At 40.1% G+C, this 563446-nt stretch overlaps 7 protein-coding genes across 11 annotated transcripts; all 7 read left to right on the top strand.

Moving 5' to 3' along the window:
• Positions 1-3153: 3153 nt before the first annotated feature.
• On the top strand, positions 3154-10158 carry plcxd2 (phosphatidylinositol-specific phospholipase C, X domain containing 2). Its single transcript, XM_033985793.2, has 8 exons — positions 3154-3288; positions 3386-3522; positions 3607-3726; positions 4239-4292; positions 4375-4530; positions 7963-8073; positions 8146-8276; positions 9958-10158. Exons 1-8 carry the CDS (start codon positions 3186-3188, stop codon positions 10115-10117), a joined length of 972 nt encoding a protein of 323 aa, XP_033841684.1. The 5' UTR covers positions 3154-3185; the 3' UTR covers positions 10118-10158.
• An 11556-nt stretch (positions 10159-21714) lies between these two features.
• Positions 21715-88130, top strand: phldb2b (pleckstrin homology-like domain, family B, member 2b). 4 transcript variants are annotated; one of them, XM_055230223.1, is made up of 23 exons: positions 21715-21938; positions 32598-32654; positions 32741-32864; positions 36530-36628; positions 37724-37807; positions 50383-50502; positions 56049-56233; positions 57823-59016; positions 62853-63218; positions 64837-64995; positions 65067-65204; positions 66036-66164; positions 66612-66767; positions 66846-66956; positions 68426-68500; positions 71346-71486; positions 71573-71672; positions 74419-74566; positions 77981-78071; positions 79987-80133; positions 81869-82088; positions 83749-83834; positions 84334-88130. In XM_055230223.1, exons 1-23 carry the CDS (start codon positions 21906-21908, stop codon positions 84472-84474), a joined length of 4104 nt encoding a protein of 1367 aa, XP_055086198.1. In that variant the 5' UTR covers positions 21715-21905; the 3' UTR covers positions 84475-88130. The 4 variants fall into 4 exon arrangements, with proteins under 4 accessions (XP_055086198.1, XP_055086197.1, XP_055086199.1 ...); XM_055230222.1 differs by having other exon boundaries at positions 71343-71486; XM_055230224.1 differs by lacking the exon at positions 66036-66164 and having other exon boundaries at positions 71343-71486.
• Positions 88131-90072: 1942 nt separating this feature from the next.
• Positions 90073-100415, top strand: LOC117388418 (TLC domain-containing protein 4-B-like). The gene is made up of 7 exons (XM_033985964.2): positions 90073-90446; positions 94105-94274; positions 95831-95920; positions 96008-96066; positions 96169-96263; positions 99264-99337; positions 99420-100415. Exons 2-7 carry the CDS (start codon positions 94120-94122, stop codon positions 99736-99738), a joined length of 792 nt encoding a protein of 263 aa, XP_033841855.1. The 5' UTR covers positions 90073-90446; positions 94105-94119; the 3' UTR covers positions 99739-100415.
• Positions 100416-104575: 4160 nt separating this feature from the next.
• bco1 (beta-carotene oxygenase 1) lies at positions 104576-112427 on the top strand. Its single transcript, XM_033985783.2, has 11 exons — positions 104576-104889; positions 104960-105088; positions 105175-105304; positions 105855-106002; positions 106079-106229; positions 108327-108529; positions 109456-109710; positions 109794-109899; positions 110789-110883; positions 111910-112021; positions 112109-112427. Exons 1-11 carry the CDS (start codon positions 104826-104828, stop codon positions 112261-112263), a joined length of 1548 nt encoding a protein of 515 aa, XP_033841674.1. The 5' UTR covers positions 104576-104825; the 3' UTR covers positions 112264-112427.
• An 8442-nt stretch (positions 112428-120869) lies between these two features.
• zc2hc1a (zinc finger, C2HC-type containing 1A) lies at positions 120870-127097 on the top strand. Of its 2 annotated transcripts, XM_033986141.2 has the most exons (10): positions 120870-120935; positions 121890-121963; positions 122141-122257; positions 122551-122577; positions 123419-123560; positions 123756-123895; positions 124492-124594; positions 124887-124959; positions 125042-125143; positions 125346-127097. In XM_033986141.2, exons 1-10 carry the CDS (start codon positions 120920-120922, stop codon positions 125551-125553), a joined length of 1002 nt encoding a protein of 333 aa, XP_033842032.1. In that variant the 5' UTR covers positions 120870-120919; the 3' UTR covers positions 125554-127097. The 2 variants fall into 2 exon arrangements, with proteins under 2 accessions (XP_033842032.1, XP_055086022.1); XM_055230047.1 differs by lacking the exon at positions 122551-122577.
• A 4073-nt stretch (positions 127098-131170) lies between these two features.
• ctnnd2a (catenin (cadherin-associated protein), delta 2a) lies at positions 131171-516699 on the top strand. The gene is made up of 28 exons (XM_033985946.2): positions 131171-131252; positions 132788-132904; positions 134287-134388; positions 134487-134583; positions 199467-199597; positions 257351-257463; positions 302211-302245; positions 303224-303328; positions 308233-308408; positions 314477-314531; positions 319280-319481; positions 320239-320359; positions 320846-320978; positions 327577-327750; positions 350094-350391; positions 398778-398910; positions 415852-416065; positions 434541-434727; positions 451822-451939; positions 455841-456023; positions 461963-462136; positions 466419-466569; positions 486310-486556; positions 490925-491009; positions 509898-510024; positions 513921-514052; positions 514386-514462; positions 515747-516699. The coding sequence occupies exons 5-28, from the start codon at positions 199469-199471 to the stop codon at positions 516170-516172; spliced, it is 3795 nt and encodes a 1264-aa protein (XP_033841837.1). The 5' UTR covers positions 131171-131252; positions 132788-132904; positions 134287-134388; positions 134487-134583; positions 199467-199468; the 3' UTR covers positions 516173-516699.
• An 18567-nt stretch (positions 516700-535266) lies between these two features.
• Positions 535267-554594, top strand: dap (death-associated protein). Its single transcript, XM_033985962.2, has 4 exons — positions 535267-535465; positions 536303-536405; positions 546704-546746; positions 553192-554594. The coding sequence occupies exons 1-4, from the start codon at positions 535411-535413 to the stop codon at positions 553309-553311; spliced, it is 321 nt and encodes a 106-aa protein (XP_033841853.1). The 5' UTR covers positions 535267-535410; the 3' UTR covers positions 553312-554594.
• The last annotated feature ends 8852 nt before the right edge of the window (positions 554595-563446 follow it).

The following is a 563446-nucleotide window of genomic DNA, read 5'->3' as shown; positions in this document are numbered from 1 at the left end:
CAATTTCGTAATTTTACTCGTGAATTTTGTGTTTTTATTTTTGTTTTGCTCAAAGGTGAGGCTTGAACTCGAAAACTTTTTACCTCGAACATGGAAAAAATAACTACTTAACTACATTTGAGAGTAGTATCTGTATTTTCTACTCATTTTTGGACAGGACTGAAAAGTAAAAAGTACTTATTTATAGTTTAAGTCAAAATACATGTCCTGAATACTAGTTTTGAGTAGCTGTATCCTGGTACAGTTACTTTTTTTGATCGTACTCAGAATAAAGAACGACTGATACATGTTTTTTCATGGCAGATGCTGATATTGATTGTTTAGCTGATGGCCGGTAAGATCTGCCGATAATTTTAGGCCAACTTTCATTATTTTCCTCAATTTATGTCATTTAAATTTACTACAAACTCCCCCCAAGCCCTTTTTTTTAACCACAAACCTTTAAGAGAGCTGTGTGTCACATTTACTGCAGCGATCTGTTTGTGTTAAAGTGTTAATATAAAGTTTTATGTGTATTTTTATGCAGCAAATCAACCAAAAAATATAAATATAAATCGGCCAGAGCTTTAGATTTAAGGCTGATAGCAGATACAGATACAGAGATAAAAAGTTACTCAAGTAAAAGTAAAAACCTGTTTAAAAATGCACTTTAAGAGTAAAAAGTACAAGTATTTCACACAAGTGCTGTTCATTTGTTAAAGTGTAAGTGTTTTAACTTTTTTTGATCGTACTCAGAATAAAAAACGACTGATACGTGTTTTTTTTGTGGTCAAAGCCGATATCGATTGTTTAGGATCCAGAGCAACGATGGCCAATAAGACCTATCGATATTTTTGGGCTGATATAAAGGGCAGATTTTGATTATTTTCCTTAAATTATGGCAAAGCAAGTTTATTTGTATAGCACAATTCATACACAAGGTAATTCAAAGTGCTTTACAGAATAAAAAAGACATTAAAATCACAATACAACAAATCGAAACAAACTCATCCACAGCCTGTTTTTAACCACAAATCTTTAACCGAGCTGTGTGTCACATTTACTGCAGCAATCTCTTTGTGTTAAAGTGTTAATATAAAGTTTTATGTGTATTTTCATGCAGTAAATCAACCAAAAAATATAAATATAAATCGGTCTGTGCTGGAGATTTAAGGCTGACAGCAGATACACCGTGGGAAGAAGTCAATTCTGTTTCCTCAGTAAAAGAACAGATATAAAAGGTAAAAAGTTACTCAAGTAAAAGTAAAAGTATTTAAGAACGTGTATAAAAATGCAGTTTAAGAGTAAAGAGTAAAAGTATTTCAGATAAGTGTTGTTAAAGTGTTAAACGTAGATTTAAAATTGATGCATATTTTGGTCACAGGAACAAAACAAATCAATTTCGTAATTTTTCTTATGAATTTTGTGTTTTTATTTTTGTTTTGTTTAAAGCTGAGGATTGAACTCAAAAACTTTAGTCAGGATTTTACCTCAAACGTGGAAAAAATAACCCCTCAAATCAGATGAAAAGTACTTTTTACTTTTCAGTCCTGTTCAAAAATGAGTAGAAAGTACAGATACTGCTCTCAAATGTAGTTAAGTAAAAGCTACAAGTATCAAAATTTCCCTAAGTAAACTACAGATATTTAAAATTTATTCTTAAGTACAGTACTTTACTACTTGTACTTTGTTACGTTCCACCACTGAAAATGCCAAACCAACTGATCTTTGTGTTGTGTCGATTGGGGAAATATAAAATGGCAACTTTACTATCACAAATATGCAAATAAAGACAAAAAAAAAGTTATTAATCCATGGTACAATATGATTAAAAAACAGGCTGTTTCATTATTTTCATGAAGCAAAACATCAGCATCTCAAAACAAGGTCCATTTCTAACATTTAATGAAAAGATATTTAGTTTTTCTTCATGCAAAACAACTGAAACAAAAGTAGAAAAGGACTGACCAAGCAAAGTTCCGTGTGCTCTCAGCTCTCACATATGTCCATCTGCTGAGGAGGGATTGAGGGGTATTAAGCCGCACATCCGGGCCAAACGCACTCATCAAGATAATCAAGGGCAAAGCTTTTGTCAACGCACGTGGACGATCACTGGACACTTTAAATCAGTTTGCAAATAACTGACAATGCAAAGAACTTACAAAGAGGAAATAAGGGACAAGAAAAGTAGGTTAAGTCTGATCTTTAGGCTAATATAGGTTAACAAAAGTCTGGTAAACTGTTGTATTTCATGGTAAATCCTACAAACAGAGTCCAGTTTAATCCAAGAGAGGTTATATAACATTTGTTGATGAAGCAGTAGCAATTCCAGGTTGGATTTTTTCAGTTTAAATGTCAAAATGATCCATGCACACTCTTCTACACCCATGGGCTTCCACTCACCATTTACTGCAGAGCCTCCACTTCATTCTTCGCCTAAATTTGCTGCTAAAAACTCCTCTTCATGTTAAAATAAGTCAGAAGTTTCCTGTCTTCTTCACTCTGTCTTCTCCGGAGGGGTGTGTGAGTGTACGACCTTCACCATGGAAACGCACACACAAGCGTGACACCTGCTGTACGTGCTGCTGCAAAGCCTGCTGGGATTTGTAGTTCTGGGTAAAAAAAAAAAAAAACACAGCTATGCACGGGTTAAACCAGAAGAGGGAGCTGTTGCGCAGGGAGATTTGGTGCTTTGGTGATCAAAAGTGCCATGTTTTTTCGTTTAATCTGGCAAAACTGTTGGATTACGTTAATATAGACTAACAAATTGCCATTTTCCAAAGATAAAAAACAAGAAATATGGGTTATAATCAGGTTAATTATCGCTCTGACCTATATTTTTTGCTGTGTGTCGTGTCCACACGCGCCCCACAGCTAGAGGAGGCTGTGGACGCACGGTTAAGACGCACGGACACAGCGCGCCCCGGAGATGACCAACAAGCGGAATTCCTCTTTAAGAAGATTAACCAGTTAGAGGTTTTGTGAACGAATGCCGGTAGGTGCTTGGAGCATTGCACATGAAGGCCTACTAGACAGAGAAACACGTTACAAGCAGTTATAAGCATTTATTTGGATGCAGCATGTAGAAATAGACTCCATGGTGCAGATGAAAACATGTGTACGTCTGTTGGAAGCTATCCACCTGGAGCAAACGGGGATCTACAAGAAAATAGACTGGATTTCTGTTTTTTTGCACAATTTGTGAAATGAAGACGAGACCTGCTGGGATTGGAGATGCCAACGCAGACTGGATGGGGTGTCTTCCATCCAAACTCAGTGCCATGCCTCTCAAACATCTCGCTGTGCCAGGTGAGTCTTTAGGTTTTCTTTGGGTCTTCTCTGGGTTTTTGCTTCAACTCAGCTACATTTAAACTATTTTGCAATGTTTTCTGTGTTTTTTTAAAAGGTTCCCATGATTCATTCACATATTGGGTGGATGTCTCTGCTCCTGTTGGCCCAGATCAGAAGGTTTATGTGAAGTACTTGGCCACTATGTTCAGTGTCGTGGCCAAGAAGGTCATGGTGAAGTGGTCCATGACACAAGTTCGTCTCTTATTATCATCATTATTAGCAGAAATAGTAGTAATACTTTAATCGTTAATGACCTAAAGCGTTTATGTATTCCAGAACCTGACTTTTAGGGAGCAGCTGGATGCAGGAATTCGATATTTTGACCTGAGAGTATCGGCCAAACCAGGAGAACCAGAGAACGAGATCTACTTCATCCATGGATTGTTTGGGCACAAGGTAAAGACAAACATATTCAACACTTACCCACTTTTTAATAAGACCCTGCTAGAAATTAACCTGCATTTTCTGTCTGTTTTTATCTCAGTTTTGTGTTTTTCTTGTTATGGATGCAAAACACATACCCTCCTTTTTGTTTTGTCTGGATTCATGCAGTTTGAACCTGGTCTGTGTCATGAGTGGCTCAAAGGTCGATACAGATGTAAACATCACACATCAGGGTCACTGTAACTCAAGAGAATTCCTGTTTTGGTCATAATTCTGCACAAAACATGAGCTAAAATCTTGTTAAACTAATGTAGAAATGCAGTGGTTGCTCATAATCGTAGCAGGGACGGTGCGTGGGTTCTGTTTGTTCAACTTTTAACTGCAAATTATGAACGATTTAAGGTTCTGTATGACCCAAAACTGACTCTTGTGAGGTTCAAGTCATGTTTTAATGCTGTTATCTCTCCTCAGAACTCAAAAACTCTACTGAAAATGCTCTGTCCACACTGTTCTCCTCCACGCAGGTCAGAGATGGGCTTCTGGAAATCAACTCTTTCTTATCAAAACATAAAAAAGAGGTAAGAAACACTGTCTGTATATGATAACACATGTATTTAAATTGATCGTCAGGCTTAATAACAGATGTGTTTTGTGGTTTAGGTCGTGTTCTTGGACTTTAATCACTACTACGCCATGAACGCAGACCACCACGTGTACCTCATCAACATGCTGCAGCAGGTCTTTGGTTCCCGGCTGTGTTTGGACTGCACTGTGGAGGGAGTTACTCTGGACTACCTCTGGGACAAAAGATATCAGGTAACAGATATGAAACTACAGTCTGTGATAGTCCAATGAGGTTTGTCTGGTTTACACTGGTCCCTCGTTTATCGCGGGGGTCACGTTCTAAAAATAACCCATAACAGGCGAAATCCACGACGTATTAGCTTTATTTTTTACTTTATTCTATATGTTTTTTGCTGTAAAACCCCTCACCACACACTTTATACACTTTTCTCACACAGGCGTTAACATTTTCTCACATTTCTCTCTCGTTTAAACTCTCTCAAAGTTCAAACCTTCGTAGGCGTCTTTGTCGGTGCAGAACGTTTCATCGACATTGTGGGTTTTGTCGGGGAGAAAACAAATTGCAAACGTACAGCACTTCAGAGTCACACTGCGATACAACGTTTATGTAAATTTGTCTGAACACATTCTGTACTGGACAGGAGACACGGCACGGAGGAGACTGATGGACAATGGTCTACAGTCCAACAGCCAATCAGGACGCACAACACAATGCTGTGACATGTCCGCTCAGCTGATTTAAACAGATATCCCAGGTGATAAAAAAAAGTGGTAAAAAGGCCCTTTAAACCAGGACGAGGGGCGTATTTACTCTCACACACCTGGGATACTGTCCTGAAGAAGTCGGACTGCAGATGGCGCTGTCGTCCTGCCTCCACTGGTAGAAAGACAGCACCCAACCCTGTGTAAGTCAGCTTATAGGACACGTCACCGCAACATAACTTGACCACTGTGAGGCGCTAGTGAGCAGTCCAAACTATCAAGGAAAACAAAATGTCATAATGGCAGGCAAATTGGACCAAAAGATGCAGAACTCGAGGAATGTTTACAGTGTTTATTTACAGTTAGTGATAAATGGTACAGTAACGAGGATAGATCTGGCGATGAGCGGGGACGAGTTACGAGCCAGAATCCAGGGGCGAAACGTGGAGCCAGCGGAGACGATGGTGCGTGCAGCACCGGGGCAGGGAGCAGAGTGCGAGCCAGGGTCCGGGGTCATGGAGTGCAGGGACGTAGACAAGGTGATCAGAGCCAGGACGAGGAGCAGGGTGCAAGGTAGGACCCAGTGACGTGGAGTGCAGAGACGAGACAAGACAGTACCAGGGCTGGGAAGCAGGGTTGGAGCAGAGCCGGGAGCGCTGGAGCTGGGACGGTCCAGCAAGCAGGATGTAGACACGCAGACGATCTGGCCCCGAGAGTCTGGTCCTGGCTCCTGTTATCCACAGCAGGTGGTGGTGATTGCGCTGATGGGCTGCAGGTGTGCACGGGAGGAGCCAGGAGCTCCGCCCAGCTCCGGCAGGTGAGGGAGGGGGAAAGAGTAGGACAGGAGGCAAAACATGGGGCAGGAATAGTGCGGATCGTGACACAAAAACAAACTAAACCTTCCAACAGATTTCCATTACAGTACAATAGGACTTCTTATTGATACCACAAATAATTATATCACCATCTATATTTCAAGGTTGTAATGGCATTGTAGGAGACATAATGGTGACTGGTTGCTATGGCGATGCCTAAGGTTCACGTGGGTAAAGGTGACGTGGCAGTATTTTCGAAGACACCGGGTTTCCTGCTGTCTGGGAGTGGAGAGGGAAGACGCCGAGTAGCTGCTGTATTTTTCGTTGTCCGCTTCATTTTGCTGGTTACTACACTGTTTTTTGTAGGCCTACATTATATCATCTGTGTGTAACCTGCATTAAACAGTACTTCTAGCCTACTTCTTACAAACGGCAGCGCGTCAGACAGAGGTACTGGACCCGATCTCTTCTCTAAGCGACACAGAGTAACATGACATGGGCTAGTTAAGTGACATTTCTATTTATCACAAGTTTATGCAGTTAAAAAGTCACATTTGTTGCTTGCACAAACTCTATATCCTACAGTTAAATATTTATCAAAGTATTTCTTCAGTTATCTTCCGCAGGTAGGTTTGGTCCACATGTAATAGTAGCAGTAGTGGCTTAACCTGCGTGGTAAAGTAATCCTCACAGGTGACCCTCGTGCTCTGGAATTAGTGTCATCTCATTAGGTTGTCAATCTAATTTGTTTAATTTACTTGAGAAAAATCCTTTAAACAAATACAGTGTCTTCAGATTTTTGTTGCGGCTACTGTTTCCGCTCCACTAAAGTGTCGTTAAATCAGACGTATTCAGCAAAATGGACTTTTCTTCAGAGCGTTTAACCGTGTCATAGTTATGTCCTTGTCATTTATTCAGTGAGTGTGTGGAGTGATTCATATTCAGACTTGTTGCTTTTATTACGTTGTTTTAGATGAATATTGTGATTTAAAATGTGTAAATTCTAACATAATGATCCACGAATGTCGCAGATTGTAACTATAGAGCGACACAAGTACAATATGTCTGATTTAACTGGTAAGAGAAAGGCAGAGGTGACGTTAACGTTTATAAACAGCAGGGGGCAGTGTTGATCTTTTATCCAAATGTACGTGAGCCAATAGGAGGGTGGAATTCCATGTTTAAACATTTTAGAGGTTTAGAGTCTTTAATATGTGGATTTTAAAAATGTATTTATGTAAAACTAAACTGATTAGCAGAAATATTTACTATACTTTTGTTGTACTGTTGATTTTGTTGTACATGTGCCATTACTTATTACACTTACTATTATTAATCAAAATTTAAAATGTTATTCTGTTTTGTCAGCGGGGGATGAAATACTCAGTTACTTAAGCAAAAGTGCAGATGCCGAGATAAAAAGTTACTCAAGTAAAAGTATCACGTGGAAAAATCTACTTAAGTAAAAGTATTGAAGCACCCGTTTAAAAATGCGCTTTAAGAGTAAAAAGTAAAAGTATTTCACATAAGTGTTGTTCATTTGTTAAAGTGTAAATGTAGAAATATTGATTCAAAAATGATTGGCCTACATATTTTTGGTCAACAGTTACAATACGAATCAGTTTAGTTTTGTTTTAGTCACGAACATGGTAAAAATAACCCCTCAAATCAGAAGAAAAGAACTTTTTACTTTTCAGTCCTGTTCAAAAATATAGTGGAGTCAAATGTATTATTTATTTATTCTTTTTTTTATTTTACTACTATTATTATTATTATTTATTTTATTTTTTTCATATTCTGTGTGGTTTGTTTCGATTTCTGATCAACTTCTGAGCCCGTAATATTGTTTTCCATTAATATAACCACTTATTATGCTTACCATACTTAGCTATTTCTTTTCTTTTCATTTTCTTTTTCTTATATTTTATTTAATTTTATTTTGATTTTATTTTACTTTATTTCATTTAATTTTATTTCATTTCATTTATTTTATTTTTTTATTTTATGTATTTATTTTATTTAATTTTTTTTGTATTTATTTATTTTACTTTATGTATATATATAATTTTTACTACTTGTACTTTTTTACCTTCACCACTCCTTGTTTAGACTTTTTTGGTTACAACAAACCCTCTTTAATTCGTAGGTCATAGTGTTTTACCATCATGCATCAGGGCAGAGCGTCCCTGTTTTGTGGCCTGGAAACAAGATCCCTGCTCCGTGGGCGAACACGACGGAGCCCGGCAAACTCCTGCAGGTCAGAAGTGAAAACCACAGAACTTTACAGAAAAATCACACCGGTTTATTACAATTTTCTTTCCTTTCCTAGTTCCTCGACACCACCTTGAAGGAAAGGAAGACTCAAGGCTCCTTCCACGTGTCCCAGGCCATCCTCACGCCGCGGGTCAACACAGTGGCCAAAGGTCTGGTGTGGGGCCTGCGCAGTTATCTGGTGGAGAAGTGAGTCACGATTCATGTGGTTCTGCGGACACAGCGTTCAGATACACAGTGAGGTTTTATATAATAGTCATTTCTTAGATGGAAAAGCTGTAATGTTTTACTTGACCTCATTTAAACCCATACAAAGAGTTTTTTTCCCATAATTCGTCTGCGTAATCCCTCAGTTGTTTAGGTCTGATCCATAGCAAAAGAGAAATTAAAAAATCTGTCAACTGGACAAAAAAGTTGTAGGAGTGAAGACGTTTCTCTGCTCGTTCAAGCTGCTTTTTCACTTCTGGTCAGATTACTCCTGGACACTGCCTTATATCTGTCTGTAGGGGGCGCTAACGACACTGAAACTAACACAACTCTTTGTTTATAGTCTCTGTTTGTCGGCTTGGACTATTGAGCTACTATAAATGTAAACTGGGCCAAAAAAAAAGTCGCCACCTGGATTTAATTAAGGAAATATGTTGGTGTTGCTGCAGTTGGTCCGGTCGAGGTTCAGCAGAATGAGGTCAGACACCGGAATAAACTGAATGACCAGGTTATTACATCAGTGGATTTGTTCTTCCCTGATGACACGGGCAGATTCTGATGAGAATGACAGGATTCAACGGGATCAAAATGTGAAAGAGAGAGACAGGAGCATGAGACAGAGAGAGGGAGAGAGGGAGAAGAAGGGAGAGAAAGGGAGGCTGGGAGGGAGAGGGGAGAGAGAAAGAGAAGTAGAGGGAGAGACAGAGAGAGAGGGAGAGAGAGAGAGAGGGAGAAACAGAGGCAGGGAAAAAGATGCACAGAGAGAGGGAGGGAGAGAGAAATAGAAGTAAAAAAATAACCATATAGAAATTGTACAATGTAATAATAATAATAATCATAATAATAGTGAATAATAATATAATAAATAATATGAAAAAGTAAAAATATTGTGATATTTCTCTGTAGCGATATATCGTGCTTCAAAATATCTGCCTTATGTCTGAGGCCTCCATTCCTGTTCAAACAAGGATAGTCTTTCCTAACAAAATCTGCCTGTTTAATTCCCGTCTTAAACCAACTGCAAACAAAAGGCGTTTTTAGTTTCAATGTAGTTAGCGCCCCCTTCAGACAGATAGAAGTCAGTGTCCAGCAGTAATCTGACCAAAACTGAAGAAGAATCGGTTTGGACGAGCAGCGAAACGTCTTTTCCAGTTGACAGATTTGAATTTTCCTTCACACTTTTATCCATAATGTGTTTATTTTCTCTCTGCACAGCTCTTCACTTTATAACTGTTTGATTACGTCTTTACAAATGATCAGTTTTCGTTCGAATCCGGGACTAAACTTGTACAAATACGCAACATGTCGTGGAGCAACAGTTTTACACAGAGGATTTATTTGAACAAAACTTGAGTTGAAGATTATGGTCCCGAGAGGATATCCAGGCTTAGAGAGTTCATACTTGACGTTCTTTCGTGAAATGATGGATAAAAAACTCAGGGAAGGACGCGGTGGCGAGACAGGATCTGGCCCGATTCTGCACTTTCAAGGAAATGGGGTCGTTTATCAGCGCAGGAAAAACAACTCACTTCCTGGTTTTGTTCTGCGCGCCGTGGAAATTTATTCAAAAAATCCAAGAATGTAAAACTGTGATATTAGCTTATTTCCAGGGAATTCTTGCACTAAAAGCTTTGTTTGTTTGTTTGTTTGTTTGTGAAAAAAGGAACCTCCCCACCATCATGTCCTGGGTGGAGGCTCAGAAACCAGGAGTGGGCGGAGTCAACATCATCACTTCGGACTTTGTGGATCTCACAGACTTTGCCAACATTGTCATCAAGCTGAATAATCTTTTGTTATCGGACAAGGATCACAAGGCCAGATGACCCCGGCCGCTGCTCCTGCCAAAATCTGACAGGAATTCAGAGCTTTTTCACGGAATTTTGGTGAATAAACAGACTAACTGCGGACGTAAAAGACCCGTCATCATGCTATTTTATGATCTACGTTATGTTTCCTCGTCACAAACAGACCTGGAGTTGTGTTTTTTTGGTTTCATTCACGCGTATTTAACACACAAACTCTGCATATTTAGGCTGAGTTCTTCTCTCAAACTGAAAACACTCTGTTCCACCTTGTGATGTCATCGTGTGGTAATACAGGAAGTGCTCTACCGTGTTTTTAAACTCCACACACCTTCAATTTAGATGATTTCAGCTTTGGAAATTGCCGATCTCTACTGAACTAAAGGTAAAAAAAGGAGCTGTTAACTTGAAAACTACCACTTCATGACATCACAAGGTGGAACAGAGCGTTTTGAGCTTTCGAGATTGAGACAAACTAATAATAAAGTGTTAATTTTTCATTTTTTTCATTTGTTTATTTCAAACACAGGTACAGTTAAAGCACATGTCACAATCTGCTCTTATACAAGCTCAAAAAAAGAGTAAATATCTCCCAGTATAATCGTTATAACTTAATGACATAACATGAAAATAAATGTGTTTAATATTCAACGTGGCCAGTCAAAAAGGATTCCATGACCCACACTCATTCATTTGTTGTGTTTAATATTTTAAGTGGTCAAATATAGTTTAAAAAAAGTCATAATAGTGTTATTCAAACATGTGTGAATGAAACAAAATGCAGCTCCAGGTCTGTTTTTGAGGAGGAAACATTAAAACACGGACTAAAACTCACAATTTTCCATCAGTTTTGTGTAATATAGAAATTTATATCATGAGGTTGAAACTTTGAAGTTGAAATGCCAATATGTGGATTTCATTGTCTCTAATAATTAAGATACATAAACCAAACTGTCTCTTTCCTTCTTATGTTTTAGGATTTAAACATGTGTAATGTTTAAAGATGCTAAAAAGCAGAAGTGAGGATAAACTCTCAGAATTTATACTTTATTAAACATGTTTAGTCAAACCAGGACTAAACCAGGACCGAACCAGGACCAAACCAGGACCAAACCAGGACCAAACCAGGACTAAACCAGGACTAAACCAGGACTAAACCAGGACTAAACCAGGACCAAACCAGGAGTAAACCAGGACCGAACCAGGACCGAACCAGGAGTAAACCAGGACCGAACCAGGACCGAACCAGGACCGAACCAGGACTAAACCAGGACTAAACCAGGACCAAACCAGGACTAAACCAGGACCGAACCAGGACCGAACCAGGACCAAACTAGGACCAAACTAGGACCAAACTAGGACCAAACTAGGACTAAACCAGGACCGAACCAGGACCGAACCAGGACCGAACCAGGACCGAACCAGGACCGAACCAGGACTAAACCAGGACTAAACCAGGACTAAACCAGGACCAAACCAGGACCAAACCAGGACTAAACCAGGACTAAACCAGGGCTCAGTTGGTAGAGTGTTTCTCCACTAACCCACAGGTTGGCGGTGCGATTCCAGCTCCAGCACAGATGAAACTGTCATTGTGTCAGTTCTGGCCCTAGATCTGTTGTTGAATCTGTCCCTTTTCCCCCGATCCCGTCTGTTTGAGCTCTTGTCGGTGATTGGACGACTGTTTCCCCGCGTGGCCAATCCTGCGGCTCACCTGCAGCCGCCTCCCTCGACTTCAGAAGATTCAGCTCACCTGTATGTGTCTCTTTTGTTACGTCACTAATGTGGAAGTGACCCCGTTTTGAGATAGTCTGTGTGTAAACTTAACCTTTGTTTCTTTTGTTTTAAACCTTGCCAGTACCTTCTGTTTAAGTATTTCAGATCAGATTTGTTTAGTTTACCTTTTACAACCCTGTTTATTAATTTACTTCTTTATTTTATCCAGTTTCCATCCTGGTTTTTTTGTTACTTCCCTGACCTTAGACGAGCTGGTGTCCTTGGGCAAGACACTTAAAAAAAAAAAAAAAAATGCTTTGTATATAATGTCAACATGTTAAACTGATATTTAAATCACACAACAAACAAAAATATCGCCTGTAGACATCTTTACCAAACACATAAAGGTGGCATAGCTGCTGTCACGACCTGAAACAGCGACAGGAAGAAGAATCAACGCCCTTATTATCTTTATATTATGAGATAAATAAAAAAAACGCGACAAGAAAATACATCTCTCACGCTCCGACCTGAGCTTTTTTTATGACATTGTTTTCCAGAAACCAGAACCCTAGACTGCGCCGGCCCAAAGTGTGACAGAATTTACGACCTCACTATAAACTCTCACTAAAAATGCAGACAATGCCACTATAGGGGGGTCGGAAGGGAAAAGGTGGAGGCGAAAAACGTGCCACTTGTGCTGTAAAGCTGACACTGCTCTGCATAAAGAACGTATATTTACACACTTTCATAGTTTTACTGGAGAGATGGCAGTAGAATCCAGTTAAACGCAGTGTATATATATATAGAAAGTGCATATAATAACAAGGCTGTATGTAGGATGTGCCACTGCAGGGGTGGGTAATACGACAATAATCGATTTATTGTTAGTTTTTGTTTGTTTTTTTTATAATATTGCACAAAAAGTGAATTGGAAAAACACAGTAAAATTGGAAACACTTGCATTTTTATATAGCACTTTTCCATTTTTTCCATTCCCAAACGCATTCAGACACTGTGGGGCGAGGTGTTAAGGGGTTAAGTGTCTTGCCCAAGGACACAAAGACAGTATTCATGTATGGGAGCTGGAATTGCACCGTCAACCTTTGCGTTAATGGATCTAACTGCTCAACGAAACCACTCAACTGAGCTATAGTTGCCTTATATCATATTATTTGGAAGACGACATTGCGTTATTTTGTTTTTTTCTTTTGGTTTTAGTATCAATTTTTTAACTATTTTATGTTTATTATAGTCAAATTTTGCAGAGCTTAAAAAAAAGGAACTGTATAAATTCGTATGTGCCTCGGGGTCCCACTGGAGGAGCTGGAGGAAGTGTCTGGGATGGGGGAAGTTTGGGAGTCCCTGCCCCGGATAAGAGGAAGAAAATGGATGTACACACGTGGACAAAATTGTTGGTATCGTTCAGTTAATGAAAGAAAAACTCACAATGGTCACAGAAATAACTTGAATCTGACAAAAGTAATAATAAATAAAAATTCTATGAAATTTAACCAATGAAAGTCAGACATTGCTTTTCAACCAGGCTTCAACAGAATTTAAAAAAAAACAAAAAACTCATGAAATAGGCAAAGACAAAAATGATAGTGCCCTTAACTTAATGCACAACCAGTCAAACGATTCCTGTAACTGTCAATGAGACGCCTCTGCACATCTGTATATTTTCAAGTACATCAAAATATTTATTGCGTAGTATTAAGATTACTGCATACTCTTGCTGTGTTTGTATGAATGCTCAGATTGTTACTCTGCGTCACATGGACAGTAGTCGTGCTGCATTTTTGTGGTCAGAGTCGAGCAGGACGGTACAAAAATGGAGCGAGAAACATTACAACAAACTCAAACGCAACTGATGCTCTTCTAAAATCTGTCGTCACTGCTGTTACTACGGCTGATTTAAATTAACCTAGGGATGGGACGATAAACAGGGTACACAATGATCGTTCCTGGGGCGTTTTATGTAATGGTGATAATTGTCAATAAAGATAATCGACATTACGTCACCAGAATGTGCAGAACAAACATATTTCTCCTGTTGGTCTCGTCTGGATCACTGTTGTTTTCATTTATAACCAAGTACAATACTATGACAGTGTAAATATGGAGCCTGGTCTTAATGTTAAAATTATAATTGTTCATATCCAGGTCATTTTTAAACTGTCAGCGATTATTGAATTCACAATTATCGTGATGTGATGATTAATTGCAGTTATTTTGGTCTTGTGATACCAAATTTCAATGTCGTCCCATGAGGAACAGGAGCGAGTTTACATAACCGTACTGGGGTGAAACTAGGACCAAACCAGGACAAAACCAGGACTAAACCAGGATCAAACCAGGACCAAACCAGGACTAAACTAGGACTAAACCAGGACCAAACCAGGGCTAAACTAGGACTAAACCAGGACCAAACCAGGACCAAACCAGGGCCAAACCAGGGCTAAACTAGGACTAAACCAGGACCAAACCAGGGCTAAACTAGGACTAAACCAGGACCAAACCAGGGCTAAACTAGGACTAAACCAGGACCAAACCAGGGCTAAACTAGGACTAAACCAGGACCAAACCAGGGCTAAACTAGGACTAAACCAGGACCAAACCAGGGCTAAACTAGGATTAAACCAGGGCCAAACTAGGACCAAACCAGGACCAAACCAGGGCTAAACTAGGACTAAACCAGGACCAAACCAGGGCTAAACTAGGACTAAACCAGGACCAAACCAGGACCAAACCAGGGCTAAACTAGGACTAAACCAGGACCAAACCAGGGCTAAACTAGGACTAAACCAGGACCAAACCAGGGCTAAACTAGGACCAAACCAGGACCAAACCAGGGCTAAACTAGGACCAAACCAGGACCAAACCAGGGCTAAACTAGGACTAAACCAGGACCAAACCAGGACCAAACCAGGGCTAAACTAGGACCAAACCAGGACCAAACCAGGGCTAAACTAGGACCAAACCAGGACCAAACCAGGGCTAAACTAGGACTAAACCAGGACCAAACCAGGGCTAAACTAGGGCTAAACCAGGACCAAACCAGGGCTAAACTAGGACTAAACCAGGACCAAACCAGGGCTAAACTAGGACTAAACCAGGACCAAACCAGGGCTAAACTAGGACTAAACCAGGACCAAACCAGGGCTAAACTAGGATTAAACCAGGGCCAAACTAGGACCAAACCAGGACCAAACCAGGGCTAAACTAGGACTAAACCAGGACCAAACCAGGGCTAAACTAGGACTAAACCAGGACCAAACCAGGACCAAACCAGGGCTAAACTAGGACTAAACCAGGACCAAACCAGGGCTAAACTAGGACTAAACCAGGACCAAACCAGGGCTAAACTAGGACCAAACCAGGACCAAACCAGGGCTAAACTAGGACCAAACCAGGACCAAACCAGGGCTAAACTAGGACTAAACCAGGACCAAACCAGGACCAAACCAGGGCTAAACTAGGACCAAACCAGGACCAAACCAGGGCTAAACTAGGACCAAACCAGGACCAAACCAGGGCTAAACTAGGACTAAACCAGGACCAAACCAGGGCTAAACTAGGGCTAAACCAGGACCAAACCAGGGCTAAACTAGGACTAAACCAGGACCAAACCAGGGCTAAACTAGGACTAAACCAGGACCAAACCAGGGCTAAACTAGGACTAAACCAGGACCAAACCAGGGCTAAACTAGGACCAAACCAGGACCAAACCAGGACCAAACCAGGGCTAAACTAGGACTAAACCAGGACCAAACCAGGACCAAACCAGGGCTAAACTAGGACTAAACCAGGACCAAACCAGGACCAAACCAGGGCTAAACTAGGACTAAACCAGGACCAAACCAGGGCTAAACTAGGACCAAACCAGGACCAAACCAGGGCTAAACTAGGACCAAACCAGGACCAAACCAGGACTAAACCAGGACCAAACTAGGACTAAACCAGGACCAAACCAGGGCTAAACTAGGACTAAACCAGGGCCAAACCAGGGCTAAACCAGAACTAAACCAAGACTAAACCAGGGCTAAACCAAGACTAAACCAGGGCTAAACCAAGACTAAACCAGGGCTAAACCAGGACCAAACAGAAATAAAGTCCAGACAATTTACTTAATAAGAAATAAATACTTGTACAGAGTCTGCGCTGACTGAGACTGAATGTGCATCTACACAGTGAGTTTTACACCAAACTATCGTGGGAGGCTTCCATAGATTAAACTTAGATCCTGTCAGTCGTACTTTGTCCTATTTATTTATTTATTTATTTTGCTGTGAGATAAACTGGAGTATGATGTATCTGTCGTGTTAAATATCTAAGTCTCACAGCTGTGCTCACTCTTATCATGACCTCAGGATAATTATGAAGTATATCACTCATCCAACAGCAGATTTAGATAATGTAGTACTGTCCTCAAATTCTGCACCGTGATTTGTTTGTTTTTTTGCTTGAATTTGTTTATTTATGGGGTTTTTTCTTACAATAAAAAGAAAAAAAACCAAGAGAGTACCTGAAAAAAGCACCGTTATTACTAATCAAAATGTTTCAGCAGTGGTGGATGAAGTACTCAATTTTGTTACTTAAGTAAAAGTACAAGTACAGAGGTAAAAAGTCACTCAAGTAAAAGTATCACATGGAAAAATCTACTTAAGTATTGAAGTACCTGTTTAAAAATGTACTTTAAGAGTAAAAAGTAGCGTTAAATGTAGTGATATTATTAAAAATGAGACATATTTTGGTCACAGGAACAATATGAATCAATGTCTTAGTTTTTCTTTTCTTAGTTTTCTTTCTTGAATTTTGTGCATTTATTTTTGTTTTGCTCAAAGCCGAAGCTTGAACTCGAAAACTTTAGCCAGAATTTTACCTCGAACATGATAAAAATAACACCTCAAATCAGTCCTGTTTAAAAATGTAGTGGAGTAGAAAGTACAGATACTGCTCTCAAATGTAGTGAAGTGAAAGTAAAAACTACTTGAGTAAAAGTACAGATACTGAAGTAAAAAGTTACTCAAGTAAAAGTAAAAGTATCGCATGAAAAAATCTACTTAAATACCCATTTAAAAATGCACTTTAAGAGTAAAAGATAAAAGTATTTGTTAAAGTGATAATGTTTAAAATAGTAGTAGTGCCAATTTCTACATTTTTCTTCTGAATTTTATGTATTTATTTTTGTTGCTCAGAGCCGAAGTGTGAGGATTTTACTACAAACATTGTAAAAATAACCCCTCAAATCAGATGAAAAGTACTTTTTTAGTTTTTAGTCCTGTTCAAAAACGTAGCGGAGTAGAAAGTACAGATACTGCTCTCAAATGTAGTGAAGTAAAAGTAAAAAGTATCTGCTGTAAAATGCACTTAAGTAAAGTACAGACACCTAAAATTTTGACTTAAGTACAGTACTTCACTACTTTTACAGGACCACCGCCACTAACTGAAAACAAAATACTGCGTTTGTTTAGAAATGTGTAAAAACGCCAAAACCCATGAACAAATACATGTTTTATACACCATGTTTTGCACAACATTTGTCCAGTTAACTCTAGAAACGCTACTTATTCTACTAATATTAAGTGAGTACGAAACACAAAACTGGGACCTGATCTATGACGAAATGTAAGTTTAAAGCTGTTTATGGGAAAAGGAGGTGGATTTATCTGGACAGCTGCTCTCCGACTATTGCACATAACAGGAAAGAATATGTTTTCGTTTCATATCAACCCTGGAGCCTACACTTTCTCTCCTGACTCTCTTGTGTGAAATAGTTGTGTCTAAGCCGCATTGTTGACACGACGGAGCGCGGTTACCAAGCTGGGACGCGCACACACACACAAACACACACACACACACATGCCCACAGTGTCAGAAGCAGAGGCACTTTAATTGTGCAGTAATTACACATACCACTGAAGGCAAGTGGGAGAAGAGAGAGGAGCTCCGGCTGATGGAACGCATTCCTCTGCTGTTTGGATTTGGTCCTAACTTTCTGCTAACTGCTACGTTTCCCAGCTGGCTTCCCCGGTTTCAAAAGGAGAAGGCTGCAACTCAAGTGGATCTACCAGATATAAAGCTCTGTGTGACAGGAGCGAGCATCAAAGTCCGAGACAGTCCGAGAACGTCCAAGAAACCAGTGGATTCGCCCCATTGAGTTTCATGGCTGTTCTACCACATTAAGTCATTTCCAGTCATGTAAGTCTGGGTTCTTTGTGGTTTTTGTTACAGCGCTCAAACGGTGACAGTGTAAAATCATAATATCTTCCCTTTTTTGCACATTGCACACCTTTATTTCAATAGATTATTGGTCGGGACTAAGGTTTAGTTTGTTTTCTTCCCTGAAAGTTTGAACAGCTTCTTCAGGACAATATCCCAGGTGCGTGAAAGTAAAAAGAACCTTTAAACCGGGATGAGGGGGCCTTTTTACTCTCACACACTTGGGATACTGTCCTGAAGAAGTCGAACCGCAGATGGCGCTGTCGTCCTGAACCACAGGTAGGAAGAGCGCTACTGAGCAGTCCAAACTGTCAGGTATGAAAACAAACTAAAGCGTCGTCTGAAAAAAGAATCGCACCGTGTATCGCTAATACTTCGTGGATTTCTCCTATTGTGGGTTATTTTTAGAACATAACCCGCAATAGGAGAAATCCACGAAGTATTAGCTTTATTTTTTACAATTATTCTCTATGTTTTTGTCTGTCAAACCCCTCACCACACACTTTATACACTTTTCTCACACAGGCATTAAAATTTTCTCACATTTCTCTCTCGTTTAAACTCTCTCAAAGTTCAAACCTTCGTTGGCGTCTTTGTCGGTGCAGAACGTTTCGTCGACATTGTGGGTTTTGTCGGGGAGAAAACAAATTGCAAACGTACAGCACTTCAGAGTCACACTGCGATCCAACGTTTATGTAAATTTGTCTGAACACATTCTGTACTGGACAGGAGACACGGCACGGAGGAGACTGATGGACAATGGTCTACAGTCCGACAGCCAATCAGGACGCACGACACAATGCACGCTCAGACGATGTAAAAAAGCATGTAAAATTGCACTGGAAAAATCCGCGAAACTACGAGACCACGAAAGGTGAACCGAGATATAGCGAGGGACAACTATACTGTATTTTCCCCGAGTATGAATCGCACTAGCCAAAAAGTGCATAATAATGAAGAAGAAAAAAATAAAAACATAAATCACATCTGAGTACAAGTCGCATCCCCACCAAACTATGAAAAAAGTGCGACTTATCTGTGGGATCTGACCGTTCAATCAATGATGTTTAAGTCGAGAGCGGGATTCAAACCTCCAACCTTCAGGTCCAGTACTAGCAGCATTTGCTCTTTGACGTCACACACTAAAGTAGTATTAAGATATAAAGATGCCAGATGCCCTCCCAAACACAATGCCCTTCTTTGTGGATTCAGTACTCGGCAAAAAACACGCTCGCTTGTGACCCCTAGAGGTTACATAAAACCATCTGTGTAAACCAAACATGACTGAAAACCCTTTACAAAATGCTTACAAAGTGTTAATTACCGGTCATTAGGAAACTATTTAAAACTTGTTTCTTTTAAATCACTTCAGTAATCACTTTAGAGTATAAGTACTATCAACAAGTCAAATTCCTTCAAGATTAAGTGGTACCACTGAGTGAAGTCTCCAAACGCGTCCCCGGGATCGTATGGAAAGTGTGGAATTTGGCTGGGAATGCCGTGCGTCGCAGGGTGATGTCACTTTAATGTAAGACGAAAAACTACTATTATGGTTTTTCCCATAAGACACTGCAGCTCCGGGCCTTTTCTTCTCACGTGCTGAGGTGAAGTTTAACCAGTGCTTTGGGTTTTTGTAGACGTGCTTGAGGTAAAGACCACGAAGACACCGTCAGCTTTGTGTGTGGGATAAAAATATGACTTTTCTGAGCACGTGGACAGGTTTAGAACTGTTTTTAACCTATTTTGTCACTTGGGGTCAACACAAAGCTGCTGAAGTCAGTGTTTGGATTAAATTAAAAGCGTGAATCACTGATGAATAAACTTGCTTTGGAAACGGGGCATCCCCACGTGTCTGGATCGTGTCTGCAGACTTGTACAAGACGCTACTTGCAGCCGAGATGTTTGAGATTGTGAACATTACTTGAGGGTTTTACTAAATTTGAATGTCTTCGTAAGTCGTAAATAATGTTTCTGAATCTGACTTGTATTTTGTTGCATTTTGGGGAGACTATGCAGCAAAACCTCTAAAGCCTCAAATTTACAATGTTGTTTTCAATTACACAGTAGTTTTATTGTGTCATACTTCAGCTCACACCTGGCTCTGTGCTGTCATTATGTTTTGGTAGGTTATATTATCAAAGGTGGGTAATTTCCCGCTGTGGACTCATGGATCACACTCATTTCCATGGAATTGAATGAATTAATTTTATTGTGGTTGTTTACATTTATTTGAAAAAGGCAAAACAAAACATTTTCTTCACTGATTACAACCAGAAAAGGATTGTGCTCATCCTGATCAACACAGAACAACTCCACAAACAATCACAGAACAAAATACATTTAATTTAATCAATATCTTAAAAACAGATGCTTTGACTCATATAAACCTACAGTAATTTATATGTATGAATGAATCCATGTTTTTAGACAGTTTTAATTCACTTAAATTCATCACTCAGATCATTCCAAAGTCTTATTCCTCAGACACATCTTTGCCTCACGTTAGCTCTTATTTTACCAGATTCAAACCAAAGATTCAACCCTCTTAAGTTATAGCAACTACTTCTTAATTTAAAGAAGGACTGAGGCCTACAGGAACGTCCTTGTTCACAACACAAAACCGAATTGTCAACATTGTTAAAGCTAAATCTGTGTCTATTACAAAAGTCTGCTGTGTTGTTGTTTTAGCCTGCTCCCAGGGCCGGTTCAGGCTATAAGCTGAATAAGCAGCTGCTTAGGGCCCCGAGGTCACCAGGGGGCCCCCCAAGAGCCCTACATTTATATTGAAAATAATATATTATATCAAGTTTTATTGGACACAGGGCTTGTGTCTTTACAGCAGCCTAAATATCCCTCTGAAACGATTACATCTGTTTTATATCTATAGTAGTAAAATATCTGCTGCTGCTACATTTGTTTTTGAGTCGGGCAGAGGTGAGGGCAGCTCTGTGTTTACACCGGTGCAAGGACCCGACATAATGTAAATTTAAGCCACTGTCATCAGCTGGAACACATTAAAATCCACCAGAAACTTGTCTAGAATTTGAAAAATCTTGACACCCCCTTATATGTTTGTGTTGTCCTTATACGTTTGTGTTGTCCTTATACGTTTGTGTTGTCCTTATACGTTTGTGTTGTCCTTATACGTTTGTGTTGTCCTTATACGTTTGTGTTGTCCTTATACGTTTGTGTTCTTTTCTTGTGACTGTGGTAGTTTTTGTGATGTTCTGGATGTTTTCAGTCTGATGTTGTTCAGATAAACACAAATACAACTGGTCAAAGTGATGAGAGCAGAGTCAGAATGTGTCAAATGTGAATCACCAACAGCTGAGCCAGGAGGGGGCCCCAGAGACACATTCAGCGTAGGGCCCCCTGAAAGCTGGAGCCAGCCCTGTCTGTTCCTTTTGTGCCATCAAACACACACACTGTAATATCTGCCTGTTGTATTCCATATATTCACTTTTAACCCTCTCAAAGTGTGAAGTGGCTCCAGAGGCGGGTCTTTGGGGTGAGAGAGTGAACAGGTCAAGTGCAGTTCTCCATTAGCACCTGCCCATTACGCGGGCTGGATGTGCGCGCGGAGGTGACACCGGAGCCACACAGGACGACGATCCCTCCCCTTGTTTCTTTTTGTTTCTCCTCTTCCAGCTGTTGGTACATACTTCTGCTGGAGCCGCTGCTTTTTAACTCTTCAGGAGGATTAAACAGTTCCTGAATCTCCACTGGCTGCGCGCGGTGCGCTCTGGACGCGCGCAAAATGTCCAACATGTAATCTCACCAAGTTTGGACTGAAGTAACGAGGAGTTTTTTTTGGAATATTGTGTAAATCGGGGCTTTTTGGGGGACAGTGTGACGCGATTTGTGCAGCATGACACAAGTGGCTACCCCTGCGTCATTAATGGTGAGTTTGCGCCAGTTTATGGTCTAAAAACTCAGATAATGTCCTTTTATTTATTATTTTTTATCACAGAACTTTACTTTACAAAACTTTAGATTTCAAAACTTCAGAAGAAAGTCTCTGTTGGTAAAATACTTTAAAAGCAGCAGTAATACAAAGAAATTGCAAGTTTATTTACAACCAAACTATGACATTTTCTACTTATTCTCCAGATTAAACAATAAAAAAAGATAATGAAACTCACGTGAGAGCAGTGCCCAGTGTTGTGCCTCTATCAGCCTCTCTATGAAACCTCAGACACTCAATAATACCCTCTAAAAGTCATGTTACTTGTGGCTCTGAACACATCTCCTGATTATTACATTGAGCTTTACCACTGGAGCATGTAACCACATAGTGCACATATCTGACCTCACCCTGGCCACTTGTGTCAGCTCCAAAAAAACTGTGTCAAAGTCCAAACATGATCCAGTACGAAGAGCCACTAATGACTTGGGCTTAAGAGACTTGCCACCAATATTAAACGGTGTGATGTTTTGCACTTTCGCTGTCACAAACTCTCCTAAAGCGTCCGAGCTGTGCAGCCTGGAGTCATGATTTGGAAACCGTGACTCATGACGGGGGTAGGACTCAGCACGCCAATACTGTAATAACCTGCAGGTCTAATAGCAGCCTACACTGTATGGAAATATGTTATCCATCTTTCAGCATTTCATCGTCCAGTTCTATGGGATGCTTTCTCTCTTGTATCTCCGCCTGTGCATTCCTGCGTCTGGAAATGTTTTGTATAATGCGTTCCCCTTATGATGGAGAAGAGATGAACTATTTAACATTTACAGACCATTGGAGCGTGTGTACTTTGTCGCACGTAATCAAATCGCTACAGTTTTTCAGTCGAAGCAAGTCTAAGCGAACAAACGTACTTATTTTATCCAGGTTTGGCAACGACACAAACAGCACACTGATCTTATAGTTGGAAGATTTTCACTGATTTAAGTCTCATTTGCGCTTTGATCCCTTCGTTTTCTATCTCAAACTGCATCGTAATCCCTCACCCCTAATATCGAGCTCATATCGTTGCGTTTAATGTGGGCTACATATCCCCATTTCGCACATGTACCTCCTTGCGCCGCGGTCATATCCGGCCCCCCCCTCGCGAAACCAAACATGGGTTGATCCCCTGCATATGGCGAGGAGAAGGTAATCTGGGAGTTTCCATCGTCACACACACACACACACGCACACGGCAGACGGCTATCTTTGGTTTCCTTTTCCTTTCTTTTTATTTTTTCCATCCTTGAGTCAGCTGTAACAACAATAACACGGTTTCCTGTATGGAGATCACATTGTTCTAAGGGACAGGCGGAGGTGAAGAGTTGGAGGAGATTCTCAGCTACGAAATCCTCCATTTTGTTTAGGTTATGAAACTGTTTGTACCAACAACAGCCAGTGTTTGTGCTACTACGACTTCAGCTTCTACTTCTGCTGCTTATAGTTTACATCACTACGGTAAAACGATGTGTATCAGAAACAACTTGCTAAAATATTTCCAAATACTTCCTGGTTTGTGAATATGGTTTTCTGAAGGCAAAGTAATTCAAAGTGTTTTACAGAAAAAGAAAAACATTAAAATTAAAACATAAATAATCATCATAAAATTAACATTAAAAGAGAAGAGGCAGAATAAACCCCTTTTCAGTCATATTCACAGCTAAACAGAACCGTTGGAGCCTGAATTTAAACATTGTCAAAGAAGAGCCCGGTCTTAGTGGTTGGTTTGGTCCTGGTTTGGTCCTGGTTTGGTCCTGGTTTGGTCCTGGTTTGGTCCTGGTTTCGTCCTCGATTTGTCCTGGTTTCGTCCTCGATTTGTCCTGGTTTCGTCCTCGATTTGTCCTGGTTTCGTCCTCGATTTGTCCTGGTTTCGTCCTCGATTTGTCCTGGTTTCGTCCTCGATTTTGTCCTGGTTTCGTCCTCGATTTTGTCCTGGTTTCGTCCTCGATTTTGTCCTGGTTTCATCCTCAATTTGTCCTGGTTTCATCCTCAATTTGTCCTGGTTTCATCCTCAATTTGTCCTGGTTTCATCCTCAGAGTGTGAGATGGTGGCTCTAACATATGGGAGATGTTCTTTGGTGCTGGTCCATGGAGAGACACATGTGTGAAGTACTTCCTGGTTCTAGACCTGAGCACAGGACACATGTGCTCATACTTCCTGGTTCTAGTCCTGACCCGAGCAGCAGTGTTCTGGACGTCCTGTTCTGTGTTAAGGCTCGTTTGGAGAGGCCAGTGAGCAGGACGTTACAGTCGTCTAACCTACTGGAGACAAATGCAGGATAAGTCTAAGTCCGGTTTTGACAGTTTACCTCTGATTTTTGCAATGTTTTTAGACGGTAAAAAGCTGAAAGTTGCATAAAAGCTAAACTGATTCATCGACATACTTCACAGAAACAACACATTTCCAAAAGTAAACATATTTAGTCACTTCTCTCCTCTGCAAAGTGTGAGGCCAAGTTTACATACATGGGTGAATTATGCCCGTCCACAGCTGTGCGTACCTTATAATTGTCCTGTCAAACCAAACAGTGGAGTATAGAGCAGGGGGAGGGGCAGAGCTGAGGAGCTTTAAGGAGCAGTGACCATAGAGCGAGAGAGAGGGACACGGAGAGGGACAGCTCCATATTAAACAGCATCACTGATACAATGGGGGCTTTGTCAGGTGGAACCAGGAATGTAAGGGGTGGGGAGGAGAGAGTGAGAGATGGAGAGAAGCAGAGAACATGTACATGCAACGCAAATACAGAAAGTGCCATGTTTTGTTATATATCGGCTGAATTATAGATAGAATATAGACAAGATGAGGTTTTAACATAGACAGAAAGTTGAATCTGTAAGAGCATCTGAAGTAAAACACTGTGGATTTTAAGTATTTGAAGTTGCTGTCCCGTGCATTGTTGTGTCCACAGCTTTCCACGATAATTAGATATAAACTTTGTACATTTTGTTCACGGTCGTGTCCTTGTTCTGACTCCAAAATGTGACTCAAAGTTTTCCCACAAGATTCTGTTAAGTGGAATGCTTTTTCATTCTTGGCATAATTGGTGAAGTATGTGAGTGGCACTTACTCCAAGGATCGGTCTGGATACAGTACGCAAAAATACTCATTTGTTCTGGGAATTTTCAGGAAAGTTGGAAGCATATATACAGTCTACGCAAGGATAAATCACAAAAGGGCAGCTTGTGTCATAGCATTTAGATAAAGGAGAATAGATATTGATTTTCTTTCTAGCTTCTTTCCACATGTTCCTTGTATATTCTGTTTTTTGAGTCCAGATGTGGTACAAAAGGACCTTCAGGGCCACTCAGCTGCTCTACACATGGGATCAAAGAGCGTATTCACTTTCCTGTGATGGAAAAATATGATTTCTTGCAAAAATCATTTTACAATAAAGCCTTAAAGGGGAAGCTGTTATATAAACCACCAGGGCTAGTATTATTATAAGTAGGTCAAGGAGCCATTTGAGGAGGATGCCACATTGGTTCAGTTTCCATTCACAGTGCAACTTTAAAACCTCCAGTGTGTTTTTATTTAGAAGGTACAATACGTTGTCTGCATGAGTCCAGAAGTACAAAGTTAAAACATCTTTATTTTTAAGGTTTTCCGTGCAATAAACACAACCAAAATGAAAAAATATGCTTTACGTTTTGTCAATTTTCTAGCTAAAAACTAAAAAGCTGAATGCGTTTTATATTATGTTTTAATTCTAACTCTTATTGCTGCTATTTCCATTTAAGACGACCTCACCATTCGCAGTAACCCCAATATTATTCACACATGAGTCACTCCGCAGGTATAAATCCAGGTGTGTTTTTGTTGTGCTGGTCTTTATTCAGACTGGGTGGGACTGACACGTCTCAATTAGCTCTAAACATTGACATATTGCCTTTCACGGATTCCTCGGTGAGCGGTTGAGTCCCTAGTGTCTTTTGGCAGCTTACGTGTAATAAACCACTTCGCCGGGAGCGCAGATATTTTGTCTATAACGCCGCTGGTCTTGGGCAGGTGGAGCGCAGCAGGCCTGTCATAACCTTTTTACTCAAACCAGCTGCAGTTCAAGGCGAGGCAGGCGAGACGGGAGACAGCTATTTACGCTACAGACGGTGAAATAAATAGGTTATTTTGAGACTCTCACAGGGGGAACTCGAGCCAGGATTGCTGATTATGGATGGGAAAACATAGGCACCTGTTCAACTTCACAATTTATATTACAAGGCGCATTATTCTGCTGTTGATATGATACAAAAATCAGTAATTAAAATAGATTTATCCAGGTCAATAGGCTCTAGCAGGCTAACTGTGTCTCAAAGCTAACAGGAACTTTTTTTTTGTTTAAACCGGGAAACAAATGAATTTACCTTATTTTCTGGAGTATAAGTATTGCACTGGTATATAAGTCGCACCAGCCAAAAAATGCACAATAATGAAGAAAAAAAACATATTTCACATAAGTCGCACTGGAATATAAGTCGCACCAGTCAAAAAATGCACAATAATGAAGAAAAAAAACATATTTCACATAAGTCGCACTGGAATATAAGTCGCACCAGCCAAAAAATGCACAATAATGAAGAAAAAAAACATATTTCACATAAGTCGCACTGGAATATAAGTCGCACCAGCCAAAAAATGCAAAATTATGAAGAAAAAAACATATTTCACATATAAGTCGCACTGGAATATAAGTCGCACCAGCCAAAAAATGCATAATTATGAAGAAAAAAACATATTTCACATATAAGTCGCACTGGAATATAAGTCGCACCAGCCAAAAAATGCACAATAATGAAGAAAAAAAACATATTTCACATAAGTCGCACTGGAATATAAGTCGTACCAGCCAAAAAATGCACAATAATGAAGAAAAAAAAAAACATATTTCACATAAGTCGCACTGGAATATAAGTCGCACCAGCCAAAAAATGCATAATTATGAAGGAAAAAAAACATTTGACATATAAGTCGCATCTGAGTACAAGTCGCACACCCGGCCAAACTATGAAAAAAGTGCGACTTATACTTAAAAAAATATGGTAATTAGACTACCCAACTATTTTAAATGTTGAATACTTAAGTTTGTGATGTTATTTTAATATTTATACCTCCAAATTAGCATTAGCATTAGCATTGAGACCAAAACATCTCTTTCTAAACACAGAAGTGGTGACGTTTTCATTTTATTTGTGTCGTTTTTAGCATCCACACACAGCTTCCTGTCCACAGCCTGATCTTTAAATATTTATTAATTTTAGCGTGACTTGGCAAAAACTTCATAGAGATAAAATTGGACAGGAAGTAGTGACGCTAACAGTGAGGTTGCCGTGCGTTGTTGTGCACAGAGAGTCTATAGACCGATCCAGTGTCCTCTGTAATCCAGGAATAAGTCTGCAGAGTTCAAAGGTCACGTGCTGTCGTATTTCTGCAGGAAGAACCCACAACAAACCTGCAACTTGGTCGATTCATTGTATTTGTGCATCTAAAATCGACTGTTGAGCAGATAAAGTGTCAGCTATCTGATTTGGCTGTGTACTGTAAAGTGAAATCAGTAGCGTACATCAGGACTGAGGCAGCTGACACACTTCACTGCTCCACGAAATCCTGAGCGCAAACAGACACGTCCAGACCTGCCCTTTCTGAAGAGGCTTTGGGCGACAGAAAGGAGGTGAAGGAGGAGGTGCAGGGCAGATAGGGCGACAAGGAGAAACGCAAGGCTAAAGAAAATATTTGATGAGTATACAGGCAAACTGGAGACATAACAGACCTCGGTGAACTCGGATATGATTTAATTTAACTCAGGCTATTACTTACACAGGAAATTGTAAAAGAAAAATGTCGAATGTATTTTATTTTTTTTAATCTACCCATGCACAACAGTATTATTTGCTGGAACGAGCTGCATATTTGTGGTGATATTTCATTTAATTTACCTTTATTTATGCAGGAAAACTATTTCATGAGCGCGCTGTTCAAATACAAAACAGTACAAACAAAAACAAAACAAAAAACTGCATAAGTCTATTTCAAATGTTCAAAAACAGAGCTGGTATGATTATAAATGTTTATCTCCACATTACTGAAGTGCATTTGTGGCATCCAAGTGTTCAGTTTTGCATGTCCTTGTAAAGTTTTCCATTTTTGGGAAGCAAAAATAATAACCGAAAGTTTTCCCATCTCATTTCAACTATGTCCAGTTTTTAGACTCATGAGATCTTGTATTAAAAGTTCCCTTATCAAAGTTAAACAAATAACTTTGATTGAGATATTCAGTCAAACAAACAACTGAGATATTCAGGGAGTCTATCAAGTACTCCCTTATAAATACACTTCATACAGTGTTGTTCTTCTGACAGATACCGATGGCTGACCTACTTTTACCTAGACTGAACACTGATGGGTTTAAATTAATCAACTGTCATGAAACGAAAGGTTGAGTGAAAAAGCAACGGTAAAGATTTCAAAGTAGAGGCTGAAGTTTACATGTTTATTATATCTACATAATCTAGTACAGAAAGAAAGACTGCTTGAATAATGTCTTTGCTGTAATTCAATAGGACACAACATTTGATTCTATAATAAAATGACCATTTTGATTTTAAACTGTTACATAATTCTGAGATATGCATTTTAAAGAATAAGTTTTTGTCAAGCCAAAACCCAAGATATTTATTAGGTGGTGACTCTTTCAATCAATGTACTATTTAGTGTATAAAAGGTTTGCAGCTTGCACGTCACTTAAATGTCTGTTGTTTTGTTTTTGTTTTTTTTTTAATGGGAAAAAAAAAATCATACTTAGTTTTATTTGCATTCAATGACGATTAAAGATTTGAGGGAATTTTAGATATCATTAAAGTCTTTCTGCAGTTTTAAAATCACCTGATCAGCAGAGGAAGGGCATGCAAACAAAACAGAATCACTGCATATAAATGTACAAGGCTCTTAAATTGCAACCAATTTTATTAATAATTTTTTTTTTTTTTTTTAAATATCGGGCCCGAAATTGAGCCTTGAGGCACTCCTTTGCTTAAAGTTAATGCATTTGATTTAAACCCATCGGCTACTACTGTTTATGTTTGAAATTGAATATAATGGTAGTACTAAAAGTGATAGTTACTGAAAGTACTGAGTGAGAGTAGAGTATAAAGTATAAAGTAACCTATCACAAGTGCTAATAAGTAGTGTATTCAAGAAAAATTAGCACAGTTTCCAAAGCAAGTCACAATTAAGCAAAGTACTGTATCTTTTAAACTGTTAAATGTTCTCAAAATGTCGCTTATAAACAAGAAGCTAAACCCATGAACAGCCAAAACAGTGTCGTACTATTGGTAAAAGTAATAATAGCAATCGTGATGTTTGACAAGTAGTATAAAAAAATGACTTCTTAAGCTCCCACATCTACAGCCGGATTTGAATAGACCTACATCTTCCACCTCGGGGTTACTTCACTTTGCTTTGTCTACACTGGCAACACAAAAGTGCGTGGAATGTGAGGTTATATGTGATAAGAGCAGAGGCGATGCAAGACTGTTTTGTGTGCGTTTTACCCCTGTATGTGGGTTATAAGCATGTTAAAGCGCGGTGTGGGTGTCAAAGTGCCATAGGAAATGACCTCAAAAAGGAAGCGGCGGTGAATTAAAGGAAACAAACTGGATCTGGCCTTGATTTGTGTTTCCTCTTTTAGCAACTGGAGCAAAAGGGACAGCAGATCGATGGGAAAATACTATTGTTAAAATGGAATCCAACCAAATGACAGCCAGCTAGATGAGTACTAGTAAATGTACTTTGTCACCATACTTTTTGGACTACTTCAGAGCTTACTTTTCTCTAGTTGATAAAATTTCAGCTTTTTTTTTACCCACTGGACCCTGGATGACTTTCGGATTATAGAATTTTGATAAAGATCATTCTAAAAACTTTTCAAGAAAGTTCAAATTTTGTTCTATTAATTTGTTTTGTACATAGACTGAGTGAGTTTGACGTCACCCACAGCGTTTAGCTCCAGTCAAATCATCAAGGCTAGCGGTTATAGCGGCTAATTTGGAGCCGAGTTACGCGTTTAGAATCACGCTTAGCAACCAAAGGACCAATCCGGAGCGAGGCTGTTGAAGGTAATACCCTTTCCTGCCCGCACCGCTGGTTTAGCTTAGCAACGCTGTCAATCAAACTGTTGCTAACACTAGCGTGAGCAACCTCAGAGGGAAAAAAGCGCCTGATTTGTCTGTTATTAATGTCCATATCTTGATTTATTGCCAATATAGACAAATAAAAACCCCAGGATCATGTAGAGCGGGTTAATATGAACATTTAAGACCAAAAGGACAAGCCTGACATTAACAGGTGCCACAGTTTTTCAATAGAAAGTGAATTGGAGCCAGAGTCGATGTCCATTTACATATACAGTCTATGTTTTTGTATCGATACTTGCTCAAATAAGTTCTGATACTTCTCTTATTATTGCTCCAAGTGTCTTTTTTCACAACCCTGTCCTAGAGTAAGCCTGAAAAGGTTATAAACACTAAACTTCTTGAACGTATATTTTTAGATTTTATGTTCTCTTGTAATTAAGCAGAAAAGGAGTTTCTTTCGCCACTGCCTGAATTACACATCAAATCACTGCTGTGTTTCCATAATCCACAGGAAGAACGCTGGATACCAAAGAGAGTAGGTGTTAAGACTAAATATTGGCTGAAGGTGCAGAAGAAGCGGTTGGTGCGGTTTCCGACGTGTTGTAATCATCTCTGCTTTGGCGAGAAGCATTTCCAGGCTGTTTTTTTTCGCCTTGAAATTGTAGGTTAGAGCGAAGGCCGTCCCTGGCACCAGATCTGAGTGTTTACATGAGCCATACCACTTTATTTTCCATTTAATCACGCAACGCTTTTATGTCTCTTTGTAGTTGATCGTTTCTTTCCTGTTGTACTGCGCTTGACTCTGGTACAATGATTAAGTGTTACTAAGATAAAGGCGAGTTTTTTTTTACTGCTAGAATTACTACGACTACTGCTACTTCTACTTGGTGAACGGGACAGTAGACCATTGTGTTGTGCGTCCTGATTGGCTGTTGGACTGTAGACCATTGTCCATCAGTCTCCTCCGTGCCGTGTCTCCTGTCCAGTACAGAATGTGTTCAGACAAATTTACATAAACGTTGGATCTCAGTGTGACTCTGAAGTGCTGTACGTTTGCGATTTGTTTTCTCCCCGACAAAACCCACAATGTCGATGAAACGTTCTGCACCGACAAAGACGCCTACGAAGGTTTGAACTTTGAGAGAGTTTAAACGAGAGAAAAATGTGAGAAAGTGTTAACGCCTGTGTGAGAAAAGTGTATAAAGTGTGTGGTGAGGGGTTTTACAGCAATAAAACAGAATAATGTTCTGCAGCGACAAAAGCATCTGCGGTTGCTCCCAAAAGGTCAAGGAAGACGCTAACCATCGCAGAAAAAGTTGGACTTCTGGATACGTTGAGAGAAGGTAGAGGGCGCCATTACAGAATAAATGAATCTTCAGATCGTTGCGTAAAGAAGGAGGAAAATAACGTGGTTTAATTCTATAATACTGTACTTATTTTTTTAAATCTACAAAGGTTTGAACTTTGTGAGTGTTTAAACGAGAGAGAAATGTGAGAAAATGTTAACGTCTGTGTGAGAAAAGTGTATAAAGTGTGTGGTGAGGGGTTTTACAGACAAAAACATAGAGAATAACTAAAAAATAAAGCTGATACTTCACGGATTTCGTCTATTGCAGGTTATTTTTCTAACGTAAACCCCGCGCTAAACGACAAACCACTGTAAAATCAAATAACGGCTCACACATTCACACACAGACACTGGGGAAGACATGGGTTAAGTGTCTTGCCCAGTGACACAACAACAGGATTCATCTGTGGGAGCTGGAATCACACCGCTCTACCAATAAAGTTTATGTTGAAAACGGGATTCAAACACTATCAATCGAGCTACTGTCGCCCCACGTGAATACTACTACTAATACTACTACTATTATTGTTTTATTACAGTATAAATGCGATGGAAGTGTGTTATTGGTGGTCAGAGGGGTCGATGGCGCAGATTGGCAGCCTCACTTCCTTCAGTTTGCACCAGGGCAGCTGTGGCTACAACAAACACTCACCAGCAAGTGTAGAATGAATGAATATTGTACTGTAAAGCGTCTAAGTATCCAAAAAGTACTATATAAAGCTAAGGAATTAATAGAGTCCTTATGAGTCAACACGTCTAATACTTTCTACTACTTCTATTTGTACTTACTACTACCACATTTTCCTTTTCACAAGATATATTTATTTGTCTAGTGCTATTTTTTTCTTTCCAGTGCTATTAGTTTTTACGGTGCAGCTCAAAAGTTCCTCTCACATAACTACGTGTAAGATCGTACCAATATGTTGTCAGTAAAACTCAATTATACGTAATTGTTTGTTTTGTTGTTTTTTGTTTCATTACGAGGCATCTGGTTTCGCGTGGTACTTTCCAGTTGAGGCCTGTTCACACAGATTTAGCCTCTAATGTGGCAGCTGGGCAAGCAAAGCAGCTGTTTTTGATGCCGTTTGTGCAAAATAAAAACTGTTAAAACTAAATCCGCGCCTCTGTTTTGAATCTAGAGCTCTGAGATGATGTTCCAGCCAGAGTCGGACCAGATTCATCAAGACGAACCCAAGGTAGGTTTTAAAATGAGTCCACGTACCTTCATTGTATATAGTTAATCACAATTGTGGCTTTACGTTTTTGTTTGCGTGTCGTTTAGTCGCCGCCCCTCGACTTGATTGACACTGGAAAAGGGTTAAAGGTCCAGACGGCCGCTCCTCATCTGGTCAGTCTGGGCAGTGGGAGACTCAGTATTGCCATCACTGTGCTGCCACTAAAAGAAGGTAAGAACTGGCGCCAATTCACTTTCTATTGAAAAACTGTCCCCTCGCTCTGTAACTGCTGCTGTCAGACTCGTCATTTTGGTCTTAAATGTTCGTATTTACCCAGTCCCGGTATTTATATTTTGCTATTATGTCCGTAAACCAAGATGTGAACATTAATAACAGACCAATGAGTTGCTTTCTTTTCCCCGAGGTAGCTCCCACTAGCGTTAGCAACAGGTTTGATTGACAGCGTTGCTAAACTAACGGTGCGGGCGGGAAAGACTTAGTAGGACAGAGTTGTGAAAAAACTGACATCCAGAGCAATAATAAAAGTATCTGAATTTATTTGAGCAAGTATCAATACAAATCCAGCCAAATCCACGAGGCAGCTAGCAGGTTACATAGCTAATCTGCTAGCCGCCGCGTTCCAAATAGGAAGTGATCATTGGTGCACTTCTGGTTCCATCGACTCTGGCTCCAATTCACTTTCTATTGAAAAACTGTGGCACGTCTCTGTACCTGCTGCTGTCAGACTCGTTATTTTGGTCTTAAATGTTCGTATTAACCCTCTACATGATCCTGGTGTTTTTATTTCACTATTGTGTCTGTAAATCAAGACATGGATATTAATAAACAGACAAATCAGGCGCTTTCTTTTCCCCAGGTTGCTCCCGCTAGAGTTAGCAAAAGATTTGATTGACAGCGTCCATTCCCTGCTAAACTAACAGTGCGGGTAGGAAAGGCTTTTACCGCTCTGTGTCCCTTAGTTCAGCGGCTCTCTTTACGGACTTGAACTCTTTCTGCAAATGGCCGCGCATTAGTCCTTGGACACATCTGCCCGTCTGTCCGTCCATGGGAGTGGATCTCTCCGTCACTGTGGTTCTCCTCGAGGTTTCTCTTTCGTTATTGATTTTCTAACTTTCTAACCGTCTGTTCGTTAAATCATTTCTCATATTCAGCCCTAAGAGGCGACTGTTGTTGTGATTTTGGGCTTTATAAAAATAAATTGAACCGAAACCTCCGACAGCCTCGCTCTGGATTGGCTCTTTGGTTGCTACGATACTCGCAGCAAATACGCTTCAAATTAACCCATAATTACCAGCCTCGATGAGCTTCACTTGGACAACATAACGTACTTAACTACTTTTACTTCACGTAGCACAAATTAAACAGTGTTCATGCCTGAGGGTGATGTAATACTGACGATAATTTTATTCTATCATCAGGTTCACAGGTGTCTTATTTCCTCTTTGCATAAAACACTGCAGACAGCCACAGGTGCATGAGCTTCATTACAAATTCCAGTATCCAGCCAACATATTTTAGTCCTGATTTAACACCACTGTTTGAGATTTAAAACCTACTTGTAAAACATCTTTTTGGACAAATCAGAACTGTACCAACTCATGTAGATAAACACTTGAAATCTCCCCTCAGTACAAAATAGAGATTAGCTACGCTCGCCTCACAAAGCTCCCATTATATTTTCAATAGGAAACAGTTGGACTTTGTTTGCACGTTAGTTTCGTTCGAAGTTGTAAATGTCAAAAACTGGGTAATATATCAGATGTGGTATGCTTTGAATTGGGAAATAATTGTAATTGAATCAGTTTAATATAATTTCCAGGTTCACATTATTAGCTTGTTTTCTTCCTGACTTTTATTTCAACAACAGCCGGGGCAAAGTTCGTATTATCTGAAGGGTAACATAGAATTAGTGACTCTTTTTGTCAGACAGGAGTGTGTTTACCTGCTCTACTTCCTGCAGCCTTCCTCAGAAGCGTCACATGATGGTATGGCACGATGGTGATGTGTCTCGTCGCCTTGTAATCGCCCAGACAGCAGCCTTAGCGGTTTAATGAAGAACAGAGCAGAACTGACATAATTTATCCAGTCCAGAGCCAGGTGCATTTATTTTACGACACTAAAAATATGCACAACAACAGGAAAAAATAAATAAATAAATAAATGGAAAAAAATAAATAAATAAATGAAATAATGAAAAAGAAATTAAATAAATAAAATAAATAAATGAAATAAATAAAAAAAAGAAATGAAAAAAGAAAATAAATAAATGAAAAATATAAATGAAAAAAATAAATAAATGAAAAATATAAATGAAAAAAATAAATAAATGAAAAAAATTAAATAAATAAATGAAGAAAAATAAATGAAATTAATTAATAAAAGAAATAAATGAAATAAAGAAATAAATGAAATAAAAAATAAACACAATAAAAAAATCAGCATGGCAGTACCTCCAGTACACACAGCACCCTCACTTTTGAGGTTTGCTCCTTTATAGAGCACCTCTCTAAATGGTTGAGCCCACTCTGCAGCACGGGTAAGTTCACACACATCCAATAATCTTGTTAAAAGTTAGCTCTAACAAAACAGTGTAAATACTTATTCAATCAAATTGGTTGTTAAAATAGAGCTCTACAGTAAATTTATCAGTTTTAACTGTGAACACGAATTAGATACACAAAAAGCTAAAATATTTGACACCCCTCCTTATTAGCACACAGTTGTCTGCCCCAGAACTTTCTTAAGGTGCTCCGGCTCCCTGGGGACTCATTTGGCCGTAACACCTGAGGCAGACAACATGGGGAAAGTAAGTAGAAATTCAAAAACAATTCCATTACAAGCATTTAGCTGATACACAAACACTTTAATCAATAAACTCCTCTTTTCTGTTAGCTTCAAGGATGTAATGGACTAGCTATGTTATAAGGCTGCACTGGTAAATGGTTAAATGGTAAACGGTCGTATTTTTACATAGCGCTTTAGCACCTTCAAGTCACTCAAAGCACTTTGCATCAAGGAACCACTCACTCATTCACACACACATTCACACACCGGCGTACACAGACACTGGGGACGCGGCGGGTTCAGTGTCTTACCCAACAACAGCAGTCACCTGTGGGAGCTGGAATCACACCTCCAACCTGTGGATCGGTGGATCTGACGGCTCAACCAACGATATTTACTCCGAGAGACAGTTGGGGAAGCTGACGCCCCCTACTGTCAGACGCCTTTTCTTCAGCACTACATCTCGTGTGCGCTTCCTCGTCACGGTTTACGCTCTTTGGACCTCGTTCTCACATCTCGATGACCTCCCTGATCCAGCGCGGTGACCCTGGCATCGTTCCAGTCCATGATGTGGTTTTGTTCTTGCAGCGGTTGGACCATTATATCAGACCACTGTAAGACCCAAAGCCACATCACGGACTGGAACGATGCCAGATTTGCTAATTCTAAGTTTAAAACCGAAGCCGGAACGAACATTTACCAAATATCTGAAGCGTAGACCTGGAGGATCACGCCATTACACACTTCAGTTATTCAAAGTAAAGTAATAAACGTCATACTTTTCCATTATTATTCCTTTATCGGACTGGCACATAGTTTCCCAAATATTTCCCCTCTGCTCCGGCTGGCATGTCTTTCCATTTCAGTGAGGAATGCCGACAATGTGAACAGCCCATATCTGGAGAACTTGTTGCTTCTTAATGTGACTTTGAAGCTGGACAAGCCTCAGCGTTGACCTGGACCACCTCCGCAGTTCAAAGGCCTTTCACGCTGTATTAAACTGGAACTGGTCTAACAGCTCCACTGGCATGTAAAAGGTCAGGAGGAACCGTCATGACTTTAATCTGTAAATGTTTGTTTTTGTTTTCCAGGGGTGACACGTATAGGGAGGGACGACGCCCCCATTCCGCAAGACATCACCATCGAGGGACCTGGGATTGAAGCGGAACACTGTCTTATCTTTAATGAAGGCGAGTACTGTGTATTTTCTAAGTAGTGTTGCCCCGGAAAAGGTCTGTGCAGTTAACTACCGTTTAATTTATTATATATATTTGATTTTTGAAACAATATCTGGGTCTTTTTAGCTGAGAGGTTCACAGTCGACGTAAAAACATGTGGTTTGGAGCAGATTTTAGACTCAGGAGGAGGAAGAAATTTGTGTTACATGGCAATTATTTAAATTAGTGATGGAACTTAATGAAGTAAAAGTAGTAAATCTATAGTAGGTATCTGTACTTAAGTTTTGTTTTTGTTTTTTTGTGGAATATTTTTTACTTTTACTTCATTTGAGAACACGTATTTGTACATTCTACTCCACTACATTTTGAAGTATTTTTTTATTATGGTTTGAGGAAAAATAAATACTAATAAAAACAGAAAAAAAACAAATTCAAATTGTTTCTGTTGAACAAAATCCAGCACATTTTTAAAATCAAAATCACTACATTTGAAGCTTTATTAGACCTCAAAATCTGCACTAAATATTTAAACTGCTTCTTCAATACTTTTATTTAAGTAGATTTATTGTCATGTGATATTTTTACTTTTACTTGAGTATTTTGGCACTTGTATCTGTACTTTTACTTAACTAAATTGAGTACTTCTTCCACTGTATTGCTGTATTGCTTGATTTTAATAAGGCAAAGTAAAATTGAATTGAAAATTGTGATAGTATTTATTTATTTATTTATTTTTCATTAAAATGTTTTAATTACGTATTCTCTGTGTTTTGTTTTCTGGTCAATTTCTGTACCCGTATTATTGCTTTTCCCTTAATATTGCCACTTATTATGCTTACCATACTTAACTACGGCTATTATTATTATTTTTTATTTTATGTATTTTTTATTTGTATATATATATATGTATATGTGTATATTTATGCATATATAGAGATGTATGTGCGTGTATATATATATTTTTCTGTTCCTGTGCTCACCCGGTGGCCATCTGTGCAGGAGCGAGGGCAGTAAAATGTTAAAATGCAATAAAAAATACTAACAATAGAAAATTGTATTAGCCGTACCACAGACCTTATAATGACGGTCGTTATTCTGTTTTACCAGGAGGAGTTGTGACATTAGACCCATGTGGCCACCTCTGCAGCCTGGACGGCGTGCAAGTCACTGTCCCGACGCCGCTCACGCAGGGTAAGAATACTGAACTTTTTAAAAACACACAGCTCTAAGACAGTGTTCATTAGATAGATTCCAAACATGCAAAATCTAACAGGTTTTGGGCTTGTGTTTTTACTGTTAAGTCGTTTAGTTTGCGTTAAACAGATAATATGACACCAGTGTATGTGTAGTCATGTTGTTTGGTGTTTTGTTCTTTCCTTTTTGCAATTTTCATTCACTCTTGGCCAAGTTTAAGCTAAAAATAACAAAATTATAGCTCCAAAAGCCTGTTAAACATAAGAGAGAACATTGAAATAGCTCCCTCTGCTGGCTGCTTTTATGAACGCACCCTCACTTGAATCTTTTAACCCTCTTTGCAGCAGAGTGCCAAAAAGTACCAAGCAATTAGTTTGAGGTTTGGTAAAATTGCATTGCTAAAGGCATATGTAACACAGATACTACGAAACGGCTGACGTGTGCAGGGAGAATTATCCAAGCTTAGTAAATCTTCTTGCCAAGACCTTGCTTTTTTTTTTTTTTTTTTCGTTTTTTGCACAACGTATCGAAAGTGTGTGCGTATATTTCTGTATTTCATTTGTGTGTAGCTGTGGTTTGGAGAGAGCTGGCTTACTTGTGACTCACAGGTTCCATAAAGTGCAGAGCCTGCGTCTAAGAGTGTGTTGTGAAACCGGGGAAAACATTCGGAGATACTGTAGTTGGGGAGAATGGAGTTTTATCTGTTATTTGTCAGTGCATTCTTATCTGTGTTGACCTAACCTCTTATCTGCTCAGTGTTTATCTGCGTATCTGCTTCTAGTAATCCTCTGCACTCTCTCCTCACACGGTTTTACTATTTTGTACTTTGTTTTTTGCCTCTAAACCAATACGTAGTCAATATTTTCTGTTGACAAATACATAAACAAATAGATTCTTGTTCTTGTCCGTGGAGCCAACTTTCTGTTTACACATTGGTTCTTTTCAGCGAGTTCTTCATCCTTAGGTCATTTTGCGTTAAATATTGACAGGGTTATTTATGTTCCCGCTCCGCTAGGCCCGATTCAAATATTTGACATCATCCCGGGATGTCTCTGCGGTGCCAGTGTGAGAAGGGAAGAACTTGGAAGGAAATAACGTTGTCGAAAAAAGACTAAAAATGGAGGGCTTAAAGTGATCGTCAAGGGCATTGGTTGGAACGATGTTGAGAAAGGGAGAGTGGGGATCTTGGAGAAATATCCAAATGGGCTGGGTTAAAACCACAAGTCACACACACGCCCACCGTCAGCACACTGTCTGGAGATGATTAGCTATGTTTAGGAAGTGATCTGTTGTATTTGGGACTTTGGAGCTTGGCCTGAAATCACATCATTTGAAGGTTGGACGTCTCCTCGATCTGTGCGAATGTAATCAAAATATCAGTCATCAAATGTAACGCAACAGGCAAGAAATGAACAGTAAAGTCACGATTAGGACAGTGTTTTTATTATGGGATATGATTCAGGGGTGGAATGAGTCTGCGCTGCTACTACAAGCACCAAAGTACATGTTAGTGCCATGTGAACCGTCTCACACTTTGAGGACTAAAGCAGGACTAAAGCGGGGCTAAAGCGGGGCTAAAGCGGGGCTAAAGCGGGGCTAAAGCGGGGCTAAAGCGGGGCTAAAGCGGGGCTAAAGCGGGGCTAAAGCGGGACTAAAGCGGGGCTAAAGCGGGGCTAAAGCGGGGCTAAAGCGGGGCTAAAGCGGGACTAAAGCGGGGCTAAAGCGGGGCTAAAGCGGGGCTAAAGCGGGGCTAAAGCGGGGCTAAAGCGGGGCTAAAGCGGGGCTAAAGCGGGGCTAAAGCGGGGCTAAAGCGGGGCTAAAGCGGGACTAAAGCGGGACTAAACCGGGACTAAACCAGGGCTAAACTAGGACAATACCAAGGCTAAACCAGAGGTAAACCAGAGGTAAACCAGAGGTAAACCAGAGGTAAACCAGAGGTAAACCAGAGGTAAACCAGGGCTAAACCAGGGCTAAACCAGGGCTAAACCAGGGCTAAACCAGGGCTAAACCAGGGGAATAAGCGTTTCAGTTTTATGTAGTTAAAACCTGGAACAGTCTTCCTGATGAAGACTGTGTATATGACTGAAAGGGGTTTTATTCTGCACTTTTCTCTTTTAATGTTAATTTTATGATGGCTATTTATGTTTTAATTTATTGTATTGTGATTTTAATGTCTTTCTTATTCTGTAAAGCACTTTCAATTACTCTGTTACTCTGTGCAAATAAACTTGCTTTGCCTTCTACTATTATTACTCTTACTACATGATCATGGTCACATTTTTATACAGCACTTTTCCACCTTCGAGTCACTCAAAGCGTTTTACATCAAGGAACCACTCACACATTCACACACCAGCGTACACAGACACTGGTTAAGTGTCTTGCTCAAGGACACAACAACATTATTCATTTGTGGGAGCCGTGGGTGGATAAAGTACTCAATTTTGTTACTTAAATAAAATTACAAATGCAGAGATAAAAAGTTATTTCAGTTTAAGCAAAGCCAATGTTCAGGATGTTTTACACAAACATGGTAAAAAATAACTCCTCAAATCAGACGAAAAGTACTTTTTACTTTTCAGTCCTGTTCAAAAATGTAGTGGAGTAGAAAGTACAGATACTGCTCTCAAATGTAGTGAAGTAAAAGTAAAAAGTATCCACTGTAAAATGTACTTAAGTGGAATTTTTAGGTATCGGTACTTTGCTTAAGTTCAGTACTTTACTACTTTTACTCCATTACCTTCCATCACTGCCTGTAGTCACTGGATCTGACTCTTTTACCGATGATGTTTATGTCGAGAGTGAGATTCAAACCGCCAACCTTCAGATCAGTGGACAAACTCTACCAACTGAGCCACTGTTACCCCCATCTACTAATACTAATACTCCTGCTATACTATAAGCAACTTTTTTTACTCAGTTATCTTGAAACATATTCAAAACAGAGGGCCACAAAACGGTGGTCAATACTTAGATTTCATACTTTTAACGCCACAATAAATCTTTTAATGAAGCTTGGAACATTAATTTTAGGTCTGTTTCACAACGAAATGTGATATTATTGAGGCTAACGTGGTGTAGTACCTAAATTGCTGAAAAACAACTGTATTATCAATTGGGCCAGTTCAGCAGAGGGCCAATAAAAATGATCTGAGTGCCGCGTTTGGCCCATGGACCGTAGTTTGGACATCCCTGCTATAGGCTTAAACTACTGATATTGAACCATTAGGCCTACAGATGTTGTCTTAGCTTCTTTTGCATCCTGGAAAAGCTCAATTTACAAATTTCTGGTGATGTTAATTCACGCAACTTGAAAAACTACAGCGGATTTGAAGCTGTAGCCAAAAGGATTGTTGTAATTTCTTTCTAGACTGAATGAATCTTTTGTTTTGGTTTGAAGTTCACACTGATGTAAATTAGGCTGCAAACCCCAAACTCTGACTGGGCACATGACTGAGGAACATGCAAATCCCACAGCCAAACAAAACAGAGCTGCTCCAAGTCACTTTCCCTTTTACTCACTCAGCAAAAAACAGAAAAAAACACATAAATTCATGGGTGAAAGCTTTTATACGTCAACATAGGGTTAAAATAATATGACTTTACATTATTTCTTTATCAAACCTACTTCTTATGTCCCAAAGAAAGGCGCAGGGAAGGTGAGCAGACAAAGGGAGGACGAGGGGGCGTCTACCAAATACCTCACTGTCCATTAGCTCTGGGCACTACCAAGTATAAAACAACCTAATTTAACATGTTTCACTTGGCAAACTTGGATTTTGCAATCTACTACGCAAATATACGTCTTTTACTGTGAAATGAAGGCAACGTGAGTGAAAACCCCTTTGTGAAACAGCAGCGCGTGCCCCAGCAGACACACCCCTCTCCTCTGGGACATGGTACAGTCCGGGTTTGGAGCTGGCCACGGTAAATCAGTGGAGTTTCTTCTGAGGCGGAGGGTAAACGGGGCAAACAGGCGTCCCATCAGTGAGAGGAGGAGAAGAGGAGGACGACACACCGGGGGAAAGGTTGTAGATACATGGCACGAGCGCTGCGGCAGCTTTAAAAAGGCGCTGTTCCTCGTCCTGACGCACACGGACTGACGCACGCTGGATGGGACAGGGACAGGCAAAGGTAGCGCATGCAACAATTGGAATATGTGATTTTACTGACTGCTTTCTGTCTGCTGGATGACATGATATGATATTATAGCTTATGTACAGCGTTTGAGCACGTTTTTTGTTCATTGCGACCACAGGACTTAGGAAAAAATCGCAATTATTGTCCGATTTTTTTCTTTTTTGTTTTTTTTTGTTTTATGAGATTGGATGAGATGAGTCCTTATTGCATTTCAGTACGTTTTGCTATTATCCCTACACAAAGGCAAGCTATAATCCCTTTTTCACAACAGTTTTAACATATTTACGCGCGTTATTCTTCAGTTTTATGATGATTTCCACGTCAGCTGACATTTGGAACAAAGCCCTTAGCAAACACATACTTTTGCAGAGGGCATATGAATAAAAACTGGTATTTTTTGCACTATTTTCCTTGTTATAATGGTGCTTAAGGCTCACCAGTTGTTTATAATCTAATTTCCATGGATACGTTTTGGATGCTTTCCCCCTGCAGGTCTTTGTTGAGTGTTTTGCTTTTATTTTTTTTGTACACTTGGATGAAAGTGACCTAGGTGCTCCTCGGGGCCATAAATACTCCCTCAAGTTCACAGCCGGCCGTGAGTCCATGTGACAAAGGAGCGGACGCCTGTGGCTATGAAGACAGACACTGCTCCGACACCTGACACCTGAACCAAATCCTTCCACATTGTTCATAAACGTTTAGTGTTTTTTTTTTCTCTCTACCTTAAGCGCCAAAGTTCTTTTACACCCCACTCTTGATTCGCACTTTAATTTACAATATTCCCTTACTTTTTACTAGTAGTTTCCGCTGTCATGCGAAGAGAAGAGAGTCTAAACTGAGCGAGTGCCTAAACTAATTGCCAAAACTCCCTTGAGACAAACCAGTGTTGTTTTATGAGTTTACTCTTGGACCCTTGATCCCCCGAAGAGGTTTATTTGTGGTTTTCCAGCCAATTGCCTCTCATGGGAATGCGTTCTTTCTTTTCCATGAATGAAAAGTAAATGGTTTGGCATTTGTCTGTGGCACAACTCTAAAAATAACCAACATTTTTAGCATTCCTCAAGTTAATTATAATGGAAACGACTGGCATGCGTTACATAGTGTATCTTATAAATTAAGACTTTAACGAAGTCTCTGCGGCGTTGTGCGTGGAAGGGTATGTTTGCGATCGGTTTAGTTATTCATTCGAACGTAATGGGTCTAATTTGTCACTTCATCCACTCACATTGAAGTAGTTTAAGCTTCCCATCCCATAACATTGCGGTAAGTGTTTCTAGGTTCTCTCCGATCTTTTACTGGGGACTGAAATTGACTCCAGACCCTATACGGCTCCTGCATCTGCGTCCTCAAAGCTCCTGAGGTCTGACTTTGTAGATCGCAAACTTTAAATTATCCTATAAATGTATACAGACTAATTTCAACTTTTGTAGGTTTTGCCGGTTTAACGTTTGTGTGTGCGGATGACAGGGGAGCACGGACGACATGGGAGGCAAATTGGGTCTACGGTTAAATAAGCAAACACGTGAACAAGATTAGATGCTTTTTGTTGTGGAGAGTTTGTCTATTTATGTGTGAAGAGGCCATGTGTGCGTCTCTGGTTATTTAGGACAAATGTCTTAAGAGTTGGCAGCGTGGAGCCTGTTAAGATTAAAGTTTTGATTGGAGGAGTCTTCTGCTTTTACCACAGATGTTATGGGACCGAGTTATATCCAGGTTTATAAAGACTTTACGTGTGTAGCTTTAAATTAAGTCTTTTAAGTTGTATTTTTACATAAGGGTTAGGGCGAGACTATATATTTGGCGATCTAGCTGGATTTGGAATTGAGATCACAGAGGCTGTTTTTTGACGTAATAGATTTTCCTTTTTGCAGAGAACAAAATATCCTGTGTTCATATTGAAAACTTGTCGTACCTGCTTCTTATCAGTTCATATTTCTGTCTTTTCTCACACGTTAAAACAGACATATTGTGGTTGTGTTGATCTATAATTATAATCTATGACACTGTGGATCGTTATGTTGTAATTTGCACATTTTAAATCACGTAATTCATCTAAAGCACATGTATCAAACTCAAGGCCCGTGGGCCAAATGCGGCCCGCCACATCATTTTATGTGGCCCGCGACAAGCCAAATTAAAAGGCATGACTGTCTTGAAATATCAGTTTATCTGGAGATACAGTTACACAGACATTTTTTCATATTTATGCAAATCTATATGCAATATTTGTAACTTGAATAATAATAAATATAAAAACGGTTAATTAACAAGATTAAAAAGTAGTTTATTTATTTTACATTACATCTGGTTACATTTAGTTACATTTATACGATCTTACAGTTACATCTGGCCCATTTTGTTGATGTGGCCCTAGAAAAAAGCGACTGAATAAAAGAAACAAGTCCCAATGGCATCGCAAAGAAGAGCAATGTAGTTGTTGGCGCCCCCTGTGGATAGCTGCAGCATAATAATAGCGATTGGCGAGGGTTTTTTTTTTTGTTCATTTGTACCAAAATGACTACGTGACCCTGCTGAATCTTACAAGTATCACAGATTAACAAAATAAAATTGAAGAAAGGAGTAAGTACGTCAGTGGGCGTGGACCAGTGGAGGTGAAAACGGGGATTTATTGACAAAATGGCGTCTTGAAAATAAGCAATTAAAGCTTACTTAAACGGGCACAGATATAACTTTGAGGTAGTACACGTGAATCCTATAAGCAGGGGTCAATATAAAGTCTCCGAAATAGGCCTACAGTTACAAGACTATCACGCTGGAAACGTTTTTATCGATAAGTTGTTCCATAAGTTCTTTTCATTTTCAACTATTTGATTAAAACCTTAAAGCAGACCTGTTGTGCTTGCGTCTGCTCGATATTCAACTAAAACAACTTAATAAAATAAAACTGTGATGGAAAACTGCGGCGTCCAATAGGAGCTGATGTCGCTGTAAACATCATTACAACAAACAGCCGTGTAGCTGTCGGCGCCCCCTCTGGACAGCTGCAGATCACACTATTTTTTTTTTTTCATTTGTACCAAAACGACTTCACGCTGCTGCCGATTCCTACGAGTATCACCGATTCAGAAATTAAAATTGAAGAGAGTGCGTACGTCACAGTGGGCGTGGACAGGTGGAGGTGAAAATGGGGATTTATTGGCAAAATGGCGTCTTGAACATAAACGATTAAAGCTACAAATACAACTTTAAGAGGGTAAATCAGAAGGAAACAAGCATAACATGATTAAAAGCTCTGAAAAGTTCATTTTGCAGAATAGGTCTGATTTAAAGCTGTTGGAGTTACTTTGAAAATACTTTTTGGAAAGGCTTTTTAAACATGTTCGGCAAATATATACCGTGTCATAATAAGTCAGAAAATCCTGCAGCTTTGCTTTAAACGTTACATACGACTTCACTTAAACCAAACATGTTGAAAATGATGTTTGCGCATCAAACACTCGCGCTAATTTAATCCACAAACAACTTTATAGCGCCTCCTTTTATGCTGAGGGAGGAGGAGGAAGGATTAGCGGGTTGTTATTTGTTAGCGAAGGCGTTAGCGACATGAAAACCGGCGTCTCAGCAGTCGGGCTTGTAAATCACTAAATCAGGGAGCAACACGATTTAACTGCGTTTTTAAAGGTGGCACATGGCAGGACTGGAGAGACTCGGAAATGAGATTTTTACAAGATCTGGCAACGTGCCCGGTTTGTGTCTGTGTGTGTTTACTGCTAAATGTCAATCCTCGCTGTGACTCAGAGACATTGTGGAGACATGTCTTCACAATCACAAATACAATATCACTAATGTTTATTGATGACAGCGTATTATTATCAGCCTTGTGCGTGTCGCGTGTCCGGACTCGCTCCTCCTTCTGATCTTTTTATGTCTCCGTGCCACTTTTTTCATCGCAGTTGGACAAGATAGTGTTTACAAAAGTATATGTTTGAAGACTTCGCACTCCAGCTGTGTAGACTAAACATTCATACGTCGTTTGAATGTGTGTGTGTGTGTGTGTGTGTGGCATTGGCTGGCTCTACCTCACCCCAGGTTTCTTTCTTGTGTGTTGAGAAATTACTGCTTTGAAGTAAAAAATCCGCTTGGCCTGCACACTTGGTAATCTCCAGCGATGTCTAGACAGGTATGACCTCTTTAAGGTGAACTATAGCTTTGCATTTGGGATTCTTCATGTGAAACTGGCTCTTTGCTTTGAGAGAGAAAATAAGGGAGAAGTAAGAATAATTTGAACTTTTTTCGCTGGTTTTAATTTGGCTTCTGTCTGCTCTGGGGCTAAAGGATTTTGGGACGAAGAAAAGTCAGAGGATTTTGGTTAGATTTCCGATTCAGTTCACAGTGTACGTTTTAAAAACATCCAGGTACTTGAACATTAGAGTGAAGATTGAAATATGAACTCTTAAACTAATACAAGAATCCCATACATTACCAAACATAGACTGTATGCAGTGTGTGAACGTGCATTGTGTTCTGCGTCCTGATTGGCTGTTGGACTGTAGACCATTGTGTTGTACGTCCTGATTGGCTGTTGGACTGTAGACCATTGTCCATCAGTCTCCTCCGTGCCGTGTCTCCTGTCCAGTACAGAATGTGTTCAGACAAATTTACATAAACGTTGGATCGCAGTGTGACTCTGAAGTGCTGTATATTGCAATTTGTTTTCTCCCCGACAAAACCCACAATGTCGATGAAACGTTCTGCACCGACAAAGACGCCTACGAAGGTTTGGACTTTGAGAGAGTTTAAACGAGAGAGAAATGTGAGAAAATGTTAACGCCTGTGTGAGAAAAGTGTATAAAGTGTGTGGTGAGGGGTTTACAGACAAAAACATAGAGAATAATCATAAAAAATAAAGCTGATACTTCGCAGATTTCGCATATTGCGGGTTATTTTTAGAACGTAACCCCCCGCGATAAACGAGGGACCACTGTATGGACGTAGCTAACCTGCTAGCCGCCACGTTGGTTATTTAAATATGGAACGCGGCTCTAAATTTGCCGCTATACCTGCTCTAGCCTCGACGAGCTTCGTTCGACTGGAGCTGAACGCCGCGGGTGACGTCACACTCACTTAATCCACTTCTTTATACAGTCTCTGGTTGTCTATAAAACAAAAACGATACTTTTTTCCATCATCAGATTACACTGCCTCCTTTGCGATTTGATAATGGGGGGGTTAGTTTAATTTAATCTGATTATGACTCACGATGACCTACTCTCTTCCTCTAAAACCGCTCGCATGTGTGACTTCAGTTCTGAGGAATTTGATGCAACTATAGCAGGACCGTTACAGGAGTGTTTCTTTACATTCGTATGTGAACCGCCTGGTATTGTCATGCTTATCTGAACGGGAGGGCGAGACGTAACGTGTGCATAACAGTGACGAGACTCCGCTCCTCCTTTTTAGAATACGCATCGGTGTAATGAGTTATTTATTTTTGCATTGCGTGGGCCCCCCCGTGCGCTCGTGTCAGTCCCTAAGCCCCTACAGAAGTATTTGGACAGCTGTGGTTGGCTGTGTGTATTGCAGAGGTTGTGACCCTGACGTTTTGTTTAATACCTGGCTCGCTCGTCTTAAATGGTGGCCAGAGTAAACGGTGTGGGCTTTCAGAAAGTCACCGCAAGCAGGCGTTTATGTGTGCGGCTTTACGGGCTTACATTCAAAACGGGACTAACTGTTTCTCTATTACACTCAAACTGCATTGTAAAAGCTTTATTGAATGTCAACACGTTATAGTTTGGCTTGAGAATAGTGGTTATGGAGTAAGGTTTGGTCTAGATCTTGTGAGATAAAAATACCACAAAACTGCGCAAATGAGAAAAGGAGTATCTCTTGAGATTTTTACATTTGACATTTGTAATAAAGGGTTCGTTTTGCTGAGTTACACATTTCACGAAGCTGTAGATCCGTAAAGCAGCGCTACTGTGACAACTAAAATATTTAAATCAAAATGGTGCAGTTTTTATACAGCGCTTTTTCGACTTAAAGCTACGGGGGGAGCGGGATTCGAACCGCCATCCTTTGGGTCAGTGGACAGACTTTACCAATGGAGCTACTGTCGTGTCTTGTAAATAAAAAACATAAAAATATCAAATAAATAAAAACTTCTGAGCAGGGGTGTAGCATCAAATTTTGAGCCCTGGGTACAAATCATCTTGGAGGACCTGCTTTACGTGTTGTCTAATGAAAAAATAGCAAAAGACGAAGTTTAAATCTGTCAACTGGACAAATTGTTTTAGGAGTGAAGACGTTTCGCTGCTCGTCCAAGCCGCTTCGTCAGTTCTGGTCAGATTACTGCTGGACACTGCCTTATATCTGTCTGAAGGGAGGAGCTAAAAACACAAAAACTGTAAACAGCTATTGTCTCCAGTTTCAGCCTTAACGACCCTTTTCAACCTCAGACAAATATAAGGAAGTGTCCAGCAGCATTCTGACCAACACTGAAAATCGGCTTGGACGGGCAGCAAAACGTCTTCCCTCCTACAACAGTTTATCCCAGCGGTGTCCAAACTTTTCTCATTAAGGGCCACATATAGAAACACAGAAAAAAGCTGAGCGTCGATTGAGGGTCACAGACTGGTCGCCAATACAGTGAATACTTCAAATCTGCGTTATTATTACACGTTAAACTGAACCACTAGACCTTTATTCACGCTTACATCCTCAACACGACACATTAAATATCTGATATGGGCTTGTTAAAGTAGATTTTCAGAAATGTACAGTAAAAAGTTCTGTTTAAGGTAATATGGGCCAATTCACCTGGAAGCTTAAGGGCCAAGAACAATGTGTCTGAGGGCCGCATTTGTACCCCGGGCCGCAGTTTGGGCATGACTGATTTATCCAGTTGACAGATTTAAAGTTTGTCTTTTGCTGTTTTTCCGTTTTTCCATTATATTTTTTTACTTACAGGGGGTGACAGTAGCTCAGTTGGTAGAGTTTGTCCACTAATCCAAAGGTTGACGGTTCAAATCCCGCTCTCAACATAAACATGTCAACCCACCTCCGCCTCAGTGTCAATTTTTGTCCAGTTGACAGATTTAATCTTCATCTTTTGCTATGGATCAGACCTGGATGACTGAGGGATTACACAGACATCTAATGAAAAAAATCCACATTACAGACTTTTTTCTAAGGGGCCCCTTCCTGCAATGGGCCCTGGGAAACGGAACCCTTTGCCCCCCCTCAGTTGGACGCCCCTGGTCGTGTTCAAAATTATGAACTGAACTGCACTGCATTTCTTTATTATATCTCATGTCTCATCTCGTCTCACGGAAATTATGCCCGGTCCCATCCTTATTATCGAATGAACAATGTCATTTATAATATTTGAAGTGAAAATAAAACATTCCAACTGTCAGAGTAAATCACATTATCTTGACTTTTAGTTTGGAGCTATTATGTTGTTCAAGGTCCTGTATTACACAAAATAGATTCTAGTGAGCGTTTAGCCATGTTATAATGCTGTTACCTCCTCAAAAATGTACCTGGAGTTGTGTTTTGTTTCATTCACACATGTTTGAGTAACTTTTTATCATTAATCTGTTTATATCTCCAAAGCTCAGAATGCTCTGTTCCACCTTGTGATGTCATGAAGTGGTAGTTTTCAAGTTAACAGCTACGTTTTACCTTTTAGTTCAGTAGAGATTGGAAATTCCAGGACTGAAATGATCCAAATGATTCTAGTGAAGATGTATGGAGTTTAAAAGCACAGTGGAGCACTTCCTGTATCACCACATGATGACATCACAAGGTGGAAGGTGGAGTGTTTTTAGTTTTTGAGACAAGAAATTCACCAAAATTTACAGGGTTTGTGTGTTAAAACATGTGTGAATGAAACAAAAAGCAACTCCAGGTCTGTTTTTGATGAAGAAATGACATTATAACAGATCAGAAAATAGCGTAATATGAATTTTTTAATGCCAGATGCCCTTCCTGAAATAACTGCACTTTAAAAAGAGTCAGGATGGGATGAGTCATAAATCTCACGAGACAATATGACACGGAGGGTTTGATATAGATTTTTGGGGGTTTTTTTTAGCCGATACCATTGCTAACACTTGGCTTGCAGCTGTGGCCGATACTTTTTCATGTTGAGATCGTTAACTCCACACATTTTAGCCCAATTGTTCCATTATTTCCATATAGTATTCCCAAAAAGACAGATCGGATGTGCTGAATACAAACTGGGAATGACGCATGGACACACCTAGACTGGAGCAGAAAGAAATTATACCAAATGTCAGCTAAAATTTTAATATTGTCCCACCCATTGCCGTTCCCCACAACACAAAACACTGTATTATAAAGATATTGTAGCTCGAGATCCGGTCTTATTCCAAGGCCAAATCCACAATGAATACACGGCTTAAATACTTCAATAAGTGGATATTAAGTGTGTGTTTTTGTTTTCACAGGTTACTCTCTGTGTCTGGGCAAATCCTACTTCTTCCGGTTCAACCATCCTGAAGAGGCGTCGCGGATGAAAAGCATGCTTCCACAAAAGAGCCCCGTGTCGGCGTTGGCCTATAACACAGGTACAGGCCTTTGTGCGACCCCTCGTCTGTTTAAGCTCAGCGCTCTTTTCTTGGCTCCGCACAACATACCTTATTTGTGCATTCCTCATTTCTGGTCCACTGCCCATCCAAACACAAGCCTCAAACACGAGTCTATACATTGTGTTTTCATTGTGAATCCAATTAGTTTGCTCCTTTGTCTTATAACGTGTTTTGCTCAAGAAGAATAACTGTCCATTTAACTGTATCAGGGCCTATTGTTGCTTTGAGCAGCGCTTAAAGGCCCGGTACTAGATTTTTCACCATGTTTTTGAGCGAGAGTTGTGTCAATCGAAGTTCAGATATATTGTTTTAAGCGGCTTTTGAGCTCAGAATTATTAGAAATCATTTTATTTTTGATAATCAGGATGTGCGCTTTAGCATTTAGCTTGTTGTTTGTAGCTTTACTGTTGTGGCAAAACTCCTCTCTGGTTTTCAAATGGTGAAAAGCGTGTATAAACTTATTTTTGTGAATAGTTAGCAGGCTCAGAATGCATAAGGTAAGAGAGTATTAACTGCAAACTGTTTAAAATGAGCTAGTTTTTTCACATTTTTAAGCAGTAAAAAACAGATATAGTGGTTCCTCTTTATCACGGGGGTTACTTTCTAAAAATGATTCCCAATAGGCGAAATGCGCGAAGTATCAGCTTTATTTTTTAGTTATTCTCTATGTTTTCAGCTGTAAAACTCCTCACCACGCACTTTATACACTTTTCTCACACAGGCGTTAACATTTTCTCACATTTCTCTTTCGTTTAAACTCTCTCAAAGTTCAAACCTTCGTCGGCGTCTTTGTCGGTGCAGAACGTTTCATCGACATTGTGGGTTTTGTCGGGGAGAAAACAAATCGCAAACATACAGCACTTCAGAGTCACACTGCGATCCAACGTTTATGTAAATTTGTCTGAACACATTCTGTACTGGACAGGAGACACGGCACGGAGGAGACTGATGGACAATGGTCTACAGTCCAACAGCCAATCAGGACGCAGAACACAATGGTCTACAGTCCAACAGCCAATCAGGACGCACAACACAATGCACGTTCAGACGCTGTAAAAAAGCATGTTAAATTGCAGTAAAAAAAAATGCAACAGCGAGACCGCTAAAGGTGAAGCGTGACATAGCAAAGGACCACTGTAGAGCACTTTTAAAGCAGCTCTATTCTGCAAAATTGAGCTTTTAACCATGTTATAGTTCTTTCCTTCCTATTTACCTTCTCAAAGTTGGATTTGGAGTGATTCACGTTTGAGTAATCTTTAATCGCTTATTTTTAATACGCCATTTTATCGATTGACCCCTGTTTTCACCTCCACCTGTCCACGCCCACTGTGACGTACGCACTTCATTCTTCAATTTTATTTTCTTAATCGGTGATACTCGTAGGATTCGACAGTATCGTGTAGTCATTTTGGTACTTTTTTTATTTTTATTGGCTGCTTACTAGTGTGATCTGCAGCTATCTGTAGGGGGCGCCGACAGCTACACGACTCTTTGTAGTGATGACGTTTTACGGCTCCCGTTGGGCACCGCAGTTTTTCATCACAGCTTCTTTTATTGAGTCATTTTAGGTGAATATTGAGCACACAGATCTGTTTTAAGGTTTTAATCAAATAGTTGAAAATGAAAAGAGGTTAAAAGGGGGAAAAGGGTCGTTTTTAAATAACAAAAAACATAAAAACGTTTCCAGCGTGATAGTGCTGTAACTGTAGACCTATTTCGGAGACCTCATATTGACCCCTGCTTATAGGATACACGTGTACTACCTCATTGTCTAAGATCTCTTCACAATCCCTCTAGCGTTATAGAAATCTGATAATGTTATATAAAAAGTGACCTCGGACAGACCTGGGTTGATATTGGGCGGGTGGAAATATTTTTTTATCCCACTCATATGTCTTTCCGATGCACCTTTACTGCTGCACACATGTGGGAGCTTAAAGTTGGAGCGCCGTGGAATGTTTGGGTTCCTCGTCTTGGAGATACAGCTGGAGTTCTGTCTCCATGGTGATTTATCATTCTGTCACATCGTCAGTGGAGCCCGTGGCCTTTTTGACTTTTAAACTACAGTAATTAAACCTAAACTTTTAGCGCCATCGTCTCGTTATAGTAATATCTGTATTTTCAAAAAGTATCGGAGCCAAAATTCCATAAAAATACGCAGGACTATGGCTAAACCTGAACTAAAAGGGAAACTAACTCGACTTATTCAGCTACATGTGTGATTGAGGATGGGGGCAGGCATTTTTTTAAGTAATAGCCAAGCAGAAGTTGTGCATTTTGACCTTTTTGACCTTTTGTACCAGTTTTGTTGTAATTACAGAGATAAACCAAGTCTTAACATCTGGAATATGACAAGGTTTTGACCTCCCCTCCATCATAGAAACTACAAAATGTTGAAATTTCCCAAGATGTGTTCCCAAACGTGTGTCTTAGAAATGTTATTCCTTTGCGTAGAATGTTCCACAGTGTGACGTAACCTTTATAATCTTGCATTTGTTCGATTGCGAGGGCTTTATTGCTTGAAAAAAATGAATTAATACTTGACCCTGGCCTCAGCTGCTCGTCTTCATGGAGCTATATGGGTTTTAAGATGCACTTTGGGACATTCCAGGCAAAACAAGAACTTCTCCATAGAGATTAGAAGGTTTAGGTGCCTCACTATACAACTTGCATAAGCCTAGTGCACGTTTTAAATCAGAACTATTCTGCAAAATCGACTTTTCCGCCCACTGTGACATACTTATTTAATTCTCCAGTTTTATTTTCTTGATTGATTATACACAAAGAATTCAACAACTTTCACAGTCATTTTGGTGCAAATGAAAAAAATCAGCTGATCACTAGTGTGTAGCCATGTAGGGGCATATACTGTGCATGTCCATAGGGGGCGCCAACAGCTACAGAGCTCTTTGTTGTGTTGTTTACGGCAACATCAGCTCCCATTGGGTACCGCAGTTTTCTAACACAGACTTTTTTGTTTTATTAAGTCGTTTTAATTTAAAATGTGCAAATTATAACATAATAATCTACATACATTTTAACGATATTGCAGACACAGCACAATATGTTTTTTTTAAATCATTAGCTAAGGTTAAACTAAGTCAAAACCAAAGAACATCAAGGACTAAACATGACGAAATAACATTTGGATGATAATTAATATTCACAACACTCTAAAAACATAACGGAATCTTTATTAAACCAAAATACAAACCAGGAAAAACTCTTGAACCCATTGAAAACTCTATGTAGCAACTGTTTCTAGCACCACAGAAATGCACTTCCCTCCGCAGACCTCCTCCCTGCTTCTCACACATTTGGTCCAAAAATGTGAACCTAAACTGCCAATGCCAGAGTCCTCCACCGCTGACTGCTAAGGTTTACTGACTATAAAGTACACACCTAATGGGAGAGCAGCCACACAAAACAAACCAAGACCAGGATTTACAATAGGAGAGAGTTGGAGCGTCGGTTTGCCCATGTAGGGACATAAACCGTGCGTGTGTCCGCAGTATTAGATCTTATGATGCTTTACACGCTCTGCTACATTCATCTGCGCTGTGTTTTGACTTTCACATAGATGAGAACAAATGGCGTTCCCTTATGGTTGTATTACTCCTAATTTCCCACTTTTCCTATACATTCTGCGAAATTCCTTGGCACATCTTCGGATACTTACGGGGAATATACATCTTTGTGCTACTCCCGCTGTTATTTTTCGAGGGTAAGGTTTTGCAGCGTGGGCGTGTGAAGCTGTAAAACGTTGGGTGGTCCACGCTTCTCCGATGTAATAACTCCTTTTCCACATAAATTCACACATGATTAAAGAAACCTGCCCAAGTTTCCGCCGCTGTTACCTTTAACTCGTCTTTTATTCCTTCACTTTGTGCTGTGATCGTTTGACCCCAAAGTAAGAGTGAGGAGCAAATAGATCTTAGCTGACAGGTTTTTTTAAAAATAAGTCAAATGGACCAAAATGGACTTGGACTTTGGTGGGTTTTTTTGAAGGCACACTTACAACGAAAGGGCGGGGGCCTCCCTAAGGACTTACAAGAATATTCTGTGGTTATTTTCAAAAATCTAAACTAAGAAACTCAAACCAGATTAGAGTCAAACTATTTCTGTAGCATTACATAGAGGGATATGAACGACGGCGCATTCTTAAGTGGAAAAGTCAAAGCAAATTGTTTGATTAAGGCTTTTCGCTGCTGACTGAAGGGGTTAGTGTCATAGACTGGATAAAGAAGTGGACGAAGGGAGTGAAAAATAACCCACCTGCTTTATTTTTTTTACAGTTAGTCTATATGTTTTTGGCTGTAAAACCCCTCACCACACACTTTATACACTTTTCTCACACAGGCGTTAACATTTTCTCACATTTCTCTCTCGTTTAAACTCTCTCAAAGTTCAAACCTTCGTAGGCGTCTTTGTCGGTGCAGAACGTTTTATCGACGTTGGCTCCCAGTACGTTTCAGGATTGATTTTAAACTTTTAATGTTTGTTTTTAAAGTTCTGCATGGCAAGCTAAAGACTCATTTGTTCACAATTGCCTTCAGCTAATGATTGTTTTTATTGTTTGTTGTTTTGTATATAGAATTTTTGTTGTTGTTGTTTTTACATTTTAATGCACTTGAAAAGCACTTTGGTTCAGTTTTTGCTGTTGTAAAGTGCTATACAAATAAAGTTTGATTGATTGATTGACATTGTGGGTTTTGTCAGGGAGAAAACGAATCGCAAACGTACAGCACTTCAGAGTCACACTGCGATCCAACGTTTATGTAAATTTGTCTGAACACATTCTGTACTGGACAGGAGACACGGCACGGAGGAGACTGATGGACAATGGTCTACAGTCCAACAGCCAATCAGGACGCACAACACAATGGTCTACGGTCCAACAGCCAATCAGGACGCAGAACACAATGCACTTTCAGACGTTGTAAAAAAGCATGAAAAACTGCACTAAAAAATCTGCGAAACAGCGAGACCGCGAAAGAAGAACCGCGATTTAGCGAGGGACAACTGTAAGACCAAAACAGCAGCAGTTACAAAAAGAGCGGCAACAGTTTTTCAATAGAAAGTGAATTTGAGTCAATTAATTGGAAACTCACTCACTTTTGCTCACTTTGTATTTGGAGCGCGGCAGCTACCAGGTTAGCTATGTCCATTTTGGCTGAACAAACTAAAAAAATTCACAACTCTTGACCTTTGGTATTTTCATCATGGATTTGAAACATAATCGTTTTAATCGGATGGCTTAACGTTCAATCTTCTACCACAAGCATTCTTGAATAACACTGATACTATTGAAAACACTGATCAATGAACCTACGCACCTGAAACAAAACCGATATAGAATAAGGTCAAGATATTTACATTTTGACAGTTAAAAAGCAAATTATACTATTGAATTAACCTGTTCTGCATTTAACCAAAATTGTAAAACATGAGCTCTATTTTATTTATGTTAAAACTTGAACTTAACCTATTCAATTCCTAATCATTCCCCATCTTCTTTCCTGCAGACTATCTGAAGTTCAGCAGTGACTACAGCCATGGAGTTGTGGGAGGGGCCAACAGCGCCCGGGGCATGCGCTCGGCGTCTGAACTCCGTGAGCTGATGGATACACTTCAGCGCAAGAAGATCGCCCTCGAAAACAGTCTCCGGGCAAATGGGAACGCCAACCCCTCGTACTTCAGCGTCACACAGGTAACTAACACAACAAACCTTAAAGTAACTGTGCCAAAAATCACAATTAATCATTAGTTGTTCATTAATTAGCAAAATGTGAAATAATTTTTAGTGGTGTGATGCTTGATATTTGACTCTACACTGATATGAATCAATTAACCGTTCAAAATGTATTTAGGAAAGGTTCAAATGTGTTTATTGTACGTTAGACATAGACCGATATATCGATTGGCCGATAATTGCACTTTTTATCGTATCAGCTTTGAACCTTAAATCTCCACCAGAGGCTGATACTTGGTTTGTGCTCACCAACTGCCTCAAAATATCTATCACGCTTCATTTGAACACTTTAATCCGTCCTTCTCTCTCCCTCCTCCCCACTCACTCTTCCTCTCTCCTTTCTTTCCTCCCTCTATTTCTCTCTATCCCTCCCTCTCCCAATATCTTTCTCCCTCTTTCCCTTCCTCCCTATAATGTTTGTTTGAACACTTTAATCCCTCCCTTCTCACCTCTCTCATCCTCTTTCCCTCCCTCTCTTTCTCTTTCTCCCATCCTCTCCTCCTGCTCTCCCTTCTTCCCAATATCTTTCTCCCTCCCTCTTTCCCTTCCTCCTTATAACGCTTCATTTGAACATTTGAATCCCTCCTTTTCTCTTTCCCTCTCTCCCTCCTTCTACTCCCTCCCTCCCTTCCTCCCTGTAACTTTTTCTCCCCCTCTCCCTCTTTCCCTTCCTCCCCATAACACATCATTTGAATACTTTAATTCCTTCATCTCTCTCTCTCTCTCCTTCCCTCTCTCTCTTCCTCCCTCCCTCTCCCTCTCTATCCCTCTCTCCCTCCCTCTCTCCCATTTTCCCTTCCTTCCTCCCTATAACGCTTAATTTGAACACTTTAATCCCACCTTCTCTCCTTCTTTCCCTCTTTCTCCCTCCTTACCTCTCTCTTCTTCCCTCTCTCTCTTCCTCCCTCCCTCTCCGTCTCTCCCTCCCTATAACACTTAATTTGAACACTTTAATCCCTCCTTCTCTCCTTCTTTCCCTCTCTTTCTCCCTCCTTACCTCTCTCCTCTTCCCTCTCTCTCTTCCTCCCTCCCTCTCTCCCATTTTCCCTTCCTTCCCCCCTTAACCCATCATTTGAACACTTTAATCCCTCCTCCTCTCTCCCTCCTTCCCTCACTTTCTCCCTCCCTACCTCTCTCTCTGTTTCCTTCTCTCGCTTCCACCTCTGTCTCTCTTTCCCTTTCTCACTTTAACACTTAATATCTCTTTCCTTCCCTGTGTCTTCCTCCTTCGCTCTCTCTCCCCCTCTCCTCCCTCCATCCTTTCCTCCCTCTGTTTCTCTCTCTTCCTCCCGCACTTACGTTCCTCTCTTATCCAATTTATGTTGAAACAGGGCTCTGGGTGAGTTTATAATAAATAAAAATGATAAACTTCCGGGGAGATAATCGAAATCAGCTCTACATATCGACCCAAAAATATCGGCAGAGCATATCGGCCATTGGTTTCTCTGGATTCTAATCGGTATCGGCTTTTTTTCAGCATCAACACCTGCTCAAGTCTAGTTTTAATACTGTTTTTACACCTTTTGTTTTTCACGCTTCCTCCCCAGTCTCCGCCCACTACGCCTGTCGCCACGCCTCCCTCCTCCTCATCAGCCTATCAGGAGCAAGCACGGCGCATCTACGGCTCGGACCGCCCTCCCATTTCGATTAAAACCGTTACTTCTCTCTCCTCCGGGCGCCGATCTGACCCATCGTCCTCGTCGAGACCGTCCAGTCGTAACCAGGACAACCTCCTCTTCGGTGTGAGCGACTCCCGCCGGCATTACAATCAAAATTCCTCGCTTTTTTCGACCTGGAACGGAGGCGGGTCTTCGAATTCTGTTGCCGGGGGCGACACTCTCCTCCTCACTCTCCCTCCGACGTCATCTCGTACCTCGTCATCGGGCGGCGCAGTGAGCATGCCGTCCAGCCCTCGACTCGGAAGGCGCAGTTTTGGGAGTCAAGAACCGACTCCTACACCTCGAACCAGGAAGTACTCCGCCGGTTCGATGAGTAATATCGTGACGGGAGGACACAGCCGATCCTTGCCCCGCCTTTGCCCCTCCCCATCACCGCGAGAAAACGGCAATGGGATGTTGACGCTGTCTACCCTGCCGACTCGACGATCCGATACGACTGGAAGTTACAAATACGGCAGAGATCACTACAACAATAACGTTAATTCGAATCTAGACTTGAACCACAATTCCGGTCAGCTGTCGTCGGGCAGGAATCAAAATCAGAGCACAATTTTGGGGGAGGGTGTTGTGTCTATTTCTCTGTCTACTCCCAAAACATCCACAAGCACGCCCAGTTCGCCGACTACTGCCCCGCCGGATGTGACTATCCCGTCTCGATCTGGGGGGTCGAATTCTCCCCGTGTGGCCAAAAAGCTAAGCCTGACTTCCACAAGCTCCGTAGGATCAACAAACTCTAGTCCCTCGGATCAGGAAAGAGGCGTCGGCAACGGGAACGATTCTGGTCTAGCCGAGCGGGACAGACGTGGGGTCGGTACGGACTATGCGAGCCCCGGTTTTGGTGGGATAGGCGAGCGGACTGCGTCTTTTGGGAAGGCGGGGATAGAGCAGGGAATGGGGTTTGGAGAGAGGAGGCAGTCGTTTGGAAAAGCAGGGATTGGAGCTCCAGGTGGATTCAGGGAACGGAGGGGAAGCATCAGCTCATTGAGTGGTAAAGAGGAGCTGACGGATTATCACCAACGGCAGAAAGAGGAAAGACTTCGAGAACAAGAGGTGGAAAGATTGGTGAGTTTGATTTATTTATTTATTCTTGGTAAACTTTATTTTTAGTGTGAATAAATTAAAGAAAAAAACGTTTCTCAAAAAGTATTTCTCGTCAGCACATCGAAAATGAAAAGTAAGCATTCAAAAACAAAATGCCTAATGCGTAAGTTGCTCTGTGTAACTTTTCTCATTGGGGATCCGCAAATTGCTTCATTGTCGCCATGGAGATATTATTGATTTGCGTGAAACGTTCCACAGCGTAGCATTTAGCTCATTTGTCTTGCTTTTTTTTTTCAATTACAGGTGTTTATTGTTGGAAAAATACCTTGAAAATGTATTCTTACTGTCTTACAGCAGCGTCGCCTCCCCGCAGATCTGACCTGTAAGTTGGTTTAGAGGCATAGACCGTTTCCATGACGATAGATAAGTTAAGATAAAAGGCAACATGGACTAAAGAAGTGAGTGTGACGTTATCCACAGCGTTCAGCTCCGGTCAAATGAAGCTCATCGAGGCTAGAGCGGTTATAGCGGCGAATCTGGAGCCGAGTTCTGACCGCGAGTATCGTAGCAACCAAACGGCCAATCCGGAGTGAGGCTGTCGAAGGCAACGCCCCTTCCCGCCCGCATCGCTGGTTTAGTAGGAAGTAAACGAACACTGTGAATCAAACCTGTTGGTAACACGAGTAGGAGCGACTTCGGAGAAAGAAGGCGCCTGATTTGTCTGTTATTAATGTTCAAATCTTGATTTACAGACACAATAGTGAAATAAAAACCCCAGGATCATGTAGAGGGTTAATACGAACATTTTAAGAGCAAAATGACGAGTCTGACAACAGCAGGTACGGACAGAGAGGACACAGTTTCTCAATGTAAAAGTGAATCGAAGCCAGAATCGATGGAGCCGGAAGCACGGACATGCTCACTTCCTGTTTAGAATGCGGCAGCTAGCAGGTTAGCTATGTCAATTTATATATACGGTGGTCCATCATTTATCATGAGGGGTTATGTTTTAAAAATAACCCGCAATAGGCGAAATCCGTGAAGTATCAGCTTTATTTTTTACAATTATTCTCTATGTTTTTGTCTGTAAAACCCCTCACCACACACTTTATACACTTTTCTCACACAGGCGTTAACATTTTCTCACATTTCTCTCTCGTTTAAACTCTCTCAAAGTTAAAACCTTCGTAGGCGTCTTTGTCGGTGCAGAACGTTTCATCGACATTGTGGGTTTTGTCGGGGAGAAAATAAAATCGCAAACGTACAGCACTTCAGAGTCACACTGCGATCCAACGTTTATGTAAATTTGTCTGAACACATTCTGTACTGGACAGGAGACACGGCACGGAGGAGACTGATGGACTATGGTCTACAGTCCAACAGCCAATCAGGACGCAGAACACAATGGTCTACAGTCCAACAGCCAATCAGGACGCACAACACAATGCACGCTCATACGATGTAAAAAAAACATTAAAAACTGGACTAAAAACACCCGAGAAACAGCGAAATGTGACACAATAACATCCCCATGAAGACGAGCAGAAATGTTGCATAGTACAAACTTAAGTCGTCTTCATTTTACCCTTAAGTCGTCCCGCCGTGCGCACTCTCCCAGGGATCTTAGCGCACGCACACACACACACACTGAGGTTGACCACTAGACAGATGCCTCTGGCCCGTCGCCCAAACTAACAGAACTATTCTTAACTGTTTTGCTGAGTGTTTGTGTACGTGCGGTGTATGTGCGGTGTGTGTTTATGTCAGTCATCTGGAGGTCTGCGCAGTTTGGTTCGGGCCAGTGAGGATCCGCACAGCTCTAAAGTCAGATGTGGGCTTGTGAAATAAGAAGATTAGAGAGTGGAGTCGTAGCGGAGCAGGTGGATAAACACAAGCGCGCTGTATGTAATGACAAGTGGGCTTAAGTCCCTGCAGCCTTCACTCCTGGCATCTCTACGGTTCTCATGGCCGTATCATACATGCGGTCCGAGAGTTGTGAGAAGTATTTTCTGGACAATTTACAAACCAAAGTTGATTTTACGCACACGGTTTGATTTGGTTTATGCAGTGAAGCTTCTGAATGATAGAAAAATGGTGTTAGGTCAAGGTTTTTTTTGTGTGTAAGGATGTGTTCCTTTCCCGTTAGTGTCATTATAACGAGTGAGAAATGATATTTATTTAATTTTATTTGATGTTATTGTTGTCTGGAATTGTTTCGCAGTATGATATTTATTAAAATTGGAGTTATTATTGTTCTGATCATGGTGAAACTCATACACTTTGACTGGAGCATGTGTAGAGAAGGCAAATTTATTCAAAACCCTCATTTTAGTAGAACAAACTGTAGTAACCCTGGTATTTTTCTGAACCAAGGCAGTGTACTACTACTACTGCTACTACTTTTGCTACTATTTCTGATCCATGCTGCAAATGGTGTGATTCTCTGCTCAAAAGCCTCAAAATCTGACCATTCTGTCAAGATAAATTATGCATGACGGCCTTAAATACGACGACTACACTGCACTTGAATAATCCCCTGGTATTGTGAGCGTTAAGCCGTGTTTTAATGTTCTTACCTCCTCAAAAACACACCTGGAGTTGTGTTTTGTTTCATTCACACATGTTTGGAGATGTACAGACTGATAATAAAGTACTACTCAAACATCAAAACGCTCTGTTCCACCTTGTGATGTCATGAAGTGGTAGTTTTCAAGTTAAACAGCTTCGTTTTACCTTTAGTTCAGGAGAGATAAGTGACAAATCCAGGTCTGAAATTATTATCCAAATGATTCTAGTGAAGGTGTGTGGAGTTTAAAAACGCAATGCAGCACTTCCTGTATTACCACTTCATGACATCACAAGGTGGAACAGTGTTTTGAGAGAAGAACTCAGCCTAAATCTGCAGGGTTTGTGTGTTAAAAAATGTGTGAATGAAACAAAAAACACAACTCCAGGTCTGTTTGCGATGAGGAAACAACATTATAACATAGAAAACAGCGTAATATGAGCACTTTAATCTTACTAATTGGTATTTCTGACATATAAACTCGAGTATAAAGGTTGAAGATTCTCTGCCAAATCAAAGCTTACAGGGTCATGTTTGAAAAGAGTCTGCCCTCTAGTGGCTGCACACAATGAGTGCATATAAATGTGGCACAAACACATGCAGCGGGGCGGTGTAGTTTACAGCAGATTACTATAAAAACTCCTGGAGGCTTGTGTCTATTAGAATAGAACAAGGTGATAAACCAACACTGCCCCTTTATCGCAGGCTATTAATAAACACTGCAGCTTTGAAACTTAATCAAAGGTATTTTTATTTCTGGATTACATCGTGTGAGTTGCATTTTCTAAGAATGGCAAATGTGGGCCCCACACAGGGTCTCACACAGAGGCACGTTCATGTGGGTGGTGTGAATGGGGCGAGTGGTGTCGTGCTTTCCCGTTGTAGTTGACAGCTGTCCACCTTCTTATTAGCCCCCCGCCCCAGGCCCCTCTCTCCTCTCTCTTTCACACATAAGTCTATATGGATATCTGCTTCCTCCAGGCTCTTTCTCTTTTTCCATTCACACATTCATTTGCGTTTTGTCCTTCTTGTTTCTGGAGCGATTGGGGATGAACGGTTTTGTGGTGTAGGCGAAACGGTGTCAGTTTGTGAGAAGATGGAGCTTTACGACAAACGTTTTCCATGAGATTTTTGAGCTGTTAAATATATTGTACATAAAGACGGCGGAAATAAGGGATGCTGCCTCAGGTAAATTTGAAATAGTTAAAGATTTTGACTGTAATCGATGAACGTCATGCAGCCTTTTAATAGCGTTTTATTCAGCGCATGTGTGTGTTTGTGTGTATTTCAGGAGCGACAGCGGCTGGAGACCATTTTGTCCCTGTGCACGGAGCTCGGACGCTCTGAGGAAACTGGAACGAGTCCCACTTCTGCTGTGGCCGACCTGCAGAAAATCAACCAGGAACTCGAGAAACTCCAGCTGAACGATGATGACGACGACACGCCTTCGGTTTTCTCCGACTCTTCGGCTGTTAATGGAATTATGGGGAACGGTCACATGACCTCACCTGGCTCAGAGAACGGTTTCTATGACGACGACGCCCCGGTACGACAGCGGCACAGCAGCGGGACCCGGGATAACAGGGCCGAGTCTCCGGCTGTCAGTCTGCGCGGCTTTGCTCCGTCCCCATCGCCGCGAGGACAGAGGAACAGCGAGGTACAAAGTCACTTTTTTATTCACTTGACATGGGATGTGTTTATGGAGTATTTTGACAAACAGGTGAATATGCAAGTATAGAGTATGTATTCCCCCCCCCCTCATTAATTTTTATTTATTTTTATTTTATTCAATATTTCTATTATATGTCGTCTTATTTATGTGTTTACTTTGTATATTGATTTCATTATTCTTATTATTATTTATTTTTTTTTTACTTTACCTCCCATTTTTATTTATTAATTATTTTATTATTGTTGTTATTGTTGTTATTTTATTTTTTATTTTTTTTACTTTACCCTCCATTTTTATTTCTTTTATTTTTTATTATTATTATTGTTTACTTTGTATATTGATTTCATTATTATTATTATTGTTCTTGTTATTATTTTATTTTTATATTTTTACTTTCCCCATTTTTATTTATTTTTATTTTATTAATTATTTTTATTATTGTTGTTTACGTTGTATATTGATTTCATTATTATTATTTTACTTATTATTCTACTTATTTTACTTTACCAATTATGCAAAAAAAAAAAAAAAAAAAGATCATTTAAAAAAAACAAAAATCACTTTTTTACCAGCAAGGGATTGTGGTTTTGAATACGTCTCATTAGGCCTGTCACAATAAATACTATATCAACCAATACATGACAGATCGGCACATCATTTCTGTCACTATGTATCGTGGGGACTTTTTCTTTGTACTAGTGGGAAATTTCGTATATTTTTCTGTTCTACAATGAGATTTGAGCTGTAAAATTTTAATTATGAACTTCTATGACTCATTATAGACACAAACTAACTCCCAAAGTGTCGCAGTTTACTTCAGATATACATCACTTCAAAATCTGTTGTGACAAGCCCAGTCATAAATATCACATATTTGACATTTATGGCGTCTTCATACGATTAACGAGTTTGGACCTGTTTTGTGTTTTGCTGTAAAAACAAATACTCCATGTTTATTGCACTATTCTATTTCTGATCTATGTTATAATGTTGTTTCCTCGTCACAAACAGACCTGGAGTTGTGTTTTTTTTTGTTTCATTCACACATTTTTAACCCACAAACCTGCATATTTAGGCTGCGTTCTTCTCTCAAACCGAAAACACTCTGTTCCACCTTGTGATGTCATCGTGTGGTGATACAGGAAGTGCTCCACTGTGTTTTTAAACTCCACACGCCTTCATTTCTAGAATCATTTGGATAATTTCAGCCCCATCTCTACTGAACTAAAGGTAAAAGGGAGCTTGAAAACTACCACTTCATGACATCACAAGGTGGAACAGAGCATTTTGAGCTTTGAACAGACTAAAAATAAACCCAAACATGTGTGAATGAAACAAAACACAACTCCAGGTCTGTTTTTGATCAAGTAACAACATTATAACATGTTTTAAAGCTCACAAAAGTCCATTTGTGTATTATAGGCCCTTTAAAGTGTCACTGTCGTACATTTATTAGTGTGTAAACCTTATTCTTTTGTCGGGACTTTCTGGAATGACAGCTGTCTTTTATTTTTATTTGGATGTATTTGTGGTCTGTGTGGATCTCTAATGTAACGGATGAGTCAAAATGTTGATATATCTGTAAATTTGTCTTTGTCATCAGGGCGTGGACACTTTTCACCGCAGAGGACAGAATCAGCTTTCGTCCGATGGAGAAGTCCGACGCGTGGAGGAAGAGAGGATCCAAGTCTTGAATAATATGGAAGAGCTGGAGCAGAAGATAAAAGAGCTGGACAATCAAATCGAGGAATCTGCCAGAGAGGTGCTGACAATAGACTTTAGTGACATGCGTTTTCGAGAAATGTCCTTAAATATCGTGTGTGTTTATGAAAGGTGGAGGTGGAACGAGCCCTGGTGGAGGCAGAACAAGAGTCCGAAGTCGCTGCTCTTCAACAGGAAAAAGACGCTCTTGAATCACTCCACAGCAAAATGGCCGACCTAGAGAACAAATCAAAACAAGAGAAAGACAAGGTATTTTGCATTTGTCGTAATATCTGTAAAAATCTGATTTGTTCATGTCAAAAGTAACAACAAATGTCTTTAAAACGCTAAACTACATCCCCCGTTGGTAAGTGTGTTTGTATGAGACGGCCTCCTACAGTTGTGGGTCATGTGACTCGCGGGTAGGTGCTAATCCTTCTCAAACTGCTTCTAGTCCAAATATATATCTGCTAACACTGCCCTGGGTGTAGTGGTCACACACTGACCACATCTAACACACACTGCAGTGGGACACCTGTGGACGTGTGCTCCAAAGCTCCGTAACAACATAACAGAAGCTCTACGGGATCCAAATAAAAGTTTTATTTGTGTGGACATTTCACATATATTGAGCACAGTTTGATGCTGACGTCGCTGTGTCAGTTTTACATATATGTTGAACTTTGCAGTAAACTTTAGTGTCTTTTGCTCAGTGCTGAATCATGTGGCGTGATGTAGGGGAAGGAAGTGCTTGTACAGATTTTGGCTGTGTATTATTTTCAAAGAGAATCCCTAACGTTTGTGCCAGTTAACCCTTTCTTAGCAACTCCAAATCTGTCCCTTTGCTCTTTCATCTCCCACCAGCCTCTCCCCGTCTTTTTCCTCTGAAAAAGGCGTCAGATCGTTAATGCTTACTCACAAGCCAATCAAACTATCAACCACATGTTCTCATTTAATTATCTGATCATTGTAGTAACTAACGATGACACCCGCTCCCACTAACCTGCCATCCTCTCTCTTTGGTGTGTGTCTGTCCCTGATGCGCACGCGTGTTGTGTACACGTTGTGTGCATATGTTGTGTGCACGCCTGTGTGTGTCAGGCCTGTGAGTTGCTGCAGGCAGAAAAGGGCAGAGTAGAGAGGTTGGCTCAGATTGTGTGTGAGCAGCGCTCCCAACTGGACAGCTGCCCTGAAGCCACCAAGGAGCCCCTGCAGGAGCAGCTAGCCAGGGTCAGTACACAACCACACTCTCTGGTCACAATAACAATAATCGGTACATAAACATAAACATGCAGAGAACTTTGACCCTGCTTTCTCCTCGCTGAGCTCTGAACTTTGCTTTAATTTTGATCATGTTTAAAATGTATTGATTTACTAACAGTTTCTATTTGTCTTCTATTTTAAATGTCAGAAAGAAAGAAAACCCTAAGCGTATAAATGCATGTGACTGGACACTGGCCTATTGTGGGGTTCACCTGCTTGTTTTACTACTGAAGTAATGATAAAATGCATGTGGAAATATTTGGGCTTGGAGCATTTGACAAAACACAGACCATCCTGGTGCTGCCTCTGGTTTGTTTTTGTGCCTCTGCCTTAATGGACTTCATAAAGGTGTAAACTAACAAGATCCTGTGTGCGCTTTAATGCTCGTGTTAAATCATAATATGTGTCTTCCAGGACTGTGAGGTGTTGGACGCGGAGACGAAGCGTTTTGAGGACCTGGAGTTTCAGCAGCTGGAGAAGGAGAGCCGACTGGACGAGGAAAAAGAGCTACAGACTCAGGAACTTCTTCGGGAAATCGCAGACTATCAACGGAGCACTGTCACTCGAAAGGTTTGGGACTGTTTATATGTAACTAAATCATAGAAAGGTCAAAGGTTAATGGATTAATCTGATGTATGTTTTCATAAGGAGCGACTGTTGACTCTGAAGAAGCAGGCAACACAAATCACTCAGCAGGCTCAGAGAGAGAAGGACAGCTTCCTGAAAGAGCGCACGAACCTGGAGGCGATGCTACAGAGGGTGTGTACTACAACTAGTTTAATAAGGAAGCATTTCAAAACAGAATTAAAGCTAAAACCCTCAAATCAGGCCAGAAATCTCAGGGTAATAATGGACTCAGACTTTAACTTTAACAGACACATCAAATCAATAACATCTGCAGCTTTTTACCACCTAAAAACATAGAAAAAATCAAAGGTAAACTGTCCAAACAGAGCTGTGTAGACTTAGGTTAGACGACTGTAACGTCCTGCTCACTGGCCTCTCCAAACGAGTCTTAACACAGAACAGGACGTCCAGAACACTGCTGCTCAGGTCAGGACTAGAACCAGGAAGTACTTCACACATGTGTCCTGTGGCTCAGGTCTATGGCTCCTGTGGCTCAGAGACTTTAAAGCAGCTCAGTGTGAACAAGTCTCTCCATGGACCAGCACCAAAGTACATCTCCCACATGAGCCACAAGAACCATCTCACATGAGGAGGACTAAACCAGGACTAAACCGGGACTAAACCAGGGCTGAACCAGGACTTGAACCAGGAATAAACCAGGACTACACCAGGACTAAATCAAGACTAAACTAGGACTAAAGCGGGACTAAATCAGGACTGATCCAGGACTGAACCAGGGCTAAACCAGGACTAAACCAGGACTGAACCAGGGCTAAACCAGGACTAAACCAGGACTAAACCAGGGCTAAAAGCGGGACTAAACCGGGACTGAACCAGGACTGAACCAGGACTAAACCAGGACTAAACCAGGACTAAACCAGGACTAAAAGCGGGACTAAACCAGGACTGAACCAGGACTGAACCAAGACTAAACCGGGACTAAAGCGGGACTAAACCAGGGCTAAATCAGGACTAAAGTGGGACTAAACCAGGGCTAAATCAGGACTAAAGTGGGACTAAACCAGGGCTAAACCAGGGCTAAAAGCGGGACTAAACCAGGACTAAACCAGGACTAAACGCAGGACTGAACCAGGACTAAACGCAGGACTGAACCAGGACTGAACCAGGACTGAACCAGGACTGAACCAGGACTGAACCAGGACTGAACCAGGACTGAACCAGGACTGAACCAGGACTGAACCGGGACTGAACCAGGACTACACCGGGACTAAATCAAGACTAAACCGGGACTAAACCAGGGCTAAACCAGGGCTAAAAGCGGGACTAAACTGGGATGGAAGCAGGACGCAAGCAGGACAGGCCTTTGACAATGTTTAAATCCAGGCTCAAAATAGTTCTATTTAACTGTACAGATGACTGAAAGGGTTTTATTCTTTTTTTTACTCTTTTAATGTTAATTTTATGATGATTATTTATGTTTTTATTTGTTGTATTATGATTTTAATGTCTTTCTTATTCTGTAAATCACTTTGAATCACTTTGTGGACAAATTGTGCTCTACAAATAACCTTGCCTTGCCTATTCATATTATCAAGCACATCTGACTTTCCTTCCATTAAAATGCCCTTTTTGGTTCGCAGGAAAAAGAAAACCTTGCCGTACTGGAACGAAAGTACGCTGATCTGACCGGTGGCAGAAGCTTCACTTTTAGAGAGGTAAGTCTGAGGGACGGCTGTCAAACCAGAGCCTCCTCATCTCCTCCTCCTCCTTAAAGAGACAGATAAAGCGTCTAATGGTCGGCCTTGGGTCTCCTCTCCCCGTCAGGACACTCAGGTCTCTCTGACTGATGCGTGTCAGTCATTTAGTGAAAACTGCCTCGACACCACCCCCACCTCCCCCTTCCTTCATCCAGCCAACCTGTGCAGCCTCTCCACCCTCCTTTCCTCTCTTTATATTAAAAACGCAAAGGTAATTTTGACTTTTCTGTGTCCGTCTGCCATGCAAACTTTTTATTAATGCATTGATTTTTGGATGAATGTTTTGTTTAATGACTGCACCATTCACAATAAGAAAATTCGGAATGTTTGTTTTAACTTTGCCGCGTAAATAACGACTTCTACTACTACGTTGCAAGCTAACACCAAAAAAACCACGGCGTTTCCAGGCACAATGATGTTTTTAATAGACACACTTGCTTCATTCTGTGCTTCACCCTTTCTCTCTAACCCATGTTCCCCACGGCACTTTCCAGGGTTATGTCACAGTCAGTGAACTCAATGAGCTTTACTCACAGCTGGGGGCGGACCCAAAGCCTGCCCCCCCCGCTGCCCCCTCCACTGACCGTCCCGACAACAAGGACAGTGACAAGGAACCGAGCAAACCCGCAGAGGAAGAGGTGTGTGGAGTGTGTGCTGACTCAGACTCAGGGATTTTACCCGTTTGTTAAGTTGTTTAGTTGTAGGTAGTAGGGATGGGACGAGGAACAAAAATGTCGTTTATCGGGATAAAAAGGGTAGAAAACAGATCATTACGTCACCAGAATGTGCAGAAAAAAACGATTTCTCCTGATGATCTCTTCTAAATCACTGTTGTTTTCACTTATAACAAAAATACAATACTATAACAGCTGTTTAACTTTCATTTTATGTCCAGTTTATGACCAGACGTTTAAAGGAAAGTAAGTAAAATTAAACTGTCAGCAGCTTTAATCATTATTGTGATATAATTGTTGAATTGTAATTATTTTGGCTGTTATAATAAACACTCCAAATATCAATATCGTCCAAAGTAGCAACAAAATTATAAGAAAGCTGTTGAACCAGAAACCAGTGAAGCATTAATGTAAAAAGGCAAATAATAATAATAATAATAATAATAATGAAATCAATAGACAAAGTAAATACATAAATAAGATAACCTAATAAAAATAATTAATAAAATAAATATAAAGGGGGATACATACAATTAAAGATGATCAAATTTGTATATTATTATTATTATCTTTTTTACATTGATGAAATTCAAAGTTATATTGGAGATGGTGAAAAGGTTTCTCAGCAGTTTTTTTTTATTTTTTTCTTATTTCAAGCTTCTATATTGCACAAAGTTTACTCCTGTGAGGTTTAAGTCGTGTTATAATGTTGTTTCCTCCTCAAAAACAGACCTGGAGTTGTTTTGTTTCATTCACACATGTTAGAATGACCCTTTATTATTAGTCTGTTACTTCTCCAAAGCTCAAAACGCTCTGTTCCACCTTGTGATGTCATCAAGTGGTAGTTTTTCAAGTTAACAGCACCTTTTACTTTTTGTTTAGTAGAGATAAGTGACAATTCCAGGACTGAAATGATCCAAATGATTCTAGAAATGAAGGCGTGTGGAGTTTAAAAACACAGCGGAGCACTTCCTGTATCACCACACGATGACATCACAAGGTGGAACGGAGTGTTTTCAGTTTGAGAGAAGAACTTTGGCTAAATCTGCAGGGTTTGTGTGTTAAACATGTGTGAAACAATGAAACAAAACACAACTCCAGGTCTGTGTGTGATGAGGAAACAATATTATATCATAGATCAGAAAATAGTGTGATTTGGGCTCTTAAATACACACACACACACACCCCACACACACACATATCGGTTTGTGCTGTTTAAATGTGTCTCCTTTTACTTCTCTTCCGCTTAAACCCTTTTCCTCTTTCTTCTTTCCAAAGCTTTGTATCTCTTCTTCACCTGCGTACTCTTCTTCTTCTGACTTCCACCCTCCTCCTCCTCGCCCCTTCCCCAAAACTGTTTACTCTGTGCACTGGCCTGAAGTCATGGTCACTTACCGGGACCCCTCTCCCCTCCCCGACTCTCCCCCTCCTCCTCTTCCTGCCAAACAACACCATCACCGGCACAGGCAGGTAATGTGTGAGAGAGAAAAGTCACATTAGATTTGTTGTTGTCTTTCTTTACACAACCACCAGATGGCAGCAGTGAGCCCTGTCATATGGTTGATCAATTAAAAGGTTTTATATTCCGCAAAGTTAACTCTTGTGAGCTTTAAGTCGTGTTATAATGTTGTTACCGCATAAAAAAACAGACCTGGAGTTGTGTTTTGTTTTACACATGTTTGAGTAACACTTTATTATTAGTCTGTAACATCTCCAAAGCTCAAAACGCTCTGTTCCACCTTGTGATGTCATGAAGCGGTAGTTTTCAAGTTTGCAGCTACTTTTACCTTTTTGTTCAGTGAAGATAATCAACTCCAGAGGCTGAAATGATCCAAATGATTTTAGAAATGAAGGCGTGCGGAGTTTAAAAACGCAGCGGAGCACTTCCTGTATCACCACTTGATGACATCACAAGGTGGAAGTTTGAGAGAAGAACTCAGCCTGAATCTGCAGGTGTGTTTGCGTATTAAACATGTGTGAATAAAACAAAAAAAAAACACAACTCCAGCTTTGTTTTTGATGAGGAAACAACATAACACAGATCAGAAAACGGCGTATTTTGTGCCCTTTAACGCGACAAAACACTGATAAAAAACTGTAAAAAAACGGTGTGTGTTTTTGTGCAGCAGTTCCGTTTGCTGGAGGAGAGGAAAAGGTTTGAAAAGGACGGCGGATCTCACCTCAGTGACACTTTACCCAGGAAGAAAACGACAGCAGCTGTGAGTCCCCAGTTCACGTGTGCGACGCTGGGGAGGAACTTTCACACGAAGGTACAGACGCACATTTATCTTTACACATCACTGGTTATTCGTCTTGGGGAAAATGTTACGTAATAAACCTCGTAAATGTGTTTCAGTCCCATCAGCCTTTGGTGCAGAGTACAAGCTGCGGCAGCATTTTACCCAGAATCCTCTCCTTATCCAGCAAAGAAAATGAACCTCGTCGCCTACACAAAGGTAAAACACCTGTACCAACTGAGCCACTGTCATTCAAAGAGTGTTTTGCCCACTGATCTGAAGGTTGCCGGTTCGAATCCCGCTTTCGTAACATAAACATCAGTGGTTGAACGGTCAGATCCACAGGTTGAAGGTGCGATTCCGGGCTCCCACAGATGAATAATAATAAGATAATATAAATGAAATGGTTATATTCTATTTAACCATTTCTGTTTCTATTCTATTTAACTTTGCAATTTTATTTTTTATCCAAAATCGCTGAATTTTTTACTTTTACCCTTCAAATACTGAGCAGAGACGTGTGGAGAGGCAGCAGCCATTTGTGCCTCACCATGGACTGACGGTGCTGTAGCTCAACAGTGACACCTGCTGCTTTAAGCGTCTGCGAAAAGGCCCCGGGTGAGGCACATGGTAGCGTCATGGTAGGGGGCGCTCAAGAGCACAGGGATTCTTCTTATCAACTCCTGAGGCAGCAGAACAGCAACAGCAAGCTACAGTTTAGAGTTAACAAGTCAAGTTTAGCAATCCGTTCATTTTTTCTTCTTGTCTGGCTCTACTTTTTTAAAATGAGGAAGATTACATATTAAAGCTTAAGCATTTTTCTAAACTGGACTTTTGGTCGAAGCAGGAGATTATAATTAAAGGGAGAACAACGCCGGAGCTAAAGGGTTTGCTCCAGACGACGGGACGAAAGACTCGCTCTTTTCAAACAGCGGTGCACACAAAAGGCTGTGTGGATGTGTTTTTTTCAGACTATTAGAGCTATTTCATACGGACTTCAGAACTTTTATTTTGAAATTCTTTTTTATTCTGGCCCCAAGTCACTTACTGGGAGAGAAGTTGTCCCGGGGCTGAATTTACTCGCTGACACCTGGTTTACTCTGGAATGTTCTGCCTCCTCACGTCAAAACGGCTTCACTGTGGAGAGTTTTAAGTCTCGTCTTAAGACCCATTTTTACTCTCTGGCTTTTAACTCTGCATGAGCCGTATGGTCCTCTGTGTCTCTGTTGTCTTTTATTGATTTGTTCCTATTGATTTTATTTGCTTGTTTTATTTGATTTTATTGTGGAGCACTTTGGAAACTGCATTTGTTTGTGAAATGTGCTGTATAAATAAAGTGGATTGGAACCTCACCACACGTCACTGGTATAAAACAGATAATCATAAGCTCGCCCCTTGTTCACAGATGTTATTCAAACAGAGAAAGAGTCAATATCATCTTAGACAAACAGGTATATTCAAAAAAAGTAAGACTAGAACCAGTAAAAAACGTCATCGTGCTGTATTTCTGTTCGAGGGGTTAGTGTGTGGAACAACTTTGATGATAAATTAAAAAGCTCCTGCAGAAAAGAAGCATTTAAAAAGAGGTACAGTATAAAACTTTACTTTTTGACAATTACAGGAGTCAGGAATGATTCGTGTGAACTGCTGTGGTTTGTAGTTTTTCTTTTGTTGCATATTGAGTCATTTGTTGTAGAACTGATGCTGCTTTTCTTGGAATTCTTGTGCGTTAATGTTAAATAGAGTTAGGCATTTTAAGTACATTTTAGTTCAGCCTAAACCCTTTGGTCATGACAGATGTTATGTACAACCTTATACAAGTTGAATAATGTTTGATTTTGAATGTAATGACAGAATAAATAAATAAAAAAATTATAAATTAATTTTAAAAAGTAAAAGTACAGATACCGGAGCAAAAAATACTCACGGAAAAGTAAAAGTATCACATGAAACGATCAACTTAAGTAAAAGTATTAAAGTATCTGTTTAAAATGTACTTAAAGAGTAAAAAGTACAAGTTTTTCACGCAGATTTTGAGATTTAATGAGGCTTCAGATGTAGTGTAAAACTGTAAAAAAAAAAAAAAAAAAAAGTCTCAACCTTTTCAGCAGTTCTCAAAAAATACTTTTACTTTTCAGTCCTGTTCCAAGTACAGATACTTCGCTCAAATATAGTGAAGTTAAAGTAAAAAGTATCCGCTTTAAAAATGACTTAAGTAAAGTACAGAAACAGTACAGTACTTTATACCAGGATGGAACGTAACAAAGTAAAAGTAGTAAAGTGATTCCTTGATGTAAAGACGGCCTTGAAAGTGGAAAATCTTTATACAAAAATGTGAATATTTACCCTTTACAATCACAAACTAATCAATGTTCCAATCAAAATGGGTAAAGGGAGAAAAGCGTCTTGTCGTTCCAAGAAAAACCACGCCCCTCTGCGAAGTATTTCACATTCCATCACTATCTTCTCTCTCTAATGACAGTCTAGTGTTGAACTCCCACACAACCCTGTTCACTTATAGTACTAAAGTAACGTGAAGTTCATATGTCCTTTAGTCTTTTAGTGGATAAAAGTGTTAGATTACACCGTGGTAATTTTCTGATTGAATTATAAACTGGTAAAATGCTGCGTGTCCCTTGGTCCCTGATGGTTCTTGATGTTCCTCATTACATGGGTGGGCTTAGAGCGTTGGGCAGATGCTATCGAGCCGTCGGTGTAAAACTGGGTTCTTCCTGTGTATAGATGGGCTCCAAAAGTACTTCTGTGTTTAAACTTCGCATTACACTACTTTTTTTCCCTCTTAACTGAGCATTTCTGGCTTGATTTTCACTGTGGCGGGCGGCTGTGACTTAAAAATCCAACCGAACGAGCAGGATGTTGTCCCTGGAGGTATAACCCAGCGTCGCTCTGTGTTTACAAAAGAACATTTAACTGAAACTACCTCTGCTTCTTCTCATGTTTCTAGGTCAACCTGGCTCCAGAGCTGCTTCTCAGACAAACGTCTACCTCGATAGCTTTGGTTATCACGACCAGGCCTTTGACACAATGAGCGTGGACAGTACGGACTCCATAGAAACCAGTATCTCCGCGTGTTCTCCGGACAATGTCTCCAGGTTCGTACAGTGGAAGTAGATCTGTCACGAAAATCACTATATCGACTTATTATTCAGTATATGAAGCTGGAGCAATATATTTCTGGGGTCGGTATTTATCATGTGGACTTTTTCTTTGCACGACTGGGAATTTTTGGGTTATTTTTTTGCCGATATGATAAGATTTAAGACATAGAGGTTTGAATTAACAACCTCTATGACTCATTACAGATGCAAAAAGTGTTTAATTCTGCTGTTTATTTACTGCAGCTCATAATTTTTAACAATATTGTACATTTAGAATAGTTTTTGTGGTTTAAATTTGCTCTTGCCTTGTTGAGTCAGTGGCGTAAATTATTTTCAATATTATCGTTTATCATCTATATTTACTTCAGTGATATATCGAGCTTCAAAATGTGTTATCGTGACAGGCCTAAGTGCAAGTACGATGTTATTCACCGCTTCTTGTCTTTTGCTTTTACTGTTGAACTTCTTTTCACTGTGGTTCAGTCATTATGAGAAAAAAACATTGTTGTACTACATTTAAATATAGAAGCTTGAAGTGAGACATGGCTCACAGTAACAACAAACCTCTTATTCAGTATTTTTATTACTTTAACCCTCTGGTGCACAGCGGTCACTGCAGTGGACAGCTACTAAAACATAACTTTCTCTTTAATGCATTGGTTTATGTGGTGGAACTGCATATCAGCCTCTAGAGTGCTCTCTGCTGCCACACTCCATTGAGGTCAATTCAGTGGTCAGTCGGTGTAACTGCAAGTAAATGTCCTCTGGTTTTCTTATTCGGGCCTAAACATTGCACCTAAACAGTGTTGAAATTTCCCCCCAAAAAATGTTGAAATGTTTTTCAAAGCATAAAAAGAAACGTGTTTGTATATTTACAATAGAACACAAGTTAATTCATTTTTAAAGGCAGTTCACAATGTTGTTTCATGTCCTGAGAAGAATAAAAACACTTCAGAAAAAAATCTTGATCAAGGCTTTCGTAATTGATGCATCAGAGGGTTAATGTATACTCAGATTATTTTTGAGATAAACTACAATCTTACTCAATTTTTCTCTTGTATTTAGAGTTTAAAAGGCCCATATTAGGCTATTTTATGATCTATGTTTTAATGTTGTTTCCTCGTCAGAAACGTACCATTTCATTCATTCATTTTTTTATTTATTTTTTTATTTGTTTGTTTTTTATTTTATTTATTTATTTTATATATTACAGACAGTACAAACAAAATACATTAGACTTAAGGGAAGACATTTTGACTTAAGGGAAGAACAGAGAAGAACAGGCATCTTTTTTCATATCTTTTTATATTTCTTTTATATTCTTTTTTTTTTTAATTGTATTTCTTAATTGCATCATCTTCTTAATGTAAGTGTGTGTGTTTATGAGTAGGTAAGTAATAAAGCAGAAAAAGAAAACTAAAGAAATGAGAGGGAAAGGGCGGAACATTTAAAAAGAAGAGAAAAATTTAATACTTTTGCGAGGTTCCAAGTTCTTTTTTTTTTTTGCCAGCTTTTTTTAGGGCCAGTACAGCTAAGACCAGAGGGGCCTTCATCCTGTCACACCTTGACCCTGATGTGACAAGATGGAACGTCGCATTTTGAGCTTTGGAGATGTAACAGACTAATAATAAAGTGTTACTCAAACATGTGAATGAAACAAAACACAACTCCAGGTCTGTTTTTGATGGTTTTGATGTTTTGTGGATTAGAGTGGTCCCTCGTTTATCGCGGATTCTAAAAAATAACCTGCAATAGGCGAAATCTGCAAAGTATCAGCTTTATTTTTTACAATTATTCTATACGTTTTTGTCTGTAAAACCCCTCACCACACACTTTATACACTTTTTTCACACAGGCATTAACATTTTCTCACATTTCTCTCTTGTTTAATTAATAATAGTGACTCAAGTGTATTTCACAGTTCCTCTGACCGTGCCACTTTGTCCTGGCTGCTCGTTCTTCAGTTCTGGTCAAATCACTGCTGGACACTGCCTTATATCTGTCTGAAAGGAGTGAGGAATAATCTGTTGCGTTAGTGATGTAGCTATAGCTCCTAATTATTTAATATAAGACATACACTGAACTAAACGTACATGGAGTTAATTAAAAAGGCCTGTGGATAACAGAGGTGTCCCTCCTCTCCCGGTCCCTCCTTTCCTGGTCCGTCCTCGGAGAACAGGCTTTGTGCTCCGGCTCCTGGAGGCTCTTGATTAGTGCTTTCAGGGTCAGGTTACGGAACACTGAAAACCTGAAAACCCGAGTGTGTATCCACGTTTTTCATGCCTCCTGGGGACATAAATCTATCGGCAAAGACGCTAAAACACTCAAATTGACTTGCGGAGGTTATGGTTTGCAAAAGTATGTGTTTTGAGTAGTTCTCTGATTTAGGGATTTGTTATTTGTGCAGTGAACAGGAAGTTAAGAGACGAAATTGAAATAGAGACGCAAACACAACGCACATGTGGCTACGTTGGCTGAGCCCCTGCAGGATCCGGAGAGATTTGAACAGTGGAGGTACATTCAGGGGTCCGGCTCACGTCCGGACTCGAAACATGTGTGCGTTCTTTCATTCTTTTCTTTTTTACGGCTGTTACATCTGTCTGTTGTTCTCCCCCTGTTCTCTCTCTGAATGGTATGGTCTGCAGATAGATTTTTTAGCCCGGGTTTCAAACTGTTTGCAGGCAGACCGCTCAGTTGTCCTGGAATCTCTCTGATCTCAGAATGGCTACAGTTGGATCGTGTTGCACAGGTTTAGAAAGGAGGGGGAAAAGTACCTGGAATTGATTTTTTTTGTGTTTGCGTAGCTGTTTTGTTGATGTTTTGAATTAAGCTACTGTAGAATGAGAATGAGTGCTGTTACTTTTAATCATTTAAGGTAAGAAATTTGATACGTTTGGTTGTTTTTTTTTTGTCTGTAATGTTGTTTTTAGCTGATAAAGTTGTGGTTATCATTGCGTTTGATTTAATAGAGAAGCTATACGTCTTGAAATTCTAGCGAGCGGGCGGCGTCGTGCTCTGATTGGCTCGTCCGCTAATGATCTCTTTCAATTGTTCATTTTTTTTTATTGCCGTGACCCACATTTCGGGTTTGTTTGGACTGGGTTTTAATGTGTACCATTCATCTCAAAAAACGCAGTGACACAATTAAACCAATCTGGATTTCTTTTTCCGTTTTGGCTGCAGATGAAAAGATGTTGCGCGCAGAACGGACGCAGTGCGGGCTGACAAATGAACTCAAAAGTCAAGCAGCTCTTGAAGGGGAAAAAAATGGGAGAGTTGATTGTGGTTTGTGAATGAGACAAAGGAAACATGTTTAGAAGCTGGGAATAGACTTACAGCTCGTTCGACTTTCAAAATGATCCATCTTCAGGACGAAATATTAACGCTCTGCTGGTGTTTTTGATGCAGCGCCAGTACGTCAAACATGGCCAAACTGGAGGAGATGGAGCGAATGCTGAGAGAGGCGCAGGCTGAGAAGAATCGTCTCCTAGAACATAAGGTACGTGCACGATCAAAGGCTCTGATTGAAGGTGCTTTGTGGAACTTTTCTGGCGCGTGCTTCTTTCCGCAGAGATTTTATTGTTTTTTCCTGCGATGTTCTATAGTTAGACACGAAACCTTCAATTTAATTCGAGTTTATTTTTATCGCACATTTAAAACGACTTCAGCTTCGCATAAAAATCTGCAAAAAAACAAATATACAGCCAACACGATACACAGGAACAGAGGAATAAAACGCTAAGATATTCTGTCTAGCTAGTGTTAAATGCCAGGGAGAAGAGGTGAGAGGATGTGACAGGCAGAGGGCGCTGTTCCATAGTCTGGGCGCTGACACAGAAAAGGCTCTGTCACCTCTGGGCACAGACTCGGGGCTCTGGGTGGAGTGTAGCGCTGCAGTAACGCCCTCAGATAAACAGGACTCTTATCTGTCGTGCACCAACAGAAAAGTTACATGCGTCTTTATAGTTGTGTTTTTTATCATTTCTGGTCATTGGGTCAAGTATTTTTTAAATGTTCAAACTGTTTTATGTCATGGTTTCATTAGAATAATTACAGTTTATGTGCGTATGTTAGATCAGTGTGGATGAAGTACTTTTATTACATACATAAAAGTACAAACACAGAGGTCAAAAGTTACTCAAGTAAGAGTAAAAGTACCACATGAATAATAAGTAAGTAATAATAAGTAAAAGTATTTAAGCACCCGTTTAAAAATGTACTTTAAAAGGAAAAACTACCGTATTTTCCAGACTACGAGTTGCACTTTTTTTTTTGTTTTCATAGTTTGGCCGGGGGTGCGACTTATACTCAGATGCGATTTATATTCCACATACAAGTCGCATCTCACCCAGTTTTTTTCTTCATTATTATGCATTTTGTGATTTATAGTCCAGAAAATACTGTAATCCCTCAGTCGTCCAGGTCTGATCCATCGTAGGACAAAAATTCAAATCTGTGAATGAGAAAACGCTGCCTCAGTTCTGGTCAAAGTTCTGGTGGACACTGCCTTGAATTAAAACACCTATAATTGAATAAAAGCTAAATATCGTCTAATAACGTCTAATCCCATATCTGTGTACCGTATTTTCCAGATTACAAGTCGCACTTTTTTTTCTTTTCATAGTTTGGCCGGGTCATATCTGAGTCTATAGTTTCACATCTTCGTTACGGTCACACTGACAACTGTTTTTTCTTCATTATTATGCATTTTTTGACATTACTCCGGAGCGATGAGTCTGGAAAACACGCTGAAACTATTTCACACAAGTGCTGTTAATTTGTCAAAGCGTAAATGTAGCAATATTGATTAAAAATTAGACATATTTTGACTAACAGTAACAATACAAATCTGTGTTTTAATGTTTATTTTGAGTTTTATGTATTTATTTTTGTTTGCTCAAAACTGAAGCTTGAACTCGAAAACTTTAGTCAGGATTTTACCGCAAACATTATAAAAATAACCTCTCAAATAATATGAAAAGTACTTTTTACTTTTCAGTCCAGCTCCAAAATGTACTGGAGTAGAAAGTACAGATATTGCTCTCAAATGTAGTGAAGTAAAAGTAAAAGTATCCCCTGTAAAACGTACTTATGTAGAATTTTTTTTTTTTTTGTTTTTTTTACTTAAGTACAGCTCTTTACAACTTGTACTTTGTTACTTTCCACCTCTAATGCTCCATCAGTGGTTCTCAAACTCAACTTTTATTTGATTTTAACAAACGACTTCAGTAAAATCAATCTGAAGTAACTGCAGTATAAAAAATACTATAACTCGAGCTGATATGTGTAACTTCAGTGATTACTTAAATGTTAGCTCTTTAAAAACTCTGCGAAATGCTTAAACATAATCAAATAAAAACGTCCTGTAACAAACGTCGTAGCACAGTACCGTAATTATCTGATGTGTCTAAAAGGAGCGAGAAATGGAAATTCGAAAGCAGGCGCTGGACGAGGAGCGGAGGAGGAGGGAGGAGCTGGAGAAAAGGCTTCAGGAGGAGACCAGCCGACGACAGAAACTCATCGACCGAGAAGTGAAGCTCCGAGAGAAGCAGAGAGCACAGGTAGAATACGTTATAATACATTTTCCACTAGAACACACACCTGGAAAGTTTGGACGAGCGTCGTACATGTCGGATTTATTCATGAGCTGACCTTAAACGGTTCACATGAAAGAAGCATGTTTATGTCGTTTACATATGTTAAGACTTTCTTGGAAGAAGGCGTTGTTTTCAGTGTCCTGCTGTATGGTTTTAATCACTCTCCCCTGACAGTTCATCATATTTTGGATTTTCAAACTTGGCCAGAGAAGAAAGAATGTTATTTTTTAGCGTTTTAGCGAGTGTCTGTGTGAATGTGTGCGTGGTTCCTCGATGTAAAGCGCTTGGAGAGTCTTGAAGGTGGAAAAGCGCTGTATAAAAAAACGTGACCGTTAAAATGTAGGTGCAGTTGTCCCTCGCTATATCGCGGTTCACCTTTCGCGGCCTCGTTTCGCAGATTTTTGCCTCGTGTTCTGCGTCCTGATTGGCTAAGGGACTGGAAAGTGTTAGCATAGGCCAGGAACTCATTTAGCCCAAGGTTGAGAGGCTTTAAAATGCAGTTAGCCTTCACTGAGCTAAATGCTAGGTACAAATGAGAGCGCACCGTGGCCTGTACAACAATGCTGTAAACATGTGTAGTGTTGCTAATTAAACTGGGTGCATTGCTGGGTTTTATTTTGATTTGAGTACAGTGCAATTTTGGGAACTTTACACATGCCTATCTGTTATATTCAGAGTTTTGTCACAGTTAATGCAGTTTTTTAGCTAAATTTACATAAATGTTGGATCGCAGTGTGACTCTGAAGTGCTGTACGTTTGCGATTTGTTTTCTCCCCGACAAAACCCACAACGTCGATGAAACGTTCTGCACCGACAAAGACGCCTACGAAGGTTTGAACTTTGAGAGAGTTTAAACGAGAGAGAAATGTGAGAAAATGTTAACGCCTGTGTTAGAAAAGTGTATAAAGTGTGTGGTGAGGGGTTTTACAGACAAAAAACATATAGAATAACGTTCTGCACCGACAAAGACGCCTGCGGTCGCTCCCAAAAAGGTCGAGGAAGATGCTAATCGTTGCAGAAAAAGTTGGACTTCTGGACACACTGAAGGAAGGTAGAAGTTCCGCGGCTGTAGGGGGCGCCATTACGGAATAAATGGATCTTCAAGGAGGAAAATAACGTGGTTTTGTTCTATAAAACTGTACTTATTTTTAAAAATCTACGAAGGTTTGAACTTTGAGAGAGTTTAAACGCGAGAGAAATGTGAGAAAATGTTAACGCCTGTGTGAGAAAAGTGTATAAAGTGTGTGGTGAGGGGTTTTACAGACAAAAACATATAGAATAACTAAAAAATAAAGCTGATACTTCACGGATTTCGCCTGTTGTGGGTTATTTTTAGAACGTAACTCCCGCGATAAACGGGGAGCTACTGTACCTAATTTTTACTGCGTTGAAATGTGAAAAACTAGCTCATTTTAAACAGTTTGCAGTTAATGCTCACTTACCTTATGCATTCTGAGCTTCCTAACTATTCACCCCAATGAGTTTATAAGCACTTTTCACCGCTCGAAGACCAAAGAGGAGTTTTACCACGAAGGTAAACGAGAGAAATGTGAGAAAATGTTAACGCCTGTGTGAGAAAAGTGTATAAAGTGTGTGGTGAGGGGTTTTACAGCAAAAAACATAGAGAATAACTGTAAAAAATAAAGCTGATACTTCGCAGATTTCGCTTAACATTTAAAAACAATTGTTCTATTCCCAGTCTCGGCCTCTGACTCGGTACCTGCCTGTGCGAAAGGACGACTTCGACCTGCGTTCACACATCGAGTCTGCAGGACATCACGCTGACACCTGCTTCCACTTGTCGCTGTCGGAGAAAACCTGCCGGGGTTACCTGATCAAGATGGGAGGCAAGATCAAAACATGGAAGAAACGCTGGTTTGTGTTTGACCGCAACCGCCGCACCCTCTCCTACTATTCAGGTAACAGATGGTTTAAATGTGTATCTAACTGCTGCTTTCAGTGGTGGAAGAAGTACTCCATTTTGTTAAGTAAAAGTATCACACTAAAACATCTACCGTATTTTCCGCACTTCAATGAATGGCCTATTTTAAAACAGTTTTCATATATAGGGCGCACCGCATTATAAGGTGCATAGAATATAAACTACTGTAGTAGCTGGGGTTGTGTTATGCATCCACGAGATGGAGCTGCACTAAAGGGAAAGTCAACAAAACAGTCAGATAAGTCAGTCAAACTTTATTAAAAAAACGTTCTGAAAACTTTGGTCAGTCACAAAACAAGCTAATGCATCACAATATAGTAACTCTCGAAATAGTGCAACACAATAACAATAACTCAACGTTGTTCAAACGTTAATGTCTATAGTCACAGTCTCTCCCAGCCTTGTTTAGTTGTAAACACGTGAAAGAAACACGTAAAGCCTCACTTTTTCAGTTCAGTCCTCATTCACGAATCCGTCGAATTCTTCCTCTTCAGTGTCTGAGTTGAACAGTTGGTCGAGCTCATTCAAAGTGCCCGATTCCGTCTCATCAAAATCGCCATTATCCGTGTCACTGCTGTTGTCTGGCAGTTCAGTGACAATTCCTGCCTTCGTGAAAGCTCGGACCACAGTTGAGACTGATATATCAGCCCAGGCATCTGCAATCCATTGGCAGATTGTGGCTCATGTCGCCCGCCGCTGTCTCCCCATCTCCCCGTTATTACCGCCATTACTTTGGCAACGCCTCCTGACTACAGGTGTCATAATTGACCAATATTGATCCATATATAAGGCGCACTGTGGGTTTTTGAGAAAATTAAAGGCTTTTAGGTGCGCCTTATAGTGCGGAAAATACGGTACTTAAATAAACATTATCTGTGTAATCCCTCAGTCGTCCAGGTCTGACCCATGGCAAAAGAAAAATAAACTCTGTCAACTGGACAAAACAACAATGAGAACTAAGGAAAACAACAGGGCTAACCAGGATGTAAATAGGTGTGAAATCACTCATTAGGGGCTTGAATGACTATGCTGAGTAGACAGATATAAGGCAGTGTCCAGCAGTAATCTGACCAGAACTGACCACTTGGATGAGAAGCAAAACGTCTTCAGTCCTGCAACGTTTTGTCCAGTTGAGAGTTTATTTTTCTTTTGCTATTAAGTAAAAGTATTAAAGTACCTGTTTAAAAATGTACTTAAAGAGTAAAAAGCTGAAGTATTTCACGCAGATTTTGAGTCTTGTAAAGCGTCAAATGCGGTGATTTTGATGAAGATTTTGGCAGAATTTTGTTGAACAGAAACAAGTCAATCAATCGTTTTTATTTTATTTGTATATTTTTGTTTTGCTCAAATTATGAACGTGTTAAAAATAAACCCTCAGCCTTTTCAGAAGGTCTCGAACAATAATGAAAGAAATACTTTTACTTTTCAGTTTGGTGAAGTAGAAAAGTACAGATACTGCTCTCAAATGTAGTAAAGTAAAAAGTATCAACGGTAAAATTGACTTAAGTATAGATTTTAGGTAGGCCTGTCTGTACTTTACTACTTTTACTACTTTTTTTACATTCCACCACTGACTACCACTACTACTACTACTACTACTACTTCTACTACTGTACACATTTTTGTTGTATTTACAGATAAACATGAAGCTAAGCTAAAGGGTGTCATTTACTTTCAAGCGATTGAAGAAGTTTATTACGACCACTTAAAGAATGCACATAAGGTGAGTTTGAAAAATAACTGCACTGTTTCCTTTTTAGAGCCTTTATTTCACTTATAGACATTTTGTCCGTGCTCCTTTATCCAGACATTTTACCGAAAAGTGACCAGTACAAACCTAAATGGCGACATACTTTGTTTTTCTAATTTATCTGAAACATCATGCTTGCATCAGTTTTTTGTTCATGTTATTTTGATAGTCATTTTGTATTTTATTTCAAGCTTATGACAGAATATATGGCTTTTTGTCTGATTTTACAATATTTACACATTTAATGCAGGAAATAATACAAATCTACCCTATTTATCTTATACTGTAAGTGCAAAAATAAAGAAGAAAAGCAAATTTGGCTTGTATTGCCTGCACACACATACAAACGCACACATATTAATGCTTAGATACACAATTAGACCTCTGTTTAAAGTTTAAATGTGTTTTTTGTGGATTTAAAGTTACGTAAATATCCTTTTTCTCATCATTTTACTTTATTTTTTCCCCACAGAGCCCAAACCCATCGCTCACCTTCAGCGTAAAGACTCATGACAGAGTGTACTACATGGTGGCGCCGTCTCCGGAGGCGATGAGGATCTGGATGGACGTGATCGTCACTGGAGCTGAAGGCTACACACAGTTTATGGTCTGAACAAGTGCTACTGAAGTACTGGACAAGACATTTATGATTTTTATTTAAAACACGATGACTAATGTAATGAGAATAATGGAGCTCAGCAGTGACAGTTCAGGTTCTGGAAGTCAAATTTCCATTCATTTTTCTCATAGACTACGCTACAGCTACGAGCTAACCATGGATCTATTAAAATAACTAACCAGCCACATGCTAATACTGGATCCATTAAAATAACGAATCAGCTTTGTGCTAACCAGCTACGAGCTAACCATGGATCTATTAAAATAACTAACCAGCTACACGCTAACCAGCCACATGCTAATACTGGATCCATTAAAATAACTATCCAGCTACATGCTAATACTGATCCATTAAAATAACTAATCAGCTTTGTGCTAACCAGCTACGAGCTAACCATGGATCTATTAAAATAACTAACCAGCTAAAATAACTAATCAGCTATGTGCTAACCAGCTACGAGCTAACCATCGATCTATTAAAATAACTAACCAGCTACATGCTAACCAGCTACATGCTAATACTGATCCATTAAAATAACTAATCAGCTTTGTGCTAACCAGCTACGAGCTAACCATCGATCTATTAAAATAACTAACCAGCTACATGCTAACCAGCTACATGCTAATACTGGATCTATTAAAATAACTAATCAGCTTTGTGCTAACCAGCTACGAGCTAACTATCGATCTATTAAAATAACTAACCAGCTGCGCGCTAACCATGGATCTATTAAAGTAGTTAACTAGTTACGAGCCACGCGCTAACCATGCATCCATTATCTTCCGCTTATCCGGGGCCGGGTCGCGGGGGCAGCAGTCTAAGCAGGGGCTCCCAGACTTCCTTCACCCCAGACACATCCACCCTGCGGAGGAAACCTATTTTGGCCGCTTGTATCTGCGATCTTGTCCTTTCGGTCATTACTCAGAGCAGAGGGGCTAACCAGTCACGCGCTAAAAATGGATCTATTAAAATAACTACTCAGCTATGCGCTAACCATGGAGCTATTAAAATAACTAACCAGTTGCCAGCTACTAGCCAGCTATGTGTTAACCATGGATCTATTAAAGTAGCTAACCAGTTACTAGCTACGTGCTAACCAGCCACGCGCTAAACATGGAGCTATTAAAATAAACAATCAGTTACGAGCTACTAACCAGCCATGCCCAAACTATGGATTTATTAAAGTAGCTAACCAATTACCAGCTACTAACCAGCTGTATGCTAACAAATTTTCGTAACGTGGTTGTTTTAATTCCAAATAGGCTGTTTAAAATGCAAGATTCAGCTAAATGTTTTAATAACTTTGCCGTTTATAGTTTCAGAAACAGACTTTAAATAAAATAATAGGTCTTGTCATCATAGTTATTATTATTATTATTATTATTATTAGTTTATTAATAGGGACAATGTGACAATAGTTGTTACCACAAAGCGGATTATTTTTATTTTTTTTATTTATTTATTTTTTTGTAAAGTCTATGAGAAAAATGTGACGTTTATTTCCAAAACCTCGCGGTCGCTGTTGAGCTCCACAATGAACTAGTTCTTCAGTTTTGAAGCGCTGACGACTTCAGTCATCTTGGAGAAATGATGATGTAATTTCAGTGGATCGTTTAGGTTAATTTAAACGGCTTGTGCCTTAAGGTTATCAGAGCATTTAAATCAAGTATTATCCATTACTGTAAAAACTTGTATTTGTTTATTTCAAATATTAACCAGTTTTACAAGCCGTCACTTTGATTAATCATGTGTTTGTGATTAATCAAACGTGTCTTTTGTCCATATGTGTCTATAACTATCCAAGTGGACTATTCTGTTTATAGATTAATCTGCTGCTTTACGTTGTGGTATTATGTACAACTTTTTAACTTTATTTTAACTTAATGGTGCTAGCTTGTTCAAACACGTACGCTTCAGGAGAGCCTCCCACCTTATGATGTCACACAGTGCAGTGAGTCATTATAGGGCTGGATTTGGATGAGCTTTATCACTTTTACACATTTCTTTTTCACTTTAACGCAGCACTGTTCACTATTCTTCACAGGTCGGTGTTAAAATATGCAACTGTATAAACACATACATAGGGCTGGGTACAGTGTGATATTTTTCGATACCAGAACCTTAACGATTCTTGCTTTTCGATGCTGGTTCTTGGATGTCTTTTTCCAGCACCTGTATTTTTTGGATTTTGGCCAATATTATAAAAAAAAAAAAAAACACTTTTCAATCCTTCAGTTACGTTATAACTATGTTCATTCATGTTTTAAAGCCTATATGACATTCAGTTATATCTCCAAACAAATGCGCATCAAGTGAACCAGAGCGCACAGCTGATCCTCACGTGGACTCACTTACATTTCACTTTTTTGTTTCTGCCTGTACTGCATTTTAAGTCTTTGTTTTGATAAATTACTCTACTCTTTTACTGCACGGTTACCTGGGTAGAGGAGGCGGATGATGGCGAGCTTTACGCGCACTCGTTTGGATGCATCTTTACGCACACTCGCTCCACACTGGACGTTTACTACACCATATTTATTTAAGAATCACGCTGTTACTGGAACAGAGGAAGCGGGGATGTTGGTGGAGTTTTGATTCATGTTGTCTTTTTGGCTCCATAACTACCCGGACTCGTTTGACTGCATCTTTACGCGCACTCGTTTGGATGCATCTTTACGCATGTGCGCCCCACACGTGACGCATGTGCGTAAAGATGCATCATTTATTTGTGAATCACGCTGTTACTGGAACTGAAGAAGGGGAGATTTTGGTGGAGTTTTGGTTCATATTATGTTTTTGGCTCCATATTTACCCGGACTCTCTTGGATGCATCTTTACGCGCACTCGTTTGGATGCATCTTTACGCACGCACACTCGCTCCACACTGGACGTTTACTACGCCACATTTATTTTTGAATTACGCTTTTACAGGAAACAGAGGAAGAGAGGATTTTGGTGGAGTTTTGGTTCATATTCATCTTTTGGACTCCATAACTACCCGGACTCGTTTGACTGCATCTTTACGCACACGCGCTCCACACTGGACGTTTACTACACCACATTTATTGGTGAATTACGCTGTTACTGAGGCCGGGGAGGAGGCGCTTTGGTTCATATTATCTGTTAAAACGTGAGTGCTGTTTGGGCAGAGACCAGTCGTGCACCTTGACGCGGGCATTTCAAACCAAGGAAGCGAAAGTTGGCACCGAACGAACGTGAGTTTTTTGGTGCTGGTACTTGGACCCGAGTTTGCGTGCCCAGCCCTACAGTCATTGGTTTATTGGTGGTTTATTGATGGTTTATTGATGGTTTATTGGTGGTTTATTGTTAGAGAGTGGACAAATGGTACACAGACTTAGTATTTTGAGGTGCTACATTTCATTGCTTTGCCTTGGCCGACACTAAACACTGCAGAAGTGCCTTAAAGTGACTTGCAATAATTTCTTTGTAGCAGTTATTTGCATTACACTAAACTGTTGACCAAAGTTTTCTATTTTCTGTACATTTTGTTATTTCACATCTGAGCATTACATGTGTTGTTTGTATACATTTTAGATGAGAATATAATGGGATTTTTCAAAAAAGGACGATGCAGTGACATTTGGCGAAGGCTTTACTTTGTTATAGTCTATTCATACTTTTTACTTTATACTGTCCCTTCTGTATTTATGACTGTAGTAATGCATGTTTTATTTTATATAAATAAAATGTAGCTTATACTTTTTAAATTGTCTTTGTTTGTGTCATGTTTTTATATTGAAGAATCCAATATAAGGCCAGTAGATGTTACATGTATATGATGCTAAAGGAACTAGGGCGCCACCAAGCGGAACAAGTTTGAATCATTGAAGCCGTGATTTTTTTTTTTTATTTTAGTCCATTTTATTTTATTTTAGTGTATTTTATTTTATTTTAGTCTAATTTATTTTATTTTAGTCTATTTTATTTTATTTTAGTCTATTTTATTGTATTTTAGTCTATTTTATTGTATTTTAGTCTATTTTATTTTAGACTTTTTTATTTTATTTTTATTTTAGACTATTTTATTTTATTTTAGTCTATTTTATTTTATTTTTATTTATTTATTTTTTATTTATTTTTTGGTCTATTTAACTAAAATAAGTGGTCATTCAATTCACATACATTCAATACTCGCCTGTGTATTTTCTCAACAATCATATGTGAGTTTGTTTACTTTGTGTCGTATCAAAGAAAAATGTGACGCATCTAGAATTTAGGCCCGGGGAAATCAACATCAGCAGATAAATAGTTACTGTAAAGGAAATTTAAATATTGTGAGATTATTTTACCTTTTCAAAGTCACTTGGTCTAAACTAAAACTGATTTGGTTTGGTCATCAAAGGCAGAAAACTTTTCATCTAAATCCTTTTGTTTCCTTTTGATTTCTAATCTTAAATTGCTAATCTTCTCATGATATCAGCGCAGGCCAGTACTATTTGTAAAGTATGTGCTGATAAATGCAATGAGAACAAACAGTTAGTTTTCAGATCTCTTTCCTTTGACTTGTATCACACTTTGTATTGTTTTAACTCCACATGCTCCATCCTGAGGTGATCCAGCTCATGAATATCTCCAGGAGCTCGTCTGACCACACCTCAGTCGCACGGTCACATCTTTACTTTGAAATGTGTGTCCCCTGGTTCATCTCAAACTATATAAACTTAGTGATTTCCATCATTCGGGGTCTGACATTAGGGGGAGATGCTGTCGGACCTATAAACTCTTTGTCTTTGTCTTATTTCCACAGCTTTACTCTCCAAACCTCCAGCTAAAATGCAACCAGATGAATCATTTGCATTTGCTTAAAGGGCCCATGTTACTCTATTTTCATCACAAACAGACCTGGAGTTGTGTTTTGTTTTTTTGTTTTGTTTCATTCGCACATATTTAACCCACAAACCCTGCAGATTTATCCTGAGTTCAGCCACTCTGCTCCACCTTGTGACGTCATGTAGTAAAACAGGAAGTGCTCCACTGTGTTTTTAAACTCCACACACCTTCATTTCTAGAATCATTTGGATCATTTCAGCCTGTGGAATTGCCCATTTTTACTGAAACGAAAGCTAAAACGTAGCTGTTAACTTGAAAACTATACACCGCTTCATGACATCACAAGGTGGACCGGAGCGTTTTTGAGCTTTGGAGATGCACACAGCCTTAAAAATCCAGAGTTATTCAAACATGTGTGAATGAAACGCAACACAACACAACTCCAGGGGCTGTTTTTGATGATGTAACGGCATTATAACATGTCTAAAAGCTCACAAGAGTCCATTTGTGTGATACAGGACCTTTAAAGGCCTGCGCAAACGCTGTGGGGGTCTTTGTGGTTGGGCTATTTATAGAAAAATGCTATTCTTGGGCAAACCAGTCCAGTGTTTGTTTCTCCTGCGCCTGTGTCTTTAAGGTTTCAGCTGTAATTTGATCGCTATGGGGCAGAGAGATGAGATGGGGGAGACTGCACCCACCACCTCAAAAAAAAAAAAAAAAAAAAAAAAAAATCAACACCCTCAACCCCTTTCCCTCTCTCTCTTCCTCCCTCCCTCTCTCTTTCTTTCTCTCTTTCCCTCCTCCCACCACCAATCATCCCTGTAATCGAGCGTCGAGCTGCGTGATTTGACTGCGCTGCGCCTCTGCAATTACGCACGTTTTTTTTTTTGGATAGATGGGAATGTCAGTAAACAACACGGCGAAGAAGAAGAAGGCTGGCACGGGCTCGCCTCTGCCCCTCACCCGCTACAAGTTGTGAGGATCTGCGCTGTTTTTGGACGCGTGTTGGGGACGAGGAGGGGAGGAGAAGGCGCTGTGTCTGTGTGTTGTTTATCAAAAATGACTCGGAAAGGCTGGAGCTGCGGATCTGCGTTCACGACTCCACGAGCGACGCACGAGCCAAACCAGCTGAAATAGTGAAAGTGCGAGCCCGGGCTTCTTAATGCACGTCTCAGGTAAGATTTTGGGGGGGCTGGTGGAACAGGCCAGTGTTATTTGGTCGCTTTGCTTTCCTCGTTTCAACAGAACACAGCGCCAAAAAAAAAAAAAAACACGACAGCAGCTGGTCACAGACAGCGCTGCGGCGTGGACTGACGCTCTCCAACGCGCGTTCAAATCCGTTCTTTCTATTTGCTTAGTCGCTACGAGGTAATACAGCGATGCACATACGTCTAAGTTTTGCCATAGGGGTGTCATTTCCTGGTCGCTCATAAAAAGGACCACCCGTTTTTTACGCACGCGCATAGCCGCACTTGCCAGTTGTTGGACGCACAGGCCTATCAGATGGCATCAGGGGGAAGAACCGGTGTTGCTTGCTTCCTAGAACATGAAACACAGTCTTGTCCAGGCCGTTTGAAACTATAGAGGCCTTCTGGGGGTTAGGCCATATGGGGTAAGCTGCTGTCTAGTAATATATCTTTGAGTGAGCCAATGGGGCTACTTTCATGACGCACGCTTGAGGTATTTACATTGAGGCTCTATTTACATTCTTGTCGTGCCATTAACACCTTCAGCTGAATGCATTCCACACAAATTACTTTTATTTTGTCTGCTTTTGAAACGTTTTTTTTTTTTTTTTTTTACGATTTCCAAGTCATTAAGCGGTTACTACTTTACTATTTGTCCTTGAGCAAAGGTCTACAGGTCTCCTCCAGTCACACAGCTCACAGCAGACAGTTATTTGCACGTTTCTTTTTAAAATACAGGACTTTCGAATGCACTCAAACCACATCCGGTTGCATGGGGACCTGAAGTGAGGTGAGAGGAGCTGCTTTGCACAGAGTCACTATAGTTCATTTTTAAATAGCTCTGCAGCTTTCATGCAACAGTTCACTAGTCTGGATTCGCACACTGGCCACAGCTGACCTCTGGCACCATTATAACTTGGCCGTGAGCCAGTTTGCATGTTATATTGCTATTATTGGTCCAGTGGGGAGCTATCTAGGCTAATAACCCCTTTTGGTGGGTTCTATATGACACAAAACTGACTCTCATGAGCATTAAGTCATGTTATAATGCTGTTACCTGCTCAAAAACAGACCTGGAGTTGTGTTTTGTTTCATTACACGTGTTTATTATTAGTCTGTTACATCTCCAAAGCTCAAAATGCTCCGTTCCATCTTGCGATGTCATGAAGTGGTAGTTTTCAAGCTAACAGCCACGTTTTACCTTAAGTTCAGTAGAGATCGGGCTGAAATCCGGGGCTGAAATGATCCAAATGATTCTAGAAATGAAGGTGTACGGAGTTTAAAAACACAGCGGAGCACTTCCTGTATTACCACTTAATGACATCGCAAGGTGGGACGGAGCGTTTTCAGTTTGAGAGAAGAACTCGGGCTAAGTGTGCAGGTTTGTTTGCGTGTTAAACATGTGTGAAACGATGAAACAGAACACAAATACAGGTCTGTTTGTGATGAGGAAACAACATTATAACATAGATCAGAAAATAGAATAACACGTGAACTTTAAAACGGCACTAAATTGGTCTAGAAATCATAATATATAGAAAAATCTTAATGGTACAATTGAAAATGGTCCCAGTTAATGAGAAGTGAAATTGCATTTTAGACACTTGCACGATTGCACTTCTGTTTTTATGTCATCCTGAGAAAACCCGCTCCGCTCGTGCTGTGTAAATACATATTGTGGGATCGCTAAAAATATGCTGAAGTTCTGAGGTCGTTATTTTAATCTTCCTGTACGCATTTGCCTGGAGGCGCGTCCTGCTTTCCCCGGCTGACTCCAGCAGTGACTAAACTGACAGCTCCTTGTCCGGGATGAGCTGTCAGGACGAGAGCGAGCTGTGCCCTTCCCCGTCCCTTCTGCCAAATGTACAGCGAGAGGAACAGCGTGTGTGTTAGTGGGTTATTAGTGTTTTATTGTGGTATTTACAATGATCTAAGCCGGTGTTTCTCAAACTTTGGTGTGTGGGTTGCCTTTTGGTGCTACACGGGTTCCTCTGAATATGTTTTCCTTTGGGTTAATCATTATTTGAAACGTACACAGGATCTAGTCTCATTTTCGACTATGTTTAGCTCTATGTCAGGCACGATACAGCGCAAAACTTTTAAGCCAGTGCGTTGCTGTACACGATAACACGTTTTGAAGTGCGATATAATAAATACAGACAATAAATGATAATTATGCCACTGACAAAATAACCCTAGGGCACAGTTATACCACAAAACTGTTCAAAATGTCCCTCGTTAAAGAATTACTGGGCAGATTTAAAGAAATGTATAGATAATGTAAAGATAAAGACCTTCCTTACACTTTTGAACTGTTCTATTTGGGCAAACCTGAGGCTAATTTGAAAAAACTTGAATATTAAATTGTTTTTTCGTTAATTGTTCCTGTTGCTAGCGGGGGAAAAAGGGGCAGAGGCACCAAAAATGGAAAACTGTGTTGATGTGATGCATGATATTTATGTTATGGAGAAATTGACTTATACTTTAAGATTAGAAACAGAGATTTTTGAAAATATATGGAAAAACTGGTTGGATTCTGTAAAACCACTAAGATTAGACTTTATTTAAATGCAATTGTTCCCCTTTGTTCTGGTTCTGGTGTGTTATTTTTAATATTATTGTTATTTTTTATTTTATTTTTTGTAATTTTTGTATGTCATTTGTACAATACATGCATATAACTGTTCAAAATCTGCCATATTGTTAAAAAAAACACATGAGATGCAATAAATAAATAACAACGAAACACTTTAGTTGTTAGTTTGGATCTGTAATAGAGTAGAGAGTCATTTAAAGTTATTAATTTAGCCGTTTACTAGGCCTGTCACGAACATGAACATGAAACATATCTGATATTTTACTCCAGAGATAAACGATGATATTGACGCTACTTTGCAACAGGCTCAGTAACAATAACGCAAGATCGAGTCAGTGAACCATTTTTAAATAGACAGTATCTTTAAAAGTCAACAATGATTAGCCGTAGAAGCCATTTGTTCAAACTGCTACAGCTCAAATCTTGTTATATGCAAGTCAAATCAGTTTGCAATTTACACGTAACTAACACAAATGATCAGTTAAACCGTTAAAACATTAAAATTGTCAATAAATATATACATTCATGGAGAGTTTCGCCATTAATTCCAACTTCCAGGTTCAGTTCATGCTTCGTTTTGCCGTTTTTTTATTCGTACGCAGAGGTTTTTTGGTAAAGAATTCCACATTTGGGATTCGCAGGAGTTAAATGAGGCTTGACTGTGTTTGGTGTGAACTCGAGGAATCACCGGGAGACTCGTCGCAGGTGATGTGAAAAGTCTACGGGGCTCATAGGGAGGTCGTTTTTACAGCTAAAGAAAGGTGAGGTAACGGTGTAGATCCTTGAAATATATCGTGCCAGTCGATGTAGTGATTATGACGACAGGCGTAGTTACAGTTTTTAGACTTACAGTTATAATCCTTGAAGAAGTTGTTGTACTGTGCTCCCTCTGCGGTTGTCTGTGGTTGAACATTTATCGGGCGCGTTGGCAGGTGCGCTTTTACCAGTGCCTTCCCAAAACAAACAGAGCTGATGTTATGACTGGCCCTGAACCGTCGTGCGATATCCAGTTTGTCAATAAGTGTGTTTAAACTCTCGTCTGTTTTACAGTGGAGTCGCGTGGCCATGGACCCATTCAGCCAGCTCATCCTCACCATCTCGGTGACAAGTTTCTTCAGTTTCCAGTGGCTTTTCCACAAAGTCAGCCCCTGGATATCGCTACGCATCAGTCCAGGATTCATCAGCCTCACTGACAAGCAGAAGGTGGAGTGGAACTCAAGGTAGCCTCTGAAAATGGGTGATAGTGCATGTCCTCAGGTTGCACGAAGAGCTGGCTCTGCAGGTTTTCATGTCCCTGGGCATTACTTCCCGTCACCTACTTTTCTCCGTCAAAAGTTGTGTAATTCTATAGAAATAACTTAGTCGTTTTTGATCCACAAGGGAAATTACTTGGAGAAAATCTGATTTAAGTTGCTGTGCTTGGCTGTTTCTTTCTTTTTTTTATTTATCTTTATTTGTCAGGACCATGTACAAATTTATGAATCTTACAAAAGAAGAGATGATTTGCACCAGATTTAGCTACTGCTCCTTTCCATGTGCAGTCCCTGGTCAGGTGAACACTTTTATCGCGGTTTACATTCTAAAAATAAGCCGCAACAGGCAAAATCCGTGAAGTATCAGCTTTATTTTTACAATTATTTTATATGTTTTTTGCTGTAAAACCCCTCACCACACACTTTATACACTTTTCTCACACAGGCGTTAACATTTTCTCACATTTCTCTCTCGTTTAAACTCTCTCAAAGTTCAAACCTTCGTCGGCGTCTTTGTCGGTGCAGAACGTTTCGTCGACATTGTGGGTTTTGTCGGGGAGAAAACAAATCGCAAACGTACAGCACTTCAGAGTCACACTGCGATCCAACGTTTATGTAAATTTGTCTGAACACATTCTGTACTGGACAGGAGACACGGCACGGAGGAGACTGATGGACAATGGTCTACAGTCCAACAGCCAATCAGGACGCACAACACAATGGTCTACAGTCCAACAGCCAATCAGGACGCACAACACAATGCACGTTCATACACTGAAAAAACCAAAACGCAGAAGTACGAGGCCCTGAAAGATGAATTGAGGGACAACTGTACACTAAAATGTCCCCATGTCCTATACAGTATGTGTCCTACAGTCCATACCAGTATAAAAAATCATTAAATGCAGGTTTTTACAATAAATACAGAACAGAACAAATGAACCAGGCTCGTGTCGACACATTTCACTGGGCTCGACTCACTGCTATAATCAATAATTTCCAGATTTCATTCATACTGGCTTCGCGGCTCTTTAGTGCACTTGTGAAATTGAAACGGTGATTTATGATCCCGTGTAAAGTCATATTTTGTTGCGCTCCCGGTGCATGCTGGGGCTTTACTTACAGTTGCTTGTGCCGTCTGACTGATGGCTAAGCGTGGCTCAGTTCGTCTGAGGGCTCGGATGGCTGGCAGTGTGTGACCCTGCAGCAGTGTTTAATCTCTCAGTCTAATTGGTTTCAATCTTTGTGTAGCTCTCACAGGCTGTCGGCTCATTCACAGAGCTCTCCAAATGCGTTTTTATATTCAGCCAATTCAGCTGTTTTTTTCTCATTTATAATAACACATCGTTCTTGTATTAACTCGGCGCAAGGCATGGCAAGTTTTTAGCGTAGTTTAAATCGCTTTACGGAATAAGAAAGGCATTAAAATCACAATACAAACACATCAAAACGTAAATAATCGTCCTAAAATTAGAAGAATGGTAAATTGTAAACGTCTGAGCGCTGTTACTTGTGTTTTTCAGGACAGTATCGACCTTTCACGCTTTGTTAGTCGGGCTGTTCTGTCTTTACATCTTGTTCTTCGATGATGCTGTCAATGAAGACCCAGTTTGGTGAGATTTCGCTTAAGCCACACAATTAATAAAATGCTTATGTTCTTTTATTCAAATCAAACACCAAAAGAAATGTGCCTTTTACAGGGGAGATCCTACATTAGTGAAGACTAATGTTGCCATTACAACTGGCTACCTCATTTCTGGTGAGACGATTCTACTCCAAATGTCACCTTTTCCATAATTATAAAATGTGTGAAATCTAATTAGCTCGTTTTTGTTGTTTTCTGTGTTGTTGTTTTTTTTAGATCTGCTGCTAATATTTTACTATTGGAAGGCGATAGGCGACAAGTTTTTTGTAGTTCACCATCTGGCAGCGTTGTATGCTTACTACTATGTACTGGTGAGTACCCTATTGTCCAGTAGCAATATGTGCAGGCAAGATGGGAAGGAGACAACCTAAAGTGAACAGCTCTGTCCTTAATGAGAGGCTTAAATGGCAGGAAGACGACAAAACAGATAGAAGTTGCTAAAGCTAATGTTAGTTTACCTCAGATGACCTCACAGAATCCAAGGTTAGCTAAGGACAAACTGCACATTTCAGGACGTAGAAGGTAGTTAGAAGTTGTTAATATCGCTGGATAAGATAACGCCTGGTGTGTTTCCAACTTTATTGACTTTCATATTTTGATTGGATGAAGTTTACATCATAAATCAATTACACCCACGTCTCCTTTTGACAAATTGGCACACGTCCGAATCCTTGTTCTTCCACTTATCAGTTTGCTCCATGTTCTTGTTCAATCTGAGCCCAAACAAAATCAAAATGTCGACACTCACATCTGTCGACTGTAACACTGTAGCTCCCGTATCTTTGCGTCGCTGATGAATAGCGGATAAAAACACGAGGTGGTGCGGGACAGACTCATCTAGGGCAGTGCCGCTGTTCACTTTTGGGTTTATCTTACACCCTCCAGGTCAATGAGAGTATCTGCATAAATAAAGACTTTGAATGACTTTGGTATTTTTTGCATGGAATGATGGAACTGGCTGCCCCTTCCCTCCTCACCTTACCCTTACGGTTTCTGTGCTTTTCTTCATTTGATAGCGGGTTCCTTTTGTTGTCGCTAATCTGAAGTGAACTGAATTTGTCCAAGCTATGGCAGCTGTGAGCATGAAGCACTGTTTGCAGACAGGTTTTTTTTTTTTTTTTATGCATGCTAACAACTCGTATTTACCCTACTCACTGATTCTTCTCCCTACCTTCAGTACCTTCTGCATTTCTGCTTTGTGTCAAGGCCTAGTCGTGCTAACTTCTGCTATCACACTGTTGACCAAGGAAGCAACTACACTAAAGTCTTATTGGACAAATGGAAAACGATTTTAACGATTCAGAACGAAAAAAACATCCTATTTTTGGCATATTTTCCACTTTAAATTGATGTTAAAAAGCGATACAGAGTGCATTGTTCTTCCTCTGAGTCGTAGGCTAAAAATAGTCTCTGCACTACTGATACGCCAAACATTTTTAAGTCATTGGAGCCATAAAATACTGTGTTCGCTGTGCTACAACCTGTTTGATGGACAGAGCAAGCACCTGTATGTACACGGATGGTAAACGAGAATAGGTTGGCCATACTGTCACTGGACACTCATGACTGTTTCTAAAGAGTAGTTCTGACCAAAACCAGAAAACAAAATGTCCGTTTCATTAGTTTTGTACACAGTCAAATGTGTCGTTTGTCATAGTTTTAGTTTAATGTGTCAAATGTGTTTATGTGGAAGTGTTTGTGTTAACATGTAAAAGGCCTCTGAATGAAAACGAGGCGCTTTAACACTTTAACGATCTACTAAAAGCTCACGTTAAGCTGTATACTGACTAATACTTGTATGTGAATCCTCGATATACATTGCAGATATATATCAACCACTAATGTCCGTTGAAATGTATGTCTTTCTCTGTGTGATTCTCAATAACAATGTTAGTTATGGCTGAACGGGCCTTTAATGCATGCTCTCTTATCAATGTATTAAGTGTGTTGCATTTTCTGTGGCGGCATCTTTCTGTTCTAATCGATGTAAACATGTGAGTCTCTGTGTTCTCTGCTGACTTTAACATCAAAAGCCCCTTTCAAACCCCACATGCAAAATCTACCAACTACATGGGCCGTGTCACTCGTGTTCATGCAAAAACTACCAGAAGAGTTCGAGTCATTAAACTGGGTCCGAGTCATTAAACAGGGTCGCATTGATCTAGACGGGGAGCGCTCTATTCCTTTCTTGTCTGCTGTTATTGCTGTTGTGTGGCACTGAGCAGATATGATGCCCAGTCACAGTATGGACTTACCAGTTCCTAGGGGTATTAGCATGGTAATGCTAGCAGGAAATATATGAGGTTTAACTGTGTGTTTGTCTCACATAGTAAGTATCTGTAATAAAAGCCTTTGTTTCAGGTCTGAAGGTAAGAATCACAGACGTGTGCACACATCACACAAACATCAGACACGTGTTTCTTTAAAATGACGGTAACATCTAGGACAGAGTGAGTTCTGCTTCATCCTACTGGCCACTAGAGGGCAGTGTGAGGACAAGCAGTCAGTGTTTTCAGCACTGTTCTCTGTCATCCAGGATTCATGGAACTCTAGTTACATTTGTAACTCATCTTTAGCTGATTTAGTTTATTCATATCAACATTTACATTATTGTGATACATAAAACATGGATTTCAATTGTGGCTGGTCGTCTGCCTGTACCACAATCTTAACATATAGACATCTGTGTCCTTGGCACAAATAAAAAAAAAACAGGTACAAACATAAATGTCTGTAATCAGTCTGCAGTCATTATTGACATTATTGATACATTTCTATGTCTCTCTGCTTTTTCTTTAGACACAAACTTATTTATTCACCACAAAACATGATTTAAAAAATACCAAGGCTCATCTGTTCGAGAAGGACTTGACCAGGTGGACACTGTTTTAAAATCTGCTCTGTTATTTATTATTGAAATGCCAAATGATTAGATACTCTGGCCTGTTTGCATGTTTCCCAAGTTCCATTGTGTGTTTGAGGACACAAATACCAGACACATCTTGTATACTAAGATATGGCTTAAATAAACAAAATGAAGGCCTGTGTGAAACTATGTGAAACTGCTCCAACAACATCCTAGACCACAAAAACATTGAACACTACAGTGTGGACTCTTTAGTTTTCAGCTTCCAGTTTTCCCCCATTCTGTTAGGTAGTTTTGAATTGTTACTTTCTGCAGCAGTGTTAGATTTCCATCACTCTGAAACCCATGGATTATGTGGAGACACGTGACTGTTCCAAGAGTTTTTTTTTATCCTATTTGTCACTTTCATGTGTGCTCCTCTCCTGTTCTTACCTCAATATTTCAGGGTCAAGGGATGTTGCCTTATTTTGCTAACTTCCGCCTGTTAGCAGAATTCTCCACTCCATGTGTTAACCAGCGGTATGTATCTGCGCACAGGACCTACCACGCCACCATTTAAAGCGTAAATACTTTGATGCCTGTCGCTAACTTTGTGTTTCAGTTGGTTCTTTGAGGTCCTAGGATACCCCAAGTCCTCCCGACCCAACATGGCGAACGGCGTTGCTATGGCAGTGGTGTTTTTCATGGTCCGTATCGCCGTCATCCCGGTGTACTACAGCCGTATGTACGCTGTGTACGGCACCGAGGCCTTCTACCTGGTGCCGTGGGGCGGGCGAGTGGCCTGGATCGGTTCCAGTATCTGTTTGGACATTATGAACGTCATGTGGATGCACAAAATAGCGAGAGGCTGCTACAAGGTTCTTCGATCAGCGCGGAAAAATAAAGTAGATACATTGCAGGAAAATGGAAAATCGGATTAAGATGACGGATCCGATGCTCGAAATGAGACACAAACTTACCGAATGTAAACGGAGGATAAGGGAAGTCCCATACAGTGTGAAATGTACGTGAATGGACCACCAACCCGGCCAAACATAAGCCATGAAACAACCTCTTAGCAATACTCTGCATGGCCAGCTTGTTTCATGAGAACGCTAGCAGGAGGTTGTACACAGACTATGGACGGATTTACCCAAAACACACACAAACTGTCAAAAAGTTTACGGTTCTTATTAGTGTTCCTTTTAATATATTTAGAGAAACTTTTAATGTCTGCTTTTTCTAATATCATCATAACCTGTCCATGTCCACAGGTCAGATGTGTTGGAGAAGTTAATGTTGATGCAGCAGTCACAGTGATCCTTGAAACTGATTGGATGGTGCCATAAACTCTTCTATTTTGTGGGATAATTTTGCTGTTTTTTCCGATTCAGTTTTGCCAAGCTATGAATTAATTTATTATGTGGTCTGAGTAATGTTTTTTACAGATTCAACACGATGATCACTTTATTATTTTAGCTGTATCTTTTTTTCTATGTTTTTTGCCTTGCTGGGATCAAGGCGTTCATACATTTATTTAACATGGAAAGTTAACACAATGATGCAATAATTTATGTCCCTGAAAACCTCCTGGTATGGGATTTAGAGAGTTGTTAGCGCTAATGAAGCTCAACAATTTAACATTTTAAGCGTCTGGGAGTACATTTCTTTTCTTTTTTATTTTATTTTATTTTATTTTTATTGTGTTTTATGTTATTGTGTTTTGTTTTATTTTGTTTTATGTTGTGTTTTTTCTTTGTTTAGTTTTTTTTTTTATTCTGTTCTATTTTATTTTATTATTTATTTATTTGTTTACTTTTTATTAATTTAATCGTTTTTTTATTTTATTCTTTCTTTCATTTTTATTTATCTGATTTATTTTATTTTATTATTTTTTCAATTTTTTTCATTAATTTTTTATTTGTTTATTTTATTTTTATTTTATTTATTTTATTTTATTTTTATTTTTTTATATATTTTTTTTATTTACTTTTATTTGTATTTATTTATTTTTATTGAAGATTTACAAGAAAGTCCATGACAAACATGAATGGTAGTGTGTCCAGTTCAATCAGGGACATGAGGGGACAAGGCAGCGTTTTCCAAATACAGACTGAAGCAGGGAGAAAATACCTTCCACGCACAGATTCTTCCTCCTAAAACTCACCATATTTAGCTGAAGCGTCGTTCTTACATCACAATAAACCACAGTCGTTTTTGTAGCGTTAACTCGAGCTGTACACGAACTGCTTCTGTGAATCTCTCCGGACAAAACGAGGGTCGCCCGTTTCAGTTTCCATTCGATTCTGATGAGTTGCCTTTTAGATGGTGAATATTTGGGTCACTCCTGTTTCTTCTGTGCTTTATCCACGGGCCCAGGCCTGTCTAATGTGATACTCGTCATAGCCTTTGTTATGGACAGTTTAAAATGTAATAACGTGGGTATTTACTGTTCTATCGTTTCTTGCAATTTCACATTTTTGACGTATTTGTGCCAGTTTTAGGTTTTTTTTACAATATTTTTGAACATAATTTTATTCATCAGTGCCAACTTTCCAGAGTCTTGACTTCTAGCGGTGCGTAGATTTCCACAGTTTGCATGGTTTGGCGCACTTGGAACAGCAGCTTTAATCAGCTTTATTTAAAACTATTCAACTGGCATCGATATTTGTTTGTTTGGAGGTGAGGTTCAGGACGCTGGGTCTGCATGGTCAGGAGGTCTTCTTCACGCGCCCTCTAACTGCATGTCGTATTGCATGAGATTGCACTGTAAAACAAACTAGCATATTTTTTACGTTTATTGATTCCTATGTCAATAATAATAAGATGTAACCCACAAACGCTAATCAAGATAATCCAGCAGATCTTAGTAGACTACACAGTACACGATGAATGAGTGAAGGAGTACTTGAATACTAACCACACGTCTAAAGAGTGTGGGCCGTGCACACAGACCTTCGCTGGCATCTCCTTTCTCTCTATTATTTAATTACCATTGAAAGTTCAGATGGTGGATGCCTCTAACGACGCACGGCTCTGATCGTGTTACTGTTTTTGTTTTGAATGTTGTGCCGATGAGAGACGTTAAGCTCAGAGACATTCTATGAATGTATGAAAACAAAATATTTGTCATTTACATCTCACTTGTTTTAACAATAAAGATTGAAATATTGATGTTTTTATGACGACAGCTTTGTTTGGGTTTGTTTAGTGAACATTTTCAGTCAAAAATTTAAAAAAAAAAGTATAGTTTGGAATATAAAATGAATATGTATAATGTATAATCCTTTATTTTGAAGGGCTTATGTGCAGTGGTGCAAGAAATACTCAACTGTGTTAAGTAAAAGTACAGCAAAAAATGGGCCAAATAAAAGTAAGAGTCAGATGAAAAAAATACTTAAGTAAAAGTTTTAAAGTACCAATTTAAAAATGTACTTAAAGAGTGAAAAAGTAAAAGTATTTAGTGCAGATTTTGAGTCTTTTAAAGTTCCAAATGTGGTGATTTTAATAAATATTTGAGCAGAATTTTGTTCTGCAGAAACAACTGAATCCATTGTATTTTCAGTTTTTATTTGGATATTTTTTTATTTTGCTCAAACTACAAACATGTAAAAAATAAACCCTCAGCCTTTTCAGCAGGTCTCAAACTGTATTAAAAAATACTTTTACTTTTCAGTCCTGTACAAAAATGTTGTGGAGTAAAAAGTACAGATACTGCTCCCAAATGTAGTGAAGTAAAAGTAAAAAGTATCCACCTTAAAATGTACTCAAATAAAGTACAGATACCTACATTTTTTTATTTAAGTACAGTACTTTACTACTTTTATTTTGTTATTTCCACCACTGCTTAAATGGGACTTTTCAACAGCTTTAAATGTGACACATTGACTGTATTACACTGTCATAACCACCAGGGGGCACAATTTCAAGACAAGAAAAGTTGCAAAATCAGCAGAATCTTATCAGTTAAATGCATGAACCACACAATAAAATAACATGTAAACAGCACATGAAAAGCATAGGTCCTGCACGATACAAAGGTGTGTGTGGTCCACTGGCCCATATATGATGAACTCTGACCTGTGGGCCGCAGCTAGATGATACGACACATATATTCTTACAGAAAAAAGAAAAAAATATATACAAAATTCACTCAAAAGGCTTGATTTTGCATAGCAGTGTTGTGTTTCTTTGCACTGTAGAACTGGGGTCTGGGGTGACCTGTGTCTCTTTTGATTGTCCTGCACAGACATTAGGCCCATGTCCTCGTCCCACTAACTGAGAATGTCCCACTTTGTCACTGATGCCTCATGAAATAGAAAAAGTGAGATTCACAAAGGAAATATTGTCAGATTTTTTTCTTTTTAAGAGTTCTGGTTTTCTAGAGGAGTAGCCTATGTTTGCACACCAGGGCTACAATCCTGGGTCTATGAAAATAACAATTGATAAAATAAATAAATAAACAAAGTAAATAAATAAATAATTAAATGCATTAAAATAAAAATAAAAATGTAACTAAATAAATAAATCAAACAAAATAAAACAATAATTAAATGCATTAAAATAAAATAAAAAATATAACAAAATAAATAAATAAATAAATAAAACAAAATAAAAAATAATTAAATGCATTAAAATAAAATAAAAAATATAACAAAATGAATAAATAAATAAAATAAAATAAAAAATAATTAAATGCATTAAAATAAAATAAAAATAAACTATACTAAAAAATACAATTAATTAATTAATTAAAATCTAAATAAATAAATAAATAAATGCATTAAAATAAAATTAAAACTATAACAAAATAAATAAACAAAATAAAATAAATAAAAAGTCACTGATGATGGTAATTACACATGTTGGCTATAATCTTCACATATTTACATGTAAGTGTCCATTCATGTGTGCTGTCCCTTCACAAATAAGTAAAATAATCAAATGAATGTGGAGTTTTTGGTCAGGATTTCTTATGTTTAACCTTATCACACACATCTCACCAGACTCAAAAACGTGTCCAAACAGCCTTTACACATTTCAGGAGTTTATGTTGTCACTGTTATCATGGTTATGACACATAAACACATCTTATATAAACATTTTACTGAGAAAGAATGTATTAGACTATTCCCCGAGATGACCACGGCCCCTTTGACCTTAAAACATGAGCAAAGTGCAGTCCTATTATCAGGTCTGCATGTGCCTTATCTGGAGCTGCGCGCACCTCAGGATTATGGTCAGGAGCTGCTTTAAAGATCTAATTAGAAGCAATATAAATGATGTTTAAAAGGAGATTAGATAAGTCACGGGTCAGTGTTGTCTTCTATTTAAAGAGCTTATTCCTGAGACTTTACCTACTTTATTTTTCATGCATTTGTTTGGGTTTATTATTGTTATTTTATCTTTTTTTGTGTTATGTGGTGAAATTTGCCCTTTAAATCTAGACCTTTGTGTTATCTTGGTATCTAGGCCAACACATGTTACATATATGTCACCTCACATGTTCGACTACACATGAAGTGACATAATTAACAAACTGGTCCTTCAGAGTCTGCAGGGGTCCAGGTTCCCAGGGGCCACGTTCTCCTCCCCCACAAAACAACACATATAACAACAGGTGGAGAGTTTTGGTCTTACTCCACCAAAACCAAGTGTTACCCGGTGTTACCCAGTGTTTTTTCCCAGTGGGTTCAAATAAACAGATTCAAATAATCCTGCTGTTGATGAAGCTCTTAAAACTCTTAAAGGTCACTGTGATATAACGACATAAATGAGTAATTGGGACAGAGATGTGGCGCGTAATCCAGCTTTGGCACAAGTCCGCGCGGAGCAAACGTGTCCAAATGCATAACTTTTCTCTGAAATAACATGGAAAACATAATGAGGAGATTCATAGAAGATGTCCATCCCCGCACAGATAAGATAATACCACAGGTTTCCAGCCCCCACAGCGCGCCAGGCCTTTAAAGGGAGTGGTTTGGCTCGTTTTACGCACAGAGTTGTGTCGTCCCGCACTGTCAGCATCATGAGCGTCGACTTCTCCAAAAACGCCACTGAGAGTCCTGAGGCTTGTAAAACAGAAGTGAAAGGTAAGAGGACGCTTTAAACCTACAGCCACAGGAGAACCACTGAACCTCACACGGGTTTTTCTTCACTTAGGAAACATTCCCAACTGGCTCCAAGGGACTCTGCTGCGTAATGGCCCCGGGATCTTCTCTGTGGGGGAGACCAGCTACGAGCACTGGTTTGACGGGATGGCACTCATGACCAGCTTCACCTTTAAAGACGGTGAGAGTTTGAGAGCTTCACGAAGGAGGAGGTGCCACTGGGTCAGTTTAGGTTCGTGCAGCTTATTTTTGTGTTTTTATTTCCAGGTGAAGTGACCCACAGAAGCAGGTTTCTGAGGAGTGACACGTACAAATCAAACATGGCTGCAAACAGGATAGTCGTGTCTGAAATGGGGACAATGGCCTATCCAGACCCCAGCAAGAACTTTATTGTAAAGTGAGTGTGATAAAAGAGGATATTTACAGTGAGAAAGGAACAGAAGCCCAGTGAAGTGTCAGTTTTGTTACTACAGATGCATGGGCAAAAACATTCAAAATTCAAGCAAAAGTAAAAGTTTCACATGAAAAAAATCTCCCTAAGTAAAAGTATTCAAGCGCCTGTTTAAAAATCTGCTTAAAGAGTAAAAAGTTTAAGTATTTCATGCACATTTTGAGTCTTTTAAAGTTTCAAATTAAGAGATCTTGATAGACATTTGTGCTGAAATTGTGCAGAAACAACTGAATCGATAGTTTTTTCCAGCTGTTTTTATTTATATATTTTTGTTTTGCTCAACAGGTCTCAAACTAAAATTTAAAAAATACTTTTACTTTCCTGTCCTGTTCAAAAATGTAACGGAGCAGAAAGTACAGACACTGCTCTCAAATGTAGTAAAGTAAAAGTAAAAAGTATCCGCTGTAAAACGTACAAAAAAACTTAAAACTTTACTTTTCCTTCTTTTCGTTCCACCCCTGCATAAAACTACTCCTTACATTTCTTTGTTTCTTAGGGCAATTACTTTCCTCAACCACACCGTGCCCGACTTCACTGACAACGGCGCCAGCAACTTCATCAAGTACGGAAACGAATACTTTGCCACCTCCGAAACCAATTACATCCGAAAGATTGACCCTGTTACCCTGGAAACGCAGGACAAGGTACTGCACGTGGTTGTTTTTAATCAGTTTCCTCCTAATAAAACGTTGTACTTAATCACATTCGTTGGGTCGACAGGTGGATTACTTGAAATTCCTGCCGGTGAACGTGGTTTCGTCTCATCCGCACTACGACAGTGAAGGCAACACTTACAACATGGGCACCTGCATAGCGGAGAAGGGCAAGACCAAATATGTGGTGTTCAAAGTCCCACCTCTTCCTGATAAAGGTACCTTATCCGGCTCTACTCTGCCTCGACTGATCGGGTTTCTTTGGTCATTTACGTCCACTGATTTGGTTCTATCAACAATAACTAGATTACGCAATCAGTGGCTATCTAAGTAACACATTTCACATGACGGGGAAGTGTGGCAGTGGTTCAATGTGATTCAATCAGGCTGTTAACCTACTTATTTTGCCTATCCTAACTACGACTGTGGCTGTGTCCTGGGATTATTCAGTAAAATGAACACTTTCAACAAAAAAACACATGATGTAATACAAACCTGTGCACAAAACATCTATATTTATGCAAACTGAAACTGACATAAAGTAATTTAAAAGTGCTATATTACGCAAAATCGGCGCTTGTGAGGTTTAAAACATGTTATAATGCTGTTATCTCCTCAAAAACACACCTGGAGTTGTGTTTGTTTCATTCGCTCGTTCATGTTTGTGTAATCCTGCGTTCTGTCGACATTTCCAAAGCTCAAAATGCCCCGTTCCACCTTGTGATGTCATGAGGCGGTAGTTTTCAAGTTAACAGCGACCTTTTACCTTTAGTTTAATTGTGAAGGAAGTGATTTCAGACCAGGTAGAGAGTTGGAAGAAGTTTATCTGATATCAAAGGAGTGGAGGTACAAACAGCAGCACATACAAAGGAGTCATCCAGTATTTATACCCCGAGAAAAGTACTGTCTATAGAAGGTTGGACCTATTTACATACTGTCTGTACAAGGTCATAAATGAATATACTGTTAACTGTTTACATGAAGGTAGAATACGTCACTAAAAAGATGCTTGTAGTCACTGAAAAGATGTATTACAAGAACTTTTGTCAACTGTAAATACTGTAAATACCTGTATCATGTAACCGAAGTAGCAGGTTCCAGTGTAGACGTCTTAAAATGAGCAAGAAACAAGTTCACCTCAGTGTTTAAGATGCATAATATTCAACACACGGTTTAAGAGTAAAGGTTCCAAAGGTTTAAGAGTAAAGTAATAAAAAAATAAAAAAAAAATAAAAAAATTGCTTTCGGTTTTGCAGAGATTGACAAATGAATCTCGTGAAGGTGTGTGGAGTTTAAAAACACAGAGGAGCACTTCCTGTATTACCACACGATGACATCACAAGGTGGAACAGAGTGTTTTCAGTTTGACAGATGAACTCAGCCAGGGTTTGTGCGTTAAACACGTGAGTCCTGGTGTAGGTTTACCTTTTTATTATGTGTTATATAATGGATTCTTAAAAGCCATTACAAATCATAGACTTAATTTCCAAACCTTTCAACATAGATTTGAACTGAATTTCAAGGCTTTTTGTAAACTAGTCCACGTTAACGGTGCAAGAATGTTGAAATGCCACTTTACCCATCTCTGTGCGGACACTTGGGACAGAAAGAAGCGTCCGTTTTGTGATCACAGAGCATAATGTCCATCTGTTTTATGCTGAATATACGTACATAGATATGGAGGAAGCAGACACATTTTAAAAAATAGTATTCCCACCCAACTCCAAGTTTTAATGTAAAAAAAAGTGTGGTTTTACTTAAGGACAATTCCCGGTTGTTTGTCCAAACTAAGGCCCGGGGGTCAAACGCGGCCCTCAGACCAGTTTTCATTGGCCCTCAAGCCTCCTGCTGAACCGACCCAATTGATCATAAGCACCACTTTTAACAGCAAATTAAACTATTTCTACCGCTATAACCTCAAACATCACATTGCAGTTTGATACAGACCTAAAATTAATGTGTTTCAAGCCTTATTAACACACAGCAGCTCTGTCAAAGCTGTTTTTAAAGTACCGCACTGCACTGATCACTGGTCTGTGGCCCTGCGCTTTGAATATGTTTTGACATGTGGCCCTCGATAAAAAAAAAAAGTTTGGGCACCTCTGGATTGGAGTTTTGATAATGCTCTGGAAAAACTGTATTTTCCTGTGTTTGTCTGCGTTTCCCGAGTGTGTGAATCTACAGGTTTTGTGTGTTAAACATGGCGTGAATGAAACAAAAAAACTAAAAAAAAACACAACTTCAGGTCTGTTTGTGATGCAAAAACATTATAACACAGATCAGACAGTAGAGTAATGCGTGCGTTTTCATTGAAGGAGCTCTGAAGAAGGCTGAGGTGGTCTGCACAGTCCCCTGTCGGTCCCTCCTCACTCCGAGCTACTACCACAGCTTTGGCATGACGGAAAATTACTTCATCTTCATCGAACAGCCTTTCAAACTGGACATCCTCAAGATGGCCACCGCTTACATGAGGGGAGTCAACTGGGCCAGCTGCCTCAAGTTCTGCCCTGATGAGAACGTAAGTTTTGCACTTGAAGGTCCTACGTGGGAGCGATGTGGGTGACTGGTTGCTATGGCGATGGGTGAGGGGGCGGGGTTCACGTGGGCAAAGGTGACGCGCTGGTAGATTTTTAAGGCACCGGGTTTCCTGCTGTCTGGAGAGTGGAGACACCGGGTAGCTGCTGTATTTTTCGTTGTCAGCTTCGTTTTGCTGGTTATCACACTATTTCTTGTAGGCCTACATTATATCATCTGTGTGTGTCTGTGTGTTTGTGTGTGTAACCTACATAAACCACCAGAAAATGCATCATGCGACTCAGTTTACTTCTTACAAACGAGGTACTGGACTCGATCTCCTCTCTAAGCGACAAAGGCTCAGTGTCGCTACAGTTCTACGTTACGCAAAATCGATTATTGTGAGATTTAAATCACGTTATAATGTTGTTACGTCCTCAAAAAACAGACCTGGAGTTGTGTTTTGTTTCATTCACACATGTTTGAGTAACTATTATTAGTCTGTCTACCTCTCCAAAGCTCAAAATGCTTCGTTCCACCTTGTGATGTCATCAAGTCGTTCAAGTTAACTGCGCATTTTTTACCTTTTTGTTCAGGGGAGATTTGTAATTCCAGAGGCTGAAATGATCCAAATGATTCTAGAAATGAAGGTGTGTGGAGTTTAAAAACACAGTGGAGCACTTCCTGTATTACCACTTCATGACATCACAAGGTGGAACAGAGTGTTTTCTGTGAGTTATATGCATTATTTGTGTGTTAAACATGTGTAAATGAAACAAAACACTACTCCAGGTCTGTTTGCGATGAGGAAACAACATTATAACACATCAGAAAACAGCGTAAAACTTTGCCTTTAACTGTTGAGAGTTGTGTTACCGTCAAACAACCGTAACCCGACTAAATATTTGTGTTTGTTTATGATTTCCCCAGACCCTGATCCACGTAATCGACAGAAAAACTGGAAAAGAGGTAGAAACCAAGTACTACACGGGCGCGATGGTCGTGTATCATCACGTGAACGCGTTCGAGGAAGACGGACACGTCGTCTTCGATGTGATCGCCTACAGAGACAACAGCCTTTACAACATGTTCTACCTGAGCAAGCTCAAAGAAGCCGGTTCCCACGACGACGGCTACGTACAACCAAACTGCAGGAGATTCGTGCTTCCCGTCAGATCGGACAAGGTGAATATACGATAACGATATATACGATAGTGATCTCTACAAAGGGTGTCGCGTTTCTGTCTAACGTGGACTGTCCCGTGCAGGGCGTGGCCATCGGAGAGGATATGGTGGCGCTAAAATATACGACCGCCAGTGCTGTAAAAGAGAAAGAGGGAAAACTCATGTGTCAGGCAGAGGTGCTGTGTGAAGGTAAAGTGTTTTCAAACTGAAGCAGGAAGCGTTTTACTATGTTTTTTACCATGTTTTTAACCATGTTTTTAGCATGTTTTTACCATGTTTTTTACCATGTTTTAGCATGTTTTTACCATGTTTTTACCATGTTTTTTACCATGTTTTTTACCATGTTTTTTACCATGTTTTTACCATGTTTTTACCATGTTTTTTACCATGTTTTTACCATGTTTTTACCATGTTTCTACCATGTTTTTACCATGTTTTTACCATGTTTTACCATGTTTTTTACCATGTTTTACCATGTTTTTTACAATGTTTTTACCATGTTTTTACCATGTTTTTTACCATGTTTTTACCATGTTTTAACCATGTTTTTACCATGTTTTTACCATGTTTTTACCATGTTTTTACCATGTTTTTACCATGTTTTTTACCATGTTTTTTACCATGTTTTTACCATGTTTTTGTCATGTTTTTACCATGTTTTTTACCATGTTTTTACCATGTTTTTTACCATGTTTTACCATGTTTTTACCATGTTTTCACCATGTTTTACCATGTTTTTTACCATGTTTTTTTACCATGTTTTACCATGTTTTTACCATGTTTTTTACCATGTTTTACCATGTTTTTTTTACCATGTTTTACTATGTTTTACCATGTTTTTTTTACCATGTTTTTACCATGTTTTACCATGTTTTTACCATGTTTTTTTACCATGTTTTTACCATGTTTTTACCATGTTTTCACCATGTTTTCACCATGTTTTTTACCATGTTTTACCATGTTTTTACCATGTTTTTTACCATGTTTTTACCATGTTTTTTACCATGTTTTTACCATGTTTATTACCATGTTTCCCGTACCTTTTTTTTCTCATTTTGGTTCTACACATTTCACACAGGCTTCGAACTGCCAAGAATGAACTACAACTTTAACGGGAAGAAGCATCGTTACGTCTACGGAAGCATCGTGGATGATTCTGCCGTGTCCAAACAGGTAAAACTTTCTTTCTGCTGGGAAATATTCACTATATCAACTTATCGTTTTAACACGTGACACATGTAGCTACGTTTTTGCAGGTCAATATTTATCATTTGGACTTTTTCTTTGCGGTAGTGTCATATTTTTGCTTATGTTTTGGCAAAATTATAAGATTTGAGCTGTAGAAAGTTGAATAAATCACTTTTATGACTCATTATAGACACAACTTGATTACGTAAGTGTTGTATTCTACGTTTTAGTTATTTCAGCTCATGTTTTTTTTAAATATTGCACATTTAGAATAGCTTTTTTTGAGGATAATTCCACTTTATGGTAAATACACACAGCCTTTAATCCCCTCCCAGTAGAAAAAGTAGTATTAGTTGTAGTTTTTGTAGTATTTTTTTGTATTATGCCAATGACAAATGATGATAATAATGAATTAGATAAATATATTAAACAAGTCCTGGTGTAGGTTTACATTTAATTGCGGTATGACACGTTTAAAAAAATATATAATTCCCACCTAACTCGCAGTTTTAATGTCAAAAGTTCAGGAAAAAAAAGTCCTATATTGCACAAAATTGACGCTTGTGAGCTTTAAACCATGTTACAATGCTGTCCGTTCCACCTTGTGATGTCATGAAGTGGTAGTTTTCACGCTTTAGTTAGTTTAGAAGTAGTTTTAACAGCTGCTTGTACTTTTAGTTCTGTAGAGATCGGCAAATGATTCCCGTGAAGGTGCGTGGAGTTTAAAAACACAGCGGAGCACTTCCTGTATTACCGCACGATGACATCACAAGGTGGAACAGAGCGTTTTCAGTTTGAGAGATGAACTCAGCCAGGGTTTGTGCGTTAAACATGTGAGTCCTGGTGTAGGTTTACATTTAATTCCCACCCAACTCCCAGTTTTAAAGTTAGAAGTTCAGTTAAAAAAAAGTGTGTTTTTACTTAAGAACAATTCCTCGTTGTTTGGCTTGGAGTTGTGATAATAAGACAAAATCTAAACTAGTAATTCACGTGTTTGTTTGCGTTTTCCAGATCGGGAAGTTCGACACAGAAACCAGGAAGATGGTTTACTGGAAAGAAGAGAACTGCTTTCCTTCAGAGCCTGTTTTTATCCCCAGACCAAACGGAGAAACAGAAGACGACGGTGCGGCCACAGCAAACACAATATAAAAACATAAGTGTCTCTGATCCAGCTGATCTTCTCTTAACCTCTCGTTTTGTGCATTTCCAGGCGTCGTCGTGGTCGCGGTCACCAACCCGAGCCCCGGCCAGCCCTGTTTCATCGCCATTTTGGACGGAAAAACATTTAAAGAAGTGGCACGAGCGAATGTGAAAGGACAGCTGTACAGAGACGTGCACGGGTTTTTTATCCCCAAAACCAACTAAAAAAAAAACCCAAATGTTTGTACAGAGGTTAAACAGTGGGGTTTTGTATAAAGCTGCTTAGATAGAAAGTATTCATGATGAAATATTATTGATATTTGTCCTAGTTTTACTGATTTGGTGACTTAAACATGTACATACTCCTGTTATATATGTTGTCTACATTGTTTACTACTGAAATGACTTGAAATGTAATTTTTGCTGATGCTTTTCATAAATGTTTCAAGATATTTGACGTGCGTACTGTGTATTTATTGCTTAAGAAACGTACATTAGTTTGGCCACTAGATGACGACAAAAACAATTGAATCAGTTGACACATTATTTACTCAATGACTATTATATTTCAATCACCTTCGACTTAGTTCTGTTTCCTTTGCAGCGATTTGAAATAAAAAAAAGAGCCGGACAAAAGCATCACTAGTTCACCAGTTTTATCAAATATATATAAACAAAGTGCAAAGTCTGACCAACTACAAAACATCTGACTTTCACTATAAAACATGGAAATATTTGAGTTAATAGTGCAAGCATGCAGGGATATGCAAACCACACACACCACTTCATATAAAAATACAACTTTGTAGGTCGACACACACATGTGCAAAAACACATCTGTCAGAGCCGGTGTGGACTCCAGAAAAACAAATGTGCAGTTAACAAGTCGTAGAACAGTTAATGTGGTCTATTAAGAAAATATATTTATTCAGAACATCAAGTTACACATTTAAATAGAATGAATAAAACTATTATTTATGTGAAAGTGATTTTTAGGTGTTTTTATTATATTTATCTTTAGGTGTGTTGACAAAAAAATAAAAAATACAAATAAAAAAAACTATAATAATAATAATACATAAAATAATGAAGAAAAAAAATGTAATCAATATTTTCTTTTCTGATTTTTAGGTGTTTTTAATATATTTATCTTTAGGTGTTTTGACCCAAATAAAATAAATAATAATAATAATAATAATAATAATAATAATAATGCCTAAAATAATAGAAAAAAAACAGAACAATTTAATCAATATTTTCTTTTCTTCATAAACATTTTAAAGTGTTGACACTCTTGTGGTAGTATATGTCCAAAGTCTGTAACGTCATGTAGCATCCATTAGATCCATAGACAAACTAAAGTGCATAGGAAGACTACTCTACCCTGTGAGACCTTTGGGCCTGTTCTCGCTGGACAGACAGGGTTTGCCTCAGACAAGGACACCGTCACTATCCTGGTGAAATAAATAATAAACAAAATAATATCATGTACCCAGCAACTATCCAACCTCATTCAAGCAGGCCCATCGATTTGGTGAAGAAGAGACTTAAGGATTTCTGAGGACACTGGAGCACGCCCAAGTGAAGTCAGGGTAGTACGCTGGTTGCCATAGTGACGAGTTGGCGGTGACTGGACGGAGGAGGAATGCGGGAGTGTCTTTTCGGTCATTGTGTTTCAGCTGGCACCTCAGGACCATGTGTTTATCTGTTTATGTTAGCTGCCCTCGTCTTGAGTTTCTTCTTCTTTAGACGGTGAAACCTGGGGGCTTTCTTCATCCTCATCAGCTGAAACAGAAAAGGAAAAACGGACAGGAGGTAAACAGTCAGTGGATGCAAAGCATTTATTAACCTGTAATATCTATGGTTGTATCTTTAGACTTAAGCTTTACACTTAAGCTAAAAAAAAATAAATAAATAAAAAACTGCGAAAATAAGTGATAGATATTTCAGAAGCTTCACCGGTATTTTATTTTTAATATTTTTTATGATTTATTTATTATTATTTATTTTATTTTATTTTTTAATTTATTGTATTTTATTTTATTTATTCATTCATTCATTCAAGAAAAGCCAAAATAAGTGACAGATATTTCAGAAGCTTCACCGCTTTTTTTTTTTTTTTTCATTCCATCCTTTTTCTTCCTCTTATCCGGGGCCAGGTCGGGGGGCAGCAGTCTAAGCAGGGACTCCCAGACTTCCCTCACCCCAGACACGTCCTGCAGCTCCTCCCCCAAGGCGTTCCCAGGCCAGAGAGACATAGTCCCTCCAGTGTGTCCTGGGTCTTCCCCGGGGCCTCCTCCCGGTGGGACATGCCCGGAACACCTCCCAAGGGAGATGTCCAGGAGCAGATGCCCAGCCGCTTCACACTCGGCTGCAAACCGCCCCAGTGCTGCAGGTCCCGGCTCGATGAAGCATCAGGACAACATCATCCGCAAACAGCAGAGATGAGATCCTGTGGGTCCCAAACCAAACCCCCTCCAGCCCCTGGCTGCGCATAGAAATTCTGTCCATAAAAACAATGAACAGAACCGGTGACCAAGGGCAGCCCTGGCGGAGTCCAACATGCACTGGGAACAGGTCTGATTTACACAGCTCCTGCTCCGGTCATACAGAGACCGGACAGCCCTTAGCAAAGGGCCCCGGACCCCATACTCCCAGAGCACCCCCCAAAGGACACCACGATTTTATTTTTGTTTTAAAACGAGACAATACGGTAGTTGCGCTGGTAATTACTGTAGTAGTTACCAGTGAGACCAGACTGTATTTTAAAGCAAGACTTTATGGTAGTTGCACTAGTAAGTACTGGTACTTTCTGTAGTACTAACTAATGTATGTACTGGTAAGTATTGAAGTAGTTACCAGTGGGACTGGACTGTATTTTAAAGCGAGACATTATGGTAGTTGCACTAGTAAGTACTGATACTTTCCGTAGTACTTACTGCTGCTTGTATTAGTAATTACTGGTACTTTCTGTGGTGCTTACTGTTGTTTGTACTGGTAATTACCATCGTAGTTACCAATGAGACCAGACTGTATTTCAAAACGAGACATTATAGTAGTTGGCTGGTAATTAGTGGTACTTTCTGTAGTACTTACTGCTGTTTGTACTGTACCAGTACAGTACCAATACAAACAAACAAAATAATAATAATAATAATTTTCATTTTTTAATTATTATTAATTTTATTTCATGTATTTATTCATTCATGTACTTATTTATGTCCATCTGAGAGTACGACTCACCTGACTTGTTAATGTTGAGCTGTGCGAGGCTTTGGGACAGGTCGGCGGCTCCCTCTCCTGACGCTGTTTCGATTCCGTGGATGGCATTCCTACGGCCGGACCGTCGAGAGGCCAAGAAGCCCTCATAGGAGGCCTCCACATCCGTCATCGTAAAGGCATCTCACCACGGAAAAACCTGCCAAACGTACACACAAATATTACCCAATTTACGTACTTCAAATTCTTTGTCTTAAGCTTCAGGATCAGCATAGAAAACATTCATCGCAGCAGGACCTACCCACAGTTCTCTAGTCTTATTGAGAGCTATTTTAGTTGGTTATGTCCAAGTTATACCTTCAGTTGGTACTTAGATGGAAGACCGCTGGGAATAACAGGTTCCAAAGGGGGCGCTAGTGACTCTAGTCAGTGGAAGCTATCGTTGTGTCCTTGAGCAAAACTTCACCCACAATGTCTGGTATGAATATGTTTACTTTAATTATTTGACTGGGACAGTGCGTGCTAATGAACATGAATGTAAACACACCAGATTATAGCCAAAGGATCATTTCCATCCATTGTCCCAAAGGCTGAGGTCGCAAAAGTGCAAAATTAAAAAAAATTGCACACTACACTCATTGCAAAGATGAAGTTTAAATCTGTCAACGGGACAAATTGTTCTAGGAGTGAAGACGTTTCGCTGCTCGTCCAATCCGCTTCTTCAGTTCTGGTCAGATTTCTGCTGGACACTGCCTAATATCTGTCTGAAGGGAGGGGCTAACTAAACTGAAACTGTAAACAGCTATTGTCTCCAGTTTCAGCCTTAACGACCCTGTTCAACCTGTAATCACCATCTATTGTTCTCTTTGTTCCTATTTGTTTTGGGTTTGTTTTGGGTCCTTCCGCTGCAGCATCTTTGAGTTATTTGTATTTTATTTTTGTATTATCTAGTTCACGTGTGTCAAGCTCAAGGCCCGGGGGCCAAATGCGGCACGCCACATTGTTTTATATGGCCCGCGAGAAGGTAAATTAAAAGACATAACTGTAATTTTAAAGTAAGTCCATGCTGCATTAACTATAAACTACTGAGATTTTCCCAACAAGTGGAACTGAGAAATATTTGCACACAATGATCCCAAAATGTTAAGGAAGAGGAAAATTGTCAGCGTGGAAGGCAGTTTTAAGAAAGGTGAAGGTGAAGACAAGAAAAACCTGTATATTTTTTGTGTTTTGAGGTGGGACGGTTGTGAAAGACACTAAACATGGAGCTAAGTATTCAAAAGTTTATAATAATAATGTAATATTTGTAACCTGAATAAGTAATAAATACAGGAACAGTTATTTAACAAGTTTAAAAGTAGTTACATTTACTTGACGTGACATTTGTTTACATTTAGTGACATTTACACTGCCCCACAGTCACATCTGGCCCTCGATGGCGGCCATTTTGCTGATGTGGCCCTCAATGAAAATGATCTAGTTGTTTCATTCATTTCGTGAGAATAAATTTACTTTATCATTTTTTGACCACGTCTCCACACTCTCGTTTTTGTTCTACGACCAGCTTAACATCATTTCGTTGTGTGCCACCACCCCTGGACCAACTGACACGTAACAGATTGGTGGAGAATGCAGGTCCCGGGTTCATATCCCGGATGAGCAACCTGTGGGTGGATCTGCGCAAATGGAAGCAAGGCCAAAACAGGACTAGTCCATAACAAGCTTCTTTCACTCCGCTTTCAAACCATTTCTTTTCTCAGGCTAGGTGGTTAGTGGGTTTGAGATGGAGATGGACAGTAGACTGGGGTCCTGAGCTGCTCTCACGCCGGTGTTGGTAGATTCTCTTATGGAGTAGCGTCTTACTTTCTCACTGCACTTTACACTGCAATGAATGAAGTAGACTACATTACCTTGTTAGAATAGAATAAAATAGAATAGAATAGAATGCATTTATTGTCACTATCCACATGTACAACACCACACACATGCACAGCGAGATTAAAAACAACCCTCCAATACAGACATGGGACACTTACAACACAGTATCACTAAAATAACTAGTGCCAGACATTAAAACATCCCAGACTACAACTCTCAAACAAAATGTAAATACTGCAGAGTCACATACTGCACTTGATCAAGTATTGCACTGTATTAGCTATTGCAATGTGATAAATATTGCACTATGTTAAATATTGCACTGTATTAAATATTGCACAAGTCAGAGGTCAACAGGGTTATGGAACTCGGGGGAAAAAACCTTATTTTGAGTCTGGTGGTCCTTGCTCTAATGGACCTGTAGCGCCTTCCCGAGGGCAGCAGGTTTTTGTAGTCATCGCACTGTCCATAATTTCAATCAGTTTGGTCACCCATTCAAGACATTACTCACCCTCTTCATGTTTTTGCCCGTATATCCAAATATGTCTCTGTAGAAAAGTTAAAACCACATATTTTAACTACAGATGAAGCATGTTTGGTTTGACCATTATCAGCTTTTCCTTTGAGCTTTAAAAGAACAGAACGTGGGACATTCTCTCAGGGTTACCGGGAGACTATTCCACAGGTGGTCAGATGTTGCGTAAGTGTTGGGAAAATGGTGAAAGGGGCCCACAGTGCAGTTTGCCACTACCGCGTACGGACAGAATGCATAAAGTGCTTCGGGCGTTATGTAAATCCAATGCATTCTAACCTTTGTGGGCAAGTATAGCTACGCACACAACCCCCTGCTAATATATCTGAAGACCTAATCTGACCTAAACCTTTTATAATCTCATCCACCTGCAATAACAATGAGCAAGTGCACCAAGAGGAAAGACAAATTATGGTTTTCACAGAATGTTGCATCACAGAACGCAGCGCACAGTGAAAGAGACTACAATTAGACAAGACAGGGGAAGAGCGGTGTTTAAATATGACCCATGAGGAGGAGGCACAAAGGGAGCTGGGAGCAGAGAATTAGGTTAAAGCCTCGTGTTGACATTCTGCTGCTCTCTGCCAACCTGCTGTAATATTCTTCTTCTACTCTCCGCTTCACTGCTGCTGTTTTGAGGACGATCGCGCTTAAATCTGTCTTTACTCCCATACAGTATCTCCAGACCTTTATTCACCCCTTGTCCGTTTTGCTGTTTCATGAGCAGTGAAAGCTGTAGCCTGTAATCGGCCTGATCTATTTTTGGACATGGCTTCTGTTATGATCTGAGCATGTTCCGACTCAGCTGTCATATCCAAAGTGGTGCAGAAATGAGCGTGACCTTGCATATGTTACACGTTTGGTTAGACGATAATGCAAGACGGATGAGAAAACGCGTTATTTTGCTCGCTTGGTGTGTGGTTTCTAGGCTAATACACAGATGTAGGGGAGTGAGCTTTAAATATTTGACTTGTGTTCAGATTTCTTATAAAAATACTGTTATAAATGTGTTTATTTACGGAGCCAGGCATAGGGCGTTTGCAAAATATATTATTAATGTGTGGCCATAGGATGTTATCACTTTCCCACATGATATTATCTTGAGGGAACGACTTAATTATCACGAGGGAATGAGATATTATTTTTATTTTTTAAGTTAAACGTGCGCTGAAAATGTATGTATAGAAATGATTACCTTCACTCAAAATAATATCTCGTTCCCTCAAAATAATATCTCATTCCCTCAAGATAATATGGTTTTTTTTTAATTTGTTAAATATTATTCTTCTGCTTTCTGTCATCTGCAGGGCTCCGTATTTATTTGTTTATTTATTTATTTTTTTACATCTGATTAGACTGGGTTAAGATTATGTTTAGTCCTGGTTTAGTTCATTTACTTATTCAGTCACAATTATGATTATGATTTTGATTACTATTAAAGTATTAGTAGTAGTAGTAGTAGTAGTAGTAGTAGCAGCAGCAGTAGTAGTAGTAGTAGTAGTGATGGTGGAGCTATGTTTAGAGAAGACACAGATGACACACATTTCATCAGCAGTAGTCATATGTAGTACATGTTATTTCCCTGTGACCTACATAAATGCACTGCGTCTAAATAAATAAACATTCATTTAAATATTTGCTGAGTTTGTGAAATAAAAATAAGTGTTACCTTTTGTAGTAAACAAGATCCAAACTGGTCAATCACATCCGCTTGAATGCCGCCTGGTCCATCCACTGTTTGCACCTCCAAAAATGATGAGCCATGGATCAAGTGCGCGAGAATAATGTGCACTTCCGGAATAGAGGGTCTTTCAAAATAAAAGCGGTTAGACTAAAGCGTCTCAAACAGAACAGTGGATTTACTGATGTGATAATGAGACAACTGGAGATCTATGTGTGAAAGAAAGAAAGAGAGAAAGAAAGAGAGAGAAAAAGAGAACGGAAGAGGCAGGGAGAGAGAGCGAGAGAGGGAGAGAGAGAGAGAGAGAGAGAGAAAGAAAGAAAGGAGTGAGAGAGAAAGCAACAGAGTGAGAGAAAGGGGAGAGAAGGGGCGAAAAAGAGAGGGACAGAGAGAGATGGAAAGAAAGAGGGGGGGAGAGAGACAGAGAAACACAGAGAAAGGGAGAGAGAGGAGAGAGAAAGAGGAGAGAGAGAGAGGAAAGACAGAAGGAGAGAAAGAGAGATAGTGAGACAGAGAGACAGAGAAAGAAAGGATAGAGAGAGAGACAGAGAGAGAGACAAAGAAAGGAGAGAGAGAAAGAGAGAGAGGAGAGAGGCAAAGAGAGACAGGCAGAGAGGGAAAGAGACAAGAGAGGGAGAGAAAGGACAGAGAGAAAGAAAGGGGAGAGAGAGGAAGAAAGAGAGGAGAGAGACAAAGAGAGAGAGAAAGAGAAGGGAGAGAGAGAAAGAAAGAGAGGAGAGAGAGAGGGAGAGAGGAGAGAGAGAGAAAAAAGGAGAGAGAGAAAGGGACAGAGAGTAAGAGAGGAGAGAGAGAGAGAGAGAGAGAGAGAGAGAGAGAGACACAGAGTGAGAGAGAGATGAAACGGGCGTTTGTGAGGCCACACCATGGGAAACACACAGAGGTTATTATTGAGTCAAAGGTCTGTAGTTGAATTGCTCCATTCAAAAACACACTGGCTTCAATATGGCCCAACATGGGAGCGTGAACTTAAGTGGCCCATTTGTTCAAAAGGTCAGAATAAACGTCACAAAAAGAAAGCAATGGTGTTCAGAAAGCTAAAAATTGAATTAGACACAGATTAAAATTTAAAATTGCACAGACTATTGACGTGAATTAACAATATTACAACAATATTAATTATAAAAGTCTGTAAAATGTATTTGGTGCCTCCCATAAGCCCCCTTTCGCTAGAACTACGCAACTACACCAACAATCCTAATTATTTTTTAAGAATTAACCAATCAGGTAAAAGGATGTTCCGACGTGTGGAAGCGTCAGTTGCCATTAGCAGCCAAAGATCAAATCAAAACAAGATAGCAGTGTGCAACGTTTTTTAAATAATTACACACTCAGAAGGCTTGATACACTATTCATCGCACAATAGCGTTATAAAATTAGCCACATAAACACTATTAAGCAGGACGTATTTAATAAGCTGGACAGTTAAATACGTAAAAGTTGTGTTGTTTTGAGGTAAAGTTAGCTTTGCGAAAGCGGAAGTACGAGCATATAAATATCACTCCTGACGTTAGCCGGTTGACTCCGCGCGTCAGACAAGGGGATAACCAAGGATGGAAGAATTTGAAGGTAAATGTGTGTCTTACATTTTTATTCTTGTTGTTTTAGGGTTGTGGCTTTCGTACAGTTTGAGTATACTTCCATGGTGTTTTTTGGTTCCTGTCGCCTCTGTCTTTGTCCTGTTTTTCCACGACCTTTTTTTGTTTGTGATTTCGGGCTGGATCACAGGGCCAAAAATGAAGCTAGCTGCTCCTGTGGAACTATGGGTGTGAGACTGAGCTTTAGCTTATACTTGCATCTGGCTTTATTCTGTCTTATTCTGCAGACATTTTCAGTTTTTTGCAATGCTGTCTTAATAATCCAACTCGTAATCAGATCATTAGAGGGACTACATTAGTGAAAAGATTTATATTTACACTTTCCATGCTCTTTTATCTCCTGCTTGTATGTGTGATTTTGTGTTTTACATTAAAGTAGCCAGACCAATTGTGTCTTGTTTTGAATTGTCAGCTGTTTGTTGGTATTGTCTGGTAGGGTTTTATTTGGACAGGGATCAGATCGGAAGACTTTTATTGTCATTGTCAGTGAACAACTCAGAAATTAGGAACTTTTTTCAGTGATGTGCAATATTAAAACACTGAGTAATAATAATAATATAAAGAGATATGCTTAAAAATAAAATGGTCTAGAGGTAGATGTAGAACAATGACAATACTTTGACCTTAAAAAAAGCAGGAAAAATGTCTTGTGCCAGGGTTTAGCCAAAAAAATTCATTTCCACGTGTAGTCCCTGGACAGGCTGATGTTAAGTAAGAGTAACAGTTTGGTGTAGGTGCATGAAAGAACTGTAAACATATGGTACATACATCAAATACAACACATCTCACCCCTCAAATATGCCACGCACTCACATACACAACCATACCAATTTATTTACGCACTCAATCACTCAATTTCAGATATACAAATACTCTTTTTTTCCATATACATTCACTAACGGGTGCAAGCTTTTCTTTTTTGCAGATGAAGCGGTTCTTCCTCCTCAGGACCTGGTTCAGTGCCACATTTGTAACAGAAGCTTTTTCCCTAAAGTGCTGGTAAATAAACCAGTTATATCTAAGTAACTGTGTTTTCCATCATGAAACTTAATACAAATGATGCTCACATTGTCAATAAGGAAGTTTGCCCAGTTTAATCAGCGTTATGTTTGTGTTAATAGCTCATTATTAATTATTAACGACACACATTTGAGCTGTTTTCTTCATCTCTTACAGGATAAGCATGTAAAAATCTGTCAAAAAGCAGCGGCCAAACGGAGGAAGGTGTTTGACTCTAGCAGACAGAGAGCTGAGGGCACAGACATTCCCACACTCAAACCCCTCAAACCAAAGGTGAGGCCGCAGCTTTGTGACACACAATAGACCCGAGATGACTCACTTTTTATTGTACTTTACACAATATTATAACGCACACAGAACAGAGAATATATCTAATAACAGAAACCTTAGTATAAGAGTTACGTAACAACGCAGTCATCTGTCAGGTGATCGATCCGCTGCAACAAATGAACCCTTTGTTGACATGTTCGGTTAGCGCTTTGAGAGAGCTTTTTCACTTTCAGTTAATCCAGTATTTTATGTTTGCAAATATTTTTGAATATAAACAACTTTTAATTTTATTTCAGTCACAGAGTTCATCTTCATCTGTGAAAGTAAGTTATTTTGTTAATTTTTTTAAGAATACATGCTTACTAATGGCTTCTTTTATGATGGTCCACAGAAAATGAGATAATTGAGTAGAATTTTAAAAAGTACTTATTTTTCTTTGACCATCAGGCAGAAAACAAGGCTTTTTGCTTGGGCTAGTACTTACTAAATCTCTCCGTCTGTAGCAGTTTCTTTCAACATGCATGTTTCTGTTATGTTTCTTATGCTTCATTTTCACATTATCTTTTTTTTTTACATGTAAGATATGAGTAAAAATAGGCAAGACAAGGCAAGTAAGTGCTTTACAGAATAAGAAAGACATTAAAATCACAATGCAAACAAATCAGAACATAAATAATAATAAATAATCATCATAACATTAACATTAAAATAGAAAAGTGCAGAATAAAACCCTTTCCGTCATATTCACAGCTAAACAGAACCATTTGGAGCCTGGATTTAAACATGGTCAAAGTAGAGGCCTGTCTCACATCTCACTGTTCCAAAAAAAAAAATAATAATAATAGTTACCTTGAACTTATAGCTACTACTTATTCTAGTTGTTCCTACAAACCATCCAGATAGTAGTTTGTGAGGATGAACACAACAAATATAACTGCTGCTCTTTAGCCGAGCCTGAAACTAGAGAATAAGTGGAAACCCAGCTGAAGCGGGTCATGTTTCTAAAGACACTGCCAACAGAGCAACAGAGCAGTGATCCAGTTCTGTCAGACGTCATTAATTCATAGGGGAAAGGGAGTAACGAGAGTAAAACCGTACAAAATAATAACCTTAAAAGTAACGTTTTTGTTTTAAATGGGCTGACCTGTTGTGTATTTTTTCCAGGCAGAACCTCCTAAAAAGCCCAGCAACTGGCGCAAGAAACATGAGGACTTCATTGCTGCAATCAGGGCTGCACGGAACGTTTCTCAGGGCACGAAAGATGGAGAACCTTTGCCCCCTCCTCCTCCTCCAAGTTATGACCCAGGTAAAATAGATGAAGTTTACTTAAAGGGCCTATATTACACAAAAATGATTCTTGTGAGTGTCAGGCCATGTTATAACGCTATTGCCTCCTCAAAAACATACCTGAAGTTGTGTTTTGTTTCATTCACACGTGTTTGAGTAACTCTTTTATGGGAATATTGTAAAATAAAACATATTTTAATGATTTTATTTGTAGACTACATCCAGTGCCCTCACTGTCAGCGGCGGTTCAATGAAAATGCAGCAGACAGACACATTAAGTTTTGTCAAGAGCAGGCCGCCCGGATGGGTAATAAGACCAAAGCAGAAGTGAAGAAACCCCCAGCTCGGACACAGGTAACACTGCAGAAACACATGTGGAAAAGCAAGGCAAGTTTATTTGTGTAGCACAGTTTGTACACAAAGTGATTTATAGAATAAGAAAGACTTTAAAATCACAATACAACAAATCAAAGAGCTAAACAGAACCGTTTGAGTCTGAATTTAAACATTGTCAAAGTCGAGGCCTGAGTCACATCTTCATGAAGAATTTTCCAGGTTTAGCTGCAGAAAACTGAAACACTGATTCACCATGTTCAGGTTTAGTCCCGGTTTAGTCTTGATTTCGACCTGATTTCGTTCTGGTTTAGTCCCAATTTAGCCCCAGTTTAGTCCTGATTTCATCCTGGTTTAGTCCCGGTTTAGTCCTGGTTTCGTCCTCAGAGTGTGAGATGGTTCATGTGGCTCTGACATGTGGGAGATTTGGTGCTGATCCATGTAGAGACTTGTCTCTCAGAGCTTTAGTCTTTAAAAAAAGAAAAAAGAAAAGAATAACAGTGAATCATACCAGTGTTTGTAGATATCCCAGGGTCCAAAGTCTGTTGTCGATTTAGTATTGACATCTTTATTGAGGAGAAATTGCTTTATATTTGACCTCACATGTTTTTGTTTAGTACAAGCCACCTGGTGTAAAAAAGAGTGCACCACCTCCTGCTTCTACCATCCCCTCTGCCTCCTCTCGTTTACCACAAAGAGCAGGTTCAGGGCAGGCCACAGGTGAGGCTCTATGAATATGATCTATGCTTTTCTTTTGTAACTGGACAAAAAGTTGTAGGAGTGGAGACGTTTCGCTGCTCGTCCAAGCTTCTTCTTCAGTTCTGGTCAGATTACTGCTGGACTGCTGCCTTATATCTGTCTGAAGGGAAACTACACTGAAACTAACAGCAGCAAAACGTCTTCACTCCTACAACTTTTTGTCCAGTTGACAGATTACTATGAATCATACCTGGATGACTGAGGGTTTACACAGACATGTCTATAGATTGTCTTTGTGTTTTTTATTTTTCAGGGACTCCTGGTAAGGCGTCCTCAGCTGGTACAGTGAGAAATAATCCATCTAGCCTCACAAGCCCACCCTCCAAGTCAGTGCAGAGTTGTTTATGCATCCATTTTATCCACATCTTTTCCATCCTTTCTATGAATTTAATGTAACTGTTATTTCAGTGTGGGCATGAAACCGAGAGTCGCAAGCTCTGGTTACAGCTCTGTAAGAAACGCATCTGGAGCTGGGGTCAACAAGAAGAAAGCGGACCCTTATATATCTAGGCAAGAAACTCATAAAAAGCATATTATTTACGAAATGTGCGCTGACCTCTAGTGGAACCTTTTATAATTGCAATTTTAACCTCTACACACACACAGTTTACACAGTAGGATCAGTGTTGTGCCTTCCAGCCAAAACACACAGACATATTTAAAAAGTAAGAGCGAGAGTATTGTATAACTTTCCTTTTGTTCTTGATCCCAGGAACGAGGTTGACGGCGACATAGGAAACGGTGGAGTAAAGAGCAAGTTCTGTCATGAATGTGGAGCGAAGTATCCGGTCGAATCTGCGAAATTCTGCTGTGAGTGTGGAGTCCGCAGGATGTGCATCTCATCAGAGTCGTGTACATATCCTGGAGTACGGGATGGAAACGCTCTGGCTCATTTAATAAACAAAACAAATCTAGGGTAAAACGTCTCAAAACATTAAAAGTTTAATCTGAGAATCTAGTTTCAAAGCAGAAGCAGGATGTTTTAACTTGAAATGAAATTTTATTACAAAGTCACTGTTACATTACACCGCAAAAGCATCATTATAGGAACATTTTGGTTGTTTGGCAATTCATTTAGAACTTATAATTGGCACCAGATGTGTAAAGTACTAGCTTATTCTAAAGACGTTTGATTGGTTACACTGCTCTGAGAGTAGGTTACACAGATTACATTTAGTTTACACGACACATTTAGGGAACACAAAAGTTACAGGTGCGTTCAAACTGGAGCGCGTCACAAGCTGCATGAGTAGATAAGAAAACGGGCTTTCGTCGCGTTTAACTCCCACACTCCACATTATGCATTCCTGAAAAACCCCGCTTTCTAGAAACGCGTATCCCTCCTAAGTGCAATATCAACTACTACTGAAAATGTGGTTTCGTGCAAAAGTCACTTAAAAAAGGCTCGCCCCTTCACTACCAACATGTTTTTCTTAATGTAGCATTTTTAGAAATATATCCTATCGTTTTATTATTTGACATGCTATTTATTTTCTTACTACATTTCAAACAGCGACTGCGTTTAGTTACGACATTTCAGATTAAACTGTTTTTTTTTAAGCCGAAATAGCCTTTTTTCTTTTTTTTTTAAATTTATAACACAGTATTTCAGTTGTATCAGCACGATTTAAATACTTCACCATGTCTGATTACCCCCAACAACCACATTTCCTTTGTCTGTCTCTACACATGTTGGATTTTAGGTCACTTTTTTGTATCTACTGTGTTCCTTTTGTGTATTTAATATGAAAGACATAACATGTAATCAAATGTTAACCCATATTTTTCATTCCAGCATTTGATCGGTTATTTTTAAACTGTGGTCCTTATGCAATTGGCCGGTTATATAATGAGAAAGTTGGAAGAAGAGACAAAATCGAATGATAAATGCAGTGTATAACAGGTAAAAAAAAATAGCCGTGCACCGTGCTGTATGTAACGCCACGTATCCATCATCAATAAACCCTGGACACAGCTGTACAAAAGACTTGAGTGTTTGCTATGCTAGTTTGCTACATGTAGTTTTGTTTAAATGCACTTTGTACTCATTTAACCTCATTTGTGTTTGCACATATACCCAGTGGTGGAAGGTAACGAAGTAAAAGTAGTAAAAAAAACTTAAGTATCTGTGCTTTACTTAAGTGCAAAGTACATTTTACAGTGGATACGTTTAACTTCACTACATTTGAGCGCAGTTTCTGTACTTTCTGCTCCACTACACAGTATTTTTGAACAGGACTGAAAAGTAAAAAGTACTTTTCGCATGATTTGAGGGGTTGTTTTTACCAAGTTGGTGGAAAAATCCTGACTAAAGCTTTTGAGTTCAAGTTTGGCTTTGAGCAAAACAAAAATAAATACACAAAATTCACTCAAGAAAACTGAACTAACTGATTCGTATTGCTACTTTTGAACAAAAATAGGAGTCATTTTGAATCAGTATCACTACATTTAACACTTTTTACTTTTTTAAACGGGTGCGTAAATACTATTACTTAAGTAGCTTTCTCTTCTGTGTTTATACTTTTACTTGACTAAGAGTATTTAGTACTTCATCCACCACTGCATATGCCACTCTGTGAACTTATTTTTGTCCCATCTGCCAAAACACCAACTGAACGTGACGGGAAATAACGCCTTGGAAGTGTTCCGACTTTGTACTTATCCCGGTCAACTGTGACAAAATCAGCTTTTTACGAAATCATTCATGACAATTGCAACTTGAGCGATGAGTTAAATAGTGGCTTGGCAGAACGCTTAACACAAACTCGTTTTGCAAATATCTGGTCACACATTTGAACCCGAAGTGAAAGCAAAACTGTTTCAAAGCACCTTAACGTTAATAGCACCGTGCTATTTACAGCTGTTTAGATAATGATAAAATGGTGTAAAAGTTGGCTTAGTCTGGTAAGCTTCACGCCGCTCTGCATTCTTCTTCATATTTTGGAAGAGAAACAAGTCCTTGACATGCTAGCTCGAGTGTCAAACATGGGAGTGTGCAAGTCCAGTGTAAATCTTTCCAACGAATTGTCAGGTTTTAGACGCCGAAGCGCTCAGCAGCTGGTAGCACTCGGCCAGGGCGGACAGCAACACTTTGGTGCGGCACAGTTTTTTCAGCACGCTCCTTCCCTTCTTCTTTATCTGATTAATAGAGAAATCACAACAGCAGATTATTAGAGTACAGTTGAAGTATTGAGCAGCAGTCGTTACGTAAATTCTGTGATATTGTGATAGGTCGACGTTTACAACTGGCTTAACTCTGATTAGATGACTCAGGCTTGAACTATGAACCTGACTCATCAAAATCAAGGCCGGTCCCAATATTTTAAGGAGTACTAACCTAGATTTATTACAGTAAGTATACGTAGCAGAGGTTTATGCACGTCGCACCGTCGGAGGAGGACTGCTACTTTAAGGATGGGCAATGTCAGTGGTGGAATGTAACGAAGTAAAAGTAGTAAAGTACTGTACTGCGCTGTTACTTTTATTTCAGTACATTTGAGAGCAGTGTCTGTATTTTCTACTGCACTACGTTTTTGAACAGGACTGAAAAGTAAAAGTGTTTGTTATTATTGTCTGAGACCTGCTTTATAATTATTATTATTATTATTATTTGAGTAAACAGAAATATTTTATACAATTGTTTCTGATCAACAAAATTCAGCACAAAAATCTCTACATTTGGAGTTCATTAGATCTAAAAATCTGCAGTAAAATGCTTTAGCTTTTTACTCTTAAGTACTTTTTTTTTTTTTTGCCCTCGTGTCTGTACTTCTACTTAAGTATATTTTACCTTTGACCTTTACTTGAGTTTTTTTTTTTTTTTTTTTTTTGCCCTGGTATCTGTACTTTTCCTTATGTAGATTTTTCCACACGATACTTTTACTTTTACTTGAGTATTTTTTGCTCTGGTATCTGTACTTTTACTTAAGTAGATTTTTTCACATGATACATTTACTTTTACATAAGTATTTATTTATTTATTTATTTATTTATTGCCCTGGCATTTGTACTTTCACTTAAGTAGATTTTTTCACATGATACTTTTACTTTTACATAAGTATTTATTCTTTTTTTTCCCCTGGTATCTGTACTTTTACTTAAGTAGATTTTTCCACATGATACTTTTACCTTTACTTGAGTATTTTTTCCCCTGGTATCTGTACTTTCACTTAAGAAGATTTTTTCACATACTACTTTTACTTGAGTATTTTTTGCATGGTATCTATACTTTTACTTAAGTAGGTTTTTTTCACATGATACTTTTACATTTACTTGAGTATTTTTTGCTCTGGTATCTGTACTTTTACTTATGTAAAATTATCATGTGAAAAAAATCTACTTAAGTATTTATTTATTTATTTATTTATTTATTTTCCTGTGGCATCTGTACTTTCATTTAAGTAGATTTTTTCACATGATACTTTTACTTTTACATAAGTATTTATTTATTTATTTTTTGCCCTGGCATTTGTACTTTCACTTAAGTAGATTTTTTTCATGTGATACTTTTACTTTTATTCAAGTATTTATTTATTTTTTGCCCTGGTATTTGTACTTTTACTTAAGTAGGTTTTTTTCACATGATACTTTTACATTTACTTGAGTATTTTTTGCTCTGGTATCTGTACTTTCACTTAAGTAGATTGTTTCACATGATACTTTTACATAAGTATTTATTTATTTATTTTTTGCCCTGGCATCTGTACTTTCACTTAAGTAGATTTTTTCACATGATACATTTACTTTTACATAAGTATTTATTTATTTTTTGCCCTGGCATTTGTACTTTCACTTAAGTAGATTTTTTTCATGTGATACTTTTACTTTTATTCAAGTATTTATTTATTTTTTGCCCTGGTATTTGTACTTTTACTTAAGTAGGTTTTTTTCACATGATACTTTTACATTTACTTGAGTATTTTTTGCTCTGGTATCTGTACTTTCACTTAAGTAGATTGTTTCACATGATACTTTTACATAAGTATTTATTTATTTATTTTTTGCCCTGGCATCTGTACTTTCACTTAAGTAGATTTTTTCACATGATACATTTACTTTTACATAAGTATTTATTTATTTTTTGCCCTGGCATTTGTACTTTTACTTAAGTAGGTTTTTTTTCACATGATACTTTTACATTTACTTGAGTATTTTTTGCTCTGGTATTTGTACTTTCACTTAAGTAGATTTTTTTCACGTGATGCTTTTACTTTTACATAAGTATTTATTTATGTATTTCGCCCTGGCATCTGTACTTTCACTTAAGTAGATTTTTTCACATGATACTTTTACTTTTACATAAGTATTTATTTATGTATTTCGCCCTGGCATCTGTACTTTCACTTAAGTACACACATGTGAGTACTTCTTACGCCGCTGGACATCACACATAAAGACCTGATTTAAAGTCATTTTCAGGCACATATTTGGTTTAGTGGGTGTTAACTCTTGACGTACATGACTTACAGATTCCCCAGAACAAACACAGTCCACGGAATGTTCCACAGTTTGGATGAGCTGCTTGGTCTCATCCAGATTCTGATTCTTCATCCTGCAGGTGATGTTGAAGAGGGTCCACACGGGGTCCTGTGGCACGAGACCAAATCAATATGACATGTTCATCTCCAGAGAGCTGCTATTTCTGAACGGAAATATTCACTGACAGTGTTCCCTTGAGAGCAGTGATGTCTAAGTGTTATATCCGGGCAAGTTGAGTTCTCCAGTGATTTATTAATATCCCTTTCCTGAAACAAACACAATAACATTTGGAGAAAAATGCAAACCTGTCACTGTGTAAAGAAAGAATCACTGCAATGGTTTATTTTTGGATGGACGTGGACATTTTTCCCTTTTCTTTGCCACATTTAATCACCACATTTCACAACTAGTTATTGGTAATACCCAGCAAATGAATGTGTGGACACTTTCCATACATTAAAACTAGGCTCTGCTGTGTGACACTGACAGAAAAACTTAAAATCTTACCACTTTTTCAAGATGTACGTATATCATGGACTGGTATTCCACTGCTATGTTTTGGTGGGACCTGGAGCTGGTGCAGGACAGAGCTGTAAGAGGTAGAAGAAGAAGAATGCAGACTCCGGGACAAAGAAGAGTCTGAGGAGAGATAAACACGAAACGACCAGGTCACTACTAAGTTCACCTCTGCGTTATTTACCAACAGCAAAGCTCTCCAAAACACGTGTCCAACATGTCTCTGTGTCCACTCCACTGCACTGAAACGCAGCCTGAAACTCTACAACCCCAGCTTTTCCCAACTGAAACTGTAAAATCACAAAGCTGACTGCGTATTTGTTGTGTTTTGCTTGTTTTTTTTGTCTCTACGCAGACGCCAATTAAACCGTAGACTGACTGGAACAGTGATTGGGATTGGAGAACGCGCGCACCCGTTCCTGTAAGCTTGTGTAATTCCTGTAAAAACTGTTAATATATTTTCGGTTTCCTTCTGACTGGCACATGGAAGTTATTCACACGGAATTCCCCGGAGTGAAAAGAAAGCTTTAAAGCCACCAGCTCTTGCCATAAAGCCTCCAGACGCATGGCGAAGTGGAGCGAGGAACGGAGACAGATGCGCACGCTGCTCTTCCCCGCCCCGGTGGTGAGTTTTGACTGCTTTCACCTGCTCTACACCTCAAATCTTTACATCCAGTTTATGTTTATATCCACTTTTCTCACGGATCGGAGCTGTTTTGACCCCGGTTCACTCGTGCGTCACGGCCGTTGGAGACAGGGCTTCAGCGCGCGGTGTCTGTACGTACCATTGGTCACTCTTCATTCATTATCGTGGCGTCGGGAAAGTAGTTGCGCGTAATTCTTCATCGCTGCTTGAGAAACCACGCAGGGGAGTAGAAAAAAAGCAGCCTAAATAGCCTCCTCTTCTCAATAATCCCGCAGTTTGAGCGCACACAATATACTGCGCTGTCCCATGACCCGCAGTTACTTCCGTCCCTACGCAAAGGTTTCATTTTGCTCTGATGAATTACTTAAACGTAGGCAGCAGTCACACACAAAAACGACCACGTATTAACTCTTAACAGGTATTATCCAACGCGCCATGACGTTTGAACCCGTCAGGAGCCAATTTATAAACGTGGAACAGTGTGTTTTACTTGGCAACAGGGGCCAGTCCGGATGAGAGTGACCCTTTATACTGAACCCGCTTGCATACATCTCCCACTTTCCCAGAGGACTTTACCCACGCTGCACTTCTTGTTCTCAGTGAATCTATGTAAATCTAAAGTCTTTTGGCACCACGCACACTACAAACTTTCCCCTAAGATCCTAAATTAAAGTCTTCACCAGCCACGACACCATTTTTTGTGACTTTTACGCACGACAAAAACGTGAAATGATTTAAAATTCTCTGTCCATATGTGCAGATTCTGAAAAATTAAACCATCCTTCCTGGCTTTGGATTCAGAAATCTGTCTTTTTTTCCTCATCTGGAAGTTTTATGTGAAAGAAAAATGCTGTAAAAGTTAAAAATGTAATAGATAAATAGACTTAAATCTTATGGATAACCCCTAGTATTGTGCTTACATTGTATTTGTATTATTATGCAGTTATTCGCTTAATTTCTGCATTTCTTTGTAATACTTTCGTCCAGACTATTAAATTGTGGCACTTTTCTACTGTGCCGCAAAAGTTTGTGAAGCTTTACACTTTTTACAAACAAACAAACAAAAAAAAACAACCCGAAAAGCCCAAAACGTCTTGTTCCCCATTACACTTTCACTCCTTGGTTCATTTAACCTACATCCTACTTTTACCAGTATTTACTACTTCTTCCTTCTGTAACGAGTTGGTGTTAGTTAATTTTATGTCGTACGTATGTTGGGACAGTGCACAATAATACGCTGACGTAAAAAAACAACAACAGAAAAGACGTATGATGCCATTTAAGAGCAAAAAAACGAATTCCCACGTGTCGTTTCTGGACAGGCTCACGTTAAGGAAGTGTGAAAGTTTGGTGTAGGTGCTTGAAAGACTTGTAAACATCAAATACAACGCATCTCGCTCCTCAAAAACGACACTTTCAGATGCACAAATCCGCGTTTCTTTCACACACGTTCACTCACGGCTGCTTTGATACTCGCCATTTCTTTGTCACATGTCCAAACGTTTCTCCTTTAGCAAACTGTTCCACTGACTCACAGCGAAACAACAGAGAAAGTGGATTTAGTCTCACTGTCCCGCTGTGGTTCTCCCAGACCTCACGTCGGATCGGCCTTAATGAGGAATGTCCGGACGGTAAATAAACGAAATACATGTCTTACTTTCTCACAAAGTCTTACGAAACGTTGTATTTCCCGCACATCTTCTCTTAGCGTGATACATAACCGCAGATAACGGCTTTGTTCTGGTCTTTTTTTGTCATATTTGAGTATTTGACCCTCACTCTTCTAATAATATAAAGTATAAATGTCAGACTTTACTAAAAACTACTCCAGATGTCGTTTAAGTCAGAGGTGGGCGAACTTTTTGACGAATACGCACTGCTCATTGTACGAATTATTTTCCAAATGCATTTCAGTTAAATAAAAACTTTGAACAAGCTTTACTTTTACCTATTTTAAGATAATTTGGTCACGTTCCGCGGCCCGGATTTATAAACGCAAAGTGCCGTGCGTGGTCCCCGGGCCGTAGTTTTCTCACGTCTGGTTTTTAAGACACTACTACTCACTCGACTCTGCTTTGAAATTAGCGGGACGCTGCTTTTAACTTGACTATCGCTGTAACCCACTGTAAAAATCTACAAAACGACACCGAAACCGACAAATTATATCATCCAGAAAGTTTAAATAACACGGATCATCGTAAACATCCATAGAGCGTCGTGTGTGTCTGTTGCTTTTACTATACCAGCTTATTTTTCTATATATCAAAGCTGCAACAATGTTTTTTTAGGTCAGTATTTATCACTTGTACTTTTTCTTTGCACAACTGGGAAATTTTAGTTTATTTTTGTGCTTGACGATGCAATTTGCGCTGTAGAAGTTTGAATAAATAGCCTCTGTGACTCATTACAGGTTCAAATTAACGACTGAAGTGTTTCGTTCTGCTTTTTATTTATTGCAGCTCATGACTTATTTTAACACACACATTGAGAATAGTTTTTGTGGTTTCACGCTGCTCTCAAGTTATGGTGTCAGTGGCGTGAATTCATTTCCTCGTGCTTTAAGTTGCGTTATCATGACGGGCCATAGTCTGTTTGTGTGACATAAGCTCCGGTCGCTCACTATCGATGAACAGACGTTGCTTAATCGTTGTTCTGTTGCAATCTACGTGTAAAAATCTACTTGCGATTCCAGGCAGTGAGGCATAAACGTGTGAAGTGATGAGAAAAAGTTAAGAGATCGATGACAGGGCTGGCAGAGAATGCAAACCGGAGCCATTCTTTAGGATTTTCTTGAATGAGACGGGTTGACAGAGTATAACGTGGCAAAGATAAGGTCTCTCGGTCTGTACAGGTGCACGGGGGCTGGACTGGGTCTTCAGCTGTCTTTCAAAGTCAAAAATGTAATATTTCTACTCAGGGTCACCACCTACTTGGAGATATAACTGCGTAGCCTGGAATTTTCCACTGTATGACAAAGAAATTCCTGATTTTCCTTGCATTTATTCAATTTCAGGTGTGTTTATTGCACTTTCGCAGAGCAGACTTGCCTCTCCAGACGTATTAGTTTAATGCCATAACTTGGAACATTCCAGGAAAAGCGGTTACCTAGAACCAAGTAAAGACTTCAAATTAATCATGCACTATTAGACACGTTTTGTGGCTTGTGTGAATGTTACAAGTGTGAAACTGAGCTTGTCTTTCTGTCTGTCACAGTCTCGGGACCTGCTGTAATTAAAGACATCCATCAGATTGTGACAAGTGCCGAGAAGCATTGCATCGTGGGACACGGTTCATGTGCATGGTAGCCATGGTAACGGCTGACAAACACATACATAAAAAGAACCTCAGCAAAAAATCCTGGTGTTTCCTGGTGCTTTGTGAATCACTTTAAAAGTATGTGTCATATTGGCACAGATACAAGTGTTTTTGTTGTCTCTGCCCTGTGTTCTAACATCTTTGTTATTTTAAGAGTTAGCCAAACTTTAAGAATGAGCTGAGCACACCTAGCATGTATATAGATCCTAGCATACTCTTTTAGCCTGCATATAGCCTAGCATACTCTTTTAGCCTGCATATAGCCTAGCATACTCTTTGAGCCTGCATATAGATCCTAGCATACTCTTTTAGCCTGCATATAGCCTAGCATACACTTTTAGCCTGCATATAGATCCTAGCATACACTTTTAGCCTGCATATAGATCCTAGCATACACTTTTAGCCTGCGTATATAATTCCTAGCATACACTTTTAGCCTGCATATAGCCTAGCATACTCTTTTAGCCTGCATATAGCCTAGCATACTCTTTGAGCCTGCATATAGATCCTAGCATACACTTTTAGCCTGCATATAGATCCTAGCATACACTTTTAGCCTGCGTATATAATTCCTAGCATACACTTTTAGCCTGCATATAGCCTAGCATACACTATTAGCCTGCATATATAATTCCTGGCATACACTTTTAGCCTGCATATAGCCTAGCATACACTATTAGCCTGCATATATAATTCCTGGCATACACTTTTTGCCTGCATATAGCCTAGCATACACTTTTAGCCTGTATATAGCCTAGCATACACTTTTAGCCTGCATATAGCCTAGCATACACTTTTAGCCTGCATATAGCCTAGCATACACTTTTAGCCTGCATATAGCCACACTTCAACCACATTGCCTAGTATGAAAGTGGTGTGTGCGCGAGTGATTGGTGGTGGTCGGAGGGGCCGATGGCACAGATTGACAGCCTCACTTCTCTCTGTCTGCCCCAGGGCAGCTGTGGCTACACAAGCAGCTTACCATCACCAAGTGTGGAAATGAATAACGACTATGACGAGCCTGTAAAGTGCATTACAAGTGTAAGCCTTTATTATTATTATTGATGTTTAGCAAATAAATGAACAAAATTGTTATTTAGTTGATTTTCAGTTGTTATATTTGTGCAACATCAATTAATTAATACATTCATTAATAAAATAATAAATAAATCGTATGTATTTATTATCATGTGCTTGTTATACTGGAGAGAGAGAGGCAGGGTGTGACTTTGAAGCACATCCCCAAATCAGTCTTACATAATGCTGAGATTTACCGTAAATTGTGTAACAGTATGTTTTTATGAATGGGGAACTGGGCTTGACAAATAGTTTTCACACTTACACTTTGCTGGGGTCACTGTCTGGCAACAGAACCTGAGAGAGTTAAAGGAGCAAACGTGGGCGCCATGAGTTTAACCCAGAGTTTAAGGGAGGAAGAGTGTGGGACAGACTGTTTTAGATGCTTCAGGAGCAGAGCAGGCGTCCTGTGCATCCACCTGCTCGGGCACGTGCCACGATTACCCAGAAAAATGTATATAAAGTGTTAGTTTTTAAAATATACAAAAACATGTGTCCACCTCTCTTTGGATTTTACTGTATCAAAGTGAAAGTAACTCTAACAAACTATTACACTAACCAAATGGGACAACTTTATATAAGGTCTTATGTAACTCGCTGGCCCCGGTTTAGTGTGAATAGTGAATTCTGTGGCTGTTGGGGGAAAACTGGAGTAAGTATTTCTGAGTAAAGCCCTGTAGGGTAAAATAAAAACCATGCCACACAGAAGTTTTTAGGTTGAAAGTCTTTCTAAGCCCAGTCATTTACCTCAATGTGGGATCTGAAAAGCGTGCTGCGCCCTCTAGTGTTCATGTTGTGATATGCAGCTGCAAAATGAACCCACGTCACTTAACCCTTGTGTTTTCCTCCCAGTTGAGTTACGTTGACGTTCCTCTGGGCTCAATTTGACCCCAGTTTATTTTTCTTATAACTCAGCCATAAAATAATATACTTTTATTTTCTGTTTTTGGTTAATCGGCTGTATTTTAGCAAAGATTGTGCATTTTTGGACCTGAAAATCTCCTGCAACTCTTAATTTCCATCACTGTCCTGTGTTTGTCAAGTGCAGAGGTGGAAATAAAGTCGATCTGAGTTATAAGAGAAACAAACTGGGGTCAAATTGAACTTTAACGTAACTTGTTTATCAGTTCTCATTGTACAATCAACTTTTTTTTTTCAAGTGGCCCAATTTTCAACCTATTTGATGAAGAAATGTCAAAGTTCTGCTGCGAGTGAGTTATTTTTTGGGTCATAAATTACCCCAGGACGACACAAAAGGGTTAATAAGCAATAAAATACAAGAATAAATGCTTTTTGTAAACAATACCATTCAGTCTAATATCATAAATGTATTTTTTTAGTATATGTTACAGCTTTAAATTATTGTCTAAACATTTACAGATTTATGTTCTGCTTATGACTGAAAGGTTTTTATTCCACAATCTTCTCTTTTATGCTGATTATTTATGTTTTGATGTGTTATATTGTGACTTTAGTGTCTTTCTTATTCTCTAAAACACTTTGGATTGTCTAGTATATACAAATAAACAAATACACTCTATACAAATACACTCGCCTGATGTATTTACCGTATCGTGTTGACCTACTACACCATAAAAGTATCACGTTAACAAGCCTATAACTTTTATTTTATGAGGCAAACATGCACTGATAAAGCCTACATGTGTATTTGAGCTATTTGCCTTTGTCACATCGCCAATCTCTGCAAAAATAGTAACAAAAATGATGCTTTTACTTTGAAATTCAAGTTATAAATCATGTCATAAACGTATTTGTGTAGTATCTTTTTCCGTTTTTCCTCTTGGGGGATGTGCTAAAGATGAAGATAAAGATGAGTGAGGGTCAGGTGACCACATCCAACCTACATCCAGACCCTGTAGGAGTCTGCTGGATGCTGGATGCTGGTTGCCATGGAGAGAGGGCGTGATGCGCGCGTGTGTGTGTGTGGGGGGGAGGGCATCAGCAGCACACGCACGAGAGCAACGACTGTGAAGTGGCGTTAACGACTTTTACTGGGCTCAAAATGTGTCCACGCAGAGTCAGCCCAGTCCAGGAACAGCTGTGCGTCCTCCTGATTCAAAGTGCAAAGTATAAAAGGAGGAAAAAAAGCTGCAATAAAAGCGTGTTTGGGCTCCACAAGTTTACAGTTTTTTGGGGGGCTATATTCGCTGAAGTTTGGCTGTAAAATGTTGGTTCCAGGATGTGGTGATGCGTTTTGTTTATAGGAAAAGAGGTGAAAGGATGATGCTGGAGAGGTGGTGGTGGTGGTGATGGTGTGATGTCTGTGAGGGAAGTGATGGACAGATAAAGACACTCATAACTTCTACAGTCAAATCTTCTGCAGGTTTATCCAAAAGCCCTTCAACAACTTGGCTCATAATATGACACTAAATTGGCCCACGGGGCACCTCCCTGCCGTTTCTCCCGCGGCCTCAAGATGGCGCTGCGTGTCCTCCTTAAAACCCCCCACACCTACAGTTGCGTGCATGCGCCTGCTCGTGCGTGTCCAGGACCTAGACAGAGAGCTGCTGTCTGCCTCCTCCCCGGTGCTGCTGCTGCTGCTGCTGCCTCCTCGTCGCTGCAGTGCTTCTCTTTCTGCCTTTCTTTCTTTCTGTCTTTTCTTTCTCGCTTTGTGCACAGCGCCTCCCTCTTTCCTTCCTTCCTTCCTCCTTCCTACCATCCTTCCTCCTCCTCTTCTGTCTCCTCCCCGCGAATGCCTCAGCATCCTCGCACCTCTTTTCTCCAGAGCATCCCGGGCAAATGGTCGCTCCAATCCCCCCACCCCCCCACCACCACCACCACCACCACCCCCTTCCCTAAAGAACAACTCCGGACGCAGGACGCAGCAGAAAGAGGCGCTGATCTGATCTGAGCACACTGCGGATTGACTTGGGGTTGGGGAAAAAAAAGAGCCTGATCAGGAGCGAGAGGAGGAGGAGAAACAAGGAAGAAGCCGGTCGCTGAGAGTGGCCACGGGGGCTCTTATTTTTGGGGGTAAGTCATCACGTTAACACTCTTTAAACGCGGACTTAACGTGACTGCGTGGCTCCAGATGAATGTGCAGACACCTGAACGTCGCTCCTATTGTTGTTTGACTTTTGGATGAGCTTCTGCATAGAGAGAAGAACTACTAAAATAATGCAATAACGAAGCACAACTAAGAAATACCAATGGGAATATGCAGGAGACATGTCAATAACCCCAGGGCCGTGCTGATATCCTGACTTTTTATTCACACTTTGTTGCATTTCCAAGACAAAAGAAGGTGGGTCTGTTGGATTTGAGTTAGACTAACAAAGTTGCATCCTCTTGCTGTGGTTTAAATGGAAATCGCCAAGCTGTATGTGCAGTTGATCCTGTATTGTGTCGCTTTAAAGAACCCCCTGAAAAGCTGTTGGAGTGAGTGGATAGTGATGGTTTATAGACACATTTTTGCATATGTGAATAGGCTGCCACCTTTCCCCCCACACACCTACATGTGCCGGGATGAATACGAGGCTGCAGGAGAGGAGAGGGAGCGTGTTTGTCTGTCAAGGGCGTACAGTATCCAGCAGATGTTGTGAAGGAGGGATGGGCTGAACGCTGTGTGAGTGCATGCCCAGTCCTAGGTGAACGCCGCTGTGGTTTTGTGTGGCTCATCCCCTGTTTTTTTTGCAAAGTTTGTGTGAGAAAAAGCAAAAGAAAGTGCATCAATCCAACCATCTGATGTATTAAAACGGGTGCAGCTTTGTCCCGTTTACCTTTAAGTTTCAAGAGGAGCATCCGCAGAACCATCAAACATCTCAAACATCTCAAACATCTCAAACATCTCAAACATCTCAAAGTTTCCTTAAAACCTACAACGCCGTGGGAACTTTCAACCCCAAACTATCCCTTAAAACGTAGCGTAATCTCATCTCGCTCTGTCTACGAACCGTCCGCTCGCTATTTCCTAAAAGATTAACTCCTTTTATGTCCGATCAAAGTCTCCAGCGGGCGTGAAAAGCCTTGTCCTTCATTGCGGACACAGATTAAGCTAATTCACACAGCAGCGCGGGCCTAATGCCTAATCACTATGCTGTGGCGGCAGAACAGAATGCTCTTTATACAGCGGCGGTAGTGGCGAGAGGGCGAGACAGGGATGGAGAGGAAGGGAGTGAAGGGAAGGGATGGGGGGGGGGAAGCCAGCCGACGGTGCCTATTGATTGAACGGAGGGTCTACTGGCAGGCGTCCACGGGATAGAGTGCTGATGACAGTCCAAAGAGCTGCTGGGATGAACTGGAGCGAGGCCCATTGATGAGAGGAGTACGAATTAGCCGTCCTTCTGGAGCATGAGGAGGGAGTGTGTACAAACATGGCTGTCATTTGCTGAAAAAATCACATTGGTTTTAACTTTGACAGTGTTAATTTTAACTTTTAAAGGTGCTACGTTCCGTAAAATCGACTCTCGTGAGCTTTAAGCCGCGTTTTAATATCGTTAACGCGTCAAAAAACACACCCGGAGTTGTGTTTTGTTTCATTCGTGTTTGAGTAATCGTGCGTTATTAAGATCAAAATGCTCTGTTGCGCCTTGTGATGTCACTAAGTGGTAGTTCGCAACAGCTGCCGTTTGCTTTTTGTTAAAGAGTTTGGTAATTCCCGGGCTGAAATGATCCAAATGATTCTAGTGAAGGTGTGTGGAGTTTAAAAACACAGTGGAGCACTTCCTGTACGGTGGTCCCTCGTTTATCGCGGGGGTCACGTTCTAAAAATAACCCGCAATAAGCGAAATCCGCGAAGTATCAGCTTTATTTTTTACAATTATTCTCTATGTTTTTTGCTGTAAAACCCCTCACCACACACTTTATACACTTTTCTCACACAGGCGTTAACATTTTCTCACATTTCTCTCTCGTTTAAACTCTCTCAAAGTTCAAACCTTCGTAGGCGTCTTTGTCGGTGCAGAACGTTTCATCGACATTGTGGGTTTTGTCGGGGAGAAAACAAATCGCACACGTACAGCACTTCAGAGTCACACTGCGATCCAACGTTTATGTAAATTTGTCTGAACACATTCTGTACTGGACAGGAGACACGGCACGGAGGAGACTGATGGACAATGGTCTACAGTCCAACAGCCAATCAGGACGCAGAACACAATGGTCTACAGTCCAACAGCCAATCAGGACACAGAACACAATGCACGTTCAGACCACAAAAGGTGAACCACGTTATAGTGAGGGACAACTGTATTACCACATGATGACATCACAAGGTGGAACAGAGTGTTTTCAGTTTGAGAGAAGAACACATCCTAAATCTGCAGGTTTGTGGGTTAAATATGTGCTAATGAAACAAAACACAACTCCAGGTCTGTTTATAATATGTGCCATTTAACTTTCTGTGTGTAGGTTATATTGTAGGTATCTCTACTTAAAAGTTTGATAAAAATCTAAAGCACTTTTAACAAAATTCTGTCCCCGACTCACTATATACTTGGTAAACTTGGTGGTACTTGGTTAAAATGACAATAATCGTGATCTGATCTGCTGTTTTGGTGGTCGACCTTTTGTCTTTTCGTGTTTCAGTGTTTCTTTTAATAACATTTTAATGCAGCTATACGCTCAAATGTTCTTTTGTTCTTTTTTTTTGTTGTTGGTATATCACGCAGCCCTTCTCCAAATCACAGAAATCTATCAATAAATAAACTGTCAACACTGATAAAACTATAGTGAAATAAAGTGTTGGTCATAATGTAGGTCACAGATTGCCCCGTAATAGTTCATATTCATGACGCGGAATATGATGAGGAGTTTTGACAATGTGAAATGTTTGTTTTGAATCGCTATGGCAACAGTGTTCATTTTTATCGCCGTGAAACTCATGGATCGACAGATTTATATGACATTTTATGATTATTTCCATGTTTTAATGACGCCTGTGTAATCCCTCAGTCGTCCAGTCACGAAGAAAAATACATTTCTTCATTTTAAAACTTTTGCCCAGTTGACAGAATTGAAATTTTCTTTTGTTTTGTTTTAATGGTTGCTATGGTTACGCTATGGCCTGTTCTTTTGCCCAATACAAAGATTATGCCATCTTCATTCTTAAGTCTGGTATCGTAAACAAAGCATTGAGTTTATGTCTTAAATGAAGATAAGGGTGGGATTTAATAAGTTTTCTTCTTCCCACTGCTTTTTGAGCTTTTATAGGGATCAATTTGTGAAATGTGCTTTAAGTGTGTCCGATATATGTGCTTGAAATAAATAAATAAATAAATAAATAAAAATGTAAAAAATAAATAAATATTAAAATAAATAAATAAAAATAAATAAAAATAAAATAAAAGGAAAAAATAAACAAAAATAATATAAATAAAAATATAGAATTATAAATAAATAAACAAATAAAGTTTTTCTGACCATGTGATCAACGCACATAGACCTGTCATGATAACAAACCATTGAATGTCAATATATATACAGAGAAATATCACGATAAATAATATTGAAACTACTTTATACCATTGATTAAGATTTAAAAAATGCAAAATAATCCCAGTAAACCATTTTTAAATCGACTGTTTCATTAAAAGACATGAGCCGCAACGCATAAACAGCAGAATGCACCAATAATTAGCCATAAAAACGATGTAACTACCCCAAATCTCTCTACCAATTTTGCAAAAAAAATAGCACTCACGATAAAATATATTTTTCCAGCTTCCATATAGTGAACAATAAGCTGATATAGTTATTATCATGACAGGCCTAATGATACAAAAATGAAGTTTGTTATTAAGAAAAAAATCCATTTGCTGGAAAAAAAACCCCAGATGTAAACGTGTGTTGCATTTGACTTTCATGTCCTCGCGCTTGGTTTTCTCTTCTCTTTGCCATGAGTAAAATGAAGAGTGACTGGCCTCCGGGTGTCTGGATGACATTTGATCCATACATGGCAGTTGTATTGATAGCGTATCCATGGCAGCGGAGGAGGTGCTAATTGACAGGCTCAGTGTGGTCATCATTCAGAGGACTTGATGCTTATGTTGGGGACTGGCTGCTCATAAAACGGCTTAATGACATAAAAAACACTTACGTGCCTTTGCTAATGGACAGTCGTATAACGTTCTCATTACGGAGCAACTGTTGATAGATTACATACATGCTGCGCTCCATTAAGTCCGTAATGTTACTATCTTTACCCACGAGGACTCTGGATTAGCCCTGTCACGATAACACATTTTGAAGCTCGATATATTGTTAACATAGACAGTATAAAGCCAAACCCACAGCGTTCGGCTCGTTTTAGCGATGAATTTGGAGCCAAGTTGCATTTTGCAATTCCGACAGTGAGTATCATAGCAACCAAAGAGCCAATCCGGAGCGAGACTGTTACGATTGTCTCTTATTAATGTTCATATCTTAATTTACAGACACAATAGTGAAATAAAAATACCAGGATCGTGTAGAGCGAAAATTTTAAGACCGAAATGATGAGACTGAGAGCAGCAGTTATGGCGAGAGAGACAGTTTATCAATAAAAAGTGAATTGGAACCGAGAGTCAATGGAGCCGGAAGTGTCAAACACATTTTCACCAAGGGCCACATCAGCAAAATGGCTGCCGTCAAAGGGCCAGATGTAAAATAAATGTAACTACTTTTTAAACTTGTTAATTAACTGTTTCTGTATTTATTATTTATTCAAGTTACAAATATTGCATATGCATTTGCCTAGATGTAAAAATATGTCTGTGTTACTGCGTATCTCCTGATAAAATGACATTTTAAGACCATCATACCTTTTAATTTACCCCGTCGAGGGCCACATAAAATGATGTGGAGGGCTACATTTGGCCCGAGGACCTGGAGTTTGACACATGTGGGCTAGAAGGTTATGTCCATTTATATATATACAGTCTATAACTATTGCAAAGATATACTGTGATAAACAATAATATTGAAGTTATGCCATTGACACAATAACAATAATACAGGATAATCCCAGTTAACCATTTTTAAAGAGACAATATCATTAATTAGCCATAAAAGTCACTTATTCAACTGTTTACAGCTCAAATGTGATTGTATTAAAACAAAAAATACCCCAAATCTCACCACTTTTGCAAAGAAAATGTACACACAAAAATATTGAGCCCCAAAATATATTGTTCCAGCTTTTATATGTTGATGTAGTATTTATGGCCGACGCTGGATGCTAGCAGGGGCGACGCTAGACATTTCTGTTTGGAGGAGCTGTTGGGGGGGCTAAGTTCTTCAATGGGGATGCTCATTTAACATATTAATTTAGAAACTTTTATGGATATGAGCGCTCCCCTCGCCCCCTACTATGTTTGAGTCACTGTTTTAAAGACGTTTAAAAGTAGTTAGCCCCTGTAGTGATTTTTATTTTATTTATTTTTTGGTGGTCACATTTTGAGAACTCTGTGGTTACAATTTGAACATTTTTAGGTGACTTTGAATGTCCTATGAAAATGAGGGAAAAATCTTTGGGGGAGCTTTGAGAACGCGTTGGTCATTCTAAGAGAGGCTAGCGCCCCCTTAAGGCCACCCCTGACACCACCCCTGGACGTTACCAAAAACACACAGGTGAAATACTGTATATCTGTGGACATGTTTGAATTCGCTTTGCATATTTGCTTTAATTAATAATCGTTGAATCAAATATTTGTTGGAACACATTTGTTGCCGCTGGGTTACACATACAGCACATTAGATCATTAACACCTCCAATTAACACCTCGGTAACCATTTTAATGAAAGAGTTTGGCCTTGGAATTAATAATAACACATCATGGAAGTAGGACTGTCACGATAATCACTTTATTGAGATATTATTGAGTGGAACATAACATTCTGGGACTCAGGATTTATTATATGGACAATTTCTTTGCAGTAACTGGGGAATTTTTGCTATTTTTATCTAATACAATGCAATATGTAACTTTTGTGGCTAATTATGTTTTCATTCTTCTGTTTATTTGTTGCAGCTCTGGTCTTTTGGATGAAAAGACCTGGGATTATCCTGCATTACTGTACAAACATTTATCATAGTTTTTATCTGTAACAATGCACTGCGCTCCAAAAGTTGCTATCATGACAGGCCTATATGTAAAATGGAAAATCAATGTTTTTTATTTAAAGGTCCCATATTACACTATTTTCTGTATTACAGGAAGTGCTCCACTGTGTTTTTAAACTCCAAACACCTTCACTAGAATCATTTGGATGATTTTTTTCAGCTCTGGAATTGCCGATCTCTACTGAACTAAATGCAAAAGATTCATTTGGACCAGACTTTGTCCTTCAAAAAGAGTATATAAAAAAAGTACACAACTCAATCCGATACAATATCTCTTCCCTAAGACACACAAGGAACAGCTTGACAGTAGAGGGCGCTCTCACATATTTCATATTTGCCATGATGATCCCACCCTCTCAGATCCATCCACACACGCAGTAAAGGCACTCGCTCGTTATCACCGCTGTAATATCCTGAGTAAATATAAAATGTTCACTTACGACATATTCATTTTGTATTCAAATCGAAGGAATGTACTCAAAATTATTAATAATGCAGCGCCACCTAAATTGAAAAAATGTATTAAACTTTCTTCCAAACAAACTCCAGATCCACTCGGTCTCTGTGAACCGAAATTGCACAGCTCCAAACAGATCCTCGGCTTTTGCTCAGTCGCTTTTTCATTTCAAACTATCAGACAGAGAATCAGCTCCAGACGGACTGAAAGTGTCTGTAGAGTTGAATAATATTACTAGAAATTTGAAAAAGTACATTTTAGATAATCAAATGTGTCCACACCAGTCTAGTTCATTTGTAACGTTCTGTTTCGCTGTAAAAACCTGCACATAATTGATTTTAAATTGATTTTGACTGTGGGAAACATACTGTACTGGACATTTATTGTATTTTTCAGCAAATTTTAATGATAAACTGTTAGTCTTATAGTGTAATCGTATTGAAATGTGTATTTTAATGTGTGTTTACCTACCCAGAGACTGCAGAGGGAAAGCAGCAGTAGCAAAATCTGTTTCAAATCATCTCTTCTTTTGTAAGATTAATGAATTTGTACATGGCAAATTCTGACAAATAAAGAATAAAGGAATAGAAAGCTAGCTGTTAACTTGAAAACTACCACTTCATGAAACAAAACACAACTCCGGGTGTGTTTTTGAAGATGCACCAACATGATAACACGACGTAAAGCTCACAAGAGTCAATTTTGCGTAACATGGGACCTTTAAATGAGCACGATATCACACATTTTCGGTATCCGCGGTGTACAACATACCTATAGGTGAGAGCAATGGACTTCACGGGGGCAGTAGTTCACAGTGTGTGTAAATAAGTGTGGCTATTTTGGATGCAGGAGTTCAAGGTCCCAGATTCATCACTCCGGTGTCCTTGGATACGGCGGAGCGCTATAGAAAAATGGCTTGTGTTCCTGACCTGGCAGACGAGACCGGGAAAGATGACTGTAATTTGAATGTACTGAAATAGGGCAGATGGGTAAATGATGCAATTGTTCAGACGCACAATTTTAACAATTCAGTTTAAATTGCATACTTGAAACACTGGGACATATTGGAGAGGAAGATGTAAAATAAACAGCTAAGTTCTTCCAAGAATCGCATCAATTTTTAGCTTGTTTTTTACATCATCAGACCCCGTGGAGGCAGGGATTTTAAGGAAATATTGCATAAATAATGAACGGCAGCTTTTCACGATGAGCTTTTAAATTGTGATTTTGATTCAGTTGGAATTAATCTTTCAGCTTTATTGACCTGACCACTTTTGCCACTAAATGCTGCTAAACTGTGCTTTCCGTGCAGTAACTCCATTCATTTCAATGGAGAATTTGTGCAACGTTTTGACACTAAAATCTGATTAAAAAGTGGGTTGATTTGTCTAAAGTGTTTTATGTTCATGTAACCAACAAATCAACACTGCACCGAGTCTCTGGAGGCTTTAAAACAGCTCTGTAGTCCCTGTAGAATGCATTAGTTGGCAAGATTAGCAGCTCCATGCAAAACAATACAACCTAAATGACGATGGCGGCGTCTACGGCAACTTCTGGAATAAGATGAATACTGTAAAAATGTTTTGTTGGTTGATTTGTTATTTATTTATTCATGTATTTTTTTATGTATTTATTTTATTTTATTTATTTATGTATTTTTTATGTATTTATTTATTTTTATTTATTTATTTTTATTTTATTTTATTTTATTTTATTTTATTTTTATTTTATTTTTATTTTATTTTTATTTATTTTTTTATTTTTTTTTAATTTTATTTATTTTATTTATTTTATTTATTTTATTTATTTTATTTATTTTATTTATTTTATTTATTTTATTTATTTTATTTATTTTATTTTATTCATTTATTCATTTATTTTTTGGTTTGGTATTGGTTATTTTTTTACACAACTAACTAGATTAACCGCGTTACCACCTAGTCCTTTCTTCAGCCAGTTTCAAATCCAAAAGTTTCTGGAACCGGACGATAAGGGCCTCAAATCTCCGCCCTAATGTGGGATGGTCCAGTCACAGCCACTCAAATGTGGACGACATCTTTTCTTGTACATTCTTGCTATTTTATCCATAGATTGTATATATAAATGGACATAGCTAACGTGCTAGTTGCCGCATTACAAATAGGAAGTGATCACCGGCGCAGTTCCGGCTCCAATTTACTTTACAATAGCAAACTGTCGTCCCTCTCTCTGCAAATGCTGCTGTCAGACACTCATTTTGGTCCTAAAATGTTCGTATTGACCTGCTCTACATCCACGCTGTTTCTTAATCCTTTTTTTTTTTTTTTTTTTTTTTTACGTTTGTTGGACTATTCCTTTCTCTGATTGGTTAATCCATCTGTCAATCACGCCCAACTGAAACTAGGAAGACAGGACACAATTCCAGAAGTTTTTGCAAAGTTTTGTCTAAGCTTGTTCCGGTCACCTTCTGATTTTACAGTTACATTTCTGTGCTTAAAGAGAGAATGATTTTGAGCTTTTCTGGGACAGTATAATGCAGGAAATAAGCCTTTTTAGGACAGTTACATCGTGTCCTTGAACACAGTAGTTCGTTCAATTTCTGACTGTACAAAGACAGCTAAAAAGAAAAATTGCAGACTATTAGCAAGTTTGGGTGGGATTTATAGCTTGATTTCCACTGTTTCACACATGCTGGAAAAATATACGGGCTTAGTCGGTGGAGGGTGCGAGAAGGACTAAAACCATTTGGCGATTGCTGCGTATTGTACATCACTGTGATTAATGAGAGCCAGACTTTAGAGAACGCAGTTTGAAAGAGACAGGGGGCCGCTGAGAAAGAGAGGACTTAGCAACGTGTCAGTGTTGGAAAAGGTCCAGTAATGTTCCCGGATTTGTAGAGAGGTGTTGCGATGCCTAGAGTGTGAATCTCCTCCTCTTTCCTAACGAGCATACTGCAGATGGGACTCCCTCGCTATCCCCCCATGCTCAATTATGCAGCTTTGTTTCCATTAGGGCTGCACTCCGCGATTTGGAGGAAATATCTAAATGTGATTTTACTGACAAGCACTGCAATTAGATTTTGATGTATAAAGTACACCATTTAAATGAGCCAGGAGAATAATGGACTCAGGCTTGAACTTTAACAGACGCATCAATCAATAACATCTGCAGCTTTTTCCCATCTAAAAAAAAAAAAAAAAACATAGAAAAAATCAAAGGTGTACTATCCAAATCGGACTTAGAGAGACTTATCCTGCATTTGTCTCCAGTAGGTTAGACGACTGTAACGTCCTGCTCACTGGCCTCTCCAAACGAGCATTAACACAGAACAGAACATCCAGAACACTGCTGCTCGGGTCAGGACTAGAACCAGGAAGTACTTCACACATGTGTCCTGTGGCTCAGGTCTGTGGCTCCTGTGGCTCAGAGACTTTAAAGCAGCTCAGTGTGAACAAGTCTCTCCATGGACCAGCACCAAAGAACATCTCCCACATGAGCCACAAGAACCCTCTCACATGAGGAGGACTAAACCAGGACTAAACCAGGACTAAACCAGGACTAAACCAGGACTGAACCAGGACTGAACCAGGACTGAACCAGGACTAAACCCAGATTAAACCAGGACTAAACCAGGACTAAACCAGGACTAAACCAGGACTAAACCAGGACTACACCAGGACTGAACCAGGACTAAACCAGGACTAAACCAGGACTAAACCAGGACTAAACCAGGACTACACCAGGACTGAACCAGGACTAAACCAGGACTAAACCAGGACTGAACCAGGACTAAACCAGCACTAAAGCAGGGCTAAACCAGGACTAAACCAGGACTGAATCAGGACTAAACCAGGACAAAACCAGGACTATACCCAGATTAAACCAGGACTAAACCAGGACTAAACCAGTACTAAACCAGGACTAAACCAGGACTAAAAAGGACTAAACCAGGACTACATCAGGACTAAACCAGGGCTAAACCAGGACTAAACCAGGACTGAACCAGGACTAAACCAGGACTGAACCAGGACCGAACCAGGACTAAACCAGGACTAAACCAGGACTAAACCAGGACTAAACATGGAAAATCAGTGTTTCCATTTTACACAGCTAAAACCTGGAACAGTCTTCCTGAAAATGTAAGACAGGCCTCTGCTTTGACAATGTTTAAATCCAGGCTCAAAATAGTTCTATTTAGCTGTGACTGAAAGGGTCTTTCTTATTCTGTAAAGCACTTTGAATTTCTTTGTGTTTGAATTGTGCTATACAAATAAACTTACCTTGAGAAAACTGAAATATAAATGGAGAAACTAATATAAGAATCACTTGTATGTAGAGATCTAAACTACAAGGTTGGCAGTTTTTATGCAGAATTAATATATTTTTTGTAATGGAAATTATGATACGTCAAACATTACCGCCTTTGTTATTCGATTAAATTGCAGTTAATCTTGCGTTCCTGGTATCCATCAGTCTTTGGTACAAGGAAAGATCAGGAAAAACACACATTTGGAAGATAAGGTATATGCAGAAACACAGGAAACCTTTTAAGGATGGTGTGTAAAGAGTGTGGATTCACAGGTAGGGGTAAATGGTGAAGAAGATGGAGCAGAGATGAGTGGTAATAGGAGCTGAAAACACAAGTGGAAAATGGGTTGTTGAAAGACTGGAGAAGGAGTGCCTGGTTGAAAGGAGCGTGAATATCAGACCAGAACAAGAACAGTGTGTGGAAATGCACTCAGACATTAGGAATTTGGAAGGAAAAAAGTTTTATCATTGTCGCAACATAAGCAAGTTTAGTAGATATTTTAGAAGTGATCACCTTGTCATATTGTTCACCGCTGGGGAAAGATTTACAAATCCCTTAAATAAATACATTTCTAATAAGTAAATAAATAAAACAAATGGAATGACAGTGAATTTGTGACTGACAACGCGAAGGAACGCAGCAGTCTACCAGGTCACCGCAAAGGAACACAGCAGTCTACCAGGTCAACATCAAGGAACGCAGCAGTGTACTATGTCAGCATCAAGGAACACAGCAGGCTACCAGGTCAACCTAAAGGAATGTAGCAGTCTACCAGGTCAACGCAAAGGAATACAGCAGTCTACCAGGTCAACATCAAGGAACGTAGCAGTCTACCAGGTCAACGCAAAGGAACGCAGCAGTCTACCAGGTCAATGCAAAGGAATACAGCAGTCTACCAGGTCAACATCAAGGAACGCAGCAGTCTACCAGGTCAATGCAAAGGAAGGCAGCAGTCTACCAGGTCAACATCAAGGAACGCAGCAGTGTACCAGGTCAACGCAAAGGAACGCAGCAGTCTACCAGGTCAATGCAAAGGAATGCAGCAGTCTACCAGGTCAACGCAAAGGAATACAGCAGTCTACCAGGTCAACATCAAGGAACGCAGCAGTCTACCAGGTCAATGCAAAGGAAGGCAGCAGTCTACCAGGTCAACATCAAGGAACGCAGCAGTGTACCAGGTCAACGCAAAGGAACGCAGCAGTCTACCAGGTCAATGCAAAGGAATGCAGCAGTCTACCAGGTCAACATCAAGGAACGCAGCAGTGTACCAGGTCAACGCAAAGGAACGCAGCAGTCTACCAGGTCAATGCAAAGGAATGCAGCAGTCTACCAGGTCAACATCAAGGAACGCAGCAGTGTATTATGTCAGCATCAAGGAACACAGCAGTCTACCAGGTCAACCTAAAGGAATGTAGCAGTCTACCAGGTCAAAACAAAGGAACACAGCAGTCCACTAGGCCAACACCAAAGAACGCAGCAGTGTACTATGTCAATATCAAGGAACACAGCAGTTTACCAGGTCAACGCAGAAAAACACAGCAGTCTACCAGCTCTACCAGGTCTTTTTTTCCCTTCATATCTCCTTTCTTGCTCATTTTTCCACTTGCGCTCGCCCCTCTCTGTCTCTTTTTCTCTCTTCCCTTTAACTTCAACATGCTTTAGCTACACACACGCTGCATATAAACACTCACTCATTTATATGTATTATTATTTTTTTGTCTCGTTATAACTGTCCCATAATGTCTTTTGTCACTTTAATCAGTATATCGTGATTAATATGTCTTGAATCTACAATCTTGTATTTAAAAATGCTTAAATTGTCCGTCTGGCTTTAAATAAATAAATAAAAATGTATTACTGAACAAGCGTTTTCCCCCTAAATGAACCTAACTCTACTAACTCTACCTTCTCTGATATCTATTTAGTTATCATCTCTGCTTAATATCTCGACCTGACAGTGTGAAGTACATGTAAATCCAAAAATACGCTTTAGTAGAATATCCACGGTTAGCACATTTGGCTATTTTCTCCTGTAAACTCCAGTATTTTCGTCCCACATTCCAGTTGTCATGACATTATAGTATGGGGGCTGTGGTTGCAAAGATGGATTGGTAATTGGCTTGGGTTGCCAGGTGTGCCGGAGTAAATTGAGCATCAAAGAGAAGCCATTGCTGGAGCACAGATCAACTAGATTTCCCGAGGCTAATGTGTAGTTCTGGGTGGACTTGTGCAAATTGCATGCGCGAGTGTGTGGGGCTGTATATGTTTGTTCATTTCATGGTGTGTGTGTGTGTGTGACTGCGACCTTTATTACACGAGGAGGGATTTTAGAACGGCTCGGGCTCCTGGCTTCATTATTGCTTCATTACCTGCATGATCTATTTTGTTAGACTGCAGCTCCCAAGTGAATGCCCACACTTTTGATAACTCTGTGAAGTAAAAAAAAAAAAAAAAGAAGAAAATATTAAAATGTTTGCAGGCGATGTGGACTTTTATATGTTCTGTATCTAATTAAAGGTGCACTGTGCAACCTTTCTGGACTGGACTTCTGTCTATCTCCATGGAAATGCTTTTATTTTATTTGTGTTGATGTTTTCCTTATGGTCTTATACCATAACAAATTTTGAAGTGTGATATATTGTTGACGAAAATGATAATATTGAAACTAATTTATGCCACTGAAACCATAAAACTAAAATAGAAATAGAATTATCCCCCAAAAATATTCTAAATCCTTCATTGAGAGATTGAGACATCACCTGACCCCAATTTATAATCCCATCCTCAGACCCAAAGCAAACAAAGGACTGATGAAAAAGATAATATTCAAACTAATTTATGCCACTGACACCATAAACCTAAAATAGAAATAGAATTATCCCCCAAAATATTCTAAATCCTTCCTTGAGAGACTGAGACATCACCTGACCCCAATTTATAATCCCATTCTCAGACCCAAAGCAAACAAAGGAAACAAAGAGCCTAACCCTAACCCTAACAATAGAGCGAGCCAGTAGGGCCATTAAAGGTTGAATGGAGGCCGTTAAGGCTGAAACTGTAAATAATAGCTCTTCCCTTCAGACAGATCCGGCAGTGTCCAGGAGTAATCTGACCAGAATTGAAGAAGTGGCTTGGACGAGCAGCAAAACGTCTTCACTCCTATAACGTCTAGTTGACAGATTTAACTTTGGTTTTTACGATTCTAAATGTACGATATGGTTAGAAAAAACAATGGCAACATACAATGGCTACATAAATAGTAGAATGAAACACTTTGGTAGTTAGTTTGCATCTATAATGAGTCATAGAAGTTATTTATTCAACTCTCCACAGCTCAAATCTAATCGTAGAACGGAAAAAATCACAAAAAGTTCCTGCCTAGTGCTAAGAAAAAGTCTCCAAGATAAAATTATTATTCCATCAAACTTATATAACGATGAATTGATATAGTATTCATTGTGACAAACCTATTATACTTCACTGTTGAAACCTTTCTGTTTTGTTTCACCATTAAAAACACACGTAATTGAAAAAATGCAAGATAGAAGAATATTCCCGGCAAAGATAATAATATCTCCATGGAGACATGCAAGTGGTGCGTGCCCAACTCAGAACATTTAAAAGTGAATTACAGTGGTCCCTCATTTATCACGAGGGTCACGTTCTAAAAAATAACCTGCAACAGATGAAATCTGTAGTAAGTATCAGTTTTATTTTTTTACGATTATTCTCTGTTTTTGTCTGTAAAACCCCTCACCACACACTTTATACACTTTTCTCACACAGGCGTTAACATTTTCTCACATTTCTCTCTCGTTTAAACTCTCTCAAAGTTCAAACCTTCGTAGGCGTCTTTGTCGGTGCAGAACGTTTCATCGACATTGTGGGTTTTGTCGGGGAGAAAACAAATTGCAAACACACAGCACTTCAGAGTCACACTGCGATCCAACGTTTATGTAAATTTGTCTGAACACATTCTGTACTGGACAGGAGACACGGCACGGAGGAGACTGATGGACAATGGTCTACAGTCCAACGGCCAATCAGGACACAGAACACAATGGTCTACAGTCCAACAGCCAATCAGGACGCACAACACAATGGTCTACAATCCAACAGCCAATCAGGACGCAGAACTCAATGGTCTACAGTCCAATAGCCAATCAGGACGCAGGACACAATGCACGTTCAGACGATGTAAAAAACCATGTAAAATAGGACTAAAAAACACGTGAAACATGATCAACTGTACTACAATTCGAATCCGAGCAACACACCTGTCGTCTTTTCTGGACAAATTTGTTGAACCTTTTGTTAATTTTTTTTGTGCTTTTTCTCTCACTAAACTTAAAAACTCCATGAAATTAAACCACAATGCTAATTAAGTAATCCTATAATACTTTCTACGCATTTCATTCTCATTTTGTTAATATTTTGTCAATTTTTCTTCCTTAAATCTGATTAGGAATGAAAACACATAGACTTAAACTGATCTTACAACTCACACAATAATCCCAGGGAGGTTAAAGGTCACTAGGATGATTTATGTGTTGTAAATTGTAGCTTGTGCCGTAAATACCTGGAGTGTTTTCAATGTAATGGCCCGCTACGCAATAGAAAGGCGGCAGGTGCACTCAGGTTTATCTATAGGCTCCGACAGCATAGTATTATCTGTTTGGCTGGTCAAGTGGGAAATAATGTGTTTGATGGGATATAACCCAGAGTATCCGTGGGCGAGCGTTTCTTTGTTTCTGTTACCGATGGTGCAGCTATCTCGGCTTTATCTACAAATATTGAACTCACCAATATCATGTAATCACTGCAGGGTTTGTGTGTCTCATCCAACGCCAAAAGGGCAAACAAAGCCCGGTTTACTGCGGATGAGTCAGGCCTGTGTTGAGGTACGTTTGTTTTAGTATTTTATTTTTTCAGTTTTGAATCGTGGCATGAGAGAGAAGTTGTGGAAGGTTATGCTTTTTATAGCGTACTGGATTATTACTGGGAGGTATGCGGGTCAGTACTTTATACTCTGTAGTCTTGTTTTTCATAAATTTAATAAAAAGACAGTTTTATATTTAGGAGTGGAGGCAATTATGAGCAGTTTACAGTTGTTTCTGTCACATCGGCTCCTTCTCCTTTCGGTTTCTTAACATGAACGATTGGATCCGGACCTCATTTTTTAAAAGAGCCGAATCTTTTTCTTTGTAGTTTTGATGTGTTTTTATACAGATGAAGACTGAACCGACACAAGAATCAGCACAGAAGCAGAGCAGGCGACGCAAGTGAGGCCTTTATGCACAAAAAAAACAGATTTGGCATCATATTAACAGTTAGTTTTAACATTATTATTATTGTAGCGCAATGTTTTGAATGATTCTGCATCATTACAAAGAGTAAACTCAATCCCACTCACAGTTTGAACCATTTTAAACACTCTGAAGCCTCTTTGCTCTCTGTGATTAGTTTGTAGATAAAATTAGTTCTCACATCGGCTTCAGTCATATGAATAAATAGTAAAAGAGTCAGTTTTGAACGGCTCTTTGAAATGAACAGATCCCAAAGATTCAGATCCCATAAAAGAGCCGAAAGTCCCATCACTAGTCTAACAACAATAAAACATCATGTTGTGGCTCTGGGTCCTGTCCCTGAGCCACTATGGTTAGACAAAGTGTGAAAGGTTTTCCTGAGGTGTGTTCCTGATCAAGAAGTCCAAATACTCCCTTAATGTGAATAACAATGCCCTTTATTTGCTGTGTATCCCATAAACAAACGGTCAAAAGACAGAACCTCCACACTCTGCAACACTTGGTCCTACTAATTACAAGTCTTAAATAGTGGGAGGTATCCGACCAGACTGAACCACACTGTCCCACATTGGTAGGGGGTGTTTATGGCAGCTATTCATCTTAAATGATTAGATATGTTTTATTTCCAGTAGCTAAATATGCGCTGCTACATTTTTTGAGTCAGGCAGTGGTGTGGACAACTGCTGTTTACACCGGTGTGAAGGACCCCTCCCCTCGTGCACTCTTGGAGCACTGGGGCGGAGTGACGCTTGAATGGTGTTTTACAAACTAAAAGACTTTAGTTAGTGAAGTTCAGTTCAGTTTATCTAAAGTTCGGGACAATGCATGAAGAGCCCAGAGGAAGATCGATTTGGGGAAAGAGGGACTTTTCAGAGACTCGAAATATGTCCCCATTTTACATCAGTGGATCTGCAGATGAAACAGTGAGACTGGACGTGTGTAATTGTGCAGACAGGACACACCTCAGAGGGACAGAGGACAGACAGGACACACCTCAGAGGGACAGAGGACACAGGTGAGTCTGTTTATTACACTGGCTGTTTGTGGTTGTGGCTCCTTCTTTTGTGGTAGTTTGTTTAGATAAACATCTGGCTTTAATATTTACCTCTTCCTCTGCAGACCGCGCTCCGAGCTAACTGCTAACGAGCTAACTGCTAACGAGCTAACTGCTAACGAGCTAACTGCTAACGAGCTAACTGCTAACGAGCTAACTGCTAACGAGCTAACTGCTAACGCGCCACTGTTAGCATAACAGTGAGTGTTGTTAATTGTCCCACGGCCACACTTTGACCAGTTTATTCATGTTTTAAAAACTCAGGACCGTCTCTGTTCAGTTGCTTCATGTGTTTGTCAGTTACATTAAATGCCCAACAAAATAATCACAAGCGCCACTTAGTAACATTAGCATGCTACTGTCGTAAACAGCACTGCTGGTGTCCTCTGTGAACCATAAAAACATTTAGAGTCCTAAATATTTGTATATTTCAGTGTGATTAAAGCTGTGCTTAATGTGCAGAACAGGTTTATGTCCAGAGTTCACTGCTCTGTGGAGAGATGAGCTGTGAGTCAAACGAGAGGCAGCACAGATACAGTGGTATCGGCTCTCAGTATCGACAGCTCATTGACGAGTACGAGTACTGGCACCCGATACTGGTATCAGTATCTGTGCATCCTACTCATTAATATGCACATTTTCCTGAGATCACAGCATCCAAAGCCTGACAATAAACATAAAAATAATGTGATCCTAAAATCCTCTTATTTAATGTTCAGTCCAAATGATCTGATGATTCTAAATCTGATGTTATGCCCAGGCTGTTTCTCTTATGCAACTCGTAACTTGGATCACTACTTTGTACTTCTTGAGTGATATGATTTTGAAGTAAGTGTAGTCTTGCTTAATTACATCTTTTGGTTACTCTATCCAGTTCTGCATTTTATGACATAAAGAATTGATAAAAAATGTCTAGAAATTTTAAATTTCCTCTGGCAGATCCCCTTCCTCACATGTTTATTCTGTTATACTTGTTGTTACTGCTGTTGTGAGTCTCTAGAATTTGCAGTATTTTTATAAGTGGTTGTGATGATGTGTTAATGTTGTCAAATATGAATATGTGGCACTGAAGTGGTGAGGCAAATTCAGCTTAGGGCCCCTAAAGGCTAGGGCCGGCCTTGATTGTGATGTTGCAAAGATGCAAAACTTGAATAAAAGCAGTCATTTCATATTTGTATGATACTTAAACCCCAACTAATACATACAAACTGTATATATTTAAATAGTGTATGGATGTGGGGACTGAGATCGAAGTGGACTGTAGTTTTAGTGACATGCATGAGTGACTGCATTAATATACATTGTGTTTGATTAGCATTTATGACGTCACCCTGTCTACAGACTGAAGCTTGAAATTAGCAGTCTGGCTATAACCTGCACAAACATATTACTTATTTGTGTACGTCAATGTTTTTATGTGCATTTTCATTGATAAATAAAATAAACTGAACAATATTGAAGCCGTAGAGTGCATGCTCTTACAGCCTGTGCCTTTTAGAGTGGGGTTAAATTGCCTTGTGAGCTCCCTGTCGCTGGATTTCTATAAATATTCTGTAATAAAACAAGGTTATATTATCAAAATACAATCTGTAGACCTTATATTATCAAGTTATTACTATTCCACACATGCAACATATGTCTAGCCCAGGGGCTTAGAGGCTGCCTTTAGTATAAATGCCATTTCTGCCTCCTGTGGATGGATAAGCAGAGGCCCATCAGCATCATACAGTGATCCTTATCTGACCGGTATAGCTCCGGCGACATCCACCTGTCACTCAAACACTCCTCCACATGAATATAGAGGGATTTGATGGAAATGATGAAAGGGGCAGTGAGAAGAGGTGGTAAGGCCACATCTGACCACATCTGACCACGTCTGAGCACACGAACATGGCCGCCGTGGAGCAGGTCAACAGAGCAGATCACATACAGATTAGGATCCCAAAATCACAGCTTCACCGACAGAGATTTATGCACGTGTTGAACATTATTAACAATATTATTAGAATTACCGTATAATAAAGGCCAATTTAATTTAAAGGTGCACTGTGTAACTTTTCTAAGCTACACAGTGCACCTTTAAATTGCTTGTTTCAATGGAGATGCTCTACTTTGCTTAGAATGTTCCACAGTATGGGGTTATCTATCTTCATGTGTTTATATTGCTGGACACAAAAACAACAACATGTATTTACAGTGAGCGGGCTTGTCTTTCCACAGATTTGACCTGTAATTTGGCCTGATGGCGTCTCCTGCTTGTTTCCATGGAAATAAATCATTTTATAGCATTACTGTGGAGGCCCCATATTACAGTATTTTCTGATATATGTTCTAATGTTGTTTCCTCATCACAAACAGACCTGGAGTTGTGTTTTTTTGTTTCATTCACACATGTTTAACACACAAACCCTGCATATTTAGGCTGAGTTCTTTTGTCAAATTCAAAACACTCTGTTCCACCTTGTGACGTCATCATGTGGCGATACAGGAAGTGCTCCATTGTGTTTTTAAACTCCAGACACCTTCACTAGAATCATTTGTATTATTTCAGCCCTGGAGTTGCCAATTTCTACTGAACTCGAGATAAAAGGAGCTGCAAACTTGAAAACTACCACTTCATGACGTCACAAGGTGGAACAGAGCATTTTGAGCTTTGGAGATGTAGAGAGACTAATAATAAAGAGTTACTCAAACATGTGTGAATGAAACAAAACACAACTCCGGGTGTGTTTTTGAGGAGGTTATAACATGACTTAAAGCTCACAAGAGTCCATTTTGCATAATATAGGAACTTTAAGTGTGTTGAATAGAAAGCTGAACAAAAAAGTCTGAATTAGGACTAAATAATAACTTTTGTTTTATTTTTTATATTATTATTGTAATTTATATTATGTATATTTATGTATATTATTATTATTATTTATTTATTTAATTTATGTATTTATATTTTACTTAGCGATAACATAGTGCAGTAGCTTTTGTTTTGTGTGTCCAGACTCTTACATTAACCATACAAAGTGAGAAAACAAACCGAGGAAAATGATATCTGACGAATTACCTTGAACGTGAACCACCTGGAGATCATAAGCTACCCATGAGGCTTAGCTGCGGGCAATCTTAGCATTTGTGTGAATTCGGAGCATTTCTTGGAACCGCAGCCGAGGTCGTGTTTTGACCACGGGCCGTTTTATTAGGTTGCTTATTGATGTGTGTTGACACAGGAGAGCTACATCCACGCTCAGCCCTGGATTCCTACAGTCGTCCGCCATTATTCAATTTCATTTCACAGTCCCTAAACTAACAAAGGCAGGTTTTTCAGTCGAGATGCCCATTGTGCTTGTTCCAACCACAGCTCGTGTCAGTACAGGTTTTATACCGTCTTCCCTGATACTCAGCAACTTTATCTATGCCTCCGATTCCTCCAGAGGCATCCTTTTGTTCCACTAGTGCCTGACAACAAAATGCTTTCTTTTAACTATCGCCTTCCAGCCCGTGTTGCTGTTTTTTCTGATTAAAATCCAAACAGAGGCAGAGTAACATGGAGTTCTCTGGGCGTAGACAGTGAGCCAGATGAAGGGACATGTTTTGTTGTGTTGGCAGTGGTGGTCCATTCATTATATATCACAGAAGAAGGCTGCGCTAAATGATTCATGTTTGGATTCTTCGATATTAATGCAGTGGAGGAACTGGCAGGATTTGGTAAACTGAATATAACTGGGTTTGTACTGGACCAGAAGTTTGGATAGAGTGTGTGTGTGTCTGAGTGCGAGTGTGTGTGTCTGAGTGCGAGTGTGTGTGTCTGAGTGCGAGTGTGTGTGTCTGAGTGCGAGTGTGTGTGTCTGAGTGCGAGTGTGTGTGTCTGCGTGCGAGTGTGTGTGTCTGCGGTCGAGTGTGTGTGTCTGCGTGCGAGTGTGTGTGTCTGCGTGCGAGGGGGTGTGTATGCGAATGTGTGCGAGTGTGTGTGTATGTCTGCGTGCGAGTGTGTGTGTATGTCTGCGTGCGAGTGTGTGTGTGTGTCTGTGTGGGAGTGTGTGTGTGTCGGGGTGCGAGTGTGTGTGTATGTCTGCGTGCGAGTGTGTGTGTATGTCTGCGTGCGAGTGTGTGTGTATGTCTGCGTGCGAGTGTGTGTGTATGTCTGCGTGCGAGTGTGTGTGTATGTCTGCGTACGAGTGTGTGTCTGCGTACGAGTGTGTGTGTGTGTCTGCGTACGAGTGTGTGTGTGTGTCTGCGTACGAGTGTGTGTGTATGCGTACGAGTGTGTGTGTGTCTGCGTGCGAGTGTGTGTGTGTCTGCGTGTGAGTGTGTGTGTATGCGAATGTGTGCGAGTGTGTGTGTGTCTATGTCTGTTTGCGAGTGTGTGTGCATGTCTGTGTGTACATATGTATGTGCGAATCTGTGTGTGTGTAGGTGCATATGTGTGTCTATGTGCGGGGGTAAGTATGTCTGTGTGTGCGCATGTCGGGGTGTGTGTGTGTGTGTGTGAAGGTGCATGTGTGTATGTATGCAAGTGTGTATATGTGTGTGTGTGTGCATGTGTGTATGTCTGTCTGCGAGGGGGTGTGCGTGTGTGTGTGTGCGTGTGCGTGCATGTGTATATATGTGTGTGCGCCTGTGTGTGTGCAGATGTGTATGTCTGTGTCTTGGAGGTGCAGACAGCCTAATAATAAAGGCATGTTTTTGAGACGTCAACACCATTATAACCTGACTTAAAGCTCACAAGGGTCACTTTTGTGTAATATAGCACCTTTAATGTTTAAATCTATGCATTATTACGTCGGTATATCGGCTTTAGATCACTTATTCAACAGCCCTCGAGGTCATTTGTGATCTTTCATCCTTCCTTTCGCCAAGCGCCCTCCATCAACCCGCTTCTGGCACGTTTCGCGGTCTAGATTTACCCAAAATGTTAAACATGTAATAGGGATGTAAAGAATTTTGACAGTTTTGCTACTAAAGGGAATGCCTGGTTACTCATTTGGCCTCATATTGCCTCATAAATTTCATCTTGATATCACTTGTTCATTCTGTGTGATAGCGGCTTCTTGGGCACCCTGTTCGGATCCCAGCTGAGGCCAGACTCCAGAACTGCATCTGCCATTAATTTCACTCATCTGTCTTCTGTGGCTCGCATTTGCTATGTATAATTCATCAAGCAGCTCTCTGTTGGTATCCGCATATAAATTAACTTCGATATTGTGCGCCTCATGAATTTCTAACGCTCATATGTACACAGAGCCGCAGTTGTGTAGCAGCAGCCGAATTCAAAACATTTGTGATCTTTCTATTGTGATTCGTGGTTTTGTGCGTTGCCAAAACTAGCCTAGGGGTTTTTTTTGAAGAAAGGCGTCAGTAAAAATTCAAAAAATAAAAAAATATTGCCACTATTTTTGGCTGTGTGTTGCAGTTATAGCCGTATGCTGCTGTGTGTTCAAAATATGCCTTCTGTGTCTGTCCCAAACGTCTCAATAGTTGCATTTGAAGAATAGTGAAAGATCAGAGACGCGTTTGTGGTTTAAATACTGCTTCAGGCTCGGAAATGGCTGATTATGACAATTATCTTCAACTAATTGGTCTTTTTCATTTATCTGCCAGGCAGTTATATAAGGCTGGGGAAGGGGTTTAAACCAAACAAATGTATAACTCACATTCTACAAAACACTACAATCATTTGCAAAAACAAAAATCCCCAACTGTTCCTTATTCCAATTAGTCTGGAAATCTGTCAGGGTTGGGTCGGTGCCAGAGGTTTCGGAGCCAAACTCTTAACATGTTCGAAAAAGAGCTTTGAAACAGAAAAAGGCTTGTAGATTTCAAGAAATGTACTCTCTTCTGCACTTCTTCTGGGAGCGGCAAAGTTTCGTCAGGGGGGAGTGGGCCCAAACTAAAAGACGAGACACGTCACGCCCGGGCTGCGCCTCCTGCTCTGGCTCCTGTTTCATTTCAGGTCAATTAAAAATGTTCTTGATTGTGTTTAAATGCGTGCGCTCTGTGGGTCCTGTTTATCTGAGGGAGTTACTGCAGCTCTGTGAGGTCAGAGGTGAGAGGTCAGCACCTGTTGGCTGTCTCAAGACCAGAGGTGACAGAGCCTTTTCTGTGGCAGTGCTCAGACTATAGAACAGCGCCCTCTGCCTGTCAGATCCTCTCAGTCTTTAACACCCATCTCTTCTCCCTGGCATTTAATACTAGATTTAATACTAGACAGAATATCTTGGTGTTTTATTGTTACGTTCCTGTGTATCGTGTTTGCTGTATATTTGTTTTTTTTGTTGACTTTTATGTGAAGCACTTTGGGCAGCTGAAGTTGTTTTTAAATGTGCTATATACCGTATTTTCCGAAATATAAGTCGCTCTTTTTTCATAGTTTGTCCAAGGGATGCGACTTATATGTGAAATTATAAAAAACGTATACAGTTGTTCCTCGCTATCGCAGTCAGAGGAACTGTGAAATACGCCCGAGTCAGTATTAATTAATTGAAATGTGAGAAAATGTTAATGCCTGTGTGAGAAAAGTGTATAAAGTTTGTGGTGAGGGGTTTTACAGCTTTAAAACATATAAAATAACTAAAAAAATAAAGCTGATACTTCGTGGATTTCACCTGTTGTGGGTTATTTTTAGAACGTGACCCCCGAGATAAACAAGGGACCACTGTATTTGTTGTTTGTTGACTTTCATGTGAAGCAGTTTGGGCAGCTGTTAAGTTATGTTAAATGTGCAAATTATAAATATCACAAATGGTTTTATTGCTTGTTACTTAGTCCACCTTTAATACAGCTTCTGGAAGTCTGTGTAATCCCTCAGTCGTCCAGGTCTGATCCATTAAACTCCGTCTATTGCTACAGCTTCTGGAAGTTTAACTGACACATCAAATTCACTAATCACAGTTACATGTACTCAGTCTTTATGGAGACTGACCAATGGGAGTGTCAGTGTTTGGTCTGAGCAGCGTTGAAAAAAACGGAACAGTCATTCAAAGTCTCACTGGAATACAATTTTTTCACATAAACGGGTCAGGGGTCAGGACAGGAAGAGGCGTGGTCCTGCTCCTTAACGTATGATGACTCCAACCTGCAGAATGTAAGAAGTGGACTAAGTTTCATAATTGGTATCATAGCAACCAAAGAGCCAATCTGGAGCGAAGCTGTTGAAGGTAACGCCCGCTGGTTTGGCAGAGGGTGGGGCTATAGCAACGAGGTCAATCAAACCTGGAAAGAAGGCTGCTAATTTGTCTGTTATTAATGTTCATATCTTGAGTTATGGGCACAAAAGCGAAATAAAAACGCCACGATCGTGTAGAGCGGGTTAATACGAACATTTTAAAAAATTACGAGTTTTTCAAGTTGATGGAGCCGGAAGCATGCCCTATTTGGAACGCGGTGGCTAGCAGGTTAGCTATGTCCATTTATATATACAGACTATAATAAAATACATAATTAGGAAGCAGTTTTTTCATACCTGAAACTGCACTAATGTAAGGGAAACATCGCTCCTCACTGCGTTGGCCGACATGCGTTTGTGTAATATTTACTAAACTCATTTGACCAGTACACACCTGGCTCTAAAATGCCGTTTGCTTTTTTGATAGGCCCATGACTTTGTATTACGCAGTGTATTTCACGGTTGCTCCCACACGTGAAATGGCTTATTGATTTGGAGTTTGTAATTACATGTATGGAAGGCAGCTTCGCTTAACTGGGGTTTTCTTTCTATTGACCAGCATAAAATAGTGCCGCTTTCAAGATAAAACCAGTTGCGTTTGCCGTAAGAGAGCGACTCCTTTTCGAAATAATAACAACGCTTCAAGTCAGTTTTGCTCTGCCACTGCTCCTAAATATATACTTCACGATGTTGTTGAGCTGTGCGTGACCAGTTTGTTGAAGTGGTGAATAATCTGGGATCACAAGGTCTAATGAAACCAAAGGCGCAGTGAGGTGTCTGACTTTGATCTCGAGGCTGGTTCTTAGGCCGCCAGCGAGCGCAGCCTTAAACTGTTCTGATGGGATAAGGAGGCGGAGCTCAGAGGGTTAGCCAGGAGCGCACACCATTTTAGATCCCATTTCTGAGTGTTACATCACTTTATTTCAACAGGAAAAAAAAAAAAGAAAAACAACTGTCTTAGATAAGCAGTCACTTCGCTTTACCGTTCGTATTGTGTGATTTTGATTTGTCAGTGAAGTAACACAAACATTTGGCGTGAGTCTGTAACCTCCTCACATGTATTTCTTGCTCTGCGTTTTCTTGTTTAGGATAAAGTGCGGGATGAGCTGTAGTCGTGCTGTGCAACAAATTGAAATTCCATTCTCTCACGGTTAGTCAGGCCATGTTACGCTTTGAGCATTTTGTGTTCACACAGACTTCAGGAGGCCAAAGAGGAGCGGGGTTTTTGCTTCTCTGCTTTTATAAACACGTGCAAGCCCCTAATTTGTGCATAATGTTGTTAGATTTTTTTAATTACTTCTTATTTTTATCGGCGACGGTGCCTCAGTTTGTCGAGTTTATCCACTGATCCGAGGCACTTTGAATCCCGCTCTCGACATAAACTTCATTGGTAGAGCGGTCAGATCCACATGCTCTAAAATTTGAGTAAAAAAGAATTATATATATTAGAGATGGACAATATATCGGTGCTAATATCGCTATGACGATATCACAAGATGTATTGATGTCGGTAAAATGTCCCCATATGTTTTTTTTTTGTTCCAGAAAAGCAACAAAACTGAACAGATTTCTCATTAATGGACTTCGTATTATGACTATGCAACAGTAGGCGCAACAGTGGCTCAGTTGGTAGAGCTTTTTGCACACTAATCTTAAGCTTGGCGGTTCAAATCTTGCTCTCGACTTAAACGTTATTAGTAAAGCTTCTGATCTATTGACCCACGGTTTGGTAATGTGATTCCAGCTCCCACGGATGAATGCTGTTGTTGCGTACACTGATGTATGAATGAAGAGCTGTATAAAAATGTGACTGTTTACCATTTCTGACAATGAAAATTATTTACAACAGAATCTCCCTTATTGAAATTAACCGGAGTATAAGTCGCACCAGCCAAAAAATGCATAATAATGAAGAAAAAAAACATATTTCGCATATAAATCACACCTGAGTATAAGTCGCACCCCTGGCCAAACAAAAAAAAATGTTCGACTTATAATCCGCAAAATACCAAAATACGGTGGTTGTTTTTCACGTGATATAAAAAAGATTTACCAGCACTTTAACCATAGATTGTATAAAGAAGTTAACTAACAGAGTGTGACGTCATCCATAGCAATTACAGAGACAATTTTTCAATAGAAAGTGAATCGGAACCAGAGTCGATAGAGCCGGAAGTGCGCTCATGCTCCCTTCCTGTTTGGAATGCGGCGGCTAGCAGGTTAGCAACATCCATTTATATAAGCCGTCTATGGCTTTAACCGAGCGCTGGTCAGGGTTGTGCTCCGTATTCTTTATTCTGTCCCAATGCCGATTTTCCAACAATATTATGACAATCCATCAGAAATGTGCTAAAACGAGCCTGTAAATGTCACGGTTCATGTAAAATTCACCACAAAAGTGCAGTACAATGTTACTTTATGAGTTTCAGTTTGCCAGTTCAGTTTTATTTATATATTTATTTTCTTTTTTTCATCTTTTATCAGCTCTGTTTGCAGCATTAGTATTATAATACTATATATACTTGACATTCTAGTTTTGTATATCTCCAAAACAACCCGGCCGATATGGGATTTTTCACGGACAATGCCGATATCGATTGTTTAAAATACAGAGCAGCAGATGGTTAGTAAGATCTGCTGATATTTTGGACCGATGTGCAAGATCAATGTTGATTATTTTCTTCAAAATCTGTCATTTAAATTTACTACAAACTCACCACAGCGTTTTTTTTTTACCATACACATTTGAGACAGCTGTGTACTCATGTTTTGCGCAGTTCTTTCTTTATCTTTATCTTTATTTATACAGGGGAACACAGTGAGAGCACTAACAGTTATCTCATTGCACTAAAGTGTTCAAATAAAGCTTTATGTGGATTCTTAAGGCAGCAGGTGGGCCAAAACAAAATATCGACTTGTGCTGGAAACTTAAGGCTGATTTGAGACCATTTGGTAAAAAGTGCAGTTATCGGCCTGATATATCGGTTGGTCGATCTCTTGTTGAGTTGTTAGAAATCATGGAACATCGTATGGGGGGGGCGTAGATCTTATAGGTGTAACGTCAAAGTGGGAAATCAATCAGTCAATCAATACTTGACCAGCTTCACCTTTTAAACAGCGTGTCGTCATGTAGAAAATAGTTATACCAAAATATATCGCATCATTACAGTACAGCGGTCCCTCGTTTATCGCAGGGGTTACGTTCTAAAAAGTTGTCAGCTTTCTTTTTTTACTATTATTCTAAATGTTTTATGGCTGTAAAACCCCTCACCACACACTTTATACACTTTTCTCACACAGGCATTAACATTTTCTCACATTTCTCTCTTGTTTAAACACACTCAAAGTTCAAACCTTCATAGATTATATCCCTCTTCCTTCACTTTAAATTTGTCGTTCATGTGTCTCTGCTCCAGTCCAAAGAGTTTCTGAAATTTGTTGGTGCAGAACGCATGCAAAACTGCACAGAAAAAAACAAAACAGCGAGGCTACGAAAGGTGAACTACGATATAGGGACTGACAACTGTATACCAAAATATCGCATCATTGCAGTGTTTTATTATTAAGTCTGCTTAGAAAAGTCATACTATTTTTTCCATATAACACATGATGGTAATAACATGAGAAAGTCCCCGTGCAGGCAGATAATCAGTCGTGTCAGTCGTGGCGAGAAGCAAAAATGATCATTACCGACAGAAGGAGAGGTAGTTTTAATTTGATATTTCAATTTTTATAGTTGCCGTGTGGCAGGGAAAGAGCAAAGGAAATGACAAGAGATGGAAATATGTAGCTGTGAGACCTGTAATTGTGTAAATCTCAGAGGGAAAGACGTGATCAGCACAAAATCAGAACATACCATTTAGCGTCAGGGTGACAGATTGTGTGCTATATATAGTGGGTTTGCCCAGTCACATGAGAACAGACCAACACATCAAGATATTTTTAAATAACTGTCACAAATAAGCCCGCAAAAGCCATAGTATTTGTGTCTGCGTTTCAGTTTGAAATGTCACAACACTATTCACAAAATTATACGTTTGCTGTGGAGAATATTGTGTATAAAACGTACTGGAGTTGTCAAAAAGTGCTGAAAATCAGATACTCATTTGAGCTGGTATCGATACTAAAAAAGTCACATTAACAGAGCGGAAATTAATCTCGTATAAGACACATAGACTAGTAAACGCCCATGGACCACTAAGGGATTACAAAGACATAAGGACACATAGGAATAGAAAAGAAAGTGCAACCATTTAATATTGAAAATCACATTCTGTTGTCTAAAGAAAGAGTTTTTACCATCATCGTGGTATCGGAAACACTGTTGAGTCTTGAGTCTTTTCCTTGAGTTGAATTGAGTTAATATTTTGTGAAATAATAAGACATACAAACTCAAAATGTTCTGAAATCCTGACTCTTATATTGGTTTAGCTCTTCAGATTTCAGTCTTCTCTCAAACGTTAATGTCCCCAGACTAATTGCAAATGTAATCACTGTACTCAAAATCACTTATCTGTCTGAAGCATTTCAATTTTTCAAAAACAGTTCAGCCCGTGCTAGTACTGTCTGTGGTTTTAAATTATTATTGTTTTTATTTGTATCATAGACTGTATAAAAAAGTGGACTAAGTGAGCATTCAGATCCAGTCAAATGAAGCTAATCGAGGCTAGCATTTATAGCGCCGAATTTGGAGCCGAGTTTCATGTTTGGAGTTCCGCTTACGAGCATCGTAGCAACCAAAGAGCCAATCCGGAGTGAGATTGTTGAAGGTACCGCCCCTTTCTGCCCGCACCGCTGGCTTTGCAGGGAACGGGCCCTTAGCAACGCTGTCAGTCATACCTGTTGCTAACGCTAGACGGACCACCTTGGGGAAACAAAACGCATGATTTGTCTGTTATTACTGTTCATATCTTGATTTACAGACACAATAGTGAAATAAAAACACCAGGATCATGTAGAGCGGGTTAATACGAACATTTTAAGACTTATTTGGAACGCGGCGGCTAGCAGGTTAGCTATGTCCATTTATATATACAGCCCATGATTTGTACTTGTACTTACATTCAGAATTTGTCTTGGAGTCTTTTCACAGAGAAGGACAAAAGGCAGAGAGGGAGTTTGGCTCACAGGACCCTGCTGGTTGGATATGTCCCATTAATCAGAGAGAGCTTTGTGATGGGAGCTAGCCAGTTGTCATCCTCACAGTCTCACGGCTTCAGTTCATATGACAGTCAGAGCGGCTGTTGCTGTTCTGCAGAGTAGCAGCGTGAGTGTGTGGGGCCCGTGCTGTAAAATTATATTGACTTTTATGACTTATAAATCAATTCAAAAAGCTATTTGATCAGCGCAACAACCCGATAACAACAAAAGTTTCCATCTGTAGAAATGTATCGCGTTCATTTGTAAGAAACAGCATTTTTTATTATCACAGGTTTACAGATGCCACGAGTCTCTGGCAGATTGGGGCTCAAACAAAGAACATGGCTCAGCGTCAACTCTAATTTATTTATGTATGCTAGCCGTTCATTAGATACAAGGACTTGGACAGGGATCACCAGTATCGAGGCTACAGTTGTCCCTCACTATAATGCGGTTCAGCTTTCGTGGTCTCACTGTTTCCCAGATTTTTTAAGCGCAATTTTACATGCTTTTTACAGCGTATGAGCCTGCATTGTGTTCTGCGTCCTGATTGGCTGTTGGACTGTAGACCATTGTGTCCCGCGTCCTGATTGGCTGTTGGACTGTAGACCATTGTCCATCAGTCTCCTCCGTGCCGTGTCTCCTGTACAGTACAGAATGTGTTCAGACAAATTTACATAAACGTTGGATCGCGGTGTGACTCTGAAGTGCTGTACGTTTGCAATTTGTTTTCTCCCCGACAAAACCCACAATGTCGATGAAACGTTCTGCACCGACAAAGACGCCTACGAAGGTTTGAACTTTGAGAGAGTTTAAACGAGAGAGAAATGTGAGAAAATGTTAATGCCTGTGTGAGAAAAGTGTATAAAGTGTGTGGTGAGGGGTTTTACAGACAAAAACATAGAATAATTGTAAAAAATAAAACTAATACTTCGCGGATTTCACCTATTGTGGGTTATTTTTAGAACGTAACCCCCGCGATAAATGAGGGACCACTGTACATTCAAATTACTATTATCATCTGGTCAAAAGATTTCATGTATAACAATCTATAGTAAAAGATAAGTTCATTCATACAGTAATCTGACCAGAGCAGAAGAAGCAACAAACATCTTTTTGTCCAGTTGACAGAATTCTTTCACAATGGCTCATACCTGGACTGAGTGGTTACACAGATATAACGGTCTGTTTTAAATCCAAAGTACAAACCCTTTTATTCTGTGCCAGTTGCATTATTCATTTTAATAATTATAAGCTGTTTAAGTTTTAATTTCGGAGGCTTTTTTTCCTACCTCAACACCGCGCACTGAACTAGCTGGTATAGAAAACCCAGGGGCCTTATGCATTATTGTAATCATAAATTTGCACATTCATTTTTAATCTACTTGCTATCGCTTGTTTAGAAACATCTTAGATTGTGTTTCCATAACCTTGGCAGCCACAGTTTCTCTATCTCATATTTATGTAAAAGACCTAGTTTAAGGATGGCTTCGAGGTAAACTTCACCGGCAAACGACCAAAACATAATGATGCACACTACCCTATATTATACCACTACAGAAACAGCTGAGCGTACTGTCACAAGCGCAAAGTTTGAAGTTCGATATTACGCTGAAGTGAATATAAACGATAAATGATAATATTGAAATTAATTTATGGCACTGACACTGTTGTGGAAGAATTCTAGATCCATCTGCGAAGCTCGGTGAGTTTTGAAATACAAAAAAGGTTTATTCTTTGTTACAGCAGATACAGATACAGACAGGAGCACAGATCTGCCCTGGACACAGTCTCTCCTACAGCATCTCTCCCCCCTGGTCCTTCGTTTCCCTCCCAGTCCCTCCCGAGCATCTGAGCTCTGAGTATTTATACCACAACGACAAAGCTACATACATTTCAAAGCAGTGAACTTTTACACCTGAGCACAGCTAAGACAACAAAGGTTTTCCTGTGGGATGGAGACAGAACCTTCACACGTGTTAATGTCAGGTCTGCCTCTGACACACTTCAAATGTATTTAAAGACATACGGTAAGAATATTTTCTTCACAATATTAATATACTTAAAGTTCCATCACAGACATGTAACCCAAGAGCAGATTCAAACCACAAAAACTATTCTAAATCTACAATATTGTAAGAAAAAAACAAAAAAAACAAACATGAGCTGCAATGAATAAGCAGCAAAATAGTTAGTTTGCATCTGTAATGAGTCATAGTCAAGTTATTATCTTCCACAGCTCAATCTATTGCCCAAAAATAGTGCAAAGACGATAAATATCCATCTAAAAATGTGGTAAATAGTCACATTTTTATATAGCGCTTTTCCATCTTCAAGTCACTCAAAGCCCTTTGCATCAAGGAACCACACACACACACACATTCATACACACATTCATACACCAATATATATATCGGCCAACAAATATATCACCCATCTCTATTCTGTCATATATTTAATGATAAGTTGATAAAGCGTTTATCGTGACAGGCCTATGTGCTGTTATTTTCTTCTATTTGTTGCACACAACATATAGACTGAGAGGCCACAGAGCCAAGAGGTTAACAACTCACTGAGGTCCCATATGTCTGCCACAGCACCAGCCAATACTAAGAGCCTGATCACCCATCTGAGGAATATATGGGCAGAGGGAGCGGAAACCGACCCCCAACGCTGGTTAATGAGTGACGATGCTACTGCAGAGACTTGACAGAGCATTCCCAAGAAGTCGCAATGCAAACAACAGGACTGATCATCTCCTCGGTTCCCGTTTTGACACAATAAATTGGATTTTTAATGAATTGGATGTTCGGCTGCGTCTGCATTGGTGCGTCTGTGTTTTGTCAGAAAGCTGTTCAGGAGAAATGTTTCTAAAACTAGATTAGACTCAGCTTCATATCAAGATGCGTCTCCATCATGACATAGAACTACACAATTAATGTGTAATGTGGGATTAATGTGTCATTCACTGTTTGAGTTTACAAACAGCCTCACGCTCGCTCCAATTAAATCACGGGAAGCTTGTTTTTGGGGTAGTAATCGTTTTTCACCACAAGGGGCCAGTAGTTAGAGATTGCATTTGAATTTCCACTTCTGCATCAATGTCTTCATTTTTAGTTGTTCTTTTTGTAGTGTAAACATGCTCCTGGCTTTACACATAGTGATTACTGTGTTTCAGAAGCAGACATTGATTTCCTTATGTACATGAGTTTATAAGACAAAAACTCAATAACACACTGATCTCAGTTTTACATCATAAAGGAGCATGTTTGTATTGTCTGGAAAACAGGAAGATGCCTTTTGGTGATGAAACTGTGGAAGGGCAGAGACCGCAGCGTGTTGAGGACCAGTTAATGGAGGAGAGATGGAGGAGAGATGGAGGAGAGACGGAGGAGAGACGGAGGGTGTGACAGGAAGTGAGAATGACATCATGCTGATAGGACCGAGGCGGAGGGGTCCCACTGGGACCCTCTTTCTCTGACAGATGTACAACATCTCATCACCATCAAACACAACACAAGCAGCAGGACCGTCAGCTGTGAGCAGCTAAAAGAGCATGAAAATAACATGTATTCCACACATGGCTCCACCTCTGTGTGAGTCTGTGCTAACTGCTCCATACACGGATCACACATCAGATGGGCTCCGCTGACAGAAGAGGCCATTTAAACCTAGTGGCACTTTTGATAAGAAACATGTTTAACCGAGGCTTGTCTTTGTCTTCGTGTGTCGGCAATAAAGGCCCCAGAATAATACAAGATAAAACCTGTTGTATATTCTCTGCCCCGATCCATCTGTTTCAGCTCTGATACCAATACTTTGACTAATTGTTAGCAGTACTTTGGTATTGGCTCTATTTTTTTGATCTTCAAAACACATTTGACTAATGCTAACTGTTATTTATCCTGCAAGTAACTACTGTTACACACATTTGAATGAATAACAGTGAAAACCTTATGAGGCGTCAGTAAACAGTGTTATTGAATTAAATTAAAGGATATCAGCTGAATCAATATCAGCGCCGATATCCAGTACTTCCCTTTGGGCCTGTCACAATAATCACAGTATCGACTTATTGTTCAGTACATGACATATGGAACAATGCATTTTGGGGGTCAGCGTTTATGGTGGTACTTTTCTTTGTACAAGTAAGGAACCTTGTGGTATTTTTCTGTTCTAAAAATAAAATGTAATAATCACTATATCCTGTAGTTCCAGCCCCATACCAGTTTAAATAATCCAGAATAGAGCATTTCAAATCAAAATGTAAATCAGTCTACGCTGTTGGATACGTATGATTTTCTGTTGTGACTCGAGGGAAAACCTGGAAAACCACAAAAGCCAAGACTGTGCAAAAATGTCATTATAAAATATGCGTCGCGCTCTGTGTTTCAGCGTGTACTTTCATAACTCTCGCTGTATGTAAATCTAATGTACAGTATGCTAACCACAACATATACAGGATTTTGTGCATACGAGCGCCTCTCCTCGTGCGCATTATAAATGTATTACATGTCAACGCGGTGAAGGATAGGAGGATGTGTTGATAAAGCCATGCTCTCACTGTCTCTCTGTGGCTCTTACCCAGCACCCAAGGGACCCCTTCTCTCCGCCTTAGTGCCACTTTTATACTGTGGCTTTATGGCTTTTATTCCGTGACTTCGGTGAGCTCTTGAGCAGCACGCCTCCGTCGCAGCTCAAACTACTTTATGCTCTGCTAACAACTCAATGTGTTCAACCACATGAGTGTCTATTCAAAACGCCCTGTTCTACTGTGTCATTACTGAGGAAGAGATGTATTGTCGTATGTCTGTTACCACAGGCCTGTCACAGTAATTACTACACTGACTTTTCAATAAATCACAGACAGGACATTTTTTTTTTTTTTTTTTTTAAATTGCAAATCACTTCAGCTGTTTAAAGGACCCATATTACGCTGTTTTCTGATTTGTGCATAGACTGTAAAGAAGTGGACCAAGTGAGAATGAAGCTCGTCAAAGCTAGCAGTTTTAGCGGCAAATTTGGAGCGGATTTCCAACTGTGAGTGTCATAGCAACCAAAGAGCCAATCCGGAGCGAGGCTGTTGAAGGTCCTGCCCACACGGCTGGTTTAGCAGGGAGCGGACGCTTAGCAACGTTGTCAGTCAAACCTGTTGCTAATGCTAGCGTTGGCAACCTCAGGGAAAGAGTTGTGATTTGTCTGCTATTAACGTTCATATCTTGATTTACAGACACAAAATAAAAACGCCAGGATCATGTAGAGCGGGTTAATATGAATATTTAAGACCAAAATGATAAGTCCGACAGCAGCAGTTACAGAGAGAGGTGACAGTATTTCAATGTAAAGTGAACTGGAGCCAGAGTCGATGGAGTTGGAAGTGCGCACATGCTTACTTCCTGTTTGGAACGCAGCACCTAGCAGGTTAGCGAAGTCCATTTACCTTTAGTTTTGTAGCGATTGATAATTCCAGACTTTGAATTATCCAAATGCTTGTAGTGAAGGTGTATGGAGCACTTCTGTATCACCACATGACATCACAAGGTGGAACAAAGTGTTTTTTATCTCTGTTCTAACATTGTTTCTTCATCAAAAACTACCTGGAGTTTTGTTTTGTTACTATTTCACACATGCTTAACACACAAACCCTGCATATTAAGCCTCAGTTCTTCTCCCAAACAGAAAACACTCCGTTCCACCTTGTGATGTCATCATGTGGTAATACAGCAATACAGCTCCACTGCGTTTTTTTTATACTCCACACACCTTCACTAGAATCTTTTGGATAATTTCAGCTGCGGAACTGCCAATCTCTACTAAACAAAAGCTAAAAGGAGCTGTTAACTTGAAAACTACCACTTCATGACATCACAAGGTGGAACGGCGCATAATAATAATAATCTAGTGTTCCTCAAACATGCGTGAATGAAACAAAACACAACTCCAGGTCAGTTTTTTAGTAGATAACAGCATTATAACACGGCTTAACGCTCACTTGAGTCAGTTTTGCGTAATACATGACCTTCTTGTCAATAGATATTCTCACTATTTCAAATATTTTGCGAGCTGGGTTTTATTTTTGGCCACTGTTATATATTCTACTATTATAAGTCTTACTAGCGAACTTGCCTTCAGCTGCTTTTGTCCTCTTCACATTAAACCCTGTGTGTAATGGTGGCACAGTTTGATTCACAAGCGAGGACCACAACCTCAGATTATGATACAAACGAGGGGATAACCGGAGGGGCAGGAGAGAGGACGGGGAGAAGAAGGGAGTGGGTGTCCCGCTCCTAAACTTAAAATAAAACTTATAATTTATGTAGTTCGCAGCCTTGTATTTGCGACGTCTCCATGCATCTTCACCATTGTCCCGTTTCTTTTCCTCCGGTTCATTTTGGTCGTTTTATTTTACCCCTCCTTCATTCCCTCTATCGCTCTCTCCAGCTTGTTTTAGAATAGTGACCTGTCAGTTTTGATCTCCCACTCTCCAAGTAGCTGCCCTACTTATTGAACGAAGCTGGAATGAAGGGGGTTGCGAGAGGGAGAGTCAAATGAAAACAAGACAGGAGAAAAAGAACAGAATAGGCTACTTCCAGCGATTTCTCACGAAGCTATGAATTACAGATGACTGATTCCGTTTGAAGCGCTGTTTGTTTCATGTAAGCTGTTCAGAGCCAGAAAACACACCAACCATGAAAACCTCCATAACCCCATAGCTATACTGTTATAATAGTTGTCATATTAATTACTATAGCGTGCCAGTTAAAGTTCTGTCACTTTATGGCAATATTCTATTTATTTATTTCATTTATTTCATTTATTTCATAGGGACAATGCACATTAATGAACATATGTTGTGAACAAATGTAAATATGCCGGATTATAGCTACAGAGCTAATTTACATCCGCAGTCCCTAGGCAGGTAACGAGTACAGCAAATACATCACATTAGTACAACTTATGAAGAGTTAAAAAGTAAGAAGAGAGGTACATATTTTGGCTAATGATCACATGACTGATTTGATTTGAGTTTGAGTTGAGTTTTAAAAGTGGATAATGTGGAGCACTCTCTTATTTGAAGAGGAATGCCGTTCCAGATCTTACTAGCCTTCACAGAAAGAGCATTTTGTCTAAAGGCAGTTTTTCTATAGGGCATCTTTTTGTTTTGAAAAGGTCTGACATGGGAGGCGGGGCTAATCCATGTAGCACTTTGTAGATAAAACATGCATATTTAAAATGTTAAAAATTATCAAAACTAAAAAGATTATGCTTTTTTAAAATATTACAAACATGGAAAGAAAGTGGTTTCCTATCAAAGACCTTTAGGGATTTTTTGTAGAGTGATTCCATTATTTTGAGTGTACTTAAATTTGTTAAAGACCAACTTGTGATACAGTATTCAAGACTATTCGAGACTCTACTGTTTCTTACTGTTCTTACTGTTTCTATCGTGCTTGTGTCTCTACAGTTATAATCTCTGACACTCGTGGATCGTTATGTTATAATTTGTGTGTTTTAAATTGAAATTTTCATCTAAAAAGAAGCAAATCCGCTGTCTTCTGTGTTAGAAAACTGCGGCGTCCAATGGGAGCTGACGTTGGCGTAAACGTCATCACAACAAAGCGATGTGGAGCTGTGGGCGCCCCCTACGGACAGCTGCATGTCACACTAACGAGTAGCAGATTAAAAAAAAAAAGTACCAAAATGTATGAAACTATGACATGGATAAAACTTCGAAAAGTCAATTTTGCAGAATAAGTCTGATTTAAAAAAAAAAAAAAAGCAACCAAAAGACTGACATACTGAAATTAGGGTGAAACTCCTTTGAATAAGTTTTAATAACTAAAGAAAAAAACCCATAAACTGACAGAATTTGACCTTTCGATAGATTTTGTGTTGAAATTGTTTAAGCAGATCCAGTAAAACAGACCCGTGATGGCGGCCTCCTCTTCTCCTGTTTTGTATCTGTGTTTCTGTCTCTTTCATTACATCACAGTGAAACTTGGGCCTGCCTTCTCAGAGATAAGCCAAATCTGCCCATTATTTGCTTTGAATGCCAATCATATCTTTTCATGTGATGTGAATCTGGAGGTGTGAGGTTATCGGCTCATGCCTCCATCTCTCTCTCTGTCTCTCCGGCCCTTGTTCCTTGTCACGTTCTTTTATCCCTCTTCATCTCCACAGAGAGCTGAGGAGAGGTGGGGTCTTTATGGTAACAGCTTTGGGTGCGAAAAGGTTCTCGACAGATGTTTATAATCCTGCAGACTCTTGTAAAACATATGGAGTTAGCTGAAGGTATTTCTGTTTTTTCCCCCAATATAAAACACATCTAAAATGCTCTGTAATGTCAAATAAATAAGAGTTTTTTTTGTTTTTTTTTTAGCTTCTTAATGGGCTTTTAATTAATTTTGATGTATGTACTGTTGGTCAGTTTATTGCTGTACAAACCTATTCTGCAAAATTGACTTTTCAGAGATTTTAATCATGTTATGGTCATTTCCCTTCAGCGTTTAATCACCTGAAGTTGTTTTTTTAACTGATTCATGCATGTTTGAGCAAGTTTTAATCACTTATTTTCAAGACGCCATATTGCCAATCAACGTCTGTTTTCACCGCCACGTTTTCCAGTTTTGTTTTTCCTTAATTGGTGATTCACGTAGGAATTGGCAGCGTTACGAAGTTATTTTGGTACAAATGAAAAAAATCCACTACACTACTACAGTTGTCCAGTTTTATAACGCGAAAGTCAGTGGATTTGCTTCTTTTCTTAAGTCGTTTTAGATGAATGCAGTGGTCCCTGGTTTATCGCGGGGGTCATGTTCTACAAATTATCCACAAAATGCGAAATTTGCAAAGTATCAGCTTTATTTTTTACAGTTATTTTCTATGTTTTTGTCTGTAAAACCCCTCACCACACACTTTATACACTTTTTTCACACAGGCATTAACATTTTCTCACATTTCTCTCTCGTTTAAACACAAAGTTCAAACCTTCGTAGGCGTCTTTGTCGGTGCAGAACGTTTCATCGACATTGTGGGTTTTGTCGCGGAGAAAACAAATCGCAAACGTACAGCACTTCAGAGTCACACTGCGATCCAACGTTTATGTAAATTTGTCTGAACACATTCTGTACTGGACAGGAGACACGGCACGGAGGAGACTGATGGACAATGGTCTACAGTCCAACAGCCAATCAGGACGCAGGACACAATGGTCTACAGTCCAACAGCCAATCAGGACGCACAACACAACCCATGCTCAGACGCTGTAAAAAAAGCATGTAAAATTGCACTGAAAATCACTGTATTGTGATTTAAAATGTGCAAATCATAACGATATAACGATCCACGGGTGTCAAATTTTATAAGTATACAGACACAAGCACATAGGTCTTTAAATATAGCATGACTTTTAAAAAATCACAGAAAATATGAAGTTTTTATTAAATATTTGACTATTTTTCCATTATAACTCTTGTTTTGGTTCTTTTCTGGGCACGCTCTTATGAGATAACCCTAATGCCTTTGCGAAGTTTTTTCCCTTTATGTGCCTCTAGGTATATTTTGATTTACATACACAATAGGTCATTTTTCTTCACTTTGATTTTTAAAAATAGATCTGCAGTGCACAGCCATGGTCATTCTCTTCCTGCTCTGCTCACATTCATTTATTTTTCCAATTGCCTTCAGACATAAACAGTACATCGCATATATACGGAAACGCACACTAATGCTGGGAATCACATTCAGCTGTGTAGAGTATTTTAAACCCCTGACAGTAATCCCACATCAACCATTCAAAGCCTGTGTAAAGAAACAAGGTTAACATGGCAGTTTCGTCAATGCGTTTCAGCACCACGGACAGCACCGAAGTGTTTGTAGTCTCCGCGTGCAGTTTAACCTCGGCTGTCAATTCATCAAGGTTTTTAACAATCAAAGAAATCTCGTTAGAAACAAGCCTGTCACGATATAAACTTATCATTCAATACGTGACAGATGGAACAAATGTTTTCTTTTGTACTTTTTCTCTGTATTTGTGGAGAAGTTTTGTGTTTTAGGATAAGATTTGAGCTGTCGGGGGTTGAATAAATAAGTTCTATGAGTCATTTTTTTAAACCAAATGTTCATTGATTTTTAGCACAACGAAGCAGGACTAAAAAAGGACAAAAAGAGGACTAAACCAGGACTAAACCAGGACTAAACCAGGACTAAACCAGGACTAAACCAGGACTAAACCAGGACTAAACCAGGACTAAACCAGGACTAAACCAGGACTAAAAGAGGACTAAAAGAGGACTAAAAGAGGACTAAACAAAGGCTAAACCAGGACTAAACCAGGACTAAACCAGGACTAAACCAGGACTAAAAAAGAGGACTAAACCTAGGCTAAACCAAGGCTAAACCAGGACTAAACCAGAACTAAACCAGGACTAAAGCAGGTCTAATCCAGGACTAATCCAGGACTAAAAGAGGACTAAACCAGGACTAAAAGAGGACTAAATAAAGGCTAAACCAGGACGAAACCAGGACTAAACCTGGACTAAACCTGGACTAAACCAGGACTAAACCAGGACTAAACCAGGACTAAACCAGGACTAAACCAGGACTAAACCAGGACTTAACCAGGACTTAACCAGGACTAAACCAGGACTAAAAGAGCACTAAACAAAGGCTAAAGCAGGGCTAAAGCAGGGCTAAAGCAGGGCTAAAGCAGGGCTAAAGCAGGGCTAAAGCAGGACTAAAGCAGGACTAAAGCAGGACTAAAGCAGGACTAAAGCAGGACTAAAGCAGGACTAAAGCAGGACTAAAGCAGGACTAAAGCAGGACTAAAGCAGGACTAAAGCAGGACTAAAGCAGGACTAAACCAGGACTAAACCAGGACTAAACCATATACAAACAAACCTAACAGGTCCAGGACAAAAGTAATAAAAATAAACCTGTACATGCCACATTAAACTTAGACAAACTTTGACAACAGTAGGACTTAAACACTCAATGGCCTTTTGTATTTGTCACAACAAGGAGGCTTTAAGATCAGACACTGTTTTGGTCCAGAGATGAATAGTTTCCTCTTTCACATTATGCATACGCGCTGTGGACAACTCTAAATAAGAAATATTACTAAATGACAGTACACATCTGCAGTGAGATAAGGAATCAGGGTTTTCCATCTGACCTCAGCCGTTTTTCTGCAGCTGTTAGACCAGACAGAAAAAAAATCCTTTCTTGCTCTTTGTACAAGCCGAACTTCTATGACTGTGTTTCGTTTATTTATTGCAGCTCATGTTCATCAAAAATACTGCACATATAGAATAGCATATATCAATATTGCCATTTATCTTTGTTATTTTCTTCGTCAATATATCGCACTTCCAAACGTGTTATCGTGACAGGTCTGGTTATAAATATCTTTCCAGTTGTAGTTATTAAAAATGCATAATGACAGATTACATTGACATTTGCTTTGAAACACAAGAAAACTGATTTATACTCACAACAGGTGCATCTCTTTAGCCCCGTACATCAGCAGTCTGTTCCCATTTGAGGAAAAAATTACTGTTTTAATATTTTGTCCCAGGCCTTGTTTCTATTTTTATTTAGCTTTTTTTTCTCCATTTCATTCAAGTCTCTCCATGGACCAGCACCAAAGAACATCTCCAACATGAGCCACATGAACCATCTCACATGAAGAGGACTAAAGCAGGACTAAAGCAGGACTAAAGCAGGACTAAAGCAGGACTAAAGCAGGACTAAAGCAGGGCTAAAGCAGGGCTAAAGCAGAGCTAAAGCAGAGCTAAAGCAGAGCTAAAGCAGAGCTAAAGCAGAGCTAAAGCAGGACTAAAGCAAGACTAAAGCAAGACTAAAGCAGGGCTAAAGCAGGGCTAAAGCAGAGCTAAAGCAGAGCTAAAGCAGAGCTAAAGCAGAGCTAAAGCAGAGCTAAAGCAGAGCTAAAGCAGAGCTAAAGCAGAGCTAAAGCAGAGCTAAAGCAGAGCTAAAGCAGAGCTAAAGCAGAGCTAAAGCAGAGCTAAAGCAGAGCTAAAGCAGAGCTAAAGCAGGACTAAAGCAGGACTAAAGCAGGACTAAAGCAGGACTAAAGCAGGACTAAAGCAGGACTAAAGCAGAGCTAAAGCAGGACTAAAGCAGGACTAAAGCAGGACTAAAGCAGGACTAAAGCAGGACTAAAGCAGGACTAAAGCAGGACTAAAGCAGGACTAAAGCAGGAATGAACCAGAGCTAAACCAGAGCTAAACCAGAGCTAAACCAGAGCTAAACCAGAGCTAAACCAGAGCTAAACCAGAGCTAAACCGGAGCTAAACCGGGGCTAAACCGGGGCTAAATCGGGGCTAAACCGGGGCTAAAGCAGGACTGAACCAGGACTGAACCAGGACTGAACCAGGACTGAACCAGGACTAAACCAGGACTGAACCAGGACTGAACCAGGACTGAACCAGGACTGAACCAGAGCTGAACCGGGACTAAACCGGGACTAAACCGGGACTAAACCAGGACTAAACTTGCACTAAACTAGGACTTAACCAGGACTAAACCAGGTCTAAAGTAGGACTAAATGAGGACTAAACCAGGTCTAAACATGTTGTATTAGTGTTTCAGTTTTGTTAAAGTCGAGGCCTGTCTCACATCTTCAGGAAGAATGTTCCAAGTTTTGACAATGTTTAAATCCAGGCTCAAAACGGTTCTGTTTAGCTGCTGTGACTGAAAGAGTTTGAGTCGTTTGTGATTTTTGTGTTTTTCTTATTCTATAAAGCACTTTGAATTACTTTGCGTACGAATAGTGTTGTACAAATAAACTTACCTTGCTTCATATTACGCAGTGGTCAAACAGCAGAGGCTCATTCATATTAAATAACGATTCTGCTGATTGCCGCTGAGAGTCAAACAAACCTAAAAATACGAATAATAATAATAAAAACAAAACAATCTAAGCTGACAGTAGCCTTCCCTGAGCCAGTCCCCATCACCCTCACTCCTCAGAACTGTACTGTTTTCACTAGATTTGGGAATATAGCACGTCTCATTAGATTGTTTTTCCTGCTTCAAGCCCAGGCACATCACGTGTCCAAAACAATACAGAGGGTTTCTTTACTCATGCAGTATTCCATAAGATATGCACGAGCCTTTGTATCGTCCTGAGGTTTAAATTATATATAAACCTAAGTATGCTCATGGATGTTTTCACCACAATCGCTTCAGAACACAGGGACAGAGAAGAGAAGTGAGAATAATGAGGAAGTGCTGTCCTGAGACATGCAGGTTATTTACTTTTATCTGGGTCATTTTTTATTTACTATGTGGGTTCTCTTTGCTGAAGGTGGGACTTTAGGTCTGCAAGATACCAAATAGAAATAGAAAAAGAAAAAGTGATTTGGATGGGCACAATTGGTAAACCAAAAAAGCTGCAATTTTTTTTAACTATATCAGAATATCATGACTAGAAAAAAGATAATATATAAATAATAATATAAATACATTTTGTGCTGAAGTTGTGTAGTAAAAAAATAGATCCATAAGCTCTGCCTTAGTCATGTCATCATCTTTCTTCTAGTATTTTTATTAGTGATAATGAAGAAAAAAAGAAATAAAATAAATACATAAAAATGATAAAAATACGCATGGAAAATAATAAAAAATAACAATAAAAATAACAACAATAATAATGATAATAATAATAAGTCATGCCATCATCATCTTTCTCTCTTAGTATTATGAGTGATAATGATTTAAATTAAATTAAATAAAATAAAAAATAAAATAATAATTAGTCATGTCATTAGCTCCCTCTCTCTTAGTAATATTGGCGATAATGATAAAAAAATAAAATAAAAAAAAAAACATAAATGGAAAATATATAATAATAATAATAATAATTTGTCAAGTCATCATCTTTCTCTCTCTCATAGGATTATTACTAGTGATAACGATAAAAAAATATACAAATCAAAATAATTATAAAAAAAAACAGTAATTAGTCATGTCATCATCTGTACTGTGCACTCTCTCCTAGTGTGTCTTAAGCGACAGACAATAAACGATAATATTGAAGCTAATTTATTCCACTGATGCAAAAAACCCTGAAGCAGCTCTGTACCCAAAAAACTGCTCTAAAAACATGAGCTGCAATAAACGAACAGTAGAATGAAGCACTTTAGTAGTTAGTTTATGTCTATAATGAGTCTTAAACTTTATTTATTTGACCTTCTACATCTGAAATCTTATCAAAGAACAGAAAAATACCAAAACGTTCCCACCTGTACAAAGAAAAGTACTCATTTTTGTGTATAAATGTGACTATATTTTCAACTTTCAAGCCCCTCTCCAGCTGAATTTTGCTGTACGATGTTACGTCCGTGTGAGTTCCTTGTCATAATTGTCCGTAGTACCTGTTACATACTGTACGATTCGGAGCTTATGAGTCGTCATACGGTGTGACAGTGGAAACACTCGGCTGCATTAGTAATAACCCGCCTCTCTGCTGTTGTTCTGTCATTATCATCGAGCTTTATGCATCTCACAAAATACATCTGTCACATTAAGTCTACAATTTGTCAAGGAAATTTTACTCTTATAATAACATGAATTCTTTATGAGATTTTGGGTTTCACGGCGCCGTTAACCTTTAATACTCGCGATAAAATATAAAGTTGTTTTGCGTGTTCGTCTTATCTCTGCGGCGCGGCTAAAGATATTTGACTTTGTATGCAGATGGCTCCTCCTGAACGTCTTCAAACTCAATCTAGGTCAACCATCTCAGTGCTTCCCAGCTGCTTCACAGAGCTGTGTATCCGTGTGTGTGTGTGTGTTTGTGTTGTACGTCTACGCGTCACGGCTGAACGACACAAGTGAAGTATATTTGTTAGTAGAGTAGAGTATAGTTTGCATTTTCCAACCCATACAGTGACTAGAAACGCTACCAAAGCAATAGCTGAGAATATTGATCGGAATAATCAATGGTTCTGTCTCCGTTGAGCGCCTGAGCTGGAGCTTTGGAAAACAGGCAAACAGCCCTAAGGCATCGTACAACTGTGACCAGCCTCCTAAACCACTCTGAATAAGACATGCGGCGTACACACCCCGCTCCAGCTTCACTCTGTGGAATACTGAGCCTGGAAACCCCTCGCAAAACTTTGGTTTCACTTTACTTTGGCTCATGTGTTTTATAAACTTTTTAGACTTCAGGCCTGCAAGATTAGTCGCAACCAAATCATATAAAATAAATAAATAAAAATAAAAAATGTATATGAAAGTCGAATAATAATACAAATATATAATAAGAAGACAGAAGAAGACGACAGAAGAAGACGACAGAAGAAGAAGACGACATATATGTGTGTGTGTATATATATATATCTTTTTTTTTCATTCACACTCTTGAGTAACATTAGAAACCTAGATTATTCGTCTGTCAACACCTCTAAAGCTTAAAAACCTTTGTTCCACCTTGTGATGTCATGGACAGCTCTTTTTACCTTTTGTTCAGTAGAGATAAGTGGCAATTCCAGAGATGAAATGATCCAAATGATTCTAGTGAAGGTTTTTGGAGTTTAAAAACACAGTGGAGCACTTCCTGTATCACCACTTGATGACATCACAAGGTGGAACAGCGTGTTCTGTTTGAGAGCAGAACTTAAATCTGTAGGGTTTGTGTGTTTAAACATGTGTGAATGAAACAAAACACAACTCCAGGTCTGTTTTTGATGAGGAAACAACATTATAACATCGAAAACAGTGTAACGTGGCCCATTTAAACATAAATCTAATCACAATCACATTTCCCCTAATCGCACTTCCCTGTTACACATTTTCCCATGTCCTTGTATTGAATCAGGGTTAACGCACTCAAGCAAAACTTTCTTTGCCAGATTCCCTTTTTTAAATCATTTTATCAACTAAAAAGAGTCGTATACGCGAGTCAAACTCTATTTCCACAGCCCGAGTCTCTCAGCGGCTTTTACTGAATTATACATTATTTAGAGTTTAATATCAGACTTCAAGAAAAAAGTAAATTAGCTCAATCAATCATTTAAGACGTTTATATGTGGCAGACTGGGGGAGTATTTTTAAAACGGCAGAGCAGTCATTGGAAATCAAGATTGATTGGCTGGGGAAATTGGGTGTGGAAATTCTAATTATTATTTCTTCATTTACCAGGGTTTGCTTCGTTCTGATGACATTAGCGTTAGCGTTATTAGCCATATGTTACAAATGATTATTATTTGGGCTGTTGAGAATGCTTATGAAGCAGAATGTGGTGATTTATAATTGCAGTGTAAGGACTGTATGGAAATTAAACAAAAAAAATAAAAAAATTATACAGTATGTGTCACTGTTTATGAAAGTTAAATGTTCTGTATTGCACAAAATTGACTCTTGTGAGGTTTAATCCCTGTTATAATGTTGTTACCTCCTCAAAAACAGACCTGGAGTTGTCTTTTGTTTCATTCACACATGTTTGAATAATCCGGGATTATTAGTCTGTCTACATCTCCAAAACTCAAAATGCTCAGTTCCACCTTGTGATGTCATGAAGTGGTAGTTTTCATGTTAACAGCTCCTTTTTACCTTTACTTCAGTGGAGATTGGCAATTCCACATCTGAAATGATCCAAATTATTCCAGAAATGAAGGTGTGTGGAGTTTAAAAACACAGAGGAGCACTTCCTGTATCACCACATGATGACATCACAAGGTGGAACGGAGTGTTTTCACTTCAGTTTGAGAGAAGAACTCAGCCTAAATATGCAGGGTTTGTGTGTTAAACATGCGTGAATGAAACAAAACACAACTCCAGGTCTGTTTGTGATGAGGAAACAACATTATAACAGAGATAAAAAAAATAGCAAACACTCTGTTCCACCTGGTGATGTCATCATGCGGTAATACAGGAAGTGCTCCACTGTGTTTTTAAGCTCCACACACCTTCACTGCAATCATTTGGATAATTTCAAGTCTGGAATTATCAATCGCTACAAAATTAAACATAAAACATAGCTGCTAAATTGAAAACTACCACTTCATGACATCACAACGTTGAACAGAGCGTTTTGAGCTTTGGAGATGTAACAGACTAACAATAAAGAGTTACTCAAACATGTGTGAATAAAACAAAACACAACTCTAGGTCTGTTTTTGATGAGATAACAGCATTATAACGCAATTTAAAGCTCACACGAGTCCATTTTGTGCAATATAGGCCCTTTAATCCAGAGCCAATTACGACGCCTTTAGATGATTTCAAACTGTAATTAAGGAGCAGATTGGCACAAGTCAGTTTTAATAAAAAGATCCGCACATTGATTGGAGTCGGAGTGTCCCTGGCTCCAGCTGGCTCCGCACACTGCACTATTTCTTTGTGATACGGACGCCCTTGAATAGTTACGTCAAACTCAGCCATTTTCCAGGCATTTGTCTTTGAAATGAGACAGTGAGTACTCGCTCCTCAGAGGATAGATCAGGCGTGCCAAAAGAAATACTCATTCATTATTATAGCATTATCTGGAATAAATGATTTGAGCAATTTCATATGCACATACTGTGTCAATCTGCAAGTGTTTTTGTCAGTCCAATCCTCTTACGTTGACTTTAACACTGTGTCAACGATTATTTTGTTTCAGTTTTATGCAGCTAAAACCAGGAGAAGTCAACGTGAAGATGTGAGACAAGCCACTATTTTGACATTGTTTAAAGAATCTATATTACGCAGAATGGACTCTTGTGAGATTTAAACCGTTTTATGATGTTATTACGTCATCAAAAACAGACCTGGAGTTGTGTTTTGTTTCATTCACACAGATTTGAGTCTCTCTTTATTATTAGTCTGTCTACAAATCCAAAACTCAAACTGTTCAGTTCCACCTTGTGATGCCGTGAAGTTCAAGTTAACATCTCCTTTTACCTTTAGTTTAGGAATAATTGGCATTGGAATTCCAGGGCTAAAATCATCCAAATGATTGTAGTGAAGCTGTATGGAGATTACAAACTTTGGAGCTGTAGCACTTCCTGTATTACCACACGATGACATCACAAGGTGGAACAAAGTATTTTCTGTTTGAGAGAAGAACTCAAACCTGCCTGCCTAAGACCTGAGCTCTTGCATCTCAGGCATTATTAATTTCTCTTTGTTATTTGGGCTGATTGAACTTGATGAGTGTAAAAATAAACAATTATCATTTTACATTCTGTAGTTTGAGGAAAATGATGTCCACATATGAGGACATTTGTTCTATGTTTTAATAATTTTGATAAAACATTTGAATAATAATTTGCAAAAAGTATTTATTAAGTGTCTGAACACAGCAACATTTGTTCTGAGTAAAAACAAAATGAGAAACAACAATTGTGCCTTTTGGAACAATGTGTCTCGTGTGAAGAGCTGCAGACAGGAGCAGGAAGAAAAAAAAAACAAACAACAAAATATTCTAAACATTCTAAACTGTTAAAAAAATGACTATATATAATATATTTACATTGTTGCTGTTCTTGTGTCCAGTTTTTCTTCTTTTAAAAATATGCATTGTGGAATAGACAACCCAAAATGTGACCTTCAGAGTTTAAAAACACAGTGGAGCACTTCCTGTATTACCACATGATGACATCACAAGGTGGAACAGAGTGTTTTCTGTTTGAGAGAAGAACTCAGCCTAAATATGCAGGTTTGTGTGTTAAACAAAACACAACTCCAGGTTTATTTGCGATGAGGAAACAACACTATAACACAGATCAGACTCTTTAAATCCAGGTTCTGTTTAGCTGCGCATGTGACTGAAACGTTTTTATTCTGCATTTTTTATCTTTTAATGTCTTTCTTATCCCGTAAAGCACTTTGCATTACTTTGCGTGCCAGCTGTGCTATACAGATAAACTTGCGTGCTTTGTCGTAGTATTATAACATGCAGAGTATCACATATCGAGCCTCCTCTCCTGTGTTGCATTCGCGGGTCTCTTCTCTCAGCTCAAGTGCATTTCAAAGCTTTGTAAATATTTTAGATGTGTCATTTGTTGAGAATGGAAGAAGCTTTTTGATTTCGTTCCTCTGAGGATCCGAAACAGTAGTGCAGAAATCACGCCGGGCTGGGACAAACGTCTGGAGAAAAAAAAAAAAGAAGATTGGACAAGACACCAAACATAAAAATGCAAAGGGTAGAAAGACTTTGTAAAAACAGTGGAGATAGGGTCAGGCAGGAGAGCAGAGGGGGCGGAATGAGACGGGAGGAGAAGCAAAGGTGTAAGGAAAGAGATGTTTCAGTGGATCTGTGTGTTTGGAGCATAGACTGTTTACATAAATGGACATAGCTAACCTGCTAGCCGCCACGCTCTAAACAGGAAGTGAGCATGTGTGCACTTCCAGCTCCATCGACTCTGGCTCTAATTCACTTTACATTGGAAAACTGCCCGGAAGACTTGTCATTTTCGTCTTAACCCCATAGAGACGGATGCTATCGTCACAAATAGATTCGCTGTTGTGGACTTTTCATTACCGTAACTCCGCAACCAATTGTACTTAGTGTAAATTCAAACGGTGTCACAAAGCAGAGGCATGGGGCTTTTAAAATATTTTACCGTTGTCCCTCGAAGATGACGAATGAGAGCGCAGGATTTCCCCCGTCACTTATTCATTGCGTCAAAAAGGAAAAATACGGATGGATATGTTGTGTTGTAGTTGTGTGAAAAAATGCAGTACACTCTGATACTTCCTTTAACATGATTTTTATGGCTAAAAAAAGAATAAAAGTGTAGGCGAGCTGTACCCGGTCTATAGTGTGCTCAGGCCTTAAAGGGTTAAAATGTTCGTATTAACCCGCTCTACGTGATCCTGCCGTTTTTACTTCACTATTATGTCCTTAAATCAAGATGTAAACATTAATAACAAACAAATCAGGCGCCTTCTTTACCCGAGGTCACTCCAACAGGTTTGATTGACAGCGTCGCTAAGCACCCGCTCTCTGTTAAACTAGTGTTGCAGGTGGGAAGGGTTGTTACTTTCAACATCCTCGCTCCAGATTGGCTCTTTGGTTGCTATGATACTCGCTGTTGGAATTCCTAATACTCAACTTAGCTCCAAATTCGCCGCTGTAACTGCTGTAGCCTCGATGAGCTTCATTTGACTGGAGCCATCGTCACACGCTTCATACAGTCTGTGGTTTGGAGTCCACAGGAGGAGGTGGGTGGAGGAGGAGGAGGTGGGTGGAGGGGGAGCAGGTGCACAGACCCGTGAGGTGACAGCGTGCGCTCGGGTCAGAGGTTTGTGCCGACCTCGTCTCTGACTCACGGCTGGAAAATCCACTGTGGAGCCAAAGATTTTTATTTTTTTTCCAGGTGCAACCAATTTCTGTGTTGCTATTACTGTGCAAAGAAAGCATCACAGTGGCGTAGTGGCTTGCTCTCTCGCTTCACGGTAAGGTTCTGGGTTTGATTCTGTGTGGAGTTTGCCTGTTTTGCCCCGTGTCTGGATGGGTTTCATTTGGGCGCTTCAGTTCCATCAACCCAACACATGCACAATACGTAAAATCGACCAGCTAAAGGAAACCTGACCAAGCCTCGCTCAAGATCAGGAGGCTGGTTGCTTGTTAGTCCCTCCCCCTGGACATCGACTTAAACTTTGCACATGAATAATTTTGCCCTATTTTTGACTGATTGTTAAGTTAAACCTCTCAAAATACAGTTGCACATGTAACTGCTCAAATGTTCACACTTCCTGTTTGCACAACCATCTTTGCATGACGTTTTTACTATCAATCAATCAACGTTTATTTATAGAGAATTTTACAACACTCAAGGTGACCAAAGTGCTTTCCAGTAAAATCAAATTAAAACAAGTTAAAGTCATACTAAAACAGTAAAATAGGAGAATAAAATAGAGTAAAGTACATTAATATAACAAATGATAAATAATGATAATGTGTCACAACATTACTAAGTGTTAAAGCCAGTCTGAATAAATATGTTTTAAGCCTGGATTTAAAAAGACCAAAGTCAGTAATGGTGCGTGTATCAGGAGGCAGTTTGTTCCAGAGTTTGGGCCCAGCCACAGAGAAGATCACCCCAGTGTTTGGATTTAGTTTTCGGAACTTCCAAAAGGAGTTGATTAGACGACCTCAAGGCCCGGTTTGGATTTCGGACCATCAACAGTTCAGCCAGGTAGGGCGGGGCGAGGCCATTAAGAACTTTAAAAACAAAAAGTAAAATTTTAAAATCAACTCTAAAAGAAACAGGAAGCCAATGGAGCGAATAAAGGACTGGGGTGATGTGTTGGCTAAAAATCGTGCTGCAGCATGACAGAGAGACACCAACATAAAGTGAGTTACAATAATCTATTCTAGAGCTAATAAAAGCATGAATCGTTTTCTCAAGATCATTGCGATTTAAAAATGGCTTAACTTTTGTTAAAAGACGCAGTTGAAAAAAGCTCTGACCACGCTGTCAATTTATTTATCAAATATAAAAGTGTTGTCAAGAATGACCCCGAGATTTTTAGCAGTTGGTCTGAGCCTTGAGGTCAGTGAGCCAAGATTTAAGGGGCAGAATCGCCAAACAAAATCAGTTTTTCTTCATTTAAGTGCAGAAAATTTGTCCTAACCACAACTTGATATCTGCAATACAATTGAACAACGATTCAAGCGCGTCATGTTTCCTTGACATTACAGGTAAATAAATCTGAATATCATCTGCATAGCAGTACTTGTACTTGGCTATAATTGACCCCAGGGGCAGCATATAGAGTGAAAACAGGACAGGCCCAAGAATGGAACCCTGGGGTACTGACAGTTGCACAAAAAACAAAAGTTATACATTATCTGCCAATATGTACATAGCATATAGCCTGTATTTTACATTTTTTTATTCTATATTCAGTAAAGATTATGTTTCTATTTGATTATATTTTTACATGCTTCTCTTTATCTTATTATTTATCTATTTTATACCTATTTTTTTATATATATATACTTGGCATCCAGTGTGAGCAGCAAAGTAAGAATTTCATTGTACAGGGAAATATGTTTCTTTAAATAAAGCTTTGAATCTTGACTCTTCAGCAGTCTTAAAGGATGGGTCAAATGCAGAGGACACATTTTCATATGAGGACGATAAAGGGTTAACTTTAACTTGACGTCACAATTTTGCGAATGGTCTCGATTGGGGCAATTTACTTTTTTAGCTACGATTAATTGACCTAGTGTGTATTCAGATTTATTCAGTGGTGGAAGAATTACTTAGTTTTGTTACTTAAATAAAAGTACAGATAGTTGAGCAAAGAAATACTCAAGTAAAAGTATCATATGAAAAAATCTACTTAAGCAAAAGTATTAGAGTACCTGTTTAAAAATGTACTTAAAGAGTAAAAAGTAAAAATACTTTGAGTCTTATAAATCTTCAAATTTGGTGATTTTTGCTAAAGATTTTTGCTGAATTTAATCAATATTTTCTTTTTTTAGCTGTTTTATTTGTATATTTTTATTTTCCTCAGATTATGAACTTGATAAAAATAACCTCTCAGCCTTTAATAAACTTTTAAGAAAACATACTTTTACTTTTCAGTCGTGTTCAGAAATGTAGTGAAGTTGAAAGTACAGATGCGACTCTCAAACATAGTGAAGTAAAAGTGAAAGTAAAAAAGTATCTACTTAAATAAAGTAATGTACAGATATTTGTCTTTTTTACTTAAGTACAATACTTCGTTCCACCTTTGACTGTATAATATCAATGTTAACTAAAAGAAAACAATGCGACATGTTGCCAGATAAAAAAAAAAGCCTTATTTTGACTTCTCTATAGGTACAACCGTATACTGTGTCATTCCCCATCTTATTGTACAGCTTTACACATTAGCTGATGACTTCTGTACTTATGCTAGTCCTTTTGTGCGCTGTCAAAAACACCCCGCTTCGCCCGGGCTTTCGCTGTCTTATCTCCACTAAGCTAAATGAAATGTCACACTATCACTCGTTCTCAGTTCAATCTGAAGCCGCACAAAACTCCATCCAGAAAGAATGCGCTTCAATTATATTCATCCCCAGAGGTACAAAAGCCTTCTGTGAGCGTAGGTTCCTGCTACATTGTACCCTGCAGGACACAGCGCATCTATTAAATACCCGCTTCTACTGTGTCTCCATACAATAGCACAGACAGAAAATAGTAGTTTCAGAGTATTGTGAGTTTTAATGGCACATACAGGTTCAGGGAAGCTTATACCAGCAACAAAATACAGCAGAATGATAGCGAGAAATATCAATTATGACCCAGGGAGAAAACTGTCCTGAATTTGTCTTGCTGTTTTTTTTCACTGGAAATGTTTGGCCAGAGCTGGAGGACGTGTCTGGGGTGAGAGAAGTCTAGGAGTCCCTGTTTATACTGCTGCCCCCGCGATAGAATGTATTGTAAAAACATATACTGAGAGGGTTTTATAAGAGGTCAAAACTACTGCCAGTCACTGTATAATGTAGTGGATTTTTGTGGAGCTGTTTTGCAGAAAAGTGAAAACTGGCATTTATAAATGTACTTGCAAAGCGTCGCTGTTTTTAGCTTCTTGCCTCTAACTTTCATGCTTTTTTTTTTTTTTTTTTTACGAAATGCATTTAATTTTGCAGAACTAAAACCAAAGCTATAATTCACCAGTCAGTGCCAAGAGCAGAACCCATTGTCAAAGCAGTTTCACAGTCTTCATGCAGTTAATGGGTTCCAGTCTAAGGGGACGAGGAATAACATTGTGACAAGCCAAGTTCCGCTGCTGCGCTAACGTAACGCAACATTGTGTATTTACCTCAATATCAAAAACACTGTTAGTATGTGGAGTTTTACCTGCAGTACTGCGCCACATTTACTTTTACCTGTTCCACCTGTTTCCTCTTTTCTGTTTTATGATGGAGAAGGAAGGTTGACAGTTCGAATCCCGCTCTCGACATGAACCATCATTGGTAGAGCAGTAAGAACCACCTGTGATCTCTCTCTTCTTTCTTTATTTATCTTTATTTGTGAAGAACCATGTACAAATGTATTAATCTAACAAGAGAAGAGATGATTTTGCTGCTCATACTTTCCATGTGCAGTCCCTGGGCAGTGAACACACATTAAAAATACACATCTCATTACAATTATATTAAAAGACAAACAGTTCATCTGGTGCATTGTTGTTTTCACTTCGAATAAAGTACTATAACTTACTGTACTTCGCTGTTTAACGTATATTCTGGACTATAAGTGTCACTTTTTTCATAGTTTGTCCGGGGACGCGACTTATATGTGAAATGATTAAAATATGTAACTGCGCAAGGACACTGTAGGCTTGTGTACCAGTATTTACTACTCCTGTACCATTAAAAATTTCAGCATTACGGTAATTTAAAAGACATCTGAGGAAGACTGAACAAAAACGCCCCTAAAAGAAAATCGTATTCTGCTGAGTCCGATGAGCCACCCAGAAGAATTCAATGGATTTACTGATTTGAAGTGAGATCCAGAGTAAACTTGTTGCTTGTTTTTTCTGCTTTATTTATCTGATTAACTGTTAATATCTTACGTTAACAAACCAGACACGTGTTCAGTTCTGTCTGTGCTTCATGTCGCTGAATAAATATAAATGTGTTACGTTAGCGTGATGTACTGATATTCAGCCTGTTGTTCCACATTTTATTCTTATTATTATAACTTCCATTTAAAGATAAAATGTCTGTTCTTGGTCTCGGATTTTGTTAAATAAATTCCCCCCAAAAATGCGACTTATATGGTTTTTTTCTTTATTATTATGCGTTTTTTGGCTGGTGCGACTTATACTCCAGAGCGACGTATAGTCCGGAAAATACAGTAATTATGGAGCCTTTTTTTGTCATTAAAGTTTTGTATTAATTTTTACAATAAGAACAAAAACACAGAACACAAACAAAATATACGACAAGTGATCACCTCAATCAAACAGTCTATTTCTGTTATCCAGCGGAACCTCCACTCCCCACAAACGACAAAAAGCGAATCCATGTCCTGCTCGTTTTGTCCAAGGTGTTGTTCACTTTAGAGATCAGTCTAGTAATTATGGCGCCTTTTCATAATGTTACGATGAACAAAATGGATATGAATCATTGGAATTGTAATCGTGACGTCAAACTTCAATATCGCGCCGCGTTTATCCCCAACTCTGTTAACAGGTGCTACGGAGAGACAAACTGTATCCCGCGCGTCGCCTGTCATAACGTTGATACGCTGACTAAAGATGTTTTCTAAATGATGACGAGCAGCTTCCTTTTCCCTCGTAGAAGCAGATATGGCTCGGGTCCAGACGGGCTAATAGAGTGTTTAAAGGGGGTTGTGGCTCGCTCACCAGACAAACTTGCGTTGAGTCATTTTCACGGCGGAAGGGGTGACGCCAGACGCTGAATTGGGTGTTTGTCAGTGAGAGTGAACATATCCATCTGCGGGCTATCTCAACTAACATCTTTTATTTACAGACACCACCCTATTTGGCCTGCTGTCGGTCGGGTGGCTGTAGCGCGCCGCGTGATAGACTGGCGCGTTGTTTGATTTGCGGCCTGTCTGGAGCCCTGCGCACTTGTTTACCATTCGTCGTCACTAATGGCTCACTTACTCTCAAAGACCCATAACGTCAGAAGTAGATAAATATCGGCTTTAAAACGAAACTGTTTAACGTCATAAAAGTTCATTCAATTCATGATGCGAGCGTGTATATAACGCCGTAAAGTTGTAAATGAAAACTAAAGGCTAATTCTCTTCATTGGGGCATCTGTTTGTGGGATACACAGTGTTCTGCCTTGTTAAAAGCTGAAATGGATGGCGGACATAACAATACAAGTTTGGCACAAGAGGAAAACGGTAATAACTTGACATCTGTGCTCTTGTGGCTGTGCAGCTGGTAATGGTGATCAGGACAGTGGAGTTTGGCCTGTGGGTTCAAAAAATGAGGTCTCTTAATGAAGGTTTTCCAAAACTTTCAGAGCAAGACACTGACATACGCCTCACTCTCGACATAAAGGCGAGGTTTTTGTGAAATTCTGAGTATTAGCGTGCATTGTGTCCTGCGTCCTGATTGGCTGTTGGACTGTAGACCATTGTCCATCAGTCTCCTCCGTGCCGTGTCTCCTGTACAGCACAGAATCCGTTCGGACAAATTTACATGAGGGACCAGTGTAATTCATAGAGCGGTAAGAAACACTGACCCACAGATGAATGCTGTTGTTGTGTCATTGGGCAAGACACTTAACCCACCTCGCCCCCAGTGTTTGCGTACATTTGTGTATGAATGTGTGAATGGGTGAGTGGTTCCTTTTTTTTTCCAATTATATCTTCAAATTGAGGTGGGATTTGTTGAAGCCTCATGATAATTTAGATTTTTATCACGATTCATGTTAAAAAAAATGAATTTGGGGTAAATATAAGTAACTATAACTTAACTTTTTACTATATCTTTATTTACACTATCAGTCAAAAGTTTAATTCACTGTTTTTTTGTTTATTTTTACTACTTCTTACATTTTATACACATTCAGAAATCATCAAATATATAAAGCAACATATATGTAAAATCAGTATCTTTATTTTGCCTCGACAAAGTAACTAAAGTCATCTGCATCCAAGAGAAGATTAATGATAATGAGATGCTAGTTTGACCCAAATACCATTTTGTCACAGGAATGAGATCACAGTTTGATTTCTTTCCCCACATTCCCTTAAACACAGCACTTTCTTTAAGTCATCTCGCAACCCTCAGCTCAGACCCTCACTTTGGGAACCCCCATCTTTATAGATTCTGTTGGAATTCTTGATTTGAGCATTAAAAAGTCCTATATTGCGCAAAAGTGACGTCTCTCGTGAGCTTTAATTCGTGTTATAATGTTGTTACCGCCTCAAAAACAGACCTGGAATTGTGTTTAGTTTCATTCACACATGTTTGATTAACACTTTATTATTAGTCTGTTGCATCTCGAAACCTCAAAATGCTCTGTTCAACTCCAGTTCTGTTTGTGATGAGGAAACATTATAACATAGATCAGACAACAGCGTAATATTGGCTTTTTAAAATAGTCAGTGCGAAACAATATGAGCGGTACTATAATAGACAAGCAGACATAATGTTACGTCTAAAGAGTAAATCAGACAGCGCACACAATCCTGTTTCCACATCAAACGGCGACTGTGTTTGAGAAGCAAATGAAACGGATTTAAACCCCCAATTCAATCAGTTCATTATTCCGTCTTGTGCCAAAGTCGGGGGGGATGCACTATTGACAAACCCTGTCCCAATAGTGTGTTGTCTATTAAACCCACACACCAATTTCCCGCTTTCTCGCCGTCTTCCAGCTCACGAGCGGGAGAATAAGACGCCTTTTATCGATTATTTAAATGGGTACAATTAATGCTGGGGAAAAAAAACGGAGCAAAGGTCCTGGCAGATTTGCTCGCTGTAAGCCTTATTTACCGCAGAGAAAATCCTTTTTGTATTTCGTGTGCACATGCCAATCACTTAAAGCCAGTCGAGCACAAAGGAACGTGTGACTCGGATATAAAATTGGACCTCTTCAAACAAAACCGCCACCCGTCATTTCCCTGTAACCTGCATCGCGTAATTAAAACCCTGATAAGTGAAGCATCTCTTTTTAATGAGTCTACATGGGCCCCTATTTATGAAGGGACACGCCGCCATGGACACAGGTGGGACACATAATCCACTGGAGTGTGTACTGCAGACTAATTGCCACGAGCCATAACGCCATTTTAGATATTTCAACGCCGGTGACCGTTTACGCACGTGAACCCCGAGCCGTTTGTGAGACTAATTGGACACTGCTGACAAAACAGGTGAAGATAGTTTTGCCAACAGGTAACGTAGCAAAGAAATATGATATAATAATGCACTGGTTTAGGTTTTTTTTTTATTTATTCAGTTGAAGGAAAACAAAAATTTGAAACTTTACTTTGGTCAGTAACTTTTTATTCAGTCAAAAGTTTGGACACGCCCTCTCATTCAGTGTTTTTTTCTTTATTTTTACAACTTTCTACATTGTATATATGGAGTTACTCTGCCTGGCCAAACAAAAAAACAAAAACAAAATAGTCGCCACCTGGATTTAACTAAGCAAACAGTTACAAGCCTCCTATTGGATAATTACTGTGGTGATTATCTTTCAGATGCAACAAGTTATTTAATCCCAACTGGTGCAATGAGTTTCTTCTCATTTCTTAAACAACCAGGTCAAAAGACGCATCCCGTAGTAGTGGAAAAGACGTTAGTTTGTTTAAAAAGGGTCAAATCATTGGCATCAAGCAGAGAAAACATCTAAAGAAATTGCAGAAACTACTAAAATTGGGTTAAGAACTGTCCAATGCATTATTAAAAACTGGAAGGATTTAAAAAAAAAAAAAAAAAAAAAAGATCGTGATCGGTGACACAGAAACATGACAGTAGAACTCAGGCCTGTGTTTAATAGTGAAAATAAGAGCATTTTTTAAAGGCAGTCCAATGAAATATTAGTGCGTGTGACCTTTTTTTTAAGTTTTTTTTTAGTGGCGACTGTTTTTTGTTGGCTCGGCAGTGTATAAAGCAAAGAGAAAAAAAAAATCCTTTCCATTCCATAATTCCATATATCCTGCAGCCGCTCTGCCCCCCAGCTCTGGAACTCTCTCCCTCCTGATCTCCGCGCCTTAGATTCTCTTCCACTCTTCAAATCCAGACTGAAAACTCACCTGTTCAGACTGTCCTACCTCTTGTAACCAATCACACATCTTTTGTCAATCAGTTTTTTGTCATGTTTTATTGTATTTGTATGTTTTTATCTAATTTTATCTTGTTCAGTGTCCTTAGGTGTTTTGAAAGGCACTTATAAATGAAATGCATTATTATTATTATGTCTTCTCTCTTTCTCTATATATATACATGTAGAACAGGGGTCACCAACGTGGTACCCGCGGTCACCAGGTCGCCCCCACCACGGCCTACGTGAGGCACCCACAACCCGGTTCTAAAAAGAGCACAACTCGATAGTGAACTGCATCTAATTTATTTTTTATTTTTTAATCACCCTTGCATTTATATAGATTTAAAAATGACAATATCTTAAAAAGAAGCTCATTAAACATGACGTTTAGATAAGTTAAGGTGAACTCTGACCTACTTAGTTCAAAGGTCAGTATTGTGCGTGTGACAAAACGATGCTCGTGGATCGTTAGCTAGCGGGCGTATCAAACCGTTAGCCCTTCGCATGACTCGGTAACAAATAAAGTAGCTCTCAGTTTCAAAAAGGTTGGTGACCCCTGATGTAGAATGTAGTAAAAAAAACATAAAGAAGTTAAAATGAATGTGATGATGTGTCCAAAGTGTATATTTAAACAACACCAGTTCAAGTTTTGGACACAACCTCTCAATCAAAGTTTTTTTCTTTTATTTTTACTACTTTCTACATTGTATATCCAGACAGAAGACATCAAATATATGAAGCAAGATGTAGGAAATTATGTAGCAAAGACAAAAAGTGAATGAACTCTACTAAATGTCTGTGTAATCCCTCAGTCGTCCACGTCTGATTTAACGTAAAAGCCAAAGTTTACTCTGTCAACTGGACAAAAAGTTATAGAAAACTCAAAACACCTACAGTTTACAGTTTCAGTTTGTAGACTAGATCTTTTGAACTACAATAAGTGAAAGCTTTTATACCTATTTTTGTAACTAAACTACAGCCCGCAGGTCATCAGACTCTCAACTCTCAAGAACAGAGTCAAACGTATGGACTACCTGTTATGGGAGTCTTGTTTTTTTCTTTCTTTCTTTTTACTTACCTTTGTACAATGACATGTAACAACTGAAACAAAGACAAACAGTTAAAACATAACAATTACTGCTCCTGCTTGTGGATAACGACTAAGTGTAAATTAATAACTTCTTACATATAAACCACTTCTGTCACTTAAACCTTCAGATTGCGATGTCAGTGAACATTATAATAAGTTTGCACTGTGCCTGAGTCATACTTAACATATTCATACACCTCCTGATGGGTGTTTTTCACACCTAGAGAAACATCTTCACTCCTGCAACTTTTTTGTCCAGTTGACAGATTTAACTTTGGCTTTTGCTATAACTCTGCTAAATATTTTTCGACAGAGCAAACGGTGGATACTTTGAGGATTTGAAAATGAAATATAAACCGTTATTTGCCGTTTTTCTTTGCCACGTAGTTCCATATATCTTGCTTTATATATTTGACATCTTTTGTCTGTATTTAAAATGTAAAAAGTACTAAAAATAAAGGGAATGCGAGAGTGTGTTCAAACGTCTGAGTGGTAGTGTAGAACAGTAGAACAGAACACTTTTTAAAATGTTCTAGATCAGTGTCTAAAGTGCGGCCCCGGTGCCAAATCCGGCCCCTCCGGGAAATTCATCATAACTTCAATTTATTTGGCTGACCTTACAAAATGCTCCGAGCGTGGATAAAGATACAGTGGCACAATCGCGTCTTTGCTAAATGAGTTTCACTGTTTAGTTCTTCTGTCTAACGCTCTCACTTTGTATACTTCCGTACGCAGCTACTGGTCACGTGATTATGTAAGTTTAAAGTCTGGACGGACCAGAACTGAGGTGGGACAAAGGACTTTTGACTGTTTAGCTTCACAAAAATGGAATACAGTGGTCCCTCATTTATCGTGGAGGTGTTTTTTACAATTATTCTGTATGTTTTTTGCTGTAAAACCCCTCACCACACACTTTATACACTTTTCCTCACACAGGCGTTAACATTTTCTCACATTTCTCTCTCGTTTAAACTCTCTCAAAGTTCAAAACCTTCGTAGGCGTCTTTGTCGGTGCAGAACGTTTCATCGACATTGTGGGTTTTGTCGGGGAGAAAACAAATCGCAAACGTACAGCACTTCAGAGTCACACTGCGATCCAACGTTTATGTAAATTTGGACAGAGGTCTGCAGTCCCTTAGCCAATCAGGACGCAGAACACAATGCACCTTCAGACGACGTAAAAAAGCATGTAAATTTGCGCTAAAATAATCCACGAAACGGAGAAACCGCGAAAGGTGAACCGCATTATAGTGAGGGACAACTGTATACTTCAAGGACATGCAAAATTCGACACTTTGGAACCACAAATCCAATTTAAAAATGCGGTGATAAACATTTATACTCACATCTGCTCCTGTTTTTAATGTTTTAAATGGACTCTCCAGGCTGGCGGTGCGATTTTAGCTCCCACAGATGAACGTTGTGTTGATTTGTGAGTGGTTTCTCGACGTAAAGCGCTTCGAGAGCCTTGAAAGTGGGAAAAAAAAGACATAAAAACATGACCATTTACCCTCATATCTGTTTTTCTCCTTGTGCGATCAGAAATGCCGGTACCAGACCAACCAGCCGAGCAGGAGAAGGGGGCTATGGTTCCCCCGGTGATGCCCTCCTCCAACGGGGACAGATCAGAGTCCGAGACCACCTCCTCAATCCTGGCCTCCGTCAAAGAGCAGGTAAGACACGCCCGTATGTGTTAAGTACTATGGGACACACTACATTGGATATAACGGCTAATTAGAAAGTTTCTCCTGTAGCTCTTGAAGTCGGTGCTATTAAAGGCTGATGGCGTGCCACTGTGCTGAAGTATTTAAAAGAAACTAGATTGATTGGTGTCAAGGGATTGTGAGTGTGTAATGGATGGAAATAATGGAGATTAGGGCGCACTAGCTGTAGCCAAGTAGACATAATTGAAAAAGTCATTTGAATCAAGACAATTACTCAACGTGGACTCTTGTAGCCCGAGCCTTTAGCGGGACAGAACGAGGTTTTAAAGGGTCAGAAGAGGCGAGGAAACAGAGGAGGGAAATGTATCGAAAAGCGTGTTATATCGCGATTGTACTGCCGTGGGAGGAGCTGGGGGAGGTGTCTGGGGTGAGGGAAGTCTGGGAGTCGTTGGTTGGATTAATGTCCGTGCAGCCCAGCTCTGGAAAAGAGGAAGAAAATGGTTGGATGGATTAAAATTGTTCCAAAATGAGAATATCAAGCTATGTAAATGTGATAAAGAGACATTAACTTTATATATTTATGGTTAATTTATGATTATTCAGGTTTGTGCAATAGTTGAACATTTAAAGGCACATTGTTAAAGGCACATTGTTAAAGGGCCCATATTACACTATTTTCTGATGTTCTAATGTTGTTTCCTCATCACAAACAGACCTGGAGTTGTGTTTTTTTGTTTCATTCACACATGTTTAACACACAAACCCTGTAGATTCAGGAGTTCTTCTCTCTTTTTGTGATCACATTTTTTTAAATTATTAAGTATTGATCTCATCTGGTTACAGTCTTATTGCTTTTTTTTTTTAATTCAAAACCCCACACCTCCCCACACACCCCCTTTTTGGGCATATACACAGAAAAAAAATAAATAAATAAAAATAAAACAATAAATAATTATAATAACAATAAATATACAATAAAGACAGAAAATAATAATAAAAAAATAAATACAAATAAATGTGCATATAGCAATGTAATAATAATAATAATAATAACAATAATAATAATTCCTTCCCTACAGTAACTACAAATTTCCTCCATCAAAAGACATGAGCAGAAATGGTATTATACATATTCATCACGTACTATATATAAAAAAGACTTCACACTCACACATGTTTAGATCTCCAAAGCTCAAAATGTTCTGTTCCACCTTGTGATGTCATCATGTGGCAATACAGGAAGTGCTCTACTGTGTTTTTAAACTCCACACACTTTGACTCGAACCATTTGGATGATTTCAGACCTGGAATTGACAATCTCTACGAAGATAAAAGGAGCTGTGAACTTGAAAACTACCACTTCATGACATCACAAGGTGGAGCAGAACATTTTGAGCTTTGGAGATGTTACAGACTAATAAACCAGGATTACTCTAACATGTTTAAATGAAAATAAACACTACTCCAGGTCTGTTTTTGATGAGGAAACAACATTATAACACGGCTTAAACCTCACAAGAGTCAATTTTGTGTAATATGGGACCTTTTAAATTGTATTGAAAATCATTATCAAGATAATGGAACAGTATTGAGTTATTACTAGTGCGATATGGAAAACACAATTTAATTTTATAGCTAAATACACATATTTCTGCTATTGCTGTGGGTAGTGACTAAATCAATACACGACTCTGTTTGTTTTCCAATATAAAGTTATCATCTGCACTGTCCCAGATCCCTAATGAGTAAACCTCGAGTTCATGCTAATTGCGTTTGGTGATTTGTGTGAGGCCTTGTTCCTCTGTGTATTTCTGTTTATTTAATTTTGCATCATCAAGGAACGTCTTATTATTTTTAGGTTTCATTTGGTAAATTACACTCACTTTCATTAAAAAACACCGACATTTTAGTTCCATTTCATTCACGCCGTAGCACTTGTCCCGGTCTGAACCCGCAACAAAACGCAGGTCTTCGAAAAAAGGACACATGACACAAATAGAAATGCGTCTTTGTGTTTTTCTTTTCTTTTGAAATCGTCCCCTTGAGTTAAACGTTTGAAGAAAAACAATCACCGGCTCAATCTCTGAAGCATATCACTCACTCACTTCTGATTTAGCCGGATCAGTCTAGGGTAATGGCTGCGTGACCTTCTACAAAAACATTTACCAGGCTCAAAACGATTAATGACAAATATTCCAAACACAACTCAGATATTTTGCGCGAAAATCGGCTCAGGTGTTTGTTTATTTGAATTAAAAAAGTGCGTTCTAATTATAGTTTTCCATAGCTTCGGTCTCTGTCTGCGTTTGTGCACTGACAGGAACAGTAACCAGGCAGACACACTCCCTCTGGGGCTCTTCATCTCCATATTATCCCACTTTGCCATTATGGTCACTGTCGAGGTGCAAATGCAGGACACATATGGCTGCTCTTCCCTGTGTAGTTCCTTTAGTACTGCATTTCTTTAGTATTAACAGCTAGACAATACATTTACTTAGTACTAAATTTATTCTGTTTATGAAAGAGTCCATTGTGAAAGATTAGCTTGTCGGCTAAATGGTAAATAGCCACAGTTTTATGCGGCGCTTTTCCACGTTTAAGACACTCAAAGCGCTTTTACATCAAGAAAAAACACTCAAACACTCACATGCGCATTCATACAGAAGTGTACGCAGACACTTGGAGGGGGGGGGGGGGGTTGGGTTAAGTGTCGTACCCAAGGACACAGCGATACTATTAAGTTCTTTTCATTGTTTGTATCGGTCTATTATGCTTCATGCGTGTCCCTGAATCGGTCACTTTCGCGATGTAATCCTGGCTGTGTGAGGACTTGCGGATGATTGGAGGATGGTTTTCCCAGCCCGGCAAATCCCGGGGCTCATCTACAGCCGCCTCACATCATTTAAGAGGATCCAGGACACCTCTTTTGTCATGTTATTTCAGCGGTAGTGACTCTGTGTTTGTTTGTCAAGATTTTGTTATGTGTTTGTAAAATTAGTTTCTTGGTTAAACTTGACCTTTGTTTCTTTTGTTTAAAACCTTTCAAGTACCTTTTGTTTAACCGTAGACTTTTATTCTTTTTAGCCATAAGGAAGTATCAGAATGTACTGCATTTTTTCACACAACTACCTCTATTTTCCATTAGTATTTTTCCTTTTCTTTTTCCTTTGCATCAAATAACTGACTGGGAAAATCCTCACGGGACCTGCGCTCTGATTGGTCGTGTTCGAGGGACAACGTAAGCTCATTACCGTAATGACTGTAAGAAATTTAAAGAGCCTCATGCTTCTACTTTGAGACGCCGTTTGAATTTACATGAAGCACAATTGGTTGAGAAGTTACGGTAATGGAAAGTCCACAATCTGCGACGAAAGCACCCGCCACAATAGGGTTAAATATTTTAGTTTCCTTTTGTTTAGTTTATCTTCTACAACCCTGTTCATTAATTTACTTCTTACCTTACCATTTTCCATCCTGTTTTTTTTCTCTTTTCTTTCTTCCTTGACCTTATTCGAGCTGGGTCATAACAAGCCTTCATCTGCGGGACCTAGAATCTCACCGCTAACCTGTGGGTCAGTGGATCTGACCGCGCGACCCACTGAGCTACTGTCAAATCTGACTAGAATGTTCAAAACGGGGGTGGACAGTATCAATGTCTCAAGAATATTTTGGGAGTTCCTGAAGAAATTTGCTAAAACCTGCCTCGGTTTAGGTTCAAGTATCTCCAGTTCAAAAGCAGAGAGGCCTATATTTCTAGTGAATATAATATAAGAGAAATCACATGTACAAATTATAGCCGTTAGCAACTATACGTGTATATTAAATGTTACATAGATTCAGTCGATTTTCAAGGTTTATTTTGGTTTGTTTTGTCGATTAAAGGCTTAAACCGATCGATGTGCCCTTTGTCTTTTACTTCCGACCTGCTTGTCTGATAGATTACACAGGCCTATTATTATTAGGTATAGGGTCTAGGGGTTGATAACAGTTGAATTGCTTGGGAAAGTGGGACTTATGCTTCAACTGCGATGTAAAAAAAGAGACTGTTGCTATGGAGATGTGAAGGTAAACGTCAGTCGGATTGGTCGGTACCTGTCTGCACATATACTATACTTTGCTGATTGAACAACATTTCCAGAAAGTGCAGGGTGCGCTATAGGGGTCTGGTCCTCCATGTTCTGCACTTATCATTATCTACTGTCAGAACATCTAACCAAGTGGAAAAAAGTGTCTCTTGAGTTCAGTACGTGCAGGTTCAGAGAGATTTCAGTGAAGACGTTTCCGAGAAAAAGCATCATTGTCTTCCTGCATGAGAAAATGACAATGATTATTTTGTAATGACGTGATATTTCGTGTTTAGTTCAGAGTTTGACCCCTTTTGTAACTTTATGTGTTATGTGCTGTGTCGATAAGTTGACGTGAAGGTTTTGTTGTCCGTTACTGTTCTGTTTTGGAGGCTCTAGTGACTTGCTACTGCTGTTGTTTTGTTGTTTTGCTCTTGTTTTGTTGTGGGTTACGGCGTATGGTAGCCCTTGTGTTCAGAAAATAAACAACCAACAGAGCTTTGGTGTGTTTCCTCACACAAGAACGCTGGGATAATTAAGATTTAGCTATAAATTGTGTCAGGTTTTGTCTAAAGTTTTATCATTTTTCTGCTGGGTTGGGCAGCAGATGAGACACATGTAAAGGTAATTCCACAACCATAAACTGTAGAGTAAACCTGGTCCAAAGCTTGAATGACTGTATTTAAACTCTCCCTGTTTATTTTAGCGTCTTTATAACGTATTTAGAAGGATTCGTTTTCATAACTCAGCGCTACTTTCTGTCAATCGATTGATTTACAAGTCAATCTACGTTCCCACCCTCACCTAAAACCATGAGCTCTGAGTAATAACCACCTTAGCGATAGGGTGCGGAGCTCAGTCACGCAGGAGGAGCTCGGAGTAGAGTCGCTGCTCCTCCACGTCGAGAAGAGCAGCTGCTGTGGCTCGTGCATCTGTTTCGCCCCCTGGATGTCTCTCCCTGAGGAGGCGGTCTGGGCATATCCCACAAGGAGGAGGCCCAGGACACGCTAGAGGGACTATATTTTTCGCCTCTCGTGTCCCACCGGAGGAGCTGAAGGAAGTGTCTGGGGTGAGGGAAATCCGTGAGTTGCTGCCCCCACAACCCGGCCCCAGATAAGCTGAAGAAACCGGCTGGCTCGATCGATGTTACTTCCTGCAACTTTCAACTTTTTCCAACTTTTATTTTCCAACTTTTCTAGATAAATATTTACCACCGGCACTATCCCACCAGTCCAAGTTATAATTAGAAAAAAAAACATGCACTTTAAAAGTTAAAATTTACTTTTCCTGCAGTTAAAGCCATAAATCAACCTAAACTTGTGCGTGTACCAGCCGTATTTCCTGTATAGGCATAACTCTTTTCAACTGCAGAGCTGCACCTACGCGTTTTATGTTGCAGACCAGGTTTGCACTGTATTTCATCATGTTTCCTCTGCCAGGGGAGAGCTCCTCAGAGACCAATTGAACCGCTGCTGATTTGCTTTATATCTGACAATTTTCTGCATATATCAATTTATCCGGCAGTCAAAATAGCCCTTGAAATTGATTCTAACAACTTTCCTGGATGAATGATCTTCTTTATAATCCAGCTAAATGACGTTGTTGTGTTTTCTGTTCTGACACCATCTGCACTATTGTGTCTTTTAACGTAAGAGTATTCAAGCCCTAAAGGTTGGAGTTTTATGTTTGATCCGTAGTTTTGCTGCCGGCTCTACCACTGAGGCTTTTTATGTCTGGATGCCATCTTTCACATAAAATGAAATTAGACCTGTCCTTCAGGTCAGTTATGGGGAAGTCATTATCTTTTTATAAGCTTTAAATTCAATTCATCTGGAGCTCTGACTGTTTTTATTACTGATTGCACTTTTATGTTTTTCCTTCTGTTTTTATACTTTGAGAATACGTTTATCTACACAAGACATACAGTTATGAATCTACGGGGGTTTTATTATGATCAGAGATGGGGACTTGGACTCGAGTCAGCCTTGAGTCTCTATTTTGAGGACTTGAGACTAGGCCTGCCGTGAAACTCACTTTATCGACCCGTTTTAATATTTGAAAGCTGGAACAATACATTTTAGGGCTTAATATTTATCATCTATACATTTTCTTTGCAGTAATGTCGAGATTTTTAGAGGGTTGAATAGATAACTTTCTGCTAGGTCTTGATACTCTCTTTTTAAAAATGGTTTACGGGGTTATCCAGCTGTATTTTGTTTGCGTCAGTGGCATAAAGTAGTTTCATTATTTTATTTATTTATTTATTTATTTGACTGGGACAATGCGTGAACAGACATGATGCAACATGAATGTAAACACACCGGATTAAAGCCAAAGGGTAATTTCCATCTGTTGTCCCAAAAGGCTGGGGTCACGCAAAGGCAAAATAAAAAATTGCACATTACACTCATTGCACAGTTCTCATTATTGCACCATTCAAAATATTGCACAATCCATTCATTGCGCAGTCCCCATTACTATAGTTTATCGTTACATTTCTCTGTAGCGATCGGCCGACTTGAGACTTGACTTGATAAAATGGACTTAGACTTGAGACTTGACTCAGACTTGAAGACCAATGACTCAGGACTTGATTGGGACTTGAAGGCCAATGACTCGGGACTTGATTGGGATGTGAAGGCCAATGACTCGGGACTTGACTGAGACTTGAAGGCCAATGACTCGGGACTTGACTGAGACTTGAAGACCAATGACTCGGGACTTGACTGAGACTTGAAGACCAATGACTCGGGACTTGACTGAGACTTGAAGACCAATGACTCGGGACTTGACTGAGACTTGAAGACCAATGACTCGGGACTTGACTGAGACTTGAAGACCAATGACTCGGGACTTGACTGAGACTTGAAGACCAATGACTCGGGACTTGACTGAGACTTGAAGACCAATGACTCGGGACTTGACTGAGACTTGAAGACCAATGACTCAGGACTTGACTGAGACTTGAAGACCAATGACTCAGGACTTGACTGAGACTTGAACCCTGTGACTTGTGACGACTTGATGATTTTTAGAAAACACTACACAGTTGATACTTTCGGTGCTTTATTTCACAGGACCAAACTGAAAGATGTCCCTCCCATTTTCTCAGTTTATTAGGGAAGTAGCAGTTACTGAAGTACTGTGATATCGAGTCGTCAGACGTCTTAAAATAAAATTGGGTCTGTCACAATAAATAGGGTTACAAGCTCCCTTACTACATTGTTTTGTTGCAGCAACAGCCAAACAGAGCAGGAACTACACAGACCATGATCCTTTGCTCCATTTCAGTGCAGATTATATGACAAAATAATTTATTAAGATATTTCAAATCTTAATTCTTTGGATTATGACAGTAACGAGTCGCTCTGAGGTCTTGTCAAGGCATTTACAAAGGAAAAAGTAGCACGTAATATCGCAATAAATACTGTGTGATTTGTATATTGTCACATTTTTATTTATGACCATGACTTTTTAAGATATAAAATCCAGTTTAAAAAGCATATAAATAGCAGAAATACAAGCTGTGTTTGATATTTTGGTTCAGAGACTTGAAATGAAGCTCAGAGCAAAGGACTCGACTTGGACTTGCCTGTCTGTGACTTTGGACTTGGCTCGGACTTGAAGCCAAAGATTTGAGACTTGCAAATCAGAGCCTTGTTTCCACCCTTAAACTGTATAAAGAAGTGGACTAAGTGAGTGTCATGCGTGTGAATTTGGAGTTACATATTAGGAATTCGGAAAGTATCATAGCAACCAAAGAGCCAATCCGGAGCGAGGCTGTTGAAGGTAACGCCCCTTCTCTTCACTGTTGCTAAGCGCCCGCTCCCTGCTAAACCAGCGATGTGGGCACTTAGCAACGCTGTCAATCAAGCCTGTTGCTAATGCTAACGAGAGTGAATTCAGGAAAAGAAGGCGCCAGATTTGTCGATTATTAATGTTCATATCTTGATTTAGAGACACAATAGTGAAATAAAAACACCATGATCATGTAAAACAGGTCAACACGAACATTTTAAGACCAAAGTGACGCGCGATGTCCATTTAAATACATTTATATACAGTCTGGGGTTCCTCTGATTATTATTATTATTATTATAGTACAAATATTGCAGCTTATTGTCAACAGGCTAAAGTTTGATAATTGGAAGTGCTTAAAATCAACATTGATCTAAAACCTTAATAAAAATACAGCTGTGAGATGATCCGTTCATATCCAGTGTTTTCCTGGTTACACAAAATGACCCAAAATAACTGGGTTTGGGGCTTGTTTATGAATCCATCTCTGCAGCTTTTATAATTACATGTTCAAAAATGCAAATCGAGTTTTCAGATGATTCCAATGGGATTACCACAGCTAACCAGACCCACACTAACTCCAGTTATTCCATAATTATGATCTTTCATATTTCATACCCAGTGTTTTTCTTCATGTTTAAAGGTTGTGAGTAAAGGGCTGGGTGAGATGAACAGAAATGAATGGCTTTTGCAAATCAGTTTAATCAATGTATTTCCGTTAGGGCTGCAGGGTTTATGTCGTTAAGTTGATTAATCAATCTGTGGGTGATGAAAATTTGTGTTCTTCTCATGATTGCATTTAGATTATATGGGATTTATGTGGAACAGCAGCAAAAAGGAGACGTCAGTGAGCGAAAATGTGGTATTTTTTGGTATTTAAATGTAAAAAAACGCAGCTTAAACTCACAATTCACAAGTTAAATATGTCTTTCTAGTGCTTTTTTCTGCATAAATAGTTGTTTTGCATCAACTCCCCCTGTAGGTGAAGCCTTGTAAGTGCAGTTTGGGTCAGACGCAGATACGTAATAGTTTTGAGAGCTTTTGCCACGCCCCCTTTTCAGTCAACTAATCGCTCAGCAGCACTTTAAGGCCAACAAGAAGTTCTTTAATCGACTACAGCCCTAATTTCAATATTAATTAACTTTCATCCTTCCAAAGTCTGAACTCTGCTCCAGAAAACGTTTGCTTTTACCGACAGAGGACTGGCCGCGGACCTCTCGAGTGCAAAGACCCAAGACTACGATCGAGCGATAGAAATACGCTTTGATTAATTGCACAGCTCCATTTATGAGTAAATCACCCATCAAATCCTCAACTTCAAAAATGAAACTTTGTTCTTTTACATTGCATCATGGCAGTGTGCACTTTCGAGGCTTTTGTCCAGTAAAAACCCTCTTACCGAAGCTCAGGTGAACACGGCGCCCCCTGCTGCTGACCGGCTTAAGACGCTTTGCTCTGTGTAAGATGAACTTTTGAAAGCGCACCGTCACGTAACTTAAAACTTGAAAGTTTCACAGTGTATTCGCAGAGTGCGCAGCGGCCCGGACGTGTTATGTGCTTTGAACAGAACCGCCAGCTGCTCTACCAGTCGTTTGCCGCCTGAAAATTGGGTTCCTCTGTGTGTGTCCTTCATGCCCTTCAATATTTATCACATGCAGTATAGGAATGTATCACTCGGCCTGCAGGAATTTCCGTACACTCTGAGCTACGCCAATACAAGGCACACTGCTGCTGGCTTATTTCACATGCATTTTCAGTAGGTGAGTCTATGGGAGAGCGTACTTTTTTTTCACACAATGAAATTTGCCTGGAACACGGAGCCGAGTAGCTTTAGTGTACCTTATGATTTTACTTACACCAGCTGCAAGTGGGTGCATTACCGACAATATATGGACATTACTCACACTATATTGGGCTACAAAATGTGTTTTTTTTTGCTAAGAAACACATTTTGATGCCTCAGCAACTGGGTTAGAGTCTCCAAACTTCTAAGATGAACCTGACAAAGCACATTAGCTGAAATTTAGCTAATGGCACTAAAGCTTTAATGATGATTTATGGAAGAAAAAAGTCATAATTGCATTCATTAGCGTTGCTCATTCATAGGGATGCACGGATATCAGAGCAGATACTGATAAACATCCTGGTTCGGATATTAGTTTCCAAATATCGGTTCAGTTGGATCGTAGACTGTATAAAGACGTGGGCTGAGTGAGTGTGACGTCCCCCACAGCGTTCGGCTCCAGTCAAATGAAGCTCATCAAGGCTAGAGCGGTTATAGCGGCGAATTTGGAGCCGAGTTACATACTTGGAATTCTGACAATGAGTATCATAGCAACCAAAGAGCCAATCAGGAGCGGGGATGCTGAAGGTAACGCCGCTTCTGTGCTAAACCAACCTTGCAAGCGCTTAGCAACAGCGTCAATCAAACCTGTAGCTAGCGGGAACGACTTTGGGGAAAGAAGGCGCCTGATTTGTCTGTTATTAATGTTCATATCTTGATTTACAGACACAATAGTGAAATAAAAAGTCCAGGATCATGTAGAGCGGGTTAATACGAACATTTAAGACCAAAATGACGAGTCTGACAGCAGCAGGTACAGAGAGAGGGGCGGCAATTTTCAATGAAATGTGAATTCGATGCTCACTTCCTGGTTGGAACGTGGCGGCTAGCATGTTAGCTTTGTCCATTTATATATACAGTCTGTGAGCTGGACATATAAAATGATGTAATACAACAATTTACTGGTCGTAGTCGGCCCAGAAAGTCTTATAATGTTTGAAGTTTTATTTGTTCAAAGTTGTTCTGTAGTTACTTGATTGATAAATAACAGCTAAATAACACATTTGGATCAGTTTTGTCTTAAATAAATGCTGTTATCAGACTCTGCACTGGTATCAGTTGATATCGGCAGGTCCTTAAAGCGAAAGTATCTAAATTGGAACTGAAAAACCTGGATCGGTGCGTGTCTTATTCATTCGCTGCAACTTTTGAGTTCTATGTGCACTTATCCCGATATAGCATTGCTTCTCCAACCCACATACTTCTGTCTGTGTCCGGCGCAGTCCTATCTTTCTTCATACAAAGTTAGCTCAGGAGGAAATAGTCCTGGTGCCAGTAAACAGAGTCAGCAGGAAAAGCCCCGGTGACACACACATGCATCATTACACACAGAGCACACACAGATCTGATTACACCGCATTGTCAAACCTGGCCGACTGCAGTGGAGCCTCCTCAGACAGGACACTTTCTATCCACTCACTCATTAAACGGGAGTTGGAGTATCTGCGCCGCCTTTTGGGACGCGTGATTCACTCACAAATGTCAGCCGCTGTTCTTATGGAGCTCTCCAGTCCTTACGATGACTTAGGATCTTTCATCTCCTGCGCGTGTGAGTAGGAGGCGGTATCTCTGCGGAGCTGGATCCCCTGTCAATTCAGCAGAGCGTCCGTGGGCTGAAAAAGGTGGTGTTCGGCAGCTGCGGCAGGTGCGAGAGCGAGCGGCCAGGGAGGAGTTATTAGTAGAGCTACACACATAGAGCTGCCACTGTGGACATCAACAGTGACCGTTGGCTCCGGTCCTGGAAGTGCATTTTCTGTTCATTTTTCCCCATAGACTTTTCGAAAAAATTCAGGTATTCAGGGTTCAAAGGCGTCGCGGAGGCTAATCAGCTGCGTGCTAACCAGCTACACGCTAACTAATAGTCATCACGCGGTTGTTTTAAGTCCATAAAGGCCGTTTAAAATGCAAGATTCGGTGAAATGCTTTAACAATTTAACAATTTATAAACTTTCAGAAACAGGTTTTAAATGAAATTACAGTTATTAAGCGTCATTAATTACCACAGAGCTGATTAGCCCTGAGCTATCAAACTTTTAATATGATTTTTTATTTTTTTTTAGGGAAAGTTCATGGGAAAAATGAATGAGAAATTAAAGTTACGGAATCAGGAGGTGGGCGGTCACTGTTGCACTCCATACTAATATTTCAGACTCAATTTTGATATTACAGAAAAAAGCTTGTTACTCGTTATCGATTTAGTTAATTCAAAAAATAAATAAATACAATAATAAATACAATACAACTATGATTTATTGTTAACTTGTGGCCTTACTTGAATTATGACCTTGCTCAAGATCATTGAAACCATGAAATAATTTTTGTAAAATCTTACTACACTGGCAAGGTATAGTCAGTACTTTTATTTGATAGTACTGGTACACATTTTAGGTATGCACAGGTCCTCAAACAATAGTGTTATTTTAGATTTGTGAACTGGTTTTCTTTCCATTACAACTGACAGCTAAAGTGAGGTATGCATTCACACCTGAAAAAAAAAAAAACGTACTTTTTAGGTTCTATCAAAAACTGTACAGATGTTCAGATCTTCCAGGGGTTTTCTACCAACGTCTTTTGCTTTCAGGGGTAGGAAAAAACAAAGTGCTATGGAACAAACCTGGACGACTGAGTGATTTACACACACATCTTACAGAGGTCTTTAAAAATTAGCATTGCATTGTGTTAGAGACTCATATGAAGCTTTAATACCATCTTAACTATCGCGTATTATAATTAGTGAAAAGGATTTGAGTCCAGAGTCTTGCAGAGTTGTACCTGTCTGTTTCTGAATGATGCGTGGCTTTGCAGAACCAGGAAGAACAATGACATTGTTAGACAGGAAGTGTAATGAAGCATGAAATCAATATGTACAATCCAGCTTCACCCGGGGCATGCTGGGTAATGGAGTGTCAGGAGTGTTTTGAAGGTGTTTTAATCACAGGGACCTTGGAGTATCTTACTTGTAAACAGGTAGCTTCCACAGCATCAGTGAGAGCCGTGACTTTGTGAATATGGATCTGTGATCAGTTTTAAACGAGGGAAACAGCGGGGACAGGAGAAGCCCGCGGTGAGCCCACAGATAAAGTGTGTGATCATTCCCTCTCTGTCGGGATCACAGTCACTCTCCCTTCTGCTCTCCCCCCTTTTTGCCCCTCCTCTTCCTCCCTCTGACCACCACCCCCCATCCTCACCCCCACCGCTTCCCTCTCATTAGCCTTTAACGTGACGACAGAGACCAGAGCTGATCCTGCATGTGAAGCAGGGGATCTTTTTGCTAATCACTTAGCCCAGACCCTCCTCATCTCCAACACGTCCCACCTCCATCTGCATGCTAATGCTACCTGAGCCCCAATCTAGGGCTGCCTGCATGCTGATCATCTTGTTAGCCATATCTGAATGCTAATATTCCAATAGCCTCAGGCCTCACATGGAGCCTGAATGCTAATAATATATTAACATCTACAGGTTGTGTAAAGTGTTGTCTGCATTTAATAGAAAGCCAACATTTCTGTTCTTGCAATTAAAATGTACAAATATTGGTAAATGGCGGTTGAGCCAGGACAAGCAATCTAAATTTATGTAATAATCATAAAAATAACGACATCACATCACATTAGCTTGCATTTTTGTATTTTATGAACATACCTGCGGTCAGTTCATCTTTGCCTGAGTCACATGGAGCCTCATAATCTTTCCAAACACAGTGGTGCACACACCCTGAGGTCACAGCCGCTGTCTCTATGTCAATATTCATTTGTCCGGTTATTGCTGTCTGTACATTGAGCTGTCCCTGGTGTATAATGTGTATGGGAGTCTGCATCTTCAGCCCATCCTGAATAAGCACAGGGCTCAAATAAAGTAGCTTCATAAGAGAAAGAGTAAAGAAAATACTGGTTAATTTCTAGTGTATTTCATTTTGATTCTTTGTCTGCGGGGCTGGACCGGGGCTCTCTGCAGTGCTTACAGAATGTCCAGAACACTGCAGCTCGTCTAAAACAAAAACTAAGATACGTGAGCACATAAGACCCGTGCTGTCGACCTGCTCTGGCTCCTGTTTCATATCGAGTGGAATTCAAAATGCTCTTGATTGTGTTTAAACGCTCTATATGGGCGCTCTTTATTTGAGGGAGTTACTGCAGCTCTTTACTCCAACCAGAGTCCCGAGGTCAGCTGACCTGCTCCTGCTTCTGTGCCCAAAACCAGGCTCAAGACCAGAGGTGACGGAGCCTTTTTAGTAGCCCCAGATTATGGAACAGCGCCCTCTGTCTGTCAGATCCTCTCAGTCTTTATCACAGTTTAAGACCAGACTAAAATCCCACCTCTTCTCCCTGGCATTTAACACTAGCTGGACAGGACATCTTGGTGTTTTATTGGTTTATTCTTCTTGGCCTATGTGTCGTATTTTATTTTGATCTGTTTTTTTTGTTCTTTGGGCAGCTTAAGTTGTATTTTAAATGTGCTACATAAATAAAATTATATTGCATAGTTATGTTTACTCAGGACCACTTCCACCTAGAAATATTTGACACCGGGGAAACTCTGGAAAGCAGCTGTAATATATGCTAAGCTGACACAGAGACAACCATCTACTCTCGCACTCATTCTGACTAAATATTTAAGCCAATTCTATTTTTGTATCTCTTTATCGAGTACGCTTTTCTTTCTAGCTCATAATTCCAACCTTAGCCTACGTAAGACTACTCAAACCCGGACTAGTTCTTACACCGTTTCATCTGGCGCAGTGTGGCTGACATGATTAGAAAACATGAGGCAAGCCTGTGTGGTTAAGTTTTATCCCTATTTGAGAGGAAATAGGCCCTTCATTCTCCCAGAGTTCCTATCGATCTGAAAATGAGAAAATGGAAAGATTACTCAGTGATGGAAAGTGCCATTAAAGAGCTAGAGTAGCAAAGAGCTCTGAAAATGCCCAAGTATTTTCCTCTCCAGTGGTACTCCTTTATTTACCCAGATAATGCAAGCTGATAGCAACTGCGATTTAGACTCTGGATGCTTCAAAGTTGCAAATGTGCCGTTCTAAAAAGATCCTATTTATGAGGAAAATGTCCCTCCATTTGTACATACAGTTATTATGTGTTGGTGGGGATGTGGAGAAGTAGTAGTGCTTTTCAGGTGTCTTCGTGGCTGTTTACAGATGTAGTCGCTCCGAGCTGCTTATGCTGGTCACATATTTTCACAGTCACAGCTCCACCGGGAGAAGCTTAAGGGGTCAAGTGCACTGAATCACTTCTGGGAAATTTCATAAGCAGCATAATGTTGTTTATATGGTTGTTTAGAGCCTTCTTTTGCTGTTTTTTTGAAGAGTCGAGCTCGAGTGGTTGAAGGACTTAGCAGGAAACAAGAGAATTTTTGAATATCTTTGCTTTCATTAAGTTTGGAGTTATTTGCCAGTTTGGGTTTTGTCGAGTTGGTAAGGGACAGTTTTTATGTGTCAAACTGTGCCAAATGAATAAAGTTATATTTTTTTTGAATAATAGGCTGCAGCTTAGTTCCAACATGGGGAGTAAGCCAGCAAAACATTACTCCAGAAAGAGGAAAAAAGCAGATTAATTGGCGTTGGAGTCTGATTTCCCACTGTGGCTAGCATGGCTAAAGTCCAGGGGGCATCCCACTGGTGGACTGCATTTATAAAAATTCAGATTTAATTTTCCAAAAGTATCTAATTATGATGGTGTCAAACTGTATAAAGAAGTGGACTAAGTGAGTGAAACGTCACCCACAGTGTTCAGCTCCAGACAAATAAAGCTCATCGAGGCTAGAGCAGTTACGACATGAATTTGGAGGCATATTTGGAATTCTGACTGCAGTATCATAGCAACCAAAGAGCCAATCTGGAGCGACGCTGTGGAAGGTAACGCCCCTTCCCACCTGCACCGCTGGTTTAACAGGGCTGGCCAAAAACGTGCATTTAACTAAGCAAATATGTTGGTGTTGCTGCAGTTGGTCCGGTCTAGGTTCAGCAACAGTCTGTGCTCAAAGAATGAGGTCAGCTGACACCTGAATATACTGAATGACCAGGTTATTCCATCAATGGATTTTTCACAGCGAATGTTTAATGTAATCAAGGCTAAAGGCGGAACGAAATATTACAGTGTGTGACCTTTTTTTTTTTGTGTGCCAGACTGTGTATTAACGAAATAAAAAACCCAGGATCATGTAGAGCAGGTTAATACGAACATTTAAAACCAAAATGATGAGTCTGACAGCAGCAGTTACAGAGAGAAGTGGCAGTTTTCCAATATAAAGTGAATTGGAGCCAGAGTCGATGGGCCCATGCTCACTTCCTATTTGGAACGTGGCGGCTAGCAGGTTAGCTACGTCCATTTATATCTACAGTCTATGGGTGGAATTCATTACATTTTTCCTCTCCAGCTCCAGATACGTTCCTCAAAACTTTCTCTCTAACTTGTCACATCAACACTACGACGCTCTTTGTTATCTGTGGGTGCTCTCCTGCCTGCTGCAGCCCAGTGGGGGAGCGCCACTAAAAGCCCGGGCCTCCACCCGAGCCTCCGCCCTCTGCATCCCAAACAGATAAATTATCATTGCGCTGCTTCGCACTTGTCTGGCCGCCAGGGTTGACATATACACTCTAAAGACTCTGGCTAATGAAGAATAGCTCTGTCATTGGAGTTGTCTTGGAAATAAGGCGGATCGCTCAATCTCTCTTTCTCTTCACTTTCCTGTTGTTTTCCACACTCTTTCTTCTTCCTTTAGTCCCTTATTGCTCCGGTGCCCCTCTGCCCATCACTCATCGGTCTATTTCGCTCTCTCATTGCCTTCTGCCTGTTCAAAATAAATGAGGTTTTAGTGTTGCAAATGCATCATATTCGGCCCCCACCTCAGCCCCTTTTTTTCCCTTTTACCCACAGTGCTTTGCAAGGACTAGAGATGTGCATCTAACCATCTCTAATGAGCCAGCTTGTGTTCCTTGGTGCCACTGTTGTTGTTGATGCTGGAGTCATTTGCGGTTCCCATAGAAATAGCCTTTCTAAATGAGCGCATCATTACGCTGTGTTTTAATAAATCATTTTCATTCCCTCTCAGATGGACAGACAAATGAAACTTGATTAAAATGAGTTGATTACAAAACATCGTAAACTCCATGTGTATTTTTATTTCCCCGCTTTTATGCAGCAGACCTGGGGGATTCTGACGAGCCGTGTTGGAGGTCCCTTTGAACTTGGAACTCTGGACTGCTTTTTGAATATTTTAACGACAGTACGGGTTGAAACCTCAATTTCTATTTTTGCCTCCTCTTTTTGAGCACTTTTGGTTGGAAATGTCATATTGTCAGTGGGATATGCCCTGGGTAGCTGGTCTACTCCAGACTGGCCTAAATTTAAATGTCAGTAATGATGTTATGAAAAAAAAAAGTCTCACCCGGCCTGCCTTACTTAATATTCTACACCTTTTTCTTCTTCTCTCCTGTTGGCTTCTTCCCCTGCGACTTCTCTCTGCCCAATTTGTTTGACCCCTTTCAAATCTGGCAAATTTCCGCTGTTCTTTTAGCTGCGGCGTCTGATTCCATTATCTGCGTTTCCTTATGCCTATGCCTTATTCCTATTTTTGGACGAGATGGTAGAGTTTAGCTGTATTCCATTTTTATTATATCTTTGTTTTATCGCACGTCTTATTTCCTCTGTTTTGTTTAATTATTACTTCGCTGAATGGGACAAGTGTGTAGACGTGTACCGTACGACTACTACTAGCATTTGTAGCCAATTTGCAAAGTCCGTCCATAGAAAGGCTTTTATAAAACGCAAAAAACACACGGTTCACTTTATAATTTGACAATGTACTACTGCTACTACTACTAGCTACTACTACTACTACTCCAAGTTCATATTCAAGGCCAGTTTCACCTCAGGGCTTAAGGAGTTCGAGAGCTCAGCGCCTGCACACAGAATGTCCTTTTCTATTAGCGAGATGGTAGCGTTTAGCTGTATTCCATTTTTCTCTATTAGCTTTATCATATGCCTTATTTTCTCAAAGAATTAGTGTTTTTTTTTTTACATTCTCTGTTACATATACCTGTGCCAAAGTGATTGTATAGTGTTAAAAGTGTTTGTTTATTCTGTGCGTCTTGGTAGAACTGAAAGAACTGAGAGACCTTGACAGACGCTGTAACTAAACAATGTATTATTCAATTTTGCACGCATACCTCTGACCTTAAAGTTACCATCTGTAGTTTATTTGTTTTTATTTTTTCACCAGTAGATGGCCGACGTGAAGCCTGTTCCCACCTCCCCGCTCCCCTCACCTGGTCTTTGTTCAGGCTCACCCGCAGCAACTTAGTCCACTTTTTATACAGTCTAAGAGCGATTTCCCACTGTCCCATGAGAAACCTCGGGGAAAGAAGGCACCTGATTTGTGTGTTATGTTCGTATCTTGATTTCTGAACAAAACGGCGAAATAAACAAACACATGTAAAGTCGATGGAGCCGGAAGCAGGCTAGCAGGTTAGCCATGTCCCTATATACATGCGCTCACCTGTCCTCTCGTGTCTTCTTCTGTCAGGACAAAGCTCGCACACTTATCTGTAACTGTGAAGGAAGTGATTGCAGACCAGGTACAGAGTTGAAAGTAGTTTATCCGATCAGATGAATTAAAGTACACGCAGCAGGTACATGCGTTACACTACAAAGGAGCCTCCTGTACTTATACCCTGAGAAAGGTACTATCTGTAGAAAGCTGGTCTTATAAGGACTTAAACTAGCAGATTTTACATACATGTGTCAAACCCAAGGCCCGTGGGCTAAATGTGGCGCGTCAAAGTAAATTAAAAGGTCTGACTGTCTTAAAATATCAGTTTATCAGATAAGATACACAGTTACACAGCCATTTTTTTCATATCTATGCAAATCCATATGCAGTATTTGTAACTTGAATAAGTAATACATATAGAAACGGTTAATTAACAAGATAAAAAAATAGTTGCGTTTACTTTACATTACATTTAGTTACGTTTATCTTACCGTTACATCTGGCCCTTTGAGAGCGACCATTTTGTTGATGTGGCCTTGTATGGGAGGGGTGAAAATGACCCCTCCTATACAAGGTCATAAATGGGTAGACTGTTAACGGTTAGCAGCAGGTAGAATACGTCACTGAAAACCACACTAGCAGAGGGCTCTTGTCACAAAACAAACGTAACAGATGGCAGTGAGGACATTTTAAAATAAGCATGTGTAGCATTTTTACTTAGAAACAAGTTCACATCAATGTTTGTGACGCACAGTATTCAACACAAGGTTTAAGAGTAAAGAAATAAAACAAAAATCATGCTTTAACTGTGGTGGTGAAGTGTGAGAATACAACAGTGGGTCAGACAATGTACTTACGGATGGTAGCTTTAAGATTGAATTACCAACCAAACTCCAAAGCAAATTCCATTCTCTCCTCTTTGCCTTAACCAGTTCTTCTTCTATATGTTTTATCGCACTTTTATCCTTTCTCACCGAACTCCGTGTGTCCGCAGGTGGCCCGGTTTAGCCCTGACTTTGCTCTGTCGTCTCCATTTCTCTATAAGGAGCAAAAGGCTAACTCAACCTTCCTGTCAGAAGAGATTTATTCCCTCACCTCTCACAAGTCTTGATCGGGGTCTCAGAGCGCCTGTAATCTGCCCTGAATAAAGCCCAGTCTTGCGCCCACTCTCCTCCCTGGCTCTCCCGGTTGGCTGTATGACTTGGGACCCGGTCTGTCAACGATACATTAAACATTAAAAAGTCGGCGCAAAGATCACTTAAAGCATAGCAATGGAGCTCGAGTTTCACGATTCACTCAGGAAGACGACAGGGCTGTGAGAGAACAAGAGACAGAGAGGACCAGACTGTCAGGGGGACGCTGATAAAGAGAGACAAAGAGGAAGATCCTTTTGTGTCATTTCCTTCTCGTTGCTATAAGACCCACGGCTCAGTCACTGCTGCAGGAGGAGGCAGAACAGGTTTATAATGTGAGCACAATATAGTCATCAAGGCAAAGTAGGTGCGTAGAATGACAATATAACTTCACTATAGCACTTTTTCAGCAATAATAAACTGCAATTCCACATCACTTAGAGCAGGGTTTTCCAAGCTTTTCAGGCCAGAACTCCTCAAAATGGTGGCTCCTTGATGTAAAGCAGTTTGAAAAGCGCTATATAAAAATGTGACCATTTACCATTTATCATAATAAAAATACAACCGACTCGGGACCAGCGCAAAACGAAACTGCAGCTTGTAATGATTTCAAGTTGCAAAACATCTAAAAATCTGGTTTCATTGTATTTGCTGAGTTTGCTGTGTTATTTGGCACGATTTCACAAACATATATAACTGCAATATAGTTTTTTTTTTTTTAACAAATTATATCTTTTAAGTCTTTGTTTTAACCCCAGCTCAGGAACCACAGCCATTGCACTAGCATCTAAACCAGTGGTTCTTAACCTGGGTTCGATCGAACCCTAGGGGTTCGGTGAGTCAGTCTCAGGTGTTCGGCGGAGGTCAAGACACACACTCATATGATTCGTGGACTGCGAGCATCTCCAGATTCTGTCCGTGTCCCAATTCAACAAATGCACCATTTGATGTGCCTATCGAAGTACCTTCCCGACTTAAATGAGCTGTTTGAATGGCATAAAAACATAAAACGACATAAAAACAAAGAAAATGAACAGACTTTGTTGTGAAAATGACATGAGAGTGGCACTTGCCAAGGTGAAGCCATGCATTTCTGAACTGGTCTCTCAAAGTCAACAGCAGAAGTTACACTAATTTGCAGTAAATATTCATTATTATTCTAGCCTGATGGAAATTAGGTGATGGGTGTGTGTTAAAATGTTAAAAATAATGAATAGCATAAATACAATAAGTTCATTATTGGAATACATAGGGTTAAAAATTAAAATAATTTCACTGTGGTAATATTAAAAAAGGACATGTCTTTGTTAAAAGGTATGTATGTAATTTGTTGTGAGTTCATGCATTGTATTGGTTTTATTCTTTGAACACAGTGATGTTAATGCACGGTTCATTTTGTGCACCAGTAAAACATACTTATGTCTTGTATATGTGTGTGTATATATAACACATATCAACCAATCTTTAATGCTAAACATACACATTTTTGAACAATTATATATTTTTTTAAATCAACATCTTTGGTTTTCTTGTTTTTGTTTTCTATTTCACCTCTTGAAACAGTTGAAAAGTTGCGCTGCATACTTTTTGGGTTAAGTAGCGTTTCATAATCATTCCAGAGGACAAAACTAATGGAGAATCCCAGGGAGAAAATCACATTGTCTTTTTGTCATTTTGATCATTGAATGACAAAGATTTTAATTACATTACGCTCCGCAGAACTGAAAAACATTCCATCCTATCGTTTGGAAAATGAGTATATTTTGTGCCCTTTGTGTTCGCAGCGGGTCGATCCTAAACAAGTGTCCTCCCAGAGCGGAGCTAGCCGTACCGCTCGTCCGGGGTCGGATTTGGTTGTCTGAGTATGTTAATTGGCTGTCATAGTCGACCACAGCTGATTCTCTCAAGCTGTTTACACTGTAGCAGGATCACCGCGCTGATAGATGCTTCCAGACCAGACAGCCGATGTTAACAGGTAGTCGGCCTGTCACGATAACACATTTTGAAGCTACAGAGTTATACAGTGAGAAAGAATAATGTTGAAACTACTTTAAGTCACTGATACAACAATAATAATGCAAAATAATCCCACTGAACCATTTTTAATTGGACAGTATTGGTATTACTTGTTCAATCTTTTTGGTAAATGGTCACGTTTTTGTTTTTATACAGCGTTTGTCCACCTTCAAGGCCCCAAAGCACTTTACATCAAGAAACTACTCGCTCATTCTACACAAACATTCAAACACAGTGTATGCAGACACTGGGGGCGAGGTGGGCAAAGTGTCTTGCCCAAGGACACACCGACAGTATTCATCTGTGGGAGCCAATGTTTTCACCGAAGATGCTTGTCGAGACCGGGATTCGAACCGGTCTCTCCACTTTTATAAAGAAATTGTACTCATGATAAATATTGAGCCCCGAATAGCCCCAAAAAAGTCGATACAGGAATCATCATGATAGGTCAGGATGGGGCGATAAACAATAATATCGTTTATCGTGATAAAAAAGTGACCATAACAACATAATAATCATCTGTGGGACATTTTATTTAATCGTGATAATCGCCAACAGAGATAATGGCCCATGTATCACCAAAATGTGCAGAAAAAAGCTACTTATCCACATGGGAGTCGACTGGGGGACAAAGGGTCTGTTGTCCCAGGCCCCAGTGTTTTAGGGGACCAGAACTGCAACCTCCTCCTATTAATTTGTAATAGACGGGGGCCCACATGAGGCTTCTTGCCCTGGGCCCCCAAAATTTCTGTCGACAGCCCTGCTCATCCAGAATATTCATAATGATTCATATCCATAACATTGTAAAACTGTCAGAATTGAATAATCATCATGATATAATCGTTAACCGCAGTTATTTTGGCCACGATGAGCTCGACGCAACATTTCAGTATCATCTCATTCCTACAGATAGCTCTATTTTTGAACGTTTAGCTTGTGTTTAGCCAGTGCTTTTTAGTCTGATGGAATAATTTGCTGAGGAACACGTATAGTTCAGTTGGAGTAATTGGAGATAATTGGAGGCTTGTCACTGATGTGTCAATGGTAATTAATAGCAAACGAGAATTTATACTGGCGTTTATTGAAGGAGCCAATTATGAAACATTGAAGGTTGAGGAATATTTTGTTGGCAGTGCGTTATTATTATTTGACCTCATACACAAACATACAAGTCCAAAGGGAACGTTTATTCAGCACGTTAGGTTGAAATAAGAACCACAATATAAAAAGACACATATGATTTTTATCCATACATACAGTTTAAAGGCAATGGCACCAAATACTAATGAAATGTATGTAAACCTCTGACTTTGAAGTAGTGAAAAATTGTCCAAAAAAAATCCTTCTCTCATTATTCTGGCATTTAGCAAATAGAAATAATTTTGATAATTCTAATTGACCTAAAACAGGAAGAGTTTAGTCTGATTTCATGTCAGACAGTGAGAAACAAAAGCGTATGTGTCTGGAAACTTCTGCGTTTAACTGTAGATCCTGTCCTATTCTAGCTTTATTCCACTATTATTTTTGTATTGTGTTGTTTATAACTAATATTTCTATCTACTTGTACCAAACCAAATTGATATGCAAATCTCTGCTCAGTTGGACGTAGAAAGTTTGCAGAATAAAAAACAAAAAGTTATATTCGGTTGTTACAGGATGTTGACTATGGAAAAAAAAAACACTTGTTATGGTTTTGTGATTCATGTTTTTAATGTCACAGTTGGTTTGATTATTCAGAACAAAATGTTATTCATTCAAATTCAGTTATTGGGGCAGCCTAAAACTTTTTTATCAAATCTGCTGTGGATCACGGACTCAATCTGGCTGCAAATCAATGTTTAGTTCAAAGGTTAAAGGTCATATATTCAAAGGTTAAAGGTCATATATTGCAAAATTGACTCTTGTGAGCATTTAGCCATGTTATAATGTTGTTAGCTCTTCAAAAACAGACCTGGAGTTGTGTTTTGTTAACTCATTATTATTAGTCTGTAACAATTCTCTGTTCCACCTTGTGATGTCATCAAGTGGTAGTTTTGAAGTTAACAGCTCATTTTATCTTTTTTTTTTTTAATACAGATGAGCAATTCCAGGGCTGAAATTATCCAAATTAATCTTGTAAATGTGTGCGGAGTTTAAAAAACACAGTGGAGCACTTCCTGTATTACCACATGATGACATCACAAGGTGGAACAGAGTGTTTTGCATTTGAGAGAAGAACGCAGTCTAAATCTGCAGGGTTTGTGTGTTAAACATGTGTGAGTGAAACAAAAAAACACAACTCCAGGTCTGTTTTTGTGATGAGGAAACAACATAAGATCAGAAAATAGTGTAAACACTCAGTTCCACTTTGTGATGTCATGTGTTAATACAGGAAGTGCTCCATACAATGAAGATGATGATTTCAGTCCTGGAATTGCCAATCTTTAGTGAACTAAAGGTAAAAGGAGCTGTATGTTTTGATGAGGAAACAACATTAAAACATAGATCAGGAAATAGTGTAATATTGGCTCTTTAAAATAACAGATTTGCATAATAATAACATAAATAAATAACGCTAGTATCCCCTTCAGTGAACCTGGTTTTATGTTGTTCCTGACAGACGATGCTACATTTAATCTACCCGCAGAGAGCGTAGAAGTCAGGGGCAAGTGGTAGCCTGCGGTAGTGCAGCAGTGGAGCAGACTATGGAGCAGGGGCCGCGGACAGAGATGGAGCGGCGGGTGGAGGTGCAGACTCGGCGTGTGCCCTTTGGGTACAGCCTCTGCAGACAGCGCCATGTGTCATCCTGCATCCTGTCAGCAGAGAGGGAGGGGCTCTGTGTGTCGAGAGCACAGAACACCAACGCCAAACACTGGACTCAACCTTCACTGCCAATGACGATTAGAAAACGAGTGCGGTGTCTGTTTTTTTAAAGGGCCGATATTACAATGTTTTCTGATTTGTTATAATGTTGTTTCCTCATCACAAACACACAAACTGGAGTTGTGTTTTGTTTCATTCACACACGTTTAACACACAAATCCTGCATATTTAGGCTGAGTTCTGCTCTCAAATTGAAAACACTCCACTTTTTTCCACTTTGTGATGTCATCATGTGGTAATACAGGAAGTGCTCCACTGCGTTTTTAAACTCCACACACCTTCACTAGAATCGTTTGGATAATTTCAGGTCTGAAATTGCCGATCTCTACCGAACTAAAGGTAAATGTCTGCTGTTAACTTAAAAACTACCACTTCATGACATCACACGGTGGAACAGAGCATTTAGAGCAGGGGGGGGGTCAAGCTCAATTTCACCAAGGGCCACATCAGCAAAATGGTTCATCTCAAATTTGCAAAGACATAAAAAATATGTCTAACTGTGTAACTCCTGATAAACTGACATTTTAAGACAGTCATACATTTAAATTTATCTTGTTACGGACCACATAAAATGACATGGCGGGCCGCATTTGGCCCCCGGGCCTTGAGTTTGACACATGTGATTTAGAGCTTTGGAAATAAAGACAGACTAATAAACGAGGGTTAGTCAAACATGTGTGAATGAAACAAAACACAACTCCAGGTCTGTTTTTGAGGAGGTAACACACACACGGCTTAAACATCAATTTTGCATAATATGGGACTTTTACGAATTTTGTGAGGAACTTTCCCCTTTAAAAAGATATAATATTTTGAATTGCTTTATTTCTAGGACAACGGAGCACTGTTCCTATTCCAAATCATTCAAATCAGCCTGAAGAGTCAATTTTGTGTAATGTAGAATGCAAGTTAGTCAGCACCGCATTGGAGATTGGATTAATAAAGAAACCGACACAAGAGACGGCATCTTTTTAAGAGAATGTGAGAAATATGTGGTCGTTTAACAAATATCTTAAATGGACTGTTTACGACTGTGACTTCAGAATCCACTCAAAGACACTCCAATAAAAGAAACGCAACTTTAGACAAACAGTTTGGCATTTGAACTACCACTATGTGCTTTTGATTTGAATGAAAAGTGCGGTAGAGCAAACCCTGCGTTAACCTGAATGCACCTACTCTCTTATGCAGCACACGGCCACATGTGGACCCAGGAAGGCCCAGTACACACTTGTACGAGAGCGCGCCGTGATGCATACAAATACAGCGTCTCTCTGTTTACAAGCTTAGCCACATTGTTTATTGATAGATAATCCCCAGCAGAAACCGCAAGCAAACACTGGAGATACTGTACAATATACTCACAGACTGCATATATAGATGGACGTGGCTAACCTGGGCGCGCTCCCGGCTCTATCGACTCTGGCTCCAATTCACTTTCTATTGAAAAACTGTGGCGCCTCTGTCTATAACTCCTGCTGCCAGACCGGTCATTTTGGTCCGAAAATGTTCGTACTGTCCCGCTCTGCATGATCCGTTTTGCTACTCTCTTCATAAATCCAAGATATGAACATATAATAACGTACAAGTCGGGTGTCTTCTTTCCCCGAGGTTGCTCCTGCTAGCGTTAGCGATAGTGCACTGGGAGGGAATTACCTTCTACAGCCTCGCTCTGGATTGGCTCTTTGGTTGCTATGATATTCGCGGCCAAACTCGACGGCCGTGGGTGACGTCGCACTCGCTCCGTCCACTTCTTTACACAGTCTAGGATTATATTATTTAACTAAAAATGTTAAAACTGTTAAAACTAATGTCGACATGGATTAAACTTTTACAAATGGACGATTAAACAAACTGAATTTGTTAGACGTCGGTGGTAAAGGGTAAGCTAACACCGCCGTAGTTCAATATCAAATCAAGTCTCCGTATTGAAGCGTGGACACAAACAAGTCTGATTATATTTCGTCGGGCCGGTTCTGTTCGGATTGGGGCACTCGCACAATCACCTTCCATTGTGCTGGCTTCTATTTTGAGTCAATGCTAAAAGCTAAAATAATGCCCTAAATGTCTCACATCCAAGTTAGCTAGCATTAGCAGAAACAAAACAGACACGGGAGTAAGCGTAATGCAGATACTGTGTTTTATGTCACCTGTTGCGTTTTCTTCATTACGTCTAAGCTAAACTAGAAGCCCGCCCTGTAAACGCTTTCAAATTTGATCAACCTAGTGTTTGTTTTTGTTTTTTTACATGTATACTTTTTTTTTTTTATGAGGAATGGGCGACATATCATTGCCAGCGTCATGATTTCAGACATGGGTTTATGTATTTGTTTTGGCGAAATGGAAACGGAAGAGATGGCACGACAGTAGCTGACAGTTGGTAGAGTGTTTGTCCACTGATCCGAAGGTTGGCGGTTCCAATCCCACGCTCGACATAAGCATTATCGGTAGAGCAGTCAGTCATCTACCATTTATCATAGAGAAGCAGTGACACTGAAGAGATGGCTGTACGTTTACACAATCAGAAACTACAACAGATTATCTTATATCTGAGAAAATACGTTTTAAAATTTTACAAATGGTAACAGTTAATTTGGTGGTGTGGATCTTGCCATGGATTTTAAACATTTTATATTGACATGGGCATCGGGGAAAAAATGAAACATCCATCTCTGACCTTTCCTAGTTTTTACTACGATATTGTGACGTTCTGGTGTAAGGAAACAGCCAAAGTTCTTCTGGTTGTTTATTTTCCGAACACAAGGGCTACCATAACCCGTAACCAACGCCAAAACGAGCGAAACCACAGCAGCAGCATCTCAGTAGATACTCACAGACTGTGTAAAGACGTGGACTAAGTGAGTGTGACGTCACCCACAGCGTTCAGCTCCAGTCGAATGAAGCTCGTCGAGGCTAGAGCAGGTATAGCGACCGATTTTGGGAACGACCTCGGTGAGAGAAGCCGCCTGATTTGTCTGTTATTAATGTTCTTATTTTGATTTGAGAGTTAAAGTATCTCGGAGTCTTGTTCACGAGTGAGGGAAGGATGGAGCCTGAGATTGACAGTTGGATCGGGGCAGGGTCCATAGTGATGCGGTCGCTTTTATCGGACCGTTGTGGTAAAGAAGGAGCGGAGTCGAAAGGTGAAGCTCTCGATTTACAGGTCAGTCTACGTTCCTACCCTCACCTACGGTCACGAGCTTTGGGTATTGACCGAAAGGACAAGATCGCGGATATTGTGCGTTTTATGTTGCCCTCGACAGGGTAAATTAAAAGGTATGATGCTCTTATAATAATAATATCATTTTATCAGGAGACAGTTGCACAGCCATTTTTTTTTTACATCTTCACAGTTGCATATGTAATATCTGTAACTTGAAAAAGAATACAGAAACAGTTAATAAACCATTTTAAAAAGTAGTTACATTTATTTTGTATTTGCCCCTTTGACGACAGCCATTTTACTGACGTGGCCCTCGACGAAAATGTGTTTGACGCCACTGATAGAAACAATCTCTGCTAGATTCAGTGTCCAAAACTGAGAAGTAACCGACAAATACGGGTATAACAAGTGTCACGTACAAAGAGCAGCCACATTAACAACAAAACAAACAGTTACGAGAACAACAAAAGGTGTCAACTCTAAACTAAACACAACATTTCAGATCATTACAATATGAACATCGACGTATAGCCCTATAAATTACGCTGACTTTATTTCCAGGTATGTTTCTTTCCCATATACCTGCCGTACGAAACAATCCCCTCCGTCCGCACCATCACTACGCACTTAGAATAAAACAGCTTTATTGCATTGGCCTTTGTTTTGTTAGCATTTCCTCGTGGGGCCCGCTGAACGGCTAAAGGTCATTTATTGGCGTATGAATCTTACACCGCGTTTTAGATGGCTCCGAGAAATGGCATTTTCGAATTACAAGAGCAGCGGTGAAAATAGGAGGACCTGCTTCGTCTTACACGCTCCCATTGTGCGAGTCTTTTGACCGGGCTCAATATCTCCACCTTTCGTGCGTGTAAATATATCCCAAATCCTTCCAGTTCTCTCTCTCGCTCTCCCTATTCGCAGTTGGATTACCTCAACTCGCTTCTTAATTTGGAGAGGATTTATGAATGTGATGGCTGACTTGTTGGAACAAACTAGTTTCTTAAGAAGTGTATGAAGTGGTATTTCGGGCTTACCTCGCAGTACAACAACCTCGGCGCGTAAACGAAGACTCGCAACTGTACTGTAATCTTCCTGTAGGCTTTTGGCAGCTTTGATCAATAACTCCATAATCACCGACTGCCACTCGCAAGACATATGAGAAGTGATAAAACACAGTAATTAGACAATGAGTTTTTGTAAGCGCTGGTGGAGTTTGTGTTTGTTCAACGCTGGTGTTTAAGGAGAAGAATTACTACAACAACAACAACAACAACGCAAATGGGTAATTCATGGTTTTGTTTCGAATGTTTTTCCTTATTTACAGCTACTTAAAGGAGACTGTGTACCCACGCCTTTCAGACGCACGCAGTATTACGAGTTTAGCTTCGTCTGGGTACTTGTACAACTACAATTCTATAGAAAAATGTACTGTGTTTTCTGGAGTATAAGTCGCACCAGCAAAAATGCATCATAATGAATAAAAAAACATGTATATTTCACGTATAAATTGCATCTGAGTATAAGTTGCGCCCCAAAACTACAAAAAAAAAGTGTGTCTTGTAGCCTGGAAAATACAATTGTTGTAGTAGTAGTAGTAGTAGGTAGAACATGAAATAATCCCTCAAATCAGATGAAAAGTACTTTTTGCTTTTCAGTCCTCTTCAAAAATGTAGTGGAGTAGAAAGTACAAATACTGCTCTCAAATGTAGTGAAGTAAAAGTAAAAAGTATGCACTGTAAAATGTACTTAAGTAAAGTACAGATACCTAAAAATTCAACTTAAGTACAGTACTTTTTTTACTTCTTGTACTTCGCTACCTTCCAGCACTACATTTAACTACCACGGACAACACGGCAGGTGTTTTTCTTTTTTATAAATGAACTTCAATAATTATATTACTTGGCTAATTATCAAGTTTATTTACAACTAAACTCTTTCTCCTTCAGACCTTTGTGTGTAACTGTCACATCAAAATTCTAATCTTGTCTCTGTGTATATTTTTTTCCTTTTACCCTCAGTCCCAAACATGTCGTCCTGTATCTTCAGACTTAAACTCGTGTCAGGACCATGACTTGACCTCGTTTCTGTCTTTGCTAAAAAAAATATGGATAATTGGTGTAATTCAGACTCATTATGTGTTTGGAAGAACAAATGAAAACTACAGTAAAATGGAGAAGTGAGTGTGTGTGTGAGTGTGTGTGTACGTGTGTGTGTCTTTCTGAATGTGTTTTTGTGTATGAGTGTGTGTTTGTGTGTCCGAATGTGTGTGTTTGTGTGTCTGTATGAGTGTGTGTAGGGGTGTGTTTGTTTGTGTACGTGTGTATGTGTGTGTATATATATATGCGTGTCTGCATGTGTATATATGTGTTTGTGTGTGCGTGCTTGTGTGTATGTGTCCGTATGTGTGTGTGTATATATGTTGTATTTGTGTATTTGTGTGTCTGTATGCGTGTAAGTGTGTGTATGTGTGTATATGTGTGTTTGTCCTATGTGTGCGTTTGTGTGTTTATTTGTATGTCTGTATTTTTGTGTCCGTGTGTGTTTGTCCATATGTATGTGTGCGTGCGTGTGTGTGTGTATATTTGTGTGTCCGTGTGTGTGTGTATATTTGTGTGTCCCGGGGTGTGCGTGTGTGTGTATTTGTGTGTCCACACGTGTGCGTCCACAGTTCTCCAGGGAGAGCTTTCCTCGTCCCACTCCAGTGAAAGTGCTGAGCGTCAGGGAAGTGTCCGATGACAAATCTATGGAGCAAACTGCATCTAAAGCGTTGTGTTCTTTATAGTGTGTGTCCTTCACCCGCACACGTCCCCCCCCCCACACACACACACACACACACACACCACCATTTATACTTTTATCTGCTGAAAAACACTCATCTCAGCGTAATTATCAGCGCACAACTGTTACATTTTATTACACTGTGTTTGGGAGCTTTTACAGCACTTAAGTCAGTGCATTTTGTCTTTTGTGTACTCCTTTGTTTCACTTTTTCCTTTGTTTTTGAGGCACGCACAAAGAAAGCCCTGCTGAACATTGAAGATGGCACTAAGCAATCAACCCCCTGTGATTCCTGGAGCATTGCATCCTGGGTAACTTCCACATATAGCACAACCAGTTACCTTGACTTGAATGGCTGCGTAAATAGAGGCAGTTCTTACAAAGGTTTCCGTCAGTGTTTTTTTTTTTTTGTAGAGTTTGTGGATTTTTGTCATATTCATTTAGTCAATCGTCAAAGATAATGAGGCGTAGAAACCGGCATGGTATGGTGAGAGTCTATAGCAACACAGCATTAAAAAAAAGAGTAAAACAAACAAAACGAACAAGTATACTTGTCCGTATGAAAGATTAAAAACGAGAGCAGGTGATTATTAAGTTGCGTGTCCAGTTTTGCGTTTATTTTCCATTTTTATGAAGCAAAACAGCCAAAAAATGTTCTTTCTCGTGTCAGTTTTGGCGCTGCTCGTCCTTAGCCTTTTGCAGTCATGTGATCTGGTATTAAATGTCACGATATCAACGTAACGCGACAACAAGTAACGAACACGTGCCGTACTCTGGCTTTGCTCCTCCTGTCAATTTCATCGCACAGCAGTAACAAGTGCAATCTTTTCTACGTAAAAAAAAAATCCCAAAATTGCACCATTAAAAACATTTGCAACACCACAACGCGTCGCTCACACTTTTTTCTCCTCCTCCCCGACTCCAATTCTCTTCGCAGTCCTCCCCGTAACACGCTTCTGTACGTCTTTCCTTCCTCGCGTCTCATCTGCGCCCGTAAGCCCCCGCTGTCAGGAGCCCGCTCTCCCCCCCCCCTCTTCCCTCTGCTCTCTCCTCCTTTTTATCATTCGTTCTCCGTCACTCCTTCCCGTTCACCACGCGTCCCCGGTAGCCTTCATCTCACGCTGAGGGGGGGCCCGCAGCCGCATTTCTACCTAATGATGCATTGCCGAAGGGAGAGAAAATATGACAGTTAACAGCCTCCTCTTTGCGAGTTCTCAGACCAGGCGCGCACGAGCACACGGACGCGTCAGGAGCTCGCAAACAAGAACCCGAGTCACGCTTTAGACTCGTAACGTGACGAATGGAGCTTCCTGGCGTCGTTTGTTGTATATGATGAGGTATGGGCACAGTGGCACGCGCACGGCAGACACATGCATATCCATCACGTTTCTGCGTTCAAAGTGCGGGCCTGTGCGTTCTTCTGTGTGTTGAGACAATAACACACTACACTTCACTGTCACGTTCACTCTCATGCAGGTGTGTAACGATATTCAGGTGATATTTTGTCAAAACGTTTGCAGAAATCTAGTGTTATGACCGTGTTTGAAAGGTTACGACGCACTTCTTGCAGCGTTTTTTAATACAAACTTGTTCTTGGTGTTCAAAGCTTAACAGAATGATGTACATTTTGATTATCTGATCACCTAAAACTGAGGAGAATGTTCAGACCTGTAGAGACGTGCCTTGGGTTGTATTTACGTAACATAACATTCTCTATACGTGAAGTAAAAACTAATGTAAAGATCCTTATTTTTCAGCTTTCATTTGAGCTTAGTGTCCTCCCTCTTTATTAAACCTTAAACTCCATCACAACATCTTTGCCTCCTTTGTCTCCCCCTGTCTCTCCCCCTGTCTCTCTTTCTGTCTCTCTCTGTCTCTCTCTCTCTCTCTCTCTGTCTTTCTCTGTCTCTCTCTGTCTGTCTGTCTGTCTTTCTGTCTCTGCCTCTCTGTTTCTCTCTGTCTCTCTCTGCCTCCCTCTGTCTCTCTGTCTGTCTTTCTGTCTCTCTCTCTCTGTCTGTCTTTCTCTGTCTGTCTGTCTGCCTCTCTCTGCCTCTCTCTGTTTCTCTCTGTCTCTCTCTGTCTGTCTTTCTCTGTCTTTCTCTGTCTGTCTCTCTCTGCCTCTCTCTGTCTCTCTCACTCTCTCACTGTCTCTCTCAACCCCCTTTCTCTCTCCCTCTTCTCTCTCCTTCCCTCACTACCACCCCTCCTTCTCTGCCCTCTCTCTCTGTCACTTTCTATGTTTCTCTCTCCCTCTCTTCTTCCCCCTCTCTACACCATCTCTTTATCAGTCTCCTTTTTGTCTCTCTGCATCCTCCCTGCTGTTTCCTTCTCTACCACCGCTCCTTCTCTCCACCACATCCATTCCCCTCTCTCTCTGCATATCTTCCTCCTCCCTTCTCTCTCTCCTTCTCTCTCGTACCACTTCTCTCTCTATCTCCCTCTTTCTCCCCCCTTTCTCTCTTCATTTATGTTAGGCCATGCTTCAGATTAGCTGTGCAGTAGTACTAATAATTTAAGTTTGATGAATATACGCATGTTTTTTCCTAATTTTTTTGAGCGGTAAACATCATTCTGGTCTGGCGAATTCTTGTAAAATAAGAAATGACCATGTTTGTATAAAGAAGACGATTACAGTACGCAAAAGAAGTCCAGTCCTTCACCCAAAAGCAAACAGACTGTGAATGCTCTCTCCAACCAACTATGATATTACAGGAGCAACGCTGGGTCCGATCAGATGTCGACGGCGCCCAAATATGCACCAAGTCACTGCTTTTTATTGCTACAAGTAAACAAACTCATGAATCCTGAGGTGTCATTTGTTGCTTGGTCACTTTTTTATAATAGTTTCTCAGATCCATCGCAGCCTTTTTGTGTGAAATGACAAAATTTGCGTGTCGTTTCACTTACTCTCTCCATCAGCGCACATGAACTACTTTGACATAACTACTTTTTCCCCCCATTGATGTAAAAAAGTGGTGCCGTTTTTCAGTCACAAAAGGACTCGTCGTGATTAGTGATGAGACGGATTATCTGATTTCTATTTGGTTGTTTTTCTTTCTTGCTTCTACAAAAGTTCGCAAGATTTTGAGCAAATGAGTGAATCAATCTCATGACAGTGAGTATTTCTTACTTTCTGTCTCTTCAATACTTGTACGTGATTATGAACAGCTGTATACAGAAGTGGACTAAGTGATTGCGACGTCACCCACGGCGTTCGGCTCCAGTCAAATGCAGCTCGTCGAAGCTTGAGCGGTTACAGCGACGAGTGTGGAGCCACGTTCCATAGTAGGAATTACAACCATGAGTATCATAGCAACCAAAGAGCCAATCAGGAGCAAGGCTGTTGAAGGTAACGCCCCTTACTGTGCGGCCACTTAGCAACGGTGTCAATCAAACCCGTTGCTAACGCTAGCGGGAGTGACCTCAGGGAAAGAAGGCGCCCGATTTGTCTGTTAGTAATGTTCATACACTGCCTGATTCAGCCTTTAGCTTTGATTACGTCGCACATTCGTTGTGGCGTTGTTTCGATTTCGCTTCTGCAACGTCACACGATTTATTTCCATCTAGTGTTGTGTTAATTTTTCAAGATGTTGCATTGATGCTGGTCGAGTCTGACGCTGCAGCTTCTCCAGCTCATCCCAAAGATTCTCAATGGGGTTAAGGTCTGGACTCTGCGGTGGACAATCCATGTGTGAAAATGACGTCTCATGCTCCTGATCCACTCTGTCACAATTTGAGCCCAATGAATCCTGGCATTGTCATCTTAGAATATCCACGTGTCATCAGGGGGAAAAAAATCCACTGATGGAATAACCTGGTCATTCAGTTTATTCCGGTGTCAGCTGACCTCATTCTGCTGAACCTCGACCGGACCAACTGCGGCAACACCAACGTATTTGCTTAGTTAAATCCACGTGGCAACTTTATTTTTGAGGGAGACAGAGAGAGGGGCCACAGTTTTTCTAATGTAAAGTGAATTGGAGCCAGAGTCGATGGAACCAGAAGTTTAGAACGTAGCGGCTAGCACGTTAGCTATGTCCATTTATAAACAGTCTATGGTCAGCACAGTGTTTTTTTTTTGTTTTTTTGTTTTTTTTTATCTCATTATCTCTCTGTAATGGCTCCGTGGTTTCTGACTTCTGAAGATATTTTTGCCTTTGTGTCCGTCTCTTTGGTCGCAGATGCCGATAACTGGACAATATGGCGTTCGGGTGTTTGGTCAAGCTGAACTCATTTGGATTAAACATGAAACGGAACAAGCGAATGGCGTCGTCCGCGTTTCCTCGCACACGTGTAAATGCAGACATAGATTTACGGGGCTGTTATATGTTTATGTGCAGAGTGTCTGAAGTGCGGCTCGTCTGTTTATTTGCTGGTTGTTTGTGTGTCTTTAATTTGCATGCAGATTTCTCCAGCTTTCATTTGAGCTTAGTGCCCTCCCCTCTTCTTTATCCTCCATCACAACATCTTTACCCCCTCTCTCTCTGTCTCTCTATGCCTCTCAATCCACTTTTATCTCTTCCTCTCCTTCCCTACCCCTTCTCTTCCTCTCTCTCTGTCTCTGTGTATGTCTATCTCCCCCCTCTCTCTCTCTCTACCCGCTTTCCTTCTGTCTCTCTGCATCTCCTGTCTCTCTCCACCTCGCTCTCCCTCTGTTTCTCTCTTTCCCTCTCTACCACCCCTCTTCTACCCCCTTTCTCTTCCTCGTCTCCCTGTTCCTCTCTCTCGCCCCCTTCTCTTTACCCCCTCCATCCATCGCTGTCTTTCTCTCTCACTGTACCCCCCACCTCTTTCCCTCTCTACCACCCCTCCTCTAATCCTTCTCTCTTCCTCGCTCTGTCTCCCTCTCTGTGTCTGTCTCTCTCTTGCTCCCCTTCTCTTTCCCTCTCTCTCTCCTTCCCTCTCTGGTCCCATTACTCTCTACCCCCTTCTCTTTACCCCTTCTCTCTATTGCTCTCTTTCTCTCTCTCTGTACCTCCTCTCTCTACCTCTTCCCCTTCTCTCTCTTTCTCTCCCCTTCCCTCTCTACACCCCTTCTTCTCTAACCCTTCTCTCTTCCTTGCTCTCTGTCACTCTCTCCATCCCTCTCTAGTATCATCCCTCTCTACTCCCCTTCTCTTTACCCCCTCCCTATATCACTGTGTTTCTCTCTTCTTCTTCTTCTCTCTACAACATCTTCTCTACCCCCTCTCTTCCTCTCACTGTCTCTCTCCCCTTCTCTTTCCCTCTTTCTCTCCTTCCCTCTCTAGTCCTATCCCTCTTTACCACTCCTCCTTCTCTATCCCTTCTCTCTCTTCTCCCTCTCTCTGTGTCTCTCTCCCCTTCTCTTTCCCTCTTTCTCTCCTTCCTTCTTTAGTCCCATCCCTCTCTACCACTCCTACTTCTCTACCCCTTCTCTCTCTGTCTCCCTCTCTGTGTCTCTCTCCCCTTCTCTTTCCCTCTCTACCCCCCTCTTCTCTATCTGTATCTTTCTCTCTCCTTCCCTCTTTACCACCCCCTTCTAGACCCCCACTCTTCCTCGCTCTGTCTCTCTCTGTGTGTCTCTCTCCCCTTCTCCTTCCCTCTCTAGTCCCATCCTCTCTCCCCCACTCCTCTCTTCACCCTCTCCCTCTTTACCTCTTTCTCTCTCCTTCCCTCTCTACCACCCCCTTCTAGACCCGCCTCCCTTCCTTTCTCCGCCCCTCTCTACGCCTCTCTCTTTCCCCTTCTCTTCCCCTCTCTAGCCCCACCCCTCTTCTCTCTTCCCCTCTCTCCCTCTCTCCCCTCTTTCTAACGAGATGCCACGTCTTCGGTGTTATTCCTCCGCTCTCTGACAGCGTCTCTCCGTTGCCAATTAGCGCAGTAGCGTCCGGCGCCGTGTTTGCCTTCAGAGATTACATCTTTGTTTGTGTACTCAGCCCACAAATGAGACCATCCACTCAAAGGCCGGAAATCTAGTCAACAAATAGGAGTATATGGTGAGGAAGTGAACGAATGCAGTAAATACAGTGCGCTCGTTGTGTGTGGGCGCTCCAGATCACACTGTTATCGTAGAGAGAGAGAGAGAGAGAGGCTTTTCCATTGTCTGCGCCAGTCCGTTTTTATTTATACTCACGCAGCTGCAAATAAAACCTCAGATGCCATTTGGAGTGTAGCCGGCTCCATTCTACCTTGATCAGTGTTTAGAAGGAGTAAAAAAAAAACTAAAAATAGGAATTAGTACCTACCTCTCCATAGTCCAGCAGGAGAGAGATAATAGACTCCGCTGTGTTGCTCTTGATAATACTGCTCCACACTTTCTGTTCTTCGTGGGCCGGTCACAGAATGTACTTAAGGAGACTTTTTTTTTTTTTTTCAAAATAGAGAAAGGACAATTTTTTTTTTTTTTTTTTTTTTTTTGCTTGGACTTTGTTGAGAAACTTTTTAGCCAATCAGGGACAAGCGTGGTCCGTCCATACCGAAACAAATATGGCACAAAATTGACTCTTGTGAGATTTGAGTCATGTTATAATGTTGTTTCCTCATTAAAAAAAACAGACCTGGAGTTGTGTTTTGTTTCATTCACGCATGTTTGAGTAACTTTATTAGTAATCTGTCTATATCCCCAAAGCGCAAAATGCTCCGTTCCACCTTGTGATGTCATGAAGTGGTAGTTTTCAAGTTAACAGCTCATTTGACCTTTTTATACAGAGATGAGCAATTCCACAGCTGAAATGATCCAAATGATTCTAGAAATGAAGGTGTGGAGTTTAAAAACACAGCGGAGCACTTCCTGTAGCACCACATGATGACATCACAAGGTGGAACGGAGAAAAGAAATCAGCCTAAATATGCAGGGTTTGAGGAAACAACAACAACAACAACATTATAACATAGATTGGAAATAGTGTAATATGGAGTCTTTAAACGTTATTAATCTGCGGTGGGAGAAAAGTGGTTTTGTTTGTAAATGAAAGACGACCAATCAGCTCCTTCGTTTCACACGTGTCACTGAAATAAACAAATCTGATTGGACGAATGTGTTTGGTTCTTGAGACACAATGGAGAGTGTAGGGGCCAGACTGATGTCACTCTTTATCTTTTATTCAGAGGAACATCATTCTGGATTTGCCTGTTTTTAGGGTTATTAAGTGAGTGACATGATGTAGTTGCAATATTAGTTTTTATTATAATATTTTTTTAGTAGTATATCACACTTAAGATGCTGTTACAGGCCCGGTGCTGTGTCTGCTAAACCTCTGCAATCAGTCAAAAGTCTAACGTGAGCCGTTCTTTGAGACTTTCTCCCCAGTGACACTCGGGGAACGTGTAGTGCCAGATTCAGCACCACGGACAGCTCCATGGCTCGCAGGGAGGGGCTGAGAGGAGGAGAGAGGAGGAGAGAGGGGATGAGAGGAGGAGAGAGGGGATGAGAGGAGGAGAGAGGGGAGGAGAGGAGGAGAGAGGGGAGGAGAGGAGGAGAGAGGGGAGGAGAGAGAGGCTGAGAGGAGGAGAGAGGGGATGAGAGGAGGAGAGAGAGGAGGAGAGAGGGGATGAGAGGAGGAGAGAGGAGCTGAGAGGGGATGAGAGGAGCAGAGAGGAGGAGAGAGGGGATGAGAGGAGGAGAGGGGATGAGAGGAGGAGAGGGGATGAGAGGAGGAGAGGGGATGAGAGGAGGAGAGGGGATGAGAGGAGGAGAGAGGAGCAGAGAGGAAATGAGAGTAACAGAGAGGAGGAGAGAGGGGATGAGAGGGGATGAGAGGAGAGAGGAAATGAGAGGAGCAGAGAGGAAATGAGAGGAAAGGAGAGGAGCAGAGAGGGGCTGAGAGGAGGAGAGAGGAGCAGAGAGGGGATGAGAGGAGGAGAGAGGAAATAAGAGGAGCAGAGAGGAAATGAGAGGGGCAAAGAGGGGATGAGAGGAGCTGGGACGAGCAGAGAGGAGCATAGAGCCAAGCCTGACAGAAAGCACACATAAAGGGGCATGGGGCTGATGTTAAAATAATAATAATAATAATAATAATAATAATAATAATAATAATAATAATAGGAAGGGGGAAACAAGAATGAGAGAGACAGAAAGGGGGGGTGGGTACAGATAGAGAGAAGAAGAGTAAGAGAGAGGGGAGGAGAGAGAGAAGGCAAAAGAGAGGTAGAGCTATAGAGAGAGGGGAAGAGAAGGGGATGGTGGTAGAGAGAGAAGGAGAATTAAAGAAAGAGTAATAGAGAGAGGAGAGAGAGGGACAGGGAGAGAAGGAGAGAGAGGGGGTAAAGAAGGAGGGGTAGTAGAGAGAATAAATACAACTAGAAGATGAAACTTTTTACACTTGCACTGAGAGGGGCACGTTCAATACACATGTTTTTTTTGTTTTTTTTTAAATAGGTCAATTAATTCAGAGTAACTGCTTGATAAAACTAATACATTAAGGGCGTTATTACACGTTTTAATGGAAATAAACATTGAAATATATTTACAATACATACAATACAAGTTCATTCAGTAACAAGAGCGCAGTGAAGTACTTAATACTCCAGCCTGGACTTGAAACAACAGCAGATTTCACCTCTTACAAACATTTAATATTCAAAATTCAGAGCTAAGTTATTCCTAAATCAGAAATAAACAAGTTGAGCTTATATTGCCACAAATATTAAAGTACCCAGCGGTGCGTTTAGCCAGTCTGTTTGCACTGAGCTCCTAGAGTTAGCTTAAACTGCAATAAATCTTTAAAAGTACTTAATGCATTTGATTTAGCGATGTGAAAGACCAGCAGCACCAGCCACTTACTGATTTATGAGGCCTGCTTACCCGGAGCCGAATGACAATCTGCTCAGCGCGGCGGTGTCCTGGTCTGAAAGTAACACTGAATCATCAAACCTCATGATTCATACGCAGTAATTCAGGAGTTATAACTTGATCTCTTAAACAATGGCAGTAAATACAAAGTAAAGGTCTATAGCGTGTCTTTAAACGGAGGCAGGACGGATGACGGACTGCGTGATCCGGTCTGACCTCACGTCCAAATAAACCTGGGACGATGTTGGAATTTGGTGTCGGGATTATCCGGGGACAAAATAACTGCGATTTAACGATTATATCACGGTAATTATTAAAGTTGCGGACAGTTTAAACATGTTGTGGATGTGGAAAGCTTCTTCAGTTCTGATAAATAGTGATGTCTGATAAAACTACACGATCAGAACTGAAGAAGAAGCTTGGACGAACAGCGAAACGTCTTCACTTTTAAAAAAAACGTAGTATGGATCATACCAGGACTACCCAGGGATTTGTTATGACAATCTTTTCCCTAAATCTTTATTGTGTATTGATATGTACTGTCATCTATCTCTTTGACCTAATTCCTAAATCCTTACGTGCATCGATTTGTAACGTTATCCATCTCTTTGACCTAATTTTCGTGATACTATCTGTTATTTCGCACGGGTATATCTCTTATTTGTTAGCGTAAAGACGATGTGTCCAGCCGCCTGGAGTCACTAGGACTATAGATTAAAACTGGTACGATTATTTTGATGGTATAAATACTCTGTTTATATGTTCATTTGGGGCTGAGGGCGAGACGACGTGATAGGAACAACAGCTCTTTGACGATTGTGCACAATTGAACCAATAAATCTGACTTTTTGATTCAAGACAACTTCTTTATTGACTTTATTTTTTTTTTTTTAAGGTTTCTACTATTAGAAATTCCACAACAGAAATTAAAATTACACAAACTAGGATATAAATAATCATAATTTGACTTATTTAAACAACTGTAGTAGTGCTGCGCTTTGTTGTAAGTGACAACAATAAGACTTTTTTTTATTTATTTATTTATTTTTACTATTCACAATGAACCAGATATTTTATGTTCTTAATACAGATTGAATTGAACAGAGCGTCATGGAGGAGCACCGTATTTTCTGGACTAAACGTCGCTCTGGAGTATAAATCGTACAAACAAAAAAATGCGTAATAATGTCATACTGGTACACAAGTCTAGAGTGTCCTCGCACAGTTGTCAGTGTGATAATAACGAAGATGTGAAATATATTTATATATTTTAATAATTTCATATATAATTCGCATCTGAGTATAAGTCGCACCCCTGGACAAACTATGAAAAAAATATTGTAGTTTTTTTCTGCACATTTTGGTGACGTACTGGCGATTTATCTTTGTTGGAAATTCTCATGATTGTTTTTAGCGCAACAGCCTTAAATCCCCAGCACAGGCCGATATTTTGTTTTGGTTGATTTGCTGCTTAAAAAACACACACAAAGTTTATATTAACACTTTTATATGAAGAGACAACTGCACAAAATGTGACACATGTCTCTCTTAAAAGTTTCTGGTTAAAAAAAGAGGCTTGGGCGAGTTTGAAGTAAATTTAAATGACATAATTTGAGTAAAATGATCCAAATTGGCCCTATATACTGTATCGGTACAAAAATATCAGCAGATCTTATCGTCCGTTGGTTGCTCTGGATGTGAAACAATTGGTATCAGCCATTAAAAAAACACATATCGATCGATGTCTATCATTATTGATTATGATTACCCTTTATTATTTATTATTTACTCTTCATTATTATATTTTTTATTTTTCATTTTATTACTTTATTTTTTTATTTTTATGTATTATTTACCCATTACCCTTTATTATTATTTACCCATTATTATCATTTTTATTTTTTATTTTATTTTTATTTTATTATTAATTAATTCTTTTTTTAATTTTTATTATTATTTACCCATTACCCTTTATTAATTATTATTTACCCTTTATTATTATATTTATTTTGATTTTATTATTACTTTATTTTTTGTTTATTTTTATTATTATTTACCCATTACTTTTTATTATTTTTTATTACCCTTTTTGCCATGTTAAACGTCATTATTGTTTACTGTCCCGTCCGTTGTCATGGCGTCCCCGCTCAGTTACACACGAGCTGCTTTGACGAAGACGCTACAACGAATGGCCACTTTCCCGACGCAGACAGAGGTACTGGAGATGGAGCATTGTTTCCGTATAAACAATTGGACTAATGTTCTCTTTTTACATCACGTCGAGTCTCAGTTTGTGCGCCGCTTTGTCTTACACTGATTCACACTGTATTAAACAGGCCACACAATCCCACATTGTTGAATTTGTAAATGCTTTCTTTTAGCGGTGTGAATGAACTCCAATGAAAGGATCTGGCAGAGAGGCTTGTTAAACCCTTTACCGCCAGAGAAAACTGTGCCGAAGGGCCCGTCTGCGATTTTATCACTGTCACGCTTGTCGCTCTGGTTTAGGCTTAGGCACTTGCATACTGTATCCGTCAGACTGCATAGTCACATCAGCTGTACCTGAGCTGCTCCAGATTAACACAAGCTACAAACTCTCGCACGCTTCGCCTTTTCATCTGTTTAAATCGATCTCACAGCACAAGAGAAGTACTGTCTTTCACACAAGAAGGGCACGTAACAGCCCACATTATGATCTATGGTATAAAGGGATTTGTGGCGGTGCGTTCAAACGTTCTTTTTTATGTATTCTGTGTATTAAAGACAGTTCTCCTCCGCACGGGCCCGAGAAGAGAGGTGCGCGCGCTTACACAGGGCAATCTATCAAAACAAGTGCTTGTGATTTCCCGAGGATGGATGACCTTTGAGCCTCCGGAGTCCCCCGTCACGTCATGTGGGGGAGACGGAGGGCGGCGGAGGGGACAGAGGGGACGGAGGTGGAGGAGAAGACACTCCCTGGTTAAATAAGTGCGCCGTGTGTGCTGAGGGCCCCGCTTTAGCTCGTTCTGCTTATATTAACGCTCTCGTCACAGCCTCACCTGGCACCCGCTCGGGCCGGTCACGCTGTATGTTAATGCATCACAGAGTTACTCCACAGAAGCGCTCTGAAGGATGCTCTGCTCAAGGGCACAGTGCCAGAACACGCTGTTAAAGGCCAGTGCATTACGCATTCGCTTTCCTCGGCCAGGATTTCCCAGTTGGTTCTAAATTCAATGTTTTAGGTTGCTGCCAGCGCCAGCCGGGCAATGTGTCACCTCAATATAAAATATCCTTTAGACGTTTTAATAAATAATGCAGTTTTATATGGCATCACTACAGGGAATATGTGCCTTTCACACCAATGCCACGAGTTTCATTTGGACCAGAGCTGCAAACACCCTTCGAGAGGAACTGTGAAATTTCCTGGTCTCTTGTTTCACCGCGGGGAGCTTTGCATAGCGGCTAACTGTTTTTAATACCCTTATTTTGGAACAAATCGGTCTTCATGGGACAAAACGAGTAGTGCACGACCTCGATACGACGCCAACAGCAGACAGATGCCACGTTCCTTTTGCCAACGCACAGCACTAGAGATTCATCAGCGAATCTGGAAAACACTTCACCATTAGCTCCTCGTTTTCGTGCCAAACCGAGGGTCTCAGCCACGGGGAGTTTTGACGACGGAGTTTCCGGAGTCCGGTGCGAGTTCGGACGCCGCTCTGGTGCATGCGGTCGTGTCGTTCACATACGGGGCGTAGAGCTGAGTGGCATTTAGGCAGTGACATTTAAAAGTGACATTTTGTCTGTGGCCAGATCCAGCGTGAATAAGTGTGAAGTAAATCATGTTGTCTTCTCCGTGTCATGGAGAGCGCGGCGTAGACTGGGGCAAACGCGCACTTGCACTTTGTTGATGACACGAGCCAAAGGTTAATCTCATTAGTATAGTTTTGGTAGTAACTGTTTTAAGTGTTTTGATCGTTTTTTTTTTTTTACACTTTTCGTATGCGTGTCAATATTTACTTTCACTTTAACAAAGGATCGGTCACAGTATGGTCGTGTTGCGTAATTATTCTTCGGGAGCAGCTGGTTAAAGTCTTGTTGTTGTATTTATGATAGTTGTAAACTTCCGTGGCTTTTGGTCGTCACTTGTGCTCATAACATGCCCCGGATTCTGAGATTGAACCTTTTAATGCAAGTATTCTGTGTATTTTTGCTGAATTACTAAGAGCCTGCCTGCACCATCCGCTTATTTTTGAACTGTTTAGCGTTGTGGCTCTTTGATTCCGCTGTCTTTGAAGCCCAGACTAGAGATATTTAAATTTTGTATTCATATTTATCAGCTCGGCATCACTCCTAGGACCTGCATTGAAAGTTTGTCTAAAAATACTCTTACAACATGCAAAATCATTAGGAAGTTTTGAGCAAAGGTTAGCAAGTTTCCACTGGGAGGAAATCACATCAAACTAATAAACAAGTTCAAAATGAAATGCCAAAATTATTCTCTCAACTGTACACGGTTACATAAGTCACTCTGGAGGAATGCATGAAACAGACGAGCTGCTATGAACAGCGTCATTATGCAATAGGCAGAGTCTGAATAGCCTTTTTATAGTTTTATATTTAAACTTTTTGAATAATTTACCATAGTATTTGTTTTCCCTATATGGGGTTGTAACTAGTACAGTTTTTGGGGGTTTTGTGGGTTCTCTTTAGGGAGGTAGACCTCAGATATCTCCCAGAAAAGGTGGAATCCTGCAGTTTGCTCAGTATCTCAGTTACAGGTGGAGGTGGAGCCGGTGTCTGGCAGCACAATGGAATCATCTTTGTGAAATGAGGTTGAACCCAGTCTACATCTGATGATTATCTAATATCTATAATTACATAAAAGCCCACAGTTTTGCAACAGATTTACCACAGTTTTACCACAGATTAACTGCAGTTTTACCACAGATTTACCACGGATTTACCTCAGATTAACTGCAGTTTTACCACAGTTTCACCACAGATTAGCCACAGTTTTACCACAGATTAGCCACAGTTTTACCACAGATTTACCACGGATTTACCACAGATTAACCACAAATTAACCACAGTTTCACCACAGATTTACCACAGTTTTAACAAAGATTAACTGCAGTTTTACCACAGATTTACCACAGATTTACCACAGATTTACCACGGATTTACTACAGATTTACCACGGATTTACCACAGTTTCACCACAGATTAACCAGTTTTAACACAGATTTACAGCAATTTTACTGCAGATTTACCACAAATTAACCAGTTTTACCACAGATTAACCACAGTTTTACCACAAATTAACAGATTTTACCACAGATTAACCAGTTTTACCACAGATTAACCACAGTTTTACTATAGTTTTACCACAGATCTACCACAATTTTACAGCAGTTTCACCGCTGCCATCCCTGAATCAGATAGTCCATTATCCCTGATGAGAGATCTCAAGTCTCTGGTGTTTGCGCTCACTGTAAAGAGGCGTCAGTGTGGCCTCTGCAGTGTTTCTTAGCCTATAATAATCATTGTTGTCCAGATGGCAGTGGCACCTGCGCTCAAACCTCCTCCCACAGATGAGCCGTGTGTCTCTGTCTGCAAACATGCAGCTCCTGATTATCCACTCACATGAGGCAGAGCCGCGCTCTCACTGTGCACGGCTAATTGATAGACTTTCAAACAAGCTCAGCTTATTCAGGATTTAGAAGAAGAAAGTGTTCATTGTTTCGTGTGAGAAACACAAATGATGCGTTCCTGGGGTTTTTGAATCTGGTTAAACTGCACAAAAACACTCTTTGGATTTGGAAATGGATCTACAAAGGACCCAGTGGTGCGTAGTAATACACTTATACACTTACATTTTGTATTTAAATAATCTCTGTAATACTCTTTGAAGTGTTCCTGCATTGTCCTGGAGGTGGAATCCAAAAGGACAGGAGATATGGGAGAATATTGCACCAGAGTGTGGCCTGATTTTAGAGATGTCAGACAGTGACAGCTGCTAAAGGCAGTTTGTTGAATGTTGTTGTTCTAAATCCTCTAGTTTCTATCCAAACACATAAACTATAGGGAGCGAACAACAATATGAAAACCACTACAGGGTTATCAAGTGTTCCCAGTCATGTCTTCTTTCCCTATTGAGCTGTCTTTGTGAGCAGATGAAGTTGTGACACTATATTTTCTTGTCAGTTGCTTTCGGATTACGCTTCACTCTTTTTAAAGTAGACGGAGCAGACAGACGGAGCAGACGGCAAATTGCAGCTTGATTTGAATAAAACCTATAGCTTTAGTTGAGAACGGAGCCAAGGACAGCGTATACATTTGAGTGGGTACTTAAAATGCATCGCCGTGACAGCAAAGAGGAGAGTGACCTTTATACTGTCTCTTATGCACTCGGCTCTTCCCCGCCGCTCCAAACCTCTCACTTTTACTGACTGAAGAAAGAGTGAAAAATGTGAGAGATAGAGTTTGTTCTCAACTCGAAGGTCATTGCTCTCTTTGATAGCCTTTTGTCTGTCATCCAAAAACAGCCGAGTTAATAGCTGCCCCTAGGCCACTTTATAATGATTGGGCCTTATCTGTAGGCCCACGCACACACTGACACACACACACACACACATATATACATACACACACAAGCACAGAGTCTTCATCACAGTAGAAACGGCTAAAGTACTTAAACGCAGCTGATCTTACGAGTCAAATGTATGTGATATTTGAGGTAAAGGCGCGACCACAGACTGTATAAACACGTGGACTAAGTGAATGTGACGTCACGGTCCAGATATGCGCCCGTGATCACTTCCTATCTGGAACGTGGCGGCCAGCAGGTTAGCTTCGTCCATTTCCATCACGTACAGTATGTCAAACTCGGGGCCCAGGGGCAAAATCTGGCCCGCGGTGTAACTATATTCGGCCCGTGAGATCGTATCAAATGCGCGTTAGAGCTCGCCTGCTGGTTTAAAGCGCATACACAACTAATACTACAGATCCCAGAATGCTTTGCTAGTACGCTGGTGATTAATCGAGAGCAATGGCAAAGTAAAATCTGAATGTAGCAAATTGAGCTTGAATATGTTTTCTCTTCGCGCTTTTTCTACTCCAACGTGTGAACTGTTAATAGTTTGAAAGTCAAATTTTCAGTGTATATATATTTTTTTGTTTTATTTGTTGCTGGCTTGTTAAAAAAAGTACTTTTAAAATGATCTTGAAAGGTTACAGAGCGACATAATACATTTTTTTTTTATTTAAATTTGAAATAAATCCTACTGATGTGTCTTTTATTTCTCATATGATTGTAATATCAAGCTTGAGTTGTTGTGTTTCAGCAAAACTAAACTTCATATGAAAAGATTAAACATTACACATCAGATGCAGTCTATTTCTCAATAAATATCGAGTTTGGCCCATAAATTTGGCTCAGTTTTTAATTTTGGCCCACAGTGAATTTGATTTTGACACCCCCGATTTACAGATACAGTCGATGCAGGAAACTTGTGCAGCCAAACAGCTCAGATTAGGCGTTGTAACAGATTTTTACAGTGTCAAAACATGAAAAACAGAACTAGTTAATGTCAAACCATTATTCCTCACTTACCTTAAGCATTATGAGCGTCCAAATTAGTCACCGCGATGAGTTTACAAGCACTTTCCGCAGCTTTCAGGGACCAGTTTGAAGTTTTGCCGTGACGCTAAAGCAATTCCCGATTATGAGACAATAAAACGCTTTCTAATCAGATGCAGACAGTACGCAGCGGATTTATTTTGACCTCACTGCTTATGCAATATGTCTGTACTAAGGAAAGACGGAAATACATGACGCTATTTTCTGCACTGTAATTATTCGGATGGTTTCAGCCCTGAAATTACCGATATTTACTGAACTAAAGGTAGCACTTAACCAGCACTTCATGACATCACAAGGTACAACGGAGCATTTTAAGCTTTGGAGACGTAGACAGACTAATAATAAAGTGTTACTCCAACATGTGTGAATGAAAAAAACACAACTTCAGGTGTGTTTTTGAGGAGGTAACAGCGTCGTAACATGGATTAAAAGCTCAAAAAGATCAATTTTATGTAATATAGGACTAACAGACTGAATGTTGTCTTTCCTGTTGCTATGGTGACTGAAAAAAATAAATATTGGCTACTTCAAATGCGATATTATACAAAAAAAAAAAAAAAAAAACTACAGATCGTGCTAGCTGTGAGCCATGGGTGCTAACTGCTCTTTCACTGTGTCACCCTGCAAACACATCCATCACTCCTTAATTATATCAGTTTTTTTCTTCTTCTTCAGTGAATCAAACCTCTAATTAACTTTTAACGAATGCATGAATAATGATTTACCAAATTAAAAGATATATTTAAAAGAATCTGAAGCAGGTACAGACAAATCCGAGCTCAGATGAAGTGTAGAAGTTCTCCTCCGGTTCGCTCGATTATAAAACTATCTGTAAGTTTGAGTTTGTCTCAGTTTGTCTCAGTCCCAGCCTGACTCCGCCGGCTCCGGACCAGTGTCATGTTGTGGGAGGATGCACAGAGCTGGCTGCAGGTACAATGTGTGAAAGAGCAGGGACAGCGTGTAGGAGGAGTCAGGACCTCATTTATTTTGCTGGAGGTGTTGAGCTCTGCGGTTGCCAGAGACCTTTCTAACAGCGACGGCTTCCATTTACTTGTGCTATTCACTACCGTTACAAAAGGAACGCAGTGAGGAAGCTGGTCTATTTTGTTAGGGAAGTCTATTATTTACACGATTTTTATTTCCTCCAGTGAGTGACAGCGACAAATATTTAAATATGAATCACAATACAAAGCAAGATCGTCTTATTTTATCGAGTTACAGCGTCGAAACGTGGTCTGCCAGTCTGTTTTGTGGTAATAGTTGTATGTTACGGCATACACAGAGACAAAAGGCTACAGTAAGAATACAAAATGAGGGTCCAGAGTGGCTTGGTCCCCTGTGTAGAGCTGGTTTTTCACATGTATTTGCAAATGAAATCAAGCCTGAGCCTGCCGTGACCTTACTTAATCCCACTGCACAAATATGATGTTGAAGAAGTCAGCAGATTAACAGTCACTCAGCCAGTTCATGTTGTTGCTTTTAAAGTGATTCTAGCTCATTCTCGTGAGTATTACTGATCATAACAAACAAACGGCAAGTTCCTTTACAGTTCCTTTTGGCTGAGTGTTTTAAATGGGAGAGGGTTATGCATAATTTAACAAAAACACCAGTGGAGACAACAGGTTTCCCATCTGTTTTGGGATTTAAGCATCACCAAGCTACCTTAGAACACATTTAAAATGCTTTAGCAGTGAGGTATTATATATCATCAATTAGCATAATGCTACTTGAGGTGCAGGGATTTGCATTTTTTTACACCCGAGGGTTTAAAATAGTTGCAGCTGTGGCAAACAAGGTGACAAAGCAGTGTGCAGCGCGGAGCCCAGCGTCGCTTTGAAGCACGGCACCTCACGGTTAAACAAAGCTATCATTTAGAAATATGAGTCTGGAGTCTTTAATAGACCGTACTCAAATTCCCAACACCACCTCGCTTTGCAAATCATCAGGATGGCTGAACCTGCTCTTCTGCTGCTCATGGCTCTTGCATTTATCTCATTGTGAAACGGAGTGAAAAAAATAGTGGATCTGCTGACGAGGAGAGGAGGAATCTATAGCTCAAAATGTGAAGACAGTGCATTATTGGAGGTAGTTTTAAATGTCATGTGGGCGTACTCTAAAAGATGACAGAATTATCACCACCAGACTTTAAATTTCTCTAAATGTCAGTAAAGAACCAGACTTTTCAAAAATATCCTTACTTTAAGTTTGTTTGTTTGTTTCAGCGGCATGTCTGCTCAAGGTGCGAGGGAAATGTATGTGCGTTTATGTTGTGAAAAAAAGTATTATCGTATATATATTTGTGTAAATGCCTTTGATCTGTGCGAGTCTGTCAGACCCAGACCAGAGCAGAACATGTGTGAAGGCTCGGTCCCATCCTCCACGAAAGCCTTTGTTGTTTTTACCTGTCTTAACATATCACTGTGAACAGATATAACCCTGTTTGTTATTCTGGTAAATACTCGGAGCTCTGAAGGGGGAGATGCTCTAAGGGGGAACTGAGGGGAGACGTGGGAGACGCTGCCGTTCTGTGGGCCCCGTCCTGTCCATATCTGTTGTAACAAAGAATAAACCTGGTTGTGTTTCATAACTCACCAGGGTTTTGGATTACAGTGTTCCCTCGTTTATCGCGGGGGTTATGTTCTAAAAAATAACCCGCAATAAGTGAAATCCGTGAAGTATCATCTATTTTTTACAGTTATTCTCTATGTTTTTGTCTGTAAAACCCCTCACCACACACTTTATACACTTTTCTCACACAGGCGTTAACATTTTCTCACATTTCTCTCTCGTTTAAACTCTCTCAAAGTTCAAACCTTCGTCGGCGTCTTTGTCGGTGCGGAACGTTTCATCGACATTGTGGGTTTTGTCGGGGAGAAAACAAATCGCAAACGTACAGCACTTCAGAGTCACACTGCGATCCAACGTTTATGTAAATTTGTCTGAACACATTCTGTACTGGACAGGAGACACGGCACGGAGGAGACTGATGGACAATGGTCTACAGTCCAACAGCCAATCAGGACGCAGAACACAATGGTCTACAGTCCAACAGCCAATCAGGACGCACAACACAATGCACGTTCATACACTGTGAAAAAAACATGCAAAATTGCACCAAAAAATCAGCGAAACAGTGAGACCGCGAAAGGTGAACCGCGTTATAGCGAGGGACAACTGAGAACTGACAACTCAAAAGAGAGATAGAGTTATTATTATATCAGATACACTACAAAACACCCAGATAACACCTTTTATTTGTGCTTAGGAGTAGGTAAAAGCTCAAAACGCGCCGAGTCCGACTCCTCATTCACTTTTCCAGAGCTGTGTAGTTAACGATTTCAACCTCTCATTTACATTTGGAGTGCTTACACGCAGCGCGCTCTCCCAACGCCTAAACTCTTAACATTTCTAAACTTTAAATTCAAAACGCGAGCCGTGTGATGTGTGCAGATGCTTGTTGCCTGGGTGAGAGGTGCAGCGCGTCCGCCTCCACCTGCGATGTGCTGTGCAGCGTTGAAGAGACGGCGGGATTAAGGTTAGAGACTTGAGATAGCAACAGGGGGATCGACTCATTCAGGGGCTTCAAATGGCTCTGAGAAAACCAATCAAACTAGCATACACTCCGCTCCTTTTCTCTCTCCGTCTGAGCTCCGCACACACATGTACGGGCGCACACGTGGAGACAGTTGAGCGGGGAGAAGGAGGGTCAGCGGCCTATTGATCGGCTGACACGTGGCTGTGATTAAGTGAAAGGCTGTACACATGCATAAACAGACAAACAGCGAGTCTGAATGGCCTGGATAGAGCTGAGACACTACAAAAAGGAACGACGGACACTTAAAGCCCGCCGTATTACACAGTTTCCTCATCACAAACGGACCCGGAGTTGTGTTTTGTTTCATTCACACATGTTTCACAAATGCTGCATATTTAAGCTGAGTTCTTCTCCCCAACTGGAACACTGCTCCATTTTGTGACGTCAACATGTGGTAATACAGTGCTCCAATGTGTTTTTACTACAATTATTTAAATATTGTCAGCCCTGGAATTGCCTATTTCTGCAGAACAAAATGTAAAACGTAGCTGTTAACTTGAAAACTACCACTTCATGACATCACAAGGTGGAATAGAGCATTTTGACTGGACAGAATAATAATAAAGTGTTACTCAAACATGTGTGAATGAAACAAAATACAACTCCAGGTCTGTTTTTGAGGAGTTAACAACATTGAAACATAGATTAAAGCTCACAAGAGTCAATTTTGTGTAATAAAGGACCTTTAAAAACACCAAGCTGTGAATAATGATCATAGTTCATAAAGTTCAAGCCTTTTATGTCCCTCCATGTTACCCATTATTGTCATTACAAACAACAAAAGTACTGCACTTTATACTATGTCTATTGGTTTCAGGTGACGCCACAACATTCTATAGGCCAATATTATTTAAAACAGGTGGGGGGCAGCTAAAAATCCACATTTTTATAGCAATACAGTGATCTAATGATACTTTCCAGTGACATCACGCTGTGTTCTACATATATATCTATGGTGGAATGTTTAGCAGTTGCCATGGAGACACAACGCGCACATTAGCAAACACTGTCAAAAGGTTTTAAAATGCAAGAAAAAATACAAAACTGAGTTAAACAGCATATTTTCAAGAGCCTGTGATCAATCCAAGTGTGCATGTCAGTGTTTAGTGTGAGAGACTAACTGAAAAACTGTTGGCTAACGCTAGCTAGCTTATGACGGTAATGCTATTTGAGAGGGACTTGTTTCACTGCACAAATCAGCTCACCTGTTGTAATTCAGTTCATTAGGGTCAGACTGTGTTAAAACAAACTAAGATTAAAGTATAGCATGAGTAACAGAACTACAGACAGAGCAGTGCCTACAGTTAGCGTCACACTTCCAGAATGTTTATGACATCGGCTGCGAAGTATCAATTTAGTCGCTAAAAGAAATACTCAGTTTCAACCTTTGTAAATGTACTTTTTGTATATTTCATGGCAAAGTACAACGTAATCAATAGGGAAAATCACCTCTATATGTCCACTTTTCGTTTAATTTAGTTTAATTACGTAACAAAAAGCCAGGGGAGGTGCTCGGGGGCGGCTTCAAGGGGCACTAGCCTCTCCTAGAATGTTCAAAATGCAACCGTAGCGTGTTCAAAATGAGAATATAATAAAACAGAATTCAATATTAGCTTTTATAAATCGCTACCGGGGCTAAATACATTTAAAATTGTCCAAAAACAGCGACACAAATGCGGGAAATGAAGGGGGCTCGCATTCATATATGACTCTAAATTAACATATTAAGTGTGCACCCATGTTCAAGAACGTAGCCCCCCCATAGCTGCCCTATCTAAAAAAAAATCTGGCACCGCCCCTGCTACAAGCTCCTAATAATAACAAAGGATACTGCAAAAAGGTCACAAACTTGGCTGGGAAAAACATACCAGCGGCAGTCATCTATTTCAGTAAACTCTTGTCAGAAAGTTAAGGCACAAGACAATGCTTCTAAATATTTAAACAGGTAGATGAAACATGGAGGAACTTTAAAGCGGAGAAAGTCTTAGCATCCAAGCTGAGACTGCACTCCCCTAAATTGAGAAAAAATTCATTATAGCGCTGGTTTTAGCCCACGTCTACCGCATCTATAACTGTACCCTGAAATATACGCGGCAGATGGTATATGAATATGGTAACGTTAATGCAAATTAGGCCGGTCTCACACGCCGAGGCTATTTTTGTTGGGTCTAAAATTCGACGTGTGAAAATGTCTAAAGTAAGAACTCATGATAACATCCTGCGGTACATCATCGTTACGCAACTCAGTAAATGACAAGGCTGAGAGATAAAAGTTGATAGAAAGAAGTTAAGTTATTTAGCGCTAATAATACCTTTAATTAACGTGTTTACTTTTGTTTTGGGTCTGGAGTAACTGGAGACGTTTTCAGACGCGATCGACGGTTCCAAACAAACTCCCCCGATCGCCTTTTGCTCCTCTGTGAACCCAAATCGCACAGCTCCAAAAAGATCCTCGGCGTTTGCTCGGTCGGCCTTTTATTTTCAAACCATCAGAGAGCGGAATCAGCCCCAGACAGTCTGAAGCCGTCTGTAGATTTTAATAATTTTACTAGAAATTTGAAACGCGCATTTTAGTTAATCAAGTGTGTCCACATCAGTCTAGTTACTTTGTGCCGTTCTGTTTTCAGTGTAAAAACTTGCACAGAATGATTCCGCACATTGGCATGAATCATAGACTGTATATATGAATGGACAGAGCTAACGTGCTAACTGCTACGTCGCTAATAGGAAGTGAGCGTGGGCGCACTTCCGGCTCCAATTCACTTTACATTAGAAAATCGTCCCCTCTCTCTGTAACTAATAACTAATCAAGATATGAACATTAACAACAGACAAATCAGGTGCAACAGGTTTGATTGACAGCGTTGCTAAGCGGCCGTTCCCTGCCAAATCAGCGGTACGGACGGGACGCAGCGTTACCTTCAACAACCTCGCTCCAGATTAGCTCTTTGGTTGTTATGATACTCGCGATCGGAATAGCAAATATGAAACTTCTCTAAATTCACCACTAATGATGAACTAAGTTAGTCTTGCAATGTAGGTGTTATGAGATGTGTATTTTTTATGTGTGTTCACCTGCCCAGGGACTGCACATGGAAAGTAGCAGTAGTAGTAGTAGTAGTAGTAGTAATATCTGGTATGAATCTCTTTTTGGTAAGACTAGTGAAAGTGTGCAGGTCCCTGACAAATAAAGAATAAAGAAAGACAGTGGATGCATACAAATACAGACATTTAGGCTGATTTAGTATTTCCTTACACACACGTTTTTGAACAGCGAGAATACTTGTACTTACTAGACGTGGGTAAGCTGGCCTGATGTGGTCAAAGTAGGCGGTAGATGTGCATAAAAAGTCTTTTAACAGACAGAAATTGATTTAAAATACGGCTTCAGTTGGACGTCAAAATAATTTAAGAAAATAACAAACCACTCACGTGAAAACAGAACATGAGGAACTTAAATTAAATCTGCCAAACAACCACAAACCTGAAGCACCTCCCCAGGTAAATACCATTTACTTCAGGTGTTGTAGGTAGAACTTTTAGCAGGATCTCACAATGCACTGTGCAGCTTTGAGGGCCTAAGTTCCTTTAACCCAAAAGTGTTTAACCATGAAACTATAAACAGTTAAACTTTGAAACAAAATATATAAAGACAGTGAAACAAAAAAACTCTTAACCCAGTTCTCCCCTCCACATGGTCCGGCCCACGACCACACCCAAGCTTTTAAAATGTCCGACATAGGACACGCCCCTTCTTTGTCTGGACCATGTGGAGATTCAGGTAAGAACAGATGCACGTGTTACGCCGAAGTGAATAAATTTAACCAAATAAAATATCTTTAAAAGTAGCAGCTGTATGTGTAGAGTTTAACTTGACTAAAAGATGAAACAAAACAAACCCGGGATAGTTATGTTTACTGTTTAGTTCCATATTGAAAAATTATTAGACGAAAGAAATTTGTATAATATAAACAAAATGAAAGGAACAAATGTCCACTTTGTCACACGATTATCATGTCCAAAATAATTGTGATTAACATTTATGTCACAATAATTAAAACTGTTAAGGATATGAATAATTATACATTTAACTGAGAATATTCTGAATAAACAGGGCCGTCGACTGAAATTTGGGTGCCTGGTGCAATTAGCCTCACACGGACCCCCTGTAATACAAATTAATAGAAAGAGGGTCCAGTTCTGGGCCCCCTAAGACCCTGGGGCCCCGGAGAATACACCCGTTTGTGCCCCCCTGTTGACTCCCTTCTGGATAAGTCATGTTTTTCTGCACATTCAGGTGAGATAATGGAGATTATCTTTGTTGACGATTATATAAAATGTCCGACGAACGATTATTGTCGACAATTTCTATCACGATAAACGTTATTATTGATTTTTGTCCCATCCCTAGCACTTACTACTTTCTTGCGTGTCCCCGTTTGCACTATGTTGAGAGGATTTTTGTTTTTTAAATTGCATGCAAATTATCATAGCAACACCATTTACCACATTTTGTCACCCTTCTTTTCTTCTGGATGTTTTTTTTTGTCTGTCCTCTCAGCCCCATTCTTCTTTCACTGTCTTGTTGTGAGTAAAGCATTAGAGAGTTTATGACCCTCTCCAGAGAGTGCACTCAGAGTACCCTGGCCCCACTTTGGTGAAACACTGGTGTCATACATCTTTCATATAGCCACTGCTTTACGCCGCTTTTGTCGGGGCTGCAGTGTCACCGCGCTCGCCGACTCCGCAGGGGGCTGTTCAATAAATGAGGAGAATGCATATTTGTTTTTAATGATAGTGCGCTATTGTGAGTCTGTATGCAGCCGCGCTCGCCTCGATGATTTAAACAGATGAAACTGAGCCATTATGATGCGTCTCGTGTTTGTTTTCGCCCGCACATCTGGGTCTGGTATCACTAATACATTTATAAAGGAATTATATTAAGTTAGAATTGGTGATAAATGTGCAGCTACATCAATACACAATCGTTCATTTGTTGTTTTAGGCTTTGACTTTTACAGAACCCAAGTTTGCGCCGAGCACTTAAACCAGACTTACTGTAGTACTTAGCAAAGCAAGGCGAGGGAAGTTTATTTGTACTGCACAACTGGTACACAAAGTAATTCAAAGTGCTTTAAAGAATGAGAAATACATTAAAATCATAATAATATTAACATTAAAAGAGAAGAGTGAAGGATAAAACTCTCTTCCTGGTTTAGCCCTCTTTGGTCCTGGTTTGATCCTTGTTTAGTCCTAGTTTTGTCCTGGTTTATTCCTGGTTTATTCCTGGTTTATTCCTGGTTTATTCCTGGTTTAGTCCTGGTTTGGTCCTAGTTTAGTTCTTGTTTAGTCCTGTCTTAGTCCTGGTTTGGTCCTAGTTTAGTTCTGGTTTGGTCCTGGCTTAGTCCTGGTTTAGTCCCAGTTTAGTCCTGGTTTAGTCCTAGTTTAGTCCTAGTTTAATCCTGGTTTAGTCCTGGTTTAGTCCTAGTTTAATCCTGGTTTAGTCCTGGTTTACTCCTGGTTTACTCCTGGTTTACTCCTAGTTTAATCCTGGTTTGGTCCTGGTTTAGTCCTAGTTTACTCCTGGTCTAGTCCTGGTTTAGTCCTAGTTTAATCCTGGTTTAGTCCTGGTTTACTCCTGGTTTAGTCCTGGTTTACTCCTGGTTTACTCCTAGTTTAATCCTGGTTTGGTCCTGGTTTAGTCCTAGTTTACTCCTGGTCTAGTCCTGGTTTAGTCCTAGTTTAATCCTGGCTTAGTCCTGGTTTAGTCCTCGTTTACTCCTGGTCTAGTCCTGGTTTAGTCCTAGTTTACTCCTGGTTTAGTTCTGGTTTAGTTTGTGAATCACTTTTAAAACAACTCGAGTTGACCAATGTTCTACATAAATAAACTTGAATTCCTGGTATTTTTATCGCTCAAAAATACCTCATAAAAACACATATTCTTACAGTGAGCGGAGTCGCCTCTGGGCAGATCTGACCTGTGATTTGACCTGGTTAAATCATTGGTTTGTGTCCATGGAGATATGTTTAATGCCAGGCTGTGGAACGTTCTAGGCAAAGCATTAACATGTTCATGGAGACCAGCTCACACTCCACCAGATTCTGCCTCGTACAGTGCGGGCGTGACTCGGCGTGACTCGGCGTGACTCGGCGTGACTCGGCGTGACTCGGCGCGACTCGGTGTGACCCGTGTGATGATATTTTCTGGAGTTTGACCAGTTTAAACCGTCAGTCAGAGCAAGAATATCTGAAATGTAACTATCAGATTGTTCATGGAGGATTATGATCAGACTGTGTGTTCTTGTAATCTGTCTTTAAATCGTTATTTTTATCTGAATAACTTGAATGAAACTGGTAATTTGACTTGGATTCCTACAAATGATTCATCAGTGAAGATAAAAAGCCATTTCGTATCTCTGAAGAAGATATGAAGCCTCTTTTATGTGTTTTCATGTGTTTGAGCATATGTCTCAATTCAAATCTCTAAACTGGACAAAAAGTTGTAGGAGTGAAGATGTTTTCAAGCCGCTTCTTCAGTTGTGGTCAGATTATTGCTGGACACTGTTTTATATCTGTCTGAAGGAGGCGCTAATGACACTGAAGCTAACATACCTTTTGTTTACAGTTTGTGTTTATAGGCTCGATCTAGACAGAAACAGAAGAAGCGGCTTGGATGAGCAGAAAAACATCTTCACTCCTACAACTCCTTTTTGTCCAGTTGGTTTAGTCCTTTTTTAGTCCTGTTTTAGTTTTGGTTTAGTTCTGGTTTTGTCCTGACTTGATCCTGGTTTAGTTCTGGTTTAGTCCTAGCTTGATCCTGGTTTAGTCCTGTTTTAGTCTTCGTTTCGTTCTTTTTTTAATCCTGGCTTGGTCCTGGTTTAGTCCTCATTCAGGCCTTGTTTAGTGCTAGTTTAGTCCTGTTTTAGTCCTGGTTTAGTCCTTGTTTAGTCCTGGCTTGATCCTGGTTTAATCCTGGCTTAGTCCTCGTTTCGTTCTTTTTTCAATCCTCGCTTGGTCCTGGTGTAGTCCTCATTCAGGCCTCGTTTAGTCCTGTTTTAGTCCTGGTTTAGTCCTTGTTTTTTCTCCTTGTTTAGTCCTCAGTCAGTCCTCGTTTAGTCCTGTTTTAGTCCTGGTTTAGGCCTTGTTTTTTCTCCTTGTTTAGTCTTCATTTAGTCCTTGTTTAGTCCTTGTTTTGTCCTCGTTTAGTCCTCGTTTAGTCCTCTTTTAGTCCAAGTTTAGTCCTCTTTTAGTCCAAGTTTAGTCCTCTTTTAGTCCAAGTTTAGTCCTCTTTTAGTCCTCGTTTAGTCCTCGTTTAGTCCTCATTTAGTCCTCGTTTAGTCCTCATTTAGTCCTCATTTAGTCCTCATTTAGTCCTCTTTTAGTCCAAGTTTAGTCCTCGTTTAGTCCTAGTTTAGTCCTCGTTTATTTCTGCTCAGATTACTGCTGGACACTGCCTTATATCTGTCTGAAGGAGGAGCTAACTACACTGAAGCTAACACCTTTTGTTTACAGTTTCGTTTGTAGAAAAGCTCTAGTCCAGTCGACACGTCTGAATCCTTCTTTTTCTTTGCATCACACCTGTACGACCGAGCGCTTACACGTCTTTCTCTCCGTCTCTTTGTGTTTCTCCAGGAGCTGCAGTTTGAGCGTCTCACCAGGGAGCTGGAGGCCGAGCGTCAGATCGTGGCCACGCAGCTGGAGCGATGCAAACTGGGATCTGAGGCCGGGAGCATGAGCAGCATCAGGTAACGGGCCAAACCTGCGTCTGTGTGTGAGCGGAGGAGAGCGCGGATAATCACTACTGGGAGTGGGCGATATTGACCACGTGACCTCACTCGACTCGCACACTTGACTTTATAAACTTAACCTTTTACGGATACATGCCCCCGTATTTCACTGTTTTATTTATTTATTCAGTCAGTTAGGATTAAAAAAATATATTTCCAAGGCAGATAGTATTAAAATATTTGCAAATTACATGGGAAAAAAGTAATTTCACATCACGGTAAGCGCAGGTTATTCGCAGAGATGACATATGGTTAATTCTATGAAGCTATCGATGCATTTTGGCATAGCAACAGTGCAAAACAATTCAAAATATTACATCTTTTAGCTCTGGAAAGTTCCTAAAGGTCCTACATTACACCAAATTGACTCTTGTGAGCGTTAAACCGCGGGACAATGACGTTACCTCGTTAAAACACACGTGGAGTTGTGTTTTATTTCATTCACACATGTAACTCGCAGGAGACAGGGCTATTATGCAGCTACACAATATGTAAAATGTACACATGAAAAATAAAATAAACAATAAAACAGCGGCCAAAGACTTAAATTAGTGGACGGCAACACAAATAAAATCAACATTAGCACAAAAAAACAGACCAAAAACGCGTATTAATTTAAAAAGTGACACATTTGTTTATTAAGCTTCATATTTAGACCAATTTCCAAAGACCAACAACGCCAAAACAAGTCAGAGCTAAGCGGGACAGAGGCGGTGCGCACAGTTACAACAACGCGTGTCGCACCAATTACGGTCCCTACGCAACAAGTACAAAGTGGAACCTTAGTACACGGTTATAAATGTTGATATCAAAATAAAAAAATGTGTGTATATATTTTACAAGGTTATTCAAAATGGAAAATACAACAAAATAAAACACTTTTTTTTAATCACTAATGGGTTTTGAGAATGTTCACAACAAAAAAACACCTGCATTATTAGATTATTTTTCATCTAATTCAGTAAAAATGGGCAGTTCCAGGGCTTCAATTATCCACTTCCTGTATTACCACATGACATCACAAGGTGGAACAGCACGTTTTCAGTTTGAGAAAAGAAGAACTCAGGCTAAATATGTTGCATTTGTGAATAAAACAAAACACAACTCCAGAAAACAGTGTAACACGGGCCCGTTAAAACCCCATAAACACAAATGTAAACTTTAATATAACAGATTTTACACTGTAGATTCAGAAAAGTTGAGTTAGAAAGTTGAATTTTTGAAGTGAAGAGGCAGATCTCAGGAGTTTTTTTTTAGTTTTTTTTTACCCATTTTCAAATTCGTCGACGGGCCATCTCCCTTGTCTATCTGACTGTTAACACAAAGTTTGACATGTTAGAGCGCACAACAGACAAACCCACGGTGTATTCTGTAAACATTTTTGAGTTGATGACTGCTGCTGGTGCTCCACGCTGTGAGCTGCCTGGGCAGATCTGAACCCACACTTTCAGCACTGTTTCAGGGGCTAAAACAACAGAGTGCATTGTGGGAAGTGAGAAAAACACACTGTTCACAAATATAAACAGATAAACAGCGTGACACTTGCCAAAGGCTTGATATTACACACACATCAGCACAACTCCGGGCCAAACTCGCACGTGAGAAAGCGTTTACCCTCAAAGCGCGTTTCATGGTTATTATTTTGTGTTTCTTTGAGGAATTTTCATATTTAGAAACATATTTAAAAATGTAATATTTAAATACAACCATCTGTTTGGAAATACCTGATGGTTTATTGAACTTTTGGTGATTTTGCTGCAGCAATTTTCAGTAAAAGTGCTGAAAAAAAAACATCTGATTAGCCCCACTGGAAAATTGATTTAAAGTTGTATTATGGGACTTTTCTAGTGAAGTGTTTGCCACCTGCTGGTTTAGTCCTGGTTTGGTCCTGGTTTGATCCTGGTTTGGTCCCGGTTTGGTCCTGGTTTAGTCCTGGTTTAGTCCCGGTTTGGTCCCGGTTTGGTCCCGGTTTGGTCCCGGTTTGGTCCTTGTTTGGTCCTGGTTTGGTCCTTGTTTGGTCCTGGTTTAGTCCTGGTTTGGTCCTGGTTTAGTCCTGGCTTGGTCCTGGTTTAGTCCTGGTTTAGTCCTGGTTTGGTCCTGGTTTGGTCCTGGTTTGGTCCTGGTTTAGTCCCGGTTTAGGCCTTGTTTAGTCCTGGCTTCTTCCTGGTTTGGTCCTGGTTTGGTCCTGGTTTGGTCCTGGTTTGGTCCTGGTTTGGTCCTGGTTTAGTCCTGGTTTAGTCCTGGTTTAGTCCTGGTTTAGTCCTGGTTTGGTCCTGGTTTGGTCCTGGTTTAGTCCTGGTTTAGTCCTGGTTTAGTCCTGGTTTGGTTCTGGTTTAGTTTGTCAAGCACTTTTAAAACTTGAGTTGACAAAAGTGCCATATAAATAAACTTGAATTGAATTCCTGAATTCCTTACATTAACATTATGTGGGGTCCTTGCTCTGGTGTAAACACAGAGCTGCCCTCACCTCTGCCCGACTCAAAAACAAACACAGCAGCAGCAGATATTTTACTACTATAGATATACAAAAAAAAAAAAAAAAGTAATTGTTTGAGAGGGATATTTATTCTGCTGTAAACACACAAGCCCTGAGTCCAATAAAACTTGATGTATTATTTTCAATATAAATGTGTGGGCTCTTGGGGGCCCCCTGCTGGCCTCGGGTCCCTAAGCCACTGCCTACTCTACTTACAGACTGAACCGGCCCTGCTCGCTTGTGTGATGTGCAGCCAACCATAGGGGGCGCCGTGAGCTCCCATTGGACACCGCAGTTTTCTAACACGGAAGTCAACGGATTTGTTCATTTTATTAAGTCGTTTTCGATGAATATTCTGATTTTAAAAATGTGCAAATTGTAACGTAACGATCCACGACTGTCAGATTCGAACGACACAGCAGACACAAACACGATAGGTCTGATTTAAATGCCGTACTGAGGAACATTCTAGACTAACGCGCATTAAAATTCCACTTCCGTAACGCCGCAGACAGACTCTCAGGGAAAGTTTGTCCAAAAAAGTTGATAATAAATTATTTACATGTTATAGAGTTTTGTTTTGCGAGTGAGCGTGCGTCTGTAAACTGGAGTATCGGAGTCGATGTTTTTGCCGCCGTGTCAAAGATCCAGATTCAGTATTCCTGTGTATTCCTGCGTATTCCTGTGAATCCCTCCGGCTGCGTATTGCATAAGTACACACGCCTGAGGGGGCAGGGTAACAGAAGAGAAGACCTGTCTGAACTTTTTTTTTCTTTTTTTTTTCTGTTTTATACTTTCAGCTCCAGCCGAGTTTCAGACACTCGAGCGCGTTACTGTGAACAGGATCCTTCACGATTGTTCAAGACGCATCATTACTTTTCAAACTGCGAGTGGTTTTAAGAAATTCCCCCCGCTCCGGTTTTGAGGAGGTGAAAATGACTCATCAGGAGGATAAAAGATGTGGTTCACTACTTCTGTCCAACTAGTTATACAAGTACATTTTACAGTGGAAAGTACTGCTGAAGGAGTAGTAGTAGTCATAATAAATACTACTACTACTGCTGCTGCTATTACTACTGCTACTACTACTACTACTAATACTGCTACTACTACCACTCCACTAATACCGCTAATACTGCTACTACCACTAGTACTACTACTACTACTACTAATACTACTACTACCACTCCACTAATACCGCTAATACTGCTACTACTACTGCTACTACCAGTACTACTACTGCTACTACTACTGTTACTGCTACTACTACTACTACTACTGCTGCTACTACCACTAGTACTACTACTACTACTACTGCTGCTACTACCACTAGTACTACTACTACTGCTACTAATACTGCTACTACTACCGCTGCTAGTGCTACTGCTAATACTGCTACTAATAAAACTACTTCTACTACTGCTACTACCACTCCACTAATACCACTACTACTGCTACTACTGCTACTGCTTCTGCTACTGCTACTACTACTACTACTACTACTACTACTACTACTACTACTACTACTACTACTACTACTACTACTACTACTACTACTACTACTACTACTACTACTACTACTACTACTACTACTACTACTACTGCTGCTACTACCACTAGTACTACTGCTACTAATACTGCTACTGCTTCTATTACTACTACTACTACTACTACTACTACTACTACTACTGCTACTGCTACTACTACTACTACTACTGCTGCTACTACTACTACTACTACTACTACTACTACTACTACTGCTACTGCTACTACTACTACTACTACTACTACTACTACTACTGCTGCTACTACCACTAGTACTACTACTACTGCTACTAATACTGCTACTGCTGCTACTAATACTGCTACTGCTGCTATTACTACTACTACTACTACTACTACTACTACTACTACTACTACTACTGCTACTACTACTGCTACTATCACTACTACTACTGCTACTGCTACTACTGCTACTACTACTACTACTACTACTACTACTACTACTAATAATAATAAAAGTGATCAGTAAAATCTTTAAATTAATTCTAAAACACAAAAGCAGCCAGTGAAGAGAAGCTAAAACGGGGGTGACGTGTTGTAGTACTTGTAGTAGCAGTTGTAGTAGTAGTAATACTAGAAATAGAACCGTTATCATTAGTGTGTCCGCGCTATTATAGAAAAAATATTGTGAAGCATGAATTACATAATCATTTTTGAGGATCCTTCAGCTTTAGTACTATAACTTTGGCAGGTACTTTTAATTTGACAGTTTTGGCGTACATCTGTGGTAAACGAGTACTGTGCTCGTCTCCTCCTCTGGACGTCATGATCGGTTTAGCTTATTAGCCCCGTGTCAGAGCAGTGAACACATTTCCACCCAAACATAATTCACATCTTTTACTCCTGAATCTCGACACATAATCGATACTTTGCAAATGAAACGGCTCAGAAATCAAAGTACTCAGACACATCTTGATACAGTCATGCACGTAACGATTTCAGAATATACGTTATTCCAAGAAACGCTTTTTCAAATACTGGGCGGGACGGCGGGATTGATTGTGAAGCTTTTATTTAATGGCCAATTTGATCGTTGCAATACACAATTTGTCTGGTCGTCATAATCAGATGTTTGTTTAGTCAGCGTGTACTCAGGCTCATGTAGTAATACTTTAATACGACTGACGAGTAGTTTGGTGAAACAATAAATACAAATAAAAAACATAACCTAATTGTAGTTTACCAGTCGCCAAATAGTGCTGCTACTACTACTGCTACTACTACTGCTACTACTATTGCTACTACTGTTATTACTGCTACTACTGCTACTACTGCTACTACTGCTACTACTACTGCTACTACTGTTATTACTGCTACTACTGCTACTACTGTTATTACTACTACTGCTACTGCTACTACTACTGTTATTACTACTACTGCTGCTACTACTGCTACTGCTACTACTGCTACTACTGTTATTACTACTACTGCTACTGCTACTACTACTGTTATTACTACTACTGCTACTACTACTACTACTGCTACTACTGCTACTACTGTTATTACTGCTACTACTACTGCTACTGCTACTGCTACTACTGCTACTACTGTTATTACTACTACTGCTACTGCTACTACTGCTACTGCTACTACTGTTATTACTACTACTGCTACTGCTACTACTACTGCTACTACTGTTATTACTACTACTGCTACTGCTACTACTACTGCTACTACTGCTACTACTGTTATTACTACTACTGCTACTACTACTGCTACTGCTACTACTGTTATTACTACTACTGCTACTGCTACTACTACTGCTACTACTGCTACTACTACTACTACTGCTGCTACTATTGCTACGTAAATAAATACATATAAATAAAACATAATAAATAAATACATTAAAAATAAATAAATACATTAAAAATAAATCAATTAAATACAATACAATACTACTGCAAAGAAAAAGTTCCCATGATGAATAAAAAAATACCCAAAAATATTGTTCCATCTTTCATTTATTGAACGTCACCCACAGCGTTCAGCTCCAGTCAAATGAAGTTCATCGAGGCTAGAGCAGTCATAGCGGCGAATTGGGACCCAAGCTCTGACTGCGAGTATCATAGCAACCAAAGAGCCAATCCGGAGTGAGACTGTTGATGGTAACACCTCTTCCCTCCCGCACCAAAGGTTTAACAAAGAGCGGGCGCTTAGCAACGCTGTCAGTCAAACCTGTTGCTAACGCTAGCGAGAGAAACCTTGGGGAAAGAAGGCGCCTGATTTGTCTGTTATTAATGTTTATATCATGATTTACGGACAAAATGGCAAAATAAAAACGGCAGGATCACTTAGAGCGAGTTAATCCGAACATTTTAAGACCAAAATGCCGCGCGCCCGTGCTCACTTCCTATTTGGAACGCGGCGGCTAGCACGTTAGCTGTATGCGTTCGCGTATATACAATCTACGCCAGACCTAGTGTAACTCTCAGATATAGTCAGAAAACCGTATTTACAATTCTCGCTCCACGTCGGTTTTGCCTGTAGTCGTTCTGACGTTACACGCTGTGATTCCGCGCTGCCGTGTTCCTCTGTGTTGTATAGATTTGAATGTGTGATGTGACTGTGAGTGATCAGATCAGTTCGAGGTTATTCCGAGAGACGGCGTTAACCTTTCCCATGGTCTCGAACATCAGCGCTCATTTCCCTCTCCTTCATCAGCTCCTGACAGGTAGCAGATAAATATAGAGGAGTGGTGGCCGTGACTGCAAATGTGTTGTCATAATACGAGCCAAACAGACGGAAGCGACGGTAGTAATGAGGAGAAGAGTAAAAGTAGCACGGTGAAAGTGTTTGCGAGGACAAGCGCGACGACTAAAATTGAAATTTAAACCCAAAACAAGTATAAAAGACTATTACTGTGCAGGTTGTTATCGCTAATGTCGCTAAAACTGCTGTTCCGGTCTTGTACTACGAGATGAACACAAAGACCTTACAATTATGGGGTGACAGTGATACAAGTACCCACATTTTTTTACTTCATGCGACTTCCAAAAGAACTTCTACTGCAACTACAACGAGGATTACCACAGCTCAGATAATTATACTGTATATTTCACCATTTAAGGTATAAATTAAGTATCTGTTGTCTCAAAAATGGCAAATAGTCTCGGGATTATGGGTCTTGTCACTTCCTGGATTCGCTGTTGTACCTCTCTCCTCTCTCCTCTCTCCCGAAACTGCAGCTCCTTCAACATTCTGCAGGTCGGATCATCACCAGGAGCTCCATCGTTCACCTCCTCATCCAACGACTTCACTGTCTGCCCATGAAACAAAGAATCATCTTCAAAATTCTCCTTCTCACATTCAAAGATGATCGTAACCTCGCTCCATGATACCTCTCTCATCTTCTCCACATTATCACTCCATCTCGTTCTTTCTGCTCCTCCTTCTCCCTCCAGCGCTTGGTGTCCTCTCCTTCTCTCTCTCTTCCTCTCCTCCTCTCTCTCTTCCTCTCCTTCTCTCTCTCTCTCTGCTCCTCCTCCTTTCTCCTGCTTTCTGTTCTCTCTTCTCCTCTCTTCTCCTTCTTCTCATCTCATCTCTTCTCTCCAGCTCTTTGTTCCTTCTTCTCCTCCTCTCTGCTCCTCTTTCTAGTCCTCCTCCTTCTGCTCCTCCTCTCTCCATCTCTCTGTCCTCTGTGCTCCTTTGAGCTCTGTCCTCCTCTCTCTGCTCGTCCTCATCTCTCCTACTCTCTTTCTGCTCCGCCTCTCTCCAGATCTCTCTTCCCTCTCCTCCTTCTCCTCCTCCACATCTCTCCTCTGCATCTCTCCTCCTCCTCCCCTCACCTCGTCTCTCCTCCTCCCCCTCTCCTTCCTTCTCCTCTCTCCAGCTCTGTTCCCTCTAAACCACTCTTCTCCTCTCTTCTCTTCTCTTCTCTTCCTCCTCTCTCCATCTCTCTGTCCTCTGTGCTTCTTTGAGCTCTGTCCTCCTCTCTCTGCTCGTCCTCCTCATCTCTCCTACTCTCTCCCTGCTCCTCCTCTCTCCAGTTCTCTTTTCCCTCTCCTCCTTCTCCTCCTCCACATCTCCTCCTCTCTCTCTACTCCACCTCTCTCCAGCTCTCTTTTCCCTCCGCCCATCTCGTCAGCACCCTCACACCCCACCCTTATAAATAAAATGTATTATTATTATTATGAGTACTATACAAATAAGTACTTTACCTTTAACTGCTCCTAACTTCCCGTCTTTATTGTTGGATAATCGTCGTGTTTTTGTGCTCCACCCTTGAGCTCGCTATAGATCCCCACCCCAGAGCTACACAAAATGTCCACCGCAGCGCTCACTTACAGTCGCAGGCAGGATCGTCCCACCTACGACTCTTTATCGGCGCTTTTTCCTCCTCGCAGACAGAGGTAACCCCTCCGCAGCGGGTTAGTATTACCGCTGGAGCCGGCGCTGTTTTCGTGTGTGTATTCTGGGTAGCCATTGAATGTCTTCCGGTGTGTTCCGCTCGATAAAGCAATTCTGGCGTCTCCCTGGACTCCTCCTTAGCGCCGAGGACCCTAAATATGGCCGACTGTGGCGCCGAAACCCGGGGCCTAACTGCCTAACATCTGTTCACACTGAGAGCTGTTGGCGTGCGACACAACGACGTGCAGGAGGGAACGGCGCACTCCCACTTGCGTTCCTCTGACTGGCGTGCCGAGCCTAATTTGTCATCTTTCTAACATTAGTGGTAAGTGGCAGTCTGTTGGAGATGTTTTGCTCCTGCTGTCTTCTGTGCCCGACTGGGGGTGTGGCTCAAATCTACTGCAGTACACAGCTAAAAGTACAGCAGTATATAGTATAACAGTGTATATTAATGTTAGCAAAGGAGCTCATTGGCTCAGATTAACAGAACTTAGTGCCTTTATTTTGTGATTCTACAGAAATTCAACATGTTTTTCAGGCCTCTGTGATTTTTTTTTTTTCCTTTTCTGATACAGCGGACCGTGCTCGTCCCTGATTGGCTAACCCGCCTGTCAGTCACACCCATTTGAAAACGAGGAGATTCACGGTGACCAAACTCACACTCACATCTTCGTTAAGTATTGAAGTGTGTATTCTGGATTTCTTTGTGAAATGTTCAAAGTCCATTCATATTTGATCACATCTGAGTACGCCGTGACTCACAAACTGCTTTATCTGTTGGGTTTTACGCCAGATGCCCGTTCTGTTTCCTGATTTATGCAGTAGGAACAAGTGTGAAGACCACTTTTGACGGGCCCGTGACGTATATTTAATTAAGTACTTTACAATGTATTAAGAGATGCCAAGGGAGTTTCTTCACTGTGTAATCAATAAGGTTCTATCTCATATTAGCTGCCAGACCTGTGTAGTCCTGTCATTATGCCAAAGTTTGAAGTGCAATATGCCGTTGATGTAAATATAGACGAGAAGCGATACTATTTAAACTAGAAATGTGCCCCAAAAGTATTCTAAATGTATAGTTTTGTTAAGTAGTCTCTATAATGGGTCATAGAAGTCCATAACTCAACCTTCCACCGCTCAAATCTCATCGTAGCACAGAAAAATAACCAAACATTTCTCACCAGCGCAAGGAAAAAGTTCACACAATATCCCCGAAAAGTCTTATTCCATGTGATAATTTTGAAGTACGACATACCGCTACAGATAAATATTGCAATAAATGATAGTATTGAAACTACTTTTTGCCACTGACACAATTAAAAAACAGGAGAATCCAAGTAAACCTTTTTTTTAAGTACAGTTTCATTTAAAAAAACAAGCGCTACAACAAATGAAGTTACAGCTCAAATCTCATCGTATTACAAAGAAAAAAAGCAGAAATCTCTCGACTATTGCAACTAAAACATGCACAGGCACATTGACGCAGACGCTGGGGCGAGGCGGGTTAAGTGTCTTGCCCAAGGACACAACAACAGCATTTATTTGTGTGTAAGAATGTTTGTTTCTGGTGTAAGCGTTAAAGAGAGGAGCAAGAGTCTGAAACATAAAGTCAGAAGGGTTTTAATGAGTTCCACACAGGTAAAGTGAACAGTGAAGCGGCGAAATCCTAGGAAAGGACTGGAAGTGAGTCCTGAGATGTGCGTGTTGACAGTTTGTGTAGTGTCTCTCTATGTGTGTGTTTGTGTGTGTGTTTAAGGCGGGTCCTCTTCTAACCTGCATGGTCTTGGACATTAAAAAACTCTAAGCAAAGTCGAACAAGGTGAGTGTTTTATGACCCTCTCAGACTGGGGGTCACACATCCCTGAGTGAGAGGGAAATAAGATGTGACCTTCGTGCACTGCTTGGCCAGAAAAAAAGTCGCCACCTGGATTTAACTAAGCAAATATAGGTTGATGTTGGTCCGGTCTGTGCTCAAAGAATGAGGTCAGCTGACACCTGAATAAACTGAATGACCAGGTTATTCCATCAATGGATTTTTTCTTCCCTGATGGCACGAGCATACTCCAAGATGACAATACCAGGATTCATCGGGCTCAAATTGTGACAGAGTGGATCAGGAACATGAGACGTCATTTTCACACATGGATTGTCCACCACAGAGTCCAGACCTTAACCCCATTGAGAATCTTTGGGATGAGCTGGAGAAGCTTTGTGCAGCGTCAGACTCGACCATCATCAATGCAACATCTTGGAAAATTAATGCAACACTGGATGGAAATAAATCCTGTGACGTTGCAGAAGCGAAATCGAAACAATACCACAGGAAAGCTAAAGGCGATCCAACGAAATATTAGAGTGCGTGGCCTTTTTTTTTGGTTGCTGACTTTTTTTTTTGGCCAAGCAGTGTTCCTTAGCGTTAGCAAATCACGATACCAGTTTGATGTAGTGCTGCACTGCGAGAAAATACCTTGGAAAACACGAAATCAGCTTGTAGGTCAGTGGATTTGACGCTCAACCAATGATGTTTATGTTGAGAGTGGGATTTGAACCACCAACCTTCACATCAGTGGACAAACGCTCTACCAACTGCATCTCTGTCAACCCTAAACATACCGTGAGCCCCAAAGTATACCGTTCCAGCTTTCATAAACCACTGAAACCGTAAGACAATAAAGTCGTTATCGTGACAGGTCTATGTCTCTATCGAGGAAATTTGTTGGTGAATAGTTAACAAGCCTCTTCGCTTAAACTCTTAAACACGGCAGTGCTTCACTCTGCACTATTCTTTGACTGATCCTCGTCGTTAAAAGGCTCATGGACGCCATCTGCCTCGCGGTGTCCTTGCTATGCATTCTGGGAGACATTATGAGGGGCATTAAAGCATGGCCCGTGAACGCTGGAGGAAATAATGTGAAGTTGGCTCTTGAGCTAATCGTGTCTCGCAGCAATCGATTACAACAGTGCCACATGGGTTTATGGATGCACCAGCTCAATGTAATTATGATGTTGTTGTATTCCACCGGCTACAAGTAAACATACAGTTAGCTGAAGGCTCCGAAAACGTGGTCATGTACAGTTTTGGGAAGTAGAAAGGCTTAAAACGTTTTCTTTGGAATAATAAGATAAGGACACCAGGTACAGGTCGTGTTAGATGTTTCGCAGAGTAGACGCTGGATCTCCTGGACAACTTCGAAAAGCGCTGGGTCCAATCTTTCACTCTGCCCTTTGTTTTATTACAGGTGATGGATTTAAACCCATCACCGTGTTCTCAATGGGAAAATGGGTCGGCCGTCACTGTCCGTTAGAAGAGAACAGCACCGTATGAAACGTAACCATAAGAAACTACTTCAAAAACTGCCAGAATCCCTCACGTGCTTGTTTAACCGTTGATACTGGAACATTTAATACCATAATAATCACATGACTGCGTAAGGCTAAGGGCGAACCGCTCCAAAAGTGAGATGGGAAACAGTGATTTGTGGCTGTTTCGCTTTGCAAAAATGGAACGCACTCCAAGGGAAAGTGAAACTGGACACGATTGGAATTTAATAATCTGGTGACAAACTTTTATCCACATACCTGCTCCTGTTTTTAATGTTTTATACGGACTTATACACTTGTTTTTGTTTGTTTTTCAGCTTGTATTGTATTTTAAACGGGGCGTCCGTGAAACAGAGAGTCCAAGTGCTCTCACTGGGTTCCTCTGTATAAATAAAGATGAAGAAAAAAAGAATACTGGAACAGAGTAAGAGGCTGAAAAGGAGACTCCAAATCGACTGAAATATTAGCCACATTAGCTTTATAATGTCGCTCCAAATTGTTCTGTTTATGCCAGGTCTTTATAACGTTCACTTCTGTTGTTTTTAGCTTAAAATTTACTTCACTTGAGTTAGCAGACGTGTCCTACGCTGACACTTAAAATAAGATGAGTATTTCAAGTTATAAGGCGCTACAGGAAATTGAAAGGCTAAAAATAGGTTCAAAAACACTTAATATCTTGGATTTTTGACAAGTTGGTGTGAGAAAATAGAATGCTTTTAAGGAAACAAACAAAGCGTCTCCCGTGTTGGTATGCAGATGACACAGGAGGCAGAGCAAATGTGACCTCCAAATGAGTGTTTTTGTGCTTAATGGAAGTCTTAGTGTTTAGTATGGAGAGATAAGCGTATCAATGCTGGAGGCGGCTCTAGCTCAGGAGAGGGTGAAGGAGCGAGGGAACAAGCAGAGAGTGAGAGAAAGGCCCAATAAATAGCTTTCATTACACAGTGGCAGTGGCAGAATAGACTCATTGATTTATAATTTTTCTGTTTTTAGTGCTCCCTCTCTCTCTGTATGATGTTTTCTTCACGGTATGTTCACATTTTCACATAATCGTGGCCTCTTACCTGTCATTATGGCTTCATGCATCTGCTTCTGAAATATATTTGTCATGGTAAAGTCATTACAAACGTCTGTCTTGTGGAAATGTATTAGGGCTGTCTCGCAGTGTCAGGTCAATGGGTTGGGCGTTTGTTGAATGGATGCACTATTTTTGCAGTATTTCTCGTGTCCAGTGAGTGTGTTGCGTTGGAATCCTTAATTAAGACCAGTTCTTATGGTTGTTACTCTAAGATGTCTCATTTCCAGTGATGGATGAAGTACTGAATTCTGTTACTTAAGTAAAAGCACAGATACAGATGCAAAAAGCTACTCCAGTAAAAGTAAAAGTAATCACATGAACTTATGCTTATGATAAAAAGTAAAAGTACAGTATTTCACAGATTTCAATGAGGTGTTGTTCATTTCTTAGTCTTAAATGCAGATATATACATTTAAAAATACGCAGTTATACATATTTTGGTTGATGGTAACAATGCGAATCAATTTTTTTATCTTTCCTTATACATTTTGAGTATTTATTTGTTTTGCTCAAAGCCGAACTCGAAAACTTTAGTCAGAATGTTACCACGAAAATGGTAAAAAATAACCCGTCAAATCAGATGAAAAGTACTTTTTACTTTTCAGTCCTCTTCAAAAACGTAGTGGAGTAGAAAGTACAGATACTGCTCTCAAATGTAGTGAAGTAAAAGTAAAAGTACTCACTGTAAAATGTACTTTGGTAAAGCACAGATACCTAAAAATACTATTTAAGTACAGTACTTTCCTACTCCTTACTCTGTTAGTTCCACCATTGTTCATTCACACTCATGCTAGCTCGTTCATATGTCAATAGTGATGTTTTTATGGTAATATGGTAAAAAATGGTAAATTGCCACATATTTTTAAAGCTTTTTTCCAACTTAAAAATGATTTACACCAAGAAACCTCTCACCTTTTCACTCACCGGTATATTCAAACATCGTAGGCAAGGTGGGTTAAGTGTCTTGCCCAAGCACACAACGACAGTATTCATCTGTGGAAGCTAGAATCACAACGCCGACCTGCGCGTTAACGAACCTGACTGCTCTACCAATACTGTTTCATGTTTAGAGTGGGATTCGAACCTCCAACCTTCGACTCAGAGGACAAACTCTACCAACTGCGCTACTGTCGCCCGCATATATATTTAGGTCGCGGAGCTAACTCTACAGTGGCCTTTCCAGTCTCATCAAACTTTACAAAATCCCCGGCTAATTTGACACATTCCGATGTGGCGCACTAGAAGAGACACAAAGTGGCAGCGACAGAGGCGACGAGGGAGGAGTGAGGAAAGAGGTGTAAAGTTCATGTCCTCAGGCTCTAACAGCTTTCTGATTGTGTTGTTCAGATTTCACATTGGCCCTGAGAGCCATCGGGCAGGTCAGGGAGAGGTAAAGCTCCTATGTCCTAAACTCTAACTATCCGTGTGCGTGCGTGTCCGTAAAAGAAATAGAATTGAACAAAAGCTATGAGTCCACACACACACACACAAACCCAACCCTAATGTGCGCTGGTGTCTGGTCCCAGAGCCATATAGCGCTATTTATTCTAATCAAGCCCTGACATTTAGTTTCCCAGCAGCAGCAGCAGGCGCCCAGCTCACTCACAGTGTAACATTCACAGTCATAGTCACACACTTCCTAACCCTGGGCCTGTACTGCTCTCTGGGGCAAACGCACTTACCAGACTATAAAGTTGTCTTACCCCGAGGAGCAGCCATTCACACACTCCACTCATACGGGCCCATTTTTCACACACTGCAATTGATCACAGGAAAAATCAAGCTTATAGAGACACGCAAGAAAACATTTGTGGATTACTTATAGTTACATAGGCAAATTGTATATCTGTAGTGTCTGTGTATGTGTAAAATTAACTGGAGAAGCTAAAATGGGCCCTAATTTGTTTAATGTTTATTGGTTATGCGCAGTAGTCTATGGAATAATAATATTTTTATACAGGTTGATATGAATCTGCATCATCACTACAGACACTGCTTCGATCTGCCGGACCGTTGAAAAGCAAAACTCTCGATTTACTGGTCAATCTACCTTCCTATCCTACCTCTGGGTAATGGCCAAAAGGACAAGATCGCAGATACAAACGGCCGAAATGGGTTCCTCCGCAGGGTGGCAGGGCGGCTGGGCGCTCCCTTAGAGACAGGGTGAGGAGCTCGGTCACATGGGAGGAGCTCGGAGTAGAGCTGCTGCTTCTGGGAACGCCTTGGGGGTCTTGCCGGAGGAGTTGGAGGACGTGTCTGGGGTGAGGGAAGTCTGGGAGTCACTGCTTAGACTGCTAACCCCACGACCTTGCCCCGGATAAGAGGAAGAAAATGGATGGAAACGGATGGATGGATATGAGTCTGGTCTACGTCCTCTGTTACGTTTCAATCCGGGTCAAACGTGAGTGTCCAATCAGATTTGTTTGTTTCAGTGACACGTGTGAAACGAAGGAGCTCATTGGTCACCTGTGAGTTACAAATAAAATCAAATATATCTCACCTCAGATTAAGAGGTAAGAGTTTAGGCTTCGCTCAGTGATTCTTCAGAAATCCGCCATGTTTTTCCAGCTTCCTCTGATATTTTTCCTTTATTTTTTCTGATATACACGGTCCATGCCTTTCCCTGATTGGCTAATCCACCTGTCAATCACGCCCATTTCAAAACAGAGACTCGCCATTGGACCAGACTCACATCTTCGAAAAAGTATTGAAGTGTGTCACCTGCCACCTTCTTCTCTCCATGGAGATGTCATTACTCTGCCTTGAATCTTCCACAGCGCGGCGTGAAACTATATCCATCTCCACAGAGGCGAAGTATACCACCAGGCCAAGTTACAGGTCAGATCTGTGAAGAGGCGGCCCCGCTGAGAATACATATGTGTTTTTCAAGGTATTTTTAGCAAGAAAAACACATAAAATAAAGCACATGGCAGATTTTCCACCTGAAAAATTACGTTGCGCATGTATACAGGGCAAAATCAGGATAATCACCATAGAATATCCACCTATTTCTACTGCTATTAATCAAAGGTTTACTACCAAGCTGTGTCGAGCGTCTCCCCCATTGTTCTCGCCCGTTCAGTTCATCGTGATATAGTTGCATAATTACTTACAGGCTTTTTTTTTTAGAGGGTAACATAGGGCTTTACATATGAGGACATCTTCTCATTCAAGATTTTTTTCCCATCTCTTCCTGTCTTCGAGTGCCCACTGCTAAAATACTATCCAATTACCTTCCTTTATCTCACTGCACCCCACCCTCTTCTGCTGCATCGGGTGATAATAGAGGGATCCATCACGCCATTAGCTGCGGGCGTTTTTATAAGCTCAGCAAAACGCGGCATAGAGGGGGAAAATTATAGGGCGCTGCATTAAAGCTTAAAATACGTCCTGTGTGTTTGGGTTTGTGCGTGTGTGCGTGCGTGTGTGCGTGTGTGTGTATTGCATATGGCCCTGTGTGAATGATGACGGTACCCAGAGTCATGCTCCACTCTAATGACTGATGATGCATCTCTAAAAGGAAAGGAGAAAAATAGTGGCAGGTTTAGACATCTCTCACGCTGCTGTCGGACCCACTGTCTATCTTTCTGTCTGCTCCTCTGTGTGTTGTTTCATCGCCCCTACCATCCATCTGCCCTCGCTGCCAAATTATGTCCTGGCTTTTCCATATTTTACAATTTGAAATATATATTTGTGTGACAATCAGATGGTGCCATTTTCCCCCAATGTTTGGGTGGGAATCCTGCCTGTTTCATAACTTTTAATCGTTTTTCAGGGACGTGGGGTGAGTTCAAGCTGTTGTGTGTCACGTGTTTTACAGAATCAGTTCAATGACAGATTCAAACTTTATTTCAATAAGAACTATGCAGTATCTATACATCATTCAAAACATTGCTTATTGTTTCATGAGCCTATGAGTCTGAATTATTTTGTTATGACCAGTCCCTGAGAAAACAAATTACAAAAGAGTATTTTAAATTTTTTAATTCAGCAAGATTACACAATCTAAATATTGACACTCTTTTTGGGGAACACCCTGAAATAGGTCACTGTAGACGGTGTCCTTCTCTCCTGTGGTGCAGGAAGCCCATGTTTGTTCCTGTAGGAGTCAGCAGCTGCTAATTCTGAAGGAGAGCTGGACCTGCAGGGCTCTCATCACTGTCTGTGAATGTGTGTGAGTGTGTGCGCGTGCACGTTTGTGTGAGTGCATGTACACTACATGAATGTGTGTGTATGTACGTGCACTAGCACCGTGTGAATGTGTGTGTCCCGTTGCTGAGGGGAATCTGGGGTGTTTGGTTCATTAAACATGCAAATGCATGCTTATCTTCCCCCAGCACCAGATAGTGGTGAGAATAGATAAGAACCAACCAAACCCTGGCAGAGGAGAAGAGGGGAAATGGACAGAGCATTAAAGAGAGCAGGAGGAAAACAGTCAGACTAAACAGACTCTGATGTATAGGAGCAGAGGAGGTGGAAGGAGACAGGTGAAGAATCGGCCCATTCAACTGCAGCACAACTTAATGTGTCTCTGGAGGTAATATAATCGGCCACATGATGGTCGTTTAAACGCACTCTTATCTGTTCAGTATTTTTGACATCAGTGGCCGTAATGTTCCCTCATAATAATAATATCTAGTGCTTTTATTTTTGGCTCTCGTGTCGGAGTGCTACAGGTTAAACACAGGTGTGTGTATTTTACCAGGTTTGGGGGAGATTGTGGTCAACAGTAAAAAGCTTCACTTGTTTTGAGTCTTGGCTTTGGTGCTTTTGCATCTTGTTTAACTTTGTCAGATTTTGTGAGTTTGACTTTTTGTAGTGATTCTAGTCGGCTGTTGTGTTCATTCTTATTATCTGCATTCTGTTGACTACTCAAAGACATCGACAGAATATCACTGTGGTTCTTTGTGTGTGTGTTTGTGTGTCATATTTCATTATTATTTTGTATCCCTGCCTGTTTTGTGAGCATTTGTTTATTCCGTTTGTGTTGGCTTTCATTTAATAAGATCAAATTAATCTGGTTTTAAAAGACTCCAAATACAATATGTACTTCTGTTGTAAAAATAACTTCCTGCCGAGACGCTTTGAACACAACACTATCACATGAACACAATTATTCACACTCATACATGAAGTAAACGTGAGGCGGCGAGGGCTCGAGTCAATGAGACATGGCGGCTCTAACGCTCCATTTACATTGTCTCCCTTTTGTTCTGTTAAACTCAACTAAGCATTTCTGTTTCCAATCACTGAATACATTTAAATCCACTACACCTGTTCACAGACGTCCAGACGCTTTGAAGGGGCGAGCGCAGAAGTGAGTGAGGGATCAGGGGAGGAGAGGAGAGATGAGGGAATACCACCGAAGAATGAACAAAGAAAGAAAGATGGAAGACAAGAAAAAGATACCCTGAGATGAATAACCCATGTTAGCTTATGCCTCTGAGACCTGCTTAAAGAATGTATAAGGGTCAGACCGAGGCGGAAAGGGAGATTTGTTCTACCAAAAGTGCAGTACTTCAGAGTTTGTATTTGAAGCTAATATGGTACTTATCACTGACAGCAGTATACGTGGGTCTGGCAGTGCGTGTGTGTGTGTGTCTGCATACATTTGTCATTGTATAAGTCCGTAAAAAGATGTGTGAGAATCCAGGTCCTCTTGAGACGCCGTACCCCGCAGCGAGAGGAACCAGCGCCTGCAGCAGTTTGTGGAGTTTTTCTACCCGCGAATACGAGCCAAAGTGCGTGACAGATTTACACTGGCTTTTAACCAACGCTCTATTCAGATGCTAAGCAAAAAAAACGCATCAATTGTTATTCAAATATTACACAGTTGGCATTTATTATAATTTATATTTGCAACTGAATTAAAATAAAGTACTCTAAAGTGGAAACGGTGCACAGAAGTAATTACACAAACACGCAGTGGGGAAGTGGACTTGTTTAGATAGTTCTGTTCCAAAAATAATAATTCTCATGCGCTTGCGTCATATAATTTTCATTTATTTTAAGCAAATTAATGAAAAGAGGTAAACAGCAAAACTGAAATTGTATTACTAACATATAAAACAATTTCCCAATATGTTATCTCGTATTCAAAATGCAGCTGAACTTTAGAGAATAACAGTAAGCTGCTCGGAGGCGTGGGATAAATTTGGCTTGTTGTTTCTTGGTGTAATTGACAGTAGCCCGTAGTGGCTCAGTGTGACTCCGGCTTTGAGGGTTGCACTGTTAGAGTCGCCCACATGGGAACTTACCTCTGGAGATGAACAGCGACAGGATGTTTTTTAATATTTTTGGGTAAGTATATAGCTATGGGAACACAGTTATTTGTGTCGTATCGGAAATCAGGATAATCTAAGCTAAAAGAGATGTTTATTGTTTAAAACGCAAGATGGTAGAAACGATTTGGACTTGTTATCAATACAGTGGTCCCTCGTTTATTGTAAAAATAACCCGCAACAGGCGACATCTGCGAAGTATCAGCTTTATTTTTTTACAGTTTTTCTTTGTTTTTGGCTGTAAAACCCCTCACCACACACTTTACACACTTTTCTCACGCAGGCGTTAACATTTTCTCACGTTTCTCTCTTGTTTAAACTCTCTCAAAGTTGTGCTTGTTAATTTAAGGGGAGTAGAGAAGTCCAAGATCTACTTGAGTGCCATTCTTGAGTGTAAGTCGCACCAGCCAAAAAATGCGTAATAATGAAGAAAAAAATATATTTCACATTTAAATTGCATCTGAGTATAAGTCACACCCCTGGCCAAACTGAAAAAAATGTGACTTCTAGTCCGGAAAACACGATACTTCACATAATATTGCTTAATAGAAGTAACTGTCACCATAATTATGATATTGACTTATCGTTCAAATCATGACAGATGGAAGAATATTTTTTCAGGGTCAAATTTGTATCGTTGGTACTTTTTCTTTGCAGTAGTGGGATTTGAGGCCGATAGCCGACACTAAAAAGTCCAAATATCGGCTCAAAATATACAAGGCAAGTTTATTTGTATAACATAATTTGTGCACAAAATAATTCAAAGTGGTTTACAGAATAAGAAAGACATCACATTACAATGGCCCCTCGTTTATTCTGGGGGTCACGTTCTAAAAATAACCCGCAATAGTAGAAATCCTTGAAGTATCAGCTTTATTTTTTACAGTTATTCTCTATGTTTTTGTCTGTAAAACCCCTCACCACACACTTTATACACTTTTCTCACACAGGCGGTAACATTTTCTCACATTTCTCTCTCGTTTAAACTCTCTCAAAGTCCAAACCTTCGTAGGCGTCTTTGTCGGTGCAGAACGTTTCATCGACATTGTGGGTTTTGTCGAGGAGAAAACAAATTGCAAACGTACAGCACTTCAGAGTCACACTGCGATCCAAAGTTTATGTAAATTTGTCTGAACACATTCTGTACTGGACAGGAGACACGGCACGGAGGAGACTGATGGACAATGGTCTACAGTCCAACAGCCAATCAGGACGCACAACACAATGGTCTACAGTCCAACAGCCAATCAGGACGCAGAACACAATGCACGTTCATACTGTTTACACCGGGCCCAGTGCAGGGAGGGGCCCTTCATAAAGTCTGTAATGGGCCCATCAATACTATTTGTACCCATGGCCTAGAGCACGTACTGTTTTGTTTTTGTTTTTTCTTTTAAAAGTCACTAAGTAAGTAAGTTTATTTATACAGCAATTTTCACAGATAAAACTCACAAAGTGCTTTACAGAGAGCAGGTACAGCAAATAAACAACTATATAGGGTCAGAGGGCTCAGTCTGCCAAAAGCTTTTCTAAACTGGAGTGTCTTCAGCTGCTTTTGAAAAGAATCCACAGAGTCAGCTTGTCACAATAAAATATTTTGAAGCACGATATATTTAACAACAGAGAAATATTGTGATAAACGTGATTGTGATGCCACTGACACAAAGTAAGATAATCCCAGTAAACTAATTTTAAATGCACAGTGTCATTAAAAGGCCTGGGCTACAAAAAATAAATATCATAATGAAGCGATAATTAGCCATAGCAGTTATTTATTCTACTCTTTACTCATCATTTTGGGGGCCGCATCCTAAAAAAGACTGATCATTCTGACTTTTAAACCTTGTTTCTGGAGAACGACTTAAAAGTAGTAACGACTTAAACGGTGCAGGATTTAGTGGGGGGGGCTGCCCGTGGAGTGCTCTAAAAGTAACAACTAAAGTTTTAAAATCAATCCTGGACTTTACAGGACGTCCATGGAGGGAAGGGAGGGTAGAACTGGAGCGATGTGGGACGTTCTGGGGGTTCCTGGCAGCAGAGTCACTGTAGATTCGACAGTGGCTCTACATTAACAGGCCCCGGTATCAATCAGGAGAGAATTTATTATGATTTTGTCACACTTTTTATTAAGTCAACCAATAATTGTGCATAATTTGTATGATTTGATTAATTGTCGCAACCCTATGTATAATTGTGTACTAGATGTTATAGGTCAAGCTGTATTATATCTGAAAAACTGCCCTGGTCTAACCCCTAGATTGTTGTTAAATTACATTATTATACCAGTAATAGCAGTTTTTTTTAATTCAAGAGAAGCCATAGTCTCAATCAAACGTGTAGGTGTATATATATCTTTCTTCAAAGCATTGTAGACAAAGCTTATTACTTCGCTAATATGAGTGGGTTTGCGTTTTACTAGAGCAAACTCAACACCTACTATACAGTAATTGTTGTAGCTGAATGAATGACAGTTAAGCCCGTCACAAACTGCACGATTTTACGACATTACAGGACAAAAAGACCACAGACACAAAGAGAATCGGATGAGATTTTAAACTGCAAAAGCACAAAAAACTGGAGCGGGGATATGGCAGCGAAGAGACCGCACACCGCAAGCTAAAAGTTGTGAGCGCAGCTGTTTTCTAGTTTAGATGCAAGGCAAAACTGTGTCATTATTATTGTTTGTGAAAGGTGGTGCAATAGCTCAGATAAAGGCTTTTTAATGCACAGAATCCTACGATAAATTATACAGGAAGTAGACTCACTATCGCTAATCTGCAGCAGCTTCACCCCAATTCTCGCTGTGTGGATTTATTGTAAACAGACACACGTGAGGAACTAGTCTTGTCTTTTTACTGTTAAAAAAGCTTCAAACTGGTTTCATAGCCCTGTTTTCTGGACCGGGAGGACACATTCTAATGGATAATATGGATGAAAATGCTTTTTAACATTACAACTTTACAATAGATGTGTAATAAAATCGTCTTTAAATTATTTTCACCATTTCCCGAGTTTGTATCTCTGTCGCTCCGTCTGCCCCCGATGCCCTGTTTTATTGGCTGTTGCCGAGGTGATGTTTTGTGATTACGAGCTCAGAGTCGCGCTGACACGACACATATGAGGAGCGCAGAGGATTCAGAAATCACACTCGGAGATCCAAAGTCGAGGTGAAGCCAATCGGATCCGAAATTGCGCAAATTATACTGTAGTGTGGAGGATTAAAGGTTCACACAAAATAGACTCTTGTGAGCTTTACGTCATGTTATAATGCTGTTACCTCCTCAAAAAACAGACCTGGAGTTGCGTTTTGTTTCATTCACTGGTCTGTTTACAACTCCGAAGCTCCATTCCACCTCGTGATGTGATGAAGTGGTAGTTTTCAAGTTAACAGCTATTTTGTGTGTGGAGTTTAAAAACACTTTGAAGCACTTCCTGTATCACTTCCTGAGTGTTTTGAAAAAAGCCTTACAAAAAAAATAAAATAAATAATAATAATAATAATAAAATAAATAAAAATTAAAAAGAAAAGAAATAAAAATAATAATAAAATTAAATAAAAAAAGAAATACAAGAAAAAAAAGAAAATAGCCTTACAAAAAAGAAAAAAAGAAAGGAAAAAAAAGAAAATAGCCTTACAAAACAAAATAAAATGAAATAAAAAATAAATAAAAGAAATAAAAAGAAAAAAGAAAATAGCCTTACAAAAACAGAAAAATGATAAAATAAAAGAAAAAAAGAAATAAAAGAAAAAAAAATTAAAATAAATAAAATATAAAAATAATATAAATAAAAGAAAAAAGAAAAGAAAAAAGTAGCCTTACAAAAAATAAAATGAAACATAAAAATAAAATAGATAAATTAAAAAAAAAAAGAAAAGAAAATAGCCTTACATTCTCATTTGTTATTGGGGAGAATGCACATATAAAAATACTATTATACATACCACGTTTGTTTTTGCTGGGTAATGCTATGCAGGAATGATCCATGTATGTGTAGGCACCATAGTCATCCAGTCTCAATGGTAATTAATGATACGACCAAGCAGATCCCATACCATAGCATTTAATTAAAACCTGGTATGATTCATATGTTGTATTACCTATCAATCAGCCCTCACTGCATTACGCATCCATACAGCCACATATTTTATGCATAGGCTTCGTGATTCACCCTGTAACCTTGCGTGCCTACCCGTACACCTACACCGCAACAGAACAAGCATTTGCACTCCAAAGAGTCACCCGCTCACATGGAAACATTATAATATTAATTACATGACGTGTGTGTAAGCGGTGAGCATTAGTATACATTACATGGGTTTATTTGCATTTTGAGACCAAAGTTGGCACGAACGCGGCTGCTAAGTGTATGGTAATTTTCAATTGTTTGTTATTGGATGTGTTTATTTAGAGGAGGATGTTTTCTCCAGAGGGCGTTTTTTATTAAAAGACCAAAGGCAAACATATCAGCTTAAGGCAGTGTGTGTTTTTTATGTGCAAATGATTCTGTGGCTGAAAAGTAAACAAAGGTATATTGTACCTGGTGGGTAAAGTGGTCGTATAATCTCTTTGGCCTTTGGTGAGGGGCTGCTCTCCAGATGTTTACATAGAATTCACTTTTACTCATTAAACATGTAGCTTTTGTTTTTGTTCATTTGTGTGACATTGGTCTTATTCATGAATGTCAGCGTCCTGTTTTTTAGTGCCATTTTAAGGACCTTTCACTATTGAATATATAGATCATTTTGTTTTGAACTGTTAATAGCTATGGCAATGATTCTACTTGGTCGTCATTCTGAAACCCTGTTTGCTCATAGAATACATTTGTTTTTGAATGCTGAGAGTCAGTTTGGGGTCAGTGTTTCCTTTTTTATTTTAGCTAATTGTGTTTTGTTTTGTTCTTTATTGTGTTTCTTATAAATTGTCATGGTCACATTTGTAATTTCAAAATTCAAAATCTGGTATCCTGACCTGCACATTTCACTGACTGTATAAGCAAACTCATGTTGGTGCCATATGAGCCGTCTCACACTCTGAGGACCTCAGGGACCAGCCTCCTAAAGTAGTCCTGACGTTGTCCTGGTTTAGCCCTGGTTTAGTCCTGGATTAGTCCTGGTTTAGTTCTGGATTAACCCTGGATTAGTCCTGGTTTAGCCTTAGTTTAGTCCTGATTTAGCCTTGGTTTAGTCCAGGTTTAGTTCTGATTTAGTCCTGGCTAAGTCCTGGCTAAGTCCTGGCTAAGTCCTGGCTAAGTCCTGGCTAAGTCCTGGCTAAGTCCTGGCTAAGTCCTGGCTAAGTCCTGGCTAAGTCCTGGCTAAGTCCTGGCTAAGTCCTGGCTAAGTCCTGGCTAAGTCCTGGCTAAGTCCTGGCTAAGTCCTGGCTAAGTCCTGGCTAAGTCCTGGCTAAGTCCTGGCTAAGTCCTGGCTAAGTCCTGGCTAAGTCCTGGCTACGTCCTGGCTACGTCCTGGCTACGTCCTGGCTACGTCCTGGCTACGTCCTGGCTACGTCCTGGCTACGTCCTGGCTACGTCCTGGTTTAGTCCCGGTTTAGTCCCGGCCTCCTGCAACACATTGAATCAGTTCTGTTTAGCTGCTGTGACTGAAAGCCTTTTATTTATTTGTATTGTGTTTCTGTAAAGCACTTTGAATTACTTTGTGTACAAATTGTGCTATACAAAACTTGCCTAGTCGCGTTGCGTACTTTATGTTCTAAGTAACTTCTCCTACTACTGAATTACAATAACAACTTTCTAATTAACTGCTAAGCTTCCTGACCTCATGAACTTAAAACTCTTTATTTTTGTCTGCAATAAAAACAAGGACTACGCCGACTTTTTATAGTTCGGCGATGGAACATGAGGTCATCTTCCTCCGATCAGACATACTGGCCACTGCTCTTAATTGGATCATAATTTGTGTGTCTGCGTAATACCCCATGGCGCCCCCTTTGGCGTGGACTCTCCTGAATCATGGATATTGACAGCAAGGGGCTCATGTTGAACCATTATCCAGATCGCACATCAGAGCGGTGACAGTTCTTGTGTGGTTTTAGATTACAGATGTGGACGCGCGGAGCCGGTGAGTATTGGTAATTAGTCTCGCGGGGTCGTCTAATGGAGAGGGTGGCTAACCTCCCCCCCCTCCCTCCCTCTTCCTCCTCGCTTCTCCGTAGACTATGCACACGCACGCTTAATCCATCCCTCCATTGGACTGGAAGCGTTGGCTCGGTGACTCCCTCTGAATCACTGCGAGATGATCCTCTGGGGATGAGTGATTTACGCTGTCAGTGGCGCCTGCCCCCAGAGCCCCGAGCTGTCCCGTCCGCCATGACATCACACCATTGGCCTTGAACGTGTCCATGTGCTGGGGGGTTCCCTCTGTCCCTCAGCCTGTCAGCTTGTCATTTTCAGACTAGATTTAAATGTCACCTATAGTTACCTGGTGGGGGGGCTCCATCCTTTCTGCCAATCATGAGACAAACTGACTAAGTGGAGGAGGCGTACACAGTTACATTTACTTAAGTCACTTTTTAATAGAATTTAATGTTCTCCCCGACAAAACCCACAATGTCGATGAAACGTTCTGCACCGACAAAGACGCCTACGAAGGTTTGAACTTTGAGAGAGTTTAAACGAGAGAGAAATGTGAGAAAATGTTAACGCCTGTGTGAGAAAAGTGTATAAAGTGTGTGGTGAGGGGTTTTACAGACAAAAACATATAGAATAATTGTACAAAATAAAGCTGATACTTCACGGATTTCAGGGGCCATTGTATTGTCATTTTTTAATCTCTTTCTTATTCTATAAACCACTTTGAATTACTTTGTGCACAAGTTATGCTGTACAAATAAACTTGTCTTACCTATTTCGAGCTGACATTTTGACTTTTTAGTGTCGGCTATCGGCCTTAAATCCCACTACTGCAAAGAAAAAGTACCAACGATACAAATTTGACCTTGAAAAAATATTCTTCCATCTGTCATGTTTTGAACGATAAGTCGATATAGTAACTATGGTAACAGGCCTACTAATTACTTCTATTAAGTAATATTATTTGAAGCATTGTATTTTCCGAACTAGAAGTTGCACTTTTTTCACTTTGGCCAGGGGTGTGACTTATACTCGGATGCAATTTATATGTGAAATGTGTTTTTTTCTCCATTATTCATGTTTTGGCTGGTGCGACTTATACTCAGGAATATACGATAATGACACTTAAGTAGGTTTTTGACTACTCTACCCTCTTAACTAAACAAGGATAAGACCCACAGCTTTAGGACAGAACACTAAAACAGCACAGAATAAAAAAAAAAAAACATCAGCTGTGTCTTTTTTCAAACAGATAAAACAACTAAATAAAGCTAATTTTTTTCATTTTTCCACAAAACCAGATTGGAAATAGCTGGGAGAATATTGCGTATAAAGGGTTTCAAGAAGAAGTTGAAATATCCCACTACTTTAAAGAAAAAGTACCCACGAAATACTGCTCCATCTGACATGTATTCAAGTTAATATAGTGATTTTTCTATTGAGTAATACTGTAGTAAGTAGTATAGTAATAGGGTTGACACTCACGTAGATCTTTGACTACTTTGCCTGCCTTAACTCAACTTTTTTTACATTTTTTTCCCCCACACAGCCAGATTGGACGTAGCTGGGGAATATTATGTATAAAGGGTTTCAAAAGGAAGTTGAAATATTCCACAACTGCAAAGAAAAAGTACCCAAGATGTATTTTTCTGTCATGTATTGAATGACACGTCGAAGCCTACCAATTACTTCTATTGAGTAATATTATAGTAATGGTAATGGCACTCAAGTAGATCTTTGTCCACTTTACTTACCTTAACTTAACAAGCATAATACCCACAATTTTTTTTTTTTTTTTTCACGAAGCCATATTGAAAATAGCTGGGGGATACAGTATTATATATAAAGTGTTTCAAGAGGAAGTTATCAGCCTTTTTCTTGACATTCTTTAAGAGTCAAACTTTATTTTAAACACTTTCTAATGCTCGCGGCAGGCCTTTTAAGTCTGGCGCAGTGGCGTGCGGCGGTGGGGCTGAGCTGAGTCTTGTACGACGAGGACAAATATGAGACGAAGCCCGGTCTGTGAGAACACAATACAATAAGGCACACACAAAGTCAGGCCACTCGTCCCTGGTGAATTATGCATGGAGGTATTCTGTCATTATCTGTGCAGTGCGAAACGCCATAGCCCACCTATCATAATAACTCTAATAGCGCCGTGATTTAGACACACACAGCAGATGTTCAGGGGGTGAAATAGACCAGGGCAGGTGCTGGTCCCTGGACGTCCACATTAAAATCCACACAATTGCAGGAGATATTAAAGCCCGACTTTATAATATTACCTTAACGTTATAGATAATCTCGACTAACAGATAAACTAGTCCGTGGGAAGCTGAACTTACGGGCGTATAAATGTATATATCTGCGTCAGAGGTCACCTTCAGACAAGCGTTTTCAAATCAGGTGCACGTCGACTAACACATTTTGAAGTACGATATATCGCAGAGGAAAAGGTAGATGATAAACGATAACAATGAAACTAAATAACCCTTAAGTAGGATTATTAGCAAAACTATTCTAAATGTATGATGTGGTTAAAACATGAACTCAAGCAAATAAATAGTAGAATCAAACTGTAACTTACCGTATTTTCCGGACTATACGTCGCACTTTTTTTCATAGTTTGTCCGGGGTGCGACTTATACTCAGAAGCGACTTACATGTGAAATTAAATATATGATTTCACATCTTCGTTATTGTCACACTGAGAACTGCGCGAGGACAGTATGACAGCGATCTACTTCAAGAGCAGTATTTCATCTACCTCCAGAGTCGGTGGAGTTGTTCAGAAGTGACACCGAGGATCAAGAATTCAGTGGATTTATTGATTTGGAGTGAGATCCAGAATAAACTTGTTGCTTGTTTTTTCTGCTTTATTTATCTGATTAACTGTTAATATCTTACGTTAACAAACCAGACACGTGTTCAGTTCTGTCTGTGCTTCATGTCGCTGAATAAATATAAATGTGTTACGTTAGCGTGATGTACTGATATTCAACCTGTTGTTCTACATTTTATTATTATAACTTGGCTTTAAAGCTAAAATGTCTGTTTTTGGTGTCGGATTTTGTAAAATAAATGACCCCAAAAATGCAACTTATAGTCCAGTGTGACTTATATATGTTTTTTTCTTCATTATTATGCATTTTTTCGCTGGTGGGACTTATACTCTACAACGATGCATAGTCCGGAAAATGCGGTAGTTATTTATTCAACCCTCTAAAGCTCAAATGTTGTCGTAGAACAGAAGAAAACTGACCCTAAAAAATTATTGTTCCATCTGTCATATATTGAGCAATAACTTGATGTAGTACGTATGGCTGCAGGCCTAGGTGTACACAAAGAGAATATTTGCACCAGTTTAATCCGAAACAATACAAAAAAAGAGAGATATGACTAAATTGTCTTTCTACTAAGGAAAAAGTTGAAGAAAAATGTCCAAAAAACGACTTGTGAGCTCATGATGTAAAGGTACCAAACGCTCAGAACCACAAAGACCATTTATATACATTTAAACGTTGTTTCATTTCATAAAGCGAATCATTTTGAAGCTAAATTTGAATATGAGCGTGTCCCGTGTGATCAGGAGAGCTGTGGAGCGCTGCAGATCTCTGTTTGGGTTGTCAGACTAAGACATATTTGCGCATTTCTTATAGACACCGTCAGAAGTCAGGCATTAGAAGACATTTTTGTGAATTCTTGACTAGACAATTCTCTTCCATCCACAGTGTTGAAATGTCACTCAGCTGTCAAAAACACAAAAGTTTGCACTGAGCCGCAGCCTGTGAACAATAGCTTTGCTTGTGAATAGATTAATGTGCATGGCTACCCCCACACACTCTCACAATACTCGCGCATACGTCTGAGGACTGACAGAGCATGCAGAAATCAACATAAACGCAATTTGGACTTTCGCTTTCAATGTTTTGACTTTGGTTATTGTCTAAAGATGGTTCATTCTTCTTATGCACATCGTTTTTCTCACGCGCACAACGGCTCAAAGCTGTCTCCTCTGTTTTGATTGACGGATTATCACCGCGACGTCTCACTTTGAAGATCGCTAGACATGAATCCTCACAACAGTTTCATGATTTGATGTGTCCTCAAATCACAGTACAGTTCACGAGGGCCGGGCAGGATGGAAATACAATGGTCATGGTCACGTTTTTATACAGCTGTACGTGCGTTAATCATCTATAAACACTGCCTGGCCAAAAAAAAAGAAGTCGCCACCTGGATTTAACTAAGCAAATATGTTGTGGTTGCTGCAGTTGGTCCGGTCTAGGTTCAGCAGAATGAGGTCAGCTGACACCTGAATGACCAGGTTATTCCATCAATGGATTTTTTCTTCCCTGATGACACGGGCATATTCCAAGATGATGCCAGGATTCATCGGGCTCAAATTGTGACAGAGTGGATCAGGAGCATGAGATGTCATTTTCACACATGGATTGTCCACCACAGAGTCCAGACCTTAACCCCATTGAGAATCTTTGGGATGAGCTGGAGAAGCTGCAGCGTCAGACTCGACCAGCATCAATGTGAGATCTTGGTGAAAAATTAACGCAACACTGGATGGAAATAAATCTTGTGACATTGAAGAAGCGAAATCGAAACGTCACAGCGAACGTGTGACGTAATCAAAGCTAGAGTGTGTGACCTTTTAATTTTTTTAGTGGCGACTTTTTTTTGGGCCAGGCAGTCTATTTGTGTTATACAGTAAATGGAAAAGGTATAGGAAACTATAAATGGTAAAAGGTCAGATTTTTATGTAGCACTTTCCCAGCTTCAAGACAAAGTGCTTTACATCGAGGAACCACTCACACATTCACACAACCGGTGACGTTTATGTCGAGAGCTGGATTCGAACCACCACCTTCAGACCAGTGGAGAAACAGTCATTCCCGTGATGATGATGATGCTTTTCTGGTAAAGCATTCACACATTTGCTCGATAATGCAGCTCTACGCTCAAGCAAAAACACTTTCCACACCCACTCTTGGGCAACTTCATTAATTAATTAAGTATTGGATTTATACAGTGCCTTTCATGACACTCAAAGTACTTCACGGAGCATTATTCATTCACTCCACGCTCCTATTGTCGCCACATCTGCCCTGGGACAGACTGACGGAGGCAAAGCTGTCAATTTGCGCCACCTGCCTCTGACCGCACGCACCACTTTCATACTAGACAGTGTGGGTAAAGTGCCTCGCCTTAAGGACACAACAACAGTTTTTACGACTTGCGCCCCACGATCGCCCCTGATATTCCCATGTGACGTGTGTGAACTTTCAGAAGAAGCAAACGACTTTAGTTTCCTCTTCATGGCAATATAAAGACACATGAATCAAAGTTTATGAATCGACATAAAATTGAAACTGTGATCTGACTCCAAGAACATAGTGATATATTTTTATTAGCGTATCGCCCACCTCTAAATTGTCAACGGGTTTAGACCTCATTTTATGTTAAATTGGACCTTTCTTCTGCAAAATGGACTTTTCAAAGCTTTTAGCCATGTTGTAGATGTTTTCCCGTCAATATTCACTCACCCGAAGTTGTTTTTGATTGTTGATCCGTGCATTTTTGAGCAATCTTTTCAAGGCGCCATATTGCCGATCGACCTCTGTTTTTCGTAATCGGTGATACTTGTAGGATTCAGCAGCGTTGTGTAGCAATTTTGGTACAAATGAAAGAAAATCTGCTACTCACTAGTGGCACCGACAGCTCCATGGCTCTTTTTTTTGCGATTACTTTTACGGCGACATCAGTTTCCATTGGACACCGCAGTTTTCCAATGCGGAAGTCAGCGGATTTGTTTCTTTATTAAGCAAGTTTTCGATGATATTTGTCAGGGTTTGGATTTTTTTGTGTGTTCTGTGCTGTTTTCCCTCCCTTCTGTGTTTGAGCCTGGAGCTGGGCGGAGATTCAGGCTCCTCCCACACACACCTGCAACTCATTATCAATTAATCTGTGAGGGTAAAAGAACCGAGGATCCGACACTCAGGGCCAGATCGTTTTGTCAACTTTCCGGTATCTTCTTCTTGCCTCTCGGTATTTCCACGGGTCGTCCTTCGCGTCACGTTCCAGTTTATCCGTCCGTGTATCCATCGTGATCCCACCCAGCTCTCCACGACCGGTACGAACACCTCAGCCTCTGACCCTGCGACCCACGACCTGCTCCAAGACGACACCGCTCCGAACTGTCTGCTCTGTTTACCTTCATTCACATTCCTGTATCTGCAGATAAACTTTGTTCTGACAGAATTAAAACGTTAAAATTCTAACACAACAATCCACGAGTGTCAGAGATTATAACTATAGAGCGGCGCAAGCACAATAGGACTTCTTTAGATCAACACTTTTATTTCGTTTACTTAGATTTCAGAATATATTTGAGTATTTTCTTGATTTTAATTTGGCACTTACCCCTTTGACCCATCGCCCTACACTCGGCCAATACGACTTGAACAGCACATTCTACCGTTTTATGGGCAGTTATATAAGGTCTAGTTCAGGTTATGGTCTTCACATCCCCTTTTAAATTCACCTTTGGCACAGAGAGGTAATTTAAGCATTGCACTTGACCGTAATAGGACGAAGAACAATGATATCTGTGCTGCACTTAAAATTTGGCAGTGAATAAAACACAGAATAATTAGTTTTAACAAGGCTCACACTGGCCTCTTGCTCACGCTGGCCTAATGGCTACAGGCTTATTTATATTTTAAGAGGAAACTGAAATGTTATGACCCATTCAAACCTAATTACTCACATTATAGCACGTTGAAATAAAGGCCGGACATGGTTTTTGGTACGTTTTTGGTGAAGCTGGTGCAGTTTGGCTTGTGTTTTTAGGTCTGAGTTGAGGGAAAAGCTGTCCATCTGTAGGTTTGGGACAGTTTGGTGTCAGGATTATCACGGCTAAAATAATAAAAACTAATCATAATATCACGATAATTATTAAAGTCGCTGACAGTTTAAAAAACTGTACTTTGTTATCAGTGAAAACAACATTGATCTAGGAGGGATCATCATGGAGAAGGCAAGGCAGGTTTATTTGTGTGCCACAACTGGTACAAAAAGTAATTCAAAGTGCTTTACAGAATAAGAAAGACATTAACATCACAATACAAACAAACATGCACAGATAAACAGAACAGAGCCTGGATTTAAACACTGTCAAAGTCGAGGCCCGTCTCACGTCTTCAGGAAGAATGATCCAGGTTTTAGCTGCAGAAAACTGAAACGCTGATTCAACATGTTTAGTTTATGTTTTGTCCTGGTTTAGTTTTAGTTTAGTCTCGGTTTAGTCCTGGTTTAGCTCGTTTTTAGTCCTGGTGTAGGCCTGGTTTAGTCCTTGTTTAGTCCCGGTTTAGTCCTGCTTCAGTCCTGCTTTAGTCCTGGTTCAGTCCTGGTTCAGTCCTGGTTCAGTCCTGGTTCAGTCCTCCTCATGTGAGATGGTTCTTGTGGCTCATGTGGGAGATGTTCTTTGGTGCTGGTCCATGGAGAGACTTGTTCACACTGAGCTGCTTTAAAGTCTCTGAGCCACAGGAGCCAGAGACCTGAGCCACAGGACACATGTGCTCATACTTCCTGGTTCTAGTCCTGACCCGAGCAGCAGTGTTCTGGATGTTCTGTTCTGTCTTAAGGCTCGTTTGGAGAGTCCAGTGAGCAGGACGTTACGGTATCTGACCTACTGGAGACAAATGCAAGATAAGTCTCTCTAAGTCTGGTTTTGACAGTTTACCTTTGATTTGTGCAAAGTTTGTAGATGGTAAAAAGCTGCAGATGTTATTGATTTAATGTGTCTGTTGAAGTTCAAGTCTGAGTTCATTATTACCCCGAGATTTCTAGCCTCCGCTGGCGATTCTCACAATTATATAAAATGTCTCACGAACAATTATGGCTGACCCTTTTTATCACGATAAACGTTATTATTTCTTTACAGTCCCATCCCTGTCCGTCAGTCTTGTAGATGACAGAGGTTCAAAATGGGACGTTGTGATCGTGTGTGTGCGCGTTATACGGATCCTGCCATCGAGTCTGTGGGCGCTCGTTCATTTCTTCCATTCGTCCTTGAGCGAGACGCGGGATTGCTCCGAGCCCACGGCCTGTGTCAGCTGACCTTGACACGTGTCCTCTCGGGGCCACGATAAATGGGATCAATAAGGAGCTCTGCGGCACGATCGTTTGTTACAGCTTCAATTGTGGATAATCACGTGATAAAACATAACCTAATCTAACAATATTGTCATTCCAAATATTGTTTAACAGGCGCGGCTGGATATTCAAGCATGAAATCACCGCAACCAAAACACATAGCAGCTTTAACCAGGGCTAAACGAGACAAGGCAAGTTTATTTGTACAGCGCAATTGGTACACGAAGTAATTCAAAGTGCAAAGACAATCAGATCACAATACAACAAATCAAAAGTTAAATAATCATCGTAAAATTTACATTAAAAGAGAAGAGGCAGAATAAAAACCTTTCAGTCACATGCACAGCTAAACAGAACCTGGATTTAAAGAGATAATATTGTACTATTTTTTGATCTATGTTATAATGTTGTTTCCTCGTCACAAACAGACCTGGAGTTGTGTTTTGTTTCATTGTTTCACACATGTTTAACTCAGAAATCCTGCATATTTAGGCTCAGTTCTTCTCTCAAATAGTAAACACTCTGTCATGTGGTGATACAGGAAGTGCTCAATTGTGTTTTTAAACTCCCTACACCTTCACTAGAATTATTTGGATGATTTCAGCCCTGGAATTGCCAATATCTACTGAACTAAAGGTATAAGACATGACATAACATCACAAATTGGAACAGAGCATTTTGAGATTTGGAGATGTCGACTAATAATAAAGTGTTAAAACGCAACTCCAGGTCTGTTTTTGAGGAAGAAACCACATTATAACATGACTTAAAGCTCACAAGATTCAATTTTGTGTGATATAGCACCTTAAACGTTATCAAAGCAGAGGCCTGTCTCACATCTTCAGACTGCTCCAGGTTTTAGCTGATCCTCCTGGTTTAATCCTGACTGTGGGCATCAGCAGGAGGCCGGTCCCTGAGGTCCTGAGAGCACCAACATGTGGGAGATGTTCTTTGCACTGGCTCCTGTGGCTCAGAGAACAGACTTTAAAGCAGCTCTGCTTGTGAACAAGTCTCTCCATGGACCAGCACCAGGGACCTGAGCACCTGACTTATGTGCTTGTATTTCCTGTTTCTAGTCGGGATCCGAGCAGCAGCTGGATCTACATTAGAACAGATCAATTTTGGAACAATAGCCTGAAAAGCATTGCACTTAGATTCGTGATTTATGTTTTAATAGTAAGATTCAGTGCAAATTTCTGTAAAACTAACTGCAAAAGGATCACTGACAATAGGAAAAACTAAATCTCGCTTAAAATGGGTTTATTTCCATATTTCTTCTGTCTACTTGAAACTGCGCATGTTCGGCTCAACAAATGTCATGGCTAAACTTTAAAAGCAGTGTTTTTTTTTTTTAACTCCACAAAGACTTACAGTTGTCCACTACATTTGACACGAGTCCTGTTGTGCCGATTTTGACTGAAACCAAACACTTTGTATTTTTCCCCCCAGTTCCACTTTGGACTTGTGCTGCGAGAGTGAGCGAGTCTTTCCTTTTGTTGTTTTATAGTAGGTGTGTGTGTCCAAAAAAGCTTAAATGAGAAGCAGACAGGAGCGTGCATGTGCGTTTGCTCGAGTAGCATCTGAACATCGGCGCTGACAGCCTTATCAAGCCCGAGCAAAGTGTTTCTAAAGTGCTACTATCTGTGCGGGGAGGCAGCTGGAGGATTGGAGTTGAACCGTGCGTGGCAGTGGGTAACTCTGTCAGCCTAATGCTCTTAACACAGCCGCCTAATGATTCATGAAGTATGCTAGTGCTGGAATTTCTCCCTTTATAGCTTCACTGCAGTCCATATTTATTAACAACACAAGTACACGCAGTAAAATCTCTGTATTATTGCTCTCGGGGATGTTGGAGCAGTTGTTTCATGTATAGAAGGCAGTTAGCAAGTTTCTCCATCGGAAACTGTCTATATCTAGAGATGCGGGGCGCCTTCCTATACTTACAGTAGACAGTGTGGGAGGTTTGTGCAATAGGCCTCCAGGAATGTATGTTAGTGCACAGGAGTCAGATTGCACTTTCTAATACTTTACTAGAAGCAGTAACATGAGGTAGTAGTGTTGTTTTTGCTGTTTCGTGGCTGGTAGTTGCGGGGCTGCAGTGGGAGGAGTCTCAGTTGAAATTTTGGTCGCGTTAGTTCTAGTTCTACCAGTAGTTTTTGTAAGTATTTAGCTTAAGCGCTAGTAGTAGTAGTTAGCTGTACAAGTACCCGAGCTCTTGTATGTCGGGCTTTATTAATTTCTCTTTGTTATTTGGACTGATTTGGACTTGACGAGTGCAAAAATAATCATGTTTTTACATTCTGAGAAAAATTGTGTCCACAGATGAGGACATTCGTTCGACTTTTTAATGATTTTTGATGGAAAAAAATAAAATCGCACTTGAATAATGATTTGCAAAAAACTATTTGTCAAGAGCCTGAACACAGCAATATTTTTCCTGACTAAAAACAAAGTGAGAAATAACAATTGTGCCTCTTGGAATAATGTGTCTCATTTGGAGTGTGGCTAACAAAGTCCATCTTGAATCTAAACTATAAAGTGTTAAACTCTTCTGTCATCTTTAAGTGACAGATTAATGACGTCGTATGGACACCAGGACCTTGTTATTTCAATTTTTTTATATTTATTGTGGCCTAAACAACCGAAAAATGTGTTGTGAAGAGTTAAAGTAAATCAAATGTAGTACTAATACCTGAATTTGTGTGATCATATTTTGTCGAACTTGTATCTGTTAAAAAAATGAATCATCTTGTTGCTTTTGTTTTTTGTTGTTTTTATATTAACTGAAATACTACGACAGTAATATGGAAATGCTCATTACATTGTGTTCACTTCACTGCACATCGACGATCTTTTATCTCCCAATTTAGCATATGTCCAAAACTGAAAACACCACTTTTTAACTGTTTTTTAATCTATTTTACCTGTATCTGTACTACATTTTAGTATTGTTCCTCCTGTCTACTGCCATTTCCTTATATATCCTCAGACAAAACTCTTCACCCACATCGCCTCGTGTGAATCTGCCGTGTGCGTGACTGTTGATGGTGTTTCGAAACCCCGATGGCACAGATTGGCAGCCTCGCTTCTGTCAGTCGTCCCCAGGGCAGCTCACCACCACCGAGTGTAGAGTGAATGAATAAAAATGCACTGCTGTGGAATTTCTACGCGCAAACAACTAAAGAATACAAGGAACTGTGTCAAAGAGTCTAGTTTATTAAAGCGATTGTGCAAAGTATTGTGCAAACTGATCCTTGTCAGAGTAAGTAATTTATACCACGCAGATAAGAATTGCGTTATATACTTACATTAGACTTGTTTAAGGACCTGTAAACGAGCACAATTACGAAACCTTTCTTGAGATAAACAGTTTGTGTAATGTGCATCAGACAGTGGACAACAGAGCAGAGTGTACAGCATGTCAAGGTCAAATGGATAAGATATAGTTGCACGAAAAGCTCTCCACACTAGTACACAGAGTATATGACAAAGTACAAACAAGAAAACACACTGTAAGCAAAGATTTCCAAATTGCAAAGCGATTTTAAGAGTCTGGAAAAAAAGCTATTTAAGACGTATGCATTATTATTACTATTATTTCCCCAGTTTTTATAGACAGCAGTGCGGTACTTTTAAAATGTCTCTTTAAGCAGCCTTACTGTGTCTATATGGGCTCTGCAGAGTTGTGGCGCTGCATGCAAGAGAGTGCAATGCTGTGGAATAATGCAGTACTTTTCCCAGTCCCTCATCCGTGACAATGTGGAGCTTTTCGTCACTCCTTTTCCAAGTCCACTTCTCCGGCCTCCAGCAGAGACGCGCTGATACCTCGCTCTCTGTTTGCATCATCACACACATTTTGAACTGTTTTAAGTTTTACCACCAAAGGATAAAGCAGTCAATCTAGAGAGAGGGGTTTACAAATGGTGGTGTAAGGACCCAAGAAGATTGTTTTTGGATTAAAATCAGATACTAAAACTTGTACCGAAACTAGATTCTCATTTAAATAAGTATTAATTCTTTTTAAAATTGCATAAACACGACAGAGTTTGACGTTTCCTTTGACCTTGAGCTTTATCAGAACGAGGCTATAAGCTGTGGTGGAATGTAACATAGTAAAAATTGGAAAGTACTGGAAAGTAAGGACAAATATTAGCTATCTGTGCTGAACTTAAGTCAATTTTAATATTAAAGAAACTTAACTTTTTACTTTTACTTCACTAAATTTGAGAGAAGCATCTGTACTTTCTACTCCACTACATTTTTGACCTGGACTGAAAAGTAAAAGTACTTTTTGTTATCGTCTAAGAGCTGCTGAAAAGGCTGTGGGTTTATATTTAACATATTTGTAGTTTGAGGAAAGAAAAATATACACATTCAGCACAGATTTTTATTAATTTCACTGCATTTGAAGGTTCATAAGAGCTCAAAATCTGCGTTTACTTAAGTAGATTTTTCAATACTTTTTGCAATACTTATACTTTTGCCTGAGCTTTTTTTTTTCTCGTATATCTGTACTTTTACTTAAGTAACAAAATACTAGTACTTCTTCCACCACTGAAAGACAGACAACATTCTAACATAAAAGTACTATTATTTAGCGTTGAAAATTACATTATGTTCTTTAAAAAAAGATCATTTTTATTTTCATTGTGGTATCGAAATCAGTGTCAAACTTACTCCTTAGTATCAAAATCCAGTTTGACATTTCAGCATCACTTATAAAGATTTATTCTGTACAAAGTCGATAACAATACAGTGATCTATAAAGGTCAAACAACCAGACCAGCAATTCAGGAAATTCAAAATGTTAATTGCCTTAAGCACATTCCACACAATTCTCCAAATTATTATTATTATTATTGTTATTCAAGCTAAAATCATTTGGTCAAAAGCCAAGTTTGCATCTGTCCACACGTGTCGTATTTATCCTGATAATAGCGCGGGTTCTTTTTGGGCAAACCTCCTTTTTGTCTGACTTTGACCTACATGAATCAAGGTCGCTCCTTCACGGGGAGTTTCGTTAAAATGGCATCTGAGTCAGAACTTGAGCTGGTTCAAACCCCCTGTGTGCAAATGACATTAAATTAGGCTCAATTTTCTCTTAAAACATTATCATGAGAGGCTCTGCTAAATTACATCTATTGTTGAACTGGCTTCTCTTTTGGGATAAAATTTTTCCATTTCTTAAAGCCTGCTGTGTACCAAAGATAATTCCAGTATCTTTCTCACTCGTTTATCATTTTAATCACTATTTCTGTACATACGTAGAAACTATAAATGGTAAATGGTCATAATTTTACTTTATTTTTCCGATCTTCAAGACACTCAAAGCGTTTAACAAGGAACCACTCACACATTCACGAGGTGGGTTAAGTGTCTTGCCCAAGAACATAATCACGGTGTTCATCTGTGGGAGCTGAAATTGCACCGCCAACCTGTGGGTCAGTGCGTGTGACCGCTCAACCAGGGATGTTTATGAGTGGGATTTGAACCACTGACCTTCAAACACTGTCACCTGAGCTACTGTCACCCCATTAAAACGTTATCTGGAAAGGTTAGAATCATAATTATTATTTTCCGGACTATAAATCAGGGGTGCGACTTATACTCAGATGCGACTTATATGTGAAATCATTAAAATATACAATTTCACATCTTCGTTATTGTCACACAACTGAACGACGTCACTCTAGACTTTTGTACGAGTGTGACGTCCACACAGAAGCTTCATCTACCTCCGGAGTTGGTGGAGTTGTTCAGAAGCGACACCGAGGATCAAGAATTCAATGGATTTATTGATTTGGAGTGAGATCCAGAGTAAACTTGTAGCTTGTTTTTTCTGCTTTATTTATCTGATTAACTGTTAATATCTTACGTTAACAAACCAGACACGTGTTCAGTTCTGTCTGTGCTTCATGTCGCTGAATAAATATAAATGTGTTACGTTAGTGTCATGTACTGATATTCAGCCTGTTGTTCCACATTTTATTATTATTATAACTTGCCTTTAAAGGTAAAATGTCTGTTCTTGGTCTCTGATTTTGTAAAATAAATTTCCCCCAAAAATGCGACTTATATTCCAGTGCGACTTATGTATGTTTTTTTCTTCATTATTATGTATTTTTTGGCTGGTGCGACTTATAGTCCAGAAAATACGGTAATGTTTTAGGCTTATGTAGTGCTTTTCCAGACCAAATTTGCTTTACATTCTTGTGCATTGTTCAATCGTTGCACACACTATTGTAGCCGCAGCTGCCCTGAGACAGACTGACATAAGTGAGGCTGCCAATCTGCACCAATGACCTTTCTGATCATCGCCAACACTCATACACACACCACATTCACACACAGGCTATATGAGTGAAGTGTCTCGCTTAAAGGTATATATTATGCAACATTGATTCTTGTGAGCTTTAAGCCATGTTATGATGCTGTTTCCTCCTCAGAAAAACAGACCTGGAGTTGTGTTTTGTTTCACACATGTTTGAACAACCGTTTATTATTAGTTTGTCTACATTTCCAAAGCTCAAAATGCTCCGTTGCACCTTATGATGTCACGGAGCTGTTGTTTTTAATGTTAACATCTCGCTTTTACCTTTAATTGAGTAGAAGATTGGCAATTCCAGAGCTAAAATGACTCAAATTACTCTAGCGAAGGTGAATTGAGTTTAAAAACACAGTGGAGCACTTCCTGTATTACCACATGATGACATCACAAGGTGGAACAGAGTGTTTCCAGTTTGAAAAAAAAACCCTCTGTGTTAAACATGTGCGAATGAAACAAAACACAACTCCAGGTCTGTTTGCGATGAGGAAACATTATAACACAGCCCTTTAAGGACACGATGACATTAAAGTTGACCACAGTACAACGTGATTGAATTTCTTCTCAGGTAAATAATCAGATTATTTTTTTCCATGCAGGCCTGTTCCCTCATTAGTCCTGCTCTGTTGCATAGCTGTGATTTTGTGCATAATAAAGGCCCTTTAAATAAAACAGAATCAGAGGGAGCGGCATCTGGAGGGGAAAGATAAACAGAAGTCATGCCTAAATGTCAACCGTATCCAAGTTTATTCTGAACATGAGCCTATTTGATTTGTAAGGACGTAGCATCTGTTCTCTTGTTTTCTTTGGATTTCTTATGACTCTGGATCATTTTCCCTCATTATAAATTGGGCTGGCACTGACAGTAGCACACCTGTAATGTGACTTACCATAAATATGCAGTGTGAGTTAACTTTAGAATCGGTAGTTTTAGTAAAGTTTGCGTCGTTTCATAACGGCGGGTTCAAGTTTGGTTGACTCAGACTTGGATGTGATTCTTGTTGATTTGTATTCGTGTCTTTTCAAGGGGCAGGACCGGATTTGAAATAGTAAACCAAAGAATTACTAAAATACCTGCTTGTGAATTTTTGTCCAAAAGCAAAACCGGTGTTCCTTTCACCTCAAGGTTTCAAGTTTCCTTTCACCATCACAATTTATTATACGTCCAAAATAACCCGTTCTTTTCGTCCATCGTCTGAAAATTGCACCGTTTCACCGTGACCTTGGTCTTGACCTGTTTTGTGACACGGCACAGTGGCTGATTGACTCGCATTTTCGCCCCACAGCAGGAAGTTTCTGGGTTTGACTCCGTTTCTACGCGGAGTTTGCATGTTTCTCCTCGTGTCTGGCCTCGGTTTCCACCCATAGCGCTCGGCTCCAGTTAAATGAAGCTCGCCAAGGTTAGCAGTTATAAGGACGACAGCGATGTTGAAGGTAACGCCCCTTCCCGCCCGCACCGCTGGTTTAGCTGGGAACGGGCGCTTAGCAATGCCGTCAATCAGACTCTTTGTTAATGCGAGTGGGAGCGACCTCGGGGAAAGAGGGCACCTGATTTGTCTGGTATTCATGTTCATATCTTGATTTATGGACAAAATAGCGAAATTAAAACACCGGGATCATGTAGAGCGGGTTAATATGAACATTTAAGACCAAAAAGACAACCACAGCAGTAGTTACAGAGAGAGGAGCGACAGTTTTCCAATAGAACGTCAATTGGAGCCAGCACGCCCATGCTCACTTCCTATTTGGAACGTGGCGGCTAGCAGGTTAGCTATGTCCATTTATATATACAGTCTATAGTTTCCTCCAGGCACTCTGATCTCCACCGTGAACCCAAAACATGCACAATAGATCAAATCCACCAACTAATTTATTCCTGACTAAGCCTAGCTCAAGATGTGGAGGACATTAAAGTTTACGTTAGCTTTAAACTCAATCGATAACCTTTGCTCTAACCTGTAAATCTAACTTTTACTCCATTCTGTGCACTCTTTGGTGATTCCTCTAGCTAAGGAAGTCCTGATGTCGTAATGTCTGGGGGATCAAAGATGCAGACTTGGGGTTAATTAGTTGTTTTTATTTATAATGTATTTGTGCAGCACTTTGGAAACTGCATTTGTTTGTGAAATGTGCTGCATAAATAAAGTGGATTGGATTGAAAAGTTAGAGCAGAGCAAATGTAAATGTTGAGGGACATAGCAGATAGTTGAGAGTGGGGTCGTAGGCTGACGTCTTTGAGCTGGTCATAGGAAGCACGGTCGGAGGCTGAGGCGTTCGTACTGGTTGAGGAGAGCTGGATCGGAGGCTGAGGTGTTCGTACTGTTTTGAGGAGAGCTGGGTCAGAGGCTGAGGTGCAGGGTAGTTCAAAGGAGCGGGATCTGACGAAAAATGAGAAAAAAACAGCTGAGTACTGAGACCATTATCACGAAACTAGACTGAGCCAAGTGGAACTGTACCAGGGAGGATACATGGCGGAGTTTGTAGGATCCTCAGTCCTCAGTACTCCTGAGGTGGAGGCTTGAGAGCTCATGGGCTGCAGGTGTGTAGTGGTTGGTGCCAGAATCTCCGCCCAGCTCCTGACAAGAACAGGAAAGGGAAAAGACCGCACAGAAACACAAGGACAGACTGGAATCATGACACCTGACCAACCCTAGCTCAAGTCCTGCGGATTGGTCGATGGGTTCCCACTTCTCCTTATAGCTTTGCCCCAGCGAATGAAGAGTGGGTCAAATGCAGAGAACAGTAAACTGTACCTTACCCCTAAACTGAAACAGTAACCTTTCCTCTATTTTTTATTTATTTTTATTTATTTATTTTAATTAGGACAGTGCATATTAATCAACATGTCAACAAACAGCATCAATGTAAATATGCCGGAATTAGCACAATAGCGAGTTTACACCTGTCGTCCTAAGGCAGGTCAAAAACAGAAAATTTAAAGAAACACACAGACAAGACAAAAGTGCACATAGACATGACAACAAGTGAACCACAATAGACAAACAAGAAACCACAAGAAAAAAATAATCTACATGTATGCTCACACATGTAGATTAGTAGTAGTTTGATTATTTTTCAACCAATGTTTCAGAGTGTTCTTAAAGGTTGAAAAGGACCCACAGTTCCTGACATGGGCCGGTAATGTGCTCCATGACTGTGATCCTCCTCCTCTGGTCAATGCTCTGGGATTAACTCGGTCAGTTGTTTTTTTAACTTCTAAAATCCATTAATGGTGGAGGAGCAATTCCATTTAAAACTTTAAAAATAAGGCAAGCATCCATAAATACCTGATAACTTTCAAGATCCAGAATATTATATTTACTTAAGATATTACAATCGTGATACTGTAGAGGATTTTTGTCCAGTGTTTTCAATGTTTTTTTGAAGAGGGACTTTAGGGGCTTCAGGTCGGCCTCTGATGAGTGAGACCATGTAGTATAGCAGTAAGATATATGACTAAATATCATGGCATATACGCCTTTGCTGATTCTGTTGTCAGATAAGGTCTTATATGTTTGACGTTTGACAGATTTAATTTAATTATACAAGACATTTTTTTAACATGCTGTTTAAAATTTAGGTTAGAGTCAAAAACTACCCCAAGGTATTTAAATTGTTCAACCACATCTAATCTCTCCCCATTGACCAACACAGATGGTTGCTCACCCCCTGCTGGCTGTCGAGAGAAAAACAAACAGACCGTGTTTTTAGTGTTGAGATGCAGGCCAGAGTCATGGAGCCAGTGGGACACCCGAGAGCACTGCAGCAGCTTCATATTTTGTGTTTGCATGAGCAGACAGTACAGTATCATCTGCATATAGTTGCATTTTTACACTCTTACAAGCATTTGGTAAATTGTTGACATATAAGCTAAATAAAATTGGACCTAATATTGAGCCTTGTGGGACTCCGGCAGAGCAAGTGAGTAAGGTTGATTGTGAATTTTCAAATTGTACAGCTTGTTTTCTGTCCGACAGGTGTGATTTCATCCAGCAGAGGGCATTGTTAGAGAAGTTAAAATATGTTAATTTGTCAAGAAGAACAGTATGATTGATAGTGTCAAAAGCACGTTTCAGGTCAAGGAACGCAGCGCCCACAAAGCCGCCGTGATCAAGTAGATGTTTTAGTTTCATTTTTTTAATTCCAACTTCTACTCCATTCTGTACACTCTTTGCTGTTCCAGACTTGAATTTGAATCAAAGTTCTCGATCGTGACGGGAGAGTTAACCACAGCTCCGTCTATTATGTGTTATAAAATGTCTCGTCTATTCAAACACCACTCGTAGTCACATTAAAAAAACCTTTGACACCGACTCTTTTCAAACCAGCTCCTTTAAAGCAAAATAGATTTATTCACTCCGTTACATTATGGCTGTTTAGAACCACGGGCTCATCTCTGCTTGTCCATTACACGCAACCAAGCATACAAAAGCACAGATAAACATATGTAAATGTATTCTCCAATTCACAGATACTTCAGCTACAGTATGCATTAAATAACCCTCGGAGGCATTTTCGACACTAATGGTTCAATAGTAACAAGATGCACATGCACACTCTGACAGACACTCGATTACTAAGTTTGTAACATAACAAGGCGCCTAAATAGGATAACCCCAGACAGCCTGATAATAGATTGAATCAAGTCTTATCTGCCCAAATATATATATACAAAAACAGCGAGTACGCCTCTGTCTGCACTGATGGCACGGCTCAATACTCCCCATGCATTTCTCACTCCCTTTTTCTTTGTTTTCCCTTTATGTCCAACCACCTGTCGATAAAGCGTCAATTGAACCTCAGCCAAAAGCCCGCGGGCATAAATTAACAATTCTTTGGGGTAAAAACGATCGACTTTAAAATATAGTTTAGTGTTGAATGCGTCCATTTTTTGGAGCGTATTGTTAAAGTTGGGGGAGTTCGTCTAAAGTGAGTGAATGTGGGTGATTGTCTGTGTCACTTCTCTGACGGGAATGATAAGGGGACGTAAAGGGACAGAGGCAAAAGTGTGGTTATAAAACATGTGGTAACTGTTTGTTTTGACTTTCTTTGCAGTTCTTCGGATGAGCAGTATCGCTGGAATACACAAGGTAATTATATATAAAAGAGAACATTAATTAACACATTAATAATAATAATAATAATGATCATGATGATGAAACTGACGATGACAATAATGATAATAATAACAATACAAATAATAATGATGATAATAATAATGATAATGATGATAATGGTAATAATGATGATGATAATCATGATAATATGATAATAATAGTAATGATAATAATGGAGATAATAATAATAATAATGATGATAATGGTAATAATGATGATGATAATGACGATGATAATAATAGAAATAATAATAATAATGATGATGATAATGACGATGACAATAATGATAATAATGACAATACAAATAATAATGATGACAATAACAATAATGATGATAATGGTAATAATAATGATGATAATGACGATAATAATAATGACAATAATAATAATAATAGTAATAACGATATTAATAATAGAGATGATAATAATGATAATAATGATGATGATAATGACAATTATCATCATCGTGTTTGTTCTAAAAATCTATCTGTAGTGCTTGAGTTTTTCCTGTGCATTATGTCACTTTTCTGATGCTCGTCTCCCTGGAAAGGTTATGGCTTTATCTGGAATGTTCCGCAATCTGGCATTAAACTTATGTATGTTAAGGGAGAAGAGCAGGTGATGCCACAACACCTGGTTAGAAGTCAGATTGTGATTGATAAGTTTAATGCCATGCTGTGGGACATTCCAGGCGAAGGTTTAACATCTCCCTGTAGAAAAGCTGGAAATGAAAAGTTCCATAGTGCACCTTTATAAAGAGAAATATCCTTGTTTAACACCAGGATGTGATTAATATGTTTTAGGATAGAAGCGCTTGAAATATTTAGCTGCATTTGATCCTGTTTATTCACTTTAAAATACAAATCTGAGAAACAACACAAATATTTATCTGAATTCACATGTTGTCGTCGTTTAAGCCGTCTTTCTGACCAGCTTTTCTTCGCTCTGCAGCAGATGGGCAGAAGGATATTGAGGATGAGCTGACCACGGGCCTTGAGCTGGTGGATTCTTGCATTCGTTCCCTACAAGAATCTGGCATACTGGACAGTGCTGACCGTGAGTACAATCCAACCGTCTTCTTGTTTGTTATCATAGACTGTACATATAAAGGGACATAGCTAACATGCTAACCGTTGCATTACAAACAGGAAGTGAGCATGGGCACGTTATGAATGACGTCCATTTCTTTACACAGTCTATGTTTGTAATTAGCAGCTATTTAGAAATGCTGCGCTAAAAAAAACTAATTGGTACAACAGATGTGAATCAGGCTATTTTCTAATAACTATAATATAATATTGTTTTTCATTTGTCCTTGATTTCCAGTTTTGTTTGTTCGTGCCATGTGAGAAATACAACTCTAAAACCGGCATCTTTTATAACGAGCCAAAATCAAAATGAGTGTGAGCAGAATAAGTAAAACGCCCCACTTTGCACCGAATCCCACATGGATCCCGGACAGTTTACGTCAAGACACGCTGCCAATATTATGATCAGTTGTACAATAAAGTGCCAGTGCTTTATTCCTTGAGTCCATTTAAAGTGATTTGCCGCTCTCCATGCCTGAGTGTTGCGATACTCTGAGGAAATCAGCGGCGTGAGTGGCACACACGGGCAGCTGTACGTGCACCGGCGTACGCGTGAGTGGCACACACGGGCAGCTGTACGTGCACCGGCGTACGCGTGAGTGGCACACACGGGCAGCTGTACGTGCACTAGCTAAACGGGCCTGGCATTTTCACTGCAGGTCACTGGTTTGGAAGACTGCATCCCATTTTCACTTATTGTCTGCTGACCTTTTAGATAGTTGATATTGCTTTAATGGATGGCATTTCAGAAGTGGCCGTGCTCATATCGCTCTGCAAAACGTGACACATGTTTTGTTTTTTTATTCATGTTAAACACACAATTAGCTTTAGCTGCTGCATGTTTTAATGTTTTTACTTTGGATATACAGTGGCCCCTCGTTTATCGCGGGGGTTACGTTCCAAAAATAACCCGCAATAGGTGAAATCTGCGAATTATCAGCTTTATTTTTTACAATTATTCTCTATGTTTTTGGCTGTCAAACCCCTCACCACACACTTTATACACTTTTCTCACACAGGCGTTAACATTTTCTCACATTTAAACACTCTCAAAGTTCAGTTTTAGTTCCTCTGACCACGCCTCTTCGTCCTGCGTCTTTTTCCTGCAAAGCTAAAGCAGACTCTATACTTACGATGGTCGTGTTGCGCGCAGTCACAACCTTTTTGCATCCTTGTTAAAACGTTTTTCTGCTATCGTGTTGTTATTTTCCTCCTTCTTTATGTAACGAACCGAAGATTAATTTATTCCGTAATGGCGCCCCCTACAGCAGCGTAACTAGAAGTCCAACTTTTTGTGCGATGGTTAGCATCTTCCTCAGTCTTTTGGGCGCAGGCGCCTTTGTCGTTGCAGAACGTTTCATCGACATTGTGGGTTTTGTCAGGGAGAAAACAAATTGCAAACGTACAGCACTTCAGAGTCACACTGCGATCCAACGTTTATGTAAATTTGTCTGAACACATTCTGTACTGTACAGGAGACACGGCACGGAGGAGACTGATGGACAATGGTCTACAGTCCAACAGTGCACGCTCAGACACTGTAAAAAAAGCATGAAAAATTGCACCAAAAAAAACCAAGACAGCAAAAGGTGAACCAAGTTATAGTGAGGGACAACTATAAACAAATACTTCAAATACAGTATAATAGGTTTTGCAGTTTTATCAATAGTGAAATGGGTGTTTTCACATATTTTTATGATCTCACTGAGGCACAAATATTTACCGTAAATTTCGGACTACAGAGCGCACCTTGATATAAGCCGCACCAGCTAAATTTGAAGAGAAAATCAATTTTGTACATATATAAGCCGCACCTGAATAAAAGCCGCAGGTTTTCATATTGTAACATGAGATATTTACGCAGAAAGACGCTGCACCGACACGCTTTTTTTTAAACTGTGCCTGAAAATTGGCACCAACACGACAACAACACGGGATGAACACATCTGCAGGTTTAGAAAATAAAGCTGCACCAACACAGAAAATCTGCTTTTATTTCCTCTGAAAACTTTTGTTGTCTTTTTACATTGACCAAGTTGGATTCATTGATGTCGAGCTTACGTGCAGTGGCTCTATTTCAGGGGTCGGCAACTCGCGGCTCCGGAGCCGCATGCGCCTCTCTCCGCCTCATACTGCGGCTCTGCGTGGCTTGGGAACTGACAGACACAGCTCAGTCCTGCGTAAAGAGCCCTGATTTTCAGACGTTGTGCGCACAGGGGTCAGGAGCAACTTTGGCCCGTCCCTAATGACACACTAATAAGCTCGTCCGTAGATGTATCATGAAAATCCTGCTGGAAATCGCCACAGAAATCTATTTGATGTAGTAGCAAGTATATTATCTGCTCTTGTCTCCGCGGTGACGTATCACGTATAACACATCAGACACGACGCACAAAAGTAGAGCCACAAGCGAGTGAAAATGAGCCAAAACAAAAGTCTTTGGAGATCTTTTTAACAAAGGGGAAAAGGACAACTGAGGAGCCAGAAGAAGAGACTACGACCTCCAAGAAAAAGAAAGATAAATTTAACAGACAATGCCTACTTAAAATCTGGTTTTGTCGCTGCAGGTGACATACGCACAGTCCGCTCTACGTAACATACGGGAAAAGCAAATAAGGCAATGAAACCTTCAAAACTGCTTTGGCACATGGAGAATAAGCACCTGGGATTAAACGATACGCTACGAGTTTTTTTGTTGTTGTTTTTTTAAAGAAACTGCGGAGTAGAGTAGACATAATCACATAATCAGCGCAGGGCTCCCTCTGATGCAGCGGTTTGGTGAGTTGTATTTTTTTAATGCACTTAAGTTGTTTTTGCCATATTTATCTGCCACGTGTAGAAGGCTTGTCCGTGAAAGTAAAACCTACATTATTCCGTTACATTATTGTTATTATACAGTGTTAGATTCATTTTAGATGTCAAAAAGTATTTGCGGCTCCCAGTGTTTTATTTTATGTGGAAAGTGGGTCCAAATGGCTCTTTGCGTGTTAAAGGCCGACCCCTGCTCTGTTTCCTTTCTGTTTCTTTATCTTAAAAACTGCATCATATCCATTTCATGATGCGCAAAATGATCGTTCAAAATCAAAACTAGTGAATTCTTCAGAGCAGAATCTTTCCCCACGTCTGTCTCACTTTTACGTTTACAGCTAGAGAGCGCCCCCCAGGGTCCGTTATCCAGTAAAATTCCATATATAAGCCGCACTGCTGTAAAAGCCGCAGGGTTCAAAGCGTGGAAAAAAAGTAGCGGCTTATAATCCGAAATTTACGGTATAACAAGCTCCTGTCACAGCAGAGGTATAGATCCACTTAGACACAACCTTTACTCAAATGTTTTGCCAATACAAGTATCTTTGTACAATTCAATTCAAAACTTTGAAAAGCCATTTTAATTTTGTCTTCAATTTAAGTGAGTACAAATCTCAATTATAATCTCATTATAATGTAATGGACCCAGTCGGTGTGAGTCTGGTCTGACTGTTTAAAACAAACATTTTGTTTTCTGAGAAGCTAAACTAATTATGAAGGTGATATTGCGTTCCTTTAGTGTCAACATAATGTGGAGTCTGGCACTAGCTGTTTTCATATGCACAGACACATTTCTACATACTTAATGACTTTCCCTTCACAGACTCTGCTCTTACATCATACGCTGTGACTGATACAGTTTAGCCAGGACTGTGCAACGAACACCAGAACTGACGATAAAATTGGGAGCCCACTGAGTGTGTGTAACTGAAAGTGCAGATTAATAATTCATAAAAAGCAAGCAAGGAAGAGAAAGATGAGTCTTTTGTGAGGGCGAGAAGCAGAGGAGTTGATCCTGGTTCACAGCGCTAAGACTCATAGTTTGAAAAGGATTCTGGCAGAGTGTGGGGGATATAGAGATATGGAGATGAATAATAAGGAGCATTTGTTATATAGGGTTTGTGAAGAAGCGAGCACGTCAATGAGCTCTGCTGTACACTTTTGCTATATATTTAAGGTCGAGGATTTTAAAGTTCGACAAAGCGGTGGCGAATTGCTGCTCCTCTTCTGCCATCTGTACAAACAGGGATGTTCTGTAATGTATTCAGTGAAGGAAAGAGAGTAAAAGTGGCAACTTGATCAAATATTTATGCACCGCCAAGAGCACAGGTCATTGACCTAACTGCCCTTCAATAAAAGTAAACGTACACACACAAACACACACACCGGACACGAACACACGCACATATCGGACCAACCTCCTCATTCACTCAGCCGCCTGCTGCATATAGTAGGATGTATTACCTCAGTGATATTCTCCACACTTCATTAGGTAGTGAAGTTTTTTTAAAGTTGTGTGTAGACTAAATCTTTTCAGATATATTGCATTACTCTTTTATTGTCTCCTGAATAAATTGCTAAGTTGGTTAAAACTATAATTCAGTGCTGTTGCTTACGACAGCATCAGACAACATTACAACCACAACAATGAACCTTTTCAGAGACACTACTTTATTTGTCAGTTGTTTAGTCCATTACAACTTTTATCTGCCCAAGCCCTGCCATCCAATCCATCCTCTGGCTCTCCCTCTCCTCCTATACTCTCCATATTCCACTGCTCCTCTTTCGTTCTGCTAATAAATTATGTATGCCATCTCCAACTCACAGAGTGCTGCACTGCTGCACTATCTGCTCTAAATTGCCGCTCTCTCTCTCCCATTTTCCTCTCAATCGCTCCCTCGTCTTCTCTCACTGTTAATCTGTCCTCCTTTCCACTCGCACCAACTTACTCTTTTGTGTCTTTTTTTTTTTTTTGCGTTCTTTTTTCAAATATTGACAAACTAAACTCATCGCTCGTCTCTTCCCCCTCTATTGCTTGTCCGCCCCCGACTCCTCTCTCCGCTATAGGACCGGCTCTTCTTTCCCAGAGTTCCTTGCAGCTCAACTCCACCCCGGAGGCTTCGCTTCAGTACTCTGCCAGCTACCATAGCAACCAGACCCTCGCCCTCAGTGACAACATCTCCTCCGCAGCAGCCCCTCAGCGCAGCGGGCAGGTCGGGGGAGCCGTGCACAGCTACAACCAGGTAGGACCCCTGTCAGTACGCATGGGAGCGACGGAGAGAGCTGCTAAAATAACACCGATCACATCAAAAACACTTGTATAACGTGAACGACTGTCAATCTGTAGAGCGCTTGTTTTTGCAATACTTGGTACTTTTTGAAATAGTTTGTTTAGTCCTGGATTCTTTGAGAACTAACCAATATTAACACACTCACTGATGTATTTGTATATGCAGCTTCGCCTCTCGAGCTTAAAAAGTTGAAGATATTAAAGCGTACCACAGTATTTGAGTGTAAATACTCCTACCAGTACACATTTACACTCACACGGAGAACTTTATCGGGTAAAACCTTCAATAAACACATTTGTAGCTTGCTTTTTTTACACTGATAAACATCTCGCCGAGTCCATTTATCTGTGTGAAATCTGCGCTTACTTTATTACATTGTCCTTCCTTTCAATTAGACTCCAGCGTCTCCACGTAATAGGCATTCGCGTTTACGACCGCACAAACGCTAGCATGTGTCTACCTTATAGCGTGTAGCTTGTCGAGCGGTGAACGTAAACAAGCACGCCTCTTTCCAAACACATTTTTACCTCCAGTTTGCTATTGTCCATTCCCTTGACATTTACTTTGCATAATTGAAAAGTTAAAGATACGGAGACTCGCACGCAGGAAATTCTATGTATGGAAGTCATTTGTAGTTTCATATTTCTGCTGTGTCTGTCCTGCCCTTTACACCTCCTCCCTTCCTCCCTTCCTCCCTTCCTCCTCCTCTGCCCCATTCGCTCTCCTCATCATCTCTGCGTGTGTGTGTGTATGTGTGTATTCCTGGTGCTGATGTTTTTGGCTTGTCACTGTAATGGGGGCAGCCTTGTCAGCAGCGGGGCTCGTTGTTCATGAAAAGCCCTCTACACAGGCCACTGGTGCTGACAGCCAGGTGCAAAACCACATACATGGACAATAGTTTATTTTGGGCGTTCGTTATAAGGGATTTAAATGTCAGACGGATTGCGATTGGGGTTGGCACTGACTTGATAAAACATGCATCTTTTAAATCGTTATATCTCCGGTTCAGTTCAGATTCTTGTGGTGGTCTGCAGAATGAAAAGAAGTGCTGGCTTGAATCTGAAAAACATTTGAATTAAGCACAACCTTTTTGGCTTTTTGTTTTTTTTATATTAAAACAAAAATGAGCAATTTATTTTAGACGCAAATAGGGCTGGCAAAAAATGTTCCTCCCACATACTAATTAATACTGAAACTTTGAAATTTAGAGTTGTGCTAATGAAAAAAATATACATATCTGGCAACATTTCTGTGTAGAGTTGAGCTTTGTTGGAACTAGTGTAGATTATGTTGTAATATGTTTATCTGTCTCCAAAATTGCGAAAATAATAAATGATGTGTAGCTTTGAAAATTATTCAAATGATTGGTTCTGATGATGGTCTGGTCGGAGCATAGACTGTATATATAAATGGACATAGCTAACGAGCTAGCCGCCGCGTTCTGGATAGGAAATGAGCATGTCCATGCTTCTGGCTCCATCGACTCTGGCTTCAATTCACTTTCGATTAAAAAACTGTGGCCCTTCTCTCTGTACCTGCTGCTGTCAGACTCGTTATTTTGGTCTTAAAATGTTCGTATTAACCCACTCGCTTTATTTATTTCACTATTGTGTCTGCAAATCAAAATATAAACATTAATAACAGACAGAATCAGGCGCCTTCTTTCCCCGAGGTCACCCCCGCTAGCGTTAGCATAGGAAGTGATCATGGGCATGCTTCTAGCTTCATCAACTCTTGCTCCGATTCACTTTCACATTGAAAAATGATCACCCCTCTCTGTGTAACTGCTGCAGTGAGCCTCGTCATTTTGGTCTTAAAATGTTAATAATGGTGTTTTTATTTCGCTATTTTATTTTTTTAATAACATTATTCAGGTGCCTTGTTTTCCCGAGGTCACTCCCGCTAGCGTTAGCAACAGGTTTGATCGACAGCGTTGCTATGCGCCCGCTTCCTGCTAAACCAGCGTTGCGGGCAAGAAATAGGCGTTACTTTCAACAACCTCGCTCCGGATTGGCTCTTTGGTTGCTATGATACTCACAATCGGAATTCCTAATATGGAACTTGACTGTCTGTGTAATCCCTCAGTCGTCCAGGTCTGAGACGGGTCAAAAGACGAAATTTAAATCTGTCAACTGGACAAAACGTTGTAGGAGTGAAGACGTTTCGCTGCTCGTCCAAACCGCTTCTTCACTTCTGGTCAGATTACTGCTGGACACTGCCTTATATCTAACCGACGAGAGCGGCTAACCACATTGAAACTGTAAACATCTTGACCCCAAATCCGCTGCTAGCCTCGACGAGCTTCATTTGACTGAAGCTGAACGCTGTGGGTGACGTCACACTTCTTCACACAGTCTATGACCACTACTCAACATTTAGCAATACTATTTTTGAAGATATTTGAGGAAGCGGAGTCAGCATGTGTAAATTTGTCAATGGCTCCGCTCCTCTGGGGGATATTTATAACCCTGAGAGGACCTGCTTTAATAATGCATGAAAACATGGCACCTCAAACATCTTAGTGTTTTACTGAGGGACGCCCCGGCTCCGCTCAGTGACACAGGCCAGAAGCGTCTCTCTCTGCCTCACACAGTGTCAGGGGCTCTGTGTATTAGTTAAGCCAGCCAACAATTCATCTACGCTCATTATTTATTTAGCTGTCCATCTATCCATCCATCCTTTCACGTCTTCCCCGCATCCCTCCCCAACTCTTAAGTCCATTTATGTTTCACTTTGCATCTTGATGGCTCGAGCACAGCTGCAGCGTTCGACACATAAAGCATTCATAAATTTCCTAGACTAGTTTTTCTGTGCCTTGAGTCTCATCTCTTGGCTTCATAACCTACTAAACCAACACAGGGGCCTCTTTAAAGCGCTTTTATAGTGTAGAGAGTGTTACCGAAAAGAGCCCGGACTGTTTTAATATTACACTTTCTAATAACCCTTGTCCCCGTGCGATAAAACAAGATGAGTGTACTGTATGATGTTCAAAATGTGCGTTTACCGTGGGCGTAATTAAACTGTAGGAATAGAATTAGGAGATCTTTTGAAAATAAATGCGATTATTTGTTTAAATCTTTACGTTTAATAAGATAAAACCAGCCCACAACATAAACACTGTTATTATGCAGTGGAATATGAAGTAAATGTGACTCTTAATAACGATTTCATGTTGTTCAGGGTTAAACGGTTTAGATTACTTATTTATTTCTGAATAGCAGTGGTGGAACGTAAAGAACTAAAAGTACTGCACTTAAGCAAAGAACAGACACCTTAAATTTATGCTTAAGTACATTTTCGAGTGGATACTTTTTACTTCACTACATTTGAGAGTATCTGTAATTTCAGTATCTGTAATTTCTACTCCAATATATTTTTTAACTAGACTGAAAAGTAAAAGTTTTTTTATTTTTTTTATTGATTGAGTTGTTTCTGTTGCAAAAAAATTCAGCAAAAAATGTCAATACATCTCAAAATTTGTCTGAAATACTTTTACTTAACAGATACTTTAATACTTTTTCTTAAGCTGATTTTTTCATGTGATATTTTAACTTTTACTTGAGTATTTTTTGTGCCCTGGTATTTGTACTTTTACTTAATAAAACTGAGTACTTCTTCCACCACAGCTGAATAGTAGCACAAAAAAACATCTCATTTTCTAATCATCTATGAAAGTATAACAGTAATACAATTCAATAAAACCTTAACGTAAACATTATACAAACCAATATAAGTTTGTTAAACCACGAGGCCTGTCACGATAACACATTTAAAGTGCGATATGTTGCTAAATTAAATAGACGATAAACGATAATATTGAAACCAAACCACAAAACAGAAATATCCCCAAAAAAAACTACTCAAAAATGTACAAAATTGTTAAAAAATACGAGCAGCTGCTATAAATAAATCAGTTTTATCTGTAATGAGTCACAGAGTTCAACCTTCTACTCAAATCTCATAGAACTAGTCCGAAGTAAAAGTACCACGAGTATTGTCTCATCACCATAAGTCCATAAACAGAGTGACCATGAATACGTCTCTATACAATTTAAAATGTAATTACGAAGGCAGTTGATACGTTATATTAATTAGATCTGTTCTGTTGTACTCAGTGGTTGGTTATAAAAGTTGTTAATCACGTTGCGTTTTTTCGTGGGTTCCTCAGTCGAGCATTTCCAGACTGTTGGATTGGAAGTGACGGATCATTTCTGTGGCGATGTTCTCCTGATCTCACACGTCTGGATTTCTTTCTGTGGAGCTTTGTTAAAGATGCCGCGAATCGAACAAACGTACAGGACATTACTGAACTAAAGCAAAAGATACAGACGCGATTGATCCAGAGATGAGGCTCCGCTACAACGAAAATGGCAAGATGTGCTTCGTGAACTAATTGTGCCCATATAAAGGTGTATTAAATGAGGTAAAACGCTTTGGAAACCACTGAGTACAATAGAACTAGATATTTTAGATATTATTCCACTTGTAATATGTTATTTTTTATTGTAAAGAGACTGTATATCGGGTCATTGAAGTTCATAATTCAACCTTCTGCAGCTCAAATCTCATCGTAGAACAGAAAAATAAACACATTTTCCCACTAGTGCAAAGAAAAAGTCTCCATGATATGCACTGCCTGGCCCAAAAAAAAAAAGGTCACACAATCTAATATTTGATTGTTCCGCCTTTAGCTTTGATTACGTCGCACATTCGCTGTGGCGTTGTTTCGTTTTCGCTTCTGCAACGTCACAAACTTTATTTCCATCCAGTGTTGCATTAATTTTTCAAGATGTTGCATTGATGATGGTCGAGTCTGACGCTGCACAAAGCTTCTCCAGCACATCCCAAAGATTCTCAATGGGGTTAAGGTCTGGACTCTGGTGGACAATCCATGTGTGAAAATGACGTCTCATGCTCCTGAACGACTCTGTCCCAATTTGGGCCTGATGAATCCTGGCATTGTCATCTTGGAATATGCTCGTACCATCAGGGAAGAAAAAAATCCACTGATGGAATAACCTGGTCATTCAGTATATTCAGGTTTTTGAGCACAGACTGATGCTGAACCTAGACCGGACCAACTGCAGCAACCACAACATATCTGCTTAGTTAAATCGACTTTTTTTTTAACCAGGCAGTGTATATTTACCCCAAAATGATTGCTCCGTTTGTCATGTACTAAACGATAAGCTGGTTGACGTATTTCAGGTGAGGTTACATTAGTTTGTAAAGTCGCAGCTCAAAGTTGACTATCTCTGTGTGAACTCAGTTAGTCCATCACCTTTTCTTTCAGCTCCAGCATAAGGCTAAATATGTCTTGATGATCCTCTGGCATCTGCTCTCCTCCCTGTCTCCGGAGACGACACTGTATTAGGATAGAGCTGCGTGTGATGCTTTGAAGGCACAGTTTGTAACACAGTTATTTTGCCTCACAAACTAGCGCATTACTTTTCCCTCTGTATAAACTCGCTGCATATTTCAGAATAAATGATGAGCTCACATTTGCATTTCTTTCTACTTATCTATTTTTAATCTCGCCTCAAATTAAAACAACTCGAGACTGATGGTTTATACTCATAGCACACATAGAAAATCATCCTAAAAACCTTAAATCAATATGAGCTATCAATGTGCAAATGGTGTCTTTTGGAATTTCGCAAGATTTCATTTCAAAATTCACTTTAATGTTATTTTAACCGTGATGGGTGAAGTAGTTTTCAGACAGTAGGTGGGGAACAAGGCTTAAGAGATTTGAATTCAACCAATAGTGCTCCAGGACTCTCTGGTCTGTCTCTGCAAGTCTCTTTGAATCAGTCTTAAGTTTTCTGTTGGGATTTCATTACGAGCGTTCTTGGGTTCATCCCTGACTTCTCCAAGTTCTGACTCAAGTCATTGTGCATAACGTTTTTGATGGCTCTTACTTTATATTCTCTTTTATCCTATTTCTTGCCTCTAATACTGTCTCTTTCTCTCTCCTCCTCCTCCTTTCCCCCTCTCTCTCGCTCTGTGAATGCCTCCAGGTGACATCGAGTCGTGCAGCCCAGCAGCAACAGTCACAATCTGGAGCAGGGTCAGGTAAGAACTCCGCCAATTTTATATTTCAAGTTTTATCTGACATTCATCTGACATGGCGTGCACAGACCCTGACTGACATGCAAACATTTAAGAGCAGGAGTGATACTTGGATGCGTAGATTGTGTAAAATTGTGTAGGGAACAGTCGCAAGTGCAAAAAAACTCACTCAAAGACACTCAAAAACTACAGAATAATTCAAAGTGTTTATTAGCACATGGCAGGAGCAAACGTACAGATAACACGATACATAGGAAAAGAATTATAAAACACCTGTATATCTTGTCTAACTAGTATTAAATGCCAGGGAGGAGAGGTGGGAGAGGGTTTTCAGTCCAGCCTTAAACTGTATTTTTAATGTAGTATTTTGTCTTAAGTGAAAAAAAACAGTGATCTAGACGAGACCATCAGGGAGAAGCAGGTTTGTTCTGCACATTCTGGTGATGTAATGGTGATTATCTTTGTTGGCGATGATCACGAGTATATAAAACGCCCCTGGAACCGTTACTGTCGCCCCTTTTTATCACGATAAACGATATTTTTGTTTATTGTCCCATCCTTAGTTCATTTTATTTCAATCTTCTCTCAAATGTTAATGCTCTTGGAGTCACAATGGCTGTACTTGTCAACACAGAGCGGCTCTATTCAATTCAGTTCCGTTTGATTTATATGGCATATTTAAAGTTTTACCGTGGAACTTTTTTGGTGGAGGGTCCGCTGTCTAGTTGTCTCCATGGAGATGTTATTGCTTTGCCAGGAATGTTCCATAGTACGACATTAAACATATCAATCCAGCATGTATTCATTACTGGTGTTTTTATTTCTCATCCTGCCTGTCTCCCTTGTGATCGATGGGTTTAATCTTTACTGTGGAACATTCTAGACAAAGCAATACCATTTCCATGGAGACAAGCGGGTGGCAGACTCTCCACTGCAAATGTTACGCAGTGCATCTTTAAATACAACTTCGGCAGCTTAAAAATAGTCAACAAAAACACGTTACATAGGGGAAAGATCAATAAAACACCAAGATATCCTATTAAATACCAGGGAGAAGAGGTGTTTTTTCAGTCTTAAACGACGTGAAATACTGCGAGCATCTGACACGGCTTGCAGGAGTGATACTTGGATGTGTAGATTGTGTAAAATTGTATAGGGAACAGTCGCAAGTACAAAAAACTCACTCAAAGACACTCAAAAACTACAGAATAATTCAAAGTCTTTATTAGCACATGGCAGGTAAAGTTCAAATCCCCCTTCAGCCTTCGTCAGGGCAAACTCCAGATGGCTGTCGCAGAGCAGATAAAAAGTCATAGGTGTAGGTCACGTGATCAAAGTGGGCGGGCACACAGTCACCTAGTGCATGATGGGACATGTAGGCTGCGCAGAGTTAACATACACATGCATAGTGTAAATAGCAGCTACTGATACATACAGTACTATAGAGGACTATTTTAACACAAAACTCACTGCTAGAAGTATCAGATCCATATTGCAGTAGGTGCCATTGTGTTATTTAAGTTCAGATACAAGTAAAAATCACTGGTATCGCTCCTCACTCACTTCAGCCCAGTGTATTTCTGTAGACTTGGTTTGAGTCGGTTCTAATCCCGGTTTAACCCCAGTTTAGCGCTTTTTTTCATGTTTATTTTTGTTTACTTTTGCTGCGAATTCATCTCTATAAAAACACAAATACATACTTTAATGGAAAAAAACAAACGTGCTGGAGATGGACCATTTTCTCGAGGTCGAATCTTTAAAAAATGTATGAAAATATGCACAAAAAGTAGGCATTGGTTTAAACTGTCCTCTCACCGACCTGCATTTGCGCTTCATGAACAGTCAGAGTTTACTACAGTTTTGTGTTTTTATTCTGGCTTAGCATTATTTTACAGATTCTACGTGTTGCTAAAACCATTTAAATATGTTAAATGCTAAGCCCCGTGTGCATCAGGGTCCGTGGCTTGTATTAATTGTAATAATTTGCGACACTCTTTTCTATAGCTTATCAGCGTTGTACGTCAAAACAATGGGCTAATTAGCACTTCAATGTGAGCCTTGTTTTGTTGTTTTGCTCTTCATATATTAACCAGCTGTGTCTATATTTTACCATAGAGCGTGCGTCAACTGTAGCACATCGCGTTTTCCAATACAAAACGAACCTCAGGGCATTTGAGAGCATTTATATCGGTCTGTAATGATTATTGTGGCTAACCCTGTTACAATAACGAATTTTGAAGTAAATATAGACGATAAACGATAATATTGAAGCAAATTTATGCCACTGACACAATATTGAAGAGCAGATTTAAATCAAAAAGTATTCTAAATGTACAATATTTAAGAAAAATCATGAGCTGCGGTAAATAAACAGCAGAATGAAACACTTTAGTTGTTAGTTTGCGTCTGTAGTGACTTATAGAAGTTATTAATTCAACCTTCCATGGCAAATCTTATCATATATCCAAACAAAAAACTTAAATGTAAGTACCGTATTTTCTGGACTATAAGCTGCACTTTTTTCATAGTTTTTTGCGGGGGTGCGACTTATACTCAGATGCAACTTATATGTGATATTGTTAAAATATATAATTTCACATCTTTGTAATTGTCACACTGAGAATTGAGCGACGGCACTCTAGACTTTTGTACGAGTATTACATCCACGTTGAAGCTTCATCTTCCTCTGGAGTTGGTGGAGTTGTTCAGAAGTGACACCGAGGATGAAGAATTCAATGGATTTATTGATTTGGAGTGAGATCCAGAGTAAACTCGTTGCTTGTTTTTTCTGCTTTATTTATCTGATTAACTGTTAATATCTTACGTTAACAAACCAGACACGTGTTCAGTTCTGTCTGTGCTTCATGTCGCTGAATAAATATAAATGTGTTACGTTAGCGTCATGTACTGATATTCAACCTGTTGTTCTACATTTCATTCTTATTATTATAACTTGACTTTAAAGATAAAATGTCTGTTTTTGGTCACGGATTTTGTAAAATACATTTCCCACAAAATGCGACTTATAGTCCAGTGCGACTTATATATGTTTATTTCTTCATTATTATGCATTTTTTGGCTGGTGGGACTTATACTCCAGAGCGACTTATAGTCCGGAAAACACAGTAAATGTACACATGATAAAAATTGACCCCAAAAATACTGTTTCATCCATATATTGAACACTAAGTCGATATAGTATTTATCATGACAGGACGCATTTTGGCTTTGTATTATAGGGTAAAGATGATAACTCAATTGTAATGTTATGGTAAATTCCACCTCTGTTTGGCACTCAAAGCACTTTACATCAAAGAAGCATTCACACACACACACACACACACACCCCCACACACCCCCACCCACACACACACATTCATACACTTGTGTAGCAGACACTGGAGTTAAGCTGAGTTGAGTGTTTTACCCAAGGACACAATGTCATTACACACAGGAGGGAGTCAGGTTTGAAGAAATAAACATTTAAACTAACATCACAATCAAAATTTGGCTGTAGTTTAGACATTTACAAACATGTTCTGAAAGGAATGGGGATTTTTGAATAAGTTTATCAGTTTGTACTAGACGCGGGACGATACTGAAGTTTGGAGTCATGATTATCATGGACAAAATAATCATGATTAACAATTATAGCACGATAATTATTACAGTTGCTGACAGTTTAAAAATGTTCCGGATGTGAATAATTATGATTTTAATATTATAAAGAGATTACATGTTTAAACAACTGTTATAGTCAATTCAATTCAGATTTGTTTCTATCGCACATTTAAAACAACTAACTGCCCAAAGTGCTTCACATACTGTAAAATCCAACAAAAAACACTATACGAAAGAATTAAAAAACATCTCTATATCCTGTTGAGCTTGTATTAAATGCCAGGGAGGAGAGGTGGGTTTTCAGTCTAGTCTTAAACTGTATTTTCAGTGTAGTTTTAATTTTGTCTTTAGTGAAAAAAAAACAGTGATCTAGACGAGACCATCAGGGAGAAGCAGGTTTGTTCTGCATATTCTGGTGATGTAATGGCGATTATCTTTGTTGGCGATGATCACGAGAATATAAAACGCCTCTAGAACCGTTACTGTTGACCTTTTTTATCACGATAAACGATATTTTTGTTTATTGTCCCATCCTTAGCTCATTTTATTTTAGTTTTCTCTCAATTGTCAACACAGAGCGACCCTATTCAAGTCAATTCAGTTTCTTTTATATAGCACATTTTAAAGTTTTACCTTGTAACTTTTCTGGTGGAGCGTCCGCTACCTTCTTGTCTCCATAGAGATGTTATTGCTCTGCCAGGAATGTTCCATAGTACGACATTAAACATATCAATCCAGCATGTATTCATTACTGGTGTTTTTATTTCTCATCCTGCCTGTCTCCCTTGTGATCGATGGGTTTAATCTTTACTGTGGAACATTCCAGGCAAAGCAATAACATTTCCATGGAGACAAGCAGGTGGCCGACTCTCCACTGCAAATGTTACGCAGTGCATCTTTAAATACAACTTCAGCTGCCCAAAATAGTGAACAAAAAACAGGATACATAGAGAAAGATCAATAAAACGCCAAGATATCCCTTTAAATACCAGGGAGAAGAGGTGTTTTTTCAGTCTTAAACTACGTGAAATACTGAGAGGATCTGACAGGCAGAGGGCGCTGTTCCATAGTCTGGGCGCCGCTACAGAAAAGGCCCTGTATCAAACAAATACCGCTGTTTCTGTGTTCAGGTATCTACTACTCCAGCTCCACTCTTCCTGCCCAGCGTGTCAGCTCTCCTCTCACAGGGGGAGGGTCAGGGTCCGGTTCCCCGAGTAAGCTCCAGCGCCTGGGATCGGCTTCAGACACGCAAGGCTACTCGACCACTCAGCGCCTACCCTCCTCCTCCCCCAACAAGCAGTCTCCCGCCAACCGTCTGGCCAAGTCTTACAGGTACCAGCATTGTATTTTTGAAAGCCATATTGATTTCATATTCTGCCCCTGCTACGAGGAGCTATAGTCCGATCCGTCTGAATTACATTTAAAGGATTAGGAACGATACACTATCCAATACTGTAATCCAGTGTAGTCGCCCTAAGCCAGTATAAAGGGCATCTGGAGTAATATTAGATGAACAAATGCAAACGAATTAACGAAGATTCACTGTGTCAACGCCAAAATGGAGGTTAAAACCATAGAGCTCCAGTCGAACGAAGCTAACCAAGGCTAGCAGTCACAGCGGCGAATTTGGAGACTAGTTGCACATTTGGAATTCCGACCGCGAGTATCATAGCGACCGAAGAGCCAATCCGGAGCGAGGCTGTTGAATTTAACGCCCATTTACACTTAGCGCTTAGCAACGCTGTCAAGCAAACCTGTTGCTAACGCTAGCGGAAGGAACCTCAGGGAAACAAGACGCCTGATTTGTCTGTTATTAATGTTCATATCTCGAATCACGGACAAAATGGCGAAATACAAACACCAATATAAACGTTTTAAGATGAGAATGATGAGGCTCACTGCAGTCGATGTAGCCGGAAGCGTGCCAATGCTCACTTCCTATTCGGAACGCAGCGGCTAGCACGTTAGCTATGTCCATTTCTACACAGATCCTATGGGACAAACTCAGTTCTTCTTACCGCACTTGCACATACAGTTCACTCTATTTGACCTGTCTCATTAACTGTTTTTATCCGCTCTCGTTTTGCAGCACCTCAGTGGACGTGACATCAGCGGGTGGGGGTGGGTCTCCCCTGAGGGTGGCGTCTCCTCCCTCCAACTCGCCTGCAGCGGGGGGAGGGGCCAGTGCTTCATCGTCTCCTCTTCACCAGGTAATGAAAGAACCTATGTGCACTATTAGATTTTTTTTTATCTTATTTGAGAGTTAATTTCCTTTTCGCAGACTTGTTTTCGGCGCATTGCTATAAATTCTTCTCACACTGGCAGAGTCACATTTATAAAAAAACAACCAGATTATATAAGTATGTAGCGCTTAGGAATAAATAAGGTTCAGTTGGAAGAACATTCTAAGTTTGCACATAGATCGCATTGTAGATTTTAAATTCGGAAAGGTTTTGGGGATGTTTTTTCCATTATGTTTAATAGATTCATGTTGTGCGTCCCCAATCAGCAATACTTGTGTAGAACTGTGGCTACTTCACCCAACCTGCTGAACAAGTACTTCTCAAAAATTCCACATAATTACAATACTAATCATTTGGGAACATCGCGCGTGTAGTTTGTATTTCCAGCCGTAAGAATCGCACTGTATGAGGCCATGTCGATTGTCGTCTCACTGTTAAAACGTGTCTTTCCAGATGAGTTCGGGCATAGGGAGCTATGCCACTTTGTCTCCTAAACGTCTGGCAGCTCACCACGCGTCTGACCAGTACAAGATTTCCCACGAGCTCTACGCTACGGCCACACTGCAGCGGCCTGGGAGTCTGGCAGGTGGGAACACACACACACACACACTTCCACTTCCACACATACATACACAGTTTATCCTGCTTTTTTCCTCTGCTCTGGCTCTGAGCTGTACAATAACATAGAATTATTTGTTAAACTATTAAGTGCTCTGTGGGTTACCTTGGAAAATGGGCATTGCTCATCACTTGGCTTTGTAATGTTTTGTATTAGCCCTACTGATTTATTTCTGTTTGTATTATCGCTATTATCAAGTGGTGAAGGAACAGTGGGTTAGAAATGTGTTTTCCACCTCCTCGTGTCAACAAAACAGTAGATACAGCAATTTAAAGGGCCCACATTCGCACGTTTAACTCAGAAAACTTGCATATTTACGCTGAGTTATATGCCAAACAGAAAACACTACAACGCTCTGGTCCACTTTGTGACGTCATGTGATAAGACAGGAAGTGCTTCGCTGTGTTTTTAAACTCTACACATGTTTATTTCAGCTCTGGAGTTTACAATATCGACTGTACTAAAGGTAAAATGAAGCCGTTAACATATAAACTACCACTTCATGACATCACAATGTGGAACAGAGCGTTTTGAGCTTTGTAGATGTGACAGACTAATACTAAAGTGTTACTCAAACATGTGTGAATGAATCAAAACACAACTCCAGGTCTGTTTTTTAACATTATTACATGACTTTTGCGTAATATTGAACCTTTAACCAAAAGAAGGAAACAACAGTATAAAATCCACGCCAAATAAAAGCGCAAATCTCTGCTCAAAATGAAGAAATGTGTTATTAGATGTAACAGTGTGAAAGGATTAAAAATATGTATTAAATAAGAATAAAAATATATTGTTTTTTTCATGTTTGTAAACCAAAAATGAAATATTTAGCATGGTTAGCATTGATCAAAGTCGGTGGAAGTCTTTTGTAGCTTGTAGTAACCCATTGATTAGCCCTTTAAACTTGCAGCTGTATTGATGCGGAACATGACCTTCACGCTGCACCCCCAGAGGCTTAGCTGTGATCTTAAAGCTTCGCCGGGGGTTTCACTGCAGTGCGCGAACGAGGAGGGAAAGAGTACAACAGAACACGATGTCCCTAAGGAAAATAACTCTAAGAACACACTGTAATTAGCAGGTCTAGCTCCCATGTACAGCGTATGCTTCGGGTTTTCAGAGCTCGCAAGTTTTCAAACGTTGCCAAAAATAGCGTTCGGCTCCAGTCAAATGAAGCTCATCGAGGCTAGCAGTTACAGCGGCCGATTTAAAGCAAAGTTTCACATCTGGAATAACGATCACGAGTATCATAGCAACCAAAGAGCCAATCCAGAGCCAGGATGTTTGAAGATTAGCAACGCTGTCAATTGAACCTATTGCTAACGTTACCGGGAGTGATCTCAGGGAAAGAAGACGCTTGATTTGTCTGTTATTAATGTTCATATCTTTAATCACGGACAAAATAGCGAAATAAAAACCAATACGAACATTTTAAAACCAAAATGACCGGACTCACTGCATCAATTAGAGAGAGTGGTGACAGTTTTTCAATGTAAAGTGAATTGGAGCGAGAGTCGAAGGCGCCGGAAGTGCATCCACGCTCACTTCCTACGGCTGGCGTGTGTTAACTTATTACGTCGCTGGATCACAGTCGCAGAAAACGAGATTTCTAATAGTAAAAACCTTAACAAAAATCTAAACAATAGAGAAGTTGTCTTGAATTAAAAAGTCAAATTTATTGAATCAACTGTGCACAATTGTCAAAGAGCTGTTGTTGTTATAGTTTCGTCTCACCCTCAGCCGACAAATGAACAAACAGTGTATTTATACCGTCAAAATAATCATAATAGTTTTAATCTTGTCTGAGCGACTCCAGATCGTCGCTAACAAACAAGAGATATACCCGTGCGTACTAACAGATAGTATCATAAAAATTAGGTCAAAGAGATGGATAACATTACAAATCAATACACATAAGGATTTAGGACAAAGAATGCCATAATATTATTTTAACAGCCTCTTATAGCCGCTGTTTTTTCCGCTTTCCTTGTTCTTACACTGCCAAAAATCACTATTATTCAGGGATATCAATTGTTTCATTACAGGCAGGAGGTCATAGTCACTCAGGAATGAGGATGGTGCCGCTCCGAGTGTGCGCAGACCATTTTTATAATAGATAAGCGCTCTGAAGTAGCCTGTTAAGAAGCTAGGTAAAAATAAAAATAGCCGTGATGAAATAGAAGTTTGTTAGTTGCGTAATGGCTGAGAGAATGTTGCCAAGTTTGAAGTTATTTTTAATCAAACGTTTGAAGTACAAAACAGGGATTTGGGCGAAGAGAAGCGCCGGTTTACGCACGATAAACAGGAGCGCGTCATGGGAAGCAGAGATTGTGTTTACGTTTTATGAGAACGCTCTCTTCTGCTGCCTGGTTGCTGGTTAGCGTTTTCTTAACTCATCGCACAAACTCGTCTTCGCTTTGAAAGAAAGAGGTCAGCGCGTCCACCACTGGGCTCGTGTGTGCTCTGAAATAAAAAAGAAGTAAAACAAGAGGCTGAAAGACATCTGAGGCCAAAATACTGAGAGAAACGAGCGTGGATGAGTCAGAGGAATAATGGTGTGAGTCGGGTTTGGCCATGCCCGTTATTCAAAAGTCTATTGAGGCTCGATAGCTGGTGGTTTATAGTTACAGCATCTTTACTTTTCAAAACAGGAGAACTGAAATAGAATATGTTTATAGAAATATACAAAATAAAAGCAATACAGTTGTCCCTCACTATACGCGGTTCATCTTTCTTGACCTCATTGCTTTGCGGATGTTTTTTGTGCGATTTTACATGCTTTTTTCACAGCGTATGAACGTGCATCCTGTTCTTGTGTTTGTCTGAGCTTGATAAATTTACATAAATGTTTAATTACTAGCATTTTATGTACAGTATATGTATTTATATTTTGATTTAAACAAATGTTTGAGCCTGAAAACGGGTCTTGAGCTTTAGTTTCATTCTATAATACTGCACTTATTTTTTTTTAATCTACGAAGGTTTGAACTTTGAGAGAGTTTAAACAAGAGAGAAATGTGAGAAAATGTTAACGCCTGTGTGAGAAAAGTGTATAAAGTGTGTGGTGAGGGGTTTTACAGCAAAAAACATATAGAATAATCGTAAAAACTAAGCTGATACTTCGCGGATTTCGCCTATTGCGGGTTATTTTTTCCAACGTAACCCCCGCGATGTTTTTTTCCTAGATTGTTGACTGCTGCTAATGATACTTGACGATCATTTTAAAAAGCATATTAGCACGAGCGGGATCTCCTTTCCTCGTATTTGACCTGTAACTTGACCTAGTGCATAGAGGAACCTGCTCCCTCTATGGAGATAAGTTTAATTTGATTTATCTCTATTTATACAGAGAGAGCCCGATGTGAGCGCTTAGACTCGCTTCTTCATGGGCGCCGTGTTTAATACAAACAAAAAAACATCAAAACATATAAGTACAAGTTCATTTAAAACATTAAAAACAGGAGCAGGTGTGAGTTACCAGATTATTAAGTTGAATTAGTGGCACCAAAGTATCCAATTTTGCAGGTTTTGTGACGAAAAACAGCCAAAAATCATGAGATCTTGTATTAAATGTTCCCGTATCAATGATTAACAAACAATTGAGATATTCAGGCAGTTTATGGAGCGGTCACTTATAAACAACTATAATGTCACAATATCTATGGAGACAAACAGGTGGGCGGACACTTTAAATATACAATAAACCACGAGTGTACAAGTATGTCAAGGAGCAGTTGCAATAAAAGATTTACACATAAATTAATGAAACGACTGAGCAGCAAACCAAAGTGAACGGTGCTTATCTCTGAGGACCGTCTGCCATAATGAAGCGACTCAGTGATTTGTAATATCAAACTGCACCTAGAGACACGTTGCATTTATAAACGTCTTTTAAAAATTTGCTTTAACCCCGTGTTCCTGTCAGGATTCCTATTGTTTTTTTCGCCGTGTTCTCCTGCACTTCCCCCTCCCCAATCTTAATAATGACTAAATTAAATTGCCTAAAGCTGGATATTTTCATTACAAGGCTGTATTTATTTGTTTATTTTAATATTTATTCAATTACTTAATTAAATATAGACTGGTTAAATGTTATAATTACCAGCGTAAGACTAACAGGCATAAATGTGTCACTCAAAGACGCTGAGAAACTGACTGACCTATATTTATTCAGTTATTCTGTTACATGGCCCCAACGAGAATACTATATTGTGAATACTTAGAATACTCCGTTTTCCTTTGATTTAAGAAACTGTGCACTGAATACCCCCAAAATGAAACCGTTCTGGATGACAGTTACTCAAAATTACTATTCTGAATATGTATTTTAGTTAGTTACTTCCCAATACTGCGCCAAAAGACAATAAATGCAAACTATATGGGCTTATATTCTTACACAAGTTATTAAAAAAGCAGCCTTTGACCTGAATAAACGTAACAGACGACGAACGATGAAGAGGCTGATGGGTTAGAATAAGTTGGGCTGTTATGGACAAGGGTAATGCTTTTTATATTAGCTTCAGATTTACTATTGGCTTTTATTATAGGACCGAAGAGGACAAGCACATGAGATGTCCTGATTTTTGTTTTGTCTAACGTTGTGTTGAAGGTTACAACTAAAATTAAACACGTTGGGTGTATCATCACTGTGGACATGGTAGAAGATGATATTTATAGACGATTCAGGATGTTGTTACTTAAGCTGATACTCTTATGTTCAAGTTTGGTTCATGTTCTCTTGATGTAAAGTTGATGTTGTTTAAATCATATCGTGTAAAACTCTGGACTCGTTACAAAAAAAGCCCGTCTCCAAAGTATTAAAATGACGCTTTACGGGTGCGACTGAGGAGGTTTGCGATGAACTAGTGCAACCAAGATGTTTGTCACTGCGCGAGTCGACGCTTTGCTCAACTACTTTTAACTTTTAACGTACGGTTTTATTTGCAGCCGAATAAGTCCGAAAATAAAATAATGTCACTCACAAACATAAGATTCAGTGCAATCCGCTTCAGTCCAGGATGTGAGACGCTCGTGTGGTCGTCTTCTTAAAATGTAAATGTTTATTGTTTGTATTGTCCTTGTCTGTTTTTCAAAATGGATCATGAGGGAGGGACAGGAAAGGGAAAGAGGAAAAAAGTAGAAATGGAAAGAAAAAAGGGAAGAAAGGAAAAGGAAAAAATAAATAAGAGAATGGAGACTCAACCCTGAAACTGAATGTCAGAACTAGTTTTAACTTCATAACTAAACTCACTCATTCATTCATTTTACCTGCTCAATAATAAAACATTAGCTCATTGTAAGACCCCAGCCCCGCCCCCACAACCCGCCCCCTCAACCTCTGATCATTGTTTTATTTCCGTTTCTTGTCCTTTGCTTTGTACCAGGTTTATCATTTTCTTGTCTGTTTCCTGCATGTTTCTATCTCTTGTCAAGTCCTGTTATGTTTTTTTGTTTTTTTTCATAAATACAATTAAAAAAAAATTAAAAAAAAGGACCATGAGTTCGGAATAAAGATGCATTGAATATAGTAAACACCCACATGCGCTTTATTTCCTGTGATGTCAAGTCCACCTTTCCTGAAAGTCTGAGAGAGCAGAGTGTGTGCTGTGAAGTCCTCATTCTCTGCACCTGTGAGTTAGTACCCAGAAGTACACGAGTATACAGTAGAGTCTTCATACTGGGAATGGAGAAACAGCCAAAGACTCGGCTCATTCGTCCACACGCTGCCACATTGTCACTTTATCCACTATGACCCTGTATTTTGGACCAGACCCTCAGCCTCCGACCCTCCTCCCACCTTCCAGCTTTTGATTATTTCCCCCTAAACCCTGCAAATTTTTTATTTCACCCCCTCTGCATTTTTTGACCCACCCGTCATTACAGCAGTTCCCATAATGGCGCTGTAGCTTAGACTCGTTTTCCCGTGGACTTGGCCCTTGCAGAAAGCCTGACCCTCCTCCCATGCATTGATTTCTGATTGGATCTGAAGGGGCTGAAGGGTTTTAGAGCGTGTTAAGTTGATGGTGGATAAACGCCAAGCTTTAAATGACTCTTGAACGCTGCACTTTTTACCCTTCCGTCTGAACCTATAGAGTCTCACGCACGCGACCATCACAACCGGACAACATCTAAACATCTCATACGATACCTTTAGTTTCACTGTTTATGTCGGCTAAATGGTTTTGTTGTTTCAATTTCATTTGGATTCTTCTCTGAGGTCCATATATCATACATTTGTGCTGCACTATACTCCTGTAATGTCGTTGCCTTCTCGCCCTGGGATCTGGGACTGCTGCCAACGCAGACCAAAGGGGATAGACGACATCTCATTATTTTAGAGCTGACGACCGGCTTTGTTTTCCTCTGAGATTTCACAAACAGACATTGCTCTCTTTTGCTTTCATGCTGTCCACTGCGCATCTACATTTTATTTTGTTTTCTGTCATGATATTTTGATGCCGATATTTCTCAGGAAAATAATTAGTTTGCACCATATGTCACCTCGAAACCCGTCTGACGTTCCTCTTCCAGTCGTTGATCGGATTCATCCCATTGTTTCCTCCAGGTTCTCGCGGCTCGTACAGCAGTCAGCACAGCCAGGAGCCTCTCCGGCCTTTAGGGTCCCCAGAACACCACATAGACCCCATCTATGAAGAGCGTGTGTACCACAACAAAGGCCCTATGAGGAGTCTGAGCCAGAGCCAGGGGCCCGACTCTGGCCCCTACCGCAACAATACAGGTAAGGCTTTATTTGGATTTCACTTTTATCTTACACACGAGTTCAGTGTTAGTTACAGATCACATTTTATAGTAAAAGTTGCACTATGCAGTTTACCGACATTTATTATTGAGCTAAACTTTTCAAGAATGTGGGAAGGCAAGGACGGACGCTAGCTAGCTCACTGCGTCTCAAAGCTAACAGTCGCTTTTATTAGAATCAGAAAACATTAACTAAACAACCTATTCAAATTCAAATTACCATATTTTTTTAAACTATAAGTTGCACTTTTTATTTTTAGTTTGGAAATATATGTTTTTTTCTTCATTATTGTGCATTTTTTGGCTGGTGCGACTTATTCTCCGGTGCGACTTATACTCTGCAAACAACCTATTCAAATTTTCGTATTTTCTGGATTATAAGTCGCACTTTTTTTCATAGTTTGGCTAGGGCTGTGACTTATACTCAGATGCGATTTATTTGTGAAATATGTTTTTTTTCCTTCATTATTGTGCATTTTTTGACTGGTGCGACTTATACTCCAGAAAATATGGTAATTAAACAAAAGACTACCCAATTATTTTTATATGTAGAATACTTCAGTTTGTGGCATTGTTTTTATATTTATTATGCTTTAAAATGAGCACTAGCGTTAGCATTGAGACACAAACATCTCTTTTTCTAAATACAGACGTGACCAGTGAAGTATTCATTTAATTTACGTAATATTTAACATGTTGACATCCACCTGAAGCTCCCGGTCCACCACCTGATCTTTAAATATTTATTCATTTTAGCAAAAAACTCAGAGATAAAACTGGACAGGAAGTAGTGACGCTAACACTGAGATTTCCAGGCGTTTTTGTGCACAGAGCCTGTTAAGTTTCTAAAAAGTGACGTTTTCCGTTTGAATCTAGTCTGAAGTTCGTGTGTATTCTTTCATGGAATTCCTAACAGTCTTTCTAGGCGCATTGTTGTCATCAATGTATTTTTAATTGTGCCTCATTGGGCTTATCTGAATGTGGGTTTAGGTACGCCGCGTAAATCCCATTACGTACCATAGACACGCGCGAGCACCAAGTCGGTCACGGAGCATTCACCGCTCCCTGGATGTCATTTACCAGCCAAGCCTTAATAGCTATCATTAGCATTTGGGTCAGAATCACGCTAGAAAATATGCCACTGTAGACCCGCGTTTGACTGTATCTCTCTGATTCACTTGATACGCGGATTGCCTGGGAGCGCCGAGAAGCAAAAGCTACCGAACACATTTGTGAGTTTGGGGTCATTTCCTTCGCCCCCCTCTCTCTTTTTTTTTTTTTTTTTTTGACTCGTATGATTTTGCTTTGATTATGACCTGTGAAATTATGAGCGTTGCAAACCGTGATAAGATTGTCTTTGCTAGCGGGAATAAACATAAAGTAATACGCCTCACCAGTATGCGGCGAGGATCCAGTGTTATCTATAATTTACTCTCCCTTGTGTTTGCTGTTTCAAAGCGCGTAGTGAAAGGGGAATTTGCAGTGCAGTTATAGAAGAATGAAAAAATAGACTCTGGATTATATTGCATACAATTACTGCAATACTTTCACATGTTTACCCCTATCGTTTAGATAATTGATTACACCACATTGTTGGGTAAATGCGCTCCCAAAATACTGGAATTCGCTTTCAGTGTCAAATTAGCGAACACAATAACTGTAATAAATCTCGTTTGCTATGATTTTGAATGTAAAGGTGTCGCTTCGGGGTATTTTAAGCTCGTGAATAGCATGTGTCTTGAAGGGGGGGGGGGGGGGTTGCGTAATAAGGGGTAATAATGCACAAAGTGAAAGCACATAATGAACTGATAAGGACTGTGCTGACACGGAAAGAGTAAGTCATTAATTATGTCATCGCGGCTTTTCTTGGCAAATGGCAGGTCCGCATTATTGGTTAATTAAGTTGGCATGGATCAATATAATTAAAGCTATAAGTCATGCCTCTGATGAACACACAGAAAGGAGATGTTTATGTACGTATTTCGCTTTATAATCTGAAAGGTTGCCACACGACGCTCTTTATATGACGCAAAGCTAATTTAAAGCCAATTTAAGACAAGCGCTCTGTGTAAAACGAGCTCGCCGCTAGACCATGTAACGTCACATTACTTAACCGGGCACTTAACTATGAAGAAGGCCCCGCGTGTTGCAACAAAAGCAGTTTAATTGGCTCCTATAATTGTACACGCGCTGGTTTTATAAATGCTGTAATCGTGACCTATTTTATGGCGGACCAGGTGGAACGAATAATGGACAACGTATTTATTATGAACACAATGCTCCGCTCGTGTTTAGCGTCTTGGAGGAAGGATTGAATTATGCAGCGCAGCCTCTTGTCACAGCGTGTCGTCATTCATGCGTGTTTTTATTTGTTTGTGCTGCTCTTGTGCAAACTCCCAAATCTAATCTTAAATTATAATCTGGGGTTGAACCGAAAGCTCGTTTTAGCCATCCGTTGTGTTTTGATTATCTGGGGCTGGGTCTTAGCAGGGAATCCCAGACTTCCTCCACCCTAGACACTTCCTCCAGCTCCTCCTATGGGACTTTAAGGTGTTCCCCGGCCGTGTAAAATTGCAAATTAAAGCTGGATTATGTCACTTGGAGATGCTATTGCTCTGCCTGTATTGTTCCACAGCACGATACCGACGTTATTTTTCTTGCATTTATTTAATTTCATGTTTTTATTGCTCCAAAATATCCTGAGAAACACGCCTCTTTACAGATCTGACCTGTCGCTTTGCCTGGTGACGTCACCTCCTTGTCTGAACCATAGACTGTATAAAGAAGTGGACTAAGTGAGTGTGACGTCACCCGTAGCGTTCAGCTCTAGTCAAATGCAGCTCATCGACGCTAGCAGTTATAGCCGCAAATTCGGAGCCGAGTTTCAGATTTGGAAATCCGACCACGAGTATCACAGCAACCAAAGCAGCCAATCCGGAGCGAGTTTGTTAAAAGTAATGCCCCTTCCCGCCTGCACGCTGGTTTGACATTGGCAACGGTGTCAACCAAACTGTTGCTAACGCTAGCGGGAGCGACCTCGGGAAAAGAAGGCGCCTGATTTGTCTATTATTAATGTTCATATCTTGATTTACGGACACAATAGCAAAGTAAAAATACCAGGATCGTGTAGAGCGGGTTAATACGAACATTTTAAGACTGAAATGACGAGTCTGACAGCAGCAGTTGTAAAAAGAGGGGCAGAAGAGCAGTTTTCCGATGTAAAGCTAGCAGGTTAGCTATGTCAATTTATATATATATATAGTCTATGGTCTAAATGGAGATGTATTAAATGCCTGTGGAACACTCCAGGCAAACAGTCGCCATCAAACAGTTTCTACAGCAGATTTCGGATATTCTTAGACAAAGTAAAAGTCTATGGAGCTGCTCTATTGAATACAACATTTCCTCCTCCACTTGTCTTTCATCAGCCCAGTCCCCGCTGCGCGGCCCAGTAGCATTTAGCTTGAACTCCTGAGCGTCTCCAGCCTCAGTATCCAGGCTGATGTGCAGTGGTGGATTAAACCAGGCCAGCGCCCCAGAGGACTGCAGGTTAATGTGGCCTATTTTAAGCGATTATTCCAGCATGGTCACAGCGTCTCTCCAAACACAACCAGGCAATGAAGAATCACAGTGAGAAAAAGCCTGAGGAAGATGTTAATACGAGTACTACAGATCTGTGTTTATGTGAAACAACAGTCATTGCGCTGTAATGTAATGCCATTGAGTTGCAACTAAAGTAAAATGGTAGTATTGAGTAAAATGGGAGTATCTGAACTCAATTACGACTACGACTATTACTACTATTACTACTGCTAGCTACAGCTGGGTTGCCACAATAGGTAAAATCCTCCAGTTAAGGTAGTCCTGACTCAGCCTAGCTCGAGATTTGAAGTACAGATGCAGTAGATCGATATATCGGGACTTTATTCAGCTTTAAATCTCCAGCGCAGGACGATATTTTGTTTTGGTCAATCTACTGCCTAAAAAATACACATAAAGCTTTATATTAACACTGTAATATGAAGCGGTATCTGCACAAAACGTCACTACGCAGCTCTTTTATGCGCTTGTGGTAAAAAAATAAGGGGGAGTAAGTACTTGTAGTGAACTTAAATGACATCATTTGAGGAAAATAATTCAAATATGCCCTATAAATTGTCCCAAAACATCGACAGAGTTTATCGGGTATCGGTTGCGCTGGATTCTAAACAACTGGTATCAGCATCGGACGTGAAAAAACCCACTTCAGTCGATCTCGCATTGGGAAACGGGTCCCTTGGCTCTGTACTGCACACTTCTACAATTATTGCTGCGGCTCGTACTTTCTACTTCACAGCTGAGGTTAAAATGTGTACTGAGGTAAAGTACTTGTAGTAGTAGTAGTAACAGTCCACTTAAGAGTTGGTAAAATGCCTGCCAAAAATTTGTTTTGGCAGGCAGTGTGTTATGACTTTCTTTTTACACTTTCTTTTTAACCCTTTAGCCTAATTTCGGTCTTTAATTTCTCAGTTGCCCTTCTCTACGGTTCCTCCTTGACCTACTCCACTGTGCTTTCGTTGTGCGTGCTCCAGCTTTTCTTCCACCATTTCTCTCCCACATTCTGCTCCTGATGTCACCACAGCTCGCCTAAATTAATGGCAGAAGGCAGTAGGAATTACAGCAGCTCTGAAAGATGTGGCACTTTTTCTTTTTAATAGCGTAACATCAGGCCGTGCATGTGGCTCTGGGGGTGACAGGGCCAATGGCGAGATTCAGTGCGATGGCTATTCGTCAGCGGCTCTGTGTAGCCGGTCTGAGCTACCGTTGTTGATAAGAAGTGTTATTTGGTCTAACATCACTGTATCTTTTACGCAGACACAAAATCATCCCCTGGAAACATAGCGACGTTGAAACACTGTCCAATTACAAAACTCTTTTTTTTTTGTGTGTGAAGGAAACGACAGTAGCTCAGTTGGTAGAGCGTTTGTCCACTGATCCGACGGTTGACAGTTTGAATCCCATTCTCAACTTAAATATCATTGGTGGATTAGTGTTGGGGGGTTGGTGTTGGTGGGTTGGTGTTGGGGTTGGTGTTGATAGGTTGTGTTGGTGGCTTAGTGTTGGTATGTGGGTGTTGGTGTCTTACTGTTCGTGCGTTGGTGTTTGTGTCTTGTTGTTCATGTTGGTGGCTTGGTTTTGGTGTTGATGGGTTGTGTTGGTGTGTGGGTGCGTTGGTGTCTTGGTGTTGGGGTTGGTGTTGATGGGTTGTGTTGGTGGCTTAGTGTTGGTATGTGGATGTTGGTGTCTTACTGTTCGTGCGTTGGTGTTTGTGTCTTGTTGTTCGTGTTGGGGTTGATGGGTTGCGTTAGTGGCTTGGTGTTGGTGCGTTGGTGTTGATGTGTGGGTGCTGGTGTCTTAGTGTTTGTGTGTTGGTGTTTGTGTTGGGTTGGTGTTGATGGGTTGTATTGGTGACTTAGTTTTGGTGTTGATGTGTGGGTGCATTGATGTCTGTGTCTTGTTGTTCGTGTTGGTGTTGGGGTTGGTGTTGATGTGTTGATGTTGGTGCGTTGATGTTTGTGCGTTGATGTTTGTGCTTTGATGTTTGTGCGTTGATGTTGGTGCGTTGCTGTTGGTGCGTTGCTGTTGGTGGATTAGTGTTGGTGGATTGGTAGAGCGATCAGATCCATTAACCCACAGGTTGGTGGTGTGACTCCAGCTCCCACAGATGAACGCTGTCATCGTGTTCTTAGACAAGACGCTTCACTCACCCCCAGTGTCTGTGTGCACCGGTGTATGAATGAGTGATCGTTTCCTTGACGATAAATCGCTCTGAATGAGGTGGAAAAACTCTATATAAAAATGATTAGTATGCATATGGTTTATAGTGCTAGTTTTGCATATCTAATCAGCAAGACGCTCTCTAAGTTGCTCTGATGTGGCATTACCGCACTGAACACGACACAAATGAGGTCACAAAGTGGAATCTACACGTTATACTGTCTCCAGATACACATTTATCGTTCTTTATAGTAAGTGGACACGAGGATTAGTCCTTGTCATATTCTTCAGTTGCGTGTATTAATTTCAGCTACACACTCTTACATTAATATTTCCTGTTGTACATAGTGTCGCTGATGTCAGACCAGAACAGACAGAAACACACTGTTTAAATGTCAGCTAATTGCCTGTCAGTGTCTTTCCATTGTATTCAGTATAATGCGAATGAGCAAAAGTCCTCAAAATGGCGCCTATAAACAGGAAACTTGCCATTGTTTAGACTGTACACACGCGCCCCCAGAGTTGTCGGAGGTTTTGACCAGCCAGGACCCCAAACAGCTGCAGATATTGAGCTCAAATTAAAGTTGCATTGTGTAACTTTCTGGTTGAGGGACGGCCGCCTGCTTGTCTCCATGAAAATATAATAACCATACGTGGAATGTTGTTGTACACTCATTAAACCTCACTTTCATTTAAACCGTGGAGACAAGCAGCTGACTCCACCTGGTCAAATTACAGGTCGTATCTGTGAAAAGGAGAGTCCGCCCAGTTACAGCAATAGCATGTCCATGGAGACGAGCAGAGGTTCAACATTCACTGTAAATACAAATACTGGGTACATCTGTGAGCCCGGTATATAACACAGCAAAACAAACTTTTTTTTAGAAGTTTTTTCTCTTTTAAATCAGCATTGGAGGTTTGGTAATAAAACCTAATGAGCGAAGTAACTAAGAAAGAGAAAAGTTTGAGGGAACTGGCTGCGCTGATGCAATTCTGGATTTTCTGAAGGCAAGAAGGGTTCAAGTAACTAGAAAACCCTTTTATTTAATCTATAATTGTCCTTCAACTTTTTTACTGGGCGCGTTTTAAACTTAACACAGGCTTTCTACTACCTGAGAGGTACTGGAGGTTTTGTAAAACGCTGCGCCTTATTGAAACACAGTCTTAAATTGTAGTGCACTTTGAGAAGCGCAGGGACATTGGCTCGTATTCAAGAAACAGTCTACTGGTATTTTACAGTTGTCCCATTTAAATGATTTCTATAGTCGTTCTGTTGCAGCCACTTCAACAGTTACTTTACTATAGAGCAGTGCTGCGATTCAGGGTCATCACTGGTAAAAGTCCAAACTCAACGTGACCCCATTGAATGTAGCTGAATGAATCTGTATGTTATTATTTATCTATAACTTACGACTCTTTCTAAGCCACAAAATTCAAACAGATTTAGTTATACATTGCCAAAATCCAGTTCAGTAAAGCAACGAGTAATTAAATATCATTAAAATCCTGTGTAACATATTTTAGTGCAGATATAGTGCATCATTATCGGGTGTTTTTGCTGTTGCATCTCCCCGTGGCGCCCCCAGAGTCACAAGGTCAGAGTGGTTTTGTTTGCTCGGATCAATTGCAGCTTGGCCTCTGGTCCTGCTTCTCCATTAACGACCCTGATATTTTAAGCACCACACTGTTTTTGATTTGAATAGCTTGTTAACAACGCTTAAGAGTTGAGCGTTAGCTGTTGTAAAGCTAACAGTTTGGCTCAAGGGGCTGTTCAGGGACGTATCATCAAATGAGGAAGGTGAACCCAAGATGGCGGCGTATTGTTGTTGCAGGGCTGGGCTAAATCTTACAAAACTAACTTTTAGACGCTCTGAGGATTTTAATTTTTTAATGTTCATCCTGTAAAAGTAGAGAAGAATCCCTGGTAGCACTTTATAATAACTACACCCTATTTAGCCTTAATAAAGCATGAACAAAGACTTAATTAATATGAACAAATACTTAATTAATACTGATTCAGGGCTAATAACTACTTAATTTTGTCCTTAATAATCACTTAATCAGCAATTGATTGGCTTGTGTTGTGTATAGTTACTGATACTTATTTCACACTTAGTTACTCCTTAACTAACCATTTGTGTGTGTATTTGTAAATGCTTATTTAAGTATCAATTCAAACAGTTATTAATGATTAGTAAGCTCTGAGAGAATGATTTACTAATCCTCCAATGCAATGATAATTCAGGCAGCTATAAATACGTATGAGTAACTACACACAACACAAACGGATAAATTAAGCTGTTTAAGTGTTTATTAAGGTCGTAATTAAGTAGTTATTAAGCCTGAATCACTATTAAGTCTTTGTTCATGCTTTATTAAGGCTAAATAGGGCGTAGTTATTATAAAGTGTTACCAAATCCTTTTGTAAAGCTGTCAATGCTCTGTCAGAGCACGGGCAGTTTGACCTCCTCAAAAAAATGCATTATGGGAGAATTCTGAGTCCAAGTTCCTGGGACCTGCAGTACCTGGCGTGGCCACTAGTCGATCTCACCCCGGGACAGAGGGGGAGTGTTTTATACTGTTGTTATTACAGCTATATTATATTATAGCTTTACCTATTGCACGCTGACATACATGACCATTCACACAGACAGTGGCTCCCGATTTTCTGCATCACTCGAGGAAAAACTAAAACACAACTCTGCCCACGCCAGTCCATCTTTCCTACAATTTCTACATTAGTTGAATTCGTTTTGCCAGTCAGTCTCACTACACAGTCCCGTAACTAAATTTCCCATGCATTTTTCTCATAGACTTTCTGAACAAAAAAAAAAACAAAACAAAAAACAATTCTATTAAAAGTTCGAAAGCTTGCTCGGGGATACTCAGCTCTGTGGTGACTAATGACCACAAGACCTATAATTGTATTTAAAATATGTTTCTGAAAGTTTAGAAACCGCAAAGCTATTACAACATTTTTGCAGAATCTTGCAGTTTAAACAGCCTTTTTGGACTTTAAACAAATGCATTATGGATATTAGTTAGCCTCCATGACGCCTTTGAATTCTTGATATTTGAATCTGAATTTGAAAAATGGATGGAAAAATTACCTCTGGAACCGGAGCAGGCTGTCACTGTTGAGCTCCATGTGCTTATGAACTCATTATAGTGAATAATTACGACGCTAGAAATGCAATGAGAGCAATAAAAATGTGAGGAATGAGTTTGGACCACTGCAAACTGTTTAAAATGTTATGTTTTTCACTTTTTTAAGACAGTAAAAATCAGGTACCGCTCCCTTAAGAAACCCAACGTTAAATCTTCCAACTCCTGCAGTTCGGCTTAAAGTATAAGTCAACTCTTTGTAAAAATCCTAGTCACCTACTCATGTATTCGGCTTAAACACGCTCTGTATTTAATGCTGCTTTTGCTGAAACCCAGAAAAACTTTAATTACCAGTTCAAAACGACTTACTCTCGACGTCAGCGCAACTGGCCTCCCCTGTGAAAACATATGGCAGTTCCAAATTGTAGGTTTAAGTTAGCTTAGCGCCAGTGAGACCCCGGCCCCTGTTCTCACAATAAGCATTAAACACACGAAAACACAGAGAGATATGGGCGTACATGCTTTCCCCGTGCTTTCCCCGCGCGTCTCCCCTGCCGTCTCAGTTGCTATCATTTGCATATGCGTTGTTTTATCAGCCATAATGAATTCGTAACACCAGAAAGAAACGTTCATTTGTCTGGTCCTTCGAGATCACAGTGATACATTTGAAAGAACTGGCTCACTATTGACTCTGTTTATCCAATGTAAACGCAAACAGTCATATCTTTTGTTTAAGACATGTTTTATTCATCAGGGGATCTACAGATTAGCTTTGCATGTTTTGTTGCTATATTTTTGTTATTACTTTCCCCCAGTACAAAATAAATGCGTGGTCCTGAACAGTTATTAGGGATTAGATGAGACCATGATGCAGCCAATTTGTAGTTAATTGAAGACAAAGGCAGAAGGCAAAGACATATTTCTATTTTTTTATTGTATTGTCCTTTTACTGAACCGGTTGGCGAGGTTTTAAAAGGAGAGGTACACAGTTGTATTACACATACCAGAGCAAAAACAAAATATTCAAGTAAAAGTAAAGGTATCACACGGAAAAATCGACTTAAGTATTGAAATACCCCTTTAAAAATGTACTTAAAGAATAAAAAGTACAGGTTTTGCACATATTTCGAGGACTTATAAGTCATCTAATGTAATGAGTTTTATAAAGATTTGTGCTGAATTTTGTTGAACAGAAACAATTAAATCCATATTTTTTTTCCTAGCTGCTTTTGTTTTTGTTACAAACGTGTTATGAACATTTTATTTTGAAATTTCTGTTCCTGTGTGTTCGTGAGTTTTACTTCCTGTCATTTTAATTGCTTACCTCACCCTAATGTCTCTCACCTGTGTCTCGTTCCTCTGTGTGAACCCTGGGCATGTCCCAATTTGCCAAATGTACCGTTCAAAGTACCCTTCAATGTACCGTTCAAAGTACCGTTCAAAGTACCCGCCCGACGAAGGGTACTCCTCCATGTAGTTGCCTTTGTGCCAAAATGAGACACGGATCCTACTTCAACCGCTGTCTGTGCGCTTGTGGAGAATTTTGCACCGGTGAATAAGTGCCCATTCTCCTCCCTCGTTGGATAAATTCCGCTGTCTGCTCGTCGCTCCCTAAAGACAAAAGAATATTCTTAAATACAGACAAAAGCTACACTAATATACAAGTGTCAGGGATAATTCCGCTCACCGTTTGGTCAGGATTTCACTAAGATTGAGTCGCCTCATTCAGATCTTTACTCAAATTTTAACAGTTTGATGTTGCACTGTTGTAGGTGACATAAACCAGTACTTACATTTGAACGTCTATTGCGTAGCGTACTCCATTTTCGTCTTTTTTTTTTTTCGTACGCGGTGCATGATGGAATATAGCAGTGCGCGAAGTGTGCTCGGATGCACGCTTTGGCTACGGTTAATCTCCATGTAAACACAGGGCAAATTTTTGGCCGCATTCATCGAGTGCATGAAATGGGACAGCACTTGTTGCGCAGGAAGTTACTTAAGCCCTTAAATGCACCATTCGAACAGCACATTTAAGGGCACTTTGGCGAATTGGGACATGGCACCTGTGTTCTCCTCTGCCTGATGTTGGTTCATTGTCAGTGTCACTTCCTGTAAGTTTCCATTTTTGTTTTTTGCGTTTGGTTTTACTTCTGGTCTTTGCTAAGGTTTTAATTAAAGAACGTTTTGAGTGCCGTCCTCCCTCTGTTTAAAACGTGACAGTATAATGGAGTAGAAAGTGCAGATACTGCTCTCAAATGTAGTGAAGTAAAAACAAAACGTGTCCACTTCAAAATATAATGAAGTACAGATACTTAAAATGTACTTCTACTTTGTTTCGTTCCACCACTGAGTAAAAGTATGTGGCTTGGAGCAGAGTTCAGACTTGATAAGAAATGTGACTTTTTGTTTTAAATGACAAAGAGAAAAGCCTGTATTGTTGTTACTAATATATGAAACGCATCAATCTTATGTCGTCATTAACACATTTAAATTCATGTAATTCGTGCAGGTTCGTGTCATATGTAATAATAGAATCACATTTCTTTAATCTGAAAAGCAATTAATTCTTCATGTTCTGTATTGTTCCTCTCAACATGAACACTTAATCCACATCTCCCGCTGTGGCTTAAGTGGCAGAAAGACATGGCACCTTGGGTTAGAGAGACGTGAGTCCAAGAGCTCCCAGAATGCACCTCTCCATGTGTTTGATCCTAGACATGTGGGCGAGTATTTATCACATTGTGGGGACTAAAACCACAAAGACCTGGCTCCATTATGCGAACAAACATGACATAAATCTTATAAAAGATTTACCTGAGACCTGGAGTTTTGTTTCATTCACACATGTTTTCAAATTAAAAACACTCTGTAATTTCAGTCCTGGAATGGCCAATCTCTACTGAAATTATAAGTAGAAGGAGCTGTTAATTTGAAAACTACCACTTCATGACATCACAAGGTGGAACAGAGCATTTTGAGCTTTGAAGATGTAGACAGATTAATAAATTACTCAATGAATGTTTGAATGAAACAAAACACAACTCCAGGTCTGTTTATGGAAACAACATTATAACATATCTTAGGTAAGGCAAGTTTATTTGTACAGCACAACTGGTACACAAGGTAAAAGGTCCAAGTGCTTTACAGAATAAGAAAGACATTAAAATCTCAATACAACAAATCAAAACATAATCACAAATAATTATCATAAAATTAATATTAAAGGAGAAAACTGTGGCATTAAACCCTTTCAGTCGTATTCACAGCTAAACAGAACTGTATGGAGCCTGGATTTAAATATTGTTGAAGTCGAGGCCTGTCTCACATCTTCAGGAAGAATTTTCCAGGTTTTAGCTGCAAAAAACTGAAATGCTGATTCTCCATGTTTAGTCCTGGTTTAGTCCTGGTTTAGTCCTGATTTAGTCCTGCTTTGGTCCTTGTTTAGTCCTTATTTAGTCCTGGTTTAGTCCTGGTTTAGTCCTTGTTTAGTCCTGGTTTAGTCCTGCTTTAGTCCTTGATTAGTCCTTGTTTAGTCCTGGTTTAGTCCTGCTTTAGTCCTGGTTTAGTCCTGCTTTAGTCCTTGTTTAGTCCTGCTTTAGTCCTGCTTTAGTCCCTGTTTAGTCCTGCTTTAGTCCTTGTTTAGTCCTGCTTTAGTCCTTGTTTAGTCCTGCTTTAGTCCTTGTTTAGTCCTGCTTTAGTCCTTGTTTAGTCCTTGTTTAGTCCTGCTTTAGTCCTTGTTTAGTCCTGCTTTAGTCCTGCTTTAGTCCTGGTTTAGTCCTGGTTTAGTCCTGGTTTAGTCCTGGTTTAGTCTTGGTTTAGTCTTGGTTTAGTCTTGGTTTAGTCTTGGTTTAGTCTTGGTTTAGTCCTGCCTCTGGGACCAGCAGGAGCCCGGTCCTTGAAGTCCTCCGAGTGCGAGACGGTTCATATGGCACTAACTTGATGAACATTTTAGATCTCACAAGAGTTTAGAGTCAATTTTGCGTAATATAGGACCTTTTAGTTAAGATATGGGTTAAAATAGGTTACATTTAAGGTTTAGGTTAAGGTTAGATAAGTAGTGACTATATGGACAAAGTGGAACCAAACAAACCACAGACTAAACTCCTCCCACAACCGCATTTCAAATAGAGCGGTTCAACTGGGAAATGTCTGAAAGACTCAAAAAAAAAAAAAAAAACAATGAGGAGAAAACGAGGGGTGAGGTCTAGTGTGATTGGTCTAACAAGTATCCACATTTCAAACTCTGACCCTGCACTTTAGAAACACCTGGCTGTAATCATGGCAGCCCTGTGTGATGTTACATAGTACTTAAACGTGCAGAGGCCACACACTCAGTTTTTCACACTTTTTCGACCTTAAAGCATCACATTGATTCCCTGGCAAATCCCGACTGATATCTGTGTGTTTTTATACAGATTGATATGAGTCTGACCCCCACGTCGTCTGTTGCGTCTCAAACCGGGTCAAACATGATCGTCCAATCGGATTTGTTTATTTCAGTGACACGTGCGAAACGAAGGAGCTCATTGGTCAGCTATAATTTACAAATCAAGTAGACCTCACCTCAGATTAACAGAGTTTACGCTTCGCTCATTGATTCTACAAAAATCCACCATGTTTTTCAGCCCTCTGTGATATTTTTTTTTCCCTTTCCGATACAGACGGACCACGCATGTCCCCGTTTGACTAACCCACCTGTCAATCACGGCCATTTGAAAACGGGGAGATTCACCAGTGACCAAATGCACATCTTTGTAAAGTTTTGAAGAAGTGTGTATTCTGAATCCCGGGCAACCAAATTGACCTAGTTTCTTCAAAAATCGCCCCAAAAAAAAAAAAAAAAGCAACTAGGGACGGTAGACAAAGCTATTAACACACCGTGACAAGTTGATTTAACGTTTAGTTCCACTTTAAGGTCGGGATCAGTCTCTAGGAAATGAATGTAAGTCCATGTAATGTCCTCAAGAAGTATAGGAACTCGACATATGTGCGTTTTGTGTGTTTGTGTGCGTTTTATTGCTCGCTATCCACAGCTCCCAGCTCAGGAACATCAAGAGCTGCGTATGTTGGCCAGGAGGCTCTCTCAGGGATAAACAGAATATAATCCTTCTCCTCCACATCCAACACGCCGCATGTTACGTGTGTAGGCTTCATCCATCGCCGCTGTGGGCAAGGTTGTGTGATTTGGTCTGACCTTAAAAGAGAAGCGATGTCTCAGAGCTAAGCATGTTTCTACTGTGTCAATCACTGTTGAAGAAATCATGGTTTGTGCATAGTGTGTGTGTGTTCGTGTTTGCAAGTGGGTGTACTAAAGGGGTTTTGTGTAATCGTGCTGGGCGCCCAAGCGTGGCGGGAGAAAGGACATGTCCTCAACCGCGATCGCATAGTCCAATACGAGCACAATAGCGGGAGAGAGAGGCAGAGACGGACAGACACAGGGAGGAAAAAGTAAAGCGAAAAACATGAAATGAATAGACGATGGGTAGGAAAGAAATGGCTGAAACTATTGAAAGGGGAGGATTTCAAAAAAAGGAGGCGGGAACAAAAAAGATGGATGCATTAAGAGACAGAGGGAGACACATCTGGAGGGAGGTGTAATGAAGTCTTGGAGGAAAGGAAAAGGCCAGAGCCGTGATAAAGGGAGCACGACTGACAGAGATGGAGGAGAAGTGATTGGAAGAGAGGCGAAGATAAAACAATGCGGGGAAAAAAGATGGCTGGGGGTAAACTTCGGGGGCCAAAAGAGGCCACGGAGCAAGAGATGAGAGCGGCGATTCCAGATTCCACAAAACGATTGGGCAGTGCCGCTTATCCGAGTTGCACAAATCATCTCATCAAAGTTAATACGGCATAAAGTGGTGGACTGTGATCCAGAAGAACAATTTGGCTTCACTGCCGCTCTTCACTCATTACAAAATCCAATCCTTTTCTTCCAATAAGTCCAGTGCAGGAACTCGGGACTTACTCTACGATGCCACGGAATCGAGTTGAGGGACATCTGGAGTAAAATATGATTAACTACAGCTGGGACGCTACTTGTCTCCATGGATGTGGGATTATTACTTTGCCTCGGATGTCGCAGAGCCGCAGAGACAAACAAACGATGCCACCAGGTCAAGCTGAAGGTTAGATTTGTGTAGAATACATGTTTTTCAAGGCATGAAGAACACCTGCAAGTTGAATAAATGAATAGAAATAAGTTACAGGTCACGATCATTTTTATATCGACTTATTTTTCAATACTTGACAGATGGAACAATAGTTTTTAGGGGTCAATATTTATCGTGACAAGGCGCAGACAGTGGAACATTCCAAGCTACTAATTAAAATAAGTAGCAAAACTCTGCACTAGAAAAGTTACTCTGTGGCCCTTTAAAGACTGAACTGTGGTAATTAAATGTGCCTATTAACCCTGACTTAAGATTTCATTTCAAAACTTAAAAGGCCCATATTTCGGCATTTTGTGATTTGTTATAATGTCGTTTCCTCATCACAAACCAGACCTGGAGTTGTGTTTTGATTATTTCACACATGTTTAACGCACAAATCCTGCGTATTTAGGCTGAGTTCTGCTCTCAAACAGAAAACACTCTGTTCCACCTCGTGATGTCATGCGGTGATACAGGAAGTGCCCCACTGTGTTTTTAAACTCCACAAACCTTCACTAGAATCAATTGGATAAAAGGTAGCTGTTAACTTGAAAACAGTCTACCTTTTTACCTTTTTACCATCTAAAAAACTTTGCAAAAATCAAAGGTAAACTGTCTAAACCAGACTTGGAGAGACTTATCCTGCATTTGTCTGCAGTAGATTAGACGACTGTAACGTCCTGCTCACTGGCCTCTCCAAACGAGCCTTAACACAGAACAGGACATCCAGAACACTGCTTCTCGGGTCAGGACTAGAACCAGGAAGTACTTCACACATTTATTTATTTATTTATTTATTTATATATTTATTTGACAGGGACAATGCAATCTGACATAGTTACAACATGAACATTGCAGCTGATGTGATGCATATATAGTTTATAGCGAGAGCTAATTCTCAACTCCCGTCCCTGGTTGAGCTTCTCCACAATTCACCAATATGCAAAATATATTAAAACACCTGCCCCTTAAAATAGATACATCAGTGCCCAAAAATACTTTTAACACTCACACGTTCTCTCACTCACCAACTGTCATACTACCTATTTACAAGTGGGTACAGTTTTGACTCATTTTCAGCCAGTTCTTGTGTCCTGTGGCTCAGGTCTCTGGCTCCTGTGGCTCAGAGACTTTAAAGCAGCTCAGTGTGAACAAGTCTCTCCATGGACCAGCACCAAAGAACATCTCATGTTAGAGCCACATGAACCATCTCACACTCTCAGGTCTTCAGGGACCGGCCTCAGTGTTTCTTCATTCTTCCTGAAGATGTGAGACAGGCCTCTACTTTGACAATGTTTAAATTCAGGCTCCAAACAGTTGTTTTTTTGCTGTGCATGTGACTGAAAGATTTTTATTCTGCACTTTTCTCCTTTAATATTAATCTTATGATGATTATTTGTGATTATTCAGGTTTTGATTTGTTGAAAGGAACATTTTGAGCTTTGGAAATGTAAACACACTAATAATGCAGGATTAGTCAACCGTGTGTGTGTGTGTGTGTGGGGGGGTGTGTGGGGGGGTGTGTGTGTGTGTGAAGAAACAAAACACAACTCCAGGTCTGTTTTTGAGGAGGAAACAGCATTATAACACAACTTAAAGCTCACAAGAGTCAATTTTGCTTAATATAGAACCTTTTAAATATTATCATTTTGTTATTTCCACTCAATCTTCCATATTCGAACGCACATCTTCCTAATCTCTGAGCTAGCGAAGCCCTGAGTTAACTGGCTAATTGCGAAGGTATCACTGTGTCAAATGGCTAATAGAGTTTTCCTTCCCGACGCTAATCTGCGAGCAGGAGCGCAGCCGGGATTTGTTTACTGTGCGCCAAAGCCCGGGACTACAAAGACACGCCCGTCTGTTTACTCCCCCTCAAACACAATTTCACGCCACCATCACCAGAGCGCTGCAGATACAAGGGGACCATGCATGACTCTGTTGGTGTATTCGATGATTTGTTTAAAAATTTCATGAAATAGCTGCATGGAAAAATATATCACGAAAAAAAACAAAAAACAAACCCACTTTTGTTTCACTAAAGTAATTTTCTAGAACATCCGTTATCGTTTGTTAGCTGCAGTACTCCGTCTTGATTAGGTTAGATCAGATAGATAAAATTTGGGTGCCACAACAAATGCGCAAAGTGACAAACTGAAGCACGGGCAGGTCAACACACACACAAACACACACACAATGATTTTTCCAGGCAATATTGGCCCTAAAGGTCAAGTCATCAGTCAGAGCACACCATTAGCAAATGATATTTCAGCAATGCTCCATTTGGTTAAGGTAGGAGCGAGATACAAAAATAGGGAGGGCAGATGAGGAAGGAACGAATGGCAAAGAAAATCGAACATATATAGACGTGTGACGGGCTGAATACAAAGCCACACGATGGGAATAAGTAGAAAATTGCAGCGTTGGAGGTAGGGTTTGGCGATGCAGTGATGGAAATGGCATTGTGCTGTTATTCTTGTGGAAATCTGCTATTTTGGCGAAATGGTCTTATTGTGATTCATTTATTCTTTTGTTAAAACGCTCGAATCCAGACCTTTGACCTTCCGATGGCAGTTCTTAACCAATTTAACCCATCGCAGTGAAATGATCGCAGTGGATTTAACCAGTCGCAGGGAAGTATGAACCCTGACAAGAACTAAATGGCTTTGATAAAACGTATATACAAGTTGTCCATAAATGTAATTACAAAGTGATCAGTTATATTAATTTGATGTGTTCTGTTGTACTGTAGTGGTTATACAAGTTTTTAATCACATTGCGTTTTTGTTAGTCAGACGTCCCGTTCATTAAAGAGGCGTAGTTTTGAATGAACCTGAAATCGCCCGGATAGCGACTTTCATGTTTCAAAGAGGAATAGAGCAGAGCTGAGACAGTTAGTCCAGTGCAGCCCCAAGTGCGTTTATTGTTCACCAAAAAAATGTACAAAAAACAAGAAAAAAAGTTTAAAAGAATCAGCATTTGCAGTACCTGTTATACATACAGCCCCCTCTCTCGTAGCCACTGAGATTTCCCCCTCCCTAATTGGCTGAGTCCATTCTGTATCACAGGTAAATCTTTCCCAAATCCAATTCTTTTGTTAAAATTTAGCTCCAATCAACCAGTATAATAATGTATTCAATTACGTTGTTGATTAAAATAGAGCTCTATGTTTTACTTTAATTGTTTTAACAGTGAAAACTAATCACGTTACCCACAAAGCTAAAATATGCGACACCCCTCCTTGTTAACCCCCAGTGGTCTGCCCCGGAACCTTCTTAAGGTGCTTCGGCTCCCCGGGGACTCATTTGGCCGAAACACCAAAGGCAGACAACATGGGTAAGATAAAATTTGCACCGTTCAATTACAATCAATTCAGTGATACACATTTATCGATAAAACATTTTAAACATTTGTGTATGTCCTTTCTTTCTGCGAGCCTCAAAGATGGTAATGGACCGGCTACATTACAGAAGCCCTAAAAAACGTCTGCTCCTCAAGAGAAACTTAATGTGTGTCGTGGGTTTTATGGGGCTGTGTTGACGTCGTGTATGAAGCAAAGATACAGGACATTACTGAATGAAAGCAAAAGATACAGATGCGATTGCAACCAATGATGAGGCTCTGCTACAGCGAAACATGACAAGAAACTGAGTACTTCCTGATGTACTTCCTGATGTACTTCCTGATGTACTTCCTGATGTACTTCCTGATGTACTTCCTGATGTACTTCCTGATGTACTTCCGGCGACTAATGAAGCCCATATAGAGGTGGATTAAATGAGGGAAACCATTGAGTAAAATAGAACAAGTCTGATTAAGATATCTAATCAACTGCCTTTGTGATATGTTTTTTTTTCTTTTTTTTAATTGTTAATATATTTTATGGCACATATGTCAATCTCAGGCACAGGGGCCAAATCTGGTCCACGGTGTAATTATATTTTTCCCGTGAGATCATATCAAATGTGCGGTATAAAGCACATGCACCATTAATACTACAAATCCCAGAATGCTTTGCTAGTGAGCAGTCGAGACCAGCAAGAACCCCTCCTTTTCTGTTGACACTAATTAGCAACCGAGCTACTAGCAAAATGAAATACTAAAGAGAGAAACATCATTTATTTTACCGATTTAAATGAGAAATTAATACTACTGATGTGTTTTATTTCAAGTTTAATGTCTCATATGTTTGTAATATCAAGCTTGAGTTGTTCCAGATTTTGTGTTTAAGCTAAATTTAAGTTTGTTTGCATCTGAAAAGGTTAAACTTTACACATCAGATGCAGTCAATTTTTTTTTTGCTCCATGAATTTGTCTGTTTTTTGACACCTCTGCTTTATGTACACCCTGTATAACAAAGGAATCATGATTATATTTTCAAATTGCATTCAAGGCTCTAAAATTACAATGTTTTACCATCATGTCTCATCATCTACCAATCCCTGGAGGACCTTTTTTCGAGCTTTAATCATGTAGTATTGTGTAACTCCAGCGTTTATCCGTCCACACAGAGCACAGATGGATAATTGTCAGTGTACGTTCTTGATCTTCTCTCAACTCTTCGCGTTTAAACGTTTGCCCTATTTGGTGTCAAACCTCTTGCCACGTGCTCAGTGGTGTTTGCCGTGTTAGCCTCAAACCCCTTTTTGCTAATGAGACATTCACGGAGACAGACATACTACAGATCGCGTTTGACAGGGGGAATCTACTCGCGCTATACTCATATTTTTAGCACTGGCCTAGTATTCTGGCTGTCTTGTTTTCTAAGAGCTTCATTCACTTTTTCTAGGCCTGTCTAATTCTTTGCATCTGTGTCAAATTTTGGGGCATTGATACAAGAGCTAGCGCGCCGTCTTTTAGCCTCGTGGGTATCGCAAGGCTCCGAAAGTTGAGCGTTGTTTTTTTTGTTTTTTTCTTTTTCGTCTGCCTGGCAAGCGCGTTTTTATTAACCTGATTTGCGTGTTCAGAAATAAAAATATGCTAATGCCTGTTACATCATCTAAAGAGATTCCTTGTGCCTCTGGTGGCCTGACTAATGAAGTTTATCTGAGTCAGTGAGAAGAATTTAAATAGCTGCATTAAAATCAGTTGTTAGTAATTGGTTCAATCTGTGACGCGCTGTTTAAAAGGTGTGAGGGTTTTGGGCTGTGCGGTTGGAAGTGGAGGATTAAATACAAGGTTGTGAAGGTCAAGTAAATGCCAGCACTCAAGACGGCACTAAAGAGCAAGTTTGTTGATCACATTAACAACGAGACACTCCACTGTGTTTCCATAGCTAATTTAGGATTTATCTGTGTGTGTGTGTGTGTGTGTGGGGGGGGGGCTTGTAAAATGTGCAAATGCGTTCCCTTGCAAGCTTGCGTTATACAGCGTAGCATCGGTTGGTGTTATTGGTGTCTTCTCCCGTTTAAAGGCCCTCGGTGAACTAAGGATTTCATTGGCCCGTGTGAAAGCCACGGTCAGTCCTTTAGTATTGATTTAAAGGCAGTGATTTATCCGCTTGTCCCGCTAAGTGCATATTTATGTTGTTTTTGCATGTGTGTACTTGTGTTTTCTGGGCCGATAATGACAGATGAGATACGCCCCAGCCTTTCTTTCACGCACACACACACACAGAGGCGCATTCACCGGCTGTCTCAGTGTTTTTACAGCCGGAGCAACGAGCGCCCTGGACTCACATTAACACCTTGATATATCACCGATCTGCAGCTAAGACACAATGGGGAGGAGGGTGACAGCTACAGTGCCCCTGCAGCCAGCTGATACCCTCCAACAAATCCCAAATCAATTTACAGATAAAAAAGCGTAAGCACGTTTTTGTTTTCCTGACGATTTACGCAGCAATATTGAAAGTGTAATAAATTAAATATATTTTACAACTTCACAACTTACTGACTGATAGGGAATTTAACACTTAGGGATTTGCACTTGTCAAACTGTCTGCCTTTTTTGTTTTTTTATCCAATCAGTTAGAAGTTTTTGTTGTTTTGTGCGATTATTCATGTTTATTTCACACATTTAGGAGTCCAATAATACCGCACGATCAGTCATTTTCCACAAAACAACTTGTCGAGTCTTGGATCTAAACGCTCAATCCATAATGTCATATCCACTTAATCAGACTTATTCTGCAAAACGGACCGTGTTATAATTGTTTCCTTCCCATTTACCCTCTGGAAGTTGTATTTGGAGTGATTCGTGCATGTTTGAGCAATCTTTAATCCGTTATTTTCAAGACGACATATTGCAGATCAATCCCCGTTTTCACCTCCACTGGTACTTACGCTTTCTACTTACTTCATTCTCTAATTTTATTTTCCTAACTGGACAAATGAAAAAGAAATTCTGCTAATCTGCAACTATCCATCGGAGGTGCAGACTCTTAGTTGTGATGATGTTTATGACGCCGAAAATGTCACAAAAATCACTATATCAACTTATTGTTCCATATACAGAAGCTGGAATAATATTTTTCGGAGTCAGTACTTATCGTGTGTACATTTTCTTTGCACTACTAGGGAATTTTTGGTTATTTTTTACCTATAGATGTTTGAATAAATCCCTTTTAAGACTCATTACAGACGCAAACTAACGACTAAAGTGTTTCATTCTGCTGTTTATTCATTGCCGCTCATGATTTTTCAACACTACTATTGATTTAAAATGGTTTTGTGGTTTAAATCTGCTCTTGGGCTTTTGCGTCAGTGGCATCAATTAGTTTCAATACTATCATTTATCATCTATATTCTTCAAAATATGTTATCGTGACAGGGCTGAGGTCAGCTCCCATTGGGCATTGCAGTTTTCTAACCCCGTTGATGCCATTTTAGATGAATATTGCGATTTAAAATGTGCAAATTGACATAAAGATCCATGAATGCTGTAGATTATAACACAAACAAAGTACCAACTAGTGACTTTTGACTTTACTACCTGTATTTTTATTCAGTTTCAAGAATTTTGCTCACTTAATCTGCAGCTCCGACTTTGCTTCTTGAACTTTCTGCTTCCTTAACTCTACGCAGTGACTAAACCAAAACGCTTTCGATGTATTTGAGCCTTTTATTGCAGCGATCCTTCTTTAACGTTACTGTTACTGTTTATTCTGGGCATTTAGCCAGTGGCTCTCTGTATAAATGGAAACACTCAGCTTTGCCAAATAATCTGTTTACTGTCTCACATCTTCTCTTTCTCCTTTCTTATCCTCTTTTAACTCTCTCCATCCAACTCTTGTCTACCTCATCCTCAGACCAAACCCAGCGTGTGCACGACCAATCCTTACGTTATGTCCTCTGTCCCCTCTTTCCCTCGCCAGCTCCCTCCTCCCCCGGCGTGGACTCCGCCCCCTTGCAGCGCACGGGAAGCCACGGCAACGCCACCGGAAACTACAGCCGCGGGACCAACAATTACGCCACAGTGGGACCGGGTTACACCTCCAGCGCGAGCAGCGGGGACGTCTACGGGTCCGATCCCTACGTGGCCGACCCCTACCGCACGCTTCAGTACTGCCCCTCTGTGGTGGAATCGCCCTACAGCAAGTCGGGACCCGCTCTCCCGCCCGAGGGGAGCCTGCAGCGCTCGCCTTCTATCGACTCCATCCAGAAAGACCCCAGGTAAGATCAAAGGCTGCGGACGCTAAAGCTCGTACGTATGATAGGTGTAGTCTGTACATTGATGTGTTGCTACGGTTACGGGCTTCACGCGAACGCCATAGGATCAAAAGATGGGCGAGTTCGGGCGCCTGAGATACCGTGCGTTCACATTTTGTTTGGTTATAGCTGAAAGAATCATGAAAGGATGGTCTATTGACTTTTTTTAGGTTTTGATTGGATTTTCAGGCCTTTGATTGAGTTTGTATGACGCTGGAATCACTTTTTCCTGCGGAGATAAAGATATGGCACGACTTTGGTATCTTACAATCATAAAGTATTCACTAAATTCAACTATTTCTAAGTCTTAAACCCCTTTGTGACCTTTTAAAAATACCTCCGGCAATGTACTGGAACAACATACAAATATTACCGTTATGAGTATATTCTTTCTGCAGTTGTCAAAGTCGAACAGTATTTTGTGAGATTCTGAATTAAAGACGCTCTGGAGGGTCCGCCACCTTCTTGTCTCCATGGAGATGTCATTACTTTGCCTATAATGTTCCACAGTATGGCATTGAATTCATCTTTCGTGCATTGATCCGATGACAGGTGTTTTTTAGTGCGCATAACTACTCTGAAAAGAAGAACGTTTACCGTGCTTTGGCTTGGCTCTCCGCAGATCTGACCTGTAACGTGGCTTTGTGGGGTTATCTACTTGTCTCCATGAAGTTTCATAACTGTAATGCCATGCTGCGGAACATCATAGGCCAAACTATAGCATCTTTATGAAGAGAAGCGGCATTATTGTGTATTGTGTACATTATTTTGTTAAAATGTCATTTACTTAAGCATTTGTGTGTACTTGTGGGTACTTGTGGGTATTTACAGTTGAAACCAGACGTTTACATGCACTATATAAAAAAACACTGTGCTTTTCTCACTGTCTGACGTAAAATCAGACTAAACGTTTCCTGTTTTAGGTAAATTCTGATTACTTTAACTAGGATTTCTTTTGACTTTCCCATGGCATTACACAACGAAGCAGTGTGTTTCACGTGTGCCTTCAGATACAGCCTGTGTGTGTCTCTATTTAACCCAAATGTTGTCAATAAACCTCAGAAGCTTCCCAAGACGTGACATCATTATCTAGTTTTCTCTAAATTATTTAAATGCATAGTAATCTTACATAGCAAAAGACAAAATTAAATCTGTCAACTGGACAAATCGCTGTAGGAGTGAAAACGTTTTGCTTCTCGTCCAAGCCGCTTCTTCAGTTTTAGTCAGATTACTGCTGGACACTGCCTTATATCTGTGTGAAAAGATGGTTTAACTACACTGAAACTGTAAACAGCTAAATGACCCTATTCAACCTTTAACGACCCTCCCATTGTTCTCATTGTTTCGGGTCTGAGGATAGAGTTGTAGATCGGTGAGAGATTATGTCTCAGGCCTCCATTCCTGTTTAAGGAAGGATTGTCTTTCCTAACAAAAATAGCTGCTTTAACTCTCCTCAAACTATTTCTTTTCTCTGGCTCAGATCTGAATGTCGCTCTCTTCAAAGGAGTGTTTAGAGGCTTTGAGATGGAGATGCACGACAGACTGGGGTCCTGAGCTGCTCTCACGCCGGTGTTGGTACATCCTCTTATGCATGTACCGACGTCTATAAGAGGATGTACCAACGTTATCGTCTTTTGCTGTGGATCAGACCTGGACAATTGAGGGATTACACAGACATAGTAATCTTACAGTATGAAAAATTGTCTTTATTCTGGCATTTTGCAAATAGAAATATGAATAGAATATCATTTTTGGTAATACTAATTGACCTAAAACAGGAAAAGTTTAGTCTCATTTCATGTCAGACAGTTTTATATAGTGTAAAACTTCTGTATTTTTTTCACAATCACCAGGGACTATAAATAACATTGTTAATTTACGCTCAACCAAACACAAAGTACAGATTGAGTTTGTCTAGTTGTCCCACTGTGTTCTAAAGAGAAACAGAGAGACACTCACTCCCACCCTCATAATGTCACAGTGAGCGTTTAAAGACGTGTCCTACTGGGCTGTGATCACTTCTGTCCTCCTTTCTCTGTAATTAACCAAAGCACAGACTTGACTCATTATTTATATATATTTCTTAGGACTCTTGATGTATTATTCCTTTAATTACATGCAGAAAGGAGCTGCTTGGATCAAGTCTCAGTAGCATCTGTCAGTCACCAGAAAGAACAGCAGCTAAAAGACGTTCTGAAACATCTAAAGAGCGAAGTTTGAATGTTGAAATATGCTTAAATATGTTTAAAATAAGTATAGAGTTCAGTCTTGCAGTTCTTTTGAGGCAAATACTAAAGAGGTCCTCATAAGTCTGACTGACAGGCCGAGAGCAGTGCTGTGGAGTGTTTCCTCGAGGTAGAAGAATAACTAAATGTTGAATTATATGGAGCAAGTACAGCAACATTAACCTCGACTTTACGAATGTGGCACTGGGAGAGTTCACTTGTTTGAAGGCTAGACTGTATATATAAATGGACAGAGCTAACCTGCTAGCTGCCACGTTCCAAAGAGGAAGTGCTCGCGGGCGCGCATCCAGCTCCATCGACTCTGGCTCCAGTTCACTTTACATTGAAAAATTGTCACTGTAACTGCAGCTGTCAGACTCGTTATTTTGGTCTTAAATGTTCGTATTACCCCGCTCTACATGATCCTGGGGTTTTTATTTCACTATTTTGTCCACGATTCAAGATATGAACATGAATAACAGACAAATCAGGCACCTTCTTTCCCCGAGGTCACTCCCGCTAGCGTTAGCAACAGGTTTGATTGACGAATGCTCCCTGTTAAACCAGCGGTGCGGGCAGGGATAAGCGTTACCTTCAACATCCTCGCTCTGGATTGGCTCTTTGGTTGCTATGATACGCGCGGTCAGAATTCCTAATATGCAACTTAGCTCCAGATTCGCCGCCATAACTGCTAGCTTCGATTAGCTTCATTTGACTGGAGCTGAACGCTGTAGGTGACGTCAAACTCACTTAGTCCACTTCTTTATACAGTTTATGGTTCGAAGGCACCTCTTTACACATAATAAAGTTAATAAAGGTCGATATAAGGGGTATTTATAAGCACTATTCCCAAGCACAGATTGGAGACATACTACTATAAAAACCTGTTGTAACATGTGAAAGATGCAGCTTTGATATGAATAAAAACTCACCTGATTCACCCTCGTATTACGGATTCACCATCATATTACGGATTACAGCCACCTGCCTATTGGTGCTCATTACTTTTGACATTTTGAAAGCTACGACTGCAGACGGAAAACACCCTTCAAAACCTGGAGATGATCCTCGTGGTCCAGTCATGACAAATGGGTCAGATTCACTTTTTCCCCTGTTTAACCCAATGACATTAAGGACAAAATGTGCAGTGGCTTGTTACACACAGTGGCGGAATATAATAAAGTAAATGTTTTTAGGTATCTATACTTCTTTACTTAAGTACATTTTACAGTGGATACTATTTACTTTTATTTCTGTACAATTAAGAGTAGGTATCTGTACGTTCTGACTGAAAAGTAAAAGTATTTATTATCGTTTGAGACCTTCTGAAAAGGCTGAGTGTTTAATTTTAACATGTTCAAAATTAGAGCAAACACAGATGTACAAATAAAAACAGCTTGGAAAAAATGACTGTTTCAACACAGATCTTCAAAATCACTACGTTTGCAGCCTTATAAAACCTCAAAATATGTGCGAAATACTTTAACTTTTCACTCTTTTAAGTACATTTTTAAACGGGTACGTCGTTACATTTACTCAAGTCGTTTTTTTTCATGTGATACTTTTACTTTTATTCGAGTTTATGTTGACTAACTGGTGACTATAACTGGCAAAGCTCTTGCAATAACAATTAAATTACTGTGTTTAAATTAACTCATCTGCAAATCCATCATCTAAACGACATGCATGAAACACCATTTACACCAGGCTTGTTTTCAGGGCTTTTATTTTGTAACCCCCTGTTGATTTTAATAAGAACTTGTTTAATTAAAAGCCTTGAAGTTATTCATGAGCAATTAGACTTTCGGAGTAGGGGTCTGATGGAGGAGGCAAGTGCGATATACGTTTGTGCCAATATTAGTGTTAAATATTTCTTACTATATTCATTGGCATGTGTGGATTTGCAGTGTGTTTTAATGGATGGTGTCGTGTGGTCCTCTTGACATATACGCCTACAGATTTGTACACTTTGGTACAACATACTTCACAGTTAATAATAACATATAAATGCATGTGTTTATTGGAATAACAACTGAATTTTTTTGAAGCGAAGTTGTGTAATGTTCTTAAATATTGTGTTAAACATGTGTGAATGAATCAAAACCGTGGACTAAGTGAGCGTTCAGTTCCCGTCAAATGAAGCTAATCGAGGCTAGCAGTTACAGCGGCGAATTCAGAGCCGAGTTCCATATTAGGAATTCCGACTGCGAGTATCATAGCGACCGAAGAGCCAATCAGGAGCGAGGATCTTGAAGGTAACGCCCTTTCCGTCGACACTGCTAGTTTAGCAGAGAGCGGGCGTCACTCAAACCTGTTGCTAACGCTAGTGGAAGCAAACTCAAGGAAAGAGGTGCCTGTTTTGTCTGTTATTAATGTTCATATCTTCATTTTTATTTCCTTATCGTGTCCGCAACTTCAGGATCATGTAGAGCGGGTTAATACGAACATTTTAAGACCAAAATGACGAGTCTGACAGCTGCAGTTACAGAGAGAGGGGGCCACGTTTTTCCAATTGGAGCGGATCGAGCCGGAAGTACGCCTTTGTTCACTTCCTGTTTGGAACGCGGCTGCTAGCAGGTTAGCTATGTGTCGTAACGTCCGGACGGACTCGAGAAACGGTTCAACGGAGTTTATTTAAAATACGAATGTGAAAGATGACTAGCGGAGCAGGTGGCGAAGGGCTGGGTCGGCGGGTGACGCTCTGGCACGGGACAAGATGAGCTGGATCAGAAGCGGCGGTGTAGAGGCACGGGCATTCCAGGGGGTAAGATCTGACAAAAAAAAACAAGAAAGTCCGACTGAGCACGAGAAGCAACATACAAAAAATGAGACTGAGCCGAGGTGACGGTGAGTGTAGAGATCCACGCCTCTTAATACTCCTCAGGTGATGACGTGCAGGTGTGAGGAGGTGGTGCCGGAGTCTCCACCCAGACACTGTGTATTTATACATATAGTCTGATAAAAACACAACTCCAGGTCTGTTTGTGATGAGGAAACAACATTATAACATATAGATCAGAAATTAACGTTAATAATGAGAGCTGTTGACATTATATTTTGAGCATTTGTCTAGTCTACTTGTATATTATTATTATTATTATTATTATTACATTGTTTATATTTATCGGGAGCCATTTCCAATATGGGCCACAACATCTGACGGCTTGTGCTGTCCCAGAATCGCTGCTGCTGCACGTCCTGCCGTTCCCTTCACCACAAGGTTAAATCTGCTCCTACTCAAACTACGCTCTCTCTCTTCTATAGAGTAATTGGATCTAGCCGAACTAACATGAAGTGCTAAATGAGTTAGCAGCTATTAGACGCAAGGAATACTTGAATGAGGTGGGGGAGGAGAGGTGAGAGGGCGGGCGGGCGGGGGTGTGTAGGATCGCTGGAACTGTCAGCAAGCTGTTCAATACCTCCACATTGTGTCTTTGATTGTGTGGCTGTTTTGTTAAAATGAGGGAGCCGTTAGATATTTAGTAGATGCAGTAAAGCTAACGTGGGCATGGTGATACAAAGAAGAAAACTCAATAATGGCTAATGGATGGGAGTAAAGAAGTATTGAGGGGAGATTAGGTGGAGGAGACGGACGGAGGGGGGGAGGGGTGGCGCACTTTGGAAATGGAAGCAAATGAGCAGAGTGGAAAATCAGGTAGGATGAGGAGAGGGATGGAAGATTAAAGGAGTCAACCATGGGAATAATGTAGTGTCGGGGACAGAGGTCAAGATAAGATGGTGGTAAAGGATGGAGCGAAAAGCCTATAGAAATATCACCCTTTAATGTCACTCCACCTTAAGACTAGGCCTGTTACGATAGCACGTTTTGACATATAGATGAAGAAAATATAGACGATAAACGATAATATTGGAACAAATTTATTCCACAAAAACTTTTAAAAACACAAAAATTTAAATCTACAATATTGTTAAAAAAAAATCGTCCATCCATCCATTTTCTTCTGCGTATCCCGGGGGCAGAAGTCTAAGCAGGGACTCCCAGACTTCCCTCACCCCTGACACTTCCTCCAGCTCCTCCAGCAGGACCCCAAGAAGTTCCCAGGCCAGTCAAGAGACATAGTCCCTCCAGCGTGTCCTGGATCTGCCCCGGAGCCTCCTCCTGGTGGGCAGCTGTAATAAATAAACAGCAGAATGAAGCACTTTAGTAGATATTTTGTATGTGTAATGTGTCAGACAAGTTATTATTTCAACCTTTTACAGCTTAAATCTTATCATATTGCCAAAAAATATCCAAAAATCTCCCGGAAGTGCCAATAAACTGTACATACGATAAATATTGACCCCTAAATACTGTATATATTGCTCCAGCTTTCACATATACAATGAAACATCAGAGTCACTCATTGGTTTGGATGACAGAAGTTCACACACGGTTTCTATTTCTTTTTTTTATTTATTTATTTAATGTAAGACAATCATAGCGTCCAGTCATACACAGTGGTGATAAATGGTAATAAGACAAACCAAGACATACTAAGACAGACCAAGACATACCAAGACATAAAAAGATATACAAAGACATATAATGACATACAAAGACAAACCAAAATATACCAAGACAGACCAAGACAAAGACCAAGACAGACCAAGACAGACCAAGACAAAGACCAAGACAGACCAAGACAGACCAAGACAAAGACAAAACCAAGACAGACCAAGACATACCAAAACAAACCAAGACATACCAAGACAGACCAAGACAAACCAAGACATAAAAGATATACAAAGACAAACCAAAATATACCAAGACAAAACCAAGACATATGAAGACAAAACCAAGACAGACCAAAACAAACCAAGACAAACCAAGACAGACCAAGACAGACCAAGACAGACCAAGACAGACCAAGACAGACCAAGACAGACCAAGACAGACCAAGACAGACCAAGACAGACCAAGACAGACCAAGACAGACCAAGACAAAGACCAAGACAGACCAAGACAAAGACAGACCGAGACAGACCGAGACAGACCGAGACAGACCGAGACAGACCGAGACAGACCGAGACAGACCGAGACAGACCGAGACAGACCGAGACAGAGACAAACCAAGCCCTAACATGGTTTGCAGACATAACAGCTATTTACAGTTTAATGTGACAAGTTTGTGTTGTGATGTGTGTGTGAGACGTGTGACGTGTGTGTGACGTGTGTGTGACGTGTGTGACATGTGTGTGTGATATTTCCATGATTTTGTAGGGGGTAAGGTGCAGACAGCAGAGGAGATGCTAGTACTAGTAATTCGTAAGTGAGAAAAGATGATATAGGGAATGTAAATGGGGGAAAAATAAATAAAAGAAGTTAAACAAAAAAAAACAAAACAACTCATAATAATAATATTTTTTCTATTTTATTTCTGTTCAGAATTTTCATACACCTACATATTGTTTTATCATTACATAAAAAAGGATTGAATTTTTTTTTATTGTTTCATATTTTCTTTCATGCCCATAAAAATACAAATAAAAAGAGTTTATTATAAAACTTTGTGACAAAATTAGACCACTGTGTGCCATCAGCAGCCAATGATAAAATATTTTTATTCCTCATCAACCTGGAAGTACCCACCAAACGCAGCGCTCTGATTGGCTACGCTTGGACGGCCCACAACACTTTTCACTTTTCAAGATGAAAAAGGCACACGCCCAGAAATGAATGTGTTTGGATATTAAAAATGTAAATATAGACGACAAACAATAATGAAACTAATTTATGACACTGATATAATAACCAAGAGCAGATTTAAACCACAAAAACTATTCTAAATCTGCAATATTTACCTCTATATACCACTTTTTCACTTTGCCGTATGAAAAAAAGAGTTGGAAAGCAACGCACGAGCCCAAAAATGAATGCGTGTGGATATTTAAAATGTTAAATGCTAGTATTTGTGAGAGTTTCGCGTACGTTTGACCAATTTAAAATACCAGTTCCTCCTTCAAATGTGTAGAAATCAGGCGCTTTAGCTTTAAGAACGAAAAAAAAAAATCTCTCTCCCTCTTTTCTTTTGTGTTGATTCTGCACAAAAATCAAGATAATCCACCATGTCCTCCATATTAAACCACGATACGTATAGAGCTAGTAAAATTGAACCTGATAAGGATGGGCCCATGGCGGCAAAAACAAATAAAACAAGATTGGAGGAAGCAGGCACTAAAAGACATTTGTTTGGGGAATAGGATAGTTTCATTACAAAGCAGGACCACAGAAGAAACAAGCCACTGAGCTATGCAAAACATATGGAGCTTTGTGAGGTAGGACAGTGATAAAACAGGATAAGGTAAAAAAAAAAGGGAGAGAGGTTTGGGACCGAGGGATGAGGGATGAGGGAGCAGTTGTTATTGTTTCAAAGCACGAGGGGCCGAGCCGGGAAAAGAAACAACGCTGTGAAGTGGGGAGCTAGCAGCAACGGTTCACACAAATGAGGATTGGCAGCTTGTGAAAAGTTGTGATCGCAAAAACAAGGCGGCAGGACGGTTTCGGCTGCGGGGGTGTCTCGTCAAACAATCAGAACGGAATATGGACTCAGCGCATTATAAGAATACTAATCATATTCTCTGCGTTTGACTCAAATCAGTGTGATGTTATCGCGTTAGACGTCTTTTCGTACAGAGTCTGGCATTGATTACTTATCTGAAAAGCTTTTGATGAATAGTTATGGTGTTTGGGGTCATCATAAAAAATCCTCTGTCCCTTTCTGTGCAGTATCATGAAAGTTAAAGCTACTCATCTAAAATTTCAAATGAAGGAAATAATAATAATAGTAAAGTTTGTAGTTTCTTTAAAAAGGCTGATATTACACTGTTTTCTGATCTGTTATAATGTTGTTTCCTCATCACAAAACAGACCTGGGGTTGTGTTTTGTTTCATTCACAAACGCTACACATTTAGCTGTTTTTCTCTCAAACAGAAAGTACTCTCTTCCACCTTGTGATGTCATCATGTGGTAATACAGGAAGTGATCCACTCAACTGTGTTTTTAAACTCCACACACCTTTACTAGAATCATTTGGATCATTTCAGCCCTGGAAATGCCAAACTCTACTGAGCTAAAGGTAAAAAACGAGCTGTTAGCATGAAAGCTACCTCTTCATGACATCACAAGGTGGAACAGAGCGTTTTGTGCTTTGGAGATGTAGACAGACTAATAATAAAGGGTTATTCAAATGTCTGAATGAAACAAAACACAACTCCAGGTCTGTTTTTAGGAGGTAACATCATTATAACATGGCTAAAAGTTCACACGAGTCAATTCTGCTTCGTTTAGGATTGTTTATGTTACTACGTGTTCTTATACTCGTTCTAATATCTATCAAGACCATAGAAATTGTCTAAAAAAACATCCTTTTTCATTCGATGTTATACGTTTTTTCAGTATCGACTTGAGTTTCAAATGAGGGTTTCGTTTCAGTAGAAGTTTTAGTAAAGATAAGCGTCTAAGTAACGATTTCTTTGGCAAAATTATAAGCTGAGAATACAGTACGGTTACATTTTATACAGCGCTTTTCCACCTTCAAGTCACTCAAATCCCCGCCAACCTGTGGATCACTGGATCTGACCGGTCTACCACTGATGTCCATGTCGAAATTGGAATTTGAACCGCCAACCTTCGGATCAGTGGACAGACGCTCTACCATCTGAACTACAGTCACCCGCTATTTTCATTCGTCAGAATTTGAGACTGACAGAGCTGTCCCTGTAATAACCCATTGATCTTTAGACAAGTTATTTATTCATGCAGTACTTTTTCATACACCGCTGTTGGATGAGGTCAGCTGTCTTACCCAAGGACACAATCACGGCTAAACCTGTCACTATAATCACTGTATCGACTTATCGTTCAGTATGTGGAAGATGGAACTATATTTTTTGGGGCTCAGGATTCATCGTGAGCACTTTTTCTTCGCAAAAGTGAAAAGATTTGGGGGTGTTTTTGTTGTAATATGATACGATTTGACCTGTGGAGTGAATGTGGATGAATAAGTCTCTTTTTTGGCTAATTATTGCTACATTTTGCTGTGTATTTGTTGCATCTCTTGTCTTTTAATGAACCAGTTTATTTAAAAATGGTTCACTGGGATTACCTTGCATTATTTAAATATTAATCAGTGGCATAAAGTAGTTTCAATATTAAGGTTTATTGACGATATTTCTCTGTAGTGACATAAATCGTGCTTCAAAATGTGTTAGTATGACAGTATGAGTTTCCATCCATAGACTGTATATATAAATGGACATAGCTAACCTGCTAGCCGCCGTGTTCCAAACAGGAAGTGAGCATGGGTGCACTTCCTGTTTGGCTCCAATTCACTTTATGTTAGAAAACTGTGGCTCCTCTCTTTTTTTTTTTTTGCTTTTGTGTCCGTAAATCAAGATATGAACATTAATAACAGACAAATCAGGCGTCTTTCTTCATTTGACCGGAGCCGAACGCTTTGACGTCACACTCCCTTTGTCCACTTCTTTATAAGTGTCGTAATGTCTGACAGGAAGGACCAAAAAGACAGAACTCGGGGAAGATTTAACAGTGTTTATTGACAGAGGTGCAAAGTGCAAAAATTACGGTAGATCAGTCGGTGAGTCGGGAGCGAGGTGTTTGCCGTGGTTCAACGGTAGAGCGAGAGAAGCGGAGACGGGACGGACCGGACCGGTAGAGAAGAGCGGGGATCCGTTGAGAAGCAAAAGTATCCAGTTTAGCAGAGTCAACAAGCGCAAAACGTGAACTGAGCCAAGCAGGGAGTACCACAGAGATACTCGGACGATCTGGCGCGGAGTGTCAGGTCCTGGCTCCTCTTATCCTTCCCAGGTGCAGCCGATTGCGGACGAGCTCCAGGTGTGTGTGGGAGGAGCCAAGATCTCCACCCCAGCTCCAGGCTCAGACACGGGAGGACAAAGTACAAAAAAATGAGCAGGACCGACAGGGACCATGACAATACGGTCCATGGTTCTATCTACTAATCATAACAATCAGTGAAAAACCTACCTACAGACTAAGCGCTTGCCTCATTGTACTGTCCGTCCGTCCGTCTGTGTACTTTTACTACTGTTACCACTATTCTTAAACATGGAAGTGAATATGTTTGACCAACGCAAATAATAAAACCCGTAATCCAGTATTTGCTCTGTTCAAATAAGCACGGACCCTCATAAAAACGCTATCTGCAGATGATTTGATCGGGGATGGCAGGTCATTTTTAGCGCGCGTGGACTCTATTTATAGAAAACTGCGGCGGTCAGGGGTGACTCTAGCGTGGTGTGCTTAGCTATGTGTATGTTTAAGGCCGCGACAGCATTGATATGAGATAAGAGGAGCTAATGCGTTGTCACACGAAGGACAATAGCGTGTCGTGGTGGTGGCGTTAAATAAACACAACGCGTGAATGCGATTACACGCTGATTGCTCTTGTCAGCCGGACACGAGCGGCTGCGGACGTGTACATGGATGTGTGACGGGGAAATGGAAAGCTTGTGCTGTTAGGGGCCAGAGCTCGACACATATGGTTTATGTATGATGCTTGCTATTATGGAAATAAAGTGTTACACCCGGTACGCAGGATGATATTTACTGAGGAGGGTATGCGCTCCCTTCACACTGAGGTTAGACAAATTCTCACCGGTTGTATTCGTTTTACTATTCCGTGCCCAGGGAGTTTTATGCATTAAAGTGAAAATACATTTCCTCAGTGCTTAGTCTTAGTGTCTCTCCGCTCAGTTCAGCTCTGGCCACTGAATAGGTCCCATATCTTGAATTTAACTGTGGTGAGTTTATTTCTCTGGGCTATTCTCCTCCATTCTTTCTTGCATCTTTCACTATAAGCCAGAATTTCTTGCAAATGTCAAGCCAACGTGTACACGATGGTAAATAGTGTGTTTACAATGCAATATATAACTTAAATGCGTAAAGAGGATGTTTACTAGTAACATCAGGAAGAGAAAGTACGGAATGGGATTTCAGCACCAAGGACAGCGACAGGGTTTTGTACCAATGGACAGAAGAGAGAGGAACTTTACAATCGCAATCAAATCATTTATTAGGAACACAACACTGACTAAGTAGATGTTTTGTTGCCTTCAGGACGTTTCTCCAGTATTTTGCAATGACGTGTGATTGGTTTTCTTTTTCTGAATTCAGGGAGAAAGCCAATCAGACACACGCATATCAAAACTAACATGGCTGCTTAGTTGTAGTGACCAACCAGCTTCTCCATTTTTAGAATTTTTTATCTTTATTTACCCAGGGGAACCCAATGAGAGCACTTAGATTGTCTGTGTCATGGGCACCCTGTTTAAAATACAATACAAACACAAAAGCTAACAAATCCATATAAAACATTAAAAACAGGTGCAGATACGGGTATAAAAGTTCATTTCCAGATTATTAAATGAAGATTGTGGCACCAAACTATCCAGTTTTGCATGATCTTGACGTGTTTTCCTTCTGTCACTGAAATAAACAAACCTGACTGCATAATTTATTAGGAACAAAATAATGAGTAAGTAGACGTTTTGTTGCCTTCAGCGTTGCTACAGTATTTTACGAAGCAGTGTAGTGCGTGATTGACAGATGGATTAGCCAATCAGGGACATGCGTGATCTGTTGTTATCAAAAATGAGAGTTTACGAGAAAAAAAAATGAACTCAAACAAGGGGTAGATGACCAATGAGCTCCTCTGTTTCCCCTGTGTCACTGAAATAAACAAACCTGGTTGAGTTTGAGAGAGTTATTCTGTACAGATTATACACAGAGAAGCGTCCCAGGTTAGACATTTTGCACCAGCGCAGTAGGAAAAAAAACAGTGTGACTTTAGCACCAAGGACAGCGGCAGAGTTCTCGAATATTGGCCTCAATGAAACTGAAAATGTCAGAACCACGGAGAGCGCCACGATGTCACAAAGGCTGACCGTGAAAGTCACTCGCAACTTTTTACCGGTGTAAGAGAGAAAACAGAATATGTGCGCTACTCGTTTGTACAGATGTTTTTATACAAGTTTAGCACCAAGGACAGCGACGCTAAGGGTATTGTGGCTTCAGTAAAAACGTGAGGAACGTGACGAGCGCCGCAATACTACACTCTGCATATTGAGAAAAGATGGTAACGTAACAATCACAATCAGGTATTTTACGAGGAAGAAATACCAGGGAGACATTTTGTACCAGTTTATTTGAAAGTACTGGAGACTTCAGCACTTTTACTGTAACGAGAGAGCAGTCGTCAACTTTACCACCATGACATTTTACTATAATAATTACCAAAAAAAATATAAATACTTGTTCATATTAGGGATGGGGCAATAAATCACAGGGGAGTTGACACGGGGGGGACAAATTGGTCTGTTGTCCCGGGGCCCAAAAAAAGTACAAATATATAGTTGTTTAAACATTGAACTTAGTCATAACAATAAAGTTCTAATTTTTAATGCTGATAACCTTTTAAAAATCACCGCAACTTGACTCATCCTCGTGATATTATCATTAATCGCTGTTATTTTGGTCGTCGTAATCGTCCCACGTCGAGTTCATATATCGCCTTATTCAGTTCTTTTGCAGTAGGTGTAGTTGTAGAAGTGTTGTTATAAAAAGCGTCGACAGCAGAAAGGTTAAACCCGGGTGACCCATGGGAGAGCCGCCGAGTGACACTTGGCACAACGCCTCAGTGGAGTGGTACAGAGAGTGACAGGTTTAACGCAAAAGAAAGGAAAAGTAAGATACAGATAGAGCAGAGAGGACACACTCTATTGGCTCTCAGCACGGCCCAGGGGTAATTTCCTCTCCACATGAGAAATGCATGCTGGGATATGGAATCACCTCCAAGGGTGGGTAATGATGCATTGCTAGAACCTTGGCCCTGAGGCACAGCTGTGTGTATGTGCTGGTGTGTGTGTGTGTGTACGGTACTGGAGTGTATGTGCTGGTGTGTATGTCCTTGTGTGCGGGTGTGTATGTACAGGTATGTGTGTGCTGATGTATGGGTGCAGGTGTGTGTATATGCTGGTATGTGTGTTCTGTACTAGTGTATATGTGCTGGTGTGTATGTACTAGTTTGTATGATCTGGTGTGTATCGGCTTGTGTGTGTGCTGGTGTGTATGCGTTGGTGTGTGTGGTGGTGTGTATGTGCTGGTGTGTGTGGTGGTGTATGTGTACTGGTGTGTATGTGCTCGTGTGTATGTGTTGATGTGTACTGGTGTCTATGTGTTGATGTGTATGTGTTGTGTGTATGTGCCGGTGTGTGTACGCTCGTACATGTGCTAGTGTGTGTGTTTGTGTTTTTGCGTGTTATCTCTGCTTGTTCTGGCTACATTACCCATTCTAGTTATTCTCTTTAAGGTGGCCTCTCTGTGTGTGTCTGTGTGTGTCTGTGTGTGTCTGTGTGTGTCTGTGTGTGTCTGTGTGCGTCTGTGTGCGTCTGTGTGCGTCTGTGTGCGTCTGTGTGCGTCTGTGTGTGACCTTGGAGCCAACATCAGCTCGTCTTCTTATTTTGTTTTCTGCTACGTGATCCGCTCTCTGTCTCTAAACTTTATAGACACAAAGGGAAAGAGGAGTGAGGATAAGACGGCAGTTATCCTCTGACACAATATTTACCCTAAACACTCACACAGGAGACGGCTGCTCCCCCAGAACGAGGAGCGAGGAAGGACCCTGCTTTTGTTGTACTGTTTGTGTGTACACTGTGAATCTCATTGTACACAGCGGTAATGATTCTGTCATATTCACTTTGATCCAATCACTTCATTATTGTTTTTATGGTAATTACAGGCAGAGAAATTACTTTGATCAACATCCGTCAACCCAGATACCCACACAGTCACATTAGCTACAATCTGCTCACAAAATATTCGGGGTTTTTTTTCCATGTACTTCTTCAACTACTCAACAAAAGTGTAGCAATAGATATGTTCCATCTTCCCTCTCCCCTTCCGACCGGCTCTGCCCCTTACTCTTCTGACACCAGCTGCATTTGGGAGGGATTATGGGAAATGTCACTGCAGCAGAATTACTGTATATCTCCTCTGCTTCCTACGCACCACTTCACCGCATTTCTTCAGCATTCTGCTAACTCAGACTTGAGACAATATTTTCACCAAATCTAGACAGTTTTATTGGTTCCTCTGTTTGAAATACCGCGCTAATGAACTAACTATCAATTTCAGCCTGGTAGACGTAAGATAACAGACGAAATGTAATAATTGTTGTGAAAATAAAGAGTCGGGAAGAGGCAGGAGATTCTGGATGACTCTGGAAATTGGAATATAATTAGTACGGAGGTCTTGTGGTAGTTTTCAGGATATGTCCTCGTCTCGTTATGGTTCCGTTGTTGGGAGGGGCGTCACAGGTTGGGTTTTCCACAAAGATGTTTTAGTTTGGACCAAGTTCGTTCTAACAGATCCTCAACAATGTGGTAGCATTAAAGGTCCTATATGACACAAAATTGACTCTTGTGAACTTTTAGCCTTGTTATAACGCTGTTACCTCCTCAAAAACACACCTGGAGTTGTGTTTTGTTTCATCCACAAGCTCAAAATGCCCCGTTCCACCTTGTGATGTCATGAAGCGGTAGTTTTCAAGTTAGCAGCTACGTTTTACCTTTTGTTCAGTAGAGTCTGGCGATTCCAGGGCTGAAATTATCCAAATGATTCTAGTGAAGGCGTATGGGACAATAAACATGACAGAAGGCTACGGCTGTTGGACAAATATAAGCATTTACGACAGAGACTCTTGAAGCAAAATAGTCATAAAAATGAATACCGCATATATATATATATATTTTTGAGTATTGGTGTTGGGTTATAATGCCCATCACTACATGCAGTGGGGACATTGGTAAAAAGACGCTCTGTGCCTGCCTAAAGCCCAGGTAAAGCAGAAAAACACATCAGAGTCATTAAAATCGTATAAAAAATTGTAAAAAGAATGCACTTAACATAACAAGTACTTTAAACGTCTTATATTACGCAAAAGTGACTCTTGTGAGCTTTAAGTCATGTTATAACGCTGTTACCTCCCCAAAAACACACCTGGAGCTGTGTTTTGTTTCATTCACACATGTTTGAGCATAAACCGCACAAAGAAGTGGACTAAGTGAGTCTGACGTCACCCACAGCGTTCGGCTCCAGTCAAATAAACCTCATCGAGGCTAGAGCAGTTATAGGGGTGAATTTGGAGCTGAGGCTGTTTAAGGCTCTTCCTGTCTGCGCTGTTAGTTTAGCAGGGAGTGGGTGCTTAGCAAAGCTGTCAATCAAACCTGTTGCCAACGCTGGGGGGAGCGACCTCGGGGAGAGAAGGAGCATGATTTGTCTGTTATTAATGTTCAAATCTTGACTTACGGACACAATAGCGAAATAAAAATACCAAGATCATGTAAAATATGAACATTTAAAGATGAAAATGACGAGTCTGACAGCAGCAGTTACAGAGAGGGGCCACAGTTTAATGTAAAGTGAATTGGAGTCAATGGAGCCGGAAGCAGGTTAGGTATGTCCATTTATATATACAGTCTATGTGTTTGAGTAAGCCTTTATTTTTAGTCTGTCTACATCTCCAAAGCTCAAAATGCTCTGAATCTGTTATCCAAATGATTCTAATGAAGGTGTATGTATTTTCAAAACAGGGGAGCACTTCCTGTATCACCACATGACATCACAAGTTGGAATTTAACGTTTTCTGTTTGGGAAAAGAATGATGTTAACTGTACTTTTTGAGCTTTCTACCAAGTTATAACAGTGTACCCTCGTTTAAAACATGTCTGAAGTGGGATTTTTTTAATGATTCATGCATGTTTTAACCCTCATTATGGTTAGCTGCACGGCACTACGTCACTTTTCTGCCCGTTCTCCCACCACACGCCGCCTCCCCGCTCCACCCTCCCCTCGTAGAACGTCGAGCAGCAAAGGCACAAAAAACACTGAAACTAATTTAACTTATAAATAAAGAACTAACTTCAACTTTTTAATACTTTGTTTTCGGCAAATCTCGCATTTTCAACCCAACAAAAGGTGATCTAAATGCGATATGTTTTAGCAATACCCCAAAGCCCAGAGGTGTAATACTCCCTCCTTCACAAATCCATGGTAGTTATAGTTAAATTGTCTAGAAACACCAGCACAAGGTTCCAGGCTTTTTCTCAGAAGTGTGAAAAGAGCCAGAACTAATTCCTGGATATTTGCTTTGCCAATTTCCCAGATTGAGACCTTGTAATATTCCAGTTAATTTGCGAAGGAGGCTGTGTTTGGAATGAAAGCTTGAAGATTACCTCTGTGTACACTGAAGGAATAACCATTTGCTCTGCCCTCTCGTTCAGGAGTCAACCTCGCCAGTTTAGACAATTATATTCTTATTACTACCCCAGCAACTCATCAGACTCGAGCGCTTCCAGCATCGTGGGGTCAAGTGTGAACAGGGGTGAATGTTCCGTGAATACTCGCAGCTTGTGTCAACAAAAATTAGTTATGGAAATGTTGATTCATATTCCTTTGCTTGTTCCCGTTATGAATCACACATGGACTGTACGGCAGTAATGAGACGCCTTTGATTAGGTACAGAGCCAACAGTGGACGGTTGTGTGGAGAGAGGTACTTGTACAACTTGTAGTACATCCACACATACATGCATACTGTACACACATACGAATATTATGGATCATTTATTTTAGCGATTCATCAAACATTTTCAAATATTTAGCCACCAGACACAGCGACGTCATGGCTGTGTCACGTGGTCCTAGTTAGAAATCGATCAATATGGTTTTTTTTCATGGCTGATGTCGATACTGATTGTCCAGAATACAGAGCAACTGATGGGAAATTTTAAGCTGATATATTGGGACAATTTTGATTATTTTCTCCAAATTGTGTAACTTAAATTTACTACAAACTCACCCACAGTCTGTTTTTTAATCACAAACTTATAACAGAGCTGTGTAGTCATGTTTTATGCAGTTATCTCTTCATATCAGTGTTCATATACAGCTTTGTGTGCCGATATGCTAAAAAGTAAAGTCCTAGTATGAGTCCAGTTCAGTCCTGATTGTTTGTTTGGTCCTGGAAGTCCTGGTTTAGTCCTGGTCTAGTCCAGGTTTAGTTCCAGCTTTAGTTCCAGCTTTAGTTCCAGCTTTAGTTCCAGCTTTAGTTCCAGGTTTAATTCCAGCTTTAGTCCAGCTTTAGCTCCAGGTTTAGTTCCAGGTTTAGTTTAGTTCCAACTTTAGCTCCAGCTTTAGTTCCAGGTTTAGCTCCAGGTTTAGCTCCAGTTTGAGTTCCAGCTTTAGTTCCAGCTTTAGTTCCAGCTTTAGTTCCAGGTTTAGCTCCAGGTTTAGCTCCAGGTTTAGCTCCAGGTTTAGTTCCAGGTTTAGTTCCAGCTTTAGCTCCAACGTTAGCTTCAGGTTTAGTTCCAGGTTTAGCTCCAGGTTTAGCTCCAGCTTTAGTTCCAGGTTTAGCTCCAGCTTTAGCTCCAGCTTTAGTTCCAGGTTTAGCTCCAGGTTTAGTTTCAGGTTTAGTTCCAGCTTTAGTCCCAAGTTTAGTTCCAGTTTTAGCTCCAGGTTCAGCTCCAAGTTTAGCTCCAGGTTTAGCTCCAAGTTTAGCTCCAGGTTTAGCTCCAAGTTTAGCTCCAGGTTTAGCTCTAGCTTTAGTTCCAGCTTTAGCTCCAGGTTCAGCTCCATGTTTAGCTCCAGGTTTAGCTCTAGCTTTAGTTCCAGCTTTAGTTCCAGGTTTAGTTCCAGCTTTAGCTCCAGGTTCAGCTCCATGTTTAGCTCCAGGTTTAGCTCTAGCTTTAGTTCCAGCTTTAGTTCCAGGTTTAGTTCCAGCTTTAGCTCCAGGTTCAGCTCCATGTTTAGCTCCAGGTTTAGCTCTAGCTTTAGTTCCAGGTTTAGTTCCAGCTTTAGTTCCAGCTTTAGTTCCAGCTTTAGTTCCAGGTTTAGCTCCAGGTTCAGCTCCAGCTTTAGCTCCAGCTTTAGTCCCACGTTTAGTCCCGTTCTTCTTGCGGTGCCAGTGTGAAGTACCCTTTGACATCTCGTACATCTCAGGACAGTGTATTTACAGCATGTGATTTATAGGATCTCATTAATTAACCTGATGTTTACTTGGCAGTGGAGTCAATCACTATTCAATCTGTTTTTGTTTTTTTTTTTTGTTTCCTGTAAATATGTATTCCCTCCTCACTGTGATCTGAGCGCGTCTTATTTCTTCTGTGGTACAGCTCAGTTACATATCGTACGTTGCTATCTGTTTAAGCGCCCTCTTGGGACAATAGCACTAAGATCCCATTCTCCTTTGGACTTTAGTGCAGTCTTGCATGAACTCAGCACTATTGACTTTACCTTTAATTAACACCCTCCAAAGGCATTAGCGTCTAAGAGTTGTACGTCTTGCAGCGCGGCCTTTCTGTGCACAGGGCTCAGTCTTCCACGAGGCTGCAGATGCTAGCGCTGGTGAATTGTATATCCTGTTTGCCCGAAAAGGGATCCTGACCTTTAAGCCTAGTTGCTCGCTGGAAATGAGGCAATGAATACTTGTTATTGGACCCAGCGGGACTTAAGTTCTTTTGGTAATGGGCACAAAGTACAAAACAATGCTTGGGCCAGAGATTTATAACAACAATGAAAGAAACATTAAGAGCAATTTAGAGAAAAGGCGAGGCTGTTGGTTAACAAAATGAGTTTAGGTTAAATGAATCTGTTCCTAATAAATAATCGCGCCCCGTCTAAATATTGCATTTATCTTGCGTCGCCGTGTCGGTGCGGACCAGCTGCGGCGACACCTGCACATTACAGCCATCTGAAAATCCACCCGAGCGGAAGTCCTCCTGCTAAAATAAAACTCCGACGGTACTTGCCCACACGCACTTAAACCACAACAGCTCTCACAGTTTCACTTTTGTTTCTAAACGCCTTGTTGCCGTGCGCTTAGGAAATTAGAGATGATTCACAGGTGTGTTGTCAAATATAACCACATCGGTGCCCGGATCCCGCTGGGTTAAACCTGAAATGTGGCTTATTATCAGAGATGGCGATGTGTCTGTAGCCGCACTTGTCCCGGGGCAGACGAGGTGAGATGAGGCGACCGATCAGCACCTTTTGGATTCTTTTACCTCGACCGAAAACATCTTTTACATGCCGCTTTATAGCCTAGCGGGTTTAAACTGCACTTTACTCGGATCTGCACGAGATTGAGTCCAGGTTCTGTTTGTTTGGTGAATGTCTCTCCCTACTCCTCACCCCCGTTTATACTTAAAACGCCCATATTATGCTATTTTCTGTTCTGTGTTATAATGTTGTTTCCTCGTCACAAACATCCCTGGAGTTTTGTTTCATTCACTCATGTTTAACCCTGCATATTTAGGTTGAGGTCTCTCAAACTGAAAACACTCTGTTCCACTTTGTGACGTCATCATGCGGTAATACAGGAAGTGCTCCACTGTGTTTTTAAACTCCACGCACCTTCACTAGAATCATTTGGATGATTTCAGCCCTGGAATTGCTCATCTCTACTGAACTAAAAGTAAAAAAAACGAGCTGTTATCTAGAAAACTACCACTGCATGACATCACAAAGTGGAACGGAGCATTGTGAGCTTTGGAGATGTAGACAGACTAATAATAAAGGGGTGAGGAAACAACATTATAACGTGACTAAAAGCTCGCAACAGTCCATTTTGCGTAATATAGGACGTTAAAAGCCAAATGGGCCAAAACTTTTCAAACTCTTCCTTTTTTTAAGCCAATTACCATGAATCTGTGAATAATCGTCTACTTATGTCCAGTAGAACTTACTTTAAAGTTCTTAGACTCACTGTATAACTAAACCTCAGGTGTATTTCCCCATTAACCTCCTTTCCTGATAAACATGGGGATCTAATACACCTCTAAGAATGCCTGCTTTGCTCCTTTCCGCCCGATACATTGACTTTTCACAGGTCGTCAATGGTTACACTGCTCGTATAGCTGTTATATGCACTATATAGGACCCGGGGTGTGCGGTCCTCGTCTTTCTGAGCGTTTTAAACCCGCGCCATCTTTACACAGCGTTTCTAACCCATTCATTGATGTCATGACTCTGGTAGTAGTGGTTATTTGCTGCGTTGAAAATCACAGCGATCCGAAATGTCAAAATAGCTGCTTTTACATCGTATTTATTTCTGTTAGAGGAAATGCTTACCTCTTATCACAGATGTGCCACTGTGATCTGCAAAGTCAATCCAGTTTTTATATGCGTCATGATAAAACGGCTTATAGATGCATTTTTAGGGGTGCTGAGTAAATGTATACCCTGTCCTTCCCTCATTTCTTCTCCAGTCCCTTTTACCGTGCAGGTAAAACGAGCTCAACAGTCACGATAAGTCCGACAGTTTTTGCATTTATACATGTTTTAAATGGACTTTCAGAGCTTTGAACCATGTGACGTTATTGTTTTCTTCTAATTTACCCTCACCAAGTTATTTTTGGAGTGATTTGTGCATGTTTGAGCAATAGACGTAGTTTAAATCTGTCAACTGGACAAATCGCTGTAGGAGTGAAGACGTTTCGCTTCTCATCCAAACCGCTTCTTCAGTTTTGGATGGAGTTATAGATGGAGGAGAGATTAAGGCCCCCATTCCCCATATTTAAGGAAAAATAGCTTATTTAATTCCTCTCTCAAACCATTTCTTTTCTCTGGCTCAGATCTGAACCTCACTCTCTTCAAAGGAGTGATTAGTGGCTTTGAGATGGAGATGCACATCAGACTGGGGTCCTGAGCTGCTCTTGTGACGGTGTTGGTAGATTCTCTTATGGAGTAGCTGTTTAGTTTCTCCGGTGTAACTCTCACTGCACTCTTTTTTTTTTTTTTACACTGAATGGAGTAGACCACATTACTTTGTTTATGGCTCGTGGTTTTGTCCTTTGGCTGAACCAGTTTTTGTCTTAAAGTATTTGTAGGTTTAAAAAAGACGGGAATCTCACACTGTCTGAAAATTCTCTGAAGTTTCCTTTCCCGCTGTGTAAGGAATAGTTACAGCTTTTCCTTCTGGGTTCAGATTCCCTGTTGTTCCCTCTTACCCTCCCTTCAGACAGATATAAGGCAGTGTCCACCAGCAGCGAAACGTCTTCACTCCTACAACGATTTGTCCAGCTGACAGATTTAAACTTCGTCTTTTGCTACGGATCAGACCTGGACGACTGATGGATTACACAGACATGTTTGAGCGATCTTTAATTGCTTATTTTCAAGATGCCATTTTGCCGATCAATCCCCGTTTTCACCTCCATTGTGACGTACTTCCTTCGTTCTTCATTTTTATTTTCTTCATCAGTGATACTCGTAGGATTCGGCAAAAAAAATCTGCTACTCGTGACGTTAGCTCTCATTGGGCACCGCGGTCGTCAACGCACTTGTTTCTTTTATGATCAATTAACTAAAACTGGGAATCACAACAAAAATCTGGGTTTGTAGCAGTAAGTAAGAGCGGGCGGAATGGAGTGGATAGGGTCCGAAAGGGTCAACTTGTACTTGGACTTGTTTCTTTTATTAAGTCGTTTTAGATGAATATCGTGATTTAAAACATAATAGTCCACGGGTGTCATACATCATAACTATAGAGCAGACACAAGCACAATAGGTCTTCTTTAAAGTGCGTCGTCTCTTTGTAGCAGTCAACATCACAGGGTCTCCATTGCTTGTTATCCATAGCATCTATTAAAGCCCCTGCCTTCACCATTTAATCCAGTCCTGCATCTCCCTTGTTATTGCTCCCTCAATCTTACCGTCGCTATCCATATATCTGCCTCTTTCCAATTTGCGGTAGCAGACTACAAAGTGGATCTAAAGGCTAGACTCATTATGTTCTGGATTGTCTGGTCTTTGCATGTTGGTTTTTACGGCCGTCCGTCTGGTTTTGGTTCATATTATCGCTAAAAGCTGTTCCAGGTACTGTGAAGGGAGTAAATTGCGATGACAGCGGAAGGTAGAAAACTCCAAAGTGCAGGCTTGGACAAGGTTAACTGTGTTATCTTCCCCTTTCCCAAGTCAAGGTGTGTGTACATGAAGTGGCTCTGGGCGTTGGCACAGCAGACAGCGGGTGCAATGGAGCGTGATCCTGTTTGTTTTCCCTCGTGCGCACTTTGTATGTTCTTTCCTCTGAATCACTTCACTGATTCATAAGTGTCTTGTTTTTATTCGCCAGTGTTGGTATAATAGGGTGGGTGCGGCTTTCTCCTTGCAGCGTTGTGTATTTTAATTATTTACCAGTATCTAAAAAATATTAACCAGTACAAATAGAATAAAATGAGCCATACTTTCAAATGAGGTGTGTGTTTGTGTTTTGTTTCATCGTTTCACGCATGTTTAACACAAACCCTGCAGATTTAAGCTGTAGTTCTTCTCTCAAATTGAAAACACTCTGTTCCACCTTGTGATGTCATCATGTGGTGATACAGGAAGTGCTCCACTGTGTTTTTAAGCACCTTCACTAGAATAATTTGGATAAGAAATTCAGAACATTTTAAGCCTTGGAGATGTAGACAGACTAATAATAAAGGATTACTCAAACACATAGACTGTATATATAAATGGACAAAGCTAACATGCTAGCCGCCGTCTTCCAAATAAAAAAGTGAGCATGTGTGTGGTTCCAGCGGTTTCAACTCTTTACTTTCGAAAACTCTCCCCTCTCTCTGTAACTGCTGCTGTCAGACTCGTCATTTTCATCTTTAAATGTTCATATTTTACATGATCTTGGTATTTTTATTTCGCTATTGTGTCCGTAACTCAGCATTTGAACATTAATAACAGACAAATCATGCTCCTTCTCTCCCCGAGGTCGCTCCCCCCAGCGTTGGCAACAGGTTTGATTGACAGCTTTGCTAAGCACCCACTCCCTGCTAAACTAACAGCGCAGACAGGAAGAGCCTTAAACAGCCTCAGCTCCAAATTCACCCCTATAACTGCTCTAGCGTCGATGAGGTTTATTTGACTGGAGCCGAACGCTGTGGGTGACGTCAGACTCACTTAGTCCACTTCTTTGTCCAGTTTATGCTCAAACATGTGTGAATGAAACAAAACACAGCTCCAGGTGTGTTTTTGGGGAGGTAACAGCATTATAACATGACTTAAAGCTCACAAGAGTCAATTTTGTGTAATATAAGACGTTTAAAGGACTTGTTATGTTAAGTGCATTCTTTTTACAATTTTTTATACGATTTTAATGACTCTGATGTGTTTTTCTGCTTTACCTGGGCTTTAGGCAGGCACAGAACGTCTTTTTACCAATGTCCCAACTGCATGTAGTGATGGGCATTATAACCCAACACCAATACTCAAAAATATATATATATGCGGTATTCATTTTTATGACTATTTTGCTTCAAGAGTCTCTGTCGTAAATGCTTGTTTTTCCAACAGCCGTAGCCTTCTGTCATGTTTATTGTTCTGTAGATGCCACCGAGCTGTCAAACCAACATCGCCCAAGAGAAAGGTAATCATTTCTCAGCTATTCCATCAAGGGCTTTACTTTAGTACCAACAATTATTTTTTCAGGGATGGCTAAACATGCGGAAAATGAAAGTTCTCTCGCAGAATTAAACCTCCTCAAGAGTTAAGTCGTCTGTGTCATTGAAATGCTGCACACTGAATATTATGGAGTAAATACACCTTAAACCAAAACGGAGAGGAATGAGAAAGATCGTAGTTGTTACTCTGGCCCCAGAAGAGCTCGAGTCTCGAATGGAGGTTTTGAAATGTTATAGCTTAAGAGGAGGTTTAGTCCATTCCTATAGGGGCTTTGTGGTTAGAGCAGCAAACCATGTCTGTTTTGCTCTGCTTCCCTTTTGTCCCTACTGTCTCGTTTAATTTCCAGCCTCACGTTCTAACAATACGTAGTGTTATTTAAGCAGACATATTTCATTAATCTCTGTGTTACCCTGTCAGAGGTAAACCAAATGCTAGAGCTAATGATTTGACACAAATACAAGCCGTACGGCAACGATTAAAGGGGCTGTATACCTGACTTTTATTTTCTTCTAGCTCAGGAAAGTGCCTTTTACGCCATAGAGGTTATTGTAAAAAATAAATGAATCAATAAAACAAGGTGAGACTGACTGATATCGCCTATCCATTTCAAAAGGTTATATTGTCAGATGAGGGCGATTAGGAAATGCCAGGAAATGAAATTGTGTCCAATCAGAGATGTAGTTGGATGAGAACCATTTATAAACAACTGTCTGTGGCTAGATCGGAGAGTAGTTTTTCTGTTTTTTTCAACATGAGAGTAAGAGGGCGGGGCTAGTCAGTTCATTCAGAAATACACTGCCTGGCCAAAAAAAATGTCAGCACCAAAAATGTCACAAGATTTATTCCCATCCAGTTTGTTAATTTCTCACCAAGATGTTGCATTGATGATGGTCGACTCTGACGCTGCACAAAGCTTCTCCAGCACATCGCAAAGATTCTCAATGGGGTTAAGGTCTGGACTCTGTGGTGGACAATCCATGTGTGAAAATGACGTCTCATGCTCCTGATCCACTCTGTCACAATTTGAGCCCGATGAATCCTGGCATTGTCATCTTGGAATATGCCCGTGTCATCAGGGAAGAAAAAATCCATTGATGGAATAACCTGGTCATTCAGTTTATTCAGGTGTCAGCTGACCTCATTCTGCTGAACCTAGACCGGACCAACTGCAGCAACACCAACATATTTGCTTAGTTAAATCCAGGTGGCAACTTGTTTTTTTGGGCCAGACATCACTGAGTTTAGTTTCAAGTTGACCAAAATCTGATTGATATCTGATTTCTAGAGCTTTAAAATGACTTAAACGATGGCGGCCATGATCAGAAAGAAATCAGAGCGTGCATGTAACCACAGCCGCTGTTGTACAAAGCCACTAGGTGTGATCGTTTTGAAGCCTTTAGAGCTACACATGGCTAAAACCTCTCTTCTCTATCATTGCTAACTAAAGAAAAAGCAAAAAAAGACAAAAACATAACAGCTTCATGTTTAAGTATGTCAAAAAATGTCACTTTTTCTATATTTTTATCTAATCTCTACATTTATGCAGCTTCCTCTTTCTGATTCAGCAAAGACATATTTGATTTACAGCAGGCTACAAACTGGACAAGTCCCACCCCTTTCTCTCCTCTTCCTTGGTTCTTTCTCTCTTTCTGTCTCTACCTGGTCTCTGCAGAGTAGTCCCTGTGGTAGTAGATCAGAGAGTCTTTAAACTTTGCATACTTTTTACCTGATCCATTTATCTATGCCACCATCACATCTTGTTCTCATCAGCTTAATAAAACCTTCAACGTTCCTGCGCCACTGCCTTCTTCTTACTGACGGTGTCATCATCTTTATATTAACATCATTATCAGCATGTTCCTTGCACACTTTCAGTACCACCTTGCCCCTCGCTTGTAGTGCCAGTCCAATATGAACTAATGAGAATAGCAGGTGCAGGAGCTAATCACTGTTTTATTAGTTTTTCCTCCCTCTTGCGTCACCTCGCTGATTGCAGTCTCGCTCACAAACATGGAGCTGAAGTATTAACATCCACACACTCAGAGGAGGCAGCGCCCGCGGAGGCTTGAGTCACATCAAGGTGAGCTGTATAAGCCCACTGCGAAATGATAAAGAATGGTTGCAGTTAGCCAGGAGCCAAGCATAATAAAATATGAAGGTATTTGGTGGAAAGTACCTCAAAGCAGGAAAGTGTGGGTCAGAGACAGATGACGACGCAACAGTCAAGTAGTTATTATTTAATTGTTTAGTCAAAACCATAGACTGTATATACAAATGGGCAATAGCTAACCTGCTAGCCGTGGCGTTTCAAATAGAAAGTGACCATGGGCGCACTTCCAGCTCCATCGACTCTGGCTCCAATTCACTTTATATTAAAAAACTGTGGCACGTCTCTGTAACTGCTGCTGTCAGACTCGTCATTTTGGCTTTAAAGTGTTCGTATTAACCCGCTCTACATGATCCTGGTGTTTATTTCTGTTCTTTTTCAGCAGTTTAACAATGTTTATTTACAGATTTAAATGTGCAAAAGAAGGTCGATTGATCAGATAATTGAGAGCGGTAGTCCTTGAGTAGATCGTGGGCAGCGGGGTCAGACACGAGGTGAGCTGGGTCGGAGGGTGTGAGGTTCGTACCGGTTGAGGAGAGCTGGGTCGGAGACAGAGGAGCTGTGCGGGTCCAGGGAGCGGGATCTGATAAGCAAAAACATCCAACTTTAAAAGAGTAGCAAAAGCAAACGGACTGAGCCTAGCAGAGTTGTGCGATGTCAGTGTCAGGTCCTGGGTCCCTTTGTCCTCCCCAGGTCCGGCTTATTTAATAATTAGTTGCAGGTGTGTGTGGGAGGAACCTGAATCTCCGCCCACAGAACACAAAGCAGACTGGGATCTTGACAATTTCGCTATTGTGTACGTAAGTTAAGATATGAACATTAATAACAGACAAATCAGGGCAGGAAAGGGCGTTACCTTCAACCGCCTCACTCCATATTGGCTCTTTGGTTGCTATGATACTCAGCTCCAAATTGGCCGCTATAACCGCTCTAGCCTCGATGAGCTTCATTTGACTGGAGCTGAACGCTGTGGGTGACATCGCGCTCTCTTAGTTCACTTCTTTGTTCAGTCTGTGGTCAAAGCGTAGTCAACTTCTGTGTTCAGTTGGTGGCTTGTGAGCACTGCCATGGAGTAATCCGCCTTCTTAAATATATAATTCCTTAACATTTATTAATAATTTGCTCGAAATTACTGGGGGATTACACTAATTCAATCACGGAATTATCCCTGTGTCATTATAGTGACAGTGACAGTTTAGTTGCTGTCTAAAAATTGAGTGTCCTATATTAGACAAAATGGACTCTTGTGAGCTTTAAGCCATGTTATAACGCTGTTAGCTCATTAAAAACATGCCTGGAGTTGTGTTTTGCTTCATTCACACGTGTTTGATTAACCCTGGATTACTGGGCTGTCTGCATCTCCAAAGCTCAAGATGCTTCATTCCACCTTGTGATGTCATGAAGCGGTAGTTTTCAAGTTAACAACTACATTTTACCTTTTGCTCACTTGATATCGGCACTTCCAGGGCTGAAATCCAAATCCAAATGATTCTAGTGAAGGTGTGTGGAGTTTAAAAACAGTGGAGCACTTCCTGTATTACCTCATGACATCACATGGTGGAACAGAGCGTTTTCTGTCAGCCTAAATATGAAGGATTTGTGCGTTAAACATGTGTGAATGAAACAAAACACAACTCCAGGTCTGTTTATGATGAGGAAATATTTTAACAGATCAGAAAACAGCATAACATTTGCTCTTTAACATGACTTTATTTGTAATTCCTCTTCTTTTTTTTCCCCCTGTATTTTAACACCAACAACCTTTGTGTCTGCGTCATTGATTCAGTTGTAGCTGTTGCCGGGTAGAACTCAACCAGAGCCACTTTCGCCGTCAAATATCAGTAATTTGCTTGAATAAATCTGTCATTTTTACTGATTTAACGTGTGATTAGATGAGTGGATTGTGGTCACGTGACTCCGCTGTTTTACCAAATGATGTAAAATTATTATGTGGTAATTGTGACTAAATGTGCTTCATTCACACGTGTTGACTATTTTCGGAGGCCCTCATGCACCAAATGGCAGATTTTTATCACCGTTGGCGATGACATGACAGGAGTATTCTGGGTAAACTGGGCACGGGCCTTACACACACTTCACAATATGACAGTGTATATGAGGGCTGAGTCACACACACTCACACACACGGCCTGTATTCTCATTAACATCATCAGAAATAGCTCACCTTTCTGGTTTGTGGATCAGAGCCCACTGTCTCTACGGTGATTACATCTTAGCTTGAAAATCAGAAGACAATGGGGCGGTAATTTCTTGGCGAGCTCTTGTTCATCTCCAAGTCTAATCCAGGGCTGAGCATTGATTGGCTAAGTGTAGTGGATGGGCTTTTGATTGGTCCATTTGTTCACTTGTGTCATGGCTGAAGTTTAAGCAGCTCTTCGTCTTATAAGATCTTTCAGTTGATGGTGTTCGCCTCGTCCTTGGGATTCTGGGTAGAGATGGCTCATGGTTACAAGTCAAAACTGACCTGTTCAGATAATCCCACTCCACGCAACCACAAACCAACATCTAGTTTTGTATTGTATAGTGTGTTTTCATCACTCACCTTTTTAGGTTTTTAATTTCTAGACTGTGTCCTTGGGTGTTTTTCTGTATAAGAAACAAATAAGTTCAGTTGTCCCTCGCTATATCGTGGTTCACCTTTTGCGGTCTCACTGTTTCGTGGATTTTTTTTAGTGCAATTTTCATGCTTTGAACGTGCATTGTGTTGTGCGTCCCGATTGGCTGTTGGACTGTAGACCATTGTCCATCAGTCTCCTCCGTGCCGTGTCTCCTGTCCAGTACAGAATGTGTTCAGACAAATTTACATAAACGTTGGATCGCAGTGTGACTCTGAAGTGCTGTACGTTTGCAATTTGTTTTCTCCCTGACAAAACCCACAATGTCGATGAAACGTTCTGCACCGACAAAGACGCCTACGAAGGTTTGAACTTTGAGAGAGTTTAAACGAGAGAGAAATGTGAGAAAATGTTAACGCCTGTGTGAGAAAAGTGTATAAAGTGTGTGGTGAGGGGTTTTACAGCAAAAAACATAGAGAATAATTGTAAAAAATAAAGCTGACGGAACCGGAAGCGCGCCCATATAAGGAACGCGGTGGCTAGCGCTGTGTCCACTTATATATACACTCTATGAAAAGCCCATATAAAACATTAAAAACAGGAGTATAAACGTCCGTCACCAGATTATTAAATTGTGATTGTGGCACTAAAGTCTCCAATTTTGCGTGTCCTTGAAATATATTCCATTTTTGTGACGCAAAACAGCCAAAAGTCCTTTTTTCCATTTCAGTTCTGGTGCAGCGAGCCGTTAGCTTTATTCTGTCAGTGTTTCTGTATCAATGATTAAAAAGCAGGTGAGATATTTCAGCAGTTCAACAAAAAGCGCTTATAAATAAAATGTATTACTATTATTATTAGCATTAGCATTAGCATCATTATTATTCACCACCTGTGCAGAGTTGGTGCACCGTGTTAGTCTGAGCTCCACAGATGGACTTTTGGACGTGACGTGGACAGTTCAGTCTTAATAAATGTGGCATTCGATGTATTATAATGTTGTAGGTCACCTCAGTTTCTATCGGCCTTTCTAATGAGCGCTTGACTGAGAGCATGTTTCACTGGCCTATTGTTCGGCTGTGTAAACATCCCATAATTGCACTGCGTAACAGGGGAATAGTGCCACCGGGTTGAAAATTACCGATCAGCAAATGTGGGGTAATAGCTGTGAGAATGAGTGTTTTGTGCACCTTGTTGTGGCAGCGATATTATGAGTGTTCCTTTTGTAGATTGAATTATAGAGGAACAAATATTCAGATATGTACATAATATACAAGCCGCACGATCTATACGTAGGCATGTCCTTGTGTGTGTGCGTGAAGTCCACACCTGTACGTCAGCGTAATGCCCCGTTCGATTAGGTCCAGTTCTGTGTGTTCAGCCGATACCAGGTACAAGAGCAGGCATTTGTGTTTCCCTTACTACGGCAATTCTGCGCGTGGCCCCGCACATTAATGTTCCCCTTCACCAGCCCAGCGTTTGTCAGGACTGTGCAAAGACGTGGACCGAGGGAGCGTGACGTCACCCACAGCGTTCGGCTACAGTCAAATGACGCTAATCGAGGCTAGAGCAGTTATAGTGGTGAATTTGGAGCACAGTTACATATTTACAATTCTGACAGTGAGTATCATAGCAACCAAAGAGCCAATCAGGAGTGAGACTGTTGAGGGTAACGCTCCTTTCCACCCGCACGGCTGTTTTACCAGGGATCACCTAGCAACGCTGTCAGTCAAACCTGTTGCTAACGCTAGCTGGAGCAACCTTGGGGAAAGGGGGCGTCTGATTTGTCTGTTATTAATGTTCAGATCTTGATTTACAGACACAATAGTAAAATAAAAGCACCAGGATCATGTAGAGCGGGTTAATACGAACGTTTAAGACCAAAATGATGAGTCTGACAGCAGCTAACCATGCTCACTTCCTATTTGGAACACAGCAGCTAGAAGGTTAGCCATGTCCATTTATACGCTGCCTAGCCAAAAAAAAAAAGTCGCCACCTGGATTTAACTAAGCAAATATGTTGGTCTTGCTGCAGTTGGTCCGGTCGAGGTTCAGCAGAATAAGGTCAGCTGACACCTGAATAAACTGAATGACCAGGTTATTCCATCAATGGATTTGTTCTTCCCTGATGGCACGGGCATATTCCAAGATGACAATGCAGGATTCATCGGGCTCAAATTGTGACAGAGTGGATCAGGAGCATGAGACGTCATTTTCACACATGGATTGTCCACCACAGAGTCCAGACCTTAACCCCATTGAGAATCTTTGGGATGAGCTGGAGAAGCTGCAGCGTCAGACTCGACCATCATCAATGCAACATCTTGGAGAAAATTTAACGCAACACTGGATGGAAATAAAGTTTGTGATGTTGCAGAAGCGAAATGCGACGTAATCAAAGCTAAAGGCGGAACAATCAAATATTAGAGTGTGTGACCTTTTTTATCCTGTTTTCCTATACAGTGGACCACTAGTTTCCAGACTGTAGTATACACACACCTTCTTCAAAAGTACTGTTGCTTTGATTTATTGTGCTGTTGTGGTTGGTTTCTTATTACTTTTTTCTTATTGTGTCTTTATTTTGACATGTTTACTACAGTCCATTACCCTACATCAAACACAACACGACTTAAGTGGTTCTAGCTGTGAAACTTGAAGAACCTTTAAGCATTGTTTACAGCATTTAAACATTATTTTAGTTTGATGATTAATTAAGAAACCTCTTGTGGTCAAAGTAACAAGATACATTCGCATTTGGCTTTTACCAAAACACTTTATAATTAAGTCGTCAATTGCAGTAATGTGGGTGTTTAAGGTTAAAACCAGTTGCCCTGTACATTTCTTTTGCTTATTCTAACTTCGAATCACCAGTGGAACTCCCATTGTCTCAGTATCTCTCACTGGGATCAATTAATCTGCAGAATTACCAGAGGTTTTTATTTAACTAATATTGGAATTGCAGTGCTGTCCAAATGTCTAAAGATACGAGAGTCTCCACTGGATCTGACATATTTTGCATAATTATTCCTCCAACAACCTCAAGGTCTGCGAGCATAATAGATGAAGCCGATTTGCAAAAAAACATTAGCTTGATTCGAAGACTTTTAATTTCCTTTTATTCAACAGACAGTCTGAAACAATATTTGTGTTTCAAATCCAATTGTCTAGTTCGAAATGTTGAAAAAGAACGTTACTAGCTCCATTTCCCCAGACTTTCTATCTTCTTAATCAGTGTTTTGTCCACATTTATTCAACCTTGTGAGCTCACTATTCAAAGTTGGAGCCCTCCACAGAGAAATACTATCGATTTGCTTTTGTCCCCGCACTTAGGCCACGGGCTGCGAGTTCGGAGGGAGAGTATAAAACCGGAGTGATATGTGTAGACCAAGGCGGGTAGGTGACACAATAAAAAACTTGTGGCCTCTCCTGGTGCTCGCAATGGAGTGATGAGGTGCAGGGGAGGGGTGATCTAGTCCTCCGCCCGCTCGATCCATCATAGGCCCACTGTTTGCACCGGCCAACCCTCCTCCGCCAAGCACTACCCATCTGTCTCTTTCCCAGGCTTTACCTTAACTGTGCAAAAAACTGGACGTACGGATCGGCTCGTGTGTTGGTCAGAGGAGAGAAAAGTCTGTCAAAAGTCTGTTCTGCTCGATACTCAATAGGGTGGAGGGATTAAACGAGTGTTTTTAAACTCCATACACCTTCACTAGAATCATTTGGAACATTTCAGACCTGAAATTGCCCAAACTCTACAGAACTAAAAGGTAAAAGGAGCTGTTAACATGAAAGCTATCACTGTATTACATCACAAGGTGGAACAGAGCATTTTGAGCTTTGGAGATGTTAGACTAATAGTAAAGGGTTATTCATGTTAACAACACGCGTGAATGAAGCAAAAAACAACTCCAGGTCTGTTTTTGATGAGGTAACAACATTATAACATGGTTTAAAGTTCACAAGAGTCACTTTTACATAATCTAGGACCTTTAAACTATTTGAATAAGTTTGAGAGTCATTTCTACTTAACCCTAATCAGTTGTGGAATGTAGCAAAGTTCTACCCGGCAACAGCTTCAATACAAATTTTAGGTGTCTTTACTTAAGTAGATTTGAACCTGGATATGTTTTACTTTTACTTCACTACATTTGAGAGCAGTATCTGTACTTTCTACTCCACTACATTTTTGTATTTTTTTATTTGTCTGAGACCTGCTGAAAAGTCCAAGGGTTTATTTTTTAACACAATTTGAGCAAAAGAAAATATACAAATAAAACAGAAAAAAAAGACTGATTTCTGTTTAACAAAATTTATCACAAATCTTTATCGAAATCAAACTTTGGACGCTTTATAAGAGCTAAAAATATGAGCGAAATACGTTTTACTCGTTAAGTACGTTTTTAAATTGGTACTTTAATACTTTTATTTCAATTGAGTTTTTCATGTGATACTTTTACTTGAATATTTTTTTTGCTATGCTATCTGTACGTTTACTTAAGTAACAAAATTTAGTACTTCTTCCACCACTGACCCTAATCCTCTGTCAGTAAAAGCTTGTGGTTTGGAGGGAAACATATTTTATCTGAATTGTCATTGATTAAAGTCTCTATTCTGGAAGTTAATATTGAAATATTTTTTTTACGCATTTTGCATTAAACAAAATCATGTCAAACTATATATTTTTTGTCTCATATTTCCATCTTTACTATTACAAGTGCTACTGAATAACTACTACTACTATTACTACACTTACTACTACTACTACTACTACTACTACACTTACCACTACCACTACTACTACTACTACTACTACTACTACTATAGGTCTGAAATTCTACCTGATTCAGACCTGTTTAGTCCAGGTCTGAATCAGGTAGAATTTGCTAAAATACTAACACTGAGTTTGTAGTAGAAATAGTATTTACTCATACTACTTTTCCTTTTTTTTCCTATTTCTACTAATTATTACAACCCAGAACTGAAGTTTCATGACTTACTAGTATAAGATCCTTCTTTTGTTTGAATAAAAAACTAATTATAACATTTTTTTAAGCGATTTCTGGTTCTGGTTTTCACAGACAACACAATTAATCCCACTATTACTGCAGCAACTGTTAATATTCTTCATACAGCTTCAACTTTTCTTCAATAATTATTTGCTATTCCTAGTTTTCTTGGGTGTTTTTTTTAAACCAGAATCAAGTTATTTCTGGTAACCTTGGTGAATTTCTCTCCCACAGATATATTTTTTTTCTATTTGTACATGTTTTAAAGCCAAATTCATGCTCACTTCCTGTTTGAAACGCGGCGATTAGCAGGTTAGCTTCGTGTATTTACATTTACAGTCTGTGATTACACTGTACATTTAGGTGTTATCTAGTTTAGTTTCCATATACATCAAAGCTTAATGAATGTTTTTCTTTGCAAAGACTATATCAACAGTCTCAACTATTTCCCCGATAGGATCTAAACAAAGCTGTACTTTTAATTAAAGAGACCGGGGCACGGCTCTAATAGCCACTGTTTGTTCATCTTCGCCTGAAACTGCTGCTATCGGTGGAAATGCTGAAGTCTTTTCTTTGTATTGACTTTACCCTGACTAATTGACTTCACCTTGGGGCACAATGAGCATTAGCACACATGCAAATAAGCAGGTAAAGCAAGCTGAATAATCAACAAACACCTGCTCAAAGAAAAGTTATTTTATTCATACAGCATTGTTTGTGTGACTTGGATGTGCATATGGCGGGTTAGACGACGCGTTTCAGTAAGACGGAGTTTTTAAAGGGCTTATATTGCACAAAATTGACTCTTGTGAGGTTTTAAGCCATGTCACAATGTTGTTACTTCATCAAAAACACACCTGTCTGCGTCGCCAAAGCTCATAATGCTCTGTTCCACCTTGTGACGTCATGAAGCGGTAGTTTTCATGCTAACAGCCAGCTTTTACTTTTTGTTCGGTGGACATTGGCAATCCCAGGGCTGAAATTATCCAAATGATTCTAGAAATGAAGGTGTGTGGAGTTTAAAAACACAGTGGAGCACTTCCTGTATCGCCACATGATGACATCATAAGGTCGAACAGAGCGTTTTCTGGTTGAGGAAAGCGCTCAGGCTAAATGTGCTGGTTTGTTTGTGTGTTAAACATGTTTTTGATGATTATAACAGATCAGAAAATAGAGTAAAACGAGCTCTTAAAGTAGCAAAACCATGATTAAGATTTACACAGGTACTATCCCACCAAACAAAGTGATAATTAGAAAAACATCAAGACTCAGACTCAGATTCACCTTAAACGTGCACTTGATAACTGTTCTGATGGAAAGTGCCCCACCTGTTCGTCTCCATGGAGATGTTTTGCTTTCCCTGGAATGTTTTTTTTTTCCACAGTAACGCTATTCATGCCCATGTCCACGCAGGAAATGTCACCAAGCCAAATTACACAAATCTATGGAGATGCAACCGCACTTACTGTATGAATGCATGTTTTTCAACGCAGGTAGTTTAATGCCATACTGTAGGACATTCCAGGCAGAGCTATAACATTTACATGAGACAATCAACATTTGGTTATCACTGTATTTAAATATGAAAGTGATGAGTGGCTGTTTTTGGTCCAAACTGTTCCAGTGAAGGGCAAAATGACACTGTTTTGCATATTGTTTAGAAGTAGATTAACCAGTTTATAAAGTATTAAAGGATGTTAAAAAGTATGGTGTAAAGTTATGAGAACAAAGTTGAGTTATTCAGTGAGTTATGAATGGGCACAGCTTGCAAACTACAAAGATAAAGTTCTATAAACAACAAAATATTCAGTTTTATTCTGCATAAAAAACAGTTAACCCTGTAGTTTAGATCTGTACAAACATGTTCTGAAATATGATTCTTGTGTTAGTTTGTCAGTTTGTGTTTCAGTCTTTTATCATTCCTTTAATTGAGTTTGATTGTGACAGTTATAGAAGCAAAATCATTCATTTAATTTCCATCTGTGCTCTTAAAAAGTGCACCTATACCTAAAGTGTAATATATAATACGTAATTGGAATAAACAGAAACTAAGGATTTCACTGTTGTTTGGTCACGGTGTCAGTTATTGTAAATAATGGTTAAATTGTGATGTTTCTTTGCATAATAATAATGTTAACTTTTGATATCGTGACCTCTCCAGACAGAAACTGTTTCATGCTAAATAAGAGCAGTATTCGTGTCTTATTTTACATTATCTTCATGTCGTAACGTCTGACAGGAGGGACCAAAAAGACAGAACTCGGAAGGTTTAACAGTGTTTATTTACAGAAGTGCAGAGTGTAACATGACAGTAGAGAAGTCGGTGAGTCGGTGAGTCGGGAGCGAGGTGTTTGCCGTGGTCCAAGGGTAGAGCGAGAGTAGCAGAGTCTGAGACGGGACGGACAGGACCGGTAGAGAAGAGCGGGGTCCAGGGAGCGGGATCTGGTGAGGAGCAAAAGTATCGAGTTCAGCAGAGTCAAAAGGCGCAAAAACATGTACTGAGCCAAGCAAAGTGTACCACAAAGATACACGTACAATCTGGTGCAGAGTGTCAGGTCCAGGCTCCTCTTATCCTCCCCAGGTGCAGCTGATTGCAAATTAGCTCCAGGTGTGTGTGGGAGGAGCCAAGATCTCCGCCCCAGCTCTAGGCTCAGACATAGGGAGGGGAAAAAGTGCAAAAGAACAAAAAGGACAGACGGATCATGACAATTCATCATCGTCAGCAGATGAAAAACATCTCTTTATTTTACATATTGGGCTAATGCAAATCTATGGGTCTGTATATTTTTCCATTTAAAAGTTACATATTGCACCTTTAAGGCCACCCGTTCATTTGTGGGTGGCATTGAGAACATGCAGACCCAGACGGTTTACCTCGACGTCTACATTTAACCTAATATTAGAGTGAATTCTCAAAGCACAGAAGGAAGGAACAGGGTCTAAGTTTGGGCTGTGGAAATTGTTAATATTCCGAGCGCAGGCCCCACGTTCATCACTCAAAGTCAAACTCATATTTGGAGCCTCTTACAGGTTACAAGTTACAGGAGAAATTCAATCATCGGGGTTGTAAATTACCTAAATTGTAAATCACATTATCTTCTTTGTGCTCCTCTGTCTCTCCTCTTCCTCTTTCTCTCTTTTACCTCTCTCCTCCTCTCCCTCGCTCCTCCCTACCATGCGCTCGCGGTGATGAAGATTGATGTTCAGCTCGTAATTAGCATCTGCTTTGGTATGCACACGAGCCTTCTGTCCGGCTCTGACCCTCCAATCAGTTAAAAGACATGACAGGCCTTGTCCAATCAGATTAAGGCCAGCGGGACACGCATCCTGTGTGGAGCTGTCAGTCCAAATGCATTATGGGTACTGCTGATGAATGGTGATTTGGCCTAAGAGACCCAAATTATGCCACTCTAATCGCCAAAAAAGGGAACAGGCGGCGTTAATGCTTTGGTTATTTTTCAGAATTTGATGTTTTATCTATAATCAATTTACATTTGCGCTTTAGGGAGACAAGGGACTTTGATGACAGTGAGTGATGGGTTGAGCTGAAAACAAATTGTTGTCATACACTCCTGCTCTTGACTTCACCCTGTCTACATGACTTGGTGCAAACAGTTGCCACAAAATTATGAAATATGAGAGTGTTGAGTTTGATCCTAAAGGTCCTATATGACACTAAACTGACTTTTGTGAGGTTTTGGTTATGTTAAAATGCTGTTACCTTCTCAAAAACAGATCTGGAGTTGTGTTTTGTCTCTTTTTGTGAATAAAATTAAGTTGTGACTAACATGGTGTGATGGAAAACTACAACCTTGTGTAATTGAAATGCATAACTAAGTTGAAAAGTGACTGAATTGAGAAACGAGAAAGGAGGGTGTGGGTGAAAGGTCAAAAGCTGTGTAACCTGAACTGAAAGATAAGAAAGGGTCATGTGTGTGTGGGGAGGGGAATAGAGTGTTGTTCTACTTATGAGCATGATGGGAAAACTGCTGAGTAAAGTTAAGCTTAATAAAAACCTGCTGTGAGAAGGGGTGTCGGAGAAGAAGAAAAGTCTAACGATTGTCCTGAGTCTTTTTTGGGTAAACAGCGAGTCGAGAACAGAGTTTTCTTGACACATTCACACATGTTTGACTAACCTTTTATTATTACTTTGTCTACATCTTCACAGCTCAACCTTGTGACGTCACAAAGTGGTAGTTTTCAAGTTAAACGGCTACATTTCACCGTTAGTTCAGTAGAGGTTGGAAAATTCCACACCTGGAATGATCCAAATGATTCTAGTGAAGGTGTGTGGAGTTTAAAAACACAGCGGAGCACTTCCTGTATCACCACTTTGTGACATCACAAGGCGGAACAGCATGTTTTTTGTTTGGGAGAAGAACTCAGCCTAAATATGCAGGGTTTTTGTGTTAAACATGTGCGAATGAAACAAAAAAAACACAACTCCAGGTCTGTTTGTGATGAGGAAACAACATTATAACATCAGAAAATAGCGTAATATGGATCCTTTAAGTTTGCATGTCCTCGCTGTGTTTCTTTTCTTCACCTACTATAGATGTACATTGTTGGTTTCTTTGAATTACTTTAAGAGAAAACATTGAGTGATGGTTTATATAAATGTGTACGACTCCAGGATTCACTGCTTGTAACTGGCTTTTGTTCCATTTAAGCACAAATGAACCCCTCACACACCTGCACAGCCACAGTTTGAAGTGTTAATACTTGTTAGCCCCTTCACATTGTTCCTTATCCCCTAACCCTTCCTCCCCTTCCTTCCCCTCCTCCCCTCGTCTGCCCTCCAGTTCAACAGCTTGTTTGGACCGTGGTTTTTGGCGGTGTTTATGGGATTATGGTTCATTCCAGGTAACTGGTAACTGAGACTTTTCCCACTTTCCACCAAGAAAAATGTCCTTCAGTGCCACTCGAACTGCAAATTCCTACTTGCAAAGTCTGGGATGATTGAGGGACTCCCACTTCACTTAAAGAGTTTGTAATTGTGAAGGAAGCGATTCTAGACCAGGTAGAGAGTGTAAAGAAGTTTATCTGATATCAGAGGAGTGGAGGTACAAACAGCAGGTACAGTTACATTACAAAGGAGCCATCCAGTATTTATACCCAAAGAAAGGTACAATCTATAGAAGTTTGGTCCTATTTACATACTGTCTGTACAAGGTCGTGCATATACAGTGGTCTCTCGTTTATCACAGGGGTTACATTCTAAAAATAACCCATAAAAGGCAAAATCCATGAAGTATCAGCTTTATTTTTTACAATTATTCTATATGTTTTTTGCTGTAAAACCCCTCACCACACACTTTATACACTTTTCTCACACAGGCGTTAACATTTTCTCACATTTCTCTCTCGTTTAAACTCTCTCAAAGTTCAAACCTTCGTCGGCGTCTTTGTCGGTGCGGAACGTTTCATCGACATTGTGGGTTTTGTCGGGGAGAAAACAAATTGCAGACGTACAGCACTTCAGAGTCACACTGCGATCCAACGTTTATGTAAATTTGTCTGAACACATTCTGTACTGGACAGGAGACACGGCACGGAGGAGACTGATGGACAATGGTCTACAGTCCAACAGCCAATCAGGACGCACAACACAATGGTCTACAGTCCAACAGCCAATCAGGACGCAGAACACAATGCACGCTCATACGCTGTAAAAAGCATGTAAAATAGCACAAAAAAATCTGCGAAACAGCGAAAGGTGAACCGCGTTATAGCGAGGGACAACTGTACCCTGAGCTGTTTACATGAAGGTAGAACACGTCACTAAAAACATGCGTGTAGTCACTGAATAGACGTATTACAAGACCTCAAGACCTGTATCGTGTAACCAAAGTAGCAGGTTCCAGTGTAGACATCTTAAAATAAATACGTGTCACATTCTTCAACAGTATTCAACACAAGGTTTAAGAGTAAAGTAATAAAACAAAAAATCCTGCTTTCAGAGTTAAACTGTGACCTATTACAACAATGGAAACAGATCTGAGAGTTGACTAAAGATAGACGATATTTGGACTTTTTAGCGTATCAACTATCGACCTTAAATTTCCAGCGCAGGCCGATTTGTTTGTTTGGGTCAATCTGCTGCCTAAAAATACACAAAAAGCTTTATATTAATGCTTGAATATGAAGAAATAGCTGCACAAATGTGACTACACAGCTCTTTTATAGGTTTTAAATGACATAATTAGGGGAAAATAATGACAATCAGTCCTGCATATTGGCCCAAAAATATCAGCAGATCAGTATCAGCATCGGGCATGGAAAAAAAAACAACATATCGGCCAATCTCTAAAGTTAACTTCCACATATGAATATTCTTGTTAGCTAAGAAGCCAAGCGTTTTGCATCAGCCTTATTATTTACATTCAAGTCTATTTAGCTGGAACGCTGTATACGCTGGAACTTGTCATATTCAAGTGGGAAATGAAACAATCTCACAGTTGCCCGGAACGCAGCAAAAAACTATTAATTCATTTGGATACGTGCCGAACTGTTTCCGCAGCGCTCCAATCAGAATATAAATCGAGTCAGAAATCAGTTCGACTAAAGCCTTCATTATGGCTATATTAGCGAACAGCAACACATTTTTGGGGTTGTTCAAATAAACTTTTACGATCTAATAAACCCGCGAGACCGGTGAAATACAAGGGATTTACAGTTTGGCAGTGTATTTGTGATATGTCCTGCCTCTTCCAGCGGTTTCATCTGTCCCTGTTCTTTCACACTGCCCACACCTCCCATCCCCTTCCTTTTTTTTATTCTCAGTTTGTCACGCCGCTTTCTATTGTGATTCCCATGAAACTTTTTAGCTGCATCACGCCTCCGCACGCCACGTTGAGAAATGACACTGCCTCAGACTAAACAGGAACCTCGAAATCAGCGCTGCATATAATTATTATTAGCGCGTCGCAGGGATCCGGGCTTCCGAAGTGCGTCCGTACTGCGCAGGCTCATGAGTGTATTCTGTTTCTATGTTTCGCCCCGCTCCGAATGCAAATACGAAACATATAACGAAACAGCGCATTGAAAAATAGCTTGTATTGTGTCGTTCTATGGTCAAAGCAAAGCCGTGTTTGAAATAATGCTTTCTTCTGCTGTTGTTTTGCACTTTGCCAGCCTCGGATGTAACGACACAGAAAACTCAAACGCAAATTATTCACCATTTCTTTACCGGCTACTATGAAAACACAAGCCAATGAATACAAGCGTTAGCATAATAGCATAATAAATTAGCATATTGTGTAACTCCAGGTATGTTTTTGATGAGGAAACGACATTATAACAGATATTTGCATGTTCTTACCGTGTTACTATGGAGACACTGGTTTTCTTCACCTACTGTCGATTCGCAGTGTTGGATAAAATGGTTATTCTGAATTACGTCTAGAGAAAAAATTGAGTAATGGACTATGTAAATGTTTACGATTCTGTGATTCACTGCTTGTAACTGGCTTTTATTTTAGTTAAGGACACATAGCTCCCTCTAAACCCCTGATAAAACTTAAATCAGGCATGTCCAAAGTGTGGCCCGGGGACCAAATGCGGCCCTCAGACCAATTTTTCTTGGCCCTCAAGCTTCCAGGTAAATTGACCCATATTACCTTAAACAGTACTTTTTACTGTACATTTCTGAAAATCTACTTTAACAAACCCATGTCAAATATTTTATGTGTCCAGTTGAGGATGTAAGCGTGAATAAAGGTCTAGCGGTTCAGTCTAGCTTCTGTTTTCTGTGTTCAGTCTGGGTTTTTTTTTTATGTGTGGTCCTTAATGACAAAGTTTGGACACCACAGACTTAAGTGATTAGTCTTGATCAGACACAAACCTACAGGGGGCAGAGTTTGAAGCGTTAATACTTGTTAGCACATTCACACTGTTTCTCATACGTCTAACCCTCGCTCCTCCTCGCCCTATGAAAACAAGCGTTAGCATAATAATTAGCATACTGTGGCATATCGGTAGTCAAAGCTGTTACAAACTGTTCCTAGGGGAGAAAGGACGTAACACAACTCTGCATGTGAAAAGGTAAGTAATAAGTGGCTCTTTTTAATAGCGAGTTCACAACTGGTGCAAGGTAAAAAACAAAAGATCAAATCAAAACGGTCTCAAAACTAACTAAGTTCTATAAGTTTATCAAGATTTAAAGTTCAACAGTATCACAAGTCACAAGTGGCATGTGGTTCAGTTAGAAATCCAGCAGGAAGGAGTCGTAGGGGGTGGGTCCTTTTAAAGGTGTGGCTGCCGCAGGTGGAAAGCCAGGATTGGACAGACTCTGGGACGTCGCTCCGATCACACGCGAGGCCCAGGAGTCAATCAAACCGGCTTGAGGAGCAGAACAATGGCAGGGACGGCGCACACGTGACTGTAGGAGGAGCTGCGAGGCCAAGCGTCGTAACAAAAGCTTCCTGTTCGCTGTTGGGTACAAATGCGTGCTTCCCGTTCAGAATCAGAATCAGATTATTTCCATTGTCAGTGAACACAGCTCACAAACTAGGGACTTAATTTGGAGATACAGTGCAACATAAAAACACAGAATAAGTACAAATAAGGGCATGTATAACGTTAAAAAGATATGCTTAAAAATAAAATAAAATAAAATACTTAGCGGTAGATATATACAACAATAACAACATCATAACAACAGTGCAGACGTGGCTTATTAAGGTGACCGATATTGTAAAGTGTCCAGTTTAGTGCATATATCAGGGGTCTCAAACGCGCCGCCAGGGGGCCAAATGCGGCCCGCGAGATGATATTTTGTGGCCCGCAGGACAACACGAAAGTTTATTGTTGCGTGTTCTGCCAAATTAGTAAACCCCAAACACACACGTCACTCGCGTTGTGTACTCCCGTCACAAAAGATTCAACAAATATCCATAAAATCTGCAAGAATTGGCGTATTTCCTCATGTGTGTTGAAAACAGCGATGACGTTTGAGCAGATTTTAACAATTTTTTGGAATACCTGATGCGGCTCAGCTTCACCCAGACTCTGCCTCCTGCGGCCCCCGGATCATTTGAGTTTGAGACCCCTGGCATATATTCTAAAGTGTCAGTGGTACAGTTATGAGGGGAAAAGATCTTGTTGTTAATTTTCCCACCGTACCTTGCCTGACAAATCCAGACTGAGATCTCTTGGCATCAGTCTGATCTCCATGTTCTCCGCTGCATTTCAGGCCTGGTCAAACGTGGTCATGAAGTTTGACTTGTTTTTTCAGGTTTTATTAAATTTTTGTGTCCTCATTTGCATTTTTTTTTTCTCAGAGCACAGGCCAGTAGCATTAATATAAATACATGACATAAAAGACAAAAGAACTGGACAATATACAATCACTTAAGCTTCACGCTGTGCCAATGGGACTGATTTTGACTGATTTTCTATGGCAAAATATTTGCATGTATGGGCCAAAATATGAACGATTTGGGCGTAAAATGTAAGTGTCTTTACTGTGAAATGATGGGGACTGTGCAGTGAATAGAATGTGCAATATTTTATTTTGTTTGGCCTTTTTGTTATTCTGTTATTCTTACATAAACGACGTCTGTATCTCCTCCCAGACGGCAGGAGATCACACTGTGTGTCGAGCACATGAGAGGGATCTCTGATGATCTTCAGAGCCCGTCTCACAGCTGACTGTTCAAAGACGGTGTGTGGCCCAGTCAGATTAAACACACGCATGATATTACAGACAGTTTGGCCAGTTTAAGATCTGCTTTTTATGCTTCAGGTCAGGTTTCCAGAGCTTCAAACAGACTCTAAACTAGCTCTGTAGAACGTCAACATTATATCTGGGCTGACTCCAGTGTGTGAAACGAAGGAGCTCATTGGTCACCGTTGATTTCCAAATAAAATCAAATACATCTCACCTCAGATTAACAGTTTAGTCCTCATTGATTCTGCATAAATCCCCCATGTTTTTCAGCCTCTTGTGATATTTTTTTCCTTTATTATTTCCAATGTTTTGTCCCCGATTGTCTAATCCACTTCGCCCATTTGAAAAGCGATACATTCACCAGCGACCACGCTCACATCTTTGTAAAATATTGAAGAAGAAGCGTGTGTTCTGAATCCCAGGCAACAACATATCCAAAGTTCGGTCCAACTTTTGCGTATTTGATACTAAAACTGACTGTCTGAGTGTAAACAAAAGGAACGGATGAAGCTTGGTGCGGTGCGGATGCGTCACAATGTACTGTTTTAATGTGTATTCTGTTTTGGAGTTGGCTCTGCTTCTTTTATCAGCTCTGGCTTTTTCGGTTTTACGTTTTGCATCCTGCTGTTCCCATGATTGCCTTGTCACCTGGCAGTGTCTGTACCCAGCCTCAGCTCTCATTAGCACTAGCGTGGACAGGCTGGCATCACATCTGAAGCATTTTTCTTGTGTTTCTGTGGTTGTTTTTTTTTTACATTTTTCTGTCTGCAGCTTGCCTTCACACTTTTTCCTGCTTTGCTCTTGTTTCTGTACTTCATCCCCCCTTTTTTTCCCCCTCCTCTACTATATCTCTGCCTACCAGGGTTTTTAATTAATGGCGAGAAAAAACGATTGTTATCTTATCGTCCGATCTTTGTGCTTTCTATTAACTACACGGGCGCAGCGGGGGAGGCCGGAGGCGAAGGATGGCACGCACCCACCCGCCACCAACACGCACAGACACACACTCAGTCCCGTTTACAAATTGCTACGTACATAGACAGAGACTTGTGCACACGCTACTCGAAAAACAAACAGGCAGGAGGCGGTTGTGTCCACATAGACACTCACCATGATCCTATCTTAATCTCACCACACACACATAAACAACCCAACTGCTCTGATGCTATCTGACGCTGTGATTTAAGAACCGTTGTTTGAGGGTCTCTCCTCCTAAATCCCCTAAATGCCCTGGGAATCCCGCCCTGGTCCAGCCCCGTGTCTATCTCCTCCTCTTCCTCCTCTTCCTCCCCCTCTTCACTCCTGCTTTCAGGCTGAATGAACACTTATGATTGGGGCAGATAAAGAGGAGACCACGCTGAGGCTGGCTTTATCTTTGAGAGACATGTTTACTCCCCTTGAACACAGTACATTTCACAGATGTTTTGTACGTCAGCTCACTTGATCCGGCACAGATGAGAGTGCCAGTTTTTTTGCTGTAAAAACACACACGCACACACATACACGGCACTTCTTTTATGTGTCAATTTGCACACTTCTGCCAAGGCACTAAAATGTTGTGTGGGGAGAACTGGGCATGTGCATTTGAATAACATCTGTTTATCGCACGGCTATAAAATAAATTCATATATAAATAAATAATACAAGAAAAGAGACTTAATTCACAATGAACAAACAGCTTATTAAGAATGATTCAGGTTTAGTAACTACTTAATTAAAGATTAGGAGGAGTTAGGGTTAGGTTACTAGCATAGACTGTTTATATAAATGGACATAGCTCTAACCTGCTAGCCGCCACACTCAAAACAGGAAGTGAACATGGGCGCACTTCCGGTTCCATTGACTCTGGCTCCAGTTCACTTTCTATTGAAAAACTGTGTCTTCTCTCTGTACCTGCTGCTGTCAGACTCATTTTGGTCTTAAATGTTCGTATTAACCCGCTCTACATAATCCTGGGTTTTTTATTTCACTATTGCGTCTGTAACTCAATATATGAACATTAATAACAGACAAATCAGGCGCCTTCTTTCCCTGAGGTCACTCCCGCTAGCGTTAGCAACAGGTTTGATTGACAGCGTTGCTATGCGCCCGCTCCCTGCTAAATGAAACTCGGCTCCAAATTCACCTCTGTAACTTCATTTAACAGGAGCTGAACACTTCGGGTGACGTCACACTCATGTAGAGTCCACTTCTGTTTAGAGCACATGTGCCAAACTCAAGGCCCGCGGGCGAGATGTGGCCCGCTGTGTCATTTTATGTGGCCTGCGATAAGGTAAATTAAAAGGTATGACTGTCTTAAAATATCAGTTTATCAGGAGATACACAGTTACACAGCCATTTTTTATTCTGTGCAAACGCATGTGCAATATTTGTAACTTGAGTAAGTGGTAAATACAGAAACAGCTAAACAACAAGTTGAAAAAGTAGTGAAAATACAGTCTGTGGTTACTAGTTACTAAGCCTCCATTATGAATTAAGTCTTTTTTCATGCTTTATTAAGGCTATTATTCTATCTGTCTATCACCGCAAAAAGAAGCTTAAACATTTATCTTCTGCTCTAATGGAAGATACACGGTGGGATTTTAAAGTTTTCTTCTTCACACTCCTTTTCGAGCTTAAATAAGAAAAAAAAAATGTTCTGGATACATGTATACTTATTTCTTGTGTTCATTAATCTACTCGAAATAAATAAATAAAAATGGAAAAAAAACCATAATAATTCTCTGCTTCTTCCACCTGAGTAAACCTCCACTTCTTTTTTTCACCATTCCACCTACTGTCTCTGATTACAACGTCCGACATCATCATATTTGCAAAGCCCGCTGAGCTCGAAGGTAAAATAAATTAAATTCCTGATGATAGCTTGTTGGGATTTTTGCACGCAACGGTGAGCATGGATCCAGCAACAACAAAATCAATCCTCAAATGCCGCGATCGATGAAAGATGCAAAACTTCAACATAGATTTCTGTCAGTTCACATCGAGAGCCGGGTTCACTGTTGCCTGAGAGAACAGCCAAAGTAACCCAGAGGCAAGTTTTATGCTTGTTATTGGAGAAAGTATTACCGTCACCCACGCTTCCTCACAAGCTGTAATTTCCTCATTTGGGGGACCATAGCGAAACAATTATCAGCAGAGCATAATGCAATAAAGAAGGCCGTTTCCTTGGTATTACAGAATGACAACACATTTATATCACTTTGTCCGGTGCACTCTTAGGACGCTAAATCCTGCTGGTGCAAAGTAGGGACCATAACTCACACCACTCTCTCGCAGACAGAAGGCAGACTGCATCGCTGTGTGGGCAAGTCTGTTCAGCAGCGATCCGGCGGCATATCTATTTACAGACTTTATTGGTTAAAACAAGAAAATTGTGTTTTTTTGTAATCGTTTTCGTTTGGCAAGTTCCCGTTTCTTCGTGTGTGATCACAAAATGAGCACAATCGTGAGTTTTTTTGAGTAAAGTACAAGAAAATGTGATTGATTCTAACAGAAAAAGTAGAATTTGAGATGAAAATAGAATAAGAACCAAACAAAAATGGGATTAATGTTGATCAAAACCAGAATGCAGAGATATGTATGTGTATGTATATGAATTTAAATGAGGACTGTTCTTTACCTAATGCTTATAAAATGCAAATCAGATCAGTCTAGCAAGTCTTGTTTTGATCAGTCTCATGAATTTGGCAAATGTTTCAATCGACTGCTTTAAAGAAAACCTGCCTGCTCTTTACTTATTAGGATCATTGTTATAATTCGCACATTTTAAATCGCAATATTCATCGAAAATGACTTAATAAAAGAAAGAAGTTCGCTGATTTCTGAGTTAGAAATCTGCGGTTCCCATTGGAGGCTGACGTCACCGTAAACGTCATCACAACAAAGAGGTCGTGTAGCTGTTGGCGCCCCCTGCAGATCACACTAGCGATCACACTCTTTGTACCAAAATGACTACAAGAAATCTGCCAAATTCTATGTGTATCACTGATTAAGAGAATAAAATATGCCAAGCTTGAATATAAGTGATAAAAGATTGTTCAAACGTGCACGAATCGCTCCAAAATCAGCTTTGAGAACGTAAATAAGAAAGAAACGACTATAACATGGTTAAACGCTCTGAAAAGTCCATTCTGCTGAATAGGTCCGATTTAAAGGCAAATGAGCTTTCTGCAACAATGTAAATACTTTTCCATGCAAATGTTGGCACTTACTGTAATTAGTTCGCATTCAAATATTGAAACAAAACTTACATAAATGTCCCTGTTTTTCTTGTGCAGAGAGTTTGGCTGGAGAGACCCAGAGCTGCCGGAGGTGATCCAGATGTTACAACACCAGTTCCCCTCGGTGCAGTCCAACGCCGCCGCCTACCTGCAGCACCTCTGCTTCGGAGACAACAAGATCAAAGCGGAGGTTTGTCTGTTCGCACACGTTTTAGCCCTGGAGTTATGAAAATGCCACATCAAATTCAAAGTTTGGAGTCGGGACGGCAGAAAAATGCATATTCAAATTGTGAAAACGCAGGAGTGTAAACTGTCACTGTTATTAAGTCGGATCTGTGCTCGCAATAAACCCGTAATAGTCCCTTAGTCAGAGATTTGTTTAGGCAAAGCAATTTTGAGAAGTCCCGCTGGAACTTCTTAATAACCCTTTAAATATTTCTTGCAGTTTTAATACAACAATAGCTAAGGCTTGTGCGCTCACTTTCACACAATCTGCCTGGAATTACATGTCCCTGTACTCCCCATATTACCCTTGGAATCAATTTACAGGTCCACGCAGGCGAGGGCATTGATAAATTTGTTTGATGAAATTAATTTCTGCCAGCCAGTCAATAGCCGCGTTTGCAAACCACACTAATATTATTCGGGTGTGCTCATTCACGCGCAAATGAAAGGAACCAGAGCAAACACAAATGAACAGCGCCCAAAGCATAATGTCCAAATGTTAATAACCGCAAACGCTTAATAAACAGAAAATTAGAAAAAACACAACTCTTTTTTTCTTTTTTTTTTGAAAGCCTGTGAACGTTTCATTGACACGCACCTAATAACACGCGGTAATAAGCCCTTAGACGCTCCTCGCTGCAGGTTTTTGTCTTTTGTTGTGGATATAATGATCCCAATAACTGGACCAATGGAGAGGAAAAAGCACATACACAAGCGCTTGTTGTTGGCAGCCAAAATATATGCTACTCATTACTACATAGAATTCCCATTATCCGCACAGATCCGCTATGCAAAACAACATCTGACTTCTTGTGGTCATTGTATCCGGCGTCGCAACCCAATTAGTAGCAGCACTTTTTGTTATAATGTCAGACCTGTACTGAAGATATTGTTTTAAAGTTTGCAGATAGTACATTCACCCAGACTTGAAAGCTGGTGTGTTTTTTATGATGATATTTTTTAAACTGATGCGTTTCATGATTCACTTTCAAATGTATTTTATTAATTAAAGGTTCTATATTGTGCAAAATGGACTTTTGTGAGGTTTAAGTCACGTTAGAATGTTTTTACCTCGTCAAAAATATACCCAGAGATGAGTTTTGTTTCATTCACACACTTTATTATCAGTCTGTCTACAGCTCCAAAGCTCAATGTCCTGGAAAAGGTCCTGGAAAGATTTGCAAAAGTCCTGAAAAAAATGTCCTGGGAAGTTTTGCAAAAGTCTTGGAAAAAAGGTCCTGGAAAGTTTTGCAAAATTCCTGGAAAAAAAGTCCTGGAAAAAAGGTCCTGGAAAGTTTTGCAAAACTCCTGGAAAGTTTTGCAAGTCTTGGAAAAACGTCCTGGAAAGTTTTGCAAAAGTCCTGGAAAAAGGTCCTGGAAAGTTTTGCAAGTCTTGGAAAAACATCCTGGAAAGTTTTGCAAAAGTCCTGGAAAAAAGGTCCTGGGAAATTTTGCAAAAGTCTTGGAAAAAGGGTCCTGGAAAGTTTTGCAAAAGTCTTGGAAAAAAGGTCCTGGAAAGTTTTGCAAGTCTTGGAAAAACATCCTGGAAAGTTTTGCAAAAGTCCTGGAAAAAAGGTCCTGGAAAGTTTTGCAAAAGACCTGGGGGGAAAAAAGTCCTGGAAAGTTTTGCAAAAGTCCTGGAAAAAAGGTCCTGAAAAGTTTTGCAAAAGTCCTGGAAAGTTTTGAAGTTCTGTAAAAAATTGTGGGTAAAAAGTCCTGGAAGGTTTTGCAAAAGTCCTGGGAAAAAGGTCCTGGGAAATTTTCCAAAAGTCCTGGAAAAATGTCCTTGGGCGTTTTGCAAAGGTCCTGGAAAGTTTTGCAAAAGACCTGGGAAAAAAATGTCCTGGGAAGTTTTGCAAAAGTCTTGGAAAAAAGGTCCTGGAAAGTTTTGCAAAAATCCTGAAAAAAAAATCCTGGAAAGTTTTGCAAAAGTCCTAGAAAAAGGCCCTGGAAAGTTTTGCAGAAGTCCTGGAAAAAGGTCCTGGAAAGTTTTGCAGAAGTCCTGAAAAAAAAATCCTGGAAAGTTTTGCAAAAGTCCTAGAAAAAGGTCCTGGAAAGTTTTGCAGAAGTCCTGGAAAAAAGGTCCTGGGAAATTTTGCAAAAGTCTTGGAAAAAAGGTCCTGAAAAGTTTTGCAAAAGTCCTGGAAAGTTTTGAAGTTCTGTAAAAAAAAAAATGTGGGTAAAAAGTCCTGGAAAGTTTTGCAAAAGTCCTGGAAAAAAAGTCCTCAAAAGTTTTGCTAATGTCCTGGAAAGATTCATGTGAATGTCATAAAGTGGTCGTTTTCAAGTTGCCAGTTACCTTTTTGTTTTATTCAGTAGATACTGACTATTCCAGAGCTGAAATCATCCAAATGATTCTAGTGAAGCTGTGTGGAGTTTAAAAACAAACACAGCAGAGCACTTCCTGTATCACTACATGACATCACAAGGTGGAACCGAGTGTTTAAATCTGCAGGTTTGTGCGTTAAACATGTGTGAATGAAACAAAACACAACTCCAGGTCTGTTTGTGATGAGAAAACCTTATAACAGATCAGAAAATACCGTAGTATAGGCTCTTTAAGTGTTTTTTTTTCCTTTTTGAGCTGTAGGGAGCACATTTATATCGACCTAAAGCGGCTGTAGCCTCCTCGATCACTCCTGTCGTTAAAACAAAATCATTTTACATTGTCCAACCTTACTGCTCACTTAATTAACACATTCCAGGCACCCTAATTATACACTGAGTTTACAAGGGCTTTTTTACAACTTTCAGAGACCAGAGTGGACGCCACGTTTAACGACACCTAGCATGCTAACAACGAGGTAGACAACAGGGATTATTCTTTCTTTGACAACCAGAAAAACTGTCACGAAAGGAAGTATTTAAAATGACATGAAACTTAAATTACGCAATATAAAAGTTCACAAACCGTCGTCCACAAGGAGCTAATTGTTCATCTACGGCTTTTTCTTCTTACTCTACATAAATAATAATAAAGTTATCAAATTATTTTTTATTATTTCTACATTTTAGTTCATTGTTTATCTTATCCGGAGATATTAGAAACGTGGCTGTGACTAAGTAGGGTCGTGCGGAACTTTATTTAAAATTGTTTGTTCCGTGAGTTTCAGCACTAGATGGTAAACGTAAACGCAAAATATAAAGGACAAAAGTTAAATTAAACGGATAAATATGATAAATATGTTACACATGCTGCTGTCTGATTCACGGAAGATTAAATTGGCTTTAAAATAATGAGACACAGCTAAAATAATGAGACACAGCTAGCATACAGCTGTCCCTTTTCCACCCTGAGAACTGTCGACTGTTCTCACCACAGACTGTATCTGTGTCTTTTGCTTGATCGTGTAAAGAATTTGTAGCCTTAGCCATTTACCTGAGCGCTTTTCCCTTAGCGTTAGCACTTAGCTTTAGCATTTAACCTTAGCCTTTTGCTTTATCCCTTAGTTTCAGCCCTTTGCTTTTGCCCTTGGCCCTTAGTCTTAGCCCTTTTCCTTAGCCCTTAGCCTTAGCCGTTAGCCTTAGCCCTTATCCTTAGCCCTTAGCCTTAGTCCTAGTCCTTAGCCCTTAGCCTTGGCCCTTAGCCTTTAGCCTTAGCTCTTATCCTTAGCCCTTAGCCTTAGTCCTAGTCCTTAGCCCTTAGCCTTAGCTCTTAGCCTTTAGCCTTAGCCCTTAGCCGTTAGCCTTAGCCCTTATTCTTAGCCTTAGCCCTAGTCCTTAGCCCTTAGCCCTTAGCCTTAGTCCTAGTCCTTAGCCCTTAGCTCTTAGCCTTTAGCCTTAGCCCTTATCCTTAGCCCTTAGCCTTAGCCCTTATCCTTATCCCTTAGCCTTAGCCCTTTGCCTTAGCCCTTAGCCTTTAGCCTTAGCCCTTAGCCCGTAGCACTTAGCCTTAGCCTTAGCCCTTAGCCTTTAGCCTTATCCCTTAGCCTTCGTCACTTCAAATTGCTCGCCAAAATTGCTTTACGAAACTATTCAGACACCCATTTATGTCGAGAATCGAACCATCGACCATTTAGTAAGTGGGCAAACACTCCTCTAAATGTGTTTTCGTGTTCACTAATTCAGAAAACATGTACGAGGATGACAGTAGCTCAGGTTGTTGGTTCAAATCTCAACATAAACCTCATCGGTTGAGCGGTCACGTCTACTGACCCACAGGTTGGCAATGCGATTTCCGCTCCCACAAATGAATACTACTGTTGTGTTCTCGGGCAAGACACTTAACCCACATCGCCCCCTAGTGTCTGTGTACACTGGTGGATGAATACGTGTGTGAAGGGGTGAGCGGTTTCTCGATGTAAAGAGCTTTGAGAGCCTTGAAAACGGAAAAACGCTGTGTAAAAACGCGACTTTACTATGTACTTTTCATTGATTGAAACCTTCTCTGACGCCCTGCCTCCAAATCCAGTTATATTGAATCATTTTAAGACGGTACCTGCTGCTAGCGGTCACAGTAACACCCCAATTAATCCTTAAGCAGATTTTAATTTGCTCTAAATCCCTTTAAATGAAGATGGAGAATATGTGTGGATTCATTATGTGATGTAGGAGTAATTAATCTGCAGAATGTCATTTACTTCTCATCTCTATTTGTTCGCAGTTTTAAGGAAAAGGTTATTCAATTTAAACCGAATAAGAAAGTCGTGCAGCAGGAAACGCTAAACATTTGCTCCTTGACGTGCGTGTATTTGCTTTTCTGACTGATGTGCGCTGGCTGTATGTAAAAGTTTGGGGTTGTAATGTTGATTAAACCTCTGGAGATTCGCAGCAGTTCTTCAAGGTTTTAGCGAAGCTTTCAACGCGTTTCAGAGTGGGTGAATGAGTGTTTGCTGCTGTTGTAATACAGAGATCGTGTTTAAAGTCGTCGTTTCAAATAGATTTGCGTACGCGCGACAGCACTGAGGTGGTTATAAAGATGTGAAAAGTTTGACGACTCATCCCAAGGCAGCTTTCGAGAATGGAACTGGAAATATGTTTTTAGGGTAATTAAACATCATCATTGTCGTATTATGTGACAAGTAAATCCCGAATTTAAAATAAAACTATAATAAAACCTGCAATTAATGTAAATCATAAAGGAATTCTTGCTTTAAGTGTGTTTTAAAGGGCACGTATTACTCTATTTTCTGATGTTTCTATGTTAAAATGCTGTTTCTTCATCACAAACAGACCTGGAATTGTGTTTTGTTTCATCGTTTCACACGTTTAACGCACAAACCCTGCTTATTTAGACCAAGTTCTTCTCTCATACGATCTGTTCCACCTTGTGATGTCATCACGTGGTAATACAGGAAGTGCTCCACTGTGTTTTTAAACTCCACACACCTTCACTAGAATCATTTGGATCATTTCAGCAACTTATCTCTACTGAACTAAAGGCAAAATGTGCTGTGAAAGCATGATTTTTTGTGTGTTTTATTACTTTACTCTTAAACCTTTGTTGAATACTGTGTCTTAAACATTGAGTTGAACTTGTTTCTCTGTAAAAAATGTGACACACGCTTATTTTAAGACGTCTACACTGGAACCTGCTACTTCGGTTACTTGATACAGGTATTCATCTTTCAGTTGACTAAAGGTCTTATAATACATCTATTCAGTGACTACAAACATCTTTTTAGTGTCGTATTCTACCTTTATGTAAACAGTATAGTTAACAGTATATTCATTTATGACCTTGTACAGACAGTATGTAAACAGGTCCAACCTTCTATAGACAGTACTTTTCTCGGGGTATAAGTACTGTATGGCTCCTTTGTAATGTAACAGACGTGCGCATGAACTCGCTGGTAAAACGTCTTTCAACTTTTTACCTCGTTTGCAATCACTTCCTTCACAATTACAAAGTGAAAACGTGTGGTTCGTGATGTCACAAGGTGCAACAGAGCGTTTTGAGCCTCTCCAGGTCTGTTTTTGAGGCGTTAACAACATTATAACATGACTTAAAGCTCACAAGGATCCATTTTGTGTAACATAGAACCTTTAAATGACTTTAGTCTGTGCTGAGTGACATGACAACTGTGCAAATAATATTGTAAAAACGTGGCAAGGTGAACCTGAAATGTGCCATTGCTGTAGTTTAACGTGTCTCAGAGTTATGCCATTTAAACGCTCTGGTATGTATGTTATTTTTCTTTTACATGTGACACCGCTGGCAGAGGAAAAGTGAAAGCAAAGAACCACACGAGGCCTTTATGTAGAAAAAAATGGATGTATTGTCGAATCAAGTACAAATGAATCCGCCAGTGTTGTTCGTTTTAGTTGTAAAGTGTAGTGTGAAGATGTGGATATAAGCCGTTCATTCGTCTGTTGTATGATATTTATACATTTTAAAGTAAGTGTGTTTTATTGTTGTGTGTATTATAAAGTATATATTATGCAAAATGGACTCTTGTGAGCTTTAAGTCATGTTCTAATGCTGTTTCCTCCTCAAAAACAGACCTGGAGTTGTGTTTTGTTTCATTCACACATGTTTGAGTCACACTTTATTATTAGTCTGTAACATCTCCAAAGCTCAAGATGCTCTGTTCCACCTTGTGATGTCATGAAGTGGGAGTTTTCAAGTTAACAGCTGCGTTTTACTCTTTGTTTAGTAGAGATTGGAAAATACCGGGCCTGAAATTATCCAGATGATTCTAGAGAAGGTGTGTAGAGTTTGAAAACACAGTGGAGCACTTCCTATATCACCACATGATGACGTCACACGGACATACACGCAAACTCGCAAGCACACACACACACACATGCACACACACACACAAACACACAAATGCTCACACGTACACACACAGGCACACTCAGAAACACATGCACACACACACACAAACAGACTCCCTAAACTTCAGTCATCAGTGATTCATTTTGGGCAGAACTCTTGTCGATATCCATTTATCCACTATTCTGCTTGAGTGGAGAGAAGAGCGTCCCCCCGCCTCCTCTGCTCTTCCTCCTCCTCCCGCCTCCCCTCCGCCTCCCCTCCTCCTACTGCCTCCCCTCCTCCTCCTGCCCCTTCCTAATCCTCCTTCCTCCTCCTGCTCCTCCTCCTGCCCCCTCTTCCTCCTCCTGCCCTCTCTTACTCCTTCTGCCTCCTCCTTTTCGCCCGGTCCCTCCTTTTCCTCCTTCTGCCCCCCCCCTCCTGCTCCTTCTCCTCCTGCCACCCCCCTTCCCCCCTCCCCCTCCTCCTCCTCCTCCTCCTTCCCCTCGTCCCATCACGTTCCAGACGCTCTTTAACTACACACATTCATTCTCTAATACTTTCAATTATTGTCCCACCGCATCAGCAAAACATTGTAACAAATATATTCAATACCATTAGAAGGAAATCAGTGTCTGCTGTGAATGACCTCATTATCATAATATCACATAAATATAATATAAATATCACATAAATATCATATAAATATCATACACTACAAAGTCAACTGCGCCCATTTAGCACCGAAGGTTCAGTTTAATAGCAAGAAAACAGATATCACAAATCAAAAAGTGTTTTTCTTTTTGTTCTTATTTTCTACAGATATTAGCCGTGACAATAAAGTGGATTTTATCAAGAAAAGATGTAGTAATGTTTCAGTAGGAGTGAAATAGATTTGGCTTTTGAAAATATCACTATACTAAGAGAGAACTACAAGCTTCCTGCACAAACCCTCTTGAAACAGAAAACACTCTGTTCCACCTTGTGATGTCATCATGTGGCGATACAGGAAGTGCTCCTCTGTGTCTTTAAACTCCACACACCTTCATTTCTAGAATCATTTGGATCATGTCAGCCCTAGAATTGGTCATTTCTGCTAAATAAAAGGTAAAAGGAGCTGTTGAAAACTACCACTTCATGACATCACAAGGTGGAACAGAGCATTTTGAGGTTTGGAGATGTGGACAGACTAACAAAACACAACTCCAGGTCTATTTTTTGAGGCGGTAATGACATAACAGGGCTTAACGCTCACAAGAGTCACTTTTGCGTTACATAGGCCCTTTAAATGACTTTAGTCTGTGCTGCGTTCTATAAAACTTATGCGGACAAGACTGTAAAAACTTGGCAAAATGGGCTTGAGACATGTCATTTCTGGAGGTCACATAGTTTAGTTTTTGACAGCAGTAAAATACACTTGGCTTTTGAAAATATATCTATACTAAGATTAAACTTATAGACATTTGAAAGTGCTTTTGCCATATATCAGTTCATTTCTGTTAATTACACACTACTGCTGCTGCCGCTCATCAAATTTAATCCGTTCTCTTTCATTTTGTGTTCGTTCATTTCAGATTCTGTTAGATGGACACGCACGAAAACCAAATTTAACACATCAAAGTCAGTTTTAAAGTCATTATAAATATATATATACTTCTACTTTCACAGGTATTGAAGTAACATTGCGGTAAAGTTGTTGTTTTTTTCCATTTAATTTGCTTTTTAGTCCCATAAATAATCTAAAACAGCCAGCTTTTCAGATCGCTATCACCCACCGAAGCATTTTTCTTTTTTTTTTTGTTGTATTTTCTATTGTTTGAACTGCTCCGGTGGTAATTATATTTCACATTGAATGCATAGCGTCTAGACTCCCTCGCCTCCTGGCTTCCTTCCTCGTGTAACCTTTGGAGCGCAGGCCCGGTTTAATGCGCACTTTGGCTCACTGGTTCAGAGCAGAGGAATTTATGGCTGGCTTGTAACAAGTTATTTATCCATCCATTGGCTTCCTCCCACTTTTCTGTCAGTTTGTCTTAAAGGGATGTCAGGAAGTGCGGCGTAACCTTTGAAACGTCTCTGTCACTGCTCATGTGTCGGGGCTCAGCGGTTTTGGGGACAAAAATGCTTTAAAACGTCCGTTTTTTTGTGTTTTTTTTGTGTGAAATATAACAAACAACATTACACGCTAACAAATTGCATGGATTATTACGAATATAAACATGAACTAATGGCCAAAACAGCTCTAAAAATGTCATCGAGGGTTTTGAATTATCTTTTCGGGAGCGTACGACATCACATGACTCTTTTGTTTGCGTAACTTTGGCAAAATGTCACTTCTTCTTTACATTTGAACCTGCGGAAAATTCCAACTCTACTTTACAAACACCTTTTATGCATTTGTGATGGGTGCCTTTTCATGACTTTTATCTGCCTTTAAACGCTGTTGCAGAATTAGCCCGACAGTATTAGGTAAGCATAGGTTAATGTCCTGTCTGACCTAGTTTGAAATACTCCAGAGGAAAGTGTTAGCATAGGCCAGGAACTCAATTAGCCCAAGGTTGAGAGGCTTTAAAATGCAGTTAGCCTTCACTGAGCTAAGTGCTAGGTACAAATGAGAGCGCGCCGTGGCCTGTACAACAATGCTGTAAACATGTGTAGTGTTACTAATTAAACTGGGTCCATTGCTGGGTTTTATTTTGATTTGAGTACAGTGCAATTTTGGAAACTTTACACATGCCTATCTATTATATTCAGAGTTTTGTCAGAGTTAATACAGTTTTTTAGCTAAATTTACATAAACGTTGGATCGCAGTGTGACTCTGAAGTGCTGTACGTCTGCAATTTGTTTTCTCCCCGACAAAACCCACAATGTCGATGAAACGTTCTGCACCGACAAAGACGCCTACGAAGGTTTGAACTTTGAGAGAGTTTAAACGAGAGAGAAATGTGAGAAAATGTTAACGCCTGTGTGAGAAAGGTGTATAAAGTGTGTGGTGAGGGGTTTAACAGCAGAAAACATAGAATAATTGTAAAAACTAAACTGATACTTCGTGGATTTTGTCTATTCTGGATTATTTTTAGAACGTAACCCCCGCGATAAACCATTGAAATTTTTTATGTAAACACACGTGGACAAAATTGCTGGTATCCGTCGGTTAATGAAAGAAAAACTCACAATAGTCACAGAAATAACTTGAATCTGACAAAAGTAATAATAAAAAAAAATTCTATGAAATTTAACCAATGAAAGTCAGACATTGCTTTTCAACTATGCTTTAACAGAATCATTTAAGAATTATTATTTGTCTGCGAAAAGTGTATAAAATGTGTGGTGAGGGGTTTTACAACTGCAAAACATATAGAATAATTGTACAAAATAAAGCTGGTACTTCGCAGATTTTGTCTATTTCGGGTTATTTTTAGAACGTAACCCCCACGATAAACGAGGGAACACTGTATTAAACACTGATATTATTATTATTATTATTATTATTATTATTATTATTATTATTATTATCAAAACCCATCACTGTCCACTCTATGAAAAAGTAGGTCAGCCATCGATATCTGTCAGAAGAACAACACTGTGCCAAATGGCGATAGACTAACTGAACATCTCACTTGTTTGTTGAACTTTGGGAACTTAATTCAAGATCTCATGAGTCTAAAAACTGGCCACACTAGAAATAAAACGGGGGGGGGGGAAAAAGCTTTTGGTTATTTTGCTCGCTAAAAACGGAATACATTTCAAGGACATGCAAAACGGGATAGATTAGCGCCGCTAATGCACTTTAATAATCTGGTGATAAACATTTACACTCACACCTGCTCCTGTTTTTAATGTTTTAAATGCACCGATGTACGTACTTGTACTTGTACTTGTACTTGTACTACTAAGTGGGCTCTCGGTATATAAATAAAATAAAACTAAATGAGCTGTTTTGAATTGGAAAAGATTAGATTTGAATTGGCGCTCTATTTCAAACAGTTATTGTATTTCTTTATTTGATCACTTTTTATACTTCCGTGTTATTTAAAGATGCTCTGTGTAACTTTTTTTTAACCGATTTGTCTTGAATGAATATGCTAATGCTTTGTCTGGAATGTTCCACAGTATGTCATTAAACTTATCTATCTCAATATAGGCAAACAGATGGCTACGAGACCAAGTTACAGGTCAGGTCTGTGGAGAGAATTAAATGCAAGATTGATAAAGTTAAAGCCGTAGCGTTGAACATTCCAGAAATATTCCATTCTAAGTTACATAGTTTTGTATTTGAAAGTAACAGAGCCCGTACTTGAGTAATACCACTACTATAGACTGTATATATAAATGGATATAGCTAACCTGCTAGCCGCTACATTACAAACAGGAAGTGATCATGTGCGCCCTTCCGGCTCCATCGACTCTGGCTCCAATTCACTTTCTATTGAAAAACTGTGTCTCGCTGAGTCAATGGAGCCGCTTCCGGCTCCATCGACTCTGGCTCCAATTCACTTTCTATTGAAAAACTGTGTCTCCTCTCTCCGTAACTGCTACTGTCAGACTCGTCATTTTGGTCTTAAATGTTCGTATTAACCCTCTACATGATCCTGGTGTTTTTATTTTCGCTATTGTGTCCGTAAATCAAGATATAAACATTAATAACGGACAAATCAGGCGCCTTCATTCCCCAAGGTCACTCGTCCCGCTAGCGTTAGCAACAGGTTTGATTGACAGCGTTGCTAAGCTAAGAATGAGCGAACATTGAACATCCTCACTCTGGATTTGCTCTTTGGTTGCTATGACACTCACGGTCAGAACTTGGCTCCAGATTCGCCGCTATAACCGCTCTAGCCTCGATTAGCTTCATTTCCCTGGAGCTGAACGCTGCGGGTGACGTCACACTCACTTAATCCACTTCCTTATACAGTCTTTATACGAGACTAACCACATCTGATAATAAAGCTTTTACCACGCGACCCGTAATCCTGCGAGACACTGCCTCCTGCCGCTGATCACCGTTAGCATCCCCATATGTCCTGAATCATTCTCGGTTAGGCTGCAGGTATGTGTCACCCATGTCCCATCGCCGGATTTTTTTTTCTGTTTTTTTTTTTCTTCTTTACACCTGCAACACCTCCTATTCCCACAATCCCAGCTGTCACCACTGCTAACTGTTACCACAGCAATGCTCCTGTCGCCATGGGTTACCGAAAGCCAGGGCCAGCGGAGAACAGCGGGAGACGCAGACAAATCAATCCGCACTTCTAATCTTCTTTTACATGCAATACAGGGATAGAGGTTGTGCCGAGACGCGCAGGTGCCTCGCGCGGCAAAGTAAGCACCGTGGTTTTTATGGAGGGATAGATTAAGTGTGACACAAGCATAAAGAGGAAGAGAAAGGAGGAGGCGGAGGAGTGGGAGGAGAGGGGCGAGGGGTGAAGACAGCGGGGTGCCACAAATCAGGTTGGCTGGAAAACGCGCCGGCCAATGGGGCAAGGTTAGTTTGCTGTTGGCTGCATCCTTTAATCCGTTTTAATTGAATAGATAAGCAAAGTCATTTTGCTCGATAAACTCCTGCTGCGTCATCAAAACCTCCGCCCGCTCTCTGCCCTCCAACACTTTCTCATGTTCTTTAAAAAATAATTATGTTTCTTAACCCTGGTTTTATCAAAAAAAAAAAAAAAAAAAAGTTGTTTGTGCTTCATAATAATTGTTAATTTAAGGTAAACAATTACAACTTCATATAATTTCATAATGTTCCATCACTTCAAGAACTGCCTGGTTAGTAAAGTGCACTATGGAACATTTCTGGTCCAGGGCCCAACACCTGCTTGTCTCTGTGGAAATGTTAATGGTTTGGCTGTAATATCGCATGGTATGACATTAATTCACCATGGAGAAGACAGATAGATAGTGCCATAAGCCATATCTGTGGAAAGATGACCCCACTTAACATGAGATGACATAACATTCTAAAACAGAAGTGTCCAAACTTTTTTCACTGAAACATATTTATTTAGGGCCACAGACCAGTGTCGATACAGGAAGTCAAACGGCGCATTTCACACAGGTTTGACAGACACATTTTACCTTTAATAAAACTTTTTTGTATTATTTTTAGGTCTGTGTCACAATGAAAAGTGATGTTATTCAGGTTATAGAGGTAAAATCACTTCAATTTGTAGTTAAAAATACTTCCTGATCAATTGGGCCAGTTCAGGAGGAAGCATGACGGCCAACAAAAATTGATCTGAGGGCCGGATTTGGCCCGGGGGCTGTAGTTTGGACAGCCTTGTTCTAAAGGCCAATCATATTTAATACAGAAGGGGTCAAGTTTGTGTAAAAATGCAGTTTTTTGTTATTATATATTAGGATTTAGAGCCCAGTCACTAGTAGAAATGACCAGGTTCAATATTTGTGAATGACCTTTTTAGATATTTCAACAAAAAGTAAAGTAAAAGTGTAATCAATAGGGAAAACTAGCTCTTGCCGCCCCATCTGGGCACATGACATCGTTGCATTCTTGAATCTGAAAAACACCATTACAAACAACTGCAGTGGAATAAATAAAAAAGAGAAGTTTAACGCCATACTGTGAAACATTTTGCGGTAAAATCGACACGGAGCCGAGGCAGGCAGCGTAAAAGTGCTGAAATAAAAGAAAAAAGACGAATCTGAAACTATGTACCATTCATATCATTTATTTATAGCATTCCAATACACAACACAGCCACTTTAAAGAACCGAGCGAGTCCCTCTGTTTGCTTTCTGCGCTTGGTTGTGGCAGATGTGTGAGATTTACACCAGAGACTGTACAATGAGTTTTGGATAAGTCATATTTTTTGTTCCAGTGAGAACTTCTGTCCATCTGGTGCTGGCGAGTTTAGCAAACATTGAAGATATTTGCTCGTCCTTGATTTCCCAGGTCTGTAGGAGGACATACAGGAAGAGAGAAAAGGCTTGGCTTTCAAGGTCTCTGATTACGCACTTCAGAGTTTGATTAAATAAGAGGTTTTTTTCCAACTCTCTCAAAACACACCGGTCGCTGCTAGTCGTAGTCGGTAGTGACGAAAATCATAATGTCTTTTTTTGCACTAAAATATTCAGACAATGCATCGGGAATGTAATAAAAAATGCTTGTTAATGTCTTGTTTATAGGTTAAAGTTTATTTGTATCGCACAAAGTGATTCAAAATGCTTTACAGAATAAGAAAGAACGTCATTAACATCACAATGCATCACATTTAAAGCTTAAAACTTAACCACAAAAGTGAAGAAATACACTTTATACCCTTGATTGGATGTTTTTTTTACACTAACTCCAGGCTAGCATTTTTTTTCCAGGAGCACTGTCGCTTCTGATCAAATCTTTTAGGAGCTCAGCCTGAGATTTAAGGGGACATATGCTATAAACTGATGTAATTGTATTTCTAGTTGATATTACAGAGATAATTTATACGCTTTTTAGTGTGTAATTGTTATGCAGATAGTTTAATTTCGAGCTGGAGTCATCTGTAAAATGCATTTGGCTTGGACATAATTTCCTGTTGAGTAAATACAAGTTTACTCTAACATTTCTCTTATTATATATGTGTAGTTTCATTTAAATATTGTCTGAGCAGGGGCGGCGCCAGACATTTTAAGATCTTCAGTGTGGTGCTCACGTAATTTATTAATCAATTTAGAGCCTTAAATGTCGTTAGCGCTCTGTAAACATTTATACAAGCTCATATGGAGTTATTTTTTCATTGTGTGTCCTATGAAAATCAGCGGGGCTAACATTTTTGAGGGAGCTTTGGGGGTGTCTTGACCATTCTAGGAGCGGATAGTGCCCCCTCGAGCCCCCCCTGGCACCGCCCCTGAGTCTGAGTAACAGAATATACTCCTCCATCTTCTTAAAACGCAGAGGCAGAGGTGGAGGCTCATGCTAACGCACTTAGCTCCTTAGCTTCACTTTTATCACTGAAACTACAGTCCACGCCCCTGTTTAAAAAAAAAAAAAAAAGCTGATTGGTTGGAAAAATACTCACGCCAAAAATAAGGGTAAAAGGTGAACATTTGGTCAGAATCTGGAGCCCTGGGTGAAGTGACAAATTTAGTTTTGAGTGTAGACGATATACTCACTATTCTAATTCTGCACGTCTTCAAAACAACAATAGTGAGCTACAGTACATGTTCGATATATCTCCCTCCTCTAGTTGCTGCCATATGAATGGACCCCTGCAGAGCTTAGCCCGTTTTAGCGTTTAGCCGTACACCCCGCGGATCGGACCGCACACACGCTGCTGTAAGTCGACAGCCGCCCTGAGAACAATGCAGATCCCTGTGGCGTAACAGTGGAAAGACACAGCCCAGTGTGTAGGACACTAAACGGGGAAGTATTTACATGTAACACAAAAGGGGGGAGGGTTTACATGTTACACCACTGGGCTCTAATTGTGATGCCGACTGTGCTAGGCTAACCGTCGTGTCTTGTACTGGTACGAATACAAGTTTCTTTGGTCTCACTGTTTGTGATGGTGTTTAACAGGTATTAGCATCTGGTGTAATGAAACTGATGTGAAAAATAAAATACATGTGGCACTAAGTTGTAACAAAATATACTGGTTGGAAAAAAATAAAAATAAAATAAAAAAATAATAATAATAAATGAAAAATAAAATAATAATAATAATAATGGCAGTAATTATCATAAAGGCCTGTGTCAGTAAGTTGTAACAAAATATACTGGTTAGAAAAATAATAATAAAAAAGTAATAATAATAATAATAAGATGGTAATAATAAAGAAAAAAAATAAAAATAAAAATAATAATATAGTAAATGCAGTAATAATAATGGCAATAATTATCATAAAGGCAATAATAATAATAATAATAATAATAAACATTATCTTTATTTATATAGCACTTTTTAAAAAAGTTTTTACAAAGTGCCTCACATTAAAGTAAAAATCACAATACACACCCAAAAGATAAAATACAAAACATAGAAATACAAAGAGAAAAAATGCACTCATAAAAACAGAAAACAATCCATAAAAAAAGCTCCAGACGGCTCCATCACACTTCATCCAGAGCCTCCACTTCAGTACCCGCCTGAGGATCTGAGACCGGCTCATGGGGCTTGTAGGGGGTTAAAAGTTCTGAAATGTAACTTGGTGCAAGACCTAAACGAGCTTTAAAAGTGATCGGTAAAATTTTAAAATCAATTCTAAAACTTGCAGGCAGCCAGTGAAGAGAAGCTAAAATAGGGGTGATGTGTCGTCGGCTAAAACAGGTGAGAAGCCTTCTGAACCAGCTGGAGGCGCAAGAGAGTTTTATTATCAGTGCTGGAAAAGAGGGAGTTACTGTTGTCGAGTTTGGAGAAAATGAGAGCAGTTACAACTTTATGGTGATTGGGGATGATTTTGGAAATGGTCCAGAGGTGGAAGAAACAAGATTGGGTGATTTTCTTAACCTGAGCTTGGAAAAAAATACATATTTACTGGTGATAGTGCGTATAGGCATGATCTGTGTCCATTTATAAGGGCATATACAACCAAAACATGGGCGAATCCAATTAAAAATGTACATTTATTTAACAAATTGTGAAAAAGTGACACTTAGATGAAATTATAAAGATGTAACTGCGCAATTATGAAAACCAAGAGGGTTCCAAAAACATGTCTGTGCGATCCCTCAGTCGTCCAGGTCTGATCCATCGTAAAAACCAAAGTAAAATCTGTCAACTGGACTAGAAGTCGTAGGAGTGAAGACGTTTCGCTGCCCGTGTAAGCCGCTTCTTCAGTTCTGGGCAGATTACTGGTGAACATAGCTTTATATCTGTCTGAAGATGTGAAATATATGTTATTACTTCAACATAACTGACATAAATGAGCCTGACACAATCTAAAATAAAGGATCTTGATTTGTATGATGCTGGAGTGGTCCGGCGTCTCGTGCTGTCCAGAGAGACAGTTTGTTAGGATGTCATTCACTGAGAGCAGAGCAATGGGGCGCTCTGATTTTCCTGTAATTAAGTGTCATTTTGTTTTATGAAGCACAGTCATTAGCTGTGTCATAGTGGTTTTAATTAGTTCACGCCTAGTTGTTGAATAGATTTGGACTAAAATGACAGGTAATGAGGATAAAAGACGACAATCTTAGTTTACAACATAACGCCTATCAAACAAACAAGATATTTAAGCGTCTAATGAATGATAATGGGAATTTTTCTGTTTTCTAGATTCGAAGGCAAGGTGGTATTCAGCTCCTCGTGGACTTGCTAGACCACCGGATGAGCGAAGTACACCGCAGCGCTTGTGGGGCTTTAAGGAATCTGGTTTACGGCAAAGCGAATGATGAGAACAAAGTGGCTCTGAAGAACTGTGGAGGGATCCCGGCTTTGGTCCGCCTCCTCAGGAAGACTGGAGATGTGGAAATCAGAGAGCTCGTAACAGGTAAGTACTGTGGGACGAGTGAATGGAAGTGTCTGCTCTTCAAAGATTAGATAGGTCTAGTTTTGTTTTTGCCTATACCTGGTGTCAGTCTTTTTGGTATGTTTGAGTATTTTTTGTTAAGTTAAAGTTTTGGTTTAGCAGGTTCATACTCAGGGTTTATGAATAAATTAGGCAAGGCAAGTTTATTTGTACAGCACAATTCGTACACAAGGTAATTCAAAGTGCTTTACAGAATAAGAAAGACATTAAAATCACACAAATCAAAACATAAATAATCATAAATAATCATCATAAAATTACCATTAAAACAGAAGAGTGCAGAATAAAAACCTTTCTGTCATATGCACAGGTGAACAGAAGTGTTTTGAGCCTGGATTTAAACATTGTCAAAGTAGAGGCCTGTCTCACATCTTCAGGAAGAATGAAGAAACACTGAGGCCGGTCCCTGAAGACCTGAGAGTGTGAGATGGTTCTTGTGGCTCATGTGGGAGATGTTCTTTGGTGCTGGTCCATGGAGAGACTTGTTCACACAGAGCTGCTTTAAAGTCTCTGAGCCACAGGAGCCACAGACCTGAGCCACAGGACACATGTGTGAAGTACTTCCTGGTTCTAGTCCTGACCCGAGCAGCAGTGTTCTGGATGTTCTGGATGTTCTGTTCTGTCTTAAGGCTCGTTTGGAGAGGCCAGTGAGCAGGACGTTACAGTCGTCTAACCTACTGGAGACAAATGCAGGAAAAGTCTCTCTTAAGTCTGGTTTGGACAGTTTACCTTTGCTTTTTGCAATGTTTTTAGATGATAAAAAGCTGCAGATGTTACTGATTTGATGTGACTGTTAAAGTTCAAGTCTGAGTCCATTATTACCCCTAGATTTCTAGCCTGATGTGGAGGTTTTAGAGAGAGAGACTGGAGGTGATGCTGTCACTTTCTGTCTGTTTCTGTGGGCCAAAGATGATGACTTCAGTCTTGTCTGTTTAGCTGAAGAAAGTTGTTTTGCATTAGGGCGACAGTAGCTCAGTTGATAGTGTTTGTCCACTGATCTGAAGGTTGGTGACTCTCAGCGAAAACATTGTTGGTTGAGAGGTCACATCCACTGACCCACAGATGAATACCATCGTTGTGTCTTTGGGCAAGACACTTAACCCACCTCGGCCTCAGTGTCTGCGTACACCGGTGTATGAATGTTTGTGCTCCTTGATGTTAGAGTCACTCTAAATTGCTTGCTCAAATCGCTTTACGAAACTATTCACATACCCATTCTTGGCAAGAATTGAACCATCTACCATTTAGTAAGTGGGCAAACACTCCACCAGATGTGTTTTTGCTTTCACTAATTCAGAAAACATTCGATGCGATTTCAGGTCACACAAATGAATACTACTGTTGTGTCCTTGGGCAAGACACTTAACCCACCTTGGCCTCAGTGTCTGCGTACACCGGTGTATGAATGTTTGTGTTCCTTGATGTTAAGTGCTGTCTTGAGTGGCTTGAATTGGAAAAGTGCTACATAAAAATGGGACATTTACCATCAGTCTGACTTTACTTTTCACTGCTTTTCTTCCGTTGAAATACTCCCTAATTTGGATAAAGACAACACACAATTGCAAAACACATTATTAGCCTGCACTTGTTTGTATATTAAATGGAGATCGACCAATTTTTCATGGCCGATACCAATTGTTTGAAAGATCTGCTGATATTTTGGCGCGATTTGTTGAGCCCTGCAAACTTCCCCCTAAGCCCATTTTTACCACAAACTTTTAAGAGCTGCGTCGCCACGTTTTGTGCAGCGATCACTTCAATTCAGTTTATTTTTGTAAAGCCCAAAATCACAACAGCCGTCGCCTCTTAGGGCTGAACACGAGAATTGATTTAACCAACAGAAAGTTTGAAAATCAACAATGAAATAGAAACAGACAAGCAAACGAATCAACAGAAAACAAGCAAATGGAGAAGTGTCCCAGAGCGCCCCCTGGCCTTAGATCGTCCTCCTGCAGGAGCCACTGTGCCAGAGCGCCCCCTGTCCTTAGACCCTCCTTTCTTTTTTCTCATAAAAAAGAAAAACAAGTGGGAAAGAGAGAAATCTCGAGGAAAACCACAGTGAAGGAGAGATCTACTCCCATGGACAAAACCAGGACTAAACCAGGACTAAACCAGGACAAAACCAGGACTAAACCAGGACAAAACCAGGACAAAACCAGGACAAAACCAGGACAAAACCAGGACAAAACCAGGACAAAACCAGGACAAAACCAGGACAAAACCAGGACTAAACCAGGACTAAACCAGGACTAAACCAGGATTGAATTAGGACTAAACAAAAACTGAACCAGGACTGAACCAGGACTGAACCAGGACTGAACCAAGACTACACCAGGACTAAACTAGGACTGAACCAGGACTAAACCGGGACCGAAACCAGGACCGAAACCAGGACCGGAACCAGGACTGAACCAGGACTGAACCAGGACTAAACCAGGACTGAACCAGGACTGAACCAGGACTGAACCAGGACTAAACCAGGACTAAACCAGGACTAAACCACGATAGACGGGCTGCAGCTGTGTCCAGGACTATTGTGCATCCATTTGCAGATAGAGTTCAAATTTGTAGGGCCAGAGCCTTTCCACTAATGGACAGAGGGCGTTTATCCACAGTGGGGTAGGGGTCATCCAGCCAGGTGAGGGATCAGGATCTTCAAAATCTTTAAAACACTCAAGTAAAGGTTTGTGTGTATTTTTTAGCCAGTAGATCGACCAAAAACAAAATACGCTGGAGATTTAAGCCCGATAGCCGATAAAAAGTCCAAATATCAGCCCCATATATCCTGTATCTCTAATATTAAACTATAGGTAAGGTTGTCCAAAATCCTACTATACTATACAATTTTATTATATGTTTCACAGGTAATCACATTTTGACCTTTACAGTATGTCATTGTTTATATTTGGAACTAAGTTTAGCCAATACACACCCCTCGAGTCCAGCAGATATGACCCCACCATAAAATACCACCGTGTATTTTGGACCGCATACCTACGGGACCATGTGAAAAGGGTTTTACAGTTGGAAAATCAAGGTCAGTCACGCTTCCATAGGCCCACCTACACTCAGTCTGACTCATTGTATACAGTGTACATCTGGAGAATTATGCAACACACTGAACATAATGCCATTCTTAAGTAGGAATGACAGACTCCATTCGTAAAAACAATTACTGCGGTTCTTGAATGATTACACTTGTTTGTATACACTCATTTATTTGTGCGTAGTATTTTCCTCTGAAACATACTGTTCTTGAACTGCAGAACATTGGACTATTTAATTAAAACGCATACCACTGGGTCAGAGGCTAGATTTTCTTTTACCCAATAATGATGCTTATAAAATGTAGAAGATGCATAGTTTCTTATAGACTTGTTTTAATCTCGATCACGTGTGTCAAACTGAAGGCCCACGTGCCAAATGTGGCCCTCTACATCATTTCATTTGGCCCTCGACAGGGTAAATTAAAAGGTACGATGGTTTTAAAATGTCATTTCATCAGGAGATACACAGTTACACAGCCATATTTTTACATCTAGGAAAATGCATATACAATATCTGTAACTTGAATAAATAATAAATACAGAAATGGTTAATTAGCAAGTTTAAAAAGTAGTTAGATTTATTTTACATCTGGCCCTTTGAGAGCATCCATTTTGCTGATGTGGTCCTTGGTGAAAAATGTGTTTGACTGGCCAATTTGGGAATGATCTAGAATCTAGATCATTCCCAAATTGGCCAGTAGTCAGTAGTTTTCATGTTTTGAGAGAATTCAGTCCAAGTACGAACCCATGCAGTTTATTAACACGTGCAAATATATGCGCTCTGAGATGTATATGAAATTTTAACCCACCTCGCTGGTTGCCGCACGCATACATTAATTTGTTCTCCTGAAATATTTCTCAGACTGGTTGAATAATGTATTTGATTTGGCTTTAAGCAAACACTAACAGTATGCAGACAGTGAACCTTTGCACACTACACCGCTGGCTCAAATATGCAATCTCACCGCGGATACAGCGATTCTCCACCGTGACATTGGCTCTCGTGCCCTAGGACAGGTATTAATGAAGACCAACTGTGAGGGCATCTGGGCATGTGGACAGGATTCAACCTATGAAGATGTAAATGGGTTACTAACTGTAGCGTTTATGTTTGTCTCCGAGTGAGAAGTGACCTGGGAGTGGTTGGAAGCCGAGTAGCTGCAGGTGCCAGACTGTGGATAGGCGTTGAGTCATTGAGAGAATCTACACTTGTTCATCATTTTTGAAAGGTGTTTGGAGTAAAATGCTGTGTAGGATTTGTATTTTTCATATTCTTAGGGGGATTTTGGAGGGATATCAAAAGGTTTAACTTTATGCTTTAATGTTATGCACAATAGTTCTTTTGCTTTTCTGGTCAAGCTGCAAATAAAGATGATTTTAATATTTCATTAGTAACAGCGTATTTATCAATTAGTTTATTTCTGTTGTTTTTCATGCTTTTTTACAGCGTCTGAGCGTGCATTGTGTCCTGCGTCCTGATTGGCTGTTGGACTGTAGACCATTGTGTCCTGCGTCCTGATTGGCTGTTGGACTGTAGACCATTGTCCATCAGTCTCCTCCGTGCCGTGTCTCCTTTATGTAAATTTGTCTGAACACATTCTGTACTGTAAACGTTGGATCGCAGTGTGACTCTGAAGTGCTGTACGTTTGCGATTTGTTTTCTCCCCGACAAAATCCACAATGTCGATGAAACGTTCTGCACCGACAAAGACGCCTACGAAGGTTTGAACTTTGAGAGAGTTTAAACGAGAGAGAAATGTGAGAAAATGTTAACGCCTGTGTGAGAAAAGTGTATAAAGTGTGTGGTGAGGGGTTTTACAGCAAAAAACATATAATAATTGTAAAAAATTAAGCTGATACTTAGCGGATTTCGTCTATTCTGGGTTATTTTTAGAACGTGACCCCAGCGATAAATGAAGGACCACTGTAATGATTATTTAAAGGTTCTATATTACACAAATCTGACTTTTGTGAGCTTTTAGCCATGTTTTAATGTTGTTACCTCCTCAAAAACACACCTGGAGTTGTGTTTTGTTTCATTCGCACATGTTTGAGTAACACTTTATTATTAGTCTGTACTTTTCCAAATCTCAAAATGCTCCGCTCTACCTTCTGATGTCATTTAGTGGTAGTTTTGAAGTTAACCGCTACCTTTTAACCTTTAGCTCAGTCGAGATCGGCAATTCCATGGCTAAAATCCTCCAAATGATTCTAGTGAAGGTGTACGGAGTTTAAAAACACAGCGGAGCACTTCCTGTATCACCTCATGACATCACAAGGTGGAATAGAGAAGAACTCAACCTAAAAATGTAAGGTTTGTGTGTTAAACATGTGTGAATGAAACAAAACACAACTCCAGGTCTGTTTGTGATGAGGAAACATTATAACATGGATCAGAAAACGGCGTAATATGGGCCGTTTAAATGGTCCGTTGGATATTACAATGGGTTTTCCAATTTTGTGTCATTATAAACTCACTTTGGTCTGGTGGGAGTGGATTCTTTGTTTGTCTCTTTATGACCCAGTGTCTGTGGTTGGCTCCAGGCACCTAAATATACTGTCTAAGATCCTCGGTATTATAGTATCATGAAAGTCAGATGGATTTTTTTCCAACTTGTCTGACTTACGGTCACAAGAAAGTCAAGTATCTGCTGCCTTCCTATCTCTATTGTAAAGCCTGACATCTCATATATTCTTGAGTTTTTTCTTTGTTCCTTTTACTGTTGGACTGGGCGTCTTGTATCACAAACTGGCCCTTGAGTGTTTGCTGTATCTTCAACATATCACCATTGTGCCTCAGACAAAAGCCTCCTTGTAGCACCAGGTTAGTGTCGAGATAAGGGAAACGTGGGAGCTCATACAGGCGGATCAGACGTATACCGAGATAATGTACGCTCCGTATAGACACACACGGGATGAACATACGCAGGCAGCGAGATGAATCGAAATCAAATAGAAATTGCAGATTAAACGTGCGCTATGTGACTTTTCTTTTCTATTTTTTTCTTTTTTATTTTATTTATCGAGAGTTTTGATTTACATAAAAAGACACAAACGCGACAACATTCAAACAGTAAACAAACAGCGGGTGCACGTTTCAGCAGTGGCCCCAACCTCTAACCCAAGGAGTGGTACCGGTCCGTTACGCATTTGCTACCGGGCTGCAACCGCATCTTCTCCGACGTAACTTTCACCTGTCCCTCGTGACACGGTAATAAGCTTGTCCATAGATATGTAATGAAAATCCTGAGAGGAAATCGCCACAGAAATCCATTTGATATAATGTTGAGTATATTGTATTTATCTGCGATGACGTATCATGTATCACTCATCAGACACGTCGCCCAAAAGTAGACTCACAAGCGAGTGAAAATGAGCCAAAAACAAAAGTCTTTGGAGAGTTTTTTTTGCAATGGGAAAAGGCCAAGAAAAAGAAAGCTAAATTTCACAGACAATACCAGAGTCCAACTTAAAATATGGGATTGTCGCTACAGGAGACTCTCACGTTTTTTGAAAGAAACAAACATGAACAAGAAGGAAAGAAGAAACAAGCTCAAGGCTCCCACTGATTCAGCGGTATAATGAGTTGTATTCTTTATGCACTTAACCTTAATTTTTGCCATATTTATCTGCCACGCGTAGATGGAGCGTCCCGTGAAAATAAAACCTACATTATTCCAGTCCGTGGTACAAAAAAAGGTTGGGGACGCCTGCATTACAGTCAACCATAATTAACAGTCACAGGACCAGACGTACAGTATTCTGGTCTTGTAAGCAGAATATAAGGCGTCCATTTCTCCCATATCTTGTCAAATTTGTCCATTTTGAAGTCTGTTGTACATTGTAATCCGTTCTGTTGATAAAGATTGAGCATATGAGGTTGTGCCAATCGTCCAGGGTGAGGAGATCCGCCTTTAACCATTTTTCAGTTATTGATTTCTTGTCGTAACTTCTGGGGGTAAAAAGTTGAACAGTTTATTTACAAACACGGAAATGCAAATGTAGATTGATGGAGGTGATAATAGGGAACGGGGTCATAGGCTGACGTCTTCGAGCCAGTCGTAGGTAGCGGGGTCAGAGGTTGTGGTGTTTGTATCGGTCGTGGAGAGATGGAGGCGGAGGTGTAGGGTAGTTCCAAGGAGTGAGAAAAAACAACTGAGTACTGTGACCACGAAAACACGAAAACTGGACTGAGCCAAGCGGAATTGTACCACGGAGGATACACGGACAGTCTGGCGGAGTTTGCAGGACCTCCAGTCTCTTTGTACTCCAAGATGCAGGCTTGATTGCTCATGGGCTGCAGGTGTGTCGTGGGTGGTGCCAGAGTCTCCGCCCAGCTCTGGACAAGGACACAGAAGGGAGGAAAGAAGACAGCACAGAAACACAAGGACTGACCGGGATCTTGACACTAATATGCTGCTAAATTCAACATACCAAATAAATGTTTAATCTCAGTGCTTGCACAGAATATAAAAGCCCAAACAATAATTCATCCAAGTTTAAAGACACTAGTAAATTAAATATTACTCTCTCGAAGGTTATTCCAAAAGTTCTGTATCATAGGACATGCCCAAAACAAATGAAAATGATTTGCTCCCTGAAGCGCTATGTAACTTTTCCGGTGAGGGATCTGCTACCTATCTCCATGGTGATGTCTTAAAAATACTGCGTTCTGTGAGCGGAGTCACGTCTCCACAGATCTGACCTTTAACTTCATTCATAACTATCACAGACTATATATAAATGGACATAGCTAACCTGCCTGCAGCCTCCGTAACTGCTGCTGTCAGACTCGTCATTTTATGAAGATATGAACATTAATAAGAGACAAATCAGGCGCCTTCTTTCCCCGAGGCCGTCCCGCTAGCGTTAGCAATATGTTTGATTGACAGCGTTGCTAAGCGCCTGCTCCATGCTAAACCAGGAGAGTTACCTTCAGCAACCTCGCTCCGGATTGGCTCTTTGGTTGCTATGATACTCGCGGTTGGAATTCCTAATATGGGTCTTGACTCCAAATTCGCCGCTATAATTGCTAGCCTAGATGAGCTTAATTTGGCTGGAGCGGAACGTTATGGGTGACATCACGTTCACTTAGTCCACTTCTTTGTACAGTTTATAATGCAAATAGATAACTTGACTAATGACATACTGTGGGACATTCTTGGCAAAGCAGTAGCACCTCAGAAAAGTTGCATCGTGCAGCATCAATGGTCATAGTTTTAGCAGTTTGTATTTTATCCTTTTCCCAAAAATGAATGCTACTTAGAATCTGCACTGGTTTATTAATCTTGATTTCAAATAATACATTTCATATACATCTGCAAAATAGTTTAGGCCTTTTACATAGCTGCTTGGATGCATACTTTACTTTCAACTCTGTTCAATTTGACTTTTAACCTGGCCTACCTTTTTACACTCACTTTCTCAGCAGGGAATAGGGCCATCAAGGGATCATTACAATGACAGCCAGAGCACGCACAGGGAGGATTTTTCCCCAGCCTTTCAAGACCACTCCACTGCTGATATCAGACCAGGGGAGATGGGGAGCGCTGAGAGAGCCAGCCGAAGAAAAGGACATCTTGTATTTTGTATTGGCGTTTGACTGACACCTCCTTGCTCTTCACATGGCTATCACTGATGAGGTAGCGAGCGAGATGGCAGATATGGGGGACGTAAAGAAAGCCAAAAGTAAAAATGTCCAAACTCCAAAGATATGTCCCTCCATCCATCATTGTGAATTGGGCAGACCTAAATGTCACGGGTGAAAGGAGGACTAAAAATCTCTGCTTTTGCTCCCATAATGATCTGTAAAAGTACCATTTATTGACAACACTGTTACTTGAGTATGAAGAATTACATTATAGGTTATTACTTCTACCTATACTATAGAGCTGTGTTATTATACTACTAAAAATAATATTACTACTGCTACTATGTCGGTTTCTGTTCTGTTGCATGAAGAACAGGCGCAGAGGCACGGGAATCATTCTGTAGATCTTTATTGTACAGTTGGGTTAAAGGCGGCATACAGCAAAATTCAAAGCAGAATCAAAAATGCAGAGTCTATCTCAGAGTCTATCATAGAGTCTTTCTCAGAGTCTAGAAATCTATCGCAGATTCTTTCTCAGAGTCTATCGCGGATTCTTTCTCAGAGTCTATCGCGGAGTCTTTCTCAGAGTCTATCGCGGAGTCTTTCTCAGAGTCTATCGCGGAGTCTTTCTCAGAGTCTATCGCGGAGTCTATCGCGGAGTCTTTCTCGGAGTCTTTCTCGGAGTCTTTCTCGGAGTCTTTCTCGGAGTCTTTCTCGGAGTCTATCGCGGAGTCTATCATGGAGTCTATCACAGAGTCTATCAAACTGAGATTACACCAGTGTTTTAAAATCCTCCTGGAGTGGGTGTGTCGTGCACGCCTGTATGAAGGAGGCTATTGTGAAGAAATGAGAACTGTGACCTTGACCAAAATGTAACGGTTATGAGTTTTCTGTGATTACGAGAAATGACAACTGTTGTATTGGAAACACTGTGAGCAAAGTATTATATTTGTATACTGCTAACCAACAATGAAGAACATGTTTTAGAATGAATTTTCTGCCAAACTGGTGTTGAAATATGATTGAGAAGCAGCTCTGTGATGGTGTCAGTTGTTTCCACATGGGTCTCATTCATGTTTGATTGGATAAAACTGTCTGTTCTTAGCAGTCGTTTCCTAATGGTTCTCCTTCAGTAAAACACTTTTATTTTTCAATTTTGCACAGAACAAAAGGGTTTTTTCGTGAACTGAAAGAAATAAAAGTCACTCAGGCCCTTTCATTTTGTCTCTCATGTTGACACCGTACTTTTTGGGCGTGGATATTTGTGGTAATAGAGATTATAGAGCAGCGGTCCCCAACCTCTTTATCACAGCGGACCGGCCAACGCTTTAAAATTTTACCGTGGACCGGGGGGCCTCTCCAAGTGGCACCTCTCCAAGTGGCGGAGCAGTTTTGAAGGCTTCATTGCCTCATTACAGAGCTGGTCGCCGTATATTATGCAGAGCGGGCTTGGTCTGTGGGAATCACCTGTCGCGTTAAATCCATAGTTCAAGTAGAACTCCTGGTATTGTCTGTTAAAAACTTTCTTTTTCTTGAAAGTTGGCTCTTTTTCTGTCTCTTCACTGGGCCTTTTCCCCTTTGAAAACTTTCCAAAGACGTCTGTTTTTTACTCATTTTGCTAATTGGTGGGTTAAGTTCAAGCGCTCAAGTGACGGAAATTTAACCGAGAGAATCCGGTACCAATTGATCCACGGACCGGTACTGGTCCACGGCCCGGTGGTTGGGGACCACTGTTATAGAGTATTCAACTGAGCATTCAAATTCACACATTCAACTCAGACTTTTTGATTTTGAGTCTCGAGTCTTTGCCCTTTAGTGCCTGGCTTAGTGAAAATGTCATACATGACTCTTGTTTGCTCATGTACGTGTTACAATTCACACGCCTCTATTCCTGTTAAACAACACCTGCTTTTACTTGTTTTAACTAGTTTCACAATACAATTAGACGTTGTCAGGTACTCTTCACGCTAAAGAACATGAACAATGTGTGTCTCCGCTGAATAAATGTAAGAGGCAGTAGTTTTATGAGCCTCTGTGTCATCCCTGCAAACAGCTTGTCACTGCCTGTATATGGACAAAAGTATGTGAATTCGTAATAACATCGACGTTTATGGAGCTGCTGTGATGATTTCAGTCTCATTCAGTATAATTGCATTTTGGAAAATTTGAACTTGCTCCAGGGCGAGTTGTTTAAAAATGCATAACTGCGCAAAAAGTGAAATCTGTTCTTCCTCTAGAGGTGAATTATTATTCCAAAATATGTTTAATCTTATGAATCTAGTCTGTGTAATCCCTCAGTCCAGGTACGATCCAGAGAAAAACAGAAATTCAAGTCTGTCAGCTGGACACAATCATTAGAGTCAAGATGTTTCTCTGCTCGTCCAAGTGGATTTTTCAGGTCTGGTCAGATACTGCTGGACACTGCCTTATATCTGAACAGAGGAGCTAACTACGCTGAAGCTAACACACCTGTTTGATTAAAGTTTCTGTTTGGAGGAGGTTTTTGAGCGGCACTAAGTTAATCCAATTCTGTCAACTCAACAAAAGTTTAGGGTGAAGAAAAACACCTATTAGTATACTGGCGATAGAAGTGATAGTAAGAGTAGTAATGTGGTAGTGGTAGTGGGGGGGGGGGTGGTAGTAGGGGTAGTAGTGGTAGTAATGGTAATAGTGGTAGTAGTGTTTGCAGTGGTGGGTAGTAGGGGTAGTAAAGCCAGTGGTGGTAGCAGTGGCAGTAGTGGTAGTAGGGGCTGTAGGTGTAGTAGTGGTAGCGGTGGTAGTAGTTGTAATAGTGGTAGTAGTAGTGGTAGGAGAGGCAGTAGGCGTAGCAGTGGTAGTAGTGGTAGTAGAGGTGGTTGTAGGGGCAGTAGTGTTAGCAGTGGTAGGTAGTAGGAGTAGTAATGCCAGTGGTAGCAATGACAGTAGTGGTAGTAGTGGTAGTAGGTGCTGTAGGGGTAGTAGTGGTAGTAGTGATAGTAGAGGCACTAATGGTACTAGTGATAGCCGTGGTAGTAGTGGTAATAAACGTAGTATAGGCAGTACTGGTAGCAAAGCCAGTAGAAGCAGTAGTGGTAGTAGAAGCAGTAGTAGTGGTGGTAGTAGAGGTAGCAGTGGTAGTAAAGGTGGTAGAAGTGAGAGTAGAGGTAGCAGTGGTAGTAGAGGTGGTAAAGCCAGTAGAAGCAGTAGTAGTAGTAGTAGTGGTAGTAGTGGTAGTAAAGGTGGTTGTATAGCCAGTAGTGGTAGTAGAGGTAGCAGTGGTAGTAGAGGTGGTAAAGCCAGTAGAAGCAGCAGTAGTAGTAGTAGTAGTGGTAGTAGTGGTAGTAGGGACAATAGTGTGAGTAATATCTATGGTTGAAAACTAGTATAAGAAAAAACTCCACCGCAGCATCATACCTGTTAGAAATGACACATTTGAGTGTCGTCAGTCTCGAGCTGCTTTCTCCTCTAACACATGGCACCGCCTGAGTCACAGCACATCAGCCTCCTCATTATTGCCTCTTTGTTGTCAGCCTTCATCAAATCCACTTTTCTATTCTTTTTGATTAAAGGCTCTGTTTGGGCCTCTGGAAAAGACACTGGGCATGCAGCATTTTGGGTGACCGTAAAAACCTTACCCTCAAGCATTTACCCCTATCTCTGTGTCACTTCTGAAGTTTAAATTTAGCCTGGCTGCACTGGCTTCCTAAGGTCTCAGCGTGAGGTAGATAGGGAGAAGTCGAGGCTTCCGGACCTGTCAGTCAAAGGCGGGTCGATGCGGAGGCTTTGTGTGTCAATAGGAGATGCTATCCTCACATGTAGCTAACCTTGAGGCAGCGGACTGTGGTGTAACTCAGCTGCATTCAATAGAAATCCTGAGAATGAGTTTCATCGCGCGAGCTCGATGCGGGCACATTTTAGTCTTTTAGTCTGTCACAACAAATCAGCATTGCAAATTACAGTCATCATCCCAAAAATGTGCTTTGTTTGGTAGCATCCTGTCACCCTCAAATTACCTCTCTGTGTAAGTCTCCAAATACTAAAGGTGTTTTGTTAAAGTCTTACCCTGCTATTAGAAAGAGCTTGAAGACATTTAAATGAGTATTTGGAATCTCACACAATATCTTCACAAGAATGTTTTCTTCAGCTGCCACTGTTAGAAAATGGATAGTGTCCTGGAGAAATTGCAGTGCAGCGTTTTCACTGTGGGAGGTCCCATTTGAAATGAAACCTCAACCGCACATACTGACAATTTCCCTCCCAGGGCACGCTGGTATTTTTAACTGACAAGTCTTTTTCTATCAAAACTTACAGGGAGAGATAGTTTATGTGACCCCAGAGTCAAACCGCCCAAAAGAAGGTCATTGTTCCATCCATCCAACCAAAAGTTTAGGATTTAATTGTGTGTTTTTGGAGGATGCATCACCTTTGTCATTGTCTTTTGACTCTTCTGCAGGTTCTGACCCCTCCGTTAACGAATTCAAACAGAGAAGCGCCAATGAAGGCTGTTTAATAAAACATTCCCACTTGGGGCCTAACAGTTCTCCCTTTTACAAGTCATACTCTCATTAATTCATGAATTCATGCAATCATCTCCCTATTTCCCCAAACCGCCGTGCTCTTTGGAAACTGTCTGTCAGGAGTCTGGAGGGAGCGGCCTGAGAGGGGACACAGGACGGAGATAAAAGAGGAGAGAATAAAAGAGGGGATATGAAAGACGAGTATGATGTCACTGCTCTGGATTTGTGATGTCAGTATATCGGGACGTTTCTGTCGTTAGCGGAGAGGAGCGTTTCTAATCGCACCACATACCAGGCCCCATTTGATCATTTCGTTCATTTTACTTTGCCGTCTGACTGTGAGTTTGTGACCAGACAAATGTATTTTTATTTAAAGATCCCATATTGCACTGTTTTCAGATCAATTTTATAATGTTTCTCCATCACAAACAGACCTGGAGTTGTGTTTTGTTGCATATTTACGCCGAGTTCTTCTCTCAAACAGAAAACACCCCAGCTTGTGACGTCATGTGGTGATACAGGAAGTGCTTTTAGACTCCGTACACCTTCACTAGAATCATTTGGATACTTGAAAACTACCACTACACGACATCATAAGGTTGAACGGCGCATTTTGGGCTTTGGAGATTTAAACAGACTAATAATAAAGTGTTATTCAATCATGCGTGAATGGTTTTGATGAGGTAACAACATTATAACATGTCTTAAAACTCACAAGAGTCAATTTTACGTAATATAGGACCTTTTAACTGTATAGTAGTAGCACTATTTTCTAAGGATCAAGGCCTAATATACAGATACGGCATATTCATTTGACATATCTTTTATGGCCAGCCAAATAAACACAGTACGAGTGCTTTCTTTCCAAGCGCTTTTTCAGCTTTTCTTGCATTTTATACTCAATGCCTTGAACTCTGTATGGTTCCATTTGTAGAACTTGAAGTCAGTGAGTAACTTGCCCTTTAAAACGCACGAGTAACAGTATTAAAACATATGAAAATGTACTGAAGCTTTCAAAAGAGCCAGCGACTTCTTTCAATGATGATTATGCGATATCTTTTCAGCGTTTAGTGTTTTTTTGTATTATTTTTTTTGTAGATTATTATAATATACCACTGTACATTTTAAAACTTTCTATCCAACTTTCTCAATATTACCTTCGCTTTGCTTTCTGTGATTCGTAAAGGAGCCTCGCAGAGAGAGACTTGTGAGAGAAATAAGAGGCTGATTAGTAAAAGTGAATGTTTCTACACGCACACACACACACACACATACACACACACTGAAGCTGAGTGCTGACACTTCACCGGTGCCAAACACAATACAAGGTCATCGGCTTATTATCACCCGCCCCGTCTTGCGCCCTCCTGCTCCTCTCTCGCTCGCACATTAGCACCCGCCGACTCTGTCTCTGTCTCTGTCTGCGTTTTTACATAAATCTCAAAAGCGTCGTCTCGCCCTCACCCCACTTTTGTTTCCTATAGCAACTTTATGCCTTCCCGTTTTATTATTGTATGCTATTTTTTGGCAGGGTGCATTTAAATTCTTCATCATAATACTGCTCTCATATTCCTCCCACACATGTCTGTCATTCGCACAGTGTCATTATGAGTGGCAGTGCAGAACATTTCGAGACAACGCTAACTTTGCTGCTAGCTAAACTGGCTGCTGCTCAAGACGTAGCCTCTGTTGCAGCTGTATACACTGAGAAAAGAGAAGGTGATAATAAAGTGGAGTGTTGTTTGGGATGTTGGAAAGAATTTGTGCTGCATTTTGTACTTGCTACTACTAGAACCTGAAATTATTATAAATATAGCACTTGCGTCGCTTCATGTCATTAAAAAATGTAGACTGTATATGTAAACGGATGTAGATAACCTTCCAGTTTCAAACAGGAAGTGATTATGTGCACAGTTCCGGCTCCAATTCTCTTTCTATTGAAAAACTGCTGCTGTCAGACTCGTCGTTTTGGTCTTAAAATGTTCGTATTAACCCGCTCTACGTGATCCTGGCATTGTTATTTTCGCTATTGTGTCTGTAAATCAAGATATGAACATGAATAACAGACAAATCAGGCGGCTTCATTCCCCGAGGTCGCTCCCAGTAGTGTTAGCAACTGGTGTGATTGACAGTGTTGCTAAGTGCCCACTGACTGCCAAACCAACAGTGCGGGCAGGAAGGGACGTTACCTTCAACAACCTCACTCCGGATTGGCTCTTTGGTTGCTGCACTGCCTGGCCAAAAAAAAAGTTGTCACCAAAAAATAAAAGGTCACACACTCTAATATTTGGTTGTTTCACCTTTAGCTTTGATTACGGCACACGTTCGCTGAGGCTTCTACAATGTCACAAGATTTATTTCCATCCAGTGTTGCATTAATTTTTCAGTCCAGAGCTTGGGTCTTAGTCAGTCATCGCTTTTGTGTGATTTTTCGCCATTATAAGAGAACTAGTTATCATTTTCTTTACCTTTTTAAATTTTAAATGGAACTAAAAGTGTATTTAGTTGAGCTCGCTATGTCAGTGGGTGAGATTTTCAGAATAAGACAACAGGACAAAAACGCTATTTCCACCAAGATGTTGCATTGATGCTGGTCGAGTCTGACGCTGCACAAAGCTTCTCCAGCACATCCCAAAGATTCTCAATGGGGTTAAGGTCTGGACTCTGTGGTGGACAATCCATGTGTGAAAATGACGTCTCATGCTCCTGATCCACTCTGTCACAATTTGAGCCCGATGAATCCTGGCATCATCTTGGAATATGCCCGTGTCATCAGGGAAGAAAAAATCCATTGATGGAATAACCTGGTCATTCAGTATATTCAGGTGTCAGCTGACCTCATTCTGCTGAACCTCGACCGGACCAGCAGCAGAAACTCCAACATGCTTAGTTAAATCCAGGTGACGACTTTTTTATTTTGGCCTCGCAGTGTGTGATACTCACGGTCGGAATTCCAAATATGAAACTCGGCTCCAAATTCGCTGCGAGCCTCTATGAGCTTCATTTGACTGGAGCCAAACGCTGTGGGTGACGTCACACTCACTTGGTCCATGTTACAAACTTAATTCTGAAAATATTGGGACAAAAATATGTCAAGTAAAATGTATTGTACAAGAAAATGACACCACGAGGCAAAGAAACAGTTCAGATCTGTGGACGTTCACACTGATAATAACTAAATAACTTAAGTTTAATGCCATGCTGTGGAACATTCCAAGCTAATCCACTCACACTGTAGACCTGCAGGTGTGTTACTCCACCATAATGTTGTTTAGAGGTGAGATGTGGCAGCGTGTGATCTGCTTTGTGTGATTGTCTCTATTGTTTGTCAAAATGCGGAGGTTGTTTTAAGCCCGTGTGCCTCCTCTGTGGACACATCTCTATACGTGACCCCTCTATATTTCATTTCTATTTTATCTGGACACATGAAAGACATATGTCACGTCGGACACGCCGCATCTGGGACCTGACTCCGCACTGACCTTCAGCTCTGCGGCTTTTTATAGTTGTAACAAATGTATGCCTCCTCTGCTATCTCAATCTGTTTTGGCCTGTCCTCTAGATTCACCGCATGCCCTTTCATTAGTTTTCTATTTCTGTGTCTCTCACGGTTGTCACTGTCTATAACATGTGTTCTGCATTGTCCGACTATACCAAGTTGGAACAGAAGGCTGATTAACATTTCAGATGCAAACATTCTGATTCGGCCTGACTGTGTGCGATTGTGGTTCGCGAGCGTAGTTGTAAATGTGTCATAGCTGACCAACAAGGCCAGCCCTGTCACTCATCTTTATAGAAGCATCTGTTTTTCCATCTGATCAGCGAAAAACACCATTTATGCTCTCGTCCGATAGACTGTGATTATAAATTCTAATGTATGGTTTGACCTGCAAAGTGTTCACAGAGTTACATTAGCAAAAGGTGACTGCTAACGATGATATTAAACAAGTGGATATTTTTACACTACTCCTGGTATTGCTATGTTGTATTTTTAAACAAAACTATTTTTCTTAGACTTAAAGGTCGTATACAGTGGTCCCTCGTTTATCGCTCTAAAAATAACCCGCTATAAACGAAATCCGCTACGTATCAGCTTTATTTTTTACAATTATTTTCTTCGTTTTTTGCTGTAAAACCCCTCACCACACACTTTATACACTTTTCTCACACAGGCGTTAATGTTTTCTCATATTTCTCTCTCGTTTAAACTCTCTCAAAGTTCAAACCTTCGTCGGCGTCTTTGTCGGTGCAGAACGTTTCATCGACATTGTGGGTTTTGTCGGGGAGGAAACAAATTGCAAACGTACAGCACTTCAGAGTCACACTGCGATCCAACGTTTATGTAAATTTGTCTGAACACATTCTGTACTGGACAGGAGACACGGCACGGAGGAGACTGATGGACAATGGTCTACAGTCCAACAGCCAATCAGGACGCACAACACAATGCACGTTCATACGCTGTTAAAAAAAAAGCATGTGAAATTGCGCTAAAAAAAATCTGCGACACCGTGAAAGATGAACCGTTATATAATCCGGGACAGCTATATTATGGAAAATTGTTATAATACTGTTACCTCATCACAAACAGACCTGGAGTTGTGTTTTGTTTCATTCACACATGTTTGATTAACACTTTATTATTAGTCTGTTACATCTCCAAAGCTCAAAATGCTCTGTTCCACCTTGTGACTTCATGAAGTGGTAGTTTTCAAGCTCTCTTTTACCTTTAGTTTAGCAGAGTTTGGCAATTCCAGCGCTGAAATCATCCAAATGATTCTAGTGAAGATGTGTGGAGTTTCAAAACACAGTGGAGCACTTCCTGTATTACCACACGATGACATCATAAGGTGGAACAGAGTGTTTGCAGGGTTTATGCCTTAAAACATGTCTAAATGAAACAAAAAAAACACAACTCCAGGTCTGTTTGTGATGAGGAAACAACATTATAACATAGATCAGAAAACAGCGCAATATGGGCCCTTTAAAAACACATTATGCTTTACAGGGTTACTTGAAAATGCAGCACAAGCCAATAAAAACAGCTATAGCATAAAAAGGAGAATCAATGTGAAATGTGAGCACAAATTGGGAATACAAGAAGTGATATTTAAAGAGGTGGAGCTGGTTTGCATCATACAGAAGCAAATTGATCCACGTTTTGAATGCATTTCATTGATAAAACATCGAGAAGAACAGCTACGAGGACACAGGGCTAAGACTACAACACGCTCAGACCTTAAGACGTAGATTTTAAGTGTTTTTATACCTTTTCTGTTGTAGTAATAGATGCTTTTTTGCAGGTGTGCTGTGGAACTTGTCGTCATGCGATGCTCTGAAGATGCCAATCATTCAAGACGCCCTGGCCGTATTGACCAACAGCGTTATAATCCCCCACTCGAACTGGGACTCCTCCCCCAATCACCACGAGGACCGCAAGCTCCACCTCCACACGTCCCAGGTCCTCCGCAATGCAACGGGCTGCCTCAGGTAAACATGCAAAAGTCATTTATAACTTATCTGCTGATGCTAACCAAGATATATTTGTCTATAAGGATAAAATCTTTACCCAGAGCGTGGCGAGTCTGTTTGTTATGCCTTAGCGATACAATATACAACGTTATTGATCATGTCATGCTGTTGATTTTCTGCTGGGAAACATTAGCGTAGCAATATGCATAACTTTGCATGCTCTATTGAGTTGCAAAATTTGTGTATTTCGCAAGGTTTGTGTGTAAGGTTCTAGACAGAGATGGAGCGAATACAGATAAAACCTATAAGTGAAATTACCTTTGCAACAACAGTAAGTAAACATTTAATGCATACTATAATATTAATAGTTTATTTATCTCAGTCAAATTAAATGTATTTCTGATATGAGCTCTTGGGGGAAAAAACATTCGAATTCATAGCTATTCTTGGGTTTCTGACAAACAATTTCCTCCTGTTTTGAAGGACTTTGTGAGGAACTTTTCCCATTTAGATATAATATTTTGGTTTGAGTTGCTTAATTGCTACGACCACAGAGGAAGGTCGCCGTCGCTTCAAACCCATGAATGTAAAAGCTACAGGTTGTTTTTTTTTTTACAAAACACAACACATAACATACATTAATTCATGCTCAAGTATAAGGAATAGTTAATGATAATGACAATATGCTTAAAATAACACAATACCGATCTCAATATTTTAATTTTTTACTTTTCACGTGTCTTAATCCCCGCAGCCTTACACGCCGCCGAGGGATCCTGCCTAATTATATATGCGCACTTTCGCTATGAACAATATAGCGCCTTGTTGTTTCTCCCTCTCTCCCTTTTCTCAACTCCGGGTGGTATCCATAGCAACAACTCCTCCAGTCGTGCAGGTCCTTTGGGCGTCGAGACTTTCTAGTTGGTGCATTGCTGGTGCATAAGATGTGTTCACAGTTGTTAAAGTCAGACTTGATGGAGTAACAGCTGTGTAGACTGTGTTAGATCCGCTGCTAAAGAAGTCGTTGTTAATCGGAGGATGGTAAGAAATGTGTTAAAAAAAAAAAAAAGTATGCAAATATTACACATCACAGCTGCCCTGGGGTAGATTAGCTGTACTGTGACTTCCAATCTGCGCCATTACAGCCTCCAGTCGCTCAGTCAAGCAAAAAAAAGTGGTTTGCCCAAGGACGTGATCATAGTATGCGGTGGATGGAGCAGGGTTTGAACCAACAACCTCTGGACTAACGGCTAAATATAAATAGAACCAAATTTTATTCAAATTTTTTTAATCATTAGGTGTAGTTCAGGTTCATTTGATTTTTACACAAAGCCCTATACTCATTAAATGTTAGACAGTAAGTTTGATTTTTGGTTTTATATACTTGCAACTGCTTGTCTCTGTGGAATTGTTTTTGCTTTGCTATGGTGTCGTTTGACTATCTTTAAGTTGAGAGCGCGTACGCAGAAATCGAGAGCGCGTACGCAGAAATCGAGAGCAAGTACGCAGAAATCGAGAGCGCGTACGCAGAAATCGAGAGCAAGTACGCAGAAATCGAGAGCGCGTACGCAGAAATCGAGAGCAAGTACGCAGAAATCGAGAGCGCGTACGCAGAAATCGAGAGCAAGTACGCAGAAATCGAGAGCAAGTACGCAGAAATCGAGAGCAAGTACGCAGAAATCGAGAGCAAGTACGCAGAAATCGAGAGCAAGTACGCAGAAATCGAGAGCGCGTACGCAGAAATCGAGAGCGCGTACGCAGAAATAAGAGCTGCCTTTATTAGTCCCACAGTGGGGAAATTCCAGTATTGCACCGCACAGTTAAAGAACAGAAGGAAAATGGTACGTGCAATAAAACAAGATAATAGATAAATAGTTTAAAATAATTTTAAAAATATACTTAACTAAAACTAAACTAAAAATAGACTCTAATATAACATCTTCGTTGAGGGCGCCTACACAGAAATCGAGGACGTGTAGACAGAAATCGAGAACACGTACACAAAAATCAAGAGCGTGTACACAGAATTTGAGGGCGCGCAGACAGAAATCAAGAGCGCGTACGCAGAAATCGAGGGCGTGTATACAGAAATTGTCCACTCTCTTTCTGCCTGCGCTCACTTTTTTTCTTTTTCTCTCTTCAACTGAAATACATCATCAAAACAAGACTTAGATTTAGAGAGATTGAGAATGGATCTCTCCTTCACTGTGTTTCTCCTTGAGGTTTCTCTTTTTTGTATTTTGCATTTTTGTATTTTTTGTCAGAAATGTTCAACTGTATGGCACCTTATTTCTTTACATTATTGACCTTTATTCCACCCTCCCTGAAAAGAGCTCCGTTTAAGGAGCTCTTTTGAGGGAGTCTTAACCGCAGATTGTTGTATATGTTTTTTAGTGGTAGTGGTTGCAGATAGTTGCTTTACTTACTGTGGGCGGCGTCCCCTCTCCACCAATCTGACCTGTAACTTGGCCTGGTCACGTCTCCTGCTTCTGTCCCCATGGAAATGCATACATTAAGGCCAAACTGTTAGTCTTACTTAATATCAGCCTGTCCAGGGACTACAGCTGGAAATTAGTATTTTTGCTATAACCTGGCACCAAACATCTTTCCTTTTTTTTTTTTTTTAAGGTCAATGTAATGTCGTACACTGTCGCTATCCAAATAAAAGCATACCAGACCGTACAGTGGAACATTACAGACAAAACTCTCAAGGCTCTGGCGTCTGGGTGAAAAAAGTCTAAAGGCTAAACTCAGATAAAGCTTGATTTCTGTTAGAAATAATGATCAGACTGGACTGACGTACGTATTTATGGACTGATATTAACCACACGCATTTTTGTCAAGCTGGATCTCACATAAACAAACTAGACTTTTACAATTTTTGTCTGAGATGTGGAAATTATTGCTCTTTTAACAGCTCAAGCTAAGGTTAAACGGCTAACGCTAGCAACTTTACACTTATTTAAGAGCGTTTTATTCATAATTAGGACCAACAGTGCGATAAACCAGCGCTTCCATCATCTTCATTCAGTCGTGTTGTGTCCAGTGAAAGACCTGTCTCTGTTTACTGTTATTTTTCCATCTTTCGCAATGTATTGTGGTCTATATTGACCGATGTAGTGACCACCGATGGACAGTGTTTTTCAAGGTGCATTGTGGAAAATTCGGACTGCACCACTTTCCAACTCCTGGGTCAGTCGGACAGCACTAAAAATGGCATAACGCTTAAGTAGTCGGGAATAGCGTGGACGTTCAGCCACAGCCAAAGCAATAACATCTCCATTTATTGATTTATTTGACAGGGAAACAAGCAGATAATGGAAAGTTACACCTTTAAAGATCATGTTTATGCTTTAATTTACTCATTTGCACTTCTACAGTAGACCATAATAACAGAAAACACACATATATGTCGCTGTACCGCGTTCATACACTGACATTACGGAGTGTGGATGGTCAGCGGCTCCTTGTGCACTTGGTCATCTCTCTTTCAATCAACCACCAACTGTCTCTTGATTAAAAGTCCCTTCTCCCTCCCGTCTTCAATTACTACCCTGTGTCGTTTAATGTCTTTCACTGCCCGTCTGAAGATGCCACTTAGGCTCTGGGTTCAATCATGTAATTCAGCCGTGTGGTTTCGTCGAGACTTGCGCGCTCCGAGGGCTCGAATAGGTGGACCTGTCACAATAACACATTTGGAAGTAAATACTGACGATAAACGAGAAACCATAAAGCAGAAATACCCCCCAAAATGTGTTTTAAATGTACAATATTGTTTAAAATATGAACTGCGATAAATAGTTAAGTAGTTAGTTTGTCATAGAAGTTCGTAATCCATCATAATACTGAAAAATAACGAAAAAAGTCCAATTAATCCCCCCCATGAGAAATATTGACTCCCAGAAATGATTGTTCCATCTGTCATATATTGAACAATAACTGGATAAAGTAAATATTGTGGCAGACCTACGAATGGGCCAGTCGTAACGCTACTTTAGTTTACATTTGTTTTAAAAAGAAACATAAAGCATGAGTTGGAATAGTTAATATGAACATTTATGGTTTGTTCTGTACCACCTGCTTGTCTCCACGGAGGTGTTATTTCGTTTTCTACTCTGGACTGTCCCGCACTACAGCATTAAAGAAGATCTACTGTGCTTACATCTGCTATATAACTATAATCTATGACACTCGCTGAATCCTAGAGCCATCACCCATCACCCATTAGGAAAATACACTGCCTGGACGAAAAAAAAAGGTCACACACTCTAATATTTGGTTGTTCCGCCTTTAGCTTTCCTGTGGCGTTGTTTCGATTTCGCTTCTGCAACGTCACAAGATTTATTTCCATCCAATGTTGCATTAATTTCTCACCCAGATGTTGCATTGATGCTGGTCGAGTCTGACGCTGCAGCTTCTCCAGCACATCCCAAAGATTCTCAATGGGGTTAAGGTCTGGACTCTGTGGTGGACAATCCATGTGTGAAAATGATGTCTCATGCTCCTGATCCACTCTGTCACAATTTGAGCCCGATGAATCCTGGCATTGTCATCTTGGAATATGGCCGTGTCATCAGGGAAGAAAAAAAACATTGATGGAATAACCTGGTCATTCAGTTTATTCAGGTGTCAGCTGACCTCATTCTGCTGAACCTAGACCGGACCAACTGCAGCAACAACAACATATTTGCTTAGTTAAATCCAGGTGGCGAATTTATTTTTTTTGGCTGGGCAGTGTAGCTATCATCTTTGACACTTGCTGAATCAAAATGTCGTCTTGAAAATAAGCGATTAACATGCACAAATTACTCCCGATACAACTTCAGGTGAGTAAATGGTGAAAAGAAACAACTATAACACGGTTAAAAGCTCTAAAAAGTTGATTTTGCAGAGTAGATTTGCTTTAAACATACATATTTCCACGGAGACGATCATGTGACACCATCAGGCCAAGTTGTAAGTCAGATCACAGAAAGATTGCGCGTTTTTCTAGGTATTCTTAGCAATAAAAACACCTGTAAAATTGAACAAATGCGCAAGCGATGAATCGGTTTAATGCCAAACCGTGGACCAATCCCGGCTTGTCTCCATCTCCATGGAGACAAGCAAGTGGCTTTTTAATAATCTGCTGCGTCAACAGACTTTTTAGGGCACGGGGCTCTTGAGAGAAGGATTTAATAGCATTCAAAGTAACCAAGCTGTATTCTGCCTCTTTCCATATCCTCGTTTGGTTTGAACTAGTCCAAGTCGTGTTTTTTTTTTTATGATGTTACCTCTCTGGTGTTTCAACGTTTGTGTCAAGTTTTTGTGATTCACTGAGTGGTTTATAGGACTTTAGTGAGAGTGTGTGTCTCCCCTCAATATGTGTGGCAAGACAAATGATGCTGTCAATGCAGTGCTCCACGCGGCAAAGCTAAAGATCCTGCTGCAGAAGTGAAGCTGGGAGAGCCGAAAAGTTAGAAAAAGATTAGAGGAGTTGGAGATGGTGAACAATGGGCCTCGACGACTAACGAGATCTCAGCACTGAGTCAAAGAGTAATGAAGGTGTCTGGGCTTGTCTATAGTCTGATCTTTCTGTCTTATTTTTGTTTTTTGGGGGGGGGGATACAGGGACTCGGGTCGGTAGTTACACGAGGTTAGAAATATTACAAAATACGCAAACATCATTAAAAATCTGCAACGTTTAGGCTGAATCATAGACTGTATTTGTAAATGGACGTAGCTAACCTGCTAGTGCCGTGTTCCAAATAGGAAGTGAGCATGGGCGCGCTTCCAGCTCCATCGACTCTGGCTCCGAGTCGCTTTATATTGAAAAATTGTCACCCCTCGCTCTGTAACTGCTGCTGTGAGCTGTGTCATTTTGGTTTTAAAATGTTCATATTAACCCGCTTTACATCATCCTGGGTTTTTATTTCACTTTTGTGTCCGTAAATCAAGATATGAACATGAATAACGGAATAATCAGGCTCCTTCTTTCCCCGAGGTCGCTCGTGCTAATGTTAGCAACAGGTTAGCTTCATCAGCCTCGCTCCTGATTGGCTCTTTGGTTGCTATGATACTCGGAGTCGGAATTACAAATATGGAACTCGACTCCAAATTCGCCGCTATAACTGCTAGCCTCGATTAGCTTCATTTGGCTGGAGCCGACGTCACACGCTCTTAGTCCACTTCTTTATACAGTTTGGGGTTTGAATTCAGCTATTTTAAGATGAAATTGTTTTGTAATGGAAGATTTGAAAGTAATTAAGTAATTGAAAACTACAAAAATATGTTGAACACTTGTCTAAACCAGGACAAGACCAACTACAACATTAAACAGCAGTAACCAAACCAGGACTTACTCAGACAAGAATGTGCCCACTAAAATGAATTCATTGTTTAATATATAAAGTTGAATTAAGAAGTATTATACAGTGACCAATGATCTTTACTTGATTTGGATAAGTTAGTTACCTGAGGTGGGTTTTCAGCTTAGTTAAACGCACCTCTTCTCCCTGGCATTTAATACTAGCTACACAGGATATCACGACGTTTTAATGTTCTTTTCTTTTGTATCGTGTTATCTGTATTAGGCCTGTCACAGTAATCACTACATCGACTTATCATTGAGTACGTGATAGCTGGATCAATATATTCGGAGCGCTATATTTATCACGTGTACAGATCCTTTGCAAAAGTGGACAGATTTTTGTTATTTTTGTTGTAACACGGAAAAAAATTAGCTGTTGAGGATTGAAAAAGTAACTTCGCTAATTATTAGTTCACTCTAGTATTTATTTCTTGCAGCCGTAGACCGTATATATAAATGGACATAGCTAACCTGCTAGCATTCCAAACAGGAAGTGAGCATGGGCGCACTTCCTGCTCCATCGACTCGAGAACTGTGGCCCCTCTCTGTGTAACTGCTGCTGTCAGACTCGTTATTTTGGTCTTAAAATGTTCGTATTGACCCGCCAAACCAGCGGTGCGAGCGGAAAGAGGCGAGATTGGCTCTTTGGTTGTGTGGCTCCAAATTGGCCGCTATAACCGCTAGTTTGACGAGCTTCATTTGACTGGAGCTGAACGCTGTGGGTGACATCGCACTCACTCAGTCCACTTCTTTATACAGTCTATGGTTACAGCTCATGTCTTTTAATGCTTTTGTATAATTAAATATTAGTTTACGAGCATAATCTTGCTTTTTTTGTTATTGTTTCAGTGGCAGAATGTACTGTAGTTTCAATATTATCGTTTATCGCAATATATCGCTCTTCAAAATGTGTTATCGTGACAGTTGTTGGGTTTGTTTTTTTACTTTTTGTGAAGCACTTTGGTCAACTGAAGATGTTTTAAATAAACTATATAAACGAACTTAAACTGAACTGATTTGAAAAGATTACACCAAGATTATGAATTGCTTTCCTGTTTTGCCACGATCAGCATTGCAAAAACTCTATTTATTTAAACCGTGTAGCGCATCCCTCTCCGTGGTTCTCACGCACCCTCGCCTCCTGCAGATTTGCACATTCCTGTTTGTGAATTATCTTTACCTTTTTGTCTCAAGTGTATTTCTTCTGAATCATTGCGTGGAATCTTGCCAATGGGGATTCACACTTAATAATGGGAATGAATCGGTGTCGAGGCATCAGGTGTTTTCATTCTGGCCTTGTAAATGTGCGGCTCCGGCTTTGTGATTGAGTGTCTACGTGTGGCCCTATATAAAATGTGGGCCAAGCAGCTAATGATGCTGAAGGACCCATATGTTGTCCAATGGGAATGCAGGCAATAAAGGCACCTTCTCCTCCGCACAAGCACGTCCGCACATATGTACCAGCTGCTGTGGAGTCACGCCGTCGACATTTGCTCCTTATACGGCATCAGAGGGCCAGCTGTCCGGATTCTAGTCATGTCAAGGCTCCCCACGTGTAGCATGGACGAGATTTAAAAGGCCCATATTTGACTCTTCTGGTGAAAACTACCGCTTCGTGACATCACAAGGTGGAACAGAGCATTTTGAGCTTAATAAAGTGTTACTCAAAACGTGTGAATGAAGCAAAACACAACTCCAGGTCTGTTTTTAGGAGGTAACAGCATTAGAACATGGTTTAAAGCTCACAAGATTAACTCTGCACAATATGGGACCTTTAAGTGATAATGTTGAACTGTCAGCACCAAATTTTCATAGTTTTTCAAATGAATGACGGCGTAACTTTAGAAAAATACTGATGAGTTTTGTGGTGTGCTAGAAGGTGAACCCCAAACGTCTTGCCAGTTACTTAAAAATATGCACTGCCTGACCAAAAAAAAAGGTCACACACTCTAATATTTGGTTGTTCTGCCTTTAGCTTTCCTGTGGCATTGTTTCGATTTCACTTCTGCAACGTCACAAGATTTATTTCCATCCAGTGTTGCGTTAATTTTTCACCAAGATGTTGCATTGATGCTGGTCGAGTCTGACGCTGCAGCTTCTCCAGCTCATCCCAAAGATTCTCAATGGGGTTAAGGTCTGGACTCTGTGGTGGACAATCCATGTGTGCAAATGACGTCTCATGCTCCTGATCCACTCTGTCACAATTTGAGCCCAATGAATCCTGGCATTGTCATCTTGGAATCTGCCCGTGCCATCAGGGAAGAAAAAATCCATTGATGGAATAACCTGGTCATTCAGTATATTCAGGTGTCAGCTGACCTCATTCTGCTGAACCTAGACCAGACCAACCGCAGCAACAACAACATATTTGCTTAGTTAGATCCAGGTGGCGACTTTATTTTTTTTGGCTGGGCAGTGTAGCTATCATCTTTGACACTTGCTGAATCAAAATGGCGTCTTGAAAATAAGCGATTAACATGCACAAATTACTCCCGATACAACTTCAGGTGAGTAAATGGTGAAAAGCAACAACTATAACATGGTTAAAAGCTCTAAAAAGTTGATTTTGCAGAGTAGATTTGCTTTAAACATACGTATTTCCGTTAACTTTTCTAGTGTGGGTCCATCAACTGTTTGTCTTCATGGAGATGTTTTTTTCTTTTCCTGGATTGTCCCACAGTAGGACATCAAACTTATCCATCCTTATCTTCCATTATAAAAATACAGTGTTTTTCTGACCTGATGCTTAACCTGCTTGTCTCCCTGGTGTTTTTTTTTTGTTTTTTTTGTGTGAAATGCCATACTGTGGAACATTCCAGACAAAAGAATAATAAGTTGTCCATTTAGAGAAGCATGTACATGTTCTAATCCTGATACTTCAGCCACTAATTAACCTCTAAACCTAAAATGTGTGTTTTGAGACAACAATTAAACAAATGTCTACAAATAAAAGAAAGTTCCAGTGCTCTCTAGTTTTGTGTATCCACTTTGCAGATAATTTACATTTTGACATTTGTGAGTAATTGCTTCTTTTTAATTCTCCCAATTATTAAAGAACAAATCAGTCGCAGTATACCAAACTTTTTGCAAATGTTTTTGGAAAGCAAATAAAAACTAAAGGTCTGTTTTTCAGTTGTAATGGCGTCTGCTTTTTCTATTAAGGAACTTTCCAGTTTCCTACCTGCAGCTACAATAACTGCTGCTACTTTCTTAAAGGGATGCTTAATCAAGTTTGTGCCTTTGTCTCACTGGCTAATTATTTAATGATGCGGGCTAATGAGTTAGACCGAATTAGTGAAGAATGGCATCAGAATGGAAATTAAGTGTGAGCTTGTAATGGACCTGTAACATCGTGAGAGTGAATTTAAGGTCACATTCTGTAAAATACACATGAATAATTATGTGAGGATGTAAAGACCAGCTCACAATTACTTCATTCACACTTAAGAGGACATTTAAGGACAGTTTAGGTTTCAAATATAGAAACTGAAGTGGATTTGGTTCATTTAGGGCGTGTTCACACTTACAAACAGACTGGGACTAAACCTGAACTAGACCAAGACCAAACCAGGACTAAAACCAAACCAAGTCTTCATCATTGGGCTCAAACCAGAACCAAACCCCGTACCTTTAAATATTTTAGTTGTAATGATCCAGCCACAATTGTTCTTGGGCCCTCTATTAACCTTATGATAATGGAAACGTGTCAAATTTGAGCAAAAATCTCCATCCACAGTGTCTGGATATGTTGATGCTATTTATGGCACGATGGTTAGTAAGACGTCACTGAACGCTGCGTTATTGAAACAGGCTAATTTTAAAGATAATATAAGTTGATGGCGTGACATATTTCTGTTACTTTTTACAGTAATCAATGTATTTTTTTACATAATAGACAAGGCAGGTTTATTTGTATAGCACAATTTGTACACAAAGTAATTCAAACAGAGTAAGAAAGACATTAAAATCACACAAATAAGCACAAATAATGATCATAAAATTAACATTAAAACAGAAGAGTGCAGAATTAAAACCTTTCAGTCGTATGCACGGCTGAACAGAAGTGTTTTGAGCCTGGATTTCAACATTGTCGAAGTAGAGGCCCGTCTCTAGTCTTTAGTCCTGGTTTATCCCTGGTTTAGTCCTGGTTTAGTCCTGGTTTAGCCCTGGTTTAGCCCTGGTTTAGTCCTGGTTTAGTCCTGGTTTAGTCCTGGTTTAGTCCTGGTTTAGTCCTGGTTTAGCCCTGGTTTAGTCCTGGTTTAGTCCTGGTTTAGTCCTGGTTTAATCCTGGTTGAAAGCATGATTTTTACTTTATTCTTAAATCTTTGTTTGTGTCTTAAGCATTGAGGTGAACTTGTTTCTCTGTAAGAATGTGACACAAACTTATTTTAAGATGTCTTCACTAGAACTAGCTGCTTCGGTCACATGATACTGGTTTTCCTTCAGGTTGCGGTCTAGTAATCCATCTTTTAGTGACTGCAGGCATCTCTTAGTGACGTATTCTACCTCTCTGTAAACCGCTAACTGTACATCCCTTTGTGACTTTGTACGGACAGTATGTAAAATGAGTTAAGTCCTTATAAGACCTGCCTTCTATAGATAGTACCTTGAAGGGGCTTTAAGTACTGGAAAACTCCTCTGAAATGTAACACATGTGCTGCTGTCTGTAATTTCATTCATCTGATCAGATAAACTTCTTTCAACTCTCTACCTGGTCTACAATCTCTTCCTTCATGATTACACTGGTTAAGTCCTGGTTTAGTCCTGGTTTATTCCTGGTTTAGCCCTGGTTTAGCCCTGGTTTAGTCTTCGTTTAGTCCTCGTTTAGTCCTGACTCTGGGCACCAGCAGGAGGCCGGTCCCTGAAGTCCTCAGAGTCCGAGATGGTTCCTTCGGTCCTAACCACCTCATAAGATCTAGTTCAGAGTTGATTCTACATTGCATTTCAATTCTGGCTTTGTGGTGTGATTTTGGAGCGACAGTAGCTAGCTTTTGTCCAGGTTGGTGGTTGAAACCCTGCTGTAAAACATCACTGGTAGAGCGGTACGATTCCAGCTCCCACAAATTAATACTGTCGATGTCTCCAGTTTGTAGTGTTTGTCCACTGATCCGACGTTTGGCAGTTCGAATCCCGCTCTCGACATAAAACATCGCTGGTAGAGCTGTCAGTTTGATTCCATCTCCCACAGATTAACACTTTTGTTGTCTCCTTGGGCAAGACACTTAACCCACCTCACCCCCAGTGTCTGCGTACACTGATGTATGAATATGTGTGAATGTGAGCGGTTCCTCGATATAAAATGCTTTGAGTGACTTAAAAAATGTGACCATCTACCGTTTTTACCAGTTGGTGAGGAGCACATAAGTTTCTCGTGCTTCATTAGAGAAACCAGCAGACAGTTCATGTGTACAGACCGCTCTGAGCTGACAGCACCACACATGTGATACTAGCTCCTCAATCCACCAGGGACCCCCTCTCTCTCTCTCGCAGGACTTCCCGGGACAGTGTAGCCCGCATAGATATAGCTATTAAGCAGGGCACGCAATACCAACAGAAACTTTATATTTGAACAGTACAGCAAAATGTGAAAGTATTTAACTAACATAGCAAAAAAAAAGCGTCTGTCCAAGTCAAGCTGTTCAGACGCACAAACCTTGAGTGATGTGCGAGGAGGAAGACGCAGCTTAAGTGCTATTTTGCGCCTCCTACTCGCTGCATAGTTTTCGATACTTCTTTCGTATAATGGGTATTGAGCCGCTTAAATAAACTACTTCACTACTATAGAATTTTACTTCCCCCAATTATGTGTATTTTCCTGCTCTTTGTGGGTTTGTCAGTTTGTCTGTGGAAAAGCTCAAAAGCAATTGTCGATTTTGAATGGGTCAGATAAGAAAATTGTAAGTTCTCATGGAGATACTAGTTTATTTTTTTAAGCCATCCACAAGGAACAATGGATTTGACAGTACCAAACCCTGATAAATACTGTCACAGAATCGGGTCCAAGCCATAGACTGTATATATAAATGGACACTGCTAACCTGCGAGTTGCTAAGTTTGAAATCGGACGTGATCATGGGCGCACCTCCGTTTCCAATTTACTTTCTATTGAAAAACCATGACCCTTGTATGTATTAAGCTGCTCTTTATGATCCTGGTATTTTTATTTTCGCTATTGTCAAGATAAAGATAAAAAATCAAGATATGAACATTAATAACAGATAAATCGAGCGCCAGAGGTCGTCCAGCTACCGATGGCACATTACCTTCAACAACCCCACTCTGGATTGGCTCTTTGGTTGCTATGATACGGAATTCCTAACATGAAACTGCTAGCCTCGATTAGCTTCATTTGACTGGAGCCGAACGCTGTGGGTGACGTCATACTTCCTTCGTCCACTTCTTTATACAGTCTATGGTCCAAACCAAGCGGCGAGTGTACCTTTCAATTTTATATTTTAGCCAAGACCGTTGGAACAGAACAGCAAGCACAGTGAAATGGGGCTGAAGAGTGGGAAGTGACATTCAGCAAAGAGCCAGGAATCGATCTCACAACACTGAGGATGCCAAGTGTTTTTATCTGTTTATGTCACATTAACTTTACATTATCTTTTACGAGGTTTTATTCATTAAAGCTGGTCACATACTAGAGGGATTGAATTGTAAACTATTAGTAAGAAATGAAAGAAACTTTAGGATTTCACTGTTTGTTGCTCTTGGTGCCAATGAGGAATTATGGTCTTTCTTCTCAGTAATTTTAACACTCAAATTTGATACCATGTCATCTATAAGGAAAGATAAAAAATGTACATTCTTCTCGTTTTTCATAGTTTTTTCTGCATTTGTATTAAATATGTGCGACTATCAACACAGTACATAGTTTTGGTTGGAGGAGCTTTGGGGATTCTCCTTCAATTCTTCAACAATTGCTCAATTAATGCACACCCCGACCCCCTGCCATGTTTGAGTCGGCGTTTTAAACCAGTTTAAATGTAGTTACCCCCTGTAGCGATGTATAAAACCTAATATGGAATGATTTTCTTTTGTACAGTGGTCCCTCGTTTAACACGGGTTTCGTTCTAAAAATAACCCGCAATAGGCGAAATCAAAAAGAAAGTATCAAAGTATCAGCTTTATTTTTTATAGTTATTCTCTATGTTTTTGTCTGTAAAACCCCTCACCACACACTTTATACACTTTTCTCACACAGGCGTTAACATTTTCTCACGTTTCTCTCTCGTTTAAACTCTCTCAAAGTTCAAACCTTCGTAGGCGTCTTTGTCGGTGCAGAACGTTTCATCGACATTGTGGGTTTTGTCGGGGAGGAAACAAATCGCAAACGTACAGCACTTCAGAGTCACACTGCGATACAATGTTTATGTAAATTTGTCTGAACACATTCTGTACTGGACAGGAGACACGGCACGGAGGAGACTGATGGACAATGGTCTACAGTCCAACAGCCAATCAGGACGCACGACACAATGGTCTACAGTCCAACAGCCAATCAGGACGCAGGACACAATGCACGCTCATACACTGTAAAATAAACCACGTAAAATTGCACTAAAAAAATCTGCGAGACTGCAAAAGGAGAACCGCGATATAGCGAGGGACGACTGTAGTATCATTTTGAACAGTCTGTAATCGCCATTTGCACATTTTTAGTCGAGTTTGATGTGCTAAAATGGTGCTAAAATCTTTGAGCGAGCTATGGATGTGCATTGACCGTTTTAGTTGAGGCTATGGCCCCTCAAGCCCCTTCCTGGCGCCGCCCCTGCTCTTCAATTACCGTCACACACATGATCACACTGCATATAAAACATTACCGGTGTGAACGTCGGCACATTCAAGGCTACGTTTTTTAAAGCAATAAATAATCCCTATTCCGCGTTCTCATCCGTGCGGCCTCCCGTCTACGGTGGTTAAACATTTGTCAAGGTGAGGTATTTTCGCCGCCATGTTGTTTTGTATGGACCCGGCAGAGGAAGGCGCCTGCTGTACTTATAAGCCGGCGCTCTTCTGCCTAGCTTGTTTGCCCATTAGCATTCAAAGTGGGTGAAAATGACTTGACCTTCTCTTGGAAGCGAGGAGCCGTGAACGCAAAGTTTTAATTGACTTCTTGTGTCTTCCTTTCACTCGCCTTTTCCCTTTTTCTCATCAGTACAATAAATGATTGACCTCAACGCATAGGCTGGGGAACAGCTGCCATCTCTTTATTATACCAGCCTGATAGATGAACTTTTTTCATTTAAGACCACACTCGCACCTCCATTGTCTTCCTCATCTGTTTTTATTTGACATTTCACCCATTAGGAAAGCTGTTTAATCCTATCTACACTTTGGCAATTAGACGTATCAGTCTGTGGTGTGACCGAAGCGCAGCCATGTGTGAGACTTAATTATGTTTTAAAGTTTTAGACATTTTTGAAACGCATCAGAAGTAAAAATAGTTCACCTAATGTTATCACCTCTTAGTGCTGCACCTAACTTCAACTTCTGCTACTGCTATGGTCCTTTTTAATTTGATTTTAGAGCAGCATATCTTTGACAATCAGTGTTCTTTTTACATATTTATAATTTCAGACTTACAGGACAAATGCCAAAGTTTAGGCGTGTCCACTAGCATTTAAATGTACTAATATGCTTTGTGTCTGCAAATGTTATACAGTTGTACCTCGCTATAATGCTTTTTTACATCGTCTGAGCGTGCATTGTGTTCTGCGTCCTGATTGGCTGTTGGACTGTAGACCATTGTGTTGTGCGTCCTGATTGGCTGTTGGACTGTAGACCATTGTCCATCAGTCTCCTCCGTGCCGTGTCTCCTGTCCAGTACAGAATGTGTTCAGACAAATTTACATAAACGTTGGATCGCAGTGTGACTCTGAAGTGCTGTACGTTTGCAATTTGTTTTCTCCCCGACAAAACCCACAATGTCGATGAAACGTTCTGCACCGACAAAGACGCCTACGAAGGTTTGAACTTTGAGAGAGTTTAAACGAGAGAGAAATGTGAGAAAATGTTAATGCCTGTGTGAGAAAAGTGTATAAAGTGTGTGGTGAGGGGTTTTACAGCCAAAAACATAGAGAATAATTGTAAAAAATAAAGCTGATACTTCACGGATTTTACCTATTGTGGGTTATTTTTAGTACGTGACCCCCGTGATACGAGAGACCGCTGTAATATCTATCATAGTTGAATAAAACTTATAAGTTAAGAACTACACCAAATGCCTTGCTCAAGGGCACGACAACGGTATGCACTGTGGGTGGTGGTACTCAGTTTCCTTACTCAAATAAAAGTAAAAGTATCACATGAAAAAATCTACTTAATTAAGTATTTAAGTATTTAAGTACCTGTCTAACAATATATTCACACAAATTTGTTAAACTGCTAAATGTAGTGATATTGATTAAAAAATGAAACTTATTTTGGTCAACAGTAACAATACAAATCAGTTTCTTAGTTTTTCTTATGAATTTTGTGTATTTATTTTTGTTGCTCAAAGCACTTGACACTTGAACTCAAACTCGAAAACTTTTGCCAGGATGTTTCCACGAACATGGTAAAAATAACTAAATAAAGTACTTTTTTACTTTTCAGGCCAGTTCAAAAATGTAGTGGGGTAGAAAGTACAGATGCTGCTCTCAAATGTATAAAGTACCCAGTGCAAAATGTTCTTAAGTAAAGTACAGATACCTAATAATTCTACTTAAGTACAGTATTTCACTACTTGTACTTCCACCAATTGTTAACAGCTCATTAAAGTGCAGTATATGTCTCCTTAAAGACGTCTTTGTCGAAGAGCTCATACCATTTTGTGCTAAAAATAACCCCTCAAATCATGAAAACTACTTCTTACTTTTCAGTCCAGTTAAAAAATGTAGTGGAGTAGAAAGTTATTTAAGTGCAGTACTTTACTACTTGTACTTACCTTCCAGCACTGCTAAATGCCCAACCCACTGCGCCACAGGCCTAACGAACATAATTTATTTCCTCACATCTTTATTACCAACGCATTTCATCCTTTTACAATTTCATTTTCAATTTAATTTGGCAATTTGGCTAATGTTGTTGAGATGATTGGTCATTTACAGTGACCTTAAATCCCGCTTCACGGAGTTAAAGACGCGCCGAGCTGCACGTCTCTGTTTCTGCCACTTCTGTGCGCCTTAATGAAGCCGTAATCATTGTCCTATATCATCCGTGGGGGTAGACAGCACCATTGATGTGGACAAATTGTTTAAACTGGCTTTTGATTCGACGCCTGGTACACTGACAGAATCCTGGTTTAGCCCTAAAACAAAATCCCACCCAACACCACCCACCTGTACCTCCAGTTTAATTAAAATCCTATTCATTCTTTCAGAGCAGCACACTGGCAAATCCTCCCTATAATAAATGGAACAATATTGTCAAATTATCAAAGCAGCTTCTCTGGGCGCATTGGCTGTGAAGTTCAGGCACCAACTGTCTCACTAAAGAGGTTTTTTTTCCTCTTGGACTTAAGTCAAGTGCCTTAAATTGAAGTGAGCCTTTAGGGCATAGATTGAGATGTATCCAGAATTTTAATGCTCCCTTTTCAATTGTTTAATGTAGGAGCGCTGCCAGCTTTTCCTCGGTCTCTCACTCTCCCACTCTTCCCTGCTGTGTTATCTTGCCTCCCTCCATTTGTTTTTCTATCCTTTCTACTGGCAAATACAACCGACGCTCGCCGAGTAACCGCAGTTTTTTTTTAAATATGTGTATGGTCTTGTTTGTTGCAGGAATGTAAGCTCGGCGGGCGAGGAGGCACGACGGAGGATGAGGGAGTGCGACGGGCTGACAGATGCTTTGCTCTACGTCATACAGACCTCTTTGGGCAGCAGCGAGATCGACAGCAAGGTCTGTGCGAGCCTGTGAATAACACCGGGGCCGTGACTAAGCCCAAAATCTCCGAGCCATTACTCATGCATTTAGAACAGTACGATTGAAATTTCAAAAAATGCAAATTGTCACAAATGAATTAGCAAGTGAAAGAGCAGAAAAGGAAGAAAAGCCTTGTTACTCCTAAATGTCAGTAAAAATGAGTTTTTAAATGTTCCGATAGTTAATTAGTGGTTTAGTTTTAGCTGCTGCACCTTACATGAATTGAGAAGTTCGTTTTAAACTTTCAGACAATTTTCCGCACTTACGCACACCTGGATTTAAACCTGACTAAGGACCAGGACTAAACCAGGACTAGAACAAGACACAAATCAAATCAGGACCATAAACTGTATAAAGAAGTGCACAACGTTCGGCTTCAGTCAAATGAAGCTAATCGAGGCTAGCAGTTATAGCGGCCAAATTAGAGCCGAGTTTCATATTTGGATATTCTAACCCCGAGTATCATAGCAACCAAAGAGCCAATCCGGAGGGACCACTGGTTTAGCAGGGAATGGGTGCTTAGCAACACTGTCAATCAAACCTGTTGCTAACGCTAGCAGGAGCGAACTCAGGGAAAGAAGGCGTCTGATTTGTCTGTTATTAATGTTCAGATCTTAATATACGGATAAAATGGCAAAATAAAAACATCAGGATCATGTAGAGCGGGTTAATACGAACATTTAAGACCAAAATTATGAGTCTGACAGCAGCAGATACAGAGAGAGGGATGACAGTTTTTCAATGGAGTCGATGGAGCCAGGGCCGGTTCTAGCTTTCAGGGGGCCTTAAGCTGAATTTGTCTCTGGCGCCCCCTCCTGGCTCAACTGTTGGTGATTCACATTTGACACATTCTGACTCTGCTCTCATCACTTTGACCAGTTGTATTTGTGTTTATCTGAACAACATCAGACTGAAAACATCCAGAATGTCACAAAAACTACCACAGTCACAAGAACAAAACACAAACATATAAGGGGAGCAAGAGTTTTAAAATTCTGTACATTTTTTCTTTGCTTCTGGTGGATTTTAATGTGTTCCAGTTGGCGACAGTGGCTTAAATTTACATTATGTCGGGTCCTTGCACCGGTGTAAACACAGAGCTGCCCTCACCTCTGCCCGACTCAAAAACAAATGTAGCAGCAGCAGATATTTTACTACTATAGATATAAAACAAATGTAATAGTTTGAGAGGGATATTTAGGCTGCTGCAAACACACAAGCCCTGTGTCCAATAAAACTTGATATAATATATTATTTCCACTATAAATGCAGGGCTCTTGGGGGCCCTCTGGTGGCCATGGGACCCTGAGCAGATGCTTAGTCTGCTTATAGGCTGGACCGGCCCTGGATGAAGCCGGAAGCGTGTCCATGCTCACTTCTTATTAGGAACGCGGCGGCTAGCAGGTTAGCTATGTCCATTTATAAATACAGTCTATGTTCGGGACTAAACGGGGCGTGATCCAGGGCCAAATCAGGACAGTACAACATAACCATAGAAAAACAAGTCATCCCAATAGGAGCACCTGGTTTGAAACGGGATAAATCCACAGCCTCTTCTTGTTTTTCCAAAGGATCCCAGGCAGATCCTACAACTATATGGAAGAAATAAACTCACATAAAACTTAATGGACATGCAAATGAGCTCACTGTGGAGTGCAGATCTTTTGCTGTGGAAGGCGGATTTCCTACATGTCCAAGTCCATCGGCGGCGGAGTGTATATGTCACTACACAGTCAATACTACACAAACAGCGTCACGGATGGCTGCGTTCTCAAGGTCTCAGCGTCTCGGCGCCTTTTCTAAATGGACATCCGTAATCACTGTTTAAGCGTCTGGCTCACTCTGCTGGCTGACCACACTCACCAGAGCCGGGCGCCAGTCACAGACGCAGTAACAGAGACTGAGTGTGGTCATTGCAGTACCGACAGTTCACATTAGCCGCATGCTCAAGCTAGTTACAAAGCAGTTTCAATGCAAATCCAATCCACTGGCTTCATAATATCCCTCTAAACTTTTTTTTTCTGATAAATTAGAGGAGGCACAATTAGGAAACTAATTTTTAACAGCTAAAATCTGTCTGCAATGAACAGTGTGGTTGTGTTTTAAAGCTGCGCTACGTAACTTTTCCGGTGCAGCTTGGGTCACCTGCTTTTCGCCATGGAGATGTTTCTACCTGTAATGTTGATATGGCAACTTGCATTTGTTGGGTAACGTCGCTTCTCCACAGAGGTGACCTGTAACTTGGTTTTTGGATGTCACCTGCTGGCTCCAAGGAAATAGATGTGAAATGCCATACTGTGGAACATTTCAGGCATAGCATTAATATCTCAGTGAAGACGATGACTACTTTGCAGGCACTACACCAGAAAAGTTACATAATGCACCTTTAATGAATGCATCTTGTGTTATTAAAAAAAAATAAAAAATTCTAAAGCAATTAGCTTGTTACGACTAATTTCGATTTTTTTGTAACTTCAGGCCACAATATAGGTAGAAGACAACAGCACAACAATCATAGATAAATGTACATAGCTAACCTGCTAGCTGCTACGTTCCAAATAGGAAGTGAGCATCGACTCTGGCTCCAATTCACTTTCTATTGATAAACCTTCACCCCTCTCTGTGTAACTGCTGCTGTCAGACTCGTCATTTTGATCTTAAAATGTCCGTATTGACCCGTATTTTTATTTGACTATTGTGTCCGTAAATCAAGATATGAACATTAATAACAGACAAATCAGGCGCCTTCTTTCCCGTGGAGATACTTTTTTCTTTTTTTAAGCGACCCACAAGGAACAGTGAATATGTCAGTACCAAACTCTGATAAATTCACTCACAGAATTGGGTCCAAACCATAGACTGTATATATAAATGGACATAGCTAACCTGCTAGCCGCTAAGTTCCAAATCGAAAGTGACTAGGAGTGCACTTCCGTCTCCATCGACTCATATTACACAAACATGGACACAGTTTAATCCGCTCTACATGATCCTGGTATTTTTTATTTCGCTATTGTGTCTGTAAATCAGGATATGAACATTAATAACAGACAAATCAGGCGCCTTTTTTCCCAAGGTTTCTCCCTCTAGCGTTAACAACAGGTTGGACAACATTGCTAAGCCTGCGCTCGCAGCTAAACCAGGTGTGGAGGCGTAAAGGGGCGTTACTTCCAAACAGCCTCGCTCCGGATTGGCTCTTTGGTTGCTATGATACTCAGTCGAAATTCCAAATCTGGAGCTCAAAATTCGCCGCTATAACCGCTCTAGCCTCGACGAGCTTCATTTGTTTGGAGCTGAACGCTGTGGGTGACGTCACACTCACTTAGTCCACTTCTTTACACAGTCTAGGACAACAATTCAAGAGTCTGGCTTCAAAGTGCCACTGAATATTGTAAATAATGCAGAACAAATTCTAGTTTATCCGTAATGAGATTTGAGCGTGCTTCTGACTGCAGTTCACTGGAGTGGCACATTGCTTTGTTTGTTGCGTCTCCCAGGGCTCTCCAATTATACTGCTTAGTTATTTTTGAGTAAAGTATCGGTCAGACGGGGAGAAGATGGATGATTTGTCTCTGTTAATTTCCACTTGAAGACTCCCCACATTGTACAGAAACACACACCTAGCATAGACGCCATTGATTGTTGTAATCTGTCTAGCACGTTTCACTGCCGCCGGGTGTGCCCATAAACTGGTTGTTTAATGGACTGTGGTACAATATATCGGGCTCTGTCATTTTTCCTCATTTACCAGAGTTTCATGTAATCTCATTTCAAAGTCATAGCTAACTAAAAACCAAAGTTTATTACCACCAGGAGTGCATTTCTTTTTGTTATTGGATGAAGCGACTGTGTGCCTTTTTTATTATTTTGCTTGTAGACTGTAGAGAACTGCGTTTGCATCCTAAGAAACCTTTCATATCGGCTGGCGGCGGAAACCTCCCACGGACAGCAGGGGGGGCTAGAGGACCTGGACGGGTTGCTCTGCGATGCCAATGGAAGAGACGGGGAGAGCTCTGGCTGCTGGGGCAAGAAAAAGAAGAAAAAGAAGGGCGCAGAGCAGGTGAGTGTTGTTTGGTGTTTGGTGTCTGAAGCCGGAAGCTAAAAGTGGGGTTGGGTCTGGTTAGTTTTGGGAGCACGCTGGGACTACAAAGCGCCGCAGTGGGGCAGCAGTAGCGCTATCGCATACTGTTGTTGTGTCCTTGCGCAAGAATAAAGCGTGTGCGTGAGTGATTGATCGTCAGAAGAGGCAGTGGCGCAGATTGTCCGCCTCACAGGGTACGGAGAGGATGGATTGACAGAATAATGCGATGTAAATACTTTGGGTGTCTTGAAAGATGCTGTTTAAATCTAAAGCGTAATTATGATCATTATTATTCAAGGAGCTTTTTAAACTAGTTTTCTTTGCCACCTACCGCGCCACTTGTGCTATAAGTACGTACCGAGGAGGAAGAACCTACTGAAGAGGCCTGGCTGTATCCATGGAGACGTGTGGTAAATGATGGAACATATGGATACAGGATTAGCTTTATGCGTACCTACTTTTCAGCTGAAAATCATCAACTTCTTATATATTTTTTTACATAATCAGTTAATCTTGTGTCTATAAATCATAGTTCTGCTACCCAAACTCACTTTCTTAATAAAAAAAAATCCATTTATTGCCATACTTTAGGGTATTTTGCAGCAACAACACTTGCAATAAACGGTTCAGCCCCAGTAAACTGCTTCAAGTACAATGTTTTTTTTTTCCTTAAACAATAATAAAACAATGCATCCGTGTCAAATAGTGTTTTTAGGACACTCAAAGTCACTTTCGCTGTATTATCCAGTCACTCCCTTCACTCGGTCGGGGTAAACAACCTCTGATGTTTCTTTAAAAGACACAGCAGCCAAGTGAACAGATGCAACTATAAAGACAAAAATCCACATGTTACATTGGTTTACAGTTGATCTCTGCGCTTATTGTAGTCGACTATTTATTTATGAAGCGTCAGACAGGAAGTCGGGGTATCGCCCTAAATGAAATAAACCCACACACAGCTCACCGGTGCCAGTCTTTTATGCTATTACTCAATGTTCTGTCTGTAACTACAGCCGTGATGCCAGCCCCATTTGTGATCTGACCCATTAGAGAGCTTGTAGAAGGGTTATTGTCCATTTGATATCTGACTAGGTGCACTCATGAGAATGCATTATATTTCATTGTTGGTGTTGAGTGCTAGAAATTCCACGCCTAACCCCGCTCTAAGCTTATTTGCAGTTCTTCAGAGCGCTTTTCTTATAATCACCAGCTGAATGTGTTGGCTGGAGCCGAGTGCATGGACATATTATAGATAGTGTAAATAACAAAAATTCTATGCGATTTATTCGTCTGTAGAGAATCTCCGTTATGCTCAGGCTTTGGTGATGATATTGGTTTCTCCTTTCGTGTAGTGGGAGCTGTAATTGTTGCAATATTAGCAGCGGTATACTCTGGAGAGTGGCCAGCTATCTGCAAGGCGTACAGTTTTATATACCCAGCCAGACAACCACTTTGGATGATCGAAGTTCAGTTTATTTGAGCTGTAGAAAGAGTCAAAACAATAGGCTCTGTGCACAGTAGCATGCTAGCTAGCTCACTGAGTCCCGAAGCTAACAGCCACTTTTATTAAAATCTTAAAACATGAAAGGAATAGCCTATTCAAATTCAGATTACTGTATTTTCTGGACTATAAGTCACACTTTTTCCTTTTCATAGTTTAAATTATACTCAAATGTGACTTATATGTGGAATATAGGTCACATCTGAGTATATAATATCACATCTTTGTAATGGTCACACTGGCAACCTGACATCCGTGTTTTTTTCTACATTATTTTGCATTTTTTGACTTATACTCCAGAGGGACTTACAGTTCAGTTTGTGGTGGTGTTTTAATGTTTATTATGCCTCTAAATTAGCATTAGCATTAGCATTGAGACATAAACATCTCATTCTAAATGCAAAAGTGTCTCTGTTGAAGTATGAATTTTATTTGTGCAGTGTTTAACATGTTGTCAGTGACATCCACTCGCAGTTCCCTGTCCACTGTCTGACTTTAACCTCCAAACCTCTGACCCCTGACCTCTAACCTCTAACCCACCTGCAGCTCCCTGTCCACTGCCTGATCTTTTAATATTTATTCATTTTATCGTGTCTCTGTACAAACCTCATGGAGATAAAATTGAACAGGAAGTAGTGAGGCTGTTTATCGTTCGTTATTTTTGCACAGAGCCATTTACAAAATTGACGATACCGTACAAATGGAGTAGAAGACAAACTAATTACTGACATTCACATAATGTTTCCTGTTTGTAAGTGCCAATTTGAGTACTTTTTACTGTTCAAAATATATATTGTTTTGAATTAAGTGCTATGGCAATGGGGCTAATTTTAATCACTCTGAAACCCATGGATAGACAGTACGATCCCCTTAAAATATATTTTTCAACAAAGGTTTAATTTTCAGTATTCGCATTTTCTCAATTTGAAAATGTACTGAAATAAATGGATTTTTCTGCCATGTTTTTATTCACGAACGTAGAAATACCGTCTCATATTTCCATACCTGAATAAGCAGCTTTGACTTGATGATCAGAGGGTCTATGTATAGATAAAAACATGCACACATAGGCTCTTTACCGCGACTCTCCAAAGACACACGCAAGCTTAGTTTACCTTGAGACCGACAGAAAAAGGGAGAGCAGCCGAGCAAAACTGAAGAGGGCAACGGGGACCGGGGGATGTGCAGAGAAAACGCTGGAAATAGACAGGAAGAGGTAAACAGGGATTGAGCAAGAAAAGGAGGGAATTGAGGGGCAATCAACAGCGGCGGAAAGTGGGACAAGATATAAATGACAAAAGGAGGAGAGGGAGCGAGAGGGAGGGCTGCAGGTAGCACAAAACGGTGTGGGCTCTTCAGTCGAAAAAGAGGTCTTAAAGGAGACATTTACTGCACTTTAACGAGCTTTTAACAAGTGGTGGAGTACTGTACTTAAGTAGAATTATTAGGTATCTGTACGTTACTTAAGTACATTTTACAGTGGATGAGTTATACGTTTGAGAGCAGTGTCTGTACTTTCTACTCCACTACATTTGTGAACAAGACTGCATAGTAAAAAGTCCTTTTCATATGATTTGAGGGGTTATTTTTACCGTGTTCGTGGAAACTTAAGGCTTTGAGTTCAAGCTTCCGCAAATAAATACCCAAAATTCATAAGAAAAATGAAGAAATTGATTCGTATTGGTACTGTTAACCAAAATACGTCTCATTTTATATCAATATTACTACATTTAACACTTTAACAAACAGGTACTTTAATACTTAAGTTGATTTTTTCATGTGATACTTTTACTTTTTTACTTTTTTCCTCTGTATTTGTACTTTTTTAGTAACAAAACCGAGTACTTCTCCCACTACGGCTTTAAACCCTGGTCTTTCCTTACCTTTGTCTTACACATGTTTAAATAATCCTGTATCGTCCTGTGTTTTGAGGCTTTAGTGATGAGAAAATGTCTGTTCTCACCTACCACATATCTCTGCCCATTGCTGTCAAGGATGTAAAGTAAAAAAAAAAAAATCACATGTGGCTATTTATAAAAAAAAATAAAAATTAAAAAAATGAAATGCCACTATGATGAGGCAGGACACGCCCCAGAGAGTCAGTCCTGCGGTTTTGATCTGGCACTCAGTCTGTCTCGTTCTATTATTAAGGCGTTTTAGATCAATATTGTGGTTTGTAATGTAAAATAAAGTTCTATGAGTCTTATAGTCAGTGGTGGAAGAAGTACTTAAGTAAAAGTACAGATACTGGAGCAAAACAATACTCAAGTAAAAGTATCACATGAAAAGATCGACTTAGGCAAGGCAAGATTTATTTGTATACCATAATTTGTACATAAGGTAATTCAAAGTACTTTATAAAAAAAGACATTAAAAATCACAATACAACAAATCAAAACATAAACAATCACAAATAATCATCATAAAATTGACATTAAAGGAGAAAAGTGCAGAATACTTAAGTAAAAGTATTAAAGTACCTGTTTAAAAATGTATTTAAATAGTAAAAAGTAAAAGTATTTCACAAAGATTTTTAGATATTATAAAGCCTCAAATGTAGTGATTTTGATAAAGTTTGTGCAGAATTTTGTTCAACAGTTCAAAAATGTAGCGTAGTAGAAAGTAGAGACACCTGCTCTCAAATGTGGTGAAGTAAAAGTAAAAAGTATGCTATTTAAAGTACGCTTAAGTAAAGTACAGAGACCAAATATTTTGACTTAAATACAGTACTTTACAACTTTTACTTTGTTAAATTCAACCACTGCTTATCTTTCATTTTAAGTATCAGAAAAAAAATCTTATATACTGTAAGTTTTGGACTATAAGCCGCTACTTTTTCTCACGCTTTGAACCCTGTGGTCTATACAACGGTGCGGCTAATTTATAGATTTTTACTGGCTAACAGCCGCCGGGGGGCGCTCTCTAGCAGTAAACACAAAAATGAGACAGGCGTGGAGAAAGATTACACTGGTTTTGATTTTGAACTGTCATTTTACGCATTATGCACACACAGTTATCACGGAAAACACACGAAAAAATACAAACGATGCAGCGTCAAAGAAGGAAATAGAGACACTGCACATAAGTTTGGCAACAAAGAAGGAAATAGAGACACTGCACACACGTTTGGCATCAAAGAAGGAAATAGAGCCGCTGCACATAAGTTTGGCAACAAAGAAGGAAATAGAGCCGCTGCACATAAGCTTAGCATTATAGAACTGATGGTGCGACGTTGGAGGCGGCAGCGGGAAAAACTTAGTCAATGTAAAAACACGACAAAAGTTTTATTTTCTAAACCTGCAAGTATGTTTGTCCCGTGTTGATGTCGTGTTGGTGTAATTAAAACTCAAAAAACCTTCTTGTACCGTCTTTCTGCGTAAATATCTCATTTTACATCATATTTTTAACATGCGGCTTATATTCACGTGCGGCTTATGTGTGTAGAAAGTGTATTTTCTTTTCAAATTTAGCTGGTGCGGCTTATATTGAGGTCCGAAATTTACGGTATGTCTTCTGTATTATCACATGCATTCATTTGAGCTGAGGACGTGGCTCGGTCAGAGAGAAAGAGCCAGAGAGACGCAAACTTTTGGGAGTTCAGCTCAAACTTATATGAAAAGTTAGAATGTGTTTTTACTCAAATTCTCTCTGCTCTGTTCTGACCCTGACTTTAACCCTGAAGGTACAGATAGTGATTTACCTGCTAATTCCCTCAGCCCTTTTGACTTCTTAATAGATCAGGGTGTTCTATTTGGTAACACAGGCTTCATTCACACGCGCTCACTCTTTCTGCCATAATTATAGTTGTAAGTTGTAGAATTGATAGTTTAACTTTAACCTTTAAACGAGCAAAGCACTATGAATACGAGAGATGTTAGTCATTTTAAAACAGAGAGTTAAATAGTTGTTATTATTCTGAATGTAGAACAAAAGTCTATTCCACATGTGGTTAGAGGCTTTAACCAGTTTAAGACTAGACTGAAAACGCACCTCTCCTCCCTGGCATTTAATACTACTACAAACTACAGACAGGATATGATGGTGTTTTATTGTATTCCTTTATTATTAGTCCATCTATGCTTTTACTTTTTGTCTTTTGTTCAGTAGAAATGAGCAATTCCAGGGCTAAAATCATCCACATGAATCTTGTGAAGGTGTGTGGACTTTAAAAACACAGTGGAGCACTTCCTGTATCACTACATGACATCACAAGGTGGAACAGAGTGTTTGAATATGCAGGGTTTGTGTGTTAAACATGCGCGAATGAAACAAAACACAACTCGAGGTCTATTTGTGACGAGGAAACGGCAATAGAACATCAGAAAATAGCCTAATATGAGTCGTTTTTACTGATTTAAGTGATGCATTTGTGATAAATAATACCAAAAAAATCTTGACTCTATCTCTCTCCTCGCAGTGGGATGGCGTGGGCCCATTTCCAGACACTCCTGAGCCCCCCAAAGGAGTCCAGATGCTTTGGCACCCCACCATCGTCAAGCCCTACCTCACCTTACTGTCTGAGTGCTCTAATCCTGACACGCTGGAGGGAGCGGCCGGAGCGCTGCAAAACCTGGCCGCGGGAAGCTGGAAGGTACAGTTCAACGGCCCACTTTACCCTGATGACTCCTTATTTCACCTTTTTAAACTTTGGGAGGAGAATACTGCAATATTTAATGGTGTTACATAATTGTTCTACCTCTGAAGGGCATTTAGAGTTTCAGTTAAGTTTATATTAGGACAAGATACATTTTGCCAGTCCTCCTATTATATTTAATATGACTTTTTGTTTGACCTTCTACCATAACGGTTCACTGGGCACATTTCCTCTTTAAAAGCGTTAGAGGTTATGGATCTGTTTTATAAAAGTGGTGATGGAAATTCATTAGCTGCATTAGAACTGACATGATTGAGTTATGGTTCCAATGTATGTGACAAAAATATTCAAACTATTTCAGAACTAATTTTAAACCAAGAAAAAAATAGGTCTATGTAAAGTAGTCAAGTAGGATTAAGAGGGAAGAGGCCCCCGGGGAAGACCCAGGACGCACTGGAGGGACTGTGTGTCTCAGCTGGCCTGGGAATGTCTTGGAGGAGCTGGAGGAAGTGTCTGGGGTGGGGGAAGTGTGAGAGACCCTGAGTGTTATCCTAGCGACCTGGCCCTGGATAAGCAGACAAAGAAGAATGGATAGGATTAAGAAACTACTACTACTTCAGGACTAGAAATTGAACCAGGACAGAATCCAGACTAGGGATGGGACGATATTAAAATTTAGACTCATGATTATTCTGACCAAAATAATTGCAATTAACGATATTATCATGATAATTATTAAACCAAGGCAGTATAATGTGTAAAAAGTGGCCTAGACAACCCAAAATGTCTTAGGAGGTTATAAATTTTCAGATTAATTCATGATTGTTGTAAAACCATGTGCTGCTGCTAGCAAACTGTGCAAAATGCTGTTCCGCTAGCCCTAACCTGGCAATAATAAAGTTGACGCAAACACAGATTAATACAAATCCAGACTAACACAAACTACATTCAGTATTTAATTTCTCATGGTATGTTACTTACGCTGGATATTTTCGGCTCAACTTTGTCAAACGATGCAGGATGTTTGTCTCGTAAATGTTCGTGTAAGTTGCTGGTGTTTGCCCTCAAAGCCGTATCTTTTTTTTCTGCGGCTCTGCAGATTTGTGGCTCATCTTGTTGGTCTTGTTTTTCAAATCCACAATAATTCGGCATATCAGACATCACCTTCTTGAATGGAGCATATGAATGAGATCCACTGCCCACGAGCCATGTGGTGACTGAGGTGAAGAACCATCCTCAATTCACAAAACGAACATAAGCAAAACAAGTGTCAGTGCCATAACAGAGCGCCCCTTGTGGACAAACACCAGAACTGACTAAACATTGTATTAAACCCAGAAACATGAGGCAGTCTGGTGCTGTAAAGGTGATTATAATCGTGTGGGATGTTCACGATTATTAAAAAATGCTAGAAACGATTAATTGCGGACCTTTTTTATTGCGATTAATGACATCATCGTACATCGTTACATCCCTAATCCAGACTAAACCAGTTCTAAAGTAGGTAGACGCATATATTCACACTGTAAACCCACGTGAAATAGTCTTGAAACTTAACCAATGCGTGACCTATAACAAAATTATTCCTACTACCCAGCAGTTTGTTGTTGTACATAGACAAAACAGAGAAAAAAATCATCATGCCAGCTTTGAAAAGTTCTGAAATGGCAATTCTCTGCTCAGTGTTTCTGTGGAAGCTAATATTGTTCAGTAAGAATACAATTACTGTAATAATGTTCAGGCCCAAAGCTCTGGCACCCCGGGGAGTATAGCCAGTGTTCGACAGCAGCTGACGAATGGAAGCAGCTCCATGGCAATAATGTATGAGTCATGGAGTCATATTGGAATTATAGAAAGCAGTGTTAGCCTTAAGGTCGGTGCATATGGAGGTGAGGATTGTAACTGTTTTAGACTTGCAATGACCTTCAAATAATACAACTGTGCCAGGAAATGGGCTGCAAATCCAAAGGCAGTTTTCCCCTGGAGTTGCAAAAGAACTGTATCATGGCTTGGTACATTTGTAGACAGAGATGGAAGAGGAGGCTACAGAAAAACAATGAGAAAGGAGATAATATGTAGGGCAGGTGGTCTTCAGGAAATCACTTTTCTATTTTTGGGCTTGCTCCACTTGTGTGTGTGTGTGTGTGTTTTGTTGTGTCTGGGTTGGACAGGCTCTCCCTCCCTCCTGGCTCTGAGCGCAGGCTGCTGCTGCTGCTGCTAACAGTCTCTGTAGAGGAGGATGTGTTGGCGTATATTTGGCACGGCCCCTTCTCTGCCTGCTAAGCTTTTGGCCAGCAAATATGATCTTTTCACTTTGGGGATAAATTATTTGCTGAAATGAATAAATACGGAGGAGAGTTCTGGTCTATTTTGCAGTTTAGTGAATTCACCTTTACGCTGTTCGCTCCTCCAAAGAAATACTTCACTACGGATTCGGAACAACAGTATGCCTTCATAATAACTCAACTTTAATTGGCCTTAATTGGTGGTTTTCAGATAGATCGAATGTGATGATGTCAAACTCCCAAATGGGGGACAAGAACCAGACGTCACTGTTCATTATATTGTAGTTTCTTAAATAAATAGGTGACTAGACCCTAAAACGTGCCATATTTCATGTAAAATCTATATTTCAGCAATATTCATTTTAGCTGCCTCCCCGTCTGTATTAAATAACACTGGACTATACGAAAGCAAAGTATATGATGAAGCGTATAAGCCCTCCAGGTGTGAAATATGTCCAAAACAGTCAGACTATAACTGCTGGATCAACACGGTTTGAAAGCCAATATTTCCCTGCAAACCAAGCAGCTTCCAGGCCAATTTTGGACATATTTCACACCTGGATGTCTGCACTTATAAACATCTCATACTTGAATTGACTTTGGCTGAGATTGCTTTGTAACTGCAAGAAGGAAGGATGCTTCACCACCCATCGACATCGCTGTTTGGATTCTCAATCAACAACTTAAGCCCTGAAGAAACTTGTTGATCCAGCTGTTATAGTCTGACTGTTTTGGAGACAATGAACAAGTACTCTATAAAAGAGGATTCAGGCTTAGTAACTGCGTATTTAATACCCCAACTCCTAACTCTAACCCTTTACTTAAGTAGGGCTAGTTACAAAACCTTGACTCATTTCTAATAAATGATTTGTTCATGATGAATTCAGTATTTTTCACGCTTTATTAAGGCTGTAAATAGTGCAGTTGTTATTATTTCGTGGAACCAAATCTTCTTCAACCAGTTTGTTTAAACCCGATTAGTACAAGTACGAGTATTTCAAACCTACAAACACTTTAAGACAGAAACTGGTTCACCCAAAGGACAAAATCCCGAGCCTAAACAAAATAAATGTGGGCTGCTCCGTTCAGTGTAGTGAAGAGAGCAGTGAGCGTTAAACTGGAGAAACTAAGCAGCCACTTCATAAGAGAATGTGCGAACAGCGTCACAAGAGCAGCTCAGGACCACAGTCTGATGTACATCTCCATCTCAAAGACACTCACCACTCCTTTGAAGATAATGAAGTTCAGATCTGAGCCAGAGAAAAGAAATGGTTTGAGAAGAGAGTTAAAGAAGCTATTTTTTGTTAGGAAAGACAATACTTCCTTGAACAGGAATGGAGCCTGAGACATAATCTCTCACCGATCTACAACTCTATCCTCAGCCCCAAAACAAACAGGAACAACGACAACAATAAGCGGCGATTACAGATTGAATAGGGTCGTTAAGACAGATATAAGACAGTGTACACCAGCAGTCTGACTTGAACTGAGGAAGCGGCTTGTATGAACAGAGAAACGTCTTCACTCCTACAACGATTTGTCCAGTTGACAGATTTAAATTCCGTCTTTGCTTTAATACACCAACCCACTCTCAAGGTGCAAACTCAAAATACGCACAACAGCTAAAATCCTCCAGTCAAGGTCGTCCTGACCCAGCCAAACTCAAAATGTGGAGACGGGACCCCCAGACAATAAAAAAGTGCACCTTAACCTTAAGATGTTGCCAGTTCTTCCGCTCCATCCTTGAACCATTCTGGATAAACTCCCGATTGTAAAAGAGGAATCCCTTTTAGAGAGGCTTCGGCTGACTCGTTTTGCCATGACAATTTGGCAACGTTCCTCAAATTCCTCCTAACAAATCTGCCTTGAGAAGAAAATATTCAGTTGTTGCAGAAAATATATTCCACTTATCTGTAATTCGTAGGCCTGTCTGTGATTGTAAATGAAACCTTTCTCATATCAACTACACTGATCAATGTTTTTTCTGCCCCTAGTGGTCAGTGTATATCAGAGCGGCTGTTCGTAAAGAAAAAGGCCTGCCCATCCTGGTGGAGTTACTGAGGATAGACAACGATAAAGTGGTTTGTGCTGTGGCCACGGCTCTCCGAAACATGGCTCTGGACATCAGGAACAAAGAGCTCATTGGTAAGTACTGATTTTAAAATATTACACCAGGTTACACGGTTACACATACAGGAAATCCAGATCACCTGTTAATTACAACATGATTTAATTTAAATTCAGTTATTTTTATCAAGTCCAAAATCACAGCAGCAGTCGCTTGTGAGGGCTGAACGAGATCATTGATTTAACCAACAGAAAGTGAGAAAATCCGACAGTGAAACAGATATTGGTCAATCACAGACGGATTAACTAACATTCATAGAAAATAAGCAAATGGAGAACGTTCCCACAGCGCCCCCTGTCCTTAGACCCTCTTCGTGCAGGAAAAACTCACAAATAAACTGTCCCCTAAATCAGGACCAAACCAGGACTAAACTAGGAGCAAAACCAGGACTACACCAAGTCTAAATTAGGACTAAATCAGGATTAAACAGGACTAAACTAGGACTAAACCAGTACCAAACCAAGTCTAAACCAGGATCAAACCAGGACTAAAACAGGACTAAACTAGGAGTAAACGAGGACCAAACCTGGTCTAAACCAAGTCAAAACTAGCACTAAACCAAGACTAAATCAGGACTAAACTAGGACTAAATTAGAACTAAACCAACACTTAACGAGGACTAAACCAGGACTAAACCAGCATTAAACCAGGACTAAATCAGAACTAAACCAGGACTAAACCAGGACTAAACCAGGACTAAACCAGGACTAAACCAGGACTAAACCAGGACTAAACCAAGACAAACCAGGACTAAATCAGAACTAAACCAGGATAAAACCAGGACTAAATCAGAACTAAACCAGGACTAAACCAGGACTAAATCAGAACTAAACCAGGACTAAACCAGGACTAAACCAGGACTAAACCAGCATTAAACCAGGACTAAATCAGAACTAAACCAGGACTAAACCAGGACTAAACCAAGACTAAACCAGAACTAAACCAGGACTAAACCAAGACAAACCAGGACTAAACCAGGACTAAATCAGAACTAAACCAGGATAAAACCAGGACTAAATCAGAACTAAACCAGGACTAAACCAGGACTAAACCAAGACAAACCAGGACTAAACTAGGACTAAATCAGAACTAAACCAACACTTAACGAGGACTAAACCAGCATTAAACCAGGACTAAATCAGAACTAAACCAGGAGTAAACCAGGACTAAATCAAGACAAACCAGGACTAAACTAGGACTAAATCAGAACTAAACCAAGATGAAATGAAGACTAAACTAGGACTAAACTAGGACTAAACCAGGACAGATAAAGTTCAAGATAGAGTCCACTCAAGACTAAGGCACACGGGGCTCATCCAGGACAAGGCAAAGGTGCAGCCTCATGACTGAAGGTGAGAAGCCGGGTCCAAGGAACACGATCAGGGCAAAGTTCAAGATATGAGTTCAAATAGATTAGGGTCAGGATTCAGGTCAAGTTTAGACAAGTGGCGACTATGGTTAAGGTTTGGATCAGTCTCCAGGAAACAAACGTGAGCCATTGAAAGAAGCGTAAAAACTCAACATGTGTACATCTATCTGTAGTAACGAATTAACATATATTTTATCACACAAGCAACATTTTTATTACGTCTATGCGGCAGATAGAAACGTTTTAAGTGTTAATTGAGAGGTCAAACCATAGTAATTAGCCCGATAAACGCGAAGGATATGCGTTTAATCTACCATTATATTTCCGTGTATGTGTCTGCTGTATTTAAAGGTGTCATTTACAGAAGTCATTGGAGCTTGAATGGAGGAAATGAGTAGGTGTAGGAGTAGGCGATAAATGTGTCTAACATAATAGTGAAGAGGATACAAGTAAAGACATGAAAGGATTGCTTTGAGCATTAAGAGCCATTACTGGTCCTACTGAAGCAGCGTAATGACAAATAAGGCTTATAGACGTTAAAGCGCTGGCCTTGCTTTATTACGTACTTTTCTTTGTTTACGTCTATTGACTTTCTGGGCGATTTCTATTGGGTAGTGTCTTGATATTGACTGGTCCGTGGTATTGGCTTTCAGTATCTCGTATGTGATGAGGATCTTATAGTACTAGCGAGGTTGTAGTGTGTAGTAGAGTTATAGGTGGAGGTAAAGTAACTAACTATTCATTTCCATCCATCCATCCATCCATCCATCCATCCATTTTCTTCCGCTTATCCGGGGCCGGGTCGCGGGGGCAGCAGTCTAAGCAGGGACTCCCAGACTTCCCTCACCCCGGACACGTCCTCCAGCTCCTCCGGTGGGACCCCAAGGCGTTCCCAGGCCAGCCGAGAGACATAGTCCCTCCAGCGTGTCCTGGGTCTTCCCCGGGGCCTCCTCCCGGTGGGACATGCCCAGAACACCTCCCTAGGGAGGCGTCCAGGAGGCATCCTGAGCAGATGCCCGAGCCACCTCAGCTGGTTCCTCTCAACGTGTAGGAGCAGCGGCTCTACTCCGAGCTCCTCCCGTGTGACCGAGCTCCTCACCCTATCCCTAAGGGTGCGCCCGGCCACTCTGCGGAGGAAGCCCATTTCAGCCGCTTGTATCCGCGATCTTGTCCTTTCGGTCATTACCCAAAGCTCATGACCATAGGTGAGGGTAGGAACGTAGATTGACCGGTAAATCGAGAGCTTCGCCTTCCGGCTCAGCTCCTTCTTTACCACAACGGACCGATACAGCGACCGCATCACTGCAGACGCTGCACCGATCCGCCTGTCAATCTCACGCTCCATCCTTCCCTCACTCGTGAACAAGACCCCGAGATACTTGAACTCCTCCACTTGGGGCAGAGACTCACCACCCACCCGGAGAGAGCAAACCACCTTTTTCCGGTCGAGAACCATGGCCTCGGATTTGGAGGAGCTGATTCTCATCCCAGCCACTTCACACTCGGCTGCAAACCGCCCCAGTGCCTGCTGCAGGTCCTGGCTCGAAGAAGCCATCAGGACAACATCATCTGCAAACAGCAGAGATGAAATCCTGTGGTTCCCAAACCAGGCCCCCTCCGGCCCCTGACTGCGCCTAGAAATTCTGTCCATAAATATAATGAACAGAACCGGTGACAAAGGGCAGCCCTGGCGGAGTCCAACATGCACTGGGAACAGGTCTGACTTACTGCCGGCAATGCGAACACAGCTCCTGCTCCGGTCATACAGGGACCGGACAGCCCTTAGCAAAGAGCCCCGGACCCCATACTCCCAGAGCACCCCCCAAAGGACACCACGAGGGACACGGTCGAATGCCTTCTCCAGATCCACAAAACACATGTGGACTGGTTGGGCATACTCCCATGAGCCCTCGAGGACCCGATGGAGAGTATAGAGCTGGTCCAGTGTTCCACGACCAGGACGAAAACCACACTGCTCTTCCTGAATCCGAGGTTCGACTATCGGTCGGATTCTCCTCTCCAGCACCCTGGAATAGACCTTACCGGGAAGGCTGAGGAGTGTGATTCCCCTGTAATTGGAACACACCCTCCGGTCCCCCTTTTTATACAGAGGGACCACCACCCCGGTCTGCCATTCCACAGGTACTGTCCCCGACCGCCACGCGATGTTGCAGAGACGTGTCAGCCAAGACAGTCCCACAACATCCAGAGACTTGAGGTACTCAGGACGGATCTCATCCACCCCCGGAGCCTTGCCACCGAGGAGCTTGCCAACCACCTCAGTGACTTCAGCCAGGGTGATGGACGAGTCCGCCTCTGGGTCCCCAGTTTCTGCTTCCTCCTCGGAAGACGTGACAGTGGGATTGAGGAGATCCTCAAAGTATTCCTTCCACCGCCCGACAACATCCCCAGTCGAGGTCAGCAGCTCTCCACCCGCACTGTAAACAGTGTTGGTGAAGCACTGCTTTCCCCTCCTGAGGCGTCGGACAGTTTGCCAGAATCTCTTTGAGGCCGTCCGATAGTCCTCCTCCATGGCCTCCCCGAACTCTTCCCAACCCCGAGTTTTTGCCTCTGTGACTGCCCGAGCCGCGGCATGCTTGGCCTGCCGGTACTCATCAGCTGCCTGAGGAAATGAATAGCTGCTGAGGCAGCTATTCATTTCCTCAAATATTAAAGTTTCTGTTAAGTTTCTATTACACAAAATGGACTCGTGTGAGCGTTTAGCCATGTTCTAATGACGCTAGCGCAAAGAGCTTTACTCACCGCTTCTCCAGAGTTTACCTCATCTTTAGTCTTCATCACCACCTCGTTTTACTCCTCCCCGCTGCTTTCCGCACCTCCTCTTCATCCAACAAGCGCCCAGTTTGCCCTATTTAAACCCCCATCGCAGATGCATGGCCGCTTTCGTTCGTGCCACGCCCCACGTCTCCAGAACCCCCTTGGCTCTGCATAATCTCATCGTTTCTTCACTCCCTCAGTCTCACTTCGAATGTCACCTAACTGGCCACGCCCTTCATCGAAATGTTACATGTTCTAACGCTGTTACCTCCTCAAAAACATACCCGGAGTTGTGTTTTGCTTCATTCACACGTGTTTGAGTAACTCTTTATCATTAGTCTGTCTATACTAATCTATTAGTAGCTCATTAATTTGAAGGTTGGTGGTTTGAATCCCACTCTAGATGTAAAAACATAACTGGTTGAGTGCTCTGTTCCACTTTGTGATGTCGTGAAGCTTACTTTTTGTACCTTTAGTTCAGTAAAAATGGGCAATTCCAGGGCTAAAATCACCCAAATGATTCTAGTGAAGGTGTATGGAGTTTAAAAACACAGTGGAGCACTTCCTGTTTTACCACATGATGACATCACAAGGTGGAACAGACTGTTTTCTTGAGAGAATAACTAAGCTAAGCCTAAATACGCAGGGTGTAGTATCTCATGTCCATATCGTGGTTGTTAATATTCAACATTGATTTCTCTGCCCAAACTATTGCATTTGCATTTAAAGTTTTTATGATGTTTTTTTCCTCAAGATTTTGCCCATTTAGTCATAATTTAATCAGCTCTACTCTCTGACCTTTGCGGTGAGGAATCATGTTTTCCACTGCAAATCATTAAAATTGTCAGTAATTTATTTTCTATTCGAGACCAAAGCGTGAACATAACATCTGGTCATCTGAAATCATTTGCGAAAATATGAATCACGAACTGACTGTTATCTCTGACGGCTGTTAAAATATTTTGACATTTTAATGCACGCTGGGGTGAGATAGTTTTGTTTATACGTACGTCACGCGCTCTCAGGACTATTTTGACCATATAAAAGTGGATTAATTTTTGTGAATTTGTGTTACATCCCATTTATGTCCAATTTTAACTCCATGTTTATGTAATTTTTGGAGAAAAAAAAACATCTTTATCCAGTTTCAGGTTCTTAATTTAACATTTATAATAATAATTACAACATTGACTTATCGAGTCACACGGGAGGAGCTCGGGAGTAGAGTCGCTGCTCCTCCATGTCAAGAGGAGCAGCTGAGCTTGTGCGTCTGTTTTGGACGCTTCCTGGACGTCCCGGGAAAGATCCAGGACACATTGTAGGAACTATGTCTCTTGGCTGGCCTGGGAACGCCTTGGGGCCCCAACGGAGGAGCTGGAAGAAGTGTCTGGGGTGAGGGAAGTCTGGGAGAAGATGGATGGACTTATCATTCAGTACATGACAGATGGAACAGTTATTTTTGGGTGTCAGTATATATTGTAAGTACTTTTTCTTTATACTAGAAGAGAATTTTTTGTAGTTTTTTGAAGATTTGAGCAGTAACTTCTATAACTCTTTAATTGTTTCATTGCTCTATTGCAGCTCATATTCGTTAACAATACTGCACATATATTTTTTTTTTTCTAGGATAAATCCTGCATAATGGCTTTGAATATTATCATTTATCATCTACATTTTCCTCACCAATGTAACGTACTTCAAAGTTTGTTATCGTGACAGGTCTGTGTATTAGTGGATAGGCGTGGATGGAATTTTCAGGCTTTCTGGGAATAATTAAATTGGTAAAACATTTGAAATAGAACGGGAGATATCTTTTTTTCGCTGACAGTTGAGACAGGGGAGTTTAATTCTATCAAATCTGTGAAAAAGACAGAAGTGGCAGAGACTAGTGATAAATGACTACACTGAGAGACATGCTAATGGAAACGGTGACAAGTCAGTACTGAAGAACTTTAGCTATTTCAATTCCAAGTGTTTGTGTTTTTTTTTCTCAATTCATCCACTTATAACAACAAATAAGCCTGAAATTATATTAAGATGTTCCCGTCTTGGTTCTTGCTCTGAGAATTGTGCGACAAATCCAAAGAAAACCATCTTTTTCCGTGGCATAAGGTGCTTTGAAAGTGGTGCGAGTGTGTCAGAGGCTATTAGTGGTGGTAAGGATGGCACCAGCACCGCAGGGGAATTGAGAGATTGGAGATGAGGAAGTTGTTTTGCACACAATAACACAATCTATGTGACAGAAACGCACTATTATAAAGTCTAAGGACAGAAATGTTGCGATGGTTTAAGACGGTGTTGCTTATTCCTTTTGGACCTGGGTTTGTCTTTAGACCCAGTGAAGACCCAGTTTAGACCCAGTTTGGACCAAGTTTATGCTTTATTGTCTTGTTAAGGTTCATAGTTTTAGTTTGTGTTAACTCTAGCCACATCATTTTGCTGAACTAAAGAGTATTTATATCATATACATCTATTGTGGTGCAATAGGAAAAACATAATTCTTTTGAGTTCTGGTTTTGGCCTTTGTTGCTGAATTTCCTCATTCATTTTCCCCACAGATCCAAATATTAAAAGTCCTATATTACACAAAATGGATTCTTGTGAGCGTTTAGCTATGATATAATACTGGGTTTTAAATGAAATCACATTTTATAGTCCAATAATATTTATGTAATGAGCACAGCTAAATGAATTAAAATGTTAAAATGAAGATTTTAGTTGTAAAATGGTGAGTGACCTCGCTATAATTGTACAGTGTGGTCTATAAGTGCAGTCACTGTTCAGACTATACCACGCTTTAAGTGTAGTCACTGATAGAAATAATCAGGATTCATGTTTAATTTTTACAAGTTACCAGCTGTGAGCGTGACATCATATTTTAGAATCTGAAAATCATGGTTTTCCATTGCGAGACAGGGTCAGAACATACACATGTCTGCTGTACTGCTTCATGTGTTTTTCTCTCAGTCCTTGTGCGTTTCTCTGTTTCCTTTGTCCATCCTTTCCCTTTGAATCAAAGCCATGTAGCCGTGTGTTCTTATATTCCAATCTGTCTGTTTAATGTGATTATGTGGCATGTTTATGTGACTGAGGAAGCTCATCTGTCAATGTTTTTTGTGTCGTCCCTGATTTCACCCCCTTTATATGTTTTCATTTACATAATGCACTGTACGCCCGTGTACAAAGAAATGAGTCTTATTCAGCTGCACACACTCTGTCAGAGTGAATCCTCCACATTTACTTAAAACTGGCAATTTGACACACATGAATTAGGAGATATACTCTTGAATGCCAAATAGAACGCGCTTTTTGCTTTGTCCTATTTTTTTGTATTCTTTTTCAATTTTGAAGCCATTTAGCACATTCTCCATAAACAGGCCTAGCTTGAAGCCAAATTGAAACTAAAGAAAGTGTCTAATGGGAAAATAAATGAATGCACACAAATCTGCATAAGATGGAGAAAATCTATTCAATGTTTTGTTGAATGAGGCTTGTTCCATCTGTTTAATATAATTGACTGTCAGAACCGTCAAATGCATTTTTTATTCAAATAGCAAATTGATTTTTAAAGTGAAATACTGTATGAGTGGTTTCAGTAAGAGTGCAATGTACTGTAGCATCACTGTATTAAGACAATTATCTCTCTTTCAGATGGTAAAAAGGCAAGACACATTATAAATGAATCAGACTTGCCATGCATTTTGCACTAGCAAGCATTTAATCTCCATTACTGACATCAAGGAAGAATACATATTTTACTTCGACATGTCAACTCTTTTCTTTTTCTCTTTGTCTCCCTTGGATACAGTTTCAGACATGAGCTCACCTCCGTCTCTCACATGCCTCTCCTCGCTCTCTCTCTCTCTTTTTTGTGTCTCGTGCTGATGACATCACCGTTGGGGGAGCGTTACTTTGGAAACGGCTCTAGTGCACCATAGGGATGTCACTAATTGTGCCGCTTCTGAATGTGTGAAACTGCGTTAGTAAAGTGTGGGGGATGCAAATGTACATAATTTTATTTTATTTTTTAATCATTGTAGCAGTTTTGTTTCATGGCGTCCGACCTTGTCCCATCCCTGCATACAGGAATTATTCGTTTATCAGGAGATTTTGCTGTAAAAATTGTCTCTTTCTTTCTCCTCCCTGTACTTCCTGCTCTCAAATCACAGACTTCTGTATAAAGAAGTGGACTGAGTGAGTGTGACGTCACCCACAGCATTCAGCTTCAGTCAAATGAAGCTCGTCGAGGCTAGAGCAGTTATAGCGGCGAATTTAGAGCCGAGTTTCATATTAGCAATGCCGTATCATAGCAACCAAAGAGCCAATCCAGAGCGAGGCTAATGAAAGTAATGGCACTTCCCGCTCGCACCAATAGTTTAGCAGGGAGCGGGCGATTAGCAACACTGTCAATCAAAGCTGGCGCCTGATTTGTCTGTTATTAATGTTCATATCTTGATTTACGGACATAAAAGCGAAATAAAAATACCAGGATCATGTAGAGCGGGTTAATACGAACATTTTAAGACCAAAATGACGAGTCTGACAGCAGCAGTTACACAGAGGGACCACGGTTTTTCAATAGAAAGTGAATTGGAGCCAAAGTCACTTCCTATTCCGTTAGCTATGTCCATTTATATATACAGTCTATGGCTCAAATATTATTTTTTACACTGTAGATGTATTGTATATTCGCAGATATCACCCGAATCTGCAGTATCCGTGTGTTTACAATGTGTTCAGTTTGACACAAATCCACACGAAACATTGTCATATTTGTGGCAGTATTTTCTGAAATGTTGGTGTCGCTTTTGGGAGAAATCGCTTGTGTGAGAGGGCAGGGTATGTATTTTGTCACTGCACTGGTTTTGTCCCTCACATGCTCCATTCTCAGCTCCAGTGCCAGACAGGGAGCATGACAGGCAGAATAACAGCGAGAGAAAGCAATACAAAAAATACACTGGGACTACCATTCCGTCACAATGTTTTACCGTCTTTCTAAGCGGTGCTTTTGTAACAGCTTTTTGAACGGTTCATAGTAACGGAGCATAACATTATGACCATGTGAAATCCATGTTACAGAAGTATTATGTTAACAGTAGGGCTGCACTATGTTTTGCAGTTGAATACTACTGTTATATAATGTATTTTATTCTATTTTATTCTCCTATTTTACTGTTTTAGTATGATTTTAACTTGTTTTAATTTGATTTTACTGGAAAGCACTTTGGTCACCTTGAGTGTTGTAAAGTGCTCTATAAATAAATGTTGATTGATTGATTGATTGATATAGACTACAGTGGCCCCTCGTAGTTAGCTTTATTTTTTACAGTTATTCTATTTCTTTTGCAGCTGTAAAACCCCTCACCGCACACTTTATACACTTTCGCAGACAAATAATAATTCTTAAATAATTCTGTTGAAGCATAGTTGAAAAGCAATGTCTGACTTTCATTGGTTAAATTTCATAGAATTTTTATTTATTATTATTTTTGTCATGTTCAAGTTATTTCTGTGACCATTGTGAGTTTATCTTTCACTAACCCACAGGTACCAGCAATTTCGTCCACGTGTGTGTACATATAAATTTCAATGTACAGGGGTCCCTCTTTTATCGCGGGGGTTACGTTCTAAAAATAACCCAGAATAGGCGAAATCCGCAATTTGTTTTTACAATTATTCTCTATGTTTTTGTCTGTAAAACCCCTCACCACACACTTTATACACTTTTCTCACACAGGCGTTAACATTTTCTCACATTTCTCTCTCGTTTAAACTCTCTCAAAGTCCAAACCTTCGTAGGCGTCTTTGTCGGTGCAGAACGTTTCATCGACATTGTGGGTTTTGTCGGGGAGAAAACAAATCGCAAACATACAGCACTTCAGAGTCACACTCTGATCCAACGTTTATGTAAATTTGTCCGAACACATTCTGTACTGGACAGGAGACACGGCACGGAGGAGACTGATGGACAATGGTCTACAGTCCAACGGCCAATCAGGACGCACAACACAATGGTCTACAGTCCAACGGCCAATCAGGACGCAGGACACAATGCACGCTCATACTCTGAAAACAAAAGATGAACCGCGATATAGCAAGTGACAACTGTATTCTCTTTCCCTCTGAGAGAAGTGATTTCCAAACGTCCCTCTTTCAAATTTTCAGAGTAAATCTTGAGACTTTGCCCTATATCGCCTTCCAACACAAGTTTTGTTCTCTAAACTTCAAACTTCAAGACCCAATTTCCACAAGACGAGAGACGAGGCCGGCCTTGGGGAACGCCTCGGGGTCCCACTGGAGGAAGTGTCTGGGGTGAGGAGGGAAGTCTGGGAGTCCCTGCTTTTAGACTGCTGCCCCCTTTGACCCAGCCCCAGATAAAAGGAACAAAACGGCTGGATGGAGACACAAGATTGGATCCACGAGAATGAGACAAGACTTTAAACATCATTTGGAATAAGTGAACTGTGTTCTCCAGTTCACAATTTTGGCCTCACCGTTGTTTTTTTTTCTATTTTATGTAATATTTTGTTGTCATTTTAACACCACTAGAGGCACAGACACCAGCACATAACCATTTTGGTCCAACGTAAATATAAAAAGATGATTTTCCTCATGCGTGCACGGTCTTATAGCTGTTTTCTCTCGTGAAATCTAGCAACACCAGATCTCATTCCAACCCTATTACGTTTACTGTTTTATGTTTGCATTTTTCCAGACAGGAATTACTCATTTATCCACAGATTTCACTGTAAAAATGCCGCGTCTTTTTCTCCTCCCTGTCACTCACTAACACCACACGCAGACGCATACACAAAATGACAGTTTGACACTCCAATTTATTATATCGATGTCTAATGTCTTCAGTTTATCCTCTTTATCTGCCTGCAGCCCTGCCTCCATTTCGTTGTGTTTTGAACTTATTTCTTGGAGTTGTTTGTGTCCATTGGGGCTGATAAATGTTCTTATAATTGTTGCACAAATGTGAGTATTAGCCTTCCCTTTAAACACACCATAATCCCGTGCACATTAGTATGCTGCACATTTTATTGTTTCAATTATAGCTCAAGAAAAAATAAGTCAATTTGTTGTCTTTAAAAATGTTTTTCCTCTTAAGTGACTGGCATTACTGAAGCGGAACAATATTTGGAGACATTACTTTGTGTTATTTGGTGCATGGTTCATTTCGCACAACAAAAAATACGACTATTAGGAGAAACATTTAAGCCTTTTTTCAAGCTTTAACTTGTTTTGAAATTAGCGCCCCCTAGCAATGTTAATGTGTATTACAAAGTGCATGGGAGGCAAGAAGAAACCAGCATAATTTCAAGCCTGTATAAAAACAGATTATTTATATTTATACATTAATATATTTATTATTTATGCTCTTCCGATCATATGACCAGAGAATGTTGATGGCCCCTTCTAATGTTTTTGAGGTTATGTGATAAAAATAAAGAATTTCTATTGGATTTAGGTACAGCAGCTCAGTGTTTGTCCACTGATCTGAAGTTTGGCAGCTCGAATCCCACTCGAATCCTGCTCACATCCCGCGCACATCCCTCTCGAATCCCACTCGAATCCCGCTCAAAACCCTGTTCACATCCCGCTAGAATCCCTCTCACATCCCGCTCACAACCCGCTCGAATCCTGCTCGAATCCTGCTCGAATCCCGCTCGCATCCCGCTCACATCCCGCTCACATCACGCTCGAATCCCACTCGAATCCCGCTCGTATCCTGCTTGCATCCCTCTCGAATCCCGCTCGAATCCCGGTCTCAACATAAACATCATTGGCAGAGCAGACAGATCCACTGACCCACAGGTTGGCAGTGCGATTTCAGCTCCCACACATGAACGCTGTTGTTGTTGTGTCCTTGTGTAAGACACTTACCCCACCTCTCCCCCAGTGTCCGCGTGTATGAATGTGTATGTGAAAGGGTGAGTAGTGCCTTGAAGCACTGTATAAAATTGTGACCATTTAGCATTTTAGCATTTTAGCGCCCCCTGTCAGTGTTGCTATGTATTTGCAGAAAATGAGTAAACCATCCAAGAGCTATAGATCCACAGTAATAGATACAGATACTGATTTATGTTGGCAATCTTGTATTGTTTTATTCTAATCTAGACACAAACAGATCAAGATAAATGCCACTCCTGAACACTGGAACCGCTGTATTAAAACGCTGTTGTATCTTTGATGAATCACATGACCAGAGTTTACAGCCCCAGAGGGAAACGCTGTTAACGGTGTAATAACCACCTTTTATTATCACCCAGAGACTGTCGCATAAAGAAGTGGACTAAGCGAGTCTGACGTCACACACAGCGTTCGGCTCCAGTCAAACGAAGCTCATTGAGGCTAGAGCAGTTATAGCGGACAATTTGGAGCTAAGTTGCGTATTAAAATTGAGAAAAAAAGGAGAGGCTTTTGAAGGTAACGCTAAGCAGTGCTGTCAATCAAACCTTAGGGGAAAGAAGGCGACTGATTTGTCTGTTATTTATGTTCAGATCTTGATTTACGGAAACAATCGCAAAATAAAAACACCAGGATCATGTAGAGCAGGTTAATACGAACATTTAAGACCAAAATGACGAGTCTGAGCAACAGTTACAGATAAAGAAGCAACAGTTTTCCAATATAAAGTGAACTGGAGATAGAGTCAATTGAGCCGGAAGTGCACACATGCTCACTTCCTGTTTGGAACGTAGCAGCTAGCAGGTTAGCTATGTCCGTTTCTATATAGAGTCTAGGATTATCACATAACAACACAACTCGACTCATCACACCACCTGGACTTCCCCCCACATCTGACTGTGAGACAATTACCTCCCATTTGAGTTCACTAACAGTCCCGTCTCCGTCAGTAAACAATCAAATCACTCCATTGTTGAGGGTAATTGGATCTCTTTAAATCAAATCAGCCATTATGGTCGTGATGAAGCACGGCCTTTCGATGGGAGGAAGGGGCATGAGGGAATGCAGCCCACATTACTGCCTCTACCTCCCAGCTGGAGAGAGCGGTACTGGAGCTGTGGTCTAATAGGTGTTTATTAGACTATATCAGGCAACCAAAGAGCTTGTTTATCAGCTCCCAGACATGTCCAGGTGAAATCCACACTTTAATAAAAGAGGAGATGTCCATATATGCCCAGCACAATAAATACTGTCTTATTGTTCTGTGTTTGAGAGATGGAGCAGTAGTCTTTGGGCGTCAGGAGATGTCATGGGGACTTTTTCTTTGTACTTGAAAAAAAAGTGAGATTTGAGGTATAAAGAGTTGAATAAATAACTTGTACGACTTGTTACACATACTACTACTACTATACGAAAAGAAAAAAATCAATTTTGTCAACTGGACGTAACGTTTTTTGAGTGAAAACGTTTTGTTGGTTTTTGGATGAGCAGCAAAACATTTCACTCAAAGTTGACAGATTTTAATTGTTCTTTTACTATGGCTCATACCTGGACGACTGAGGGATTACACAGACACTACTACAACTACTACTAACTACTAAAGCACATGTGTCAAACTCAAGGCCCGTGGGCCAAATGCGGCCCGCCACGTCATTTTATGTGGCCCGCAACAAAGTAAATTAAAGGTATGACTGTCTTAAAATGTCAGTTTATCATTAGATACACTGTTAACCAGCCATTTTTTTCATGTCTATGCAAATCCATATGCAATATTTGTAACTTGAATAAGTAATAAATATAGAAACGGTTAATTAACAAGATTAAAACGTAGTGAAATTTATCTTACAGTTACATCTGGCCCTTTGAGAGCACCTCAGTCACACAGGAGGAGCTTGGACTAGAGTCACTGCTTCTCCATGTCGAAAAGAGCCTGTTGAGATTGCTTGGGCATTTGTTTTGGTGCCTTCTGGACGTCTCCTTAGGGAGGTGTTTCAGGTATGTCCCAACGGGAGGAGGCCCCAGGGGAGACCCAAGACACACTGGAGGGACTGTGTCTCTTGGCTGACCTGGGAACGCCTTGGGGTCCCACCAGAGGAGCAGAAAGAAGTATCTAGGGTGAGGAACGTCTGGGAGTCCCAACTTAGACTGCTGCCCCTGCGATCTAGACCTGGATAAACTAAAGAAAATAGAGGGATGAATGGGTTATTGTGTCAGTGGCGTACATTTAATAAAATATTATCATTCATATTATGTTTTTTAAGCAGTATAGCATCTACGTCCATACTCTTGGGCTGGATATTGCTGTAGCTGAAGCATTTTGAAGCAGGTGTCATGAAGAACTGACCCAAACTTTGTGCCCATTCTACCTTCTACCAGTGTTTTAGTCCAAGTCCTTACCGCACCGACGGCTTTAATGTCTTATTTTAACAGCCTTTACTACCATGTGGAGGATGTTTGCGCAGCTGTTCAAATTATAGTGTGTCTTTTGAAAATTTATAGAGGATTTAAAAGACAAACAGTGCGGGGGACTGCGGGACATCATATTAGCAGAAAACAGATAAAACTGTCGTCAGTGTGTCTTGACTTACTCACTGACATTCGCACTTTTCAGTCTTATATAAGTGCTCAGAAACCTTTTATTATTCATGAAGTGTTTTACATTGCGCCGTTTCAGAATGAAGATATTATTACTGTGGTATTTGATCTGAATATAGCGGTAAATGTATAGGTAAAATCGAGGTAAATTAACAGTCATTATCCAAAGGTTGTGTATTCTTAAAGCTCACAATTGTCAGTTTTGTGCAATATAGGACCTTTAAGTCATGTTATAATGCTGCTGCTTGATCAAAAACATACCTGTAGTTGCATTTTGTTTCATTCACACATGTCTAAGTAAATCTTTATTAGTTTGTTTACATCTCCAAAGCTCAAAACGCTCTGTTGCACTTTGTGATGTCATGAAGCAATAGTTTTCAAATTAACAGCTCCTTTTACATTTAGTTCAGTAAAGATACGCAATTCCAAGGCTGCAAATTATCCAAATGATTCTAGTGAAGGTGTACGGAGTTTAAAAAAACACAGTTCTTGAAAAACGCACTTCCTGTATTACCACCTGATGACATCACAAGGTGGATCAGAGTGTTTTCAGTTTGAGAGAAGAAGCCTAAATATGCAGGTTTGTGCGTTAAACATGTGTGAATGAAACAAAACACAACTCCAGGTCTGTTTTTGATGAGGAAACAACAGTTGAACAGATCAGAAAATAGCAAAAATATGAGCACTTTAACCAGTCTTTCATTTTGACACTTTTATTTACATGTACAGTATTGAGTAAAAAGACTGTATTGCATAAGATGTACTTAACGCAAGGACATTTTTTCATCCTAAAATGCTACTGGGGCAACTCAAAACACCTATTGTTTACAGTTTCCGTTCGTGCGCTAGGTTTATTGTGCTACTTAAAGTGTGCACTGTGCCTGAGTCCTATTTAGCATAGTCATTCAAGCCCCTAATGAGTGATTTCACACCTATTAGCATCCTGGCTAGCACTATTGTTTTCGTTAAAGCTGCTTCTTCAGTTCTGGTCAGATTACTGCTGGATACTGACTTATATCTGTCTGAAGGGAGGCGCTAGCTAGTTTTGTCCAGTTATTTTTTATTTTTTTTGCGATGGATCAAATCTGGACGACTGAGGAATTACACAGACATGAAGAGAACAGGTTTAAACGGAGGCGTAAGAGCCACTGAGGCGATCCCTGAATAGATAAGGAGGACACTGTGGTTCTTGATATGCACGAGGAGACCTGCATGTATAATTTAGAGATATGCTGACAGCAGTTTATCAATACATCTGTCTATAAGGAGGAAACGTTAATAGGATTACACACAGGTGGTGATGGCTTTATGGGTCTTCTCACTGATCTTTGGCGTTCCCGGATCCCCCCCCCCCAGGCCCAGTCCCTCAATCACACTTGCAGTCAATCAATAACCTGTCAGTCATAGGGGCACTAAATTATCAAGCCGTCGCTCACTAAATGAGGCGGAGCTTAATCTGTAAACAGTCACTCGTTCAGAAATTAGTCCGATCATTACGTGGAGCGAGCCGGAAGGTTGTATTATCAAGCGGGAAATCAGTCAGGAAATTAGCAAGATTCAAGTCACTCTGTCAAATCATAGTCGTTTTTTAGGGCTTAAGGGGTTAGTTTTACATCAGTTAAGGGCCAGTTTGTAGGAAAAAAGCTGAGAAAAGTACAAAAATACAGGAAGTAGTGGTGAATTTTAAAATGCGATGCCTCTACCTGTGCCACAGAAAATTCTATTCAACATACAGGGACAATTTATGCAAGGAAGGATTTTTCTGGCAGTTTAAACCTCTTATTTAACAAAATAAAGGTTTTGTCTTCTGTGTTTTACTATTTTAGCACTTTAACACTATGGTTGCTAGGTAACAGTTGGAATTTCCTCTACGTATGTTGTGCCGTGTTCATGTGCTCCTCGGAAATTTAGAGAAATGTTTTTCCGAGTTGAAAAATGCACATGGAATGTGTTTGATTTTAGCAGACGAGCCAAAATCAAACACATTTGAGCTTTGACTAAAAGTTACTACATTTACGGGTTAAGTGTTAGTTTTCCAGATCATAAACAGATCAGTGCAACCGCGCTGAACTTGGCCGCACAAAAATCCAGCTTGGTTTCAGGAACTACCAGTCTGTGTTCATCGCTGCCTGTCGTACAGTTTATCTGCGTTGTGTTGTGAACAAATGGCCAGTACATGGTCCGGTCCTTAGTAGTTTAATCTGTATGAATAACATAAATACTGCTCAAGAAACCACGGCTCAACACGAGGAACCTCTCTATACAAGGGTAACAAGTCACATTAGCATCATCATCATGTTAGCTTCTGTCACGACATGTGTAACAGTCTTCAGTGCTCAGAAACCAAAACATCAGCTCATAAATGTCCGAAGTGACATAAATATTGTGTACACTTAGGCATTCATTATATAATGAATAATTAAACAGAAATACACAATTTATAACGACAGAACTAAAGTCAGTGACCCGCCTCGTGCCCAACTCTCATCAACTGGCAACGTGCTCGAGCTGCCAGGGTCACTTATCACTACCAGTCACCACCAGAGGGCGCTGCTCAATTAACATACATGAGTCCAAATAAAAGTCATGACAAGTGGATTCAAATACTATTTAATCTCCGTTACATCAGCACAAGAAAGACCCAAGACCACAGCTGTTTAATTAATGCTTTTGTAATGTTAGCGAAAGTAAACAAATAACGTTTAGTTTTGAGAAGTCTGACAGCAACAACTCTGTCTGGTCAGCTCAGATAAACGCTGTTAATGAGCGGATTGAATGATTTTATTAATGATGACAGCCAGACTTTACAACATAGAAGCACATGAACGGAAACAAATCGGAACCGGGACAAAAATAAGTGCTTTTTTTCAAATTAAAATCCTAAATATACCTTTATTAACTGTGAAACTAGTGAAATGAGTACTCTAACCTCTAATAAACACTTAAAGCAGTAAGACAAAGCGAGTTTAGCCTCACTAGCCTGCGCGCACATAACATTGGTCCAATTAACTCCCCGCGCGGTCCCTATAGTAGAGAAAGTGTGTCAGACCTGCTGCTTCACGACTCTGATGTGTATTTGAGGGTTTAAATGGCCGTGTTTGCATAAGACTATCTAATAATCAGGTTGTCCCAGTGCTTATGCTTTATGGAGAGGATAACTGCCCTCCGACTGACCCGCCTCTGTGTACAATCTGCCCATTCCCAGTCACTCCCTGATCACTTACACTTATTAGAGGTAATATGAGCGGGGACTTACCGCCAGTCTATAAGGACTCGGGGTATTACAGTGATGAATTGCTTAGGAATAACGCGCAGAATTGGGACGTCGCGTTTATAAGAAGGTTACTCTAACGGAGGGCAGATGAGATAAAGGGCGTGTTGTATCCAGAGAGTTTTTATTTGTCAGTCAAAAAAAAAGTGATTTCACCTCATTTTAAGCAAAGGTCCGCTTGAACGATGACGGTATTGGGCTCTGCGGTTAATCCAGTAATGCAGCTGACAACCAAAGGATCCGATTTTCTAAAGCCAGCGAGCTCTGACTGTCACTCTGAGGAAAGAACGTACTTATTTTGGTGTTAAAGGGCCGATATTACACTATTTCCTGATCTGTGTTATTATAATGTTGTTTCCTTGTCACAAAAAGACCTGGAGTTGTTAAATTGTTACTTAACCCCAACTCCAGGTCTGTTTTTGACGAGGAAACAGCATTATAACACGGCTTAACGCTCACATGAGTCACTTTTGCGTAATGAAAGACCTTTAAAGATTGAATAATATGGTTGCTATGGCGTTTGCAAACTATAAATCATAACTACTTCAGGTTCATGAACAAATTGTGCTGTGCAATTAATAGAATTTGCATCCAGATCTAGATCCATTGATGTATAATCGTCATATTCTTGGAGCGTTTTGTCGTGTGGTTTGGAGCAGACTTCAGACTTTTCGGAGTTTTGTGTGATGAATGGCAGTTATTCAAAGTCTCGTTTATGTATAAGAAATATTATTGAAATGCAGACAGCTGTTTTTAGTAAGACAAAATTAAATCAAATTCGAACTCACTGCCCAAACACGACGGACTCATCCACACTCACCAGCTTCAAAAAAAGCTACTTCTAAGCCTGTATAAATGGTAAATGGCTGGGGCGAGTGTCTTGCTCAAGGACACAATGATAGAATTCAACTGTTAAAGCTGAAATCTGAACGCTCAACCAACAATGTTTATGTCGAGTGGGACTGAACCGCCAACCTTCGGATCACTGGACAAACACTTTAGCAAATGAGCTACTTTCACCCCAATGAATAATATATATATATAAAGTATACAAAATTAATTTAAAAAAATTTAATAGATAAATAAAATAAATACATAAAAAATAAATAAATAAATAAAAATGAAAAAATAGATAAATAAATAAATAAAAAATATATAATAAATAAAAGGGCATCTAGACTGTGTAAATCCTGTTATGGCTAATTATGATGCAACTCAAATATGAACTTGTCTTTACTAACACGCTTTATTCTGACTTCTTCTCCTTCAGCCCATGTTAAAGTCCATGCATCACTTTGCCTTTAAGGACAAACGCTTGTGCTCCGGCCTGAACACACACACACACACACACACACACACACAGACCTCATATCTGACAGCTTCTTCCACCATTCTTAATTACTGTGTCCCCGTTGCTTCGATTTCTCCAACCACTCGGCTCTGTCAATTCTTTTTCATTTTCCACATTTCTCCTCCTTTTCGCTAAAACACCACAAGTCTGTTTTCATTGGGCGCACAGTGTGTATGCATTAGCGCGTGTCTATAGTGGAGTCCTCTTCAAGAAAAGCCTCTATAGCCGAGCGTTAAGTTGTTGTTTTTCCTCTCCCTGCTGCATATTAAACTATCTATTAGACTATATTAAAATCTGGATTATATCTGCGGGGACGGGAGCGTTTGCCGTACACGAGAATCTCTTTATTGTTTTTAAAGCGTAACGCCTCCGTCGGACACGCGTTTCATCTAAAAGCAATTTGAACCTGCCTCCTCAAAATTGTCAGAAAGATGTGTCGGGACAAAGAATTGATCCGTTTCTTTCTTCTTTTTCTTCAGGTAAATACGCCATGAGGGACCTGATCCATCGGTTGCCGGGCAGCAGCAGCAGTAACAACAACACCACCAGCAGTGCCACGTCGGTGAACGCCAGCTCTGCCAGTAAGGCCATGTCCGACGACACGGTGACCGCCATTTGCTGCGCCCTGCACGAAGTCATCACCAAAAACATGGAGAACGCCAAAGCGCTACGGGACGCCGGGGGGATCGAAAAGCTGATCGGCATCGCACGCAGCAAAGGCGACAAGTATGTTTACAAAAATGACAGTTATTAATGAAAACTAGGCCTGTCACGATAGAAATATTGCGATAAACGATAATATTGACACTATTTTATGCCACTGAGACAATAAAAACAAAGCAGGATTGTCCCAGTAAACTACTTTTTTAATACAAAATCATTAAAAAGCCTGAACTACAACAAAAAATAGCAGATTGAACACATAATTAGTCCTGGAAGTTATTTTTTCACCCCGCAACAGCTCAAATCTCACCATATCACATAAAAATAGCAGAAATCTCGCCACTATTGCAACAAAAATATGCACACGATCAATATTAAACCCCAAAATGTTCTGTTCCAGCTTTGATAATTGAATGTTAAGTCGATTTAGTGATTGTTATAGTGACAGGCCTATTGTTGCATGTGTTTTGGTTTTTCTGTCAAAGGGGTAAAAACTATTACAAATGACAATGCAACTCTGACATGAGCGGATGAGTCAAGTGTATTTTCAAGTGTAATCCTCCTGTGAAAAGATTCTGAGAGGAAGGAAATCATATTATACTTTATTATCAATGAGTTATGGTTGGGTTTTTTGAGTATTCTGGGTTTGTGTGTGTCCATGTAAACGCAGTATAAACCAGAGACCAGGATACTCTCACTGGGATTATCTTGATTTCTCCTGATTTCTGACACTTGAGCATGTGCGAACTGAAGTAACAAATAGTTGGAGTAGCAGCTTTCCCAAAAACGACTCAAATCTCTACCAGAACTTTTAAAAGTACTGTATTTAAGTAAAAAAAAGCATAATAATGAAGAAAAAAACACGGTTATACTCGTTATATACTCAGACATGATTTATATTCCACATATAATAGTAATTTTATGATGATTATTTGTGATTATTTATGTTTTGATTTATGTGATTTTAATGTCTTTCTTATTCTGTAAAGTACTTTGAATTAACTGTGTACGAATTGTGCTATACAAATAAACTTGCCTTGCCTTATAAGTCACATCTGAGTACAAGTCGCACCAAAAGAAAACGGAAAATACGGTAATACAATTTTATTATAAACAAAATAAAAGCAGACTATTTCAATACAACCACCCTTTAACGGCTGTATTTTGAAATAGATTTTGTTCTTTTGTTATTAGACACGGGCTTAAAAGTCTTAAATTAGCAAAGGTACCAAAGTGTTTAGCTCCGCGTCATACTTGTGTCATGGTTGCCATAGCGACCGCTCTAAATATCCAGGATAATCTGATTGCGCAACAGAGATATGAGTATTCTGGTTTCTCTGAGCGCATTTGAACGTCATATCATCATCATTAAACTATACTATTGATACTGTGGGGAAAATAGTTGTATCTCGTCTACAAACTGTGCCACGCAAAATGCCGTAATCTGGCTTTATGATGATGTTGCTACATGAGACAGCACTCGTTTATGTGAAAGGTTTTACAGAAATTGCCAAATATGTACCGAACTAGAGCTTACGTTTATCTTTAAGCAAAATACATTCAGTCATTTCATTTTATTTATCTTTATTTATACAGGGAGAGCCTTTTGAGAGCACTTAGACCCTCCTTTTCATGGTCGCTCTGTTCAAATACAGAAAAGTACAAACAAAAAACAAACAAAATATATATATTTAAGTACTTAAGTCAATTTAAAACATTAAAAACAGGCGCTGATGTGAATACAAACAGTCCCAACGAGGTTCATCTGGTCTTGTTATTTCAATAGATTATTTTCCAGACCAAGGTTTAGTTTGTTTTCATCTCTGACAGTTTGAGCTGCTCGCTAGCGCCTCACAGTGGACACATGATGTATCTGCGACGTGTCCGGTCAGCTGATTTAAATAGGTTTTACCGCCGTTTTTTCTACCAGCGGAGGCAGAACGACAGCGCCATCTGCAGTCCTGTGTAAGAGTAAAAACAAAATCCTCACCCTTGTTTGGGTTTAAATGTTTGTCACCAGATTATTGAATTGCATTTGTGGCGCCAAAGTATCAAATTCTGCATGTCCTTGAAATATATTCCATTTTTGTGAAGTAAAACATCCAGAAGCTCTTTTTCTCGTGTCAATTTTGGTGTGATCTCGTATTAGATTTTCCCGTATCACAGTTCAACAAGCAAATAGTCGCTTATAAATACATTTTGTACAGTTAATAGATGAAAAAGTAGTGTTATATGATACAAAAATAACCCGCACTGTTGATATATTGGCTCAAATTAGCAACAGGGAGTCCAGCGTTGACCAGTGGCTAAAAGCTGCCAGACATCCATCACTCATAAACGGCGTCCGCTCCGCGCGACCATTCATCCACAAAGCACCAGAGGCAAACAACAAAGAGGATGCGGCGAAAATAAAGAGGCGCCGTTGCCGTTGGAGACCGAGCTGGGTGTTCTGGTTAGCCGCTATGGCCCGCCGTTACTATGACGCCGGGTGTTATCAGACGGAGGGGGAGGTCAGAGTTGAGAGGTCAAATGTTGATTTATTGTTACGGATGGAGTGCGTTTGGGGATGTGCGCTCAAGGGCGGCGTTACAAAGAGATGAGGAGCGCGAGATTCACTGCCGCTGGAGCTAGCCGCTAATAGGCTACACATCTTCATTTTGTGTGAATAGCTGCACTGAGAATACTGCACGTGCGGCTTGTTACCTGAGACGTTGTTTGCATTTCGCGTTCGGAGACTTTAGTGGGGATAGATGGGGAGACGGTGAGTGCGAGGCAGGTGACTGTTGGATATTTAAATATGAAATGAAGGTAGAGTTTTTAATGGTTTGATTAGAAGCTGAAATAGCGCAATTACCGATCAGGTTTAGCGTTATGGCCTCTGACAGTTTGGTATCACATTTTCTCTCTTCATTTGGCAGCTGTTCGTAGGTGGGATGTAAGTATTAAGCACCAAATGTCTATATTTGTTTTTAATTGGCGCTGGGTGAGATAAAATGTATCGTGTCGCATAGTTTTATATATATGTGTGTCATAGACTGTATGTATAAATGGACATAGCTAATCCGCTAGCCGCTACGTTCCAAGTAAGAAGTAAGAAGTGAGCATGGGCGCACTGCCAGCTTCATTGACTCTGGCTCCAATTCACTTTTTACTGAAAAACTGTGGTCCCTCTGTACATAACTGCTGCTGTCAGACTCGTCATTTTGGTCTTAAAATTTTCCTTTTAACTCTTTAACGATTGAGCAGATTAGATTATGTAGATTTATTCGGTCATTACATTCAAATCAAACATTATTCAACTTGTAAAAGGTTGTACATAACATCTAGGCTGAAGTAAAGAAAAAAAATACTTATAACGCCTAACCCATATTAAGCACATTATAGACATTATAGCTCGCCTACACTTTTATTCGTTTTAGCCATAAAAATCATGTTAAAGGAAGAATCACACAACTACCTCTATTTTACATATCCATCTGTATGTTTCCTTTGACGTATCGAATAACTGATCTCCGTGGCACCTGCGCTCTGATTGGTCATGTTCAAGGGACGACCGTAATGACGCTAACATATTTAAAGAGCCCCACGCCTCTGCTTTGAGACGCCGTTTGAATTTACAAGATAGCAAAAACACAACCGCGAGTATCAGCGACAATAGCATCCGCCGCGATAGAGTAAACCCGCGCTACATGATCCTGGTGTTTTTATTTTTCGCTATTTTGTCCATAATTCCAGATAAATTAAGATATGAACAATAATAACAGACAAATCAGCTGTCTTCTTCAGGTGTCACTCCCGTTATCGCTAGCCACAGATTTAATTGACGGCTTTGCTAAGTGCCCGAATGAGCGTTACCTTCAACATCCTCGTTTCGGATTGGCTCTTTCGTTGCTATGATACTCCCGGTGGTGTGTGTACTGCGTCTGCGTGTTATTAAAGCTGTACCACTAATTATTTGCAGGTTTTTATAACGATAATAATGTAAAATAATAAAATATAATGTGAATTTAATAGCGAAAATATATACGTGTCAAAAGTTCCTCTGGTCTTTTTTAACTCACAGGGGTTTTGAAAATATATGTGGCAATTTAAATAAAATGTAGATCCTCTTTAGCCCCCTCTCCAGATCTGAAAAGGGCAAGGCTTCTCAGCAGACTCCTACTGGCTTCATTTTTCATCAAGTGTCTGGCACAAGGCGATTAGCATGGCAGAGAGGGTCATTTCACACTCATCCGGCAACTCCCTGTTTTAAGGACATTTTGAGCTATAAAAGGAGCAACGGACCACTTACTTGTTTAAAAGCCCGAGCTTCCAGGGGCTCTAGTCTTACGGAGGAGTGGAGGAGAGATAGGAGGCATAATAACACTGGAATATTATCTGAGGCAATGCGATCCAAGAGAAATGACTGTTATTGTCTTTATCTCACTCCAGACACTCGGCTAAAGTGGTGAAGGCGGCCTCTCAGGTGCTCAGCAGTATGTGGCAGTACAGAGACCTGCGCTCCCTCTACAAGAAGGTAAGGAAGCAGATACACACACGTTTCATTTGAGGCTTTCCCCGTGGAGACGCAGGAATGAAGTTAACTCTGTGGAGTGACTCGTCTTCAAAATAATACACTTGTGACGGAGACGTGGAGAGAATAGGCGAAATTTGTTCAAGTAAGAGAAAGTAAAAGTGTATTACTCAAGTAGAAGTAAAACGTAATGACTTAATAATTATGAAGTAAGAGTAAAAAAAAGTATTTGGAAAAACTTCTACATGAGTTTGAGCGCGAATCTATTTTCTGATCTATGTTATAATGTTGTTTTCTCATCAATAACAGACCTGGAGCTGTGTTTTGTTTCATCCGCTCATGTTTAACACACACCCTGCGTATTTCTCAAACATTAAACACGCCGTTCCACCTTGTGATGTCATCATGTGGTGATACAGGAAATGCTCCGCCATGTTTTTAAACTTAATACACTTTCACTAGGATCATTTGGATGATTTCAGACCTGGAATTGCCGATCTCTACTAAACTAAAGGTAAAAAGTAGCAGCATTAAAACATGGCTTAAATCTCACAAGAATCCATTTTGTGTAATTATAGGACCTTCAGTAACGCATAAAATGTAGAATTTCTAAGAAAAACAGGCACGAAAACTTACAAAAGTGAAACATTTTCCAAATTAAAGTGTAAATACTGTATTTTTTTAATCATTTAATGGTGTTAACATAAAGTTTTTGTCTCTATAGAGTTACTCAGAGTGGAAAGAGTAGACAAAACTTTTAGCACGTAGTATTGTTAGTCTTGTCATAATAATCACTATATTAACTTATCGCTCAATACTTGACAGATAAAACTATACTTTTTGGAGGTACTTTTTTCTGTTGCACAAGTGGAGACATTCTGGTTGTTATTTTTTTGTTCCATGATGAGATTTGAGCGGTAGAAAGTTAAATTATGCCTCATTAATAATACAAACTAACTCCTTAAGTGTTTCATTCAGCTTTATTTATTTATTGCAGCTCGTGTTGTTTAAGAATATTTTTTCGGGATATTTTCTGCTTTGTGTCGGGTTCTGTATTATCGTTTATCATCTATATTTACTTCAGAAATATATCACACTTCAAAATTTGTTATCGTGACAGGGGTAAGTATAGTTATTTCCAACAAAATATTCCTCAAGTAGAAGTAAAAGTATATAAAAAACAACATTACTCAAGTCGGTGTAACAGCACTACCTCTTAGTGTTAATATGGCTCAAATGTGGCTCAATTCGATACACTCGCTTCCTGTTATTTTTCTCCCAGCACTTTCTCCCATTTCTCTTTTACCGTATCTGTTTTTAAGGCCTTTTTATGAAGGTTAAACCAAACCACACCTCAATACAAAGACCCTCAAGCAAGAATGTGTTAAATCTGCTTACTCACAGAACTATTCACACCTGCAAATATTTAAAAAGTTTTTGTGAATGAACTTACTCCCGCTAGAAAACACTGCAGTTTCTGATTTAAGAAACAGTACTAAGATAACTTGTTCACCTTTCAATATACAGTATAATGGCTCGAACTGTAATAATCCACGTGTTTTCTTCACATTCTGTATTTTATCTCTGTGTGTGCGAGTTCGTGGTCACCCATAACTAGCCTCAAACGCGAGAATAATGGCCGTCCACCGAGCCCATCGCTGTTGTGTTTACAGACGCAGCCAGATCAATACGTTTATGTTAGTCTCCAGCCTTGTGCGCTTTCTCCTTTTATTATTTCTAACAAACACATACACGCCCGCACGCACACACACACACAACGACCATACAATAACACACCCCAGCTCCCAACAAGGCTATAATTCAGTCCATCTACAGCAGGGGTCACCAACCCTGTGCCCGCGGGCGCCATGTCGCCCCCAAGCCCCACATGAGTCGCCCGCAGACCAGTTCTAAAAATAGCACAACTCACTGCATCTAAAATTTAATTTTATTCTGTTGCTATTTTTTAATCACCCTTGCGTTTATATAGATTTAAAAATGACAATATCTTAAACATATGTTCATTATACGTGAAGTGTAGATAGATAAGTTAAGGTGAACTTTGACCTACTCACTTCAAAGGTCAGTATTGTGCGCGTGACAAAACCAGTGCTCCGCTCGCGAGCGCTGTGAGGATGCGCTGAATGCAGTTTCTTTCTCCAAAACATGGTAGAAAATAAAGAGATCACTTTCACAACGATTTAAGACTGTAAAAGAAACCTGCGCGTATCTCATCTGCGGAGCGACTGTGGCGACGGCAAAGCGGCACAATGTGGAGGGACACTTCACTACGTCTCACAAACGCAGCTTTGGGTAAACACCAGGCTTTTTCCACGACAAAGTCACACAACGCAACCGAAATTTATTTAAAAATATGTAAGCTTATTTTTCTTTAACATTACATAATTGATAACTTTATGAAACATGGTGCAATGTATATTATTTATGTTTTGTTAAAAAGGTTTGTCAATGGATAGTGAAAATGGGATACTTTTCCTATGAGATGTAGTGATGTAAGTGTCATCTGGAAATTTAACAATTACTAAGATTAGTAAAGTTAAAGTGCTGAATACTGATATCTGTTTCCCTCCTTGCTCATCGTTGATAATTATTTTGAGAAATCATTAATGTGATCAGTGTCTTGCAACGTGATTAGTGTGTTCACATAGATGATTATCATTTATCATTGTTAATAATTTATAACTAAAGGCAAACTGAGCAAATGTGTTATTTCAGAAGAGCGTCTCAAACTGGTAGCCCTTCGTATGACTCAGTGCCCATAAAGTAGCTCTCAGGTTAAAAAAGGTTGGTGACCCCTGATCTACAGTAACTGCGGCCCATTAAATCAGCCGCTAACTTCTGTCTTGTAAGGAAGTCGAGGATGAGGACGGCTTACCGCGATAAAAGTTCCCAATGTTCAAATATACACGCACTTTGTATAGTTCAAAATAAAACTTTGCTGTGACCGCTTTTGTTTCCCCAGAGGCGCACTTATATCCCGAGCCGCCAAGTTGATTAAAAATAATGACAGATGTTTTTGACTTGCCTTCGCTTACCGATAATGAGTGTTTTGGAGTGTTTTTGCAGCTAAGGTTGTATGCGGTTTGTTTTCAGCCAAAGTTCTAAAGGAGAGTCATCTTTAGCAGCAGAATACACGCTAAATATGTTTTTTTTATTTAAATAGGCTGCACACTAGCGCCCAGCGACCTCGATGTTAGCGTCACTACTTCCTGTCCGGTTTTGTCGCTGACGTTTTTGCAGAATCATGCTAAAATTAACAAATATTTAAAGATAAGGCAGTAAGGAAGTGGACAGGGAGCTGCGGGTGGATGTCACTGATAACATCTGGGTCTCACCGCTAATGCTAATGCTAATGCTAATATTGAGGCATAATTATTAGGCTGTATGTATAAATGGACATAGCTAACTGTTACAAACGTTTCCTAGGGAGAAAGGAACTAACACAAGATAGTAATAATAAGTACCGTAAATTTCGGACTATAAGCCGCTACTTTTTTTTCCACACTTTAAACCCTGCGGCTTGTACAACAGTGCGGCTAATTTTGCGATTTTTACTGCCTAACAGCCACTGGGGGGCGCTCTAACAGTAAATGCAAAACTGAGACATGGGGAAAGATTATGAACTGATGGTTTTCAGACATAGTTAAAAAAAAAAAAAAAAAAAAAAAAGCGTTTCCTAAATTAAAACTACCGTCTTTCTGTGTAAATATCACATGTTACAACACAAAAACCTGTGGCTTATATTCAGGTGCGGCTTATATGTGTGCAAAATTGATTTTCTTTTCAAATTTAGCTGGTGCGGCTTATATTCAGGTGCGCTCTATTTTTTTAAATTTTTTTTTCTAAATTTACGGTAGCTTTTTTAATGTTGGGACAAGTGACAGAATAATAATCAAAAATTAAAGTTACACTACAAATAAAAATCAACTAAAGGAGGCTCTATGAGTACAAAATTCTAGATATAATGCTAAACACAAAAGATCAAGTTTCTCAGTCACAGGTATAAGTTTAAAGTTCATGAAGCGCTCAATGTTATAAGTCAGAAATGTGGCATGTGGCATTTTTTATTTCGCTATTGTGTCTGTAACTCAAGATATGAACATTAATAACAGACAAATCAGCTGCTTTCCCCGAGGTCGCTCCCGGTAGCGTTAGCAACAGGTTTGATTGACAGCGTTGCTAAGCGGCCGCCCTCTGTTAAACCAGTGGTGCGGGCGGAAAGGGGCGTTACCTTCAATAGCGTCGCTCCAGATTGGCTCATTGGTTGCTATGATGCTCTAAAAATGTAACTCAGCTCCAGATTGGCCGCTATAACTGCTAGCGTCGATGAGCTTCATTTGACTGGAGCCTTTGTACGGTCTGTGGGCATAATAAATATGAAATAAACACAAATGCATATATAAATAATAATTGGATAGTCTGTATTTTAATTAATTTGAATTTTAATAGACTGCTGACTTTATGTTTTCCGATTTTAATAAAAGTGTCTGTTAGCTCTGAGCCACAATGAGCTAGCCAGCGTGCTACTGTCCACAGAGCCTATTTATATGAATGAGTGCGTTTTTCCTTTCGACCCTGTGGATAAACTATTCTTGGACTTTATAGGGAGTCCAAAATCGGTATAAATGTTTGCGTATCTTCAGTTTTAGGGGATCAGAATGCTGCGCTCGTCCCAAACCCGAGATGTAATGCATGAGAAGAACCGAGATTAGCGACATGGTTGGATATTATCAGGGGAGACAAACTTTTAAGTGCGTGTGTGTTTAGGCAACAGTACTTTATCGGGGTTGTGATCTTTCGTAAAGTTTTAGATTGAAGATTTGAAGATTGCGTTTACTTGCATACTTAGCCCGATCCTTGCTGCAAAGTATGCGCCTCCACCCATGCTCATGATACTTTTTGCAGTACAGACTTGATGAAGAATAGAGTAGCGTGAGTGGCGTTCTATGTAGACGTCAGCCGTTATTATTTACAACCAGACACCAATGTAGTAATTTATGGCAGCTGAATAATCTGGAAAGTATTCTCAGCGTTCAAATAGCTGTTAGACACATAGTCGTTATATAAATCCCGTGTAGCGTGTAGTAATCGTGCTGCAGCCGTGTGAGGACTGACTGGCCTTTAGCTGTAAGGCCTATCTCTTCATATGTCTTTTCCCTGTGATCACTCAAAGTCCAATTCCCATGTGGCCCCTGGGAGCCTCATCTGCTTCACACGTCTCTAATCATCACCACTGGGTAACATTACACTTGAGTAGATGGCATAACACTCCAGCAATCAGACAGAGGACATTGGCCCGGGCCTGTTAAGAGCTGTCCTGGATTATTTAGCACCCATGTTTGGCTCGGGATGGGCCGCGTGTAGGTGGGATATTAAATTAACTCTTTCTACAGATTGATGGCAGTGTTTTTGAAACAAGCGAATGAGTTTTGCCTCGTCTCATTTGAGCCGATATGATGTAAACATTATTAGAAAAACAAAAGTAAAAGACACAATGTTTTCCCCTATACCACAACACCATTAATGCTCATCCATCATTCTTATATTAAACCCCGACACCATCTGTGGGTGGTTTTGTAACATTTCAACGTTTAAATGTGCATAGTGTAACATATCTGGAGGAGTATCCACCACCAGCACCTTGTCTCCGTGGAGATGATATTGTTTTAGCCTGGAATGTTCCACAGTAAAGCCCATCCATCCATTTTCATTTATCTGGGGCTGGGTTGCGGGGGCAGCAGTCTAAGCAGGGACTCTCATGCTTCCCTCTTCCCAGACATGTCCTCCAGCTTCTCCGCAGTAAAGCATTTAACTTATCTATATCCATGGAGACCAGCAGGTGACATCATCCGGCAAAGTTACAGGTCAGATCTGTGAAGAGGAGAGCCTGTTTTTTAGTTTGTTTTGTGTGGTTTAGTAAAAACACTTGTAATCAAATAAATGCGAGATTGATTATTTGGTCAAGTATCACGGAAATGTCATCGTATGGCAGTGCTCATTACATTTTGACCAAAATTTAAGACAACAACAGAATGTTTACTCGTCTCCTATACTGCCCCATTTGTATCTGTGTAATCCCTCAGTCGTCCAGGTCTGATCCATAGCAAAAGACAAATTTAAATCTGTCAACTGGACAAATCGTAGGAGTGAAGATGTTTCGCTGCTCATCCAGTCTGGTCAGATTACTGGTGGACACTGCCTTATATCTGTCTGGAGGGAGGCGCTAACTACACTGAAACTGTAAACAGCTATTGTCTCCAGTTTCAGCCTTAATGACCCTTTTCTTTCGCTACTCTATAGGTAAACTTGTTCAAATGCACTACGCCCACGTCCTCTCAGTGTCCAACAGACTTGTCCATTAGGCTTGGAGACGGTCTAATTTTATACCTGAGGAAATGACTCTGTTTGAGGATCCTCACGTCTGACTTTATCACTCGAGTCCAGAGCTCTAAATAAGTAACTTCACTGCTAGTGTCCCTGCAATGACGTATCAAGTCATGCATGTTAGCTTCAGCAAAAATCCTGTTAGCATGGATTAGCATTAGCCATTTAAACGAAAGTAGAGCTGGGTGTCTGCAGTAGCGGGGCTGAGAAAAGGAGAAAAAGTATTGCTAGTTTTGAAAAATGTGCATTATTTATCTTGAAAATTAGCATCAGTATTGAGTCAGAATCGTTTGAAGCGTGAGCAAATCAAATGTGTGTTTTTCTTGCACTCGGAGTTAATCACCTCCCACAGCATCGCCAATAGAGTCGAGGCCTATGCGAAAAATAAAAACATGCGAGCGTATTGATGCAAAACTTTGAATGTCACCACGGTAACAGAGAAAAAATTATAAAAAGCTGAAACTCGGTCAGAAATATCGTCAGAGGAGATTTGAAAAGCCAGCGCAGCAGCTGTTGAAATGTGCTTTTACCACAGGAGATCAGACCTCAGGATGAATCATTCAAGTCTGCCTAATGGCTCCAGCTCGTCTTTAAATAGTGTGGGTACGCAACAAAATAAGTGAGCGAGTCGACGCTATTCATCTGTAGTAAACATTTTAATTGCTAAACAAAATTGCAACTTGTAATTTGGAAGTTATGTTTTAATTGTAGGATTTGGTTTAAAGTTCACGATCGAAACACGTCCAGACGCATTAACATATGAAAGAAGGCTGGAATATTAAAAACTAAACTAATACAAGAATTCCATGCATTTCAGAACTACAAATTAGCAGGACCTATACATAAAAAGAAAGGACATTTTGTTGTTTCTAAAGAAAGTTTTGCAAGTTTAATAATAACAGTGTTTGCGATTTGATAATTGTGGCCATTCAAATTGCCAAATACAACCCAATATTAGCTTAAAATTTAATCTTTCCTCGGAAAACAATAGCGGAAAACAAAAGTGTGAGAGCAATCATTAAGGGCCTGAATGGTTATAAAAAATACATTGCCTGGCCAAAAAAAAGAAGTCGCCACCTGGATTTAACTAAGCAAATATGTTGGACTTGCTGCAGTTGGTCCGGTCTAGGTTCAGCAGAATGAGGTCAGCTGACACCTGAATATACTGAATGACCAGGTTATTCCATCAATGGATTTTTTTCTTCCCTGATGACACGGGCATATTCCAAGATGACAATGCCAGGATTCATCGGGCTCAAATTGTGACAGGTTCAGGAGCATGAGACGTCATTTTCACACATGGATTGTCCACCACAGAGTCCAGACCTTAACCCCATTGAGAATCTTTGGGATGAGCTGGAGAAGCTGCAGCGTCAGACTCGACCATCATCAATGTAACATCTTGGTGGAAAATTAATGCGACACTGGATGTGACGTTGCAGAAGCGAAATCGAGACAATGACGCAGCGAATGTGTGACGTAATCAAAGCTAAAGGCTGAATAACCAAATATTTGAGTGTGTGACCTTTTAATAATCGTGGCCATTCAAATTGCCTACCCAAAATACAACCCCATATTATCTTAAAAATGTAATCTTTCCTCTTCCTTTCCTTGGAAAAAAAATAGTGGAAAACAATAGTGCTAGTCTTTATGTGAACAAGCGTAAGAGCACCCATTAAGGGCCTAAATCGTTATCCAAAATATACTAAGCTGACAAACAAACTGTAAACAAATAGGTGTGTAAGTTTCAGTGTAGTTACCTCCCCCCTTCAGACAGATATAAGCCGGTGTCCTGCAAGTAATCTGACCAAAACTGAAGAAGCGGTTTGGACGAGCAGCCAAACTTCCTCACTCTAAAACGTATGTCCCGTTGACAGAACTGAATTTTTCTTTCTTTTACCGTCTGGATCCACGCCATTACCGAGGCCCTTTGCCAAACTGCATAAGAACATTGTGTCAGTTTGTGTGTGACTGTTGTGACTATACTAACCAATAATGCAAACCCACTTGTCACACTATCTGACAACATTCACTGTATGTTTGCACAATCTATATGAGGCTGCACACAAGCTGCAGAGTGCATATAACACTGTATTTTCACACGATTACACTTTGTCATGTCCCCGCTCCGAGCATAATTTCTGCTGGCCTGCTTTGGATCATTTCTTGATAAATGATACCAGCCCCGATACTTAATCACATGCTCTTCTCATAAATACGGGCCCACAGTCAGCAAATAGGCACAAATCACTTCATATCTGATACACATGTAGATGACATATGGGTGTGGGTCAGGCACAGGCTCTGTTTGTCACACATCTGACAGCTTTACAATATGTTCAGGGATGTGTTCTTCAGACAATGTGTGCGTTTGTGACCTAGCACTTCCAGCTGAATGTGTATATATGCACTTGGAACGACTGAAAACTATGACGTTCAACTGGAAAAGCACCGTCAAGAGCATATGTGCATCAAAATACTGGTTGGTTGCAATACTACAATATAATTTTAATAAAAAATAAGGGCTTCTCTAGAGGAGTTACTAAAAAACAGGGCCAGCGACAGAAATTTGAGGGCCCCGGAGCAAGAAGCCTCCCATGGCCCCCCTCTAATATAAATTAATAGGAATAGGAAGAGGTCTAATTCTGCGCCTTTAAGACTCAAGGGCACATGTGTCAAACTCAAGGCCCATGGGCCAAATGTGGCCCGCCATGTCATTTCATGTGGCCCAAAACAAGGTAAATTAAAAGGTATGAATGTCTTAAAATTGTCAGTTTTTCAGGAGATAGCAACAAACAGCCATTTATTTATTTTTTTTAACGTCTATGGAAATGCAGATGCAATATTTGTAAATTGAATAAGTAATAAATACAGAAAAAAAAAGTAGTTTATTTTACATTTCATCTGGCCCTTTGAGAGCGACCATTTTCCTGATGTGGCCCTCGGTGAAAATACGTTTGACACTCCTGCTCTAGGGCCTGGGACAACAGACCCCTTTGACCCCTTGTCGATTCCCCTGCTAAACAAAGTTAACTCAGCTACGCTATTTCACCCAAATTTAAAAACATGGGGGAAATTTCCTCATTTTTGTACAATATTGTGGCAGTTTTATCTCATGAGATCTTATGACGCAAGATCTGGTCCCATGTCCAGGCTTAAGTATCTATTTTTGTGACAAACCTAGACTATTCCATGACCTAAAACCTACCAATTCTCCCTGGCATTTAATACTAGCTACGCAGGATATCTTGATGTTTTATTGTTCTTTTCTTATGTATCGTGTTAGTTGTATATTTGTTTTTTGTTGACTTTTATACACAAACTCAAGGTAGCATGTGATGTTAGGGAATTTTTACATTTTTTTCCACAGATTTTCAATTCACTGACAACAAATCTTAATATAAACAAAAATATACAGTTTTATTTATTTTTGTCTATAAATTAGTAGAGTTTTTGTCCACTGATCCAAAGTTTGACGGTTCAAATCCCGCTCTTACAATGAGGTTAGAATGAGCCACTAGACCTTTATTCATGCTTAGATCCTCAAAGCGACACATTAAATATTTGATTTTAGCTTAATCAAGGTAGATTTTTCAAAACTTGCGTTAAAAAAAATAAGCAATATGATCTCGTGAAAGCCTGAGGGCCAAATAAAATCGATCTGAGGGCCGCATTTGGCTTGTGGGCCATAGTTTGGACATGCCTGATTGTTTGGTATTACAGTGGTCGATACTTAGGTAATGTTTTGTTTTCGCCGTCCTTCCATTTTAAGTTAATATGCATCTACTCAGGCGTAAAACTGCCCAACTTGTTAATATTGGCTCATTACACAACCACAGTTCTAATGAAGTAGGTAAGGTGCTAAATTTACCCGCCGCCGCACTACAAAGGTGATGAAAACACATTACAACGAGCTGGGGTTGAGTGTTTGAAAACATCAAACCAATGGCTGGGTGTTAGAAGCTGCCTGTGTTCTGCGCTGTCTCTCTGATGTTCACCTGTTACAGACCGGAACACAAAGAGAGCAGAGGTGGAGGTCTCCGTGTGGATAAAATAACGTCTAACTTGTCTGCGTGCGTTTTGAGTCCAAACTAAATACTGAGCTAGAGCCCTGGGTCCTTGAAGCATTGTGGAGCTTTCACAATAGATGTAGCAGCACGATAAAGGTCATTCCCTAAATCAGCACAACCAGCAGTGACCAAAATGAAGAGTGAAAAGGGCATAGGCACATTATTCAACACACTGTTCAACCATGGAGCTAGTTTTGAGTTAAAGTGTTGCGTTTTTATATCAGGGAATATAGGTGTGATGTGTTCGCTTTGGGGATTGAAGGTTTAGAACATCGGGGTAAAAACATACATGAACTACTCAAACTGAAATGTCACGGATATACTGTATGAGAAACCCCCTTTTTGGTAGTCATAGTAGTAATATATTTTGTCGTTGATTAACAATTGTGAGATTAAAGGTCCTATATTACACAAAATTGACTCTTTTAGCCATGTTCTAACTCATCAAAAACAGACCTGGAGTTGTGTTTTGTTTCATTCACACATGTTTGAGTAATCCTGGATTATCAAAGATCAGAATACTCTGTTTCATCTTCTAATGTTATGAAGCGGTAGTTTTCAAGCTACTTTTTACCGTTTGTTGAAATCACCCAAACGATTCTAGACCACGAGTGTCAAACTGAAGGCCCACATGCCAAATGTGGCCCTCCACATCATTTTATGTGGCCCTCGACAGGGTAAATTAAAAGGTATGATGGTCTTAAAATGTCATTTTATCAGGAGATACACAGCGATATTTTTACATCTAGACAAATGTATATGTAATATTTGTAACTTGAATAAGCAATAAATACAGAAACAATGAATTAACAAGTTTAAAAAGTACCTATATTTATTTTACGCCTGGCCCTTTGAAGGCAGCCATTTTGCTGACGTGGCCTCGGTGAAAATGTGATTGACACCCCTGTTCTAGACAGTGAAGCACTTCCTGTATTACCACATTATGACATCACAAAGTGGAAGTGGAGTGTTTTCTGTTTGGGGGAAGAATTCAGCCTAAATCTGCAGGGTTTGTGTGTTAAACATGTGTGAATGAAACAAAACACAACTCCATATATTGGCCCTTTAAATGTTTTTGTGACTAAACTGAAAGAGTGTAAGGTTTTACACTTTTGAGTCCAGGTGTTGTGATCTTTTAAGTTTCAAATACCATGTTGTCAGTGTTATTTTCTGTGCCATAATTGTTTGCTTTAGTTTGCAGAATATGTTATTTTGCACAATAGGTGCAGTGGCCTCGTGCCCAGAGGGGACACTCTACTCATCATGTGTAACCTTTTACATTGTTGTGTGCTATAATTGGTGTCAGGCATGAGCGCGCCCAGCACACACACATGCACATGCACACACACCCCTATGAACATGCACACACACACACACACCCCCACACACTTGTACACACACACAAACATGCACACACACACATGCACACAGATACTTGTACACTAACGCACAGACACATGCATACATATACACACATAGATGAGGTACATAGACACACAGATACACACACATGCACACTTAGGCACATGCACACACACATATGTACACTTGCACACACACCCCCTCACACACACCCACACACACACACACCCTCTCACCCCCACTCTCTCTCACACACACACTCTCTCACACACACACACCCTCTCTCACACACACTCTCTCTCTCACACACACTCTCACTCACCCACACACACCCCCACTCACATACACACCCACCCCCACACACACACACACTTATACTGTGCAGATCATTTGTAGCAGCTCTAATCAACTTTTTAGCTCCTCGTGTCTTGACCTTCACCAGCAGCGTGCAGTCATGGCAAAAGCAACAGGCAAAATGGTCGCCTGGCAACTCGGATCTTTATTTCCTCTCATTTGTGCGATGTGGGGAGTGAGGTGGAGAGTGCAGGTGGGTGGACAGGGTAGGGAAGTCCAGTGTTTTAAAAGGCACAGCGCCAGACCTATGAAAGATCACCTATTATGAGCAGTATCTTAAAGCGTATTTGTGTTGGGTTTTTTTCCTCTCTTCCTGTGCATCATTAGTATTCACAATAGAGAGTGACGCAGGTGGGAGAGGTTGCATGATCTCAAAGCCGACTAAGATGAACACTGACAGACTTGGTGAAGCACTCAGCCCACATCAGTGCATACGTGGGAGTTTAAATCAACGAAAATAGCAACTTATTTACTTTTCCGAGCACTTTGACACAGCTTTTTTCCAGTCGGGGGTTGTACAAGGCTGAAATTATCCAAACGATTCTAAAGTGTTAAAAGCCTAAAGTGACAAAAAATACTAATAGAACTTGTTTTATCATTGATAGGCTGTTTGTATTATCACAGATTTTTAGAGGATCGGGGATATAAGGCCGTTATGAGGCGTTTTGTTGTTCATTCGGTCTGTCACAGTTCTGAGCAGCGTGGGAGTCAGTTCAACATCTCCTGTCGCACTTAATAAATATAGAAATACCAATGAGCTTGGAAAAATCCGCAGTTCAGACAAAACCTATTAAAGAAGACCTATTGTGCTTGTGTCCGCTCTGTAATTATAATCTATGACATCTGTGGGTCATTATGTTTTGATTTGGACATTTTAAATCGCAATATTCATCTAAAACAGTCCTTCTCAAATAGCGCGGTGTGATGTCGAGGGGGGATGTGCATGACCCCAGGGAACATGCTTTTTTTCTTTTGCCGTACTAGAATAAAGTGTAATTGCGCATCCACTACAGTAGGGGGCAGTGTGCAAAGGTAGTATTAGCTTTATGGTGTAGGGTTTGCGTGCGTACACAGCAAAGAGCAGGAGATCGTGAACAGATCGTGAACACAGAGCAGTGAATAAACCCCTCAAGAGACACGATGGAAAAGAATTTAACAGGGATGAAAGTAAAGGCAGAGATAGACGGAGGTAATGAGGTAAATGAAAGTCTGGTGGAAGGAGCATAAAACAAGACAGGCAACAACGAGAACTGAGCCAAGCGATATACCACTCAGGTACGCGGACGATCTGGCCCTGAGTGTCAGGTCCTGGCTCCTCTTATTCTCCCCAGGTGCGGCTGATTAGGAATTAGCTCCAGGTGTGCACGGGAGGAGCCAGCTCTCCGCCCCAGCTCCAGACTCAGACACGTGACCAGGCAGGGACAAAAAATGCACAAAAAACTGTCAGACAGACCAGAATCATGACAGTGGAGAGGGTAAAAGAGAAAGAAACAACTATCCATCCATCCATCCATTTACTTCCGCTTATTCTGTGCCGAGTTGTGGAGGCAACAGTCTAAGCACGGACTCCCAGACTTCCCTCACCCCAGACACGTCCTCCAGACACAACTATAACATGATTAAAATCTCTGAAAAGTCGATTTTGCTGAATATGTCTGATGTAATAATGCCATAGGTTTTATTATCTTACATTTTCTGTTATTTGAGCTGTTAAAAACGTACACATTTACACATCTACAGCACATACTGTTCCATTGTGATATTATTATTAAGGTCAGAATGTTTTTGCTTGGGGCTGTCCTGCACACTGCCTTTGGCCATCACTTCACCAGTCTCATAATCAGGCATATAACTGTGTAGAAATTATCCATGTACATACGCCATTCAATATTCATCATAGAGAGCGAAGCATCAGGAGGTTATGCAGGAGATAATGAGCTGGGTGAAGGGAGACAATGTCAAACAAGGAGAGTGAGATATGGAGGAGATGAGAAAACCAACGATGTCTGGAAGCAAGTGACCTTTGAACCTCGGCGTGTCAGAAGATCCCATTTTCTATTAGTCCAGAGTCCAGACCAGAGACAGAGTCACCCAGCTTCTCCCTGCTCGATGCTAACTCTCCTGTGTATATATATATATGTACCTCAAGAACACTCTGTAGCACCATGTTTTTGGACTATTATTCAGAGCTGTTTGCAAGTAAAAGTGCTAAGTTAATTATTAAAAAGTTATAGGAATAGTAACGTAAAGATATAACTTGAATAGACTCGTGTAAAAATACTAATACTCAGTGGCGGGCCGTGCATTTGACCCTTGGGTCTTCAGTAACGTCCCACTTAAACATTATTACATCACCTCAATACAGGCTACTCAAGCAACACTTCAATTTCAGGAGCATTCAAAACCAATAAGCAGCATTCACAGTTAAAAATAAAAATGCGATTTAAAGATGTTAAACAAAATGCCACCAAAATGACGCTATGTGAGCTTAAAGCAGTCTGTCCAATAAACTGTGTAATGTCGCTGTTTCATATAAAACACCAACCAGACAATAACAAAACAAGCTATACTAATATCTGAAATAACTGAAAATGTGGCGCAGCTGAGATTGAGCGAACTTTAGTGCAGCTTTAACTCTGGTGACTTCAATGCGCCACATTATTATTAACATTATAAACTCACTTTTTCATTGTGGAGCTCCGTCTTCCTGCGTGCCACTGTGCTGCTGGTCCACTCGAGTGTCTCCAAAAGTTTTCAATTGCACTGTAGCTTGTAGGTGCCCAGCCGTACAACAACAGATGAATGCTGTTGTTGTGTCGTTAGGCGAGACATTTAACCCACCTCAGTGAGTCGTTCCTTGGTGTAAAGCGCTTTGTCTGCCTTGAAAGTGGAAAAGCGCTGTATAAAAATGTGACTGTCACTCTACCCTAACCCTAAACCTAACTCGGAGACTACACTGACCTCACCATCTTCAAAAAACTCCTAAAGACTCTTCAATTATTATGAGTATTGATTTTAAATGTTTGTATCTTTGTACTTTTTAAAATTGTTCTTCTATGTAAAGTGTCTTTGAGTGTCTTGAAAAGCGCTATATAAATAAAATGTATTATTATTGTTATTATTATTATTAAAAATAAAAATGCGATTTAAAGATGCCAAACAAAATGATGCTATGTGATCTGTCCAGTAAACTGCGCCATGTCGCCGTTTCATGTAAGACACCAACCAGACAACAACAAAACAAACTATTCTTTGAAAATTAAGTAAACTGATCATTCTTCGGTCTATATAACTGAAAATGTGATGCAACTGAGATTGAGCGAACTTTAGTGCAGCTTTAACTGAGGCGACTTCAATGCGCCATGTTATTATTCACATTATAAACTCACTTTTTCACTGTGGAGCTCCGTCTCCCTGCGTGCCTGTGCGCTGAGCTGCAGGTCCAAACATTTTTAAACGCACTGTAGCTTTAAGTGCTGCTGTTGTGTTGTTAGGCAAGACATTTAAGCCACATTTTTATATAGTACTTTACACCAAGAAACCACTTACTGATGTGGGTTAAGTAGGTAGAAAATGCAAGTATAAAGCAGTTTTCGAAACATATAGTGTAACAGATGGCTTTTATAAATATTAACGGTGATTTCCACGTCGGACTTTTGTACTTTTTGTTCATTGTCTCACTGTCCTGCCTCTCATCCCATCGCCCCAAATGACTTCCCTCCCTCACTGTACATTCATAACAGTCCAGTCACATTAACACAGGCCTTTTCAGCGTAAGGGATGTGATGGAATAAGCTAGCATTATCTTTTATCACCAGCGTGGGCCTAGCTTTCCGAGGTAGCCAATTATCGTAATGCTAAATTGAATTGGTTCCAGCTCTGTGATTGTTGACTCGTCCGATCCATTCTTATGAAAAGGGTTTTTCTTCCATCACGTTTAGACTAATATAGATACAAAGTCATTGGCAGGGCAGTAATTGCGTTCACCAAATCATTACTTGTTTTTTTTTTTTTTATTATTCAGTTTTAACAGTGGCAATCTCTTATTCCCCTCGGCTCAATACAAGCGTGTTAATTGGTATTGTGTGAGTGGTTGTAAGTGTCTTGTAATATCTGCATTAACTACATAACTCACCTGCAATCAGCTAAATACACTTCACACCTCCTTTTTTTTTAATTGTAATTGTTTCGAGTATGTACAAGTGTTAGCCGTAATCTTTAAAGGGCCCATAATATGCTATTTTCCAGTCTATGTTATTATATTTCCTCATCATAAACAGACCTGGAGTTGTATTTTGTTTCATTCACACCTGTTTAACTCTCAAACTCTGCAGATTTAGGCTTCTCTGAGTTCTTCTCCCACACTCAAAACACTCTGCTCCACCTTGTGATGTCATGTGGTAATACAGGAAGTGCTCCACTGTGTATTTAAACTCCAAATTATTGAACTTTGCTTATTTGAGATTATCCAGTTCTGATAAGGTTTTACTCCATAATGAGTTTTTCTTTTGGCTCCACGCATTTTAGCTACTGATAATTCCATGTTAATAATAAAATGAAAGATATTGATCCAACTTGGAAAGGGTAAATGAGAAGGAAAAACCTATTACATGGTTAAAAGTTATAGCTTCACGCGATTCATACAACTTCTCTAGAATGATTCAGGTGATTTGTCGTAACGTCCGGGGGGGATCAAAGACCGGTCGTGGAGAGCTGGGTCAGAGGCGGAGGTGCAGGGTAGTTTCAAGGAGCAGGATTGGACGAAAAACGGAGGAAAAATAACAGCTGAGTACTGAGATCATACGCACAAAAACTAGACTGAGCCAAGTGGAACTGTACCACGGACAATTTGGCGGCATTTGTAAGATCCTCAGTCCCTTTGTACTTTCGAGGTGGAGGCTTGATTGCTCATGGGCTGCAGGTGTGTAGTGGGTGGTGCCAGAGTCTCCACCCAGCTCCAGACAAAGAGAGGACAGGGGAAAGACAGCACAGAAATACAAGGACAGACTGGGATCTTGACAATTTCAGACCTGGAATTACCAAATCACTGCCGAACTAAAGGTAAAAGGAGCTGTTAACTTCATGACATCACAAGGTGGAACAGAGCATTTTGAGCTTTGGAGAGAGTAAAAGAGATGGTAATAAAACAAAACACAACTCCAGGTATGCTTTTGAGGCAGTAACAACATTTTAACATGACTTAAATCTCACAAGAGGCACTTTTGCGTAACATAGGACCTTTAAATTATCAGCGAGCATCATTGTTTTCGTCTGCGTTGTGACATTTCTTACTTATTGCCAATTCTGTTTTTGTAGCTTCCAATAAAAATCATTGATGTCTATAACAAAGCATTGTTGCATAACCAAAGTAACAGCTACGCTCGGTGTTTGCCATTCTCTCTGAACCAGCATTAAACATTTCAGTGTTTTCAGTTGCAGAAATGTGACTTTTGGATAAGACAACATAAGTGAACCCAAACCCCCCCATGTACAGTGTTCTGCTGGTTCACCATCTTGTCTCTTTGCATTACCTTCAAAATGGATTCTGCAGCTCGCCCTGTTACAGCTGTAGGAAGGCAAAGTACCAAGAACTGTGGAATTATAATATTGTGAAATTGTAACGTTGCAGTGTCAAAAGTCTCTTGGTAAAATCACAGACTGTTTTTCAAATACATGTGGCTCAGGTGGTAGAGTGTTTGTCGACCGATCTGAAGGTCGGCTGTTCCAATCCTGTTGTCGACATAAACATCATTGGTTGATTTTCGTAATGGCTGACAGGGGGACCAAAGATTCAGAACTCGGGTAACAGTTTCACAATGCTTATTTACAGATTGTATGCAAATGAAGGTAAATGGATCAGACAGTTGAGAGCGGGGTTGTTTGCGGTCGTCCTTGAGTAGATCGTGGGCAGCGGGTTCAGAGACGAGGTAATCCGAACCGGTCGAAGTGAACTGGGCCGGAGGGTGTGAGGTTCGTACCGGTCGTGGAGAGCTGGGTCGGAGGCAGAGGAGCAAAAAACATCCAACTTAGAACGAGTAACAAAATGCAAAAACGTGATGCTGAGTTATACCACTGTGGACACGTGGTCGATCTGGAGCTGAGTGTCAGGTCCACGGTCCCTTTGTCCTCCCCAGGTGCAGCTTGATTAGAGATTAGTTGCAGGTGTGTGTGGGTGGAGCCCGAATCTCCGCCCCAGCTCCAGGCTCTGACACAGAAGGGAGGGGGAAAACGGCACAAAACACAAGACAGACTGGGATCTTGCCGTTGATCCTTTGCTCCATTTCTCCAACATCAAGATATTGCTATTACTAAACATTTTTCATTTAAAATATTTCTTTAAATTAAAACACTAAAGACTCATCAGGGCTCTATATTTTGTGTATCATGAGGCCACTACCACGATAATGACACTTAACCCGCCTCGCCCCCAGTGTGTGCGTGCATGTGTGACTGATTCCTTGATGTGAAGCGCTCTCAGTGCCTTGAAAGTGCGATATAAAAATGTGACCGTGTACCATTTTATTGCCGTCTTGGTAATACTCATGTAATACAAATGTAAATGTGCCTCTGCGTCTTACACATTGATCTTGAGGACAAACTCTTAAATCTGCATGACCAGCCAACAAGCAGAAACCACAATAAACATTAAACGTGTTGTATGCTGATATTAGACCCTTTCCTTTCTTGTGTGTGTTTGCAGGATGGCTACTCTCAGTATCACTTTGTGGGATCTGCGTCGACGATAGAGAGGGACAGACAGAGGCCTTACTCCTCGTCGCGGACCCCCTCTGTCTCTCCTGTCAGGACGTCTCCGAATAACCGCTCTGGTGAGCATCACACAAGCATCCAGGGTCCTCTGCTCGAGTCCATCTTTGAGACACTAAACTAGGAAAAGTAAAACCGCTGACAGAAAGGTTTGACCGAGGAGCGCAGAGGTTTAAGAATGAACAGAGACGATGAATAATTAGATTTGAAACAATAATTAAACAGGCTGTAATTTGTGATAGACCCAAATATTCCTCCACTTTCATCTTTCATGTTTTTGAGTTACATCCAGACCGACTAAAAAACAAACTTTGTAAACTTTAGCTTGAAGCAAAATCACTAAGAACTAAACATGTTTGTTGGAGCGATCAAAGAGCGGAGTCAGTGTAAATTTGCAGGTGCAGCTATGATCCAGTTTTGACTTCGTCTTATGTGCTAGACAAAGACCCAGATACTAGGGAGGAAAAGCTGAGAAAAACACTGAATGTCTGGGTATAGTATATAAATTTTAGGAAAATTTAAGTTATACTTAAAATAGGAATGGCTCTTTTGCAGAGCCAGTAGCATCAACACTTACCAGTCCATCAGTCTTAAGCTAACAACTGTTAGCATCAGTGCCACCCACAAGCTTTCATCCAGTGAAGTATGATTATGGCTAGCCTTTAGCTCGAGCCCACTGGCTTTCATGCTCTGCATAGGGCGCACTAGCATTAGCTGTTAGCATCAGTGGTAGAAAGGCCTTTAGCTGTGCTTTTTCCACACTGGGCTTAGCGAGCTGATGAGGCAGAAAAATACTTTTCCTTCCTCCCGGCTTAGAGAGGTCTTCAAGGACCCAGAGAAGAGAGGGAAGGGAGGACAGAGAAAGAGGGAGGAGAGATAAACAGAGGGAGAGAAAGCAAGTAGGCACAAAGAATTATGGATAGGAGGGCGGTTAATGCAGGGAGGAAGCTCAGGATGAGGATTTGACTTTGGCCAACGACATTGGAAATACACAGTATTCAGATTATAGAGAGAGAGCACTTTATGGACGTTTGTAATAGAGGAGTTGGTGATGGAAAAGCCTCCTCACCTCTTACTTATCTGCACCTTCCTTTTGTCTCCACTCGTCCGCACACAGTCAGTGGAGCGTCTCTTTCCCTCCTTTTGGTAATCATGCTTTCTTCTCACCTCTTGCTCTCATTCCTCACTCTTCACTGGCTGCCTCAGCTCTCTCTCTCACACTTACAGTATTCACCGAGCCATATGCATCTCTATCTCCTCTCTGCATACGCCCCAGTCTGCCATTCAGCCCCTCAGAGATGGATCAAAGCAGGAGGAGTAATGATGTGCGTGCAGGCAAACTGAGAGAGGAGGAGTCAAAGAGCTAGAGAAATGCACCATGGGAGAGAAATTTGCAAGGAGGGCAAAGGAGGAGATGTAAAGAGAGACTTTTGCATTCATTATTACATTGGACTAGATCCCAACCTTTTGTACACACTGGAACTTTGTCTTACCAAAGGCTCCCACTCATTTATGTTAATCTAAAGATTATTCATTTAAAATATCTGCAATGCATCTGATGAGCTGACTTATTTTTAAATATGTTTGTACCTGTTTTAACGGAGCCTACAGCCTCTTTGCCCTTCACCAAACACTCAGGACTCACTCGTACAGGGCAGGTGGGTGAGGTGTCTTGCCCAAGGACACAACAGCAGTATGCATATAGTAAATTAGTAATTACCAAACATTTCAACTACACCTCTGTTTCATAAGACATGGATTCACTCTTCCTTGAATTGTTCAAATTGAAACAAAAGCAAACCTTTTTTATATTCCTCATGCAGTGTATAATTCCACTTGTGGTGATGCTTTGAGGGAGTATGACAAAAATCTTGCAGTTTATCGTAATAAATATCTACTTTTTTCTCAGAAGACATCTGGGATTCTTCTCACTTAAAAGTAAATGTTGTAATTTCATAAATTTATGATAGAATAATGGATCCTAGTGTTGTGGAAAACGTCTCTTTCTGAAGTTATTTTCATATTTGTGCAGTGCAGTGCTGCTCTTAGGAGCATGAGTCAGACAAGTCTGATTTCAAAAACAGGAAGTTTCTGAGACTTTGTCATAATTGTAGGTAAATTGCACTAAATTGAAAAACAAAAATCTGGTCTTTTTCTGTGCGCAGGGCTAACTGTCATTCATCTTGTTTTTGTTCTGCTGTACATGAACACAGCACACCCATAGTGCGCCTTTGACTTTGATAAGAGATCGGTTTGATATGACCCTTACATATTATGCAGATGCTGAATCAAGTGTAGAAGTGTTTAGCCAAGCAGACTGAAGAGGCTGATACACAGGTAGGCAGGATTCACTGTGTCTAGATAAGAGGCCCTGAGTAAGCACTTTATGTATGCAATAAGGGGATTACAATATGGAAGGCTGAGTTTATGTTTGAGTAGGAGAGAGTGGGAAAGGAAGGAAAAAAGACATGGATGAAACCAGGTGCACCAAACCAATAAACTAAAGGTATCTGCATGTTCTCCCTGTGTTACTAAAGGTCCGTTCAGACGTAAATGTCTTTTCATGATAAAAGTGTAGGTGAATTGGTGACTCACGTGTGAATAGTCCGTGCGTGTTTCTAAGTTTGGATCCTGTGATTACATAGTGTGTCCTCTCATTTGTGAATCCAACATACATTTGAACATGACCTTTACGGAAAACCAATACAAGACTTAAACATTATTATTATAAATCTAAAATATATACTTCCATTCATAAAAGCAAAAGCAGAGTTTGTGAAAATGCGCATTGACGCCTCATCTTTACTGCAAAGAAACGTTGTAAAAGTTGAACATGAAACAAAGAAGAATCGTGAGTTTCTTTGCCACTTTTACCAGATGTAAAATACTTGATGTTTGAGAAGGAATGTAGTTTATATTTTTGTTAATAGTGTTATAATTAGTGTGTAGTTAATTAGGACACCGTTAATTAAAGGGCCCACGCCATTTTCTGATCCATGTTATAATGTTTCCTCGTCACACACAGACCTGGAGTTGTGTTTTGATTCATTCGCTCATGTTTAACACACAAACCCTGCAGATTTATGTTCAAATCTTCAAACTGAACACACTCCACACTGTTCCACCTTGTGATGTCATCATGTGGTCATACAGGAAGCGCTCCACAGTGTTTTTAAAATTCCGTTTGCCTTCATTAGAATCATTTGGATAATTTCACCCCTGGAATTTCCAATCTCTAGGGAACTAAAGCTAAAAAAAAAAGAGCTGTTAACTTGAAAACTACCACTTGATGACATCACAAGGTGGAACAGAGCATTTTGGGCTCAGTTATTATTGGTCTGTCTACATCTCCAAACATGTGTGAATGAAACAAAACACAACTCCAGGTCTGTTTTTGAGGAGCTAATAACATTATAACATGACTTACAGCTCACAACAGTCACTTTTGCGTGATATAGAACCATTAACAACTTTACATTTTTTGGAAGAATATTTTTATGACGTGTAACAAATCACTTACTCACAGGATTCACCTCCCCCCAAAGACACACCAGTCCATATTAAAGATTAAATGATTAATCTTGCATAAAAAGAACATATTCAAATCAGTTTACATTCACTCGTCTTTCTGCAGTTGTGCCTTGTAGTTTCAAAGGTTTAAGTAAACTCTAGTCACGGTAAAGACGTTGTATTATTTGAAATTCAGCCCGTGCCTCTGGTGCCGGTGGTCCTGAATGTATGAGTGAATTCCCAGGCGTTTTTAAACATGTTGTAGGTGACCCTTTCCTCTGACAAGCTAAATTATGAATAATGACTCTGCACCTTGAGGACCTGGACACACAAAAGCCCATTATTGTGTGAAAGCTCCCGCTGTCTGCTCCCTGCCTGATTTTCGCTCACTGTGTTGCGTTTGTGCTTGCGGGTGTGTGTGTGCGTGTCTGCCTGGGCATGGGTGTAGCGAGCGCTCCAGCCTCCCCCCGAGAGATGATGAGTCTGAAGGAACGCAAGATGGACTACGACTCCACGGCAACCAACGCCGGTTTCCATAGCAGCAAGGGAGAGCACACGTCCCGCAAAGACGGCATGGCAGGTGCGTTTTGTGACGGGAGAAATTAAATAGTCTGGTTTTATCCCTCCTCTTAATCTTTTTGTTGCCTTTGTTTTCCTCTGAGACTTTTCATCTCGCTCTCTGCCCTTTACTGTCTCATTCTGCACCTCGCTCCATTTTTCTTTCGCTCACTGATATCTCTTGATTTTCTTTATCTCGTCCGCTCTCCCTTATTCCAATATGAGTTTTGGGGGTTTCCAGCTGTCTCCTTATACCTTCCATTTTTTAACTTGAAATGAATTTTATACTTTCATTTCGATCTAACAGAAAGCAGATTCAGTAGCAGATGCTGCATATTTATATTTCTCATTTCAGTTCAAATATCCTGCGGGACATCTACGTTATTCCGAAACTCCTACCTGACGACCAGTGATGATATCAAGCAAAACCAGGTGAGTTCTTAACACTCAATTTATTTACATAATGACATGGCAGGGCAAGTTTATTTGTACAGCACAAATCATACACACAGTCATTCAAAGTGCTTTATAAAATAAGACATTCAAATCACAGTACAACAAATCAAAACATAAATAATAATCATAAGAGAAAAGCGAGCAGAATAAAAACCTTTCAGTCATATTCACAGATAAACAGAATCTTTTGGAGCCTGGATTTAAACATTGTCAAAGTCGAGGCCTGTCTCACATCTTCAGGAAGAATGTTCCAGGTTTTAGCTGCAGAAACTGAAACACTGATTCTCCATATTTAGTCCTGGTTTTGTCCTGGTTTTGTCCTGGTTTAGTCCTGGTTTAGTCCTGGTTTAGTCCTAGTTCATTCCTGGTTCAGTCCTGGTTTAGTCCTGCTTCAGTCTTGCTTTAGTCCTGATTTAATCTTGGTTTATTCCGGCTTTTTGTCCTGATTTAGTCCTGTTTTAATCCTTGTTTAATCCTTGTTCAGTCCAGGTTTAGTCCTGGTTCAGTCCTGATTTAGACCTGGTTTAGTCCTGGATGTACTGTTCTGTCTTGAGGCTCGGTTGGAGAGGCCAGGGAGCAGGACATTACAGTCGTCTAATCTACTGGAGACAAATGTAGGATAAGTCTCTCTAAGTTTGGTTTAGACAGTTTACCTGTGAATATTTCAGCGTTTTTTAAATGGTAAAAAGCTGCAGATGTTATTTGATGTGAGTTTTAACTTACACATGGTACATGTCCATTAAAACATTTGATACAAGTAATTCATTTTAGTCGTCATCATAGGGCTTTAGATACCGCCTCAGCAAGTCGTACATTTATACTACATATTAGAAAAACATATCTTCTGTATCCCTAATCTGAAATTTTATCTGAAACGTGGCTCATTTGGATGCAAATTTTAACCAGTACTATATATAACATTTTCATAGAAGTAGATCTGTTTTGTGCCATATGCCAGCGCCTAGGGCCAAACACGTCTCCTGTCTGTGAGAGTTATAGTGCTGCAGATGAGCCCTTCCCTTCAATACCTGCATGAAATGGAGAATTCACAGCTTGAGCCCCATCCTATTTGATTCATATCGAAGCCTTTTTTACCCTCTGTACTTGCTTTTCAAACCTGGGATTTTCCTGCTTGCTGTGTATCTGACACCAGCCTCTCTGCTTCTGTCTATCTCATCATCCGCTCTCTCTCTGCCTTTCCATTCTTTCCTCCTCCTCCTTCACCACCACTCCTCTCTCTCTCTCACAACCTTTTACCAGGCTCCCATTCAGCCCTGCGTCGTGCCCCCCCAACCCCAGCAGGACAGCCCATCCGCGGCCGTGCTAAAAGACTACGACCCCTATCCTCCCCCTCCCTCCTTCCCGCAGCCTCAGCCCCCGCAGCCGCCCCCGCACAGCCAGAGTCGCAGCTTCGACGACGCCTTCTACGACGACCAGGGACCCCCGCCTCCCCCGGCGCCGTCCCAACCGCAGCCCCAGGTCCCGACGCAAGCCCAGCCCCAAGCTCAGCCGCAGCAGCCCCCCAACTCCACCGGACCCCCGCGGGATCCAAGAGAGGACCTGCGAATGCACCTAGGGCTCAAATCCACCGGGAACTACGTAGACTTCTACTCAGCTTCTAGGCCATACAGCGAACTGAACTACGAGACCAGCCACTACCCGGCCTCTCCTGACTCTTGGGTGTAATCTTCAAAACTTAAAAAAACAAAACAAGTGCGGGGCGAGAGACTGTGTGTATGTATGTGTGTCAGAAAGGGATTATTTTTGCAGCAAACTCAAGGTTAAAGTGTAGGTTCCGTGGCATTTTAAAAAAGGAAACTCAAAAGACAGTAGAAGGGTACGGAGCAAATTACAAAGTGAAAAAGTTCAGGTGAGAAAGAGTGTGATAGAGAGACAGTGCATGTGCATGCCGGCTTTTTACTTTTTACCCTAAAATTGCTTTATTTCCTCATAGTCAGCTGTTTTGCACCATAAGACGATAAAGGACAAGTTCAAACTGGATATGAAGAGTAGCTAAGATGTGGAAGGGGCAAAGTTGCAATGATAAAAACAGCCAAACAGAGAAGAAATGGAGAAGGATGCAGAAAGGAAGAAATGTTAGAATGTTTTATCGATGTTTTGAATGAGTAGAAAGTCACTGGACCTTTAGCATTAGGCAGACTCCAGGTAAAGGACCAAACATAGATGTGGGTTTATGAGGGGTGTAAAGCACAGGAAAGAAGAAAGCACAGTGAACAAAGTGGTGGATGTCTATCATTTCACTTGAGTGAGAAACGTAGCACTGCTTTTCTCCCTCTTATTTGTGCCGATGGCCTTGCCGCCTACACACTCTCCTCAATTTGTTTTGAAGGAATGTCATCTATGAGAGACTTCTTTTTGTCACTGTTTTTTTTTTTTTGCTTCTTTTCATTTGTACTTTTCTAAAATGTAACAGCAAACAAAGAGGAACCTTTGTAAACCATTTTCTTTGTACAGTTCAAAGGTAATATAGTGTGTATATTACACATTTTTGATGGGGTCGTTTATGAAACCATTTTTCCCGACAAGCAGCAAACGCAATCCTTCAAATGACAACCAAGAAGCAGTATATAGACAACATCGTGTCGTTTTTTCCAGCAAAAGAGGATGTCCAGCAGTATTTTTGTTTTTTACTACATTCGTGGATAAGCTAAAACGTCCTCTTAAGAGCACCAGATTGAGTAACGCAGCTCCAGAGCCCAACAGAAGTGCATTTTCACTGCCTCAACAACGTGTTTAAAGCACAGAGTGTCTTTTACTTTGGGGATAGAGTCTTGGCCATGTTAACTTTTAGTGATTTGTGTGAAACCAACTTGCCCTCTATAAGAGCCACATGATTATTACACAACTGCAGAGAAAGACAGAGAATCAACATTGTGCCAAACTTTGACATCTCACGGACCAGTCCTAATCGTGGACTTTAAAGAGACATTAAAGGGACATTCGTAACAGGAAATACTGTCGAAGTTTACAAACAGAAAAACATCCTCTGCTCTTTCAAACTTTGATTTCGATGTGTTTCGACCAGGCGGAGACATGCTAACACATAAATGTACAGATCTGCCTCTCTGTGTGGGCTGGGTGTGAGTGGACGGTGACTGGTGCGTGCCTGTGTGTCCATGTAAACTGGAGTGCGAGTATCTATGCATGCATGTGACTACTGTCGAGTGTACAGTGTGCGTGTGTGTGCAATCCTGTATAAATCAATGTCTATCAAAGGCATTCTTACTGACTGGCTGTCCAGTTTTACAACGAGAAAATCCTACGGTTAAAATCACTAGAATGAATTGCTGATATAGAATGACAAATCTATAAATATATGAACATAAATATAAATATATATATATGATTTTTATGTGCAGATGTCCGTGTCTCGAAATGCAACAAATGTTCGCAGAGAAAACGTGGTGTACAACAGGACTTGTTCTTTGACCTAAATGTGGAAACTGCAGATTGGAGCCCCCCCTTTTACGCCTAATCAAAAGAGACAAAAAGAGATATCCCACCTGAACATGCTCAGGCTCTGGCGAGTTGTGTGTTATTGTGTTTCAATGCTTCTTAGATGACCCTGCTGAGAGAGGACCGTACTTGAACACAAAGAAAATAAAAAGACTCTTTGCAATCAACATGTGGTCTCCATGTATTTGTCATTGGTTTATTTACGCCGTCAGAGCAGTGAGAGCTAAACAGTGGTGGAAAACAACGTAAATAAAAGGAAGAAAGTGTTGTAATATATTTAAAGGTCCGTGTTATAATGTTGTTTCCTCATCGTAAACATGCCTGGAGTTATGTTTTGCTTCATTCGCACATGTGTGACCAACTCTTTATTATTAGTCTGTACATCTCCAAAGCTCAAAATGCGACGTTCCACCTTGTGATGTCATCAAGTGGTAATACAGGAAGTGCTCCACTGTGTTTTTAAACTCCACACATCTTCACTACAATCATTTGGATCATTTCAGACCTGGAATTTCTAATCTTTGCTAAACAAAAGGTAAAAAGTTGCTGCTAACTAGAAAACTGCCACTTGATGACATCACAAGGTGGAACAGAGTGGAGTGTTTTCTGTTTGAGCAGAATTCTGGCTAAATTTGCAGGGTTTGTGTGTTAAATATGTGTGAATGAAACAAAACACAACTCCAGGTCTGTTTGTGATAATTAAACGTAACATAGATCAGAAAAAAAGCATAATATGGACCTTTAAGTACATTTTTAATTGGATACTTTTTACTTTTACTTCACTACATTTGAGAGCAGTATTTGTACTTTCTACTCCACTACATTTCTGAACAGGACTGAAAAGTAAAAGTATTTTCATTATAGTTTGAGACCTGCAGAAAAGGCAGAGGGTTTATTTTTTAACACGTTCATAATTTGTTCAAATAAAAAATAAAAATAAAAACAGCTGGAAAAAACATTAAATTCAATTGTTTCTTTTGACCAAAATTCAGCTCAAACCTTTATCAAAATCACTACATTTGAACATCTTATACATTTATAAGACTCAAAATCTGCTTGAAATACTTTTACTTTTTACTCTTTAAGCACATTTTTAAACAGGTAAAAGTAACTATAGATTTTTTTTCATCTTATACTTTTACATGAGCTTTTTTTTTTTTACTTAAGTAACGAAAGTAGTAGTAGTAGTAGTAGTAGTAGTAGTAGTAGTAGTAGTAGTAGTAGTAGTAGTAGTAACTTAAGTAATGAAGTAATCCACCACTGCTGCAAAAGAAAATTTAACCTTGTTTTTGGACAGGATACAAATGAAGGTGGAGAAAGTATTGGACAAACCGTTGGAGCAAGGATCCAATCTCACGACGCCGAGACCGACTCCGAGCCGAGCGTCTGGGGCTGAACTTGTTCATTTTGCCGCTACTCAAATAAACGTTATCTTCCGTGAGTGAACAGAAGGGGGGGCTGCTGTGATTGGACATGTTTTAGCAGCAAAAACATAAACAAAAACGTCTGAATGGGGGGTACTGTATGGTGCCTAGAATCAAAAAAACAATCTGGATAGACAGACGATACACTTTCTTCATTTGTTTTCGATTTTTTCACTTTTTCTAACCCTGCTCAGTTGTTCGTTTCACATTCAAGTTGAAAAATATTTTGTAGCCTACGTGTTTATCTTTTTGCAGCATCGTTGGGATCCAGTCTCAAAATGTCAAAACAAAACATCAGGGGACCATGGTGTTCCTTTAGAGTCAGTCCTTTCATTGTTTTTCATTGCTGTTCTCATGGAAACTGCATACTAACTAGTGTATAGGAGGTAAGTACAAGACTTTTCCCCATTTTTGTGCGTTCGATGACATTTTGTATTACTGTTAACATGGTATTTCTTTAAAAAAAAGCTCATATTACGCTGTTTTCTGATTTGTTCTAATGTTGTTTCCTCATCACAAACAGACCTGGAGTTGTGTTTTGTTTCATTCACACATGTTTAACACACAAATCCTGCATATTTAGGCTGAGTTCTTCTACTCTGTTCCACTTTGTGATGTCATGCGGTGATACAGGAAGTGCTCCACTGTGTTTTTAAACTTGATTCACCTTCACTAGAATCATTTCGATCATTTCAGCCATGGGATTGTCAATCTTTAAGGTAAACGTTAGTGTTAAACTTTGAGGTTTGGAGATGTAGACGGACTAATAATAAACGGTTATTCAAACGTGTGAATGAAACAAAACACAACTCCAGGTCTGTTTTTGATGAGGTAACAGAATTATAACATGTCTGTGTAATCCCTCATTCGTCCAGGTCTGATCCATAGTAAAAGCCAAAGTTAAATCTTTCAACTGGACAAAAAGTTGTAGGAGTGAAGACGTTTTGCTGCTCGTCCAAGCCACTTCTTCAGTTTTGATCAGATTACTGCTGGACACTGCCTTGGAGGAGCAAACTACACAGATACAACTTCAGCTTAAAAGAACCTACATTCAGTCTTAATGTGCCTAGTGGCTCGCTCTATTGTTCTTTTTGTTTCATTTGTTTGCTTTGGGACTGAGTATGGAGTTCCCAGTTCTATTGGGAACAGAATATGTCTCAAGCCCTCGTACTTAGGAAAGACAATCCTTCCTCGAACAGGAATAGGGACCTTAGACATCAGCAAATAGCAAACAAAAGCTGTTTACAGTTTCAGTGTAGTTAGCTCCTTCCTTCAGACAGATGTAAGACGGTGTCCAACAGTAATCTGACCAGAACTGAAGAAGCAGCTTGGACGAGCAGCCAAACGTCTTCACTCTTAGAACTTTTTCTCCACTGGACAGATTTAACTTTGACTTTTAAGCATTATAACGTGACTTAAAGCTCAAAAGAGTCAACTGTGTGTAATATAGGACCTTTAAATTCAAAAAAATGACAAAAACAAAGTCAAACATAATGAGCTATAATGATAAAACCCAAATTCAGACGTGGCTGTGTTACTAAACGAGACCATCTGAAGACACACAAGCCGATACGTGAGAATTTATTAGTATCTTTGAAGTGCTGTGTGACAGTGTGTCGATACTTCCCCCGTGCTCTTACGCATTTACTGCTATTGTCTGGAGAGGGTGACAAGCGTCTCTGTCAACGTCTCGATAGCTTTCTCACAAATATTCCCACAAGGAACTCGACAGCGGCGGCAGAAGCATGAACGATATCACACATGCTCAGATAAGGTCCTCGCTCTGATGTTAATGTACAGACGCAGTTATGTACAAGTATGACAGATACTCACTGTACCACGCTGTGATGTTCACCCTGTAGTGACGATGAAGACGCATTTCTCGATACACACGGTTTACAAACAAGCTGCCATTTTGTCTCTTCATATAATTCTTAAAGTGCATGTGACAGATTCAAGAAAACACAGTTCACACCATTATATATACAAAAATAGCTAGCTCACTGCGTCTCAAAGCTAACAGTCACTTTTATTAACATCGGACAACATAAAATAAACAATGTATTAATATTAAAATTCATTCAAATAAAGACTACCCAGTTATTTTTGTATGTTGAATACTTCAGTTTGTGGCATTGTTTTAATTTTTATGATGCCTCAAAGTTAGCCTTAGCGTTAGCATTGAGACCATAGAACATATAAAGTAAAGATGAAGTGAGTGTAGCATCACCCATAGCGTTAAGCTCCAGTCAAATGAGGCTCGTCAAATTAGCGGATTTTGAACCAGATTTCATATTTGAAATTCCGAGCCAAAGTAACGCCCCTTCTTGCCCTCACCGCACCTCACGGCTTAGCAACGCTGTCAGTCAAAGCTGTTGCTAACGTAAGTAGGCAGCTTATTGGTTTCTATTAATGTTCATATCTTGAGTTACAGACACAAGAGAGAAATAAAAAATACCACAATTATGAGGAGCAGGTTAATAGGAACATTTTAAGACCAAAATGGTGAGTCTGACAGCAGCATTCACGGAGAGAGAGCCGACAGTTTCCTAACGTAAAGTGAACTGGAGCCAGAGTCGGAAGCACACACCCAGGATCACTTCTAATTTAGAGCATGGTGGCTAGCAAGTTAGCTATGTCCATTTATATATACAGTTTATGACACAAACATGTCTCTTTCTAATCACAGAAGCGTCGTCTGGTGAAGTATTCATTTTATTTGTGTGATTTTTCTAACATGTTGTTAGTGACGTTCACCTGCAGCAGATATTTAAAGATTTATTCATTTCAGTGTGAATCGACAAACCCAAAGAGATAAAATTAGACAGGAAGTAGTGCCGCTAACAGTGTGGTTGCTAGGCGCTACTGTGCACAGAACCAATTATACATATTTTGGTTATAATTTTACTTCCTGGTTGGACACGGACAGCAGATATAACACATCTAAAGGTAATTTCATGACAATTACCTAGCAACTATAATGTAAACAAAGGCTGAAACATGTCTAAATCACACAGTAGTTATGATTACACTAATAAAAAGAAATGACAACATGTTTTAATAGATTATTTTGTCAGACTCAGGTTTAATTTGTTTTCATACCTGCACAGGGCCGTGTACATCGTGCCCAGGAACACGCTGGAGTCTCAGGTGGTGGTGCTTGGCCGTTCTTAGTTGGTGGAGCCATTTGTCTGGTTAATTCCAATAGCGAACAAGACTCTGGCGCGCTAACTAGTTACAAGGCCCCGTGCAGGTACGAAAACAAACTAAACCTTGATCTGAAAAGAGAATCTGTTAAAATAAATAAACAGAAAACCAGATGAAACTCACTGGACGATAAATGACAACACTTTTATATCAATAATTAGAAACTTGAAAACCTATCGTATGTTTAAATAGCCAATAATAATAAAATGTTACAACTCCAGGTCTATTTTTTTGGTGAAGTAACAACATTCTAACATGTTTTAAAGCTCACAGGAGTAAAGTTTGTGTAGTATAGGACCTTTAAACGCTACTTTCCTTGCAAACTTTGACACCGTCCATTCTCACAAACACCCTGGCAATTTAATCAAACTTGAAGCGCTTTAAATGAACTAGTGGCATTTAATACAATCCATCACAGTCCATTTTACCCAACGCCTTTGTCTCGTCTTTGATGCTGTCTTAGCTCCGCCCTCTAACTCCATTGCTTTGATTATTAGCCTTCACGATGGTGTCAGGGCGTCTTTGTCCGAGTCCTGCGGTTGAAGGCTGCTGTAAGTTAATGTGGCATGAAAATAGCTTCTCAATTTTCCTATGCATTGCTTCCCAAGGAACTGCCCCCTTTTCTATCCTCTAACACAGCCTCAGCCTCCACTGTCTCACTCCCTCCTGCTCTCACCCTTTACCCTCCGCTCAATCAGCCGCCACCTCAGCCTGGACCCGAAGCGTGACCCTAGACTGTATAAAGAAGTGGACTAAGTGAGCGTGACGTCAGCCATAGCGTCCGGCTTCAGTCAAATGCAGCTCGTCGAGGCTAGAGCAGTTATAGCGGCGAATTTAGAGCCAAGTTACATCTTTGGATCTCTGACTGCGAGTATCATAGCAACCAAAGAGCCAATCAGGAGCGAGGCTGTTTAAAGTAATGTCCCTTCCCGCCCGCACAGCCGGTTTGGCAGCGGGTGGACGCTTAGCAACGCTGTCAATCAAAACTGTTGCTACGCTAGCGGGTGCGACTTCAGGGAAAGAAGGCGCCTGATTTGTCTGTTATTAATGTTCATATCTTGATTTACAGACACAATAGTGAAATAAAAACAGCAGGATCATGTAGAGCGGGATAATACGAACATTTAAGACCAAATTAACGAGTCTGAGCCACAGCTTTCGAATGTAAAGTGAATCGCTGGAGTCAGAAGCGCACCCATGATCACTTCCTGTATTGCAGCGGCTAGCAGGTTAGCTACGTCAATTTATATATACAGTGGTCCCTCGCTATATCGCGGTTCACCTTTCACAGTTTACATGTTTGTTTTTTACATCATATGAGCGTGCATTGTGTCGTGTGTCCTGATTGGCTAAGGGACTGTAGACCATTGTGCTCTGCGTCCTGATTGGCTGTTGGACTGTAGACCATTGTCCATCAGTCTCCTCCGTGCCGTGTCTCCTGTCCAGTACAGAATGTGTTCAGACAAATTTACATAAACGTTGGACCGCAGTGTGACTCTGAAGTGCTGTACGTTTGCAATTTGTTTTCTCCCCGACAAAACCCACAATGTCGATGAAACGTTCTGCACCGACAAAGACGCCTACGAAGGTTTGAACTTTGAGAGAGTTTAAACGAGAGAGAAATGTGAGAAAATGTTAACGCCTGTGTGAGAAAAGTGTATAAAGTGTGTGGTGAGGGGTTTTACAGCAAAAAACACATAGAATAATTGTAAATAAAGCTGATACATCGCGGATTTCGCCTGTTGTAGGTTATTTTTAGAAAGTAACCCCCACGATAAACGAGGGGAAGGACAAGCTAAAACGTTCGAAGAAGCGGAGGGGAGAGTATAGCAATGGTCTGTGAATTACTGGGAGAACTTGAGCATAAAATCAATTACTATGAAAAAAAAAAGAGTTCCACAAAGGTACACTGTGTATATACGTGTGAAACATCTCCAAATTTATGTTATCGTTGTAAATGGAGGCTGCACTGTGAAGGAGACAGAAGGTGAGATGAATTGTGGTAATTAATGCCGGGGTAGTAAAGTTTGGGCAGCAGCGTAGCAACCTTATGTTTGAAATCTTACTTTCAAAAGTTTCATTCTGAAGCTGCACAAGTACAGCAGCAGCGGTGAAGTCTTGTGTGTTATTTTGGATTTTCTCCCTGCTCCTGACCAACCGTCCTTCTTTTGTTTTTTTGGTCGTCCTGTAAAGTTACTTAAGCCCTGTCCCTTGTCCCACTTATTTAAATAATGTCCTACTTTTTATTGGTGCCTTGTGAATTGTATAAAGAAGTTACACAAACACGATAACGTAATGCAGTTATTAGATGTTTTTTTCTGAGTCCTGACATTGACTATTCCAGTTTCTTTCTCTTTGTTAAGACTGAAAGAAAATGTTGCATTATAGAAGTCTTTATTTCTCTCGTTCGTCCCACGATTTGTCTCATTTTCACTACAGTTTGAGCTGGTCACACTAGTCTAAAGTACTTCACCTTCACCTTATTGCAGCATATGAATCATTGTGTATTTTTATTTGTTTATCCTTTGTTTAGCCTGTATAAAGTGACGTCATCCGTAGCGTTCGGCTCCTGTCAAATGAAGCTCATCGATGCTAGCGGCTGTAGCGGCTAATGTGGATCCGAATTCCAACTGCACGTATCACAGCAACCAAAGAGCCAATCCGGAGCGAGGCTGTTAAAGGTAACGGCCCTTCCTGCTAAACCAGCGGTGAGGGCCCTTAGCAACGCTGTCAATCAAATCTGTTGCTAACGCTAGCGGGAAAGACCTCGGGGAAAGACAACGCCTGATTTGTCTGTTATTAATGTTCATATCTTGATTTACGGACACAATAGTGAAATAAAAAAACAGGATCATGTTGTATATTGTTTTGTACGTACTTGTTTGTGTACGCGCTCGTGTGTGTTAATTCTAATGTATTTTTTGTGTCTAACAGTTGTGTTTTGTTCCTGTGCTTCCTGGTGCCACCTGTAGGGGAGGTGGGATAATGGGAGGGGTTGTGATATGTTAAAATGTAATCAAAAATATTAATAAAAAACACAAAAAAAACTACCAAAATCATGTAGCGCGGGTTGATATGAACATTTAAGACCAAAATGACGAGTCTGAGAGCAGCAGTTACAGAGAGAAGCGACAGTTTTTCAATAGAAAGTGAATCGGAGCCAGAATCGACGGAGCTAGAAGCGCGTCCCTGCTCATTTCCTATTTGTAACGTAGCAGCTAGCAGGTTAGCTCTGTCCATTTATATAAACAGTCTATGGTCCCACCTGACGCCCATAGTATTGTGTAAAAATAACATGATAATTGAAAGTCCATGGTCATATTTGAATATTGATTTTCTTTAATTTTCTTTTCTGACTCTGGTTTCTGCTCGTCTTTTGTCGTCTTTATAAACCTCTGTAAACTTCACGGCTCTGAAGAATCTGCATTTGACATTTAGCGTCGTTTAGAGTCGCCCTGTACTTTTGGTCCTGAAATTCTACTGAGCGCTGACTTTACTTCATAACTGCGCTTTTTATGTACTTCATAACTGCATTTTGTATGTACTTCATAACTGCTCTATGTATGTACTTCATAACTGCTCCATCTATGTACTTCATAACTGCTCTATGTATGTACTTCATAACTGCTCCATCTATGTACTTCATAACTGCTCTATGTATGTACTTCATAACTGCTCTATGTAAGTACTTTATAATTGCTCCATCTATGTACTTCATAACTGCTCTATTCAACTACTTCATAACTGCTCTATGTATGTACTTCATAACTGCTCTATGTATGTACTTCATAACTGCTCTATGTATGTACTTCATAACTGCTCCATATATGTACTTCATAACTGCTCTATGTATGTACTTCATAACTGCTCTATGTGTGTACTTCATAACTGCTCCATCTATGTACTTCATAACTGCTCCATCTATGTACTTCATAACTTCCCTATGTATGTACTTCATAACTGCTCTATTCAACTACTTCATAACTGCTCCATCTATGTACTTCATAACTGCTCCATCTATGTACTTCATAACTGCTCCATCTATGTACTTCATAACTGCTCCATCTATGTACTTCATAACTGCTCTATGTATGTACTTCATAACTGCTCTATGTATGTACTTCATAACTGCTCTATGTGTGTACTCCCATGAATTATACATATACTGTGTCCTCAGGTCCTCTAAACCAGTACTTCTCAATACTTTTGTCTGTAGTACCCCATAAATATTTGCCAACGTGCACCCGTTCTACTGAAATGGGGGTTCTTTTTGGATATACATCTGTGAAATACCTGCATATTGTCACGCTTACTATGATATTTTGTAGTTTTTGTGATATTTAAACACTTCTAAGGCTGTAAACGTTACTATAAAGAACAATTTATATCCAAATGCTCAGTTTCACCTTCACAAACACAGCTCAAAACCGTGGCCAAATGGTAAGTTGTTTTGTTTATGTAACTTAAACCTGCTTACAGCTGTTGTGGATTTTACTCTGAATTGCTTTGGAATTTGTGTAAAAAAACCCACAATACTGTAAAATACAAATCCAAAGTATGTCAGGACTAGAAGTAACAGGCTCTGAATATAAAATATAAATTTAACCCAGAACAGAAATGGTGACTGTCAATGTGTCTCAGTGTAGTAGTAGTAGTAGTAGTAGTAGTAGTAGTAGTAGTAGTAGTAGTAGTAGTAGTAGTAGTAGTAGTAGTAGTAGTAGTAGTAGTAGTAGTAGTAGTAGTAGTAGTAGTAGTAGTAGTAGTAGTAGTAGTAGTAGTAGTAGTAGTAGTAGTAGTAGTAGTAGTAGTAGTAGTAGTTAAATATTCCTCTAAAGATCACGTACCTTTTGGACATATAGAGATCAGTTGTAAGAGCATCAGTGTCGTTATGTTCTGTTTTTCACCGTAGAACACTCACCGTAGAACACTCAGCACAGAACACTCACCCACTCTTCAAACTGCACAGAACACTCATCGTAGAACACTCACTGCAGAACACTCAGCACAGAACACTCACCCGCTCTTCAAACTGCACAGAACACTCACCGTAGAACACTCACCAAAGAACACTCACCCGCTCTTCAAACTGCACAGAACACTCACCGTAGAACACTCACCAAAGAACACTCACCCGCTCTTCAAACTGCACAGAACACTCACCGTAGAACACTCACCAAAGAACACTCACCCGCTCTTCAAACTGCACAGAACACTCACCGTAGAACACTCACCAAAGAACACTCACCCGCTCTTCCCACTACACAGAACACTCACTGCAGAACACTCACCGCAGAACACTCACCGTAGAACACTCACTGCAGAACACTCACCGTAGAACACTCACCAAAGAACACTCACCCGCTCTTCCCACTACACAGAACACTCACCGTAGAACACTCACCGTAGAACACTCACCGTAGAACACTCACCGCAGAACACTCACCGTAGAACACTCATCGTAGAACACTCACCGCAGAACTCACCCGCTCTTCAAACTGCACAGAACACTCACTACAGAACACTCACCGTAGAACACTCACCAAAGAACACTCACCCGCTCTTCCCACTACACAGAACACTCACTGCAGAACACTCACCACAGAACAGTCACAGAACACTCCGCTGCTCTTCTCACTGCGTCGGAACATTCCCAGGCCCGTCTGTGACATCAGCGCGAGCTTCATTTACACCTCCCAGAGTCACAGGATGCTTTGGTCTGATCCTTGCGAGTCGTCGTCCTTTTGTAGACGCTGTTTGATGTTGAAAGTTTCACTCTGGAACTTAATGATTGGACGTGTGTGAAAAAATTCTCTTCAAAAATATCCCTCGTAGAATTGAGCTTAATAACACAGATCAATTTTGTAGATTTTATTACGTAAAGTACACAGATATTCACGTGCGGCCTCCCAAGGTCGTATCTATCGCGCTTCCATGCTCCCCTGGCTGCTGCTGATTTAAAGCCGTTGAAGGCAATATGTTCCGTGGATTGCATGGCCAGTATACCCTAACCTGTTAATAATTTACAAGAGCAGCCTTGGATTGTGGGTTATACAAAGTTTTCACAACTTCAGTCAGCTTCAATAAAATCAGTTCAACGCAAGTTCAATTTAAAGGTTCCGTTTTATCATATTAGCCGTGTTAATTTGTTTGAGTAACACTTTATTTTAGCCCAAAACTGGATCAGAAAACAGATTTAACGCCTAAATTTGTTCAAACGTAGAAGAAAATGCGTGGGGTTTTTTCTCCTGGCAAAGATAATTAACCACAAAAGCCTCGCAGACCCTCAGTGTTTTTCCAGTTTTTGAGATCGAACGAAATATTTTGACACGTGAACAAACGAGATCTCAAAATGCGACACGGTTTACCTTGATACCTCCGCTGCCAAGGTTCTTGAAGGTGGTTTAACTTTTCTGATGAAGGATCTGCCACCTGCTCGTCGCCACGGAGAGAGGTTATCGCTTGCACTAGAATGTTTCACAGTACGACATTTAACATCTGTCTTATATTTATGCAATTACAGGTGTTTTTATTGTTCAAAAATACCTTGAATAACGTGTTTTCTTCTGCACAGATGTGACTCGTAACTTGGCCTTGTGGTGTCACCTGCTTGTGTCTGTAGAGGTAGATAACTTTAATTCCATATTAGGCATAGAAATATCATCTCTGGAAACAAGCAGGTGGCCAAAAAGTTACATAGTGCAGCTTTAATGAGCGTATATAAAACAAGTCTGTATTCGTTTGCATGCGTTCGTCTAAAATCAAAGTATATGGCGTTTTAACATTACTGGCTTGCAAAGATTTACAATTTTTCTAACTAAATTGTATTCTTAATATTAACCAATGCTACAGTTCCAATCTTAAAGGTCTTAAAGTGATTCTTGGGAGTTTTAAGTCGTGTTATAATGTAGTTTCCTCCTCAAAATCATACCTGGAAGTGTGTTTTTTGGGGGTTTTTTAAGGAAAAAAAAGAAACAGTACAGTACAAAACAAAACAGGTAGATAGAAACATCCAGGAGACAAAGAAACAGACAGTAAAATGATAATCCTGATACAAAGCAAAGGACAAGAAACAGAAATAAAACAATGATCAGAGGTGGGGGCGGGTTGAGGGGCAGGTTGTGGGGGCGGGGCTGGGGTCTTACAATGAGCTAATGTTTTATTATTGCGCAGTTAAAATGAATGAATGAGCGAGTTTAGTTATGAAGTTATAACTAGTTTTGACATTCATTTTCAGGGTTGTGTCTTTTTCCCTTTCTTCCCTCCTTATTTTCCTTCCTTTCCTTTCTTCCTCTTTTTCTTTCTCCCCTTTTTTTCCTTTTTTTCTTCCCTTTCCTTCCTTTTCTTTCTTCTCTCTCCCCTTTCTTCTCTCCTTTTCCTTCCTACGTGGAATTGTGTTTTATTTCATTCACACATGTTTGAGTTACCCTTTGTTATTACCGTATTTTTCCGGAGTATAAGTCGCACCAGCCAAAAAATGCATAATAATGAAGAAAAAAAGAAATATATTTCACATATAAATCGCATCTGAGTATAAGCCGCACCCTTGGCCAAACTATGAAAAAATGCGGCTTATACTCAGATGCGATTTATCTGTGAAATAAATGGTTTTTTTCTTGATTATTATGAATTTTTTGGCTGGTGCGACTTATACTCCGGAAAATACGGTCGTCTGTCTGCATCTCCAATGCTCAAAATGCTCATTTCCACTTTGTGATGTCATGTTGTGGTAGTTTACAGTTACCTTTCACCTTTAGTTCAGTCAAAATTGGCAATTCCAGGGCTGAAATTGTCCAAATGATTCTAGTGAAGGTGTGTGGAGTTTAAAAACACAGCGGAGCACTTCCTGTATCACCACATGATGACATCACAAGGTGGAACAGAGTTGTTTTTTTTTCCGTTTGAGAAAAGAACTTAGCCTAAATTTGCAGGTTTGTGTGTTAAACATGTGTAAACGAAACCAAACACAACTCTAGGTCTGTTTTTGATGAGAAAACAGTGTAAAACGAGCTCTTTAATATCAAACGACGCGACGGATTCCAAGCTTAAGAAATGAATACTTTGGCAGCGAACATGAACATGAAGTACGAATATAATATGGTCAAAATGGAAACTAACTTCAAACTTCAAAGTGGAGCCAGCCTCACACACCCTCAGAGTATATTGGCGTTTCTGGGATGGTGGTCTTTCCGGCGTGCTCCTAACACACTCCTCCTTACATGCGCGCCATACGGGCCAGTGTCAGGTACTGAATAGTGAATGTGGCACAGCCTTGCTTATTCATGCGTTCTGGCTGTAGTGCAGAGGCCCCAGCTGGCTCCACGCTCCCCACATCACACAGGAGGGAGGAATATCGACCATGTATCTGTCAGCGGCGTGATCATTTCTGTGTGTCTGTGTCCGTGTGCGTGTTTTCCGAGTTTTATGGGGACTGAAGGCTGAAAAAAACAGATTATAGTGACCAGTTTTCGTGTGCAAGTTGCAGTATGTTTGTAAGGTTTGGATGTTATAAAGTCTGTTTTTATTTTACGCAAAAGTGAGTCTTCTGAGCGTTAAAGCCGTGTTATAATGTTGTTACGTCATCAAAAACAGACCTGACGTGTTGTGTTTTGTTTTATTCACACATGTTTGAGTAACATCCAAAGCTCAAAATGCTCCATTCCACCTTGTGATGTCATGAAGCGGTAGTTTTCAAGTTAACAGCATTTTTTTTCTACCGTTTGTTCAGTAGAGATTGGCAATTCCAGGTCTGAAATCACCCAGATGATTCCAGTGACGGTGAACGAAGGTTAAAAACACATTGGAGCACTTCCTGTATCACCACATGATGACATCACAAGGTGGAACAGAGTGTTTTCTGTTTGAGAGCAGCCTAAATATGCAGGGTTTGTGATGTTTGTGTTGTTTGTGATGAGGGAACAACATTAGAACAGAGCAGAAAACGGTCATACGTGCACTTTAATTATTATTATAAACCAGTGTTGTGTTTTTAATATTATGAGATTTGTGTGACTTTATAATGCAAGTACAGGAAGCACAGTTCGAGCAGTGGTTATTACTTCGTCCCACTTCATTTCGAGCAAAGAGAGACACCTAAAGTCTAAAGACATTTTGCATATGTGATATAATCAAGGTGAATTAATGCATTTTTTCCTCCCTTTCTTTGACAAATATGACAAATATCTTAGATCAATGCTCGAAATAAACAAAATCATTATATTTTTAGACAGTATCATCCAACCTGTTATGTTTGTGATGAGGAAACAACATTTTAACATAGATCAGGCATGCCCAATCTGTGGCCCAAGGGCGAAATGCGGCCCATAGACCAATTTTTCTTGGCCTCGAGCTTGTCCCATTTTACCTTAAACAGATTTTTTTACTGTACATTTCTGAAAATCTACTTTAAAAACCCATCTCAAATATTTAAGGTGTGGATGTGAGCATGAATAAAGGTCTAGTGGTTCAGTTTAACTTGAAATAATAACGCAGATTTGAAGTATTCACTCGGCCCTCAGTTTTTATGTGGCCCTTAATGAGAAAAGTTTGAACCCCCTTCACATAAATCATTATTATTATTCTTAATTAAAGAACTCAAACGAATTAGACGTGTTTATTCTGTTCAAAATTACCTTGAAAAACATGCATTATTTGTTCTCTTCTCCACAGATCTGACTTGTAACTTGTAACTAAAGGCATCACCTACTGGTCGTGGCGATAGATAAGCTTAAAGCCATAGCGGGGAACATTCAAGACAAGGCAATAACATCTCCCTGGAGTCAAAACGGTGGCAAACGGTGCACTTTTAAGATGAAACATTATGAAGTTTGAACACGTTTACGTCGCATATGGAGGGACATGGGTATATTCACCGTAGATTTACGTTTAAGTTAAAGTGACGGCAAATTAACGTTGGTCCCCGTAAGCCACATGAACCCCGTCAGATGTGTGTGTGTGTGCTCCTGTCAGCCTGGGTAAACTCACTCACCTGTGACGTCCTCATTCTGTCTGTCTGTTCAGCGTCACCACTCCTCTAAAGGATACACACGCACACACACTCCGCACACACACTCCGCACACACACACACACACGCACGCACACACAGAGTCATATCAGACCAGGGCAGGTGTGGGGATCACTGACTTTTCAAGAGGATTCCACTCAGACTGCTTTGAATTCATGCCATGACTTCTCTCCCTTTGTAATGACTAATACTTTCATTTCTCCGGTAAATGTGTGCATGTGTGCAGGTTTTAGTCGCACAATGAAATAAATGTTGTACAAATAGTGTTCCTGTCTTTTGTTTTTCGCTCTGCAGTTTTGGAGGGGAAGAGCATTGTGGCCTGGATATAGCGACGTTGAGGAATCCTGCACTCCCACGTACACAATAGGACACGCTTGACCATAGTGCGGAAGCTGCATTCTTCCATCTAGTGGCCACATATGTACGCACACCCTTCACCGGGCTGTGATGCGATGGGTCTGAGGGAGACGTGCTGGAAGCGATCGCGCAAATCTTGTTAGCGTTTTAGCATAAACAAGCACTTTATTTCACAGTTCATCACAAATCACATTTTTGTATAGCCATTTTCCACCTTCTAGGCACTCGAGAGCGGTTTACATCAAGGAATCACTCACCCATCGCTCGCACATTTATACACAAGTGTACACAGACACAAGGGAGGAAGGGGTTAAGTGTCTTGCCCAAGGACACAACAACAGTATTCATCTGTGGAAGCTGGAATCGCACCGCCAATCTGTGTGCCTTCTTACTTATAACTACTTTTTTGTTTCTCCTGCAGTGTGGCAATTGGAGCAGAAACAATATCGAATGTGCCATAGAGAAAAATGTATTTAATTTGGGCCAAGTTTGTGAAAAATGAAATTTATAACAACAAAATATGTCTGTTTTATGCAACGTAAAGGTATTCACTTGTGGGAGCTGGAATCTTACAAACACATACACTGTTAGGGATTTATTTGGAGCTGAAACAACCCAAAATAGATAATGAAAATCTGTTTGAAAAGGTCTACACGTTTAGCTAGAGTTTCCCGTCAATGGGCCACTCCTATGAGACTGACCGCAATCACTTCTGCTCTGTTTTCATGAAATTACAGAGCTCAGAAATAAACAGTTTGGAAATAAACTCCAAGAATCACAACCGTTTTGAGCAAATGACCAGTGAAATTGACTGATCTTTTGACATTTTGGTTGTCCCCTGGAATCCACTGGAAACAAAAGCACAGTGGTGTAATGATTTGTTGCTAATGACACAAAGATTAATTGATTTTGTCCATGTGAAATGTGAGCGGTTGTCATGGCGTCCAATCAAATGTATATATTATAAGAAGTCACGCGTCGCTTTTTTGATTAAAGGTCTTATATCACACAAAATTGACTCTTGTGAGCTTTAAGCCGTGTTATAATGCTGTTACTTCTTCAAAAACATGCCTCGAGTTGTGTTTTATTTCATTAAAAGTAACCGTTTATTATTAGTTTTTCTGTATCTCCAAAGCTCAAAATTCTCTGTTCCACCTTGTGATGTCATCAAGTGGTAGTTTTCAAGTTACAGCTACCTTTTACCTTTTGTTCAGTAGCAATTCCAGGGCTGGAATTATCAAAATGATTCTTGTGAAGATGTGTAGAGTTTAAAAACATAGTGCGAAACTTCCTGTATTAGCACATGATGACATCACAAGGTGGAACAGAGTGTTTTCAGCTTGAGAGAAGAACTGTGTGTTAAACATGTGTGAATGAAACAAAACACAACTCCACGTCTGACAACATAATAACATAGGTCAGAAAATAGCGCAGCATGAGCCCTTTCAATATTTTGCCTTATCCCCAAACACACCCCAACATCTTAAAAATGCCCCATTAATTTGAAAATATATTCACGTGATTTCAATATATTTTTCCTCACAGCTTCCTCTGTCCTATCTTGGTTTTGCCTGAAATTCTCAGTCATGCCCGGGGACAGAGTCATGTCAGGCAGTTAATGCAGAAGTGTGAAAATAGAGGTGTCCACTGAGGTCACACCATTGAGTCAGATGCTTTTGCTCTCTCTACCTTTAATTATGCATCACTTCTCAGTTTGGCTCTGCTGCAGACTTTATTAATGCTATTCATGTGTCCTATTCATTATTTCCTGCAGCCTTGCCGTTGTCAGTTGCATTCATATTTCATAGATGGATAACATATTTACTCTTGTGCAAAATGGCTACTTAACGAATGACCTCAGTTTAAACTCATATTAATTTCCATGGTATAGAGTTGTACAGTGACTAAGGTGAGGTCTTGGTTATGTGTTGTCAATGTCAGCAGTGCGTATCCTTATCGCTGACGTACTTTCAGCCTATTCATGTGTTTCAGAGTGATGAAAAATTATCACTATATAGGCCCCCCCAATTACCAAATCAAACCATATCTTTTGAATGTTTAATGTTCATAGTTTAATAAAACATTGCTTTTGGGAGTTGAAATCCTCCCTTACTACTTAGTGGGAGGTTCCAAAATGTATATCTTCAGTATAAGTAGTGTTTAATAATTTAATTCCAAGCCTTTAGGCCTTTTTTTACGCATTCCCATTTTATTCCTTGTGTCCTGAACGCGCTACGTCATCACGCTACACACGCTTCTTACGCTCGCACGCTCGCCGCCCTACGTCATCACGCACTGTTCCCAAACAATACTCAGGAAAAAGCCACGTTGACGATTCAGACTCAAGTGTAGTCCGCATTTTGGGGCAGAAAAGCGCCTTAGTTCACCTGGGGACGCTCATTACGGGTTTGTCTGTGAGCTTTAGATTGTTTTAGACATGGCCTCGCCCCCGAAGGAGAAAGTAGAAATGAAAGGAGGACATCTTCCTGCAGGTGAGCATGTTGTGTTGTTTTTCCTTTTAAACCTTCGTAATGAGCCTGAACCTGCTGCATTTTAGCTAAAAATAACATCCTTAACGTGGTAAGACATAAACATCAGGGGGTTTTAAGGTAACGTATGAAAAATGACTTTAACAGCGCTCATATATGGTTTTATTGTGTTACTTCCTTATTGTAGCAGCCTCGTTAAATGTTTGCAGGATGCTAACTCCTGTTAGCCTTTGTGTTGTATGTGTGTTTGTGTGTGTATGTGTGATATTCTGTGCACATGGTTTACGTAGAGGGTCAGGGCTGTGCGCATGCAGGGGAAAGGAAACGTGTACGTGGACTTGGGAGAGAGGAGGAGGAGGAGGAGGGGGTGATGCTGCTGACAGGGCACTGGGCCTGTGCAGCACTGCTCCATGGTACACAGCACATAGTCCTGATTGCATCGAAAGATAACGTGCACAAGCTGTCATTAGAGGGAGGACTTGCACAAGCTGTGATTCAAAGGGAAAAGGTCTGGTCAAGGTCCCCAGGGTCACTCTCTTGCTCAATGCGCTGGGACACAACACCTGTTTACACTATAAGCTGTAATCCACTACTTTGACCTTTCCCCCACAATTCAAGCTTGGCAGTTTATATTAAAGACATCTAGCATAACTGTACAAACAAAGCAACTGGGAAGAAATTGCGAAATTGGACTTAGAACACATTATAGCCTTAATGATGTCATGATCACACCTGATTAGCCACAAACCTGGTGCTCCTGGAGTGTTTTATGCACAGAACGTGATTGTTTGGAGCGCTTTGTTCTTTAAATAATCATTACCTTTTTATGTTGTGTGTCAGTGAAAGCTGGAGGCATGAGGATAGTGCAGAAGCACCAGCCGACTCCAGTCCCAGAACCTCCTCAGAAGAATGAGGAAGAGGAGGAGTATGAGAGCAGCAGCAGGTAAAATACATGTTGTTCTTAGTTAATATCACATACCTACACTAAACATGTTCTTCCAACGCCATATATAAATTTAAATGTTTGTAATGCTTCTTTAGTAGTCATATAAGATTAAAAAGTCAGAAATAAAGATGTATAAACTGTCCACACTGACCACATAACAAGTGCGTGTAACTGGCACATAGTTCTAGTGTTACATAACTTGCAATAAAGTCTTGCAAATTAGCCTATAGTTTTTTATTATGGTACATTTGGCCTACATAGAAAAAAATGGTCTTGTTTCCTGTCCCTGTTGTAAACGCTGTAATTATTCACTACATTACAGCACTGACCCACAGCCACTCCATATGCTGCGTTTTTTTCTTAGTCTTGAACTGCGTTGTGTTCACGACTTGAACGTTTTAGCTTTTTACCTTTTATTTTTCTGCCTTTCCGACCTACCCGCTAACAATACTCTTTTCTTTTTTCACTGTAAGTTCGTTCCTCTTGAGTTGAAGCTGGTTGTTGCATGTTTTGTCCATTATTATGTGTCTGCTTCTCATACCTGCCCTGCTCTTGTCTGCTCAATATTCATGAGAGCTGTGCATATATTGGTACAGGTGTTGTATTCACACAGTCTATCAGTTCATGCGTGTGTGGCTTAATGAGAGCTGATAAACGGGAGCGGACAGCGGAGCACGGCAGCGAGCAAGGTTCAAGAACACTGCCAACTGTCAAGAAATCTTCTGCATGCTCTTTTATCAGACAGGCTCACACAGACGCGCTTTAATTATACCCTGGATGATACGTTTAACATGCGTATTTTTTGTTTCTTATGCAGTGTGAGCAGAAACAGTATCAAGTGTGTTATTGAGAAGAACGTATTTAATTTTAGCCAAATTTGTACAAATATATCAAATTTCTAATAACAAAATATGTGTGTTTTATACAACTGAAAGGGCACATATGCTGCTATTTTCTGATCTAAGTTATAATGTTTCCTCATTAAAAACATACGCACAAACCCTGCATATTTAGGTGGAGTAGGAGTCTCTCTCAAACAGAAAACACTCCGTTCCACCTTGTGATGTCATGTGGTAATACACGAAGTGCTCCACTGTGTTTTTAAACTCGATGCGCCTTCACTACAACCATTTGGATAATTTCAGCCCTAGAATTTCCAATTTCTACTGAACAAAAGGTAAAGGGTATCTGTTAACTTGAAAACTACCGCTTCATGACATCACAAGGTGGAACAGAGCGTTTTGAGCTTTGGAGATGCAGGATTACTACTTAAACATGTGAATGAGACAAAACACAACACCAGGTGTGTTTTTGATGAGTTAACAACATTCTAACATGGTTTAAAGTGCACAAGAGTCAATTTAGCGTAATGTAGGACCTTTAAGACTACTTACCCCTTCTCCGTTGTCAAATGTAATATCAGTGTAGCAGTTTATGATTTTACCCGTTGGATGCAATTGTCAAGCCGAGAACCACTTCATGACTGGAGCTTGTTTGTTCTCCTTGAACCTCTTAAGACCTTGAGCTGGTGCATGAACAGAGGAGCTGGCTTGTGACAAAAGGAGTGCTGCAGAAAACGTTCACCAAGTACAGTGTTGGTTAATTTGACTGAATGACCTGTTATTTCTTTTTTCTGGTAATAGGTTTACACAAATGTATTTTATGAATGTGTTATGCATTTTGCCCTCACAGCTAAGGGAGCAGTGGAGACCAATAGAGCTATAGTCCCTTTGTAATGTTATCGATTGATCAGTTGATGGTGTCTTTTTTATCAGTATACTTGTTGTTGATTTATTAGGATTATAAGGATTTATATGGACCAAAGGAAAATGCATGGAGTAAGTTTGCTGTATGTTTTGGGGTGACAGAATAGTTTAATCTGCCTTTTACAAAGATGCTTTTTAGCTTTACTTTCCTGAACACAGTAGTTTTATGCAAAATCCTCATCACATTGAGAGCTTCTGTCAGCACCACTCTGCACCCCCTTTTAGTTGATTAACACAGGGCATGTCTTTAGTTGACCTAGAATTTCTTAAACAAGACCTGTTGTGCTTGTGTGTGCTCTATAGTTATAATTTATGACACTGTTGGATCATTATGTTATAATTTGCATTCACTTTAGAAAAAGGCGGTGCCCATTGGGAGCTGACGTTGCTGTAAACATCATCCAGACAAAGATCCGTGTAGCCGTTGGCCGCACCTATGGAAAGCTGCACATCGCACTAAAGAGTGGCAGAAAATAGAATGAAGTAAGCACAGAGCAGTGGGCGTGTACAAGTGGAGGTGGAAATGAGGATTGATCAGCGATATGGCGTCTTGGAAATAAGAAATAATAAAGATTGCTCAAACATGAATCACTCCATCAACAATTTCAAAAGTGTAAATGGGAAGGAAATAACTATAACAAGCTCTGAAAAGTTGATTTTGCAGAATAGGTCTGCTTTTGACTACAGCCTAGAGGCCATTTTAACGGCAAACGCTAGTTAAAACATGTTAGTAGTCATGGCGATAATGGTGACAGCGGTTATAGAAGCACTAGAATAATTTTTCCAGCCTCAAGTTTTGTTTAATTTCTTCTCATTGTAATCGTTCTTGTTTTGTCTGTTGCTGTCATTGAGTAATCACGATCTATCAGTAATTTCTCTGACTCAGACAAAGTCCGTCTGTCCTGCCCGTGTCCCGCTGATGGGCGTCGAGCAGGTGGCCGCTGGCTAAATTTCACATTAGTAGCAGCCAGTGAAGCGTTCTAGTCGGGAGCGCACCTGCCGCACCCAATCTACCAGAGATGGACAGGCAGGGAGCGGAGGAGATGGGCTACCAGGGTAGATAGATGGATTAGGAACGTATGGAAACCTTGGGGAGGCTGTTGTGATACAAAGATAAAAAAGCAGCGAGGAGACAGAGGAGCAAGGACTAGTGACCCGGGAAGCATGCGTGACCACTGGCTGTCAGCAAAATGTCTGAAGATGCATTAGAAATACGATCAACAGTGGCACAAAGCAGTGTTTCTATCTAAAGGGGTTTAGGTAGATGTATGATATTGTGCAAAGTCTTTTAAGAAAGGTCGATGAACAGAGAGGGGGCTGCGATTGGTTGAAAATATACAAAATGGCACCGAGAGGCTGTAAACGATTCTTTAGCACGGGTGTAAAGGCAGTTTTCTAAATGGTTTATATGGGACAAGTTTGCGATATAAAATGTATTGTGTTTTTTGGGTTTGTTTGTGAATGAAGCCTTACCTTAATCAGTTTACCTTAAAGAAAACCTATCGTGCTTGTGTCTGCTATGTAATGTTATAATTTACCCATTTATAAATCGCAATATTCAACTAAAATTACTTAATAAAAGAAACAAATCCGTGGACTTCTGCATTAGAAAACTGCGATGTCCAATTTATTTGTACTAAAATGACTTATGCCATGCTGCTGAATCCTACGCACATCATTGATTAACAAATTAAAATTGAAGAAAGTAAGTACAGAGAAGTAGGCGTGTACCAGTGGCGGTGAAAACAGGGATCGATTGCAATATGGCATCTTAAAAATAAGCAATTAAAGATTATTCAAACATGCACGAATCACTCTAAAAACAACTTGGAGAGGGTAAACCAAGAGGGTAAACGAGAAGGAAAACACGGTTAAAAGCTCTGAAAGGTCGACTTTGCATAACCGCGCTGCTTTAATCATATGGTTGGGAAATGAGTGGGAGTTTTTAGGAAGTTAGTTAGTTTCACTCCCGCCTGACTCTCATAAAGCTCGGATCCGTGTTACAAAGTCCTTAAAAGTCTTTGACGATAACCATGTCACCCTTAAGTCTACTTCTAGGCCCTGTGCGTGCTTTGTCACAGTTTCCCCTTCACATTCGGCTAATACATGGATGCCTTCCAAAAAGCTGCTGCTGCTGCTCCTCCTGCGTATCCACTTGAACAAACCCTGGACACAGTGAGTGCACGGGGCTGTGTTGAAGTGAGCTCTGGGCACAGTTAGCGGTGAAATGTCAAGGGGAGAGGTGGGAGCACAGAGTAGGGCAGAAAGCCGGCACTATATATATTTTTTTTATTTTTATCTTTAGGGTTAAGATGCATTTTTCTGCATTTGTCTCTCCCTGTATGGAAATATGTCCTCTGCATTTGACCCATCCCTCAATGCAGCTAGACTAACCTCTCATAATGCAGTACTCAGGGACCTATCTCCAGATCTTCACATAGACATGGTTAGGAGTACGGATGGGCCAAGAAACAATAATATCGTTTATCGTCATAAAAAGGGTCGAGACATTTTATATAACCGTGATAATCGGCAACAAAGATAATCGCCGTTGTATCACCAGGTTTGTGTAATCTCTCCGTCGTCCAGGTCTGATCCACAGCAAAAGACGAAGTTTAAATCTGTTAAATCTGATTTGAACTTCATCTTTTGCCATTGTATCACCAGAATGTGCAGACCGGGGGGGGACAAAGTGGTCTGTTTTCCCGGGGTTTAGGGGCCCAGAATTGTACTCTCTTCTTATTAATTTGTATTAGAGGGGGGCCCACGTGAGACGTCTTGCCCCGGGCCCCCAAATTCCTGTTGACGGCCCTGCTCATCCAGAATATTCTCCGCTAGATTGTAGCTTTTTTTCACTGACGACAAAGTTCTTTAAGCATGGAACTTATTCATAAGCTTAAAATTATAATTAATCATATCAATAACGTTTTAAACTGTCAGCAAGTTTAATAATTATCGTGATATAATCGTTAATCGCAGTTATTTTGACCGATGACACTAAATTTCCTAGTCAGGAGTACATTAGCTGGAGGATTTGACCTATTCTGAATATTTTGCGTTGATGATGGAAACCGGAGAAACATTCAAACATAACCCAGAACGCTCTTGCTGCGAGGTGAGCGCACGACCCACACACCCTTTGCCTCCTTTTTACTATATTCCTATAAATTGAATTAAACGGCTAGTAGTCGTATTACACTGTAAATATCTGATTTTGTTTTTAATTAGTTTGGCGTATTAATTTATTTCATTTAAAGTTAATTATCTTACTATTTAAACGTGATTTGCTATGAAATTCACAAATATTAATTATTGCAGGAGTATAATTATTTCATAGTGCAGGTTTTTTAATATCGTGCAGGCAACAGGCATCAGTTTCTATAGCAACCAGCACCTCGCCCACGGCACAAACTTCCTGCTCTGGTGAAGCAGAGAGAGAAAGAAGGAGAGCGAGAGAGAGAGACAGAGGGGTGGAGGAGGTGGTGGAGGGGGGTTCGGGTGGCGTGGCAGCAGCAGTAGTTTCGATGAGTTGTGACTAGAAGCCTAAATACAGTGAAGTATACATTATAAAGTAACACGCATTTGAGTTATTTAGGTAATTTGGCTGATTTACCAGATGCAGCTCCGAACCACTTTTCTTCCACCTTTTCTTTTTGTTTCTTGCAACTATTCTTTCACTGAACAAAGGGAGGAGGGAAAAAAAAAAAAAAACAGAAAAAGACTGGAGATTCCTTAAAGCTCTCTACTGCCCCCCGCAGGTTAACACGGTCACTGAACTCATCCTCTGCGTGGCATTGAACCAAAGCGTATCAGAAAGCTTTGTCTGATTTGCTTTAGCTGGTTGTGTTGTCTACATCTCTATTGGCTCACGTTGTACACAGCACACACGTATTTCACCGGGGTGGATTATGGGAGATCACTGCGTCTATATAACACACTTTACTCATCCCTCAATAAGAATCATTATCTGATTATGAGGCATGACTAAACCCGTAATTTAGTTCAATCTAATCTCTACAGTAAAAGGAGCACTGCGTAACTTTTGTGGAGGAGGGTACGCCACCTGCCACCTTTTTTTGATAATTTCTTTGCCGCAAATGATGCACAGTACGGGCATTAAATATATCTCACGTTTAATTTAGTCTTCGTCTAATTTCTACAGTAAAAGCTGCACTGCGTAACTTTTGTGGAGCAGAGTACGCCACCCTCTTGTCTCCATGGAGATGATATTACTTTGCCAAGAAAGATCCACAGTATAAATTAAAATGTGAGAATCATTTTATTTAGCCGTCATCTAATCTCTAAAGTAAAAGCTGCACTGCGTAACTTTTGCAGGGGGACAGTACGCCACCTGCCGCCTTCTCGTCTCCGTGGAGATGATATTGCTTTGCTGAGAATGATCCACAGTACGGCATTAAATGTATCTCACGTTTTAATTTAGTCGTCATCTAATCGCTACAGTAAAAGGAGCACTGCGTAACTTTTGCGGAGGAGGGTACACCACTTGCCGCCTTCGTGTCTCCATGGAGAGGATATTGCTTTGTCCGAAAATGCTCCACAGTACGGCATTAATCATATCTATCTAACATTTTATTCATTTGACCAACCTGGATTCTTAGTGCAATTTGTAACGTGGACCGGGGGCGTCACCTGCTTGTCTCCATGGAGATAGATGAGTTTGATTTTAGTTTAGTCTTCGTCTAATTTCTACAGTAAAAGCTGCACTGCGTAACTTTTGTGGAGCAGAGTACGCTACCTTCTTGTCTCCATGGAGATGATATTGCTTTGCCAAGAACGATCCACAGTATAAATTAAAACGTGAGATTCATTTTATTTAGCAGTCATCTAATCTCTACAGTAAAAGCTGCACTGCGTAACTTTTGTAGAGGACAGTACGCCACCTGCCACCTTCTCGTCTCCATGGAGATATTATTGCTTTGCCAAGAATGATCCACAGTACGGCATTAAATGTATCTCACGTTTTAATTTAGTCGTCATCTAATCTCTACAGTAAAAGGGGCACTGTGTAACTTTTGTAGAGGAGGGTACACCAACTACCGCCTTCTTGTTTCCATGGAGATGATATTTCTTTGCCGAAAATGCTCCACAGTACGGCATTAATCATATCTATCTCACATTTTATTCACTTTTTAGATGTTTTTATGGCTCAAAAATACATTGATCAACCTGGATTCTTAGTGCGACTTAACGTGGACCGGGGGGGGGGGGGCGTCACCTGCTTGTCTCCATGGAGATAGATGAGTTTGATTTGATGCCGTGCTGTGGAACATTCCAGGCTAAACGATAGCGATAACATCTCTGAGACAAGCAGGTAGCGTCCACGGTTTCAGAAAACTTACATGGCGCCCCAAAATCTTATGTATAAAACAGATTTGTCGTTGTTTTTCCGTTTCGTTCAGACTTTCCCACGTGTATATTTAACAGTTGTGTTATGTTTCGAGTTTGTTTTGAGTGGGATCCTCAGACAGTGCAGTGGTGGTGCTGCTGGTGGTGGTGCTGCTGGTGGTGCTGGTAATACAGTACAATACAACAGAGACATGTGATAACGCAGCATGAGTTGGAAATCAGCCCACGCTCCCTCACGAGTGAATCCATCTCCAGCTGCGCCTGTGTTCACCTCTCCCCCACCTCCGAGCACCTGCAGCTCACTTTGACAACCACGATTCATAAGACCAGTGTGACTTTAGTATCACACATGGAATTAACACACGTGAGAGACTGTAAAGAAGAGATTTAAAAAGTATTATTCCCTGAAAACCTTTGGATTCTAATACTTTGCGAGCTTTATTACTAAAACACTTTGAACTTTAATGTGCATTTTGAGAACATTTTACCGTAATCACCATTGCAGGGGCGTCGGACTTAGGGGGGTAAAGGGGGCTGTTTACCCGGGGCCCAGTGCAGGGAGGGGTCCCTCACAATGTGGTGGTGTGGGCCCCCTGAGATGATTTTTACCTAGAGTGTAGAATTTAATGCTACACTCCTGCTGCGTGGAGATGTTATTGCTCGGTCTGGAATGTTCTACAGTTCTAGCTTGAGTTTATTACATTTTATTACTCAAATACCTTGAAAGACAGGTGGAAGAAGGGGTTTCTTTTTTTTATTTTGACCTGCAGCTTGTCCTGGAGGTGTCACCTGCTCGTATCTATGGAGAAAAGTTTAATGCCGCACTGATACGCCTGTCACGATAACACATTTTGACGCACGATGTATCGCTACAGATAAATATTGCGATAAACGATAATACAGAAGCTACTATAAGTCACTGATTAAGATTAAAACAAAGCAGATAATCCCAGAAAACCTTTTTTAAATAGACAGGATCGTTAAAAGTCTGAGCTGCAACAAATAAACAACAGGATGAACTGATAATTAGCCATAAAAGTGACTTATTTCACTCTGTACAGCACAAATCTTGCAAAAATAACAAAAATCTCCCAGTTTTTGCAGACAATATTGTACACACGAGAAATACTGAGCTCTAAAATATATTCTAATATGTTCTAGTTTTTATATTTAACGATAAATCAATCTGACCTCCACCAGAAAAGTTGTATCTGGAGAACAAACAATAAACGATACAACCCTTTTCCGAAAAGTTAGCTTGAAATATTGGTATTTAATGTACATTTTCGTATTTTGGTTGAGTTTCTGACCCGTGGGCTGTCGATCGCCTGGACGCCCCGACGCCTTTATATTCACAACATGACTAAACGAACCATGATTAAAAAGTTTCCCTGCTCCATAAACTGTTTAAAATCAGTGGCAGATGTGTTGTACCACTTACAATCCACTTCAATAATTTCATTTAGGCCGTTTCCATTTCACAGCACCCGTCCCGCGTCGTCACTGCGTTTACACACACCGCTAATGGTTTGTGTTATAAGTTGGACATGCTCGCTGCTATAGCTAATGACTTTGAGTGGAGTTTTAAAGGTGCCTACAACAACTGTACGCCGGTTGCCGGGGGTGACGCTGCCATGAAATTAGATGCTGCTCGTTTGTCATGTCAAGGTCGATACTTACCTCGGGTCGTGCATTCCTCCTCCTCATCGCTTTTCTTGGTCCTTTGGTTCTTTGCTCTGCTGTGTGTGTGTGTGTGTGTGTGTGTGAGTGAGCTTTGGGACAGCTCCAGGGTAACGCAATATTGACACAAATTAATGTTTCATATTTTTGGATTATCTCATCAACAATATTCAGTTTCGCAACCCGTCAGAAATGCTAAAACGTGTGATTACGCTGTTTTCTGATCTATGTTCTAATGTTGTTTTCTCATCACAAACTTACCTGGAGTTGTGTTTTGTTTTGCGGAGTTCTTCTCTCAAACTGAAAACACTCTGTTCCACCTTGTGATGTCATCGTGTGGTAATACAGGAAGTGCTCTACCATGTTTTTAAACTCCGTACAGCTTCACTAGCATCATTTGGATCATTTCAACTCTGGAATTTCCAATCTCCTGAACAAAGGGTAAAAAATGATAATAAAATGTTACTCAAACTCATGTGTGAATGAAACAAAACACAACTCCAGGTCTGTTTTTGTGGAGGTAATAACGTTATAACAGGGATTAAAACTCACAAGATTCAATTTTGTGTCATATAGAACCTTTTCTAGAAAAATCGCACAAAAAGTTAATTATAATTATTTTATTTTGTCAACTGTTTTTTGCAGCTTTTGGCCTGCGTTCTCAGTACAGATGATACACGATTATATTCATTCATATTTATTTATTTATTGGGACAATGTACATTAATTAAGATTTCTGTAAATGCACCAGAATTCATTTTTCATCCCTGGACCGATGGTAATGGATCATCTAAAACATAGTAAAGATTATAAGATTGTAATTTTAACTTGCACTATTTATAATTTTATAAATGTACAAACAGTGGAGTTAAGACAGTACACAATTCAAGCAATAAGAACAATAGAACATATTTAAATAAGAACAATAGAACATATTTACATTTAGCCTTTTTACAGATCAACTATTTCAATATTATTTGGTTACACCTTGTGACACTTTTTCATGGATTTCAGCACCATTTTGATCCTTTTCCCACTTCTGAATTGTTAACTGCCATGGCAACGCTGCAGAATCACTGAAATATTTCCCGCCTATGCCCCTCTATATGTATTATTACAAAGGGATTTCAGTAACCTCTCATGGCCTCCCTCTCTGCTCCTATCTGCGCCAATAACTCCTCGGCCGTCATCCTAGTTCATTTTTCCCTTCCTTCATTGACTCCTTGATACCTTCTTTCACACCCCTCCCTCTCTTTTTGCCGTATACTCGCCGTGCGTTTAGTGAGGATGAATGGGGCCTATTTAATCTGCTGGCAGGTCCATCCTGTTTGTATGAGCACACAGTTTAGGGCTGTGTGGATTTTGTGTTTGGACAACTTTTGAATGCATTTTGCCAGCGTACAAACAACAGTTTATACGCACTACGCTGCAAGGTTAGTTTATTTCGATGACTAACGCCGTGTCCCTTCTCTCTTCTTTCAGCCCACCAAAGCCTCCAGTCATCGTGTCTGGAGTGGTTACAAAGGTATGCACACGCTCACAAGGAACACTGCAAAATAAATATGGAAGAACTGGAGGCTGTTAAGAGCTCATAGCTAGCCTCGCAAATTAGCAACTATATTGATGTGTATCTTTGACGGGGCTGTTTCTACAACACTACAGTAAAGTTATCTGTTGGTTAATGCTTAAATATTGAGACGATACTAAGATTTCAAACTCTATTTCGATGCAAAGGATTAGACTCGATGCTCAGTACCGATTCTGAAACCACGATGATAATAATAATTAAATAAAAACACAATTTATCCTTAAAAACTCACTCTCTTTAGACAATAGAATGTGATTTTCAGTATTAAATTGTAGTACAGACGTGTCAAACTCAAATTTACAGTGGGACAGAATTAAAAAACTCAGTATTTATCGAAAAATTTACTGCACTTGATTTTACTGTTTAACCTTTTTATGTGGAAACAAACTAGTTTTGCTTAAACACAAGATCTGGAACAGCTCGAGCTTGACATTACAAACATATTAGAAATTAAATTTGAAATAAGTTAAAAAAAAAACCATCAGTGGTGTTCATTTATTATTTAAATAAAATAAAAAAATTATGTCTCGCTCTGTAGTAATTAATTTTGCTGAGGTGACTAGTAGCTTCGTAGCTAATGAGTCAAAAGAAGAGAGGCTCTTGCTGGTCTCGACTGCGCCAACTCACTAGCAAAGCACGCTGGGATTTGTAGTATCAGTGGTGCATGCGTTATATACCAGCGGGCCAGCTCTAATACACATTTGTTATGATCTCACGGGCCAAATATAATTACACCACGGGCCAGATTTGGACCCCGGGCCTGCGTTTGACATATGTGTAGTAGTACTTTCTTTTATATTCTCTCAGTGGTCCAGGTGCGTATACTAGTCTAGACTGATCTTGAGCTCTATCGGAACAAGTATAAGACCAGATAAAGTTATTCAAGGAAAGGTTCATTTCTGTTCTGTAAATGTGACTGTTTTAGTATCGATACCTGCTCAAATAAGTGTCTAGTTTCTGATACTTCTGACAGCTCTAGAGTATAGATTGCAAATAATTTGAAATGTGCAAATTTTACTTCAAATATGAGCTCTGATTAACGCATTTATTAACAGGTGACACAGCATAAAAAAGTGTGTTTGAGTCTTCTGTGATACTGAATCCAACCTCTATTTTAAGAGTTTATTTGAAAGAAATTAACAACAAATTATCAAGGATTTCGACAAATCGACATGGGTGAGATCCTGATTCATTATCAACATGGCCTCGATAATTATTCAGTGTTCTAAAAACTGTCCAATTAGTTTAGGGCTCAGCAAGACGGGAGAGAAATATCTGGAAAGGGTCGCTGTCGTTCTCTCACAGCACAGAGGCAGGTTGGATTTTACTGTGATAAAGAAGAAAAAAGGTGCAATTTTTCTGGCTGTTTGGGTTTTGTTTGTGGCTTTTTTAAGGGAGAAAGTAAAAGGTTTAAACAACCTTGACCTGGCTCTGGAGAAAGTGGGTCAACATCTGTGAATAGTCGCGTTTGTTCACTGCGTCCTCTCAAATGCAGCGTGAACATACAGAAAACACGTGAGGGGGAAAGTGTCCTTGATTTCCTGGATGCTTGGAGTTAAAAATAGACCGATACATAGGTTGGCCGATATATCAGGCCGATATTTGGGCCTTTTAGTGTATCAGCTATCAGCCTTAAATCACCGATATTTTGTTTTGGTCGAATTGCTGCTCAGAACAAACACACAAAGCTTTATTTTAGAACTTAAACACAAACAGACAGCAGCTCTAAATGTGATACACAGCTTTCTTAAAGGTTTATGGCTTAAAAAAAATGTTTGTGGGTCAGTTTGTAGTGAATTTAAATTACATAACTTGAGGAAAATAACCCAAAATCCGCTCTATATATTGGCTCAGTTCTTTTCCCATACTAAAATTCTAAAAAACTTGATTTCGATGCTAACGAATGGACTCGATACTCGATTCTGATTCCGATACCATGATGATAACTTAAAAAAACAACTCTATTTAGACAATAGAATGTGATTTTCAGCTTTAAATGTTAGTACGTTCGTTTATAGCTCAACATCATTCTAAAGATATTCAGGAAAGGCTCATTTCTGTCCATGAATGTGACTTTTTTAGTATCGATACCTGCTCAAATGAGTATCTAGTTTTTATACTAGTTTTAGTATCAGATTGTCTTCAGTCTAGTCCACGTCCTCCTTTGTGTCTCAATCCCGGTCAAACGTGATCGTCCAGTCAGATTTGTTTATTTTCAGTGACACATGAGAAACGAATTAGCTCAGTGATCACCTGTGATTTACAAATAGAGTTTTGTGCTTGGGTCACGGATTCAGCAAAAATTCGGCATGTTTTTCAACACCCCTTTTTTTCTGATATGGACGGACCATGGCTGTCGGTGATTGGCTAATCCACCTGTCAATCACGCTCATTTGAAAACGAGGAGACCGGTTACATCTTCATAAAGTATTTAAAAAGTGTGTGTTCTGAATCTCAGGCAGGGACATTCTGTTGTTTGTGGAGAAAATGACAGATTTGCTAATTGCTTTCATTCAAATTGTGATTTTTATTCAGTGATTTTGATGATTAATCTTGCAGCCCCATGTGGACTATTTGGGGACGATTACTCTAATATCATGAGATGGCAGGCTTCCCAGATATTCCCGATCACAGCCTTCTCCTCTGCCGTCCATCAGTGCCATCAAACCCAGAGCCTCGTGGTACATAAAGCTCTGAACAGGCTTTTAAGAGCCGAGTGAAACACTTCTCCTCCGTGAGCACTTGCACTCAACCTGCACTTTTTTGCAGTACTGTTAAGGTTTTGTATGGGAAAGTCTCAGGTAAAGCAGATTCGTCATCTTTGTATGAGTTTCATTTTGTGTTTACTACATTTTAACTGCAGTTTCCTTTGACTTTCTTTAACCTCTAAGTCTAAGGCTGTTGAGGGAATTGATGTCAAGCAGCGGTGGAACATAACGAAGTGAAAGTAGTAAAGAAAGTACAAAGTAAATTTTACAGTGGGTACTTTTTACTTCACTACATTTGGGAGCAGTATCTGTACTTTCTACTCCACTACATTTTTGAACAGGACTAAAAAGTAAAAGGTTTTTTTTTTTTATTGTCTGAGAACTACTGAAAAGGCTGAGGGTTTATTAACACATTTGTATTCTGAGCAAACACAAATATACAAATAAAAAGCCCATATCTTTATCCATAAATTTGAAGCTTTATAAGATCAGAAAACCTGCCTGCAATGCTTTTACTTTTTACTCTTTAAGTACATTTAAACAGGTACTTTTATACTCTTAAGTAGATTTTTTCATGTGATACTTGAGTATTTTTTTGCTCCAGTATTTGTACTTTTACTTGAGCTACAGCATAAGTACTTCATACTTCATTTTTGTGGATCTTTTTATCATTATGCGAACAGCTCTAATTAAACCCCACAACTACAGCAACTTTATGTTTAAAAACTAAAACATTTTGCAATAGTTTACACAAATATCATATTTTTAATGACTGAAACTAAATGAGCATTTGTCCACGGATCTGAAGATTGGCGGTGCAATTCCAGCTCCAACAGATGCACTGGTGTGTGTGTGTGTGTGTGTGTGTGTGTGTGGGGGTGTGTGTGTGTGTGTGTGTGAATGGGGGTGTGAATGTGTGTGTGAATGTGTGTGTGAATGTGTGTGTGAATGTGTGTGTGGGGGTGTGTGTGTGAATGTGTGTGAATGGGTGTGTGAATGTGTGTGTGGGGGTGTGTGTGGGGGTGTGTGTGAATGTGTGTGTGGGGGTGTGTGTGAATGGGTGTGTGTGAATGTGTGTGTGAATGTGTGTGTGGGGGTGTGTGTGAATGGGTGTGTGAATGTGTGTGAAGGGGTGTGTGTGAATGTGTGTGTGAATGTGTGTGTGGGGGTGTGTGTGAAGGGGTGTGTGTGAATGTGTGTGTGAATGGGTGTGGGGGGGTGTGTGTGAATGTGTGAGGGGGTGTGTGTGTGAATGTGTGTGTGAATGTGTGAGGGGGTGTGTGTGTGAATGGATGAGTGTTTCCTTGATGTAAAGCACTTTGAGAGTCTTGAAGGTGGAAAAGCGCTGTATAAAAATGTGACCATTTATTAAATAAAACTGTAATTATAATGTGTGAAACTATGAGTGAAATTTAATATCTCCATAGACTTAAATTAATAGAGAGTTGCCCAAAAGTCACTGACACTGTTAAATCTTCAGTAGCTCCTATAATTCTTAAGTTATACTCACAGAATTTTAGCAGTAGATAAACTGAACCTTCTGAGATTTTTGGCAATACATACGGTTATAATTGTTCACTTAAACATGAACTTATCACTACTTAAACTACGGGAAGTAATATTGACCTAATTTTAAAAAAAAATAAAAAAAATTAAGTGTCCTCCATTTTGGGTTTGTCCCTGATTCGCCCGATCCAACACACTTTACATAACATTTAGACCATTTCCAGGTTTATGTCTCTTATTTGATTCTCATTATTACGTTTTAAGTCGTTTATTGTCTGAGGTTTATTCACAAACACCTTTTCTTTAAGATCGCCCCACAGGAAGAAATCAGGACTAGTCAGGTCTGTGGAGATCACATACTGCCCCCTGTCTCTAAAAACACTTATTATTCCTTTAATGGCGTTTACGCTCGGGGCGTCTCTGGTATTAAAATGTTGATGGTGAATTTGACCCATGTGACTCAAAGTCCCACTGTACAATGAGGGTTCGTTCCTCGCTGCTGTATTTTCCCAGATTAATGTGGGAAGAGTCGTTCTAAATGCTCTGGAAAAATAAAAGAAAAATATTTAGAAACAAAAGAGTTATGCATTTTTTTCAACTGTCAGTGACTTTTGGGCCAACCTGTAAAAGGGATGAGCACCACATAGAACCAAGCTCCACTTTTCAGACCAAACGACACAAACTCCAAGCACATCTGTACATGTTCCATAAAGTACTGCCTTATCAGAGGTAGAATAAAAGTTATATTTTGTAGTCGACTAAAACTATTTTAGCATGTAATTTCCAGCAACTAAAACTAATCAAGGTTAAATAAACATTAAAATCTGCTGATAAAATACCACGATTAGTAACTATAAACAAGAGTTCTATAGTTTTGTTTCAGATGTATGTGTTATCTCTGCAGTTTTTGTTTGTATTTGTTAACTTCCAAGTCCTTTGTACATGTATTTGAGCTAAAACTGCACACTCACATCAAAGTAATCACTATACTGATGTTTTTGCACAGTGGGAGGAAGAGAAAGTCGCCATATGCATAGGCTGAGGATTACATTAAATCAACAAGGAGGAGGGGCTTGTGCACAGATTAAGTTTGGTTATATAACTTTATCCATGTGAATCGTCTGGAAGTAGAAATATTAAGACGTATACTGCACATGTAAGTAGAGACAAGAGAGGATATATATGGGAACAGCTGAGAAATGAGAGGTTTAGGGACTGGATGTAAATAAAATCTTTAAAAAAAATCTGTAGAAGACTGTGTTGGTGAGTAAAAAAAAACCCGTAATCTCTGAAAATGAACTTGGGAGACGTTTGCAAATGTAGTGCCATAAGCCAGTTAGTAAAATTCCCAAATACTACTTATTGCTCTGATCCGATTTGGTACAAGGTTGTGTATAAACAGAGTAATTCTTGGAAAGACAGATTGCAGAACAGATTACTGGAGGCACGATTACTCTACTCTTCATGCACTTCAGGGATTTTCATATTGTTGGAGCAGTCCTCTGAGGCTGAGGGGGTTTAAAATGGGTCACAAGAGCCACACGGTGTTTGTCTTTCTGCGCCAGTGTTGGTTTTGAACACACAAAGAGAGCCAATGTCGATTATTTAAAGGTCCTGCATCACACAAAATGGACTCTGGTGAACTTTAAACCATGTTATAATGCTGTTACCTCATCAAAAACTTGCCTGGAGTTGTGTTTTCCTTCATTCACATAACAGATCTAATACTATAACATTGATTAACTGTTCCAAAATGGTGGATTGTAGAGTAAAGACAACTTGCAAAGAGGAACTTTTGAAACCTGTGATACTTGCATGAACTACAATAATAAAACTAGTATTATAAAGTAGATAAAATGTTGTATAAATGTGCCAGGCTTGTAAGTTTTGTCAGGAAGCCAGCTTATTGTGAAATCACTGAAGGCACATGATTTTTCTCAGAAACTGAAATTGTTGCGAAATAATTATTAAATGGAAAAAAAAAATCAAGAGCAGTAGATTGGTAATTGTTAAAATCTGTCCAGATACTCAGAAGAACTACTGTACAAAAATATAAAAAAATGTATCTCGTGACAAGAATACAAACTCACGGACCCAAACCTGCATTAACTTTCTGCTAGCCTTTACCTCCAATCCCTCCCTTGCTAATATTGCTTCTGTCTGCTCAGGGAGATAAGGACTTCACACCTGCCGCGGCCCAGGTGGCTCACCAGAAGCCCCATCCGGGAGTCCCCAAGCTGCCCCCCGCGCAGCACATTAACCAGCACATCCACCAGCCCCGCAAGTGAACCTCACCCCCTGGGACGAGCTACCGCGGCTACGCTAACAAGCCCACCAACCGGCCTTTCGCAACCAAACACACAAGCGACGAAGACTTCCCCCCCCCCTCTCCCACCGGCTTCAAATCTCAACACATTTATCAAAGTAAACATTGCTTGACTGTGTAATCAAAGTACCCAATGCCAGTATGGTCACTCTGTAGAAGTCAGTTTACGACAGTGCTGCTAGGTGTTGCACTATTCACTATTCTGCACTTTTGTGTCCTTAACGGTCGTCTTTACGTCTTACTGTGGTTTACATAGACAACGGAGTGTAACCGTATTAATATAAAGTGAATGGGATTTGAATCTGACGGGGGAGGGGGGAGGGGAATCTTCCACCGCGCGCATTAAAACCGATACCGCAACACAACAACAACCAGCCAAACTTCGCAAACTTCACGTTATATCAAACCCCTCGCAACCAATGACCTCAAAGCATGAGCCCAAATGATGTTAAATGTCCAATCAAAACGCTCGAGACAAGATCGTTGCCATCGTTGCACAAGTACAGCATGGATCGTCGTGATTAGCTAGCTGATTCGTTTGCCCGATTAGTTGTAGACTCGTGGCATGTAATACGAACAAATAAACAAAAAAGCCAAACATTTTATAGTCCGTACAGCGATGAAAGCGATAATTTACCTTCCCAAATCGTCAAAATTGGCAGCTAACTCTCTCCGTATAAAACGAATAGCTAATCTAGGCTTTTTGGCATGTGTTTGGGCTTCTTTGCTGTCTTATCTCTTGCCTCAAATATCACAGTGCTTGCCTCTTTATCCGATCGTAGAAGGACATAGCTGATTTTTATAGACGATATCCGCCATTTTCTAGTGTAATTGTTATAGCGTACATTCCAGAGAAAAGTATTATGAGTCCGTTAAGTGGCAGCTCAACATTGAAGTAAGAACTTGTTATTCTAGCTGACCAGTTTTAATTATCACAATGATCTAATTTGGTAGTTTTTTGCAGTTGTAATACATATTTGCCAACAAACACCGTGTTATTTTTCTCGTCAGTGTCACTCGTTTCAACACTAATGATCAGGTTCTAAAAAAAAAGAATATATATATAGCAAGAAAATGCCAAGAAAGAATAATTTCCAATGTTAATTTAACTTTAAAAAAAGCTTTATTTTTGTTTTTGCTTGGTTCTTTTGCTTGAGAAAAATGTTCAAATTGTACATTTTTTTAGTTTGTGAGTGGTGTTAGGTGTGGTTGTCATAGTTAAATAAAGATATTGACTACCATAAATGCCTCGTTGTTGATTTTCTTGTCTAATTTTGTGGGTTTTGGGGAAGAGCAGAGAGCAGTGAACCCTGACAGTTTAAATCTAACATCTGCTGCTGTAAAAAAGAGGAAGTATGTGATGCTTTTTATAGGTATTTTATCTCTGCACATGATGTTTTAGGTCTTAAACGCAGTCCGCTACTTCGACCCAAAGAAGTCCATAGGGAATCATGACCTTGAACCAAAACTCCTGTCACAAGCCCATATTTAATTCAATCTATTACATATTTTTAATTCAACAATTCAAATGATACTTACACTAGAATGTTTTTGCTTTTACGTAAAGGTGGGACAACTAAAAATGTAAATAACTTCCTTTCCTTGTCCTTCCATTATCTTGTCCTGCAAAAATGTTAGAAAAGTTGCAAATCAAATTAGTTTATTCAAATAAGTGCTCCATTTATAAGTCTTATCACTCGGGTTTCAGAAAAGGGCAAAGTACTGTCACCGCAACCACAAAAGTTTTAATGACATTTTCACAGCCCTTGATGACAAACACGACCGTGTAGCTCTGTTTACTGATTTAACTAAAGCTTTTGATTCAGTAGATCATAAAATCCTCTTGAAGCGTCTGAAGCAGATTGGATTTGACAGTTCTACGTGTAATTGGTTCCAAAATTCACTTTCAAATACAACCCAGGCAGTAGTAGCTGATGGCTTTAAATCTGTTTTGTTTTTTGTTTTTTTTACTTTAAGCAAAGGAGTGCCCCAAGGCTCAATTTTGGGACCGCTACTTTTTTTTTTTTTTTTAACTATATTAATTGAACTGGTTGTAATTTAAAAGAAAGCCTCATGTATTTATATGCAGATGAGGCTGTTTTTTATGCACGTGCTCTCTCTGCTGTTCTTGGGATTTTAAAATTGAAGCAAGATTTTGATGAAATCCAAAATTCAAATCCATCCGTTTTCTTATCCGGGGCCGGGTGCAAAATTCCCTCAAAAATAAAATAAATCAAATTATCGTTGAATGCAAATAAAACTAAGTGTGTGTTTTTTGGGGTTTTTTGGGGTTTTTTAATAGAAACTTTAGAAATTTAAGTGACGTGGACGCTCCAAATCTTACATTCTTATACAGTAAATGCTGTAGTGATTAAAATCTATAAATGTCTTGGGTTTTGGCTTGACGAAAACTTATCCTTTAAAATAAATCTCGGAATTATGCAAACAGTCAAAATCAAAATTATAGTTTTATCATAGAGACAAATCTTGTGTCCTATTGAATTACATTAGTCTTTCTTTCTGTTCTGGATTGTTTAGACATGATAAACAATGATGCAGACTTCAGACTCTACTTTGAAACATTTAGCTTCACTTTTTCACTCAACCTTTCATTTCATAACAGTTGATGAATTTAAAACCGGACACTGTTCCCTCTGTAAAAGTAGCTCGTCCATCGCATCTGCCAGAAGAACAACGCTGTATAAAACATATTTATAAGGAAGTACTTGACTGTCTGAACATCTCACTTATTTGTTGATTTTTAATTCAAGAGCTTCTGATGGTCAACGTCTAAAAAAAAAACTGACCGCACTAGAACTGAAATGGGGAAAAAAGCTTTTGGTTATTTTACTTTCCAAAAATGGAACCCATTTCAAGGACATGCAAAACGGGATAGATGGTCGATGGTTTCCACAATTGCTTTGTTTGTTTTTGTTTCTATTGTTCTGTATTTTAACACAGCGCTCATGAAACGAGTCTGAGTGCTCGGATTGGACGACCGGATGAAATGAAATCAATACTCCTTTCACTACAAGTACTATAACTACTAACTTAATATTTCTGATCTGAAAACTGGTTAAGAGTAGAAGTACTTTTCCTGTTTTTACCCTGTTAGTTTGCGCTTTTTTGCATGATTTTCCTAGTAAAATCGACAATTTGTAACTGTGCGCATGTCATTTCTGTAATCTGATAACTACAGAAACTGGATAATGATCAGATTTTGGCTGTTTTTGTTTTAAATCCCTCCCACCGAGTACAGGCTTATGTAGAAAGCTGTATCTAATTGGTCCTCTCATCTCGTTATAACATGATTGACACAAGAAAACAACTGAGACACAGCCCAAAAAAGTACAAATTGAGTATTTGAACGTGTATTTGTACAGTTTACTTCAGCACGGATCATATGGCAAGTGGGAATATGGTACAAAGTTGGTACACACCCTCGATAGGTCACGCCTTGTAACTCTTGAGCACTATTTGAGGGTCCCGGGGAGAATTAGCTCAGAGGGATTTGGGCTCAGGTGGTGTTTTCAAATGGAGCACACTCTTATTTTCTTGTGTGTTGTTTTCCTGCCTTCGCAAACACACACACACACACACCCCCACACACACTCGCACAACCGTGAGCCAGGTGCTAGTGCATGTAATCCATCTTTACACAGGCATCTGCGGCCAGGTGTTCTGTCAGCTCCTGTTAGGCCAATAAAACCAGTCAAATCAAAGCCAAAGACGCGGCTGGAGACGTTCATTTTACTGTAAAGATGCACTATGGAGCTTTTCCTGTAGAGTTTCTGCCATTTTTTTCTGTGTAGATGTTATTACTCTGCCTGGAGAGTTTCACATTACGCCATTAATCATATTTGTCTTCATGGAGAGAAGCAGGTGGTGAAAGCAAGCGGGTTACAGGTCCGATCTGCGGAAAGGCGATCCTGAGAATACATGTTTTTTAACCTTTTTTAGCCACACTCTTAATTTCTCTTTGTTATTTGGGCTGATCGGGGCCGGATCAGTGTAAAAACAAATAATTATCCTTTTTATATTCTGTACAGTTGAAAAAAATGCATAACTCTTTTGTTTCTAAATATTTGTATTTTCTTTTTCCAGAGCATTTAGAACGACTCTTCCCACATTAATCTGAGCAAATACAGCACCGAGGAACGAACCCTCATTGTACAGTTGAACTTTGAGTCACATGGGTCAAATTCACCGTCGACATTTTAATACCAGAGATGCCCCGAGCGTAAACGCCATTAAAGGAATAATAAGTGTTTTTCAAAGACAGGGGGCAGTATGTGATCTCCACAGACCTGACTAGTCCTGATTTCTTCCTGTGGGGCGATCTTAAAGAAAAGGTGTTTGTGAATAGAAAAAGGTGTGTGTTGGATCGGGCGAATCAGTGTGAAATTTAAGAATTATAGGAGCTACTGAAGATTTAAAAGTGTCAGTAGTGAAGTTTCTGAGGAAAATGATGTTCACATATGAGGATATAAGTTCTACATTTTAATCATTTAGATAAAACACTTGAATAATGAGTCCTGCTGACAGGTGCAGGAAGACATGTGCCTTTAAAAAAAAAAAGAAAAGAAATGAATAAATAAAAAAATAATGAAAATGAATAATTAAAAAATAAATAAATAAATAAAATAAATATTAAATAAATAAATACATAAAAAAGAATAAATAAAAAATAAATATTCTAAATGCTAAAATGCTGTTCTTCTTCTTCTAAAAATTTACATTGCGGCCTCGACAACCCAAAATGTGTTGCCAGGTCCACGGAGATTAAGGCAGATTTGAACAATAAAACCTAGAACTGAATAAACTCACCTTACACTACGTTTGTTTACACTGTGTTAAATGCCATACTGCGCAACATTCTAGTCAAAGCAATAATTTCTCCAAGGAGGCAAGAAAGTGTCAGACTTCCCATTAGAAAAGTTACACCTTTAATTACACTTACACTGACATTTGAAATAATTGCAGATCTTAGTGGCCTTTTGTATTAGATTTCGCCGAAGCTTAACAAGCTGTAACCATGGAAACTATCAACATTAGTGCAAAGTGCTGCCCAGTGAGAGACTATTTTTAGATATGCAAAAATGTCCAAAAAACTCTGCCAATTTGCAAAAAAAAATAATGTATTAATTTCAGCGCGGTTTCGTATAAGCGTTTTGCAATCCCTGTCAAACACCATAAATGTCCGGTTTATAGTTTGGAGCACTTTACCTGGATGCCATTCACATTTTAGGCACTTAATCATATTAGCTCTGAGTACACACGGCCAGCTGCTTGCCATGTGTTGTGCAGAAAATTAAGACTGGTTTCAACTGGTTTGTGCAAAGGAGCAGCCACTGTATCGTATAGACCGAGCGTGTTTGTTTAGCTGGATAAAATGACAAAGTTACGGTGACATATTGGCTGCAGTGACTCGCTGAGGTTTAATATTCAATCCATAGCTCGTCTTTTCGGACGTGCTGATTGGTTGGAATCCAGGCTATTTTGGTGGTCGCACTGAAAGGAAGAAATGTGTGAAGATATATGTCCATAGTGTCACGCTCAGAATCAGAACGCTCCTGTTATTTCTCATTTGGCTGTGGAATTTTACATATTTTTGAATTAAAATAGCTTTGTGTTCTGGTTTTTCTATGTTAAATGCAGTTTCTGTCTGTTCTACGCTGGAAATTAAATGTTGATTCTATTTAAATATGTCACTTTTTATGATGAATTTATGTTTATTATGTCAATAGATCATCTTCAACTGTGAAATATTTGCTTTGAATCAACATAATAATCCACTGTAAAAGGAGACGTTAACATAAACTGTAGATAATTATGGTTTTCTAACACTGTTTTCAATTTAAAACCTGAAAAACCTTCATAGAATAATTTAAACACTATTTTTTTCATAGTAAGTGAATAAAGACATAAAGAAAATATGGTACATGTTATACTAAAACCCGCCAGCAGAGGGCCCCAGGTGTGGATTCCCCCTTTGCTCTGCTGATATAAAGAGGTCAGAGCAAATCCCAAATAATTCCCACCCGAGAACCGAGATGACGTAATGGCTCATGTGCTATCAGTAAATAGTGTCCCGTATGAGGAGGGACTTTGAGTCTATCTGCGGATTTGGCTTTGGGGAGAGAGGAAGAGAGGGGGAGAAGAGGAGAGAGAGGAAGAGAGGGGGAGAGGGGGAGAGAGAGGGAGGGGGAGAGGAGGAAGAGGAGAGGGAGAAGATGAGAGAGAGGGAGGAGGAGATAGAGGAGAGGGAGAGATGAAAGAGGAGAGAGAGAAGAGGAGAGAGAGGGAGGGTTAGAGGAGGAAGAGGAGAGGGAGAAGATGAGAGAGAGGGAGGAGGAGGAGGAGAGGGGGAGAGGAGAGGGAGAGATGGAAGAAGAGAGGGAGAAGAGGAGAGAGAGGGAGGAAGAGGAGAGGGAGAAGAGGAGAGAGGAGGAGAGAGAGGGAGAAGAGGAGAGAGGGAGGGAGAGAGAGACAAGAGGAGAGAGAGGAAGAGGAGAGGGAGAAGAGGAGAGAAGGAGAGGGAGAAGAGGAGAGAAGGAGAGAGAGAAGAGGAGAGAAGGAGAGAGAGAAGAGGAGAGGGAGGGAGAGAGGAGAGGGAGGGAGAGAGGAGAGGGAGGGAGGGATAGAGGAGAGGGAGGGAGAGAGGAGGAAGAGGAGAGAGGAGGAAGAGGAGAGAGAGAGGGGGGGGAAAGAGGAGAGAGTGAAGAGAGGATAGAGAAGAGGAGAGAGTGAAGAGGGGATGGAGAACAGGAGAGATAGAGAGGAGAGAGAGAAGAGGGGGGAAGAGGAGAGAGAGAAGAGGAGATTGAGAAGAGGAGGAGGAGAGAGAGAAGAGGAGATGGAGAAGAGGAGAGGGAGAGGAGGAGAGGAGAGGGAGAAAGAAGAGGAGAGAGGGAGAGAGGAGGAAGAGAGAAGAGGAGGAGAAAGAGAGAGGGAGAGGAGAGGCAGAAGAGGGGATGGAGAAGAGAAGAGGAGGAGAAGAGGAGGAGGGGAGAGAGGGACAGACGGAAATCGCTGAGCCAGCCTGGAGGGACACATAATCTCAGGTTACAATCTGAACCAACAGATGTTTAAACTACAACCATGACCCAAATATGAACTGATCTATCCAGGGCCCACTGTCCCTGACCGCTGTCCCTGACCGCTGTCCCTGACCGCTGTCCCTGACCGCTGTCCCTGACCGCTCACATGTGGCGTCGGGCGGAGGTGGGACAGGCATTTATGTGCTATTATAATGCAGCTATGTCCTACTTAAGCTTTAGGAAATGTAGGCTACCCACACTAAAAACATTGCATAAGTTTGAATGGTAAATTACTGAAAGCTAAATATTTGTAAAGTAGAAAGATGTTTGCAAAATGTAATTAGAATTTTGAAACAGAATCGGGTTTAATGTCAGAATATGAGCTAAAAATGTAAATGTGTTTTGGTCTGAGTAAGAACATTTTAGATTAAAGCCTAAATATTAAAGGTTTTATATTACACAAAACTGACTCTTGTAGCTTTTAGTCATGTTCTAACGCTGTTAACTCCTCAAAAACAGACCTGTAGATGTATTTTGTTTCATTTCGTTCCACCTTGTGATGTCATGAAGTGGCAGTTTTCGAGTTAACAGCTCCTTTTACCTTTAGCTCAGTAGAAATTGGCAATAATTCCAGGGCTGAAATGATCCAAATGATTCTAGTGAAGTTGTATGAAGTTTAAAAACACAGAGGAGCACTTCCCGTATCACCACTTGATGACATCACAAGGTGGAGCAGAGTGTTTCCTTTCCTGTTTGAGAGAAGAACTCAGTCTAAACACGCAGGGTTTGTGTGTTAAACGTGTGAATGAAACAAAACACAACTCCTGGTCTGTTTGTGATGAGAAAACAGTGTAATATGTGCACTTTAAGTCAACAAATATCTAAAAAGTAGAGTTGCAGTAACATGTAGCGTAACATAACTTTGAATATCCTTAATAAAACATGAACAAAGATTTAACTGTTTATTAAGACTTATTCAGGCTTCATTAAAATACTCTTAACTTACTCTAACCTCGACCCTTATTTAAGTTACCAAGCCTGAATCATCATTAATAAACAAAATGTGTTCAGTATTAATTAAGATTTTGTTCATACTTTGATAATTTATTCATTATTTTTACTACTTTCTACATTTTCTATACAAGCAGAAGACATCAAATATATGACGCAAGAAATATGGAATTATGTAGCAAAGAAAAAAGTGAAATAACTTTACTAAATACTATTTTTTGACTGTTTAAATGCTGGCTACTCGTTTGACTGGTAGTGTGTATTCCGGCTCGTTAAGGTGTAGTTTTTATCAAGTGTTTCCAGAGTTTCTTTCCAAATAAACACATAAATTACATAAATATACAAAACTAACAGATCACTAAAACTATATCAGCTCTAACCTACTTTTCTCATGTCAAGTTCATTCATTTTTTTTCCATTAAAAGGCCGTTTTTAGCGCGTTCATGTGTAAAAGTCAGATGATTAATCCTGCCCAGAGCCTGGTTCAGTCCCTTTTGTTGCTTTGAAACAGCTTCCTCTCGGCAGTATCTATGGAGCCTGCCACTCAAGTCAAAGTTAATTTAAAGAAACGATTTGGCGCTAACCCCTTTACCCACTCATCACCATGTATACACACACACACACACACGCACACACGCACTCGCAGATAGAACCCGAGCTGCTATGGCCAAGAGGACTTACGAGCGTGAAATTGTGCGCTCAAAAATCCCAATGATGTTATAGCTTTTGAGTATATTCAGCGTCCCGGCTCTGAAACGCCATGGCTCCCTCTGTTCTAATGTTTAATCAGGGGGGTGACCTCTTACACTACGGAGGGACTGTCATCGACCCAGTCTCAGTGACCGCTCTCCAAATGTAGATTAAACCCATTTAACGTGTCATTATTAGTGAGATAAATTCTTTAAAATGCGTTCAGATTCTATGAACACGGCTGATACTCTTGCGTCTACTCCAGTTTACCCCAATTGCCAAAATCCTCCCGCTAACGTTGACCAAACCGAGGTGAAGATCTGGAGATGGATCCTCCTCCACGTGGACTTTTATTTAGTTATTTGACTGGGACAGTGCACATGAGCAGACCTGCAGCATAAACACCAGACTGTAGAGCTAATCTCCATCCATTGTCCCACATTCACTCTCACACAATCTCATTAACGCACTAACGACGACACTGGAGGCGAGGTGGTGGACGTGTCTTGCCCAAGGACACAACGACAGAGCGCAGAAACATCCCAGGACGTAACCAGGCCCGACCCTACGACCTTAAAGCAGACGTTTTGTGCTATTCTGTAACACCTGTGGATCGTTATGTTAGAATTTGCACATTTTAAATTGTAATATTCACCGAAAATGACTTAATAAAAGAAACAAATTCGCTGAGTTCTGTGTTAGAAAACTGCGGTGTCCAGTGGCGTCGTAAACGTCATCGCAACAAAGAGCCATGTAGCTGTCGTCTGAAAATGTAAATGTGTTTTGGTCTGAGTAAGAACATTTTATATTGAGGCTTAAATCTTAAAGGTTTTATATCACACAAATGTTATTACCTCCTCAAAAACAGACCTGGAGTTGTGTTTTGTTTCATTCACACGTGTTTCAGTTACACTTTATTATTAGTCTGTAACATCTCCAAAGCTCAAAACGCTCCGTTCCACCTTGTGATGTCATGAAGTGGCAGTGAAGTTTTCAAATTAACAGCTCCTCCTTTTACCTTTTGTTCAGTAGAGATTGGCTATAGATTCCAGTGGCTGAAATGATCCAAATGAGTCTAGAAATGAAGGTGTGGAGTTTTAAAACACAGTGGAGCACTTCCTGTATCACCACATGATGACATCACAAGGTGGAACAGAGCGTTTTCAGTTTGAGTTGTGAATGAAACAAAAAAACACAACTCCAGGTCTGTTTGTGATGAGCAAACAACATTATAACAGATCAGAAAATTGCATAATATGAGCAAAGAGACGAGTATCTAAAAAGAACATGCATAACATAACTTTTAATGGCCTTAATTACCCATGAACAAAGATTTAACTGATAATGAACAAACTA

Source organism: Periophthalmus magnuspinnatus, chromosome 20 (genome assembly GCF_009829125.3).
Source record: "Periophthalmus magnuspinnatus isolate fPerMag1 chromosome 20, fPerMag1.2.pri, whole genome shotgun sequence".
Taxonomy (NCBI): Eukaryota; Metazoa; Chordata; class Actinopteri; order Gobiiformes; family Gobiidae; genus Periophthalmus; species Periophthalmus magnuspinnatus.
The sequence above is the reverse complement of the archived record's forward strand: the minus strand, read 5'-3'. Positions and strand labels throughout refer to the sequence as shown.

Coding starts and splice junctions, on each gene's coding strand:
- plcxd2 (XM_033985793.2), top strand. CDS start 3,186: ATGAAGACGAGACCTGCTGGGATTGGAGATGCCAACGCAGACTGGATG. Junction 4,531..7,962: donor TCTGGGACAAAAGATATCAG/GTAACAGATATG, acceptor TTTAATTCGTAG/GTCATAGTGTTTTACCATCA. Junction 8,277..9,957: donor CGCAGTTATCTGGTGGAGAA/GTGAGTCACGAT, acceptor TTGTGAAAAAAG/GAACCTCCCCACCATCATGT.
- phldb2b (XM_055230222.1), top strand. CDS start 21,906: ATGACACAAGTGGCTACCCCTGCGTCATTAATG. Junction 78,072..79,986: donor ATCGTCTCCTAGAACATAAG/GTACGTGCACGA, acceptor TGTGTCTAAAAG/GAGCGAGAAATGGAAATTCG. Junction 83,835..84,333: donor ACTTAAAGAATGCACATAAG/GTGAGTTTGAAA, acceptor TTTTCCCCACAG/AGCCCAAACCCATCGCTCAC.
- LOC117388418 (XM_033985964.2), top strand. CDS start 94,120: ATGGACCCATTCAGCCAGCTCATCCTCACCATCTCGGTGACAAGTTTC. Junction 95,921..96,007: donor GTCAATGAAGACCCAGTTTG/GTGAGATTTCGC, acceptor TGCCTTTTACAG/GGGAGATCCTACATTAGTGA. Junction 96,067..96,168: donor AACTGGCTACCTCATTTCTG/GTGAGACGATTC, acceptor TGTTTTTTTTAG/ATCTGCTGCTAATATTTTAC.
- bco1 (XM_033985783.2), top strand. CDS start 104,826: ATGAGCGTCGACTTCTCCAAAAACGCCACTGAGAGTCCTGAGGCTTGT. Junction 104,890..104,959: donor TTGTAAAACAGAAGTGAAAG/GTAAGAGGACGC, acceptor TTCTTCACTTAG/GAAACATTCCCAACTGGCTC. Junction 109,711..109,793: donor TTCCCGTCAGATCGGACAAG/GTGAATATACGA, acceptor TGTCCCGTGCAG/GGCGTGGCCATCGGAGAGGA.
- zc2hc1a (XM_033986141.2), top strand. Junction 122,258..122,550: donor TCAAACCCCTCAAACCAAAG/GTGAGGCCGCAG, acceptor ATTTTATTTCAG/TCACAGAGTTCATCTTCATC. Junction 123,561..123,755: donor TCCTCCAAGTTATGACCCAG/GTAAAATAGATG, acceptor TTTTATTTGTAG/ACTACATCCAGTGCCCTCAC.
- ctnnd2a (XM_033985946.2), top strand. CDS start 199,469: ATGCCGGTACCAGACCAACCAGCCGAGCAGGAGAAGGGGGCTATGGTT. Junction 257,464..302,210: donor GGGAGCATGAGCAGCATCAG/GTAACGGGCCAA, acceptor CTTTCTTTGCAG/TTCTTCGGATGAGCAGTATC. Junction 327,751..350,093: donor CCCCTACCGCAACAATACAG/GTAAGGCTTTAT, acceptor TTCCCTCGCCAG/CTCCCTCCTCCCCCGGCGTG.
- dap (XM_033985962.2), top strand. CDS start 535,411: ATGGCCTCGCCCCCGAAGGAGAAAGTAGAAATGAAAGGAGGACATCTT. Junction 535,466..536,302: donor AGGAGGACATCTTCCTGCAG/GTGAGCATGTTG, acceptor GTTGTGTGTCAG/TGAAAGCTGGAGGCATGAGG. Junction 536,406..546,703: donor GAGTATGAGAGCAGCAGCAG/GTAAAATACATG, acceptor CTCTTCTTTCAG/CCCACCAAAGCCTCCAGTCA.